The following is a 576716-nucleotide window of genomic DNA, read 5'->3' as shown; positions in this document are numbered from 1 at the left end:
ATACCTGCTCATTAATGTATATATCTAATTAGCCAATTGTGTTGCAGCAACTCAATGTATAGAAGAATGTAGACATGGTCAAGAGGTTCTGTTGTTGTTCAGACCAAACATCAGGCTGGGGAAGAAATGTGATCTTAGTGACTTTGAGTGTGGAATGATAGTTGGTGCCAGATGGGGTGGTTTGAGTATCTCAGAAACTGGTGATCTCCTGGGATTTTCATGCACAACAGTCTCTTAGAGTTTATAGAGAATGGTGTGAAAAACAAACATCAGGTGAGCGGCAGCTCTGTTTGCGAAAATGCCTTGTAATGAGAGAGGTCAGAGGAGAATGGCCAAACTGGTTCAAGCTGACAGGAAGTCAACAGTAACTCAGATAACCATGAGTTACAACAGTGGAGTGCAGAAGAAGATCTCTGAACGTACAACATATTGAACTTTGAAGTGGATGGGCCACAGCAGCAGAAGACCATGAACATACACTCAGTGGCCACTTTATTAGCTACAGGAAGTGTAATGGAATGTTTACTTGTCTCTTAATAAGAGATGGTATTATAATTGATATTTATAATAATTGGGGTTTAGGGTTTGGGCTCAAAAGTCTCTAGCGAGGGGATGTTCCTTTCCACTTATTTGCAGATCAATAATCAACAGACTGAGTAACTTGGGGTGGCACGGTTAGTGTAACAGTATTACAGTGCCAGCAACCTGGGTTCAACTTGGCCGTTGTCTGTACGGAGTTTATATATTCTCCCTTCACCACAAGTGTTTCCTCCCAGGTGCTTTGGTTTTCTCCTACATTCCAAAAAGATGTACAGTTTGGGGGTTAATACAGTACGTTGTGTGCATGTTATGTTGTTGCTGGAAATGTGGCGAAACTTGCAAACTGCCTCCAGCACCTTCTGGGACGATGTTGGCCCTTGCTGCAAATGACGTATTTCATTCTATGTTTCAATGTACATGTCACAAATAAAGCTAATCTTAATCTTTTGAATAATTCTTCCTTCGCTGATTTTCAGCATTTTGGGAGCATGAAATCCACTCTGAAATGAGAGATTCGGATTTATTATCACACGTACATCAAAACGTTGTAGTGAGAGCGTCATTTGCGTAAGCAACCAACTCAACCCGAGGATGTGCTGGTGACAGGCCGCAAACGTCGCCGCTAATTCCGATGCCAGCGCAGTAGGTCCACAATGCTGAGCAGAACAAAACAGCAAGAGCGAAAGAAACCTTTTTCCTCCCTCCCACCCTCCCATGCATGTAAACAGCCCTCCATCTCCCGGCTCCAGAGAGAGGGGTGTCAGTTATGTAACTTTTTTTTCTTTTCAGCGTGCTTATTCTTTCAACTGCAGTGACTACTCTGCAGGCAACTCGTTTGTGGAATGATTCCGCACAGTAACGTCCCGCGAGCAGTTCTGAGAAATGACCGGCCAGTTTGGCTTTCTCCTCACGATGTTGGTTTGGGGGAGGGAGAGAGGGAGATAGATATTCTCAAAGCTCAAACCACATCGCTGTACTTGACTGTAAGAGGCGGGTAGGAGCTTGCCTTAATTTAATACATAACACATGACTTTTCTGATTAAAACAGCAGTCGTGTGTTCATTCTCAAATCAAACAAAATTTGTCAGTGGACGTCCAGATGGCAGTCTGTAAGTATACATTGTACAACTTCAGATTTGTCTCCTTACAGGCAGCCACAAAATAAAGAAACCCAAAAAAAACCCAAAAAAATTTCTTTTTAAAAAAAAAGGCTGTCAAACACCCAATGTGCATAGAGGGAAAAATTAGCATTCAGAATGAAAGCAGGTCCACAGACACAAAGCCCGGAACAGGTAGCAACAGTATGTACAATAGCAACAACATTTCCTTACATAAAATGGCTTGGAATATACAGCTTTATAAAAATTCAATAATACAATTCCAGGAAAATGATTGTCCACGGGAGCCTGTTCCCAACCTTTCTCATCTCATCCTATCAATGTTGTCTTTTAGACAGTTATCCCCTGCTCATCTCTCCCCCCCCCCCCCTTTATGTACTCACTATTTTGGCTCCTCTTCACTTCTCATCTATCCATCCCATCAGTTTGGTGTCCTTCTCCTTCCCTTTCTTCCACGGTGCACTCTCCTCTCCTATCAGGTTCCTCCTATTTCAACCCTTTACCTCGTCCACCTATCACCACCCAGCTTCTTACTTCATCCACCTACCCCCCCCCCACTTCACCTATTACCTTCCAGCTTGTTCTCTTTCCCCTCCCCCACCTTATTCTGACTTCTTCCCTGTTCCTTTCCAGTCCAGATGAAGGGTCTCGGCCTGAAATGTTGACAGCTAATTCTGCTTCATAGATGCTGCCCGACCTGCTGAGTTCCTCCAGCATTTTGTGTGTGTGTTTCTTTGGTAGATGAAGGTTCAATTCTTTTCATTTAAGAGTTTAGATAGGTACATTGATCAGAGGGACTTTGAGGACTATGGTCTGGGTGCACATCATTGGGACTAGACAGACAATCGGGTTGGCATGGACGGGATGGGACAAAGGTTCTGTTCTTGTGCTCTGAAGCTATGACTGGAGGAACTCAGCAAGTCATAGGAAGGAAATGGACTGATAACTGGTCTTGACCTGAAATGTCTACGGTCCATTTGCCTGATCTGTTGAGGTCCACAGAGCAATTTGTGTATTACATCACCCGTTCATCTGATTGCGGTGCAGTGCCAAGTTATTATTGCTCTCTATGCAATGACAGTCTCCTAAATTCCATAACACTGAATGCTGGAAATACTCAGCAGGCCAGGCAGCATCTGTGAAGAGGGTAACAGTATTACCCATTACTGCCTACAAGTGAACAAATGCCTATACCTTCTGCCAGCTTTCCCTAATGTGTTCAGGATATGACTTGTCCAGTTCGTGAGGGACCAAGCACAGATTGTGTAGGTGGGTGGTAGATATTGTTGAGAATATTGAAAGTATTAAAAAACCTGTAATTAATGAAAGGGTTGCAAAAATGAGTGGTTGATGTTTAGTGTAAACCAAAGGGCTTCTTTCGATGCTCTAGCTTCCATTTAGAGGCCAAATTTTGGGCCTTCCGTTTCCTGTCACATCTCCGTCTCAGTCCCTGTCAGTGATCTCAATGCCCCTCCTCCCTCTAGCAAAGCTCAGTGTATGCCCTCAAACCAGCTTTTCTGCCTTTTACTCCTCCCACTGCTCACTCTGAGCCACACCGTCAGCCCCTCTGTCATCTCGTCATTCCTGCCTTGCCTCATGTCAGACCCTCCCTTTGTGGCTGAGTTTGTGGAGGATACAAAGAGGAGCAGGTAGTGTTGAGGATTTGCAGAAGGATTAGGACAGATTAGGACAGTAGGTATTGAAACCTGTTAAAAGGCCTAGATAGTCTGGAAGTGGAGAGGATATTGCCAGTCGTGGGAGAGTCGATGACCAGAGGGCACAGCCTCAGAATACACGGATGTCCATTTAGAAAGGCAATGAGGAGGAATTTCTTTAGCTAGAGGGTGGGGAATCTGTGGAGTTCCTTGTTACGGATGGCTGTGGAGGCTAAATCATTGGGAATATTTAGAGTGGAGGTTGATTGGTGCTTAATTAGTAAGGTTGTCAAAGGTTATCGGGAGAATGTAGGAGAAGGGGATTGAGAGGGAAAATAATTCAGCTGTGATTAAATTGTTGAGCAGGCTTCATGGAGCTGAATTAGGCTATTCAGCCCTTATGAGCTTATGCTCTTTGCTTCCCCACCCTTCACTCCGCCGCCCACTCCCCTCAACTTCGTCTGCATTTTAAAACATCTCTCATCTCGAGATCTGGCCAGTTTTGATGAAAGGCTGAGGGAACTAGTTGGTTTCACTGGAAGTTTGCATTAGTTTATGAAAACTGCCATATTTATGAAAAATTTGATGTCACCCAACACTGGGCCTGTGTATACATATCTAACCTTTGGCGTGTGTGTGTGCGTGCGCGCACACGCGCCCTGTGTATGTACCTAACTCAGGCTTCCATGTGTATATTCAACCTTGCACTGTATAGTTGCAGGTGCTGTGTGAGCATCAAATTTAGGGTAGAGATGGCTAATACAAGGGGGCATAATTTTAAGGTGATTGGAGCAAAGTGCAGAGGGCCTGTCTGAGATAGGTTTCTTACACCGAGAGTGGTAGGTGTTGTAATGTGAACAAGTCACTGGAGGGACACTGAAGCTAATGGATACAGGAATGTTTTACCAAAGTATTTATTCCGCAAAATAAGCAGCAGACATCATTTTGGGGGAAGAAGCCTCCCGACCCAATTTTTAATGACATTTTTATGTGCTGGAGGTCAAAGGTGACAGCAGGACAACTCTATAGTGACAGATATCTACAGTGCTTCCTTTGAATTGCATATAGTTTTCACACACCACCTCCTTTGCACCCACACTCCAGACACCCAAAATGAATGTTAATCAGCATTGTCTGGGTTGCAATGAACTCCAATCCACAGCTCCAGAAGAACTATTGTTTGGGGCTGCATTTTAAACTAAATCTACAATCCATGTTACGCCCTAATTGTAGGCATGTAGGATGCTCTTCTTGGGGTGGTGGTAGATGGAGGTACATTAGGGGCATTTAAAAATATGATAGATAAATTGTGGGCTATATTAGATTGATCTCAGAGTAGGTTCAAAGTTTGACATCGCATTGTGGGCTGAAGGGTTTGAAGTTTGCTGTAATGTTCTATAAGTGACTGCATGCATGCCAATTGGAGCTTGCTTCCGAAAAAGGGTCAGAGTTGGATCACAAAAATATTTGCAAGTATGACTCTTTAACTCATATATGTCAAACTCAAGGCCCGTGGGCCAAATCCAGCCCGCGGTAGAATTATCTTTGGCCCGCGAGATAATATCTAATTACTATTAAAGCTGGCCCCAGTAATTGAAGCACCTATGGCGTATGATATGGCTAATGCTGAGTTTATTCAGGTACCAGGTTTTCAGGGTTTTTAGTGTTTATTCGGCAGTCTTGCTCGGCAGTCTTCTTCATAAGAAACGGAATTTGTAAAGTGAAACACTTTGTAGTTATAGCAGAGACTGAGACACATGAGAGCAGGCTGAAAAAACGGAGGCAACGGAAGCTGCGTTCGCACGTGTCCGACTGATCCGGCCCGCATGAAGCTGCATTTTGCTCAATCCGGCCCGTGACCTAAAATGAGTTTGACACCCCTGCTTTAACTCCTCTTTGCTGCCTGACAGGTTGAGTATTTTCTGTGGCCGCAAGGTTTTGTTTTGGTGTTGGTTTTAGTTCGGGGAAGATGACAGAAAGTAGACTTCAGCACTAAAGACAATGATTACCTGGAGTGAGCTTTGAGGAAGCTGGACTCTTTAGAAGCACTGAATGCTGTGGTGATGCTAAGTATTTGGCACTCTGAGGGAAGATCGGATGGGCTGTTGGAGCATTGCAGATCTAAACCTGTCCTCTGAAGCACAGGCCTGTGCCTTGCCTTGGAAGCAATTTAAATGGGTTGAATTTCCTGTGGCTTCTGATCTCTTGCCAAAATGGTATGAATTTGAGAGAAATCCAAAATCAACACTGCAAGAGAATTAATGCTACGGCACAGAAACAGGCCCTTTGACCCATCTAGTTACGTTGGCCCTCCAAACCACTCCCATCCATGTACATAACTCAAGATCTCTTGTGTGTTGAAATCCAGCCTGCATCCACCACTTCCACCGGGAGCTTGTTCCATGCTTGCACCACTCCCTGAGCGACGAAGTTTGCCTTAAACATTTTACCTTTCACCCTTAACAGATGACCTTAAGTACTAGTCTCACCAAGCCTCAGTGGGGGGGGAAAAACCCTGCTGGCATTTACCCTATCTACATCCTCATATTTGTGTATACCTCTGTCAAATCTCCCTTCATTCTACATTCTAGGGAATATAACCTATTCAATCTGTCCCTACAACTCAGGTGCTCAAGTTCAGACAACGTCCCAGTAAATTTTCTTTGCACTGTCTCAATCTTATTTACAACTTTCCTGTAGGTAGGTGAACAAAACTGTTTACAATACTCCAAATTAGGCCTCACCAATATCTTGTACAACTTCAACATAACATCCCACCAACTGTACTCATACATTGATTTATGAAGCCAATGGGCCAAAAGCTTTAATGACTGTAAATCATAACTAGTTTCATAAGTGCAAGAAATTCTACAGTTGCTGGAAACCCAGAACAACACACACAAAATGCTGAAGGAACTTGGCAGCATCTACGGAGGGGAATAAACAATAGATGTTTCGGGGTGTGTCTGCCCCGGGGAAAGGCTGAATGTAACTTTATTAGGAAAGGAGAAGGTGAAAGGAGTAGGGGAAATTGGTTAGAGATTCTACCCAACAACTGAGGCAGGGTATGCAGGTGGTCATGACTGAGAGGTTATAACCATATAACAATTACAGCACGGAAACAGGCCATCTCAGCCCTTCTAGTCCGTGCCGAACGCTTACTCTCACCTAGTCCCACTGACCCACACTCAGCCCATAACCCTCCATTCCTATCCTGTCCATATCACAAACAAGGTAATCAAATCACAAACGAGAAGATCTGCAGATGTTGGAAATCTGAACAAAATGCCAGGCAGCACCTATGGGGTGGGGTTGAAGTAAGAAAAGGTTCTGCTTGAAGGATTTTGGCCTGAAATGTCAACTGTACTGTTTTCCATAGATGCTGCCTTGCCTGCTGAGTTCCTCCAGCATTTTGTATGACTGAGAGGTTGTACCTTTTGCTGAGTAGTGAAGTTAAAATCCTGAAAAAAAAATCAGTGTAGGAGGAATCAGTGAGACAGAATTTAGATCCTGCCAAGATCAGTGTGAGAGATGCTGCCCAGTCCAGGGTTGGAGACTTAAGAACTAGAGGGCATATGTTTAAGGTGAGAGGGGAGAGATTTAATAAGAACCTGAGGGGCAACATTTTTTTTAAACACATGGTGTATATATATGGATTGAACTTGGAAAAGTTCTTTGAGTCACAGGTAATGGTGTTTCTTTAAATCAAACTGATGACAAAACATAACCATCAACAGGTCAGTTAGCCAAAGGTCCTTGGAACACCATTTTGCAACAGCTTTAGACTGAGTCATTTTAATTAGATTCTGATATGAGGTTTTATTTTTAATTTGAGTTTCACTTTACGTCTTTGTTTACAAGTAGTGACTCATCACTATATTCTACACTGTGGATGGGAGTGCCACGTGTGGAATTTTGCCCCTGCACTACCGAGTTCCATCAACTGTTTCTCTCCCCAGGAATCGATGTGTCAACTGACTTATGCAAACGATCACAATTAATTAAAGTGGTATTGCATATCTGTAATTTTCTATATCTTGTTTGTAACTTACCCTTGCTCATCTCAGTTTATGCAGACCCTTAAGTGGACAAATAGCATTTATTTTTATAATATAAGACCAAGGAGCAGAACTGGACCATTCGGCCCATCGAGTCTGGCATGCCACTCAGTCCACTCTGGATTTACTCCTGTAGCCTTCATCTCTCCTGAGGCAACCCACAAGGCAATGGGGCTACTTACCCACAGCTGGTGAACTGGTTCATGAGCACACGGGCATGTCCACACACTGGTGGGCCTGTGTGCTAAGTGCGTAGGGGCCAGACCTCCTCTCCGTCCTCTGTAACCCTGAGTCTGAAAGGAATTCATTTTCCTTGTGTCACCAGCGAGGAGGAACTACATTGAGGCTGCTTGTTGGAGAGGCTACATACTGGCAGGGAGAGACACATTCAGCTCTCCTTTTTGCAAGACTGCTAGCCAGCGGTGGAAGCTGAAATTGAGTGCACTAAGCACTACCCAGTACACTACCACACACTGGATGCGTCACAACCACCATTTTTTTAAACTTAACCATTTTTATACATGAGTAATGTATTTATTTCAGCATTTTTTCTGTATTTATCATGTTTTGCAATGTACTGCTGCTTCAAAGTTAACAAATTTCACGATCTATGCCGGTGATATTTAACTTAATTGTGATTCTGAATTCAATGAGATCCCCTGTCATTCTTCTAAACTCAATGAATCTGGAGTCTCACTTCAATGCAGCAAATCTATTGATGCGATCCACTTCCCTGGGACACTCCGTTCTCGGAGTATCTGTTCATCTTCACTGACCTCAAGGAATGTGGGCTCCCTTCTCACAGATGGCATTGTGTGATCAGAACACAATTAGCACAAAGGAATGAACGGGCAGTATTGCATAGCCAACTGCGCTGTGACTGAATTGTGCGTGACAGGTACATTAATTAAACCCTTGAGTTTAAGAGTGCCCAGATCATCCAAACTTATTTCTTAAAGAGGTCTGATTGCTCTTTTTTTTTCTTTATCCCTTTTAATAAACACTCTATTGATTATGTAAAGCAATAGAACTTGTGTGTCAAGTTCAGTTAATCTTACGCTGGTGACATTGGACAGGAATTTGGGGGCAGCATATCCTATCCATTGGAGTTGATAGAATCGGATATTTATCATGTTATGATATGGAACATTTCACATGCATTCCATCAATTTCAAAACATCAAACCAAGACATTTAACAGAGAGCAGAGTTCATAATTCCTATGTTTAGGTAATAACATGGGCAAATGTGGTTTCTATTGAATATGATTAGGCTAAATTTGAAAAAAAATGCATCAGCCATGTCAGATTGCTGTTGGATTTGGAACTCACCTGATTTTCCTTGAGGCTTTTCTCTTTTTAACATGAGATAAGTGCAAACAAATCAGGGCATTTAAGTAGATAAGGCAAAATAGACACTGTGAATTATGTGACAAGTAACAGCATTACATTAAATGAGCATCTGCCTCACCTGTATAAATTAAGGTAAAGGAGATTAAATGTTTTTATAAAAATACATTTACTATGAATTCAAAATACATTTCTATTATATAATCACTTCCCAAACTTAAAAATTAGACAAACCATAATTAACACATTCCCATTGTTATTGAAATCCCCCGCAGAGCCCAGTGGTCTCAAAACATCTCTGTTGTCCATGGACGCTGTGTTCTTTTTCCACAGCTGCCCAGGCCTGGACGTTCCTCTCTGAACATTTCCAGGCTGTCAGCCCTGGGCAGAATCCTTTGCTGCCCATCTCTAGGACCCATGGATAACTATCTGAGCCAGGCCCTGGAGCATGTTAGCTGGGACAATCCTCCTCCCCCTCAGATATGCCCTCTGAACATTGCCAGGCTGCCAACCAGCACAGAAACCTTCGCTGCCCGTCTCCAGGACCCATGTCTAGCTGTCTCTGCCAGCCCCGGGAACAGGTTAGCTGGGGCATCCTCCTCCCCCACCCCCACTCTTCGGTCACCTTAACAGCCATTTCATACCTATGAATCAGTTTGTTGGAAGTATCACATCACCAAATTGTTAGAGCATATTCAACCTAATGTACGTGACTCCAAACAGTTTTATCTTCCCCCACCCTCTCCTGCATATTATTCACTCTTAAAGTGCCTACACAAATTCCATTCTGAAAAGATGGTGATTGATTGTATTTCCATTTTTTCCTGCAGGCAATAAGTTTTCGATCGTAACCACTCTCCATGAGAAGAAAAAAGCATTTAATCCTCCCATCCCTCTTGTACCTGGCTTAAGCTTTTAAATGAGCTGCGATTGAAGGTTCGTGGCCTGTACTTGCTGGAATTTAGAATCAGAACCAAAATCAGGTTTAATATCATCGGTATATGTTGTGAAAGTAATTTGTCTTTGCGGCAGCAGTACAATGCAATACATAAAAATAAAGAAAAAACTGAATTACAGGAAGTGTGTGTATGTAATAAATATATGTGTATATATAAAATGTTAAATTAAATAAGTAGTGCAAAAATAGAAACAAAATAAGTAGTGGGGAAGTGTTCATGGGTTCATTGTCCATTTAGAAATCGATGGCAGAGGGGAAGAAGCTTTTCCTGAATTGCTGAGTGTGTGCCTTCATATTTCTGTTCTTCCTTCCTGATGGTAGCAATGAGAACAAGGCATGACCTGGGTGATGGGGGCATTGGGGGGGGGGGGGGCGTGGAAATCTCGTTGAAACCTGTTGAGCGGTGAAAGGGCTGGATAGAGCTGTTGTGAAGAGGATGTTCCCATTGGTGGGGAGACTTGGACCAGAGTGCACAGGCTCAAAATAGAGGGGCGTTCATTTAGGTGAGGAGGGATTTCTTTAGCCAGAGTGTGTGAATCTGTGGAATTCATTGCCACAGGTTGCCATGGAGGCGCGGCAACTGGGTGAATTTAAGGTGGAAGCTGATGGGTTCTTGTTTAGTCAGGGTGTGAAAGATTACGGGGAGAAGGTAGGAGAATGGGGTTGACAGGAAATGGATCAACCATGATGAAATGGCAGAAAAGACCTGATGGGCCAAATGGCCTAATTCTGCTTCTATATCTTGTGGTCTAAATCTGTTCATCCGTGATTGAGTGTTAACCATTCCACCAGGTCAGTCCTTGTATTCGTGTCACTGCATATTATCTAGCCCACTGTACAGCCAGATCTTGATTTGATCCATTGGTCTAGCCAGTTCTCACTTTTGCACATTCCACCTTTCACTCACCTCTCAGTTGTTTGTTGTACAAGACTTTGCTGAGGCTGCATTTAGATTAAAGAGTAGTTTTGGTCATTCTGTAGATGAAAAGACTTCATAAAGCTGGAAGAGTGAAGAGGAGATTTACTGGTATATTGCTAGGACCCCAGACTCTGAATTGTAGGGAGAGGTTGAGCAGTGTAGGACTATTCCTTGAAGTGAAGGTGACTAAAATGTGCCTTAAGTTGCTGACCCTTTCCACCTCTGATGGGGACTGGCTCATGGACCTCTGGTTTCTTTCTCCTGAAGTCCATAATCAGATCCTTGGTCTTGCTGATATTGAGTGAGAGGTTGCTGTTGTGGCATCACTCAGCCAGATTTTCAATCTCCCTCCCATATGCTGATTTGTTGCCACCTTTGCTGTCAACACAGTGGTGTTGTCAGCAAACTTGAATTTGGCATTGGAGCTGTGCTTAGCCACACAGTCGTAGGTGTAAAGCGAGTAGAACAGGAGGCTAAGCACCCAACATTGTGGTACACCTGTGTTGATGGCCATGGTTGAGGAGATGTGGTTGGCAATCCGAATTGACTGGGGTTTGCAAGTGAGGTAATTGAGGATCCAGTTACACAAAGGAGGTCCTGAGGCTAATTGATTAGTTTTGAATGGGAAGATGATTTTGAATGCTGAGCTGTAGCCAAGGAAAGGCATCCTGATGCGTGCATCTTTGTTGTCCAGGGTTGAGTGAAAAGCCAACGAGATGGCATCTGCTGTGGACCAGTTACCTCAATGGGCAAATTGATGTGGATCCAAGTTGTGGATGTTACCTCACTTGCTGAGTTCCTCCAGCATTTGGTGTATGTTGCTAAGATTTCCAACATCTGTAGAATCTCTTGTGGCTATGAATTAAAAGGGATGTAAGGGGCAATTTGGTCCCTTCTGCCATCAGATTTCTGAACAAACCATGAACACTACCTCCCTGTCCTCTTTTGCACCATTTATGTATTATGGTAACTTGTATGTCTTTTCTGCCTGCATTGTACTGCTGATAGAAAATGACAAATTTCATGACTAATGTCAATGACAATGAACCTGACTCTGAACTACTTCATGCAGAGGGCAGTCGGTGTATGAAATGAACTGCCAGAGGAAGTGACTGAGGCAGGTACAAGAACATTTAAAAGACACTTGGACAGGTACATGGATAGGAAAAGGTCAGAGGGATATGGGCCAAACACAGGCAAATGGGAACAGCTTAGACGGGCATTTTGGTCAGCATGGGTGGGTTGTGCTGTGTAACTGTGTGACTATTTCTCATGTTCACCCATTATTCGAATCAATTCTCACTTAGTCTCATTACCTGCCATTCCATCTGTCAGTCGATCAACATCTCCTCACCTGCCAGCTTGTACTCCTCCGCCCCTCTCCAGTTTCTTATTCTGGTTTCTGCCCCCTTCCTTTCCATTCCTTATGATCGAACACAGCCCTCCATCAACGCTGCCTGACCTGCTGCATTCCTGAACTATTCTGTGTGGGCTGGTCCATCGGTTTATCCATAAATACTCTCTTCCCCATCACTCTCTCTGTGCACTTTCCCATTTTCAGCTCAAAAATAAACCTCGCATTTGGTGGCATGCATTTTCATGTCAGAACATGCACTACTTTAGGGGTGCACCATTGGCTGTGGAAGGTCCCAAAAGGAACGAGACAGGCATCATGTAAATGCACACCTTACGGTGACCAGCGTCCAATTATTTCTGAATCCATTCATACAAGTTATAACAGAGATAAATCCTTGCCTTTAAATTATCATGGAATGCCCTGAGGAGTGTTCACAAACTAACTGGGGCAGCACGGTAGCATACTGGTTAGCCTAACGCTTTACAGTACCAGCGACCCGGATTCAATTCCTGCCTGTAGGGAGATTGTACATTCTCCCTGTAACCATGTGGGTTTCCTCCGGATGATCCTGTTTCCTCCCACAGTCCAAAAGACATGCTGGTTGGTAGGCTAATTGGTCATTGTAAATTGTCCCACGATTAGGCTAGGGTTAAATTAGGGGATTGCTGGGCAGTGCGGCGTGAAGGGCTGGAAGGGCCTATTTCACGCTGTAACTCAAATAAATAAATAAAATTAAATTAAATTAGATCATGATCTTGAGCTACAAGAAATAGAAAGCTTGGCAACAGACATCAATTTTAAGAAGCGTTCTTAAAGGGGTAGAGTGAATTCCAGAGTGTTTTCAATAATTCCACTGAGCAGTCCATTTCTCAATGAATGGCCAGTTTTGCATTTGCCACCGACTATGAACTGAATCTTTTTCATTTAATTGTCCTGTGCAGAGAACTATGTGATGATGCTGCACTGGGTGATAAGATGTTAGCCGGATTTTAAGTCTGTGGGCTTGTAGTTGTGCTGGATTTGGCTTGATGTTGTGGAAAATCAAAGGAATGTTGTGCTGAGTTGCTCTGGTTTTGGCAGTGTTCATAGGGAAGCAGCTGAGCAGATGAACTGCAGACACAGTGATGGCTCTGCACCTAATGCACTTGCTTATTACTGTAATTTAGGCAATTTGTGAGAAAGATCAAATCAAAGTCATCAGGATTGGGCCACTGTTTTGTTGTGCTTCTGTGTAGCAATTAGTGGCAGTGTATCAGTAAGAATTGGCTGCACGGTGACCCAGAGATTAGGGAGACCGGTTGTAGTGGCTCTTTTTTAACATGAACCACCTGCCAACTTCAAGGAGTACATTCTAACTGACTACATCACTGTCTGGTATGGGGTGGGTGGGGGGGGGGGCACTGCACAGGATCGAAATAAGATGCAGAGAGTTGTAAACTTAGTCAGCTACATTATGGGCACGAGCATCCGTAGTCTCCGGGACATCTTCAAGGAGCGATGCCTCAAGGAGATGGCATCCATCATTAAGGACCCCCATCACCAAGGTCATGCTTTCTTCTCATTGTTACCATCAGGAAAGAGGTACAGAAACCTGAAGGCACACACTCAGCAATTCAGGAACTGCTTCTTTCCCCTCTGCTATCTGATTTCTGAATAGACATTGAACCTATGAACACCACCTCACTAATTTTTACTTCTGTTTTTGCACTACTTACTTTTATTTAACTAATGTATATATATTTACTGTAATTCAAGTTTTTTTCTATCATTGTATTGCATTGTACTGCTGCCGCAAAAACAACAAATTTCATGACATATGCTGGTGATATTAAACATGATTCTGAGAATGAGATGGTGAGTCTTTTGCAGAGGTTCCAGTAATGACACTGATTCAAGCCAATGAGTTGTGTTGGGATAAGGCAGCCTGGAAGCCATTACACAATTGTATAGACACCAAAATCAATTTAGGAAGAAAAGTGAATTAACAATCAAAATCAGTTCTTTTTAACACTGACATACACTTGGAGGACACTTTATTAGGTACCACTTGTAACTAATAAAGAGGCCACTGAGTACATGTCCATGGTCCTCTGCCTGTGTAGCCCTTCCACTTCGAGGTTCAACGTTTTATGCATTCAGAGATGCTCACCATTGTAATGTGTGGTTATTTGAGTTACTGTCAACTTCCTGTCAGTTTGAACCAGTCTGGCCATTCTCCTCTGACCTCTCTCATTAACAAGACATTTTAGCCCACAGAACTGCTATTCACTGGATTTTTTTTTTGTTGCTCTATTCTCTGTAAACTCTAGAGGCTGTTGTGCATGAAAATCTCAGAAGATCAGCAGTTTCTGAGATACTCAAACCACCCCATCTGGCACCAATAATCATTCCGCGGTCAAAGTCACTTGGATCACATTTCATCCCCATTCTGATGTTTGGTCTGAACAACTGAACCTCAACCATGCCTACATACTTTTATGCACTGAGGTGCTGCCACATGATTGGCTGTTTAGATATTTGCATTAATGAGGATGATGTGAAATTTGTTTTGTGGCAGCAGTACAGTGCAGGAGTTTTTAAAAATTGCTATCAGTTATAAAAACAAACAAATAGTGCAAAAGTTGAATAGTAAGGTGGACTATTCTGATATCTGAAGGTGGAGGGGAAGATGCTGTTCCTAAAATGTTGGTCTTCAGGCTCCTCTCTAATTGTTGTATTGAGAAGGGGCCATGGCTGGGTGGTAAGGGTCCTTTATTCTGGATGTTGCCTTTGTGAGGCACAGCCATTGAAGATGTCCTCGAAGGTGTGGAGGTTTGTACCCACAATGGAGATGACAAAGAAATGTACAAAAAAAAACATAGCAACTCCTCTCAATAAAAGCAAGATAATTTTGCCTGGATGATATAGAGAAAGCTACAGCGTTTGTGCTTCAGAACTACCTCAGTCATTCACCAGTTGAATGGAGGTTGGAATTAGCTAATCAAACCCTCAAATATTGTCGACCCTCGTTGTGCTTTTCCTAATTATGTTTCCTCTCTGGCCCACACTACAGGAGTGAACTCCAGGCCAGGCTCATGTTCTCGGGGTGTTGACTGTCTTCCAGTACCATTAGGGGGCAGCACTGCAGCTTAGCTGGTAGAGCAGTGCTTTACAGTGCTAGCTGTAAATTGGGGTTCAATTCCCGCCGCTGTCTGTAAGAAGTTTGCATGTTCTCCCCGTGACCATGTGAGTTTCCTCCAGGTGCTTCAGTTTCCTCCTACATTCCAAAGACTTGTGGATTAGGGGTGGCACATTGTGGGCATGCTAGGTTGGCACTGGAAGTGTGGCGACAATTGCTGACTGCCCAGCAAAAGCCACGATGATTTAATTTTATCTGACACAAACCACACATGTCACGTATGTTTCGCTGTACATGTGACAAAAAGGTTATCTTTTATCTTTTTTTTATAAACTAAGGGGATATCTTGGGCACAGTTGATATTGTCCATGAGCAAGATACATACTTGCGAGCTTCCTAGCACTAAGATATCACGGCACAGTGTATTGTGGTGTAACAGGCACAAAACTGTGGAGGAACTCAGCAGATGAGGCAGTATCTATAGAATAGATTGAATAGTCAACATTTCAGGCTGAGACCTTCATCAGGACAGATAAAGGGGGCAGAAGTCAGAATAAAAAGGTTTGGGGAAGTGGGAGGAGCAGAAGCTGGCAGGAAAAAAAAGTGAGTCCAGGTGAGAGGGTGGGTAGGTAGGTGAGGAGGGAGGGAATGGAAGGAAATTATGTTTTTCTGTTTAGTTGTTTTGACTTCCTTGCCCCATGTAGTTAACTTCACTGATAGGTTTGCTTCTGTTTCAGTTTGTCTTTTGGTAGACAATTAAAGAATGTAGATTCTATAAAGTTGCTGCCTTTATTCTGCATGACTTAAGAGGGATGAATATCAGTGAATAATATGGTTGGCGAATGTTAGTGAATGAGAATAACAGTTGTAGTATGATCACTCGAGTAGAGTATGATATTTTCCGAGTGGGTTGTCTGTTGGTGGGTCCTCGGGTGCCTATAAGAGGCCAGACTAGGATCCACATATTCTGGTGCAGTTTGGGCAAGATTAAGTGTTTGTTTAGAGGTTCCCAACCTTTTTATGCCACAGACTAATATATCTGACCAGGTGTCTGAAGTCCCCAAGGGTTAGCGGTTGGGTGTTTTGGTTGTTCTCTGTGGCACAGCGGAGGTCATTCTCATGTGCCTCAGCACTTTCTTGAACAGATTTCCTCCAGCTGTACTTATTGAGTGCAATGGCTTCCCAGTTTTTAGATATAATGTTGAATTTCTTCAGGCCAATTTTAGTGACATCTTTGAAGCATTTCCTTTGCCCACTAGGGATTCGAAGGATCTGTTTGTGGAGATGTGAGTTGGTATTGGTAAATACCAATTACAAGAGGGGAGATTGTCCTTTTGCCTGCAAACACACCCCAATCAAAGCAGGAGTTCTTTCTTGTCATACTGCATTTCAAGGAGATGGGTTTTACCTTCCCCACCCACCTTCACTCAGAAGGGTTCAAGTGTGGAATGACCTGCCAGTGGTTGTAGTAGATGCAGGTTCAATTGTAACAGTGAAGAGAAGTTTAGATAGGTACATGGATGGGAAGGGTTTGGAAGGATGGGACTACACAGAAGATCAGATCAGTGTGGGCTGAATTCAATGGACTCCAATCTCTTCTGCTTTTTAACAGGATTAATTTTCCAAATGTTCACTAGCTCTGGAATAAACAAGTGCTTCCTGATGTCATCCCTTTAAAAAAAATGCTCACTCTCATTTCTGTGGACTCTCACCAGACCAAGCCTAAATGCATTAAATGACTCAGATTTTGTTCTTTTTGGAAACCGAGCCAAGTGTCATTACTGTATAAAGAAACTAAGAACCATCTGCAGCAAGAATAAAGATTTCCCAGTGGTCGCTAGTCTGACACTTTGTGTGGTCAGATCCCTGACCTCTACTTTGTTCTCTTGTGAGTCTGGCAGTCTTGTAGCCAAACAACTGTGGAGAACGCAGAGGGGCAGCAATCCAGTTGCATAAAGCATCTTGTTGATTAGTCCCCAGCCTCTACTCATCCTCAATATCATAAGTAGAGCAATGACTTTGCAGTGATCAGGAAGATCATTCTGTTATAGGGACCGGCTGAACTGTGATTCTCTCACCACTTTGATGCACAGCATATAATTCCTTTGCAAGTCTCAAGGTGCATGGCCTTTTTTAAAAAAAAAATCATCTTTGATGTTGTGTCCACATCTGTGGAGGTTATTGGAAACATCTGGGGGGAGCTAACAGTACAATCGCAGTCTGGCTGTTCCAGTGTAAATCAATGTGTTCGAGGTACAGCTGCAAATTCTTCTCATTTCTTAAGCATTTTGCGGGTGTGAATATTTTAAAGAATTAAGTACTGTTTTCTACCAAGTGAGATTTAAGAAAATAAATTCTCAGCTGAGTTTCGCTTTGGGCTTAATTTTAACACACAAAGGACCATGGTAATGGGGGAGAGAGAAGAGGTGGCGGGGTAGTGTAATGCTTTACAGCGCCAGTGACCTGGGTTCAATTCTACTGCGGTCTGTAAGAAGTTTGTAAATTTTCCCTGTGATAACGGGGGTTTCCTCCAAGTGCTCATGTTTCCTCCCACATTCCAAAAACACACAAGTTAGTAGGTCCATTGTCATATGGGTGTAACTGGGCATTGGGGGTTTGTTGGGCCAGACGGGTGTTCCCTTGCTGTATTTCTAAACTAAAGAGTGGGGATGTTTTGTGTTGAGCATAAAGGGATTGTTGTGCATCTTGCTAAGTGTATTACCACCTCTGAGTAGGAAAGGAAAATGGCCGATGTGCACAGCAAGCTGTCACAAGCAGTAATCAGATAACAACCAGATATAATCTACTTTAGTGATTTCCACTGAGGCATAGATATTAATCAGAACATTGAGGATAACAGTTCAGCACTTTCGTGCTGTATGGTGGAGGAGTCCAGATGGGATTAATGTGTCATCTGGGAAATGATGTCTTTGACAGTGAAACACTCCGTCCCTGGCACTGCAGCGTCAACTGAGATTTATGTGTGCGTCCGGGAGTGGTACATGAACCTAAAACCATGCAAAGTGTTCAGTTCCATCTCCATTTAGCCGCATTGCTTCAGAGCATGACCAAGCAATCCCTTGAGGAGTGCTGAAAAGAGAACGAAAGTAATGAGGGAGTGTTCTTTAATACTGCGATACGGGCGCAGAAAAGGGCTCCGCAGCTTTTTGAGCCGTGCCGCCCCGCAATCCTCCGATTTGATCCTGACCTCATCACGGGACAATTTACAATGAATAATTAACCTACCAACTGATATGTCTTTGGACCGTGGGAGGAAACTGGAGCACCTGAATGTGACCCACACAGTCACAGGGAGAACGTACAGACTCCTTGCAGGGTACGGTGGGAATTGAACCCATGTCACTGGTACTGTAAACCATGGGGATAACCACTACACTACTGTGGTCGCGGATTCATGGTGGTGGAGGGGAAGAAGCAGTTCCTAAAATGAGTGTACCAAATACGAATTACTAAGACCTTACAGTGAGAGGTTCCTCCCAGACAACATACTAAGCTTAATGTACGCTGCTCTCAGTGGAGGAGAACCTGTCACCCAACTTCTTTGCAGACTCTGGATTTGCTAAGTGGATATGGAGACCGATGCAAAGGCCCATGTACTAGTTCATCCCCAGCAGCTGTTTAATAGAAGACCCTCCGATCTACAAGCTGTTCTCGGGGACGTACACCGAGATGGACATCAAATGCTGCTGGAAGAACGTCAACTCTGACTGAAGTCCATTGGCCTGGCAGAAACCTGTTGGTCTTCCAGTGTGGTGAGATGTTCAATAGGGAATTCTGAGGACCAGCTCAGGCCAGGCTGCAAGAGGGTATGCTGAGGGATGAACTGATGCTCAGTGCAGCCCATGGTCAGGCTCTGTGTGGAACGATCACAGAAAAGGATCCTTCTGCAGACGCACATGGTTGGAGAAAGCCACTCTGAACCATCTCAGGAGTCTTAGGACCTATGGGTTCAGGAACAGTTATTACCCCTCAACCATCAGGCCTCCCCTCCATTCAGCACATTTGCGCGGAGCACTGGCACAGGAAAGCAGAGTCCATCATCAAGGACCCTCACCACACAAGTCGTGCTCTCTTGTCGCGGCTGCCATCAGGAAGAAGGCACAGGAGCCTCAGGACTCACACCACCAGGTTCAGGAACAGTTATTACCCATCAATGAACCAGAGGGGATGACTTCACACAACTTCACTTGCTCCATCATTGAAATGTTCCCACAACCTATAGACTCACTTTCAAGGACTCCCCGTCTCGCATTCTTGATATTTATTGCTTGCTTATTTAGTTATTTATTTAGTTTTGTATTTGCATAGTTTGTTGTCTTTTACACATTGGTTGTTTGTCCTTTTGGATGCCGTCTGTCATTGATTCTATTATGGCCTTGGATTTACTGAGTTTGCCCACAGGAAAGTGAATCTCAGGGTTGTATATGGTGACATATGTGCTTTGATAATAAATTGACTTTGAATTTGAGTGGCAATGGCACTATTTTTGTTTGTGCTTTTATGCACTGACCACAAATGTAAGTGTGTGTGTACGTGGAGGGGCAAGGGCTGACAGGGAAATGCTGAACACGCACACACTTCCCAGGCTGGGAACCCCTTGCATGGTTTTGTTTTGAGATGTTACTTTGGCAATGTTAGGAGTTGGTCTCTGTCCAGTTTGGAGTTTGAGCTTTTGGATCGCTGTGGGAGCCCAGGTGCTGTGTTTCCTCTGACTGCAGAGTCGTGAGGGAGATGACCTGTTCTAGCATTACAGAAACTACTACAGCAATGCTGTGACCAGAAGGATCAGGAGCAATGGGCATGGGTGTCCCAGCAGCATGAGGGGCAGCACCAGTAGGAACAGAATGATACCAGCAGGTGTAGATCTGTACTATCATGGTTAATACCAGCATCAACAGGATTAATGCCAGCACCTGCAGGGTTAACGCTGGGAACAGCAGGTGTAGAGCTGCACCGGTTGGGTTAATGCCAGCACAGTGGGGAATGGATCAGTACCAGAAGGGTGATTTCCAATACCAGTAGGGTGGATGCCAGCACCTGTGGAAATGCAGGAGCAGCAACAGCAGGATCACAGTCAATACCAGCAGAAGCATGGTGAACCCCAACAGCAGAGTTGGTCAATACCAGCAGAAGCATGGTGAACCCCAGCAGCAGAGTTGGTCAATACCAGCAGAAGCATGGTGAACCCCAGCAGCAGAGTTGGTCAATACCAGCAGAAGCATGGTGAACCCCAGCAGCAGTAAGTGCAGGAGTTGCACCAACAGGGACCAGCAGTACCAACATCCTCTTCTGGACCTGCAGCCCCATGTAAGCTGAGGGCCGGGGTGGGGGAGTTGGTTTGGGGAGGTGGTTTGTGCCGGTGATTCAGGGAGGGGTACAGCTCGTGGAATATCTGAGGGCTCACAGGTAGAGAACGCGAGCCTCCTGGGCCATTAGCTGTGAGCCCCAGGAAGGGGAAACAGTGAAATCCACAAGCCAGCCCTGTGTATGCTCCGGAGGACTCCAGGCAGGGTCTCTAAAATACTGGTGTTGTACGGTGCAGGACTTGATAGCAGGAAGAGCAGGAGCGACCAGAGAGAAAGCACAAGTCCTGTAGGGGGAGCTAGACATGATGACAGCCACTACCAGCACCGTAGTGTAGTGGCTAGCGCAATATTTACAGAGCTGTCTGTAAGGAATTTGTGTTCTCCCTGTGACCGTGTGGGTTTCCTCCCAAATTCCAGTGATGTTTGGGGTAGCGTTAGGAAGCTGTGGGCATGCTCTGTTGCTGGTGGAAGCATGGCGACACCTGCGGCCTGGCCCCCAGCATGACCTCGGGCTGTTGGTCATTGATGCAAATGATGCTTTTCACTCTGTTTCCCCAAACATGTGACAAATAAAGCTAATCTAATGGCTTGCTAGGACTCGTTCACCCACCCCTGCCCACTGCATTGCTGAATGAGGATCAATCCAGCTCAGAATCACTTGAAAGATCCACACCTCTGCTTGCCCGCCATTTATCCGTAATATCCTCTCACACAGGCCCTAGGGCTGAAGATGATTCCTCCGGATGAGGATGAGGTCTCTCCTGTGGGTCAGAGGAAGCAAATATGAGGCGGTCACAGACTCGGGAGGCTTGCGTCCCACTCACCCCTCACCAACTTTTACCATTGCACCGTAGAGAGAATCCTGTCTGGAATGCATCACAGCTTGATGTAGCTTGTGTGCCCAAGACTACAAAAACCTGCTGTCGAGTGGACACAGCTCAGCACGTTGTGGAAATCTGCTTCCCTCCACGGTCTCCATCTACACTCGGTGCCTCGGTAAACAGGCAGTATCATCAAAGACCCCTTCCACCCTGAACATTCTCTCTTCTCCCCCCCCCCCTTCCCATCAGACAGAAATTGCAAAAGACATGAGATGTAGGGATAGAATTAGGCCCTTTGGCCCATTGAGTCTGTTCTGAATGCACCTACCCCTAGGCTCAAGAACAGCTTCTATCTCACAACTGCAAGACTATTGAACAATCCCCTAGTATGATAAGATGGATTCTTGACCTCACTGTCTACCTGCACCATACTTCTTTGTAACACTTTATTCTGCACACTGTGACTATCTTACCTCAGCGCACTGTGGTAATGAATTGATCTGAGTGAATGGTGTGCAAGACCTTGGTGCATGTGACAATAAACCAACTTCCTGCTTAACTGACCATGGACTTAATGAAGAAGGTGTCATCCCTTTTGATGGTTCTATCTCCCGCTACTTGCATATACTTCTGTATATGGAGTGAGCCACCCGGAGGAAGTGGGAGAAACAGATACAATCAGGAGCAAGTAACATGCCCAAGATGCTGGTGGGACTCAGCAGGTCGCCCCCCCCCCCCCCCCCATGCATGGAAAGCAATAAAGAGCCAAGACTCTTCATCAGGACTGGGAAGAAGTGCGAATAAGAGGGGTGGGGGAGGGGAGGAAGCCCTATAAGAAACTGGGGGGGGGGGGGGGGAGGGGATGAAGTACAAGTTGGCAAGTGATAGGTGAAGCCAGCTGTGGGGGTAGGTGGGTGGCTGGGAGGAGGGGTGAAGTGGGAAGCTGAGAGGTGATGGGTGAAGGTCTGAGGAAGGAGGAATCTGATCGGGAAGGAGAGTGGCCCGGAGGGAGGTGATAAGCAAGTGAGGAGAAAAGAAGAGGGTGAGGCGGAGCCGGAATGGAGGAGAGAAGTGGGAGGGGGAGAAATTGCCAGGTTAGGAAAATCGATATTAACGAGTAGTTGTTTGGGTAGGAATGCAGTAAAAGGATTAGGACCTAATGCGGGCAAAGGCGTTAACGTAAGGACGAGATGGGCCGAATGGCCCGTATTTGTGCTGTAAAATTGTGACTCCCAAAACTGCCGTCGCTGCCTTTCATCTCCAAGCCTTTTTTTTAATCACAAACATGCAAAAGTTTATTCACACAAAAAAATGGTACAACAATCGGGAGTTCACAAAATTATTGACGATTTCAAATTTGAACTACTATTATCTGCAGAACATTCATCTACAAAATCTCATGGGGGGGGGGGGGGGTTCCACCGTTCTCGGAACTCCGCCATCGAGATCGCATGCTCCTTCTTCAAGAGCACCCAGACACGAACGTACACCCTGAAAAGGGGCAGGCTGGAGGTCAGAGCACTCGACTGCTCAACCGCTTGCTTCCGCTAATGCCCATCTTCGATAGGACCAGGAGCGACCGACTAGGAGAACCCTGTCCCCTGTACTGGGTGACCATAAGTCAGGAGCGTGGAGGTAAACTGCAGCCAGAACTTGAGAAGCAGCCCCTTAAGAAAGTCAACCAGGGGCTTCAACCTCTCACATTAGGTTTGTACAAGATACAGCGTCTTGTCCAGGTGAAGGGACAGGTGGGCGGGGTGTCAGCGATCCGGCTCCTTCTACCCCAGGTCCCCAGTGTGTAGGACAAAGCATAGACGCAAGAGATTCTGCAGATGGTGGAAATCTAGAGCAACACCCACACACACAAACAAAATGCTGAAAGAGCTCAGCAGGTCAGGTAGCATCAATGGAAATGAATAAAGTGCGCCGAGACCCTTCTTCAGGAGAAACCATCCAAACCCCTCAAGCACAACGGCGCACTTGCACAGCTCTGGCTTCCAGAAGCGTGCAAAGTCACTGTGCCTCCCCGGGTCCTGTAACTCTGTCTGACGCAGAGGGACTTGGCGAAAGGGAGGTTCGAGAGTTAGGGTTAATTTGCGCAGCAGATCGGATGGGCTTCGATCTCGCCAGCGTCAGCGAGTAGAGAGAGAGGCCTTTTATAGAAAACTCGTCTCCACTCACGGCGCAGTAAGCACGGCTGGAGAGCACATTGTGGACTCTTACAACCTGCTGCCAAACGAAAGCCTCTTAACCCTCTTTAAGAATGCTACGACGAGGGTCAGCGTTGGGCAACTCGTGGCAGCATTGGATGGGGAACGGGGAGAGGACCCCAAACCCCCTGACATGCCTCTGAGCTGCTGTTTGTTTAAGGGGAAGCCCTGTGTTTACTCGGCCAATTAATTGCACGGGGCGGCATTCTCTCTCTCTCTCTCACACACACACATACACACACACATCTGACATCTCCCCAACTCCTGCGCACAGTTGTACGCAGAAGCGCGAGGGGTGGTGGGTTAAGTATCTTGGCCAGCAGCGCTTCGGAGGGAGTTTTAGAACTTCTCTCTTGCTCTTTCTCGTACACTTCACCACACCCTCTGTTGCTGGCGGACCTGAGCATAAGCCGGTCTCGCTCTAACTCCCTTCTGTGGCAATTGAAGCCGGGCCAAGAATCCGAGAGAATGCGAGGAGACGCAGCGAGCGAAAGCAGAGTCTTGTCCAACTGCCGGCAGCTCGCGTTTGTTGCAGGTAACAGAGAGAGAGCTGGGGGGTGGGGGCAGCTAGGAAGGGTGAGAGAAAGAAGATGGGGGGGGGGGGAACCAAAAGCACTCTTGTACCTGTTCAGCTGTGAACAAAAGGTCACTGGGTGGTTTTTAAAGTGAATTCCAGAGTCTGTTGCTACGCGGAGAGTGAACGAGTTTTCCAAAGTCAATCTGCGTGTGTGTATGTATGTTTGTCTGTCCGTGTGATATGCGGTGTGTGTCTGTCTGTATGTGATAATAGATACGTGGGTAGGTGTCTATTTGTGCATCTGCGTGTCTGTGCTTGAGAGTGTGGGTATGGGGCGTTTGTGTGCCTGGACGTGTGGGGTTATTTATGTGTGTGAGGGATGTGTGTCAATGTGGATATCTGTGTGTGTGTGTGTAGCTATTTATATGTGGTTATATATGTGCGCCTTTGTGTGGGGATGTGGTGTGTATGTGTGTGCAAAAATGTCTGAATATGTAGGTTTGTGTCTCTGTGTCGGGGTATGATTGTGTGTCAACGTGGGTATGTAATGTGCGCGTGTGTGTGAAAGGAAGATGTTCACCCAAGTCCTGATAAAATTGAACAGGTTGGATTTTAGTTTGCAGAAGGAAACATTTATTTCCCCCTCCCCCACTAGTTTCTCGGGTCGGGTGCGAGCGGCCGGGGCGGCGGGTAAGTGCACCTGTGACCGCTCCATCACCTGGGGCTTCTCTCTCACTTTCGCCTCACTTTCCCTCTGCAGATCTGAGCCGGGTCGCAGTGTGACGCCACGGTGAGACCGACCATGAAACTTCTGTGGAACTGCCTCTTGCTGCAGCTGCTCTCAGTGGAAGGGTTCGGATTCCGGGCCAGGACAGTCAGCGGCAACCCAAGGCTGAAGCTATCGTACAACGGTGGGTCACCTTCCTGAGCGCGCCTGGCAAATTCATTAGCGAATCTATTAAGTGGCAGCCTGGGTTATTTATTGCGGTTCAGCCTTAATCTCATTAACCCATTCAGCTCCGTGTATACAGTACTGAGAGGGGCGCTAGCTGTCGGTACATCAGGGAGTTTATCCGTTTTGCGTTAAGGATTGAGCGCGGCACGGCAGGTGACCGGCAAAGATTTGCATTTACGTAGTGCCCAGGGCTCCGAGGACTTGTAGCGCAAATAGCGATGTGACGTTGGCCCTAGTAATCTATTTTGATCTGTTTCAGGAAAATTATTTTTTGCAAATCTACTGTTTTTCTCTCTGTGCCTTGCTGAGTGTTTTCAGCAGTTTCTGGCTGTTGTCTCAAAGCTAAAAGTAAGCGTATTATCAAAGTAGTATGCGTTGCCATGCGCTACCCTGAGATTCATTTTCCTCCAGGCATTTACAGGAATCTCGTGGTCGAATATGGTTATGTCTGTGTACTTTGATAATAAAATCACTTTGAAAGATATCCCTTCTGATTCTTCTTTACTCTGGTGGATACAACCTAGCCTGAGACATCTCCGAGGGATCTATCCTGCCGCCAACATACTGGTGCAGTTACAAAGAAGGCACAACAGTGGCTTTATTTCATCAGCAGCTAGAGAAGAATTGCTATGTCACCAAAGGGTACAAATACTTTAATAATCATTCAATCGTAATAATAATAATAATAATCGTACAATCATCACAGCATATTTGTTTCTGCGCTTCACGCTCCCTGAAGTAAATATAATAAAAATTTAAATTATAAATCATAATTAGAAAATAGAAAAGGGAAAGTAAGGTAGTGCAAGTCAGGTCCAGATCCGGGTCATGATCTGTTCAGCAGTCTTATCACAGTTGGAAAGAACTGTTCCCAAATCTGGCTGTACGTATCTTCATGCTCCTGAACCTTCTCCCGGAGGGAAATGGGGAAAAAAAGTGTGTTGGCTGGGTGGGACTTATCCTTGACTATCCTGGCAGCACTGCTCCGACAGCGTGCGGTGTAAAGTGAGTCCAAGGATGGAAGATTGGTTTGTGTGATGTGCTGGGCTGTGTTCACGATCTTCTGCGGCTTCTTCCGGTCTTGGACAGGACAACTTCCATACCAAGTTGTGATGCACCCTAGAAGAATGCTTTCTACGGTGCACCTATAAAAATTAGTGAGAGTTTTAGGGGACAGGCCAAATTTCTTCAGCTTTCTCAGGAAGTAAAGGCGCTGGTGGGCCTTCTTAGCAGTGGACTTTACTTGATTAGACCAAGGCAGGCCATTTGTGATATTCACCCCGAGGAACTTAAAGCTTTTGACCTGTTCCACCTGCAACCACCGATGTAGATGGAGTCATGCAGTCCGCTGCTCCTTCTGAAGTCAACAACCAATTCCTTCGTCTTGCTGACGTTGAGGGATAGGTTATTGTCTTCGCACCATGTCACCAGGTTCTTAATTTCCTCTCTGTACTCAGACTCATCATTACCCAAGATGCGGCCTACAATTGTGGTGTCATCAGCAAACTTATATATTGAGTTGTAGATGGTTCGCATTCTGCATGGAGGTCGATGACCAGTGGTGTTCCATAGCGATCTGTTCTGGGATTCCTCCTCTTCGTGATTTTTATAAATGACCTGGATGAAGAAGTAGAAGGGTAGGTTAGTAAGTTTGCTGATGACACAAAGGTTGGGAGTGTTGTGGATAGTGTGGAGGGCTGTCAGAGGTTACAGCGGGACATCGATAGGATGCAGAACTGGGCTGAGAAGTGGCAGATGGACTTCAACCCAGATGTGTGAAGTGGTTCATTTTGGAAGGTCCAATTTGAAGACAGAATATAATTTAAATGGTAAGACTCTTGGCAGTGTGGAGGATCTGAGAGATCTTGGGGTCAGTGTAGATTGGACACTCAAAGCTGCTGTCCAGTGTTGCTAAGAAAGTGTATGGTGTGTTGGCATTCATCAACTGTGGGATTGAGTTCAAGAGCCGTGAGGTAATGTTACAGCTATACAAGACCTTGGTCAGACCCCACTTGGAGTACTGTGTACAGTTCTGGTCATCTCACTACAGGAAGGATGTGGATACTATGGAGAGAGTGCAGAGGAGATTTACAAGGATGTTGCTTGGATTGGAGGGCGTACCTTATGAGAATAGGTTGAGTGGACTCGGCCTTTTCTCCTTGGAGCGACAGAGATGAGAGGTGACCTGATAGAGGTGTATAAGATAATGAGAGGCATTGATAGTGTGGATAGTCAGAGGCTTTTTCCCAGGGCTGAAATGGCTAACACAAAGGGGCATAGTTTTAAGGTGCTTGGAAATAGGTATCAAGGGGGTGTTAGGGTTAAGTTTTTTTTATACAGAGAGTGGTGGGTGTGTGGAATGTACTGCTGCTGGTGGTGGTGGAAGTGGAAACAATAGGGTCTTTTAAGAGCCTCTTAGATAAGTACACGGAGCTTAGCAAAATAGAGGGCTATGCGGTGGGGAAATTCTAGGCAGTTTCTAGAGTAGGTTACATGGTCGGCACAACATTGTGGGCTGAAGGGCCTGTAATGAGCTGTACATTTCTATGTTCGAAAGACACTCGCAAATTTCTACCGATGCATAGTGGAGAGCATTGTAACTGGCTGCATCACCGTCTGGTATGGTGGGGGTGTGGGTGGAGTGCTGCACGGGATTGAAATAAGCTGCAGCAAGTTGTGAACTCAGCTCCATCGTGGGCCCGAGCCTTCCCGGGACGTCTTCAAAAAGCAATGCCTCAAAAAGGTGGCATCCATCATTAAGGACCCCCATCACCCAGCACATGACCACTTCTCATTGCTAGCATCAGGAAGGAAGTACAGAAGCCTGACGGTACACACCCAACAACTCAGGAATAGCTTCTTCCCCTCTGCCATCAGATTTCTGAATGGACGTTCAACCTATGAAAGCTATGTCTCTATTTTTCCTGTTTCTTCTCTTTTTGCGCTACCCATTTAATTTAACTTTTAAAATGTATACTTTTGTCGGTAATTTATAGTTTTCATTATTATGTATTGTAGTGTACTGCTGGCACATAACACAAAATTTCATGACGTATGCAAATGGTATTAAACCTGATTCTGATTCTGACCCTTTCCTCATTGGATACCCTGTCCATTCCGACTGTCCAATCTTCTTGCCATGTATTAATACTTTCCTAAGTAAGAAGACCAAAGTTTTACCCAGCGGAAGACATGGTCTCACCTACATAAATGGAAAATGTTCGAAAGGTCTCGGCCCATAACATCGACTGTTTATTCCTCTCCATAGATGCTGCCTGGCCTGCTGATTTCCTTTAGTGCTTTGTATGTTTTCCTGCTTTGCCCAGCTTTGGAGAAAGACCGTACATCTGAAATGTTCTTCTGTTCATTGTTGCTACCTGACTGGCCGAGTAATTCCAACCTTCTGTGCTGTTATATTTGTTTCAGTGACATTAATGGAGAAGCAAATGTTGGTTGGATAGGAGAGCAAAAACAACCAAATTGCTGGAGGAATTTCTGGGTCAGGTAGCATCTGTGGAAGCAGAAGGGTGGGCGATGTTTTTTGTGGAGTCCCTGCATCAGGATTGAGTGTGTAGAGGGGAGATGGTGCGAAGGAGGGGTGAGGAGGGAGGCTAGTAGGTGATAGCTGGAACTAGGTTAGGAGAGGGATGATGAATGGATGGATGGAACTTTTTGGGTCAATCTCTCAATCTCCCTGATCACCTTGCTAAGATACAACCTTTGTAAGTGTTATATTGGTTTATTATTGTCACATATTCCTAGGTATAGTGAAAACCCTTGTTTTGAATGCCATTCGTACAGGTCATTTCATCACATCAATTCATCAAGGTAGTATAAAGAAAAAGAAACAACGAAATTCAGATTATAGTGCAGTGCATGGAAGCAATTAGCTATAAGGTCATGGCAAGGTGGATTATGAGGTCAAGAATCCACCTTGTATCAGGGGTCCATCAATAGCCTTATATGAGCCGGACAGAGCTGTCCTTGGCCAGGTGGCACGTGCTTTCTGCCTGATGGGAAAGGGAAGAAGAGTGAAAGTCCAGGGTAGGTGGGATCTTTGATTATGTTGGCTGCTTTACTGAGGCAGTGAGTAGTGTATTTTTGGATTTTAAAATTCACTGCCATTAACCTTCTAAAACTATTTCAAAAGCATTGCACAGCTTTACTGAGGATGATTTTTTTTTTTACCTTTTGTGCTTCCTGCTTCTGATGCCTTTTACGTCTCAAGGTGGGAGCCGGTGTTCACCTGAAGTGTGTGGTTGAGATCTGGGGTAGATGCTAAAGAGAAGCAGTTTGCTTGATAGAGTTGGTTCTGTGAGCAAGCGCAGTGTGCTCATGGAACTGGAAACCCCGGGCTGTTTTGTGATCTTCTCCTGTTCTCCTGCTTTGTGCTGCTTTAAGGGCGTGGGGTGGGGACACAGAGGGAATGGAGGGGAAGCATTTGGCCCCCAGTATGAGGTGCGATGTTTCTGAGAGGCAGGACCTCTGCTGATATGTAACTCATTTGTAATGTTTTCTTCCTGTCCTTAACTTGAAGTGTTCCTTTTAAGAAACATGACCTGCCGTCAGATCATATGATAACATCATCATCACCGTTATGTGCCTTGTTGTATGCCGTGGATGATCACGGTCTCCATGATCAGGATTGTTTTTGGCAAATTTTTCTACGGAAGTGGTTTGCAGTTGCCTTGTCTGGGCAGTGTCTTTACAAGATGGGAGACCCCAACCATTATCAATACTCTTCAGGGACTGCCTGACTGGCATCTGTGACCGCATAGCCAGGACTTATCACGTACACCAGATGGTCATACAACCATCTACCACCTGCTCCCATGGCTTCATGTGGCCATGATTTGGGGGCTAAGCAGGTGCTACACCTTGCCCAGTGGTGACCTGGCTAGCGGAGGGAATGAGCACCTTACACCTCCTTGTGATATAGCTCCACCCCACTACCCTTAATATATTGGAACAGAATTAGGCCATTCAGCCCATCGAATCAGTTCTCTTATTCAATCCTGACATTTTTTCAACACCATTCTGTTTCCTTCTTCCTTTAACGTCCTTACCAATCGAATCTCTGTCTTAAATGCATACAGTGACTTGGTCTACACAGCCCTCTATATAAACTATTAAGGGATTAAAAGATTAAGGATGCTAGGGCTTTATTCTTTGGAGAGAAGGAGGATGAGTGGAGACATGATAAAGGTGTACAAGATACTAAGAGGAATAGACAGAGTGGACAGCCAGCACCTCTTCCCCAGGGCACCACTGCTCAATACAAGAGGACATGGCTTTAAGGTAAGGGGTGGAAAGTTCAAAGGGGATATCAGAGGAAGGTTTTTTACTCAGAGAGTGGTTGGTGCGTGGAATGCACTGCCTGAGTCAGTGGTGGAGGCAGATACGCTAGTGAAATTTAAGAGACTACTGGACAGGTATATGGAGGAATTTAAGGTGGAGGGTTATTATGGGAGGCAGGGTTTAAGGGTCGGCACAACATTGTGGGCCGAAGGGCCTGTACTGTGCTGCATTGTTCTATGTTCTATATGAAACAAATCCAACAGAAATACCTCCTCATCCCAGTTCTAAAGGGCCATCCCTTTATTCTGAGGCTGTGCCCCTAACCTTATAGATTATCCTAATTACTGAACCGCCATCTCCACCTTCACCCTATCTAGGTCTCTCAGTATCTAATAGGTTTCGATGAGATTCCCCTCTCATCCTTTTGAATTCTGTTGAAGTACAGGTCCAGAGTCATCAAACATTCTTCATATGTTAAGACTTTCATTCCTGCGAACATTCTGAATGTCACTGTAATAGGTGCTTGGGGGGGCTTCACTCTGTGTCACTGGGATCTGGGGTACCAGATCTCTGGGTCACCTCAAGTCACCAGGATCCTGATTAAAATACACCTCTGCAACCCAGAGATCATTGGCTGGCTAATTGACAACCAAATCAAACTTCAAAGTTCAAAGTAAATATATAAACCATATAGTGCCTATAAAAAGTATTTACCCCCCTTTGAAGTTTTCACAGTTTATTGTTTTACAACATTGAATTACAGTAGATTTAATTTGGCTTTTTTGACTCTGAAAAAGACTCTTGTGTGTGAAAGTGAAAACAGATCTCTACAAAGTGATCTAATTTAATTACAAATATAAATCACAAAATAATTGATTGCATAAGTATACACCCCCTTCAAGTCAGTATTTAGCAGATGCACCTTTGGCAGCAATTACAGCCTTGAGTCTGTGTGGATAGGTCTCTATCAGCTTTGCACATCTGGACACTGCAATTTTTCCCCATTCTTCTTGACAAAACTGCTTAAGCTTTGTTGGATTGTATGGGGATTGTGAATGAAAAACCCTTTTTCAAGTCTAGCCGCAAATTCTGACTTGGCCACTCCAAGACATTAACTTTGTTGTTTTTAAGACACTCCTGTGTAGCTTTGGCCTTATGCTTGTGGTCATTGTCTTGCTGGAAAACTAATCTTCTCCCAAGTCACAGTTCTCTTGCAGACTGCATCAGGTTTTCCTCCAGGATTTCCCTGTATTTTGCTGCATTAATTTTGCCCTCTACCTTCACAAGCCTTCCAGGGCCTGCTGCAGGGAAGCATCCCCACAGCATGATGCAACTTCCTCCATGCTTCACGGTAGGGATGGTGTGTTTTTTTGATGATGCCAAACATAGCATTTAGTCTGATGGCCAAAAAGCTCAATTTTGATTTCACCAGACCATAGAACCTTCTTCCAGCTGACTTCAGACACTAGACTCTACAGCACAGTACAGGCCCTTCAGCCCTCCATGTTGTGCCAACCCATATATTCCTTAAAAAAAAGTACTAAACCCACACTACCTCGTAACCCTCTTATTTTTCTTTCATTCATGTGCCTGTCCAAGAGGCTCTTAAATACTCCTAATGTTTCACCCTCCACCACCATCCCTGGCAAGTCATTGCAGGCACCCACAACCCTCTGTAAAAAAAAAAACAACAAACAAACAAATTTATCCCGATGTCTCCCCTAAACTTCCCTCCCTTAACCTTGTACATATGCCCTCTGGTGTTTGCTATTCGTGCCCTGGCAAACAGGGACTAACCACCCTATCTATGCCTCTCATAATCTTGTAGACCTCTATCAAGTCCCCTCTCATCCTTCTGCACTCCAAAGGGAAAAGTCCCAGCTCTGCTAACCTTGCTTCATATGACTTGTTCTCCAAACCAGGCAACATCCTGGTAAATCTCCTCTGCACCCTCTCCATAGCTTCCACATCCTTCCTATAATGAGGTGACCAGAACTGAACACAATTCTCTAAGTGTGGTCTTACCAGAGATTTGTAGAATGCAACATGATCTCTCTACTCTTGAACTCAATCCCCCTGTTAATGAAGCCTAGCATCCCATAGGCCTTCTTAACTATCCTATCAACCTGTGCAGTGATCTTGAGGGATGTATGGATTTAAGCCCCAAGGTCTCTCTGTTGATCCACACTCTTAAGTAACTGACCATTAACCCTGTACTCAGCCTTCTGGTTTGACCTTCCAAAATGCATCATCTGGTACCCCAGATCCCAGTGACACAGAGTGAAGCCCCCCCAAGCACCTATTACAGTGACATTCAGCATGTTCACAGGAATAAAAGTCTTAACGTATGAAGAATGTTTGATGACTCTGGACCTGTACTTCAACGGAATTCAAAAGGATGAGAGGGGAATCTCATTGAAAACTATCAGATACTGAGAGACCTAGATAGTGTGAAGGTGGAGATGGCAGTTCAATAAATAGGATAATCTATAAGATATAAGGGTTTGAGAGTGGCCCTTCTACGTCAAGAGAAAGAGTGTGATCAGCTTAAATCTAACAGTATCACAAAATGGGTTTGTGACATTAGCACAAATGGACATTGTATTCAACAGAAAAAGAGATTCTGCAGATGCTGGACATCCAAAGTAACACACACAAAATGCTGGAGAAATCCAGCAGGTCAGGCAGCACCTATAGAAATGAATAAACAGTCAAGATTTTGGGCCAAGACCCTTCATTAGGACTGGAAAGGAAGGGGGTAAAAGCCAGAATAGGGGAAGAGAAAACAAGCTGGCAGGTGATAGGTGAGACCAGGAGAGGGGGTGAAGATGAAGTGGGAGGCTGGGAGTTGATAGGTGGAAAAGGTAAAGGGTTGAAGAAGTTGCATTTTTAATGTCTTGACCTTTTTGTTGCTCCATTTAACAAAGTTGAATGAGAATGGGGGAGAGACACTACTCTGCCAAGAGTTGCGATTAAATTCCAGCCAAGATTGTCGCGAGCCCAGATGTCAATCAAACTTGCCGCGTGGTGGGAGGGTTTGATATTACAATACTTGTTTCCTGACTGCAAAGGAATCCCCGAAATTGGCATCCAGCTCTTGTGCAGGGTCCAAAAATGTACCGTGGAGAGCACTCTAACGTGTTTCATCACTGTCTGATATGGAGAGGCCACTACGCAGGTTCAGAAAAGCTGCAGAGTTGCAAACTCAGCCAACTCCGTCATAGGCACTTGCCTCCTCAGCATTGATGACATCTCCATGCCTCAGAGAGTTGAAACCCATCATTAAGGACCCCCATCACACAGAACATGTTCTCTTCATAATACTACCATCAAAGAGGAGGTACAGGAGCCTCAAGAAACACATTGAAGATTTTAGGAACAGCTTCTTTCTCACTGCCATCAGATTTCTGAACAGACAATGAACCAAGCCATGAATGCTACCTCACTATTTTTGCACTTAATTAATTTAACTTTTAATATATAGTGGATTCTGGTTAATTGGGTCATTGGTTAATTTGGGGAGCTGCTTATTTGTGACAACTCTTAAAGAACACAAACTAATCGAGAAAATAGCCGGAATTCTCTTTGTTTATTTACATAGAACATAGAATAGTACAGCACAGTGTACAGGCCCTTCGGCCCACAATGTCATGCCGACCCTTAAACCCTGCCTCCCATATATCCCCCCACCTTAAATTCCACCATATACCTGTCTAGTAGTCTTTTAAATTTCACTAGTGTATCTGCCTCCACCATTGACTCCGGCAGTGCATTCCACGCACCAACCACTCTGAGTAAAAAACCTTCCTCTGATATCCCCCTTGAACTTTCCACCTCTTTACTTTAAAGCCATGTCCTCTTGTATTGAGCAGTGGTGCCCTGGGGAAGAGGCGCTGGCTGTCCACTCTATCTATTCCTCTTAATATCTTGTGGGCATGATATTTGGGACGCTGCGCTGCTTAACTGAGGCAGGTGCTTGTTGCTGAACGGTTTCTATCTGGCATCTGTTGCGTGCACCTATGAGACAGTTAGACACTATACTGTGCCTAGAGCGATTAGTTTTTAAATAGCATCAGTTGCGTTTCTTTGTGTTCAAAAAGCAATGATTTTTGTCACTGATAGTTGACAAGGAATAAGTACACAGACAATTCAGCACCGTTTTGCTCACTGCGGTTTCAAGCATTCAGACTTGGAGATGCCAGAAATGGCCAGAAGTGAAAATGAAACGATTTGATTACTTCAACAAGTTAGGAACTATGTAGAATTTTAAGGGATTGAGAATCATCTTGAATGTTACAATAAAAATGAAGATTTGGATGACGCAGTCATCAATAGCATTGTATGAAGGCCGTCCATTATCTGTACTAGGTGTCCGTGCCCGCGCTGATTTAGTTCATTGCTAATACTGGATGAATTCCTCCATTGAATCCTCTTAGGAACAAATACGTAGTTTTATAATACTGTAGTACTATTGGCAGTGTTTTAATTTGTTCTGTATTTCAATTAAATACACAATTTGTTACTCAGTTCATCTTTTTAAAATTCTTTTTAAACCAGTTCATGGAACTTTGGTTAATTGGGGCAGCCACTTAATTGGACCAAAATGTACCGGTCCCAATTATTTCCAATTTACCAGAATCCACTGTGTGTTTCTTATTATAGTTTATTGTATATTTTATGTATTACACAATACTGCTGCCGCAAAACAAATTTCACGCTATATGTCAATGATATTAAACCTGATTCTGGTTCTGATACCGGAATCAGAGTGTAGATGTTAGTGCTTCAGTGCAGGAAAAGAGACTGAGCGAAGTTAGATCAAAGGTGTATTTGGAATTATTCCCCAGTCCACCTTCTACACGAGGGGCGGAAAGGAAGGGTGTTCAAGCAAACTTCTTTGGAATGCAGCAGGTTAGAATTTCCTGGGGGAGTTTCCACCATCTGTCTGTACACTGGGTGTGGTGTTGACTGTGAAGCTCGCAGGGAATGAGTTCCCTCAGCTTAGAGGCACTCGGCACGCCATGTTTAAAGCACGACTGCTCTTTAAGTGAGGGCAACCCACCCCTATCACTCAGTGGGGCTCCAGATGATACACTTAACTTACCTGTCCATTCAGCTGGTGGTTTGGTGTTGACCATGTTGCTTTGGCACTAAGACAGTACCAGTTTCACCATAAGACTATACGGCTCTAGAGCAGAAGAAGGCTATTCAGCCCATCATGTCTTCTCCCCACCCATTCCATCATGGCTGATTTATTATCGCTCTCAACTCCCATTTTTTCCCCATGATCATTGATGACCTTACTCATCAAAAACTTATCAACCTCTGCTTTGAATATACCCAAGACTTGGCTGTCTATGGCAATGAATTCCAGAGATTCACCACCCTCTGCCTATAGAAATCCCCCCCTCACCTCTGTTTTAAAGGGATGTCCTTGTAATCTGAGGCTGTGCTCTCTGATCCAAAACTCTCCCACTTTTGGAAATGCCTTCTCCACGTTCACTCTATGTAGGCTTTTCAATATTTAATAGGTTTCAATGAGATTCCCCCCACCCCCCATTCTTCTACACTCCTGTACTTACAGGCCCAGCACCATGAAACGCTCCTTATATATTAACCCTATCATTACCAGGATCATTCTCATGAGCCTCTTCTGGACCCTCTCCAATGTCAGCACGTCCTTTCTTAGATAACTTTTGTTTCTCTCCACGACCTGAGGCACACCAGACGACAAACTTGCTGTTTCTTTAGCAGTTGTCTGTTTCATCAAAGCTGTTTCATCAAAGTTGAGTTGCTGGCTAGTCACACAACCCGGCACGGATGGAAAGCATGCAAGGAGCCGGCTGGATTTGAACCGGGACCACTCGCCTCAAAATCCCGGGTGGATGCCACTATGCCACTGGCTTGTTTCTCAAATAAAGGGCCCGAACTTCTTCATAGTTTTCCAAGTGCGTTCTGATCGATGCATTATAAAGCCTCAGCATCACATCCTTCCTTTTGTATTCTTGTCCTCTTGAAATGATTGCTAACATTGCATTTCCCTTCCTTCCAGTTGTATGCAGGAGTCAGCATACCCAGCCACTGGTCCTTCGGTGATCCCATACCTGTGCAATGCCCCTTCTGAATCCTCCCCACCTTTTTAAGTGCGTTGTTTATTGAATGCTGAGAAGGCCCTGTTGTTGTTGGAGGACACTTTTTACACAGCATGTTGCTGGAATCTGAATTGCACTGCTTGTGTATGGTGGAGGCGGGTTCTGTTGTTGTGAATTGGATAAATATATGGCTGGGAACATAAACTGCAAGTCTACAGAGGAAGGGCTGGAGGCAGAAAGCTGCAGAGGGTTGTAAACTCAGCCAGCTCCATCATGGGCACTAGCCTTTCCACTACTGAGGATATCTTTGAAAGGAGATGCACCATCCATCATAAAGGGCCCCCACCACCCACACTATGCCTTCTTCTCATTTTCAGCATCAACAACGGGGCACAGGGGACTGAAGTCACAAACTCACCGTTATTTATTGATTGATTCATTGACTGATTGATTGACATACAGCACAGAGTAGGCCATTTGGGCCCTTTGAGCCATACCGCCCAACAACCCCCGATTTAACCCCAGCCTAGTCACAGGACAATTTACAATGAGCAATTAACCTACCAACTGGTATGTCATTGGCCTATGGGAGGAAACCAGAGCACCCGGAGGAAACACGTGCAGTCACAGGGAGAACGTACAGACTCTTGCAGTCAGCTACGGGCACAGCTTCTTCTCCTCTGCCCTCAGATTTCTGAACAGACAATGAACCAGCTCTTGAATACTACCTCACTATTTTTTCTATCTATTTGCACTATTAATTTATCTTTTAAAATGTATTTCTTTTGATAATTTATAGTATATTTTATGTATTGCACAGTACTGCTACCACAAAACAAGTTTGACAACATACATTAGGAGTAAAACAGGATCCTGTGGAACCAGTGATATGATTTGCTAGAACAGTGCATATATGATGGGCTGAATGGTCTTCTAGATGGTAACCATTCTATGAATCCACCTTGCACAGTACATCATGTGATGGCTTTGCTCACGTTTTGCTTCAGTTCACTGACATTTTGACTAAGAGTGACAAAGATTCATTTCCAGTACTGATCATGATTTTGAAGTCTCCCAAAGATGCTTTGTAGAAAATAAAACACTTTTAAAATGAGTCATTATAGTGTTAAATGTGGTAGCTAATTTGCAAATCACAAGCTGCCATAAACAGCAGGCATAGTATCATGGAAATAGTATGAGTACATGCCAGCCATAATGCTCAGTAGAGACTAGATGGGCCAAAGGGCCTATTTCTGTTCTGTAGTGCTCTATCACTCTAGTGCTCTATGTATAGTGGAATTAATTTGGAAAATGTGTCGCTCGGGTGTTTGATTGAAGTTGTTCTCCGATCTTGGCAATTTACTTGCTAACGTCGGAGGACAGCTCAAGCCAACCACTCTCTATACTAATTCCATTTACCAGCACCTGGTCTGGAGCCTTCTATGCCTTGGTGATTCAGGTGTTCCAGGTTTCCACTGTGATTTAAGCAAAGAAGTCCTTCCTTAAATCCTGTCTCAGTCTCCTACCACTTATCAGTGATTATAGGGACCTTTGCTAGGTTGAGTCTTACTCATGCACCTCATAATATTCCATGCTCAGAGTCATAGAGTTGTATAGAAAATAAACAAACCCTTTGGCCCATCAGGTCCCTGCTGGTCCTTTCCCCAACTACATGGGTTTCTATTTACCCACATTAGATCCATCTCCTTCTACACTGTGCCCACATTATTAGGTTCCTCCTGCATCTAATAAAGTGGCCACTGAGTATAGGTTCCTGGTCTTCTGCTGATGTAGCTCACCCACTTCAAGTTTTGACGTGTTGTGAATTCAGAGATGCTCTTCTACACACCAATGTTGTATGGTTACTTGAGTTACTGTCATCTTCCTGCCACCTTGAACCAGTCTGGGCATTCTCCTATGAGCTCTCTCATTCACAAGGCTTTTTCACCCACAAAATTGCCACTCACTGGATGCTTTTTGCTTTTCGCACCATTCAACGTAAACTCTATTGACCGTTGTGTGTGAAAATCCTAGGAAATCAGCAGTTTCTGAAATACTCAAACCACCCTGTCTGGCACCAACAATCATTCCACGGTCAAAGTCACCTAGATCAAATTTCTTCCCAATTCTGATGTTTGGTCTGAACAACAACTGAACCTCTTGACCATGTCTGCATGCTTTTATGCATTGAGTTGCTGCCACATGACTGGCTGATTAGATATTTGCATTAATGAGCAGACGTACCTTAAAAAAAGTGGCCGCTGAGTGTATGCTTTTCTGTTTAACTATCTGTCTAAATGCCTGTTAAACATAGCACTTATCTCTGATTCCCCCACTTCCGCAGGCAGCACATTCCATCAATCACTCTCTGATTAAAAGAAACTTGCCCTCTTCGATTCCAGCTTTAAAATCAATCCCTCTTCATTTTAATAATTTTGCCCTCTGACTATCCACTCAATTTGAGCCTCTCATAATCGCTTATTATTTTATCAGACTTCATCTGTTTGTTGACTGGGAATTCACAGCATGTGGCTGGGGAGAATTGTCCTTGCTCTATAACAGAGTCTCCATGCAGTCTTTGCTGCCCATCGGGGATAGGAGAAGAGGCCTCGATTTAAGCTAAGATATAGCTGTTCCAACAGAGAAGCCTTATGTGGAATTAGAATCAGAATAAGGTTTATTATTACTGACGTATTAAGAAATTTGTCGTTTTGTGGCAGCAGTACAGTACAAGACATTAACATTTAATATAAGTTAAGATAAAAACTGCAGAAGAAGAATAGTGAGGTCGTGTTCATGGACCGTTCAGGAACATGATGATGTTACAATAAGATGCTACAACAAGATCACTGGGTGTGCACCTTCAGGCTCCTGTACCACCTTCCTGATGGCGCTGATGAGAAGAGGATCCTTAAAAATGCACACTAACTTCTTGAGCCATCGCCTTTGAAGATGTCCTCAGTGGTGGGGGGGGGGGGGGGGAGACTGTGCTCGTGATGGAGTTGGCTGAGTCGACATCCCTCTGCAGCACCTTTTGATGTGGCACACCAGACAGATGGTGTTGTAATCAGTCGGAATGCTCTCCACAGTACATCTGTAGCAATTTGCGAGAGTCCTTGGTGACACATCAAATCTTTTCATACTCCATTAATGAAGTACAGCCACTGGAATGCATCAATGTATTTGGCCCAGGATAGATTCTCTGAGGTATTGACGTCCAGGAACTTGAAGCTGCTCATCCCTTTACAGTGCTGACCCCTCTGATGATTGGTATGTGCGGCAAAGATTGAGCTAGCTTTCAGTGCTTGGGTCTCTGGTGTGGCACTCAGATCCATGGTTTAGAAGACAAGAGGGCATACCAGTAAGCTGGTTACCACAGGGAAGCAATCTGAACTCTGCCCAATGTAGAGAAGCCAGAGCTACTTTAAATTCCTATCTCACCATTCACCTCCGACCCTCTCTTTGGTATGGTCACCCAATGTTCATTGCTGCCGTTACCATGGCAACCACTCTCCTTTTCATTTCCATTGTGGGCATTGGATGATCCCAGATGGTCAGCAGTAGCAAGACTGGAAATATGACCCAGCGCCCTCTGAATTCCGGCCCCATCTGTGTTTGGGAGGTCAGCTAGTGTTACAGAAAATCCCTCTTTCTCGATCAAGCTGGCAGTTGGGTATTGGGGGATTTTGGCACCTTGGAAAATTTGTAACCGATATCTCGTCTCCCGTTACAGACAGGTGTAGTCGTAAACTGCAAGAACAAAGCATGAGGTGCGAAGGTGTACACGTGCTGTCTGAATTATAGAGTGTTGCATGGTTTTAAAGGGGTTCTGATGTTCTCAAACACAGCATTGCCAATTTTACATTCTGAGAAGGTATAAGGCAGCTGAAATTAATTATCAGGTTGTGTGTTGTTTGTGTTCCCACATGCTTACTGTGTCAAAGAAATATTTGGCCTGTGTAAACCTTCCTTACTATTTGATGAAAGCAATGGATTCCTTGAGGCATCAAAACACCTCTGTTTTAGTCTTTAAGAAAGTATTCTGGGATATTATGCACTGTTGATCATTTCCATGCCTTGTGGTGCATCGGGTGGCAACCTTGACTTTTCTTTAGCAGTTTGTCTTTTTTCTTATGAGGCCGAGTTACTAGCTCGACACTCAACCCAGCATGGATGGAAAGTGTGCAAGGAGCTGGCCGGATTCGAACCCCAGACCACCCGCATCCAAGGCTGGTACTGATGCCGGTACACCACTGGCTGGCACATTATGTATTGTAATCCACTTAAACTGATTGAGCTCTGCGAGAAGTTGAATGAAGGACTACAGAGAGTCGCCAGGAGGCAACAAACTTTGACACAAAAGCTTCCCGAAAATGTGCAGGTGGTAGGTTAATTGACCATTGTAAATTGCCCCAGTGTGTGGTTTGGAAAATCTATGGGGGAAATTGAAGGAAGTGTGAGGAGCAAAAAAAATGGGATTAGTGTAAAATAGGTAGTTTGTGGTTAGCACGGATTTGGTGGGCTGAAGGACCTGTTTTGTGTTGTATGTGGCTCCAGATCGATTGTGAAACCCTTGTTTGCTGTTGGAAAGTAGGAGACAGGATTTTATATTGCAAGTTTTGGCTGGAAGATCAAAGGTTCTGAGGATCTCCCCAGGCCTCGGCAGCACCTAAGTTACCTGAAATGACGCCAGTCCAGATTTTGACCTCGCCCCCAACTCCATTCGCTGGGAGAGTATGTTTCAACTGGCAGTTTGGGCAAATTAAGGATAGTGGAGGGATACAGTGAATCACCTTGATGACACTCGAAACGGGGAACTTCTGCAGCTCATGCCTCAATCTATATAGCTGTGCTGTTACCAATTAGCTGGACTCTGACAACTCCTACTCATTCCTCTATCACACTTTATTTACAAGGAGAAGAACTGACCCCTATCTCTGAACAGCCCTGTGAAGTTTGAAGAAAGAAATACCATTTAGACCATAAGACATAGGAGTGGAATTAGGCTCTTTCGGCCTTCGAGCCTGCTCTGCCATTGGATCACGACTGACTTATTATCCCTCTCAACCCCACTGTCTTCTCCCCATAACATTTGATGCCCTTACTAATCAAGAACCTATCAACCTCCACTTTAAATATACCCAATCACTTGACCTACACAGCCATCGGTAGCAGTGAATTTCATAAATTCCCCACTCTCTGGCCAAAGAAAGTCGTTCTCATCGCTGTCTAAAGGGACATCCTTCTATTATGAGGCTTCGCCCTCTGGTCCAAGTTGTTGTTCCTCTCCGTGCCTTGGGGTGCATTGTGTGACAACCTTGCCATTTCTTTAGCATTTTTGGCTTTTTTTTTACAAGGCCAAGTTACGAGCTCAATGCTTAATCCAGTAGCAATAGCAAACGTGCAAGGAGCTGCCGGATTTGAACCCGGGACCACTCGTCTCGAAGTCCGATGTGGATGCACAGATACCACTGGCTGGCTATCTGGTCCCAGGCTCTCTCGCTATTGGAAGCATCCTTATCCCATCCACTCTATCTAGGTATTTCAATATTTGATTGGTTTCAATGAGAACACCCCTCATTTTTCTAAACTCCAGCGAGTAATTGCCCAGAGTCAAACATTCCTCGTGTGTTCACCCTTTCAGACAGAAATTAACTAGCTGGATACAGTTATTGATTCAGTAGAAACTTTGTGCACTCTGAACCCCACCATTTGCTCCGTATTTAGGTACCAATCCTAATCCTCATTTCAGGTATTAATAATAAATTAAATATACATGTTAAAGGCCAATGATAAATAACTGTCCAATAGTAAGTGTTGCTCTAACATCCTTCTTTTGCATTTTTATCTTGTCTTCATATGCTTGGTAACCTTGTTCCCAGGGTGGAACAGAAGGGCCTTGCAGAGGAAAGTTAGCACGATGTTCAGTCTGGGTGACTGCAGTACATCCGCACGCTGTCACTGTCAGCTTAGCGACTTGACTCTTGTTTTACTAAACTTCCACGCTTGGAAAAGGTTGTACAAAGGGAAGCCCAGCTCTCAAAGGTTCAGCGTGTGTCTGTACAGTGTCTGCACTCTGTTCTGTCAGCACACCATTTTAACCCTTGTCTTGCTGCAATTTCACACTTCACCTCCCCTTCTCTCCCCAGTCAGGCAGGTGCCTGGTACTTTGACTGCACCAGGTCCCTGCAACTGTGCTGAACATGTGGAGTGTTATCTGAACTGGACTTTAAAAAATGTAATGGACAGATGTTTTCAGTATCAGAGTGAGCTGGCCATATTACTCTGTTTCCCTTGATTTTCAGAGGGTATGTGGTGAACAGATTAGAAGGAAAATGCTAAGTTAAAAGTTCAAAGTGAATTAATTATCAAAGTGCATATATGTCACCAAAAACTACCTTGAGATTCATTTTATTGCAGGCATTTACAGGAAAAAAAAGGAATACAATAGAATTTATGAAAAACAATGAATAACAAAGTCTGACAAACAACCGATGTGCAAAAGACAACAAATCATGTAAATAATAATTAATACTGATGGAAATGATTCAGAAAGTGTTAACTCAGGTGGTCAGTGGTTGGCTTGAGTTTTTCTGCGATCATGGTAATTTACTGATAAACGTTTCATTGCCAAACACGTGCAGTCATCATCAGTGTGCTGTCAATTGAACAATTCTGTAAACTTACATGTTGACTTCGTTCCTATTTATGAGCAAATATGGGAAAAGTTCCAGACCACAATGCATGAAGTTTGCCACAGAGTCAATCAGCAATGCGACTTCCTGCCTACATCACAACTGAGTTTCTGAAATGACGATCTATTAGCTGATTGATAAGAATAGAAAGGCTAAGCATTTGGGGGACATCTTGGTTAACGGTGCACTGATTTTGTCTCCTTGTATGGTGATGAAACGTTTGCAAGTAAATTGCTGAGATTGAAGAACAACTTAACTAACCAATCAATTCTGAGTTGTCGAGTCCGTGAAAGTGTTAGTATAACAAATTGCCGCAGCCATTTAGAAACTGAGGAAATAAGGAATGCAAATGAGTCTCTTTGACCTCCATCCCCATTCATTTCCACACCAGCTCGATATTTCACTCCACCCACCTCTACATCCCTCCCCTGAGGTCCCATGACCATGGTAACAAAACCTTTCTACTGTTGTGTTGGACCTCGTGGCAAATCAATGCAGAAAGAACTGAGGAGAAAATTCTGGACAACTCCATGACCACGTGCTCAGAGATGACTGAATTCCATCCATATACAGCTGCTTAAGAAAAGGGTGGAATATTTATTTATGTTAAGGCTCTTAATAAGGGCAAGTTATTCCTGCCAAGTAGCTTGAGGAGTTGCCTTGGTTCTAACTAAGTTAACCAGTTTTTTACTTTGCTCCTATTCTGCCATTTCCTGCAAAACCTGCTTTCCTGCAACAACACTTTGCATGTTACCTTTGGTGGGACAAATTGACTTTGTGTCTTCAGGAATGCTGCAGAGATAATTCATTGCAGAGGCACCCAAGCAGAAGTTAGACCAAAGTTCAAAGTGCATAGTATGTATGCAATGTACAACTCTTAAGATTCATCCTCTCCAGACAACCACGAAACAAAGAAAATCTGGGAAGCCATTAAAAGAAAAGCATCAGCCTCTCCTTCCATGCGCAAAAAAACAAATTGCACAAATGGCAGTAAGAAGGTAACACGCAAAAGAAGTCACACAAGCTGCAATGAGGAAGAATGAGCGAAAACACAGAATATAAAAAAAAGATCAAAAGTGTTTCACTGAACTACAGACCCTGAACTTTGATATCATCCTCTGACAGCATCGAGGAAAAGAGAGAGAGATCATTCGGACACAGGAATCTTCCCTCGGGAGCAGCAAGTGAGAGGGTGAGAGAGACTGTCATACGCAGACACTTTCCTCTGGCAGCAGCGAGCAAGTGGCTGGTAGACAGATGACATAGAGTGTGGCCACTGAGCCAAGTTTCAGTGGGATCTGAGAGGTCAAAGTTGAGTTTGTTGTCATGTGCACAAGTGCATGAATGCACGGGGGCAATGAGAGACTTACCTGAATCAGCATCAAAGGCACGTATCATATCAGCAGCATTCAGAAGGAAAACAAACATAAATTATAGAAAATCTTTACAAGAACACTTATTAGAGCAACAAGAAAATCGTTTTATTGTAAAATGCTCGAGAGTGATAAACTAAACTGAAGTGATTTATTGTTGTGCTGGCTGGTTTAAGGACCGAATGGCTGAAGGGAAGTAGCTGTTCTTGAACCTGGTGATGTTGGACTCGAGGCTTCTGTACTTCCTGCCTGACGGTAGCTGTGAGAAAATGACATGGCCCTGCAGGCGGGGATGGATATTCTATTCTCAAGGCAGCATTTCCTGAAGATACTACCGATAGTGGGGAGGAATTTTCCTGGATGTATTTGACTAAGCCCACTACTCTCTGTAGCTTAAGCTCCTGTGCTCAACCAGGCCATGATGCAACCGGCCTGGATATTTGCAACAGTACATCTGTAGAAGTATGTTAGAGCGAGAGGGTCAGATAGGTTCACCAGAGACTGGGGGTTTGGTTTGCCAATATTGGAATGGGTAAAATCAGAGATGGTAAAGAGCTCAGCGGTGAGAAGCACAGATAAAGCTTAAAGGTTAAAAAGATTAGCTTTATTTGTCACACGTACATCAAAACAGAGTGAAATGTGTCGCAATGCACACAACACGCTGGAGAAACTCAGCAGCTCAGGCAGCATCTATGGAGAAGAGTGACCAGTCGACAGAGACCCAGGGACTCGGCCTGAAGCGTCAGCTGTTCACTCTATCCCGCGGATGCTGCCTGACGTTCTGAGTTTCTCCGGCGTTTTGTGTGTGCTGTTTTGGATTCCCAGCATCTGCAGACTTCCTCGTGTCAGTGAAATGTGTCATTTGCTTCAAGGATTGTGCTGGCAGCAATCCACAGGCGTTGCCATGCTTTTGGCTTCAACATAACATGCCCACAGCTTGCTAACCGTAACTCAAATGTCTTCAGAATGTGGGAGGAAACTCAGCAGTCATGGGGAGAACCTACAAACTTCCTTACAGAAAGTGGCAGCAAATGAACCCCGAGTGTTGTAAAGTGATTAAAGGGTGAAAGGACAAGAGGATTGGAGAGTCAAGTGCTGTCGAATCCAGATTGCCTTATAGGTAACGCTGTAATATAAAACATGTCCATGGGAGATACTTGGCTCTAATAGGATGATACAGTGACCTCATTCTTAGTTGGAGATTAAAACTGATATCTTGGGAAGGGATTTTCACCGGGGACATCAAGCCTTGCGTTGACATCATTTACCGCAATTCTTAACTTGGTAACGAAGAACGGGTCAACGTTGCGTTGCAGCCAATTTGCGAGTCTGGGATCTTGGCTGTTTACATGATTCCCATGGATGGATCAGAATTTTTGAGGATATTTGATCTTCTGTTCAGTGGTTTTGGAGACAGCAGAACAAATTAAATGGCAAGGCTTTCATTAAAAATTTGGCTTTGGTCCACCCACAGCTGAGCTGGATATCAGGCGCTCGCCCAGGTCATGAAGTGGGAGAGTTTATCACTGGCTACCCAGAACAGAAGCTATGTTATGTTTCCTGATTATTGTAGTGTATAACAAAACAAGGGCATACAAATGAGCAAATTCAGGCCCTAAACCTATTTGGCGATTCAATAAGATTGTGCGCATTTGCACTTTCCCCATTATATCCCAGGGGCACGTTCCCAAATTGAACAGGGCAAACTCCTGTTCCATGTGGGAACATGCCCCTGGGATATAACTGGGAACGTACCCCTGGGATATAATCCCCTGCTCCATCCATAATGACCACAGCATGTGTATTCATGCTGAAGTGTATAATAGTTCAAAATTCAAAGTAAATTTATTAACGAAGTACATATACTGTATGTGACTACGTACAACCCTGAGATTCATTTTCTTGCTGTCATTCATAGTAGATACAAAGGAGTGCAATAGAAACAATGAAAAACTACAAAGAAATAAAAAATGGACAGCCAATGTGCATAAGAAGACAGACTGTGAAATTACAAAAAAAGAAGAATATTTAATACATAATAATGAGAACATGACAAAATAAATCTTCTCGGGCTTCCTGCCACGTACAGATAGCGATTTTAACTGGCATTTTGATGACAGATTCTGCCATCTTCATTAGGGATGATGCCTGGGCATGTCTGGTCCAGTGGTATTTATACTCCCATAGTCCGTCCCTCCTAATTGGTTAGTCCTCATCCAATCAGATTTCTGCTGTCACACCTTATTTACACCCAGTTCTTAGAGTGAGACCTTCATCTTTGTTAAATTTCTTTTCCTCTAGTTTTATTTCAGGGCATTGGCAGGGGTATAAATTCTACTGGACTAGACATGCCCAGATATGCTTATAAATCCTCAGCATTATATCCTTGTTTTTATATTCTGGTCTTCTTGAAATGAATGCCAATATTGCATTTGCCTTCCTCACCACAGACTCAACCTGCAAGTTAGCCTTTAGGGCAGTGGTTCCCAACCTGGGGTCCATGGACACTTCGGTTAATGGTAGCTGTCCGTGGCATAAAAAGATTGGGAACCCCTGCAGCAGGAAATCCTGCACGAGGATTCCCAAGTTCCTTTGCACCTCAGATTTTTGAATTTTCTCCTTGTTTAGAGAATTGTCTTTCCTTTCATTCCTTGCAACAAAGTGCATGACCATGCACTTCCTGAAACTTTATTCTACTTGCCACCTCTTTGCCCATTCTCCTCATCTTTCCAAGTCTTTCTGCAGCCTTCCTGCTTCCTCAACACTACCTGCACCTCCACCTACCTTTTTATCAGTGCAAACTTGGCCAGAAAGCTATCAATTCCAACATCCAAATCATTGACGTACCACATAAAAGAGCAATTCCAACACTTAGCGCTTTTGAACACCACTAGTCACTGGCAGCCAACCAGAAAAGGCTCCCTTTATTTCTACCCTTTGCCTCCTGCAAATCAGGTAATGTTCTACCCTGTAATACTATGGGCTGTTATCTTGATAAGCAGTTTCATGTGTAGCACCTTATCAAAGGCCTTCTGGTCTGAAAATCCAAGGACATAACATTCACTAGTTCTACTTTGTCTATCCTGTTTGTTATTTCCTCAAAGATTTCTAACAGATTAGTCAGACAAGATTTGCCCTTGAGGAAACCACACTGACTTTGTCCTATTTTATCATGCACTTCTAAGCACCCCAAAACCACGTCCTTAACAATTGACTTCAACATCTTCCCAACCACTGAAGTCAGGCTAACAGCCCTATAATTTCCTTTTTCCTGCTCCCTACCTTTTCAAAGAGAAGAATGGAAGGTTATGGGCAGAGTGCGGGCCAGTGGGACTAGGTGAGTGTAAGCGTCGGCACGGACTAGAAGGGCCAAGATGGCCTGTTTCTGTGCTGTAATTGTTATATGATTATGGTTATAAGAGTGATATTATTCATTTTCCTGTCCTCCAGAGCCATTCCAGAAATTAGTGATTCTAGAAAGATCATTACTAATTCCTGCACAATCTCTTCAGCTAACACTCTCAGAGCTCTGGGCTGCAGTCCATCTGGTCCAAGTGACTTATTTACCTTAAGACCTTTCAGCTTCCAAGCACCTTCTCCCTACTAATAGCAACTGCACTCACTTCTGCTCCCTGACACTTGAACTTCCAGCATACTGCTACTGTCTTTGACAGTGAAGACTGATGCAAAATATTTATTCAGTTCATACGCTACTTTCTTGTTTCCCCCACCCCCTTACTATCCACCATCAATTTCCTGTGGTATGATATCTGCTCTGATTTCTCTTTACTTTTTATATATCCGAAAAACTTCGGGTACCTTCTTTGATATTACTGGCTAGCTTACCTACATATTTCATCTTTCCCTCCTGATGGCTTTTTCAGTTGCGTTCTGTTGGTTTTGAAAACTTGCCAATCGTCTAACTTCCCATTAATTTTTGCTCTGTTGTATGCCCTCTCTTTTGCTTTTTTAAATCTCTCTCTTCGACCTGTGAATCACCTCTTCTCTCACTCCCAATTTGATTATTAGTTTAGCTATCTTTGTATTTAATCGAATCGATGACTTGAGGATTGTAAGGACTTCATCTTCTGAGTAAAGTGATTTCTCTTCATTTTCATCCTAGATGGCCAATCCTTTATTTTGATTCTCCTTTAGTACTCTGGGCAGATTAATTTAGAATGGCCACTGATGTAAATGCCCAGGGGGCCACTTGGAGGTCAGAGTGAATCCAAGCAAGAGTGAATGGAGGCGTCCATGCAAGGAGGTCAGTGGAGTCGGGTTGGTTGATTGTGTTCAAGTCAGTGGAAAGGCCTGGGTGTGTTTAAACATAGAACATGACAGCACAATACAGGCCCTTCGGCCCACAATGTTGTGCCACCCTTTTAACCTACTCCAAGTTCAATCTAACCCTTCCCTCTTACATAATCCTCCATTTTTCTTTCATCCATGTGCCTATCTAAGAGTTACTTAAATGTCTGTAATGTATCTACCTCTACCATCACTGCTGTACGATGTCCCCTGCACTCACCACTCTCTGTGTAAAGAATTTATACTTTCCTCCAGTCACCTTAAAATTATGCCCCTTTGTATTAGTCATTTCCACTTTGGGGAAATAGCATTGGCTGTCTACTCTATCTATGACTATTATCATCTTTTACACCACTGTTATGTCACCTCCTTAACTCCAAAGAAAATAAAGCCCAAGCTCACTCAGTCTGTCTTCAGAAGACGTGCCTTCTCATCCAGGCAGTGTCCTGGTAAATCTCCTCTGCACCATCCCTGAAGCTTCCAGGTTATTCCAGATTCAAGGAGTGACTCCGACGCAAGAGTAGGCTCTGACAACTCTTCCTGGGATGGGGTCATTGGGAAACATGGCATCGGCTGTTGCAACAGCAGCAGCAGTCTTCTACTACTCCAAGCATGTGCTAGACATGAATTGTTGATCACCAACACCTTCTCCTGCCTTCCCACCCACAACAGAACTTCGTGGATGCACCCCCCACTCTGAGCACTGGTGTCTAAAAGGCTTTGTCATTGTCAGGAAGAGAGACAGACAGGATGTAAGGGTTACAAAATCTTTATGTGGTGCAGAATACTGGACAGACCACTGTCTCATCATTTCTAAACTGAACATCCATATCCATCCCAAGAAATGCCCACCAGAAAAAAAGCCCCAAGAAGGGTGAATGTCTCCAAGTTGAAAAGCAGCAACATATAAAGCAGTCTTTTGTTGACATTCTGGAAGACCACTTTCATTCACCCTCTGGACAAAAGCTTGTGGAAATTACATGATCAACCCTTTGAGAGCTGATCTACAAGTCTGCTACAGAGGTTCTGGGCCCTGCTACCAGAAGGCACAAGGACTAGTTTGGTGAAGACTGTGTCAACATAAAACAACTGCTGGATGCGAAATGTCTTCACAAAGATTTCCTTGGTTTATCTTAGAAAAAAGTGCTGGCATTGAAGAGGGTTCAGAGGAGGTTCACAAGGATGACACCAGGAACGAAAGGGTTATCATACGAGGAACGTCTGTACTCGCTGGAATTCAGAAAGATGAGGGGGGGATCTCACTGAAATCTTTCAAACATTGAAAGGCTTAGGCAGAGTAGAGGTGGAAAGGATGTTTCCCATGGTGGGAGAGTCTAGGACAAGACGGCACAGCCTCAGGATAGAGGGGCGCCCTTTCAAAACAGAAATGCGGAGAAATTTTCTGTAGCCAAAGGGTGGTGAATTTGTGGAATTTGTTTCCCTGTGCAGCTGTGGAGGCCAGGTCGTTGAGTGTATTTAAGGCAGAGATCGATAGGTTCTTGATTGGACTCGGCATCAAAGGTTACGGGGAAAAGGCTGGGAACTGTGATTGAAGAGGAGATAGATAAAAGGATTAGCCATGATTGAATGGTGGAGCAGACTCAATGGGCCAGATGGCCTAATTCTGCTCCTATGTCTTATGGTCTAATGTTGCAGGCAAGATCTTTGCCAGGCTTTTTCACAACTGCCTCAGCATCACATGTTGACCAGGGACCTCCTACCAGAGAGCCAGTGTGTATTCCAGAAAGAGTGTGGGACTAACAACATGGTGTTTGCTGCAAGGCGGCTGCAAGAGAAATGTCAGGTGCAAAACACTAGCCTGTTAATAGTCAAATAACTAGTGCAAAAATAGAAATAGAAAAAGGGTATTGAGGTAGCGTTCAGGGGTTCAATATCCATTCAGGAATCAGATGGCAGAGGGGAAGAAGCTGTTCCTGAATTGTTGAGTGTGTGCCTTCAGGCTCCTCTACCTCCTTCCTGATGGTAGCAATGAGAAGAGGGTGCAACCTGGGTGACGGGAGTCCTTAATGATGGGCGCCATCGTTTTGAGGTATCACTCCTTGGAGATGTCCTGGACACAATGGAGGATAGTGCCATTGATGGAGCTAAGTTTACAACTCTCTGCAGCTTACTTCGATCCCTGTGCAGTGGCTGCCCCCAGACAGTGATATAGCCAATTAGATTACTCTCAACGGTACATCTGTAGAAGTTTGCAAGTGTTTTAGATGACAAACCAGATCTGCTCAAACTTCTAATGAAATATAGCTGTTGTTGTGCTTTCCTAATAGCTGCATCAATGTGTTGGGTCCAGGTTAGATAATCAGAGATACTCTGTCCTGAAGAGTTACCTAAAATTGGCTCCTCACTTAACATTTGTGGATTTGAGCCCAGCTCTGGGATTCACTCTGTACTTGTGCTACAGCATCAACCTTCATTTTCGTCCTTCAGTCTTTGGGGCAATTAACATACCCAGCAGCTTAAACGGTCGACAGGGTTGGTTGGCTTAAGTTCAACCTCCTGTGAGAGATTTAGCTTATTGCATTAAATCATTGGCACTGCTTGCTGGAGAGACCACAGGAGGCTGGCTTGTATAATTGGCAATGTAACTGGTGCAATGTGGTTGGAACTACTCGAAAGTTGCAATTAAGTCTCAAACATGATCAGATTACAGCGTGTGTTACACTTAACACTACCAGGAAGAATTCTCACCTCTGGCCATTTTCTTAAGGTTATTAAAGGGGTTTAAATACTGAGCTTCCCAATGGCACCCACATTCTTTAAGCAAATAAAAGTTACCCACCAATTTTTCCCCAATTAAAAAGGATCAAAGAAATGAAGTAATTTGCATTTGTGCAGTTTTAAGTCTTCCCAAAGTACTTCACAGTTATTGGATTAGTTTTGATGCATCGTCAATGTCAATGAACTCAGTAGCTCTAGAATGTGAAACAGGGCCTTGGCTCATCATAAGTCAAGCTAATAAATGGCCCATATCTCTCCGTCCCCTGCCTGTTCATGCATCTTTCTAAATGCCTGAGAGGATCACTTGATAGAGGTGTACAAAGTATCTCTGGCCTCTTACCTCTTCTCACATGCCCCATTCTGACCTCTTACCTCTTCTCACTTGTCTATCACCTTCTCCTGGGTAAACTTCTTCTTTCCTTTCTCTTATGGTCCACTCTCCTCTCCTATCAGATTCCTTCTTCTTAAGTCCTTTAACTTTCCAGCTCACCTGGCTTTACCTATCACCTTCTAGTTATCCTCCTTCCCCTCCCCCCTTTTCATTCTGGTGCCCTCCCCCTTTCTTTTCAGTCCTTAAGTAGGGTCTCGGCTTGAAATATCGACTGTTTATTCATTTCTGTAGCTGCTACCTGACCTGCTGAATTCCTCCAGTAGTGTGTGTGTGTGTGTGTGTGTGTGTGTGTGTGTGTGTGTGTGTGTGTGTGTGTGTGTGTGTGTGTGTGTGTGTGTGTGTGTGTGTGTGTGTGTGTGTGTGTGTGTGTGTGTGTGTGTGTGTGTGTGTGTGTGTGTGTGTGTGTGTGTGTGTGTGTGTGTGTGTGTGTGTGTGTCTTAAGATGATAAGAGGCATAGATAGAGTGGATCACCAGAGACAATTTCCCAGGGCATAAATGACCAATACAAGATGCCATCATTTTAAGGTGATTGGAGGAAAGTACAGAGGGAAATATCAGATATGTTTTTTTACAGGAAGAGTGCTGGGTGCATGGAACGTCCTGCAACGAGTGGTGGTAGACGCAGGTGCATTCGGGCCATTTAAGAAGCATTAGGGCATGTACTGCATTTTAGTGTTCTATGTTCTCTGCCTCTACCACCTTCCCTGACTGCACATTTCAGGCACCCACCACTCTCTGTGCTGAAAACAAAAATGCCTCACTAATCTTCTTTAAACTTTCCTCCTCTCACCTTAAACCTGTGCCCTTGCCACCCAGGGGAATGAAGACTCTATCTGCTCTATCAATGCTTCTCATACTTGTATAAAATTTTATCAAATCGCCCTTCAGCCTCAGATGCTCCAGTGAAAAGAATGCCGGTCTGTGCAACCTCTCCTTGTAACAAGTACTCTCCAGACCAAGTCCTGGTGAGCCTCTTCTGCAGGAGAGATGTGCGATCTTCACCTGCATGTTCCAATGCCAGATGATAGTAGCGTCCATGAGCTTGATGTGCCTTCAGCTCGGGCTCTACCACTTTGACACGCCTTCATGCTCAGGCCCCAACACCTCAACTCATGTTCTCAGTATTATTTGTTTATTATTGCTTTTTCGTATATGATACTTTTTTCTTCTTTTGCACATTATTTGTCAGTTTTTGTAGGTTTTCATTGACGCTATTGTATTTCTTTGTTCTACTGTGAATGCCTGCAAGAAAATGAATCTCAGCTTTGTACCTTGGTAATGAATTTACTTTGAACTTTAAACACTTGATGATGATGTTAGTGTAAAACTTGGCAAGAACGGCCCTTTTCTCAGCAATAACATGTCTCTATGAATTATAAAATGGGTTCTGAAACCTCAGATTGCGTTCTATACCCGTTGAGAGCTTTAATATCAGTAGATCATTTTTGAGCACAGACCGATGACTCAAAATAAATGCAGAGAACTCCTTTGTTGGGTAAAATAAAACAGAAATAATATGTTTAATATTGAGTGGAGATGATCAATGGTTACTCTGCAAAAGAATTCTTCAACACTAACTCTTCAATTTGGATTCCTCCCAAAAGGGAATTCTCCTGTGTTCTGCTCCATAAATTGTAGATTATTACCGAATTGAATTGCAATGGGTTAGCTGAATCTATTCAGTCACTATTATGTGCGGTGATGCCCTGTTAGTGTTTCATATCATCTGTTTTGAGAAATGTGTTTGTTCAAGTGTTCTGGTGTGATTTCAGTTATTACCATTTAAAGAGAATTATTGTTGTAGTCAAGTCATAGAGACTGATATGGGGATGATTTAGACACTAGCTTTTACTTCAGGAAGTGGATTCAATTCAATTCAAGTTTAATTGGCATTCAACCATACATGAATACTCATGAATACAGCCAAATGAGACAGTGTTACTCCAGGGTCAAGGTGCTACACACAGTACCAACAGTCATACACAGTACACGTACACATATAAGTTAGAAAGTTGCAGTCACTCCATACAAGAGTCCAAACTCAAGCTGTTCGATGCTGCTAAAATCTGCAGAAGACCACAACAGAGCTTGTCGTCTGCCAAGCACACACTGGGTGGGGCAGCACAGACTCCATCCTGGACTCTGCGCCACACTGCTCCCAGTGGCACTGGCCCCAGTGCCTCTCCCTGGCAGCTATAAACAAGCAATACCACGGCTTGAGGTGTAGTCCTTGTACATACAAGGTAGCAAGCACATATAGAATATCAGTAAGATACAACCATGCAAAATATATATGTATGTGGTCCAGACCCTGAGCCCATTGTTCTGCTGAGCGAACCCTTTGGGGAGAGGGGGGGTGTGGCACCAACTCCAGCCCAGATGCTGCCCCGGTGGAGCACACCGGCTCTGACGTCTTTCTACCCAGCGGCTGTAAACAGGCAATGCCACGGCTTGAGGCCCCAAGTCCAACTACATACCTCCGTAATCTGCAGTTGACTCAGACTCGGATGGCAGAAGGAAAGATTTGTGTTTCAGATGCAAGGGCTTACAGCTCCGACTTTGTGGGTCCAGTTGCCGCACCAGAAAAATGAGGATAAAATCCAGTGTAGGACCTGAAGCGGCGCTGTACTGTCAGAGCCTCTGTCTCTTAAATGAAACAGAAAGCCGGGAAGATGCAAGAGATGCTAGAACCTGCAGCCACAAGCAATCTGCTCGAGGAACAGTATCTGTGGGAGGAAAGGAATCCACTCCTGAGGAAGGGATTTGAACTGAAACGTTGACAGATGCTTCATGACCTGCTAGGTTCCTCTAGAACAGGGGTTCCCAACCTGGGGTCTGCGGACCCCTCAGTTAATGGTAGGGGCCCATGGCATAAAAAAGGTTGAGAAGCCCTGCTCTAGAAGAAATTGCAATGAGGCCCTTGTGGAAATACTCCGAGATTCAAGATTCAGGTACATTTATTATCAATGAAAGTATAAATTATACAGCCTTGAGGTTTGCTTGCTCACAGGTAGCCACAAAGCAAGAAAACTGAAAGAACCCAAAAAAAACAAGAATAAAAGACCAACGCAATGCATAAAAGAAAAAGAAAAAATTACAAACCATGCAAACAGTTGAAGCAAACAATAGCATTCTGAACCAAAATTGAGTTCTCAGATCTGAATCCTGGAGCAAGCCCGGAGTAGGCCCAAAGCCTCACTTATCATTGATATTAACAGGCACAGAGCACAGCAGGCAGGACAGACTTCATAGCCTCAGCGCCATGGAGATGACCCTCATGGGGAATGAGCAAAATTGGCTCTCGTCCTGACTGACACTCTGTCTTTTCAGTCTATCTAGGCTGGTATTTAAATTAACCAAGCAATGGAGCAGAGAAGGGCTTTGGAGCCTTGGAGAGAGGAGTGAAGATCATGGAGAGTGAGCGAAATTGGCCCTTGCCTTCAATCTGGTCTGGCATTTAAGTTGTCTAGACAGTGTATTGTACCTCACAATAGGACTGGACTGCAGGGCAAGTCTCCAGGCCTACGTCACATCGTCCAACGATTTGCTCCACGTGGTCTGGAGTCCTCCCACAGTCCAAAGACATATCGGTTGGTAGATTAATTGTTCATTGTAAATTGTCCCGTGATTAGACTAGGATTAAGTCGTGGGAACGGTGGGTGACATGGCTTCAAGAGCCGAAAGAACGTATTCTGAGCTGTATCCCAATCAATCATTCAATAAATAAAAATAAATGCATAAATCGATCAATAAGTAGTGGGGAACTTACTGGAAGGAACCCTGATGGGCAGGATCTACCATTACCTACACGGACAGTCTGATTAGAGTGAGGGGACAGGATCTACCATCACTTGCACGGATTGTCAGATTAGCGAGAGTCAGTGTGGCTCTGTACATGGGAAATGAGCTTCAGGCTGACATACAAGTGTACCACCTATAGATCTAACTGTACGTGGTAAAGTTGGGAGAAGTTTCCACTGCCCATTGGTTGTGTGAGATCGAGACAGGAAGGACCTTAACGCTGCCCAAAATTCACTGCTTTGCAGCCCGATGCAAAGAGACTGACAGTGGAGTTGGGTGCCAGCTGTTGGCAGCAGCTGTCACATTCCTATTTAATAGGACTTTGGTATCTGCCAGTAGATTTTTAATTCCTTGGCCAATATCGCCTTACTTGGTGGTCAATGCGCAGTGTTTTCAATTTGACCTCAGGACTCTGTTGTGGTAGGGTTTGTATTTTGTTGAACAGGACAAGAAAGTTCAAACCTGGAACTTATGATTGAGTTGGACTGGTTTAATATTGTCAGTTGTACCAAGATACAGTGAAAAACTTGTCTTGTAAACTGTTCACACAGATCAAATCACTACATGGTGCATTGAGCTGGAAAAAGGTAAAACAATAACAATGCAGAATAAAGTGTAAAAGCTGCTGAAAAAGTGCCGTGCAGGTAGATGGTGATGTGCAAGGTCTTTGCCGACATCCATGAAAACAGAGGAGAGCCCCAAAGAATGAGTGACAGTTAAAGTTTTAGAACCCCAAAGTCCCTCTACTCCCCACCCATGCACAAACAGCAGTAAAGCAACGACCCCCCCCCCCCCCCCCCACTCCCACCCACCTCCGCAAAAAAGCTTCAGCGGTTGGAAAGGAGTTGTGATGAGGATGATGGTGAACAGAGCTCTTTACCTCACTAGGCACAGCAGGCTAATGAAAACATTCCACAGTTAATTCTGCATTGTTAGTGTCTAATCGATGAGCCGGAGAACTTAAATCTACATTCCACAACCCTGCAATCTTCAATCTAAAATGTTTTGCTGTGTCCCTCTGATTAATGTTACATATTTTACCATCATCTGCTGCACACATTGGACAATATCCAATATGTGTTCTGGATTTCTAGTGTCAGCGGTTTATAGTTCCTATCTGAGATACATTGTTGTGCACTGTCTGTTGTATCTGAGCATTATTAGTCATACACTGGTAACAGAGCTTTATGTAACATGTGGCTGAGGTAAAGGGATCTCTAACTTACTTACTGCCCTTTATGCCACTGGCGTTTAGGGCAGTAATGAAGGTCCTCCATCTCCGGCGGTGTTCAGAGCTTCCTTCATCACGTCAGTAGCTTCTTCTTGCTTTTCACTGCTGCCAGTCATGCAAGTCCTGGGTGGAGACTCGAGAATATTGTCGCACTGAGGTGTGGAAGGATCCTTCATTGATGTTTCTGTAATAATTTTGTTTTATCAGTCAGGGTTGTTAGACCTGAGCTGAAACCCTGAACCTGGAGGACTGGTGGAGCTCTCTCAGTCTGACTTCTACCCTTTGACCCGTTTGGCATGGGTGACCCTACCAAGAGCCAAAACACAAAGCCCTGACTCCAGCCAACATTGCTCTCCAGGTCTTTGAGCCACGCAAGTCTCCAAAGTCAACGACAAGGTTGTGGTCTTCCTGGAGGGAAGGGATGGCTAAGGTTCAACTTAATCGTGTGTACATCGAAACATACAGTGAAGTGCGTTGTTTGTGTTAATAACCAACACATCTAAGGGTGTGCTGGGGGCAGCCCGCAAGTGTTGCCACGAATTCCAGCGCCAACATAGCGTACTCACAACGCTCAGCAAAATAACACAGAACACAACAAAACAGAGAACAGAGCAGGCAGCAAAATAAACCTTTCTCATTAGGTTTTCCTCATACTCCGAGAACCTCCTCCAGGTAGCACAGTGCTAAGTGCAACACTTTACAGCGTGAGCAGCAAAATTCGAGTTCAATTCCCACCACTGTCTGTACGGGGTTTGTATGTTCACCCTGTGACCACGTGGGTTTCCTCTGGGTGCTCCAGTTTCCTCCCAATTTCCAAAGATGTCTGGCTACGGGTCAGCAAGTCATCTTCTTTTCCTTCTTAAGCCCATGACTCCATCCGGGGCATAGGCCGCAGTCAGCAGCTCACCAGAGTCCTCTGTTGATTGGCCCTATGGTTTCACTTTCCCCATGTGAATTCTACATCTTCTAGGCGAAGATCCTTCCTCTCCCAGGGAAGAGGTCTCGGGAGCTTCTGTTGACTTGTCTGCAGCTCTGCGTTTTTATGGGATGGGGTCGCCAGCCCAATGCCCAATCCTCCCCCTTTCGCAGCTGGGCTTTGGCTCATCAATAGCCGAGTTTCTGTGGGTTTTATGCATGCTACCTTGGTGCTGGAAGCATGGCAACACTTGTAGGTTGCCCAGCACAACCCTTGCTGATTTGATTTGAGTCAAATCCACACTTCACTATATGTTTCGATGTACATGTGATGAATAAATCATTGAGCACATCTACATGAAACGTTGTCATAGAAAATCAGCATCCATCATCAAAGATCCTCACTTCCAGGTCATGTTCTTTCCTTGTTGCTGCCATCAGGAAGAAGGTACAGGAGCCTCAGGACTCTCACCACCAGATTCAAGAATAGTTACTACCCCTCAACCATTAGGGTCTTGAAGAAAAGGGGATAACTACACTCATTTAAGGACTCTTTTATCTTGTTATTTCATGCTCATTATTTATTGGTAATTATTTATATTTGCATTTGCACAGTTTGGTGCCTATTGAGCAACACATAGAAAATGCTGGAGGAACTCAGCTGGCCAGGCAGCATCTATGGAAAAGAGTAGTCGATGTTTCGGGCCAAAACCCTTCCCAGCATCTGTAGATTTTCTCTTGTTGGTTACCTATGGATTCTGTTATCTTTAACGTTCTATAGATTTGCTAAGTATGCCCGTACGGAAAAGAATCTCAGGGTTGTATGTGGTGACATGTATGTATTCTAATAATAAAATTTACTTTTGACTTTAAAAAAAAATAAAGCTATTCTTTATCTTTCAAAAAACTCTAATAAATTTGAAAGTAGTTTGCTGGCACACATTCATTTGGAACAAGACTTAAAGGAAAAGGGGGGTAATTGTTTCCTGTAGAGGGATTTAAAAATGTTTTCAAAGCTCTTGAGTTGTATTTTTCTATCCTAAGGACCCTTTGAAAATTTCACTTTCTGCAGTTGTCTTTGTGCTGGTGGCCATGCCTTCACCTTCAAACTTTTAAACCTCTCTCCCTCCTCCTTGATGGATACCGTCTTAATCAACCCATTTTCCTTGTGTGTATGATAGTGTTCCTGTGAAATGTATTAAAGCATTATGCTGGGCTACAGAAATGCATGATATTTTCTCTTCTATTGAATTCTTTCCACCTACACTGCCCATGAAAACATATACCCAGGACAGTTTCTCTCTGGACCTGTGTGTAAGCTGTTTCCTGTAGTGGGGAGTCTAGGACCTGAGGACAGTCTCAGAATAGAGGGATATCCATTTAGAACAGAGATGAGGAGGAATTTCTTTAGACAGAGTGTGGTAAAGCTGTGGAATTCATTGCCACAGATGGCTGTGGAGGCCAAGTCATTAGGTATATTTAAAGCGGAGGGTGATGAGTTCCTGATTGATGTTACAGTGTTTGCAGAGCTTGGCAGTTAGCTCACAGACGTTTCATCACCAGTCAATGTCTCGTCCTCAGTGCGCAGATGTTGGTGTTTCTCTCTGGGAGAGATCACGTTATATAGATCCCCATTCATTTGTCTCAGTCCTGATTGTCTTGGATAATTGCTAACCTCGGTGAACACCACATCATCCTGAGCTACCAATATTCACCACCATCCTAAAGGTTTCTTGATGTGTCAGGCATCAGTGGTCCCAGGGAGCAGGGACGATGGGGTTCAGAGGGATAATGAATCAGCCATGATGGAATGATGGAACAGACTCAATGGGCTGAATGGTCAAAGTCTACTCCTGTGTACAGTATAGAGTCAGATAACATGCCGACCAAAGTTCCATCTAAATTAGTCCCATTTGCCTGGGTTTGACCCGCATCTCTCTAAGTTAGGAGTCCCCAACCTCGGGTCCACGGACGCCTTGCTGAATGGTATTGGTCCATGGCGTAAAAAAGGTTGGTACCCCCCGCTCCAAATCTTTTCTATTGATCTACCTGTTCCTGAAACTGGTGGTGTGAAACTTCAGGCTTCTGTACCCCTGCCTGATGGTAGCAGCAGGAAGATGTCATCAGATGTTGGGGATCTTTGATGATGGATGTTGCCTTCTTGTGGGAGCACCTCCTGTAGATACTACCAATGGTGGGGAGGGATGTACCCATTGGCAGAGTCCACTGTACTTTGTATTTTCTTAGGCTCCCCTTCGTTCAAGTAGTCATACCAGATCGTGATGTAACCTGGTGCCACTTTCTGTAAAGAGTTTGTACACTCTCCCGTGACCGAATGGGTTTCCTCCCTCAGTTCAAAGACATACCAGTTGGTTGTTAGAAATTGTCCCATGATTAGCTAGGGTTAAATCAGGTGTTGCTGGGCAGTGTGGCTGGAAGGGCTGGAAGGCTCCGTTCCACACTGTACCTCAATAAAAAATAATTCAATACATACATATGTAAACACCCACTTAATGGAAACATTTAACAAGCATTAAGAAAAATTCCCCTCAGTACTTTATTCTGGGCTGTTCTCATTACCTAATGGCTCCTTACCTAATGATGAAGTTACATTCTTCTGAATCTCCCATCCCATCTGAAGTGACCATCAAGTTAGTTAAGTATCCTTTTATATTTGAAAATGAATTCCCCTGCTGAGCCCTGTGCATCCTCCATTTCCTCATAAGCCATACAACAGATGTTGATCGTGACATCAGTAGGAAGATCTGCTTCCTGCCGTGGTTCTCCTCTTCAGCAGCTGTTTGTGAAGAACGAGGGGGATGCGAGGGTGGGAAGGTGGAGATTGCTGGACAGTGCTGATGAAAGCAGGCTGATTTCCACAGATGCAGGCCAGATTCTTGAGTGAGGTAATAGAACCAATGAGTGCAACAGGAAAGCGTCAATAGTTAGTGGGTGGTAGCTTCCTCATTTCCTTTTTCTTTATGATGCCATGGTAGGAGCCAATCCAAGGAGAAAGTGGAGGGTGGACACTAGTACCCCCAACCTTCTAGTGACTGATGATGATGTCCATGAAAGGCGTATATTTTTCTAGCTCTTTTCTCATCCCTTAAAAGCAAAATCGAAAGGTATCCTGTTGCCAGTTTGAAGTGCTGTCCTGGTTGGAATGTTGGCAGCCAAACTTGATCTTACAATTCACTCATCGTGACCCTGACCCTAACCCTTATTGTCCACCTGAACTGCACTCTGTCTGTAGCTGTAATAGTTTATTTCACGTTATAAAAGAGAATTAGCTTTATTCGCCCCACGTGCATTGAATGGAGTGGAATGTATTGCTTGTGTCAATGACTACAACAGTCTGAGATGTGCTGGAGACAGCCTACAAGTGTCACCATGCTTCTGGCACTACCATAGCATGTCTGCAGCTCACTAACCTTAACCCAAATTTGTACGCCTTTGGAACGTGAGAGGAAGCGAGAGCATCAGGAGGAATCCCATTTAGTGACGGGAAGAATTTATAAACTCCTTACAGACCGTGGTGGGACTTGAACCCCTGATCTTAGAGCTGGCACCGTAAAGCATTACAGTAGCTGCCTTGCTGCTGTGCCAACCAGTGTTACTGTTTTCCCCTGCACTACCTCAATGCACTGTTGTTATGAACTGACCCTTATGGGTGGCAGGCAAAACAACGTTTTTTACTGTACCTTGGTACTCATGAGATGGTTGTCCATCGTGTCCTACAATGACAGGGAAACCTGTGTAGGAGGTTTCAAAGTCGAAAGCTGTTTCACTGGGGCAGTTCCATTCTCTCAAGCTCAGAATTCCGAGTCCAGTGGTACGAACAAGCATCACAAACCGGGGGTCTTCCTTGGTCGTAGTGGATGACCGTGACATCGTCTGTGCCTTGTCCTATCCTTCGTTCTCTTAGGAGTGTTGCAGTACTGCCTTCCTGGCCATTGGATCTCACTATAGGTCTCATCCTCCCAGTCTGCCAGAACTGACTTTGCATGCTGGGAGAGGCATGTCCCTAACTCAGCGTCGTATGAGGCTGCCGGCTCCCCTCACCTGGTTTGGACCGCTTGTCAAAGCGGTGTACCAGGGTGTGGCCGCTATCACATGCAAGCTGTTACTTGGAGCCACAGGTGAGAACGGAGTGTCCAGTGGGGATCGAAAATGAGTGAGGTGCCTCAGAATGAACATAATGAGCCTCTTCACCAGAGGTGGAGGGTACAGAGGAGATGTCAGGGGTAAGTATTTTATGCAGAGAGTGGTGAGTGCGTGGAATGGGCTGCCGGCAGTGGTGATGGAGACGGAAACGATAGGGTCTTTTAAGAGACTTCTGGATGGGTACGTGGAGCTTAGAAAAATAGAGGGCTATGGGTAAACCTAGGTAGTTCTAAGGTAAGGACGTGTTCGGCACAGCTTTGTGGGCCAAAGGACCTGTATTGTGCTGTAGGTTTTCTATGTTTCTAGGTGCCAGCCCTTTCCTGGTCACCCCATAACATGATAATAATACACCAATTTACTAAATTTACCATTGTGCCCTTACAGCCGGTCATGAACTGTGTTGTTTGTGGAAGGATGAATTTGGATAAATTATCTGTTAGTAGATGAGATCCCTATGTTTAGGCGAAGTAGCAATCAGCATCTTTTAAGCCCACTCAAGAGACCAGTAGCAGCTTAATTTCATGTCTCATTTGAAAGAAGCAGTGTCCAACAGTGCACCGTCCTTCCAGTACCGGCTCAAAGGCGAATATTATTGTTTGCATTTCTGAAATGGGAGTTGAAGTGGCTTTGACGAACCTCTGGGGAAAGCATGGGTTATGTTTGTTTAAAACAAGTCCTAGAACACTATTAGTAATTGAATGGTTGAACTTGGGTTGGAAAAGGGTTTTCTGACTAATGGCGAGGATGAACTGGCAGTGAGTCTTGGCGGTGACACTGAAGCAGGGGTTGGTGTGGAGGTCTGCTTGGGTGTGGTATCATAACCTGATCTTATCCTGGCCAGTCCGAACCTGGCCCAACCCCCAGCTCGTCCAAACCCAACCCAATCGTGGCCAGTCCGAACTTGACCCAGCTAGCCAGTCCACATTCGGCCTGATCTTGGCCCATCCAAATTTGATCTGAATTGCTGCCAGGCCAAACCCAAACTAGATTTGAGAACTTATAATTTATTTGCTCTTCAACCTGACACTCCTATTAGGTTCGGGTTGGGTAGCTGGGGTCCATGTTGATGGATAGGTGATGAGGTTAATAGGAAGATAGGAAATCAAACCCAGTGGCCTATTGAACTATGTTCAGTTAGAATTGACTTTGCTTTGGAGATTACCTGAAGTCATTGACCTTCCAATTGGCTATTTCCATGAGATAATAGGACAGAGGAAAGAAATTAGCCTACTGGCAAAGGTCTGTGGGAACTGAGGGAGAACAAGGTCTGTCCGATCTTCACAATTCCCTCATGATTATAGACCTCGCTACGGCCCTAAATCCATTAATCGATGAAGGGTGATGCCCCTGGGATTGTACCTCATTTGCGGTCAGCATCTTTGCAGTGGGTTTGTTAATAGGATCTGTAGTTCACAGTCAGATCATTCAGAGTCTAGAGCACAGACACTCGTCTGATACTGCAGTGGTGAAAGGGAATCAGACTTTTAACTGTGGCATAGTAGCATAGCGGTTAGCACAATGCTTTTGTAGCATCAGCTCTAAGAGCGGAGCCTAGTTCCCTGCTCTGTCCGTAAGGAGTTTGTACATTCTCCCTAACCCTAACCCTGACTGTTGGGTTTCCTCGGATGTTCTGGTTTCCTCCCTCATTCCAAAGGTGTACGGTTAGGAACAGTGAGTTGAGGGCATGCTATATTGGATCTGGAAGCATGGTGAATTGTGCGGACTACCCCTAACAGAATCTTTGATGAATTGATTTGATGCTGTTTTGATGTACATGTGACAAATAAAACTAATCTTTAAATCAAAGCATAAAACTTAGAACAATACAGCATAGTACAGGCCCTTTGGCCCATGATGCTGTGCCAAGCTTTTAACCTAAATCTTTTTAAAATCTGTCTAACCCTTTCCTCCTACACAGCCCTTCATTTCTCTACCATTCATGTGCCTATTTAAGAGTTTCTTAAATGCCCCTAATGTATCTGATTCTACCACCACCCCTGGAAGTGAGTTCCACGCACCCACCATACTCCATGTTAGAAAATCACAAACAACAGAAAATCTGCAGACGCTGGAAATCCGAGCAACACACACAAAATGTTGGAGGAATTCAGTGGGCCAGTCAGCATCTTCTCCATAGATGCTGCCCGACCAGCTGAGTTCCTTCTGTTGCTCTCACTTTCACTATCGAAGCGACCTTGGTAATAAGGCATGGGACCAGCGAATGACTCTTGTTATTAATCCCCTCAATTTAATTCTGCAAACACGTTGTTCACCATTTCCGGTGTTTGAAGAGTCCTATCCGGCTCCAAGGAAACACAACCAGAAGCCTCACCTCTTATGGTTTCAATTTAGTTCCGGCATTGGGATTTTAAGCATCGTTTTCAACCGGGTCCCTTCATTATTCCACCAATTATGGACTGCCTTCAACTGTGAAGCCTCCATACACGCAGAGAACAGAAACACACAGAAGGGTTTTGTTAGCCGTTCCCTCAGTCTGGAGCGATGAATGGGCTTCCCTTCATGAAAAGCTCCCTGGCATTCCCACAGGGGGCCGTTCTGTTGGGTTACATTCTCCAACAGGGTAATTAGCATGTTGTGAGCCCAATTAAGCAGCAAGAGGGGTCAATTAAGAATGAACTAATTATGGAGGAGGGGAACGTCCATTCAGAAATTCACACACTATTTCAGACAGAGAGAGAAAGTAACAACTGTATTTACACCTCTTCCTTCATTCAGCACTCAAGGAGGGATGGGACAGCAGCTCAGCTCCTTATGTTCGGTCTACTCTAGTGAAAAAATGGACATCTGTGCGTTTTATGCTCTTGACTTCTGCACCCTCTTTACCATTTTGATTTTAAAAAAAGCATTTATATTTGTCTAGTGCCTTTCATGATGTTCCAAAATGCCTTACAATGAATTTCATGGGGTTATAGAGAAAGATACAGACAGAAAGAGACCTTTCAGCCCACAGAGTCAACCCCAACCATCAACCATACAATTTAGGCATTTACATGTGTCCCCAGCTTTATGAATGTTCGCTTTACGCCACTTTGCTTTTACAAAAGACCTACATTAGTAACCTGTTTTCGCATTGCAAAGAGGATTTTCACTTTTAAGAAAATTTTTCACATATAAATTAATGGTTCTTCGCTTTACGCCATTTCGGCTTAAGAAAGGTTTCATAGGAACACTCTACCTTTGTAAAGTGGGGGGGGGGACACCTGTACTTGCTACAGTTCAGAAGAACGAGGGGAGATCTCATTGAAACCTGTTTAATATTGAGAGACCGAGATAGAGTGGACATGGAGAGGATGTTTCCTATAGTGAGGGAGTCTAGGACAAGAAGGCACAGCCTGAGAATAGAAATATGTCCCCTTAAAACAGAGATAAGGAGGGATACCTTTAGCCAGAGGATGGCAAAACACTGGAATTCATTGCCACAGATGGCCGTGTAGGCCAAGTGACTGGGTATATTTAAAGCACAAGTTGATAGGCTGTTGATTAGTAAGGGCATCAAAAGTTACAGGAAGAAGGCAGGAGAATGGGTTTGAGAGGAAATCGAAATCAGCCATGATGGAATGGCAGAGCAGGCTCGATGGGCCGAATGGCCTAATTCTGTTCCTATGTATTCTGGTCTTACTTACATTAATCTTGTTTTTTTTCTAAATCCTCCCACTTTCTCAACAATACATCCCAATATACTGTACATGTGATAAATAAATCTGAATCTCCATCTGAGAATGAGGCGAGAATAAAAAAAAGTGGGATTATTGTGTTTGGTTGTCACTGTACGTTTGGTTGGCTGAAGGAGCTATTTCTCTGGTTTGTGACTCTCTGACCTTGTCAGTAAAGTGGATTGCCACAAAGTAATGCTGACAGAATCTTTAACGTTCTCCTGAGAGGGTTTACCTTGCTTTGTTTTGTTATCACTGATGATAAGAGGCACAGATAGACTGGAGTGCCAGAGACTTTTTCCCAGGGTGGAAATGGCTAATATGAAAAGGCGTAATTTTAAGAACTTGGAGGGACGTATAGGGGGAATGTCAAAGCTAAGTTTTCAAACACGGAGCAACACACACACACACACACACACACACACACACACACACACACACACACACACACACACACACACACACACACACACACACACACACACACACACACACACACACACACACACACACCCCCCCCCCCCCCCCCCCCCCCCCCCCACCTACCTGGAGGAACTCAGCAGGCCAGGCAACGTCTATGGAAAAAAGTGCAGCCAATATTTTGGGCTGAAACCCTTTGGCAGGACTGGAGATAAAAAACTGAGGAGTACATTTGAAAGGCAGGGGGCAGGGAGAGAGAAATGCCAGGTGATAAGTGAAACCTGGATGGGGAGGGATGAAGCAAAGAGCTATGAAGTTGATTGGCGAAAGAGACAGAAGGCCATGGACGAAAGAATGAAGGGGGTGGTTGGAGCACCAGGGGGAAGCGATGGGTGGGCAAGGAGATAACATGAAAGAGGGACAAGGGGATAGGAAATGATGAAGGGGGCGGGAGGCATTACTGGAAGTTTGAGAAATTGTTCATGCCATCAGGTTGGAAGCTACCCAAACAAAATGTAAGGTGTTGTTCCTTCAACCTAAGAGTGACCAGTGGAGGAGGCCATGGATGGACATACCAGAATGGGATGTGGAATTAAAATGGGTGGCCACTGGGAGATCCCACTTGTTCTGGCAGACGGAGCAGGGATGCTCAGCGAAGCCGTCTCCCATTCTAAGTCGGGTTTCACTGATATACAAGAGGCCACACCGGGAGCACCAAACACAGAATATGACCCAACAAACTGACAGGTGAAATGTCACCTCACCTGGAAGGACTGTTTGGGGCCCTGGATGGTAGTGCGGGAGGAGGTGTAGGGGCAAGTGTAGCACTTGTTCTGCTTGCAAGGGTAAGTGTCAGGAAGGAGATCAGTGGGGAGGAACGATTGGCCAAGGGAGTCGTGCAGGATCCCTGCGGAAAGCAGAAAGTCGGGGGAGGGAAAGATGTGTTTGGAGGAATTGGAAGTTTCAGAGAATTATGTGCTGGATGCGGAGGCTGGTGGTGTGGTAGATGAGAACGAGGAACACAATCCCAGGTAGTATGGTGGGAGGATGAGGTAAGAGCAGACATGCGTGATATGACCTGGACTATACCTCGTCCCACTCTGCTACTTGTAAAAACACCATCCCCTTTTATCAATTCCTCCATCTCCGCTGCATCTGCTCTCAGGATAAAGCTTTTCATTGTAGAACAAAGGAGATGTCCTCCTTTTTCAAAGAAAGGGGCTTTCCTTCCTCCACCATCAACGCTGCCTTCAACTGCATCTCTTCCATTTCATGCATTGATAGAGTGGATAGCCAGAGACTGCATATTACTCTCTCCATAGATGCTGCCTGACCTGCTGCCTTTTGCATTCTGTATGTGTTGCCTTGGATTTTGAGCATCTATGTGATTTCTTAAGCAACTCACACAAAATGCTAGAGGAACTCAGCAGGTGAGGCAGCATCTATGGAAATGAATAGATGGTCGATGCTTCAGGCCAAGGGCCTTCCTCAGGCCCAAAGCATCGACTATCTCTATTCATTTCCATAGGTGCTGCCTGACCTGTTGAGTTCCTCCAGCATTTTGTGTGTATTGCTCTGGATTTCCAGCATCTGCAGACTAACTTGTGTACTTGTGCTTATAACAGTGAAAGCAATAAGGGTTTCCTGTGACAATGTACTGTGGCTGAAGACATGCACTCAGTGGGTACTCTATTTCTGTATGTTCATGAACTTCTGCTGCTGTAGCCCATCCACTTCAAGGTTCGATGTGTTGTACATCCAGAGATGGTCTTCTGCACACCACTGTTGTAACGTGGGGTTTTTGGAGTTACTGCCACCTTCCTGTCAGATTGAACCAGTCTGGTCATTCTCCTCTGACCCCTCTCATTTACAAGGCTTTTTCAAGTACAAAACTTCTCACTGGATTTTCTTTTTAATTTTTTTTGTTTTCAACACCATTCTCTGTAAACTCTAGAGATTGTTGTGAATGAAAATCCCAGGAGATCAGTTTCTGAGATACTCAAACCACCTCTTCTGGCACCAACAATCATTCCACAGTCAAAGTCACTTAGATCACATTTCTTCCCCATTCTGCTGTTTGGTCTGAACAACAACTGAATCTCTTGACCATGCATTGAGTTGCTGCCACATGATCAGCTGATTAGATATTTGCATTAACAAGCAGGTATACCGTCAAGTAGAATGGCCAATGATTACATATGGTGAACATTAAGCGCCAATTGCTTGAAGATGCTCACCATTTGTTTGGTTAGTGAGGAGGCTGTTGTGCTTACTTATATCAGGTGGTGTACCGCTTCGAGACCGCACAGCAGAAACTTTGCTTTCCAGAAAGAAAGGTTGATTATGTTGCTTAGTAATTCAACTGCTGGGGTATTTCAGCACTTGGCAATAAAAGAAATCTTATTGTGATAAGAGTGAGAGAAAAATGAGCTTAGTTAATTATTTCTGAAGCCAACCTGGATAAGGTTTACTCTCAGTAAAAAAATACTTGGAAGGCTTACTCTGTGATTTATTACTGGTCTGATAACACTTGGGAACTGTAGTAATTAATAAAACTGACTGTGGTGCCAAGGACATCCACACAAGCTCTGGGTCATAAAGAGATGGGAGGTTGCAGCTGCTATAAATATGAAACAATGCACACAAGATGCGGGAGGTGGAAAGGAAGGTGGCAAAAGCCAAAATGAGTTACAGAATTGCCACAGTTTGGAACATCCCCTCCACAATCTCCATCAGCACAGGAGCTCCGCAAGACTGTGTAATTAGCCCCTGATCTTCCCGCTTTACACGTACAACTGGAAGGCGAAGCACAGCTCCCATGCCATATTTAAGGTTGCAGATGACACTACTATTGTAGGCCAAATTAAAGACAGCGACAAATCAGTATTTAAGAGGGAGATGGCCGAGTGGTGGCACCACAACAACCTCTCACTCGGTGTCAGCAAGACCAAGGAGCTGATTATTGACTTCAGGAGGAGGAAACCAGAGGTCCATGAGCCAGTCCTCATCAGGGAACCAGAGGTGGAGAGGATCAACAACTTTAAATTCCTCAGTGTTATAATTTCAGAGCAGAGATTCCAAACCTGGGGTCTATGGCCCCCTCCAGTGATGGAAAGGGTCCATGGCATTAAAAAAAGGTTGTGAACCCCTATTTCAGAGGATCTGCCAAGCCTGTAAGTGCCATTATGTAGAAAGCACGTCAGTGCCTCTACTTTCTTAGAAGTTTGCAAAGATTCGACATGACATCTGAAAACCTGACAATCTTCTATAGATGTGTGGTGGAGATCTTATTGACTTTGATCATCACTTTGCTTTGTACTTTGTAGAAGGCAACTCAGCCTTCCTGTTCATGCCATCTCTTTATAAAATAAACTTTTCTTGCACCTTAACCTTCAAATTAAAGTCTAGTGGAAGGAAACATCATTTGAAGGAACTTTGAGTTCTCTGATTTATTGATTTTACCAACAGTGTGTTCCAGATTTTAGCCTGGAGCTATAAAAATTTTCTGTATATCTCCCCTGACTATTGGCATGAATCTGTATCACTTGGTCCTTGGCCAATGATCAGATTCATATTCAGCTTCAGATTTATTTACTGTATTAACATCGAAGCATTTGGTGAGATGCATTGTTTGCGTTAACAACCTGAGGAGGTGCCAGGGGTAGCCCGCGAGTGTCGCTGCACAGTCCAGTACCAACTTTGCTTGCCCACAATGTTCAGCAAACCAGCAGCAACAGAACAAAAAGCAGTCTCCACTTGGTCCATGTTCAGCTGATAGTGGAGGACAGTGTGCACTGATCGATGTCTCCAGCCTATTTGGAAGATTGGCCAGTTGAATCTTCGGATAAATTTTTGGGAATTCCTGATCGATGGCTTGAGGTGCATCAACCAAAGTAGTAATGGGAAAACCATGAGTAGATATCCGGTATTGAATCCTACAGCAGTGATAGAGGAGAGGGCCGAACAATCATTGTCATAGAGTGTTAAAGCACTAAAGCGATTGAGACCTGTTGGCCCAAGTAGTTCCTATACCAAACTGATATTCTGCCTAGTCTCATCTGGACCATACTCCTCCCATTCATTTACTTATGCAAGCTTCTCTTATGTTGCAATCAAACTCTCATCCACCACTTCCACTGGCAGTTTGTTCCACCCTCTCACCATCCTCTAAGTCAGGGATTCCCAACCTGGGATCCATGGACCCCTTGCTTAATGATATTGGTCCATGGCATAAAAAACGTTTGGATACCCTGAGCTAAGTAAAGAAGTTCCCCCTGCCCCTCCCAAACTCCTTAAATATTTTACCGTTCACCCTTAACTTAAGATCTTTAGTTCTAGTCTCACCCTATCTCTGTGGAAAAAGCATTTACCCTACCTTTCACCCTCATAAATTAGTATATCTCTATTAAACCTCCCCTCATTCTCCTACGCTCCAAGGAATAAAGTCCCAACCTATTCAATCTTGCCCTGTAACTCTGATTCTGAAGTTCCAGCAATATCCTTGTAAATTTTCTCTGTACTCTTTCAATTTTATTAATATTTTTCCTCAAGATAGGTGATCTGAACTCTTCACAATACGCCATATTAAGCCTCACCAACATGTTGTCCAACTTCGACATTGATTACTTTGATTACTTCAATACTTTGAAGACCAATGTGCCAGAAGCTCTGTTTACGACCCTATCGACCTGTGACACAACTTTCAAGGAATTCATCCTCAGATCACTGTTCTATCACACTCCAATGTGGCCTACCATTCACTGTGCAAGTCCTAACCTGGTTTGTCCTCCCAAAGTGCAATACTTGTTTGCATTAAATTCCATCTGCTATCTTTCAGACCATTTTTCCAGCTGGTCCAGATGTCACCTATTCACTTTTTTACACAAACATCAAAAGATCTGAGTTGAACAGATTGAAGGCACAGAAGGTCAGAGAACTGTAAATGTCATCGGTAAATAGTCTATGTTTTGTATGACTTTTGCATATTCAGTTCAAGACCCACCATCCAGTCAAAAATCCGTGATTGCGCAATTTGCAAATTGTGTTTATTATTGCTCAATTTTCAAAGTAGTTACAGAGTGAAAAGTGTTTAAGAAAATGACCAATTCACAGCACTGAAAGTACAAGACACATCAGTCCCGCTTTTGACTAAGGCTACTTTCAGCATTGCAAATTGTCTCTTCTAACAAGAGCAGGAAACTCCCTGATCTAAAATATATAATGTTGGCAGTAAACCCATTTTCTGCTTTATTAATCAAACAGGACTAAGCTGTCCCTCTTAAAGTAGGTCAGATAATACTTTATGTCAGAAAGAATGACCTAGTGCATTCTACTGAGCATGTTTATGGACAATTTTACACTTGATTGACAATTATGCAATTGGAGGAATTCAGCAAGTTTGTCAGCATCTGTTTGGGGAGGGGTGGGTGTGCAGAAAGAATTGTTGACATTTCAGCTCAATACCTTTCATCAGGACTGTTTCAAAAACGTGGAGGTGTACCACATGCAGAAGAACAAAGTGTTTTAATCCAATGTTTTTTTAAGAAGTCAGGAACAAGGCTTAAAACCTGTGCTTCACTATTGTATTATCAAGAGTTGATAGAACAGAAGGAAACTGAACAATTAGCAACAGGAAAGCTTAAGGTTCAAGAATATGGCACCCAGCACAAAACAGATATTTTATACCCATACAGATAAAGAAAAATTCCACTCTAATCTAAAGATAACAATAATCTAATTAGAAATTACTTAGTCAATATTGTGGCAAAAATAAACTAATGGGAAAACATGTATTCACTTAATTCAGTACAAAGCTTCCAAAATTATACTTTGTATAGTCACTAGAGGTATATTAAACTGTTGTGCACACTACGGCAAGTAGGAATAATAGTAAGAAGTTACTGTATATAAGTAATTATGTAAAATACAAGCAGATAATCAATTGTTAAAATGCAAGAAAAATGACGATTAAACGGCCAGAGGCAACAATGGGGAGACTAGCTGCGAGTCAGATTTCCCTCTACCAGCAAGTTTCTGAATGGTCCACAAACAATGATCACCACCTCAATATTTCTCCTTTATTTATTTTATTTCTAATATTAACTTTGTGGTTATTTTATCTATCCTGCTCTGTCACAAAACAACAAATTTCATGCCATATGTCAGCAATAATAAACTTGATTCTGAATTCTAAGATTTATCTACCTTCTTCTCATTTATATTCTTAGTGACTTAAAGCAGAGGTTGATAGCTTCTTGATTATAGTTCAAGTTTAATTGTCACTCAACCATACATGAATACCTGTTAATACAGGCAAATGAAACAGAGTTACTCTGGGGCCAAGGTGCAAAACACAGTACTGATAATCATACACAGCACAAGGCACCTATATTACATATAATGTAGCAGTAAAACAGTCATACAAAGAAGGTTGTCCAAGTCCCTGAATCCATGAATGTTGCAGCAGTCTGCAGTCGACCACAATAGCATTTCTCTTCGGCTGAGCAAACACTGGGGATCAGCTCGGACGCTGCGCCACATGTCCCCCAGTACTCTGGTGGAGGGCACTGAATCCAATGCCTCTCTCTTGAGGGGCTATAAACAGGCAACACTGCAGCTTGAGTAAGGACCTCAAATATTATGGGGTTGAGGGGGATAAAAAATTCAGTCGTGATTAAATGGCGGAGCAGACTCGATGGGCTGAACAATCTAACTTTGCTCCTATGTCTTGTGGTCTTATGGACTTGTCCATTACTTTTCTCTATGGTAGAAAGTGAAAAAAGCCTCCCTCACCTCACCTGAGACTATGACCCTTCCAACGTGTGGAAACACATACTCATGTCAGAATTCTTGCTCATTTTAATGAGACCCCCTTCTTATTCTTGCAAACCCTAGTGAATGCAAGCAGACATTTTCTCCCCAGGTTTGGGTGCGAATAGAACTGGAGTTCATAAGTTTAGGGTAAAAAGTAAAATATTTATGGGAAATCTGAGGCGGAACTTATTCACCCGGAGTGCGGTGTGAGTGTGGAACAAGCTGCTGGCAGAAGTGGTAGATGCAGGTTCAATTGTAATATTTAAGAAGAGTTTAGATAGGTATATGGATAAGAGGTATATGGATAGGTATATGGTTTGGAGGACTATGGTCCAGCTAGAGGTAAGTAGGACTAGGCAGACCAGGCTGGCACAGACTAAATGGGGTAAAGGGCCTGTTGTTGTGTTGTAGTACTCTATGACTGTACATAAATGCAGACCTGGCTGATCCAGTTTTTCTTCACATGGAAAGCTCCCCATCCTAGGATTTAGGGTGGTGATAGAACTCATCTAAGAGGCCTCCAGTCTTGTTCCTGCTTTCTCTATTGGCATCTGAATCAGTCCGAATCCACATCACCAGGTTCTGAACAGTTAGTATCCCTCAAGCATCAGGCTCGTGAACCAGAGGGGATAAGTTCACGCACCTCATCGCGAAACTATTCCCACAAACTATGGACTGACTTTCAAGGATTCTTGATGGTATTTATTTATTTTCTTTTGCACATTTGTTGTTCGTCCTCCTATTGGATGTGGACTTTCATTGTGTTTCTTATATTTATTGCAAATGACTGTAAGGAAATAAATCTTAGGGTTGTATATGGTGACATATATGTACTTTGATAATGAATTTACTTTGAAATTTGAACTTTGAATGAGCTGAAAGCAAACAGCTGGGTTCCAAGTCCTTGAAAAGAGCAGCACCGGGGTTTTGCTGTTGAATACAGCGTGATACATGGATGAGTCATTCGAATGCGTCTTCTGCATTTCTGACAGGGCACTTTGAACAGGGAGTGCAAGCTCAAGTTTCCTGCCTTTCCAGGAATGAAGGAGTGAGATGGATTGGCGTCTTAATGGAGATGGGGAGGGAAAGAAGTAAACAGAGTTAAGAAAGAAATTATGTCAGGGTTGGTCAGCAGAGGATGCAAGTTTACATTACTTGGTGATTGGGGAAAAGAAAACCAACAATGAAACATTTCCACTTCATAAGTATTAAGACTTTAGTATATACTGTACTTAGAAACAATGTTAGTCATTGCTTTTGTGCCTATAAACAAAGCCACTGGAGACGCACTGAAACTAGTGGATATAGAAGCCTTTTTTCAGCAAAACGGACAGCAGGCATTATATTTGAGGCACTCTTAGAAGAAGATGCCCACCTGACCTGTTGTAATGTGAGTATTATTAAAAGTAAGTTAATATTAATTGGGGAGTTGTTGGTAGCAAGAGGTGGGATCCGGGGTTGGCGGGGTCTTCTGCTCTTTTTACTCCCGGTGTGCATTGTATATAGTTCCTCCACCCAGGCCGCACGAGGTACCTGGAAGCCTCTGTATTGTAAATACCATTTGCTGTCCCAGATAAAGATGCTCTTTTGGCCATCAAGTTGTCGAGTGGTCTTTTTGCAAAGTAGAAGTTACCACATGACCCAAAATTATATGACATCTTTATATGCTAAAGATCAAAGGTATCAGCAGGACAATTCTGTAGTTAGAATGTACAGTATCTTTGAATCAATCTGAAGACTGGCCTCTGTTGAAATTAGTATTTGCTATGTACCATAACTGCAGAATAGACCCTAACAATAGCCATAGAATGAGATGCTGGACAAATACAAGTTTGGATAGATAGATAAATGGCAGGGGCATGGAGAGCTATGGTGCAGGTGGATGGGACTAGGTTGTTTAAAATGTTTTGGTAACCTACTAGATGGGCTGAAGGGCCTGTTTCTGTGCTGTACTTTTCTATGACTCTATGCATGGATAGATTAAACAGAAACTTTTTCCCAGGTTAAAAGTGTCAAATACAAGAGGGCGTAGCTTTAAGGGAGAGGAGGAAAGTTTAAAGGAGTTACGTAGCCAGTTGTTTTTTATACAAAGTGGTAAGTGCCCGCAACATGCTGCTGGAGAGGGTCTATGACAGTGATGTTCAAGGAGCTGTTAGATAGGCACATTAATACGCCTGGGGTGGAGGGATGTGCTACTGGAAGTGGTTTATTGTTGTCACATGTACTGAGATGCAGTGAAAAGCTACTGTTCATACAGATCTGATCATTTGAAAGTGTATTGAGGTAGAACAAAGTTAAACAATGGACATGCATAATAAAGCATCCTGCCCAGTTCCCTCACCATAGCCTCCAATTTCAACCTTCCCTCTGCACCACACAAATTTCTGACTCACTCCCCCTCCAGACTCTGCCGTTCACTTTCTCCCCTCACCACCCAAATTCCCTCTTGATTTGTCAACTCTCGAGGGTCAGGGTCAGGGTCAAGGGCTCAGTATGCAGCCCTGTGAACACCCTCCTCAGTAGAGGAGACACAGAACAAAGCAGCTCAGGAACCGGCTGCTCGGCCCACAACGTTGGCTGAACTCATTAAATGAATATTCAAATACCCAGCTAAAACTAATCCCTTCTACGTACATGATGTCCACATCCTTCCCTTTCTTGCACATTCACTTGTCTGCCGAAGCACCTGTTGAAAGCTTTTATCATCTGAGGCACCATGACCACCCAGGTAGTGTATATCAGGCACCTATAACAGTGTAAAACAAAAACTCGCTTCACACATCTCCTTTGAACTTATCTCACCTCATCTTAAATGCATACCTTAAGATACTTAAATCCTAAAAAAGAAGATACTAGCTGTCTACTCCATCTATGTCTTATCTATATACTACTAAAACTCTCATGCTCTGTCTGTCTGTTTGTGACCTCTAATTAGTGCAAACGGTGCATTACAGCGGCACTTCTTTTGGCTAAATTGACTTAAAATGCGCTAACTTACAGAATGCAGACAAAGTTCAGGGTTATATATTCGTATAAAATTGCTCACTCGCCTAAATCAGCTGCCCCGTTTTCACCCGAGAGCCGGCCTGCCATCATGGAAATCGGGACGTGACACCACGATGCATGCACACGGCCAGCCTCAGCAGCGACAGCAAAAGGGCAGGGCAGCCCTACTTCGAGCGGTCACATATCAGCATCAGCATGTGCAGGATTGGGACACCATTAACTGCCACCCATCAATAAGAGATAATTAAATCTTACTGTAATGACGTACTTCGAGACACCCATAATACCCTTTGCTGCAGTCAAAGGGTAGCGGTGACTATATCACGTCCATTTAGGAGAGCATTAACCACATCATCAAGAATAATCAGCATCCTGGTGTTACTGCTTCATATCTTCTATCCAACATTAGGGTAAAAAAAAATATGGTCAGCCTAATTATGCTGCGTGGAAGGTGAAGGGGGACATTATGGTCAAGAGATGACGCCAAGTGTCATCAGGAAGCGGCAAGGAGAGGGAGAGGACACGAATCGGATGAGGCCAGGGCCGCACGACTCCAGGATCAAAGAGTCAGGAGAAAAAAGATGAGGGAAGAAGAGACAGAGGAGGAGAGGCATGCACGTCTCCAAAATGACAACAACTGGCACAGGAGGAGGAGAGGGGAAGAGACAAAGGAGCTGAGAAATGCACGTCTCCGGGATCAGAGACAAAGAACAAACAGCAGAAGAGATGAAGAGACGGTGCACAAAAGGACTGCACGTCTCCAGAATGACAACGAGAGGCACAAGGGTGGCAGATCAACCAGAGATGATGCCATCAGAAGTGTCCTTCGTTAAACGAGGAGGAGCTACACGTCTTTCTTCTTTAATAAACTGAGTTTTTCCATCTTCAATTTCCAAACCTTGCCCACGCCCAGGATTACGGCTGCACAGGTGGAAGGTCAACTGAGGAAGATCTGTACCAGCAAGGCGTCTGGACCGGATGGAGTTTCCCCACGATTACTGAGGGCCTGTGCGACTGAGCTGGGAGAACCACTACAGCGCATCTTCAACATGAGCCTGGAGCAGAGAAGAGTACCCAGACAGTGGAAAACATCCTGTATTGTCCCGGTACCGAAGAAACCACAACCAAAGGAGTTGAATGACTTCAGACCTGTTGCCTTGACGTCGCACGTGATGAAGACCATGGAGCGGCTGATAATACAGAATCTGAGGCCACAAACCAGGCACGCCCAGGATCCTCTTCAGTTTGCGTATAAGGAGAAGGTGGGAGTGGAGGATGCTATCACGTATTTGCTGCACAAATCACTCTCTCACCTAGATGGGGTCAGTTGTGCTGTGAGGATTACATTCCTTGACTTCTCTAGTGCCTTTAACACCATCCAGCCCAAGATCTTAAGGCACAAACTAACGGAGATGGGAGTAGACTCTCACATGGTGGATTGGATAGTGGACTACTTGACAGATAGACCTCAGTATGTGCGGTTGGGAGACTGTAGGTCTGACATGGTGGTCAGCAGCACAGGAGCGCCGCAGGGAACCGTACTCTCTCCGGTCCTGTTCACCCTGTACACATCAGACTTCCAATATAACTCGGAGTCCTGCCATGTGCAGAAGTTTGCTGATGACACGGCCATAGTGGGGTGTGTCAGGAATGGACAGGAGGAGGAGTATAGGAAACTGATACAGGACTTTGTGATATGTTGCAACTCAAACTACCTGCGTCTCAGTATCACCAAGACCAAGGAGATGGTGGTGGACTTTAGGAGATCTAAGCCTCATATGGAGCCAGTGATCATTAATGGAGAATGTGTGGAGCAGGTTAAGACCTACAAGTATCTGGGAGTACAGTTAGACGAGAAGCTAGACTGGACTGCCAACACAGATGCCTTGTGCAGGAAGGCACAGAGTCGACTGTACTTCCTTAGAAGGTTGGCGTCATTCAATGTCTGTAGTGAGATGCTGAAGATGTTCTATAGGTCAGTTGTGGAGAGCGCCCTCTTCTTTGTGGTGGCGTGTTGGGGAGGAAGCATTAAGAAGAGGGACGCCTCACGTCTTAATAAGCTGGTAAGGAAGGCGGGCTCTGTCGTGGGCAAAGTACTGGAGAGTTTAACATCGGTAGCTGAGCGAAGGGCGCTGAGTAGGCTACGGTCAATTATGGATAACTCTGAACATCCTCTACATAGCACCATCCAGAGACAGAGAAGCAGTTTCAGCGACAGGTTACTATCGATGCAATGCTCCTCAGACAAGATGAAGAGGTCAATACTCCCCAATGCCATTAGGCTTTACAATTCTACCGCCAGGACTTAAGAACTTTTTAAAAGCTATTATTAATGCTTTTTGAGATAGTGATTTAGATGCATATCATATTTTTTTACTGAGTTAAGTATTGTATGTAATTAGTTTTGCTACAACAAGTGTATGGGACATTGGAAAAAAGTTGAATTTCCCCATGGGGATGAATAAAGTATCTATCTATCTATCTATCTATCAATAGCATTCAGGAAAATTTAATGTTCCTTCTGGTCACATCAGACTGCACTACCTTTCTCTCAAAGGGTGCCCCAATGGGTCACCCTGTTGTCTAGTTACCTTATAAATCTCTATCAGATCTCCCCTCAACCACTCCAGAGGAACACCACAAGTTTGTCTAACCTCACCTTATCACACATGCCATCTGATCCAGGCAGCAACCAGTTCTTTTGCACCCCCTCTAAAGCCGCTACATCTTTCCTATAACGGGGTGACCAGAACTAAATGCAGTACTCCATTTGTGGGCTGACTAAGAATTTTATGAAGCCACACCATAACTTCCTGACTCAGTTCCTCGACTAATGAAGACAATAAAGACAGATACGCAAGGGATTCTGCAGATGCTGGAAATCCAGAGTAACACACACAAAATGCTGCAGGAACTCAGCAGGTCAGGCAGCATCTGTAGAAATGAATAAACAGTCAATGTTTCTGGCCAAAACCCTTCATCAGGACTGGAACGGAAGGGGAAAGAAGCCAGGATAAATAGGTGTTGGGAGGGGATCAGTCTGTGTAGCCACCTTTAGGGAGATTTGAACTTGGACCCCAAGATTCCGCTGCTCTTCAACAAGGTTGAGGGTCTTGATATTAACAGTATACTATCTCCAGACAAATTTTCAACCATTGGATATACCAGATCTCTTTACTGTAGCACCATTCTATGTCCTACTTTAGTGGGTTCTGGAATTTCTTGCCAATAATGAGTTAAGGAACACTACAATTTTCTCTAGTCCTCTTGTGCTTTGAAGTGCACAAGGGCACATTCATACTGCTGCTCCTGTATGTCCTATAGAAATAAAATCCCATCACTCACAGTCTACCCGTCACAGACTGACTCCCTTAGTTGGAATTAGCCAGTGACCTAATTGCAAAATTGAAATAACATTTGTTGGGATTAAATTTCTTACATCAACTCCGGCTCAATTAGGAATGAATTACCAGGAGCTCCTCATTAATAACTTGAAACATTTTAAAAACATATTAGAATTTATTATAAGCCGTAAGATAAAGGTCTTCTGGCAAATGGATTCTGTCGTCTGGGTGTTATAGAGTTTCAGCAATTGGAAGCCAAATTCTCAGCGTACTGGTGACAATGAGTTTTTACAGTAGAACGCGTAATGGAGGCTGTGTTCAAAAGACTCCCACCGCTAGCTACCAGACTCAAGCTGATAGCTTATTAGGTGAGTTCAGACTATGAGTTCAGCTTCTGGTAACATTCCAAAGATCGAGAAATATATATGAGAGAAAGAAAGAATGTGATAAATACTGTATATATGCATTAAAAATACATACACCGTATGTATTATGTATGTTGGTGTATATATGTACTGTATATTGGAACACACACACACACACTCACTCACTCACTCAGTACAAGAGGTCCCTAATAAAGTGGTCATTGAGAACATGTTAATGGTCCGCTTCAATCCACTTCAAGCTTTAATGTGTATAGCATTGAGAGATGCGCTTTTGCACACCACTGTTGTAATGCATGGTTATTTGAGTTACTGTTGCCTTCCTGTCAGCTTGAACCTATCTGGCCATTCTTCCCTGACCTCGCTCATCAACAGAATTGCTGCTCACTGGATGCTTTTGTTTGTATTTCACACCATTCTGTATAAATTCTGAAGACTGTTGTGCACGAAAATCCCAGGAGATCAGCACTTTCTGAGATACTCAAACCACCCCATCTGGCACCAGTAATCGTTCCACAGTCAACGTCAAATAGATCACATTTCTTCCCCATTCTGATATTTGTCTGAACAACAAATGAACCTTATGACCATGTCTGCAAACTTATATGCATTGAGTTGTTGCTACATGATTGGCTGATTAGATATTTGTATTAATGTGCAGGCGTACATGTGTACCTAATAAATTGGCTACTAAGTGTATAGGGAGAGGGAGATGGTGTTGATCTCTCAGAGGATGAAACAGGGAATTATTAATGAGAAACAGCAAGAAAAAGGGCCTGGTTAAGGAAGGATTTGCTTTAATTGAAGGCAGTGCAGAGGAGATTTCTGCGATTGAGTTCTAGGATAAAGAGTTGTAATGTATGAAGGAAAGGTGAGTTGATTGGATTTAACTCCTTCGTGTATAGAATAAGAGGTAAAATATGATATTTTGAAGAGAATTGGCAGTATGGATACTAAGAGGATGTTTCCCTTTGTGTGGTAGCAAGAACTCTGGAGCATGGTCTGAAAGTAACAAAGTCGATTGAAGTGGAGATTATAAACATGAGATTCTGTATTTGCTGGAAATATAAAGCACATACACAAAATGCTGGAGGAGTTCAGCAAGTCAGGCAGCATCTATGGAAATGAATAAACAGTCAACGTTTTGGGCTGAGACCTTTCTTCGGGACTCTTCTTCACTGAAATGTCAATTGACAGATGTTTCAACTCTGAAGAAGAGGAAGAACACAGTGTATGAGTTACAAGTGGTGCTGGGGCCAAGGTTGGATTAACCATGAACTAAAGGGAAGATCAAGGTGTGAATGTCTAATCGTGCTTGCATTTCTTGTGCGTCATAGAAAACATACAGCACTTGAGGAGAGTTCTGGCTTGAAAACAACATTATAATGAGCTGTTTTGAACTTTACAGTGCAGGTTATAGAAAGAGGGCTAAGAGGTGGCTCAATGGAGACATGCAAATCATCTTGAGATTACATTGGGTGGTGGCGAGAATAATTGTCTCTTAGTTAAATGTGTCAAGAAACAAAGGATAAAGAATTTTAATTTTAATCAAAAAGTATCTCAGGAAAATAGTCCTTTTGATTCTGAAAAGAGTGAAAGCCTGAAACTTCTTGGAGACATAAGCGATTGCAGATGCTGGAATTTAGTGCAACAACCAAAATGGAGGAGAAACTCAACAGTTCAGGCAGTATCTGTGGCGAGAAATGAGCAATCGACCTATCAGATCAACAACATTTATCTGGACTGGAAATTGCTACCTCTAGGAGTGTGAGAACCAAATGAATCAGGGTTTTCAAAGAGAACCAGACTGTCACTGCAGGGAGAGGAATTTGCTGGCCTTGGAGTAAGATTACAGAACTGATAGAATTAGGTTGCTCCCCAAAGGAGCTGGCATTGTGTTCAACCAGTTGGAAATGTAGACAGACAAATTAAAAATGGAGTTCAACATAGACAAGTGTGGTATGTTGCATTGTGGGAAGTCAAATGTAAGAGGAAGGTATTGAAGGACAGAGAGTTCTTGGCTCAATGAATGTGGCATCTGAAGTTGACAGGGCGATAAAGGAAATGTATCGCCTCCTTGTCAGTATTGATCAGAGGATTGAGTGTAAATGTAATATTGCAGCAGTGTCAGGTATTGGAATGCTGCATTCAGGTCTGGTCGCCCCATTACAGGAAGGATGTGGATGTTTTGGAGAGGGTGCAGAAGAGGTTTATCAGAATGGTGCTTGAACTAGAGAGTAGAATTTATAAAGAGAGGTTGCACAAGCTTTCTATGTTTTCTCTGGAGAGGCGGAGGCTGAGTGAAGACCTTATTGAGGTCCTGATGAAGGGTCTCGGCCTGAAACATCAACTGTTTCTTTCTTCCCATAGATACTGCCTGACTTGCTGTGTTCCTACAGCATTTGTATGTGTGCTACTCTGAATTTCCAGCATCTATAGAATCGTGTGTGTTTCTGACAACTTTATGAGAGGCATATATAGAGCAGGCAACCAGTATCTATTTCCCTGAGTGGAAGTGTCAAATATTAGGTGACAGAAATTTAAGATGAGAGGTGGTAAGTTCAAGTGAGATTTGTGGGACAAAGATTTTTTTATGTAGAGAGTGATAGCTGCCTGGAACGTGCTCTCTGGGGAAGCAGATATGCTAGCAGCATTTAAGGGACATTTAAGTAGACACAAATAGGCAGGAAATGGGAGTGATTTAGACTGTGTGTGGATAAATAGTTTTAGATTAACATCATGGTTAGCACAGACTTTGTGAGCCAAAGGTCGTGGTCCAGTACTTACTGTTCAGTGTTCAATGTTCTAACCTGGAGTCCTGGTGCCTTCATTGCCTTCTACTTGAACTTCATCCTTTTGCTTTTACAACACCGCTTGTTTTCCATGTCTGCAAATGTTTTTGTTCCATTTTGTTGTAGTTGGCTACGCTGAATTTCCTCTGACATCAAACACACTCCAGCTCCCAGCCTGAGGCCAGCATCTCCAGAGTGCAATGCATAATTGGCAAGCTACTGACAGGACTCCACATTGGGACGAATATTACCCATTCCCGTTGCGCAAAAGAGGCTATTCCACCCATTGTGCCTGTACTGGATTTAGAAGGGAAACTTTCTTCCTTCCTAAGCTGCTTTTTTTGGCCAATGATTTTGAGTCTCCATCATCTGGTCACCAGATCTGTAACTGAAGATCCAAAGCCTGGAAGCATGTCCACCAGGCTCAAGGACAGCTTCCATCCAACTGTTAACACACTCTTGAATGGGCCTCTTGTACAAAAAGCTGGACTCTTGGCCTCATAATCTACCTTATTATGATCTTGTACTTTATCATTTAGCTGGACATAGAACATAACACCACATTTCAGGCTCCTTGACCCACAATTAACCTACACTTAAGATCAATCTAGCCCTTCTCTTCTGTTTTTCTATCATCCATGTGTCATATCTAAGAGTCTCTTAAATATCCTTAATGTATTTGCCTCTACCACCACCCCAGGCAGGGCATTCCACACGCCCACCACTCTCTTTTAAAAAGTTTACCTCCGACATACCCCCATGCTGTCCCGAAATTGTCTTAAAATCGTGTCCCCGTGTATTAACCATTTCTGTCCTGGGAAAAGATCTCTGGCTGTCCACTCGATCTTTACCTTCTATCATCTTGTACCCCTCTAACAAGTCACCTTTCATCCTCCTTAGCTCCAAAGAGAAAAGCCATAGCTCGCTCAATCTTTTTCTCATAAGTTGTGCTCTCTACTGCAAGCAGCCTCTTGCTAAATCTCTGCTGAACCCCTCTAAATCTTCCACATCCTTCCTAATGAGGTGACTAGAACTGAACACAATTCCACATGTGGTCTATAGAGCTGCAACATTCCCTCATGGCTTTGTACTCAGTCCCTTGACTAATGAAGGCCAACACACTTCTATAAAAGGATTTATGGACCCTAAGATCCCCCGGTTCCTCCACACTGCTAAGAATCCTGCCTTCAAGTTCTATATGTTGCCAAATGTCTCCTGACAAAACACCTGACGTGTATGTGTGTTTCACCTTTTCAGATCTGGTTTCCCGAGGCCTTGTCACATACCAGTTGAATTATTCGTGCTGTTACAACACTCTTCTCCTGGACGAGGAAAGATGCCAGCTGTTTGTGGGCTCAAAGAATTACCTCATTGCCCTCAACCTGAACAACATCAGCAAGCACGAGAAGAAGGTGAGGGAAAGCCCCTGGGTAGCAGGTCAGCTTGGCCTGAGGATTTGAGAAATGGTTCTGCTGGTTCTAAAGTTTAAAGTACACTTATTATCCAAGTATGTATAAATTATACAACCTTGAGATTCGACTGCTTACAGGCAGCCACGAAACAAGAAACTTGAAAGAACACAACTTTAAAAAAAGGACCAACACCCAAAGCGCAGAGAGAGAAAAAACATCCACAAATCATGCAAACAATAAAAGCAAGCAACAGCATTCAGAACGAAAGTGAGTCCATAGACCCAAATTGCATTGGTAGTTTGAGAACTGCAGGGTAGTATGAGATGTGTGAAGTTCTGGTTGCTTAGCTGTAGGGAGGATGTCATGAAGCTGGAAATAGTGAGGAGTGTTTCATAAAGATGGTACTGGGATTGGATGGCCTGTGCTATTAGGAAAGAACTGGATGGGTTGGGGCTGTTATCCCTGGAGTGAGGGATGATCTTATGAAGGTATATAAAATTACGTTGGGCATAGATGAGGTGGGTGGTCACCGTCTTTTTCCAAGGGAAAAACCAAAGGGTATAGAATTAAGGTGAGAGGAGAAAGATTTAAAGAGAATGTGAGTGTCAGATTTTTAACAAGGGTGCTTGATAAATGGAATAGGCTCCCAGAAGATATGGTGGAGATGGGGACAATTGCAACATTTACATGACATATGGAGAGGTCTGTGCATAGGGAAGATTGGACAAACACAGGCAAATGGGACTAGCTCAGGCTGGTATGCATGAGTTGGGCTGAAAGGTCCATTTTTTTGCTGCCTAACTCTTAGACTTCAACGCTAAAAGAGTAGTTCGAAGACTTTCATAAGATTTCTTACCCAAGAAGTATTGTGAATTTTGTTTAAATAAGACTATAAGACCACAGGAGCAGAAAAAAGGCTATTTGGCCCATCGAGTCTGTTCACCATTCCATCACAGGTGATTTATTATCCCTTTCAGTCCCATTCTCCTGCCTCCTCTGCACAACCTTTGATAACCTTACTAATCAAGAAACTATCAGCCTCCGCTCTAAATATACCCCAATGACTTTGCCTCCACAGCAGACTGTAGCAATGAATTCCATAGATTCACCACCCTCTGGCTAAAGAACCCCCTCCTCATCTCTGTTCTAAAGGGACATCCTTGTATTCTGAGGCTGTGCCCTCTGGTCCTAGGCTCCCCCACTACTGGAAAAATCTTCTCCACATCTACTCTACCTTGGCATTTCAATATTTGTTGGGTTGATAGACAGCCTAGCAAAGATTTCTCCTTTCACTCTCTCCCCATTGGAAGTGCCTCTGTCGTCTCAGAAAGATTAAGCTAGCCAGCACCTGTATTCAAGTAAGCCAGTTTGCCTAACATCTGTCAGTGTGCAAATGCTGGAATCCATTACTAAAATATAAAAACAGAACATTATAAATCATAATACGTTCAAGTAGAGTCAATGTGATCTTATGAAAGGGAAACTGAGTTTGACAAATTTATGCAGGAACCAAGTGTGGATAAATGAGAACTGAAAGCTGCAGTAAACTTGAATTACCAAGGCAGCATGGTCTCTTCTCACTGTTACCATGGGAAGGAGGTACAGAAGCCTTAGGCCCCACACTACCAAGTTTAGGAACAGTTATTACCCTTCACCCAACAGGCTCTTGAACCAAGGTGGATAACTTCACTCATCTCAACTCTGAACTGACTCCACAACCCATGGACTCACTTTCAAGGTCTCTACAACTCATATTCTCAATATATATTTTTTCTATTTGCACAGTTTATCTTCTTTCGCACATTGGTTGTTTGAACATAAGAACATAAGAAATAGGAGCAGGAGTCGGCCATCTGACCCATCGAGCCTATTCCGCCATTCAATAAGATCGTGGCTGATCTGGCCATGGACTCATCTCCACCTACCTGCCTCTTCCACATAACCTGTAATTCCCCAACTATACAAAAATCTAATCCAACCTTGTCTCAAATATATTTACTGAGGTAGCCTTCACTGCTTCATGGGGCAGAGAATTCCACAGATTCACCACTTTCTGGGAAGAGCAGCTCCTCCTCATCTCTGTCGTAAATCTACTCCCCCAAATCTTGAAGCTACATCCCCTAATTCTAGTCTCAACTATCAGTGGAAACGACTTCCCTGCCACTATCTTATTTATCCCTTTCATAACTTTATATGTTTCTATAAGTTCCTCTCAATCTTCTGAATTGTCAGTCTTTGTGTAGTTTTTCATTGATTCTATTGTATTTCTTTGTGCTATTGTGAATGCCTGCAAGAAAATGAATCTCGGGGTAGTGTACTGTACGGTGACATAAATGTACTTTGATAATAAATTTACTCTGGTCTTTGAAGACAGTCAAAATATCACGGAAAATGTTACTGTGCACAATAGGTGTTCATGGTTTTAGGATTAATATATAAACAGGGAAAGAGGATTAACTGACTAGCGGAAAACAGAGTCAAGCTGCTTTGGTTGCTTTCAGTTTGGAAAGCTGTAATTAAGTGGGGTCCCACAGGGATCAGTGCTGGGGCTTTGGCAGTTTATAATCTTTGCTAATGACATAGGTGTAGGGCAAAACAAAGCACGTTGTGCGCAGGACGCAAAGAGTTTGCAAAAGGGCGTAGATATGTTAAGTGAATGGGCAAAAAAACGACAGTATAAAATGAGGAAAAGGATGTTATCTCATCTGCGATTATCAAAAGGGAACTATTGTTTCAGTGGAACCACTTCAGAATGGTACTGTCCTAAGGGGTCTGGATATTCTCATCCTTGAACACGCAAAGTTACCTTACCTGTGTAGCAGGTACTAGAACATAGAACAATACAGCAGAGTAGAGACCCTTCGGCCCATGATGTTCTGCTGACCTTTCAGTCTACTCCACAGTCAACATAACCCATCCCTCCTATGTAACTCATAACCAACAATTTTTGTCTTTTATCCATGTGCCGATTTAAGACTCTCTTAAATGCCCTTAATGTACAGAAACAGCCTCTACCGCCACTCTATGTGTAAAAAGATCTTACCTCTGACATCTCCACTGAACTTTCCTCCACGCATCTCAAAAGAATGCACTCACATATTGACCATTGCCACCCCAGAGGAAAAGGCGCTTTCTGTCCACTCTGTTAATGCTTTTTATGATCTTATACACCAATATCAAGTCACCTCTCATCTTCTTCGTTCCTAGCAATGGCACAATAGCGTGGTAGTTAGTGTAACTCTGTGACAGTGTGCCAGTGACCTACATGCAATCCCATCACTGTGTGAAAGGTGTTTGTACTTCCTTCCTGTGGCCATTTCTTCCAGTTTTCCTCTGGGTGCCCTGGTTTCCTCCCAAATTCCAAAGTGTAGGTTAATTGGTCACGTGGGTGTAATTGGGTGGTGTGAGCTAGTTGGGCCAGAAGGGATTGTAACAATTCAGTATCTTTGAATAAATAAGGGAAAAAGCCCTTGCTTGCACAACCTTTCCCCATAAGACAATTTAGGAGGGTGGGCTTGAGTGAAAAAGGGACAGGATATAGTGGCAGGAAACCTACCTGATATCTGTACAGAATATTGATGGGACCATACCTGGCGTTTAACCCACAGTTTTAGCCTCAATTCAGAGGGGATGTGCTTGCATCTTGCGTGGTGGGATGGCGGTGCATGTCTACCAAAGGAGGTGTGAGGCACTTCTTCCTACCGCCAGCCTTGGGCAAGGTGTAGCACCTGCTTCGCCCCACAATCAGGGTCACAGGAAGCTATGGCAGCAGGCGGTGGATGGTCTTATGAGCAGCCGGTGCACATCACAAGTCCTGCTTATGTGACCACTGACACCAGCCAGACAATCTCTGAAGAGTGTTGATAATGGCTGAGGTCACCCGTCTTGTTAAGACACTGCCCAGAAGAAGGCAGTGGCAACCCACTTGTGTAGAAAAATTTACTGGGAACAATCCTGGTCAAAGACCGTAATCGCCCACGCCATACGACACGGTGCATAATGATGGCGATGAGTATACACTGCTCTGAGGATGGGGTACATTGGAAGGTGAAGGTTCGTTTGTTTAGTTTTGCCACTCTTAATCCAGATGCCTGATCTTGTGAGCTGTGATATTAAATATTTTGATGGCAAGTATTAAAAGCAGAGCAAACCTAGCTGTTTGCATGATGCTGTTACAGTGCCAGCATCAGTGATCCAGGTTCAATTCCGCCGTTGCCTGTAAGGAGTTTGTACCTTCCCCCCCCGTGACCACGTGTGTTTCCTTCAGGTGCTCTGGTTTCTTCCCACGTGTCGGGCCGGAATCTCTAATTAAAAGCAGATATCTTACTCACACTTCTCGCTCCTATGGGTTGGGATCCTGCTGTGTACCACTTTCCACGTTTGTCCAGCGCACTTCTGCTTCAGTGAGTGTAAAGTGGTTTTCAGTTGATCTTGAGAAGTACTGCATGTGCCCCTTCTGCATAAGAGCGCACGGCCGGAGATGTGTGAACAGCAAGATCCCACAAGTAACAATGTGTTGACAATTCACCACCTGCCCCAGTGACATTGGCTAGGGATTATGTATTGGCCTTTCGCTGGAGGTATCACTCAGCTTTTCTTCAAAATACTGCCACTGGTTTATTTGTAGTCGCTGTAATAAACAGACAGGGTCTCAAATTATAGGATAAAGGCCACCTTTGTTTTGGTCAAGTTCTTTTCTTACAGGTTTTTTTGGGGGTTTCCTTGTTTTGTGGCCTCCTGTTAGGACAAATTTCAAGACTGTAAAATATCTACATCTACTTTGAACTTTGAACTCTGTGCTTCATTGGCTAGTCAGTGCAAGTGCTGTCTGGGTTACCCTGTAGGTAAGAGTCAAGAGCACTATGGACACTTTAGCTTGGCTGAAGTTTCACTGATGCACTCATTCTCCACCCAGAGCCACAAGTAAGGAGATTTTACTGGGGAAGTATTGATAGGGAGAATGCATGCAGACTTTTTCCCCTCAGGCTGGGTGAGATGAGAACTAGAGATCATGGATTTAGGGTGAAAAGCGAAATCTTTACAGGAAATTTGAGGAGGATCTTCTTCACTCAGAGACTGGTGTGAGGGTGAAACTTAGATTTAAATTAGCTTTATTTATCACATGTACATAAAACATATAGTGAATGTGTTAGCATCAAATGAAATCAGTGAGGATCGTACTGGGCAGACTGTAAGTGTTTGCAAACTTCCATCCCCAACATAACATGCCCACAGCTCACAGAGCCTCACTGTATGTCTTTGGGATATGGGAAGAAACCAGAGCAAACCAAAGCACCCAGAGGAAACCCACATGTTCACAGAGAGTGCATACAAACTCCTTACAGACAGCGGCGGGAATTGAGCCTTGATCAGTAATCGTTGACACTTTAAAGTGATGCACTAACTAGTACGCTACCATCCCGCCCCACTTCAAGTTGCCAACAAAAATGGTGAATGAAGTTTAATTGTAATGTTTAAGACAGGTTTCGATAGGTACACGGGTGTGAATAGGCCCAACGTCAGGCAGGTTATCGTGGGCAAACTAGGCCGAAGAACTTACTTCTGAGCTCTAGTAGTGCTCTAGTACATGATGAGGTGAAAATGCCTTTCAGTAACCATTGGGTTAAATTTTAATTGGCAGATCAGTCTTGTGCTTGTGAGAGTTTTGTGTTTAATGATCAGACTGTGTTTGTAACTCTGGGGTTTGGATCCCGGTGGGAGGGTTCATGACCCGTCGTTCTGGCAGGCTGGTGTTGCATTCAACTCACTCTGGTTGTCTGTCTTTCAGATTTACTGGCCGGCCCCTGTGGAGTGGAGAGAGGAATGCAACTGGGCAGGAAAAGATTTACACGTGAGTGAGCCCACTTACAATTGTCCTTGCGCACCATTTGACAGGCAGTACCACAGCCACCATGAACCAACAGGGGTCTTCCCTAATCTCCAGCCCTGAAACACATACATAGCCATGTATTACTGGTTGTCTGAATGCAGAAGACAGGTCAAAATATTTTTTTGGAAGTGTTGTGTCCTCAAATTTTTTTTTTGCTTATGATAAACCACTTAAAGCTGAACACAAATTTAAGTTCGGACTACTTGTATCACATGGGAATTTGGAGAAACGAAATTAACTTTTATTGAATATAGTATGTTTAATTGCATAATAGTGTGAATGCTTTGCAATAGTTCAACTCCACTAAAATGTTTTGTTGATGACTTTCATTTAGACTCAATGTCTGAGGCTTCTCGCTTAAGTGTCCAACAATAATCAGCCAGAATTGATGGATTCCAGTTGCTCTGATTACAATGTCCTGTTGAAACCTTTCACTGTGTTTGTCACTGAAAGTGCTAAGATTTGCAGGGAAGAAGTCTAAATGGGAATGCAGAAAATTAATCTTTACTGACATGTTGCACTTTGTGGTTTTGTATGCTTGAAGGATGTTACTCAACCAGCTGCATGTAGTTTGGTACTCTGTAACCAAGAAAATTTTCAACAACATTCTTGAAAGCCTTCCATGTGATTTTCACCAGTCCCACTAGAAGTTCTTTTAAATGTCTGTCATCGATGACCTGTTTGAGTTGTGGACCAACAAAAATGCCTTTTTAATCTTGGCATCAGTTGTTCTGACTTGAATTATGAGTTGAAATAGCAAATATAGGCAATTTTTAAAAAATAGTGTGTGGTAGGGAAATTTCATGCTGATTTTCATGATCAGCAGCCCAAAATCCATAAGGTACACCCAGAATTATTCAGGAAGCAAAATCTTTGTTGCCCAGTGAAATCGGAAAGGTTACGCAAGTATTAAGAGCACATTGAAAAGTTGTCCTGTCCCAGAAGGTGGGAAGCAAGTTTGGCAGCAGGTATCTGGATACGGTTGGACATTTGGTGTGTATCATAAATACTGCCTCACTTTTGAAGAAGAATATTAGTTCCTCGTAACTGTGTGCTGAGCTTGGATGAAGACTGTGAGAAGGTCTTCAATATCTGCTTCACAGAACCATAGAACATTACAACACAGAAGCAGGCCTTTTGGCCCTTCTTGGCTGTGCTGAACCATTTTTCTGCCTAGTCCCACTGACCTGCACCTGGCCCATGTCCCTCCATACACTACTCATCCATGTTTCTGTCCAAGTTTTTCTTAAATGTTAAAAGTGAGCCTGCATTTACCACTTCACCTGGCAGCTCATTCCACAGTCCCACCACTCTCTGCGTGAAGAAGCCCCCCCCAATGTTCCCTTTAAACTTTTACCCCTTCATCCTTAACCCATGTCCTCTGGTTTTTTTTCTCCCCTAGCCTTAGTGGAAAAAGTGCTTGCATTCACTCTATCTATACCCATCATAATTTTATATACCGCTATCAAATCTCCCCTCATTCTTCTATGCTCCAGGGAATAAAGTCCTAACCTATTCAACCTTTCTTTGTAACTCAGTTTCTGAAGTCCCGGCAACATCCTTGTAAACCTTCCCTGCACTCTTTCAACCTTATTAATATCCTTCCTGTAATACGGTGATTCCTGTAATTCCTGTAATTCATCTGGCAGCACCAATTGCTGCTGGTTATCAAGACATTTTTTTTCTTTAAATCCAACCTGTAACATCAACTTGCAAATTTTGCCACCACTGAGTTCTTCAGTTCCTTGTTCCATGGTTCAGCATCTCCTGTGTCCGCAACAAACACATTTTCTTTCTTAAAAACAAGTGGTGCAACGGTAATGCAGCAGTTAAATTAGCAGAATAGTATTGAGTTCAAATCCTTCCATGCAGCTGTGGAATTTAAACTTACTTAATTCAATTATCTGGAATTGCTTAAAGTGAAAGCTGGTCTTAGTAATGGTTATTAAAACCCATCTGGTTTACTACTATCTGTCAGTGGGGGAGGTCTATAGACTCTATAGACTATTCGGGCACAAACATGAGAAAATATTGATTGAACGTCGATTTCTCAAACTTCCAGTAATTGCCCCTTCCCTCTCCTTCACCATTCTCCATTCTCATTTCTCTCTCTCACCTTATCTCCTCACCTGCCCATCACCTCCCTCTGGTGGTCCTTCCCCCTTCCCATTTCTTCCATGGTATTCTACCCTCTCCGTTCAGAATACCTCCATCTCCAGCTCTTTACCTCTTTCACCAACTTCCCCGTCCCTTCACCCCTCACCCTCTCCTGCTTTCACCTTGTACTTCTTCCCCCCACCCCCGACCTCTTTACACTGACTTTTTCTAGTTCTCATGAAGGGTTTCAGCCTGAAAAGTCGAGTGTCAACTCTTCTCCGTAGAGGCTACTTGGCCTGCTGAGTTCCTCCAGCATTTTGTGTATGTTGCTCAGACTACCCAGTCAAGCTTGTGCGTTACTTCAGATCACAGTAATATGGTTGACTTTTGACTGCTCTATAATTCTCTGTAGGTTGTTTGTCTAACATTGGTTCATTTGGACCAGGGTCACATTTAATTCGGTGAGGTAGCTTGTGATGTTTTATCAAGTTCCACCGAGATGTAACACTGAGCGTCATTCCACCGAGATGTAACACTGAGTGTCATAGGAAGTCATTCCTGCCTGTGGCCATCAAACTTTACAACTCCTCCCTCGGAGTGTCAGACACCCTGAGCCAATAGGCTGGTCCTGGACTTATTTCCACTTGGCATGATTAACTTATTATTTAATTATTTATGGTTTTATATTGCTATATTTCTACACTATTCTTGGTTGGTGCGGCCGTAACAAAACCCAATTTCCCTCGGGATCAACAAAGTATGTCTGTCTGTCTGTTAAAAGCAACAACCAAACTGCTGGAGGAACTCTGTGGGTCGAGCAGCATCCGTAAGGGGAAAGGAACGGTCAATATTTCAGGGCAAAGCCGACATTAGGATTAGGGTTTTGACCTGAAACATTGAGAGTTCCTCTCCCCCAGCAGATGTTCAGTCTGCTGAGTTCCTACAGCAGAATTGTTTGTTGCTCTGGATTCCAGCATCTGCAATCTATTGTGCCTCGATTTCTCACTTTTCAAACTAAACTACAGTTCAGAAGTGGTAATTTTTAGAACTTATTTATTGAGATACAGTGAGGAATAGGCCCTCCCGGCCCTTCGAGCCATGCTGCCTAGCTAACCACCAATCTAATCGTGGGACAACTTAACAATAACCAGTAAACCTACCAACAGTCTTTGGAACGTAGGAGCAAACTGGAGCACCCAGAGGAAACCCATGAGGTTATAGGGAGACCGTGCAAACTCCTCACAGGCAGTAGCAGGAATTGAACCTGGGTCGCTGGTAAAATGTTGTTCTAACCACTGCACTCCCTTGCCACCCCATTCTTTGAGCTGTACACAAAACCTTATGGGGCTTGACAGATTAAGTGCGGAGCTGATGTTCCCTGAGCAGGGATGTCAGCAACAAGAGGTCACAGTCTGAAAAAAAATATGATCAAGCATGCTGGACTAAGGCAAGGACAAATTTCTTCCCTCAGAGGGTGGTGAATCTTTGATATTCTCCATTCACTAGTACTGGTCAATTAATCTTAGAGTAGGTTAAAAGGTCGACACATCGTGAGCTGAAGGGTTTGTATTATGTGCAATCTTCTGTGCTTTTGTTGTTTAATAGGAGTGTTGAGGTTCAGTTGTCACTGATATTCAAAACAAAGTTTGTTAGATTTTTTGGATATTAAGGGCTTCATGGAATTAGGGGTCTTTCTAGGAAAGATTAAGTCCTTTTACCAGGGAGGGGGTGCTAAAATCAAGAGGATTAAGATTAGAGTCACGAGATTTAAAAGGGGTATCAGGGGCAGGTTCTTCACACAAGGGTGGTACAGCGTTGGAATGAACACTCAGAAACAGTGGTTGAGGCAGACACCTTAGTGATATTAAAAGCTATGCAGACAATAGCTGCACAATGGTGCAGCAGTCAACATTACACTTTTACAGTGCCAGTGGCCAAGGTTCAGTGTTGCCACTGTCTGTGAGGAGGTTGTGTGTTCTCTCTATGACTGTGTTGATTGCCTCTGGGTGATCTGGTTTCCTCCCACCTTCTAAAGACTTATGAGTACGTAGCTTAATTGGTCACATGGTGTAATTGAGTGAATTGGGCTTGTTTCTCCAGAAGGGCCTGTTACTGTGCTGAACCTTTAAGTAAGGAAATAATTACGTACATGAGTAGGAGAAGTTTAGAGGGCTAGGGGCCAAATGCAGGCAGATGGGACTAGCATGCTGGGAAACACAACTGGCATAGACAAGATGGCTGAAGTGCCTGTTCCCAGGTTGTGTGAATTCTATGATTCTAAAGAGGAAATAGATCAGACTGTCTTTTTGAAGAGCAGAGATAATCCCGGGGCTAATAACCTACTCCTACTTCTCATTCTTTTGTATTCTTTAAGAATGTTATAGCCAGGGGGTGGTAATGGGGACAAGCTCCCATCCCACTACCTATTAAATGCTCCCAATGGTGTCAAGTCAAGTCAAGTCACTTTTATTGTAATTTCGACAATAACTGCTGGTACAGTGCATAGTAAAAATGAGACAATGTTTTTCATGACAATGGTGTTACATGAAACAGTACAAAAACTAGACTGAACTATGAAAAAAAAACAACACAGAGAAAAAAAACACGCAACAACTACACTAGACTACAGACCTACCCAGGACTGCATAAAGTGCACAAAACAGTGCAGGCATTACAATAAATAATAAACAGGACAATAGGGCAGTAAGGTGTCAGTCCAGGCTCTGGGTATTGAGGAGTCTGATGATAGCTTGGGGGAAGAAACTGTTACATAGTCTGGTTGTGAGAGCCCAAATGCTTCGGTGCCTTTTCCCAGATGGCAGGAGGGAGAAGAGATTGTATGAGGGGTGCGTGGGGTCCTTCATAATGCTGTTTGCTTTGTGGATTCAGCGTGTGGTGTAAATGTCCATGATGGCGGGAAGAGAGACCCCGATGATCTTCTCAGCTGACCTCACTATCCGCTGCAGGGTCTTGCGATCCGAGATGGTGCAATTTCCGAACCAGGCAGTGTGCGTCTCAAGTAGCCTCTGTCAACCAAGTTCACAAGTTCACCAAACTGAGCTACTAATCCGGCGAAACCATTTCTATTGACAGAAGAAGGGGCAAAGGTGGGTTACTGGCTCTTTAAAAAAACAGTTGCTTCAGGCAGATGTGGCTCATCAGTCATGGTTGGCAGCTTATTTAGGAGAAGGAACACTGATCTCAAACCTCCACTGCCTTGTGACCAAACTCACTCATGGGGAAGACTTCAGGAGTAAACCCCGATGAAAAATCCAGAGATGGAGTCTCGAAGACAATCCAACATTGAGTTCAATGCTGACTAGTGGCTCCTGTGATGCTGCTGGTGCCAAACTGTATCGGTCTCTGCCATTCCTTTGGGTTCATCATATGTGTGGAGAGGGGGAGCTTGCTACATGGGCAACAGCTTGTGTTCCATATCTTACTGCCCAGGCTTGAGTATCTAGACAGCTAGGACACAACATCCATGGTCAACCCTGACCAACGGAGACCCTCACTCACTTCTCTTCCTTCTACATTATTAATGCAAGTTTTCTTTTGTTAATCAACAGACTGGCTCATGAGTGAGGTTTCTGAGGCAGTGTCGAAAAATAACTAGCAATTTATGACTGAGGTGAAGAGACAATAATTAATATAAAGAGAATGTAATGAAAGGTTGCTGTTTGGAGAAATGCATAGTTGTACAATTTTTATTTGTTGGCTGGAACTGTTCTGTGGGTAAGACAATGAGCGCACTGTCTGAAGCGTTACTGAAGATTCTGGCTTAGTCAATGTGTAATAAATTTGTGGTTTAAGAACCCAACTAGCTCATTGGTTTGTTTTCTCGAATCAGAATCAGCCCTTTATCCATCTCTCCCTTGCTTAGTCCACTAGTCTTAGTCTTTCAACTTTAGAACATGGATATTTAGAGTTATAGTGATTGAGTAAAGGAATAGGCAGACCCAGCTGTGCAAAAGGGGTAGTTCAATCTGGCTGTGAATATTCAGATTTCCGACTCGTGTATTTATCACATTTGACTGACTGCTCATTATACTGCTGGCGTTTATAACAGCAAAGAAAGTCCTCCTCCTCTGTCTGTCCTTGACTATCTTCTCTATGGTGTCCCGGGTGTGGTTCAGGGTCCTCATTTCTGCCTGTATGGTACGGCGTCAAGATCTCTTTAGTCTCCCACATTTCCTCTGCCCTTCAGGAGATTAATGAAGTGCTGTCTTGATGATAAATTTGGCCTCTCTGCTCATCACATGCCCAGTCCATTGCCAACGTTTCCTCATGACAATTGTGGCCATGTCCTCTTGGCGATGCTGAAGGAGTAGGGCGTGGTTGGAGATTGTTCTTGGCCTGAAGATATGGATGACTTTATGGAGACTCATGGTATGGAATGATGACAGCTTGGCAAGGTTGGTCTCTATCATGCATCAGCATTCTGACCCATACAAAACATGTCATTTGTTTTTAACAACTAACATACTCAGGGATGTGCTGGCAGCAACCTGCAAATGTTGCCACATGTTCTGGCGCCACCGTGGCATGACTACAATGTTCAGCAGAACAACACAAACTGCAACAATAACAGAATGAAACAAGACAACAACAGCAAACCAAGACCCTTTTCCACACTTCCACTCACTCGGCCCCTCACATAAACAGACAGGCCTCCAAACCCAGAACGGGGCACCTCCGTGCTTTTAGTTCTTGGCCCTGGACGCTCAGATGTCAATCTCCTACCTCTAGGTCCTCGGCCCAGATTTGTAGAGTCAAACTTGTGGCCGTGTTAACTTCAAAATTCACTCAAAATTATAATACAATCAACTGACCAATGCTAGGTACTCTTGTTCAATCTGGGAAGCTCAAAGTACAATTTATTATCAAAGTACATATATGTCACTATATACAATCCTGAGATTTGATTTCTTTCAGTAAATCCAAGAAAGACAATGGAATCAGTGAAACACCACTCTCAACAGGATGGAGAAACAACCATTGCGCAAAATACAACAAACAACAAATATGAAAGAGAAAAAAAAATCAGCAATTAATATCGAGAACATGGGATGAAAAATCCTTGAACGTGAGCTACAGGTTGTGGGAACAGTGCAATAATGGGGTGAGTGAAGTTCAAGAGGCCGACATTTGAGGAGTAATAACTGTTCCTGAATCTGGTGGTGTGAGTCCCGAGGCTCTTGTACCTTCTTCCTGATGGCAGCATCAAGAAGGGATTATGGCCCAGGTGGTGGGTCTGTGCTGCTTTCCCATGACAGCACTCACTGTAGATGTGCTCAGTGTTGGGGAAGGCTTTACCCATGATGGATTGGGCTGTATCAACTACATTTTGTATGATTTTGTATTGGCGTTTCCATACTAGGCTGTGATGGAGCCAGTCAATGTACTCTCCCCCACACATCCACAGAAATCTGTCCAAGTTTTAGATGTCATGCCAAATCTTCACCAATTCTTAAGGAATTAAATGCACCTCCGTGCTTTCTTCATAGTTGCACTTATGGCCTGGGACCATGACAGATCCTCTGAAATAAAGTTGCTGACACTCTCCACCTCTGATCCTCTGATGAGGACTGGCTCAAGGACTTCTGGTTTCCTCCTCCTGAAGTCAATAATCATCTTGGTCTTGTTGACATTGAATGAGAGTTGGAGGCATATGCTGATTCTTCACCACCTTTGATCCGGCCGACGACTGTGGTGTCATCGGCAAACTTAAATATGGCATTGGAGCGATGGATCAGAAGTGGAGAGAGTGGGCAGTTTCAAATTCTTGGGTGTCAAGATCTCTGGGGATCTAACCTGGTCCCAACATATCGATGTAGTTATAAAGGAGGCAAGACAACGGCTATACTTCATTAGGAGTTTGAAGAGGTTTGGCATGTCAACAAATACACTCAAAAACTTCTATAGTTGTACCATGGAGAGCATTCTGACAGGATGGATCACTGTCTGATATGGAGGTGTTACTGCATAGGACCAAAAGAAGCTGCAGAAGGTTGTAAATCTAGTCAGCTCCATCTTGGTGACTAGCCTACAAAGTAGCCAGAACATCTTCAGGGAGCGGTGTCTCAGAAAGGCAGCTTCCATTATTAAGGACCTTCAGGACCCAGGGCATGTCCTTTCTCACTGATACCAGCAGGGAGGAGGTACAGAAGCCTGAAGGCACACACACAGTGATTCAGGAACAGCTTCTTCCCCTCTGCCATCCAATTCCTAAATGGACATTGAATCTTTGGACACCACCTCACTTTTTTTTAATATACAGTATTTCTGTTATTACATGTTTTTTTAATCTATTCAATATGCGTATACTGTCATTGCTTTACTTATTTATTATTGTTGTTATTTTTCTCTCTCTGCTAGATTGTGTATTGCATTGAACTGCTGCTGCTAAGTTAACAAATTTCACGTCACATGCCGGTGATAATAAACCTGATTCTGATTTGTAGCCTCACAGTCCTGAGTATCGAGCAGGTAGAGCAGGGGGCTGAGCACACAGCCTTGTGGTGCACCTGTGCAGAGGGAGATTGTGGAGGAGATGTATCCTGAATCCTAATTATCATATCTCTACCTCTTCTCCTGCTTTTGCTTCCGCCATTCCAATGGCAAACCAGAGAGTGAAGACAGTGGAAACTCATTGAACAGTTGTATGAAGCACAGCAGGCTCCCTAGTGAAGTGGACATGACCACGTTACACATTCTCTGTCTCCAGTTCCATACTGTGCCGCTGACAATGCCCCCTCAGAATGGCCCATTCTCCTAAGTAGCTAAAAGAGAAGGGCATGCTATAGCAGATGATCCGTCAGTTAGAATGTGAACCTTCACTATCACCTGAATGGAGAGAGGAAATATCCTAGTATGCAGGGATTGATGGCACACTATTTAACAGCGGTTAAATCTATGACAGATGTCAAACACTCACAATATAATGAGATTATCAGCAGTATAATCTGATTTGAATGGGAGATCCTGGATGTTATTTGATCGTGCAGTGTTTTAATTGAGTTTGTGGAAGTTAACACAGATTGTGGCATCTGAACCTAAGATGCTTGCTGCTCTTCCTCGTACATGACTGTTTCCTCTCATCCGACCCTGCAGATTGGATTAAAACTCCAAACACTGGGTATAAGAGTCTCTACTGAATGAGGACCCACAGCAGTGTAGCAGTTAGCGTAAAGCTTTACTGCATTACCGCTGTAAGACTGGGGATTGATTCCCATTGCTGTCTGTAAGGAGTTTCTATCTTCTTCCCATGATTGTATGGTTTCGTCTCGGTGTTCAGGTTTTCTCCCACATTGCAAAGACGTACGGGTTAGAGTTATGCAGTTGTTGGCAGCCTACGCTGATGCTGGAAGCATGGAGACAGTTGCACGCTACCCGGTGCAATCCTCACTGATTCAACTTGATGCAAGCAACCTATTTCACTGTATCTTATACATGTGATAAATGAAGCTTATCTCTATCACTTTATAAATAATATTATCTGGTTTCCTTGATGTATGTCTGCAGCACTACTATGGAGCAGTCAATCAACTGATGGATCAGAATCAGAATCAAGTTTAATATCACTGGCGTAGGTTGTGAATGAAACGTTAACTTTGTGGCAGGAGTTCATGCAATGCATAATAATAGAGAAAAAAAGTGTGTGTGTGTGGGTGTGGGTGTGGGTGTGTGTATTTTTTCAATAAGTAATGCAAAAATAGAAATTTAAAAAAGTCGTTAGGTAGAGTTCATGTCCATTATGGAGTCAATGTCCATTTAAAAATCGGATGGCAGAAGGGAAGAAGCTGTTCCTGAATCGCTGAGTGTGCGCCTTCTGGCTTCTGTACCTCCTCCCTGATGCTTACGATGAGAAGAGGACTGTCCTGCTCTGACTTTTGCACCTGAAATCACTTCCCAACTTCAGACTTCAGCCTCTCCAATGCCAGTCTATGCTGGTTTATTTGAGTTGAGAAAGACTTGTATTTGGCCCGCCATAATATTTTGCATTAATCTCTCACGTGTTGGCTCCAAGCGCCATACCCCGGTAAACCTCTTCAGCTGGCGGGCTAAACCACGTGAAGGGGTGGTGTTATCATGGCACCGCTGGGCGAATGGCTTCCATGATGAAGTCACCGGCCGGGGCGGAAAGGATCTCAGGTGAACCATAACGGCCGCGTGTCCACGACCAAGGCAAGCCACCCAGTTGGAGGAATTTGGCTGTGGTCAAACCTGGAGAGGGATGGGTTCCGCCAGGTTTCAGGGGCCCAAGATTTCCATGATGAGCACACGGAAAAGCTTGTCATGACGGCGCCCCGACAACTCCACCAGGGGTTAAGGGCGCAAGAAGAAGAAGAATATTTTACAGAGAATAAAAATCTTTTTGAAATGTAGCCACTATTAAGCAGGGTGACTGACGGGTGCACAGGAAAGTCCCATAGGCAGCACAACCTTTTATCAGAATCAGGTTTAACATCACCGGCATATGTCTTGAAATTTGTTGTTTGTGCGACAGCGGTACAGTGCAATGTATAATGATAGAAAATATAAAGTGAATTACACTATATATATTCAATAGTTAAATAGTGCAAAAATAGAAATAAAGTACTGAGATGGTGTTCATGGGTTCACTGTCCGTTCAGAAGTCAGATGGCAGAGGGGAAGGAGTTGTTCCTCAATCATTGAGTGTGCGCCTTCGGGCTCCTGTACCTCCTTCCTGATGGCAGCAATGAGAACAAGGCATGACTTGAGTGATGGAAGTCCTTAATGAGGCATCATTCTTTGAAGATGTCCTGGACACTAAGGAGGCTAGAGCCCACAATGGAGTTTATAACTCTCTGCAGCTTATTTCAACGCTGTCCAGTAGCCCCCCCCCCCCCCCCACCCCACCGTATTGTGATGTCAGTTAAAGATCAGTGCCGGCCACAACACAGGTCGTGTCACTGGGTCTTTTACATATTTTCAGAGTTTAACCTGCCATTCTATCAATCCCACACAGGAGTCTCAGCTGAGATTCCGTGCTTGAATGCCTGAAGTGGGACTGGAACCCGAGCTGAGAGTGTTACCCACTGTTCCGCAGCTGACACCCTTGCCAGCAGTAGATGGAGGTCGAATGGTTCGTCAGACCTTAACATGAAAGGGCATGATTATACCATTTGGTCCATTGAGTCAGCTCTGCCATTTGATAGTGGCTGTTTTTTTCCCCAACCCCATTCTCCTGCCTTCTCCTTGTAACCCTTAACCCCTTTACCAATTAGATATCAATCTCTGCCTTAAATACACCAATAACATGGCCTCTGTGGCAGCAAATTCCAGACATTCACCATGTTCTGTCTGAAGAAATTCCTTCTCATCTCAGTTCCAAAGGGGTGTCCCTTTCTTCTGAGTCTGTGCCCTCGGATCCTAACTCTCCTGCTGACAGAAACATCCTCCTCATGTCTGCTACACCCAGGGCTTTCAGTATTCAGCAGGTTTCAAGAGGCCTCCCCCCTCGCCTCATCCATCTGAATTCCTTCGAGTACACGTCCAGATCCTGAAGTCAAACACTCCTCATACATTCTTTCATTTCCCAGATCATTCTTTTGAATCTCCTCTGGACACTGTCCAGGATCGGCACAAACTTCCTTGGATACGGGGCCCAAAACTCTTCATAATATTCCAGATGCTGTTGACCAACACCTTCTGACCGCTTGTGATGTCATCTGTTTGTACCCCAGTGAAGCTGCTGGTCTTCAGTCCCTTGACCCCAATTCTGGAAGCTCGTTTGACTTGCTAACGTGCCTCCATTTATAATGTGACCCCTGAAAGCTGTGGAGATTCTGTCTTGCCGCTGGTGAAACGTTATCTTCGTTGAGTAGCTTGTCACAGAGCTTTGTGAAAACACTCAGATATGAATTAATGACTTAGAACTCTGGGACCTACGCAGCTGAATGTGGTAACTTCCCCACTCTCAGCCTGTTCAGTTACACACCACCTGCTGGATATTACACTTGGGATATGGGGTTGGACAGGGAGCTGATTTGCAGTCCTGATGAATGAGCTCATCCCATTACAGATCTGACAAGGCGCTGGAGAGGAGCGTGCATGAACAGCTGGCTGCGTACTCTTGAAAACCTCCAAACATAAATGTTGCTGGATTTAAGGTTCAGTGCATTAGCAGGGTGATTAATGTGGCTATGAGGCAGTGTCTGTGCAAGAGTTATCTTTTTAGACCAAAGAACCTTCATTGAATGTAAGAACATAGAGCATAGAACGAGTGTTCACTCATTCATTCATTCATTCATTCATTCATTATGTGCCATGTCGTAGGACATGGGTGATCATGGACTTTCCATGACCATGATTGTTTTTGACAAAAAGTGAGGTGGTGTCCAAAGATTCAATGTCCATTTAGGAATTGGATGGCAGAGGGGAAGAATCTGTTCCTGAATCGCTCTGTGTGTGCCTTCAGGCTTCTGTACCTCCTACCTGCTGGTATCAGTGAGAAAGGACATGCCCTGGGTCTTGGAGGTCCTTAATAATGGAAGCTGCCTATCTGAGACACCACTCCCTGAAGATGTTCTGGCTACTTTGTAGGCTAGTCACCAAGATGGAGCTGACTTGATTTACAACCTTCTGCAGCTTCTTTTGGTCCTATGCAGTAACACCTCCATATCAGACAGTGATCCATCCTGTCAGAATGCTCTCCATGGTACAACTATAGAAGTTTTTGAGTGTATTTGTTGACATGCCAAACCTCTTCAAACTCCTAATGAAGTATAGCCATTGTCTTGCCTCCTTTATAACTACATCGATATGTTGGGACCAGGTTAGATCCCCAGAGATCTTGACACCCAAGAATTTGAAACTGCCCACTCTCTCCACTTCTGATCCATCACTCCAATGCCATATTTAAGTTTGCCGATGACACCACAGTCGTCGGCCGGATCAAAGGTGGTGAAGAATCAGCATATGCCTCCAACTCTCATTCAATGTCAACAAGACCAAGATGATTATTAGATACTAGGCAGTATCTTTACAAGATGGATGCCCCCAGCCATTATCAATACTCTTCAGAGATTGTCTGCCTGGCGTCGGTGGTTGCATAACCAGGACTTGTGATAGAAACATAGAAATCTACAGCACATTACAGGCCCTTCGGCCCACAATGTTGTGCCAATCAGGTAACCTACTCTAGAAACTGCCTAGAGTTTCGCTGCTGCATAGCCCTCTATTTTCCTAAGCTCTATGTACCTATCTAAGAGTCTCCTAAAAGACCCTATTTCACCAGCTGCTCATACGACCAACCACCACCTACTCCCATGGCTTCACGTGACCCTGATCAGGAGACTAAATAGGTGCTACATCTTGCCCAAGGGTAACCTGCAGGGTAGTGGAAGGAAGGAGCACCTCACACTGCCTTTGATAGAGATGTATCTCCACCCCGTCACCCTAGACATGCAATTTATCAGTGATTTTAAAACTGATTCTGATTCTAACTAGCTGCCTGTCCATCTTACACCCCTGCTCAGAACATGAATCATCCTGGACCCCTGTCTCAACGCTGCCCTTTGTAGTGACATCACTCCACTCCACTCAGTCCTGAATGCAGTTTTTTTTTTACCCCAAATGTCGACGTTTCCTTTCCCCTGCTGAGTTCCTCCAGCAGAGTGTTGTTTCCATCCCTTGTGTCTCCCTTGCCCACTCTCACAGTGCCCAGAAATCTGCTTCTTTCTGTAATGGTCTGTTAACAGATGGCAGGAGAGATAACAAGAGCTGTTAGCATGCTGTCTGATCACTCTGTGTCTCATTACTTAAGGGAGAGCTCTGACAGCCTGAAAGAGGTACATGACCTATTGCTTGACATTTACCATCGTCTGAGAACTTGAGGCGCTTCTGACAGGGTGCTTGTCATATCAACGGTTAGAAAAGTGCCAAGGGATCAACAGGTCAGGACGGCAGAGTTCAGTGGGGCAGCTCAAGGCAAGAGCAGGATTTCACCAGCACTCCAACCTTCAACGTCTGATCAGTTGGTCTCTGGCGAATGTCTAGTGGGATAAAACAATGAGAATGGACACGAGATGGAACCACACTGCTGATGTTTCATAAGACATAGGGCGTCAAAGGTTACGGGGAGATCCCAGGAAAATGGACATGATGGAATAACAGAACAAACTCAGTGGGGTGACTGGCATAGTTCTGTTCCCATGTTCTTATTGTTTTATAGACTATCTATTATTTACCTAAATGTCTTTAACTGTTGTTATTTTACCTGTCTAAACCACTTCCTCTGACAGTTCATTATCAGATTCCTTCTTCTTCAGCCCTTTATCCCTTCCACCTATCACCTCGCAGTTTCTTATTTTACTCCTCATCCCCACCTTCTCCCTCACCTGTTTTTATCTGTCCCCTGCCTACCTACTTACTGCCAGTTACGCCATTGACGTTTAGGGCAGCAATGAAGGCCCTCCATCTCTGGTGGTGCTCAGGGATTCCTTGATCCTGTCAGTAGCTCGGTTTTCACTACTGTCAGTCATGCAAGTGCTGGGTGGAGGCAGGAAGAACATCGCACTCAGGTATAGAAGGATTCTTCATTGCTGTTTCCATAACAGTTTTATTTTACCAGTCAGTGGTATTAGCCCTGAGGTGAACCCCCCCCCAAATCTAGAGGACTGGTCTCTACCCTTTGATCTATTTGGCGTGGGTGACCCTACCAAGAGCCAAAGCATAAAGCCCTGACTCCAGCCAACGTAGCTCTCCGGGTCATTGAAGCAGACGAGCCTCCAAACCACGACAAAGTTGTGGTCCTCTTGGAGGAATCTATCCCCTGCAACACACACAAAATGCTGGAGGAACTCAGCAGGTCAGGCAGCATCTATGGAGAGGAATAAACAGTACAGTCGATGTTTGAGGCCGAGACCCTTCAGGATTTCTATCTCCTGCCAGCTTGTACTCCTTCCCCCCCCCCCCCCCCCCCACTTTCTTATTCTGGCTTCTTCTCTCCTCCTTTCCAGTCCTAATGAAGGGTCTTGGCTGAAACGTCGACTGTTTATTTCTCTACATAGATGCTGCCTGACCTGCAGTGAATGAGAGGCAATTGGAGTTTGAGTTTGAGATGTGCATTGGATGTTGAAATGATAAAAGAGGATCTGTAGCAGGGACGATCGAAAAAGTAAGAGTGATCAGCTCTTCCTTGGGTCTGGCTCAATGGGACAGAAAGGCCTGTCCCATGCTATATCGGTATTTACAAATGAAGGATGAATGAACAAATAAATTTCAGCCAAGTTATGGGGTGCATTGGCTAAATTATTGATGTGTAATCCAGAGGGTTGTAAGAAATAATCCAGAAATCCAGGTTCAAATCTGTTAGGATATGTGTAAATTGGTTATTAATCCAAAATAAAGAACTGTGACTCTTAATAACTCTGTCCAAGAAACTACTTGTAAAAATCCATCTTTTCTACTGAAGACCTTCAGGGAAGGACTCTTCCCTGTGTGACCTATATTTGACTTCAGACCTATCAGAGTAGTTGATTCTGACATGGACCCCAACAGCAATCCCACACTGTGTTGTCAGAACGGACTCAAATACTCAGGACTGTGGAGTGGGGCATATGGAATCATGGAATGGTTACAGAGAAGGAGGAGGCCATTTGGCCCATTCGCTCTGTGCTGGCTCATTACCATTGGAACCCTCTAGTTTCACCTACAAACCCTTTCATGGTGCCCTTGAAAAATTTTTGCCATATGTTTTTACTCTAACTCCTTCTTAAAAGCTACGGTGGAAATTTCCTCCTTCGTATCTACAGGAGGTATGCTTTTCTAACCAAAAAGAGATTTCTCTCCTATCACGCTTAATTCTCTTCTCCTTTGTTTAATACCCATGTCTTCTAGTCCTCAGTACCTCCACCAATGAAAGCAGCTTCCCAGTCTTTGTCCGGTCCCCTCATTGTTTAACATACCTTGAACACCTCTCCTCTCATGGGCTTCTATCCTCTTGGGCAATAAAGGTGAACGCTTGATCTCTCAGACTCCCGTGACATGGTGTGCCTTTACTGCACTTTCAGAATCAGAATCAGGTTTATTATCACTGACGTACGGTGTCAAATTTGTTGTTTTGTGGCAGCAACGCAGTGCAATGCATAAAAATTACTATAAATTACAGCGAGAATTCATAATAAATGAGTAAAGCGAAAAAGACAGCAAAATAGTGAGATTGAGTTCATGACCTTCAGAAATTTGATGGCAGAGGGGCAGAAACTATTCCTAAAACATTGAGTGTGTGTCCTCAGGCTCTTGTACCCCTTTCCTAATGGTAGCAATGAGAAGACGACATGTCCTGTGTGGTGGGGTTCATTAATGATGGATGTTGATTTCTTGAGTCAACACCTTTTGAAGATGTCCTCAGTGCTAGGGAGGCTGGTGTCTGTGATTTAGCTGGCTAGTTTACAACTTTCTGCAGCTTTTTTCAATCCTGTGCAGTGGCCCCTTTGTACCAGACTGTGATTAAATCAGTCAGAATGTTCTCCATGGTACATCTGTAGAAATTTGCTAGTCTTTGGTGACATACCAAATCTCCTCAGACCCCTAATGAAATACAGCCACCTTCTTTGTAACACTACATTCTGCATTCTGTTTTTAAACCTTTTATACTATATACAGTAAATGTACTTATGTATGGAATTACTGAATAGCCTGTAAGCTATAACTTTTCACTGTATCTCACCACATACAACTATAATAAACCACTTAACAATTAGTCTCCTTTTCAATATAAACAGTCCCAAGTCTTGCTAACCTAACTTTGTAACTGTAGCCCCTTATCTGAAGAACTATTCTCAAAGAACTTCCCTACACTTTCCGTCTAATTTGCCTCTGACCTGCAAGTTTATTCATTTGGCCTCACCCTATTGGAGGTATTCCCTCTGATTCCTCCGTCCCTGAAGCTCCAACATGGGCACAGGCCTCCCCACCATCAAGGACACCCTCAGGAAAGCAGCACCCATCATGAATCTTCAAGCATTTCTCCTTCCCCAGCTACTGCCTGGCCTGTTCAGAGTTTCCAGTATTTTCTTGATCCTTCACAGAATGCAGTGACAAGAATTGAAGGCCAGACCAGTGTTCAGGAAACCAGGCACCATAGTAATCTGGAGAAACAGACACAAAATGCTGGAGGAACTCAGCAGCTAAGGCAACATCTAGAGAGAGGAATAAACCATCGATGTTTGGGCCGAGATCCTTCATTAGGACTGGAAAGGAAGGGGAAGGAAGCCAATAGGAGAAGGGTGGGGTGGGGGAGGGGTAGGAGTGCAAGCTAACAGGTGGTGGGTGAGCCAGGTAAGGGGGAAGGTGGGTGGATAGGGGAGGGGAGTACAACTGACAGGTGTCAGATGAGGGAGAAAGTGGGTGAATAGCGGAGGAGAGTTCAAACTGACAGCTAATAGGTGAACCTCAGTGAAGGGGAAGGTGGATGGTTGGGAGAGTAGGGGAGATGAAGTGAGAAGCTGGGAGGTCATGATTGTGATTCTGCAAAGTTATTGTTAGGTCTGTTACCAACAGTTTACCTCAGTCTCCCACCCTGTTCTGGTGTTCCTTTTCTCTTTGGTACTCCTGCTTGGTTATTGGCAGTGGACCATTGATGAACATGGGGAAACCAGGAGATGCATGTATGGGAAGTTTCAACATGAGCCCGTCCTGTCAAACGCCAACAGTAGAGGAGGGAGTGGGGTGAATTTTCTGACACGTGATGGATGTGTGATAGGAACTGAAGGTGGTGATATCGCCCCGAAGAATTCCACGTAGCAAGATGAGTGACAGAAAGAAAAACTAACTCAGAGAAACCTACCCTGAGCCAAGGAAAATAATTGAAGCCAGCTTTTCCCATATTTGTAATGTTTTGACCGATAATTGGGATCAGACTTCTCTTCACAAGCACTTTAATGCAAATCTCTTTGTGTGTGTGTGCACGCATGCACGCGACTCACTGTAGTTGTATTGTGTGTGGCCTGGAGGTGGAATGCTTGACTTGTAGAGTGATTGAAGGTTGAGTTTGTTGTGGTTTGACCTGATCTCCTGGAGGAGGATAACGTGACCTCTAGCAGGATGTCAAGGGGGTCAACTCCGTCATGGCTAGAGGTCCTGATAAAGGGTCATGGCCCGAAACGTCAACCGTTTGTTCCTCTCCATAGTTGCTCCCTGACCGCCTGAGGTCCTCCAGCATTTTGTGTGTGTGGCAAAATCTCTTCTGTTTATGGCTAAATGTTATAGGTTTAGAGTGTAAGGCAAAATATTTAAGGGGAATCTGAGAGGGGAGCTTTCTTCACTCAGAGGGTGATGCGAGTGTGGAATGAGCTGCCAGTGGATGTGGTAGATGTGGGTTCAAATGTAACATTTAAGAAAGTACCATACACGGATGAGAGGGGAAGAGAAAGCTATGGTCCCGGTGCAGGTAGATAAGACTAGGCAGTATACTAGGCTGGAATGGGCTAGATGGGCTGAAGGGCTGTTTTTGTTCTGTAGTGTTCCATGACTCTCTGTGAGGTAGACTTCTTGGCATTAAAGCTATAGAGAATGTTTCCGGGTTACACTCATCCTTCAAAAGGCCTTTGATTGTAAGTGAAATGCTTATGGTCCCTTCCTAAATGCACTTGGAAGGGTAATGGTGAGCCATATTTATTTATTTGTTTGTTTGTTAGTGGTAACAGGCCCTTCTGGCCCAATAAACCTTTTCTGCCAAAAATACCAATGTGACCAGTAAACCTACTAACTTGTATGTCTTTGGAATGTGGGAGGGATCTGGAGCACCCGGAGGAAACCCTCATGGTCACTGGGAGAATGTAATATCTCCTTATAGACAGTGACAGTAATTAAACCCAGGTTACGGGTGCTGTAATAGTATTATGCAACTGTGTCCGTATATGGTTGATGACGACCCAAATTATTGACCGTGGTGGTAATCAGCAATGGTAATGCCTTTGACCATCTAGGTAGGGCGGGTGACAGATCTCTCCTGCCATTGCCGGGCACTTGCATGTGTGCTTGAATGTCCAGATCTTCCTGCACACAGGCATAGTCTTCCTCATTGAGAAGCTGTGAAAAATTATATTAGCTAAAAACTTCCAGGTGAGATCAGAATCAGGTTTAATATCACCGGCATATGTCATGAAATTTGTTGTCTTTGCGGCAGCAGTACAATGCAATACATAATAATAGAAAAAAGCTGTTAATTACAGTAAGTATATACGTATACAGTATATTAAATAGTTAAACTATTAGTGCAAAATAGAAATAAAAGAAATAGTGAGGTGGTGTCCTTGGGTTCAATGTCCATTCAGAAATCGGATGACAGAGGGGAAGAAGCTGTTCCTGAATCATTGACTGTGTGCCTTCAGCCGTCTGTACCTCCTCCCTGATGGTAGCAGTGGGAACAAGGCGTGACCTGGGTGATGGAAGGCCTTAATGATGTTGGATGCTGACTTATCAAGGCGTCGCTCCTTGAAGATGTCCTGGATCCTATGGAGGCTAGTGCTCATGATGGAGCTGGCTAAGTCTACAACTCTCTGCAGCTTAGTTCGATCCTGTGCAGTAGCTCCCCCCCCCCCCCACCCCCAGATCCCCCATACCAGTTGGTGATGCAGCCATCGGAAAATGAGGTGGAAGAGGAGGCATGATTGCAGTGAAAAACTGCAAGAGGAGTAAAATGACTCCTGGGCTGCTTTGCTTCGAACACAGAGCACAGAAGAGTGTACAGCACAGGAACCAGTCCTTCAGTCCATATGTCTGCGCCAGACATAGTGTCAAATTAAACTAAACTCTTCTTTCTGTGCATGACCCATATCTCTCATTCCCTGCCTCCTGATCACCACTGTCGTATCTGCTCTTGCCCCTGCCTCAAGCAGTCCCTTCCAGGCACCTGCCACTCTCTTTAAAAACGAAAAAAAGAACTTGTCCTACACATTTCCTTTACACCTTCCTCCTCTCACCTTAAATACACGCTCTGTAGTATTTGACATTTCTACCCTGGGCAGAATGACCCAAGTTTGGATTTGTAGATCAGAGCACAAGGATTTCAGCATCAGTGTAGCAGCCCCTGATGATTATAGGTTTAAGTCTGTTTTTTATAGACTCCCAGATCAAACTCTGCTTATGCAGATTCAACAGTCTCAGGGCCAAGAACTGAGTTCCTAGAATTCCAAAGTAAATGCTGGCCAACACAGTCGTGCCTTTGTGAACGTTCCACGTTAATCTGCGCGGAAAGCCACCCCACCTCCTTCCCCAGAATGCTCTTTTTTTGTGCGTGAGACCTCCAATTGTTCCTGATTTGAAGCTCCTGAGAGCTTCCTTTCACAGTGCTGACTCACGGGTTACTCTGCCCCCTCCCCCCGACACCCCTCTCCCCGCCCCGTGGGTCAGAGGCACCGCCGCTGAAGGGCTTTTCACTTGGCCGGCTCGGTACTGAGCACCTCACTTAATCCTATGAATCAAAGCAGAGTAAGTGAGACGGACGCTCATTTACATAAGAGTTCAACCGTGCTGCAAAGCTAAAGCCCGGCCAAGACCTAGATATGCCAGCCTTCCGCCCATCCAACCTTTCCCTCGTCATCTCTGTCTCTCCCTCTTTCACGACTTTATCGTTGTGGCACGGTAGCGTAGTGGTCGGCGTAACACTGCTATAGCCGCCATCTTGGGGTTCACCGCTGCCTGTGAGGAGTTTGTACATTCTCTGTGACTGCATGGGTTTTCCTTGGGTGCTCTGGCTTCCACCCGCATTCTAAGGACATCCGGGTTAGGGTGAGTGACTTGTAAGTTGGCGCCTGAAGTGTGGTGACACTTGCACAATTGTCACTGGTTTGATTTGATGAAAACAGCGCATTTCACTTTATGTTTTGATGTACACGTTACAAATAAAGCTAATCTTCTTTCTCTATTCTTCTTTCTTCTTTGTTATCACTTCATTAGAATCCTTTACACTTTCATTGGCAATTATTTTCCCTTTTTTCCCATTACATCCGCTATCCACGCTCGCTCTCCAGAGCAACTGTGTGTTTTTCCTTCATCTGTATATCAAGCAGATTCAGATTAATTTATTTATCACACGAACATCGAAACGTACAATGAAGTGAGTCGTTTGGGTTCATGGCCGCACAGCCCGAGGATGTGCTGGGGGAAGCCCACCAGAGTTGCCACACACTCTAGCGCCGACAAAACGGCAGCAGCAACAATAACAAAAGAACAACAACAAAACAAATCCTTTCCCTCCCTCGCTCCCACTCACACACACAAACAGTCCTCCTCTCTCCCTGCCTCCCACTCTCATACACAGACAATCCCCCTCCTACCTCCCTCCCCCCCCCCCCCCTCACTCACACACACAGGCCTCCAACCCCAGGACAGGCCACCTCTTGGCCTCCATCTCCGAATCTTTCAGCTTCCTTAATGTTCTCTTCAATCCTGCTACAGGCAGCTTACATTAAAACAAGTATATCAAACAAGCATTTTAACTCATACTTGCTCTTCAAACAATCTGACCCATTAACTCTCTGTGTACAATCTGGGGCTGCCTCACTGGTCTTGACCTATGATTCAGAGATTCAAAGCACATTTATTATCAAAAAATGTATACATTATACACCTTGAAATTCATTGCATTACTAACAGCCACAAAGCAAGAATCCTGAATAACCCAATTTAAAAAAAGACCAAAAAAGGGTGAGAGAAAAAAATCCCACATCACGCGAACAATAGAAGCAAGCTAACAGCATCCCAAACCGGAGTGAGTCCCAGATCCACTCCCGGAGTGGCCAGAGTAGGCCCAAAGCCTTGGTCCCCAGTTCATCACACCAGCAGGGCAAAAAAGCATAGCAGCCAGATCAGTTCACAGCCTCGGTGCTGAGGAGAAAAGAATGAACATTTGCAGGAGAGCGAGCGAAGTCAGCCCTACCCTCACCTCTGTTCCCAACACTCGGGCTTTTAGTCTACCTGTGCTGGTGTTTAAATTGCCCCAGGCACCAAGTAGCACCAGGTTCCTGGATCCGGATCCAGGTGCCCCGATACGCTTGGGCCGCCCAGCTCGAAGCTGTTCCTGGTCTCACCAAATCGGCTCAACGCTTGGAGCGATCCAGCCTCGCACCGGGGTTAGGTGGATGGACGTCAAAACTCTTTAAGCGTCGACTCCTCTCCAAGCCGCTCACTCCAGCGCTGGCAGTGATATGAACTCCGTGAGCTACGTCAGCTTGAACACGTTGCACCTCACAGTGCCCCAGCGCAGCTCATCCCCCAAACCGGCCTCGCCCCCGCCTGCGCCGATAGTTCACCACACTTTGCTTTAGAAAGGATGTTTTTTAGTCAAATCTCTTGCCTTACGATTTACCAGTAAGCATGTCTTCAGTAGCACAATCTTAAAACAGAAGTTTTGGATGTTGGACCGTGCCACTGACTCGTAATGGAATCTTCACTGGCTCATCATCTGGGGTCTGAGCAGTAATGTACTATTTGACAGACCTGTCAGAGGAACTTTCTGGAAACCAAGATTTAATAACTTACAAACTTGGACCAATTCTCAGTCTCTCTCTGTGCAACGGACTGTCGCAAAGAAAAGTATAAACAGGAAAGGTTCTATAGATCAGGGGTTCCCAACCTTTTTTATGCCATGGACTCCTGCTCTAGATGCTGGAACTCCAAAGCAAAAAAAGCAAAAAACACACACACACACACACACACACAACCCCCCCCCCCCCGGTCAGGCAGCATCTGTGGAGGGGAATTTGTTTATTCCTCTCCATAGATGCTGCCTGACTTGTCGAAGTTTCTCCAGCATTTAGTGTCTATTACACCTTCCTCTGGTGCCCTTCCTCCCATGGTCCACTCGCTCCTCCTATCAGATACCTTCTTCCTCAGTCTTTTCCACCCATCATCTCCAAGCTCCTTGATTCACCCTATCCTCTTCCTCAGCTAGGTTCTCCTATCACCCCCTCCCCTCACCTTCTTATTCTGGCTTCTTCACCTTCCCTTTCCAGTCCTGAAGGGTCTTGGCCAAAACATTGATTGTTTATTCCTCTCTATAGATGCCATCTGACTTGCTAAGTTCCTCCGGTATATTGTGTGTCTACCCGCACAAAGCTTGAGTGACAAGGCTGTGTAAAGTAAGGCTGACTCCTTCACTCCTGTGGCCTTCCCCTACAGTGTAATCTCAGACCAACGAGGAAGCCGCACTACTAATTATTCACTGAAAACCTACAGACTACAAATTATTTCTGAACAACTGTGAGCCCATGAACCAAAGGAAATATGGCAGTGACACAGCGGCTTCTCTGGCTCCCAATAGCGGTGCTAGTTTTAAATTCTTAGACGCCTCTTCAAAGTTCCTAGTCAGTGATTCCAATCATTTCCTTTCCCTTTACACTCATGTGCTGAAGAAGGATTATGCCGGCTGGTGGTGTAGTGGTATCTACACCTGACTTTGATGTGAGTGGTCCTGGGTTCAAATACAGCTGGCTCCTTGCATGCTTTCCATCCATGCTGGATTGAGCGTTGAGCTAGCAACTCAGCCTTGTCAAAAAACAGACAAATGTTAAAGAGACAGAAAAGGTTACCAGCCCGATGTGCCACAAGGCGCAAAAAGGAACAACGGAAGAATAACAATAAACAATTTGAACACTGCCTTGTTGTTCCTTTATTTCTGCACAATTGATTTATCGTCTCAGTTCATCATAATTTTATAACTTTTTACTGTACTGCTGCTGCAAAACAACAGATTTTATGTTGTTATAAGTCGCTGCTGATAAATCTGATTCAGATCCAACTAAATCAAAATATTCTGTGACTCTGCATCCAAACTAAGATTTAAGTCTTGGCAACTCTGCTTATGCAAGGAAGCCTCAGGGATCTATGTAATTAAACTCAGCTGGAAATTTTGAAACTATTTCTATTAGAGTTACCAGATTGTGAGAATAACCATAGTCAATTGTAAGCCTTTATTTTAAATTGTTAACAATGGCAAAATCATATATGCAAATGAATATATAGGGACCTATCCTGATTTCCCTATTTATTGCATTAATCCAAGACCAGCATCTTTACAAGTACTCCGAACATTAGATTAATAGATACTACTATACTTGTTCCTGTTCACTGTTGGTAGGCAACTTCTATTATTTCAAAGCTCAAAGTAAATTTATTATCAATGTACTTATATATCACCATATACTGCCCTGAGATTCATTTTCTTGCAGGCATTTGCAGTAGAACAAAGAAATATAATAGAATCAATGCCATGCACTAAGACTGACAAGTAATTAATGTACAAAAGAAGGTAAACTGCAAATACAAAATAAATAGTAAATAAGTAAGCAAGTAGGAAAATACATAAATACAGAGAACACTAAATGAGTCCATAGGTCCTGGAATCAGTTCAGTGTTGAGTGAAATTATCCACACTGGTTCAGGAGTCTGATGGCTAATAACTGTTTCTAAACCTGGGACTCCTGTACCGCCGTCCTGATAAGAACATAAGAAATAGGAGCAGGATTAGGCCATCTGGCCCATCAAGCCTGCTCTGTCATTCAATAAGATCATGGCTGAACTGGCCATGGACTCATCTCCACCTACCTGCCTTTACGCCATAACCCTTAATTCCCCGACTATGCAAAAATCTATCCAACCTTGTCTTAAATATATTTACTGAGGTAGCCTCCACTGCTTCATTGGGAGAGAATTCCACAGATTCACCACTCTCTGGGAAAAGCAGTTCCTCCTCATCTCCATCCTAAATCTACTCCACCAAATCTTGAGGCTATGTCCCTTTTTTTGAGTCTCACCTACAAGTGGAAACAACTTACCTGCCTCTATCTTATCTAACCCTTTCATAATTTTATATATTTCTATAAGATCTCCTCTCATCTTTCTGATTTCCAGTCCGCACAGTCCCAGGCGACTCAATCTCTCTTCATAGTCTAACCCCCTAATCTCGGGAATCAACCTGGTGAACCTCCTCTGCACCGCCTCCAAAGCCAGTATATCTTTCATAACTGATGGCAGCAGTTAGAAGAGAGCATTGCCTGGATGGCGGGGTTCGATGCAACTAGTCTGGATGCTCTCCACTGTGCACCCGTAGAAGTTTGACAATGTCTTAGATGACATACTGAATCTGCACAAACTCCTAAGAAAGTAGAGGTGCTGCCCTGCCTTCTTTGTAAAGGCACTTAACATGCTGGTCCCAGGACAATTCTTTTATATTTCCAACTGTTCCAAATCAGCTTCAAGGAGTACCTCGGAGTTCCTTGTCTATTTCTCACGACTACTGTTGGTGATAATTAATGAGAGCACGACAAGTGTTATTGTGAGCAGGAATCCCGGAAAGGAAATAATTCCTCCAAGACAACAGATCCTACTTGTTGCTGTCCTGCCTCGTTTGTTCCATTGTTTATTCCAAGGCTGTCTTCACGCATTCACAATGTGCCATGGAAACAGTCAAGGGGCCTGGATTTTACCCAATCTGTTGTTTCATCGAATAATAAAACAATAGCGGCAACTAAATCACATCCTGCCACTTTAGACCATGAAGCATCATGGAAAAAGAACATCGTCCTAGCATTGAACAATCTCCAATCAATAAAGAACTTTCAATTGTTAATAAGGACTCAACAGCAAGGCCCCTCGGATGCATAAGTACAGGTCTAATTCTTGTTTCTTTTCCTCTTCACAAGCTGTTGCCATTGCCCATTTAGAGTCATGTAGCCACACGGTTCTGTACAGGTGATCCCTCATTCTATCTGTTCAGGTTATGGAAATTTGTCCTACAGAGTTCACAAATCACTACCCCAATGTTTTTTTCAGATGCAGGATAAAACCTGCCTTTACAGAGCTTACAAGGGGAGAATCATAATCAGGTTGACTATCACTGACATAGGTCATGAAATTTGTTGTTTTCTGGCAGCAGTACAGTGCAATATATAAAATATACTATGCATTAGAATAAGGAAGATGTACTATATGTACATTACTGTGCAAAATCCCTAGGCACATACACGTAACTGAGGTGCCCAAAATTTTGCACAGTACTGCATTTGTCAATGTGGAGTAGAGAACAAGTTTGTAAATCTCTCCGGAGCAAAGGATGCTGGGAATTGCGAGGGTGGAGTGCCATAGGAGGGGTGTGGGACCGGGGGCAAAGGGGAGTGCCGGGGTTCTGCAGTGGCACAGGTGCAGACCTGGCCCTGAGACATCAGGCAAGGTCATTTGATTCCAAACAATTGGTTTATATATACACCCACGTTTTGCGCAGTACTGTATCGAGCAAAAAGAGAGCACAAATAGTGAGGTAGTGTTCACGGATTTCTGGACCACTCATAAATCTGACGGTAGAGGAGAGGAAGCTGTTCCTAAAACATTGATTGTGTGCCTTCAAGCTCTCGTTCCCTCCTCACTGACGGCAGTAATCAGAAGAGGGAAGGTCCTGTTTGTGGGGGTCCTTAATGATGGATGCCGCCTTTTTGAGGCATCACGTTTTGAGAATGTCCTTGATGCTGGGAATTTTTTCCGAACAACATAAATAAATACAAGTTTTTTTTCCAGCTTGTGTTTCTTGAGGCGAATGCAGATGATGTAGCCTCGTGTTAGTGAAAATAGTCGCGTGGTCCATTTTCTGGGAAAGCAACCCCTTCCTCGTAATCCGGGATCAGCTGTACAGGTGTTCTATGTCAGCGTCTATTTACCAGGCAGCCCCGTCCCAGCCTGCAAACCATTTTGATTTTATTCATCTCCTTCTGTCCTTGGCGGCAAACTGCAACTCATGGTTTGGCCCTTCACCCAGTTGTTTCGCAAAGAAAAATATCTAATAATCTGCGTGGAGCTGCCTTGTGGGATTCACCACTTAACCAGGACCTGCTGTTCTCAGTTAATGCATCTGCTCAGCGAGTCAGACTCTGATCCTATTTGCATAATGGGTTTGAATACTGTTTAACTCTTAAATGGCCTCAGAAGTCGCACGTTCCATTATATCCGATAATATTCCTTTGGCTCTTCTGTCAAATACGTGTTTTGTTTTTATTAAGATGATCTCTGTATGGTGCCGAGATATTTTTCTCCTTGTCCTGCATGCCATGTCTGATAGGAATGATTATGTCTTTAGTTTGACCGAAGCTGATGTGGCAATCTCCTTTGGTCTTGTGCTTAGCAAACGCCAGGAAAACATTTACTCAAAATGCGTTAGGTTGCTTGGGAGCCGTAATTGTTTCTGAGATTGAAAGGCTTATCATATGAGGAGCGTTCGATGGCTACGGACCTGTACTCACTGAAACTTAGAAGATTGAGGGGGGATCTCATTGAAACCTATCGAATGTGGAAAGGCCTGAACAGAGTGGATGTGAAGAGGATGTTTCCTATGGTGAGGGAGTCTCAGACCAGAGGGCACAACCTCAGAATAGAGGGACGTCCATTTAGAATAGAGATGAGGAGGAATTTATTTAGCCAGAGAGTGGTGAATCTGTGGAATTCGTTGCCACAGGCAGCCATGGAGCCCAAGTGATTGGGTATTTTTAAGACAGAGTTTGATAGATTCTTGATTAGTCAGGGCATGAAGGGATACGGGGAGAAGACGAAAGATTGGGGCTGAGACGGAAATGGATCAGCCTTGAGGAAATGATGGAGCAGACTCAATCGGTCAAATGGCCTGATTCTGCTCCTATATCTTATGGTCTTATATACTTCAAGAAAAGGAGAACAAATAAATATTGCAGTCACCTGGAACATTTCTATGCCTCTGAGTGATGGCGTAGATCACCGAAAGTAGAACAAGGCAGTTCAGGGAGAGGTCCTTTGGTCCACATTGTTGTTTAGATTTAGATTTAGAACTACAGCACAGTAACAGGCCCTTCCGCCCCACGAGTCCTTACCCCAATTACACCCATGTGACCAATTAACCTACTAACCCATACGTCTTTGGAATGTGGGAGGAAACTGGAGCACCTGGAGGAAACCCACATGGTTATGGGGAGAGCGTACAAACTCCTTGCAAACAACGGCAGGATCGAACCCAGGTCACTGGCGCTGTAATAGTTTATGCGAACTGCTACACCACCGTGGCGCCCTCAAACTAATAGCATTGAGCCAAACTTATTAGGCTAATGACACCTAATCCTTTCTTTCTGCATTGGTCCTTATCCTATCATTCCCTGGTTATTCGTCTGACTATCTAAAATGCCTCCATCATTCCTGCCTCCACCATCGCCATGGCAGCACATTCCAGGAACCCACCAGTATTTCTATTGATAAAAAAACTTGCCTGCACATCTCCTTTGAACTTTTCCCCATCTCAACTTAAATGTGCGTCCTCTAGTATTAGACGTCTCAAACCAAGGAAAAGGATTCTATCCATTCTATCTCTCAATTAATTCTATAAACTTTTGTCAGATCAGGCAAGTCCCACCCCACTATTGCCTTCTCAACCACCTCACACCAGCACACTAGCATGGCAGTTGGTGCATCACCTTACACAGCGCCACTTTTCACTGATTGGTGTTGAATTCCCGCTGATGCCTGTTAGGAGATTGGATGTTCTCCTCGTGACTGCATTTGCTTCCTAAGGGGTTCTGATTTCCTCCCACATTCCAAAGGCCTATGGTTGGAGCTTAGTGGGTTGTGGACATGCTATGTCGGTGCTGGAAGTGTGGTGACACTTGCAGGGGCTGCCCGGCACAATTCTCACTGGTTTGATTTGATGCAAACTACACAATTCACATTACATGTGACAAATTAAGCTAATCTTTAATTTTATCTTGCCTCTAAACTAAAGTGGAAGTAAGTTATCTTCAAAACCAGTTAAATGATGATCAATAAGTGTAGTTAGCTTTTGGAGAGACAAAGACCAGAGCGCACAGCATCAGAATAGAAAGATATTTCTTTAACTGCAACAAGAAAGTCCTTTTATCCGTGTAGCAAGAAGGTGAATCTCAAGCCACTACATAATGACATACAGTATAGTACATACTTTGATAATAAATTTACTTTGAACTTTAGAACAGAGAAGAGGAGGATTTTCTTTTTAGCCAGAGAATGGTGAATCTATGGAACTCATTGTCACAGCTGGCCAAGTTATTGGGTTCCTGATTAGTAAGGGTGTCAAAAGTTATGGGGAGAAAGCAGGAGAATGGGGTTGAGGGGGTTATCGACCATGATAGAATGGCTGAGCAGAATCTATTGGCTGAAAGGCCTAATTCTGCTCCTATGTCTTATATGCATATTGGCTCTATCTTCCTCAGTTACACAACACTCAAATTAACTGCAGGACACTTGAGAACATTCTGGGGGTGTGACCAACGCTGTGGAAATGCAAGTCTTTCTGCCGCCCTTCTCTGACAAAAACTCAATGGAATGTTGCAAAAAGACCCAAGCATCAGTAAGAAGCTTTCGTGAAGAGAGAAGGGATTGACAGACATGGCAGTGGGCTAGGACTGAGTCCATGAAACAGGTCATTTCCACGTTTCAAATGTAACCGTGCCTCTGGCTGTCCCTCTGCTCTCCTCACACACTTAGCATCAAAGCACGCTCGGGAAGAGCAGGTATATTCATGTCATGGAACCCAGTACTTAAAGCTCGATTGTTAGTACCAGGAATTCATCTTCTCTGCTATGGCATTTCACCTCTCCTCTTTGAAGTTTTTAGCTTTCTTGTCTTTAGAGAGCAAAGGGCAAGATATCCAACAACTCAGTATTGATTTCAAGCTTTTAACACATCTACACCATTGAAAGTAATCCACTGTAAACAAAGAATATCATGTTCGTCCAGGGCAAGGGAAGAGGTTGTTAACTGAGTGTGTAGCTGACTGATGCAGCAAACCTCACCTCTGTTTGGTATCTTTACTCCAGCATTTGAATTCTTCTTCACCTTAAAATCTTCTTTCCTTTTATTAAATTGTGCTGTTCATAAAATACAGGGTGATACTGCAGGAGCAAAAAGATTGAAAACTTTTCAAACTAGCTTGTATGAAATTCTTGCCTCTATTTTGTGGAAATTATGTTGATCTTTTGTACTCGGCTCAGAACTACAAGCCGGTTTATCTCGCAGAAATCTCTTTGTATCAGATGTGTTTCATCAGATTTCCTTACAATGAGGGGATGGTTGTGGTTATGTTAGCAAACGACTGATTTCATAATACTCTATTATTGTGGTTAAGTGTTTTGGGATTGTTTTGTGGCAACATGCCACTCAGGAATACGAGCTTTCAGAGTGCTTTAAGGCACAGAATGGAGTTGATGCTACACTTTTCTGTCATAAAGGTCAAAGGGTGTTGAGATTATCTTCTGAAGAAATGCAGTTGAAGTCAGTATCAGAATCAGGTTTAATATCACTGATATATGTTGTGAAAAATATTAACTTTGCGGCAGCAATACAATGTAATACATGTTCACGGTTTCTATCTCCATTCAGAAATTGGATGGCAGGTGAGAAGAAGCTGTTCCTGAATTGCTGAGTGTGTGCCTTCAGGCTTCTGTACCCTGTTCCTGATGGTAGCAATGAGAAGGGGGCATGTCCTGTGTTGTGGAGATCCTTAATGACTGCTCTTTGAAGATGCCTTGGATACTACAAAGGCTAGTGCCCATGATGGAGCTGACTAATTTTACAACTCTCTGCAGCTTATTTCAATCCAGTGCATTAATTCCCCATGCCAGTCAGGATGCTCTCCACAGTGCATCTGCAGAAATTTTTGAGTGTTTTACGTAACATACCAAATCTCCTCAAACTCAATGAAATAAAGACACTGTCTTGCCGCCTTTTTAGGTGCATCAATATGTTGGGACCAGGTTGGGTTCTCAGAGGTAGATGCCCAGGAATTTGAAATTGCTCGCTCTCTCCACTTCTGATCCCTCTGTGTGGATTGGTTTGTTTTTCTTCGTCTGACACTTTCTGAAGTCTACAATCAGCTCTTTGGCCTTACCGACATTGAGTGCAAGGTTGTTGCTGCGACACCACTCAACCAGCTGGTATATCTTGCTCCTGAACACACCCTCGTCACCATCTGAGATTCTGGTCTGGGGTAGTCGAAAGGCTCCAAGAATTGTAATTTACAATAATGCAAATATAATTCAGATTTATTTATCACACATGTTGTTTGCATTAACAATCAGCACACCCAAGGATGTGTTGAGGGCAGCCCATGAGTGTTGCTGCACATTCCGGGGCCTACATAGCAGGCTGACAGTGTTCATTACAGGCAGAAACAACAACATAACAAGCCAACAAAAGCAAAAATAAGCCACTTTTCCACCATCCCATCCACTCACCTCTTTGAGTGTAATCGGACAGGCACTAATCCATTCTGTCTATATCTCTGCATACTAATCACACCCGCGTGCCTTTCTAAGGCCCTCCATTACATTTGCCTCCACATCCACCCCTGGTAGCACATTCCAGGCACACACTAATCTCCAGAAAAGTACACTTACCTCACACACCTCCTTTGAACTTTTCCCCTCATTTAATTCTCCTCAGGTATGAGACATTTCAGCTCTGGGGAAAAAAGATTCTGGCTGCCTGCTGTACTTATGCATCTCATAATCTTATATTAGGTTTTCCCTCAGCCCCAGAAGCTTCAAAATCAGAATCAGAATCTGGTTTGATATCACCGGTATATGTCGTGAAATGTGTTATTACAGCAGTAGATTGCAGTGCGTAACAAAAACAGAATTACAGTAAGATGTATATATATTATGCAGTCCAGTGTAGGTCTGTAGTCTAGTGTAGCTTTCTCTGTTTTTTTTTATTATGTAGTTCAGTCTAGTTTTTTGTACTGTGTCATGTAACACGTCCTGAAAAACGTTGTCTCATTTTTACTATGCACTGTATCAGCAGTTATGGTCGAAATGACAATAAAAGTTGACTTGACTTATTTTAAAAGTTGAGTTAAATAAGTAGTGCAGAAACGTAGTGAGGTAGTCTGCATGGGTTCATTGTCCATTCAGAAATCTGACGGCAGAGGGAATGAAGTTGTTCTTGAATCGCTGAGTACATGCCTTCAGGCTTCTGTACCTACTCCCTGATGGTAACAATGAGGGCATGACCTGGGGGTGGGGGGTCCTTAATCATGGGCAACCCAAGTTTGTTTAATCTCTCTTTATATTACATGCTTTCTAATCTAAGCAGCATCCTGGTAAACCTCTTCCACACCCTCTCTAAACACTTGACATCCTTCCTATTATGGGATGAGACCGGAAATGAATGCATGATTTTAGCTGTAATTAGAGTTTTATAGCGTTGCAATGTAATTTTCTAACTCTTGAACTTAACACCTCAACTAATGAAGAAAAGAATGCCGTATGCTTTTTTACCACCCTAACAACCTGTATAGCCACTTTGGGTAACTATAAACTTGGACCACAAAATCCCTCTGCATATCAAGACTGTTCAGGGTCTTGTCACTAACAAGTACCTGGGCATGCCCCTGAATGGCAGACTTGAGTGAGGCACCAACACAGAGATTGTGTACAAGAAGGGCCAGAGTCACCTCTACTTCCTGAGGAGACTGAGGTCCTTCAGAGTATGCAGGCCTCTCCTTCACATGTTCTACCAGTCTGCTGTTGCCAGTACAATCCTCTATGTGGCGGTGTGCTGGGGCAATGGCATCAACACGGGTGATGACAATGGGCTCAATAAACTGATTAGAAAGGCTGGCTCTGTTATAGGAGTCAAACTGGACACACTGGAGGCTGTGGGAGAACAATGGACCCTACAGAAAATCCTGGCAATTCTGGACAATGTTTCTCACCCTCTGCATGCCACCTTGGCTGAACAGAGGAGTAATTTTAGTAATAGACTAAGACTACTGGACTGCTCCAAAGAGCACTATATGAGGCTATTCTTACCCTCGGCCATTAGGCTCTATAATGAGCAACCTATAGCTGGGGAAGTGATGACCCCCTCCTGTTAGACTGTTCGTGGTAACTTATTTTTTATTCTTTCTACTTTTCTTCCAATATTTGTATCTGTGCACTTGTAATGCTACTGTGACACTGTAATTTCCTTTGGGATCAATAAAGTATCTTTCTCTCGACCTCTTTTCATTTGATTTCCCAAGGAGCAACACCTTACACTTGGCCAGAGTAAACTCCACCAAATATAACTGCTATAGTCATATTTCTCTGCTGAGCACAGAGAAAAAATTTTTTTTAATTCCCAGGATTGGAGTTAAGGGGATAGGTTGGTTAGGACTTTATTCCCTGAAATGTAGAACATTGAGGGGAAGATTTGATAGATGTACAGAAATTTATGAGGGGTAGAGATGGGTAAATGCAAGCAGGCTTTTTCCACTGAGGCTGGGTGAGACTACAAATAGAGGTCATGGGTTAAGTGTGAAAGGTGAAATATTTAAGGAGAACATTGGGGGAACTCTTCACTCAGAGGGTGGTGAGAGGGTGGAGCAAGCTGCCAGTGTAAGTGGTGGTTGCAATCTCGATTGCAACGTTCAAGAGAAGTTTGGGTAGGTACATGGATGGGGCCAGTATGGAGGGTGCAGTTCAATGGGAGTAGGCAGATTCCTGGTTCAGCATGGACTAGATGGGCTGAAGGACATGTTTCTGTGCTGTTGTGCTTTATGACTATGAATCTAGTCCTGAGGGGCCAGATATGCAGGGTATCTTGTCCTTTGTCTCACTATTTTGCTAGAAAGCTTCTGGATTTGGCACGAAGTCTAGGGTTGAGTAAGAGGTCAGATGTAACAACATTTCATACTCCCACATGTTCTATGCTCCGCATCTTGCATAGGCTTGCGAGTGCGGAATATACCCCTTTTCACAAAAATGCACACTGCGGATTGACGGCAGCTCTCTATGGAGTTCTGGGCTGACCATTCACCGTGAACTGACCCAAACTGAGGTTGAGATTGAAAAGCTTTTGGACTGTAAGTGTGTCAGTGGCAATGGACACCATGCCTGAAAGTGAAGGCCAAGATTGAGTCAGCCACTGGCAGATCAACCTATTCCTACTTCTGTTCCTTATTCTGTCATGAAACAGCCCTCAATAAATAACTCTTTATTGGCAGAGGGAAGGAAGTGATTATGAGCTGGCATTTGATAGTGAATCCGGGTGAGGAGGTGATTGACTGTTGGGGAAGAGGAGAGTAGGAATGATGCCAGAAACTGGGAGGTGATAGGGTGAAGATGATGGAATCTGATGAAGAGAAGGTTAAACATGGACACTAGAATAGCAAGTGCAGAGGGCAGACGTGATGGAAAGAGTGGAGGAGGGGAAGGAAACAGGGTGATTGGAGGCTGGGCAAGTATGGAGCAGAGTAGAAGGGAACAGAAACTTCGGTCAGTACTGCATCATGGGCCAAAGGGCCTGTACTGTGCTTCTATGTCCTATAGAAATGAGGGCTATGTGAGTGGGAGGGGGAGGATTAGATTGAACTTTGGTTAAAAGGTCAGCACAATTACACAGGCCAAAGGGCCTGTGCTGTGCTTCTATATTTTATAAGAATGGAGGGTTATGTAGGAGTAAGGGTTAGAATGATCTCAGAGTTATTTAAAGGGTTAGCACAACATTGCAGACCAAAAGGCCTACACTGTGCTAAGTTCTGTGCTCACATCGAAAGCACATATAGTAAAAGTGGAACGATGCAGAGAAAATTAGCATGGCTTTTGCACAAGGGTGACATGTAAATTTGTGAATTGTTCCATATTTTTATATAAAGCCCAAGACTAGTCTGGATTTTTCTACAAATTACATTCAATAAAATTGGTTGAAAAGAAAAAAATGTTCCATATCTTAAGATCCAGATCCCTTGGCAAGTGTATCTGCATCTGTTTCTAGTTTAATGCTCAAGCCTGTGCTCCTCTTGTCCATCCTTCCAGGGACAATTGCATTCTGATGAGGTGTCCAGGGACCAGACAGCTTGACCACACCGTTGGTCCCCCCGTATGGTGCAACTTTTACCAATGTGGCCTCTCTGAGGTGGTGCCAGCTTAGTGGAACTGTTACTGAATCCTCGCTGCTGGGTTCAAGCATCACTCCAGCCTCTTGAACTCGAAAACTGAGATTTCCTTCCCCAAACAATGTTAGTCGAACCAGATGAGTTTATACAACAATCTAGTGTTCACCATCACAGATGTTCACTTTTTATTCCAGATTTATTTAATAAACAAAATGTAAATCCCCTCAGTTGCAGTGGTGAGAAGTGGACTAAATCTCCTGCTCTGTTGTACAGATTTCTGGAATATTAGCCCAGTAACACAACCACTAGACTACCGTGCAATATGCGTAACAATGTTCATTTGGAGTTTGAGGGGATTTGCTGTGTTACTTGAAACACTGACAAACTTCTAGAGGTATATAGTGGAGAGCATTCAAACGGGCTGCATCACCATCTGGTAAAGGGATGTGGCTACTAGGCAGGATCGAAGTAAGCTGCCGAGAGTTGTAAACTTAGTCAGTTCCATCATGGGCTCTAGGCTTTGTTGTATCCAGGACTTCTTCAAAGAATTGAATTGACTTTATTTCTTCCATCCTTCATATACATGAGGAATAAAAATATTCATGTTACGTCTCGGATCTAAATGTGCAATGTGCAATCATAGTAATTTATAATAAACAGAATAGTCAATGTAATATAGAGTACACTTGAATCACTGTGAGTTCATCAGTCTGATGGCCTAGTGGAAGAAGTTGTCCTAGAGCCTGTTGGTCTTGGCTTTTATGCTATGGTACCGTTTCCTGGATGGTAGCAGCTGGAATAGATAGTGATTGGGATGACTTGGATCCCCAATGATCTTACGGGCCTATTTTACACACCTGTCCTTGTAAATATCCTGAATCATGGGAAGTTTACAACTACAGGTGCGCTGGGCTGTCCGCACCACTCTCTGCAGAGTCCTGCGATTAAGAGAGGTACAGTTCCCATACCATGCAGTGATGCAACCAGTCAGGATGCTCTCAATCGTGCCCCTGTAGAAAGTTCTTGGGATTTGGGGGCACATACCAAACTTGCTCGACCGTCTGAGGTGTAAGAGGTGCTGTTGTGCCTTTTACAGAGCACATAAGGTCCTCGGTGATGTGGATGCCAAGGAACTTGAAGCTGTTTACCCTCTCAACCCCAGATCCATTGATGTCATTAGGGGTTAGCCCGTCTCCATTCCTCCTGTAATCCTTTGCCTCAAAAAGAATGCATCCATTATTAAGGACCCCATCACCCAGAACACGCCCTGTTCTCATTGCTACCATCTGGGAGGAGGTACGGGAGCCTGAAGGCACACAGTCAGTGACTCAGGGACAGCTTCTTCCCCTCTGACATCCAATTTCTGAATGGATGTTGAACCCATGAACACGTGAGCACGGCTTAGATCTAAGCAGATGTTGCTCAGAGGCACCACTACAAAAACAGTTTAATGCCAGGAGAGGAGTAGATTACAATAGTTGTGTTAGTTAATAGGTATCTTTTAAAGTCGCTATTTATTAGTCTGTGATAGCCCAGGCTAACAGATGTTGGCAGTGTACAGAGTAATTTGGATGTTTTGGGAAATGCATTTGCTCAGTTGTCTTTGCAGGTCAGACTGGGTTAATTGCAGAGTGCTTTCTGCTAACTGCTCTTGCTGCATTATGTTGGCAGTTAGCCCGAGGTAGCCATTACTTTCCCAGTCTGATTACTGTACAGAGCTCTGAACTTATGCAAATTGACCATTCTTTTGTATTCACCTGAAGGGAGAGAGGATAGCGGTAGAAATTTATGTGTTTGACCATTGGGTCATGATAATTGAAGAAATTTGGCCTCCATAACACCCCTTTGATCCCTGGGATATCCCAGGGCAATCCCTAACCGTTTGAAGTGTATCCATAGTCATAATGAAAGCACAGTGACTTCCCACGCACAGTACACCATTAACAATCAGGTAGACCATTTTTAACAATGGTAGAACTCCTGAACTCCTTGGAAAATTAGTACTGTGAGATCCCTCTTGTTCATGCTGTGGGTGACGTAAGGTATCACTGTATCACAGGAGCAGGGAACGAAGGCGCTAAGTACACGATGGCCTAAAGATATTCCTTATCTTCATGCGGTCCCCTCATTGTAGGAAGGATATGGAAGCTTTAGAGGGGCTGCAGAGGAAACTTGTAAGGATGCTGCCAGGATTACAGAGCATGTCTTCAGAGAAAAAGTTGAACTAACTCAGGCTTTTCAGTTTCCAGTGAAGAAAGATGAGAGTTGACTTGACAGAAGAGTATAAGATGATGAGAGGCTTAGACAGAGTCGACAGCCAGCACCTTTTTCCCAGAACAGCAATGGCTAATATGAGAAATGATCTGATTGAGGTTTGTGGAGGAAAGTTTAGTGGAGATGTCACAGGTCAGGGTGGATGCCTGAAATGCACTGCCAGAGGTGGTGGTATGGGCTATGCAATAGGGACATTTAAGAAACTCTTGTGCAACCTGATAGCACAATCACTTTACAGTGCCAGCTAAAACATCAGGGTTCAATTCTTGCCACTGTCTAAGGAAATTGTACATTCTCCCCGCAATCGCATGGGTTTTCTCCTCCCACATTCCAAAGACATACCGTTAGGGTAAGTAAGTTGTGGGCCCTGGAAGCTTGACAACATTTACGGGTTGCCCAGCACAATCCTCGCTGGAGGAACTCAGCAGGCCAGGCAGCATTTGTGGAGTCAGGGTAAGAACTTTTCCCCTTCCTTTCCAATTCTGATGAAAGGTCTCAGCCCAAAACATTGACTGTTTACTCTTTTCCAGTGATGCAGCCCGGCCTGATGGGTGCCTCCAGCGTTTTGTGTGTGGTGCTTTGGATTTCCAGCATCTGCTGATTTTCTCGTGTTTACGGTTCTCGCTGATTTGATTTGACACAACCTACGCATTTCACTCCCTGTGACAAATAAAGCTAATCTAAGTTCCATATTTAGATGGGCACGTGGATGCAAGAAAAATGGAGGTTAATGGGCTGGGTAGGAAGGAAGGTTAGATTGATCGTAGAGTAGGATTAAATAAATTGGCACTAATCATGGGCCGAAGAGCCCAATACCATCCTGTAACATTCTACGTTCGTCCTATTTCCCATCTCTTCTTCTTCTGCACAGCAGGATATGAATCTTCCAAGTCCTCTTGATTTGTAATCTGTCTACCAGTTAAGTTAAAGCTGTGATCCACAGTGACTGACCTCTCTGCTTTGGGAAATAGGCCCTTCCTGTTAACCTTGTCTAGACCTCATAATTTTATATGCATCAATTAATTCTTCCCTGAGGCGGCTGTGTTCCAAAGAAAATGACATCACCCAGCAAGATCTCTCCTCATTGCTTCATTCCCCAGCAGTGGCAACGCCCTTGTATCTCTCCAGTGTGACCAAGTGCTGCAGTATGGAACATAGAACATTATAGCTCTGTACAGGCCCTTTGCCTGATGTTGTGCCGAACTCTTAACCTTTTCTAAGATCAATCTAACCTTTCCCTCCTCCATAGTCCTCTGTCATCTATATGCCTATCTAAGAGATTCTTAAATGTCCCTAATGGGTCTGCCTCTACCAGCACCTCCAGTGGTGTGTTCAGGCATTTATCATGCTCAGTATAAAAGAACTCTACCCCTCACATCCACCCTATACTTTTCTCCGTTCCCCTTTAAATTATGCCCCCTCCTTGGTAGCACTGTGATTTGCATGATGCTGAGAAAGGACATTCTTGCTATTGAGGGAGTGCAGCGTACATTCACGAGGTTGATTCCCGGGATGGCAGGACTGTCATATGTTGAAAGATTGGAGTGACTGGGCTGGAATACACTGGAATTTAGAAGGATGAGAGGGGATCTGATTGAAACATATAAGATTGTTAAGGGATTGGACACGCTAGAGGCAGGAAACATGTTCCCAATGTTGGGGGAGTCCAGAACCAAAGGCCACAGTTTAAGAATAAGGGGTAAGGCCATTTAGAACAGAGTTGAGGAAAAACTTTTTCACTCAGAGAGTTGTGGATCTATGGAATGCTCTGCCTCAGAAGGCAGTGGAGGTCAATTCTCTGGATGCTTTCAAGAGAGTTAGATAGAGCTCTTAAAGATAGCAGAGTCAAGGGATATGGGGAGAAGGAAGGAACGGGGTACTGATTGTGGGTGATCAGCCATGATCACATTGAATGATGGTGCTGGCTCGAAGGGCCGAATGGCCTACTCCTGCACCTATTGTCTATTGTTACAGTTTGGGGTGTCAAAGTTCAGAGTTCAATTCCTGCTCTGCCAGTAAGAAGTTTGTACATTCTCCCTGTGACTCTGTGGTTTCCTCTGGGTGTTCAGTCCAAAGATGTACCAGTTAGTGGGGTACTTGGTTAACTTGTCCTGTGATTGGGCTAGAGTTCAACAGGTGGGTTGCTGGGCTGCACAGCTCACTGGACCAGAAGAGCCTGTTCTACGCTCTATCTCTAAATCACAGATTCCCAATCTGGGGTCCATGGACCCCTCAGTTAATGGTATTGGTTCATGGCATCAAAAGGGTTGGGAACCCCTACTCTAAATAAATAAATATTCATTTATTAACCATTTCCAGCCTGGGGGAAAAAATCTCTGGCTGTGCACTCAATCTTTGTCTCTTAGCATCTTGTATGCCTCTATCCAGTCACCTCTCACCCTCTTTCACTCCAGAGAGAAAAGCCCTAGCTCTCTCAACCTAACCTCATAAAACGTGCTCTCTAATCCAGGAAACGTTCTGGTAAATCTCCTCTGCACCCTCTCTAAAGATTCCACATCCTTCCTATAATGAAGAGACCAGAACTGAACACAATATTCCAAGTGTGCTCTAACCAGGATTTTTTAAAAAAAGGCAGCATGGTCGTGTAGCAGTCACCGTAAGCAACTGCAGTGGCACCAGTCACCAACTGGTGTTGAATTCCCACTGCTGCCTGTAAGGAGTTAGTACGCTCCCCCCACGACCGCATGGTTTTCCCACAGGTATTCTCATTTCCTCACGTATTCCAGAGACGTACGGTTAGGGTTTGTGAGACGTAGCACGCTATGTCGGTGGGGTAAGTCTGGCGACACTTTTCCCCACCACAGCTCCCGCTAATTTGATTTGATGCGAATGACGCATTTCACTGTATATTTTGAAGTTTCAATGTACATGTGACAAATAAAGCTAATTTTAAAAAATAATACCACCCTTTGGAGCAGGATTGGAAAAGCACAACTTTCTGACCGTACTCCGTTGTTTCTGATCCTGCTTGGTGAGCAGAGAGCATTTGGAAAGAATTCTGACCTCGAATCAGGAAGAAATCAAAAAGCGGGATACAGTAACGTAGTGGTTAAGCTACTAGACTAGCTGTAGATGCTCTCACATTTTTCAAATTAGTGAAAGAGACTATCTGGCCCTATGCCTGCACGCAGAACACTTGCAGACGTGATAGTTGTTCAAGAGGCTTTTAGACAGCATATGAACTTGAAGGGAATGGAGAGAGATGGATCATGTACAGACAGATGGGATTAGTTTCTTCTTCTTATTCTGGCTTCTTCACCCTTCCCCGCAATACCTGCAAAGAAACGAATCTCAGAGTTGTACATGGTGACATACTCTGCAAAAGTCTTAGGCACATATATATAGCTAAGGTGCCTAAGACTCGGGCACAGTACTGCAGTAATTTTATGTTTTGCACTTTACTGCTGCCGCAAGAAAAAGCAAATTTCAAGACATATGTGAGTGATGATAAACCTGATTCTGATACGGGTCTCTATTGTGGACTGAGAGCGGGAAAGGGGGGCAGGGAGAGGGGAGGGAGCAGGAAGCACGAAGCACCAGAGAGACATTCTGTAATGATCAACAAGCCAATTGTTTGGAATCAAATTTGCACCCACACCACCCCCCCCCCCCATGGCCGACACTCCTTTTCTACCACCTGTCCCGCACCCCTCCCACAGCACTCCCCCCCTCACCGTCCTTTGCTCCCACCAGATTTACAAATTCTCCCTCCGCTCCTCATTGTCAAATATAGTACTGTGCAAAAGTTTTCGGTACCCGAGCTACGTATACAGTATGTGCCTAAGACTTTTGCACAGTACTATACTTTGATTATAAATTCACTTTGAACTTTCCTTTTCAGTCCTGATGAAGGGTCTCTGCCCGAAATGTCAACTGTCTATTTCCTTCTGTGGATGCTGCCTGACCTGCTGGGTTTCTCCAGCATTTTGTACGTGTTGCTGTGGATTTCTGCAGAATCTCCAGAGTTTCAGATTAGTATCTTTTGGCACAGGTATTGTGGTCCAAGTGGCCTGTTCCTGTGCTGTACTGTTTTGTTCCGTCCCATTAACCAACGACCCATGTTCAACTCCCGTCACTGTCAGTGAGGCGCTTGTATGCTCTCCCTTTGACCACGTGGGTTTCCCCCCGGCGCTCTGGCTTTCTCCCACATTCCAATGACATACCAGTTAGGGTTTGCAGGTTGTCGGCATGCTATCTTGGTGCTGGAAGCGCAGTGACACAGGTACATCCTCGGTCTGTGAAGGTCATGGATGCAAATGATACATTTCACTGTATCCATATTTCAACGTAGTAATAATATTACTAATAATAAGCAAACACGAGGAAATCTGCAGATGCTGGAAATTCAAACAACAACACACACAAAATGCTGGTAGAACACAGCAGGCCAGGCAGCATCTATAGGGAGAAGCGCTGTCGACGTTTCGGGCCGAGACCCTTCGTCAGGACACTGTGAAGGGTCTCGGCCCGAAATGTCGACAGCGCTTCTCCCTATAGATGCTGCCTAGCCTGCTGTGTTCTACCAGCATTTTGCTGGTGTTGTTACTAATAATAACTTACTTAGAAAGCACTTTTCAGACAGACGACGTAGTTCAAGGTGTTTGACAAAGTGAAAGCATAAAACTAAAATAAAATTAAAAATAAAAGTAAACATGAAAATAAATGACAAAAAGATGTTAGTTAAAAGCAAGGTTAAGTAAATAGGCTTGGAGCTGGTGTTTAAAAAATGTCTAATGAGTCTGCATCCCTTATAGTTTTAGGTACTGAGTTCCACAGTTTCATAGCGTAGTTCAAAAAAGCTGACCTGCCAATTATCTTTTGAGGGAGATTCTTACAATTTAAAAGACTGGCAGAAGAAGACCTGTATGTGTGACAAATAAAGCTAATCTTAAAACTTTAAAAAAAATTTAAAACTGTGACTGAATGTATGGGAATGTAAATTACTCAAGAGTCGAAGTGAAACCTGATGAGTCATAGAAAACATTTCTGTGGGCAATTTAATCTCAGGCTCTATTGTGCTGAGTAGGACTGTGTTTAGTTTATTGGCGTTACACGCCACTTAATGGTTATGTTTGCCTGGTGAGCCCTCATTCTTTATCTCTACCTAAACACACATTGGTTTAAAGGGGCATTTGAGAGTTTCACTGAGGGATATGTGGTGGTCTCACAGCGAGGTTTGGCTGCCAGCTCGTGATTTGGTGTAATACTTCACAGCATCAGTGATTACAATGGGGGTTTGTTCTGCCGTGTATCAGTAAGGAATTTGTATATTCTCCCCATGACTGCGTGGGTTTTCTCTGTGCGTTTTGGTTTTCTCCCAAGTTCCAAAGATGTGCAGATTAGCCTTAGTTAGTTGTGGGCAGGCTCTGTTGCCGCCGGAAGAAAGGTGACGTTAGCCGGCTGCCCCCAGCACACAATCAAAACATTTCATTGTATGCTTCAATGTTTCAAAAAAGATTCAAAGTACATTTATTATCAGAGTGTGCATACAGTATACAACCCTAAGATTCATCTTCCTCACAGACAGCCACGAAATAAAGAAAACCATGGAACCCGAAAATGTCGACAATATAAACACAAAATCGGAAAAAGTCCTGGCATATTCAATTCAGCTCCGTGTTTGTCCATCCCAGTTCAAAATCACCCAAAGTAACATCAAAAACAGGAGTGGCCACAAACCAGAAGCACATCATAACGTGAACTACAGAGTCCAATCCATAAGCTGTGTCGATTAAACCTTGCCCAAGACCCAGGACGCCAGCACTATCCTCCAACAGCATCGAGGGAGGGAGACAATAGACAATAGTCCTTCCTTAACCCTGGAGACCAAAACTGTACACAATACTCCAGGTGTGGTCTCACCGGGGGGGGGGGGGGGAGAGGGAGAGGGGGTTGGGGGAGAGGAAGAGGGAAAGAGAGAGGGATACAGGGAGAAGGCAAAAAATTGGGACTGAGAGGAAAATTGGATCAACCATGGGCCAAGCGGCCTAATTCTACTCCTATTTCTTATGGTCTTATGGTCTAAACAGAAATGAGATAAGAAGATAAGAAATAGAAGCAGCAGTAGACCATCTGGCCCATCGAACCTGCTCCTCCATTCAATAAGGTCATGGCTGATCTGACCTTAGACTCATCTCCACCTACCTGCCTTTTCTCCGTAACCCTTAATTCCCCTACTATGCAAAAATCTATCCAACCTTAAATAATTTTACTGAGGTAGCCTCCACTGCTAAGGATGATCTTCTCTACTTCAGAGCATCATGAGTCTTTGGAACGCTCTTCCTCCGGAAGCAGATCCCGTTGATATTCCTGAGGCAGATACTTGTTGAGCAAGGGTTAACTATCTCCACTGGCAGATGGGAATGTTGAAGCTACAGTTGGATTTGCCATGCTCCAGTACATTAATGTTCCATCTAAGAATCACACCAACGCCTGTACTTCCTCTGAAAGCTCAGGGGATTTGGCATGTCTCTAGTGACCCTCACTAATTTTAACAGAGGCATAATAGTCTGGTTCAGCAATAAGGCCGATGAGATCCAGGGCTACGCAGACAGTCATGACACCAAGCGTTTCTCCGACGCTTTGAAGGCTATGTATCAGTCCTCTGGCTCCTCCCCCCTCCTCAGTGCAGATGGGACTTGGCTACTGACAGAGAAAAAGCAGATTTTGGAGAGATGGGCTGAACACTTCAACCAGGTCTTCAACCGCTCTGCCGAAATCAATGATGAGGCCATTGCTCGCCTACCTCAGGTGGAGATCAACCTGGACCTTGACAACGTCCCCACAGAAGAAGAAGTCAGAAAAGCCATCAGGCAACTTTCTTGTAGCAAAGCACCAGGGTCAGATGCAATCCCTGCTGAAGTCTACAAAGCAGGAGGCCCATTCATGATGCAGAAGCTGACTGAGCTCTTCCAGTCTATGTGGAACGAAGGAAAGGTCCCACAACTGTTGAAAGATGCCAACATAGTCCACATCTACAAGAGGAAAGGCAACCACCAGTCTTGTGACAATCACCGAGGCATCTCCCTCCTGTCCATAGCTGGGAAGATCTTGGCTCGCGTCCTGCTTAATCGTCTTCTCCAACACCTTGAGCAAGGTCTCCTCCCAGAAAGCCAGTGTGGCTTCCGTGCAGAGCGTGGAACTGTCGACATGATATTTGCTGCACGCCAACTCCAGGAAAAATGTCAAGAGCAGCACAGCGACCTCTTTATGACCTTCGTCGATCTGACCAAGGCATTTGATACGGTCAGCAGAGATGGTTTATGGAAGGTAATGGAGAAGTTTGGCTGCCCTAGCAGGTTCATCACGATTGTTCGGCAGTTCCACGATGGCATGATGGTGAAAGTTTTGGATGATGGTGACGAGTCAGAAGCCTTCCCAGTGACGAACGGTGTGAAACAAGGATGCGTTCTCGCCCCTACACTCTTTAGCATGGTCTTCTCTGCTATGCTGAATGATGCCTTCCGCGATTGTCAGGATGGTATACACGTCAGATACAGGACTGGCGGAGGGCTATTCAACCTCCGGTGTCTACAGGCTGTTACAAAGGTAAAGGAGACCGTCGTCAGAGACCTCTTATTCGCTGATGATTGCGCCCTCAACGCCAGCACAGAGCAGAAGATGCAGCGAGAAATGGACTGCCTCTCATGAGCCTGTGACAACTTTGGGCTTACAATCAGCACAAAAAAGACCGAAGTTATGTACCAGCCCGCACCTGGAAAGCCCTACCAGGAACCACACATCACAGTAAAGGGGCAGAAGCTACTGGCAGTCGACAGCTTTACTTATCTGGGCAGTACTCTATCACGAGCGGTGAACATAGATGCAGAGATCAGCAACAGAATTGCCAAAGCCAGTGCCGCCTTTGGGAGACTCCGTGAGAATGTATGGGAGCAGAGAGGACTCAGCCTTACCACCAAGCTGAAGGTCTACCGAGCAGTGGTTCTCACCACCCTCCTCTATGCCAGCGAGACCTGGACTGTCTACAGCAGACACGCTAAACAGCTCAACCACTTCCACTTGAGCTGCCTCCGCAGACTTCTCCACGTACGATGGCAGGACAAAGTCCCAGACACGGAGGTCCTGGAGCGGGCTAGCACCCACAGTGTCTACACCCTCCTACAGAAAGCCCAAGCCAGATGGGCTGGCCATGTCGTCAGGATGTCTGACAGCCGACTACCAAAACAGCTGCTGTATGGAGAGCTGAGCCAGGGCAAGCGCTCAGTCGGAGGGCAGAAGAAACATTTCAAAGACTGCCTCAAAGTGTCCCTCAAAGACCTCAACATCAATCCCAGTAACTGGGAATCGCTTGCTCTGGACCGCCCACCCTGGTGGAGCAGGACCACTAAAGGAGCGTATGCAGCAGAAATCAGACGCACCGCAGAGCCTCAGAGGAAACGCGCCGCGCGCAAGGCTCGAGCTACCTCCACTTCCACTGTAGCACCTACCCTCATGTGTCCCACATGTGGGCGAGCTTTCAGGGCCTGGATTGGCCTCACCAGTCACCACAGTCACAAACCCTCCACCTGACAGAAGTTGTGGTCATCTTCGACTCCGAAGGACGAACAACAAACTAAACAAACAACAACAGAAAATATCCTAAATGGATGCATTATGGCTTTGTATGCAAACTGTTTTGCCAATGACTGCAAGAAATTGCAGAGTATTGTGAACAAAATACAGCCCATCACACAAGCCTGCCTCCCCTCTGTTGACTCCATTTATCCTTCCCACTGTGTTGGTAAAACAGCTAACATAAGCAAGGACACCTCCCACCCTGATTACTCTCTCTCCCCTATTTCCCTACCCCCCCCCCCTTCACCTTCACTTCAGGTAGAATGTACAAAGACTTGAGACCACGTACAAACAAAATGCAGGATATAGTGTTACTGTTGCATAGAAAGTGCACTGCAGTAGATAATAAATGTAAGGGCCACAGTAACATAGATTGGAGATCAAGAGTTCTTTGAGTCGGAGAGTGCTACAGGACTGAAACAGGCCCTTTGATTTATCCAGTCCATGCCAGTATGGTCTTATGCTTAGTCCCATCTACCTACACCTGGACCATAGCCCTCCATACCCCTCCCATCCACGAACATCCAAACTTCTCTTAAATGTTGCATTTGAACTCACTGAAGTTTACCAGAACAAGTGGGGATCTCATTGAAATCTATCGAATATTGAAAGGCCTATTTAGAGTGGATGTGGAGAAGATGTTTCCCATACTGGGGAGTCAAGGACAGAGGGCACAGCCTCAGAATAAATGAACGTCCCTTTAGAACAAAAATGAGGAGGAATTTCTTTAACCAGATGGAGGTGAATCTGTGGAATTTATTGCCACAGGTGGCCGTCGAGGCCAAGTTATTGGATATATATTTAAAATGGAGGTTGTTAGGTTCTTGATTAGTAAGGGCATCAGGTACAGGGAGAAGACAGTAGAGTGGGGTTGAGAGGGGTAATAAATCTACCATGTTGGAATGAAGGAGCAGACTCGATGGCCCAAATAGTCTAATTCTGCTCTAGGTCTTATGGTGTAAAATTCCAGGCAGAATTTAAATCAAGGTTTTTGCTCCATTTTAGAGAGATTTGTTTTTCCTACATCTATTCTTCTTACACTCTCCACCACAGTAATAAACATGAATACAGACTGTTTGTTTTTATAATTGTGGCCCCAGTCCCCAAGTTGCCCAACCCCTCAGTTTGAAAATCTAGAATTTAAGCAATTAAAAATGAAATCTGAGGATTGGCCCATCACCCTTGGGTCAAGAGAAGGCTATTAGTAATACAAGCCAAATACTGAGATGAACTAATGTCAAGTGCAGGTACTGTACATGTATATCACATGTATATCACATGTATATCGAACAGAGTGAAATGCGTCATTTGAGTTACAACAAAGAATCTAAACATAAGAGATTCTGCAGATGCTGGAAATCCAAAGCAACACACACAAAATGCTGGAGGAGCTCAGCAGGTCAGGCAGCGTCTATGGAGAGGAATCAGGAGTCAACATTTTAGGATAGGGAGGGGGGAAGAGGAAGGGTAATGGGCCACAGGGATAAGGGAAAAGAGGTTGGGGTGGGGGGGGGGTAACAGAGGAAACTGGAAGTTTTAGAGAAATTAATGATGATACGGTTTGGTTCAGACCCTCTCACACCCTTATGACCTTGATATCAGCTTCACTTTCTGCCTTCTGGATGTCCTCGTCTTTCCCTTTATTTTATAGCCCACTGTACTCTCCTGTCAGATTTCTCCTTCTCCAGCCCTTTGCCTCTCCCACTTTCTTGCAGCCTGGAGCAACAAGTCACTTGGGCCACCTGGACAACAACAGGTGTGTGCGTGTGTGCGTGTGTGCGTGTGCGAGTGTGTGCGCGAGTGTGTGTGTGTGCGTGTGTGCGTCCGTGCGTGCGTGCATTATTCCTCCAGTTTTCCTTGATCTATGTGCCTATCTAAGAGTCTCATAACCAGCCTACAGTATTCTTATTGTATCAGCCTCTACCCGCAGCTGCCCCACCCTCTGTCACGGCATTCCAGGTACCCACCACTCTCTGTGTAAAAGAAAACCTACCTCTGACATCTCTCCTACATTTCCCTCTGTCTGAAAAGGGTGTCCTCTGGTATTGGCCATTGACGCCGTGGGAAAAAGACTTTGGCTGTCCACTCTATCCATTACTCATAACCTTATACACATCTATCAAGTTGCCTCTCATCCTCCTTCGCTCTAAAGAAAAAAATCCCGAACGCGTTCAACCTTTCCCCGTAAGACAGGTTATTGGGTTTGATTGAAAAAGGGGTGGAGTATAGGTCGTAGGGAAGTTATGAGATATCTATACAGAATATTGATGGGATCACACCTGGAGAATAGCACATAGAGTCATAGAAAAATACAGCACAGAAACAGGCCCTTCAGCCCATCTAGTTCATGCTGAACCATTTAAACTGCCTATGCCCATCAAACTGCATTGGAATGAATAGCCCTCCATAGCCCTACCATCAATGTACCTGTCCAAACTTCTCTTAAATGTTGAAATCGAGCTCACATGCACCACCTGCACTGGCAGCTCGTTCCACACTCTCACACCCTCTGAGTGAAGCAGTTTCCTCTCAGAAAGATTAGGGGCAGGGACACGATCAAACAGAGAGCAAAACAAGATGGTTTGAGGTGTAGCTAAGCATTCCTTCTCATTGTTTGGACCTACCCGGAGGAACCGTTGCCTTTACCAAAAATTACAAGAGCAGGTGTTCCTTGCACTGGTTCTAAAAGTACAACATTACTTTCCACAAGATCTGTCTTGTGGATCAGCCACAAAATATCAGGATTTACATTCAGGAGCAAATTATTTTACATCATGCATCATTGATATGGGCTGAGTTTTACTTGTTTTATTTAGAGTTGCAGCACAGAATAGGCCCTTCTGGCTCAAAGAGATACATCGTCCACGACCTACACTCGCCTAATCACAGAACAATTGACAATCACCGGTTAACCTTGTGACTGGGATGTCTTTGGACTGTGGGACCGAACTAGAGCACCCGGAAGAAACCCATGGGGTAACAAACACACTCCTTTCAGATGGCACCGGAATCGAACTCAAAACTCCAGAACACCCCGTGCTATGATAGCATAGCGCTAACCACTACGCTATTGACACGCATGTATCATTATAAAGAATACATTTGTTCAGAAAAGTTGATGCTGTAACTTAAGACCGTAAGGAATAGGAGCAGTTAGGCTACTTGGCCCATCGAATCCTTTTGCATGCCATCTTCTCATTACCACCATCGGGGAGGAGGTATAGGAGCCCTGAGATACACTTGCAATGATTCAGAAACAGCTTCTTCTCCTCTGCCTTCACATTTCTGAATGGTTCATGAACTCTACTCATTAGTCCTCTTCAACATGATTTATGTATTTTTTGTGACTTATGGTAATTTTTATGTCTTGCACTGTACTGCTGCCACTAGGATCTCACAGAAATCTATTGAATGTTGAAAGGCCCAGATAGAGTGGGTGTGGAGAGCATGCTTCCTTTGACAGGGGTTTCTAAGCCCAGAGACACAGCCTCAGAATAGGGGGACCTCCATTTAGAACAGAGATGAGGAGGGATTTCTTGAGCCAGAGAGTGATGAATCTGTGGAATTTTCCAAGCGCTGCAGAGGCCAAGTCTTTGGGTATATTTAAGGTAAAGGTTGATAGGTTCTTAATTGGTCAGGCCGTGAAGGAATAGAAACAAAGAAAACCTACAGCACGATACAGGCCCTTCAACCCACAATGCTGTGCAGAACATGTACTTACATACATATGGCATATGTATGAGATATGGTGAGAAAGCAGGAGAATGGGGCTGGGAGGGAGAGCAGGCTTGATGAGCCAAATAGCCTCCTTCTGCTCTTATATCTTATGGTTTTATAGTCAAATTTCACGACTTATGTCAGTGATAATAAACCTAACTCTGGGTCTGATTTCATATCTGCTTACAGCCAACAACTTCCTGGTTTATTTTATGACTTGGCTCTTTTGCATTTGTCCAACCTAAGGTCCGGGTGTTTGTGAACATAAAACACTACAGCACAGTAAAGGGCCTTCGGCCTACGATGTTGTGCTGGCCTTTTAAATTACTCTAAGATCAATCTAACCCTTCCCTCCCACAAAGTCTTCCAGTTTTCTATCATTCATGTACCTATCTGAGAGTTTATTAAATGCCCCTAATGTATCTGCCTCCACACACCCACCACTCTCTGTGTAAAAACAATCTACCTCTGACACTCCCCTCTATACTCTCCTCCAATTACTTTCAAATTATTTTCCCTCACATTAGACATAAATAGCAGATTTTAACATCAGGAAGGAGACTGCAATGCATAAAGACAAGGATGGAGAAAGAGTTTTTTCCCTCAGGCCATTAGGTTTCTGAACTCCCTGCCGCATCATATTTTAAGAGCCATGGGATAGTTTGTACTGTACCTTACAGTATTTAATTTATGTGCTTTACTTTGTTTATCTGTGTGTAATTCATTTGTAGGTTTAATTACTGTGTGTTATATATGTGCAACGTGTACTACCGTACTTTACACCCTGGCTTGGAGAAACTTTATCACATTTGGCGGTACACATGAAGATAGTTAAATGACAATAAACTTGACTTGGACTTGGAAGTAGATGAATCAGTTCCTTCCTCCCTGCCTTTCCTTCCACTTTCACCTTAATCAGCATAAAATATTGCAAGAAAATCACTTCAGCACCCTTTACAAGCGGTGATGTGGGCAGCCCTGGAGCCAGACTTTTAATCCCACGAACGTACTGGCATTTACACCCTCGTTAATTCACTGGTCTTTGGTAACACTTTGAAACTACAAAATAATGATTACCACAGGGTGCTCTGCTTGATTGAAGTCAAATTCCAAATCTATTGCATGAAATTCCTGGATTTTTTATGTGATTTGGGTATCAGATTTCAAGATTCCATTGATGTGTCTTGATGAGAATACAATACCCGTGGCTCGGAATATTACTGACCGTTTCTCACTGGAGGAGAAATTGAATTTATATAGCTCATTGTCTGATCCTCAGTGAGAATAGAGGGAGGAGGAAATTACATTTTACACTAATTGTATTGCTTCTAGGGAGTGGAGAGGTGTTTGATAATGTTCAGTATTGTAATACACTCAGTGGCCACTTTATTAGGTACTCCTGCACACCTGCTCGTTAATGCAGATATCTAATCAGCCAATCATGTGGCAGCAACTCAATGTATAAAAGCATGCTAGCATGGTCAAGAGTTGTTGTTCAGACTAAACATCAGAATGGGGCAGAAATGTGATCTAAATGACATTAACTGTGGAGTGATTGTTGGTGCCAGATTGGGTGGTCTGAGTATCTCAGAAACTGCTGATCATCTGGGATTTTCATGCACACCAGTGTTTAAAGTTTACAGAGGGTAGTGCAATAAGCCAAAGAAAAAAAATCCAACGAGCATTAGCTCCGTGAGCAAAAACAGCTTGTTAATGAAAAAGGTCAGAGGAGAATGGCCAATCAGGTTCAAGTTGACAGAAAGGCAACAATAGCTAAAGTAGACATGTGTTACAACAGTGGTGTGCAGAAGAGCATTTCTGAATGTACATTTCAAACCTTAAAGTGGATAGGGTATAGCAGCAGAAGACCACAAACACACAAGCAGTGCCACTTTATTAGGTACAGAAAGTACCAAATAATGTGGCCACTGAGTGTAGATCAATACTGAAAGCTTTGACTGTGAATGTGTTGTGCACCTTATAGCTATGTCTGATAACAAACAACAATTCACTCAGAGTAGATCAGTCCTAAGCACATTTATTTTACATGCAGCAAGGGAAGACTAGCACCTCACGGGAGTCGGCAGCAGAAAGCAGAGTCATTCTTTCATACACAAATGATGGCTACCCGTGCCCCAGGTCAAGGACAAGGGCACATTCTGTTCTGCTTAATCAGTATATTTGGCACTCTGCCAGTAACACATCTGCTGCTCCGCAGTTTGTCAGGTACTCAGGTTCCATCAATATGATGTTGCACAAACACTTTTAGCAATGCATTCTGGTACAATACAAGTTCAATTTTGTTACAGACAAAAATGCCATGTTGTTACTACAAGTAAAGGACATTTCCACAAATGTAAGAATAAAAAGGCATTGCACAGTTTAGTTTTGTTTTTATTTGAAATAATGAATAAAGTTTATTTGGGTACACTAAAACTAAGTTAATATCATACTCCAAAATAAAAGCTTTGGATTTACTTTAACTTTGTGCAATCTATTGTACAAAAAGAACTATCTACCCATTCATAATTTTAAATACATCTTTCAAGTTACCTCTCATCCTCTTTTGTTCTAAGAAAAGCAAGCCTATTACTCATATCCTCCAATCCAGGCAAAGTCCTGGTGAATCTCCCTTGCACGTTTAAAATCAAGATAAACTTTATTATTGATTAAAAATATTTACAAGGATAAACCCTGCAATGGCTTTTCATTCTTACATTCATAGTCAACGCATTAAGCGTTTGCATTTCTTTAAAATTACATTTTAAAGAAATTAAGAAATTACATTTCTTAAAACCGTTGCCCCTCATGTGGGCGCCCAGGGGTGGTACACTACTATAATACTTGAGGGGCTTCCTCACCCGCCCCAGACCCTCTCTGTCGATTAGCAGAAAAACCTTATACCGTGGTCCTCCCCCCCACCGAGCTTCAGTTCATCCCTTCCTGGAATATGCTAGTTGGCAGAACTCCTCCGTTTAGTTCTCAAAGTGCTGGCAGAGCAACAAGTTTCGGGCAGATCAAAGGGTATCTTTCACAGAATTGATTATCTTCCAGCAACACTTGATATCTGTCTCTAGGCTTGTCCCTGGGGACAATCTGTAGACCAGAGGGTTCTCTGTCAAGCAGCTGCTTGGGCTGAGCCATGACACAGACCTCTATCTTTCTCCACACCATCTTCACAAACTCACAGTCCCCAAGAAGGTGAGCGACTGTCTCACTCCCACTACAGTCACCTTTGGGTCAGCTCGTGGTGGGGGTAACGCTCTGAGCATACAGGAAGGATCTGACCGGGATTGCCCCTCTCACCGCCAGCCTGGTGAGAGTCTTGGTGAGGTGATATCATGTGGGCAATCTTACCTTGGTAAAGTACTGCAAGAAGCAGGTGATTTTTTTTTCATGCTGTGAATACTTGTGATATGAAATGTGCTGCTTGGAAGGCAATAGAAACAGATCCATTAATAACTTTAGAATGCCAATACAGCAAAGTGGATAATTTGATGGATATTCCCTTTCTTCTGTTCCTCAAGGTTTTTCACAGGGTGGGGGGGGGGGGCAGTGGAGTAGCGGGGACAAGCTCCTGCAACCTATTAAATGCTCCCAATAGCTTTCATCTCAAATAGCCTCTGACAACCAAGATCAGCTCTTGGCCTTTACGTGTGACTTAACTACTAAACCTGGCAGAACCATTTCTACTGACAGGAGGTTGGCAAAGCCTCCTTAAAATCAGCCCCGGTTGACAGCTCATCTAGGAGAAGGGAAACTCTGATTTCAAACCTCTGCAGCCTTGCGACTATACCCGCTCATAGGAAGGCTTTGAGAGTAAACCCTGAGGAAAACTCCAGAGCTGGAGTCACAAAGGCAGTCCTATATTGAGGTCAATGCTGCCTGACCACTCCTGTGACACCGCTGGTGCCAAACTGCCGTTCCTTTGGGTTCATCAGCTGCAATAGGCTTGCTCTCCTTATCATGTTGCCCTGGCTTCATATTCAACATAGACGGCTTGGATGCAACTTCCAAAGTCAACCCTGACCAACGGAGGGCCTCCCCTATTCACTTCCCAGGACCAGAGAGGCTTATTGACCTCAGCTTTCTATCACAACAGCATGACCTTTCCAAAGTGTCAGAGCTTTTGTGGCAGAGTTAAACTCCTAGCTAGACACTAGACACTAGAGTACTACAGCACAGTACAGGCCCTAGAGCCCTCGATGTTGTACCAACCCATATATTCCTTAAAAAAATGTACTAAACCCACACTACCCCGTAACCCTCTATTTTTTTCTTCCATGTGCCTGTCCAAGAGGCTCTTAAATACCCCTAATGTTTTAGCCTCCACCACCATCCCTGGCAAGTCATTCCAGGCACCCACAACCCTCTGTGTAAAAAAACTTACCCCTGATGTCTCGCCTAAACTTCCCTCCCTTAATTTTGTACATATGCCCTCTGGTGTTTGCTATTGGTGCCCTGGGAAACAGGTACTAACTATTCACCCTATCTATGCCTCTCATAATCTTGTAGACCTCTATCAAGTCCTCTCTCATCCTTCTACGCTCCAAAGAGAAAAGTCCCAGCTCTGCTAACCTTGCCTCATAAGACTTGTTTTCTAATCCAGGCAACATCCTGGTAAATCTCCTCTGCACCCTCTCCATAGCTTCCACATCCTTCCTATAATGAGGTGACCAGAACTGAACACAATACTCTAAATGTGTTCTTACCAGAGATTTGTAGAATGCAACATGATCTCTCTACATTTGAACTCAATCGCCCTATTAATGAAGCCTAGCATCCCATAGGCCTTCTTAACTATCCTATCAACCTGTGCAGCGACCTTGAGGGATGTATGGATTTGAACCCCAAGGTCCCTCTGTTCTTCCACACTCTTAAGTAAGCGACCATTAACCCTGTACTCAGCCTTCTGGTTTGTCCTTCCAAAATGCATCACCTCACACTTATCCGGATTGAACTCCATCTGCCACTTTTCTGCCCAACTCTGCATCCTGTCTATATCTTCTTGTAACCTTCGACAACCTACAGCTCCATCCACAACTCCTCCAATCTTAGTGTCATCTGCAAACTTATTCACCCATCCTTCTGCCTCTTCATCCAGGTCATTTATAAAAATCACAAAGAGCAGGGGTCCCAGGACAGATCCCTGTGGCACTCCACTGGTCACCGACCTCCAGGCAGAACACTTTCCTTCCACTACTACCCTCTGCTTTCTTCCTGTAAGCCAATTCGTTATCCAAACAGCCAAGGTTCCACTGATCCCATGCCTCATGACTTTCTGGATGAGTCTCTCGTGGGGGACCTTGTCAAATGCCTTGCTAAAATCCATGTAGACCACGTCTACCACCCTACCCTCATCAATTTCTTTTGTTACCTCTTCAAAAAACTCAGTTAGGCTCATGAGGCATGACCTTCCCTTCACAAAGCCATGTTGACTATCTTGAGTAGACTGTACTTCTCCAAATGCTTGTAGATCCTATCCTTAAGAATCCTTTCCAATAGTTTGCAGTCTACCGACATAAGACTCACCGGTCTATATTTCCCAGGATTCTCCCTATTACCTTTTTTAAACAAGAGACCTACATTTGCCATTCTGCAATCCTCCAGCACCTCCCCTGCAGCCAGAGAGGATTCAAAGATCATAGCTACTGCTCCAGCGATCTCTTCTCTCACTTCCCACAGCAACCTGGGGTATATCATGTCCGGCCCTGGGGACTTATCAATCTTGATGTTTTTAAGAAGATCCAACACTTCTTCTCCCTTAATCTCCACATTGGCCAGTACACAGGCCTGTTCTATTTCGACCTCACCCTGATCAAGGTCCTTTTCTCTTGTGAATACTGATGCAAAGTATTCATTTAGGACCTCCCCAACCTCCTCCACCTCCAGGCACATATCGGCCCCACCTTCATTCTTGTCATCCTTCTGTTCTTCACATACTCATAGAACACCTTGGGGTTCTCCTTAATCCTACATGCCAAGGCCTTCTCATGCCCCCTTTGAGCTCTCCTAAGTCCTTTCTTAAGCTCCTTTCTGGCTACCCTATATTTCTCATGAGCCCCTCCTGCTTCCTACTTCTTATATCTGACATATGCTTCCTTCTTCCTCTTGATGAGTTGCCTCACATGTTTTGTCAGCTACGGTTCCCTTTTCCTACCATTTTTCCCTTGTCTCAGTGGGACAAACCTATTCTGAACCCACAAGTGGTCCCTAAACTTCCTGTATGTTACTTCTGTGCTTTCACCCTTGAACATGTTTCCAATTCCTGCCTCATCCCTTCATGGTTAGCCCTTCCCCAGTTAAGCACTTTCCCATTTTGTCTGTTTTTATCCTTTTCCATAGCTATGCTGAAGCTAAGGGAGTTGTGGTCACTCTCACCAAAATGCTCCCCCACCAAGAGGTCTGCCACCTGACCAGGTTCATTACCCAGAGCTGGATCCAGTATGGCCTCTCCTCTCGTCGGCTAGTCCACATACTGTGAAATATTTCTTACTCAGCTTCTTGTTGTAAACAAGTAAACTGTGAGGTCTTGTAAGTCCATATTTAATCGATGTAAGACAGTGGGGCTTTGTTAGTTGGCCTGTATCCAATCAGACAAAATTGGCTAAGTTATTAGCACCATTGTGATCAAGGACGCTTTCAGATCAGACTGATTTTGGCATTTAGCACATCAAACATGGTCACAGGTAAAATTGATCAATCAATAGTTCAGATATTTGTGTACTCAGAGAGTCAGCCCTTACGGATGGATGTCCAGAATCTCTGTCCCCACAGGCTTTTAGACCACATGTGTGAATTACTTGGTTCCAGCAAAGATATTTGAAAAATATCTCTGCTGATGCTGTCAATTAGTAGCAGAACTGTATAAGTATTAGGAAGCATTGTGGATTATGGTAATGATAAGGAGAATGAAAGAAAGTAGAACTAGAATTCATTCCTAAACCTTCAGTTACTGCAGTGGACGATTTGTTTATATGCAACTCTTTTAGTTTGTAAGAATTATCCTTGTGTTTGGAAATTCTTTGTAGTTTATAAATATTTTCTAATTTGGAAATCTTTTATACATTAGAAATCTTCTGTGAGTGTGAAATGTGTGTTAATAACTATTTGTCCAAAATTAAGCATGTATCATTAAAACTAAAATAAACTGTGTCCAAACTGTTATCTCCTCCTTGGTGGGAGGTGGCCCACCACTCAAGTAGTGGGTATTGGCGTCTAGACCCTGCTGCAGAGACAAGACAAAAAAGTAAACTATTCCTTGAAGTGTAGATTGATACAGTATAACTTCCCTGTAGTGCAGTACCCTGAGATACCTGTATCAGGTAGGGCATAAAACCTCTTTTTGAGTTTAGAGCTTTGCAGCTGTGAATTGAATATTATCTCTTGGAGTTTGGAGGAAATATTGGGTGTGCATGGGGGAATTGCTGCAAAAGTTTGTGGATTTGGGAATATCTTTCCAATGGATATTGCTGCGATGATGCACCGAGCTGTCCTTCTGGGTTGTATAAGGTCAATAGAATTTTTCACCACAAGATTGAAAGATTGCAGAGATAATTCACGAGGATGTTGCTGGGACTTGAGGACCTAAGTTGGTTGAGTAAGTTAGAGTTTTACTCCCTGGAACATAGAAGGATGAAGAGAGATTTGATAGTGGTATACAGAGTTATGAGGGTAAATGTAAGCAGGCTTTTCTCTCCCCCTCAGGTTGGGTGAGACTAGAACTAGAAGTTGTGAGTTTAGAGTGAAAGATTAAATAATTAAAGAGAATTGGCGGGGGTGCTTCTTCACTTAGAGGATGGTGGATGAGCTGCCAGTGGAAGCGGTAGATGCAGATTCAATTGTGATATTTAAGAAATGTTTGGAAAGGTACATGGATGAAAGGGGTATGGAGGGCTATGGTCCAGGTGCAGGTAGATGGGAGTCAGCAGAAGATCAGATCAGCATGGGCTAGATGGGCTGAAGGGCCTGGTTCTGTGCTGTAGAATATGAATACTGATCTGATAGGATGATGGAAAAGGCTCGAGACCATATAACTTATTACTGCTCCTAGTTCTTAACCGTTGCCTGATGCCTGTATTCCTTCTGTTGTAGGCAGACTGTGCCAACTTCATCAAAGTCCTGCATCAGTTCAACAGGACCCACCTGTATACCTGTGGCACTGGAGCTTTCCACCCCGTCTGTGCATACGTGGAGGTCGGGAGCAAGTTTGATGTAAGTACTCTCCTCTGCCGGCTTCCCAGTACAATGACCTTGGCTGAGCAGGAGAGGGCTTTCTATGCTCTGAGCCTCTTGGCAGGTTTCCCCTGTGATGTGAGATCTTTTGCTTGTTTTCTTCTTGTATCTCTGTGATTATACGGCCTTTTCTCTTATGTTTTCCATGCAGATTGGTGACATAGTACTATGAGTTTTATGTGGGGAGGGACAATGAAAGGTTTAATGTCAGGGGATATTCATTTAAGGTGAGGGGGTAAGTTCTAAGGACTTTCATTTTGAGAAGACCAGAATATAAAAGCAAGGACGTAAATCTGAGGCTTTATAAGGCATTGGTCAGACTGCACTTGGAGTATTGTGAGCAGTTTTGGGCCCCTTGTCCAAGAAAGGATGTGCTGACATTAGAGAGGGTTCAAAAGAAGTTCTCGAGAATTATCACAGGAATGAAAAGGTTAACATATGAAGAGCATTTGGCAGCTCTGGACCTGTACTTGCTGAAGCTTAGAAGAACGAGGGAGGATCTCATCGAAACCTTTTGGATATTGTGGAGAGGGTGCTTCCTATAGTGGGGGAGTCAATGACCAGAGGTTACAACCTCAGAATAGAAGGACGTCCCTGTGGAACAGAGGTGAGGGAGAATTTCTTTAGCCAAAGGGTGTTGAATCAGTGGAATTCATTGCCATAGGTGGCTGTGAAGGCCAGTCATGTGAGTATATTTAAAGTGCAGGTCGACAGGTTCTTGATCAGTAAGGACATAAAGAGTTACAGGGAGAAGGCCGAAGAATAGGGTTGAGAGAGATAATAAATCAGCCATGTTAGAATGGTGAAACAGACTCGATGGACTGAATGGCCTAATTGTGCAGCTATGTCTTATGGTCTTACAATTGCAACTCCCCCATGACAATCTTCTGACAAGGCAGCATCACACCAAGCAAACAAAACATGGCTGCCACATATTTCCAGGATGATGGCTTCATTTTACCACCAAAGTAGTACCACCCAGATAGGAAATCTTCTGTCAATACCAGAACTGGTTTACGTTATTTTGGTTTAGACTCAGAATGAGAGCAAGGCATTTTGGAGTGAATTTGGAGAACATTTCCATACTCAAATAACGGTGGAAACTCTGCTCAGCAAACTGCAATTATAATTTTAAACCCAAGACTGAGGGGTTTTTGCAAATCAGAGATATGAGAGAAAGTCACTAAGGTTACAGATCATTGAGCATATCTACCAGGAGCGCAGCCACAGGAAAGCAGCATCCATCATCAAGGACGCCCACCATCCAGGACGTGCTCTCTTCTTGCTGCTACCATCAGGAAGGAGCTTTCAGGTCCCACTCAGCAGGTTCAGGAACTGTTACTGCCCTTCAAACCATCGGGCTCCTGAACCGGCATGGGCATCATCACTTATCACAGCACTGAAATTATCATTGAAGGACGTCCATTTAGAACAGCGAAGAAAAGAAATTTCCTTAGCCAGAGGGTGATGAATCATTGCCACAAACAGAGGCTAAATCATTGGGCATATTTATACTGAAGGTTGGGAGGTTCGTGATTAGTCAGGGCTTTACGGTTACTCGGAGATTGGGGTTGAGAGGAATAATAAATCGGCCACGGCAGGAATGGCAAAGCAGACATAATGTGCCAAATGGTCTAATTCGGCTCCTATGTCGTATAGTCTTATGTCTAAATACTGAAATCTTCCTCCGTGGGAGAGGGATTACATGCCTGAAACTTCGGCATATGATGCTTGAGCCCCTGATATTCTCTTTCAGAGGCATGCCAGATGTTTCAAAGTGCAGCGGACAAACAGCCAAAAATAACCAAAGATCTTGTTTAAACTTCAAACACTATCAGAAAAAATTGGCAGTAATTATCAGCGTTGAAGATTAGTTTCAGAGTCTATTTCATGTTATATGTATCATCATCTGGCCGAAGCTGTGGGAGCCAATCCTAGCCAAACTCAGTCCCATTCCCACCCCCAGCAGTGCCCAGCACTTCACCAGCAGAACCATTGGGCTCTGTTTCTCTTTCCACACGTGCTACCTGACCCATTGAGTGTTTTCTTTAGGGTCACAAAGTCGTAGAGCAGAGCAACGGGTCCCTTGGCCCACCGTGTCATAAGATCATAATGTATAGAAGAATTAGGTCATTCAGCCCATTGAGTCTGTTCTACCATTCAATCATGACAGATTTTTATTTCTGTTCTCAGCCCCAGCTCCTGACTTCTTCCTGTAACCTTTATCCCCTCTACCAATCAAGAAGCTGGCAATCTCTGCCTTAAATATTCCCGGAGGCTTAGACTCCACCACGCTCTGTGACAACAACAAAAAAACGGATTCGTCAGCAACTGGCTGAAGAAGTTGCTGCTCATCTCAGTTTTAAAGGAACATCCTTTCGCCCTGAGGCTGTGGCTACAGATGGCTGTCTTCCTCAAGACTTTGCCAATCTAGACCATGTAAGAAGCCTCCTTGCATGGCAAGCTCTGGCAAGCAGAATCTTAATGAGGACTTTTTTTTTTGAGAATTTGTTTTGGTTTAAGTGGACATGTCACACCAGTGTAAATTGGTTCCTGCAATCTGTCTGGACTGTGTTTTAAGTGCGTGGCTGGAACGTGCTTGGGATTTCCTGCGGGATTTCATTCCTACTCCTGGAAGGCTGAATCACAAGCGCATAAGACAAAGGAGCAGAATCAGTCCATTTAGTATATTAAGTCTGCTCTGCCATTCTATCATGGCTGATTTATTACCCATCTTAACCCCATTCTTCGGCCTTCTCCATGTAACCTTTGACACACTTACTAATCAATAACCTATCAAACTCCACTTTAAATATACCTAATGACTTGGCCTCCACAGCCATCTGTGGCCATGAATTCCACAGATTCACCATGCTCAGGCCAAAGAATTTCCTCCTCATCTCTGTTCTAAAGGGACATCTATCTATTCTGAAGCTGTGCCCTCTGGTCCTGACTCTCCACATACTCTTCATGTGCACTCATTGGAAACACCAATTCCCTTGAAAGGAAAATCCCACAAAGAGTAATGGATGCAACCCAGTCCATCACAGATAAATCCTTCCCCCCACCACCACCTTTGAGCACATCTACATGGAGTGAACATGAGAAATAGGAAAGAAGCAGCCATCATCAAGAAACCCCACCACCCAGACCATGTTCTCTTCTCGAAGGATGTATAGGAGCCTCAGGACCCACACCACCAGGCTCAGGAGCAGTTATTACCCTCAACCATCAGGCTCTTGAATCAGTAGGGATAATTTCATTCTGTCTCTCTCTCTCTTTCACTGAATTGTTCCCACAACCAATGGACTCTCTTTAAGAAACTCTTCGTCTCATGTTCTCAATAATTATTGCTTATTTATTGATGCTGCTCTGCACTCTCCCTTTTTGCAAAACAAGTAAATGGAAAACGCTTTGATTGAATGTCCTTCACTGCATTGCATTAACTTCCATTCCCTTATCTTGCTGTAGGAGCACCAGTTCAGGATTGACTTCAATCAAATTGAAGATGGAAAAGGAAGGAGTCCTTACGATGCCAAGCACCTCTCCACCTCCATTTTGATAGGTGAGTGTATGGAGATGGTATGGACCAGCATTGAGAGCTGAGATTCCATGGGCGTACAGATAAGCCAACGAGGTTCATGGATTAAACTGGTAAATTAGTTTATAATTGTCACATCTACTGAGGTCAAAGCAAGTCTTTCATACCGTCCATACAGATTAGTTCATTACAACAGTGCATTAAGTTAGTACCCTGTCAAGCAATAGCAGAATGTAGAATAAAGTGTGACAGCTACAGAGAAAGTGCAGTATAGGTGGACAGTCAGTGGCAGAGTGACAGTCATGAAGATTATGAGGTCAAGGGTCCATCTTTTCATACCAGGGAAACATTTATATAGACGGAATTGGACAGCTGCTTGGCATTGTTTTAAAAAGTGGGATAGAAGATGTCCTTGAGCCTGGTGGTATGTGCCTTCATACCTTTGTTTCTTCTGCCCATGCGGTGGGGTGGGGGGGGGGGGGGGAAGAGAATACTCTCTATGTCAATCTCCATCTCGACTATGTGCCTTAATTTGCTTTCGTCTTTAATGAAGGAACCATTGTGGAATCTTTGCAACTTTGGAAGATGCCTCTACTCTCCCCTTAGCCACCTCTCTCAGAATCATGGGATGTGGATCGTCAGCTCCGTTTCTCAGTATTCAATCCCATTAAGTTCTACAACACAATATGATTTCTTTCAGCTTTCTTGTTACTCTAGGTCTGTTGTTCATCACCATTTCCAGCATTATATTTTTCTGTTTTCTGTGAATGCCGACACAATGTATCCGTTCGGTTTTTTAACCATTTCCATGTTCCCCAATATAAATTGCCCTGGATTAGTCTGTAAGGGCACCATGTTAAAACTTCCTAACCTGTTCAGTTTTGTACGTCCTTAACAGCTACTACAGTCACGTTACATGCTTCGAACTGGATTATTCTCATTTTTTCACTTTCCTCTTGAATGCCTGGTTTCAACTTTGTCGAATTCTAAAATATTCCCAATTTACAGACTGTTACAGGTTGTAAGACTTTCCCTTTGATCTATTATTTTTTCTTAACCCCTTTTCTTTTAAACCAGTGATTGAACTACTTCTCCTGCCCAGTTTTGCTTGTTTACATTTATACTTACTTATATCTGTGGACTATGAATATTTCTAGATTTAACAAATCAGGAACAAGGCATTGATGGGGAAAGTAATAAATGAAAATACTTGGCTAGAAAACAGCAACTGTTGACTTAAAGCTTCCCTCCGGCAGTGCACTTAGATCTGAGACCCTTGTTTTAGATTGAATTAAGTTGCTTTCAGCTTTTATATAAACTTTCAGTAAAAGACCATCACTTACCAGATTATTAAATAACTTATTCTCATTGCACAACACCAGATCTAAACTAGTCTTTTTTATTCATTGATTCCTCAGTATATTGGTTTTGGAAATATATCTCTGTTCTCTATTGGACTGTCAATCATTCTGACTCACAACAACAGAACACAGAATACAGAACAGTACAACACAGACGTTGTGTATTTAATATTTAAGTAATATTTGAGCAATCTTGTATATATATGGTGACTAAGCATTCTTGTTCATTTAAATAATTCTTCACGGGTTATATGTATGGATACGTGAAATGCGTGAATTGCATACGCCATCACCATACCACCTGATGCGTGTGCGCCATTTTAAAAGTAAACACGAAGTTGGACCTGCATTCCCAGACTCCCTTGTCTTCCTAAGAATCAGTTTAGTGTTCTGGTTATAAAACATAACAACTAAAGCAGGCCATCAGCCCGCACACAATGTTGTGCCACTAATTAAATTAGTAATCAAATGGCCCATTAATCTCTTCAGCCTACAGAATGTCCATATTCTTCCATTTCTGTCACATGCATGTGCTTATCTTTTTTTAAATTGATTTTTTTATGCATTTCTACAATTGCTACGACAAAAACCCAACTACAAATTAAGAGATTAATACAGTGCAAGATAAACATACAATAATAATATGGTTCAAAATAATGGTGAAAAAGCACCCAAAATAAAGTCATGTAAAGTTAGTATCCACCCCACCCCCCCCCCCACAGGGAAAAAAAAACTCCAGACCAACCACTACAAGATGTAGGAAATATAAATCAGAGCATTCAAACCCCCAAAACTGTAAATGAAAATAAGAACAAAAGATAATGATGCCTACTACCAAGGAAAAAGAAAGCTGAAAGTAAGGGACTGGAAAAAAAAACTTAGTCTAAAGAGAAGTTATGAAAATATTCAAGAAAAGGTCCCCACTCCTTATGAAACTTTATGTCCGAGTTGAGAAGTGAGTGGTGACTTTTTTCAAGGTCTAAACAGGACATAATATCATTAAGCCATTGAGCATGAGTGGGTGGGGCAGCATCTCTCCACCTAAGAAGAATTTAACGTCTAGCCAAAAGAGAAGCAAAAGATAATGTTCGACTTTTAGCCGGACTCAAATGTATATCCCTAAGGCACCAAAAAGAGCAATCAGAGGGTTAGGTTATGCATGTGCTTATCTAAGTGTCTCTTAAAGGTCCCAGCACGACCATCACTCCATGCAGTGCATTCCAGGCACCCGCACACTCTGCTTGAAAAAATTGTTGACAGTTAGGCTGACCATCACAGAGTGATGACGTTCCAGAAGGATTAAAATGCCAATCTAGCAGTTCTTTGGCATCCCTTACCAAACATTTGGCAATGTGTTAAACAAAGAAGAGTTTACATTTTTGTTGAGCCTATCACACAGTCCAATCTTCACGTGTTAAAGAGCACAAAGTGGTTCTGAAGCATAGTTGAAATGTAGAAAACACAGAAAACGGGCGGTTTGTGCTTTGGAGCTGAAACCAAAGGATGTTGGTTTAGAATTAAATATTGGTTCTGACACTGGGGATTATCTACCCTGTTCTTGTTCCAAGTCATGGCATACAAATGTAGTTACATCCATTTGTGAAGGGAGTTCAGATTAGCTTCCAAAATCGGAATGCAGCATATCTGATGCTGCCACCAGTAAGTTTTTCCTTGCAGCTGTGCATACGTGTACAACTGCATGTGACAAAAAACTTGACTTTGACTCCCTGAGGGTGGATCTTAGAGGCGTTAGATAGTACTGAGGGAATGAGATTGTTCTTTGAGTTGGTATAGACTACATGAGCCAACAAGGAAAGCTGTTTCCTTCTGGGAAACTGCTTTTCTTGTTTCTTAGAATCCTCTTCATGCAGGGGGTCCATGGACCCTGGTTGGGAACTCTGCTCCACAGTATATCCAAGACTACAGAGGATTCTAAAGAGCAAGGAAAGCTCTTTCCCAAGTTTCTTGGAATCCACTGTATTCAAAGGAACTTGAGAAATAGCTTTCCTTGTTAGCATAGAACATTGAACTGCACAGCACAGTTCCTTCATCCTGCAACATTGTGTCAACCTTTTAACCTATTCCAAGATCAATCTAATCCTTCCCTTCCACATTGCGTTCCATTGTTCTTTCATCCAGGCATCTTTCTAAGATCCTCTTAAATATCCATATTAATCTGCCTCTGCCACCATCCCTATCACTCTGTGTGAAAATCTCCCTCCAACCGCACACCCCCATACTTTCCTCCAAACACCCTAAAGTTATGCCCCCTTGAATTAGCCATTTCTGGTCTGGGAAAATGTCTCTGGCTGCTCACTCTATCTATGTCTTGTAGCATTTTGTTCTTCTCTATCAATTCACCTCTCACCTTGTTGCTCTTTAAAGAAATGGGCAGCCACAGAAGCATAGAGGTTAGCACGACACTGTTATCGCTTGGGGTGTTCTGAAGTTCAGAGTTCAATTCCGGCACAGTTCTGTGAGGAGTTTATGAGTTCTCTCCGTGTACTGCGTGGTTTTTCCCCGAGTGCTCCAGTTTCTTCCCACAATCCAAAGACCTATCGGTTAATTGGTTAATTGGTCATCGCAGTTGCTGGAGTGGCAGAACTCGAAGGGTTGGAAGAGCCTCCTCTGGGCTGTGTTACTAAATAAATAAATAATGAAAGCTGAAACTTGCAGATTCTGTCAATCTGAGGTAGAATCAGAGAAGACTGGGTAGCCAGACAGACAGCATGTCTGGAAAGGGAAATGGTAGGGAATTTAGATACAGGCTCCAGAGCTGGTAAAGAGAGAAAACCAGTTAGTTTGGAGCAGCAGAGGAGGTGAAGGAGAAATGAGTAGAACAAAGAGAAATATCTCTGATAAGGTGAGACCAGCTGAGATAATCATAGGTTGGATCAGTTTACATTTCTTGTTCTTTGCCCTGCAACTGGCCTTTACTTCCAGGGTAGTCACAGGGCACATGTTAAAAAGATGCTAGGAGTGTGAGGATTGAAAACTATCTACAGGTGGCATCCAATGTCTCATGTGTGGGCGCTTGCATTGTGCTTTACCATGAGTGGGAGGAGGCAGGTGCCTTTTCTGCATGAAGCACAGATGATCCTACAGAGGAGATATCTGAATTTTGGAATGGGAAGCTGGATGAAAGGAAGTGGTCTCTGGAGAAAGCCTGGTCAGCAAGCGGGTTGCCTTGACAAATGGTGAACGTTACTGGCACTGGGCGGTGGTGATTGGGAAAGGGTGGTGCTGATTGACACCATGGTCCTGAAAAATGTTTCGTTTTTACTGTGTACTGTACCAGCAGTTATGGTCAAAATGACAATAAAAAGTGACTTGACTTGACTTGAAGGAGGGCCATTCTTGATTGTAAAGGGCATCAAAGGTTATGGGGAGAAGGCTAGAGAATGGAGTTGAGAGGGATAATAAATCAGGCATAATTGAATGATGGAGGAAACTCGATGCGATGAATGGCCGAATGTCTTTTGGTCTAACTGTTGCTTTCTATTGATTTGCCCAGGTGAGGAGCTCTACTCCGGTGTCGCCACTGACCTGATGGGCCGTGACTTCACCATCTTCCGTAGCCTCGGTCACCGGCATTCCATTCGGACTGAGCAGCACGACTCACGGTGGCTGAATGGTAGGTCCTGATGCCATAGGATCACAGAAGAGTACAGCACAGAAGCAGGCCCTTGGGCCCATCTAGCCCATGCCAGCCTCATCTTCTGCCTGGTCACATTTACCTGCACCTGGACCACAGCCCTCCAAATCCCTCCCATCCATGTACTTATCCAAACATCTCTTCAAAGGTGCAGTTGAACCCACATCCACCACTTTCACAATCAGCCCATTCCAAACTTGCGCCACCCTTTGAGTGAGAAAGCTCCCCCAGAGGTTCTCCTTAAGTACTTCGATTTTCACCCTAAACTTATGACCTTTAGTTCCGCTCGCACCCAAGCTGAGAGGAAAAAGGCACAAAGTTCAGACCTGTGTCCACAAATGGGGCATTGAGTACAGGAGATGTTATGTTGAAGTTGCATAAGATGTTGGTGAGGCTGAATTTGGACTACCATGTGCTGTGCTGGTCGTCTACTACGGGAAAGATAGCAATGAAATTTTTCTGTAAGAGGCCGTGGAGTTAAGGTGAGGGGGAGGGGAGGAAGATTTCATTGGAATTTGAGAGGCAGCTTTTTGTTTACACAGAGGTGGTGCATATATGGTATGAGCTTCCAGAGGAAGTGGTAGAGGTTGGTACAATAAACAACTTTTAAAAGAGTCTTGGAGAGGTACGGGGATAGGGAAATGCTTCGAAGAATATGGGCCCATGACTGGCAAATGGGACTAGCTTGGCTGGTCATCTTGTTCAGCATGGGCCAGTCGGGCCGAAGGACCTGTTTCCGTGCTGTATTACTCTATGACACCACTGATCTCGGGCTAAAAAAAATACCCAGTGGGGCTTCAGGCACCGTTGTTGAGTTTTGAAGGAACAAACAAAATGGGCAATATTCTACAACACATATTCTCACATCTCTCTCCCCCTGGCCTAGAAATTTATGTTTTTTTATCCTGTTCCTTGTTTTAAACTTTTCACTCAGAGGATGGCCCGTACATGGAATGCGCAGCCAGAGGCAATTCAGCCCAAAATGTCAACTGTACTTTTTTCCGTAGATGCTGCCTGGCTGCTGAATTCCTCCAGCATTTTATGTGTGCTGCTCAAATTTCCAGCATCTGCAGATTTTCTCTTGTTTGTGATTTGATTAATTCTGGAGGGTTGTTTTTTTCTCTCTCAATCTGTGGTACTTCTTGGCTCTGACAGTTTCTTGTCACTATTAGAGAGCCAGCTGACAGGGAGTGTGTGTCGGAGAGCCAGTGCTTTAACAATCTTCAAATTATTTCTGTGGTGAAAAACTGGCCAGGGACCCTCAGGTAGCACGTGCCGCCAGCTACTTCCAAGTGTTGAGCAACGAGCTAACGTGGAAAAGGGAGAGAAAATCTCTTGAGCAGGCAGTGAGCAGAGGAAGAAAAGATCTGGACTGGAGCAAGAGAGGGTGAGCAGGCAGTGACATAGAGAATGGGAGAGGGAGGCAGAGTGAGGGAAAAGAGAGCTGAGGAGATAGAGATGGAGAGTAGCTGAAAACAGGAGAGTGAAAGAGGCTGGGACACAATGTAGAAAGGAAGATGAGGATGAAAAAGAGAAGGGCAAAAGAGAATGTTGAAGAGAGAGAGAGAAAGAGAAAACGAACAACTAGAGAGGAGTGAAAAGAAGAGGGAAAGAATATTGGGGGGGAAGAACGGTGGGAGAAGGCCAGTAGGGGTTGGAGAGGAATGAACCGACAGCTGAAAGGGTGAGAGAGAGTCAGAGGAACATAGACAGAAGGGTTTCGGCCCAAAACGTCGTCACTACCTCCTCCCATAGATGCTGTCTGGCCTGCTGAGTTCTGCCAGCATTTTGTGTTTTTATTTATTTCCAGCATCTGCAGATTCACTCGTGCAGCTCAAGTTCCTGTTTGGCTTTCAATCCATTGCTTGTTGCACCCCCTTCAGGATGTTTAATGTATTTCAGGGGCTTTACAAGACTTCTGTGTGTCTGGCTTTCTTAACAGTCATTACAAGGAGGTGGAATACATTTGAATTGCAATATGGAAAAACAGTAGATCTGCACACAGTAAGATCCCACAAGCAGCAAAGTGATAACTAATCACTTTATAAGCACAAGAGGTTCTGCAGATTTTGGAAATCTTGAGCAACGCACACAAAACGCTGGAGGAACTCAGCAAGTCAGGCAGCATCCATGCAGAGGAATAAACACTCACAGTTTCAGGCTGAGACCCTTCATCTGGACAGGAGAGGAAGCAGGAAGAAGCCAGAGTAAGAAAGTGGGGGGAAGGAGGCGTACAAACTGGCGGGTGATAGGTGAAACCAGGTGAGGGAAGGGTTTGAAGAAACTGTGAGGTGATAGGTGGAAGAGGTAGGAAGCTGAAGAAAATGGACTATGATCAAAAACTAGTTGACCATAGAAGAAATGGAAGGAAGAGGGGCGCCATAGGGAGGAAATGGGCAGGTGAGGAAAAGAGAAGGGCTAAGAGTGGATCCAGAATGTTGAATGGAAAAAGAGAGAAGGGAGAAGGGGAAGAAATTCCTGGAAGTTAGAGAAACTGACGTTCATGCCATCAGGTTGGAGGCTCCCGGACAGGATATGAGGTGTTGCTCCTCAAACCTAAGTATGGCCTCATCGTGGTACTAGAAGAGGCCATGGACCAATGCATCAAAATGGGAAGTCACATTCAAATGGATGGCCACTGGGAGAACCTGCCTGTTATTGGCAGATGGAGCAAATGTGCTTGACTAACCATTTTATCTGTTTTAGTCATGTGGACTGAAGGGGAAAGGTTAGTGAGATGCTGGGGATAATTCCCATTCCCTTCTCTTTTGGGACCATTTGTAGAAGCAGACAGATTTTCAGTTTAAAGTTAACACTCATGATGCTGTGACATCCTTTAGTCCTGCACTCAGGTATAGGCCTGGGTTTCAGAATCAGAATCACTTCATTGCCAATATGTGAAACATACTAGAATTAATTGTGGTTCGGTGCCAAACATAAAACACAGGACAATACCATAACAGGCAACACAATAGCAACCCACAATTTACAAGGCAAAACTGCAAACAGCCACGAGCAATCAACAATTAGCAGATTGGTCACATGCAGACATCAATAATCAAACTTAAATAAATGCAAACATATAATTTGCTGTTGGTAATTAAATCAACAGACCAAGGAGAGCAGGAAGGACCATTTAACGGTTGTTGTGCAGCAACAGTTAGGGTATTAACGTCAGTGAGTTTTATGGAGAAGCTGGATAGCTACAGGAAAGAAGCTTCAGAGATGACATGTAGTTCTGGTGGAGATGGCTGTAGTTGGTTTATTATTGTCACAGGGACTGAAAACCGTTGTTTACCAATCTATGCCCACAGATCCCTTCAGAACGTATCTACATCAATGTAATATCAAGAGAAACAGAATAACAAAATGCAGAATATTGTGTTACATTTACTGTTACTGCCAAAATGCAGTGCAATTAGACAAAGAAGTATTAGGTCCATGACAATTTAGGATGTGAGATCAAGAGTTCACCTTTATCCTACGACAAGTACATCCAAGAGCCTTATAACAATGGGTTAGAAACTGCCATTGAGCCTGGTGGTGCAGGTTTTAAAACTTTTGCATCTTCTGCTCAGCAGACGGGGTTATAAGAGAGAACGTGGGTTCTGGTTATGTTGGCTGCTTTCCCTGGACATCAGGAAGTGTAGTCAGAGCCCATTGAGGGGAGGCTGGTTTTTGTGATGGACTAAGTTTTGTTCGCAGCCCTCTTGATTTTCTCGTGGTTTTGGACAGAACAGTTGCCATACCAAGCTGTAATGTTCCTTCCCCACCCCACCCCACTTTCTTATTCTGGATGCTGCCCTTTCTCTTTGCCATCCTGCTGAGGTGTCTCAGCCCAATTCCTTACTTACTTATTTGTTTCCCTTCCCACCAAGAGGACCACAACGTTGTCATGGAGGCTTGCGTGCCTCAGTGACCTAGAGAGCTATGCTGGCTGGAGTCGGGGCTTTACGCTTTGGCTCTTGGTAGGGTCACCCAAGCCAAACAGGTCAAAGGGTAGAGACCAGTCTAAGAGTGGTCCACCGGTCCTCCAGGTTCGGGGGTTCAGCTCAGGGCTAATAACCCTGACTGTTAAAAACCGTTACGGAAACAGCAAATAAAGAATCCTAGATCTGAGTGGCCGAGGCCAGTCAGAAGCTTCAGTGCTGCCCTAAATGCCAGCGGTGTAATGGGCAATAAGTAAATGATTCCGCTCCAGAGATGCCACCTGACCTGCTGAGTTCCTCCAGCGTTTTGTGCATTTCACCCAGATGGGATGCTGTCTGTGGTGTCGTCGGACTTGTACTCCAGAACAGTCTGGCAGAGAAAATATTGACAGAGAGAGCTACCAACCCAGCCTTGGCTGACGTCGAAGGAAGCAGCAGTGCATGATTTCAATAGAAGACTTTTTTCTAATAACATGAGTAAGTCTGCAGATGTTGGAAACCCAAAGCACAAAATGTTGGAGGAACTCTGCGGGTCAGGCAGCATCTATGGAAATGAATAAGCAGTTGGCATTTCTGGCCAAGAACCTTTTTCAAGACTGGAAGGGAAGGGGGAAGATGCTAAACTCTTACTTATTTAGCTCAGGAAACAATCATTGTTCACAATTTTTGCAACAATCTTTAAATCTGGCTGAGCATGATCACATGTAAAAACATTGTTTATGATTTATTGAGAAGATCTTCAACCACTGCCCATATCTTGTCCCCAGACTCGCCCTCTTTTAGAAAACAGCTGAGTTTTTAAAAAAAATTTCTTCCTTTTTGCAGACCCCAAGTTTGTTGGATCTTTCTGGATCCCCGAGAGCGACAACCCAGACGATGATAAGCTCTATTTCTTCTTCCGGGAGATAGCCGTCGAAGGACAGGACCTCGGGAAGTCCACCTTCTCGCGGGTTGGCCAGCTGTGTCGGGTGGGTAATCGAAGCTTGGCGATGGAGTGGGGACTTCTGACCTCCCTCCCCAAGTCCAAAGTGTGGAGTGAGAGAGTCACCATCCTTGAATGGGTCTGTTGTTTCACTGAGCTTGGTATAGCTGCAGTCATAACGATATGAAATGGATAAGCCTCATATTTGACCTCTGGTGTTCCAGACAGTTATGGATAAAGATACACGTGCAACTTTAATCATGATTGCTGACTGATTGATGTTGTAAATCCCGCCCCCCCCACCCGATGGTTCAGTGTTAGCACAAGGAACTTAGAATATAGAACGCTACAGATCATGCTGACCTTTTAACCAATTCTAAGAGCAATGTAATCCTTCCATCCTATATAGTCCTTCATTTTTCTATCATCCATCTGCCTTTCTAAGATTCTCTTAAATGTCCAAAATGTATCTGCACCTACCACCACTACTGGCAGGATATTCCATGCACCCACAACTCTGTGTAAAGAACATACAAAGGATTTTGATAATTCCTGTCAATTAATTTTTATGACTCTGTAACTATATGAATTTAAGTTGTCTCATTGAGACAGGAGGTCGGCGTTAGACAGGTTACTGCAGACTAACTTTTGTACAGATGGGATCAAGGCAGGACGTTGAGACAGGGAAGAGATTTTATGCTAATGTTCTAAGTTCAAAGTAAAGCGAGTCTCCAGGTGGCTGTGGATCATGAGGTGCGACCCGTGTCCAGTGCTGCTGGGTCACTAATCAGGGCCTGATCAACCCTGGCTGGATCACCTGGATGACGGTGTCTGATGTTGAAAGACCCAAAACACCCAATGACCCCAGGTTACATCACTGATGATGTGTCCCAGCACATCCTAGGATGTACCTCAGCATCATTATCTAAGTACATATGCGTCACCATATAAAACCCTGAGATTAATCTGTGACATAGATGTACTTTGATAATAAATTTACTTTGAACTTTAAATGCTGTGCCTTTACTGGACTCGAGGCCTCCAAAAAAACTTCGGCCCATCAATGTTCTAAAAGAAAGGAAATGTAAGTTTGCACTTGACAATATGCACAAATGGTAATGGGAGGGTAATCAGATAACTTCTTTAGTTACCAGAGTCATAAAGATACAGAGCACAGAAACAGGTCCTTCAGCCATCTGGGTCCATGCTAGACATCAACCACACATTTCTACTAATCCTACAGTAGCTCCTCTTATTCTCTCTGCATTCCATCAACTCTCTGTAGACGCTAGCCGTAAGATATAGGAGCAGAAACGGGCCATTTGGCCCATCAAGTCTGCTCTGCCATTTCGTCATGGCTGATCCATTTTCCCTGTCAGCCCCCAGTCTCCTGCTTTCTCTCCTGTATTCCTCCATGGCCTGACTAATCAAGAACCTATTCATCTCTGCATTAAATATACCCAATGACTTGGCATCCACAGCCGCTTGTGACAATTAATTCCACAGATTCACCACTCTCTGGCTTACAGATATTCCTCCTGACCTCCGTTCTAAATGGGTGCTCCTCTTTTCTGAGGCTTTGTCCTCTGGTCTCACACTCCCCACCACAGGAAGCATCTTCTACATCTCCTCTGTTGTGGCTTCCAGTGAGGTCACCCCTCATTCTTCTGAGTTCCAGTGAGTAGAAGCCCAGAGCCGTCAAACTCTTCTCGTATGAAAAGCCTTTCAATCCCAAAATCATTTTCCTGCCCCTCTGTCGAACCGTCTCCAAAGTCAACACATCCTTCCTTAGATAAGAGGCCCAAAACTGCTCTCAATACAAGTGAGGCCTCACCAGTGCTTTATAAAGCCTCAACATTACATCCTTGCTTTCATATTCTAGTCAACACTCATATTCACATTAATGGTCAGTTACTTCTGCTGATTAACCTACTAACGAGCACGTCTTTGGGATGCAGGATGAGATGGGAACACCCGGAGGAAACCACGTGATCAAATGCGAAACACGCAAACTCCACACAGAAAGCAACGGAGGTCAGGATTGAACCTGGGTCACTAGAGCCTGGGTCCAATATCCTGGTTAAAGGTTAAGCCACTTGATGAGGGAGATAGCAATACGCAATGTCTAACATCCATCTTAAAGACCGTGGAAGGGCCTAAGCTTAACAGCTCACCTGAAAAGATACGATTTTGATAGGGCAGAGCATCTTCATAAGACCAGAAGACACAGGAGCAGAATTAGGCCATTCAGCCCATCGTGTTTACTGCACCATTCGATCATGACAAATTTATTATCCCTCTTAACCCCGTTCTCTTGATTTCTCCTCATATTCTTTGATGCCCTGACTAGTCAGGATCATATCAACCTCTCCTTTAAATATATCCAATGACTTGGTCTCCATCGCTGTTTGTGGCAATAAATTCCTCTGGTCTAAAAGGACATCCTTCTAATATGAGTCTATGCCCTCTGGTCCTAGACTCCCCCACCATTAGAAACATCCTCTCCACATCTGCTCTATTAAGACCTTTCAGTTTTCAGTAGGTTTCATTTCTTCTAAACTCCGGTAACTACAGGCTCAGAGCTATTAAATGCTTCTCTACGTTAACCCTTTAATTCCTGGAATCATTCTCATAAGCCTCCTCTGGACCTTCTCTGATGCCAGCACATCCTATCTTATACATGGGATCTAAATCATCTCATAACACACCAAATGTGGTCTGACCAATGCCTTATAAAGTCTCAACAGTAGATGCTTGCTTTTATATTCTGATCACATTAGGGGTCCTGGTCTAGTTCCTGGAGTGTGACTTGAGTCCCCGAGCCTAATCCTTGAATCCGTTGTGCCTACACTCCAGCTGCCCCCACACTGCGCGGATATACAATCCATCTGATCTGGATTGTTACACCTCTTGTCGCACTGGGTAAACACTCGTCGTCTGGCAGCGTGGAAGGGCTTGCCAGACCCAGTTCTTCAGGAGTGGGTCCTTGTCTCTTCACTTCCCAGTTATAAATAATGACCTCTAGGAAAGGACAGCACTGGAACGCAAACAAACCACAGCATGGTTTATTAATAGAGCACTCAGCGGGGAATGGAAAATTGTAATCGAGTATTAATCTTCAGCCTTGAAGCAAAAACACCACAGAAGAATCCTTGAAGGGCAATGCAAACTGTATGCTACTTACATCACAGAAGATGGGTGTCTTTTTAGACACATAGAATACAGAATTGACAGCACAGTGCTGGCGCTTTGCCCCGCAGTGTTGTGCTGACTTTTTAACCTACTCTAAGATCAATCTAACCCTTCCCCCCCAACAACACTCCGTTTTTCCCCCATCCATATGCCTATGTAAGGTTTCGTAAACGTCCCTAATGTATCTGCCTCTACCACCACCCCGTGGCAGGTGTGAAAGCACCCAGCACTCTGTGTGAAAGACTTATCTCTGACATCTCCTCTATTGTTTCTTCCAATCACCTTAAAACTATGTCCCCTTGCATGAGCTATTTCCGCCTCCAGCCCTGTGAGGGCGTCCACCACTCTCTCTGTGAAAAAAAACACATACATCTGACATCCCCCCCATCACCTTAAAATTATGCTCTATATATTATTAGCTATTTCTCCCTTGGGAAAAAGTCTCTGGCTGTCCACTCAATCTATTCCTCTTTATCAAGTCACCTCTCATCCTCCTTTGCTCCAAAGAGGAAAAAAAAACTAGCTTGCTCAACATCTTCCAGAAGGTATGGTTCTGGAAGAACTGGAGATCTCGGGCTTGAGAAAATTATATGGTTAATTCAGTGTTTCCAGAAATATGATGTAGATCCGTTAACGTGAATGAAAGTAAGGACGATAACAGAGTATGGGCCTGAGGGGCTGGGTGATCTATGCCAGTCCCTCTGCTCTCTAACAAAGTCAACTTAGGTTGAAGAAGCTTTCAAAAAAATTGGCAGAACAAATGGCCTAAAAGTCCCAGAGTTAGAGTGTTCAATGTGGCAGTACGTTCCGGGTACTCACCACTCTCTTTGTAAAAGAAACCTACCTTTGTCATCTCCCACACACGTTCCTCCAGTCACATTAAATAGATGTTCTCTGGTACTGGGCCATACCAGGCAGCATCCTGGTAAATCTCTGCACCTGCGGTAATTCGTCCACATCCTACCTATAGCAAAGCGACCAGAACGGAACACAACAGTCTAAGGCTACATCCACACTAGACCGGATAATTTTAAAAAAGCCAGTTTCGCATAAAAACGATAGGTGTCCACACTATGCGTTTTTGAAAATATCTCTGTCCACAGTGAAATGGACAGCTGTTGGCTCTCGCGCAGGAGAACTTAAAAGTAAGAAAAACAAATACTGGAGCGTATGGAGGCAACCGACAGGGAGTTCACGGGCAGTATGACCCGGCTGATGACGAACATTGAAAAACTAACTAACTCTGTTGCATTAATAAAGCACCTTGTTAAATGTATAAAACATGTCTGCATCAGTGTTATCTTGTATTTCCATACAATGTTACATTAGGCTGTTACACATCTATTGTCAGAGAAGTACTTGCATAAATAGGTAAACCACCTTCATACGAGCAAGGACAGAAAACAGGGCAAAGTAAGTATACTTATTTATTCAGTAAGTTATGGGTCAAAGTATTTGGTGAGTACATTTCTAACTCTTCTGGCGTCAGTTTCGTTACCATCTGTTCTGAAATTGTTAGGTTGTGTTCAAGAAAACAATGAAATAGTGCGCTGCCATCTGACAGCGTTTTCAGATTTCTCCGGTTACCCCGTCCACACTGCTCTGACCAATCCAGCATTTTCAAAGTTACACACTTTGGAGAGCGTTTCTGGAAAGCTCTGGTTTCGGGGGATGAAAATGCCATTTTAGTGTGGACGGAGGGTAAAAACGAAGAGAAAAAGCTTCAGTTATGGATTTATCCGGCGTAGTGTGGACGTAGCCTAAGAGTGGTGTCTGTGTAGTTAAGTGTGGGCTTTTCAAGCACAACAGTCTTTAGAGATTGCAGAGAATGGCGTGTAAAACAAAACAAAAGATCCAGTGAGCAGCACTGTGGGCGAAAATGCCTTAGAAATGAGAGAGTTCAGAGCAGAATGGCCAAACTGGTTCAGGATGGCGGGAAGGGAACAGTAAATCAAACAGCCATGCATTACAACAGTGTTATGCAGAAGAGCATTTTGGACACACAATATGTTGAACCTTGAAGTGGATGGGCTACATCAGCAAAAGACCACGAACATACACTCAGTAGACCCTTCATAAGGTACCTAATAGAGTGGCCACTGTATTAAACATCGAGGAAGCAGTTGATTAAATGAGTAGCCAGTCCCCCCAGGAACGCAGGACGTGCCAGCTTTCTTCTCTTGTCCTCCCTAACGTCTCCCTCTCCTTCACTGCATGGAAAGGAGCTCCCAGTGTGGTAGATTACTGATACCCTTTGCAAATGGCCATTCTGTTTTCGGGGGTGGGGGGATGGATTCCTGCCTCCACCCGTAATCAGTGGCCTTTCCCATGTGCTGGGGGGGTGATGAGATCTGCTGAGTCACTGTGTGTTTCCTTTTCCCTCCTCCTCTGGGAATATGAAGGCTGCTTCTCCCGTTCCAATATTTCCAAAATTCCCTCATGGGCTGTGAGAGATGTGAGTGTTAGGAACATAGGAGCAAAAGAAAGCCATTCAGCCCTTTGGGCTGCTGCACCATTTATCAAGATCATAGCTGCTCTTCCTCAACAGTTGTACATTTTTCCAAATTATTTAAAATCCAGTGATCTACTGATTGATCTCCGCCTTCTTGAGAGAAGAAACTTAATAGATTTTGCACAGAAAGAAGCTTTTTGGCCCACCATTCCTGTGCTGACCATGATTTCAGGTTAAATTAATCCTGTTGTCGTGTGGCGGCCTGATTTCTACCCTGCTAAAGTCAGACGGCGACACAAAGACACGTCCTCTTACTTATGCCTTGAAAAGGATCCCACTCCGGACCATCAGAAAATTGTCTCTGACATCATCACTAAACTAATCAAATCTGGAGAACTCCCATCTACTGTCACCAACCTCATAGTTCCCTAACCCTGCACTGCTCGTTTCTACCTCCTACCCAAGATCCACAAACCTGACTATCCAGGTAGGCCTGCTGTCTCTGCCTGCTCCTGCGCCACTGAACACGTTCCACGTACCTCGACACCATTTTATCCCCCGTGGTTCAGTCCCTGCCCACCTACATCTGCAACACTTCACATGCTCTTGATCTCCTCAATAACGTTCAATCCCCTGGCTCTAATCACCTCATTTTCATCATGGATGTCCAGTCCCTATACACTTCTATCCCTCATCAAGAAGGCCTTAAAGCTTCCCCCACACCTTGTGCTCTAGGCCCTAGCTATGCCTGTCCTTTCATTGTCTACATAGAACAGTCCATGTTCCAAGCATTCCCTGGTAATGTTCCCCACCCCTTCCAGCACCATTAGTGCTACTACATGCACTCATGCTGAGCCCGTCAATTTCAACAACTTTGCCTCCTACCTCCACCCTGCCCTTAAATTTACTAGGTCCATTCCTGACCCTTCCCTCCCCTTTTTTGATGTCTCTGTAACTATCTCTGGAGACAAACTGTCCACCGGTATCTTTTATAAACCTACCGATTCCCATTGTTATCTCGACTACCCCTCTTCCCACCCTGTCTCCAGTAAAAATGCTATTCCTTTTAATCAGTTCCTTCATCTCAACCGCGCCTGTTTCCAGGATAAGGCCTTCCTTTCTATGACATCAGAAAATATCTTGCCCTGCTCATCTTCTTCAACCTTTCCCCCCTCACCTTAAAACTATGCCCTCTAATATTTGAAATTTCCCCTTTGAGTAAAAGGCACTATCTACCCTCTCCATGCCTGCATGATTTCATATACTTCTATTTCTGAAATATTTATAAGTCTTATTTCAGTCCCATAGGGCTGACCCTTGGCCTGCAAACACATATTCTCTGCATTCACCTTGTTGGGCTCTATATGGTTAGGATAACAGGGGCTTAGGGAATTAACTTGCCAGTACATAGAACAGTACAGCATAGGAGCAAGTCCTCTGGCCCGTAGTTAGTGTGGCCCAGCAGCAGAGCAACTAGCATAACGCTTTGCAGTGCCAGTGATCAGAGCTTAATTTCTGCCATTGTCTGTCGGGAGTTCATATGTTCTCCCTATGACCGGGTGTGCCTCCTCTGGCCACTACGGTTCCCTCCCACATTCCAAAGACATACGCGTTAGTAAGTTGTGGGCATGCTATGTGAGTGGTGGTGGAAGTGTAGTAACACTTGTGGGTTGCCCCCAGCAAATCCTCAGATTGTTTTGGTCGTTGACGCAATGACATATTTCACTGTATAAATAAATCTAATCTTTAGTACCAAACTAATTACACCACTCTTCGCACTTTCATATGCCTACCCAAGAGCCTCTTAAACAGCTCTGACATATTTCCCTCCTCTACTACCCCTGGCAGCATGTTCCGAGCAATGTAAGAAAAAACTTGCCTGCTCATCTTCTGTGCTTAGCCCCTCGTAATTTAAATGCATGCCCCCTAGCATCTGTAATTTCAGCCCTAGCAAAAAGATATCAGATGACTATCTATGCCCCTCATAATCTGACAAACTTTTGTCAGATCTTCCCTCAGCTTCTGCCACTCCAAAGGAAACTATTTAAGTTAGTCCAGTCTCTCCTTATAGCACACACTTTTAATCCAGGCAGCATCCCGGTACTCTCTCCAAAGCCTCCATAGCCTTCCTATGACGGGGAAATCAGAGTGCAATACCGCAGGTGCAGCCTAGCCTGAGTTTTATAAATCCACAGCGTAACTTCCTGACTCTTGAACTTGATGCGTGACTCATAAGGGCAAGCAATTCCGTACACCCCCTTCACCGCCTTGTCAACCTGTGCAGTCACTTTCAAGGAGCCGCCTGTCATTACTTGTTTAACTATCTTCTTCTTTATTTCAGAATGATCACGGAGGCTTGAGAAGTCTGGTGAACAAGTGGACAACATTCCTGAAGGCGCGGTTAATCTGCTCGGTCCCAGGCAATGAAGGGATTGACACTCATTTCGATGAGCTTAGTAAGTGGTGTTAGTCTTTATTATTACTGTACTCTATTCTTCATTCAGTAAAGCCAATGATAGCAGTAAGTAACCGTGTCGGTTACGCAAATTCACCACCTCCATCCTCATTCACCATCTTGCACATGAGGTCCAGAGGAATGAGAGCTTCAAGTCCTAGGTGTGAACATCACCAATGGCCTGTCCTGGTCCAACCATGTTGATGTCGTGGCCAAGAGAGCCCAACAACACCTCTACTTCTTCAGCCATGATCAAATTGCAGAGCAGAGTTGATGGGCTGAATGGCCTAGTTTTTTCCCAATGTCATATGGTCTATGGGAGGATACCGAACTTTGGTTTGGCTCTGTCGACCTTTACTGTAAGTTTATTGATGCACTATAGAAAGCATTCTAGTTAGATACATAATGACTTGGTACGGCATCTGCTCTGCATGTCAATACAAGAAACCGCAGAGAACTGAGGACACAGCTCAGTACTTCACAGAAACCAGCCTCCTTTCATGGACTCTGTCTGCACTGTCTCAGTAAATCAGCGAGCATAATCAAAGAGCCCACCCACCCTGGACCCTCACTCTTCTTCCTTCTCCCGTCGAGCAGAAGGACGTACCACCAGGCCCAAGGACAGCTTTCGGCCCATTGTTATCAGACTCTTGTACAGGACTCTTGTACAATGAGTTAGACTCGTGACTTCACAATCTATCTCATTATGATCTTGCATTTTATCATTTACCTGCTCTGCACTTTTTCTGGTAGATTTTACACTTTATTCTGCATTGTTATTGTTTTACCTCATTCTAGCTCAATACACTGTGTATTCAATATACTCAACACACTCCCTGTCCCTTTCCCCATCCCAGTTTCACTCTGCCTCCTCCTCCAGCTGCCTATCACCTCTCTCATGATTCTGCCTTCTTCTACTACAGTGCTTTCCCCTTACATTCCTTCTTCACCTTTCCTGCCTATCCCCTCCCTGCTTCCCCTCCCCCACCCCTTGATCTTTCCTCTGATTGGTTTTTCACCTTGCACCTACCAGCTTTCTCCTTTCCACCCTCCCCCCCCCCCCCACCTTCTTTATAGGGCCCTGCCCCCCCCTTCAGTCCTGACGAAGGGTCTTGGCCCGAAACGTTGACTGCTCATTTCCACGGATGCTGCCCGACCTACTGAGTTCCTCCAGCTTGTTGTACGAATAGCTCATCTCCCTCTGCTGGGAAGAGGAGAGCGTGGCAAGAGATCTCTGCGGTCCTGCAGCTGTGATTTTCTCCTACAAAGGGTGCTTCCCTGCTGTCTACCAAGTCGTCACACTAGCCTCCTCCTCAACTAACTCCACCTGGTGGCTATAAAGTGGTGCTCGTCAGTCAGGAGGCATAATGGATGTGATGCTTGCTGCATGAGTAATCCAAGAAAAGTGTAAGAAGATGAGAAAATAGGGACAGGAGTAGACAACTGGCCCCTCAAGCCCAACCCATCAGTCAATATAATCATGGCTGATCTACGGCAAGCCTCATAGAACATAGCATGGTACAGTACAGGCTCTTTGGCCACTTGATGTTTTAAACTACTCCAAGATCAATCTAACACTTCCCTCCCACACAGCCCTGCACTTTTCATTCATGTGACTATCTACAAGTCTCCTAAATGTCACGAATGTATCTGCACTACCACCACCCCTGGCAGTGAGGTCCACACACTCACTGACCTCTGACATCCCCTTTATACTTTCACCCAATCACCTTAAGATTATGCCCTCCGATATTGGCCATTTCCACCCTGGGGAAAAAAGGGCAGGCTGTCTGCTCTATCAATCCCTGTAATCAAGTCCATCAAGTCACCTCTCAGCCTCTTTCCCTCCAAAGATAAAAGCCCTAGCTTGCTCAACCTTTCCACATAAGACATGCGCTCTAGTCCAGGCAGCATGCTGGTAAATCTCCTCCACACCCTCTCTAAACCTTCCAAATCCTTCCAGTAATAAGGTGACCAGAACTGAACATAATACTCAAAGTCTGGTTTAATAGGACTTTATAGAGCTGCAAAATTACCTCACAGTACTTGAACTCCAATCCCTGACTAATGAAAGGAAGCCCACCATTGCCTTCTCTACGTCAGTACTGGAGGTCCACAACACTCATTCACCAGATTCTTCTAAGGTTTATCTCCTCCACTTTAAATGCTACTAATGATTTAGTTTCCACGATTCTCCAGAATAGAGAATTGGGGTTCATCGTCTCTGAAAAAAAAATTTCTCCACACCGCCGTTTTAAATGACTGTCCATTCTCTTGTAAATATATCCCTTTGTTTGAGATTTTGAATGTTTACCCTGTCATTTCCCTAGATGTCACATGTTTCAGTAGCATCATGGTCAACTTTTCTAAACCCCGTAGGAACATGGACCCAAACCTGTTTGGCTTCACTTAATTGGACAACTTCACATCCCAGGAATTAGTCTGGATGAATTTCTTTCAGACTGCCTCCAATGCTATCATATTCTAGGCATCTAAGATAAGAGGAGACATAGACAGAGTGGACAGCCAGTGTCTTTTCCCCAGGGTAGCAATGCTACAAAGAGTCAAACTGATTGGAGATAAGTATTGGGGGGGGGGGGGGGGGGGAATATCTTTGAATTAGCAAGTGAGAGAGTGGCACCATTGCAGAGCAAGAGCCATTTGAAAAGGACAGGTCTCCTTGGGCTGGGAAATGACACTGGAGAGGTAGTAATGGCAGGTAAACTTAAGACATATTTTGCGTAAGTCTTCACTGTGGAAGATGGTATCAGTATGCCAGGTTTTTGGGAGCACCAGGGGGCAAAAGTGATGTAGTTGCTATTACTAAGGAGAAGGTGCTTGGGAAGCTGAAAGCTTGGGAAGAAAAGGGGGCCTTTTCTAGCTGGCTGCCAGTGACTAGTGAAGTTCTGCCGTGGTCGGTGTTGGGACCACTTCTTTTCACGTTGCATGTCAATGATTTGGATGACGGAATTTGTGACATTATGGCCAAGTTTACGAATGATACAAAGGTAGGTGGAGGGGCAAGTAGTGTTGAAAGCAGGGAGTCTGCTGTTGAACTTGGACAGATTGGGATAGTGGGGGAAAAAATGGCAGATGGAATATAGTGTAGGGAAATGTGTGCTCATGCACTTTGGTGGAAGCAATAAAGGCAAAAATCAGAGGTGCAAAGAGACTTAGGAGTCCTCGTACAAGACTCCTTAAAGGTTAACCTGCAAGTTGAGTCAGTAGTAAGGAAGGTAAGTGCAAAATGTTAGTGCTCATTACAAGAGAACTGGAATATAAAAGCAAGAATGTAATGCTGAGGCTTTATAAGGCTTTGGTCATACCACACTTAGAGTATAGTGAGCAGGTTTGGGCCCCTTATCTGAGAAAAGATGTGCTGGCATTGGAGTGTGTCAAGAGGATGTTCACAAGAATGATTCTGGGAATGAAAGGGTTAATGTATGAGGAGCGTTTGATTGCTCTGGGTCTATACTTGTTGGAGCTTAGAAGAATTGGGGTGGGGGAGCTCATTGAAACCTACTGAATATTGAAGGGCTGAGACAGAGTGAATGTAGAGACAATGTTTCCTATAGTTTGGGAGTCCAAGATCAGAGGGCACCGCTTCAGAATAGAGGGATGTCCATTTAGGACAGAGATGAGAAAGACTTTCTTTAGCCAGAGCATGGTGAATCTGTGGAATTCATTGCCACAGACGGCTGTGGAGGCCAAGTCATTGGATATATTTAAAGCAGATGTTGCTAGGTTCTTAAATAGTCAGGATGTCAGGGGTTATGGGGAGAAGGCAGGAGAATAGGGCTGACAGGAATGGTGCGGCAGACTCGATGTCTGTCCTGGTCCAACCACATTGATGTCATGGCCAAGAAAACTCACATGATCTTGTGCTCTTATAACCATAACCATATAACAATCACAACACGGAAACAGGCCATCTCGGCCCTCCTAGTCCGTGCCGAACTCTTAATCTCACCTAGTCCCACCTACCCGCACTCAGCCCATAACCCTCCACTCCTTTCCTGTCCATATACCTATCCAATTTTACCTTAAATGACACAACTGAACTGGCCTCTACTACTTCTACAGGAAGCTCATTCCACACAGCTATCACTCTCTGAGTGAAGAAATACCCCCTCGTGTTTCCCTTAAACTTTTGCCCCCTAACTCTCAAATCATGTCCTCTCGTTTGAATCTCCCCTACCCTCAATGGAAACAGCCTATTCACGTCAACTCTATCTATCCCTCTCAAAATTTTAAATACCTCGATCAAATCCCCCCTCAACCTTCTACGCTCCAATGAATAGAGACCTAACTTGTTCAACCTTTCTCTGTAACTTAAGTGCTGAAACCCAGGTAACATCTTAGTAAATCGTCTCTGCACTCACTCTAATTTATTGATATCTTTCCTATAATTCGGTGACCAGAACTGTACACAATATTCTAAATTTGGCCTTACCAATGCCTTGTACAATTTTAACATTACATCCCAACTTCTGTACTCAATGCTGTGAGAGGTAGTTTTTTTATAGCGTAGTAAATGTATTAAACATGCTGCCAACAAAGCAGAATAAAGTGCAAAATATTCGATACGTTTCAATGTAAAAGATACTGAAAGAGTGCATTACAGGTAAATGATAAATTGCAAAATCATAACAAGGTAGGTTGTAAGGCCAAGTGTCATTCTGGTCATACACAAGGCCGTTCAAGATTCTGATCATAGTCGGGGCAAAACTTATCCTCAAGCCCGATGGTGCGTGCTTTTAGGCTTTTGTATCTACTGCCTGATGGGAGGGGGGAGAATAAATAATGACACACACGAAATGCTGGAGGAACTCAGCAGGCCAGGCAGCATCTAGGGAAAGAGTACAGTCGACATTTAAAGCCTGTCGAAGGGTTTCGGCCCGAAACATTGACTGCACTCTTTTCCATAGATGCTGCCGGACCTTGCTGAGTTCCTCCAGCATTTTGTATGCTGTGTCGTTTTTCCAGCATCTGCAGATTTCCTCTTGTTAATGTTTAGGGTGGGTGGGGTCTTATGGTGGCTGCTTTACTAAGGCAATGAGAAGTATAGAGAGACCCCATGGACAGGAACCCATGTGGCGTGCTGTGGCGCGTCCACAATTCTCTTGAGATTTTCGTGGCCGTGTGCAGGGCGGTTGTTGTACCACTTTGCTATGCATCCAGACAGACTGCTTTCTTTGGGGCAACATTTCTGACATTGAATCCAGCAACGTCACCTACCCACGTCATAATCTGAACGGAGCAGCTAAACATTGAGTACTCTTAACTCTGCGACTTACTTCATTTGAACTCAACCCTGTCCTCAACCACTTTGCTCTGCCAATTGTTGTGAAATTGAAGGCTGCTTCTTTTTATGTCCAAATTGTTAAAAACACTGGGGCCGGCATAGATCACCCAGATCCTCGGGCCAATACTCACATAGGTTAATGGCTGCACGTTTCTGGAAACATTCAACCATAAAAAGATCTCATTCTGAGATCTCCAGTTCTTCCAAAATCATACCTTCTGGAAAAGGTTAATGAAGCTAGGGCTTTTCTCTTTGGACCGAGGAAGCATGAGAGGTGACTTGGTTGAGGTATACAGGATGATAAGAGGCATCGATTGAGTTGAAAGCCAGAGACTTTTTCCCAAGGCGGAAATGGCATAATGTACGACATAATTTTAAGGTGCTTGGAGGAATGTCAGAGGAAACTTTTCTTTTCACACTGTGAGTGGTGGGTGTTGGGAACGCATTGTCAGGGGTCATGATAGGGGCATTTAAGAGACTCAGAGACAGACACATGGATGAAAGAAAAATGGAGGGTTATGTGGGAAGGAAGGGTTAGATTAAAAGATTGGCACAATATTATGGGCCAAAAGGCTTTACTCTTCTATGCTCTATGTTCTGGGGGAGAGAAGTCCATATTTTTATGTTCCTTTGTGCTTAACAAGTGCTTCCTAAGATCTTTCCTGAAGGACCTGGCACTGAAGCAAGGACAAGCTCTCACCCTGTGTGTGGCTGCACACAGGAATCTAGTTGGTGGTCAGAGTTCCCCTGAGGAATTCCACTTGGTTCAGGAACAGTTACTACCTCTCAGCCATCAGGCTCTTGAACGAACGGGAATAACTACACTCACTCGGCCCATCCACTGAGATGTTCTCACAACCAATGATCTCGCTTTAAGGACTCTTTATCTCTTGCTCTGGTTATTTATTGCTATTTATTTATTTTTGCATTTACACATGTTTGGCACAGCATTGTGTGCTGAGGGGCCTACATTGTACTGTAGGTTTTCTATGTTCTACGCACAGTTTCTTATCTCTATGCTCTGGATGATCCTTCATAGATCCTGTTACAGTTACTATTCTATAGATTTGCTGAGTATATCCATGGGAAAATGAGTATATGGTGATGTATATGTACCTTGATAATAACATTTACCTTGAACTTCAATTGCTGGAGTTAATAAATGGGATTGACATGGAGACTAGATCCTGGACTACATACAGTCTGACCAAAGAATGAGGCCACCTCCAAGCTTGTCACACACCGGTTATCATTTATTTAATGCTCCGTTTGATCTTTCAACAGGGGATGTTTTCTTCCTGCAAACAAGAGATCGCAGGAACCCTCTAGTCTACACTGTCTTCAGTACCTCAAGGTGAGAACATCTGAGGTCAATGCATAGTGACAAGGTTTTGTACAAGCTCCAAGAGGGAATGGTAAACTCATTTCAATAATGTGGTGGGTTATCTTTTACCTTCACTGATATGGCTTGCTTCATCTATAATAACCATTGTGAGCTACTGGCTGAGATATTAAGAAAGTTCAGATTTAAATTCATTTATTTATCACTTGTTGTACATCGAAACATCCTGTGAAATGTATGATCTTCATTATAACCCAACACAACCTGAGGACCTGCTGGAGGAAATCTCGTGTTGCCACACGTTCTGGCAGCAATACAGCATGCCCATGTACCAGTTAGTAGGTTAATTGGTCATTGTAACTTGTCCTGTGGTTAGGTGAGGGTTAAATTAGTGGGTTGCTAGGCAGCATGGCTCATTGGGCAGGAAGGGCCGGTTCTGCGCTGTATCTCTAAATAATAAAAAAATAAATATCCACACAAGCCAGAACACCCAAATCTTTCAGGAAGTGGCATTACCTGCATCTAAAGGACCATTTTGTTCAAATCAGCATCCCACTCTGACAGAGTTAATGAATAAATTGATTATTAATTTATTGAGATGAATTGATAAATCCTCTGAAAAGTATGAAATGCTAACACTCCGTTGTGAGCTAATGGGCAAGTATATTTCAGGGGAGAACAGAAAAAACTGTGTATTAGGATGTGTAGTAATCATTTGTCGTGTTGTTACTAATTGATAGACTGCATCTTAGGGTGGAGGGTAGGTCATGGTTATTAGGTCAGATACCGGACACTGAGAGGAGGGGACACAATGATTGATGCACACACCAGGTACTGAGGATGGGGACACAATGATTGATGCACGCAGGAGATAATCAGGGTCGGTACCCATGATCATTGTGCACAGTAGATTCTGAGGGTGGGGACATAATGATTGATGCACATACAGGATACTGAAAGTGGGGACACATTGATCGATGCACACGCTGGGAAAGGAAAGGGAGGGGGTACGCATACAGTAACACACCAGGGATAAACCTTGTAATTGGTAAATAGACCAGGGTGTGGAAGTGAACTGCATTACCAATGCAGATGTGCAGGGATTCGGAACATCTGTAACACAGCTGTGCAGTGGTGGCAACCCACAGATTCTAGTCTGCTGGCTTCCCAGCACGACCAGCCATTTAATGCGTCATGTTGTTTCTTTCAGCAATGTGTTCAAAGGCTCCGCCGTGTGCGTGTACAGCATGAATGACATCCGCAGAGCTTTCCTGGGGCCCTTTGCACACAAGGAGGGCCCAAACTATCAGTGGGTCCCCTATCAGGGAAAGGTGCCTTACCCCCGACCAGGAATGGTGAGTGGATTAATGTAACCATAACCATAACTTGGTGATGGGCATCACTATGCTGTTATACCCTACAACCTTTATACACTGCCTATACTTGTGAGGGATTAATTCTGCAATATTTTGAGTGTAAATAAGGTACCAGGTAACCATTCGGCCCATTGACTTATAGGAGCTCTCTGAAAAAATTACCCAATGGAGCAAACTCCTCTTCTTTCCCTCGATATCCCATTGTTCCATCGCATTGTAACATATGGCTCAAGTGGATGCCAGCCTGTATCAGCCAGGGCACTGAGTATAGAAGTAGGGAGGTTATGTTGCAGATAAGCCCTCACTCAGAGTACCGAGTTCAGTTTTGCTCACCTTGCCGTAGGAAAGATGCTATTAAGCCAAAAAGAGTGTAGGAAAGATTCATGAGGATATTGCTAAGACTTGAGGGACTGAGTAAAAGGGAGAGGTTAGGACAAATTTCCTTGGGGTGGAGGAGACTCTAGGCGGTGACCTCATAGAGTGTAGCAAATCCTGAGGGTCACATGTCAGTCTTTTTCGCTGGGTTGGGGAATCAAGAACTAGAGGATAGTGAGAAGAGGGCAATTTAATAGGAACTTGAGGGGCAACTTGTTTTACACAGAGGGTGGCTCCTGCATGGAACGAGCTGCTAGAGGAAATGGCTGAGGCAGATACATTAACATTGGACAGATACATGGATAGGAAAAGTTAGAAAGATGAGCACCAAGCGCAGGCAAGTGGGACAAGTTTAGATAACAGCCATATAGGCATGGACCAGTTGAGCCTTAGGGCCTGTTTCCATGCAGTAAGGCTCATTGTCTCTGTGATTGTAAGCTTCTTTCTGAATGTTGGATGTCACTCAGACGGGCAAGTGGAGCGTGCTCCCTCATTCTCCTGATTTGTTTCTTCAGTAGTCTTTTGGGGAGTCAAGATGAAGCACACAAAACAGAATTGTTCAGTTTTAGAATCATACAGCACTACAGCACAGAAACAGGCCCTTCGCCTCATCTAGCCCCTGCAGAGCTGTTATTCTACCTAGTCCCATCGATCCACTCCATTCCTCTCCCACCTGTGTACTTGTCTAAACCTCTCTTAAATGTTGCAATCAAACCAGCATCCACCACTTCCACTGACAGCTCAATCCGGTCTTACACCACCCTCTGACTGTAGAAGTTCTTCCTCAGATTGCCCTGAAATATTTCACCTGTCACCCTAAACATTAGGTTATGAAATTTATTTTAAAAATCCTTGTAATGCTTCTAAGGCCTATTAAGTAACTGCACAAGACCTAATACATGTATAAAACATATCTAGAATTAACTATCCAATAGAGTTTGCCCTTCATCTATCCAAGTACATTAGCAAACACTGAAGTAATGATAAATCACAACTATAACTAGAAGTGGTTTTCACTGATTGAGTTTGCTACTGTTCCCCGTATCTAAGATAGAGACAGTTCTCATGGCAGCTTGTAATGTTTCTCTCTCCCCCCTCCAGTGTCCCAGCAAAACCTTTGGAGGCTTCCAGTCCACCAAGGAGTTCCCTGACGACGTGGTGTTGTTTGCCCGTAACCATCCCCTGATGTACAATCCGATTTACCCCATCAACCACCGGCCAATCCTCACCAAGACCAACGTTGACTACAGTTTCATGCAGATCGTGGTGGACAGAGTGGATGCAGGAGATGGTCGCTATGACGTCATGTTTATCGGCACAGGTACTTTTTTTTCTGAAAGTGCCTCCTGACTTCTTTTGTGCACTGAGTGCGGTCAAGACACTGGTGCCTCCCCTCATTAGAAGCAGGAGTCGGTCTTTAGGCCGCTCGATCCTGTTCCGGCTTTCATCAAAGATGATGGCTGGACTTCCACTTCAGGGCCTTTTTTCCTGCACTGCCCCCTTGTGTCTTGATTAATAAAAAAATTACCTCAGAACCAGAATCAGGTTTATTGTGCCTGACATACAGTAAGTCATGAAATTTATGGAGGGGAGTAAACACTCCTCCCCTATGATTAGTTACTGCCTACACCACTGGCATTTAGGACAACAATGAAGGTCTCCAGGTCCTGTGCTACCTGCCAGTGTTGTACATGGTTCGTACGTGCCAAAAACAAATGTGGGCAGTACTCATCATGCCACTGCCAGCCATGCAAATCCTGAGTGAAGCCTCAGGAATACCATCACACACAGATATCGGATTCTTCATTGTTCTTTCTATAACTGCTTTTTTTGTTGTTAGCCCTGAGCTGAACCCCCACACCTGGAGGACCAACGGACCACACTTAGTCTGGCCTTTACCCTTTGACCTGTTTGGCATGTCAAAGCACGTGGGCCTGACTCCAGCCAACATAGCTCTCCGGGTCATTGAGGCACGCAAGCCTCCAAATCCTACAAGGTTGTGGTCCCCTTGGATGCCTCTCCTACGGAGGGGACTGTTTATTCCCCCACTATAACTATTGGCTAATTGCTAAGTTCCTCCAGCACTTTTTATGTGTCGCTCAAGATTGACAGCATCTGCAGAATCTTTTGTGCAGGCATGAAATGTGTTGTTTTGTGGCAGCAGTACAATGTAGGCATAACAAGTGACTATAAGTTATAATAAACAAACAAATAAATAAACAGTGCAAAAGTGGTAAAGCAAGGTATGTTCATGAGTTTATGGACCATTTATAAATGGAAGGGAAGAAGCGTGGCCCAGTGGTTAAGGTGTTGGACTAGCAATTTGAAGGTCATGAGTTCGAGCCCCAGCCGGGGCAGCGTATTGTGTCCTTACCACACTGCTCCAGTCCACCCAGCTGAAAATGGGTACCGGCAAAATGCTGGGGGTTAACCTTGCAGTAGACTGGCGTCCTATCTGGGGGGGGGGGGGGGGGTGGGAGTCTCGTACTCTCAGTCGCTTCACACCACGGAAACCAGCATAAGCACTGGCCTGCTGAGCCTATAACTTAACTTCAGGCTCCTGTACCTCCTCCTTAATGAGAAGAAGGCATGACCTAGATGGTGAAGGTCCTTAACGATGGAGTCTGCCTTCTTATTTAGGTACATAAAACAGTGATGGGTGGAGATGAGGTGGATGGTCAATTTTCCTCCCAGTACAAAGGGGCATAGATTTTAGAGGAGGGTGATAAATTTAAAAGGGGACCTGGAAGGCAAGTTTTTTATAGAGTGGTATGTGGGACAAGCTGTAGAGAGAGGTTCACTTACAATATTTAAAAAGCATTTGGACAGGCACATGGATAGGAAGGTTAGAGTGATATCAACCAAATGCAGGGAAGTGGCACTAGCTAGGATAGACATCTTGTTCAGCAGTGATGAGTTGAGCCAAAAGGCCTGCTTTGTGGCTGTGTAACTCTTTAAGTCTATGACTTTCTTATCCAGCAATCTATTGACTTGATAGAGGTGTACAAGCTGATAAGAGGGATAGATAGAGTAGATAGCCAGAAACATTTTCCCTGGGTGGAAATGGCTAATACAAGGGGCATAATTTTAAACAAGGGAAAATCTGCAGATGCTGGAAATTTGAGCAACACACACAGAATGCTGTTTCGGCCCGAAACGTTGACTGTATTTTTTTCTGTAGACACTGCCTGGCCTGCTGAGTTCCTCCAGCATTTTGTGTGTGTTGCATAATTTTAAGCTAATTGGAGTAAAGTATAGAGGCAATGCCAGAGGTAAGTATTTTACCCAAAGAGTGGTGGGTGTATGAATGCCCTGCCAAGAGTGATGGTAGAGGCAGATACATCAGGAGTAATTAAGAAACTCTTCAATAGACACATGGATGATATTTAAATGGAGGGCTATATGGATGGAAAAGGTTAGATTGATCTTAAAAGTTAAAAGGTTGGCACAACATCGTGGGCTGAAGGACCTGTACTGTACAGGAATGCTCTACGTTCTATCTAAATGAATGAACTTGAGGAGTCCAGGGAAGGGAATTCCAAAGGTTTATTTCCATTCTTTATGGATGACTCATTATTCTGTGGCTTTAAGCCCTTGGTTTGAGGGACCTCAGCTTGTGGAAACAGTGCCCCTGTGTCAGAGCTGCTCTTTTCCTTTGAACTTACAGATATCGGGACAGTGTTGAAAGTGATCTCCGTGCCAAAAGAAAGCTGGCAGAACATGGAAGAGTTAGTCCTCGAAGAAATGCAAGTTTTCAAGGTGAGTTGGACAAGGATGGAAACAGAACTTTTCTTCCCCCCATCGAATCATTGAATGACAGAATTCACCAGGAGGCCATTCAGCCCATCACTTGCAATATTTCTGACCTTTACAAACACTAAGATCATTTATCAGTTTTGACAGTCAGCTTAACCGTGGAGCTGCTTAACCAGCGATCAAAGCAAAATCTTTACAGCATTGATATGCATGAGACTTTATGTAAGTCCTGCCACATTATGTCATTTTTGTCCTTAAAGTTTAGCACTACACAGGCTGTTATTAAATTCCCAATAGTAATATACGTGATGTTTACATAATGGCTGTCTATGCACCCAAAGAAGGTTTGCACACAGGATCTGACTTCTCAACACCTAATTGGAATTTCTATCCACCTTTCTACACAACTGGATTGTTCAAACTGTTGGGGTTTACTTTAGGGAGAAGTTCAGAAATAATTGGTTTTGACATCAGAAGATGGACTGACTCCTGATGCACAATAAAGATTTTTTAAAAAAGATTAGCTTTACTTGCCACGTGTACATCATAACGTACAGCAGACTGCGCCATTGGTGTCAAATTATATCTGCCAGGATTGCGCTAAGCAGCTCGCAAATGACACCATACTTCTGGTGCCAGTGTAGCCTATCACAACTTCACTAACCCTAATCATGTATCTTTAGATGTGGGAGGAAATCAGAGCACTGGTAGGAAACTCACGTGGTCACGGGGGAACAACCTCACAGAGCGGCAGGAAGCAAACCCAAATCTTATGCTAAAAGCATTACGCTACCGTGCTGCCCAATAGAGTGGGCAGGGAGCAGTGAAGGCATTGCTCCAAAATGCATCTCATTCAAAACGTGTTACTGCTGAAGGACTGGCTGAACTTGAACTGAAAAGAGAAGATTCTGGAAGAACTCAGCATCTGTTAACTAAACATTTCAGATCAGGGACCTCGCCTCAGAACTGGCAAAGGGTCCATTGACCTGAAATGTTAATTGGTTTCCCTTCCCACAGAGGTGGCTTTGACTGGCTGAATTCTTCCAGTCTTTCTGTTTTGTTTTGTTTCTGGTTCCAGCATCTGCAGTTTTATTTGTTTCCCATCCACTGATTGAACTGGTCTCCTTTATTTCAGGACTCCGCGCCGATCACTAATATGGAGCTCTCGTCAAAAAGGGTGAGTCCAACATCTTAGCAAACTTCGTGTTTTCAGATCTGGACTTTGTCATCACATTTCTGATCCTCTGAGGTTACAGTGTGTGTTCTGGGAAGCCATTTTGTCTGGCTTGAAAGAGGCAGAGAACCACAGAGACTGATGTCTGTCCCAGTGGTCTCCCAGTTTAATTCTACTTCCCATTCCCGTTCGGTCATGTTGGTCCATGGCCTCCTCTTTTGCCATGATGAGGCCACTCGGGCTAGAGGAGCAACACCTCATATTCCGTCTAGGTAACCTCCAACCTAATGGCATGAACATTGATTTCTCCTTCTGGTAATTTTCTTTCCCTCCCCCTTCTCTCTTCTTCTGTTCCCCTCTCTGCCCTCTTGCCTCTTCTCCTCACCTGCCCATCACCTCCCTCTGGTGCCCTCCTTCCCTTTCTCCCATGGCCCACTCTGCTCTCCTGTCAGATTCCTTCTTCTTAAGCCCTTTATCTCGATAGATAGATAGATACTTTATTCATCCCCATGGGGAAATTCAACTTTTTTTCCAATGTCCCATACACTTGTTGTAGCAAAACTAATTACATACAATACTTAACTCAGTAAAAAATATGATATGCATCTAAATCACTATCTCAAAAAGCATTAATAATAGCTTTTAAAAAGTTCTTAAGTCCTGGCGGTTGAATTGTAAAGCCTAATGGCATTGGGGAGTATTGACCTCTTCATCCTGTCTGAGGAGCATTGCATCAATAGTAACCTGTCGCTGAAACTGCTTCTCTGTCTCTGGATGGTGCTATGTAGAGGATGTTCAGAGTTTTCCATAATTGACCGTAGCCTACTCAGCGCCCTTCGCTCAGCTACCGATGTTAAACTCTCCAGTACTTTGCCCACGACAGAGCCCGCCTTCCTTACCAGCTTATTAAGACGTGAGGCGTCCCTCTTCTTAATGCTTCCTCCCCAACACGCCACCACAAAGAAGAGGGCGCTCTCCACAACTGACCTATAGAACATCTTCAGCATCTCACTACAGACATTGAATGACGCCAACCTTCTAAGGAAGTACAGTCGACTCTGTGCCTTCCTGCACAAGGCATCTGTGTTGGCAGTCCAGTCTAGCTTCTCGTCTAACTGTACTCCCAGATACTTGTAGGTCTTAACCTGCTCCACACATTCTCCATTAATGATCACTGGCTCCATATGAGGCCTAGATCTCCTAAAGTCCACCACCATCTCCTTGGTCTTGGTGATATTGAGACGCAGGTAGTTTGAGTTGCACCATATCACAAAGTCCTGTATCAGTTTCCTATACTCCTCCTCCTGTCCATTCCTGACACACCCCACTATGGCCGTGTCATCAGCGAACTTCTGCACATGGCAGGACTCCGAGTTATATTGGAAGTCTGATGTGTACAGGGTGAACAGGACCGGAGAGAGTACGGTTCCCTGCGGCGCTCCTGTGCTGCTGACCACCGTGTCAGACCTACAGATGGTGGTGGACTTTAGGAGATCTAGGCCTCATATGGAGCCAGTGATCATTAATGGAGAATGTGTGGAGCAGGTTAAGACCTACAAGTATCTGGGAGTACTGTTAGACGAGAAGCTAGACTGGACTGCCAACACAGATGCCTTGTGCAGGAAGGCACAGAGTCGACTGTACTTCCTTAGAAGGTTGGTGTCATTCAATGTCTGTAGTGAGATGCTGAAGATGTTCTATAGGTCAGTTGTGGAGAGCGCCCTCTTCTTTGTGGTGGCATGTTGGGGAGGAAGCATTAAGAAGAGGGACGCCTCACGTCTTAATAAGCTGGTAAGGAAGGCGGGCTCTGTCGTGGGCAAAGTACTGGAGAGTTTAACATCGGTAGCTGAGCGAAGGGTGCTGAGTAGGCTACGGTCAATTATGGAAAACTCTGAACATCCTCTACATAGCACCATCCAGAGACAGAGAAGCAGTTTCAGTGACAGGTTACTATTGATGCAATGCTCCTCAGACAGGATGAAGAGGTCAATACTCCCCAATGCCATTAGGCTTTACAATTCAACCGCCAGGACTTAAGAACTTTTTAAAAGCTATTATTAATGCTTTTTGAGATAGTGATTTAGATGCATATCATATTTTTTACTGAGTTAAGTATTGTATGTAGTTAGTTTGCTACAACAAGTGTATGGGTCATTGGAAAAAAAAGTTGAATTTCCCCATGGGGATGAATAAAGTATCTATCTATCTATCTATCTACAGTCTCCCAACCGCACATACTGAGGTCTATCTGTCAAGTAGTCCACTATCCAATCCACCATGTGAGAGTCTACTCCCATCTCCGTTAGTTTGTGCCTTAAGATCTTGGGCTGGATGGTGTTAAAGGCACTAGAGAAGTCAAGGAATGTAATCCTCACAGCACAACTGACCCCATCTAGGTGAGAGAGTGATTTGTGCAGCAAATACGTGATAGCATCCTCCACTCCCACCTTCTCCTTATACGCAAACTGAAGAGGATCCTGGGCGTGCCTGGTTTGTGGCCTCAGATTCTGTATTATCAGCCGCTCCATGGTCTTCATCACGTGCGACGTCAAGGCAACAGGTCTGAAGTCATTCAACTCTTCCACCTGTCACCTCCCAGCTTCTAACATCATTCCCCCTCCCCCACCTTCCCACTTACCCGGCCTCACCGATCTATCTCCTTCCATATTTGGTTACTTACTCTCCCTCCACCTTATTCTGACTTCTTCTTCCTTCGTACCCAGTCTGCTGAAGGGCCTTGGCCCAAAATGGCAACTGTTTATTCCCCTCTGTAGATGCTGCCTGATCTGCTAGGTTTCTCCAGCATTTGTGTGTATTGCTCTAGATTCCCAGCATCTGCAGAATCTGTTATGTTGATTCACCCTGAGAATGCCTTCCTGTTTGATGCCAGGTCAATGACAGCATTGTTTACATGGGCACATTAACTGCTTAGGCCAAGAGGGCCTAGGATTGAGTCCTGGGAAATGAGATGGACTGGTCAGGGTGGACATTGGGACCAGGCCAAGATATTTCACCAAGGGAATTTCCAAGGATTTTTCTCTTGCCTTTTCCATGTGGGAGAACCTGGAAGCAGGTTTAGATGGATTTAGGATTTATAAAGTTACTGTAAAGGGCGTTAGGGCAAGGAATTGGGGAAGTTTATGAATTTTCAGAATCAGGTTTAATATCATCGGCGTGCGTCATGAAATTTGTTAACCTTGCAGCAGTAGTACAATGCAATACATAATAGAAAAAGAGCTGTGAATTACTGTAAGTATATGTACAGTATATAATAGTTAAATTAAGCAGTAGTGCAAAAAAAGAGGAAATTTTTAAAAAATAGTGAGGTAGTTTTCATGGGTTCAATGTCCATTCAGAAACCATATGGCAGAGGGGAAGAAGTTGGTCCTGAATCGCTGAGTGTGTGCCTTCAGGCTCCTGTACCTCCTCCCTGATGGTAGCAATGAGAAGAGGGCATGACCTAGGTGATGGGGGTCCTTAATGATGGATGCCATCTTTTTGAGACATCTATCCTAGATACTACGGAGGCTAGTGCTCATAATGGAGCTGACTGATCTTACAACTTTCTCCAGCATATTTCAACCCTGTGCATGTGCACCCCTCCCCAATGCCACTCGGTGATGCAGCCAGTTAGAATGCTCTACACGATACATCTGTAGCAACTGGCGAGTGTTTTTCAAAGTGATCTTTTAATTACTAACTCTGGATTGCATTGTGACAGTTTACTGTGGTAAAAATGTGAATGCAATACTTAAAAGAAAATCTAACATGCTATATGTTGAAAAGATTAAGTGGCATGAAGCATGGAAATTCTATCAATGGGTAAAATTTGAATCTATAATATTGAAAGAGAAGACAGTGGTTTGTACATTAATCGTGTGGTCACATCTGTTGGGCACTCTAAGCCCAACTATTAATGTGCAGCTGTGAAAACTGAAGACAAATTGCTCAAGGTTTTGCTCGTTAATTTGACTAATGAGTTTGTAAGCAGCTTCTTGTTATGTTCCATTATTACGGGGGATTTTTACAGGAACAAACCAGAATTTAAACGGTAAGTGGAATGCAAGCCCACACTACAAGAAGATTAGGACCGAATGCTTGGAAGTCCTGTTGGTTTCACTGCTGGTGGACGAGTGGGGGGGATGGGTTTTCCCTCGCTGTTTATGCATTGTTAATTCTGTGACTCTAACCTTTGTTGAAGTTCTGAATACTTTGAAAATGGCAGTGTTTGAAACTTCCTGTCCTTTGTAAGTTTGAGGAGTGTGCTTACTGGCTTTTTGTGGGTACTTCGTTCACTCGTTTTGTGCCATGTTGTATGATGCGTGTGATCATGGTCTTTTGACCGTGATTGTACTTGGCAGATTTTTCTACAGAAGTGCTTTGCCATTGCCTTCTTCTGGTCAACGTCTTCTTTAAAAGACGGGTTACCCCAGCCGTTATCAATACTTCTGACATGCCTAATGCCAGTGGTTGCATAACCGGGTTTTATCAGACAACCATCCACCACTTGCTCCTATGTGTTCACGTGACCCTGATTGGGGAGGCTCAGCAGGTGCTACACCTTGCCCAAGAGCGACCTGCAGGTTAGTGAAGGAAAGGCCTTACACCTTACACCTCCACCCTGCCACCCTGTTGTTATGTGTTATTTGTTACAAGCGCATACACAATGCTGGAGGAACTCAGCAAGTCAGGCAGCAGCTATGTAAAGGGACCTTCATCAGGACTCAAGAGGGGATATCTTGTACAATATTGCTACCACAAGACAACAAATCTTACGACATATGTCACTGATGGTGAACTTGATTGTGATCTATTCACAAGATTCTACAGATCTGGGAAATTCAGAGTAACACATCCAATTTGCCGGAGGAGCTCAGCTGGTTGAGCAGCATCTATGCAAAGTAATAAGGAGTTGATGTTTCAGACCTTGTCGACTCTTTACTTCATTCTATAGATGCTGCCTGACCTGCTCAGTTCCTCCAGCATTTAATGTGCATTACTGTAGATTTCCAGCATCTGCAGAATCTCTTTTGTGTTTAGAGCTTTTATTGTTGCTGTCTCGGCATTGATTCTGGCTCACCATTGCATCCTTGTGTCCCTTTCCTGCTTGAAGAGCAATACATCTGGTTTCCATTCTTCAGCTCCCTTCCCCGTACCTGAAACTTCTTCCCTCTAGATACCTGTACTTAACTGAGCTTCTTTTTGAACTCTGCAGTTGGATCTGCCTCCTCTGTTATCCCCGTAAGGCTTTCCAGACCTGAACACTCACTGAGCCACCATACTCTCCCGTGTGTCACTCTTGGTTCTTTTACCATTCACTATAGCTTTGCTTCTCCTGATATTGGCCTCTCCACCAATGGAAAATCTCTCTTAACTTACTCTCTCTTTGGGTAATGAACCCGGCCAGGTGACCCACCTCTCAGTGGGTGAGCAGTTAAGGATCAGTGATGATAACTCCTTAAGTTTTAAGATACGGTATTATGTAAATGTCTTAGACATATATATCTATCTCTAGGGTGCCCAAAACTTTTCCAACAGTACAGTATTTGTCAATGTGGAGCAGAGAGCGAGTTTGTAAATCTGGCGAGAGCAAAGGATGTTGGGAATGGTGAGAGTGGAGCGCCACAAGGCATTGGTGTTAAGTCATCAAACTTAGCTAGATGCAGTTTGTCTCCAACAAATCCCCTCTGGCTTTGTCTAACCAAACAAAACTTGCCCAGGTGACTACTAATTTTCAGGAAGGTCTCGGCCTGAAACATCAACTGTTCACTCTTTTCCATAGATATTGCCTGACCTGCCACATTCCTCCAGCATTTTGTGTGTGTGTGTGTGTGTGTGTGTGTGTTCTCCAAGATTTCTCCAATCTGCTTCTGCAGATTTTCTCATGTTTGTGAGTTACCAGATAAAACCATGCTTCCATTTTTGTAACGTGAAATTTTCCCATTCTCAGTCTCTATCGACAGGTACTTAGAAATTACAGACTGAACCTTTGCACTTTTTTCTTTTCCTTCTCTCGTCAACCCCGATGCACCCTGCTCTCCTGCACCATCCATTCATCTCAATGCAAGGCACAAGACTTGTGGCGCCAAGATCTTGGCCCAAAACTTTGACTGTTTATTCCCCTCCCCATGGATTTACTGAGTTCCTCCAGCATTTTGTGTGTGCTGCTCAAAGAATTGGGCACCCTTGGAATTCTTGCATGCTGTCTACATAAAATCTGATATTTCCCAGGATCGGAATAATTGTACAGGATAACCGAAAGTCAACAGCAGCTGATGGTCCTTTGAAAGCACTGCAGTGATAGTTTGATCCACTGGTGTTCTCTTTCCATGAGAACGTTATGAGAGGATCCAAACTGTGGGTATTTGTAACCCCCGTCGCTAATCTTTACAGATGTCTCTCTTTGTTGTTTTGTCTTTAAACAGCAACAGCTGTACATTGGCTCCGATTCAGCAATCTCCCAGCTGCCTCTGCAACGCTGCAGCATCTATGGAAAGGCGTGTGCTGAGTGCTGCCTGGCCCGAGATCCCTACTGTGCCTGGGACGGAAACACATGCACCAGATACCTGTCAAACACCAAGAGGTAACTAAAGTACGATCAGTAACCACTGCGAATTCCCAGTAGGTGGCGCTGCGTCTGTGAGAGAAGAAAAGGTGTCAATGCTTCAGGTCAAAGGCCCTTTGTGAGGCAGGGAAGGGTTAAGGTGTAGGGATGGTGGAGGAGGGGGGAATTTTTTTTTAAAAGATTAATTTAATATGTCACATATACATAGGAACAAACAGTGAAAAGTGTGATTTGTGACAATGACCAACACAGTCTGAGCATGTGCTAGAAGCCAGCTTGCTAGAACTGGCATGTTTCTGGTGCCAACATAACATGCCCATCACTTAGTAAGTGAATGCCTTTTGGAATGTGGGGGGAAACTGGAGCACCCAGAGGAAACCCAAGCGGTCACCGGGGTGAACTTACAGACAGTGGCAGGACTTGAGTCCTGATCGCTGACACTTAAAGCATTTTGCTAACCATCACACTACCATGTCACCCCAGTTTTTCAGAGGGAACCTTTCAGATCAAAGACCCCTCTTCAGAAAAGGAAGGGTTAAGCTTTAGGCATGTTGGGGATAAGGGACGTATCTGATAGGGTAAAACTGGGGTAACTATGAATTGAATTGACTTTATTTCTTAAGTCCTTCCCATACACGAGGAATAAAAATCTATGTTATGTCTACATCTGAATGTGCAATGTGTATTCATAGTAATTTATAATAAATAGAACAGTCAATGCAGTATAGAGTATACTCAAGTCAGCGTGAGTTTATCAGTCTGATGGCCTGGTGGAAGAAGCTGTCCCAGAGCCTGTTGATCCTGACATTTATGCTGTGGTACCGTTTCCCGGATGGTAGCAGCTGGAATAGATTGTGGTTGGGATGGTTTGGGACCCCAATGATCCTACGGGCCCTTTTTACACACCTATGCTTGTAAACGTCCTGAATCATGGGAAGTTCACATCTACGATGTGCTGGGCTGTCCGCACCACACTCTGCAGAGTCCTGCGGTTAAGAGAGGTACAGTTCCCATTCCAGGCAGTGATGCAGCCAGTCAGGATGCTCTCAATTCTGCCCCTGTAGAAAATTCTTAGGATTTGGGGGTCCATACCAAACTTCCTCAACCACCTGAGGTGAAAAAGGCACTGTTGTGCTTTTTTCACCACATAGCTGGTGTGTACAGACCACGAGGTCCTCAGTAATGTGGATGACGAGGAACTTGAAGCCGTTTACCCTCTCAACCCCAGATCCATTGATGTCATTAGGGGGTTAGCCTGTCTCCATTCCTCTTTTAAGCCACAACCAGCTGCTTTGTCTTTGCAACTTTGAGGGAGAGGTTGTTTTCTTGACACCACTGTGTCAGAGAGATGACTTCTTTCCTGTAGGCCACCTCGTTATTGTTTGAGACAAGGCCAATCAGTGTAGTGTCATCAGCAAATTTAATTAGCAGGCTCTTGACCACAGATGTTGTGTCCTAGCTGTCAATGTGTTAGGGAAGCCAGAGCAGTAAAATATGGAGAACAAGCAGTTGCCTATGCAATAGGCTTCTCCCCCCACACCACCCAACGCATCTGATGAATCCAAAGGAACGGCAGAGACCGATACAGTTTGGCACCAGCAGCATCGCAGTTAGCGTTAAATCAGCGTAGGACTGCCTTCGGGACTCCAGCTCCGGATTTTTCCTCATAGTTCACTCCCCAAGCCTTCCCCATCAGTGGGTATAGGCGCAAAGCAGTGGAGATTTGAGATCAGAGGTTTCCTTCTCAAGCCTGGCTGACAGGCCCCATCTGCCCAAAGCGACTGGTTTTAAGATGGCAGTAACTCTCTGGTGCCCCTTCGCCTCTCAGTAGAAACAGTTCCACTAGACTTAGTAGCTGAGCCACACGTGAAGGCCAGGAGCTGGAATTGGTTGTCAGGGGCTATTTGAGACACACATCATCGGGAGCATTTGATAGGTAGTGGAAGCTCGAACCCGACTTCCACCCTTGGTTATAAAAACTTTAAGGGACAGTGGGCTGACCACGAGGTCGGGGTTATCTGGTCAGTAGGAGCAGTCAGAGAGTGAGAACAATGGCAAAGTAATGCAGGAAATGTCTGGCATCGCAAGAGCCTACTGAAATCTGGAGTTGGGGAATTCAGCAGATTGAGATGTGTGTGTGTGTGCGCGTGGGTGCATGCGTGCGTCTGTGTGTGTGTGTGTGTGTGTGTGTGTGTGCGCGTGCGTGTCAGTCAAAGTTCCAAGTCGACACCCTGAGTGGAGAAGAAGAATAACCAGAATAATGAGGAGACGGGGAGTGCGACATGGAGCAGGGAGCATGCTCAGCAGGGCCGTCTGCACTAGTATCCCTCTTTCAGAGAGAAAACAAAGGAAAAAGGCTGAGGAGAAAGCGAACAAGCTGAGCCAATATCACAGATAGGCAACTGATGCAGAGAAATCAGTTCCCAGTGCTGTAGATTTCAATATTACATTAGCTTGTTGAAGGTGGGAGGTGAACATGGAGAAGTACAGCAGAGAAAGAGACCTTACCACCCACACGATACTGAACAAAACTAAATCACTTCTGCCTGTACACGATCCACATCCCTTCGTAATCATGTCTGCTTCCACTGCTACTCCCTCGGTAGCCCATTCCAAGCCCCTTCTACTCTATGTGTAAAATAAACATGGCCCCACATTTCTCTTAAGCTTAACTCTTGCCCCCCACCACCCCCCAGCAACTGAACTGCATGTCCACTCGCATTTGGCATTCCTGCCCTGATGAGAAAAAGATGTTAACCATATATCCCATCTATGCCTTACCACACTCTTGACCTCCGCATTGTTGATGTAAACAGGAGCACGTGCACTTCCTCAAGTCAGAGACCAGCTCATGCGATAGGAACCAGATCCAGATTTATGATGGGAGTGAAGGAACGAAGAGGCCAGGTTACTGGCATAAACAGGCTTTCATGTCATGTATCCTTAGAGCTGATTACATATACAGGTGTATTACACAGTTGCTGGGGTCATAGCACTGAAACAGTCCCTTCAGCTCATCTAGTCCAGGCTGAACTATTTCTCTGCCTGGTCCCATCGACCTGCACCTGGCGCATCGCCCTCCATTCCCCTCCCATCTATGTGCTTCCTCAAATTTTCTTAAATGTTGAAATCAAACCCATTACCGCCACTCCTGCTGGCAGCTCCTTCCACACTCTCACCACCCTCTGAGTGAAGAAGTTCCCTCCTCAGTTTCCCTTAAATATTTCTCCTTTCACCCTTCACCTATGACCTCTAGTTCTAGTCTCACCTAACCTCAGTGGAAAAAGCCTGCCTGCGTTTATACCTTTCCTAATGTCTTGCACCTCTATCAAATCTCCCCTCATTCTCCTACGCTCCAGGGAATGAACTCTGTCATCGGATAAGACAGTAAACCAAGACATTGTGTGGGAGAGGTAGATATGTTGAACCCTATGGCAATTTGAAAGGACAGAGGTCCTCAAAATCCAGAGTAAAGGCTCACCTACTGGTTGTGGAAACTTTCTGTGGGAATACTGTCCACTCTACTGGCCTTGGGACCATTCATCTCATTTAAGGATAATCCTGACATAATTATCTGAGGCTTTTCTACGGGATCACCTTACGTCTGTGTTTCTTCCTAGGAGGTTCCGGCGGCAAGATGTGAGGAACGGAGATCCCAACACTTTGTGTTCTGGAGGTACGATGAGAAGTGTGTTCTGTCTTGTTCCTGACTGGAATTCAGGATATCCATTATGTGGGGACTATGCCTTTATCTATTGGGAACGAACCTGACCTGCTTGTCCACTGTGGGTCAGTTAGCTATACCCTTCTGTGTGAGCTCAAATGTTTCCACTCCACAACCAAGAACACTAAACTTAACAATGCTAAGGATAAAGATTCTAAGGTTCAAAGTACACTTATTATCAAAGTGTCTACTATATACACCTTTGAGATTCATTTCCTTACAGGCAGCCACAAAACAAAGAAACCCAATAAAACTCATTTTTAAAAAAAGAATGTCAGACACCCAATGTGCAGAAAAGAACATATTGTGCAAAAAATTAAAAGTAAGCAAACAATATTCAGAACTGAAGGTCACAAAGTGAGCCCACAGCCGTGAAGCCAGTCATCGCTGCAGCCAATTCAGGAGCCCATTACTTGCAGGCCACAGCCTCAGGTCAGCGCGGAGACAAGTAATTATAAGAATAACTGTTGATCCTGAGTGGGAAACCTCATGGAGCAACAGGATGAACACTGGCCTGTCCCTCACCTCTGGTGCCGACATCCTGACCCTTTCAATCTGGCCCGATAGATCGGCCAAACCCATCACAGGCAAAGCCCTCCCCTCCACTGAGCACATTTGCAAGGGGTACCACCACAAGAAAGAAGCATCCATCATCGAGGACCCCACCACCCAGGTCATGCTCTCTTCTCACTACTGCCATAGGACAGGAGGCACAGGAGCCTTAGGTCCCTCACCACCTCATTCAAGAACAGTTATTACCTTACAACCATCAGTTCTTCTGAATCAGTGTGGAAAACTTCACTCACCTTAACACTGAACTGATTCCACAACCTACAGACTCACTTTCAAAGCTCTATAACTTACGTTCTCAGTATTTATATGTATTTTATTTATTTGGACAATTTGGTTGAATGCCAATCTTCTTTTATGTATAGTTTTTCCACAAATTCTACTTAACCTATGCCCACAGCCACAAATTCTATGATGCTGTTTGATTGCAGTGTGGTGACACTCGACAATTTCTTTCACAGATCGCCATCGGCACAGGGTGATAGAGAAGAAGTTGTACGGAGTGGAAGGCAGCAGCTCGTTCTTGGAGTGCATCCCCAAATCCCTGCAGGCCCAAGTCACCTGGACCTTCCAGAAACGGCCCGGTGGTCCCAAAGATGAGGTAGGCAGAATTCTATGGATTTTCATTGAGAATAGCGAAAGACTTCATCTGTTGGTGTGTGGACGCCAGCTTTACTGGATTTCGAGTTTCATACCTTTACTTTTCTGCACCCTGTCGAGCATCAAAAAGTTCCCACTGTTTAATGAACAGGACCAGAGGACCTTCATTTACCTTTCACTCCTTAAGCCTCAATCAGTTACTTATGCCTTACACCTGCTCATCTCTCCTGCCCATTGACATGTGCTGTGTGTTGACTGGCATTCCACTGTCGTCCCCTTCCCTTCTCCACCATTGCCTCATCTCCCATTCCTACACTGACATGTCTGTCCATGGCTTTGACTACTGCTACAATGAGGCTAAATGAGGAGCAACACCTTATATTCCATCTGGGCCGTCTGCAATCTAATGGCATCAACATTGATTTCCTCTGTAACATCTTCCCTCTGTTCCCCACCCCCCTCTTAATTCTCCCATTTCAGTTACTCTCTCACTCCTCTTCTCCTCCTCACACTCAAGACCTGCTCATCTCCTCCCTCTGGTTCCCACCTCCTTCCCTTTATCCTATGGTCCACTGACTGATCGGATTCCTTCTTCTTCAGCCATATACCTCTTCCACCTATCCCCTCCCATCTTCTCATTTCATTCCTCCTCCCTCTCCCACCCACCTTCTCACTAACTTGGTCTTATTTATCACCTGCCAGCTTGTACTCCTTCCCCCCCCCCCCACCCCCCACACTCCATCTTATTCTGGCTTCTATTCCCTTCCTTTCCAGTCTGAAATTTCAAATGGTTCATAGATGCTGCCTGACCCGATTTGTTGGCGGGGTGGAGATACATCTCTACCAAAGGAGGTATAATGCGCTCCTTCCCTCTGCTATCCTGCAGATCACCTTTGGGTAAGGCGTAGCACCTGCTTAGCCCCTCTGCACCCCCTGATCAGGGTCACATGTTACCATGGGAGAGGGTGCTGAATGGTCATATGAGCAGCTGATGCACATCACAAATCCTGGTTACGTGACCAATGATGCCAGGCAGACAATATCTGAAGAGTGCTGATAACGGCTGGGGTCGCCCGTCTTGTAAAGACACTGTCCTGAAGAAAGCAGTGGCAACCCGCTTCTGAGAAAAATTTGCCAAGAGCAATTATGGTCAGAGGCCACGATCACACATGTCACACGACACGGCACACGTTAATAATAATGACCTGATTCAGATTTATTTATCACATGTACATCAAAGCTCAGAGTGAGATGCATCATTTGCATTAACAACTATCACACCTAGGGGGCAACCTGCAGGTGTTGCTCCACATTCCAGCTCCAACGATGCTCAGCAGAACAACACAGAACACAACAAGCAACCAAATAACAGCAAAAGGAGCTTCTTTCCTCCTTCCCACCTACTCACAGACACAGTCCTCTAACCCTGAGTTCCTCCGGCATTTTGTGTGTGTGTGTGTGTGTGTGTGTCTAATCTCTCTACATTTCTGACTAATGCTCCTTCCTCCCTCCATTACCTAAGCCTCCCAACTTTAACGTTCCCTTTTACTCATTCAGCCGAACTCCTGGAGTTCATCATGGCTGATCAATTTTCCCTCTTAGCCCTAATACCCTGCATTCCGCATCCCTTCATGCCCTGACTAATCAAGAACCTGTCAACCTCTGCCTTAAATATACCCAATGACATGGCCTCCACAGCCATGTGTGGTGATGAATTCCACAGACTCTAGCTAAAGAAATTTCTCCTCATCTCCATTCTAAAAGGATGCCGCTCTATTCTGAGGCTGTGCCTTCTAGTCTTGCCACCCTCACCATAGGAAACATCCTCTCCACATTCACTCTATCGAGGTCTTTCAACATTCAATAGGTTTCAATGAGGTCACACCTCATTCTTCTGAATGAGGGTGAGTAGCTCGCGATACTCCGAGTGAGGCCTCACCTGTGCTTTATAAAGCCTCGACATTATGTCCTTGTTTCTGCACAGAAAAAGACACATCATCCCACTATTTTCACTGCCAAGTATCAAGCACCTATCTATACTGAACCTAAAGACCATCACTTGGTCCTTAGCCTACTGTGCATTGGCATTTCAAGTTCTCACCCAGAGGCTTCTTAAAAGTTGTGAGGATATTTGCCTTCTCAGCCTTCTCAGCAGCTTTCATGCTCGGGCACTGTGTTCCAGAGTTCCACTGCCTGAGACTAGGCAGTCCCCTTCAGATCCTGGTCAACATGAACCTCTTGCCCAACAACACTCAACTGGGTAACCTGGTCACTGTCACATCAGTGTTTGCAGAGTCTTCTTGTACACAAGCAGCCTCACGCCTGTTTTCTCCACTCTAGCAAAGTGCAGGCCAAGATTGGGTATGTTTTAAGCAGAGGTTGATAGGTTTTTGATTAGTAAGAGCATCAAAGGTTACATGGAGAAGGCAGGGGAATGGAGTGGTGAGGGATAATAAAACCATGATCGAAAAGCGAAACAGGCTTGATGGGCCAAATGGCCTAATTCTGCTCCAATGTCTTATGATCTCCTAACCGTTATGATTAAAGCTGGGATTTTGATATGGAGGATATGAAGGATGGGCCACAGACACTTGCTAACAGCTGTGGTCATTTGGATAAAATGGGTTTTCTCCATACTTTGAATAGCCTTGCTTCTCGTCAACTTCTGGTGAAGCTGGAGGTAATGGTGGGGTTAACGAATATAATCTTACAGTCCTTGATTCCTGCTCCCTCTATAGGAGGCTTCCTGATGGGAGGGCAGGATGGAAGAATGGAACGATACGTACAAAATTGGAATCGTTCTTTGATGCAGCTGTGTATACAAATGTCTGAGTTTGTATACTGTGCCCTGTGACTTTATTCTCCCTTGGTTAAACTTTCAGTGATTTTGAGCACATGTACTCCAGCCACAGTGTGATAGATAATTTTCTGTGACTAATCCTGGTCTTATTTATGTTTTTGTGCTATTCTAGTAACATTGGAGTTGCACAGCACAAAACCAGTCATCTGGCCCACAGTGTTGGTGTTGACCATTCACATCTGGGGTCCAAGTACCATTCAGTTAATGGGAGGGGCCCACAGCATAAAAAAGTTGGGAAAACTCATTTCACACTACTTTTACTTCAATTTTCCCACACATCCTTTATCTGTCACTTAACACACAAGGGACAATTTACAGCAGCTAATTAACCCACGTGTCTTTGGGACGTGGGAAGAAACTGGAGCACCTGTTTTGGAAAGTTAATCCAGTCTAGGTCTCATACCGGGAATGATAGGGCACTAGGGAGTGGAATGAATCAGAGGGAGGGAGGAGTACAAGTGGACAGATCTTTGAAAGTGGCATCACTTGTAGATCTGTAACACATGGGTGATCATGGTCTTCTCATGACCATGATTGTTCTCTGCAAATTTTCTACAGAAGTGGCTTGCCATTGCCTTCTTCTGGACAGTTTCTTTACGAGATAGTCGACTACAGCCATTATCAGTACTCTTCAGAGATTGTCTGTCTGGTGTCAGTGGTTGAATAATGAGGACTTGTGAAATGCACCAATTGGTCATACAACCATCCACCATCTGCTCCCATGGCTTCACATGACCCTGATCAGGGGCTAAGCAGGTGCTACCCCTTCCCAAGAGTGACCTGCAGGCTAGTGGAGGGAAGGAGTGCCTTACACCTCCTTTGGTAGAGATGTATCCCCCCACTTGTTGACAGGGTAGTGAAAAAGACATTTAGCGCAGTGGCCTTCATCATTCAGAGCACTGTTTAGGAGTTGGGACATTATGTTGCAGTTGTATAAGTTATTATTAATGCTGTATAGAAACAAAGAAAACCTACAGCACAATACAGGCCCTTCAGCCCACAATGCTGTGCCAAACATGTACTTACTGTAGAAATTACCTAGGGTTACCCATAGCACTTTATTTTTCTGAGCTCCATATACCTGTCCAGGAGTCTCTTAAAAGACCCTATCGTATCCGCCTCCATCACCATCGCCGGCAGCCCATTCCACGCACTCACCACTCTCTGCATAAAAAACTTACCCCTGACATCTCCTCTGTACCTACTTCCAAGCACCTTAAAACCGTGCCCTCTCATGTTAGCCATTTCAGCCCTGGGGAAAAGCCTCTGACTATCCACACGATCAATGCTGCTCATTATCTTATACACTTGGAGTACTCTGCATAGTTTTGATTACTTTCATATTGTGGTTAAACTGGAAAGATTACAGAGGAGGTTTGTGAAAATGTTGCCAAGATTAGAAAGGTTGAGTAATATGAACTGCCAGAGGAAGTGGTAGAGCCGGGTACGGAAGTAACATTTAAGAAGCCCTTGGATAGGTACATGGACGGATGGGGCTTAAAGGGATGTTGGTGGAACACAGGAAATTGAGACGAGCGGGGCAGACACTGAGATTGCCACAGACTGGTTGCAACAAAGGTCCTGTATCCGGGCTGTATTCTTGAGGAAAACCTACAGACAAACTCCACATAGACAGCACCAGAGGTGAAGGATTGAACCCAGGACGCTTGAGCTGTGAGCCGGCCTCTTCAGAAGCCCTCCAGCTGATAGCCAACCTGTGAACGTCCCTTCTTCATGCAGATGCATTTCCTACAATCACATTCAGCATGTGTTTGCTAATAACCTTGTTTAGCCTAGAAAACACTGTTGGTTTTACTTTCGGTGAACCGGGAGCATCCGGCAGGTGACAGTAGTGATTGCTGTGACTGAACTGCAGAGAGATGTGAACACTGCCCAGGCTGTCACAAGAACCATCCGTTCTCCCCCTCCACTGGCTGTGCCTATGCCTCCCATTTCCTCGTGAAAGCACCAGCATGATCAAAGACCCCACTCTCCTTCTGCCCCCTTTTCTGTCAGGGCAGAAGATACAGAAGCTTGAGATTGTGTTGAGAAAAGCTTGAGACGGAAGGACGGCTTCTGTTGCACTGTTTTAAGACTATTGAACAAACCTTTTGCAATAAATAAATTAATTGGATGATTATCGCCACGTACCAAGGCACAGTGAAACACTTTGTTTGCCGTAATCCAAGGGAAAGCAACAAGAAATTGTAGAATAAAGAGCCCCAATTACAGGGAAAGTGAAACAATCTACCTGCCCATCATCGTCCTGGTGATCCTCCCCATTCCCTTTCTTCCATGGCCTTCTGTCCTCTCCTGTCAGATTCCCCCTTCTCCAGCCTTTATCTCTTTCACCAATCACCTTCCCAGCTCTTTACTTCACCCCTCCCCCTTCCCCGGTTTCACCTATCACCCTGTACTACTTCCACCCCTCCCACCACCTTCTGACTCTGACTTCTCATCTTTTTTCCCCCCCAGTCCTGATGAAAGGTCTCGACCTGAAACATCATTTGTTTGCTCTTTTCTGTAAGACGCTGTCTGGCCTGCTGAGTTCCTCCAGCATTTTGTATGTGTGGCCACTATTTACCTACTCCTTTAAAATAAACACGAAAAAGTCTTTAGTTGCTGGAAGTCCAAAGCAACACACACGGAATGCGGAGGAACTCAGCAGCATTGGGCTGAAGCTTCAACCGTTCAATCACTTCCATAGAAGCTGCCTGACCTGCTGAGTTCCTCCAGCATTTTGTGTGTGTTAACTCTGCCTTTGCCCACGTTCAGGCAGGCAATAAGGCCTTAACGAGATAGGTTGTGAAATCCAGATCAAGAGCCCATTTTATCATACAAAAGGTCCATTTAGGAGTCTGATAGCAATGGCACAGAAGCTGCCCTTGAGCCTGGTGGCACCTGCTTTTAGTATTTTTATCTTCTGGCCCATGGGAGGGGGGGGTAGAAGGGAGGTTGTCTGGCGTGGAAGGGGTTCTTTGATTATGCTGGCTGCTTTATCAAGGCAGCAAGAAGCATGGACAGTCCATGGAGGGGAGGCTGCGTTTCCACGATAAAAGATGAACTGCTAATCTGTCTATCTCATCATGTCCTTTGTACCTTAATTGTCTACCTGCACTGTACTTTCTCTGTAACTGGAGCATTATATTCTGCGTTATTGCTTTTGTACTACTTTGGAGTACTCGTGTATGGAATAATCTGTCCTGCTGGCATGCAAATAAAGCGTTTCACTTTATTCCAGTACACGGACCAATTATCAATACCTTTTTTTGTTCCAAGTCTCTCAATGTCATCTTCCATTGACGTTGTGTGTTTTTCTGTACTCAGGTCCAACTGAACGAGCACATCATCCAGACCGAGCGAGGTTTGCTGCTCCGTAGCATTCACCGCAAGAACGCCGGCGTGTTCTTCTGTCACTCCATGGAGCACGACTTCACCCAGACCCTCATGCAGATCTCGCTGGAGGTGATCGGGCTGGAGCAGGCCGACGAGCTCCTGGGCCATCACCCTCCCGCGGACCGCGGCCCGCAGGCGGCCTTCCCCAACCAGAAGGTGTGGTACCGGGACTTCCTGCAGCTGGTGGACCACCCCAGCCTGAAGACGGTGGACGAGGTCTGCCAGCAGGCGTGGAGGCGGAGGGTGAAGCAGGCCAAGCACAAGCGGAACTCCGTCCGGGCCCTGCAGAACAAGTGGAAGCACCTGCAGGAGGTGAGGAAGGGGAGGAACCGGCGCACCCATGAGCCAGCCCCGCGCGCCGAGAGGGCTCCTCGCAGCGCGGTCGTACAGTGATCCCGAGGAGGGTGAATGCGGAAACATTTCTGGGAGCGGTGGCGAGGACTGAAGTGATGTGTTTGGCACCAACCTTCCCTGCACAAGGTTTACATGGACCTCCCGAGTGGAAGGACATCTCTCTCACTATTGAAACCACTATGACACTAACACCCATCACTTTATGTTCTAGTGTGTAGGAATTACTTCTTATATTCAAGGCTATGGATAGCAATAATAAGTACTAGGGCTTATTAGGATTGTCAGCAGCCTCCTTTAGGTCTTCAGAGGCTTCTCCTGTCCCTCTTGGCTTCTCATCCTTGAGAGAGTCTCTTCCTCTTTCCATCTCAACCTTCAAAACGACCATCGCCTGCGAGGCTGAAGACGAACCACGTTGGGGAATATGGTGTTCTTATTGGCTGGGGCAAAAGCTTTTAACCCTTTGCAGCCCACACAATCCAAATTCTGCCGAGGTTTCCGAGCTCGAGGCGGCCTTGCAAGTGGACATGTGGGAAACAACAAAGGATCCCAGTGATCGAATCCCGAGTGATCTGTGGTTACAATGGCACCTGGGCGTTGGATTTCTTGGTGTGCTCTTGGAGACAACCCAACTGACTTACACTCCAAATGGTAGATAGAACTGGTGACATTTCTGTTTTCAGTTTGGAGTCAAAGGGGCTGTAAAGGGTTAATTGAAGATTGGGAGAGCTCCTGAAGAAGGCGACCCTCTGATGAATGTTTCTGTTTTCTTTTGGTTGGACCCTATTGTCAGGTGTTGGTGCCTTTGGGGCTTGCTGCTACTTCATGCCTGTTTTCAGTTAACGCTAGCACCCCGAAATGTACAATAGCAGAGCTTGCTCAATCGTTCACACTCCCCATGGTCTGGACACCAGAGGTAGCCAACCCTCACTCCAGTTAGCTCTGATGAATGTAGAACATAATAACTGCAAAGAAATCTCACCGCACGCACAAAAAAAAAAGCGCAACTGCAAGAGAAAAGACTTGACAGAAAGTGCCTTGAAATGTACTCAAGCCCAGTGTGAGGACTGATAAGAGGGTAGTCGTGTGTAAACCTGTTCAAAGGAAAATAGAATGTGCTGCTGGTGTTTTTTGTGAAGATAGAAAACTTTGAGAAGAACTTGTTATTGCAATGTTTCTCCTCTCGTCTGCGTTACAAATCAGCATCCAGCTTGGGTTGAATGATGGAGCGCGTTTGGGCATATAATTAGCACAGAGCACAAGGTCAGAGGGCAAAGTTAATTGTAGACAAGAAAGTCAATGCTTTGATTAAAAAAGAAACCCAAAATGGTGAAAACACACAGCAGGTCAGGTAGCATCTGTACAGTGAGAAACAGTGTTAGCGTTTCAGTTTGATGACTTCATCTGCGCAATTCTGATGAAGCCGTGACTCTGATTCCATCTCCACAGCTGCTGCTTGACCTCCTGAACATTTGCAGCATTCTCTTTATCTCTGACGTGTTCACTGTTGTGAGCAAGGTCCAAAATATTTCACTTGGTTATAATCTCCAGTTCCACAACTAAATTTGAGCACATATTGTGTCAACCCCTTCACAAGTTTCAATTGTGTTATACAATGAATGTCAATGCCATGTGACCAGTACCGTATTATTTGTGAGGTACAGATTCTGTTACGTGCTAAGGTACTAAACTGTCACTGTTTTTAATTTCCAATAAATTGTTTTGATCACTAAAGCATAGAGTCATAGAGTCCTGGAACACCACAGCATAGAAACAGGTCCTTCGGCCCATCTAGTCTGTGTTGAAATGTTTTCCTGCTTAGTCCCATTTCACTGCACCTGGACCATAGACCTCCATATCCCTTCCAAAAATTTCTCTTAAATGTTGTGCTCCCATCAACTACTTCCACATCACACCATCCTGTGAGGGAAGAAGCTCCCCCTCAAGTTCCCCTTAAATTTTCCAACTTTCATCCTAGACCTCTATGACCTCTAGTTCTAGTCTCACCCAACTTCAGTGGCAAAACCTGTTTTCATTTAGCTTATCTCCACCCCTCCTAATTTTGTATACCTCTATCAAATCTCCCCTCATGCTCCTGTGCACCAGGAAATGAAGTCCTACCCTATGCAACCTTCCCTTGTAACTCAGGTCCTCAACATCCCTGTATACTTTCTCCATACTCTTTCAATCTTACTGATATTTTTCCTGTAGGTAGGTGACCAGAACTGCACACAATACTCCAAGTTTGCTTCAAAGTAATTATCTGTGGACTGTGGTTGGCTGCCCATGGGATTTTCTTGTATGTCGGTAACCCTGCTAACTCAGGACTTCTCAACCTGTGGTCCATGGACCCCTCTGTTAAGGGTAGGGGTCCGTGGCATAATATAGGTTGGGAACCACTGTGCTAACTATTATCCAAAAGAAGAGAACTGCTCTGGAAGATGATCTAGGGGCAGGATGGTTGGTTGATTAAAAACTAAGTCTGTTTTAAAATCTGGGTCAGGTGTGGGGTGGGTATGATGGATGGTAGTTCCTAACCAAGGTAAATAAGATAAGGTTCAGACAGAAGGTGCTGTGTTCTCTGAGCTGACATGAATGGGTGAACTGTCTCTCATGAAATACAGGAATAGTTTACAATTCATAACAGCAACACAAATCACAAACTGAAACTTGGCTGAAGTCCGAGATAAGTGGGGAGGAACTAATGGCAGCAAATGGTTATTTGAAATGAGAAAGGATGATAGGGCTGAGAAGTATTGATCTCAATTGTGATTATTCAATGATAATCATTGATCTTTACCGTAAATCCCTTCCCTTTTATTGTTTCCTAGTCTTCCCCTCGCATTGTGAATTTGCTGCTTCTTGCTATGTTTCTATTCCTTCATTGGATGAAGATGAAGATTAGCTTTATTTGTCAAATGTACATTCAAACATTCAGTAAAAAGAGTCAACGAACATCACAGTTTGAGTTGTGCTGGGGATAGCCGGCAAGTGTTACCGTGCTTCCAGCACTAACACAGCATGCCCACAACCTACTAACCGGAACCCGTACATCAGAGCACCCGGAGGAAACCCACGCAGTCATGGGGAGAACGTACAAACTCCTTACAGACTGCAGCGGGAATCGAACCCCGATCACGATCACTCGCACCGTGAAATGTTACGGTAACCGCTCCACTACTGTGCTGCCCGATACTCTGATTCTGCTTCCAGAGCAGAATAGGGAATGTGGGATCCAGAGCTGGGAGGTGAATCAGAGAGAGGGAGTTAGTTTAGCTCTGGACTCAATAACAAATTGTTCTGCTTGTGTCTCTACCTGCTTTCAATTCCACCCTCTCGTTTTGCCTCACAGAGAGCAGAATTTGATGCGGGGGGATGGCTTCAGCACTTTTGTTTCAGTGATACGTTTACTATCGTGAGCAAGCTCAATCCAATACAAAAAGCGTCATCTTGCATTCGGGCCAGAGCTCGGATCCACATTGTGCGTGGCTGAAAGGCAGGTTACCATTGCCCTCGTGAAATTAAAGGCAGAGATTATTTCATCATAAATTGTATTCTGTAGTAGATTTAACACAGCGGCAGTGTGCTCACAAGGTAGCAGAGCACCATTTTATAGTGTTAGATCACAAGACACAGGAGCAGAATTAGGCTATTCGGCCCATCAAGTCTGCTCTGCCATTTGATCATGGCAGATTTATTATCCCTCTCAAGCCCATTCTCCTGCCCTCTCCCCATGACCTTTGACACACCTACTAGTCAAGAACCTATCGACCTCGGCTTTAAATATATCCAAAAGACTGTGCCTGCACAACCGTCTCTGGCAATGAAATCCACAGATTCACCACCATCTGGCTTAAAGAAATTACTCTTCACCTCTTCTAGAGGGACATCCTTGTATTCTGAGGCTGTGCCCGCTGGTCACTGACTCCCCCACTAATGGAAGCATCCTCTCCCTGTTCACTCTACTTACACCTTTCAATATTCAATAGGTTTCAATGAGATCTTTCCTCATTCTTCTTAACTCCAGCGAGTACAGGCCCAGAGTCAAAAAACATGCATTAACCCTTTCATTCCCAGAGGTAAACCACCTCTGCATCATGCTAGCAGATCCTTTCTTAGATAAAAACTGCTCACAATATTCCAAAAGTACTCCGACCAATCCCTTATAAAGTCTCTGCATTACATCCTTACTTTAATATTCTAGTCCTCACAAAATGAATGCTAACTTTGCCTTTCTCACCACCAACTCAACCTGCCAGTTAATCTTCAGGAAATCCTGCACAAGGACTTCCAAGTCCTCTTGCACCTTAGATTTGAAAATTTGCTTTCTGGTTGGAAAATAGTCTTCACCCTTGTTTCTTTCACCAAAGTGCATGGCCATACATTTTTTCTACACAGTATTCCTTTTGCCCATTCTCATAATCTCTCCAAGTCCTCCTGTAGACTCCTTGCTTCCTCAACATTACCGGCCCCTCCACTTATCTCGGTATCATCCGCAAACTTAGCCATAAAGCCATCAATTCCATCATGGCATAATGGTTAAGTCATTGAATTAGTATCAAGGACTATTTGTCCAGAGTCATAAGTTCAAAGTTCTGGTGAAGGGTCTCAGCCAGAAACGTTGACTGCTTACTCTTCTCCATAGATGTTGCCTGCTGAATTCCTTCAGCACTCTGTGTGTTGCTTGGATTGCCAGCATCCGCAAACTTTCTTGTGTTCATAAGTTCAAGTCCCTTTGAAGCAGCTGGGAAAATTAAATTCCCAAAATTAATTGTCTGGAAAATCAGTAAAGGTCAATGATTCACTGATAATTCTCACGGAAAGGAATGTCCACCCTTATTGGATCTGCCCTCTTTGAAGTGGCAGTCCTGCACTCAGTGGCCACTTAATTAGGGACAGAAGTGGAACCCGATGTGGTCTGCTGTTGCTGTAGCCTATCCATGTTGCAGTAGGACATGTGATTTCAATTATGCTCTTCTCCACACCACTGTTTAACACATGTTTATTTGAGTTACTGTCACCCTCCTGTCAGATTGAACTAGACTGTCTATTCCCCTCCTACCTCTTTCATTAGCAAGGCATTTTTGCCCACAGAACTGCTAGCTCATTAGATTTGCACCATTCTCAGTAAACTCTAGATCAGGGTTATGTCATGGACCAAAACCATTAAGCAAGGAGTCCATGGATCCAGGTTGGGAACCCCTGCTCTAGGGACAGGAGTGCATGAAAATCCCAGATCATCAGCAGTTTCTGAGATACTCAAACCACCTCATCTGGCACCAACAATCATTCCACAGTCAAAGTCACTTGGATCACATTTCTTCCCCATTCTGAGGTTTGGTCTGAACAACAGCTGAACCTGTTGACCACGTCTGCATGCTTTTATGCATTGAGTGCTGCCACACGATTGGCTGATCAGATATTCACATTAACGAGCCGGGTACATCATAAGGTGGCCGCTGTGTGAGATCAATGTGGTTTCCTATTCTCAGCTCTCCGAAGTGGGGTTGAGGAATGGCCTTTCTGCCAGAGCGGGAATGGTTATATAAGGGGACATAATTTGAAGCTGATTGAAGGAAAGTATGGGGGGACCTCAGAAGTATGTTCTTTTATAGAGAACGGTGGGTGCGTGGACTCTGCCAGGGGTGGTGGTGGTGGTGGCAGATACATTAAGGACATCTAAGAGACTCCGAGATAAGCCAATGGATGAAAGATGAGCAGAGGGCTATGTGGGAGGGAATATTAAATTGATGTTAGGGTAAGTTAAAAGGTCAGCATAACATCTTGGGCCTAGGAGCCTGTACTGTGCTCTATGGGCGCCTCAGTAGCCTAGCAGTTAGCATGACGCTATTTCAGCTTAGTGTATTGGGGTTCAGAGTTCAATCCCAGCATCCTCTGTAAGGAGTCTCTGTTCGTCCTCTCCTTGGAACAGATGGGTTATCTCCGGGTCCTCTTGGTCTCCTCCCACAGTCCAGAGATGGTTACGGTAAATTGTCCCATCATTAGGTTAGGGTTAAATCAGGTTTGACAGAATTTGCTGGGCAGCATGGTTTGAAGGGCTGTATCTCTGAAATAAAATAAATGGAATGAATGAATTTTAAACAAAAGGAAGGAGCACAGACAAACTAGAGGCTACTGCTGGAGAGCAGATCGAGGGTAAGGGTGGCATGATAGTGTAGTGGTTAGCACAATGCTTTACAGTACCAGTGACCGGGGTTCAATTCCCGCCGCTGCCTGTAAGGAGATTGTACGTTCTCCCCGTGATTGCATGGGTTCCCTCCGGGCGCTCTGGTTTCCTCCCACAGTCCAAAGACATATCAGTTGGTTGATGAATTGGTCATTGTAAATTAGATTAGGATTATCATCGTGGTTGCACTAGGATTAAATTGGGGGGGGGCGGTTGCTGGGCAGCGTGGTTTGAAAGGCCAGAAATTCTGCGCTGTAGCTCAATAAGTAAATGAATACGATTCTGCGGGCACCAGGGGGTGGAAGATGAGTTGGAGGATTGGAATGAGAGACCAAGTGAGTGACACATGGAAAGGTCGCAGGCCATGTGGAATGTGTCGGATTTGGGAAGGCTGCGATGAGGATTGTCAGATCGGGAAGCTGAAGGTAACACAGATAATGGGTGAGGACGACTGATCGGGAGGGAGTGGGGATAGTTGGGGGGGTTTGGTAAGATAAGAACAATCAGGGTGGTGGATGAGAGGTGGGGCAAAATGATGAAGCATTGTGATAGGAAAATGGGACCATTTGGTTCAGAGTTCACATCGACCAGGGGTATGAATTGACACTAATCCCATCTCTGTTCACCTTCCCCACATTCCATAAGACATCAGAACAGAATCAGGCCATTCAGTTCATTGAGTCTGTTCTGCCATTCTAATATGGTTGATTTATTTTCCCTCTCAACCCCATTCTCCTGCCTTCTCCCCATAACCTTTGTTACATTTACTAATCAAGAGCGTACACTTTAAATATACCCAGCGACTTGGCCTCCACAGCCATCCGTGGCAAGAATTCCACAGATTCACCACCCTCTAGCCAAAGAAATTCCTTCTTATTTCTGTTCCAAAGGGGCATCCTTCTATTCTGAGGCTGTGCCCTCTGGTCCAAGACTCCTCCAAGAAATGAAACATCTTCTCCATATTTCAAAATGCCTTTCAATATTTGATCAGTTTCAATGACAGTACCCCTCATTCCTATAAACTCCAAGCAAGTATAGGCCAAGAGCTGTCACACGCTCCACACTCATTAAGCCTTTCACTCCCGTCAGCTTTTCCCAGATTCCACCACTGGGAGTACTTCACAGTGGACAATTTGTGGACCAGTGCAGGCGTCTGCGAGATGCGGGAGGAAAACGAAGCACCCAGTGGGGAATTCACCCGATCACAGAGAGTGTGAACGAATAGCGGCCAGGCAGAGCCAGGGTGTGAGATTGAACCTGGGTCACTGGAGTTTTAAGGCCGTGGCTGACTTTCTTCCTATTGTACCACTGTAAGTGGAAGGTGGGAGGGGTGGGGTATTTGGCTGGAGCTGGATAACTAAGTCAGAATCAGGTTTAATATCACCAGTTTATGTCACAAAATGCATCGTCTTTGCGGCAGCAGTACAATGCAATACATAATGACAGGGTAAAGAAAACTGAATTATAGAAAGTTTATATACACATAAAATATTTAAATTAAATAAGTAGTGCAAAAAAAATAAGTAAAAAAAAAAGTAGTGAGGTAGTGTTCATGGGTTCAATGTTCATTCAGAAATCAGATGACGAGGGGAAGAAGCTGTTCCTGAATCATTGAGTGTTTGTCTTCAGGCTTCTGTACCTCCTCCCTGATGGTAACAATGAGAAGAGGGCTGTCCTGCTATGACGTTTACACATGAAATCGCTGGTTTAATGCCATTTACTGTACACAAGTGTAAAGGTGAACATAGTATTTGTTACTCCAGATCTGATGCAGCACAAAAAAAAACACAGTAAGGAGCATAATAATTTTTAAAAAAGACACAATGAATAAATATGTAAGATAGCTTAATGCATGCTGTAAACATGAGGCAGTCGGCAGACGCTGGAAATCCAAAGCAACACACACACAAAATGCTGGAGGAGCTCAGCAGGCCAGGCAGCATCCACGGAAATGAATGAGCAGTCAACATTTTGGGCTGAGACCCTTCTTCAGGATTAAAAAGGAAGCCGGAAGACACCAGAATAAAAATGGATGGTGGATTGAAGGAGGGCAGCTGGAAGGTGAAGCCAGATGGGTGGGAAAGGTCAGGGACTGGAGAAGAAGGAATCTGATAGGAGAGGAGAGTGGACCATGGGAGAAAGGGAAGGAGACTGGTTTTATGTCTATACATAAAATGACTCTGACAAGAAATGATAAGGCAGTGGTGGTGGCTCAGTGGGTGATTAGACTTAGACTTACAGCTTGGGGAAAGTAACTGTTAAATAATTAAACACTAACAAGTCCAAGACTAAAAAACAGTATCAACCATATCAAACATATTCACTCAATCATTTTAAACTGCAAAGTCACCAGAAACACCATCATTATTCAGCACAGACAAGAAGATGGTGATCTAGAGTCACTACCCGGTCCATTGATTATCAAAGCCCCAACCACTGAGGAGCAGAGGCAAAGAAAATTCCAATTTTATGTGCGGGGTATTGAATTATCCCCCTCCCCCCAAAACCAAAGTCTTTAATAAGACTGTAAGACGTAGGATCAGAATTAGGTCAACACACACAAAATGCCGGAGGAACTTGACAAGCCAGGCTGTGGAAAAGGGCACAGTTGACGTTTCGAGCCGAGACGCTTACGAATCCTTCCGAGGGGTTTCAGTCCAAAACATTAAGTGTACTTTTTTCCACAGATGCTGCCTGGCCCGCTGAGTTTCTCCAGCTTTTTGTGTGTGTTGCTTTGATTTCCAGCATCTGCAGGATTTTCTCTTGTTTGTGATCAGAGTTGGATCACTTGGCCCATCAAGTCTGTCCTGCTTTTCCATCATGGCTGAAATACTACCTCTCTCTACCCCAATCTCCTGCCTTCTCCACTTAACCTTTGACACCCCTACTAATCAAGAACCTATCAACCTCCACTTTAAATATTCTCACCGACTTGATCTCCCGAGCTGTCTGTGGCAATAAATTCCACAGACTCACCATCTTGTGGCGGAAGAAATCCCTCATCATCATTGATCTGACGGGATGTTCTTCTATTCTGAGGCTGCGAGCTCTGGTCGAAGTCTCTCCCAGTACAGAAACATCCTCTCCTCATCTACTCTGTCCAGCTCTTTCAATATTCAATGAGATCTCCCATCTTTCTTCTAAGCTCCAAGTACAGGCCCAGAGTCATCAATTGCCCTTCATATGTTAACCCTTTCATTTCTGGGATCATTCACCTGAACCTCCTGTTTGCCTTGGCACCACTTTACAGTGCTGCTGCTGATTTTTTAGAAGGTTTGCATATTTTGCATTTGAAGGGCTGTTGGGACTTGCTAAGAGTTGGGGTTCTGGACTTGGATTATGAAAGCTGTAGTCTATCAAGGTTAGAATCCATGGACCCTTTTCACTGACACAACAGATTCATCTGTCATGGTTTAGTCTCAACCAGCATCCTCTGCCCCCCCCCCCACTGATCTTCACTAATAATGGTAGTATAAACTCATTATAATTAAAATATTAGCAAATTTCCAAATTCTGTCAAAACTTTTCATCTCAAACCAAAGATTGTTAACTGTCAGGCTGCAAAGCAATTCCGCTTACAGAATGCATCTGCGTTTTTGGTCAATGATATGTTTCCTAATTCTTTCATATTAATGTCTAATAAAGTTTCTGTCTTCTGTTAATAAAGTTTTATTGTGTAACTGAACACAAAATATCGATTTTGACTTGTTTATAATCTGTAGGAAACCATTGAGCACCTCCGTCCATCGAGCTCCTCCACTCCATCCACCACAAGCAGAACTTCCCAGTGGCCAAATGTTTTAATTCCCATCCCAACATGTCAGTCCATGGCTTCCTCTTGTGCCACGATGAGGCCACCCTCAGGGTGGAGGAGCAACGCCTCATATATCATCTAGGGTAGACTCCAACCTGATGGTATGAATATTGATTTCTCTTTCCAGTGAAAAGTTTTCCCTTCCCCTCCCCCCCTCTATTCCCCACTCTGGGCTCTCACCTGCCTATCACCTCCCCCTGGGTCCCCTCCTTCTTCCCTTTCTCCGATGTTTCACTCTCCTCTCAGACTCCTTCCTCTCAAGCCATTTAGCTTTTCAACCCACCTGGCTTTACCTATCACCTTCTAGTTAACCTCCTTCTCCCTCCACCTTTTGATTCTGGCATCTTCCCCCCCTTCCTTTCCAGTCCTGAAGAATGCTTCTGGCCCAAAATGTCGACTGTTTATTCATTTCCATAGATGCTGCTCAACCTGCTGAGTTCCTCCAGCATTTTATGTGTGTTGCTTTGGACAACTGAGGCAGACTTTATATTTGGGGTACTCCTCTGGGCTGTATCCTCATTTGGTGACCTTCTACTCTATCCACAATTCCACAAGTCTTTGAATCGCCTGCAAACTTACTAAAGCTATCATTCATATTTTCATCCAGATCATTAATATATATCACAGATATACACCCAGTGTACACCTTTACACCTGTTCGTTAAATACAAATATATAATCAGCCAGTCATGTGGCAGCAACTCAATGTATTAAAGCATGCAGACAGGGTCAAGAGGCTCTGTTGTTGGTCTGACCAAACATCAGAATGGGGAAGAAATGTGATCTAAGTGAATTTGACTGTGGAATGATTATTGGTGCCAGATGGGGTGGTTTGAGTATCTTAAAACTGCTGATCTCCCAGGATTCTCATGCACAGCAATCTCTAGAGTTGATAGAGAATGATGAGAAGAACAACAAAAAAACACCAGAGAGTGGCAGTTCAGCACGCAAAAATACTTTGTTAATGAAAGAGGTCAGAAGGGAATGGCCAGAGCAATTTCAGCTGACAGGAAGGCAACAATAACTCCAATACCCAAGTGTCACAATGGTGGTGCGCAGAAGAACATCTCTGAATGCGCAATATGTCGAACTTTGAAGCAGATAGGATACTGTAGCAGAAGATGATGAACGATTTATTAGTTACAGGAAGTAATACTGTAATGTGTTGTGTTCTGTGTACTTCAGGACGATCCGAGTTTCTCTCTCGTGGAACGCCTCTGGTCATGCACCTCCATTCCAGAATAGGTCTGAGCAACCACTAGCCTCCGTCTTCTAGGGACAAACCAATTCTGAATCCAAATGACCAACACACTGTGGATTCCTCGAATCTCTAATCGGGGTGAGCTTTTACCATGTGGGACCTTGTCAAACTCCCAACTAAAATCCATGTAAATAACATCTACAGCCCTACCCTCATCATTTGCCACTTCCTATAGAAGCAGTTCAGTAAGATGTGACTTGCCCTGCAGAAATCCATTCTGACTGCCTTAACTTGGATTTCCTCTCTCAAGTTCAAATTTAATTACAACACCATGTATGGCAGTGTAGTGGTTAGCACAAAGTTTTGCAGTGCAGCCGACCCGGGTTCAATTCCCGCTGCTGCTTGTAAGGAGTTTTTACATTAACACCGTGATCCTGTGGGATTTCTCTGGGCGCTCTGGTTGCTTCCCACAGTCCAACGACATACTGTTTGGTCATTATAGATTGTCCTGCGATTAGGCTAGGATTAAATTGGGGGATCGTTGGGCAGCACAGCTCAAAGGGCCGGACGGGCCTATTTCGTGCCTATTTTCGTGTCAGGTTAATTGGCTGCTGAAATGTGGTTGGTTGGGAAGCGATACTGGATTGATGAGAATATAAAAGGGGAATGTTGCAGACGGCTGTCTGACGGTGAGCACAGATTTAGTGGGCCATTTCTGTCCCGCGTGACTCTGTGGCGCTACAAGTCTTCTTTCAGATACGGACTTTAAACTAAGGGTCTGTCTGCTCTTAAACTGAGAAGATCCCTGATACCACTTGCACCCAGGTGACCAATTAACCTATTGACCCGTACGTCTTTGGGATGTGGAAGAGAAACAGTGTGGTCACAGGGAGAATGTACAAATTCCTTACGGACAGCAGAGGAATTGAACGCCCGTTGCTGGTGGTGTAATAGTTTCACGCTGACTGCTACACTACGGTGCCACTCCAAGTATCGCCAACATTTGGTGTGAGTTCATCTCCTTCCTGTAGTGGGGAGACCACGACCGTGTTCCAAATTTGATCGAACCATTGATTTGTACAGATGCAACATTATATCTTAACTTAATAACTTGGGGCAAAAGGCTGGCATACCACATGACCCATCTACCTGCATCAATCTTTTTTTTTTAAATCAAAATATACTTTATTCAAAAATAAAATTAGGTACAATAAACCATTCCATGACTCTCAGTCCTTTACAAATGTTTCCATTACAGTCTTTACATTCCCACACTTTTGCCACCCAGGTGGCACTCTGTTATTCCATATTTACATACAGTGGTTTAGGGGTATACACCTCGCCACCCACCCCTCAACTCCCACGGGAGAAGGACCCTAGACTGTGGTCCTTCCCCACCGGGCCCTTGCGGTGGCTGCACCAATATATCAAATATTGAAAGGCCTAGATTGAGTGGATGTGAAGAGGATATTTCCTATAGTGGGGGAATCTAGGACCAGAGGGCACAGCCTCAGAATTGAAGGATGTTCCTTTAGAAAGCAAATGAGGAGAAATTTCTTTAGCCAGGGAGTGGCAAATCTGTGGAATTCATTACGACAGACATTGTGGAGGCAAGTCAGTGGGTATATTTAAAGTGGAGGTTAAACACAAAGTACGCTGCAGATGCTGTGGTCAAATCAAGACGTACAAACAAGCTGGATGAACTCAGCAGGTCGGGCAGCATCCGTTGAAAGAAGCAGTCAACGTTTTGGGTCGAGACCCTTCCTGATGAAAGATCTTGACCCAAAACGTTGACTGCTTCTTTCAACGGATGCTGCCCGACTTGTTGAGTTCATCCAGCTTTTTTGTACGTCTTGATTTAAAGTGGTTGATAGGTTCTTGATTAGTAAAAGTGTCCAAGGCTGAGGGGAGAAGGCAAGAGAATGGGGTTAAAAGGGATAATAAATCAGGCATAATGAAGTGACAGAGCAGACTCAATGGGCCAAATGGCCTAATTCTGCTACTATATCTTATGGTCATCATCAGTTTCCAGGAACCTCTGAATGTCCACCCCAAGGTCCCTCTATTCCTGTACACTCTCACTACAGTATTGCAGTCAACAAAAAAAAACACCAATCCAAAACTGCCCTCTACATCCCAGGATCATGAGAGACAGTGTAGAATTAAAAGCTTTTCATTCCTTCATTTCCAAATTAAAGGAAAATAGAATCTAAGATGAAAGTTCAAATCCCCACAGCAAGTCAAAGATTCAAAGTAAATTTATTATCAAAGTGTGTATGCAGTGTACAACCCTGAGATTCACCTTCCCACTGACAGCCATGAAGCAGAGGAAACCTTGGAAACCGTTCAAATAAAAATATCAAACCCCCAACATGCAAGAAGAAAGAACAAATCATGCTAACGATGAAAAACACAAAATATAAAACATCAAACCACAAAATCATTGAAACTTTCTAGGAAAGTGCAGTTTAGTTCAGTTCAATTTAATGCTATGTCATTCATTAACTGCAGGCTGAGGAGCCAGTCCGCCTGATTAAAGTTGCATAATTAGCAATAAAAAATGAGTTCATCAGAAACCAGAAACGCATCATAACATGAACTACAGAGTCCGATCGACAAGCCAAGAGCAAAGAGAAGGAGAAATGCAATGATTAATTCAGAACTACCAGCTGGGCAGTGTAACGGGGACAGTAGCACAGTTGTTAGAGCGATCGCTTTACAGTGCCAGCGATCAATGATAGCGGTTCGATTCTCACCACTTCCTGTAAGGAATTTGTACGTTCACCCTGCAACATGGGATTCCTCCGTACGGTTAGAGTCATGGTTAGTGAGTTGTAGGCAGGTGTGGTGAGTTGTCCTTGTCTCAGGATAAACAACACATTTCTCTATGTTTCGATATACATGTGACAAATAAAGCTGATCTTTCATCCGTGCTCAGATGCCAGATAAACTAAATTGAAGCTGACTCCGATGTGGCTGTCGTTAATGACTGGGATTTGGAATAGATTTGTCACTCTAGCACAGCAAGCCAATGCAATTCCCACTGCCAGAGTTACCGCAGGTTTCCCCTTGCTGCTGTATCACCAGATGAGCAGCAGAGGGCAGTGGTGTACAACGTTCAGAGTCGAACAATCCACCACATTACGCAGTGACCAGAGAGTTGAACACGCTGCTCGTTAGTTTTATTAACACTGGCATTTAAATTCCCATCAACACAAGAAAATCTTATTATTCAGAGCAGGGACACAATACGGAAACAGGACTTTCGACCCAATGAGTCTGTACTGACCTTCAACCATCTATTTACATTTACGCTACATTAATCCCGATTTTTATTCTTCCGACATTCCCCTCAACTTCCCCCAGATTCATCAACAACTAGGGCTAATGCACGGCAGCCAATTACACGACCAACCTGCACATCATTCCTATAACCTATTCTTCCCACGTTCCAATTAACTCTGCCTCCCAACTACACTAGAGGCAATTTACAATGGTTAATCCCTGCAAACCGCTGGGATGTGGTTGGACCCAGGGAAAACCCACCGTCGCCGCTGTAAATTATCTCTGGGAAAGAGAGCTAGGTAAAGGATCAAAGGAGAGTGAATGGGCATGCTTGAGAGAGGGTAAGGTGGCTGGATACAGGGAAAGGTGGAATAGGATTAATGGGTTTGCTCTGCTGGCATAGGTTCAATGGGCTGAATGGTCTCCTTTGCTCTGATGAGCAAAGCTAGCGTTGAACTGGGGAATTATTATCTGAGATGCTTTTGGAGTCCTGGAGGAGTTTAAGGAGATTTAGTACGTCAAAGACTCTAGCAATTTTCTATAACTGTACTGTGGAGAACACTGTGCTTGGTTGCATCAACGCCAGGTATGGAAGCTCCAATCCACAGGATCACAGGAGGCCGCAGAGGGTTTTAGACACAGCCAGCCTCATGGGAACAATCCTCCCCACCATCTTCAAGAGGGGCTGCCCCAAGAAGGTGGCATCCATTACCATCCAGGACATGCCCTCTTTTTGTTACTGCCATCAGGGAGGAAGTACAAGAGTCTGAAGACCCACACTCAACAATTCAGAAACAGCTTCTTCCCCTCTGCTATCGGATTTCTAAATGGTCCATGAACCCATGAACAATAGGAGGTAGTGAGTTCTGATGAAGGATCTTGATCCGAAATATCAACTGTTTACTTTTTTTTTCCCATTGATGCTGCCTGACCTGCCGAGTTCCTCCAGCATTTTGTGTGTGTTGCTTTGGATTTCCAACACCTGCAGACTTTCTTGTCGTTGTACTTCCTCATTATTCTTTTTTTACACTCTTTTATAATTTATAGCAATTTTATGTCTTTGTACTGCTGCCAAAAAACATGCCATACTAGTCAGTGTTAATCAAACTGATCCTGATTCTGACGCAAAAGGTAGAGTTAGGAGAACTTCCTTTGACAGGATGTGCAGGTTCCAAATCAGTGATGGAAGCCAAATCCTGAATAGTTTTCAAGTAGGAAGTTAATAATTACTGGAGAAAGCAAAACAGAATTAAAACACCGTGGGAAATGGAGCTATGTGGACAGCTATTTCAGAGAGTGAATGCAGGTGCGTTTAAAGATAAAGATTAGCTTTTTGTCCCACGTACGTCGAAACATACAGTGAAACTGTGTCATTTTGCAACAACGACCAACACAGTCTGAGGATGTGCTCGGGATAGCCTGCAAGTGTTGCTAAGTTATATAGTTGTAGCATGCCTACAACACATACATCTTGGAATGTGGAAGGAAACTAGAGCACCTGGAATTACTCCACACTATCATAGGGAGAACGGACAAACTTCTTACAGGCAGCAGCAGGAATTGAACCCCAATCTTTCAATCCTTGGTGAGGTAAGATTTTACACTAACCGCTGTGCTGGTATGCTGCCCTGCTATGCCACCTTGCTAGTTAAGGCATCTTGGCTAACTTTGGAGCTCTCTACCATCAGAGAAACCAGTTGATTCATTCGATGTGATATCGAGAAATGGCTGAGAGCACTGAATACAGAAAACATTAGGCTACAAGACAACATCAGAGCTGTAGGACTGTAGATCTCTGGTTCAGAACTAGCTGTGTCTGTAGCCAAAGCTTGTATGAAAGTCCCAGTCTGAGATAGAAAGATTATAATAGATCACACGCTAAGTGTTGAAGGAATTCAGCAGGTCTGGCAGCATCTATGGATAGGAATAAAGAGTTGCTGTTTTGGGCCTAGTGTCCTGATGAAGGGTCTTGACCTGAAACGTTTACTCTATTTCCATAGATGCTGTCTGACCTACTGATCTCCCCTGACATGTGTGTGTTGCTCTGGATTTCCAGCATCTACAGAATCTCTTATGTTTATAATAGATCACAAGTAAGTTTTTTTTAAAAATCGATGGCATACGTTGGCAGATTCAGAAACACGAAAGTCTGCAGATGCTGGAAATCCGAGCAACACACACAAAATGCCGGAGGAACTCAGCAGGCCAGGCAGCATCTAGGAAGAGTACAGTCGACATTTTGGGCTCAAATGTTGACTGTACTCTTTTTCGAGATGTTGCCTGGCCTGCTGAGTTCCTCCAGCATTTTGTGTGTGCTGGAAGATTTGTGGTCGTAGTACTGTGCAAGATATAAAAATTACTATGAGTTGCAAAACTTACTTAGTAGTTGAAAAAAGGAATATAACTTGCACCCCGTCACTCACTCACCAAGTTGTGGAAACACAAAAGATTCTAGTCTCATTTTCAGTACAGTCGAACATCACTTACTCGCAAATATTCTGTTTATTCCTCTGGGTCTAAAACCACCCTATCGCATCACAAAGAAGTATGCCCACAAGCAAATGAATCTCAAGGTTGTGCATGTGACATATATGTAACTTGATAATAAATTTATTTTGAGTTTTGAAGTCACCCTTGGACAATGTGTAGCACCTACTTAGTACACCCCCACCCACCACCCCGATCAGTCATGTGAAGCCACAGGAGTAGGAGGTGGATGGTCGTATGAGCAGCTGGTGCATATCACAAGTCCTGGTTATGCCACAAGCAAGAGAAAATCTGCAGATGCCGGAAATCCAAGCAACACACACACACACACAATATGCTGGAGGAGCTCAGCAGGCCAGGCAGCATCTATGGTAAAGAGTATAGTCAACGTAGTCAATGTTTTGGGCCAAGACCCTTCATCAGGACTGGAAAGGAAGGGGGAAGAAGCCAGAATAAGACGGTTGTGGGTAGGGAAGGAAGAAGTACAAGGTGGCAGGTTTTAGGTGAAACTGGGAATTACCATGCCCCTCTCCTTCACAATTCCCCATTCTTCTCTCCCTCTCACACTTCCTCTGCCTACATGCTCATCACCTCCCTCTGGGGCTCCTCCCCTTTCCCATTCTTCTATGGTCTTCTGTCCTCGATTATCACATTCCCCCTTCATCTCTTTCACCAATCAACTTCACCCTCTTCCAGTTTCAGCTATCGCCCACCTTGCACTTCTTCCTCCCTTCCTGCCACCTCCTTACTCCGACTTCTCCCCTTCCTTTCCGGTCCTGAAGGAGGGTCTCGGCCCGGATCGTCGACTGTTTACTCCCATCCATAGATGCTGCTTGGCCTGCTGAGCTCCTGCAGCAATTTGTGTGCGTTGCTCAGCACCAGCAGAGTTTCTCTTGTTGGTTATCTCCTCTACATTCTGTCATTATTTCCCTTCGTACCTCCTCCAGGCACTACTGACCTGACGAAATGCTCTGTACCGATGGAATTCAACAAAGGTTTTCACTGTATATCTGTGACAAAAATAAACCAACCTACAACTTAGTCATTGCAGTGTACTGCGTAGTTGCGATCAGAGTTACAGTTTCGATCAAAGAAAGGCAGAAAGGGGTTCAATGCAAAGGACTGGTGAGACAGTGGCTGTTACTATCAGTACAATGGGTCGAATCAACAATAAAACTTGTTTGTTTGAAGCCAAGTCTGTGCTTTCACAGCTTGAGATGTATTACAATTCCTGCTGTATTGGACTGGGACTTCGTTACGAGCTTTTTTTGCTGTGTTTTGTTTGACTGACTTTGCCAAGAGATGCGCACAAGAGAGGCCGAACTAATGTCAGAAACAAAAGTCCTTTAGAGTACGGTAAGTGCACACAGGCGGACATTTGTCCCAAAATGTCAATGAACTGCAATCTTTTTCTTGCGAATAACAATTCAGGGTTTAATTTGCTTCTGAAGAATGCAATTTGATTCCTCCAGGCAGAGTCTGAGAAAAAGACATGCTTGCGATTAAAGGTCGACGCAGGTCTCCAATCAGGCCAGTACATGCTAAAAAATAAATATTTTCCTTGCACCTTCTGTTTGCTGTCTATGATCTATCACTGTAATTAAGAGAGGGGAAGGAATCTATCAAAGTGACAGCTAATTAGAACCATCTCTTTGAGTGGAATCTCTAGGGTCCTTGGTGATGGTGGGTTGGGGGAGGAGTGGCAGGAATTGAAGGGTTGAAGGTGCCCAGTGAACCACAAGGTGCTGGTCTTTGCGGCAGAATCGCAAATAATGAGAGGCCCTGGGATGCAAGAGAACCCATAGTGTTGGGTACAATTTCTGCTCTACACCAGCCCTGAGGGTTTGGTGCGAGGAGTCTATGGTGAACAGCTTGTTCGGTGAACAAGCTTCCGAGGATCTCAAAGATGATGAAGTTCCAGTGTTCAATGTCTCTTCAGTTGTAGGAGTTTTACAGGGAATGTTAAAACTTCAATGCCAAAACAGCGAGGTGTTGGTCTCCTCCCGCTCCCCCTCACTGTGGAAGGAGGGTTACCTCTCTCCCTGTCATTAGGGAGAGAGAGGGAGCCTGCGGCATGTTGAAGTGCTGGGTTATGGACTGTAGTTTTTGATGGAATCTAGATCATGGTCTCTGATCGCACGGTGGGTGCTGGTGGGGTGGGGACACTGAAGCTTCCTGCCAGAACAAGTCAGGGGAAGGTTGCTGCTTAGTTGCTGTTTGTGTGCGGGAGGGGGTGGGATTTAGGATTCGAATGTTCTTCTGACATTCACTATTTGAGGTTTTCTTCTGTTTCGTGGATGTCTGTGAAGAGTAAGAATTTCAAGTTATTTACTCCATAGATTCTCTGAGATGAAATGGAACCTTTGAACCATTAAAGACCCTGGGGAGTGCTGTGGAAATGAGGGATGTGGGACCACAGGTACGTAGCTTACAGACAGTGGGGTCGCAGATAGACAAGTTGGTAAAGTAGGCATTTAGCCTGCTGGCCTTCATCATTCAGAGTGTAGACTTCAGGGGTTCCCACCTCGGGGTCCACGGACCCTTCGGTTAATGGTAGGGGTCCATGGCATTAAAAAGGTTGGGAATCTCTGGTTTAGAGGGAACTGGGTCAAATATGAGCAAATGAGTCTAGAGTAGACGGGAATTTTGGTCAGCATGGACCAATTGGTCCAAATGGACTAGTTTAGTGGGCACCTTGGCTGGCATGGATGAATTGGGCCAAATGGCTTTTTCCTGTGCTGTTTTGCACTACAGTTTTATGTTAGAAGCAGTGCCTATTGAGATAGGACATAGCTAGTAGACACACAATGTTAAAAAATTTCTCCGTTCCCACTCCTTTTCCTCTCTCTGTTTCATTACTATATCTACATTGGTGCAAAATGATACTGGAGATGGAAAGGAGATCAAAAGGAGTGAGAAGGGACATAATCCATAGGAATTTTAATGTGAATCATAAGGGAAAGGTGGTTTGATTCCTTGGAACTCTGCATATCTTGTGCTGTGGTGGCCAGTGCTATCATGTTTGCTGTTGTGTGCTGGGGCAGCAGGCTGAGGGTAGCAGACACCAACAGAATCAACAAACTCAGTCGTAAGGCCAGTGATGTTGTGGGGGTGGAACTGGACTCTCTGACGGTAGTGTCTGAAAAGAGGATGATGTCCAAGTTGCATGCCATCTTGGACAATGTCTCCCATCCACTCCATAATGTACTGGTTAGGCACAGGAGTACATTCAGCCAAAGACTCATTCCACCGAGATGCAACACTGAGCGTCATAGGAAGTCATTCCTACCTGTGGCCATCAAACTTTACAACTCCTCCCTCGGAGTGTCAGACACCCTGAGCCAATAGGCTGGTCCTGGACTTATTTCCACTTGGCATGATTAACTTATTATTATTTAATTATTTATGGTTTTATATTGCTATATTTCTTCACTATTCTTGGTTGGTGCGGCTGTAACGAAACCTAATTTCCCTCGGGATCAATAAAGTATGTCTGTCTGTAAGACACTAGCATTACTTAGGTTTTTCCTCATCTGGCAAGTCTTTCTTTCTACCCTCTGTAGTGTTCTTTTGTTTGATTTCCTCAAACAATGGGACTACAGGGAGCTGTGCTTTGGGTCTGGAGTCATATACAGGGAAAGAGAACAGAATCAGAAGGATCAGAGTTACTCCACTGACTGACTGACTTACTGCCCATTGCGCCACTGGCGTTTAGCACAGCAACGAAGGTCCTCCATCTCTGGTGGTGTGCAAGGCTTCATTGTGCAGGTAACTTCCTTTTGGTTTTCACTACTTTCAGTCATAAATATCATCAGACTCAGATGTAGAAGGAATCTTCACTGCCGTTTCCATAACAGTTTTATTTTATCAGTCAGAACTGTTAGCCTGGAGGATCAGTGGACCACTCTTAGTCCTTTGACCTGTCTGGTATGGGTGACCCTACCAAGAGCCAAAGCAGAAAACCAACATAGCTCTCTGGGTCACTGAGGCACCAAGCCTGTAAGGGACGACAAGATTGTAGTCCTCTTGCAAGAGTATCAATGACATACTGTATGTTGTGAAATGTGCTTTCTCAGCAGTATGGCACAAAACAAAAAAAAAACCCACGAGTTATATTAATAAAATGAATTAACAGTGCAAAAGAGGAATAGTGAAGTCATGTTCATGGCTTCATGGACCATTTAGAAATTAGATGGTGGAGGGAAAGAAGCTGTTCCTAAAAAGTTGAGTGTTGGTCTTCAGACTCCTATACCTCCTTCCTAATTGTAGTAATAAGAATAGGGCATATCCTGGAAGGTGAGGGTCGTCAGTGATGGATGCCGCTTCCTTGATGCACTGCCTTTGGAAGGTGTCCTCAGTGGTGGGGAGATTGGGGTCTTTTATGGAGATGACTGAGTCTACAAAACTTTGCAGCCTTTTTCAATCCTGTGCACTTCTTCCCTGAAAGACTTCAGCGAACCAGATGAGGTTTTAAACAGAACTATACGATCACCATTGGAGATGCTTGCTATTTATTCCCAGTTTATTTAAGTATTTTGATGAATTTGCCAACTACCTTGGTGGGCCTGTGGGTGGATAGATGCCGATACTGTAACTCAACCTCCTTGCTATCCACCCCTGAGTTTATTAACGAGTCTCAGCTTTCTGTTTGGGTTTCATTTTTATTGGGTAAGACCGGCAGCGCAAAACATTCTGGATCTCTCTGAAATGAAATGTTTTGTCATTTTGCTAACTCGGTGTCAATTTGTCTTCAGTGGAGAATGTCAGAGCAGTTTTGCAGAATTTAAATGGATTGCTTATTTATTCACCTCTCTAGAAATGAAGCAAGGCCTGTTAAACCCAAATAATGTTCGTGCCTCACACAAGGTATGCCGAGATCCAGAGAAGCAAACCATGATTTCCATTAGATTCCCATTAAAATTCCGGCAAATAATATGCTTTTCCACTTGTTTCAACTCCCTTCACTGATTTTTAAAAATTTATTCAGGCATGCAGAAAATGTCCTCCTTTTTCACAGCTCTCAATCATTAATCTTCAAGCACAGTAAGATCTCACATCTGTATTATAGCCTAGGCCACTGATCTGTGAAGTATTGTTCTATTTACACTACTAGGCTCCGGTCCATTGGTCGTAAAATGGAGCCGCCGGTTCACAGTTCAGGTGAACCTGATTCAATCCTCTCCTTTGGTGCAGTCTGCATAGTGTCTGCACGTTGTCCTCCAGGTTCTCCCGTTTGCTCCCACATCCCAAAGGGGTGCAGGCAAGGTGGGTTAGTTGGCCCCTGTTAATTACCCCCATTGTGTCAGTAAGTGGATTGAATCTGGGAGAAGTTAATGGGGATGTTGGGGGCAACAGACTGAGATCAGTGCAGGTGAAGAGCCTGCTGGAATCTGAACGTAACGGCCCGAAGGGCCAATTTCTGTGCTGTATGTTTCTATGGCCAGGAAAGCAGGCCATTCAGCCCCTTAGCCCTGTTCTACCATTTATGATACTGTTCTCAATTCAAAATAAATGTATTATCAAAGTACATATATGTCACCATATACAAATCCTGAGATTCATTTTCTTGAGAGCATATTCAATACATCTATAAAGTAATAACCATAACAGAATCAATGAAAGACCAACCAACTATGGCATTCAACCGGAGTGCAGACATAAAACTATGCAAATACAGAAAGAATTAATCAACCAGATAAATAAGCAGACAACAAACAAATAAACAAATGAATACATAAATAAATTCAGCTGTGTTCATACATTTTTGTTCCAATCATGATCTTCACCACACAACAATCAGCATCAGCCTGAGTGCTTCCTTATTCCCAGATTTCTATCCTTCTAACGTAGGAGAGGGTTACCCTTGGTTGTTCCCTTGAACAGCCCGGCCCGGTTCTAATTTTAACATTCCTCCCATAGCTATTAACTTCCCATCAGGGAAAATGGTTTCCCCATGCCCACCAAGTGGAATCCTTTCCTTCTTTTAAATTCCTTCCGACCAACCCCTCTCCCTTCAAAGGGTGGTGGAATGTATCTGTTTGTCATCAGCTTAATGCATCATGGCTTCCAACAGCTCGCTGTATTCTGCTAGGGAGTCCACCATGAACGGGACGGGGAGAAAGATCTCAGTCAGAGAGCGATCCAGCAGGCCCGTCAGCCAACAGAGACCATGCCAACCATTGACTACCCATCGACTCCAAACCCCTTTTTTCATTGGAAGGAGGTACAGAAGCCTTACGTCCCACACCACTAGGTTCAGGAACAGTTATTATCCTATAATCACCATGCTCCTTAACGGTGGATAAATTCAATCACCACTATTCTGAACTAATTCAGATCTACAGATTCACTTTCAAGGACTCGTTACCATTCATGTTCTCAGTATTGTTTTATTTGCACATTGGCGTTTGTCAATCTTTGTTTATGCATAATGTTTATAAAAATCCTATTATATTCCTTTTCCCCTGTAAAAGCCTGCAATAAGATGAATCTCAAAGTGTGTGTTACTCTCAAAGTACTATATGATGACATACATTCAGGGTCCACTTTATTAGGTACACCTGCTTGTTAATGTAAATATCTAATCAGCCAATCATGTGGCAGCAATTCAGTGCGTAAAAGCATGTGGACTTGCTCAAGAGGTTCAGTTGTAGTTCAGACCAAAGAAATCTGATCTGAGTGACTTAGACCATGGAATGATTGTTCATCAGAATCCGTGGTTGTCTGGGACCACATTTCAGCAGAGTCATTATCAGTCTTTGTTTGTGGTTCTTTTCCAATTAGCTCATGGGGGTCATACCACATCCTGCAATTAAGCCGGTGGTGGAGTCAGGCTAGGCTATTCCTTCTGGTTTCTAGGCATCTGTTACACTTCCCCTTCAGAGGCCACAATCAAAACAGCTTCAGTGTAAGATAGTTGCCGCTTGTCTTGGCTGTTTCCTTCCCCGAGGCTGTTCACTTGCCACAGCTGTGACAAGCCAGGAACATCTCCAACCATTGTCTCCATCACTATGTTTCCACTTACCATACAGTACGACTTTGGATTGTGGGAGAAATCCGGAGCATCGAGGAAACTCACGGAGTCAAGTGGAGAGTGTACAGACTCCTTACAGCAGTGAGACAGCGGGAATTGAACCCACGTCACCTGTACTGTAAAGCGTTATGCTAACCGCTCTGCTACCGTGCCTCTCCCTCTCCCTCCACTCTTCTTATGGAAATGAACCCTTTCTTATGGAATTGAGAGTAGATTTCAAACCAAGTCCCACTTGGTTCTCTCAGGTCAACATGGAACACAAAAGAATACAGCACAGTTCTGGCCCTTCAGCCTATAATGTAGTACTGACCTTATAACCTACTCCAAGATCAAGGATTAACTTTATTTGCCGTATACAATTAGGAGATGGTGGTGGACTTTAGGAGATCTAGGCCTCATATGGAGCCAGTGATCATTAATGGAGAATGTGTGGAGCAGGTTAAGACCTACAAGTATCTGGGAGTACAGTTGGACGAGAAGCTAGACTGGACTGCCAACACAGATGCCTTGTGCAGGAAGGCACAGAGTCGACTGTACTTCCTTAGAAGGTTGGCGTCATTCAATGTCTGCAGTGAGATGCTGAAGATGTTCTATAGGTCAGTTGTTGAGAGCGCCCTCTTCTTTGTGGTGGCGTGTTGGGGAGGAAGCATTAAGAAGAAGGACGCCTCACGTCTTAATAAGCTGATAAGGAAGGCGGGCTCTGTCGTGGGCAAAGTACTGGAGAGTTTAACATCGGTAGCTGAGCGAAGGGCGCTGAGTAGGCTACGGTCAATTATGGAAAACCCTGAACATCCTCTACATAGCACCATCCAGAGACAGAGAAGCAGTTTCAGTGACAGGTTACTGTCGATGCAATGCTCCTCAGACAGGATGAAGAGGTCAATACTCCCCAATGCCATTAGGCTTTACAATTCAACTGCCAGGACTTAAGAACTTTTTTTTTTTAAAGCTATTATTAATGCTTTTTGAGTTAGTGATTTAGATGCATATCATATTATTACTGAGTTAAGTATTGTATGTAATGAGTTTTTGCTACAACAAGTGTATGGGACATTGGAAAAAATGTTGAATTTCCCCATGGGGATGAATAAAGTATCTATCTATCTATCTATCTATTATTGTGATGTAACAAAAACATTCAATAATTATAAAGAATAAAGAACCATATAAAAATCAAGTTGAAAGTATAGATAGGGAATAAAACGTGCATAAATACCAGCATGCATGTGCGGTGTAAGCAGCATTATCAAATTATCAAAATAACTTTTAATTGTTTACAATGTGGTGCCGAGATCGAGGTAATAGATAGAGGAGTTGGGGGTCTAACTAGAATGGTTAATCTGCCTGGGCGAAGAAAATCTTAAAATAGTGTGAAGATCATCCTAATCCTTCGACCCTCCCTCCCCCACACATTTCCCTCAATTTTCCTTTCCTTTCATCTTAGAATCTCTTAAAGGTCCCTATCGTATCTGCCTCTGGCAGTTTGTTTCACACATCCACCACTCTCTCTGTGTAAAAAAAAGGAATCTCTGATATTATCCCCCCCCCCCCCCCCAATACTTTCCTTCAATCACCTTAAAATTATAAAGCAACACACAAAATGCTGGAGGAACTCAGTAGGTCAGGCAGCATCTATGGAAATGGTTGACATTTTGGGCCGAGACCCTTATCCAGGGCTGAGATACTGGAATGAAAGTGTGGGGTGAGGAGGAGGTGGTTATCTGGAAGGTGAAAGGTGAAGCCGTGTGGGTGGGAAAGATCAAGGACTGGAGAAGAAGAAATCTGATAAGAGGAGAATGAACCACTGGAAAAGGGGAAGGAGGAAGGGACACGGGGAAGTATTAGCAGGTGAGAAGAGGTAAAATGTCACAATGGGGATTAGAATGGGGGGGGGGCATGAAATTTGGTTACTGGATGGAAAAATTGATATTCATGCTATCAAAGGCATGAATAAGCATCATCACTTATGCCTTAAAATTATGCCCTTTCATATCAGCTATTTCCAGTTGGACACAGTGCTGGCTATCCATTCTGTCTATGCCTGCTATCAGTTTATTCACCTCGATCAAGTTTCTTCTCATCCTCCTTCACCTCAAAGAGAAAAGCCCTAGCTCACTAAAGCCTCATCTCAGGTTGAGATGAGAGATCACTAGAGCTGTTCTGAAGCACTTCTCATCAGTGTCTCACCCAATATTCACCTGTCAACCAAGATAAATAAGACATAAGAACATAATAGGAGCAGGAGTCGGCCATCTGGCCTGTCGAGCCTGCTCTGCCATTAAATAAGATCGTGGCTGATCTGACCACGGACTCATCTCCACCTACCTGCCTTTTCCCCGGTAACCCTTAATTCCCCTACTACGCAAAAATCTATCCAACCTTGTCTTAAATACATTTACTGAGGAAGCCTCCAGTGCTTCATTGGGCAGAGAATTCCACAGATTCACCACTCTCTGGAAAACGCAGTTCCTCCTCATCTCCATCCTAAATCTACTCCCGTGAATCTTGAGGCTATGTCCCCTAGTTCTAGTCTTACCTACCAGTGGAAACAACTTTCCTGCCTCCATCTTATCTATCCTTTTCACAGTTTTATATGCTTCTATAAGATCTCCTCTCATTTTTCTGAGAATGGACCTTACTGTTGTTACCATCTGGAGGCTCAGTTATCAAAGTGTAACAGTATTACATTTTGAAAGTAGTTTAGTGGTTGTAAGGTATCTTGGGATGGTTTGAAGGGCTATAGAAATGCAGAGTTTGGAAAGGTGCGGAAAAGATTCACGATGATGTCACCAGGACTGGAGAGTTTGTGTTATAAGGAGAGTCTGGACAATCTGGAATTTTCATAATTGGTTTATTATTGTCACGTGTACCGAGATACAGTGGAAAATCTTTTGTTTGCATGCTATCCACACACAAAAACATACAGGAAATATGATTTTAAAAAAAAGAATGCAGAATGTTCCAGAGGAAGTGCAGTGTGGGCAAGTGAATAAGGTGCAAGGGCCTTGCTGAGGTGAATCAAGAGATCGAGAGTTCATGTTCATTGTGGAAGATGTCTGTTCAAGAGTCTTATCCCGGCAAGTAGAATCTGTCCCTGAGCATGGCTGAGTACCATAGATAAACTGGGATGGTCACAGTCTTATCCCCAGCATGAGGGAGTCCAAGGCTAGAGGCTATAGATTTAGAATGAAAGACAAAAGATTTAAAGAGGATCTGAAGGGGAAGCTTTTTTCACACTGATGGTGGTGGGTGCGAAGAACGAGCTACCAGAGCTATTGGTAGAGGTGGGCACAATTACAAAGTTTAAGAGACATTTTTGCAGATACATGGATAACAAAGATTTAAAAGGATAAAAGGTGCAAAACCATGCAAGTGGGACTAGCTCAGGGAGTATTGCGTGCAGTTCTGATTATCCCACTATAGGAAGTTTAACTGCACCGGTCCAATGAAATAATGGCCACGCAACATACAAACATCCTTGAAGATTTATTTTATTTCCCTCTCTCTTTCTTCAGTAGACACTGTAAAAGCTACAAGAGAATAAAGGCCATAAAACATTTGAAACATACATCTCTCAATCTTTTAAAGTCTGTCAAGTTAGTGTCCACCAATAAACACGTCCAAACACGTCAGCCAACAGAAGTGTGCTGAAATCAAAGAAATCACTAAAAACATATCACACTGTCCATACAATGGCACATCAACAACATTATACACAATATAAAATAAATTAAAACAATTACCGTGTTCACATGCAGAATAAGGTTATTTTAGGGCCATACATCTTTCACTGCTTCCATGTTGGTTCTGACCCATAATACCACAGTCATGCTTTTATTAAACTCTGGTCATGTGACTCATCCAACTCTGGTCATGTGACCCATTACACTCTATATTAAATAAAACCTTACATAAAATATTTTAAGATGATAAAATAATCATGAATTTACAACAAAAACATAAAATAAACATCTCAATGAAACATGTCTCTGAGACAGTTACAGGAAGGATGTGGAGAGTTTTGATGTGGAGGCTCACCAGGATGCTCTCTGGAATAGAGAGCAGGTCCTATAAGGAGAGGTTGGACAAATATGGGTTTTTTTTTCTGGAGGCTGAGGGGAGACCTGATAGAGATTTATAAAATTCTGAATGACATACCAACATACACAAGATGCTGGGGGAACTCAACAGGTCAGAAGCATCTATGGAAATGAATAATCAGTCGAAGTTTCGGGCCGAGACCCTTCTTCAGTACTCATAGAGAGGGTAGACACAGACAGGGTGAACAGTCAGGGTCTTTCCCCGCAGGGGAGAAATGTCAAATACTAAGGAACATGTGCTTAAGGTGAGAGAAGAAAAGGTTAAAGATGTGTGTGGCAAGTTTTTTTACCCAGAGCGGTAGGTGGCTGGAATGGGCTGTTGGTTGAGTGTTGGAAGCTTTTGACAGACACATGAATATGCAGAGAAAGGAGGCATTTGGATTATGTGCAGACAGAGAGATTTAGTTTAATTCTGTATTTTGTTCAGCACAATCATTGTGGATCAAAGGCTCTGTCTCTGAGCTGTACTGTTGAGCCCATGTTCTATGTATCTTTTTACACTAAGCCTCTACACATCCCATTTTATTCCTCCCTCACTTACCCTCAGCTCCTCCCTGATTTACCAGCTGCAAACTCACAGGGGGCACTGCACAGTGGTTGGTTAACCTATCAACCTCATGTTTTTGGAATATGGGAAGAAGCTGGAGCACCCATTGTGAATTTATACAAAAGAAGTCAAAGTCAAAGTAAATTTATCATCAAAATACCTTATATGTCACCATGTACCACCTTGAGATTCATTTTCTTGCTGCTATCTACAGGAAGAAAAAGCAATAGAATTTATGAAAAATATACATAAACTAAGTCTGACAACCAATGTGTAAAAGAAGACAAATTGTGCAAATATATTAAAAAATTGCTGAGAACATGAGTTCTTGAAGAGTGTTTCTAAATAGTGGAATCAGTTCAGAGTTATTATGAGTGAAGTTATCCATTGCCTGTTCAAGTGTCTGGTGGTTGTAAGCTAATAACTCCTCCTGAACCTGCTGTTGTAGTACCTAAGGCTCCTGTACTTCCTGCCCAATGATAGTAGTGAGAAGCGAACATGGCCTGGATAGAGATGGTTGCTATTTCCTTATGGCAGAGCTCTATATATATATATACTCAATGGTGGCAAGGACTTTGCCGGTGATGAACTGGGCCGTGTCCACTACTTTCTGTGGACTTTTCTGTTCCTGGGCATTGGTGTTTCCATACCAGTCATTATAGTGTCTACTGTGCATCTATAGAAGTTTGTCAAAGTTTTCAATGACATGCAAACCTCTAAGAAAGTAGATGCACTGAATTGCCTCTTTGTGATGACATTCATGTGCTGGTCCCAGGACAGATCCTCTGACATGATAATGTCAAGAAATTTAAAGTTACAGGCACTCTCCACTTCCATTCTCCTAATAAGGACTGGCTCATGAACCTTATAGCAGGCTTCTTCCTTCCATAGTTGATAATCTGCTCTTTGGTTTTGCTGCCACTGAGGGGGAGTGAAGTTTGTCAAAGTTTCAGGAGAATGTATGCAACCACAGGGAGAATGGACAAAACGATGCAGGCAGCCCCAGAGGTCAGGAACAAACTCAGTTCAGTATTAGTGCATCATGGTGCCACCACATTGTTCAAGTTCAAGTTTATTGTCGTTGTCTACACAGGGTATAAATGGCATAAAAACCAAGCTCTTCTATGTTCCTTAGAATGTATTTAGCAATCTCCTTCGGAGTTTTTTGGTGAAACGATTGCAAAGGACAAAAGGCACTTTCCTTCCTTCTGGTTCTGCAGTCTGATGTTGGAATCTGGAGCACAAACATGTGGAGCTATCTCCTCTCCCAGATGCACAGTCTGACCTTGGTCTGATCACAGATCTTTATGGCTTTACCACAATTCCAGATAAGAATGGAACAGAAGAATTGTGGTTGTGGTGCTAAGACTGCGGTCTCTCAACAAAGTTGCTGCATAGTTGGTGTGTCCCTTTAAATCGGAGTCAGATTTACTACCACTGGCATGTGGCATGACATTTGTTGTTCTGTGACAGTAGTAGAGTACAATGCTTTTAAAAATTACTATTAATTACATTAAGAGATAATATCAGAATTAGGCTTAATATCACCGGGATACATTGCGAAATCTGTTGCTTTTGCGGCAGCAGTACAATGCAATACATAGTAATAGAGAAAAAATAAGTCTAGGTATGTATATAAAAAGTTAAATTGAATAGGTAGTGCAAAAATAAAAAAAAATTTAAATAGTGAAGTAGTGTTCATGGGTTAAATATCCATATGTCCATTCAGAAATCGGAAGAAGCCATTTCTGAATTGTGAGTGTGAGGCTTCAGGCTCCTGTACCTCCTTCCTGATGGTAGCAATGAGAAGAGGGCACGTCCTGGATGATGGGGTCCTTAATGATGGACCCTGCCTTTTTGAGGCATCGCTCCTTGAAGATGTCCTGGATACTACGGAGGCTAGTGCCCATGATGGAGCTGACTAAGTTTACAAGTCTCTGCAGTTTAGTTTGACTCTCTACAGTAGCCTCACCTCCCTCCCCATTACCAGATGGTGATGCAGCCAGTTAGAATGCTCTCCGTTGTACATCTGTCAAAATCTGAGAGTGTCTACGGTGACAAACCAAACTTCGTCAAACTCCGAATGAAATATACCCGCTGTTGTGCCTTCTTTGTAGCTGCATCGCTCTGGTGGGCCCAGGATAGATCCTCAAAGATGTTGACAGCAGGAACTAGAAATTTCTCACTCTTTCTACTTCTGATCCCTCCTCTTACCCTTTCTGAAGACAACAATCAGTTCTTTGGCTTTACTGATGTTGAGTGCACGATTGTTGCTGTGACACCACATTGAGAGCAAAGGTTAAATACAGAAATAATCCAACATAGTGTTAGTGGGTTCATTGACCATTCAGAAATCTGACAGCAGATGGGAAGAAGCTGTTCCAAAATGTTGGGTGTGGATCTTCAGGCTCCTGTACCTCCTCCCTAATGCTAGAGATTAGAAGATTTGAAGGAAGTTTATTATGGAAGTATGTATACAGAGTACAACTGAGATTTGTCTTCCCCTAGGCAGCCACGGAACGAAGAAACACCATGGAACCCAGCATCCAACACGCAAAAAAAAAACAAATTGCGCAAATGGCAAAAAGTGAGCAGACAACACAAAGAATATCGAACATCAAACCAGGAGTCCAGTAGTTTTCCATTTGGTTCAGTTCAGTGTCGCACCGCTAGCCCGTTTCAGGGCATTCTTCACTGAAGCGCCCCAGACTTCATCGAACGCTCCGATCAAACCACTCAAAAGCAACTAAGGGTGGCCAGAATCCAGAAACACATGCAATATGAACTCTAAGGTCCATCAAAATGAGTCCACAGCCTCTCCTCTCAATCTTTGCAGCGTGGATCGCAAATTTAATCTGACCACAGCTAGCGAGAGGGAGAGGAAGACCAGTGAAATGCAGGCAGGTGGCAGTGAACATCCTCCCGTCCTCTGCACTCGTCCTCGTCAACTCCAACCACGCTCGGTGCCTCAATCGAGAGATGCATCGAAAGAGGGCGTGTCCAAGGTGGTGAAGGTCCTTAATGATGGTTGCCACCTTCTTGAAGCACCGTCTTTTGAAGATGTCCTTGATGGGGGGGGGGGGGGGGGAGGCTAGTGTCTATCACGGGGTTAGCTATGTCTAAAAGCTTCTGCAGCCTGTGACTGGTGCTGTGTTAGCTGTGACTCAGTGAGTAGCTTGGAGTCGGGTTGTGAGATCAAGTCCCACACTATGCTCAAAGCTGTTACTCCTGAGGATGAGGTTGACTCCTAACTCTAAGCTTGGTTGGCAAAGATGCAAAATCTAATGTGCCATTTAATTTCTTAATTGCTTCCAGTGATTTCAGATTACCTTTCCTCACAAGGAACAACAGGGAGGTGGATGTGCCTAGCTTTGTGTTTTTTCTAGCGTTATTTAAATTCGTGGGGCACAGTGGACGAGCAATTTGTTTGGTGATGTTCAGCTCCTTCATCCCTGCCCACCACCGAGGACATCCTCAAGTGGTGGAGACTCAGGAAGACAGCATCCATCACTAAGGATCCTCTCCATCTGAGGCTTGTCCTCTTCTCATTTCTACCATCAGGGAGGAGGTACACATTTAACAATTCAGAAGTAGCTTCTTCCCCTCCGCCATCAGCTTTCTGAAAGGCCCAAGAGCCTGTGAACACTACCTCACTGTTCCTCTTTACCGTTATTTGTTTATTTTTTGTAACTCAATAATTTTTATGTCCTCACCATACTGCTGTCACGTAACAACAAATTTCATGACATATGTCAGTGATAATAAACCTGACTTGATTCTGAAATAAACCTGAATCTGCCTTTGGTGTGAACTCATTGATGATACGCAGGCTGCTTCAGTCTCCGTTCTGTATAAATAAATCCCACAAAGGTTTGTTCTTTCCAAGCAAGAAGGGCGGTAATTTTAAACTGGAAAAACAATTCTACCAACAGTGTTTTATAAATCTTGTCAGGGAATCAGATTTCGAGGGCCCACTCTTAATATCCTGCCATGACTACAAGCTGTGCACCGCAGTTGTAACAAAAGAAACCTTATTTCATTTGAAATTTGTATTACTTGTTATTTTCAGTGTGTGAAATTGAGGCAAGCGAGGGTCTCCTCCCCCCCCCTCCCATCGCCCATCTTAAATGAATTTTACAGGAGCACCATTGAGAACGTATTGACAAGCTGCATCTCCATCTGGTATGAGAGCAGCCAAGCATCGGACAAGAAGTCCCAACAAAGGACTCTGAGAACGGCCGAGAGGAACATCAGGGTCTCCCTACCATCCATTTGGGACGTTTATCAGGAGCGCTGCGTGCACAGGGCCCTTACTATTATCAAGGATCCAATCCATCCATCCTACGTCCTCTTTGACTTTCTACCATCAGGCAGGAGACTCCGATGCATCAAAACAAGAATGGTCAGAATGGGGAAACGGTTTCTTCCCTCAGGGCATTAGGCTTCTGAACTCCTTGCCACTTGTTCGAAGTGTCACTGGTCAATTTGTTCTATACCTTACAATATACACTTTACGTTGTTTATTTATGCATAATTCAATTATAGACTTCGTTCTTACGATTCTAAGTTATTGCGTGTTGTAAGTGTGTTATGTGTACTACTGTACTTTACACCCTGGCCTGGAGAAACATTGTCTCGTTTGATGGTATACAAGTACTGTATGTAGTTCAGTGACAATAAACTTGACTTGGGCATTGGGCCTTATCATTCATGGACGGTTGCTATGTTAACTAACCTTTGTTGTTTTTTCCTTCTCTCTCTGTTGACACCAATCATCTGTGTCATTGAAACAGGCCCATCATGTTTATTCTGACCTCCAATGGTTTTCTTGTCTCCGAACATTCTTACAAACTTCTACAGATGTTCTGCAGACCGTATCCTGACTGGTTGCAGCATGGTTCTGTCTGGAAATGCAAATGCATAGGAACGTTAGAAGCTGCAGAGAGAAGTGGGCTCTGCCCAATACTTCACTGGCACATTTCTCCCCACCATCCGTAGTATCTTCAGGAGGTGCTGTCTCAAGAATGAAATATCCACATTGCCAAAGACCCCACCACATGGACCATGACATCTTGCTGCTACTGCTGAGCCCGAAATTCCTCTCCACCAGATTCAATTGAGCAATGTGACGCTTTGCTATCTCTGAGGGTGTTCGTTGAGGTTTTGGGCCAAGCTACCGACCTCGAGGCCAAGAAGCCTGGAGATGGGGCGAGAGCCCGTGATCCAGTCCATTTCTCGCCGATCTTGCTGATTAAAGCATTGAGGAAGATTGAAATCATCAAGGTGTGAGCAGAAGGCGAGCGGGTGTCGAGCACTGCGGACCAGCCTCTCGTTCGCTGCTGCCGGCAGGTGATGTCTGCCTGTGATGGTCAGCCTCTCCCTCTCGCTCGCTGCTCCCAGAGGGAAGGCCCCACATCCGAATGGTCAGCCTCTCCCTCTCGCTCGCTGCTCCCAGAGGGAAGGCCCCACATTCGAATGGTCAGCCTCTCCCTCTCGCTCGCTGCTCCCAGAGGGAAGGCCCCACATTCGAATGGTCAGCCTCTCCCTCTCGCTCGCTGCTCCCAGAGGGAAGGCCCCACATTCGAATGGTCAGCCTCTCCCTCTCGCTCGCTGCTCCCAGAGGGAAGGCCCCACATTCGAATGGTCAGCCTCTCCCTCTCGCTCGCTGCTCCCAGAGGGAAGGCCCCACATTCGAATGGTCAGCCTCTCCCTCTCGCTCGCTGCTCCCAGAGGGAAGGCCCCACATTCGAATGGTCAGCCTCTCCCTCTCGCTCGCTGCTCCCAGAGGGAAGGCCCCACATTCGAATGGTCAGCCTCCCCCTCTCGCTCGCTGCTCCCAGAGGGAAGGCCCCACATTCGAATGGTCAGCCTCTCCCTCTCGCTCGCTGCTCCCAGAGGGAAGGCCCCACATTCGAATGGTCAGCCTCTCCCTCTCGCTCGCTGCTCCCAGAGGGAAGGCCCCAAATTCGAATGGTTAGCCTCTCCCTCTCGCTCGCTGCTGTTGGAAGATTGGGCTGGAGTCCTGGATCTTGGGCAAGGCTTAATCGATGCAATTTGTGATATACAGAATGATGAATTTCGAGTTTCTAGTTCCTCCTTTTATCATTGCCATTTTGATTGAGGCAGCCTACAGATAACCAGTGACAGACTGAAATGAACTGAGTTAAACTGAATATGCCTGGACTCTTTCAATTCTGTGTTTTATATTCGATGTTTTTCACTCATATAGTTTCTCTTTTTTTCTTGGGCAATTTGGTTTTTTTCTTTGCACATGGGGGGTGGGGGGGGGGGGAGTGGTTGATGTTTACCTTTGAACGGGTTCCAGGGTTTTCTTTGTTTTGTGGCTGTCTGTGGGAAGACAAATCTCAGGGTTGTGTACTGAACACGTACTTTGATAATAGATGTACTTTCAATCTTTGAAGAACAGCTACTTCCCTTTAACCATTCATTTCTTAACCAAACTGGTATAACCTTAATTACTACAGTTTAGCAACACCATGAGCACTTTGATCATTTTCTACTAAAGCAGACTTACTTCCACCAAAATTTTTTGCTCTGTGTTCTTTCTTATAAAAATTGTGTATAATATACTGTATCTTCATATGTCTGAAGTTATTATGAATGCTGTTTATACGTCCACACTAGACCGGATAATTTTGAAAATGCCGGTTTTGCGTAAAAACGATAGGCGTCCACACTAGGCGTTTTTAAAAATATCTCTGTCCACATTAAAACAGATATTTCAGCGAATCTCCTCCTACTGCACTTGTGCAGGACGCATCTACTGAAAACAAGCGACATGTTTGGTGTTGAATCTCGCTCTGAAAGACGGTATGTGTTCGTTCAGCTACAGACTAGAAAAACTTAAACGATGGACAGCTGTTGGCTCTCGTACAGGAGGACTTAAAACTAAAAAAAAACAAATACTAGAGCGTATGGAGGCAACTGACAGGGAGTTCACTGACAGTATGACCCGGGTGACAACGAACATTGAAAAACTGACCAACTCTGTTGCATTAATAAAGCACCTTGTTAAATGTATAAAACATGTCTGCATCAGTGTTATCTTGTATTTCCATACAATGTTACATTAGGCTGTAACACATCTATTGTCAGAGAAGTACTTGCATAAATAGGTAAACCACCTTCATACGAGCAAGGACAGAAAACAGGGAAAAGTGAATAAACTTATTTATTCAGTAAGTTATGGGTCAAAGTATTTGGTGAGTACATTTCTAACTCTTCTGGCTTCAGTGTCATTGCCGTCTGTTCTGAAATTGTTAGGTTGCTTTCAAGAAAACATTGAAATGTCGTGCTGCTGTCACCATCTGTTCCGGCACGTCATGACATCGATTTTAGATTTCTCCGGTTACCCCATCCACACTGCTCTAGCCAATCCGGTGTTTTCAAAATTACACACTCTGGAGGGCGTTTTAGAAAAGATCCGTTTACGGGGGACGAAAACGCCGTTTTAGTGTGGACGGAGGGTAAAAACGAAGAGAGAAAGCTTCGGTTACGGATTTCTCCGGTGTAGTGTGGTCGTAGCCTTTCGATTTCAAATGGACTGAGGGGTTTGATATATTTGTGTGCTTGTGGTTTTACTCATATTCTCTATGTGCTTGTATAGCAAGGACTGGGCCTCAGGCTGTGGTGTCACTGGCGGGGAGGATGTATTGTGTGTGACTGTTAGTGCTGTACTTTGCACATTGACCCCATAGTAATGCTGTCTTGTTTGGCTGTATTCATGTATAGTTGAATGACAATTAAACTTGAATTGAATGTATGATGCCATTACCTGCGATGCTGCTGATGGTAAGTTTTTCATTGCACCTGGTCAAACAATTACTTGTGCACGTGACAATAAACTCAACTTGGACCTTGACTTCGGTAGGTTAATGCTTCAGCCACTATGGCCGCATGCTGCTACATCCATGGGTATTATATTCCAAGTTGGTCCTGAATATCCTCTTTCTTAGCTTTTGGACAAAATTTCCACCAGATATTGATTGCTGGATCTTATTGGACCCCATCCCTTAACATGGGTTTCCATGACTACCAGTTTTGTATTGAATGCATTAGGTCCAAGGCTGGGAATTAAACCCCAGGCTGCTGATTGGCTTGCCTTAAGTTAGGTACCACAATATATTCACTAGTTAGTGCAACGGCTTTTCCACATTAAAAATTCTCCCACACAAGTCTCCTGTTATCGTTGGATACGATGAACAAACACCATGTTCACCAATTGAACTATCATGGGGACTGGTTACCACTTTACCTTAAGTTAAAGTAGAACCACAGGCCATTCAGCCCATTGACATGCTAGAATCTATGCACCTCACAAATTTCCACACCACTGAGGACATCTTCAAAAGGTGATGCCTCAAAATGGTTGAGACAGGTGAGGGGGAGGGAGGGGGAGGGTGGAGACAAAGACTGGATGGTGGCAAACAGAGACATAAAGACCCACCTTTGGGCAGTTTCATGTAAGTTTCAATGAAGTGTACAATGTACTGTGTATGTTAATCAAAATGGCTTCTTTGGTTTACTAGAGTAGGAATGCTTTTATGTTTGATAAGTGTTTCCTCTCGCAGTTGTTTAGCTTTGGACTTGCTGATATGGGGATTGTATTCATTTGTTAACCAATGGCAAATGTTATTTTGTCTTGTGAGGCTGGGAGCTTGGGGGTTTCGCGGTCTTTTCGGGGGAGGCGGGAAGGAGACGCCGAGGAAGGTGGACGTGCACTGCACTGTTCGGTCGACCACCGGGGGTGGTCCCAGGTGCGAGGACGTGGAGGTCGGAGGAAAGTGACGAGGGGTCAAATGGTTCGATGGTTGAGCTCCAACGATGTGCACTAAACTGATTGAACTTTGATAAATTGGCGCCTTTTACTTTATTTTCTTTTCCTTCATATATATTGTATTGCATAGTACTCTTTTAGTTTTAGTAAAATCTTTAAAGTGTATTCCATAACGGTATCTGGTGTGAGTTTGATATCGTGTGTGTACGAGCGGCATAAACTTGATTCTCACAGCACCTGCGTGTACGGGAGGTGGGGTTGGTGAGTGGCTGGATCTCCTTTTCCCCTAGACATACACTAGCCTGTTGGGTAAGTGTTACAGAAGGATTACCAACGGAAACATTAACTTGATTTCTCTCTCCACAGTTGTTGACTGACCTGCTGAGTGTTTCTAGCAGTTCCTGTTTTATTTAAATTCAGGTATTCCAAATCTGCAGATCTTTGATTTCCTTATTTTTCTTTAATTGCTGTTTTGCCTTCAACCATGTAAGTTTGGAACTGTGAAATTGAAATAAAAATGGAAAATATTGGAAAAGCTCGGTGTCTAGAAGGTTCTGTGAGGAAGGACAGAGGTGAAATATGGGTTGATCGCTTTTCATCAAAAGTGCACTGTCATTTGGTTTTAAATTCCACAGCCCTCTCCCCAGAGTTAAAGTGGGAGTATCCCAACAGCAGGACTTCAGTGTCACAGAGTGATACAGCATGGAAGTCGGCCCTTCGGCCCAGCTCATCCATGTTGACCAAATTGTCTGCCTGAGTTAACCCTGTCTGGCCTATATTCTTCAACTTTTGCTATCCATTCATCCTTAAACTTCCTGATTGAACCTGCCTTGACCACTTTCCCAGGCAGCTCGTTCCATATGTGCAACTGCAACGTGACGTCACAGCTCCCAAACTCAAAATACCGTTTTCCTTCTTCACCACTCTTTCCAATAGTGTTGCTGCTATCAGGGAACTACATTCTTATACCTCTGCAACACACACAAAATGCTGGAGGAACTCAGCAGGCCAGGCAGCGTCTATGGAAAAGAGCACAGCCGACGTTTCGGGCCGACGCCCTTCATTCGGCCAAAAACGTCAACTGTTTATTCTTTTCCATAGATGCTGCCTGCAAAGTTCCTCCAGCATTTTGTGTGTGTTGCTCGGATTTCAAGCGTCTGCAGATTTCCTCGTTTGCTAGAAACATGGAAACATGGAAACATAGAAACATAGAAAACATACAGCACAATACAAGCCTTTCGGCCCACAAAGCTGTGCCGAACATGTCCCTACCTTAGAACTACCATAGCCCTCTATTTTTCTAAGCTCCATGCAGCCATCCAGGAGTCTCTTAGAAGACCCTATCGTTTCCGTCTCCATCACCACCGCTGGCAGCCCATTCCACGCACTCACCACTCTCTGCATAAAAAACTTACCCCTGACATCTCCTCTGTACCTACTTCCAAGCACCTTAAAACTATGCTCTCTCATGATAGCCGTTTCAGCCCTGGGGGAAAGCCTCTCATTATCTTGTACACCTCTACCAAGTCACCTCTCATCCTCCGTCTCTCCAAGGAGATTAGACCAAGTTCACTCAACCTGTTCTCATAAGGCATGCTCCCCAATCCAGGCAACATCCTTGTAAATCTCCTCTGCACCATTTCTATGGTTTCCACGTCTATGGGAGGGGAATCTCATTGAAACCTATCGTGTCTTGAAAGGCCTAAATAGAGTGGACGTGGAGAGGATATTTCCAATAGTAAGAGAGTCTAGGACCAGAGGGCACAGCCTCAGAATACAAGGAAGTCTCTTTAGAACAGAGATGAGGATGAATTTCTTTGGCCAGAGGGTGGTGATCCTGTGGAATTCATTGCCACAGACGGCTGTGGAGGCAAGTCACTAGGTATATTTAAAGTGGAGTTTGATAGGTTCTTGATTAGTAAGATTGTGAAAGGTTACAAGGAGAAGGCAGGAGAATGGGATGAGGGTGACAATAAATCAGCCATGATGAAATGGTAATGCAGACTCAATGGGCTGAATGGCCTAAATCTGATCCAACATCTTATGGTCTTGGGGTCATTGTTACAAGCTGAATTGTGATGTTTTCATGAAGCAGTTATCTACTCTGCATTTTATTTCTGCAGCCTCAGGATGTTACACGTGAAAATGAGTATAGTGTACAAAATCGACGAAGGACAAGCACGTTGACCTTCAGCTGGAAAACGGAACCATCCGAGCACTGGGAAAGGAGGAGGTAAAGAGTCAAGTGAAACCGTATTTAGGTATCTGTGACTCCGGGGTGAATGGGAAATGGAAACCTGTTTTCCTGAGCTGCCCCGACTCTGTGTGTCTGTCTCATATGAGCGGCGTGTGTTAATAGGCTGGTCTCTGACAGGCAGCGTGGTACAAATTATGCAGGAAGGGTGGTGAAAATCTGAAGATGTGCCTTCCTATTTATCCAGGCAATTATAACAAGCTATTTGATAGCTGCTACAGCAAACTGCTGAGCTGATGTAAGTTCACTCAAATGTACACAGCTGAATTCCTTTACCTTGGAATGTTACTCTTGGCAAGTGTCGAGGGATGTAACACCCACACCCTTAAATCCAACAAGACCATGGGGTTTTATTTCAAAAGAAGGGAGAGACAGCAGTGTGTGTCTTTCCCCAGCAGTTCAGCTTTCTGCAGATAACTGCAGGCAGTCCATAACACATTCCACCCCGGGCTTTACTCAGTGTCCGGTTTCCAAAAGGAACTCGGCAAAATTGTCATCCTGGGGATTGAGGGATTGGAAACCGAAGAAGAAGCAAGTCATTAGCTGGCTCAAAATCCAGGGAAGAATTTGAGGGAAATATCTCCAAGAGTTGTGGACACAACTCAGTCTTTCATACAAAACAACCTTCCGTCTATACTACCCGCTGCTCCGGGAAAGCTGCCAACATAATCAAAGACCCTCCCACCTCGGTCATTCTCCCTCATCACCCCCCTTCCATCGGGTAGAAGATACAAAAGCTCGAGCACACGCACCTACAAGCTTAAGGACATCTTCCATCGCCCAGTTATGAGACCTCTGCAGGGCAGCATGTTGAAGTAGCAGTTAGCGTAATGCTTTACAGCGCCAGCGGTTAAGGTTCAATTCCCTCCGCTGTCTGTAAGGAGTTTCTCGTTTTCCTTGTGACCATGTGGATTTTTTTCCAAGTGCTCTAGGTTCCTCCCACATTCCAAGGTTAGGGTTGGCAAGTTGTGGGCAGGCTGTGTTGGTGCTGGCAGCATGGTGACACTTGTCGGCTGCCCCCCAGCACACCCTCAGACTGTGCTGTAGCTGAAGAAGGGTCTCGGCCTGAAACATCGACATCTATTCCATTCCATAGATGCTCCCTGACCCATTGAATTCCTCCGGCATTTCGTGTGTGTTGCTTGGATTTCCTGCATCTGCAGATTTTCTTGTGTTTACGACACATTTCTCTGTATGTTTCCAAGTTTCAATGTACATGAGACATATAAAACTCATCTTCCTTTTTTTGCTTTCTCTCACGAACGGACCACTTTGTATGACAAAGTTGAACTCTTGATCCTGCAGTCTACCTTGTCATGGCATTTTCAACTTCCTGTCTACCTGGACTACACTTTCCCTGTAACTATAACACTTTATTCTGCAACATGAGTGAATCTGCAGATGCTGGAAGTAAATAAAAACACAAAATGCTGGCAGAACTCAGCAGGCCAGACAGCATCTATGGGAGGAGGTAGTGACGATGTTTCGGGCTGAAACCCTTCATCAGGAGTGAAGTAACATGGGATGGTCGAGGGGGGGATAAGAAGTGGGCGGAGGGATGAAGTAGAGAGCTGGGAAGTGATAGGCTGGAGGGAAATGGGCTAGGGGGAAGATGGAGAATTATGGGAAATAAAAGAGAAAGAAAGGTAGTGCTGGAGGGAGATTATAGTGAGGGGGGGAAAAGAGAGAGAAAGAGAACCAGACTAAAATTATAGATAGGGATGGGGTAAGGGGGGGGCAGGGGTATCAACGGAGGTCTGTGAGTTGAATGTTCATGCCGGCAGGTAGGAGGCTACCTAGGCGGGAGATAAGGTATTGCTCCATCGATCTGCGTGTGGCCTCATCTTGACGGTAGAGGAGGCCATGGACAGACATATCGGAGTTGGAGTGGTCTGTGGAATTGAAGTGTGTGGTTTATTCTGCATTCGGTTTTTGTTTTCCTTTATGTACCACTTCAATGTAGTTATGTATGGAATGATGTTTCTGGATGGCATGCACACAAAAGCATTTTACTGTATCTCAGTACATGACAATGATAAACCAAGTCCAACTTCACTATCAGGAGGAGAGGTGATGTTTTGTATTTCTCAAAGTTCAAAGTAGTTTTACTATCAAGGAACCTTTATGTCACCATGTATGACCTTGAGATTCACTTTTTGCAGGCATTCTCAAGAAAATAAAATACCATAGAACCAATGAAAAACTACATAAACAAAGGGTCTCAGCCCAAAAAGTTGACTACTCATTTGAACGGATGCTGCCCGACCTGCTGAGTTCATCCAGCTTGTTTATACGTGTTGATTTGACCACAGCATCTGCAGTGTACTTTGTGTTACATAAACAAAGACTGACATACAACCACTGTGCAAAAGAGAACAAATTGTGCAAATAAATATAGGTTGTGGAATCAGTTCAGTGCTGAGATGAGTGGAGTTACCCGCGCTGATTAAGGAACCTGATGGTTGTAGGGTAATAACTGTTCCTGAACCTGGTGGTGTGGGATCTGAAGCTCCTGTACCTCCTGCCCCACGAGAAGAGAGCGTGGCCTGGATGGTGGAGATCCTTCATGATGTATGCGACTCCTTGGAGATGTGCTCATTGATGGGGAGGGCTTTGCCTGTGAGGGGCTAGGCCAACTTTCCTGAGCTTTGGTGTATCCATACAAGGCCATGATGCAAACTGGTAGGGTACTCTCCACCGTGCATCTCGGGAAGTGTATCAAAGCTTAGATGATGTGTCGAATCTACACAAATTTCTAAGAAAGTAGAGGCGCTTTGTGATGGCACGTATGCACTTGTCCCAGAACAGATCCTCTGATATAATGTCAAAGAATTTAAAGCTGCTGGCCCTCTCCACCTCTGATAGGCAACTAATTGCCCAGTGCATCTTTGGAATGTGGGAGGTAAACAGAGCACCACTCATATTGTCATAGAAAGAAGTTGTAAAGTCCAGAAAGAGGATTCAATGTCAGGATCAAACTCAGGCCCCTGGAGATATGAGGCAGCTGCACTAAACTGCTGTACCAGCATGTTCCACCACCAGCTCCTTTTCAAGATGGACCGAAAATTCCCATAAATTTTCAATCCATATTGAAAAGGACTGCCTCAGAAAGCATTACAGGCACAATAGTTTCTGCAGATGCTGGAAATCTTGAGCAACGCACAAAAAATGCTGGAAGGACTCAGCGGGTCAGGCAGCATCTATGGAGGGGAATAAATAGTCGGTGCTTCAGGCTGATACCCTTTATCAGGACCGGAAAGGAAAGGGGAAAGTGCCAGAATAAAAGATGGGGGAGGGGGAGGGGAAGGAGTACAAGCTGGTAGGTGATAGGTGAATCCAGATGAGGGGACAAGGTGGGTGAGGGGTATGATGTAAGAAGCTGTGAGCTGATAGGTGAATCCAGTTGAGGGGATAGGTGGGTGAGGGGGATGATGTAAGAAGCTGTGAGCTGATAGGTGAATCCAGTTGAGGGGATAGGTGGGTGAGTGGGGGGATGATGTAAGAAGCTAGGAGCTGATAGGTAGACAGTGTCCTGGCCAAAACCTATCACTGAATAACAAAATCAGATGTCATCACTTCGCAGTTTGTGGGAGCTTACTCCACAACACCCTAAGGTTATGATATGGGCTATGGAATTGCAGATCTTCTTAGATAGATGTTGATGACTGGAAATAGTTTTCACATTAATTCCAGCACCATTCATTGTAATGTTGTGCCGAATAACAGAATAATCCACCAATAAACCTAAGATTTGTTCTATGCTATAATTGTGGCTATACTTGACTGTTGGTGTTGGCTCATCTTCAACTTTCCATCTAGATTCTTTATGTGATTTTTATATAAGTTTGCACTGGTATAGGGAGGGCAGTTACCTCAGTCAGTCGAGCCTTCTGTGAGGAAATTAAACTCTTTGTTTATGTTGAAGGAACGTGTCTGTAAACTGCAGAAATTCCAAGAGCCCACTTTTTAAAAAATCCCTGGTGAATTTTGAAATATACGAAGGACGGGAGAATTTATAAAGAGGCATTGAAGAAAGACAAAGGTGACATTTCTATAGCACCGCATGTAGCCCTTTCAGAAACCTATTGAATACAGAAAGACCTAGATAGTGTGGATGCAGCGAGAATGCTTCCTATAGTGAGGAAGTCAAGGACCAAAGGGCATAACCTCAGAATAAAGGAACGTCCCTTTGGAGCTGAGATCAGGAGAAATTGCAGGCAGAGTTTTCCAACCTTTTTTATGCAATGGACCCCTACCAGTAACCAAGAGGTCAGTAGACCCCACGTAGGGGCACAGACAGCTGTGGAGGACAGGCATTAGATATATTTAAAGTGGAGGTTGATAGATTCTTGATTAGTAAGTGTGGCAAATTTTATGAGAAGGCAGGAGAATGGGGTTGATGATGGAATGGCAGAGCTGACTCAATAAGCCGAGTGGCCCAATTCGACTTCTATGTCTTTTGGTCTTATGTCGCAGAATGTTTTACAGTCAGTGAAACATATTTGGAGAGGGAGGAAGCACAATAGTTGCACTGCAAGTTTCCATGACAATGACCAGATATGAATGTGTTTTACTAATAGCGAATGCGGGAATGAAAGATGGAGAGGGTAGTGGAGAGAAGACGCCTGCACTTCATCCATATGGGATATTTTACAGCAACCTGACAGTGCTGATAAGGCCTTTGTTAAGTGTGTCTCATCCGAAAGACAGTCCCTCAGCATTGAAAGCATTCGGTGTTGATAATAAACTTTAAAACTTTCGAAAGCAAAAGTGTCAGGCAGTGGATGAAGAATATAGAGGTCCTACACCACCAGTTTCAGCAACTTTCCAACAACATCAGGTTCTTGAGCTCACACGCACTACCCTGATCCTCCTTAGCAAGAGAATGCTACAGACTCTGAATTGTCTCCACAACCAAGGCACACTTTCAAGGATTCTACAACTCAAGGTCTCTATTATTTATCACTCACACACATATATATAAACTGTATACAGATGTCCCCCGCTTTACAAATGTTCACTTTACGCCACTTCACTTTTACAAAAGACCTACATTAGTAACCTGTTTTCCATATAACAATTACAGCACGGAAACAGGCCATCTCAGCCCTTCTAGTCCGTGCCGAACGCTTACTCTCACCTAGTCCCACTGACCTGCACTCAGCCCATAACCCTCCATTCCTTTCCTGTCCATATACCTATCCAATTTTTTTTTAAATGACAAAATCGAACCTGCCTCTACCACTTCTACTGGAAACTCGTTCCACATTTTTGTTTTCGCATTACAAAGAGGATGTTCACTTTTACGAAAAATTTTCCTATATAAATTAATGGTTCTTCGCTTTACGCCATTTCGCTTTAAGAAAGTTTTCATAGGAACGCTCTACCTTTGTAAAGGGGGGCGGGGGCACCAAAATACTGTATGCAAATTGTGTCTTCTTTTGCACATTGGGAGTCAGTCTTTAATCATATATTCTTTTTCATATGAAATGATATTTCAATAAGATTGAACAAGTACAAAGAACATTTACAAGGATGTTGCCAGGTCTGGAGAATTTGAGTTATAAAGAAAGATTGAATAGATTAGAACTTTATTCCATAGAAGGTAAAAGATAGAGGGGAGATTTGATGGAGGTATACAGAATTATGAGGGTATAGGTCGGGTAAACGCAAGCAGGCTTTTTCCACTGAGGTTAGGTTAAGGGTAAAAAGTGAAATGTTTAAAGGGAACATGGGCGGAAACTTCTTCACTCAGAGGGTGGTGAGAGTATGGAATGAGCTGCCAAGTGGTGGATGTGATTTTGATTTCAATGTTTGAGGGAAGTTTGGATAGCTGCATGGATGGGAGGGATAAGGAGGGCTATGGCCCAGGTGTAGGTCAATGGGACTAGGCAGAATAAATGGTTTGGCATGGACTAGATGGGCTAAAGGGCTTGTTTCTGTGCTGTTATGTTCCGTGATTCCACGACTCTGTATATTCTACTGTATTTCTTTATTTTCATGTGCATGTCTGCAACGAGATAAACCCCACATGACATATATGTACTTTGCTAATAAATTTGACTTGGACTTTGACCTCCTGCACTACATGATTGTACCTCTGTCTCTTTTGTCTGCAGTAAGGTCTGGTTTCAGCACCATCTTTTTTACCCTCTGTTGCCTGCCTTGTAAAATTTATATTCTGTCATCTGTACATATGTACCAGTGATGCGCTGCAAGCAACGTTTTCGTTGTACCTATACCAACCGTAATTATGCACATGATAATAAGCACAACTTGACTTGTGTTTGAACCGATACGGGCGAATGGAGTTCAGACAAAGGCTGAATTCAATGGAATTGGAATACTATTCTCACATGTACTGAGGAACTTTGAAAGACATAGTTTTGCATACCATTCATACAAATCATTTCTGTGAATCTGTGGAATTCATAGCCACAGGTGGCTGTGGAAACCAAGTCATTGGGTATATTTAGGGCAGAAGTTGATAGATTCTTGATTAGTCAAATAATGAAGGGATACAGGGAGAAGGCAGGAGAAAGTGTCTGAGAAGGAAAAAGGATCAGCCTTGATGAAATGGCGGAGCAGACTCGATGGTCCAAACGGCCTAATTCTGCTCCCATATCTTATGGTCTTATTTGAAAACTTAAGTACGTCAGGGTAATACAACGAAAAATCAAGGTCAGAGTTCACAATGAAGTGTCTCAATTCACCCATTGATCCTCTCACCTGTTTCCACCTATCACCTGTCAGCCCTTGTTCTTCCCCCCGCCTTCCCTTCACCTTTTTACCGGCTATCTCTCCTGTTTCTTTCAATCCAGATGAAATATTCACTCTCCATTTTCCTCCACAAAATGCAGAATATTTTGTTTTTGACACGGGATATTGTAATCCGTTTCAGACGAAGTGCAGTGCAGGTAGACGATAAGATGTAAGGCCATGGTGAGATTGGATGTGGGGTTAGGAGCCCGTCTTATCATCCTCAGGAACCATCTATAGTTATGTAACAGCAGGAGAGAAGCTGTCCCTGAGCTTGCTGGTATGTGTTTTCAAACTTTTACATCTTCTACTCAATGGAAGGAGAGGAACATAGAACATACAGCACAGGAACAGGCCAATTTGTCCATAATGTTGTGCCAAACCAACTAAAAAGCTCATCAAAGACACACAAACACTAATTCTTCCAACCAATGCAATGTCCGTATCCCTTCATCTTCCTCACATTCATGTGCCTAGCCAAAAATCTCAATGTATTTGCCTCTACCAGCATTCCAGGCAGCACATCCCAGGCATCCACCACTCTGAGTAAAAGACTTACCCCTCACATCCCCCTTGAACCTACCCCCTCTCACCTTCAATGCATGCCCTCTGGTGTTTGACATTTCAACCCTGGGAAGCAGATACTCCCTGTGTGTTCTATCTATGCCTCGCATAATCTTATAAACCTCTGTCAGATCTCCCCTCAGCCTGTGGCACTCTAAAGAAAACAACCCAAGTTTATCCAGCCTCTCATGATAGCTCACGCCCTCTAAACCAGGCAGTGTCCTGGTGAACCTCTTCTGCAGCCTTTCTAAAGCCTCAACATCCTTCCTGTAGTGGGGTGACTAGAACTGTACGCAATACTCCAGATGTGGCCAAACCTGAGTTTTATAAATTGCAACGTGACCACCTGTCTTTTGAACTCAACGCCTCAGCTAATAAAAGCAAGCATTCCATGAGCCTTCTTAAACATCTTATCGACATGTGTAGCCAATTTCAAGAGAAGAGAAAATGTCTAGGGAGGGTGAGAGCTTTGATTATGTTGGCTGCATTACTGAGGCAGCAAGAAGTACAGATAGATACATAGGGAGGAGGCTGAGCAGTCTTAAAATCTCCTCCTCATTTTGTACAGCATGAAGATAATCTGTGGCTCCTGCAGACCTCTGGACATGTTAAGAGGGATTCCATCAAGGGGCTTGAGTCCGCCATTCTCTCTGGGTCAGTAGATGCTGCGATCCACTTCAGCTAGACGAGGCCCAGGAGAGACAAGGAGTGAAAGGGCTCCAGTCATCTGCAGCTGTGTCCTGTTCCTATCTCAACAAAAACCCCGTCAGCTCCATAAATTGTGGATCAGGCACCAACTGACCCATGCTGAATAAGTTCAGCTAAACACAAACTGTCACATCAGAGTAATAAAAAAGGGGGGAAAGTTACGATAGGGAAGTGAAAAATGGTTCAGATAAAGAAACAAGTGCTATTACAATTTTTTTTTGTTAGCACCATAAATTACTTGGCACGTCAAATTGACATAGCTGAGAGGTAAAATTTTCCAGCAGCTACAAGCAGCTGGAGGTGATATTTTCAAGGGCAAATTTGACACACCCACTTTGATCCCAATTATTTTCCTACAGACTCTGATTAGTGAGCTATTTGTGGTCAGGGCTGCCCATCAGTCACTCCCATCTCTGTTAGACAAAATCCAAATTCATCTTCCTTATTATTTTGTCAGCTTTATTCTTCTGAGGTGAGCCACAACATTGCTTTTGAGGATTTATTACCAACGAAACCCAACAAAATGATGTGGTTGTGAAATAGTGGCATCTCTCCAATTCCATTGTGGCATTATCTTGCCACTCTGTCTATCCATTGTTTTATTTGACATCATTCCCTCAACGTTTTCAATCACGTTAAATTTTCCTTTGACAGATCAGTGCTTTCAGGTTGCAAAGCGGGTCTTTTCTAAGCTGAACAAAGGTAGTTGTTTAAGGCCGAGGGAGATGGACGCTTGTTCAGCAAGGGGTTAAAATGACTTGGTTGGAGGCATGGAATGTATGGTTGCTAGCTTTGTTAATGGTATTAGCAATGGCTCTTCACATGGCCTTAGATCACCTGGACAATAAAACACCTATGTTTGGATGCTGTATGTTGACTAGCTCAGCATTCCCACAGTCCCCATCAATAAGTGAGAGAACCTGGGCCTCCGAACCTCACTCTGCAATTGGATCCTCAACTTCCTAACTGGAAGACCACAATCTCTGCAGACAGGTATTAATAACTCCTCCACACTGACGATCAACACTGCTGCACCTCAGGGGTATGTGCTTAGCCCACTGCTCTACTCCCTCTATATTTTATATTGACTCTGTGGCTGGTATAGCTCAAATAGGATCTATAAATCTGCTGATGATACAACCATTGTTGGTAGACCCTAGAAAGGAGATGAGAGGGTGTACAGGAATGAGATCTACCAGCTAGTTGAGTGGTGTTGCAACAGGACGAAAGAGCTGGTTGTGGACTTCAGGAAGAGTAAAAGACTAGGGAACACGAACCAGTCCTCAGAGGGATCAGTAATGGAGAAAGTGAGCAATTTCAAGTTCCTGGGTGTCAAGATCTCTGAGGTTCTAAACTGGTCCCAACACATCGATGCAGCTATAAAGGAGGAAAGATATTTCATTAGGAGTTTGAAAAGATTTGGTTTGTCAACTAAAACACTTTACTTCTATAGATGTACTGTGGAGAGCATTCTGACAGGCTGCATCACTGCCTGGTATGGGGTGGGGGGCTACTGCACAGGACCGAAAGAAGCTACAGAAAGTTGTAAAATTAATCAGCTACCATCACCCAGGGCATACTCTCTTCTCATTGTTACCATCAGGAAGGAGGTACAGAAGCCTGAAGGCACACAGACAGCAAATCAGGAACAGCTTCTTCCCCTCTGAAGTACAATTGCTAAATGGACTTTGAAGTCATGAATACTACCTCACTTTTTTAATATATTATTTCTGTTTTTGCACTATTTTTAATCTATTCAATATACATATATTGATTTGCTTATTTATTTCTCTTTCTATATCATGTATTGCATTGTACTGCTGGCTGTTGTTAACTTAACAAATTACACAACACAAGCAGATGATAATGAGCCCAATTCTGTTTCTGATTAAGATAGGTAGGTAGTAAATTTGGAAGTTGAATCCACACCCTTCTAACGTCATAAATCCTGCAAATGAACTGCAGAACGTACTGCACTGAAACAGGCCCTTTGGCCAATGGAATTTGTGCCGAACTATGTAAGACAGTGACACAAAGTCCCTTCTGCCTTCACTAGTCCATATCCCTCCATTCTCTGCATATCAACGTACTTACGTAAGAGCCTCTATCACCACTCCTGGCAGTGAATTCTAGGCAGCACCACTCTGTGTCAAAAACCCATCCTGCACATCGCCTGTGAACCTCCTCTACCTAGTAAAGTGGGCACACGTTGTATATTTGTGATCTTCTGCTGCTATAGTTCACCCAATGTGTTGTGCATTCAGAGATACTCTTCTGCACACCACTGTTGTGACAGATGCTTATTTGAATTACTGTCACCTTCCTGTCTGCTTGAACCAGTCTAGCCATTCTCCTCTGAACTCCCTCACTAAAATGACGTTTGCTCCCACAGAAGTGCCGCTCACTAGAGGTTTTTTTTTCATTTTTTGCATCATTCTCTAGAGACTGTTGCGCATGAAAATCCCAGAAGGTCAGCGGTTTCTGAGATACTCAAACCACCCCGCCTGGCACCAATAATTATTCCACGGTCAAAGTCGCTTAGATCACATTTCTCCCTCATTCTGACGTTTGGTCTGAGCAACAGCAAATGTCTGCATGCTTTTATGCCTTGAGTTGCTGCCACATAATTGACTAACAAGCAGGTGTACAGGTGCAAGGAAGTCTGCAGATGCTGGAAATCCAAAGCAACACACACAAAATGCTGAAAGAACTCAGCAGGTCAGGGAATATCTGTCAAAAAGGGTAAACAGTTGACGTTCAGGCCGAAATCCTTCTTCAGTGCACAGGTGTACTTAATAAAGCGGCCAGGGAGTGTATATTTCAGGAATAAAAATTGCCAGAGATGTTACCTCCAGAGGAGTCATTGTTAGGAGGAAAATAATGCTGATCAAGGACTCGAGGATGACAGATTGCTTTCTCTGAAGCATTCAGCTTGTGTACTCTCCGCGTAAAAGCAAAGGTTAACCGTTCCTCATTCCCGCTGAGAGACAATACTTCCACAACGTTTTGCTTTGCACTTCATCAATCAGCCAGATCCGGAAGGGAAGTCATGTAAGGCTGTGAACTGACAACAGACAAGTGTTTCCCCACAGTGCAACCCCGAGAGATATCAATCACGCCCAACCTTTTAACTGGGCTCTTACACCCGTCTGCCATTTTGATAAATGTCCCATTGCAGGAAGCTGCAACTGACCATTCAAGATTGTTTAAGATTCAAGATTGTTTAACGTCATTTCCAGCACACAAGTGTAAAGGAGAACAAAATAATTGTTACTCTGCACTCAGTGTAGCACAAAAAAACACTAACAAGAGAAAATCTGCAGATGCTGGGAATCCAAGCAACACACACAAAATTCTGGAGGAACCCAGCAGGCCAGGCAGCATCTCCGGAACTACAGTCGACATAATTGGCCGAAGGGTTTCGGCCCGAAATGCCGACTGTACTTTTTTCCATAGATGCTGCCTGGCCTGCTGAGTTCCTCCAGCATTTTGTGTGTGTTGCACTAAAAAAAACACTATAAGATAAAGAACACAATAATAAAAAACAAAATAAATATAAATACATCAGATAACTTAAATGCAAAGATAGTTTGTAAGTACCTAAAGAGATGCTAGATACAGGAGTCTGCACATGAGGTGATTCTGACAGGAAATGATAAAGCAGTGGTGATGGGGTGGGTTAGCGGGTGGCGGAGTTGGTCAGCTCTGCTGCTTGGAGATGGTAACTGTTTTTGATTCTGGTGGTCCTGGTGTGGATGCTATGTAGCCTCCTCCCTGATGGGAGTGGGACAAATAGCCCGTGAGCCACGTTACTGCTGGCCTTTCCCGGCATCTTTATGTATATCTGTCCTCGATGGTGGGTAGGCTTGTGCCAGTGACGCACCGGGCAGTTTTGAGAACCTGTTGTAGAGTTTTCCATTCCACTGCAGTGCAGTTTCCGGACCAGGCAGTGATGCAGCATGTTACGATGCACGCTACTGCACATCTGTAGACAGTTGTAAGGATTGACGTGCATACTCCAGCTCCTTTCTTCAACGTGTAGGATGTTTTCTGGGACCACGAGAGCTTGTGCAAGATGTGCACTCCTGGGAGTTTGAAACTGCCGGCATGCCACTCATCTAGCGGCATACTCCTGTCTCTCATTTCGGATGTCACACTTTAAGGAGCTTAGGATCTACTGCCAGCTTCTCCTCCCTGAGGGGTCCTGAATTTTACTAATCTTTCCCTGTGGGGGGGACCTCAGCGGAGGAAGGTCAACAGATCAGCTTGCAAATAATGACCCGACCTAATTCCTTGCTTGGTCCCCTGCTCCTTCCTCCTGCTGACTGATCAAGCACAAGCTAAAAGCAAGTCCACAAAGAAACACTGAAACATGAAGGGCTTTCATCAATCATGGGATTGAGTTTAAGAGCCAAGAGATAATGTTGCAGCTATGTAGGATTCTGGTCAGACCCCACTTGGAGTACCGTGCTCAGTTCTGGTCGCCTCACTACAGGAAGGACGTGGAAACCATAGAAAGGGTGCAGAGGAGATTTACAAGGATGTTGCCTGGATTGGGGAGCATGCCTTCTGAGAACAGGTTGAGTGAACTCGGCCTTTTCTCCTTGGAGCGGTGGAGGATGAGAGGTGACCTGATAGAGGTGTACAAGATGATGAGAGGCATTGATCATGTGGATAGTCAGAGGCTTTTTCCCAGGGCTGAAATGACTAGCATGATAGGGCATAGTTTTAAGGTACTTGGAAGAGTGTACAGAGGAGATGTCAGGGATAAGTTTTTTTGTGCAGAGAGTGGTGAGTACGTGGAATGGGCTGCCAGCGGCGGTGATGGAGGTGGAAACGATAGGGTCTTTTAAGAGACTCCTGGATGGCTACATGGAGCTTAGCAAAATAGAGGGCTATGGGTAAGCCTAGGTAGTTCTAAGGTAGGGGCATGTTTGGCACAGCTTTGTGGGCCGAAGGTCCTGTATTGTGCTGTAGGATTTCGATGTTTCAGTCCATCGACCCTGATCCACTGTCCAATGCTATCGAGGCTGATTTGCAACCTAGTTCCATGTAACACAAGTGTGGCTGTTTTCATCCTTGTATTGTGTGACGTGGTATCAGAGTCAATACAGCATGGAAAAAGCCCTTCAGCCCAACTGGTCCATACCAGCAGTATTCCCATCTAAGCTAGTCCTGTCCTGTTTGCCTGTGCTTGGCTCTTATCCCTCTTGTCCCCTCCTATTTTAAAGTAAATTTTAAATATTGTTTATGTACTTCACTCAACAACTTCCTATTGCTGGTCATCCCATATGTGAACAACCATACGGGTAAAAACATTACCCCTCAGGTTGCTGTTAATTCTCTCTACTCTCATCTTAAACATATCCCCTCTAGTCCTTAAACACAAGAAGTTCTGCAGATGCTGCAAATTCAACATGCTGGAAGATCTCAGCAGGTCAGGCAGCATCCATGGAAGAGAATAAACAGTGGATGTTTCAGGCTGCCAGCATTTTGTGTGTCACCCTCGCTCTTGAGTCCTCAACTCTGGAGAAAGGATGATGCATTTTGATCCTAGTGTGCCCGTAATGATTATATACATCTCTATCTGATCACCCCACATTATCTTACACTCTGACCACCTTCTGTCATAAGGTGGGCATTGGGAACAGACCCAAATGCAAGACACAGCCACTGAAGTACTAGGGAGAGGACTAGGTGTATCAAGAAAGCAAGGGAAGTGGGGAAGAAATTACACTGGACAAGACACAGGCCCGGAACAAGACTAGGAGACAAGGCATGGGCTAGGACTAGAGTAGGAAAGTAGAACCTGGACGAGGAACAAGGAACTAGGAACGTGGGCAAGGACTCCGAGCCAGAGACTGGACAGGGACCCGGAACCTAGGTCTTGACTTGGGCTCAGACTCCAGATCCATGGTGAGGACTGGACTTGGCAAGGCAACAGGACTGGACATGAGGGGCAGGATTCCACAGCTGGACACGGGACTCCAGGGCTGGACGAGGACATGAAGCTCAGACTTGATCTTGATCAAGGGAGAGCAGGAACGCAGAGCCTAGGTCAAGGGAGAGCAAAGCAGAAGCGGGAGAGGCGTAGCTGGACACAGACACTGGCCCTGGACGAGACCAGGACTCAGGGCCTAGGCTACGACTTGGACTTGGACATAGACTGGAACCTCCTCGGAGCCTTGGACTGGAGCACAGGAACACAGAACACAGAGCCAGGACCCCTCCTTGGGAACAGGACATAGGGCCAGGGCTTTACACAGAGTCAGGACCCTTCCTTGGGGACAGGACAGAGGGCCTGGGCTCAAACACAGATACTAAACACAGAGACACAAAAAGACAGTTCCAAGCTCAACGATAGACAGCTCCTTTTGTTAGTGTGGCAAGGCTCCAGTCTCACTCCGGCAGCTGAACTTGACAGCAAAACAGGCAAGGACACAGGCACAGTAGCTAGCAGGGCTTCAGGCCAGGCTTCAGAGGGAAGGAAGGGAACAGTCCAGCCTCAGGGTAACAGCAAAGACAGCCTGACTTACCCAGCAGAGGCAAAGACAGGATACTGACGAGACAAACCCACAACCACACTTGAACCCAGGCCACTTATATTCCAGCCCCAATATGAGAATCAGGTGCCTGTGATTAATCCCAGCTGAAACAATGGGCAGCCAGAAGACCTGGAGTCCGGAATCCACGGACCGGACCATAACACCTCCTCCATAACTCAGACTCTGGAGACCTGGCAACATTCTCATAGATCTTCTCTGCACTCACTGGCTTAATGGCATCATTCCTGCAGCAGAGTGACCAAAACTGAACACGTTATTCCAAATGTGGCTTCATCAACATTCTGCAACATAACAAACTACTTCAGTGCCCTGATAAATGAAGGCCAGCAAACTGGAAGCGTCTTTCACTACTCTATCTGTGATGCCACTTTCATATTCAAAAATCTAAGTTCAATTTAAATTTATTATCAAAGTACATATATGTCACCATATACAATCCTGAGATTCATTTTCTTGTGGGTATAATCAATAAATGCATAGAATAATATAGAATAATAACCATAACAGAATCAGTGAACAAACTTGGGCATTCAACCAGTGCAGAAAAAACAGCAAACTGTGCAAAAGCAAAAAGAAAACAAGATGATGATGATGATGATGATGATGATGATGATGATGATAATAATAATAATAATAATAATAATAATAATAATAATAATAATAATAATAAATAAATAAGTATCAAAACTGTGAGATGAAGAGTCCTTGAAAGTGAGTCCATAGGTTGTGGGAACATTTCAATGATGGGGCAAGTGAAGTTATCCCCTCTGGTTCAAAAGCCCAATGGCTGAGGGGTAGTAACTGTACCTGAATCTGGAGGCGTGAATGCTGAAGCTCTTGTATTTGCTCGCTGATGGCAGCAATGAGAAGAGAGCATGTCCTGGGCGGTGGGGGACCCTGATGATTGATGCACCATCAATAACTCTCCGAGACGTGAAGCGAGATATAGGCTTTTATTGGCTGGAAGAAAGAACAAGCAGCAATTGACCACCACACTGCATCCTGGAGACTGAGCCCAGGGCGGAGTCCCCAATCGCCTTTATACCGGGGTCCGTGGGAAGAGCCACAGGAGCAGTCAAAAAGACATGGATAAACTCAAGAGCCTAACACAGATCAGGCTATTTGACCCCTTCTGCTTGCCTTCCAATTGAAGAAGATTTTGTCTGAAGATAAATTGAGAGATCTGAAGCTTTTCTCTTCTGAGTGAAGGAGGATGAGAGGTGACCTGACAGAGATGTACAAGACCATAACAGGCATAGATCAAGTGGATAGCCAGAGATTATTTTCCCAGGGCAGAAATGGCTAATATGAGTTGGCATAATTTTAAGGAGATTGGAGGAAAGTATAGCGGTTATATCAGAAGTAAGTTTTTTTACACAGAGGGAGATGGGTGCGTAGATCACCCTGCCAGGGGTAGTGGTAGAGATGGATACATTAGGAGTGTTTAAGAAGCTCTTTGATTGGCACATGAGGATAGAAAATGGAGGGATGCATTAGAGATTGATTTTAGAGTAGCTTAAAAGATCAGCACAATATCATGGGCCAAAAGGCCTGTATTGTTCTGTAAACTTCTAAGTTCTATTTTACTTAACTACCATTTTCCTGGATAGCCAGACAGGGCACCACTGTGGTGCAGCGAGTTAAACTGCTGCCTCATGATGCCAAAGACCCTGATTCAATCCTGGCCCCTGGCACTATCTGTGCGGAGTTTGCATGCTCTCCTTATGACTATGTGAGTTTTGCTGGAGTTCTCTGGTTTCCTCTCAGAGCCGTGGAGGTTGGTGGGTTAAACTGGCCACTGCAAGTTGCTCCTAGTGTGTAGACGAATGGTAGTAACATGTGGGAGGTGATGCAAAAGCTTGGTTAAAGTAGGATGAGTGTAAAAGGTTGGTTGGTGGCCAGCAGGAACTTAGTGGGCTGAAGGGTCTGTCACGACTGTAAAATAATCTGAAAATCAACACGAGCGATTGAGCCTCCAGAGCCATTTTAGGAAGCGAATTCCAATGTTTCATCACTCAGTGGTGACAAGATTCCTTTCCTTCTTTGTCCCAGATAGCTGACCCCTCGGGAGAGTGAAACCTCACCCAAGATATTGGCACCCAGCCCACATAAGAATCTAATACATTTCAAATAGGGAGGGCATTTGTCAACTTTTACAAGACAAACTTGTCATTTATCAATTTCTTCATCTGAGGAATCAGTCTGATGAATCTGCACTGCAATCTTCACAAGCAGACGGGGAGTTCAAACGTATACACAAAATTCCAGGTGTAACTTCACTAGTGTATTAGTGTACTGCCCGTTGCACTGCTGCCATGAAGCTCCTCCATCTCTGGTGGTGTTCGCAGCTTCCTTCATCATGTCAGTCACTTCCTCTCGGTTTTCACTACTATCAGTCAAGCAGGTCCTAGGGGGAGACTCAGGAATCCTGTAGCACTCATTGCCGTTTCTGTTAAAGTTTTGTTTTACCAGTCAGGGTTGTTAGCCCTGAGCTGAACCCCCAAACCTGGGGGGCTGGTGGGCCACTCTTAGGCTTTTACCCTTTGACCTGTTTGGCATGGGTGACCATACCAAGAGCCAAAGAGTAATGCCTTGACTGCAGCCAACATAGCTCGCTGGGTCACTGAGGCACACAAACCCTCAAACCATGATTGGGTTGTTGCCCTCTTGGAAGAGTTTCACTAGAACTCTATGTAATTGGACCAATAAATCTCAACTTTGTATGCAAAATTTACTTTCCTAGTTACCTGCTATATTTGCATATCAAATCTCAGTGATGTGTATAGAAACACTTTAGTCCCAATGAACACCAAAACTTTGTAATCTTTCACTATTTAAAATATAATTTATCTTTCTATTTTTTTCTACCAAAGTGGATTATAACCAGTTTTTCACATTATGGTCAATCTTCCATGTTCATAAGACCATAAGACATAGATGCAGAAGTAAGCCATTCGGCCCATCATATCTGCTTCACTACTTGATCATGGCTAATCTATTTTCTTTCTCAACCTCATTCTCCTGCATTTTATCAGTAACCTTTTACGCTCTAATTAAATAAGAACCTAATAACCTCTGCTTTAAATATCCCCAATGACTTGGACTCCACAGCCACTTGTAGCAATGAATTTCACAGACTCACTAACCTCTGGTTAAAGAAATTCCTCCTCATCACTGTCCTAAACAGATGATCTTCCATTCTGAGGCTGTGCCCTCTGGTCCTGGACTCTCCCACTATGGGAGGCATCCTCTCCACGTCCATTCTACCTTGGCTTTCCAACATTCAATAATTTTTAATGTGATTACCCACTCATTCTTCATGTCCTTGTTTCTGCACTTAAACTGTCTTAAAAAAACATGAAACCTCTCTGCATCTTTCTCACTGCACCGAGCTTTGCATCATCAGCAAATTTGGATATAATACACTTAATCCCTCATCCAATTCATTGACATAGATTAGGAACAGCTGAACTGCCAACATTACTCCCTGAAGTACCATATCACCCACCGCCTAACCTAAAAATGACCCATTATCCCGACTTTTAGTCTTCTGTCCATTAATCAAACCTCAAACAGTCTCAGTATATCACCTCCAATACTGTGTATTTAAATTTATTTTAGTTATCCCTTGCGTAGCACTATTGAAGATCTTCTGGAAGTCAAAAATTTTATAGTCATATGTGATATTTCTTTTTAAATCTATGTAAATTCTGCTAAGTTATTACTACTGTGTATTCTAAATGACACTTGCTCAATAGATTCTGGTATTTTTCTTACTGCTTTTGTGGGATTAGCTGATGTATAACTCCCTTTCCTGCTCCTCCTTAAATATTGGGGTTAAACTTGCAACCTTACAGTCTGTGGGAGTCCATTTAGAATCTGTGTAATTTTGGACGATGACAACAAACTCTAGTTCACCTCATCCTTGGGATTTATCGCCTTTATGTCCCATTAATTTTGCCAACAGGGCTTTTCCTTAACATATGTTAATTTCTTTGAGCTCTTTTTTTAACTTCGGTTATCTACTGTTTTCCTGAGATTTTCTGTATGCTCTTCCCCGAAGACAGAAACAAAAATATTTGTTTAATTTCCCTACCCCTCCCTTACTGACAATTTTTCTAGTCTCGATCTCCAGGGGACCCAGATTAAACTTAGGTAATCTTTTCCTTTCCATGTAACCATAGAAATGCTTACCTTTTACTTTAATGCCTTGACCAGAATTACATTAAGCGACCAAAAGTAGAAAGTGTTGGCAGATGCTGGAAAATGGAACAAAATCTGAGTCGCTGGAGGAGCTCAGAGGGTCAGGCAGCATCTCCAGAGGGAAATGGATAGTTGGTGTTTTGAAATGAGACCCCACATCTGGACTGGAAGATAGGAGGAAACCTTCTTCGAAGTGAGTATACCTTGAGGAGACTTCACAGAGGAGTAGCTTAAGAAAGAGGCATGTTACCTTGGAAAGGTGAAAAGGCAACGCCAATAGTTCACGCACAACACAGTGGAGGAACTCAGCAGGTCGGGCAGCATCCGTGGAAACGTTGACTGTTTGTTTCCACGGATGCTGCCCGACCTGCTGAGTTCCTCCAGCGTGTTGTGCGTGTTGCTTTGACCCCAGCATCTGCAGAGTATTTTGTGTCATGCCAATAGTTCAATAGTTCCATTTAATATCAGCGAAAAGGTAAACAATCTACATCCTGAAATTCTTTTTCTCGCAACCATGAAATCAGAAGAGTGCCCCAAAGAATGAGTGACAGTTAAGATGTTAAAACCCCAAAGCCCCCTACTCACCCCCACTCACAAGCAACAGCAAAGCAATGACCCTCCCTCACACCCACCTGCCCACAAAATAGCATCAGCACCCTCCACCCACCAAGCATGCAATAGCAAGGCCCAAATAAAGACCATGATCTGCAGTACAACAAAAACTAATCACTCACCCAACAATTTGACAAGCTACTGGCTCTCTCTCTCCCTAATAAAGGGAAAAATAAGTGAACCCCTTCACAGCGAGAGGGGAGACATAACAAAACAAGTCACTGACTTAACGGTGTTAAAAATCTGTCGTGCCACTTTTCTTCCCGGCTTGGTGACCTGAGAATCAGCAACAATCTCTTGCCCTTCAATGAGGGAGAGGGAGAGAGAGAGAGAGACAGAGGGAGAGAGAGAGAGAGACGGAGAGACAGAGAGGCAGAGAGAGAGAGTGTGGTGAACAACATATACCTGTCTGGACACGCCCCCTGCTGACTGCTCCTGTGGCTCCTCCCACAGACCCCTGTATAAAGGCGATTGAGGCCTGGGCCTGGCCTCTCAGTCTCCAGGATGTAGTATGGTGGTCAACCACTGCTTGTTCCTTCTTCCAGTCAATAAAAGCCGATATCTCGCCTTTACATCTCAGAGTGAGTTATTGATGGTGCATCAGAGAGAGAGAGAGAGAGAGAGAGAGAGAGAGAGAGAGAGAGAGGGGAGAGAGGGCACGCAACTCACCAAGTACACAGCCTTTGACAGCTGATCCGCTGTTCCCAATGTTCTAGTCTCTCGCACGACACTTCATTCGATGGCCACCAGTTTAGAATCAGCCCATCATCAGAGCTGCGAAACCTCGGCACCCTGAAGGCGCACTCGTTTTCTAGGCTGCGTCCTTGAGATACTGAATGCCCTCCTTAAGTGTACAGTTCCTGCCATTTATACACGAGGAAGTCTGCAGATGCTGGAAATCCGAAGCAACACACCCATTTTGCTTAATTGGTGTTAGGAATGAAAGGTTTCGGTTGTAGTGTTAGATCAGAGAAACTAAGATCAGTCTTGGGTGAAAGGCCTAGATAGTGTGGATGTGGAAAGGATGTTTCCTATAGTGGGAGAGTCTCGGACCAGAGTGGGTAAGCCTCAGAATACAAGGATGTCCCTTTAGAAAAGAGATAAGGAAGGATTTCTTATACAAGTGGGCAGAGAATCTATGGAATTAGTTGCCACAGACGGCTGTGGAGGCTGTTATTGTATATATTTAAAGCAGAGATTGATAGGTTTTTGATTAGTCAAAGGTTATGGAGAGAAGGCAGGAGAATGGGATTGAGATGGGTTAATCAACAGCTATGATGTAATGGCAAAATAAACTCAATGGTCCGAACAGCCTAATAATGACTTTTGATCTTATGATTCTCCTCGGAGAGAAAGTTGAGGCACAATATGATGGAGTTTTACAAGATTGTAAAGGTTTAGCCAGGGTAAAGGGAGGGACGTTATTTCCAGTTGCAGAATGTTCTGCACTGAAGGGCACAGATGTAAACTTTGGCCAAAAGGTGCAGGCAGCTGAAACTTGCCTTCTGTACTATAATGATTCTTTGACTGCACCGATACATCACCTTGCAACAAAGAGGTACTGTATAAAGGAACCTATTTTTTCTGTATTTTTAAAATGAACTGTAAGGCAAATTGATGGCTGGAAAACCATTTGATCAGACTCCAATCCTGTGATACAGTTTCCAAGAGAATGAGTTAGGTTAATGGCACACAGGCTTAGCCTGGAAAGAAAAGTGCCAAGATGCAGAAATCCTTGCACGTTCCTTATTGGGAGTTCCAGCATGTCTTTTAAGGACTCACACAATATCTTCCAGACCTCCAGTTTAAAGCAAGTGAGGATAATCATAGTAAGTGTAGTTACTGTAATAGGGTCTCATTTACAAGTAATTTCTCTTTCAGATGCAGTTTCCTTCATTTCCCGCAGATACATTCTTCCCTCTTCTGTAACCATTTGAAATCTAACTGGAACCAGACCTGCTGGTCCCATCTAAACCAATGACTTGAGGCAAAGTTTCATTTTCCATCACAAAACTTACATCTGTTCTCTGTAATCTTCTCCCTGTGACCATGTGGTTTTCCTCCATGTTCTCTAGTTTCATTGCACTTTCCAGCGGATGTGTGGGTTAGGCTTAGTAAGTTGTGGGCATCCTATGTTGGCGCCAGACCATAAGACTTAGGAGGAGAGTGTTACGATGCACACCTGACCGCGCCAGCTTCCGGAGTGTAGACGCTCCGAGATTCCGGAATTTGGATAGCTGGTGCCTTTAAAGACTCAGGCCTGCCCCACTGATTAGCAGCCGTGTTTTGGCGCCAGGATTTTTATATTTAAAGAGCACTTGAACTGAGGTCGTCAACTCTACTTTGGAATCTTGTCTCGTGTCTAGCTTAGAACCTTGTCCTCATCTCAGTCTCACATCGTGTCTCGATTCTAGTCTCGGTTACTCCAGCACTTGGGTCCTTACCATCCTCACCTAGGCCTCTCGTTACACAGATGTAGTCATTGAGTCTGCCAGAAGTATGGAGACATTTGCAGGCTGCCCCCAGAATATTACTCGCTGATTTGATTTTGACGCAGCAGATGCATTTCACTGTATCTTTCAGTGAACATGTAACAAATAAAGCTAACTTTTAGGCTGTATTAGACAACCTTGTATTTTTGATTTATACATCTCTGAAATTTCTCTACAAGAACATAGAACAAAAAAAAATCAAAAGTGCAAAGTGATCAAAGAGAAGCTAAACAAGATGCTGTGCCAGTTGGTTCAAGGACTGAATAATTAAAGAGAGACGGCTGTACTTCAACCTGCTGCTGTGGTACTTGAGGCATCTGTCCCTCCTACTTGATTGCAAAAAGACATCATGGCCTAGATGGTGAGGTTCTTTGATGATACTTGTTGCCTTCTTGAGGCAACACCTCATCTGTTTACTCTTCCTGGGCCTACTTACCAAATTCATCAAAATTGCCCTTTAATAGTTGATATTCTTCTTCATTATCCACTAGGCCACCTATTTTAGTGTCATCTGCAAATTTACTATCAATGCCCTATACATTCTTACCTAAGTTGTTGACATAGATTTCAAGTTCCTGGATGTCAACATCTCTGAAGATCTATCCTGGGTCCAACATTTGATGCAATTACGAAGAAGGTATGCCAGTGGCTACGTTTCATTGGCAGTTTGATGAGCTTTTGTTTCTCTCCCAAGACGCCGGCAAATTTCTACAGATGCATCATGGAAAGCATTCTAACTGGGTGCATCGCTGACCGGTATGGAGGTGTCAAAGCAGAGATCAGAAAAAGTTGAGGACCATTACCGCCCAGCATATATCCTTTTCTCGTTATTTCCATTAGGAAGGAGATACAGGAGCCTGAAGATACGTACTCACAATTTTAGGAGCAGCTTCTTCCCCTCAACCATCAGATTTGTGAACGGTCCATGAACCCATGATTACCTCACTATTTTGCTCTCTTATTGCACTACTCACTTATTTTCTTTATGTATTTCTTATTGTAATTTGTATTTTTATGCAGTGCACTGTACTGCAGCCACAAAACAACAGATTTCACAACATATGTCAGTGGTGAACCTGGTTCTGTTTCTGATGAATGACAAACAACAGGCCCAGCATCGATCCCTGAGGCACAATTCTAGTCTGGAACTTCCATTCCAAGAAACAGTCTTCCACCATCATCCGCAACACGAATGAATCTGCAGATGCTGGAAATAAATAAAAACACAAAATGCTGGCAGAACTCAGCAGGCCAGACAGCATCTATGGGAGAAGGTAGTGATGATGTTTCAGGCCGAAACCCTCAGGATTTCGGCCCGAAACGTCGTCACTACCTCCTCCCATAGATGCTGTCTGGCCTGCTGAGTTCTGCCAGCATTTTGTGTTTTTATTTTCCACCATCATCCACTGTTTTCTCCCATCAAGCCAATTCTGTATCCAATTAGCCAGCTCTCGCTAGATTTTATGTGGTCTAACCTTCCAGAACAGTCTACCATATGGAACTTTATCAAGTGTCTCAACTCCCTATATGGTTCCTGAATGTTGTCATATCCGGGAGAGGAAGTAGGGATAAGCTCCTCTGACAACCAAGTCTAGCTCGTGGCCATAGCTACAAGCCCCGCGTAACTGTTTCTACTGACAGGAGAAGGGGCAAAGCTGCATTACTGGTGCCTTAATACTAGTTGCTTTGGGCAGATGGGGCTGATCAGCCCAAGTTGGCAGCTCATCTAGGAGAAGAAAAACTCTGATCTTAAACCTCCACTGCCAGGTTGTTATACCCACTCATGGGGAAGGCTTTGGGGGGTAAACCCCAAGGAAAAATCCAGAACTGCAGTCCCTAAGGCAGTCAACTCAACTATGTTGAGTTCAACACTGACTGGCAATTCCTGCAACGCCGCTGGTACTAAACTGTATTTTTCTATAGATGCTGCCCGGCCTGCTGTGTTCCTCTAGCACTGTGCGCGTTGCTCTTTTGGATTCATTAGCTGTGTGGAGAGAGGGAGCCTCCTGCGTGGGTAACAGCTTGCTCTCCATATCGTACTGCCCCGGCTTGCGTATCATGTAGATAGTTAGGACGCAACGTCCATGGTCATCCTCAACCAATGCAGGACCTCACTCACTTACTCAGCATCTAACCACATCCACCACCTTCCCTCATAGACATTATGATGCCACTTTCATAATTCGGCCACATTTCAAGTGCTCTACCACCAAAAGAATATACGTTAGGAATTTAATAATTTCATTGAATATACTAGCACGTTGTAGATGTGGTGACTTAGAAAGCGTATTGGGTACTTGCCTGTATCTGCCAGACACAGAATACTAGAGCAGAGAAGGCATGCTAGAACTGTATAAAACACTAGTTGGGCCATAGGTAGAGTATTCTGTATTACTCTATTTACTAACCTATTAGGAAGATATTAAAGCATTCAAGTGGGTAACTACATACAGCAACATTCAGGCAGAGGCAGGTAAGTTACAGATTTCATTGTGTACCACAGAAGTTTAAAGTTCAAAGTTTTAAGTAAACAGATTATCAAAGTATGCATATATTTTTTTACAATTTTCTACCTTGAGATTCATTTTCTTGGATTTACAGGAAAAATAAAGAAATATAATAGAACTTATGAAAAACTATACAAAACAAAGACTGACAGACAACCTATGTACTTACTTTCTTTCTAATGTACAAAAGAAGACAAACTGTGCAAATAAAATATAGTGACCAGAAGTGAGCATCTTCTAGAAGGAGCCTTACCAGTTACGCTTGACATACTGTATTGCCATTTCCCCACTATCAACGACCTGGGAATTACCATTCAGTAGAAACTCACTTGGACCAAACTCCATAAGTTCTGGAGCTTTGAGAGGCTGGGAATCCTGTGGCAAATGACTTGTCTCCTGGCTGCCTAAGGCCATTCCACCACCTAAAGGCACAAGACAGAGGATAGAAAAAGGCAGTGTTACAACAGTCATGGGAGGATTTCAATATGCAGGTAGCCTGAGAAAATCAGGTTGGTGCTGGATCCCAAGAGAAGGAATCTGTAGAATGCCTACAAGATGATGCTGAGGTGCATCCCAGGATGCGCTGGGAACACATCATCAGTGATGTAACCTAGGGTCATCGGGTGTTTAGGGTCCTTCAACATCTGACACCCTCTCCCAAGTGACTCAGGCAAGGTTTAGCAAGCCTGGGTAGCACTGGTCCAGAGGTCACACCTCCTGATCCATAGCCACCTGGAGGCATGTTCAGCAGCCTCTGTGATGGTCCTGAAGGCTCTTTTCTTTGCAGCCCCTGTAATGCCAAGGACAGTGTAGGTTCTGCAGAGCGAGCAGCCAACAAAACCTCTGCATCCCTCCTCTATACAGCACGTTACAGCAGGCTCAATAGGCAGAATGGGCAAATTCTGCTCCTTTGTTTTACAGTCACGAAGGAATACTCCACATGACTGTGGCACCAACAACCCCCTGGAGGCCCAACCCTATTCAGAACAGAGAAGCCTGCTTAATTGGCACCTGACCGGCAGCCCCAAACGTTCAGACCCTCCACAATACCCGCAGTGTGCAATAGCTACAAAATGCATGCAGTTACTCGATCAGGCTACTCGTACAGCATCTTCCGAACCTGCAACCTCCACCACCACGGGCAAGGGTGGCAGACACACGGGAACACCAGCACCAGCAGACTCCATTCCAAACCAGGCATGATTATAAACGCAAACACGAGGAAATCTGCTGATGCTGGAAATCCAAGCAACACCCACAAAATGCTGGTGGAACACAGCAGGTCAGGCAGCATCTACAGGGAGAAGCACAGTCGACGTTTCAGGCCAAGTCGTCAGGACCAACTGAAAGAAGAGATAGTCAGAGATTTGAAAGTAGGAGAGGGAGGGGGAGATCCAAAATGATAGGGGAAGACAGGAGGGGGAGGAGTGAAGCCAAGAGCTCGAAAGTTGAATGGGAATGTATCCCTTTTGCCAATCAACTTTCCAGCTCTTAGCTTCATCCCTCCCCCTCCTGTCTTCTCCTATCATTTCAGATCTCCCCCTCCCACTCTCAAATCTCTTACTATCTCTTCTTTCAGTTGGTCCTGACGAAGGGTCTCGGCCCGAAATGTCCACTGTGCTTCTTCCTATAGATGCTGCCTGGCCTGCTGCATAACTATAAGTGCTAGTCTTTCATTACCACTGGCATTATCCCCTGAAGTCCCTGACAAACAGCTCTATAGGAGCACCTACACCAGAAGGTGTACTCGGAGAGTGGTAGCTGTGTGGAACGAGCTTCCAGTAGAAGTGGTAGAGGCAGGTTCGATATTGTCATTTAAAGTAAAATTGGATAGGTATATGGACAGGAAAGGAATGGAGGATTAGGGGCTGAGTGCAGGTTAGTGTGACTAGGTGAGAGTAAGCGTTCGGCACAGACTAGAGGGGCCGAGATGGCCTGTTTCCGTGCTGTAATTGTTATATGGTTAGAAGAACTGCGGCAATTCAAGAAGACCATTCACTAACACTTCCTCAAGCACCATTAGGGAAGGACAGAAAATGTTAGTGTTACCAATGACACACGGATCCTGAAAATGCATATTTAAAAAAAAGACTTACAAAGGTCCGCTAAGGCTATAGATTATAAACTTATGAATACTGTCCAGTCTTTCACTCAACGTCAGTAAGACCAAAGAACTGTTTGTGGACTTCAGGAAGGGTAAGATATAACAGTCCTCATAAAGAGATCAGAAGTGGAAAGAGTGAGCAATTTCAAGTTCCTGGATGTCACTGTCTCTGAGGATCTATCCTGGACCCAACACACTGATGCAGCTACAAAGAAGGCATGACAGTGGCTACATTTCAAAAGGAGTTTGAAGAGATTTGATGTGGTACCAAAGGCACTTGCAAATTTCTACAGATGTACCATAAAGAACATTCTAACTGGCTCTATCACTGTCTGGTATTGCGGTGGGGGGTGGGTTCTGCTGCACAGGATCAAAATAGGCTGCAGATATTTGTAAACTTAATCAGATCTCTCATGGGCATTAGCCTTGTAGTATCCAGAACATCTTCAAGGTGCAATGCCTCAAAAAGGCAGCATCTATCATTAAGGACCCTCATCACCAGGGACATGCCCGCTTCTCATTGCTGCCATCAGGAAAGAGGTACAGAAGCCTCAAGGTGCACACTCAATGATTCAGGAACTGCTTCTTCCCCTCTGCTATCCTTTTTCTGAATGGACATTGAACCCATGAACACTAACTACCTCACTACTTTTTTAAAAAAATATTTTGCACTAATTATTTAATTTAACTTTTTAATATATAGACACCTACTGTAACTCAGTTACTTTTCTATTATTATGTATTGCATTGCACTACTGACACAAAGACAACAAATTTCATATCTCATCATGCCAGTGATATTAAACCTGATTCTGATTTTTTTCGAACAAAGGTGATGAATTGGAGATTTAAAAAAGATATCTAAAGTTATGGGAAACTCACTTTCTAGGACTCTTATCAACTCATCAGTATTATTTTTTATTTGCACAGTTTGTCTTCTACTGCACATTATTGTTTGTCAGTCTTTGTTTATGTCTAATTTTTTGTTAATTCTATTGTATTTTATTTTTCCTGTAAATGCCTGCAAGAAAATGAATCTTAAGGTAGTATATGGTAATGTATATGAACTTTGATAATAAACTTACTTTGGCATGCACAAGTTGAGCAGCAATGATCAATTTCCCTCGGGGAGGAGGGAGGAAGGATTATCACTGCGGGGGCAGATGTTGAAGGTGATAAGCAGGATGGTTGGCAGGGAGCTGAGGAAGGTGTTTCACTCATCATGTCTGGGTCTCTTTACCTGAAATGTGGTGAAGGCAGAAACATCCACTGTATTTAAAATGTGCTCATTTGATAATGTGAAGAGCCAAAACTTACAAAAGTCTGCAGACTGAGAAGCAGGCTAAAGCCATTGTCCATTTTTGGGCTAAATTACCACATTCTGTGGTGTTATTTTCTATGATTCTAAAGTCATTATAACCTCTCTGAGATGTGTTCTGCAAAAGAAAAGATGGATGACTTTGGTCTTATTTTTTTTAACATTGGCTCGGTTTTGCTTCAGTAATGTCTTTCCCATCTGCCTAATCAATCAGATGAGGTTTAACATTGCTTCTGAAAGACAATGGGATGAAACAGGACCGATCAATTGCAGTAATGGATGGATAAATGGCAGATGGAGTTTAAACTGAACAAACAGAGTCATAGAACGCTACAGGCCATTCAGCTCATCTAGTCCATAATGATTCAGTCCCATCGACCTGCACCTGGACCACAGCTCTTCATACACTTCCCATCCATATACCTATTGAATTTTCACTTAAATAGAGTCAAAGAAAAGTACAGCACTGAAATTGGCCCTTTGCCCATCTAGTCCATGCCAAACTATGTAAACTGCCTACTCCCATCGACCTACACTGGGATCATAGCCCTCCACACCCCTACCATCCATGTACATGGTCAACCTTCTCTTGTATGTTGAAATCAAGCTCGCATGCACCACTTGCGCTGGCAGCTCATTCCACACCCTCACAATCCTCTGAGTGAAGAAGCTTCCCCTCATGTTCCCCCTAAACTTTTCACCTTTCATCCTTAACCCATGACCTCCAGTCGTTATCCCATCCAACCTCCGTGGAAAAAAGCCTGTTTGCATTTACCCTATCTATACCCCTCATAATTTTGTATACCTCTATCAAATCTCCCCTCAATCTTCTGCATTCCAAGAAACAAAATCCTAGTTCAGCTTTTAGGTGTCACCTTAGCTTGCCCACTGCAAGTCCTCCAATGGACTGAAAGGGCAGGCAGACTTTATAAAACAAATCAAAATTCTTTATGGAGAGTTTTGAATTTGCCAGAGCATATAATACATATGATTTCATATGCTATAAACTGCCAAGATGGTGCCACGTGCAGTCTCAGCAGTTTAGAGCTCTCCAGTCCAACCAAACTTTTTCCCATCTTAGCCAAGACAGTAAGACTGAAAACAGCTTCTTCCCAAGGGCTGTTGTGCTGCTGAATAATGTTACACCCTGGCTTGCCAATGACTTTTGAGTGTTATGGACTTTTGAAACCACTTGTTGGATTTAAATATGGGAATTTCTTTTTAAATAAGCCATACCACGTGCATTGTAAATATCTGTTTTGCATGGACTGGATTAGCACCACAATCTCGTCCTGAGCAATGGCAATAAAGTTCTGTTCTATTCTATTATATATCCTGAAAAGATTCGAACTTCCAGCAATTGACGTTCTTGTTTTCAGCTTTGGCAAAGAATTACTACTGTGTTTTTTAATGTTTGCAAGCTCCACCATTTAGTGTTGAATGAAAATATTGGAAATTTGATGTGTAGTCCTCTTTAACCTTTAATATTGAAGAGGAATAGCCCTAAAAAGTGAGGGTTTTGAAAGAAGCATCCCAGGAGGATTAATTTGATTAATGGGATTAATCAAATCCCTTTAGTTTGATTAATACAGGGGATGTGTTTGATTAATGTGAGGGACAAACTATATGTACACCATGGTCATCGATATGGGACACGATTTCAAGACATGGGAGCAAGCAAAGAGGTCATTGATTTGAAGGTTATCAACAAGAGCTATGAATGATATGGAGTTATAGAGTCATAGAAAAGTACAGCATAGAAACAGGCCCTTCAGCCCATCTAGTCTGTGCTGAACCATTTAAGCTGCCTGGTCCCATAACCTGCACCAAGACCATAGCCTTCCATACCCCTCCCATCCATGTACCTATCCAAAATTCTCTTAAATGTTGAAATCAAGATCGCATGCACCACTTGTGCTGGCAGCTCATTCCACACCCGCACAGCCATCTGTGTGAAGAAATTTCCCCTCATGTTCCCCTTAAATGTTTGAACCTTTGGAAAAGTTCTCAAAGCTAAGCAGCAAACCAAGGTTTAAACTGGAAGGAGGAGGTGTTTTTTTGCGACTGAGCAGCAAACAATTCATCATTAAGTTTGGCACATGCTGCACAAGGGCTGAAGAAACATTTTTAGGAAAGAATAACAATTTGAGACCTCATAAAACCAAGCCATAAAAACAGGAAATTGCAATTTACTAAAATAAATCTTCCCCAGTGGCTTCTAGAGAGATACTGGGATGATGTAACCTGGCTTATCCAATAGTCAACCAACATATTCACGATAATGTTTGGTCCCGTGTATCAACTCTGATTCCCTTCTCTCTTTGGTGAGTCTGATTCTGTCCTCAGTTCATTCTGTCATTAATATATAACACATGGGCAGGTCCTGTGAATATCAGAACATAATTGCATTCAGTTCTGGTCGCCTCATTAGTGGAAAGATGTGGAAGCTTTAGAGAGGGTGCAGTGGAGTTTTACCAGGATGCTGTCTGGATAGGAGAACATATCTTAAGAGCTAAGGTTGAGTGAGCTAGGGCTTCTCTCCTTGGAGAGAAGGAGGATTATTCCACCCAGTCCATATTGGGTAAAGCCCTCCCAAGTATTGAGCATACCTACATGAAACACTTTCACAGGAAATCAGCATCCATTATCAAGGACTCCTACTGCCCTGGACATGCTCGCTTCTCACTGCTGCCATCAGGTGTAAGGTACCAGAACCTTAGGACTGACACAACCACGTTTAAGAACAGTTACTACCCCTCAGCTGTCCAGCTCTTGAACCAAAGAGGATAACTTCACTCAACTTCACTTTCCCATCATTGAAATGTTCTCACAACCAATGGATTCACTTTCAAGGACTCTTCATCCCATCTTCTTGATATTTATTGCTTATTTATTTATATTACTGTTTATTCTTTTCACATTTTCACCGTTTGTTGTCTTCTGTACTCTGTTTGAAAGCCCTAGTTTGGCAGATATTCATTGATCTTTTATAGTTACTATTCTATAGATTTGTTGATTATGCCCACAAGAAAATGAATCTCAAGTTTGTATATGGTGACATATACTGTATGTACTTTGATAATAAAATTTACTTTGAACTTTGACTTGATAGACATGTACAAGATGATAAGAAGCATAGATCAAGTGGATAACCAGAGCCTTTTTCCCAGGGCAGAAATAAATAATACAAGGGGACATAAATTTAATACGAATGGAGGAAAATAAAAGAGGAGATGTCAGAAGTAAGTTCTTTACTCAAAGTGGTAGAGTATGGAAAGCTCTGACAGTGGTGGTGGGAGAGGCAGATACATTAGGGCCATTTAAGAAACCCTTAGGTAGACACATGGATGATAGAAAAATGGACGGCTATGTAGGACAAAGGAGTTAGCTTGATCAGAATCATATGCAGATTTGCATACGCAGTGAAATTCATTGTTTTACGGCAGCAGTACAGTACAATTCATAATGATAAAAGCTACAATTTACAATAAGAATATATACATATAAAAATATAAAAAATAAATTAAATAAGAAGTGCAAAATGAGAGAAATAAAGAATAGCGATGTAGTGTACATGGGTTCATTGTCCATTCAGAATTCTGATGGCAGAGGGGAAGATGCTTTTCCTAGAGTAGGTTAAAAGGACAGCACAACATCATGGGCCGAAGGGCCTGAACTGTGCTGTGGTGTTCTATGTTCTACATTTGATAACAAGCAGATACAGGAAAGAACAAACTGTCTCCTCAAGCCTCCTCCACCATTCAATAATTCACAGCTGACACTATCTTTGCATCGACACCAATCCTCCACGCAAACACAACACCTCTCCTCCACTAAAGTGTCCTATCTGGATGCACCACAGCTTGGTATGTCAGCTGCGGGAAACTACAGAGAGATATGGCTCAGCCTATTGTGGAAACTAACCTCCCCACCATGGACTCTATCTAAACCTCTCGCTTCTTCAGTAAAGCAGACAACATAATCAAAGACCCCTCCCACTCCAAACATTCCATCCTCTCCCCTCTCCATCAAGCAGAAGATACAAAACCCCAAAGTACTCAAAAGTGTTGGCGCGTGGCCAAGTGGTTTAGGCTTTGGGCTGGCGATCTGAAGGTCGTTAGTTCGAGCCTCAGCCAGGGCAGTGTGTGTTCCTTGAGCGAGGCACCACACTCTGCTCCTGCACGCTTATAGCCCAGTGGCGGCAGTTGGTGGAGAATGGACAAGACAAGACAAAACCAGGCTCAAGAACAACTTGTATCCCACCTTCATAAGACTATTGAACATCCCTGAGTAGAATAAGATGGACTCTTGACCTCACAATCTACTCCGTCATGACCGTACACATTATTGTCTCCCAGCACAACACTTAATTCCACACTGTTACTATTGAAGATCAGCATTATATGTCACATGGATATTGAAATATACAGTGAACTGCATCGTTTGCATCAACATATATGTGCTGGGGGTAGCCTGCAAGTGTTGCCATGCTTCCAGTGACAAAATATAGCATGCCCAGGACTTACTAACACTAACCTATCTGTCATTTTTGGAACGTGGAAGGAATTTTTTAAAAAATTATTACAATTGAACTTATACTACCTCAATGCACTGATGTGATGAAAGGATCTGGATGGATGGTATGCAGAACAATCTTCTCACATCTCTTGTAGTTCAGAGTTGGTCATTCTCCATTCTCTATATATTCATTGGCTTTCTCTGCATAGATTTCTCTGATAGAGAAATTCAATGAGTTAAAATCTCTGCGAGAAGCAGTTCTGCGCAACCGTCTTAAATAGATGACTTCATATTCTAAAACTAGGAATCATACTTCTGGATATCTGTTCAAGGAAAAATACCCTCTAGGCATCACCCAACAACTGCCCACAGTAAGGACACTTCTCATTCTTTCCATCTCCAATGAATATTGGCCGGGTCTGTTCAACCATTCTTCAGAAGCTGACATGTTTATTTTCTTATTTCAAGATGCAGCGCTCTCACGGACCTTTTCATCCCAACGAGCCCACGCTGCCCAATTACACCCATGTGTCCAATTAACCGACTAACTGTACATCTTTGGAATGAGGACAGAAATGAGCACTCAGAGGGAGAATGTATGAACTCCTTACAGATGGTGGTGGAACTTTTGCTGTAGCGTTGTTAGATAGATAGATACTTTATTGATCCCAAAGGAACTTACAGTGTCAAAGTAGCATTAGATTATATCAGATTAGATTCAACTTTATTGTCATTGTGCCGAGTACAGATACAAAGCCAATGAAATGCAGTTAGCATCTAACCAGAAACGCAAAGGATAGTGTTATTTACAAAATTTACAAGTGCACGGTTATGCACATTAGACGAGAAGTAGAAACATTTAAAAAATAAGCTACCACAAAGTGTCTAACAGGAGGGGCGGGGTCATCACTTCCTTGGCCACAGGTTGCTCATTATAGAGTCTAATGGCCAGGGGAAAGAATGACCTCATATATCGCTCTTTGGAGCAGCGCAGTTGTCTTAGTCTATTACTAAAAGTGCTCCTCTGTTCAGTCAAGCTGGCAAGCAGAGGGTGAGAAACATTGTTCAGAATTGCCAGGATTTTCTGTGGGGTTCTCTGTTCTACCACAGCCTCCAGTGTGTCCAGTTTTGACTCCTATAACAGAGCCAGCCTTTCTAATCAGTTTATTGAGCCTGTTGGCATCACTTCTATTGATGCAATTGCCCCAACACACCACTGTATAGAAGATAGTACTGGCGACAACAGACTGGTAGAACATGTGAAGGAGAGGCCTGCATACTCCAAAGGACCTCAGTCATCTCAGGAAGGAGAGGCGACTCTGGCCCTTCTTGTACGCAGCCTCTGTGTTGGTGCTCCACTCAAGTCTGTCATCCAGGTGCACCCCTAGGTACTTGTAGGTCCTCACCACATCCCCGTTGTCACCGTCAATAATAACAGGAAGCAATGCAGGCTTAGTCTTCCTAGTCCATCAATTTCTCCTTTGTGTTACTAATTCAGCTTGCACCATTTGACGAAGTCCTCCACCAATCTGCATTGGACGGAGCACTTCCCCCAGCAATCAGGGCTGTGTGGTATTGAAGGGACTTGATATATCGAAAAAACATGATCCTCACAGTGCTGCTCTGCTTAGCCAAATGGAAGTAGGCTCCGTTCAACAAGTAGACGTCAGCATCGTCAACTCCTGTGCGCTCCTAGTAGGCAAAATGCAGAGGATCAGGGGCTGATCTGACCCGGGGCCAGAGGTGAGCCAGGACCATCGTCTCTAGGGTCTTCATGATGTATGAGGTGTGGGCCACAGGACAGTAGTCATTCACGACTTCCGGTTGGCCCTTCTTGGGTACTGGGACCAGACATGATGTTTTCCACACAGTTGGGACCCTTTCCAGGCTGAGACTCAGATTGAAAATGCGCTGGAGAACTCCACACAACTGCTCAGCACACTCCGTCGGGACCTTTGGATTCACGCTATCCGGTCCCAATGCTTTGCCGTGTCTGAACACTGTGCCCATGCACCATGGTTTTTTTGGCAAGAATCAAAGAGTGACCTTTCTCCGTACTGTTTCCAATACAAATATCCTTTCTGAATTATGTATTCCAAAACTATACACAATACTCTAGCAGAAGCCTCGTTGCTGTCCCATGAAGTTACATTAAACAGAATCAGAAGCAGAATCGGGATTTTTATCACTGGCATGTGACATGAAATTTGTTAACTTGGGAGCAGCAGTTCACTGCAATACATAATCTAGCAGAGAGAAAATAATAAAACATAATAATAATAAATAAACAAGTAAATCAATTATGTATATTGAATTTTTTTTTAATGTGCAGAAACAGAAATTCTGTATATTAAAAAAAAAGGTGAGGTAGTGTCCAAAGATTCAATGTCCATTTAGGAATCAGATGGCAGAGGGGAAGAAGCTGTTCCTGAATCGCTGAGTGTGTGCCTTCAGTAACAGCAAGAAAAGGGCATGCCCGGGGTGCTGGAGGTCCTTAATAATGGACGCTGCCTTTCTGAGACAGCGCTCCCTAAAGATGCCCTGTTTTTATGTTTATCCTTTCTTAATTACATATTTCAAAACTATACACAATATTCTAGCTGCATTCTCATCGCTGTCGCATGAAGCTTCATTAAAGAGTTCCTATTTTTATATCCTTGTACTTCTTGCAATGAAGACCAGCGTTCTGTTAGGCGTCCTGATCACTCGCTGTAGTGTGTTATCAATAAGTTTCATGCACTAGGGTCCCTTAATCCCATTATACCACAATGTTTTGCAAACACACTCCATTTAAGTATTTGTTTATTTTTCTCATACTTCCTTCCAAAGTGGATAACCTCACATTTTCCTACATTAAACAATGCTTCCTGGGACAAGCCAGCCAGAACCCTGTGCTGTTAATGAAACTACCAGAGGCAGGTTGCCAGCATACAGATACCACAACCAAGTTTCTATATCCTACGCCTTATCAATTCTACTTCTCTGCAGTTGGAACTGTAACTTCTTATTTTTGTTTAGGATTACAGACCAAGGATCAAATTTATTGGACATATGCATTTATATGTATGAGGATTTAGCTATGGTGTGTTGGTCAGAGCATAGCATACAACAAAAAATAACATTCAACAATTATAAGAATAATAAATATCAAAAATAAAGCTAGAGGTTAAAATACGGATAAGGAATAAAATGTGCATAAGTACATAAATACTAGCATGTGTAAATGTAAACAGCATTATAAAAATTGGTTTAAAGTGTTGACAGTTCAGTGACTGAGATAATGGATAGGGAGGATGGGTGGAGTTGTTAACGATAATAGTTGATCAGATAAACTGCCTAGGGGGAAATAAATTTTTCAGATGGCATGACGTTTTAGTTTTAATATCCCTGTAGCAATTTCCAGAATGGAGCTTTTGGAAAAGAGAGTTTGCAGGGTGGATAGTATCCGCAATGATTTGTTCTGCCTGCTTCTTGCCCCAGGACGCACACAAGTCCAGCAGCAATCATAGACTGCAGCCAGTGATCTTTTCAGCAGAGAGAAGGCTGATTTCATGCAGGCCACAAGCTGAGTTAATTCATTGTGTGCCGTGTCGAATGACGTAGGTGATCATGGTCATTCTTGGCAAATTTTTCTACAGAAGTGGTTTGCCATTGCCTTCTTCTGGGCAGTGTCTTTACAAGATGGGTGACTCCAGTCATTATCAATACCAAATACAAAGTTCAAAGTAAGTTTATTATCAACCTACCCTTGTGCCAACTGGAGATTCATTTTCTTGCATGTCTTCATAGTAAAACAAAGAAGTACAATAGTTTCAGTATAAAACCATACACAAAGACTGATAAGAAACTGTGCAAACAAAAGACAAACTATGCAAGAATGAATAGATAAACAGATAGATATTACTGAGAACATGAGCTGTAGATTCTTAAAAAGTGAGTCCAGAGGTTGTGGAATCAGTTCAGTGTTGAGCTGAGTGAAATTATCCATGCTGGCTCAGGATCCTGATGGTTGAAGGGTAATAACTGTTCCTGAACCTGATAGTGTGGGACCTGAGGCTCCTGAATCTCCTTCCTGATGGTAGGAGCGAGAAAAGAGCGTGGTCTGCATGGTGAGGGTTCTTGATGATGGATGCTGCTTTCCTGAGGCTGCACGCTTTGTAGATGTGCTCAATGGTGGGAAGGAACAATATGGACCAGACCGTGTTCTGGTCCAGCTGCCTTTTAAAAGACATTATTGTAAAATACCTAGTCTTAACCAACATTTATTACTCTACCATTGTCACTAAAAATAAATCATCTGTTAATTTACTTCGCTATTGCTTGTGGGATGTTGATCCATTTACATCAATACAACAGTGGTTACATTTGCAAAGATCTGACTGGCTGCTTCATCTTCAAAGATCTCCTGGGGCTCGTTAGCTTGCTGCGAGAAAAGGAATCCCCTCTTGGCTTGTAACCTCTTGAGCCCATTGGGTCTGAGCACAGACACGACTCTAACCACAATTCTTAGGGAGGAAAAAGCCACTCGAGTTAGCCAGTTCTTCTAAGTAGGCTCCAAATGAATTCCCCAGGAAGCAAATACATCATAAAAGGAACACTGTACATTGATGGTTTGCACTCAGCTCCAACACACTTTTATTACTTAACCAGCAAAAGATTGTCCCAACTTTCTAAGGATCTCATCTATCTTTGTTGAAGATTGCTAAGCCACAGGAACAAAGGTCAGAAGTCCCAAATGCAACAGAGACAACAGTGATAATGTCATCCTTAACGTCCTGCCAAAGGCAATGGAATTGGAAAAGTATCAGATTATACAGATGAATATTAAACATTTTATCCGAAATGAGGTCACTTGTTTGCACCAGACACACAAAATCTTTTTTTTCTTCAGCTTATTAGATATGCAAACATCCTCTTAGAGTTAGTGTTCCACTCCTCAGGTTTTCACTGATGGTGATCTGATTTTGTGTGTGTGTGTGCGGTGCCCGGCTGGGGGTGGGGAGAACTGAAAATCTGGAGATGTTATTCACATGCCAACCCATGCACTTTGTCCAACCTATGGGTTTTTCCACGTTGATTTGACCAGCCACTGCTGTGCCATCAGCAAGCACTGGAGTGAGGTCAGGGTGTCCGGTAGATTTTGGAAAAACAAGTGTCTGTTCTGTGTCAGAGAGCAGGAGGTGAAATTAATTGTGAGTGGTAGAGAAAAAGATGATGCTATTATCCATTCTTGAGCAACAAGTTTTCACTCATTCTTGTACACCTAAAAGAAACTAGGGATTGAAAAATCACCAGATCCCACAAGGGGAAGAGCAAAAACGTAATGCAGAATAATGTGTTACAGAGAAGGTGCAACGCAGGCAGTCAATAGTGTACATAGCCATGATAAGGTAAATTGTAAGGTAAAGAGTCCATCTTATTGTACGAGAGGACTGTTCAACAGTCTTGTAACAGCTGGACAGATGTTGTCCTTGAGCCTGATGATACCTGCCTTCAGGTTTTTGTATCTTCTGCCCAGTGGGAGTGGAAAGATGATTGAATTCTGTATTTTGTTACTGATTTCCTTTCCATCCGATTTTTATATACTTATATACACAGTATATATAAAATGTTTATATATACATTTTATATATACTGTGTATATAAAATGTACACAGTATATATATATAATCTTGCTCGGCTTGCAAAGGAAAGTGTTTTGCTGTATCTCTGTATGTGAGACATTGTAAAACAATCACTAATTGCAAAATGGAGTCTCAGCGAAAATATATAGAGCCTTGACTATACCACACCTGGAATATTATGCACAATTCTGATCTTCCAAAAGGCCAGAAAAGGCTGGTATTAGTAACATCGGTTCATTATTTTCATGTGTATCAAGATGCATTGAAAAGCTTTTTGCATGTCATCTAGGCAGATCATAAAAGCATAAGACATAGGAGCAGAACTAGGCCATTCGAGTCTGCCCTGCCATTTGATCATGACTGATCTATTTCCCTCTCAACACCGTTCTCCTGCCTGCTTCTCATAACCTTTGACACCCTTACTAATCAAGAACCTATCAACCTCCACTGACTGGTATATTTACCCAATGACTGGATGTCCACAGCCATCTGTGGGAATAAGTTCCTCAGATTCGCTACCTCTAGCTAAAGAAATTCCTCCTCATCTTCTATTCCAACGGGATATTCTTCCACTTTGAAGCTGGCCCTCTGGTCATAACCTCTCCCACAATATGAAACATCCTCTGAACATCCACACTATCTGAACCTTTCAATATTCAATAGGTTTCAATGGGATTCCCCCCTCATTCTTCTAAACTCCAGAGAGTACAGGCCTAGAGGCATCAAATGCTCCTTATGTGTTAACCCTTCCATTCTTGGGACCATTCTTGTAAACCTCCTCTGGACACTCTCTAATGCCAGCACATCCCTTTTTAGATATGGGGCCCAAAACCTACTCACCATACGCCCAAGTATAGTCTGATCAATGCATCCTTGCTTTTGTACTCTAGTTCTCTTGAAATGAATGCCAACATTTAATTTGTCTTCCTTACTACTCACTCAATCTGCAAGTTAACCTGTAGGGAACTCTGCACTAGAACTCCCAAATTAATTTGCACCCCCAATTTCTCTCCATTGAGGCTATAGTCTATGCCTTTATTCCTTCCACCAATGTGCAGTTCCAGTTAATGTTCATTACATGAGGATGTGATCGCAATAGAAAGTATAGAGAAGATTTACCAGAATGTTGTCTGGAACGGAAGGCTGGAGCTATAAGGAGATTAAGTCAAAGTCAAAGTAAATTTATTATCAAAGTACATAGATGTCACAATAAGCTTCTTGACAATCATTTTCCTCCAGCCATTTAAAGGAAAATAAAAAACACAAGATTATGGGGTGATTTGATAGATGTATACAAAATAAATGCAAGCAAGCCTTTTCCACAGAAGTTGGGTGGGACTACGACTGGAGGTCATGGGTTAAAGGCGAAAGATGGAAAGTTTAAGGGGAACATGAGGAGAAACTTCTTCACTCAGAGGGTTGTGAGGTGCAGGTCGATGGGAGTAGGCAGTTTAAGTGGTTCAGCATGGACTAGATGGGCTGAAGGACCTGTTTCTGTGCTGTACTTTTCTATGACTCTCTGACTCTAATGCTAATTATGAAAACCTATACAAAGAAAAAGATTGACAAGCAACCAATGTGCAAAAGGAGAGAAGTCATGCAGATAATCATAATAAAGTAACTAAATAATACTGAAAACATGAGTTGTAGGGTCCTTGAAAGTGAGTCTGTAGGTTGTGGAGTTCAGAACTGATGAGAAATGTTACCCATGCAGAACTGACTCCACAATGTATAGACACACTTCCAAGGAGAAGGGCTTATTGGATGGACTGGGTTGATTCTCACTGAAATATACGAGGCTGTGGGTGAACTTACACTGAGCGGCTACTCTATTCGTTCACCATCTCACCTGTGAAGTGGCAATTCTGCACCAAACTTGAACCACTGAAGGGCACTTGACAGCTGTGGCAGGGCTTGACTGTTATCAACTCTGACAAAGTGAAATCAAGTGGCATAGGTCACAGCAGGGCTCCACTCCCAGAGGAGATCAACACCTTTTGTTCTCACTTTGACTGTCAAAACATGGAGGCACCTTCCACAGCCCTTGGTGACGCTGTGATTTCAGTCTCTGAGGTCGATGTGAGAGCATCCTTCAGAACGGTGAACCCACAGGAAGTTTCCAGCTCAGACAGGGACCCTGCCCGATTAATAAAGACCTGCGCTGATCAACTCACTGGAGTGCTCACCGATATTTTTAAGCTCTCGCTTCAGCAGCCTGAGATGCCCAGCTGCTTTAAGCAGGCTTCAAATATACCAGTGCCTGAGAAGAATGTGGTAACCTGCCTCAATGACTATCGTCCAGTAGCACATCTATTGTGATAAAGTGCTGTATGAGGTTGGTGATGAATCACATCAACTCCTGTCTGAGAAGTGATTTGGATCTGCTCCTGTTTGCCTACCATCACAACAGGTCAACAGCAGATGACATTTCATTGGCTCTTCACTCAACGCTGGAACACCTAAACAGCCAAGATTCAGAACATCAGGATGCCCTTCATTGACTACAGCTTGGCATTCATTAACTTCATCTCTTCAAAACTAATCAATAAGCTTCAAGACATAGGCCTCAATACATCCTTGTGCAACTGGATCCTTAATTTCATCACTCGCAGACCCCATTCAGTTTGGATTGGCAAAAACATCTCTTCCATAATCTCCATCAGCAGAGGTGCATCACAAGGCTATGTGTTTAGACTCCTGATCTACTGGTTTTATACTTATGACTGTGAGGCTAAGGACAGCTCCAATGCTAAATGTAAGTTTGCTGACAACACAACTGTCAAAGGCTGAAATCAAAGATGGAGATGAATCAGCATGTAGGAGGGAGATAGAAAATGTGGCCGAGTGGTGCCACAGCGACAACTTCTGACTTGATGTTAGCAAGACCAAGGAGCTGATTGTTGACTTCAGGAGGAGACAAATGGAGGTCCATGAGCCAGTTCCCACTGAGGGAATCAGAGATGGAGAGGGTCAACCACATTAGAGTCCTCGGTGTTATCATTTCAGAGGATCAGTCCTGGGTCCAGCATGTAAGAGCAATCATGAAGAAAGCACAGGAGAACCTCTAATTTCTTAGAGGTTTATGAAGATTCGGCATGTCATCTGAAACTTTGACAAAATTCTATCGATGTGTGGGGCAGAGTCTATTGACTGTTTGCATCACAGCCTGCTATGGAAATTATTATTTATTTATATTATTTTTATACTTGCAGAGTTTGGTTTTTTGCACATTAGTTTGTCTGTCCTGCTGAGTGTCATCTTTCATTGATTTTATTGTTTCTTGTACTTACTGTGAATGCACACAAGAAAATGAATCTTAGGTTTGTAAGTGGTGACATATATGTACACTGATAATAAATTTACTTTGAACTTTTAACCTGCTATTAATTGAAATATCTAATCAGCAAATCACGTAACAGCAACTCAATGCATAAAAGCATTCAGATATGGTCGAGTTCAGTTGTTCAAATCAGAATGGGGAAGTGACTTTGACTGTGTAATGATTGTTGGTGCCAGATGGGGTGGTTTGAGTATGTCAGAAACTGCTGATCTCCTTGGATTTTCACACACAACAGCCTCTAGAGTTTACAGAGAATGGTGCAACAAACAAAAAGCATCCGGTGAGTGGCAGTTCGGTGGGTAAAAAAAGCCTTGTAAATGGGAGAGCTCAGGGGAGAATGACCAGGCTGGTACAAGCTGACAGGAAGGCGACAGTAACTCAAGTCACCATGCATTGCGACAGTGGTGTGCAGAAGAACATCTCTGGGTGCACAACACATTGCTCCTTGTAGTCTGATGGACCATTTCAGCAGAAGACCACAAACATATGGTCAGTGGCCACTTTTTATTAGGTACTGGAGGTAACTAATAATTAACAGGGACTGAGTGTGTAGGGGTTGATGAAATTATAAAGGGCATAGATAAGATAGTCAAAATAAAGGGAGGTTAAAGCTAGTGTGCCCTACTGTAATAGGAGAAACTAAGAGCAGATGTGAAGGGTAAGTTTTTCACTCAGGGTGGTGGTTATTTGAAAAAAGCTGCAAAAGGAAGTACCAGAGGAAGATACAATTACAAGGTTTTAAAGGTATTGAGGTGAGTACATGGAAAGGAAGAATGTAGAGCCCACAGGCAGATGCGGATAAAATGGAATAGTGCAAATCTACATCAAGGTCAGATGGAGGTAGTTGAAAGGGCCATTTCTTCTATGTACAATTCTATGAATTCATAACCTACAATATATTATAAATTCATATGGTTCCAGGATTTTCAGATGTTTCTGACCAAGCTTTACGAGATTGTTTTTCCATGTTTCAGTCTGAATATTTCGTTGATAATCGCTCCGGTGCTTCACCTTGGGATATTTTTTTCTTTTTGAAAGCCTCGCTGACAGATACAAGTCGCATTCATTAATCTAAAGTGTCATCCCACAACACAGCCGGAAATCATCACTAACTTCTCTCGTCCCAGTGGTCCTCTTGTGTAATAATTAGGGATGAGATCAGCAATTCCGCCTTCCCCATTGGGCGATCCGTGAATCACCAAGAGCCTGTCATGTAGCAGCTTCAGACTGGGAGAACTCTTTAACTAGCTGACAGTAGACAAGGAGGATGTTGCATGATGAAGACCACATACCACCTTTTAATTCCCCATTCACAGGACGTGGACTTCATTGGCAGGGCCAGCATTTAATGTCCATCCCCCAACTACCTCCTGAATGGAGGCGTTTTATGGCAAGGTTAAGGGTCAATCACTCTGTTGGGTCTGGAGTCACATAGGATGGCTGATTCTCTTCCCTAAAGTACTTTAATAGACCAGATGGGCTCTTTATTCCTTCTTGCTTATTACCAACATTATCTTTACAATTCCAGATTTATTTAATTATAGCTGCTGTGGTGGGATATGAACTTGCCTCTCCAGATCAACGTTCCTCTGGCAGCCAGCCCAGAACTTAACCACAGTGGTGCTCACCCATGTGCTGACATAGGGGCTTTACTGAGCATTAATATTCATTCTGAACCAATTTGACAAAAACAAAAAAAAACTGATTGCCTTGTTTAATTTTGATTTATATATGAATCAGGAACAGGAATCATCCCCCTCTCCCCCTTGAGTCTAATCGGTCATTCAGAAAGATCAAATCACATAATTCTGATAATATTTCAGTCTTCACATATTAAGAATCCATGTTTCCCTGCCTTAAAAATATTCAAAGACTTTTTTTTTTCCTTCTTTGATGAAGAGGTTCCAAACACCCAGTGAAAGAAAAGAAAATTACCTCATCTTTGTCTTAATTGGTGACCTTGTGTTTTTAAGAAGTGAATCTCCAGTGGGTACAGATCAGCCTGTCAAAAGTTCAAAGTAGGTTTATTATTAAAGTACATATATGTCACCATATGCTACCTTGAGATTCATTTTCTTACGTGCATTCACAGTAAATACTAAGAAATACAATCAAATCAATGAAAAACTGCACACAACAAAGATGGAGGAGCAGCCAATGTTTATTTATTTATTGAATACGGCATGTAATGAGCCCTTCCAGCTCTTTGTGCCATGCTACCCAGCAACCCCTGATTTAGCCCTAGCCGAATTGCAGGACAGTTCATAATTAACCTATCAACTGGTACATCTTTGGACTGTGGGAGGAAACTGGAGCATGTGGAGGAAACCCACGGGGTCACAGGGAGAAAATACAAACTTCTTACAGTCAGCGGCGGGAAAAAAGACAAGAAATTATGCAGATATGAAAAAAAGATAAAGAAAAAACAAAATATTGAGAACATGAGCTGTAGAGTCCTTGAAATCAAATCAGAATCAGGTTTAATATCACTGACATATGTAATGAATTTGTTGTTTTGAGGCAGCAGTACACTGGTATACACAAAAAAAATTAAATTAAGTAAGTACAGCTAAAAGAGAGCCAAGAAATCGTGTGGTAGTGTTCATGGGTTGGTTCATTGTCAATTCAGAAATCTGATGGCGTTGAGGAAGAAGCTTTTCCTAAATCATTCAGTGTGTGGCTTCAGGCTCCTCAGATGGTGTCAATGAGAAGAGGACATCACCTGCTGAAGGGGGTCCTTAGTGACGGCTTGAAAAAAGGTGACTCTTTGCATGCAGCTCTGAAAGGAATCATCAGATATTTGTATTTAGGACTACTAGCCATTTCAGGTATTAATCTGGTAAACCCCTGAATTGTACTCTCAGTGTAGTGTCAGTGCAGTCTCACAAACACCCTAATAATTTCTCTACATTTATATTCAATTCGCCTAACAGTAAGTTATAATATTCTCAGAGAGTCATAGAGCATTATAGCACAGAAAATGGTCCTTCAGCCCACCTAGCTTGTACTAAACTGTTCTACCTAGTCCTATTGACCTGCACCTAATCATAGCCCTCCATACCCCTCCCTTCCATGTATTTATCCAAACTTCTCTTCACCAAGAATTGTCACCTTGACATGGTGGAGAGGCGAAGCAGTTCCTGGGATCTTGAGAGTGATGCCATCTGGACCTTAGCTCCTGGTTTGGTTACCCTTGGCGGTAAGAGCAAGAGGGATCCAACCAACAGGAATTCCAGACAAAGAGCGATCCAACCAAAGCTTTAGTGGTTGTGTTGGAAAAAGATGATGACACATCACATAGTCAGTGAAGCTGGAAGAAGGCTAGTGCAGTGAAAGGACCCAGTCATCTTGTATTCCATGCAAACACGAGGAAATCTGCAGATGCTGGAAATTCAAGCAACGCACACAAAATGCTGGTGGAACACAGCAGGCCAGGCAGCATCTATAGGAAGAAGCAATGTTGACGTTTTGGGCCAAGACCCTTCGTCAGGACTAACTGAAATAAAAGATAGTAAGAGATTTGAAAGTGGGAGGGGGAGGGGGAGATCTGAAAAGATAGGAAAAGTTGAAGGGCGGAAGAAATTATAGATGGGGAGCAGTGAGAGAGGGTTTCACTGAACTCCCGTCGAAGAGAAGATTTAAACTTCTTCCCTGTAGGCATCACTGGCAGAGGCATTGTATTCCATGCCACTGGATTCTGACCCCGATCTGTTAAAGGTCCAAGTGGTGGCTGCCCATGCATCAGCCTCCTCACATTTAACCAAGTCATGCAAGGGTATCCTCCATTAAGGAAATCCACACTTGCCAGGACAAATAGGTACAAGAACAGTTTCTTTCTGTATGCCATCAGTCTTATGAACACTTGAATTTTAGTCTATTATAAATCAAGTCCACCTGTACATTCAATGAAGTGGACCTCATTGTATATAGTTTATGATTATTTGCATTATTGTTTTTGTTTGTTTTTAATTCTGTACAGAGAGAGCTCAGGGAAACCGGCATCAAATTCCCTGTGTGTGTCCTCATACTTGGCGATAATAAAGGATTCTGATTCTGATTCTGATTCTGATTCTGATTCTGATTCTGACCTCCCAGATATCTAACCTCCCAGATATGTGGATCCCAGATTGGTTTCTACAGCCGCCTGAATGCCCACCAATAGGCAACCCCTTAGGAGAGCATCATACCAACTCAAATAATCGCACTAAAACAAATCAAAACTTCTCTTAAATTTGCAGTTGAACCCCCACCAACACTTCCACTGGCAACCCATGCCAAGCTCGCAGCAGCCTCTGAGTGAAGGCCTGAGTATTAGGTGTTAAGTGTTCTGTTAGGAGTTTAACTTTTTGGTGAGAATGAAATGATGGGAGAGATCCTTCCCTCTGTACTTTGACTTACTGTTGTCTTCCTGTCAACTTAAACCAGTCTGACCATTCTTCTCTGACCTCTTTTATTAACAAGGCACTCTCGCCCATAAAACTGCCGCTCACTGCATGTTTTCTGTTTTTTGCTTTTTTTCTCTGTAAACTCTGGACACTGTTCTGCATGAAAATCCCAGGAGATCAGCACTTTCTGATATACTCAAACCACCCCATCTGACACCAACAATCATTTCACAGTCAATGTCATTTAGATCATATTTCTTCCCCATTCTGAGGTTTAGTCTGAACAACAACTGAACCTCTTGATCACATCGGCATGCTTTAATGCATTGAGTTGATGCCACGTGATTGGTTGATTAGATATTTGCACTAACAAGTGTGTGTACAGGTGTATCTAATAAAGTGGCAACTGAGTGTACTTCGAGTTTTACTAGGATGGCATGCTGTTCACACCATAACTCTGAGGCAAGCCCAAAAGGACAGAATCTTCCTGAACATCAGAAGTTCTTAGGAATTGAGCCCACTTGTATGTATCCTATACATGAAATTAAGCCTTATACAGATAATCCTATGATAAATACCCTGAACCCCTCATGCTTATTGTACAGATAATTCTTTAATAGCACTCTAAGCTACAAATGCTGCTGGAAAAATACCTGGATCTAAAGTATTACCTTCATTTTCTTGCATAAGTTTAGGGTAAGCAATATTAGCAAAACAAAAAAGGTAGTCATTGGCTTCAGAAAGGTGGGGCAGTGCACATGTTCCTGTTTATAGCAGCTTGGCTGAGGGCAAGAGACTAGAGTGCTTCAAATTCCTTGGAGCGAATGTCTCCAATAACTTGTTCCGGTCCAAACACTTCGATGCCCAGACCAAAAATGTTCACCAACACCTCTACTTCCTCAAGTGGTTAAAGGGGGTTTGGCATGGTCCTGTTGACCCCACTAATTTTTATAGCTGAACCATACAAACATCCTATTTGAATGCGGCACGACTTGCTATGGCAATAGCTCTACCCGAGTTTGCAATAAACTGCAGAATTGTGTACAGCGCAGCACCTAACGAAAACCAGCTCTTCCCCCCCCCCCCCCATAGACTGTCCCTATATCTTCCTCTGCCTCAGTAGAACTGCCAACATAATCAAAGACCCCACTCACCCCAGACATTCTCTCTCTTCTCCCCTCTCCCTCATCGGGTAGAAGATACAAATGCCCGCAGCACATAGCTCTGGGCTCAGGGACAGCTTCGACCTCGCTCTTATAAGACTATTGAACAGACCCTTTGATAAGATGACTCTTAACCTCACAATCTACCTTATTATGATCTTACACTTTATTGTCTACCTGTACTGAACTTCCTCAGTAACCGTAGCACTCTGTTCTGCATTCTATCACCACTTTCTCTTGTACTACCTCAATTCACTGATGTCTTGAAATGAATTGTGTGGAGGGTAAGCCAAACAAAGATTTTCACTGCTCCTCACTGCATATGACAATGGTAAACCAATTTACTAATTTCTAAATTTATGTATTTTAAAACCTAACACTTTTACTTCTATTTATTAATAAGCTTTAAAGTTCTACACGTTCCGTATGATGCTTATGTATGTTCATTAAGTATGTTTCCTGAAATGTGATTGGTTGCTCAGCCAACCTGATGACACTATAGCTGCTGGGTATGAGAAATTTTTTGAACCAATGGCTGATCACAGCAAATGCTGGAAAAGGGAAGTTCGCACCACACTAGTTGCTTGATCTTTAATCTCTATCAATGAGAAATATTGCTGCCTTTCCTCTAGCTCTTACCCGCTCATGATTTTTTGCCTATCACTGTGTCAGCTGCTCTTGGGTTAATCCAAAGTTCAAAGTACATTTATTTCCAAAGTATGTATAAATTTTGCAACCTTGAGATTCATCTTCTTACAGGCAGCCACAAAACAAGAACCTCAAAAGAACCCATCAAAAAATGACCAACACCCAATGCGCAGAGAGAGAGAGAGAGAAAATAAAACACAAACCTGGCAAACAATAAAAGCAAGCGACCGCATTTATAGCCAGCGAATCCATAGATACGAAGCCCAGAGCAGCCAGAGCAGGCCTACAGCCTCTGGTCATCACACAGTGGAACAAAACCGAGCTCACAGACACTACAACCACAACAACCAATGATGATTATCTGTATAATTCATAGATCATTTCCCCCCAAAATAATTGAGACAGTGGCAAAGTTCAATGAGCACCTGTCTCACAGTTCTAGAGACCCAAGTTCAATCTGTTGTTTAAATGGAATTCCTGACCCATATAGGCAGCACATTGGCCCACGTTGGGAGGCAGGGTGGAGATTCATCTCCACCAAAGGAGGTGTAAGGCGCTCCTTCCCTCCGCCAGTCTGCAGGTCACCCTTGGGCAAAGTGTAGCACCTGCGTAACCCCCCAATCAGGGGCACGTGAAGCCATGAGACCAGGTGGTGGATGGTCGTATGAGAAGCTGGTGCAGATCACACACTCTTGGTTATGTGACCACTGACACCAGGCAGACAATCTCTGAAGAGTATTGATAATGGCTGGGGTCGCCTGGCTTGCAAAGTCACTGCCCAGAAGAAGACAATGGAACAACAACACACACAAAATGCTGGTAGAACACAGCAGGCTAGGCAGCATCTACAGGGAGAAGCACTGTCGACATTTTGGGCCGAGACCCTTCGTCAGGACAGGAAGACAATGGAAAACCACTTCTGTAAAAAATTTGACAAGAGCAATCATGGTCGTGGGACCATAATCACCCACATCATATGACACAGAACATAATGACGACAATGATTGGCTCAGGTACAGAACTGTTCCCTCACGGATCTGGGTTCGATCCTGCTATTTGTGTGTGGAGTTTGCACGTTCTTCCCTCGCCCACGTGGGTTTCCTCTGGGTAGTCCTGTTTCCTCCAACATCCTAAAGGTGGACAGACTGGCAAGTCAATTGAACCAGAACCAGGTTTATTAACACTGTCTCATACAACAACTGGTATGGAGGAGCCACTGCACAGGATTGGAAAAAGCTGTAGGAAGTTGTAAACTCAGCCAGTCCCATCATGGGTACTAGCCTCCCCAGAATCCAGAACACCTTCAAAAAGGTGGCATCCATCACTAAGAACCCCCTTCCCTTTGGACATACCTTCTTCTCATTGCTACCATTAAGGATGAAGTACAGGAGCCTGAAGCCACACGCTAAGTGTTTCAAGAACAGCTTCTTCCCCTCCACCACCAGATTGCTGAATGGACAATGAACCCAGGAATGCTTCCTCAGTATTTGTTTTCCCCTCTCTTTTAACTTATTTTTATATAAACTTCTTATCGTAAATTATAGTTTTTATTACTGTGTATTGCAATGTACTGTTACCGCAAAATGACAAGGTGACTGTGAGAGAAAGGTTTCCTTAACATAGATTCTGACAGGAAGGTACTCTCTTTGAAGTTTAGCTCCATTTGAAGCTCACAATTCCATTGTAAATTTGTGTTAGCTAACTTTTCATCAAATAAAAATCTCCCACAGTCATTTGAATGTATGGTTTCAGAATTTCGTAATGTGAATAGGGGCAGATAACGTCAATTCTATTATTTACTATAGACCAGCTAATGTATTTTTAATAGAAATTGGTAGATAACTATGGCTGTATTTATAGATATTTCACAGCCTGCCAGGGTGCCAAATATTAAATTCCGCCGTCTGTGTGAATTACGTGGATCTCGACCCTTTAAGTGTTTCCATATAAACTTCAGAAAGGTAGAAATGTTAATAATTTCCATTAAAAGTGAGAAAGTGCAAACAGACTTTCAGGCATACAAGATTTAAGCAATGTTGTCAAGCCTTATTCAGCATTGAATGCATAGAGAGTAAGGTTAAGTCACAGTGGGGGCCTCTATTAAACCAGTGGGAAATGTATCATGGTGCTCTCTCCAATACTTTAAATGAATTACTCTTTATCATAATCTGTGGGTTTGAGGTGAATTATTTTACAAAATTAGATCTGAGGTTCTCTCTGTCTTGCAAATGTGATTGTCCTCCATCTTAGCAGCACCCTTTCACCTGGAACTGTTTGCAGTTACATTGATGTACTAACAGAAGATGACATGAGATAGTCAAAACACCCCTTCCAATCCCTGATCTAGCTGTCAAGACCAAAAGTCTAAAGGAGTGGTGATGGACTGGAAAGCGAACTGGAGGATCTATGAAAACAAGATGTATCGAGGGATAATAAGACTATAAGATATAGGAAAATAATGAGGCCATTTGGTCCATTGAGCCTGCTCCACCATTTCATCATGCCTGATCCATGTTTCTTTCAGCCTCAATCTCCTATCTTCTCCCCATATCCCTTCATACCCTGACTAATCAAGAACCTATCAACCTTTGCCTTAAATATACCCAATGACCTGGCGCCCACAGGTGCCTGTGACAAAGAATTCCACAGATTTACCACCCTCTGGCTAAAGAAATTCCTCCTCATCACCGTTCTAAATGGACATCCCTCTATTGTGAGGCTGTGTCCTCTGGTCTTAGACACACCCACCATTGGAAACATCCTTCCCAAATTTACTCAATCGAGGCCTTTCGACATTTAATTGCTTTCAAAGTTTTGGGGTCCAAGTCTATAGATCCCTGAGCGTGGCCGCACAGTTGACGGGGTGTAAGGAAGGCACGTGGCATGCTTGCCTTTATTAGTCAAGGCATTGAGTTAAAAAACCGGGAAGTTTACGTTGCAGTTTTATAAAACACTGATGAGGCTGCTTTCAGTTTTGGTGATTCCCATTACAGGAAGGATATAGAAGCTTTGGAGATGTTGTAGAAGAGGTTTAGATTCTGCAGATGCTGAAAACGAATGTAGCACACACAGAATGCTGGAGGAACTCAGCAGGGGAGGCAGCATCAATGGAAACATAAAAAGATAAAGGCCGAGACTTGATGAATGTCGACTCTTTATAGATGCTCTCTCACCTGTGGAGTTGCTCCAGCATTTTGCATGTGCTACCAGGATGCTGCCTGGATTAGAGGCCCTGCACCATAAAGAGACGTCGAACAAGCTGAAGTTGTTTTCTGTGGAACTGCGGGGGCTGAAGGAAGATCTGAAAAAAAAGAATAAACTTACGGGGGGAATCAATAGAGCCGACAGCCGATATCATTTCCCCATGGTTGAAATGCCATATACTAGGTTGCACACCTAGTTATTATTATTATTATTATTAAAGCTATTATTAATGCTTTTTGAGATAGTGATTTAGATGCATATCATATTTTTTTACTGAGTTAAGTATTGTATGTAATTAGTTTTGCTACAACAAGTGTATGGGACATTGGAAAAAAAAGTTGAATTTCCCCATGGGGATGAATAAAGTATCTATCTATCTATCTATCTATCTATCTATCACACAGCTAAGGGGAAAGTTCAATGGAGAGAGGTGTGGAGCAAGTTTTTAAAAAAAACAGAGAGTTCTGGATGCCTAGAATGCATTGCCAGGGGCCGTAATAGAGATAGACATACCAACAATGAAGCCCTTGGATAGGCACATGAATATGCAGACAGCAGAAAGATGTGGATGGTATTCAAGCAGAAGTTAGAGTAATTAAGCATCATTATCTTAATTAGATGAGTGCATTTATTGCCTAAGGGTCTCTTACTGTTGCATCTGCACACTGTTTAACATTTTTTGCTTAAACCTCAGACGTAAGTTCTATCACCAGAGGGTTTTCAAGGCCCAGTTTTCATGAGAAAATCAGTGATGGTCAAAGAATGGAGCTGTACACTTGGTATCCCTGACAACTGAAGTGCTCGCAATCTCAGAACTACTCTGGCCTACTGAACTCTGCTGGAATCTGGTGGTGAACCTTGTTCCCATTGGAATGCGGATCCTGACTGTTCTAATAGGACTCTGGCCCAGTCGCACCCCACTCTTGTCCAAACTTTGGGAGCTAATATTGGTGAATATATTTCTCTAATTAAACCAAAACAGGCAGGAGAATGGGTCTGAGGAGAAGAATAGATTAGCCATGATGGAATGGCAGAGCACACAGGATGGGCCAAATGGCCTAAATCTGCTCTGTCTTATGGTCTGATAGTGCAATTTTGTTCTTACTCAAAATAATAACACTATCCTCCACTTGTGCCTGCACTCCTTCAAGATCTTAAAAACAACAGAAGGAAAAGGCTAAAATTTAGCTTTATTTCTCACATGGACATCTGACAGAGGATGCTGATGTTAATTGGCTTATCTGCCAGTCCATTTGGGGAATTTTGTGGACAGTGCTGATGGTATCTCAGTGGATAGTCCACAGCTCAGAAACCCTGTAGACCATAAACCTTGTGTTTGTTTTGGGGTCTTGACCTTCAAACCCTATGCTAAGTATTGAAGAAGATGCTAAATATCATTTTTAATGCTTGACTTTGTTGAGAAGTGGCTCCCACGACATTGGGAGCGATCCATGTTTTCTAGGGATTCTAAACAGTGTTGATGAGCAGGACAATCTTGGGGTCCAAGTTCACAGCTCCCTGAAAGTGGTCATAGAGGTTGATAAGATGTGTAAGAAGGCGTATGCCATGCTTACCTTTATTAGTCAAGGCAATGAGTTCAAGAGTCAGGAATTTAAGATGAAACTTCATAAACCTCTAGTTAGACTGCATCTGGAGTATTGCATACAGTTCTGGTCACCCCATTAAAGGAAGCTCTGGAAAAGGTGCAGAAGAGGTTTTCCAGGGTGCTGTCTAGATTAGAGGGCATGTGCTGTAACGAGAGGTTGGACAAACTTTGGTTGTTTACTCTGGAGCGGCGGAGGCTGAGGGGAGATCTGTTAGAGGTTTATAAGATTATCAGAGACATAGATAGAGTAGACAGACAGTATCTTTTTCCCAGCATTGAAATGTCAAATGCCAGATGGCATGCATTTAAGGTGAGAAAGGGTAATTTCAAAGGAGATGTGGAGGGTGTATTTCTTATACAGAGAGTGGTGGGTGCCTAGTGTGGTGACGAAGGCAGATACATTAGAGACTTTTAAGAGGCATCTAGATCGGCACATGAATGTGAGGAAAATGGACATTGTGGAGGCAGAAGAGATTTGTTTAGTTGGCCATTTGATTACTAATTATATTAGTTCAGCACCACATTGTGACGTCCTGCGGGCAGTTCATGAAACTACTTCTTTTCCTTCTTTTAAATATACTTCTATTACTGATCTGCATGCGTTTGGTGCCTGTGGTTTACATTTTGAGAAAGTGCTTTCAGGCTGACTGAGCAGCCTGGTGATTGTGCTGACTCCGAGGGAGATTGGAGTGGTTGAGAGCGGAGTGTGCGGCCTAATAGCGGAGCTCTGGTCCATGATAAGCCCCGTTATTCACTGATCTCGAGCAAGATTGAAATCGATGAGGACAAGAGGAGAAGGTGAGAGGGTGTTCAGCACTGTCTGCTGGCGTTTGACTCTCTCTCTCCTCACATGCTATAGGAAGAAAGGCGCAGGAAGGTGCAGGACAAGGTTTGATTGGCGTGTCTTGTGGATGGGACTCATTTTTACAGGATACTGAGGCTCATGTTACATGTGTTTCTCGTTTCTGGTTACTCTTTTTTTACTGCTATTTTGCACGATTTTGATCGGGGCACTTCGACACAGACCTGTTCTGTGGCCTGCAGTCAATGAACAACACTGCTAAATTGAACTGAACTGAACTAAACTGAACGTTTCTAGACTCTTTGAAGAATTCTGTGGTTTGATGTTTAAGATTCTGCATGTTATTCACTTGTTTCTTGCCATTTGCTCGATTTCTTCTTTTTTTTCCTGCATGTTGGGTGCCTGATGTTTTCTTTCAATGGGTTCCACTGTGTTTCTTTGATTCGTGGCTGTCTGTGGGAAGTTGAATCTCAGGATTGAACACTGCATACGTACTTCGATAAATGTACGTTGAATCTTTGAATCTGTTTTGTGTGGTTGGGCCAGGTTGATGGACAATCTTTGTTGATTAGATATTTAATGTAAGACTCATTCTTGCATAAATTTTGGTGATCGAGTCCAGGAAGGCACAAGTTTGGATTCTGAATCTACAGATATGTGACCGTCGACTGTGCACTCCAGCTCAACGACTGAGGGTGTGGTGACTAGGGTGGAGGCAATGTCGATGGTCTCCCGTGTCCCACAGATTAGTTCCAGTGTGAAGTTCATTAGGGAACTGTGATGGGAAAGATTAAGGAGAGTGTGGATGCCGCTGACAATCCAAGCAGTTGTCTATCTCCACATCTTGGCAAGTTGAAGACCTTTAGTGAGCCATTAGTTACAACAATACAGTGCTCTCATGGCTAATGTTACTGAAAATGATTTTTAAAAATTAATTAATCACTGGAATTTGATGAATTCATGCACAACAGTCTCTAGACTTTACAGAGGATGGTGCCACAAACAAGAAGCATCCCATGAGTGACATTTCTGTGGCTGAAAATATCTTGTTAATGAGAGAGGTCAGAGGAAAATGGTTAAAGCTGACAGGAAGGTTTCAGTAACACATTTTGCAACAGAGGTGTGAGGAAGAGCTTCTCCGAATGCACGGCACATCGAACCTTGAAATGGACGGGCTACAGCAGCAGAAGACCATGAACATACACTCGGCAGCCACTTCAGTAGGTACAGGAGGTATCTAGATAAGTGGCTACTAAGTGGGGGATAGGCTGATTTGTGTGATGGACTGGATGACATTCAGAGTACTTTCCTGCAGATTTGGGCAGAGCACTTGTACTCAGCTATGATCTATCTGGATAGCAGGAATCTGCATGTTATACTGAAGAACTTCCTTCGGGCAATAATGGTGAAGATTAGTGCCCGAAGTGGACCATCATAGGTAGGGTGCATGTGGGCCTAGCAGACTATGTGATGAGATATTAGTGAAAATGATTCTCAAGTACCACAGATATGACACTGTGCTTTAAACCATATCCAGAACACTTTAGTGCTAGTGATACATCGGGCTTCAATTCCCACCATTTTCTGTAAGGAGTTTGTACATTCTCCCCAAGACTGTGTAGGTTTCCTCTGGGTGCTCCAGTTTCCTCCCACACTCCAAAAACATACGAGTTAATAAGGGTTAGCAAGTTGTAGGTATGCTATAGTGGCACCGACACCCTCGGACTGTGTTGGTCATTGATGCGAATGCCGCGCTTCACTGTATCTTTCGATGTTTCCGTGCACAAGTGACAAATAAGGCTAAAGCTAATCTTTATACAGTTGTGCCTGATGAACCAGAACCTGTCCTTTGCAGTGGTTGGGAGTTACCGCCAGGGAAAATTTATGTGCTTTTGGTGTTTGAGCAACTAACTTAGTGGGACGTGGTGGCAGAGAGAGGCTCATTCGGTCATTTAGGGTTGTTAACTGGCAGGAAGTAATTGCTTGTATTACTGGAACAGGAAACTCCAAAAATAGATTTTCCTTTCATTAGAGGTCTGGAATCTCATGTTTTTTCCAGGCAAATTAATTTAATCTGCAGTGTCTCCGAGTCTCAGCATGGCCTGGGGAACTTGAAAGGAGCCACATGGTCACACTACCATAAGTAAGCAAACGGCACTGTAACTTGTGTTCCTGACATGATTTAACTAGTTGCAACACGACTCATTTACCAAGGCTCCATCCTCTAACCACAAGTTAGGAGTGTGATGGAATATTCTTTGCACATCTTGATGCTTGCCCCTCCAACAGCCATCAGGAAGCTCACCAGATCAAATCAAATTCAAGTGTAATTATCAATCAACCATACAAGAACACAGCTGAATGAAACAGCATTCCTCCGGGGCTAAGGTATAAAACATACACAGCACACTTAAACAGCAAGCAAAGAAACATAATCATGCAAAACAAAAGCACATGTATTGGCCAAGTCCCTGAGAGATCGCAAGTTGATTATACAGATTCCCAGCAGCGCAATCCAGCCTGTCATTCCACCATTTGAACACTGGGGGCAGCACCAACAGGAAAGGCCAGTTCCCAGTTGAACATGGACACCATGCTGCAATGCCTCCAGCTTCTCTCTCCTGGACTGCAGCAGCAGGCATGCCCGCAGCTTGAGGCCTAGTCTTTGCTACACCATCCCGGACAAAGCAGCCCGCTTGATTGCCACCCCTTCTAGCACCCCGAGCGTTTGTACCCTGCACCGCTGATGCCTACTTTCTGTAGTATCTGCCATCTGTAAAATATCCTCCAGTTATCCACACCGTGTACTCTGACAATAGCTGCCTTACTCTGGTTAGACCACACTTGGAGTATTCTGTTCACTTCTGGTCATTTCATTATAGGAAGGATATTGGAACTTCAGAGAGGCTGCAGAGGAGATCTACCAGGATGCTGCCTGGATTAGAGATAGGCTGAGTGAGCTAGGGCTTTTCTCTTTGGAGTGAAAGAGGATATAAGGCAGAGGTGAACAAGTACCATAGATAGCGTGGACAGCCAGTGGCTGTTTCTAAGGGCAACATTGGTTAATACCAGAGGACATCCTTTCAAGGTGAGTGGTGGAAAACTTAGGGTATCTTTTTTATACAGAGAGTGATAAGTGCCTGCAATACACTGTCAGGGTAAGTGGTTAAGCCTGATATAAGAGGGGCATTTACAAGATTCTTAAATAGGCACATAGGTGAAAGAAAATTGGAGGGTTATGGACTATATAGGAGAGAGGGTTTAGATTGTTCATAGGGCAGATTAATAGGTCTGCACAACATCTGTAGATTGAAGGCTCAGTGTTATGCTGTACTGTTCTGTGTTTTATGTTCTAATTCATTACACTGGTACCCAGAAGCATGAGCATTGTAGAAGCATTCCAGCAGTTCAAGAGGCAGCTCAAGACCCTTTAACAATTGGCAGTAAATTCCAGTGACAACCACATTCCATTAATCAATAAATAGTGAATTTCTCCTCCAATATTTGATCTGTGTCTTTCTCATTTGCCAGGAGATAGACCTTTTGTTCCATTTTGCCCAGATGCCCTGTCATCAGCTCATGCCACTACAGACTTGCAGGCGGAATCGTCTTTCTTCTCTCATAGACTCATACAGCATGTAAACAGGATTTTTGCCTAAACTTGACCATGACATCTAAACTGTCACCCTGGGTAGAAACCATGTACCTGTCCAAATGTCTTTTAAATGTTTTAGTTGCACCTGCCTCTATAGCTTCCTCTGGCAGCTCGCACTGTATACCCACCATCTATGTCCTCTGGTTTTAGACTCCAGTGCCCTGGGAGTGGGGAGAAGATACATCTCTACCAAAGGAGGCGTAAGGTCCGCTTTCCCTCCACCTGCTGCAGGTCACCCTCAGGCAAAGTGTAGCACCTGGTTAATACCACCCCCAATCAGAGTCATGTGACGTCATGAGAGTCATGGGAGCAGGTGGTGGATGGTCGTATGAGCAGATCACAAACCCTGGTTATGCAACTCACTGATGCCAAGCAGACGGTCTCTGAAAAGTATTGATTATGGCTGGGGTCACCCATCTTGTAAAGACACTGCCCAGAAAGAAGGCAATGGCAAACCAGTTCAGTAGAAAAAATTTTCCGAGATTAGTGAAGGTCATGGAAAGACCATGATTGCCCACGTCATACGACAACGCAGAAAACGAATGAACGAACCCTGGGAAAAACACTGACCATCTATATATACTTTTATTTATCTCCATAAGGTCACCTCTCAGACTGCAGGGAAATTTCCCAGCCTGTCCTTCCTCTCCTGACTACTTAAGCCCTCCAGTCCTGGCAACGTTCTTGTGAGCCTTGTCTGTGGCTTGCTCAGGAAGCAAGCATGAAGTGTGGTGCTAAAGGGAACAAAATCCAACTGACTATACTAACTCCAAGAAGTTCTGAACAGCTAGACGTAAGGCTGCAGATGCCTGAAATTTGGATTTAATTCACAAAAGGCAAGAAGCATCTGGGTCAGAAAAATAAACTTAGAGCTGAAAACCTGTGACCTGGAGGAAACATAATGTGGCACTATATAACATCTGTTTACTTTACTACTTCAAAGGAAATGAATTATTAGCCAAGGGTTCATGCTTCCTTCCAACTAATAACTGTGGCTGAGACCAAGCCGGGAGACACGTAAAGTTCAGGAAGTCTCCTGCACTCTAGTCCGAACTTCTCCTGGTCATCACTCAGTCTACACACACGTACACACACCCCGATCAGTGAACATACCCTGAACAAAACTTCGCTGCATCAAAGGCTTTTATTTAATCTGTTTCTTCATTTTGTGAAGGCTTCTCTCATAGTAGAGAAAAGTGGGTAACATGCTTCACTTGTGACACATTCTCAGCTTCTGTGTAGGTTTTAATATCCATTACATCACCAATAGCCTCTTCTGGTCGAGCCCCGCAGACAGCACAGATAGGAAAGCTCACCAATACCTCTACTTTCTCAGGAGGCTAAAGAAGTTCAGTGTCTCCCCATCGACCCTTACCAACTTCTCTTGACGCACAGTAGAAATTGTCCTACTGTATCTGGGTGCATCACATACACGGCAAAATCTGCAAATGCTGGAAATCCAGAGCAACGCACTCAGAACGCTGGAGGAACTCAGCAGGTCAGGCAGCATCTATGGAAAAATATAAACAGTCGACGTTTCAGCCGAGACCCTTCATTAGGGCTGGGAAGTCTGAGTAAGTATGTGGGGTGGGGGGGGGGGGGGGCGGGAGAGGAGAAAGAAGTACAAGATGTTAGGTGATAGGTGAAACCGGGAGAAGGGGAGGGGGCGAAGTAAAGAGCTGGGAGTTGATTGGTGAAAGAGATGAAGGGTTGGAGAGGGGGAATCTGATAGGGGAGGGTAGAAGGTCATGGAAGAAAGGGAAAGAGGAGGAGCACCAGAGGGAGGTGACGGGCAGGTAAGGAGATAAAGAGAGAGAGAAATGGGACTAGGGAATGATGAAGGAGAGGGAGGCAATTCCCCGAAGTTCAAGAAATTGACGCTCTTGCCATCAGGTTGGAGGCTACCCAGTCAGTTTGCTATGGCAACTGCTCTGCATGTGACCATACCAAACTGTAGTGGGCCTCCTCCCCAAGATCCTTCTGTACATCGAACATTTTAGGTGGTGGAGGGAGCTGTTGAACTGGGATGGTTCAAACTGAAGTCCCAGAAATAAAGGCAGGGCATTCTAATCCTCTCCCCGTTTGATAGTCACAAGTAAGAAAGACGGGAGCACCCCACTGGGTAAACCATTTTGGCTTTCGAGCACGCCAGGGTCGATGTCATTTGAAGTGAGTCCATCGCAGGGTTTTGTGACTGATTGAACCTGGCGGCTGGTAAGAAGAGCAATAAAGTGAGGTCAGCCCACCTGCCCAGGAACACTTCCTTCCATACAGAGCTGGTTCTCCATAGTTCAGTGTAGAGAAGCAAAAAGAGGACAATAGATGCTTGTATTCCACCGGCAGCTCAACTGGGACTGACAGCCCTCCGCACAAAGAGCACATTCAGCTCCCACGATGGGCTGGGAGCAGGATGTCAGTGTCATGGTTGGTCAGGTTAGCTGGAGCTCCTCACAAGCTCATAGGGAGATACAGCATGGAAAATAGGCCCTTCAGCCCACCGAGCATCCAGAACCCAGACCTATATGCTGTATAGAAGCATAGAAAATAGGTGCAGGAGTAGGCCATTCGGCCCTTTGAGCCTGCACCACCATTCAGTATGATCATGGCTGATCATCCAACTCAGAACCCTGTACCTGCTTTCTCTCCATACCCCCTGATCCCTTTAGCCACAAGGGCCATATCTAACTTCCTCTTAAATATAGCCAATGAACCGGCCTCAACTGTTTCCTGTGGCAGAGAATTCCACAGATTCACCACTCTCTGTGTGAAGAAGTTTTTCCTCATCTCGGTCCTAAAAGGCTTCCCCTTTATCCTTAAACTGTGACCCCTCGTTCTGGACTTCCCCAACATCAGAAACAATCTTCCTGCATCTAGTCTGTCCAATCCCTTTAGAATTTTATATGTTTCAATAAGATCCCCCCCAATCTTCTAAGTTCCAGTGAGTATAAGCCTAGTTGATCCAGTCTTTCTTCATATGAAAGTCCTGCCATCCCAGGAATCAATCTGGTGAACCTTCTCTGTACTCCCCCTATAGGGTGACATGGAAACGTAGCGGTAAGCATAACACTATTACATGACCAGTGACCGGGGGTTCAAATCTGACACTGTCCATAAAGAGTTTGTACATTCTTTCTATGATTGTGTGGGTTTCCTCCCACCTTCCAAAGACATATTGGTCAGTAGGTTAATTGGTCACCTGGGTGTAACTGGGCAGTGCGGGTCTGTTAGTCCCAAAGGACCTGTATCTCTAAATAAAAAGAATTTTACGAATACTGTGCTTATGATACTATGAGGTCCTTATTCATTTGTACTCAGATGAAGGTGCTAATATGGGCATCAGATTAAAAGATAAAGATCAGTTTTATTTGTCACATGTATCTTGAAACATAGAGAGAAATGCATCATTTATGTCAGCGATCAACACAATCCGAGAATGTGCCGGAAACAGCCTGCGACAGTCGCCGTGTTTCTGGCGCCATCATAGCACGCCCACAATTCCTTAAACTTAAACTGTGTCCCTTTAGAAGGTGGGAGGAAACTGGAGCACATGGAGGCAACCTACATGGTCATGGGGAGAATGTACAAATTCCTTACAGACCGCGGAGGAATTGAACCCGGTTCACCGGTGCTGTAAAAGCATTCAGTATTCACAGACATCACTGCGTGGAAGTGAAGTTTACATCTGAAACTCTCCTCAACAATCCTGACTTTCCACCCGGTAAGTTGGTAAAAAGCCAACAAATTCTACCAAAATACTCCAACCTTTGATCAGAAACTTTCTTTATCCCCAGAGTCTTTAGTTTTTATTAAATAAAAGATTGTAGAATATTCAATCAATTTACCCATCTCACAGTTTAAAGCATCCTGATCATTGGAATTGGACTATTATTGTCACATGTCATATATTCATGGAGAAGTGTAGCACAGAAACAGGCCCTTCAGCCCATCTAGTCCATGCTGAAAACATTTACGCTGCCTACTCCCATTTTCCTGCATGGGGACCATTGCCCTCCATACCTTTACCATCCATATCCCTCTTCAAACTTTTCTTAAACGTTGAAATCAAGCTCGCATGCAGCATTTGAGTTGACAGCTTGTTCCACACTCTCAATAAGTTTCCCCTTATTTTTCCTTGTATTTTTCATCTTCCACCCCTACCCCATGACCACTGGTTGTAGTCATGCCATCTTCTCTTTGCTACCATCAGGAGGAAGGTACAGGAGCCTGAAGACACACTCTCAGTGGCTCAGGAACAGCTTCTTTCTCTCTGCTGTCGGATTTCTGAAGGGTCCATGAACCGAGAACACTACCTCACAAATTTGCACTTTCTTTTAATACTTAATTAATGTTTTATTTTAACTTATAGTAATTTTGATGTGTTGTATTGTACTACTACCACAAAAACCCTGACAAATCTCTACAGGTGTGTGGTGGAGAGTATATTGACTGACTGCATCACAGCCTGGTATGGAAACACCAATATCCCTGAATGGAAAATCCTACAAAAATGTAATGAATACAATCCAGTCCATCATGGGTAAAGCTTCTCCCCAGCATTAAGTACATCTACATGAAGCATTGTTGCAGGAAAGTCACATTTATTATCAGAGACCCCACTGCCCAGAACATGCTCTCTTCTCACTGCTGCCATCAGGAAGAAGATACAGGAGCCTCAGGACTCACACCATCAGGTTCAGGAACAGTTTTTAACCCTCAGCCATTAGGCTCTTGAACCAAAAGAGATAACTTCACTCAACTTCACTTGCCCCATCATTGAAATGTTTCCACAACCTAAGAACTCACTTTCAAGTTCTCTTCATCTCATGTTCTCGATACTTATTGCTTATTTATTTGTTTATTTATTAATTATTATTATTATTATTTCTTTCGTTTTGTATATGCATAGTTTGTTGTCCTTTGCACACTGGTTGAATGCTCACGTTGGGCAGTCTTTCAATGATTCTATTATGCATTTATTGAATAGACCATAAGAAATAGGAGCAGAATTAGGCCATCTGGCCTATCGAGTCTGCTCCGCCATTCAATCATAGCTAATTGCCTTTTTTAATTTCTTCCTCAACTCCAGTTCCCAGCCTTCTCCCCATAAATTTTGATGCCATGTCCAATCAAGAACCTATCAACCTCTGCCTTAAATACACCCAACGATCTGCCATCCATAGCTGCATGTGGTCACAAATTCCACAAATTCACTACACTTTGGTGTAAGAAATTTCTCTGCATCTCTATTTTGAAAGGGCGCCCCTCTATCCTGAGGTTGTGTCATCTTGTCCTAGACTCTCCCACCATGGAAAACAACCTTTCCATGTCTACTCTGTCTAGGCCTTTCAACATTCAAAAGATTTCAGTGAGCTCTCCCTCATCCTTCTGAATTCCAGCGAGTACAGACACAGAGCCATCAAACGTTCCTCGTATGATAACCCTTTCATTCCTGGAATCATCCTTGTGAACCTCCTTTGGACCCTCATTTTACGCCCATAAAAAATTAATCTCAGGGTTGTATATGTACTTTGCCATTAAATTTACTTTGAACTTTGAAGTTTTAATAATCCATGCTCAGACACTGGTTGATTCTACCCCCTCCACCATCAAATGAAATCCTTGCGATTCGCTGGACAGAACAACAGAACTCCAAAGAGAGGGGTCAGTCACATGTAAAAGACATATTCTATTACACTTCCATTTTATTTAAATGCAAGAGTATAATTATAAGTAACGTAATTATTACATCTAAAGTCTATGTAAACTGATTAAATACAGTGCTCGTCTTAACCCAGTCCCACTTAAAATAATTAAAGCTGCAGAGTGTCATTGATCATCGAATTTAAATTAAGGAAGATTTACAGCACAATGGAAAAATATTTGCTCCTTTAACCATCTGCAGCACGGTTTCCAGACCTCCCTGTCCGGGGTGGGGTGCAGAAGGATCAGAATCTGAGAGTTTATTTTAAAACTCTTGCAAAAGACCCAGTGTGCTGCGACAATCAGTCAGGGCTAATTTTTAATTGTCCCATAGACAGATCTTTCACCTTCCACTTGGGATGATGCAGATATTAAGTCAGTAGATCAAAGAACCTCGGCAGCTTTGCGTCTGTCACCATAAATACTTAGAAACTGTTTCAATAAGAAATGAATATCACACTGCTTTGGGGCAGTATATGACTGGAAACTCTTATTAATCAATCAGGAGAAAACATGAACTGTAATAGCTAATCCTGTACAAAATACTTAAATGTAAATATATACATTATTTTACAAATCACAACTGGATGCAAATCTCTGTGAAACACTCGTCTTTGAAAAGAAAAATAATATCAATATTATTAAGTGATGGCATTCACAATGAAAAAATAAGGCAGTTTTTTTTAACTGTGCCCAACCTGCACTATTTTTTTTCAATTATTGTCCTTTCCATTTGGCTTCCAAGACCTCTCTGATAGGATTGCTTTTCCAGGAGCATATGATGGCCTCTAACTACTCCACTATACACTCCTGCCATTGGTCAGTCAATGTGGCCAATTGGAAAATGATTGGACTACTTACCATCCAATCAGATGGTAATCAAAGGATTATTTTCTTGACCTCAGTTATGAACATTTTAATAACCTGATGATTCTTCTCTCAGTGGGCTATCTCAAGTAGGTTGTTCTGAACTTTCTGAAGACCCTAGGCAAATTCCAGAAAGAGGCAAGCCTGCCTTCTGCATGTATCAGGGTTAGAGTTAGGCTCAGTCAGACCCTGGTGTCTAAATCTCTGCAGGTTGTTCACACTTACATCAAATTTTCTGAGGAGCTTTTGATGGCTTTGGGCCAACGCTGCCTCTAAGGTATGCGCACGCACATACCTTTTGTTACTAGCGCACACAGGAAACTAAATTGCTCATAAAAGGTTGTCACCCTCCACCTCACTGGCATGTTGAGTATATTTCATGATCATACACATTCAGATTTCCTTTTCTGGTTTCTGATGTGGACGGTGTTGACAACGTGGTGTTTTATATGATTTGTCTGCAGATTTTAGAACTGGCTTATTCATATTGTTGTTATTGAAGAAATTATTCAGTGCACACAAGTTGTTGTCACTGGGAAAAAAAACTGCACACTACAAGATCTTTGTGCACACTGGTCATTACAAATTAGAGGGAACATTGCTCTGGACCTGTATGCACAGGAGTTTAGAAGAATGAATAGGTTTGTCATTGAAAGCTATGAAACATTGAAAGGACTTGGAGAAGATGTTTCCTATAGTAGGGAGTCTTGCACCAGACAGCACAGCCTCTAAATAGAAGAATGTGGCTTTAGAGTAGAGATGAGAAAACATTTCTTTAGCCAGGCAGTTGTTAATCTAGAATTCATTCTCAGAGTTGGCTGTGGAAGCCAAATCATTGGGTATACTTAAAGTGAAGATTGATAGGTACTTGATTAGTAGGGGAGTTAAAGATTATGGGGAGAAGGCAAGAGAGTGGGGTTGAGAGGAATAATAAATCAGCTGTGATGGAATGGTGGAGAAGACTTAATGGATTGAAAGGCCTAATTCTGCTCCTATCTCTCATGGTCTTACAGAATCGACTCAAAGCCAGTTGTACCCAGAGACAATGCAGATAATTGCAAACATCATTGGGTTGTAGGTGAGAGTGTGTTTCACTGTGTGCAGTTTTGGGCTCCTTATTTAAGAAAGGGTGTGCTGACATTGGAGAGGGTTCAGAGAAGATTCACAAGAATGATTTTGGGAATGAGAGGGTTAACATATGAGGAATGTTTGACCGCTCTTCGACTGTACTCCTTGAAGTTTCGAAGAATGAGGGGGGACCTCATAGAAACATTTCGAATGTTGAAAGGCATGGACAGAGTGGATGTGGCAAAGTTGTTTCCCATGGTGGGGGAGTCTAGTACGAGAGGACATGACTTGAGGACTGCAAAACAGAGATGCAAAAAAAAAATTTTAGCCAGAGGGTGGTGAATCTATGGAATTTGTTGCCATGGGCGGCAGTGGAGGCCAAGTCATTGGGTGTATTTAAGGCAGAGATTGATAGGTATCTGAGTAGTCAGGGCACCAAAGGTTATGGTGAGAAGATGGGGGAATGGGTCTAAAGGGGAGATTGGATCAGCTCATGATGAAATGGCAGAGCAGACTCGATGGGCCGAATGGCTGACTTCTGCTCCTTTGTCTTATGGTCTTATGGTCTATCACTCATATAGACACTAGTGACAATTTACTGCAGCCAATATACATACTGACCTGCATGATTTGGGGAGAAACATCTACCAGTCAGAGATAAGACATCCCTTACATCTACTGGTCTTAGTGTTTGGATATCTGTTACATCTACCTAGAAGAGCAGATGAGTCCCCGGTTTAACAGAAAGGCCACACCTCAGACCATGCCCCATTCTCTCAGGACTGCACTTCAGCATCAGCCTAGACTTGCGCGCTCAAGCCCCAGATCTAAGATTTGAATTGTTGAACCCCCCGTCCCAGAGGAAACCCACAGACAACAACTTCATCAGGTTTCTTAATCCTTATTTGTTTTTCACCCTGGGTTGTTGGTGACACAGGGTGTGGGAGAGAGTAATCAACATGTGTTAACCAATCAGAGGCAGGGAGAGTTGATTGCATGATGTTGGATGTAGTTACCTGTTGGTCAGACTGCTTAGAGGTAACAGGCCCAAGAGATACTACAGATGCAGAAAATTCAGAGCAATACACACAACGAGGAGCTTAGCAGGTCAGACAGCATCTCTGGACAGGAACAAACAGTCGATGTTTTGGGCCGAGACCCTTCATCAGGACTGGAAAGAAAGGGGGAAGAAGTCAGAATAAGATGGTGGAGGGAGGGGAGGAAGAAGTACAAGGTGGTAAGTGATAGGTGAAACCAGGAGAAGGGAAGGGTTGAAGAGCTGGGAAGTTGATAGGTGAAAGAGATAAAGGGCTGGAGAAGAAGGAATCTGGTCAGAGAGGGTAGAAGACCGAGGAGGAAAGGAAAGGGAGAGGAGCACCAAGGGAGGTGATGGGCAGGTAATGAGATAAGGTGAGAGAGGGAAACAGGAATAACAGGAATGGGGAATGGTGAAAGTGGGGGTGCAATTACAAAGAGAAATCAATGTTCATGCCATTAGGTTGGAGAGGTGACAGGACTCATTTCTTGATAAGTGTAAGTTGGATTTTTATTAGGAATAATGCAGCTTTGGAGATTCAGAGCTTGAAATCACTCCGTAATACCTGTTTTTTAACATATGCAAAGAAACGGAATGAAAAACAGAGGTGGAGCCTGGTTAATCAATGACACCTCCACTCACTCGATGCAAGGGTAATCCACTTAGCCCCTATTCTCTGCTCTTTCCCCAAAGACCTGGAACATTATTCCCTTCAAGTGCCTGTCCAATTCCCTTTTGAAAGTTGTCAGAGAAACTGCTCCTTTGTGCTTTCTACAAAGCAGTCCTTATCAGAACACCATTGCATTATTTATTTTCCCCGTTCTCCTGCAATCAATTGCAAACAGTGTGATCAGTTTGTTCCACTTGGACTCTGCAACACGTAATGAGGCCTTCATTCTGGAATTGGGAGGATTCTTATCCAATATTATTAAGGACTAAACATAAACAGTATCAGGTTTTAGTTTTACAACATTTATTCTGCCTAGAATAAGATCTCCTGCTGAGCATTTTTTTCTATAGCTTATGGAAACAAATGAAGGGATTTCTGATAAATGCCAGGCCCACTATTTACAACATAAATCACAACTTGTTTTCCTTTAGGTCTGGTTCTAATTAAACAGCATGAAAATGAGTCATATTCAGGCAATCGGAAATGACTGAACTGTGAAAAATACAATAGGACCTTGTAAAAGCAATTGGAATACACCCAATGGAACGATCAGCGAGTATCCATCAGACTCTACTTGATAGAGAATACCCTTCAGAATGACATATTGTGATGAATCTTCTAAAGTACATCTATCAGATTGTACACATTAGAGTGCCCTGATTGTATTGTACCAGCTGTAATATTTCCATTGTAACATATCCATTAGAAAATATTCCTTGAAATACACCTTTCAGAATATAGCACTGAGTTATACCCTTTTAAGTAATTTTTTTAGAATTGTTCAATTGGAGTATATTTATCAGCATATAACCACGATGCATTCCTGTTGGAATATACCTATCAGAATACAGATTCAGTTTCAGATTTATTTATCACATATACGTTGTTTGGTTTAAGGTGGCACTGGTGAAGAACAGCGATGACTTGCTGGCAGCAAACACAACTATTAACTACTTTATTACTCACACTTTTTCTCAAAAATGATCGCTGCAAGCTAAAGCCTGCAGCTTCCCTTTTGGAGTAGAGCTTTTAAACCGCCTGAGCGACCTGGCATTTCTGCGGTATGAACTTGCACAATGTCTTGAAAATGCACAACGGTTGCAGTGTTGTGCGTGTGTGTGGGCCAAGTTGAGGTGGCAGGGATTGAGAGTGGGGAGCAATATCTGGCCATTGCTGGAGTAGGCTTGGAGTAAAGTTGAAGCGGTAGAACCAAGGTGAGGCAGAGTCAAGGTGGCAGGGCCCCTGCCAGGGGGTGTGGAAGAACCTGCTGTTAGACGGATTTATCGGGTATGGGCTGGTGAGCTGCTGGGGCACAGGCCTCTGAGACCGTATTGAAGCAGAAGAGCCCAGGTATGACCTGGAGTTTGACTGATTTAAGTGCCAGGCCAGACTGGAGAGGTTGGGTGAGAGCATGTCAAAGCAACGGGGCCTGAGTCTAAGAGTGAAGAGCAATCCAAGGTTTGGCAGATTTAAGCGCTGGGCCAGATTGGGAAGATCAGGGTGTCAGGGCCAGGGACGAGGGATGGGCCAGTGTTCAGCTCACTGTTCCAAAAGGCTTACACATCTCTGCGCTGAACTGAGGCTATGGCCTTCAACTACCGGGCTCCTGGATCAGCTGCAGCGACGACTGGCTTCGTGGCTGTGGACTCACTTTCGCGAACTTCAGTTCTGAATGCTATTTGCTTAAACGACTTTTTTTTTCCTGCACACTGAGTGTATGACAGTCTTTCTATTAAAGGGTTCCACTGGGTTCTCTTTGTTTTGTGGTTGCCTGTAAAGGAGACAAACCTCGAAGTTGCATATAGTATACACAGTTTGATAATAATGTACTTTGAACTTTCAACTTTGTACATTGAAAAATACAGTGAAAAGTGTCATTTGCGTGAACAGCCAACACACCCAGGGATGTGCTGGGGGCAGCCCGCAAATGTCGCTAGACGTTCTGGTGACAACATAGCACGCCCACAATGTTCAGTGGAACAAAATGACATCAGCAAAATATGCCCTTTCCCACTCTCCCACCCCAGGACAGGCCAACTCCAGGCCCAAGAACGGCCCCAAATGGCGAACTGAAGGATTATGTGCGTGGCCAAATAGAATGCACTCTTCTCCGGTAGTTCAAGGGCTCCTGGTTTGAGTTTGATCTGCAGAACAATTTTCTACGAAACAGTAGCTAACGCTCAGTCAGTTTCCTCACCAGGAGTAAAATATTGATTTCTGGAAACCTAACAACAAATGATCCCCTCCCTCAGCGTCAACATTGGTTACTAAAATGTGGAAAGCAATTTAAAAGAGGCGGATCTGGCCCAGAAAAGCAGCATGTCCAGTTGCACCCAAAAACAGTATTGTGCACACTTTGATCAATGGTGGCAAAGCTAGGAATTCCCAGCCATTCCCAATCTAACAGTCTCCTTTGACGGAAGTTATCAAAGACTGGGAACTGACGCATTCCAAGTGTTGAATCAGTTAGGGTCTGGTGAACTAAGGGCATTTGAATCTTGCTCTGTAATTTTTGTTCTTCAACAAATATAGTGGATCGATTTCTCTGTCCCTCCACTGATTCCTAATGAATTATTAAATAACATACATAAATACACGGAGCTTAACATCTTAACCTAAAAAACATATGAGATCAAAATTATACGGCGCAGTAGATTCAAAAATAAATTGGGATCATAAACGATCAGAGTCTCTGGTGATTAGACTGGATGTGAAAGACTTTGGCGAGATTTGACTTGGTGAGAGATGGGGTTAGCCAAGAAATGATCTTTCTGTGCAGTTGTTTTACTGCTCTGTGAAAATCTAGTCCATCCTGTGGAGATCCACCCTTCACGGGCCACTGCAGCAGGGGGTCGGCCGGCCGGCTCTATGTGTCAGCCACGTGCCTGGGTGTTCTGTTGCGGGGTTTGCTCTTCCCTTTCTTCGCACCCTCTGACATGAACTTCCATTTGCTCAACATCATCTTGCGCTTCTTCCGCTGCTTGTCACTGCACCACACCCTCTCGCAGTACTCCTCCACCCGGTGCAGGTTGGAGTAACCGATCAGCTGCATAATGTCCTTGAACCAAGGCTTCTGGCTCTGTAGCCGGCGGGGCTGGGCCACACAGGGGCGGTGGCTCCGCTCTTCGTCGTCCCGGTTGAAGATTTCTTCCAGCTGCTCGCTCTCGAGCACCTCCAGCGAGATCTTGGTCACTGTCTGGATGAAGCCGTGCTCCATTGTCTGACAGTAATACGTTCCCTCATCCATTCGGTAAATCTTCCTGAACAAGAGGCCATGCTCGGTCTTGATGACCCTTTCATCGGTTTTCACCTGTGGAAATTAGAGAGTCATAGAGAGACACAGTGTGGAAAGAGGCTCTTCACCCCAACGAGTCCAGACTTACCACCCAAAGCTCTACAACATGTAAAAACCGTCTGAGGTATCACCATCACCAGCCTGCCTGCCATCAAGGAAATATAAACAGAAAGGTGCTGGATAAAGGCCAGCAATATTATAAAGGACTCCACCCACCATACTCATGGATTGTTTGTTTCACCCCACCAGGGAAGAGGCTACGCAGCATCCACCCCAGGACCACCAGACCCAAAAACATTTAGTTCCCCTTGAGCCATCAGGCTGATCAATACCTGCACTCATTAACCAACCCCACCACCATTAGCTACACATCAGCCACTCCTCTCTACACTTCCTCCATCATCTTATAAAAACAAATAAAATTATGAAAGGGATAGATAAGATAGAGGCAGGAAAGTTGTTTCCACTGGTAGGTGAGACTAGAACTAGGGGACATAGCCTCATGATTCAGGGGAGTAGATTTAGGATGGAGATGAGGAGGAACTGCTTTTTCCAGAGAGTGGTGAATCTGTGGAATTCTCTCCCAACGAAGCACTGGAGGCTCCCTCAGTGAATATATTTAAGACAAGGTTGGATAGATCTTTGCATAGTTGGGGAATTAAGGGTTATGGGGGAAAGGCAGGTAGGTGGGGATGAGTCCATGGTCAGATCAGTCATGATCTTATTGAATGGTGGGGCAGGCTCGATGGGTCAGATGGCCGACTCCTGCTCCTATTATGTTCTTATGCACTTTATGCACATACAATCAGTCTATGTATATAAGCAAATCTTACTTATATGATCACACTCAAGTTACTTGTACAATGTGTTTTATAAGATTCCTTTTATATTTATATTTATTGCATCCTTTATGCTTATTGGGGAAGAAGGAATCCTATCAGATTCATTCTTCTCCAGCCCTTGACCTTTCACACTCACCTGACTCCACCTATTGTGGTGAACTACATATACTGGTCTAGACAGGCCCCCCCCCCCGCTGACTGCTCCTCTGGCTCCTCCCACGAACCCCAGTATAAAGGCGATTGGAGGCACAGCCCCTTCCTCAGTCTCCAGGATGTTGTGTGGTGGTCGCTTGCTGCTTTTGCTTTCTTCCAGCCAATAAAAGCCTACTTTAACTCACGTCTCAGAGTTATTGATGGTGCATCACCTATCACCTTCCAGCTAGCCTCCTTCCCCTCCTCCCTCCTTTTTATTCTAGCATTTCTACCCCCCCCCACTCAGTCCTGAAGAAGGGTCTCAGTCCAAAATGTCAACTGTTTGTTGATTTCCATAGATGTCGCCTGACCTGTTGAGTTCCTCCAGCAGTTTGTGTGTGTTACTTGCGCTTAATGCATTTAATGCTGCACGGGATCCAGAGTAAATATCATTTTGTTCTCCTCTACACTTATAAACTGAAGAATGGCAATAAACAATCTGGAATAGTGAATTTATACCCATTAAAATTCAGTGTGAATCAAGGTTAACGTCAGGTGCAATGAAAAACTTCCTTGCAGCTGCACCACAGGCATAGAGCATCACAACATTCTCAAGGAAAGCATAAGTTAACGAGATCTTGCAAGAAGTGACAAATAAAAGCCAAGAGAAAAGCACAAAGAACAAAACGACCAATCTTACATTAATCCCACTTTTACTCTTCCCACAGACTCACTGCTCCCCCTCCCCCACTCATCTCCACCCCAGGGGCAATATCTAAGAAATATTTGGGCCCCATATCTAAGAAAGGATCACGTACAACACGCTGGAGGAACTCAGCTGGTCGGGCAGCATCTGTGGAAATGAGCAGTCAACGTTTCAGGCCGAGACCCTTCGTCAGAAAGGATGTCCTAGCATTGGGAGAGGGTCCAGAGGAGGTTTATGAAAATGATGCAGGGGATGAAAAGATTAATATTTGAGGAGCATTTGATGGCTCTGGGCCAGTACTCACTGGAGTTTAGAAGAATGAGGGGGAATCTCATTGAAGCATACCAAATATTGAAAGGCCTAGATAGAGGTGCAGAGGTTGTCTCCTAGAGTGAGGGCATCTAGGACCAGAGGGCACAGCCTCAGAATAAATGTACGTCTCTTTAGACCAGGGGTTCCCAACCTGGGGTCCATGGACCCCTTGCTTAAAGGTACTTGTCCATGGCATAGAAAAGGTTTAAGAATCCTGCTTTAGATGGAGATGAGGAGGAATTTGAAGGTGGCAAATCTGTGGAGTTCATTTCCACAGATGGCTGTAGAGGCCAAGTTATTTGCTATATTTAAAGCGGAGTTTCTTGATTAGTAAGGACGTCAGTGATTTCAGGAGAAGGCAGGAGAATGAAGTTGAGAGGGAAAATAAATCAGTCATGAATAAATGGTGGAGCAGAATCAATAAACTGGTGAGCCTAACTCTGCTCTTACGTCATGGTCTTGTTCAGCCCTTTACCTTTTCCATCTATCATCACCCAGCTTCTTACTACAGCAACCTCCCCCCTCACCCTCCTTCCCTTCACCTGATCTCACCTGCCTGCTTGTACTCCTTCCCCCTCCTCCCACCTTCTTATTCTGGTTTCTTTCCCCTTCCTCTTCAGTCCTGATGAAGAGTCTCAGCCTGAATCACCAACAGCTTCTTCCTTTCCGTAGTTGCTGTCTGACCTACTGAGTTCCTCTGGCATTGTTTGTGTACGTTGGTATGTTTTTGAACAGCACTCACCTCATCCTTCTGCTGATCCACAGCTCGCTGTATGAACCACTTGACAGTGGCCTGAAGGGATTTTGGAATACACTCAAGAAAGGTACTGTTGTGTTCGGTCCCATAAACCACCCTCTCCTCCACACTGTTAAATCCTTCCACTGTGAATAATCAAAAACAAGTGTTTTAGTGAGTAGTGCAAGTTCAAATATTGAGAATGACATTCAAATCACTAAGGACCAAAGCTTGTAAATAAGATTATGGTAAGTTGTGAAAACTAATAATCTATTTTCTTTTTTGTCAATTACTGTAATATATAATTAAGTGGTTCAATTTTATATAATTTGCTAGGTTATTATAATTTTTTTTGTAATAAGTACTTTGCCAGCATTTATTTAGTGTGCATTTGTGGGGAGATGGAAGATTATACCTCAGAGTCTAATAGGACCAAAGCTGAGATGGTTCAATGTTTCTGATTTCACTAGATATGTTGAGGAAATGGTAGTTGGCAGAGACTCACAATGGTGGCGGTTTGATTGGCTTGGACTTCTAGGTACAGTATATCTACAGCCAGGTCTACAGTGAAGAACCAGAAGGTTAGTTTGAGGGAAAGGCAACTTTAAAATCTCTCATTCTTTCATTGCATGCTGTGTTGTATGACTTATGCAATCATGGTCCTTCCGTTCTTGGCAAATTTTTCTACAGAAGTAGTTTGTCATTGCCTTCTTCGGGACAAGACGGATGACCCCAGCAATTATCAATACTCTTCAGAGATTGTCAGCGTTCACGTAACCAGGACATGTGATCTGCACCAGCTGCTCAGTCAACCCTCCACTACCTGCTGCCACGGCTTCACGTGACCCTGATCGGAGGGGCTAAGCAGGTGCTGCACCTTGTCCAAGGGTGACCTGCAGACTAGCGGAGGAAAGGAGTGCCTTACACCTCCTTTGGGAGAGATATACCTCTACGTCACCACCCGTTTAAGATGTCTACTACTAAATAAATGGGCAATATTGACTCAAATAGGACTGAACTTCCTGAATGACAAAGTACAGTCATTATAGGGCACAAGGGATTAGAAAAATACTTTTATACCATAACCTTACTTAATGAAAATTACAATTAGACCTCATTACATCCAAGGAACATTTAGAATGCATTTGTGAGATTGCTTTTGAAACAGAAAAAGCAGATACTTATGGCTTTAGAGGATGTAAGATAGACTGGATAACAGTGGAGGAGGGGAAGCCTGTGACTGCTGTAGGGGTTGCTGGCTAGCTTAATTAAAAAGGCAGAGGAGGTCACATTCAAATCCTATTTTTGGATCGGATTTTTCATTTATCCTTTCATTCTGTTTAACGGTCCCTGATTGAGAGGCTGGGAAAACGAGTTGCTCCCAGACTTCTGCTGTCACTCAGCGTTAAATGCCCCACAGGCAATTCCAGTCCTTCCCTAGTGCCCTGTGTGAGGGAGCACCTGACAAAACAGTGCAGAGATCCACAACTAGTCACGGGATCCTTAGACACTGGCCTGTCATCTCCCTGACAGAAATCTCCTCTCGAAAGCAACAGGCATAGGGTTGTGTTTAAGAACAAAAAAAAAAGCTCCGTCCAGACATTGCAATTTCTCTTTTAAAGATGGAGCACAGACCAGTACACCACAGTACAGGCCTTCTGACTCACGATGGTGTGCTAAACTTGTAACCTTCTCCAAGATCAATCTAATCCTAACCTCCATCATAGCCCTCCATTTGTTTTCATTTTTACTGAGCCACGCCACTCAGCAATCCCCGGATTTAACCCGAGTTTAAGCACAGGACAATTCACAATGACCTATTAAGCTACCAAGCAGTACGTCTTTGGACTGTGGGAGGAAACTGGAGCATCCGGAGGAAACCCACATGGTCTTCTTTCATCCATGTGCCTTTGTAAGATTCTGCTGAATGTCCCTAATGAATCTGGCTCTACCACCACCCCCAGCAGTGTGTTCCACGCACCCACCACTCTCTGTGTAAAAAGAAACAACTTCTAACGTACCTCCCCCCCCCAAACAATACTTTATTCCAATCACCTTAAAATTATACTACTTCCACCCTGGGAACACATCTCTGGCTGCCCACTCTATCTATGCCTCATATTATCTTGTACAGCTCTATCAAGTCACCTCTCATTCTCCTTCACTCCAAAGAGAATAACCCTAGCTCATGCAACCTATCATCATAAGACATTCTCTCCAATTCAAGCAGCAGTTATCTTTTATTCAGAGATACAGCCCAATAACAGGCCCTTCCAGCTCAACAAGCCTACGCTGCCCAATTACACCCAAGTGACCACTTAATCCACTAACCCGTATACTTTTGGGACGTGGGAGGGAACTAGAACTCCTGGAGGAAACCCACACAATCATGGAAAGAACGTGCTAGCTCTTTACTGACAGCGGTGGAATTGAATCCAGGTTACTGGCACTGTAATAGTGTTACAATACTGTACTGTCCAAAGCACCTCGGTAAATCTCCTCTGCACTCTCTCTAAAGCGTTGACATCCTTGCTATAATGAAGCGACAATGGACAATTTGCTGGTCGTCCTTCTCTGTGCAGTAGCGTGATGTTTCTGTTACTAGACTTGCAACATTTCGCTCTAACGATTTGATGATACGATTTCAAATCCCATTGCAGATGAACATTGTAAATTCGTAACTCCAGAATATAAAGCCAGTTATATTAGTGGCCAGTAAACTACTGATGCTGAGATACATCCCAAGATGCACTAGGGCATCAGTGATGTAACCTGGGGGTCATCGGATGTTTTGGGTCTTTTAACATTAGGCACCTTCGCCCAGGCAACCCACCTTCATCCCGGTTTGTATCCCAACAGCATTGGTCCATAGCCATCAAGGAAGGCCACTCAGAACTCCTTGTGATGGTCCTGATGGCTCTTTCCTTTGCAGCCCCCGTAATACCAAGGAGAGGGTAGGTTCTGCATAGTCAGTGGCCACGTGGGATGCACTATTGTCGAAATCCCACCTGGCTCACGTAGCTAACTGGAACTGGAATTGGTTTATTATTGTCACGTGTACTGAGATACAGTGAAAAGCTTGTCTTGCATACTGTTCATACAGATGAGACCGTTGCATGGTGCATTCAGGTAGGACAAGGTAGAACAATAACAGAATATAGAATAAACTGCAACAGCTACAGAGAAACTGCAGTGCAGGTAAAGGTGCAAGATCTTAAAATTAAGAAGAATTTATTTAAATCCAACAATGTGCGGGAGTAAATATCTTTGTGTTAGGACTCCATTGCAATGTACAGACATGTGAATTTAAAAGTCTAATGGCTTGTAGAAGGAAGCTGTCCCACAGCCTTGGGTTGGTCAGGGGTTTAATGCTGCGGTACTGTTTGCCAAACAGAAGCAGCTGAAACAGTTTATGGCTGGGCTGTCTGGTGTCCCCGATGATCATCCAGGCCTTCTTTCTGTAGCTGGTGCTATAAATGTCCTCAGTGGAGGGAAGTTCACATCCACAGATACGCTGGGCTGTCCGTCCCACTCTCTGCAGTGCCCAGCGATCAAGGTTGGTGCAGTTCCCGTACCAGGCGGTGATACAGCCAGTCAGGATGCTCTCAATGGTGCCCCTGGAGAAGGTCTTGAGGATTTGAGGGCTCATGCCGAACTTCTTCGGTCGCCTGAGCTGGAAGCGTCATCGTTGTCCTTTTTTTGCCACAAAGCTGGTATGTACAGTCCAGGTGAGATCATCGGTGACGTGTATACTGAGGACCATGAAACCACTCACCCTCTCAACCGCAGACCAGTCAATGTTGATCGGGCCGAGCCTGTCTCCGTTCCTCCTGTAAACCACAACCAGCTCTTTTGTTTTTCGGACATTGAGGGAGGGGCTGTAAGATCAAGAATCCATCTTATCATTCCAGTTTTATAATAGTGTGGTTGAAGTTGTCTTTGAGCTTGGTGCGACATGCTTTCAGACTTTTGTATCTCCTGCCTGATCAAAGGAGAGAGAAGAGAGAGCGTCCAGGGAGTGTGGTGTCTTTGATCATGCTGGCTACCTTATAGAGTCCATATGGGGGGGAGGGTGATTAGTTTCAGTGATGTGCTGAGCTGTGTCCACAATTCTCTTCTGTTTCTTGTGGTCAAGGGCAGACGGTTGCCATTCCAAGTCATTACGTATCCAGATAAGGCGCATCACTGGCACCAGCCTGCCCGTCATCAAGGACATATATACACAAGGGTGCTGGAAAAGGACTAGTAACACCATGAAGGAGCCCATCCATCGTGCACATGGGCTATCTGGCCCACTCCCATCAGGGAGGAGATTACGTACCATCCACGCCAGAACCACCAAACTCAAAACCAGTTACTTCCCAAAGCAGTAAGGCTAATCAGCACCTCCACCCACTAACACCACCACAATTTTATTATGTTCCGTCGGTCACCTTAGTAAAACCTAGTATCACTTCTTGGATATGCAATCAATTTATGTATATAAACTATCTTACTTATATGGATGTATTGTTTTTTTTATTATTATTGTGTTCTTAATCTTTTGTGTTTTTGTGTTCTTTATCTTTTGTGCATCGGATCCGGAGTAACAATTATTTTGTTCTCCTTTACACTTGTGTACAGGGAATTACATTAAAGAATCCTTAAGACCATAAGACATAGGAGCAGAATTAGGCCATTCATCCCAACGAGTCTGCTCCACCATTCCATCATGGTTGATTTATTACCCCTCTCAACCCTATTCTCCTGCCTTCTCCCCATAACATTTGTTATAGTGTATTGTTAAAAGTTGATACCCTGAGGAAGAGGAAGCATTAGCGAGCATTTTTGGCATGGTGCCTACCTGGTTGAACTGGGACGGGCTATTGGTGATGTTCACTCTGACAGCTTGGAGGTCTCAACCCTCTCAACATCAACACTCCTGATGCAGACCACCCCTTTCCTTAAGTCAATGGTGAGCCCTTTTGTTTTGCTAACATTGTGGGAAAGATTGATGTCATAACACCACTTTCACCTATCACCTGCAACCTTGTACTTCTTCCTCACCTCCCCCACCTTCTTGTCCCAACTTTTCCTCTTCCTGTCCAGTCCTGAAGAAGGGTCTCGGCCCAAAACACGACTGTTTACTCTTTTCCATAGATGCTGCCTGGCTTGCTGAGTTCCGCCATCATTTTGTGTGTGTGGCTGTTGCAACACCAAGTTACCAAGCTGCCTATCTCCTCAAAGTAGTATACGGTGACGTACTGCACACGTACTTTCTCTACCTCCTTCCTGTACTCTGTCTCATCATTATCTGCAGTACGGCCCACTCCTGTTTTATCAGCAGCAAACTTGCAGATGGAGTTAGGGTGGAATCTGGCCACGCAGTCGTGAGTGCAACAGGGAGAAGAGTAAGGGGAATGTGGACACAACCTTGTAGAGAAACAGTGCTGAGAGCAATTGTAGTGGAGGTGTTCTCCATCCTTACTGGTTGTGATCTGTTGGTCAGGAGGTCAAAGACACAGTTTCAGAGGGAGGCGTTGACTCCCAGGGTCCAGAGCTTGGTGATGGCATTGAAACATTGGATTTAACCTCATATTTCTGATACTTAGTCCTGTCCAAGTCCAGTAATATAACCATTACAAAAAAGCCAAAGTAAATTCATTATCAAAGTATGTCACCATATACGACTTGGAGGTTCATTTTCTTGAAGGCATTTAGTGGAAAATAAAGAAATGAAAGAATTCATGAAAAGCTATAAGCCCCTGCCCATCCCCCTAGTCTTGCAAACCTCCCAGGCAGGGCTCAGGATAACCCTGTGCTAAGCTGAGAATGTCATCCTGCTATACTGAAGGTGACAAGATGGTGAAATGTGAGAGTCCATCGTGTTTGAAAACTGTACATCAAACTGTGCTACATCTGACCTCTGAGTCTAATCCTGACACAGGGGCATAGAACAGGAAAAGGTTCCATTTCCCATCGCAAACATCCTATATTTTGCTAAGCACTCTTGATTAAAAAGGGGAGATTCTTAAGCTGTTGTATGACAGGATTTAATGGGCAAATCTGACTTAGGAGGTAACAGTGTGTGAACAATGCACGCAGTTTTTAACTTTGAGATTTCCAAACCAGCCAGTCAAGTTCAAGGGGACGAGGAGGCACTATGTGACACTGCAACCACCATGACTGATTTATGGCTGTGTGAGTTATCTCATACAGTACTCTGCCTTTAAATCTCCACTGTTAGCTTTAAAAGACAGCTGCATTTAGATATTCAGTCAAACATTGAAATTACCAGGCAGCTTCATCTGAAAAGGAGGAGAGATTTTCCTTACCACTTAAATTCTGGTCCAGACACTGGTGAATGGGATTACCGTTCCAGATATCTTGTCTCCGGAAGCGTCTAAGTAGACAGAAGCAGAGATGTGGTTTTGATCCAGTTTTATTAACCAATCCGTAAGGTTTAAATATTTCTCCAGAATGCATGATTTTTCTTTGGTCACGTCAATCAACATTTTAGATTTAGATGTAGGGACTTTAGATTTAGAGATACAGCACGGTGACAGGCCCTCCTAGCCCATGAGCATAACACTCATGGGACCAATTAACCCTCTAACCAACACGCTTTTGGAAATTGGGAGGAAACTGGAGAACTCAGAAGAAACCCACGCGATCACGGGGAGAACCGAACAAGCTTCTTACAGACAGCGGCAGAGCTGAACCCAGATCACCGATGCCATCACAGCATTACACTAACTGCTACGTTACTGTGCCGCCCACTTGTGGTTTAAATGCAGAGGTGGGCAACGCTTTGGCTGCACTGATAGGCACTCACTGAGTGGCAGCAAACTCGATCTGCTGGAGGAAGTCAGCAGCCAGAGGAGCATTTGTGGAAGGAACAGAATTGCCGACGTTTTGGGCTGAAATCCCGCATCAACCCTGTTAAGGTTTCAACCTAGAACACCGACAACTCCTTTCCTCCTACTGTTGCTGCTCGGCCCACTGTTCCCCTAGATTCCAGGGCCTTCATTTCTCCTGCACCTCATTTAATCTATATCCTCGGGTACTCATGCATCAATGGCTTGTGGGCTCCAAGAGTCAACGTGGCAACACAAAATCCCAAAAGCCACTGATGTATGTTTTATACAGATTTAACATATCCTCTTGCCTGCACCTATGTGCATAAAGATCCAGATTTCAGATGCTCTGTAACCATTCAAAGATACAAGAACGGTTACCCCAGGGTTTATTTTTACTTCTTGTACCTTCCTTTAAACTAGAATCATTAAAGTCAGAGGGTGTAGATCAAAGGTGATTAGAGGAAGATTTAAAGGGGACCCAAAATTTTCCTCACAGAGGGTGGGGTACATGCAGAATAAGCAGCCAGGGCAAGTGGTAGAGGTGGCTACAATTATGTTTAACATATACTCAGTGCCACTTTATTAATTACCTCCTGTACCTAATAAAGTGGCCACTAAGCACATGTTCATGGACTTCTGCTACTGCAGCCCATCTACTTCAAGGTTTGATGTGTTGTGCGTTCAGAGATGCTCTTCTGCACACCACTGTTATAAAACGTGGTTATTTGAGTTACTGTTGCCTTGCAAGGGTTAGGGTTAGGGTTAGGGACCAGTCTGGCCATTCTCAGCTGTCCTCTCTCCTTACCAAGGTGTTTTCTCCCACAAAACTGTCGGTCACAGGATTTTTTTTTGTTTTTCCCACCATATTCTGTAAACTCTAGAGACTGTTATGCATGGAAATCCCAGGAGATTAGCAGTTTCTTAGATACTCAAACCACCCCATCTGGCTCCAACAATCATTGCATGGTCAAAGTCACTTAGATCAATTTTCTTCCCCATTCTGATGTTTGGTCTAAACAACAACTGAACCTCTTGACCATATCTGCATGCTTTTAAGCATGATTGGCTGAGTAGATATTTAGATTAATGAGCAGGTATACAGGTGTACTTAATGAAGTGGGCACAGAGCCTATACTTAAACAGGTACATGGATTGGAAAGATTTGGAAGAGTTTGGGCCAAGTGCAGGCAAATGGGCCGAGCTCAAATAGGCACCTTGGTTGGCCTGGACAATTTGGGACATAGGGTGTGTTTCCACAACTCATCTGGCAAATATTCACACTCCCATTCATGTGCTTCGCTCCTGTGTCAGCCTAGAACCAGCGTCTTTAAAGCAGATGAGTATGTCAAATAGTAGGAGTTCGTAATGTTTCCAGTGTTACTATCTTGACAGTGCTTCAAAAGCACTTTGTTAACTTTAGAACAGTGGTTCCCAGCCTTTTTGTGTCATGGACCCCTACCATTAACTGAGGGGCCATGAACCCCAGGTTGGGAATCCTTGCTTTAGAACAATCTTCAGAAGTTCATTTCCTAAAAAGAAACTGTTTTAAAAGGGGCAACACAGCCAAACAGTGGTTAGCATAAAGCTATTACAGCACCAATGTACTGGGTTCAATTCTAATGCTATCTTTACGGAATTTGTACAGTATGTTCTCCCTGTAGCCACATTTCTTCCAGGTGCTCCACTTTCCTCCCACGTGGTCCACTTTCCTCCCACGTTCCAAAGACCGTTAATTAGTCACACGGGCGTAATTGGGCTGTGCAGGATTGTTGAGCTGGGAGGGCCATAACTGAGCTGTGTCACTAACAAAAAACACACAACAAGATACAGCCTGGATTAGAGAGCACGTCTTATGAGGTTAGACTGAGTGAAATGGGGCTTTTCTCTTTGGAGTGAAGAAAGATGAGAGGTGACTTGATAGAGGTGGACAAGATGATAAGTGGGATTCATCAAGTGGATTGCCAGAGACTTTTTCCCAGGGTGGAAAAGACTAATACATAGGGGCATAATTTTAAGGTGATTGATGGAAGGTGTGGGGGGGGGGGGAATTTCAAAGGTAGTTTCTTTATACAGAGAGAGATAGGTGCACGGGATGTGCTGCCAGGGGTCGAGCTAGAGGTAGACAATTAGGCGCATTTAAGAAACTCTTAGATCAGTTCATTGATGATAGCAAAATGGAGGGCCATGTAGGAGGGAAGGGTTAGATTGATCTTAGAACGGGGTATAAGATTGGCACAACGCCATCGGTTGAAGGGTTCTGGACTGTACAGTTCAGAATCAGAATCTGGCATACACTGTGAAATTTGTTGTTATGCGGTAGCAATACATTGCAACACAATAATAAAAACAGTGAATTACTATATATATATGAAGACAAATTAAATAAGCAGTGCAAAAAGGTAGTAAGGTAGTTTTCATGGGTTCAATGTCCATTCAGAAACTTGATGGCAGAGGGACAGAGGGAAAGAAGTTGTTCTTGAATAGTTGTTGACTATGTATCTGTTCTATGTTCTAAAAGTTCCTGAAGTATTTCCATATCAATCTCCTTTGGAAACAGATCTAGTAAAAAATACTTTTTTCACGGATTAGCCCATAGAACAGGCATGGGCAAACTACGGCCCGCGGGCCATATGCGGCCCGTTAAGCTTTTTAATCCGGCCCGCAGAACTTGATGAAATTATATTAATAAACCTTGTTAACACCTCAGATCCATCCTGAGAATCGCCACAACAAAACTAAATCCAGACTTTGATGCGCTGGCTAAAAAGGGAGACCAACAACACTGTTCCCACTGAAATTAAAAATAAGTTTCTTCGTTGTGTTATGTAAAAAATGCATTTGAAAATATTTTTTTCAATAAGCCTTACATGTTACATGTCATTTCTGTTAAGTGATGGACATGAGTAGTGCGCAGGTGCACGTACGTTCTCAAAATAAAAAATGCGCTCCAGATCAAATAACGCGCTCCGCATACTGGCGCGCTGTCACTGTTCTGTCCTTCTGCTGGTCGTTGTGAGTTTTGGCACAGGGGACAATTGAATAAGAAGGAGCAGGACAAATAGACCTGCATCTCCTACCGCTTTTGAAATAAAGACAGTCAGGAGGAGAGTGATGATGATAATATCTTGAAGGATAACAGAATTTTCAGTGCTTTAAAATAATAACTGTTACTATTAAAAAAGCTGTATTTTATTCATTTAATTTTCAGTGTTTTAAAAGTTATTTCAATAAATAGCTAAATACCATGGGACTTCAAAGACAGATATTTTGTTGTAATGCATTTGTTCATTTTCAATTGAAATTAAAGCACATGTTTTCTACATATCCCATGATATTTTATTTTCTCTTATGAGGTGTATTACCAAAACACTCCGTCCATCTGCTCCTGGTCCGGCCCCCCTGTCAAATTTTAGAACCCTTTGTGGCCCACAAGTCAAAAAGTTTGCCCACCCCTGCCATAGAACGTGCATGAACAAATGCTCACAATTGTATCATTAGCAAAATCCATATATTGCATCCTCCCCAAATAGAATGCAGTACATTCCAAAGGACAGTGGAAGGGCTTCAGTTGTGACCTGGGGTCAGACAGGTTACCTCTTGGCAGCAGGCTGGTATTTGGTACAAGAGCTCCCATCCCACGCGCAGTAAGGGTCCCTGGCCAGGCAGCATTCGGCACAGGCACTGCCATATGTCTCACACTGATGGAGCTTCACTAGGGCCACCCCCATTCTGGAGGCAACATACAGCTGTTGCTGCAAAGAAGGAGAACAACAAGAATGTGTAGACAAGCAACATGGATGAAGATTCACCAGATATGGACTGGAGGAGAGATTGGATAGGTGGAACTTCGCTCACACAAGGCAGGCTACCCGTTTCAATTCAGCTTCCCATTCCTATTCTCACATGTCTGTCCATGGCCAGCTCTACTGCCATGATGAGGCCAATCTCAGGTTGGAGGAGCAGTGCTTCATATTTTGTCTTCATAGCCTCCAATAATGTCTCCCTTTCTCCCTTCACTCTTTATCCTTTCCCCATTCTGGTTACCCCTTCTGTTCTCCTCACCTGCCCATTATCTTCCTCTGGTTCCCCTCCTCCTTCCTTTCTTCTGTGGCCCACTATCCTCTTCTAGTAGATCCCTTCTTTTTCACCCCTTTACCTCTTCCACCTATCCCCTCCCAATTTCTTCATCCCTCCCTCTTCCACTCATCCACCCTCACCCTCATCTGGTGTCACCTTTCAAAGCTTGCATTTCTTCCCCTCCCTCACTTTCTTCTTCTAGCATCTTCCCCTTTCCTCTTCAGTCCTGATGAAGGCTCTCAGTCTGAACTGGCAACTGTTTATCCCCCTCCATATATATGGCTTGACTTTTTAAGTTCCTCCAGCATTTTGTGTGTGTTGTTCAAGATTTCCAGCATCTTCAGAATCGCTTGTGTTAGAAGGGGATGAACTTGTTTTCCTTGCAGCAGAGGAGGCTCAAAGGAACCTGATAGAGAGGTCTACAAAATTATAAAAGCTTTAGATAGGGTAGAGTTTAAGGAAATTTTCCACATGGCAGAGATGGGCATAGGTTTAAAGTGAGGAGTAAGAGGATTATAGGGGATCTGAGGAAGAGTTTTCTTCACCTGGAGGGTGATTGTGAACTAGAAAACACTGCTTGAGAAGGTGGTGGAAGAAGAGAATCCCCCAACAGTTCATAAACATCTATATAACCAGCAAGGCATAGTAGGCTATGAAACAAGTTTTGGTAAATGAAAATAGTAGAGTCGGGTGTCTGAGGGTCAGTATAGATATGGTGGGCCGAAGGGCTTGCTTTTATCTAAATTATCTAAATCAGGGGTTCCCGACCTAGGGTCCACAGACCCCTTGCTTAATGGAATTGGTCCAAGGCATAAGAAAAGTTGGGCACCCCGATCTAAACCTTCCGTGGCTTAAGAGCACCCAAAGGACAGAAAGGAAAGCAGGCCAGGGAACTGAGGTACTCACCCGCTTCACAGAGATCTCCATTGCTGTGATGGGATTTGAAACCTGCCAAAGTTAAAACAGAAGCTGTGATGAACATGATTAACTCTTTTTCCTTGGGAGTAATCTTGAAATTGGTTTTATCTCGGGGAAAAAGGTTGGCGGATAGGAGTTAGCAGCTTCAAATTCTGGGGATTAAAATCTCAGATGGCCTGTTTAGGGCCCAGAACATAGATACAATTATGATGAAGATAATTCAACTTTCTTAGGTGAAAGTAGATTGAGCAGATTTGGCACATCACCAGATATTCCAACAAACCTCTAGAGGCACTGTTGAAGGATCCTGACTCATTTGACAATTCCTACATGCATGAATACTGCAGAGGCTACAAAGTTTTGTAGAAACAGCCCATTCCATCATGGGCACAGCCCTCCCCTCTCTATTAACAACATGTTAATTTTCAGCTTCTTGAACTGACCTATGCAACCTTAATTCTTCCTTAGCAACAGAATGCTACAAACCACCTCTTGTGTTATGAAGGACTTGTTTCTGATTGCATTCATTTTCATACTAATACCTTGTTTTGCACAGTCTTTATCTTGGTTGCCTGGTAATTTATGTACAACTTATGTTCCGTGTGTTCTGCCCGCATGTGATGCTGGTGCAAACAAACTTTTCATTGTACCTCTGATCTTTCCCAGTGTCTGAGTAGGTTCAGCATGTCACCTAACACTTTGACAACTTCTATAGATGCACAGTGGAAAGTACGCTAACTGGTTGTATCACAGCCTGGGATGGAAAACGCCACTGCCCAGAAACAGAGAAGGCTACAAGAAGTGATGGATATAGCTCAGTCCATCACAGGTAAAACCCTTCCCACCACTGAGTACACTTACATGGAGCGCTGCCACATGCAAGCAACATCCATCATCGAAAACCCCATCATCCAGACCGTGCCCTCTTCTCACTACTATCACCAGGCTTGAGGTAGGAAGCCTTGGGCCCCACACCACCAGGTTCAGGAACAGTTCAATCATCGGGCTCTTGAACTGGCGTGGATAACTTCATTCACCTCTCCTCTGAACTGATTCTGTGGCCTACGGACTCACCTTCAGGGACTCTTTACAAATCATACTCTCAGTATTATTGTACCTTGCATATTGGTTGTTTGTCAGACTTTGACTGTTTATGTATGATTTTTATAAATTCTATCATTTTTTTTATAAATGCCTGTGAGAAAAGGAACCTCAAGGAAGTATTTGGTAATACATACGTACTTTGTTAATAAATTTACTTTGAACTTTGAGTTCAAGAGGAGGCGAAGCAAAGTTAAGATGGTGCTAAATGGCGACTCCTTTGTTTGCATCCTCTGAAGCAGCTCTATTTCCATTTTTAATAGCTTTCTTTTTCCCTTTCAGGGATCTTTTGAAGACCCTGACCTGGAGTTACACACTGACTTTAGTTCTTTGCAGGAACGGGACCTGTTCTAGGGGTTTCTAGGGGTTTCTAGGGGCTGTTGTTCAGCGCGTCAAGGATTCGGCCTGACACTCCGGCTCGGATTTGGAAGCCTAGGATCTTGGGGCTCTGGAGAAGGGCGGATCAAGAGTCAGTGTCATGGCAGGAGACCCGTGTGTCATTGGGGGAGTCGGAAAATCTACTGCTGTGTGCCCAAAGACCCGGGACCTTTGCGATCTTAGGAACAGAACTCTGAAAAAGTGACGTAATGGATTTTTAACATCATAAACCAGCGAGTTGTTTGTTATGGCTCCCCGCTCACTGGGAAAAATGGTGGCACCTCCTTCTCCTGTATTAGGGAGAGAGAGAACCTGCGGTATGTCGAATACCGGGTGAAATGTGAAGTCTTTGGAGTAACTGTGTCTTTGCTGTTGCTTTGCTCACGCTTGAGTGCTCGGTGATGGCGCCAATGTTTTTCTTGTTGGTGGGGGGAAGGGGGATTGTTGCTTGCTGCCGTTTACACACTGGAGGGACGGGAGCTGGGGGAGACGTTGGGCTTTTTACGTTTCACTGTCGTTCATTGTTTGGGGCACTTCTCTGTACATATCAGTACTGTCAGGTACTGTGCAAAAATCTTAGGCACACATATATAAAGGTGGGTTCCTAAGACTTTTGCACAAAACTGGACTGCTGCTGCAGCTGTAGAAAAAGCATGTGTGAGTGATGATAAACCTGATTCTGATATGTGTCTCTATTGTGGACTGAGGTGTGGGAAGGGGACAGGGAGAGGGGAATTGTGGTTTGGAAAGGGGGGATAGGCGAGGGAGTGGAAAGCACCTCAGAGGCATTCTGTAATGATCGATAAACCAAATGTTTGGAATCAAATGACCTTGCCTGGTGTCTCAGGGCTGGCTGCATCTTATGCCACTCCATGCCACTAGCTCTCCTTCTGTGCCACCTGTCCTACACCCCTCCTGTAGCACTCCGCCCTCACCATTCCCAAGAACCTTTGCTTCTGCCAGAAGTGGGGGGGGTGGGATGAAGCTTCTGCCAGCTCTCCACTCCAGATTGACAAATACAGAACCATGCAAAAGTTTTAGGTACCCTAGCTATATACATGTGCCTAAGACTTTTGCACATAGAAATATAGAAACATAGAAAATAGGTGCAGGAGTAGGCCCTTCGGCCCTTCGAGCCTGCACCGCCATTCAGTATGATCATGGCTGATCATCCAACTCAGAACCCTGTACCTGCTTTCTCTCCATACCCCCTGATCCCTTTAGCCACAAGGGCCATATCTAACTTCCTCTTAAATATAGCCAATGAACCGGCCTCAACTGTTTCCTGTGGCAGAGAATTCCACAGATTCACCACTCTCTGTGTGAAGAAGTTTTTCCTCATCTCGGTCCTAAAAGGCTTCTCCATTATCCTTAAACTGTGACCCCTCGTTCTGGACTTCCCCAACATCAGAAACAATCTTCCTGCATCTAGCCTGTCCAATCCCTTCAGAATTTTATACGTTTCAATAAGATCCCCCCTCAGTCTTCTAAATTCCAGTGAGTATAAGCCTAGTCGATCCAGTCTTTCTTCATATGAAAGTCCTGCCATCCCAGGAATCAATCTGGTGAACCTTCTTTGTACTCCCTCTATGGCAAGAATGTCTTTCCTCAGATTAGGGGACCAAAACTGCACACAATACTCTAGGTGTGGTCTCACCGAGGCCTTGTACAACTGCAGTAGAACCTCCCTGCTCCTGAACAGTGCTGCAGAACCAAATAGCTCCATCTCACAATGAAGGGATCAGCCATTCAGCATCGAGGTAAAACGTTTTTTCACACAGAAAGTGAATAGCCTTTGGAATTCTTTGAGCAAAACGCCTCTAGACAGGAGACTGATAGATTTCTAAATACCGCGGGGAACCGAGGGGTGTGAAGTTAAAGCAGGAAAGTGGGCCAAGGTTGAAAATCACCTATGCTCTTATTGGATAGGGAGCAGGAACATCTGCCCAAATAATTATTTCTGCTTCTATTTCATGTATATTGTTACAATCTAATAACAATATGAGTACCTTGAACACCTGGAGTTCCTCCAGAATCACCTCCTCACTCTGAACAGCATTCCCCTTCCGCAGGGCAATTGTCTTCAGTATCATTCCAGTATCTGCAGGGGAAGAGAACACCAGCTCCCTCACAAATGCGACTTAGTCAGAGCAGAGAAATACGTATTATCACACACAAAATGCTGGAGGAGCTCAGCAGGCCAGGCAGAGGACCTTTAATCAGGACTGGAAAGGAAAGGAGCCAGAATAAGAAGGGAGGGGAGGGGACGCAAAGGTGAACGAAGTAAAAGGAGATATGTGAAGCCAGGAGAGGGGTAAAGATAGGTGGGTGGAGGGGGGGGGGGGAACGAAGGGAGAAGTATGGAGATGGTAGGTGGGAAAGGTAAAGGGCTGAAGAAGAAGATGTCTGATAGGAGAGAAGAGTGGATCGTGCGAGAAAGGGAAGGGGGAGGGCATGATAGGCAGGTGAAGAGAAGAGAAGGAGGTAAGGCAGGAGCCAGTATGGAGAATGGAAAAGGAGAAAAAGGGAAAGGTGGGAGATTGGAGAAATTATGCCATCAGGTCGGAGGCTACCCAAACTGAATATCACTTTTTGAGTTCCCACAACCTGATATTCTGCTGTTTCTTTGCCTCCTGAATTCCTCCTCATCTCTGTTCTAAAGGGACATCCTTATATTCTGAGGTTCTGTCTTCTGTTCCTAGAATCTCCCACATCCTCTCCATGTCCACTCTATCTTGTCCTTACAATATTCGGTCCCTGTATAATCTGGTAGTGTGGTGGCATGGAGACATGTCTCTACCAAAAATGGTGTAAGGCACTCCTTCCCGTCACTGTTCTGCAGGTCACCCTTGTGCAAGGTGTTGCACTTGCTCAGTTCCCTGATCAGGGTCACCTGAAGCTATGGCAGCAGGTGGTGGATGGTCAAGTGAGCAGCTGATGTATATCACAGATATATGATGTATATCTGATGTATATCCCGGTTATGTGACCACTGATACCAGGTTAACAGTCTATGAAGAGTATTGATAATGGCTGGGGTCACCTGCTTTGTAAAGACAGTACCACTTCTATAGAAAAAATTTCCAAGAACAATCATGGTCATGGATCGCTCGTGTCAAACAACACGGCACACAATGGTGATGATGATAATAAAAGTGATAAATAGAAAGATGCTGGTCAGACACATCTCAGTGGGGGAAGAGAATGCAACTGAAGGACAGTGGGGGCTGGGGGCAAGTGGAACATGAAGGAGGGAGAAAAGGTGGGTTACCTGACATTGGAAAATTCAGTGTTCATACCACTAAGTTGTAGACTGCCCAGATGGAAGATGAGGTGTTGTTCTCAACCATTAACCACCATTGAGGACATTTTCAAAAGGCAATGCCTAAAGGGCCCTCACCACACAGGACATGTTCTCTTCTCATTACGATCATCAGAGAGCAGATACAGGAGCCTAAAGACACACACTTAATGGTTTAGAAACACTTTCTTCTCTCCACCATCAGGTTTCTGAATGGTCCATGACACTACCACACAATTTTACTCTCTTTTAGCATTACTTATTGACATATTTTTAATATTTCTTATTGTAATGCGGTAATTTTTACTATTTTATTTATTTATTGAGAAACAGCATGAAATAGGCCCTTTGAGCCACACTGCACAGCAATCCCACAATTCAATCCTAGCCTAATCATGTAACAACTTACAGTGACCAATTAACCTACCAGCTAGTAAGAATTCAGACTGTGGGAGGAAATCAGAGCACCCAGAGGAAACCCATGCAGTCACAGGGAGAACTTAAAAACTCTTTACAGGCAGCGGTGGGAATTGAACCTGTATCACCGTGGTGAACTAATATACCTGTCTGGACACGCCCCCCTGCTGACTGCTCCTGTGGCTCCTCCCACTGACCGTGGCTCCTCCCACGGACCCCGGTATAAAGGCGATTGGGGACTCCGCCCCGGCCTCAGTCTCCAGGATGCAGTGTGGTGGTCAACTGCTGCTTGTTCTTTCTTCCAGCCAATAGAAAGTCTATATCTCGCCTCACGTCTCGGAGAGTTATTGATGGTGCATCAATCACCTGAACTTTAAAGTGTTGTGCTAACCACTATGCTGTTGTGCCACCACAAGATCATGGGGTGTTATCTGACCTGCTCCCTCGTCAGGGAGAGTCTGCCTTGGGAGTATTGCTCTGTAGTTGCCACAATATAACAAATTTCATGACTACAGCATGTCAGTGATAATAAACCTGATTCTGATTCTGAACTGGAAGTTGGCCATGAGGATCAACTTTATTTGCCCTATACTGTGCAATTACATGTATTAGGAATTTGGTGTAGTGTGTCGGTCAGGGTGTGATGAAACAAAGACAAAACAACATTCAGTAATTATAAAGAAACCTCCACACACGAAATTCTGGAGGAACTCAGAAGGTCAGGCAGCATCTATGGAATTAAACAAACAGTCAACATTTCGGGCAGAAACCCTTCGTCACGACTGAGAAGGAAAGGGGAAGACACCAGACTAAAAAGATGGGGGGAGGGGAATGAGGCTGGCTCGAAGGTGATAGGTGAAGCCAGGTGGGTGGAAAGGTCAATGGCTGGAAAAGAAGGAATCTGATAGGAGGAGAGAGCTGACCATAGGAGAAAGAGAAGGGGGTAGTAATGGGCAAGTGAGAAGAGGTAAAATGTCAGAGCGGGGAATAGAGGAAGGGGGAGGTGGGAAAATTTGTCTACCGGAAGGAGACATCAATATTCATCTCATCAGTATGGAGGTTATTAGACAGAAAACTGATTCTTTTCTGCTGAATGTCTAAAGGATACCAAGAAGACAAATGACCAACACACACAGCCACTGCACAGTATTTATAAAATGCAGAGGCAGATATATTTATACAAGAACTTTGGAACCAAGTAAATCCTGAATAGATTTTGCTGTTAGCATACTGAGTCATCAGCTGTGGGGGTCACGCCGAGCACTAGTCTTGTTCTCTTACAGCAATTCTTAGTTTGTTCAGTTTGACATTTCTGGAGCTAGGAAATGACATTCCTTCACTGTGTTTTAACAAAGAGCCCTCAGTGAGGGAACAATTCACGGGACAGCCTTGGCAGCAGTAAGAAGGCTCAGGCTTTTACTAATCTCAATGGAGGATGCCCTGAAGCAGCACCGGACCACGTTAAATATCCCGCCAAGAGCTCGGGTGGGGGCGGAGGGGGTGCGTGTTGTTTGGTTGTAAGAAGGTAGGCTGCTGCACACAGCAACCACAATTTGCCAACCCAGTACAGGTGGAGACAAGGGATACTGTTTGGATGACCTTGGAAAATTATTCCACAAATGTCAAAGTTTAATGATGCGGACAAGGGGCTTATGGAATTAAATTGTCCATTGATAGAATCTCTTCTCTGGTCAATAAACAAGCCACGAGCTTGTGTGAGGGAAAATAGACTCACTACTTGGACTCAAAAGAAATTGAACCATATTTAACTGAGTGAAGACTTATTCTCCCTTAAATTAGTCAGAGTATTAAAAACGTGGGTAATAACAATAAGGGGTTTATGGAGCTCGTCAGCCTGGGAAGGCAGTCCATCTAAGAAAGGGAAAACTCTGATTTCAAACCTCCGCTGCCTTGTGGCCATACCCACTCATGGGAAAAGCTTCGGGAGTAAACCCTGAAGACAAATCTGGAGCTGGAGTCCCTAAGCCAGTCCAATGTTGTCTTCAACCTTGCTCTGGCAACTCCTGCGACGTCACTGGCGCCAAGCTGTATCGACCCTTGCCCTTCCCTTGGACAACATCGGTGGCGTGGAGAGGGGAGACTTGCTGCATGGGCAACTGCCGGTCTTCCATAAAACGTTGCCCAGGCCTGCGCCCTGGAGAGGCTGAGACAAGACTTTCCAGGCGCAGATCCATGGTCTCGCGAGACTGACGGATGCCATCCATCCATCCAATCCAACGATAATGGGCAACACCACCCTCTCACACAGAAACATCACAAATTGTTTCTCATTGGTCACGACTTCAATATTCAAAGAAGCATGCAAAACGGGCAACTGTGTACACAGCAAGATTCCACTGACATCACGGGATGATTCACCGGTTCCAAGGGCAGCGAGGTAGCATAATGCTTCTCAGCGCCAGCGACCCGGTTTCAATTGTGTCGCTATCTGCAAGGAGTTTGCATGTTCTCCCCATGGCCCTGTGGGTTTCCTCTGGGTGCTCCGAGTTCCTCTCACATTCCAAGGATGTGCAGGTTGTAAGCTGTCACCGTGCTATGTCAGTGCACTTGCGGGCTGCCCCCAGTACATCTTCTCACTGGGTTGGTTGTTGACACAAACGATGCATTTCACTGTATGTTCTGACGTTTCAATGTGCACGTGCAAATAAAGTCAATCTGTTTATGTTTTCTTGGCAGAGTTGATTGTGCAAAGTGGGATATTGATCCGGGAAACCTCAGCTACTCTTTATACTAATTATATCAGCCTTTGTAAACCTTCATTTGCCATATACTTTGAAAGAGAAAGCCTCTGGCAGAATATTTTGTCCTCATTGTTGCTCAGGTTAATGTGATCAAAGCCTGGGCTTCCATCTGAAGCTCCCAATTTCAGAACTGACAGTTACACCCACCCTGCCACGGATGATACGATGCACGAACAGGTTATTAGGCAAGCCTACAGAAGATTATAGCTGAAACTCAACAATGCACAGTGCTAGTAGAAGAATTAAAGATGTAGAATACTTTCTAAATGGAGAGAAAATTCAAAAATCTGAGGTGTAAAGGAACTTGGAAGTCCTCATACAGCATTTCTTAAAGGTTAATTTGCAGGTTGAGCCAGTGATGAGGAAGGCAAGCGTGCCATTAGCATTCATTTCAAGAAGACTAGAATATAAAAGCAAGTTTGTAATGTTGAGGCTGTTTACGGCACTGGTGAGGCCTCACTTGGAGTTTTGGGCCTCATCTAAGAAAGGATCTGCTGACATTGGAGAGGGCTCAAAGGAGGTTCACAAAAATGATTCTGAGACTGAAAGGCTTATCAAATGAATGCTTGACGACTCTGGGCCTGTACTCACTGGAATCCAGAAGAATGCGGGGGGGGAGGGTGGATCTCATTCAAACCTATCGAATACTGTATTGAAAGGCCTTGATGGAGTGGAGGTGGAGGGGATGTTTCCTATGGAGGGGCAGTCTAAGACCAGAGGACACAGCCTCTGAATAAAGGGATGCCCATTTAGAGCAAAGATGAGAATGAATTTCTTCAGCCAGAGAGTGGTGAATCTGTGGAATTCATTGCCACTGGCAGCTATGGAGGCTGAGTCATTGTGTATAATTATGGCAGAGGTTGATAGATTCTCGATTAGTCAGGGCATGATGAGATATGGGGAGAAGGCAGGAGATTGGGGCTGGGAGGGAAATAGATCAGCCATGACGAAATGGAGGAGCAGACTCAATGAGCTAAGTGGCCTGATTCTGTTCCTTATGGTCTTTGTAGATATATAAATGCATAGTTTGGGGTCAGATAGACATCAAACAGACATAATGCTCTCATACACGCCATGCATAACACTCGTATACACTCCGCTTAAATGCACCACCCATAAACACATTGCCCCGACTCACCAAGCACACTCCGTATCAAACAAGACACCATTCCACACAGTCCCATGCAGCACAAACTTCATGTCTACAGTCCAGAATTTGGGGCAGAGGTTCCAGTTGGGAGGGGAACCATTTATAATGAACCTGAGGGATACCTTCAAGATTCAAGACCTAATCTTGAATCTTGAACATTTAAAAGGGGATCTGAGGGGCAACTTCTACTACACAGAGGGTGTGAGTATATAGAACGAGCTGCCAGAGGAAGTGGTTGAGGCAGGTATAGCAGTATCATGAGGAATCACATGGATAGGTACAGGAAGGGTAGGGCTGAGAGAGATATAAGTCAAATGCAGTCCTAATTAGGTGGGCTGTCTGGTCAGCATGGGCTGGTTAGATTGAGAGGCCTGTACCCATGCTATAAGGCCCCAAAACTCTAAAGATGAATGCTTAGTACAAATCCGTGCACAATAAAAAGAGAACCCATTCTGGATAATGTTACACTCAATCAAAGAGCTCCATACTGGTCAACCCTCGTGTATGCAGTTCAAATATGAGTGTTACCACACTGCAGAGCTCCCGTGTGTGACTGTTGTCCGAGCCTGCTTAAGTATAACCCAAGTATTATGCATTCTTCATTATCTTTCTGCCCTTTCTAATAACTTATGTAATGAAATACTGATCCAGAAATCCACACAAGAAGAGGTAAAGGAGTTTTTAATTAAATTGGGTGTTATGGTAGGTAAAGATGCTGAAATTTCATGTCAGAGTTCAGCACAGGGTCCCAGCAGAGATGTAGTTCAGGAGCAGTGGGTTAAATACAACATGACTCTCCCACAAACTGGCTCTGAACCAAGGAATTCTGATTTAACTGCACCAATATGACATCCTGTCTGTTGGTTTAGCCCACAGCCCTGGAAACAGCAGGGAAGGATCCTCTAGTTTAGAAGTTAATGACTAATTTTCCACATGGGCTCTAAAGAATAAAGATTAGCAACACATACAACAAGCTGGAGGAGCTCAGCAGGTCGGGCAGCATCTGTGGAAACGAGCAGCAAACGTTTCGGGCTGAGACCCAGCTTGTTGTACGTGTTGCTTTGACCCCCGCGTCTGCAGTGTACTTTGTGTTAAAGATAAAGATTAGACTTATTTGTCACGTGTACATCAAAACATCGAAACATGGAGTGAAATGGGTCGCGTGCATCAAACCCAGTCAGTGAGGGTTGTGCTGGGCAGCCGACAAGTGTCACTATGGTCCTGGCGCCAGATAGCATGCCCACAACTCACTAACCCTAATCATACATCGTTGAGCTGTGAGAAGAAACCGTAGCACCTGGGGGAAACCCACACAGTCACAGAAAGAATGTACAAACTCCTTTCAGGTAGTGGCAGGAACTGAACCCCAGTCAGTGATCACTGGCGCTGTTTTGTCGAGTCAATAACTGAGACATATGAAATCATGCAGGCCAAAATCCCAGAGAAACAGGACTGCAACTGCTTTGCTGATAAGAACCAAATGCAGTCAAATAGGACGAGCTCCAGTAGGTCCCTTGGTCAGCATAGATGAGTTGGGCCAAATGGCCTGTTTCTGTGCTGTGTAAGTCTATGTCATTCAAAACCACCTAAGGGCACTGCACACTGAGATGCCGTCTCCAACGCAGCTAGCTAATTGCATATGCAAAGACCTCGTAACAGGCAGTGGACAAACAATGGGCTAATTTCATCATCTTGCTTGAGGGATAAATACAGGAAGAAATTCTTCAGATAATGCTGCAAAACTTTGCCTTTTTTCCTAGGGCAGATATGGCCAATATGAGGGGATATCACTTTAAGGTGATTAGAGGTAAATAATGTGGAACAGCATTTTGACTCAAGAATTTGGAAACCATTGCCTGCAAATGTGTTGAGGGCTGGTTCCACTTCGGCCTTTAAGAGGGAATTGGATATATATATCTGTTGAAGAAAATTTTGCAAGACTGTGGAGAAATGTCTGGTGGATAGAATGAATGAGTTGCTAAATTGAAGAGCTTGCCATTGATGTAATGAGACAAATGTCCCCCTTCCCTGGTACAGTGGTTCTTTAAAGATGGGCATTGATCGCTTGGTAGAACGGACTTATACAGAGCATAGTACAATACACCTCCAAGAGGACCACAGCCTTGTCGTTGAGTTTGGAGATTTGCATTCCTCAATGACCCAGAGAGCTGGAGTCAATGTTCTATGCTTTGGATCTTGGTAGGGTCACCCATGACAAACAGGTCAAAGGGTAGAGGTCAGTCTAAGAGTCCACTGGTCCTCCAGGTTCAGGGGTTCAGCTCAGGGCTAACAACCCTGACTGGAAAAACTAAATTGTTACGGAAACAGCAATGAAGAGTCCTTCTACATCTGAGTGCGATGGTATTCCTGAGGCTCCAACTGGAACTTGCATAATTGACAGTAGTGAAAACTGAGAGGAAGCTACTGAAGTGATGAAGGAAGCCCTGAACATCGCCAGAGTTGGAGGACCTTCGTTGTTGCCCTAAATGCCAGTGAGTAAGTAACAGCGATACAGCAGAGGATAATGTTGTACATTATACTGCCTATAATATCAGCACTAAACTTTTTCTGCCTGTACATAGTCCATATCACTCCATTCCCTATATATTCTTGTGTCTATTTAAAAGTCTCATAAATGTCATTCTCATATCAGCTTTCTCAAGCAGTTTTATTTTTACCATTCTCTCTGTAAAAATTATCTATACCACTCATCTCCTGTAAGCTTCTCTCCCACACACCTTAAATTTATGTCCTCCAGTATGTAACATTTCTGTTCTGGGGAATAGATTCTGATGGGTTACCCTCTCTTATTTAGTGGGGTGGAAATAAATCTCTACCAAAGGAGGTGTAAGGTGCTCCTTCCCTCTGCTAGCCTGCAGGCCACCCTTGGGCAAGGTGTAGTACCTGCTTAGCCCCCAATCAGGGCATGTGAAGCCATGGGACCAGGTGGTGGATGGTCGTATGAGCAGCTGGTGCAGATCACAAGTCCTGGTTACATGACCACTGACGCCAGAAAGACAATCTCCAAAGAATATTGCTAATGGCTGGGATCACCTGTCTTGGAAAGACACTGCCAGAAGAAGGCTATGGCAAACTAATTCTGTACAAAACTTAGCTAGGAACAATCATGGCCAGGAACCCTCTCTTAACTTGATAAACTTCTTTCAGGTCTTCTCTCAACCTCCAATGCTCCAGAGAAAATAATCCAAGTTAGTCCAATTTCTCCTTCATTTTTATCCCATGCAGTTTGAACCACTGTGACTAATCGGACCCTGATCCAAGCAGCATGTAACAACCTCTCCTGACGAAGGGTCTCGGCCCGAAACGTCGACAGCGCTTCTCCCTATCAATGCTGCCTGGCCTGCTGTGTTCCACCAGCGTTTTGTGTGTGTTGCAGCATGTAACAAACCTGTCCCGATGAACATGACGTCATACTGTCCATCTTCCGCCTCCACCCGGTCCACGACTATCTGGGTCATCTTGAACTGGACGTTGGTTTTGATGAGCACAGGGTGCTGGTTTATCGGGTATACAGAATGGAACATCAGCGGGTGACTGCGGGCGAAGTGCAGGACATCGTCCGGGTAGTCCTTGGTGCTGGTGTATCGGCGACTGGGCTGCGTGGTGATTTTGCTGGGGCACTGTTGAAGGAGACAGGACAACGACAGTGAAAGGAGAGGTGGTTGTAACATCCACAAACAGCAGGATGCAAAAGAAATGTAATATAGAGGTGTGTTTGTTGGTGGTTTAAGCTGCGGACAACTGCTCGAGAGACCTGTACTAATTCAGATAGATTTCAAATATGACCGGATTCTTAGCAGTGGGGAGGAACAGAGGGATCTTGGGTTCCATGTGCATAGATCGCATAAAAGTTGACTGGGTTGTTAAGATGGCATACAGTGTGTTGGCCTTCGTTAGCCAGGGGACTGAGTTTCAGAGACACAAAGTAAGGTTGCAGCTCAATAAAAACCTGGTTAGACCACACTTGGAACATAGTGTTCAGTTCCTTGTTGCCTCATTATGGGAAGGATGTAGAAGCTTTAGAGAGGGTGCAGAAGAGGTTTACCAGGATGCTGCATTAACTAGAAGCCATGTCTCATAAAGCAAGGTTGAGTAAACTAGGTATTTTCTACGTGGAGCAAAGGAGGGTGAGAGGTAACTTGGTAGAGGTGAACAAATTTATAAGAGGCATAGATAGATTGGTCACCCAGAAACTTCTTCCCAGGGCAGTAATGGCTAATACAAGAGAGCTTAATTTTAAGGTGATTTGAGGAAAGTTTGGGGGGAATATCAGAGGTAAGTGCTTTACACAGAGTGGTGGGTGTGTGGAACGTGCTGCCAGGGATGATGATGGAGGCAGATACATTAGGGGCATTTAGGAAACTCTTAGGCACACGGATGATAGAAAAATGGAGGGCTATGTAGGAGGGAAGGGTTGGATTGACCTGAGAAAGTTAAAATGTTGGTTAAAAAGTAGGCAGACATTAAGGCTAAAGGGCCTGTAATATGCTATAATATTCTATGTTCTATATTAAAGCCCACAAGGGTAGCTGAGGATTGGAATGTCATTAACTTAGATAAATTATGAAGTTGGAAGTCTTTCTAACATTAAAGATCAACTTTACTCACCATTTACATTTGCATGTTAGGAATTTGTTAATGGTGTACTGTTGTGACATGCATCAATTCAATAATTATGAAGAATAAAAAATAATCTAGAGGTTAAAGTATAGACATGGAAAAAAGGTGCATAAATACCAGCATGTAGTTACAATAGAATTAACAATATAAAAAACAAAGTTTCAAGTTTTTACAGTGCAGTGAAGTTGCTGAGGTAATACAGAGGGGTAGGGCTAACTTGAATGCTTGAGCAGATTAATTGCCTGGGGGAATAAACTTTTAAGAAGGAATGGGGTTTTGATTTTAATAGCCCTATAGTGTTTTCCAGGTGGGAGCTTTAGGAAAAGGCAGTTTACAAGGTGGGTAGTGGCTGCAAAGGTTGCTCCTGCCCGCTTCTTTGGCTTGGATGCAGGACAAAGCAAACCCATAGGATTGCTATTTTTAAACAAAAAATAATGCACCTAATTACTGACTTTGCATGTCCCAGTTGACGCTCACCAATAATTAGCAACGCACCACAGAAAGCATTCAATCCAGATGCATCACGGCTCGGTATGACAACTTCTTTGCCCAAGACCGCAAGAAATTGCAGACAGCTGTGGGACACAACCCAGTGCATCACCAAAACCAGCCTCACCTCCATGTACTCTGTCTACACATCCTGCTGCCATGGGAAAGCAGCCAACAGATTCAAATATCACTCCCATCTGGGCATTCTCTCTTCCCCCTCTTTCCATCAGGCAGAAGTACAAAAGATAGAAAGCACAGACCACCAGGCACAAGGGCAACTTCTATCCCATTGTTATAAACTATTAAATGACCTCTCGTATGATAAAGATGAACACTTGACCTTACAATCAACCTTGTCGTGGTCTTTGCTCCTTTTTGTCCACATGCACCACACTTTGCTACTGTACCTAGCACTATATTCTACATATCTGCATTCGGGCAGATGGAGCTCGTGGTCAGCTCAAATCTCCACTGCTCTGCGGCTATACCCACTCATGGGGAAGGCTTCAGCAGTAAACCTCAAGGAGAAACCCGGAGCTGGAGTCCCTAAGGCAGTCTTGCTTTGAGTTCCACACTGACTGAAAACTCTTACAGTGCCACTGGGTCTCTGCTGTTCCTTTGGAATCATCATTTGTGTGGAGAGGGTGAGCCTGCTACATGGGCATCAGCTTGCTCTCCAGATTATACTGCCCTGGCTTGCATAGACAGTAGGACACTACATCCATGGTCAACCCCCAACCAATGGAGGGCCTCATATAATGCATTCTCTTGTAATGATTTGCTGGAAATACCCAGTAGACCGAGCAGCATCTGCATTCTGTATTTTCTTGTGGCTTTCTATTTGCATTGTCTTATTTAAGCTTTGAAATGATCTATCTGGATGGCATGCAAATCAAAGTTTTACTGTATCTTGGTGACAATAATAGATAATCACAATGACTACTTCCATTAAACCAACAAAGGCAAAACAGATATTCAGGTTATTTGGTACATTTGATAATATTAAAACAAGTTCTTGAAAACTGAAGTTCATTGACTAATTTTGGAAAGAACTGAATGAATATCAGGTAGTGCCACTCATGGGAATAGGTTTAAGATGGTGTTGGTGAATTTCTGGCTGACGGCCAATAAAACAAAGAAAACAAACAAATATTTTGTTAACCACTCTTTTTTTAATGGTAAACAATAATGGCAAACAACAGCCTGTAACTTGCCTTTGTACTTGGAGGCAATTCAATGTGGCAGAACCGAGGCAAGGCAAGGCAGTGAGCCCATCACGGAAAGTGAGGAAGACCCAAGGTTCAATCAATTTAAGTGCCGGGCCAAACTGAAAAGGTCGGGTACAGGCCTAATCGAGGCAACAGGGTCCAAGCCCCAGGGTATATCAAAGTGACTGAACCAGACGTTTGGATGATGATTTAGGCACCAGGCCAGATTAAAAAGGTCAGGGTGTTGGGACCCAAGGTGAGGGATGGCTTGTTGCTCCCCTCCATACTGAACTAAGGGTCTGGGGACGTACTCCCCGTGGACTTCAATTTAGAACATTATTTGCTTGCGTTTATTGTTTACGTGATTTGTTTTTTCTCTCTGTGCATATTGGGTGTTTGATGGTCTTGGGTTTCTTTGTTTTGTGACTCCCTGTAAGAAGATGAATCACAAGGTTGTATAATGTATATGTACTTTGTTAATCAAATCAAATCAAGTTTAATTATTATTCAAACCATACATAGATACAGCTGAATGTGACAGCGTTCCTCTGGGGCCAAGATGCAAAACATTCAAAATAGCAAGCAAACATTCAAAAATAGTGAGTAACGTAGTTCAAAACAGCGAGTAAAAAGCATATTCACTTGAAAAAAAAAATGCAGGGTCTAGGATCCTGAGCAACAATGTCCAGCAATCGATGGTACAGTCTCCCGGCAATGTAAAGATGTACCCAGTCCAGCTTGTCATTCCACCATTTGAACACTGGAGGGCAGCACAGACGGGAGAGGACAGGCCCCAGCTGAGCGCGGATGCCATGCTGTAACGCTTCCGCGTCTCTCACCTGGTCTGCAATGGCAGGCAAGCCCGAGGCTTGAGGCCTGGTCCATGCTACAACCGAGGCTATGCAGCTCCCATGACATCTGTCCCTCCACCAGACAAGGGAACAGACCTGCATCAGCTTACATTATCACTGTCCAACAGAGTCTTGCGATTGCAAGTGAAATGTCCAAGACAATCTCCCAAGGTTATATTTCACTAACTTCAATGTTTCCGACTAGTGGGCAGTAGCACGGTCTACAGCCAGCAACTCTATACCCAAACCGGTTTGTCTGACATCTCGGTGGGATCCTCCGATTTACTGAACCAGCTCCTTCAATACCTCAGCCAGCTCCCTCTCCTCCATCCTGGCCAGCCCCTTCGACACCTCGACTGGCTCCTCTGCCAACACCAGTCCAGCTACCCCAATGAATGAGTAGTTCACTGATGAAGTAACCCTGAAGTACCTGATGTTCTTGGAATAGAATTATCTTTGGATTGTAAAAAACAAATTTTATAAAGAAAAAAGCCCCTGAGAGACTGCCGCATTCACAGGTGCTGCCCTTTTACTGGAAGTTTTAATGAATATACTTTGAACTTTATCAACTGATTAACAAATAAAGTTCAACGGTAAGGAATGCAAGGTGTATGGAAGGACGAATACGGAGGTCATCTAGAAGGTGTGGTGTAGAAGGTAAAAGGGAGCTTGGGATATACCGTAGATGTCGGATTATAAGCCGCTACTTTTTTCCAGCATTTTGAACAGCTTTGAACACTACGGCCTTTACTACGGTGCGGCTAATGCATGATTCTTTTTCATGCCGCCAAAAACATTTTGCCTCGTAACAGTAGACCAATAAAATTGATGAGTAGTTCACAGAGGTCCAATGAAATTGTACGATAAATCAAGCGCACTTTCACAATTAAATTATTGTAAATCAGTCATTTGTACTCACCCTCATCAACATGGAAAACACTCGAAGAAAAGCATTGTGCTGCCTTTATGGCAGTTATTTAGTTTATAATATTTTCGCTTAGTAATTCATTTGTTAGTTAAAGTTAGAAGTGTTTTAACTATATTTGTTTTCTGTACTACATCCCGGGATGCTATGACGTCACACTCGGTTTCGCCGCGTCTTGTGGGAAAATGCCGGTTTGCGATAAACGGGAAGGCGGGGGGCGAGCGGCGGAGCCAAAACGCTGCTTTTAAGTTAAAGGCGATCAATAACTTTTCCTGGTAGGCTGCAGTATATATATTTTTTACCAGTCGTTAGGAGATATTGGAATGTTGTTCAGTAAAAAAGTATACGCAACGTATATTTAAAAGTAGCCGAGTTAGAGGCACGGTTCGAAAAAAAGCATTTGCAATATGTATTTGTTTATGTTACCATATGGATTTAATTAAAAGTTAAAAAATCCTCACGTGTAATATCTTTCTGTGTAAATATCTCATATTACAACGTGGGACACCTGCGGCCGAAAATCCGGTGCGGCCTAAAATCCGGTGCGGCTTGTACAAGTACAAAATTGATTTTATTTCTAAAATTAGAGCCAGCGGCTTTTAATCAGGTGTGCTCTGTAGTGCGAAATCTACGGTAAGTACAATAAACTTTTGCCAAAGGTTATCAAAGCCACCAAAAAACAAGTAGGCTGTGTGCTTGAGGATATGACCAGCACAGTGGATAGAGGGGAACAGATGGATTTTATATTGAATGGCTCAATGGGCCAGATGGCCGACTCCTGCTCCTGTTTCTTATGTTCTAATGTTTATTTCTAGAAAGAGAGAAGTGCGCAGAGTGGTCCTATACTGAACTGCGTGTGGTGTACCATGGTTCTGATGACCAGATCCTGAAAGAGATATACAGGCACTTGGGGAGGATGTAGGGAAGATCTACAAGCATCAACCCAGAAATGTATGGGGATACATATTAAGGAAGGATAATTGGACTGGATCCCCTTTTTCTTATGGAAAGAAGGCTGAGGGGTAACACAATAGAGATCTTTAAATTGATGAAAGTTTTTGATGGGGGGGGGGATACAGGGAGAAAGTTTCTACTTATGAGGGATGAGGTCAACTTGAGGACACTGTTATATAAGCGGCACCTAGAAATCCAAGAAGGAACTTGTTTACTCAAAGAGTGGTTTGAGTATGGAGCTTACTCTCACTGGAGCGGCTGAGGTGAATTGGTATTAAAGGAGGTTGGATAAGCACATGAGGGAGAAGGGAACACAAAGTTGCAAGGTAAGAATTGACGGCATAAGGTGTAAAATTGTTATTTTTATTGTAGTTTAACTTTCCTATACTTGCTTACATTTTTATATAATCATCTATATATGTGTAACTGCTCAGTGAGTTTTTCAGTAATTGCAGTATAGCTGTTGGGTAGCAGGATGGAGATATGTCTCTACAAAAAGAAAGTGCAAGGTGCTCCTTCCCTCTGCTAGCCTGAAGGTCACCCTTGGGACAGGTGTAGAACCTGCTTAGCCCCCAATCAGGGTCACATGAAGCCATAGGAGCAGATGGTGAATGGTCGGATGAGCAGCTGGTGCATATCACAAGTCCTGGTTATGCGGCCACTGACACCAGGCAGACAATTTCTGAAGAGTATTGATAATGCCTGGGGTCACCCGCCTTGTAAAGACACTGCCCAGAAGAAGGCAATGGTAAACCACTTCTGTAGAAAAATTTGCCAAGAACAATCATAGTCATGGAAAGACCATGATCATCTATGCCATATGATATGGCACTTAAAGAATGAATAAGTATAGCTGTTTCTGTATTTTCTAGAAGTTTCTTAGATTTTCTGTAGCATGTCACTTGAATCTGGCTATTTTATAGGTTAACTGTCATTGTGATCTGTTACCTTTTTACTTGGAGCTAATTTTGGTCTAAGACATCAGGACTTATTTGTTCTTTTCTTTGTTTGGTCTTTGCTCTTGTAAAACTTGATAAAATGGCTGTTACCTCCATGTTGCATGCCTCATTCTTGACTTCTGAACCTCTGATCACAATAGCACATAAAGGCCGATGTGTACTGGTTGGACTGAGTGACTGATTAAAGCAAATATTAAGTAACAGACTGTGTGGGGATGCAGAGCAGCAGTGACTAATGCTTCCACGCAAAGATACTCACAGACCCAGGTCTCGGATAGGGCACTTTGCCCTCGTAAGCCGTCCACTGATAATCTGGCCCTTCTCTGTGTGCGTACGGTCCATTGAAGACCTCCCGGATGTCAGCCATACGATACACACAAACAGCATAGCCTTGGAAAACGTTACTGAAATAACATCAACAGTGTGAATACAGTCAAGTGTCAGTGAAGGATCTTTTCTGTATAATAAAGGTTGAACTGTTCTAGAGCTCAGAGACTGATACTATAAATATCTTATCATTACCAGTTCATGGTCCACTATTACCTACTAACCGGACAACAACTAAAATGGTTCCCTACCTTATTGTGCTAAAGATAGCATAGATTTCTGGATTCTTCTCATCCTTAGTCCTCAGTAGAAAGACATCCTCTGTGACACAGAAGATAAGGTGAGATGTTATAGGTATAACCATTGGGAGAATTTGTTCTTTGATGTTGGCACTTTAAATATGCCTTTCTCTCTTATCTCCATTGAGAAGAGGGCAGAGGATGCATTTGAAAGATGTTCCCAAAGACTGACACCAACTTGTGGGAGATGTTTGTCCGGGATGGCTCTTGATGGACCCCTCTGTGAGCAGTTAAGTTCTTCAAAGCCATTCAGGCTTCCACTGGGTTCTTGATCTGGTTCCAGATCAAGATGAAGTCCAGGACGGGGAAGGACCCCTCTTGTGGTGGGAGACCAGCTACGCTTTCAGCCCCTGTTCCCTGGATCTGGGCAGCAAAACCTCCAGAAGCTGATACACCTCTAAAGGATATCAGAGGGTTGTGCAGGAGTCCCACAGCCAGGGCTCCTGTGAGCGGAGAGCTGTGTTTCACCCTCCACATCGGGAAGGCTGATATATGTGTCTGGATCCCAGCATTCGATCAATTTCTGCCACTGAAAGAGTGGTTTGTTCAGGTATACAGTAGATAAATATTCAGACTTCAGACCGGGGATGTGGCATCACGATCTGTTGTCAGCCGTCACATCTCAGAATAACCAGAAGGATTCCACTGGGCTGGAGCTGGGCAGCAGCCTTGGACTCACTCAGCACTGTCATGGGAAGCTCCCTCACTCCTCCTACTCCTCACCGCAGTGAGGACAGGTTCCCTCACCCCTCCCACTTCTCACCGCAGTGAGGACAGGTTCCCTCACCCCTCCTACCCCTCTTTGCAGTGAGGACAGGTTCCCTCACCCCTCCCACCCCTCTCTGCAGTGAGGACAGGTTCCCTCACCCCTCCCACTCCTCACCGCAGTGAGGACAGGTTCCCTCACCCCTCCCTCTCCTCTCTGCAGTGAGGACCGGTTCCCTCACCCCTCCTACCCCTCTTTGCAGTGAGGACAGGTTCCCTCACCCCTCCCACCCCTCTCTGCAGTGAGGACAGGTTCCCTCACCCCTCCCACTCCTCACCGCAGTGAGGACAGGTTCCCTCACCCCTCCCTCTCCTCTCTGCAGTGAGGACCGGTTCCCTCACCCCTCCCACCCCTCTCCGCAGTGAGGACCGGTTCCCTCACCCCTCCCACTCCTCACCGCAGTGAGGACAGACTCCCTCACCACCTCCCCAGCCTCAGGAACTCCATCCCTACCTGGCAGTACAGACAATGCCCCTCATCCCTCCACACAGTAGGGACCGGTTTCCTCACCCTTCCCACTCTACACCACAGTCAGGACAGGCATCCTTACTCCTTCCTATTCCTCTTCTCAATGAGGAAGCGTTCTCTCACCCCTCCCATCCCTCATCTTAATGAGGACATGCTCCCTCACCCCAACTCCTCAAGTTAATGAGGATGGGCACACTTACCCCCTCCCACTCCTCAACACCTTTCCCTGTAATTTTTTTGTACAGCTGTGATCTGAGCAGGGAATTTTTACATGGCCTGAAAACTGCACGAAGGGTCTCGGCCCGAAACGTCGACATTGCTTCTCCCTATAGATGTGTGTGTTGTTGTTCGACACTTTAAATGTTTTTTTTTGTTGTAATATGCATATTATGGTATTGGTGTTCGGTGGGCCCATTCTGTGTTTATTGTTACAATTTGTAACAGAGTTGTAACTTGAAACACTGACAATGAACATTCATCGAAGCTGTAAAACGTTTCAAAGTAAAGGTTGTGATATATTCATTATTTAGAAAATTGGTGGATTATATTCATTAACACTATAATTAATTATAGGATATTTCACAATTAGATTAGAGTAATTTCAAAATTATATTAACATTATATAAAAGAAATTTCCAGCTGCACAACAACAAAGGTTATGCGCGTGGGAGCATTTCAGTTACTGCATGGCTATACACCTATACAGCTTAAAGAGAACAGTATTCCCCACCTCATTGAGGACAACTTCTCTCCCCTCACCTCAGTACGGACAGGCTATGTCATTCCCTTCCACTCATCATCATAATGACTGTCTCCCTCACCCTCTCCCGCCCTCACCTCAATAAGGTCAGACTCCCACTCACCAAGCTCGTCGAAGTGCGTGTCTATGCCATCAGGCCCCGGGACAGAGCAGATCAGTCTGGCTTTGATGAATGTGCTCCATTTGTTGACTAGAGCTCTTTGACCCCCAGCATCATTCTGAAACAGACCGTTATAAACACCTTATCAATGGGTGGCCAACTCTGGCAACCGCTGAGAAATCAGCATCCTCTTAACCTGCTCCTCAACATAAATAAGCAATCCCAATCCCATATGGACGGCAACACGTGTGCGCCAACTTAAAATCGGCGAACAATCCTTCCTTTCAAGGGAATGAACATCGAAATCAAACCTAAGTGAACACTGTTCGAACTGGAGATGATATTGTTCGGAAGTCAAGAATGAGAAGCCAGTCTTGTGATTACAGCTGTTTTATTTGGTGTTCTGAATAAAGAAATAACAGTAACCAACTCACTCCACCTTAAGTGAGAACAGAAGGAATAAGACAGAGAAAAACAACGAAAGACAAAAAAAATCGATGAAGAGAGAGAGACAAAGAGCAAAAGTGTGAACATGAGAAAGTCTATAGATACTGGGAATCCAAAACGACACACCCAAAATGCAGCAGGAACTCAACAGGTCAGAGAGCATATATGGAAATGAATTAACAGTCAATGTTTCCAGCCAAAACCCTTCTTCAGGACTGTGGATGCCTTATACTGAAAACCATCTCAAACTAGACAGATAAGAAGATTCCTTAATAGGAACAGTGTATGAGACCTTTCAATTTATGGTGTGATAAAGGCTGCAAACAAAGATGCTATAAAAATACAGAATCAGATATACCATGAATTATTGAAAATGCACTGAACATTTAGACAAACAGATGATCATACAAACATATAAACAAGCATAAAGGAAGTTAAATTAAAAGAAAAATAACTATTTAGACTAATCCAACAACTTTGAGCACATCCTAGAAACTTTTCAATCTAATGTTCTTGGTCTATTAGATCACGCTTGGAGTATTGTGTTCAGTTCTGGTCACCTCATTATAGGAAGGATGTGGAAGCCTTAGAGAGGGTGCAGAGTAGATATACCAAGGTGGCATCTGGATTAGAGAACATATCTTATGAGGAAAGGTTGAGTCACCTAGGACTTTTCTCCTTGGAATGAAGGTGGGGGTGGGAGGGTTGAGATGTGATTTGATGGAGGTGTACAAGATGATAAGAGCCATAGATAGAGTGGAAAGCCAGAGACTTTTTCCCAGGGCACAAATGGCTAATATGAGAAGGCATAATTTTAAGGCGATTGGAGGGAAGTATAGGGGAGATGCCAGAGGTAGATATTTTGCACAGAGAGTGGTTAGTGTGTGGAACACACTGCCAGAGCTGCAGGTAAAGGCAAACACATTAGGGACATTTAAGAGTCTCGTAGATAGGGTCAGGAATGAAAGAAAAATGGAGGGCCGTGGGGAGGGAAGCAGGTTAAAGGGGTGACACAACATTGTGGGCCAAAGACCCTGTACTGTTCTATGTTCTGTGTTCTATGTAACACCTTGTCTAAATGCTGCCTCTACTAGCCCATTGACCAGATAGTCTAGATAAGAGTTATATGGGAACGTTGGCCCAACTCATCCATCCCAGCCATATTGCCTAATGGAGCTAGTCTGATTTACCTGTGTTTGGCCCATATTCCTCGAAACCAGGGGTTCCCAAACTGGGGCTGTATAGGTGATTTCAAATTCAGTGGCAGTCTCACTCTTCGTATTATTTCACGTACTCCTTCTACAACCTCTAATGACACCAAGTACCACTGATACAGACCAGGACATCAAACTGCTCTGTTGCTGTGTTATTCTATTCTTGAGTTCACAGGCAAGAAGGTTTGTTATTTTAGCTATTGTGATTGATGAGAAACGAGTTATCAAGGCTGGGTTATCAACAACATCCCTGCAAAGCTGTTCGCTCACCCTCTGATAAGGCTATCAGTTAAGTTAGTTAGTTCATCAAGTAATGGAGGGATTCATCAATCTGCCATGCATAGGCATTACTTCCTCTCACACTCTACACACGCACACACGCACGCACACACACACACACACACACACACACACACACACGCTATACACACATAGGCTTTATATACACACACTCTATGCACAGAAACAGGAGGTTCTGCAGATGCTGAAAAGCAACACACAGAAAATGCTTGAGGAACTCAGCCGGTCAGGCAGAATCTATGGAGATTCTATGGAGCCAACATTTTGGGTTGAGACCCTTCATCAAGACTGAAAAGGAAGGGGGCAGAATCCAGAAAAAAAGGGGGAACACACACACTTTACCAGTCCTGAAAATGAATCTCAAGGTAGTGCCTGTATATGCTGATATATACACACTTTGACAATAAATTTACTTTGAACTTGTGACTCCACTTTCAGTCAACTATGCATTTATACTCCAAGATCCCTATGCTCTTAACACTCCTCAGGGCTCTGGTGTTCTCTATGAAAATCTTACCTGAATTTGATTTGCTAAAATGCAATATAATGTTTTTTTCCAAACTGTACAGGGTCCTTTGTGCATAAGTTCAGTCTTTAGCCTCCGGAGGTGGATTAGTTGAAGGCAATTTTAATACACAAGACTGCCGTCCATTAGCTTAAGAGCCTGCTACCTTTTCTCCAGACAGCAAGGCATAAATAAAAGGAAATACTCCGCTACATCCCTCAGCATTGGGGAACATTCCAGAAACAATTCTTTTGCTCGTGCTTCCATGTAATGAGACACAAACAGGGCTCTTAACATTCATTGAAAGAGTCGTCTAGGGGTTGGGGAAAAGTTTCACATGTTTCCTAGAAAATCCCATGAAAGGAATAATCCCGTCAAAACTGTTGAATAAGAACCCATACTTGAACAGAAAAGGACCCATTAAAAGTAAAGTAACTCTTGTCAAATTCATAAAAGACTTTGTGACATCTACTGAAATATTTCCTGTATTAAAAATGGGACTTGTGTGTTCGGTTTCACAGTCTGTGTGTTTCCAGCTATGACAACATTGGCTGCGAGAGGAATCTAATCATCTTCAGACTTAAACCTTAAGAAAATGGAAAAGTGCAATAAGCAAACATCTGGCCGATGTTAGTTGACACAGAGAGCCCAGAGGAGTGGGCAAGCTGGGTGGTGAGCTGGGATTGATGAGGGACTATGTGATAATTCAACTTGTGAAATTCAAAAACAAAATGGTTGATGCAGGAAATCTGAAATAAGAGCAAAAACTGCAGGAAACATCAGATTTGGCAGCAATGGTGCAGAAACTAATTTAATGATTTAGGTCCAAGACCTTTCATCACTACATTTTGCTTGTAATAAGCACAAGAGATTCTGCAGATGCTGGAGATCTAGAGCAGTACACACAAAATGCTGGAGGAACTCAGCAGGTCAGGCAGCATCTACGGAAAAGAATAAACAGTTGCCATTTCAGGCTGAGACCATTCTTCAGTCCTTCAGTCCAGCATTTTGTGTATTTTGCTTGTCATACCTTTATGATTCTCTAGACATCATTCTCATTTTAGTATGTCACTAAAGACATTTACAGATTTCTACAGATGTGTGGTGAAGAGCATTCTGATTGGCTGAATCGCTGCCTGGTATGGAGGCTTCCACGCATAGAATCACAAGAGGCTACAGCAGGTTGCAGTCTCAGCCAGCCCCATCAAGGGCACATTCCTCCCAACCATCAAGGGCATCTTCAAGAGGTTAGCCTCAGGTAGGCAACATCCACTATTAAAGACTCTCACCATCTGGGACATGCATGCAGCACAGTAGCACAGTGGTTAGCTCTTTGCTTTACAGTACCAGTGATTCACCGATTGGGGTTCAATTCTTGCTGCTGTCTCTGAGGAGTTTGTACGCTCCCTCCCTTCACCACATGGTTTCCCTCTATGTGCTCTGGTTTCCTCTCACATTCCAGATTTAGGACTAGTGTGTTGTGGGCATGCTCTGTTGGTGCCAGGTGCATGGTGACACTATGGGCCTTGGACCAAAATCATTAGTTTCTGCATTCAGTCCTTACATTGGCTTTGGTGTTATGAAGAAAGTACAACAGCGCCTCTACTTCCTCAGGATTTTCTGAAGATTTGGCATGACATCTAAAAGTTTGACAAACTTCTATAGATATATGGTGGAGAAAATATTGACTGGCTACATCACAGCCTGGTATGGAAACACCAATTCCCTTAAATGGAAAATCTTGCAAAAAGTAATGGATATGGCCCAGTCCCCACCATTGAGCACATCTATGTGAAACACTGTTGAGGAAAGCAGCATCCATCATCAGTGACCCCCATCACCCCCGTGATATGCCCTCTGCTCATTGCTACCATCAGGAAGAAGCTACAAGAGCCTCACACCTTCAAGCCACCAGGTTCGGAACAGTTATTACTCCTCAACCATCAGGGTCTTGAACAAAAAGTGATAACTTCATTTGCCCCATCTTTGAAATGTTCACACAATCTGTTGGAAGAACACAGTGGGTTGAGCAGCTTCTGTTGGTGGGGGGAGAAGGTTTGAGGAGTTGAAGGAATTGTCGATGATTTAGAACTGAGAGTGGAGAGAGGAGATGACCAAAAGTCAAAGTCAGGTAAATTATTATCAAAGTACGTATATGTCACCATATATTTGAGATTGATTTTCTTGAAATTCATTTTCTTTGAGATTCATTTTCTTGCAGGCATTTCCAAGAAAATAAAGCAATACAATTAAATTTATGAAAACTGTACATAAACAAAGACAGACAAGCAACCGATTTGTAAAAGAAGACAAATAATGTAAATAAAAAAATAAATAAAACTGAAAACATGAAAACATTAATAAAACACAAGGGCTTGAACAGTACAGTCAGCGTTTCAGGCCAAGACCCTTCGACAGGACTTTTTCTCCAGTCTTGCCAAAGGATCTCGGCCTGAAACATCGACTGTACTCTTCTCCATAGATGCTGCCTGGCGTTCTGAGTTCCTCCAGCATTTTATGTTTGTTACTTAGATTTCCAGCATCTGCAGATTTTATGTTTGTGATTGGAGAACTTGAAGAGTCCTCAAAAGTGAGTCTGTAGGTTGTGGAATCATTTCAGTGTTGTGGTGAGTGAAGTTCATGAGTCTGATGGTTGAAGGGTAATAACTGTTGCTGAACCTGATGGTGTGGGACCTAAGGCTCCTGTATCTTCTGCCTGATGGTAGTAGTGAGAAGAGGCATCTCTTGGATGGTGGGGGTCCTTGATGATGGATGCTGCTGCATGTAAATGTGCTCAACGGCCAGTATAAAGAGGAGACGGAAGTGGTGAATTAAGCTGTTTGATGGACTGCAGAGGAGTGCAAGATGATGGGCAGGTTGTGTTGAGGAGGTTAGAAAGCGTGGAGATGGGAGACTGTGGCAGGTGGATGAGAGAGGGGGCAGATAAAGAGAGAGGTAGAGAAATTTATTGAGAGGCAGATGGAGCGAGGTAAGGGGAGGGAAGTAGGGGGAGTTTCCTTATTCAGTTGAATTGCAGATCGCTCTTCCAACCCATTTCTCCTCACCCCAGCTTTCCTCTTCTCCTACGAGCCACGAGTTCACAGGACCTTGGCTCTGAACTACAAGGCTGTTGGTCCCTGTAGCAGTTCAGACACCTGATCACAATAATCTACGTGATGTTGGTGCAGCAGTAAGAGAGGGCACTTTTCTCAGAGGTGCCATCTTTTTTGACTTGGCATAAACTTTAGACCTTGGCTTGCATTCTAAGGTAAAGTGGAAAACGCTATTCCACAGAGAGCAGGGAAGTTATGACCAGTCTGTAAACTAACACTTATACTCTCAAATAATATCATAGAACATAGAACACTACAGCTCAACATGCCCTTTGGCCCACAGTGATGTGTCGACCTTTTAACCTACTCTAAGATCAATCTAACCCATCCCTCCTACATAACCTTCCACTTTTCTATTATCCATGTGAAATGCCCCTTATGTATCTGACTGTACCACCACCCATGGCTGGGCATTCCATGCACCCACCACTCTCTGTATAAAAAACTAACCTCTGACCCTGACACTTTCCTCCAATTACCTTAAAATTATGCCCCCAGATATTATCCATTTCTGTCCTGGGGGAAAAGGTCTCTGGCCATCCACTCAGTCTATACCTCTTATCGTCTTGTACACCTCTGAAAAGTCCTCGTCCTCCTTCTCTCCAAAGAGAAAAGCCCTAGCTCAGTCAACCTATCTTCACAAGGCATGCAGCCTCCTGGGAAATCTCCTCTGCAGCCTCTGCAGCCTTGGCAACAGCCACAGAATAAAAGAATGTCCTTTAGCACAGAGATGAGGAGGAATTTCTTTAGCCAGAGAATGACAGAGTAAATGTACTATTGTGAAACTCATTGCCTCAGGTGGCTGTGGATGCCAAGTCACTGGCTGTACATAAAGCAGAAGCTGATGAGGGTTTTGATTAGTAAATGGTGCCAAAGGTTACAGAGAGAAGGCAGGATGAAATGGTTGCAAGGAATAAAAAATCAGCCTTGAATGAATGGTGGAGCAGATTTGATGGGTTGAATGGCCTAATTCTGCTCCTATGTCATATGGTCTTAAAGCAGTGTGGAATCTCACTAGTGAAGCCCATGTTGCAGCCTATGAGGTTAGAGGGAAAACTGCCCCATTCTCTGAGGTACCCAGCTGCAGCAGGGAGAGTGGAGTAGTGGACTGATGGATTCCAGTATCAGCACATTCCTAACCAGCGGTGTCTACACGTGGCTTTGTCCTAGATCCAGAAGACAGAAATGCATTAGGTCACAGTGCATGTTGGTAACTCGTAAACACAACAGATTCCGCAGATGCTGGAAATCAAGAGCAACACACACAATATTCTAGAGGAACTCAGCAGGTCAGGCAGCATCCACAGAGAGGAATAAACAATCAAACTTTCAGGCAGAGATCCCTCGTTAGGGATGAGTTATCCCAGGAGATGCTACATTAATGCAAGTATCAAAGTAAATTTATTATCAGCATACAAACGTGTTACCAAATACTACATTGAGATTCATTTTCTTGTAGGCTTTCACAGTAAAAATTACAATAGAATTTTATGAAACAAAGAGCAACGAAGAAGTGGTCATGGGAGGCAGAGGAACAGATATGGGACTGCTTCAAGTCGTTGAATAAGCCACAGCACCAGGGACTTCATAAAGACATGCTTGTACGACTGTTTCCCCACAAAATCATTGTCTTCCCCAACCAGAAGCCCAGTACTAAACAGGCAACTTGTAATCTGCTGAGGGCTAGATCGGTATCATTTTGGACTGTTGTTCCGTTCCGCGCCTTGTGGTGCATCAGTCGGCAAGCCTGCCACTTCTTTCATATTTGTCTGTTTTTTACAAGGCCGAGTAGCTAGCTCAACTCTCAACCCAGCACAGACAGAAAGCATGCAAGGAGCCGGCTGGGTTCGAACCTGGGACCAGTCGCCTTGAAGTCCAGCACAGAAGCTGCTACACCTTCGGCATTTAAGACTGGTGATCCAGGAAAGTACAAGAGTTCCAGGTATGACCTACAGAAGGTCATCTAATGTGCAGAGTTGGTATTATATTCAACTCTTTACCATCGGTATATTCTGTAACAAGTTTCGAGAGCATCAATAGGCTCAGAACATCCTGGCCAATGGGATCTCCCTCCATTCCACCAACCCACCCTGCATCCTCCGACTTACCGCACAGACACGGCCAATCCGGCTGTATATGGCTCGGACTTTGCCTTCCGACTCCATGGCCTTCTCCGTGAAGAAGAAGTAAACCTTGTCGTTGTCACGGTCAATGTTGTCTGGGATGAGGTGAGCCGCCACAAACTTGGGATCTGTGATAGAAGGAGATAGAACAAGAATGCGGAGATGGTGGTGGAGGAGGGAGTCTCTACTTCTCAGAGATGGGGGCTTGTTCCTCTGTGTATTATAGGCATCTCAGTCTCAGACAATATGGACAATTTTAACTCTCAACTTGAAGCGCTTAACACTTTATGCTTGGGATTGCAGGGCGGGGCGGGGGGGATGTGGGATGGACAGACTGAGTTCTGAAGAATCTGTGTATGCTGGAGAATGGGTGGCTTCTGGACATCAGCTGGGGTCTGGAGGACTAGATGTGAGCTGGAGGAGTGGCCTATATATACACCTCTGCAGCTTGCATCATCAAGTTGACTGCTGATGTACAGTAAGATGCTGGTTACCTTGTAACAGTCGTTCATCGAGCTCAGTCCTCATGGCGGAACGGGTCCCTAGGCTGCGGAAGATCACTTGTTCCCTCCCCAGGAAGTCGGCTGCCAGTCCCGAGTACAGCTCACCATCTGAACATTGGAGGAAAATGAAGACAAGACAGTCAGTCTCTGCAGAAAATCCCTCCCGGCCTGTGACTAATCACTTCCATTTTAAATAATATAATGGGAAATTGGGGCAAATTTCTATATTTCATTTGCAATATATAAGGGCATTTGGCCCATTATATTTATGCCAGTTCTCGGAGCCACACCATCAATATAATCTCACCTCATCTCACTGAACCTGTGCTCTTGCACGTGACATCAACCTCCCCTTGATTCTCATTTGGATAAGGTTTTCAGTTTGACCTCTCTGGGCCCTAAGCTCTAGAATTCCTTCACCAATCCATCCTATGGCTCCAAAAATCCAATCTTTCTGACCAGATTTTGGTCATTTGTTCCGCCCTCTCTTTAAATGACTAGTTGTCCTTGGTTGTCTTATCAAAACCTATTGGAGGTCTTTGTGAAGCAAGAGGGAGGGGCAGAGTTGCTTGTCCTGACCTCTATTGTTCCTGTATATAAAGCAAAGGATTAAACGTCATCCCAGTTGAGTCGATATACAATAGCAGTGGTACGGACTGTACAGCTGCTGACTCATAGCTCCAGAGAGCTGGGTTCCACCTGACTTCCGGTGCTGTCCGTGTGGAGTTTGCACACTCTCCCTGTGATCACAAGTTTCCTCTAATTGCTCTAGTTTTCTTTCACACACCATAGATGTGCAATTTAGTGGATTATTATTATTTTTCTTAATTTTATTTAGAGATACAGAATGGAACAGGCCTTTCCGGCCCGACAAGCCACACCACCCAGATATCCACCTATCCAACCCTCGCCTAATCACAGGACAATCTACAATGACCAGCTTACCTACTGACCGGTAAATCTTCGGAAAGTGGGAGAAAACCCGAGCACCCAGAGGAAACCCACACACACTGATGGGAAGGAGTCTACGGAAAGAGGTGAACAAAGCCCACCATTGAGCACACTTACATGGAGCACTGCCAGGAGAAAGCAGCATTCATCATCAAGGATCCCCACCATCGAGGCCACGCTTTCCTCTCGCTATTACCATCAGCAAGGAGGGACAGGAGCTACTGGTCTCACACCACCAGGCTCAGGAACAGTTAATACCTTTCAACCATCAGCCTCCTAAACCAGTGTGGATAACTTCACTCACCTCAACCCTGACTGATCCTACAACCTATAGACTTACTTGCAAGAACTTATGTTCTCAGTATTATTTATGTTTTTTATTTGCACAATTTGTCTCCCCCTCCATATTGGTTGTTGGTCGGTTTTCATGTGTAGTTTTCATAAATTCTTTTTGTTGATTGAGAAACAGCACAGAACGGGCCCTTCTGGCCTTCCGAGCTGCACCGCTCAGCAAAACACCTGTTTAACCCTAGCCGAACAACGGGACAATTTACAATGACCAATTAACCCACTGTGGCACTGGTAGTGTAGAAGCAACCACACTGGACTTCAAGGCGAGTGGTCCCCGGTTCAGATCTGGCTGCACCTTGCTCGCTTTCCACCTGTGCTGGGTTGAGCGTCAAGCTAGCAATTCGGCCTCATCAAAAACTGACAAATGCTAAAGAAATGGCAAGGTTGCCACCAAATGTGCCACAAGGTGTAGAGAGAAATAACAAAGAGTTGATCTACTAACCAGTACATCTTTGGATTGTGGGAGGAACCCCACAGGGAAAATATACAAACTCCCTACAGACAGCAGTGGGAATTGTACCCCGGTCACTGGAACTGTAAAGCATTGTGCTAACCACTAGGCTACCATGCCACCCCTATGATATCCTATTGTATTCTTTATTTTAAATGTTGCAAATGCCTGCAAGAAAATGAATCCCATATATAGTATACAGTGTCGTACAGTTTATATAACATAGAAACATAGAAAACCTACAGCACAATACAGGCTCTTCGGCCCACAAAGCTGTGCCAAACATGTCCCTACCTTAGAAATTATCTAGGGTTACCCATCGCCCTCTATTTCTCTAAGCTCCATGTACCTATTCAGAAGTCCCTTAAAAGACCCTATCATTTCCACCTCCACCACCGTTGCCGGCAGCCCATTCCACGCACTCACCACCCTTTGCGTAAAAAACTTACCCCTGACATCTCTGTACCTACTTCTGATAACAAATTAACTTTGACTTTAAATGCTGCTGACAAGCTGATTACACCGTTTTTTCCTTTTTTGCAACTGAGTTCAGTACAATGATTTGACTTTTAGGAGTAACCAATAAACTAGGTGAAAAGCATGTTTCTTTCCAAAAGATGTGGTAAACCTTTTAACACCTTCCCAGCGCAGGGATTTTGAGCAGTGATTTATAGAGAGAATTAAACACTTTGGATTATGAACCAGGAAGAGACAGAGAGAGAGAGAGAGAGAAACACTACACAGCAGCATAGCGGAATTCAGGATTACACATGGTGCAGGGAATCCAGGCTTGTCTGGGTCTCTCAGGGACGTGAAACAGGGAATTTGACAGCAGGGTTGCTCTTAAGGTTCAAGTCTCGCTACCGAGGCGGCTTCAGTGAGGGATTTGCATCATCAAGAGGAAGGAACGACATGTGTTTCCATAACAACCTTCACTGACCTCACATCATCCAAAGCCCCTTGCAGCCTAAGGTGTTATGTTTGCAGTGTTGTAATTGAGAAAACATGACTATTAATTTATATGTTTCCACAGACAACTCTGAGGTAAAGAGAAATTGATTGGAGGATACAGAATGTCCAAAACACTGGAGATAATTTCCTCTGTTTGTCTTCAATGTAATGCTACAAGATCTTTTACATTCATCTAAAATGGCAGATGGGACCTTGGTTTAATACCTGTTTCAAAACGCATCTGTGCTTCTACTCCCCCAAGAGCATCAGGTTAAAAGTACTGCTCAAGTGTATGGAGATACTTGTCATAAAGAAAGTGCAACAAAAGTTCACCAGTCTAGTTCCAGGGGCGGTGGTCTGATGTAAAAAAGATTGGGTCGACATTGTCCAGAGTCATAGTGCCAGAGAATTATGCAGCCCTTCAGTCTAAGTCCACGATGACCGTCAACCATTTCTACCCCATTTCTGCACTAAGGTCACTTTATTCTCCCCACATTCCCAGTGGGGTGGCATGGTAGCGTAGTGTTCAGCACAACACTTTCCAGTACAGGTAACCCAGGTTCAATTCCTGCTGCTGCCTGCAAGCAGTTTCTCCGTGACTGCGTGGGTTTTCTCCGAGTGCTCCAGTTTCCTCCCACTGTCCAAAGAGGTACTGGTTGGTTGATTAATTGGTCATTGTAAGTTATCCAGTGATTAAGCTAGGATTAAATTGGGGGTTGCCGGGTGGCATGGCTTGAAGGACCAGAAGGGCTATTCTTTGTTGTATCTCAATAAGTAATAAAATAAAGACATAAACAACTTGGAGTATTGCATACATTTCTGGATGCCTCATTATAGGAAGGATGAGGAAGCTTTAGAGAGCGTGCAGAGGAGACTTACCAGATGCTGCATGGAGTAGAGAGCATGTCTTATAAGGAAAGGTGAGCAAGCTAATGCTTTGCTCTCTGGAGTGAAGGAAGATGAGAGGTGACTTGATAAAGGTGTACAAGATGATAACAGACATGGATTGAGTGGATAGCCAGAGACCCTTTCCCAGGGCGAAAATGCCTAACAATTTTAAGGTGGTTGGAGGAAAGGTGTCAGAGGGAATTTTTTTACACAGAGCTGGGTGAGTGCTTGGGAAGCTCTGCAAGGGGTGGTGCTGGAGGCAGATACATTGGGGAAATTTAAGAAACTCTTAGATAGACACGTAAATTACAGAAAAATGGAAGTCGTTGTTGGAGGAAAAGGGTTAGATTGATCTTGGTACAACATTGTGGGCTGAGGAGCCTGTATTGTGCTATAGTGTTCTATGTTCTATATTCTAACTCCTCCTAGATTCTCTCACTCACCTACACACCAGTTGCAATTTACTGTTGTAGACTAACCTTCTAACCTGCACACCCCTGGAATGTAAGCAGAAACCAGAGCTCCCATTTCACCCAAAGTCCCAGTTCAGCAATGTCTACGTATGTTCAGACACTTCTGCACCTAGCATCACTTTATGTACATAACACCAGTCTACACTACTAATACCATTCCCCTGCCAAAATATGCAATGTCTGAGCTGCGCACTGGCAACAAGATATTCTGTAGCATTTGACCAGTCATCCCTCGACAGCATTTCCTAAACCTGTGATTGTAGTCATCGAGTCAAATAGCATAGAAACAGGTCCAACTGATCCCTGCTAACCAAAAGGCCCATTTACACTCGTCCTATTTGTCCGCACTTGGCTCATATGTCTTTTAAATGTTGTTAATGTACCTGCCTCAACCACTTCCTCCGGCTCCTCATTCCATACAAGAATTGTATGTAGGCTCGAAGGGCCGAATGGTCTACTTCTGCACCTATTGTCTATTGTCTATAATTACCCTCTGGATGAAAGCAGCCCAGAGGAATGAGCGGGGTCTCAGTGATACTTGCAAAATTCTGACAAGGCTGTCCCAACTGGATGCAAGGTAGCTGCTCAATGAAAGAAATAGGGGCAGGATTGACCAATCTGGCCCGTTGAGCCTGCTCCGCCATTCAGTAAGATCATGGCTGACCTGGCCATGGACCAACTCCATCGACATGCTTTTTTTCCCCCATAACCCTTAATCTCCCTGCAATGCAAATACCTATCTAACTGTGTCTTAAATGTATTTAACGAGGTAGCCTCAACTGCTCCCTGGACAGAGAATACCAGATTTGCTACTCTCTGAGAAAAGCGGTTTCTCCTCATCTCCATCATAAATCCATTCCCACAAATCTGAGACTATGTCCCCTAGTTCTAGTTTCACTTATTAGTAGAAACGACTTTACTGCCTTTCATAATGTTATATGCATCTAGAAGCTCCCCTTTTGCTTTTGAAATGGCTCAGCATGAAATTATGGTGGGGCAGATGGTGAACAAAGAAGTACAGTTAAACTTGAGATAAATTGTCACTCAGCCCCCTCCCTGTACAAATCCAATATTCCTTGAATTAGTGATCTTCTGTCACGTTCTTTCCGGCTGATCACTGCAAATCCAGCATACTTTGTCTGGATATTCATTGATCAGCAAGTCAATAATTTTATCACTTCTCTAAGTTGTGTGACAACACTTGTGGGCATCCTTAGTTGGTTGTTACGCCAATGATGCAATTCACTTTTGTTTTGATGTACGTGTGATAAAGCAAATGAATCTGAAGATCACAATCTCAGGGTATGGAGAGTGATCTTTAAGACTTGGATGAAGAAAACTCTTTCACTCAGAGGCTGATGAAGCTGTGGAATTCACTATCGTAGAACACCGTGAAGGACAAGCCACTGAATATATTTAAGAAAAAGGTAGATGGATTTCTAGATGCAAAAAGGCATAAAGAGTGGAAATACGGCATTGAGAGTGAGGGTTAGCTATGATTGTACTGAGTGGCGGACTCGACTTGTAGGACTCTTCTTTTTCACCCCTGTCTATTCTGGTGCCATGAACCCTTGACTGAAGATGAGAGGAGCAACTAATCTTTTCAAAGTGACAGCTGGAAGTGGAACAAATTGCCGAGGAACTCCCAACATTGGACTGTTTGATTACTTTGGAACTTTCTACTCACCAATCAAGATGCTTGCGAAAGGTCGGTTGGGGTCATATGGACATTTGCCTCGCCCATTTTCCATGCTGTTCACCTCCATCCTGAAGGCACGCTTGAAAAGGTAAATGCAAAGAAGTGAAAGAGGTCAGTACCAGTCTGGCGACAAGAAACCAAACTATATGGTTCATGGTAAATGCACCTCCAGGATTACTCTATAACTTCCACATTCTTCCCATGAGATGACTAGAACTCAACAAGTGTGGTCTAACCCAAATTTCATTGAGCTGAAAAATTACCTCATGGCTGTTGAACTCAATTCCCTGACAAACACACCATACGCCTTCCTAACCCCCCCCCCCCACCGCCAAACAGAACACCCTCAGCTCTAGATCCACCAGCACTGGCCACTGTTCATAAAGACTGACACCCATCTTCAGATTGAAGAGCATTCCATTCCATCAATCACTCCTTAACTAGTTCCACAGGTAAAATATTACTCAATTTGGCACATTCTTCCATCTGAAATTAATGGTCCTTCCTTCAAGTCTCACTAATGCCCTTGAATGGACTGTCCTATGGGAGAATTAGGACCCAGACCACAAGCTTCAGGGACAGTTATCACCCCTCAAGCATCAGGTTCTTGAAACAAAAGGGATAGCTTCACTCAATTTCACTCACCACAACACTGAACTGTTCCCATAAACAATGGACTTGCTTTCAAAGACTCTTCACCTCCTGTTTTTGATATTTAGTGCTTTTTTTTTCTTTCTTTTTCTATTTTCACAGTTTGTTGCCTTATGCACACTGGTTGTTAGCCCTGTTGGTGTTATTCGATTAAGGTTATTGGATTTATTGAGTATGCCCACAAGAAAATGAATCTCAGGGTTGTGTGTGGTGACATATATGTGTACATGTGTGTGTGTGTGTGTGTGTGTGTGTGTGTGTGTGTGTGTGTGTGTGTGTGTGTGTGTGTGTGTGTGTGTGTGTGTATGTACAAACCCCATTTCCAGAAAAGTTGGGACATTTTCCAAAATACAATAAAAACAAAAATCTGTGATATGTTAATTCACGTGAACCTTTATTTAACTGACAAAAGTACAAAGAAAAGATTTTCAATAGTTTTACTGACCAGTATTTTGTAAATATACACAAATTTAAAATTTGATGGCTGCAACACACTCAACAAAAGTTGGGACAGAGTTAAAATAAGATTGAAAAGTGCACAGAATATTCAAGTAACACCGATTCGGAAGACTCCACATTAAGCAGCGTAATTGGTAGCAGGTGAGGTATCATGACTGGGTATAAAAGTAACGTCCATCAAAGGCTCAGTCTTTCCAAGCAAGGATGGGTCGTGTCTCACCCCTTTGTGCCAAAATTCGTGAGAGAATTGTTAGTCAGTTCAAAAGGAACATTTCCCAACGCAAGATTGCAGAGAATTTAGGTCTTTCAACATCTACAGTACATAATATTGTGAAAAGATTCAGAGAATTCAGAGACATCTCAGTGCGTAAAGGGCAAGGTCGGAAACCACTGTTGAATGCGTCTGATCTTCGAGCCCTCAGGCGGCACTGCCTAAGAAACCGTCATGCTACTGTGACAATTATAGCCACTTGGGCTCGGGAGTACTTCAGAAAACCATTGTCACTTAACACAGTCCATTGCTGCATCCAGAAATGCAACTTGAAACTGTATTATGCAAGAAGGAAGCCATACATCAACTCTATGCAGAAACGCCAGCGAGTTCTCTGGGCCCGAGCTCATCTCAGATGGACCAAAAGACTGTGGAACCATGTGCTGTGGTCAGATGAGTCCACATTTCAGCTAGTTTTCGGAAAAAACGGGCGTCGAGTTCTCCGTGCCAGAGATGAAAACGACCATCCAGATTGTTATCAGCGAAAGGTGAAAAGCCAGCATCTGTGATGGTATCGGGGTGCATCAGTGCCCACGGCATGGGTGAGTTGCATGTATGTGAAGGTACCATTGACTCTGAGGCGTATATTAGGATTTTAGAGAGACATATGTTGCCATCAAGGCGACGACTCTTCCTGGGACGTCCATGCTTATTTCAGCAGGACAATGCCAGACCACATTCTGCACGGGCTACAACAGCGTGCCTTTGTAGACACAGAGTGTGTGTGCTTGACTGGCTTGCTGCCAGTCCAGATCTATCTCCTATTGAAAATGTATGGCGCATCATGAAGAGGAGAATCAGACAACGGAGACCATGGACTGTTGAGCAGCTGAAGTCTTATATCAAGCAAGAATGGATAAAATTTCCAATTGCAAATCTACTACAATTAGTATCCTCAGTTCCAAAACGATTAAAAAGTTTTATTAAAAGGAAAGGTGATGTAACACAATGGTAAACATGCCTCTGTCCCAACTTTTGTTGAGTGTGTTGCAGCCATCAAATTCTAAATTTGTGTATATTTACAAAATACAATTAAGTTGGTCAGTAAAACTATTGAAAATCTTTTCTTTGTACTTTTGTCAGTTAAATAAAGGTTCACGTGAATTAACATATCACAGATTTTTGTTTTTATTACATTTTGGAAAATATCCCAACTTTTCTGGAAATGGGGTTTGTACTTTGATAATAAATTTATTTTGAATTTTGAACAAAGTCAAGACCCAGATGCAGAATTTAGTCACCACGGTGAAGCTCTGTAAAGAGGAAGGAAGTCCTGTCTACTCATTAAAACTTCAGGCAAATATTCACCAAATATGCTATTTTATCTGCAGTCATATGAACTGAGAGAGCCCACTTATTCCCAGTTGAATGCTAATATCATTGCTTTTCTCTTCCTCACAGATGTCAGTGTCAAATATTTCCTGTCCAAAACGCCCTCAGCCAAAGAAAAAGTGTAAAACTGTACATCAGAATTGAATATATTCTCCACAAAGTACTCCCAAGACACAAGGTTCAAAGAAGTCTTGACAAGGTAAATGTAGCAAGGATATTTCCCCTAAGGGGGCCATCTAGGACTGATCTTGGTACAATGGACACCCAATTAGGAAAGAGATTAGGAGGAATTTCTTCCTCTCGGTGGTCATGACTGTACAATTCTCTACCCCACAAAACCATTGATGCTGGGTCAATGAATCTGTGCAAAGCTGTAGCTCACAGATTTTTGAGGTTAGAGGAGAATCTCGAGTTACGTGGATGAGACAAGAAAATCGGAAGGCAAACTATTATGTTACTGAATGGGGAAGAGGCCACCTGGGCATACGTGGTTACACCAGTTCTAATTTTTTATATATGTGAGAAACAGCATCCTATCTCATAAAAGATAGCTAAAATGTACACAAGATGATTAGAGTGATAGAGGCAGATAGATTAGGGACATTTAAGTGACTCTGAGATAGGATTAATGGAAGGGAAGGGTTAGATTGATATGAGAGAAAGTTAAAAGTTCAGTATTATACTGTGCTGTATTGTTCTATGTTCTAAGTTCTAAAAGGTTCATCAAGGTAGACTTATCATAAAAGTTACAAGGCATGGTATCCATGGAAACATGGCTGCATGGATTCTGAATTGGTTTGTCTACAGAAAGCAGCAAATTGTTGATGGATCATATTCTTCCTGGAGGTCAGTGGCGGGTGGTGTTTCGCAGGGTCTCTGTATTGGGATGCCTGCTCCTTCTGATGTTTATAAATGACCTGGATGAGGAAGTGAACGGGGTGGGGGGGTTTAGTAGCTTTGCAGAAGATATGAAGGCTGGTGATGTTGTGGATGGTGTAGAAGGTTGTTGTAGGTTACAGTGGGACTTTGATATAACACAGATGTGGGCTGAGAAATGGCAGATGGAGTTCAGTCCAGAAAAGTTTAGAAGGTCGAATTGAAGGCAGAATACAGCAGAATATAGAGTTAATGGTAGGATTCTTATCAGGCTGGAGAAACAGCGGGATCTTTTCACGCCCAAAGTTGTAGTGCACGTTGATAGGATGGTTAAGAAGGCATATGATATGTTGGCTTTCATTAGTCAGGGGAATTGAGTTCAAGAGCCTTGAGATAATTTTGCACCTCTATAAGACTCTGCCTAGACCATACTTGGAATATTGTGTTCATTTCTGGTCACCTTATTAGAGGAAGGATGTGGAAGCTTTAGAGAGTGCTGAGGAGATTAACCAAGACAATGCCTGGATTAGAGAGCACGTCTGTGAGAATGGTTTAAGTGAGCTAGAGCTTCTCTCTTTGGATAAGAGGTGATGATAGAGGGTACAAAATGATAACAGACACTAATTGAGTGGACTGCCAGAATCGATAAGAGGCACAAATTGTTTGGACAGCCAGAAACATTTTTCCAAAGTGGAAGTGGCTTATACAAAGGGGCATAATTTTAAGATTTTGGGATGAAAGTATAAAGAAATGTCAGAAATAATCTTTTTTTTTTACACAGAGTGGTGAACGCATGGAGAGTGCTGCCCTGAGTAGTGGTAGAGGCAGATGCATTAGGGACATTTAAAGAACTCTTAGATAGATAAGAGGACCACAGAAACATGGAGGGCTTGGCAGGAGGGAAGTGTTAGATTGATCTTAGAGCAGGGTGAAATGCCAGCATAACGTCATAGGCTGCAGTGTTCTACGTTCTCTAACAGCAACCCTCTCCCATCACAGATGCTGTTCAACCAACTGGGTTCCTCCAGCAAATAGAATGTTGCTCCAGATTCCAACACTTGCAATCTCTTGTGTCTACAGTAACCAAGGTCCTGATCTATACTAGCATTCATGTGCCCATCCCAGCGTGTGCAGCACAGTAGTGTAGAAGTTAGTGCAATCACTTTCCAACTCCAGCCATCATCGACTGGGGTTCAATTCCCACCGCTGTCAGTAAAGAGACAAGATAAGTCTACCTCAATTCTCCACATGACCATATCAATTTCCTCAAGGTGCTCCGGTTTCCTTCCACATTCCAAAGACGTGCATTGAGGGTTACGGTTAGTAAGTTCTAGGCCTGCTATGTTTGTGCTAGAAGCATGCAGGCTCTCCCAGCACAATCCTCGCTGATTTGATTTGATGCAAACGATGCCTTTCATGGTATGTTTTGATGGATGTGTGGCAAATAAAGCTAATCTTATCTTTATCTTTGATTCTCAGCTCAAAACTATCTATCAGTCTTAACTTTGAACTTGCTTACTGACCGAGAAGCGGAAGGTGTCCCTGGACCTGTATCTGTATGTGAAGAAGCTGCTGAACATCTAGCAGAGGGTGGTGCTGATCAGAACCACCCTGCAGAATGCCCAGAAGCAGCGGAGATGCCTGAACCACAGTATCACTGGTGGAAGACCTATTTAGAGTCTGGCATTTACCCACTGGCTGCTCAGAGCAAGTGAATGCTTCCCAGGAACAGCGGGACCAGGTTTCTGCTACCAGCCACTCAAGAAAAGGGAGCTCCATTAGTGATTTTTGCAGGGATCCCAACCTGGGATCCATGGGCCCCTTGGTTAATGGTAGGGGTCCATAGCTTTAAAAAGGTTGGAAACCCCCAGTCTAATGGGTTCTACTGGACAGATTGATAGAAGGGATGGAGGAGGAGAGGAGAATGTGTCGTGACTGAAACTAAACTGGTGGGCCAGAAAGAGTTTCTAATCTCCATAGTGCACTGGGGTTGACCAATCTTCTGAGGGTACAGAGGAAAGTGATGTGTCCCTATACCAGTTGGGATAGTGATCCCTCTCTGCAGCTTTCCTTCCTCCCTTTTTGGTACAGACTCAATGGGCTGATTGGCCTAGTTCTGCTCCTATATCTTATGGTCTCATGAGGAATTCTTAAGACTTTCTACCTCAGTCTATTTCAGTCTATGAAGGCTGAAGGAATATGAACCTTAAATGCCCTCGCCATGACCTTTTCATTCTAGACTTTCCAGCATGAGAAAGCAGGTACAGTGTTCAATTCTGAGTGCACAGCGATGGTTTCAGTTGACAAGACCGACTGATGTGTCTCACTATCTGAGCAAGAAACTCTAGTCGTGTTGAGATACAGATCACTGCCGTACAGAATTACTGCTTGTTAAGCTGCCTTCTGGACTCCAGGGTGGTCCAATACACCAAGAACTAAGTCAGCTGAACCAACCATCGAAAGGACTTTATAGAACTCTGAATGGGTTATCTCAGTGCAGCTATTAGTTTACATTGGACAAGTTGGGTCATTGGTTGAATCCGATATTTCCTCTTGGCATTTAGCACTCAGAGCCACATTAGTATGAACATCAGAACCACTGCTTTGCAGGAAGTTCACGGTTCTCCAGTCAATCACTGAAATTGTTTATTGAGGGAGAAGTGTTCAGGAATACTTCCTGTTTCTTTCAAACCTTTCATAAGAACATAGAATAGGAGCAGGTGTAGGTTTAGTCCTCTGGGTCTATTCAATACGGTTGTACCTGACCTTGCAACTTATTAGCATCAATTTGAGGGACAAATCACTCAGTGACTTGGTCTACATATATATATATACTTTTTTGCACGTGTGACCGTATGTGTGCTCACTATATTGAATGTGTTGTCTGTCTTGTGTTGTGGTGTGCTGTGTATGTTTTGCATCTTGGCCTCAGAGGAATGCAGTTTCATCTGACTGTATTCATGTGTACTTATGTCTGGTTGAATGATAATTAAACTTGAAATGATTTGATTTGATCATATTTACTCACTGTTTCTCTCTTGCTCTCATTCTAAATCTCTCTGTCTCACATTCTCCACATGCCTTGATATATTTTGTGTCTCAGAATGTCAACCCATTTAATCACAAACCAGGATAATCCACCCACCCTGGACATTTTCTCTTCTTCCCTCTTCCATCAGGCAGAAGGTACAAAAGCCTGAAAACACGTACCACCAGGCTCAAGGACAGCTTCCATTCCACTGTTGAGATTAGTAAAATAGTTTCCTGATACAATAAGATGGACTCTTGATCTCACAATCTACCTCATTATGATCTTGCACCTTATTGGTTACCTGTACTGTACTCTTTATTTACACTTATTCTGCATTATTATTGCTTTACCTTGTTCATCCTCAATGCACTATGTAATGATTTGATTCATATGAATAGTATGCAGGGCAATTTTTCACTGTATCTTGGTACATGTGACAATAATAAACACAATTGGGTTTCTCTAATGATGGCCAATCAACTGATTGGTAAGTATACAAACGCCGAGCATTCGGAGGAGACATGAACAGTGTTCTGATAATATATCCTCATATGCTGATGGAATTTTTGCAAGTAAATCGCCAAGGTCTGAGAACAACTCAACCCAACCATCAACCACCCAGAATACACTTTCTCGGAGTTATTTCTAACAATAAACCAATTCCAATTCCAAATCTACTTTCTGTGAATTGGCCCCTATGCTTTCTGATGATCAAAAATTCCAAAGGCGCATGATGAAATTTCTCTTCTTCTCATTCTTATATCAGAACCCTAGACCAGGGGTTCCCAACCTTTTTTATGCCATGACCAATACCATTAAGCAAGGGGTCCGTGGCCCTCAGGCTGGGAACACCTGCCCTAGAAAGTGACCTCTTGTTATAGAGCCTCCTCTCCACATCCAGCCTGTAAAGAACTACCAGGGTTTCCTATGGGTGTCCAGTTCCCTCCCACATTCCGAAGATGTAAGATGCGGCCATATTACACTGGTGCCAGAATCATGGATATGGGCAGGCTGTCCCCAACACATCATCAGACTCTGTTGGCCATGGATGCAAAATGATGCATTTCACTGTATGTTTCAATGTTTCAATGTACATGTTGCAAAGAAAGCTAATCTTTATCTTTTCCTCTTCAGATACTCTCTCATGCTTTTAAATTCTAGTGACTCTAGACCTGGTTGACTCAATCTTGCTCATTGGACTGACCTGCCTTCAGTCTTATCATTGCTTTCCTTCTATGGTAAGTATATTCTTACAAGAACATAAGGACATGCTTACAGTTTTCCAAGAATAGAAACTGCAGAAATTTTTTTTGCAGTGTGCTTGCAGAGTCGTACACACAGGGAACATTCCCTGCCCGTGTTTCTAAGTGGGCTCCAGGTCATTACTGCTTGCTCTGAGAAGAGATCATCCCCACTTCCCCATAACACTTCTATGACCCCTAGTCCTTCCCTCAGCTAGTTTTCCAATCACATTTCCAAACATCAGTGTCTACATTTTAATTTTATTTAGAGATACAGAATGGTAACAGGCCCTTCTGGGCCAGCTCTGTAGACCATGGATGCAAATGATGCACTTCAAAGACCTTTTGAAGGTCATTAATCAAAGGGCAATACCCAATTACACCCATGTGACCTACTAGCCCATATGTCATTGTAATGCGGGAGGAAACTAGCGAGGAAAACCCAGAGGAAATTCTGTCATGGGGAGAATGGACTTACACACAGTGGTGGAATTGAGCCTGAGTTGCTGGCGGTGTGATTGTGTTATGCTAACCAATATGCTACCGTGTTGACTTTTAATACCCGAATACTTCTAAGATGCCACTCAGACCTTGGTAAGTCTGGTGCAAAAATATATATTATGAACCAGTGGCATAAGCAACACTGGACTTAAAATAATACTCTGAACTAAATGGTTCTAAAAGAGAAGACAGGGGCTACTGTTACATGCTGTTTACTGAATACCAACCTCCCCCCCCCCCCCCCCACCTCTCCATCACTTCATTCCATCATTCAATGCTTTATTGTCCACATTACAGCTATGAAATGTTGGATCTTGAAATTTTTTCATTAAATGAACGTGGGTTTTCTTGATAATCATTCAGTCAGGTCAACCGTGCCCCAGGATAGACAAATACATTTGATAATCTCTATCTCCTCAAGCAGAACAGATGCAATTCTCACAGGATTCAAATCTCCTAATCCATTGTTTAATGACTGCAAGTCAGCCAAGAGTGTATTGACTGACTTTTAGATAACTTGTGGCCCTCAGTCCACGTACTCTGTCCCAGAGGCAAAAGGCCGAAGAGCGGCTATCAATTACTTTCTGTGCAAGGTAAGACCTCCTAAGTGGGCCATTAAATCTTCACTGAAACCTACACATACTGTAAATCAAGCAACAGAACCATTTGAAGATCATAAATCAAAGTCTAAGGCAGGAGTTCCCATCCTGGGGTTCATGCACCACTCAGTAAGGATCCATGGCATAAAAAATGTTGGGAACCACTGGTCTAAGATATTATACTTGCTTCTGTGTTTTCCCGTCATGTTACACTTACTCTCTTTAGCTGGGTACTGGTGCATCTATAGATTGAACAGAAAAGTTAAAAGTTGGTTGGATGTGAAATTAACAGCTAGAGCAATGAAAGGACAGTATTATGTCTTGGCTATACTGGTGGACAACATGTCCATTTAGTTACTAATAAAGGTGCTAAATTGTTCGAGTATGCAGGACAGGCAGAGATGAATGAGTGAACAATAGAGTCATTGAGACATACAGAATGGAAACAAACCCTTTGGGCACAGCTTAGCCATGCTGACCAGCTTAGCTGGTCCACCACAACCAAAATTTCCTTCTGAGCTAGTTCTATTTGCTCAACATATTTCCTACCTGTACATCTGTCCAAACATCTTTTAAACATTGTAATTGTTCCTATGGCTCTCATCTTTCTGGGGTTCCCAAACTTTTTTTATGCAATGGAGCCCTACCATTAACTGAGGGGTCTTTGGATCCCAGGTTGGGAACCCCTGCCATACTCCCACCACACCCTTCTTATTTCCACTCCACCTACTTCAAGGTTCAAGTCTTCATCGTTGATGGCCTGGGCCTTGTTCACTATGGCCTAAATGGAGGAGGAATTCTGGGCAGCACACTAGCACAGCAGCTAGCGTGACGCTTCACAGTGCCATCTGTAAGATCTGGGTTCAATTCCTACTGCCGTCTATGAGGTGTTTTTACATTCTTCCTGTGACCGTGTGGGTTTCTTCTGAGTGTAATGGTTTCCTCCCACATTCCAAAAGATATACGAATTAGGCTTAGTAAGTTGTGGTACGGTCGTGCCAGAAGTGTGGTGGCCCCTGCAAGGATGATTGGGGAATGAAAGGGTTAATGTACGAGGAGCATTTGGTGGTTCTGGGCCTGTACTTGCTGGAGGTTAGAAAAATGAGGGGGTGGTATCTCACTGAAACCTATTGAATATTGAAATGCTGAGATAGTCGACGTGGAGGGAATATATTCTATAGTGACGAATTCTAGGACCAGAGGGCACAGCCTTAGAATACAAGGACATTGCTGTAGAACAGCGAAGAGGAGGAATTGCTTTAGCCAGAGGGTAATGAGTCTGAGGGTGGCTGTGGAGGCCAAGTCATTGGGTATACTTAAAGCAGAAGTCAATAGGTTCTTGATTAATAAAGGTGTCAAAGGTTATGGGGAGAAGGAAAGAGAATGGTGTTCAGAGGGATAATAATTAGGGTGAAACGTAAGATTTTTATAAGTTCTCCATGTGGCCTCTTGGTTTTCCTCCAGGTGCTCTGGTTTCCTCCACAGTCCAAAAATTTCCCAAATAGTAGCTTAATTAGTCATTGTAAATTGACCTGTGATTAGTCATTGGATATATTTAAAGTGGAGGTTGATGAGTTCTTGATTAATCAGGGCATCAAAGGATATGGGGAGACGGCAGGAGGATGGGGTTCAGAGGGATAATAAATCAGCCACAATAAAATGACAGAGCAGACTTGATGGGCTGAATGGTCTAATTCTGCTCCTACGTCTTACGGTATTATGAGACGTTGTGCATACGTATGCAGTTTGAATACAGTGAATGTTCTTTGTTAGGACTCTTCACACTTTTCAATCTGTTCACCCCACGATTGACTTTACAAATCCACAAGAACACGTGCATCTTATAGAATGCACATTTCTAAACTGGCTTTGTATCAAAAGCAGATAGATTACATATTCAGGCTGTTGATCACCAAATGAATGCCTGTGTGCGCAGAGCCTAACAATCCAGACCAAAGCTTTGATTGAAGCTGCCGTCATGAAGTCCCAGCTCCCAAGAGAAATTAATTCAGATAAAGATCGATCAGATAACACAACTAAATTCTTGTGAACTACAGTTCTTGGTGTCATTGTGAGAGGCTGTCAATAACATCATCTTGGACTCCATACATTTCACTCTGTTCGTTCCTCTGTGTGTTCATTACCATAGCTAAGTGCAGGTTTAAAGATTATTAAAATTATTTTTCTTACACTTTTGTTGTTCTTGCATCCCTTTCTGTGCTGATGCCTTTTCTCCTTCACTCTCTTCCCCTCCCTATCTCTCTCTCCCCCTCTCAGCCCCTTTCTGTCCCTCCCTAAGCCTTTTTTATAAGCCATTTGCTCTGACCCCACTCTGTGGCCTTCTAGTGGCTTCTTTTGATGAGTTTTTCTACCTTCCTACCCGTCTGGGCCTCTCTCTGTGGCCACTCTATGCGGTCCTTCTCTCATCCCATCCTGCGATCCATCCCACTGTGTCTCCCTCCCCCTCCCCATCACTCTCTCACTCTATCTTTCTTTCTGGGCCTCTTTTTCCAGCTCTTGTCTCTGAGGGATCCTTTGGCTTGCTTTACTTTCCTCATTCATCTCTAAAATGCATTTGACGTAGACGGCTGATTTTCTGCCCCAGTGATGGGCAATGATCCTTGTTGTTCATTGCTCTTGGCAACTAATACTTCTAACTGGTCCCAGATTGAAGGTTGACATCTATCTGTTGATGAAGTATGAACTAGAAGGATTGGCAAAGCTCAAATGAGGGCAGGCAAACTGTTAGATGTTAAAGAGCCTTTGAATTTGTGCACATAGAGTCAGATTATAAAAAACATTCCTTCAATGTTGATTGGATTTAAGACTGAGTCTGTGGCAGTTCTGGAGGTTTTTCGTTTGAATTATTTGATGCAGCCCGTAGAGGCTCTGACTTTGAAACAGACATTCAACTCAGCTGATCTTTCCTCATTTCCATGTATTTTCCCAGGTGAGATGTATTTCCTAAGATATAAGACATTTGGTATATCTTATAAGATAGATTGCTTTTATAAGATCTCCATGAATTAGACTCCAGACAGTGAATTCCCAATCTCAATGTGTAGACTTTATCTCATATTATGGGTTATTTTGCATTTGATCTTGGATCTGTGTCTTCTGGTAATGATGTGTTCCACCATTAGTTTCTGTCAGTTTCCATTTACTTTATTGATATCATTCTTGATTCTCGAAGCCCAAATGCTAAAGACCAAAGTGAGCTAGTCCGGAGGTAGAGGCCTCAAGGTTGAAGCCCCTGGGTCTGCTTGTTCAGAGGTTAGAGTCCTGATGTCTATGTGTTTGAGAGTCCATGGCCTAGCCTGGAGGCATGGAGGTGGCCTCTCCTGGGCCTGAAGGCCTGTCTATGTGTATGTGTGGGTGGGTGGGTGACAGGGTGGGAAAGCAGCTTGTTTTGCTAAGTGGTTTTGTGATTATTGTTGTCACTTGTGTTACTCTGCCGAACATTGTGGGAATGCTATGTTGGTGCTGGAATGTGTGGAGACATTTGCAGGCTGCCCACAACACATCCTTAGGTTGTGTTGGTTGCTAATACAAACAAAACATTTCACTGTATCTTTTGATATAATGTGAAAAATAAACATGTATCTGTATCTGATCTTTAACACATTCGTTAAACTTTCTCAGCTCAAAAGCCAACAATCTCAGACTCTCCTCATCACTGGAAAACTGACAGCTAGTTCACAGAGTGGGAGTTGAAAGGAGAGGTATCCACCAAGGTTATAAGGTTGAAGCAAGAATGTAATGTTGAGGCTTTATAAAGCACTGGCGAGGTTGCACTTGGAATATTGTGAGCAGTTATGGGCCTCTTATCTAAGAAAGGAACTACTGACATTGGAGAGCATTCAAGGGAGGTTCATGAAAATTATTTCAGGATTGAAAGGCTTGTCTTATGAGGTGTGGTTGTGGCTCTGGGCCTCTACTCACTGGAATTCAGAAGAATGAGGGATAACCTCATTGAAACCTATCAAATGCAGTGGATGTGGAGAGGATGTTTCCTATGGTGGGGGGAATTTCGGACCAGAAGTCACAGCCTCAGAATAGAGGGATATCTTCTTAGAACGGAGATAAGGATGAATTTCTTTAGCCAGAGGCTGGTGAATCTGTGGAATTCGTTGTCACAGATGGCTGTGGAGGCCAGGTTATTGGATATATTTAAGGCAGAGATTGATAGATTCTTGATTTGTCAGGGCATGAAGGGATATAGAGAATAGGCAGATTGGGGATAAGAGGGAAAATGGATTAGTCATGATGAGACTCGATGGGCCAAATGATCTAATTCTGCTCCTTTATCTTAAGGACTAATGATTATCTTGTGACAGTCTACAGGGAGATCTTTAAGGAATGATTACACAACTTTGCTACCTGTTCTCAGGTATCCATTCCACTTTCTATGTAGAATCAAGCTAATAGCTGTGAAGACCACTCAGTCAACACATTCCTGATAAAGATTACTGATGGAACATCATAGTTAATGTCGAACAGCACAATAAAACTTGCAAGTTGGCTCATTTACAGACACAACACATTCCAACAAAGTACAGCAGTCAACTGCTAACAACAGTAAACATGAATGTGGTTGAATGATACACCACAGCCAAGTTTTGTACAATTAGATCCTCACAAAACGAACCATTACTTCACTCGCAGGGGACAAAGGGAGGATAGTGCACCACACCCAATAGCAAAGTGAGATTATCAATAATAAAAAAAGGATAGAGAATGATGGAAATACTCAGTGAGTCAGGCAGCATATGTGGAGGTAGGAATAGGGCCAGTGTTTCACTAGAAAGATGAATGACACGAATTGTTGAGCCGCATCACACTTTTTGCCAGCGTGAGGTTCTATAGGACACAAGCTGTAACATGTGGGTCAGCACGTACTGTACCTCATTTCTCTACCTTCACATTGCATCTCAGGAGTCAGTGAGGAGCTGCATGGGATTTACATCATCTTCCACACTACTGCACGATAGCGCCTCTACTTCCTTAGGAATTTGCAGAGATTCAGCATGACCTCTAAAACTTTGAGAAACTTGTGCAAGTGGGTAGTGGCGAGCGTATTGACTGGCTGCATCATAGCCTGGTGCGGAAACACCAACGCCCTTAAATGGAAAATCCTACAAAAGTAATGGCTACGCCCCAGACCATCACGGGTAAAGCCTTCCCAACCACTGAGCCCATCTACATGAAATGCTGTCGCAAGAAAGCAGCATCCATTATCAGACTCCCCACCACTGAGGACCTACTCTCTTCTTACCGCTGCCATCAGGAAGAAGATACAGGATTATCGGGACTCACACGACCAGATTCAGGTGCAGTTACTACCCCTCAACCATCAGGCTCTTGAATCGAAGTGGATAACTACACTCAACTTCACTTGCCCCATCACTGAACCATTCCCCCAAACAATGGACTCATTTCCAAGTATTCAACTTAAGTTCTCAATATTTATTGTTTATTTATTTATTATTTTTATTATTTCTTTCTTTTTGTATTTGCACATTTAGGTGCACTCTGGTTGAACATCCCAGTTGGGTGGTCTTTCATTGTACTGACCCTTTAACCTTCCCTCCTACAATATCCTCCATTTATCTTTCATCCATGTGCTGAACTAATTGTTTTTAAAATGTCCCTAAAATATCTAGCTCTACCACCACTCTGTGTAAAAAAAAAACCTGCCTCTGAAACCCTCATAAGCTTTCCTCCAATCACCTTAAAGTTACACCTCTTTGTTTAGTTTCTTATGGAGATAGAGCATCTGCGAGACTGCAGCATGCCCTTAGTATCAAGTTCAGAGATAATTCATCATTCTCCAGAGCCCATTTGATGCATACCGGCCACAAAAATCCTTTCCAAACACACCCTTTTTCCGTGCTCTTTGTTCAAGGCCATTACCGGTTTCACTTTTTCCAATCTCATCCAAGATTTTTTCAATACCTATGAAAGTTCTCATCTTCACCACCATTTCATCACCCCAATCTGTCCATCCATCCAATATTTTTATTAAATGTCACATAGGAAAATACAGAGTTCATAAGGATACATATTATGAATCCAAAAAAAGATAGAATAGTACAAAATGTACTATATTTAAATCATGCTATTGCGATCACAATACCCCATATTCATAATCAAATGCACCCCAATCTGTCAGCGAAAACTTCCAAAAGTCCCCTTCTAATTCCTCTCACTGATACTGACCTGCCTCCTAAGGGAACTAGTTCTTTCCTGTTCAACACATCCAGGAATTTCATTATATTTTTCAGTTAAATCTTCCCCCTAGCTTCCCGAGTTCCAAAGTAAACAATCTCAGCCTAGCAAATTATCCTTCATCACCAAATGACTCCTGTCCTGGTGAGCTATCTTAGTGCTATGAAATCCAAGATATTGATTGTGGATTTCAGGAAGGGGAAGCCCGGAGAGCATTGAGGGGTTAGTGGTGGGAACAATGAGCAGCCTCAGATTCCTGGGCTTCAACATCTCCAAGGATCTGTTCTATAAGACCGTAAGATGATAAGGTAACAGAGCAGAATTAGGCCAAGCAGCCATTGAGTCTGCTCCACCATTCCATCATGGCTGATTTGTTATCCCTTCAACTCTGTTCTCCTGTCTTCTCCCCATAACCTTTGATGCCCTGATTAATCAAGAATCGATTAACCCCCACCTTAAATATACCCATTTATGTGATCAGTACAACCATCTGTGGCAATGAATTCCATAGATTTACCACCCTCTGGCTAAAGAAGTTTTTCTTCAGCTCTGTTCTAAATGGACGTCCTTCGATTCTGAGGCCCTTTGGTCCTGGACTCCCCTGACTGTATGAAACATTCTCTCTATATCCACTCTCTCTCGGGTTTTCAATATTCAAGACTTCAATGTTCAGAGCCATCAATCGCTCCTCATATGTTAACCCTTTCATCACTGGGATCACTCATGAACCTCCTCTGGACCCTCTCCAATATCAGTACATCTTTTCTTAGATAAGGGACCCAAAACTGCTTACAATACTACAAACGCAGTCTGACCAATGCCTTATAAAGCCTTAGCTGTACATCCTTGGTTGTGTATTCTAGTCATATCGAAATGAACGCTGACACTGCATTTGCCTTTCTCACCACTGACTCAATCTGCAAGTTAACCTTTAAGTATTAACCTGCACGAGCACTCCCAAGTCCCTTTGCACCTCTGCTTTTTGAATTTGGTCCCCATTCCGAAAATTGCCCATGGGTTTAATTTTTCTACCAAATTGCATGGCCATACACTTCCCTACATTATATTCCATCTGCAATTTCTTGCTCATTCTCTCAATCTGTCTAAGTCTCGCTTCCTCGACACTACTTACCCCTCCACCTATCTTAGTATCATCCACAAACGTGGCCACAAAGCATCAATTCCTTCTTCCAAGCCACTGACATATAATGTGAAAAGAAGCGGTTCCAACACTGATCCCTGCGGAACACAACAAGCACCAGTAGCCGACTAGAAAAGGCCCAGCAACACACACAAAATGCTAGAAGAACTCGGGAGGCAGGCAATATCCATGGAAAAAAGTACAGTCAACGTTTTGGGCCAAGACCCTGTGGATTTCCAACATCTGGAGATTTTCTCTTGTTTGTTAACGAGAAAAGGCCTCCTTTATTCCCACTCTTTGCCTCCAGCCAGATAGCCAGTCTATCCACGTTAGTATCTTTCCTGCAATACCATAGGCTCTTATCTTGTTAAGCAGCCTCATGTGTGACACCTTGTCAAAGGCCTTCTGAAAATCCAAATAAACAACATCTATTGGCTCTCCTTTATCTATTCTGCCTGTTACTTCCAACAGATTTATCAGGCAAGATTTCCCCTGAAGAAAACCATGCCGATTTTGGCCTATTTTGCTATGTGTCTCCAAGTACCCTGAAATCTCAGCCTTAATAATAGACTTCAACATCTTTCCAACTACTGTAGTCAGGCTGATCTATAACTTACTTTCTTCTGCCTTGATCTCTTCTTAAAGTGTGGAGTGACATTTGCAATTTTTCAGACCTCCAGAATCATTCCAGAATCTAACGATTGTAAAAAATTCATTACTAATGCCTCCACAGTCTCCTCAGCTACCTCTATCAGAACCCTGAGGTGTAGTCCATCTGGTCCAGGTGCCTTACCTTCAGATCTTTCAGCCTCCCAAGCACCTTCTCCTTAGTAATAGCAATGACATTCTCACATTTCTGGCATTCTGCTAGTGTCTTCCATAGTGAAAACTAATGCAAAATACTTAGTAAGTTTGTCCACCAGTTCCCTGTCTCCTATTACTACCTCTCCAGCGTCATTCTCCATTGGTCCAATATCCACTTTCACATCTCTTTTACACACTATATATCTGAGAAAACTTTTTGTATCCTCTTTGATATCATTGGCTGATAATATTTATATCAATAATTTATATCATTGTCCTGAGCATAATGCATTGATGCAATCACGAAAAAGGCTCGTCAGTAGCTGTTCCTCATTAGGAGTTTGAGAAGAATTGGTACAGTGTTTCGCCAAAGACTTGAAAATTTCTATAGTGTTCTGATTGGTTCCATCACAGCCTGGTATGGGGGCCACAAGAGGCTGCAGAGAGCTACAGACTTAGCTAGATACATCGCAGGCTCAAACCTCTCCACCACTGAGGACATTTTCAAGAGGCAGTGCCTCATGTTGGCGGATCCCATCATTAAAGACCCTCACCTCCCTGGACATGCCCTCTTCCCATTACTCCAATTGGCTAGGAGGTACCTGAGCCTGAAGACCCACACTCAACAATTCAGGAACACCTTCTTCCCCTCTGCCATCGATTTCTGAATGGTCATTGAACCCGTGAACACTTCCTCCCTACATTCTTTTCTCTTTTTGCACGATGTATTTAACTTTATACATATAGTACTGTGCAAAAGTCTTAGCACATATATATCACTAGGGTGCCAAAGGAGTATATTTACATCCTGTAATTTACAGTTTATATTATGATATATTGCAATGTACTGCTGCCACAAATCGACCAATTTCACGACATATGCCAGTGATATTGAACCTGATTCTGAGTCTGAGAACTGGGAGATGCACAGGATCCGAAATGAATCACACACACACAAAATGCTGGAGGAACTCAACAGGACAGGCAGATTCTATGGGGTAGGGGGCGATAAACAGAACACATTTTGGGCAAGACCCTTCTTCAGGACTGTAAAGGACAGGGGGAAGAAGCCAGAATGAAAAGGAGCACAAGCTGGCAGGTGTTGGGTGAGAGCAGGTGAGGTAGAAGCTGGGTTGGTGGGGCAGGGGAGAATGATGTAAGAGGCTGGAAGGTAATAGATGGAAGGGAAAAAGGGCTGAAGAGAGAAGAGTGGACTGAGGAAGAAAGGGAAGGAGGAGAGGCACCAGAGGGAGGTCATGGACATGTAGGGAGGAGAGAAGGGGTAAGAGGGAGGCAGAATGGGGAATGGAAAAAGGAAGAGGGGAGCTGGTGGAGGAATTACCTAAAGTTAAAGAAATTAATACTCATGCCAGGTTATTATAAGTATTAGTTTATGTACAGTTAGACATGTGAGTAGTTTTGTGGGCCAAATATTATAATCAGGCTCAGGGAGAGGTCACAGTAACGCTGTGGGTAGCCAACACTGAGACTGTCCAATTATATATTAAATCGAGTTAAAGCTTCTACATAAATTTGGTCTGTGAAGATTTATAAGATCTCATCATAATAGTGTCAGTAACATTATACTGTCCTACATAAACATGCACTTCGTGCTTTTTGTGAATCCCCAAGTCATGTCACTCAGGGACTTCTGCTAATCTGAGTTTGTGATTGTATGAATTATTTCATATGAAGAAAGACTGGATCAACTAGGCTTATACTCACTGGAATTTAGAAGATTGAGGGGGGATCTTATTGAAACATATAAAATTCTAAAGGGATTGGACAGGCTAGATGCAGGAAGATTGTTTCCGATGTTGGGGAAGTCCAGAATGAGGGGTCACAGTTTAAGGATAAAGGGGAAGCCTTTTAGGACCGAGATGAGGAAAAACTTCTTCACACAGAGAGTGGTGAATCTGTGGAATTCTCTGCCACAGGAAACAGTTGAGGCCAGTTCATTGGCTATATTTAAGAGGAAGTTAGATATGGCCCTTGTGGCTAAAGGTATGGAGAGAAAGCAGGTACAGGGTTCTGAGTTGGATGATCAGCCATGATCATACTGAATAGCGGTGCAGGCTCAAAGGGCCGAATGGCCTACTCCTGCACCTATTTTCTATGTTTCTATGTGTTGGAGCATAGCTATATGTGGTATGTGTGAATATACATGCTGCGTTCTGCACCTCGATCCCAGAAGAATGATGTTTCAGTTAGCTGTATACATGTATATAGTTGAATTACCATAAACTTGAACTTGAACTTTAAATTCAGCACATTCCTGGTAACCTTCAACCAATTTTACAGATGGTCCACAGGAAGTATCCTATCCTGGGTGCACTACACTTCAGTGCAGCAGCAGTTCTACCCAAAACTGCAAGAAATTGCAGAGAATTGTGAACACAGACCAGTCCAGCAGGCAAACCTGCCCCCTCTCCATTGACTTCATATACTGTACACCACCCAGCACCTCAGGAAAGCTGACAACATCATCAAAGGCTCCTTCCATCCTGTTCATTCTCTTCTCTCCTCCTTCTCATCAGCAGAAGGTACAAATGTTTGGGAGTATGAACCATCAGGCTTAAGGACAGTTTATATCAGACTCTAGAACAGGGGGTTCCCAACAGACCCGTTGGTTAATGATGTGGGTCCATTGCATTAAAAAGGTTGGAAATGCCTGCTCTAGAACATACCTCTCATACATTAAAACATGAACTCTCGATTTCCCAATAAAACTCGTCACACTTGCACTTTAATTGTCATCTGCACTGCACATTCTCTGTAGCTGCAACACTACATTCTACATTCTGTTTTGCATTCAACTACTAAGATGTAATTATTTATGGAATGATCTGCCTTTTCACTGCACCTTGACACATGCAACAAAAACAAACCGACTCCAACGCACCTCTCCATTTCCATCCACCGTTGAGGATCTTGCCTATTAGGGTACCATCTGTGATCAACAGGGCCGAGGTCCTCAGATCAGGCTATCGCGTTGCACTCTGAGGGTGCTGGCCCCTGCAAAGTCCCCAAGTACGGGATATTTGACTGCAGAATTTGTGGTATTTGGGGACTGGCGTTTGTGCTGGGCAGCACGATAGTGTAGGGGTTTGTGTAATGCTTTACAGTGCCAGTGATCGCAATCAAAGTTGAATTCCCACTGCTGTCTGTGTTTGCACGTTCTCCCTGTGGCTGCGAAGGTTTCCTCTGGGTGTTTTCATATTCCAAATTTCAAGGAGATACTAGTTATAGTAAGTTGTAGGCATGGCACGGGAAGTACAGTGACACTTGTAGACTGTGACTAGAACATCCACAGACTGCGTTGGTCATTGACACGAATAACGCATTTTACTGTATGTTTTGAATTTCAATGCACATGTGACAAATATAAGCCAATCTTAAGAAGAAATAGATAAAGGAGCAGGGCAGTGGCTTACCTCTCCTCTGTGGCCCACGTACACCAAGGCACACAACGGCTTGAACGCACCTGTCCCACAGGCCAGCAGATGGGACCTGTTGTATGGATGCAGGACCCGCACAAAGTTGGCGCAGTCACTCTGTAAAAGAACGGAGAACAGAACAAGGAATTGAAACATTCTGTGGATCTCAGTCCAGTGTTCAGGCCCACTGGGATCTGAAGGATGTCTTCCACCCATGAATATCCCAGAATTAGAATCCGTTTTAATAGCACTGCATATATCATGAAATTAGTTGTTATGTAGCGGCAGTATATTGCAATACGTAATCAGAACCAGAGTCCGGTTGAATGTCCCTGGCGTATGTTGTAAAATCTGCTGCTCTGTGGCAGCAAAACACTACACTACATCATAATAAAAACTACAAGTTACAGTAATTACATACATTTTTAAGTTAAATTAAATAAATAGTGCAAAAACAGAAATTTAAAAAATAGTGAAGTTGCGTTCATTGGTTCAATGTCCATTCCAAAATCGGATGGCAGAGGGAAAGAAGTTTTCTTGAATCATTGAGTGAGAGCCTTCAGGATCCTATACCTCCTCCCTAATGGTGGCAATGAGAAGAGGGCATGTCCTGGGTGATGGGGGTCCTTAATGATGGATTCCGCCTTTTTGAGGCATCGCTCCTTGAAGATGTCCTGGATGCTACAGAGGCTGGAGCCCATGATGGAGCTGACTGAGTTCACAACTCTCTGCAGCTTCTTTCGATCCTGGCCTGTGCCACCCCCTATACCAGATGCTGATGCAGCCAGTTAGAGCAGTCTCCATAGTACATCTGTATAAATTTGTGAGTATCTTTGGTGACATACCAAATCTCCTCAGTCTCCTATGAAGTGCAGCCACTGTTGTGCCTTCTTAAATCTAACTCAACAATAAGGCGATGACTATTTGTGACCGAGGCTGTGTAGGAAATTCTGGCAGACGGCGGCATGGTAACATAGCAGCAGATATGACAGTTTATAGTGCCCGTGATTGTTCAATTCCCGCTACTTCCTGTAACAAATTTGCATGCCCTCCCCATAACAGCATAGGTTTCTTCCGGACACTCTAATTTCCTCCCACATCCCAAAGACATACGGGTTAGGATTAGTAAGTTGCGATGCTGGAAACATGGCAACATTTGCAGGCTGCCCCCAGAACATCCACGGACTGTGTTGGTTTATGATGTAAATGATGCATTTCACTGCATGTTTTGATGTACATGTGACAAATAAAACTCACCTTTAATCTTTAATCTCAGGAATTCTCTTTCTCAGAACGTTATGGAGACTGGATTAATGGGGGTAAGAAGCAAATCATTTTTTTTTTAAGTTGTAGTTGATACCCATGGGGAACCTGCTCCAGCTGAGGCCTAAAACAGGTCTTTTTGCCTAGCAGGCAGGAACTGAGGGGCTGAGTGGTCTACCGGTCGAATTTTCTTGTTTTCTTTGTTCTAGACTGTCTCACCTCTGATGTCCTTCAACTGGAAAGAGTGCAAAGGAGATTTACCAGGATCTGAGGGCTTGAATTGTAAGGAAAGATTATGCAGGCTAGGGCTTTAGTCCTTGGAGTGTAAGAGACTGAGTGGTGACCTTATAGAGGTGTATGAGGGACATAGATAGGGTGAGGAAACTGTCTTTTTCCCAGTGATGGATGTGTAGGTTTAAGGTGAGTAGTCAAAGATTTACAAGGACCTGAGGAGGAACCTCTTGGTGCAGAGGCTGCTGGGTATATAGCATGAGATGCCAGAAAAAAAACAGTTGAATTAGGTACAGTAAGAGTATTAGACCATAAGACATAGGAGCAGAATTAGGCCATTTGGCTCATTGTATCTGCTCCGCCTTTCCATCAATGGCTGATTTATTATGTCTCAACCTCAATCTCCTTTCTTCTCCCCCTTACCTTTGAAGCCCGGACAAATCAAGAACCTATCAATTTCTACCAAATTACTGGCCCCCACAACTGTTTGTGGCAATGATTTCCACAGATTTGCTACCCACTGGCTGAAGACCTTCTCATCACCATTCAAATGGACATCCCTCTATTCTGAAGCTGTGCCCTCTGGTCCTAGACTCAGCCACTATAAGAAATATCATAGAACACAGAAATCTACAGCACATTACAGGCCCTTTGGCCCACAATGTTGTGCCAACCATGTAACAACCTCTCCATATCCATTCTATTGCAGCCTTTCAATGGCCGATAGATTTCGGTGAGATAACCCCTCATTCTTCTAAAGTCCAGCGAGTACAGGGCCAGAGTAATCAACGCTCCTGATATATTAACCCTTTCATTCCTTGAATTATTCTCATGAACCTCCTCTGGACCCTCTCCAATGCCAACACGTCTTTTCTTAGATAAAGGGCCCAAAACTGCTCACAAAGTGGAGTCTGACAAGCCTGACCTCAGCATTACATCCTTGTTTTTGTATTCCTGTCCTCTTGAGATGAACGCTAACAGTGCATTTGCCTTCCTTATCACTGACTCAACCTGCAAGTTAACCTTTACAGAGTCCTGCACGAGGACTCCTAAGTCATCTTGTACCTTTGCATATCTAAAGGTCATTTGGACATATATAGGTAGGAAAGGTTTAGAAGGATATGAGTCAAGTGCAGGTAAATGGAACCAGCTTAGACAGATATCTTGGTCAGCATGGAGCAGTTGGCCCGAATGGCCTGTTTCCTTGGTGTGTTACTCTATAACTCTACGATATTTAGCATTAACATCAAACACTAACATGAGAATTGCATTATTTCTTCAGACTGCCAGCCATAGCAACAGCTTACTACTAAATAATCCTCAAGAGCATTTTAAATATTGTGTTCAACACAATGTAGCAATACTTATTCACACAGCATCTTTACAGGGGTCTCATCATGCCAAATTGAATGTGGTGCAATATAAGGGGCAACATTTGGACAGAAAAGGGCTAGTTCAATGTGGTTATTTTAATGTAGCATTTTCAAGGAAGAGGGAAAGGTTGAGAGGAGTGGATTGAGAGCAAAATCCAGAGCGGTGGTTCTCGACATCTGGAGGCAAGGCTACCAATGGAACCGCAGTTGGTTTCAGTGTCATTAAGTTGTCCCATTCAGTGGGCTATGTGGCCTGTTTCTAAGTCTGTAGCTCAAAAAAGTCCCCATTTACTCTAACCCTATACTAAACTCATGAAGTCAAAGTCATCCAACATGGAAACAGGTTCTCCAACCCAACTGGTCTATGCAGATTTCCAGACAATCCACAAGCACGCGAATACTACCTCTCTATTCTGCTCTCCGTTTGAACAGCTTATTTTTGAATATAAATTTCTGATTGTAAGTTGATGTAACAGGTCCTTCTGCCCTAAGGAACCTGCATCGTCTAGTAACACCGAGGAGACCAATTAGTCTGCTGGCCTGTACGTCTTTGGAGTTTGGCAGGAAATTCGAGCACCCAGAGAGTAATTCACGTGGTCACAAGCTCCTTCCAGATGGTGGCAGGAACTGAACCGTGGACCCTGCTGTTGTAACAGTGTTACACCGCTGTGCTGCCCTATATTTTTATATATAACTTAGAATATTTTTCTATGCATCGCACTACACTGCTGGCAACGGATTTCATGGGATGCGTCAGTGATAATAATGACTCTGATGTAGCACGGCTGCCTCTGAGTCGCGCATGAGTGGTGCAGTAGTTGCGGGAGTGGCCCAGTAGATTCCTCGTTAGCTGTTGTGGTCTCTCAGGCCAAACAGGCAATAAAGGAAGCAACAGAGCCTCTGAGAAAAGCCAGTACTGCTCCACAGTCAGCTCCCTGTATCATGGGCTTCCTTGAGCCCCCTTGTCTGAAATCCCTTTACCATTTAAGGCTTGACTTGATGCTCTCAAGTCCGCAGGCCTCGTTCCTATTGCCCTGCATCCAGGCAGGGATTGGATCACCTCTTGTTGCAGCATTGTGTGTTCCTGTGTAATATCAAACACCCTCGAGACACCTGGGCTGCTACTCGGAGGAACACACATCTGTACTCCTGGACGAACCCCTCCCACGCTCATCAACATCTCCAACAGAAACAAAAATAAATCATTACTGCCAAAGAAAGCACACAGGGAAGAATATAGGAACAGACAAGCAGAGATCCATTCCCTTGTGCAGGTCAAAAGAGCAAGCTCAGTAAAATTCCACTTCACTCCCATCACAACATTCACTGCGGAGTGAAATGGAAATAGAAAAGTCACCACACATTCACTGTAGCTTCCTAACTTCGATAACTTCTCCCCTTCTTCCTATCATTCCCCATTCTCATCCCTTCTCTTCTCCTCACCTGCCTAATACCTCCCTCTGGTGGCCCTCCCCTTTCCTTTCTCCCATGATCCACTCTCCTCTCCTACCAGATTCCTTCTTCTCCAGCCCTTTACCTTTTCCACGCAGTTTATTACTTCATCCTCTCGCTCACCCAGCTTCCTCTACAGCTGGCTTCACCGAGCACCTGGCAACTTGTACTCCTTCCCTGCCCCCCCCCCACCTTCTTATTCTGGCTTTATCCCCTTACTTTCCAGTCCTGATGAAGGGTCTCAGCATGAAATATCAACAGTCTATTCCTCTCCATAGATGCTGCCTGACCTGCAGAGTTTCTTCACATTTTGTGTGAGATACTCTGTAACTCCCTCTTACACATCTCAACACTTTACATTCAACTGATGAAGAACTGACGACGGGTCTCGGCCCGAAACATCCACTGTTTACTCTTTTCCATTGATGCTGCCTGGCCTGCTGAGTTTCTCCAGCATTTCGTGTGTGTTACTTAGGATTTCCAGCACCTACAGATTTTCTTGTGTTGGTGGTTTCTGTGATGTGTTGAGTGGTGGCCACCATGCTGGTAGGAAGGTGAGAGAGAAATATCAAAGTATCCTATTTATATGAATTTGCATTTTAATTTTGTGTGGAACAGGTGGTGTCTTTGTCTGCTTTTCCTTTTATAGCAGGACCAACTACTTGTGAGGAAAGATCTTTGATCTGAATCTTACTCCACTTTGGCCCATCAGCCATGATGACCATCATCATCCATTTTCCACTACACCTACTCCAACCCAAATTATTCATGCCACATGACCATCAATTCTTCCTGTATTCTACAGCTCAGCCAGCACATCAGGGGCCAATTAACATAGCCCATCCCATACACTGCTGAGATGTGTGAGGAAACAGGCATATCCGGAGGCGTATCACCAAAGATACTCAGCATGAAGGAGGTGTGGGATGGGATGAAGATCATCACCGGATGCGGTGCAAAGCGGGGGGCAAACATAAGTGGAGATGTGGAGAAAGCGAACCAGCTGAACAACTTCTTCAATAGGTTCGACAGCACAATCTCATCCTCACCACAGAACTCCACACCAGGCTTGTCTTTCTACTCGTCCTCCCTCTTACTTCCCTCACAGGAAAATAGCCACTCACAGGAAACCTTGCCCACGCCCAGGATTACGGCTGCACAGGTGGAAGGTCAACTGAGGAAGATCTGTACCAGCAAGGTGGCTGGACCGGATGGAGTATCCCCACGATTACTGAGGGCCTGTGCAACTGAGCTGGGAGAACCACTACAGCGCATCTTCAACATGAGCCTGGAGCAGAGAAGAGTACCCAGACAGTGGAAAACATCCTGTATTGTCCCGGTACCGAAGAAACCACAACCAAAGGAGTTGAATGACTTCAGACCTGTTGCCTTGACGTCGCACGTGATGAAGACCATGGAGCGGTTGATAATACAGAATCTGAGGCCACAAACCAGGCACGCCCGGGATCCTCTTCAGTTTGCGTATAAGGAGAAGGTGGGAGTGGAGGATGCTATCATGTATTTGCTGCACAAATCCCTCTCTCACCTGGATGGGGTCAGTGGTGCTGTGAGGATTACATTCCTGGACTTCTCTAGTGCCTTTAACACCATCCAGCCCAAGATCTTAAGGCACAAACTAACGGAGATGGGAGTAGACTCTCACATGGTGGATTGGATAGTGGACTACTTGACAGATAGACCTCAGTATGTGCGGTTGGGAGGCTGTAGGTCTGACACGGTGGTCAGCAGCACAGGAGCGCCGCAGGGGACCGTGCTCTCTCCGGTCCTGTTCACCCTGTACACATCAGACTTCCAATATAACTCGGAGTCCTGCCATGTGCAGAAGTTCGCTGATGACACGGCCATAGTGGGGTGTGTCAGGAATGGACAGGAGGAAGAGTATAGGAAACTGATACAGGACTTTGTGATATGGTGCAACTCAAACTACCTGCGTCTCAATATCACCAAGACCAAGGAGATGGTGGTGGACTTTAGGAGATCTAGGACTCATATGGAGCCAGTGATCATTAATGGAGAATGTGTGGAGCAGGTTAAGACCTACAAGTATCTGGGAGTACAGTTAGACGAGAAGCTAGACTGGACTGCCAACACAGATGCCTTGTGCAGGAAGGCACAGAGTCGACTGTACTTCCTTAGAAGGTTGGCGTCATTCAATGTTTGTAGTGAGATGCTGAAGATGTTCTATAGGTCAGTTGTGGAGAGCACCCTCTTCTTTGTGGTGGCGTGTTGGGGAGGGACGCCCCACGTCTTAATAAGATGGTAAGGAAGGCGGGCTCTGTCGTGGGCAAAGTACTGGAGAGTATAACATCGGTAGCTGAGCGAAGGGCGCTGAGTAGGCTACGGTCAATTATGGAAAACCCTGAACATCCTCTACATAGCACCATCCAGAGACAGAGAAGCAGTTTCAGCGACAGGTTGCTATCGATGCAATGCTCCTCAGACAGGATGAAGAGGGGGACGTCACGTGATGACGTAGGATCGAGACGCTGGAACCCGGCTCTCCCGTAAAAAGTTAATAAATTAATGTCTAAATGAAGAAAAGTTAGTCAGTATCTTCTAAAAGTTACTTATAAACTACTCCGGACTGTGTCAAGCAATGCCTCAAAGAAGGAAGATGAAGAAAACTAATACCGGGAAGATTACGCAAGTTGGAACAAGAGCGGGGCCCACGTCTGCCGAGGTACCCCGGTCTCAGGTACGTTGTGCCACCGGCGAGGCGGAACAAGAGACCGCGGCAACAATGGCCATTCCTGAAGGGAAGGGTCATCGTGAATTGCGCAAACCCGAAGGACGGAGCATGCGCAAACGGAAGCAACAAGAACTACAAAGCCCAGCTACCACTGCAACTGAAAGTGATAGCGAATCGGAGGGAGAGTCAAGTGTCTCGGAAGGATCAGATGAAGAAGAAGCTAAAAGTCCTTCTAGAAATATAGAAAAGACTTTGAGGCAAATAATGCGTAAATTAGACACATTAAAAATAATTAAAAATAATCAAAAAAGACTCGAAAAAAAAATGACCAAAATGGAGATTATGCTTGATAAAATGACAAAGAGACAGGAAAAAATGGAAAAAAGAATTACGGACTTGGAAACTACAACGGAGGACATGGTTGAAAGAATGGACAAAATAGAAAATGAAAATGCTGCTTGGGCATCAGAAAGAAAACAATTTATGGAACAAATTGATAAGCTTGAAAATTTCAGTAGACGAAATAATATTAAAATTGTTGGACTTAAAGAAGATATAGAAGGAGAAGACCCAATAAATTTTTTTCAAAAATGGATCCCTGAAAAGTTGGAAATGGAAGGAGAAACTCCAATTGAGATCGAAAGGGCTCATAGATCCTTAAGGCCAAGACCTCGAGCTGATCAAAACCCACGATCAATTTTGATAAAATGTTTACGATACCAAGACAAAGAAAAGATCCTGAAGGCTGCCGCCCAAAGTGCCAAAAATAGAAACGGGCCATTGATGATAGCAGGAAAACCAGTCCTTTTTTACCCTGATATAAGTCACAACCTGTTGAAGAGGAAGAAGGAATTTAACCCAGTGAAAAAAGCCTTATGGGTAAAGGGTTACAAATTTACAATGCGTCATCCAGCAACACTGATAATTTTTTCGGAGGAAGGAAAAAATTTTTTTCCCGATTATCGAAAAGCGGAGGAGTTTGTACAAGATCTTCCATCTATACGCTATGAAGATAGACCCAACGAACAGAATTGATGGACATTTATGGATATTATAGAAAAGGGGAGCAAAATTTTAGAAATACTAAATGAGAATGGTATTTCTTTTTTTTTCTCTTCTTATACATATACGTTTTTGTGTTGCGGGGGGGCTGGGGAGCTTTGGATCGGTTACTGCGGGATTCACGTGTGTAATCATGGCGGTTGCCATGACCCGTACAGCAGAGGGGGGTAATGTTGTGTTATTTTTCCACAACATTAGTAGGGGGGTATTTTGTTTTTTTCTTTATATTTTAATTTTCTTCTATCTTTTAGCCTGGATGATTGGTGGGGACACACATAGCAACACGGAGATTTTTATAAAGATTTCCCAAGATACCATGAAAGTGGAAAGATTAGGTATTATTATAGATTGGAATAATATAATAAAAAAAAATAATGACTAATCTACTAAACTTTTTAAGTTTTAATGTTAATGGGCTTAATGGGCCAGTAAAAAGAAAAAGAATTTTAACATATATTAAAAAAATGAAAACAGATATAGCTTTTTTACAAGAAACTCATTTAACGGACACAGAACACCAGAAATTAAAAAGAGACTGGGTTGGAAATGTTATTGCAGCTTCATTTAATTCAAAGGCGAGAGGAGTTGCAATTTTGGTTAACAAAAATCTACCAATTAAAATACAAAACATATTAATTGATTCGGCGGGGAGATATCTAATTATACACTGTCAAATTTTTTCAGAACTATGGACCCTTATGAACATTTATGCACCAAATGAAAATGATGTAAAATTCATACAGGAGGTCTTTTTGAATTTGGCCAACGCACATGATAAAATATTAATAGGTGGAGATTTTAATTTTTGTCTAGATCCAGCTTTAGATAGATCAACAAAGGTTGTTACAAAATCAAAAGCAGTAAAATTAACTCTATCATTGATGAAAGACTTAAATCTGATTGATATATGGAGAAGAATTAATCCAAAAGAAAGAGATTATTCATTTTATTCAAATAGACATAAAACATACTCAAGGATAGACTTTTTCCTATTATCAACAAATATTCAAGATAGAGTGAAAAATGTGGAATATAAAGCAAGAATACTGTCAGATCATTCTCCTTTAATAATGACAATGATAATGACAGATAAAGAGGAATCAGTTTATAGGTGGAGATTTAATTCAATATTATTAAAACGTCAAGACTTTTGTGATTTTATGAAAAAACAGATTCAGTTCTTTTTAGATATAAATTCACATTCAGTTGATGATAAATTTATAGTGTGGGAAGCAATGAAGGCATACTTGAGAGGTCAGATAATAAGTTATACTTCTAAAATTAAGAAGGAATATATGATAGAAATAGATCAATTGGAAAAAGAGATTACGAAATTAGAAAAAGAATCCCAAAGAAATATGACAGAAGAAAAACGAAGACAACTCATTAACAAGAAGTTACAATATAATACGCTCCAAACATATCGAACGGAAAAAGCAATTATGAGAACTAAACAAAGATATTATGAACTAGGTGAAAGATCACATAAAGTTCTTGCATGGCAGCTAAAAACAGACCAGACTTCTAAAACAATAAATGCAATTCGAACAAGAGTAAATAAAATTACTTATAAACCTTTAGAAATTAATGAAGCTTTTAAGAATTTTTACTCTGAGTTGTACAAATCAGAATCACAAAATGACAATGTCAAGATAGAAAGGTTTCTATCACAAATAACTCTTCCAAAATTAAATACGGAAGAACAGAAGGGATTAGATATGCCTTTTACATTGAAAGAGGTCGAAGAAGCCCTAGGATCACTTCAAAGTAATAAATCTCCAGGAGAAGATGGTTTTCCGCCTGAATTCTATAAAAAGTTTAAAGATTTATTAATTCCTCCTCTTATGGAGTTAATACGCCAAGCGGAAAGAACGCATAAACTTCCAGAATCCTTTTCGACAGCCATTTTAATAGTATTGCCAAAAAAAGATAGAGATCCTTTAAAGCCATCATCATATAGACCGATTTCTTTATTAAATACTGATTATAAAATAATAGCAAAAATCTTATCTAATAGATTATCTAAATGCTTACCAAAATTAGTACATATGGATCAAACAGGATTTATTAAAAATAGACAATCAGCAGATAATGTAACTCGCTTATTTAGTATAATTCATTTAGCACAGAAGAGGGAGGAAATGAGCGTGGCAGTTGCTTTAGATGCAGAAAAAGCATTTGATAGATTGGAGTGGGATTTTTTATTTAAGGTATTGGAAAAATACGGATTAGGAGTATCCTTTATAAAATGGATTAAAACCTTAAATACTAATCCCAAAGCTAAAGTAGTGACAAATGGTCAAATTTCAACACCATTTCAGTTAACAAGGTCAACTAGGCAAGGTTGTCCATTATCACCTGCTTTATTTGTGTTGGCGATAGAGCCATTAGCTGAACTGATCAGAATGGACCCAGATATTAAGGGTTTTAGAGTTAACCAAGAAGAATACAAGATCAACTTATTTGCTGATGATGTTCTACTTTATCTAACAAACCCATTGCAATCGTTGCGTAAATTATCCTATAGATTAGAAGAATATGGGAAAGTATCAGGTTACAAAATAAACTGGGACAAAAGTGAAATTTTACCTCTTACTAAAGGAGACTATAATCAATGTCGATCAATAACCCAGTTTAGATGGCCGGCAAATGGTATAAAATATTTAGGTATAAGAGTCGATAATGATATAAAAAACATATACAAATTAAATTATTTACCACTATTGAAAAAAATTCAAGAAGATCTTGATAAATGGATGGTATTACCAATAACATTAGTAGGTAGAGTAAATACCATAAAAATGAATATATTCCCTAGATTACAATACTTATTTCAATCACTACCAATACAATTACCCCAGAAGTTTTTTCAAGAGCTGAATAAATATGTGAGGAAGTTTCTTTGGAAAGGTAAGATGTCAAGAATATCGTTGGAAAAATTGACATGGAAATTTGAGCTAGGAGGGTTACAACTTCCAAATTTTAAGAATTATTATAAAGCAAATCAACTTAGATTTATTGCATCCTTTTTTGAGAAAGACAAACCGGCGTGGATCAGAATAGAACTAGATAAAATAGGAGAAAACATACCAGAAGACTTTATATATAAATGGGAATCTAAATGGATACGGGAAAAGAAAGAATCTCCTATATTAAAACATTTGATTGATTTATGGAATAAGATAAATGTTGACGATGAGACAAAGAAATCCTTATTAGCAAAGAGATCTTTAATCCAAAATAGACTTATTCCTTTTACAATGGATAATCAACTTTTATATAATTGGTTTCAAAAAGGGATTAGATATATAGGAGATTGTTTTGAAGGAGGTATATTAATGTCATTTGATCAATTAAAGAATAAATATAAAGTATCAAACAACACTCTTTTTTGTTACTTTCAACTAAGGGCTTACTTAAGAGAAAAGCTAGGTCAAACAATGTTACTACCGAAACCCAATGAAATAGAAACTTTAATTCAAAAAGGAAAGATTAAAAAATTTATCTCTTGTATGTATAATTTGATTCAAAAACAGGCAATTAAACAAGGAGTCCATAAGTCAAGACAAAAATGGGAAAGTGATTTGAATATCAAAATTGAAGAAAAAAACTGGTCAAGACTATGTCTTGAGAGTATGACAAATACAATAAACGTTCGATTAAGATTAGTGCAATACAATTTTTTACATCAACTATATATTACACCACAAAAAATAAACAAATTAAACCCAAATCTATCTGATCAGTGTTTTCGATGTAACCAAGAAATTGGTACTTTTTTACATTCTACTTGGTCTTGCTCCAAAATTCAACCTTTTTGGACAAATTTAAGAGTTTTACTGGAACAAATCATTGGAATACAACTTCCACACAACCCAACATTACTTTTACTAGGTAATATTGAAGGGATAAAACCGATATCCAGATTGAATAAATATCAGAAAGAATTTATAAAAATTGCATTGGCAGTAGCCAAAAAAGCTATTGCAGTGACTTGGAAATCGGATACATATCTAAGTATAGATCGTTGGAAGAACGAAATTTATGGCTGTATTCCACTTGAAAAAATCACTTACAATTTAAGAGATAAATATGAAACATTTTTGAAAATTTGGCGCCCTTATTTACAAAAGACAGGATTAAATATATAGGTGCTCCGAAGATGAAATAATTGGTTACTTGGGGAAAGAAATAAATGCATACACCAAAGTTATTACGAACTCCGTGGAGCGTGTGGGGATCTTCCAATATCCAGGCATTCCTTTTTTTTTTCTCTTTCTTTTTTTTTAGGGATGTTAGGGGGGAGGGGTTAAGGGGAGGGGGGCTGGGTAACATTTTTTTTTCTCATACACTTTTATTTTGTAACTATTTGAAAACAATAAAAAAAGTTTAAAAAAAAAAAAAAAAAAAGAAAGAAAGAAAGAAAGACAGGATGAAGAGATCAATACTCCCCAATGCCATTCGGCTTTACAATTCAACCGCCAGGAGTAAGATAGGTTAAAGTGCCGGGGTTAGGACTCAATGTTTTTAAGTAAACTACTTAAGAACTTTTTAAAAGCTATTATTAATGCTTTTTGAGAGGGTGATTTTAGATGCATATCATATTTTTACTGAGTTAAGTATTGTATGTAATTAGTTTTGCTACAATAAGTGTATGGGACATTGGAAAAAATGTTGAATTTCCCCATGGGGATGAATAAAGTATCTATCTATCTATCTATCTATCTATCTATCTATCTATCTATCAGAAATGTCTACAGATGTACCACGGAGAGCATTCCAACTTGTTGCTTTACTGTCTGGTATGGAGGGGTGGGGGGGGAGAGGGGGTCACTGTACGGGATTGAAATAAGCTGCAGAAAGTTGTAAATTCAGTATCTAGGACATCTTCGAAGAGCGAAGCCTCAGAAAAGCAGCATCCATCATTATGGACCAACATCACCCAGACCATGCCCTCTTCTCATTGCTTCCATCAGGGAGGAGGTACAGAAATCTGACGGCACAATCTCAACAATTCAGGAACAGCTTCTTCCCCTCTGCCATTAGATTTCTGAATGGACATTGAACGCATGATCTCTTCCTCACTAGTTTTTTTTTTCTTTTTGTACTATTTATTTATCTTTTTTAGTATATATAAAAATCTTACTGTAATTACAGTTTTCATTATGTATTGCAATGGTACAGCTGCCGCATAATGACAAATTTCACAAGGTCTGCCAGTGATACTAAACCAGATTCTGATCCCACATAGGATCACAGGGGGGAGGGGCAAACTCCATGCCGACAGAACCAAAGGTCAAGGTCAAACTCAGGTCACTACCCCTCGCAAATGTGTGACAATGCCACTTTGGCTAATGTTTGTCCCTTATCTGATCACTCTCATATTTCTGTTTCTGGGAATTTGTGTGCATATTGGCTACAGGGCAGCATTATAACAGTGGGTTTATGTTGGATGACTGCAGTATAACATTATAGCTATAGCTAATAAGATGCTGTGATACCCTGGGTCACATCATCAGCGATGGTAATGCCCTCCACCCCAGTCTCTGGCATTGCTCTACCAGCTCCTGGTATTTGGCTTTCTCACTCTTAAACGTCTCTTCAATCCAGTCTTCCCAAGGAACTGTCAGCTCCACCATGATCACCTGATTCAAGGTTTTTGACAGAATGGCCATGTTAGGCCTCAGGTCTGAGGCTGTGGTTGATCTCCAGCTTTGACAAAGCCTATGGGCTTCCTGGGCTGGCACAGGTGCCTACTGCTGTTAATGGCCAAGGTACCTTCAGAACCTGCTATTGATAGCAGTGGTAGATGCCTTCTCCCAGGGCTTTTGGGCAGCTGCTGAGGATATATTCCAGGTCCCCTTTCCCAGGATAGGGACAATATGATGGCACCTCACTTCTGACCCACTCAATGTTTTATAAACAGCTTCTTCCCCTTGGCATCATATTTCTGAACGGACAATAAACCACCCCATGAACACCTCCACACTATCTTTGCTCATTTTGCACTACTTATTTAAGTTATATTTTAAAAAGGAGGACATCTCTGATGTCCTGGAATGGAAAGCCAAGTCCTGGGAACAGATGTGGCAGAACAAATGTATTTCACTGCATGTTTCGATGTATACATGATAAATAAATCCTGAATCCTGTTGCACAGCACAGCTATGCATTAAAATTTGGGCTGTGAATCTCATTATGATTATATCTTTTGTTTATTTTTGGTGGTGAAGGCTACAGCCCCAAGATCATCTTTGTGGAAAATAAAGGCTTTCCGTTAGCCTTGAGCTCCCTACATCTTTTGGGACTGCAGGAAGCTGTTAATTGCACATGGGAATGGTCATTAAAGATAGAATTTAAGTGGCTCAAATTTCCCAGAGAAAATCAGAGGCAATCCAAATTACATGAATGGGAAGACTTCTAATCTGGGGTACATGACAACTGCACTAAAAAACTTTACAGATTCATTGAAATGGCTGAAAGATACTTTTCGCTTTAAACTTTATTGTAGACAATAAATCCCTTACACTTACAAATGGGTCTTTTCCACTGCGGGCACATTCCTCCTCTTGACCTGGTTGGGCAGGCCAGTAAATCTGAAAGAGAACAAGGAAAAGAATCGTTAAAGTAGAATTAAATAACAATAAATCCAATTAAGTGATTCATGTACAGAAGTCTGGCTTGCCAGATGTAGTCTGAAAGCGTGTAAATCACCATTTAACCCTCCCTTTTTCTGCTGCTGTAATGTGATATATACAAACTATTTTTATTTCCCATTAATATAGCATTTTTATGGACTTTTACCATATTTGAGTCCACTAAAGCATTCCAGACAATAATCCTTAACTACAACTTCTAGTCAGTGTCATAACCCAGTCAGCCCCATGGGCACTAGTCTCTCCAGCATCCAAGAAATCTTCAAGAAGTGATGCCCCAAGAAGTCGGCATCCATTATTAAGGACCCCTATCACCCAGGGCGCGTCCTGTTATCATTGCTACCATCAGGGAGGAGATACAGAAGCCTGAAGGCACACACTCAGTGATTCAGGAACAGCTTCTTCCCCTCTGCCATCTGATTTCTGAACGGATAATGAACCCATGGACACTACCTTACTGCTTTTTTTCTTCTCTTTTGCACTACTTATTTAATTCAATTTAGCTTTTTAATATATATATTTCTTACTGTAATTTACAGTTTTTATCATCATGTTTTGCAATGTACTGCTTCTACATAACAATAGATTTCACAACATATGCCGGTGAAATTAAACCGGATTCCGATTCTGAAGTAAAAACATGGCAATCATTCAGGGTCACCATTGCTCTATGCATGGCAAGGTGCTCACCGAAACTAGTTCTGTTTGCCCACATTTGTTCCTTATCTATTGAACCCTTTCCTGTCCATATACTTGTCCAAACATCTTTTAGCTGTCCCTATTGTACCTGCCTCAATCACTTTCCAACCAGGCACCACCCTCCAAGTCAAGAAGCTGCCCTCGGGTCCCTTTCTCACCAGTCCCCTCTCAGTATAAACCCACACCCTCTAGTTTATGGTTCTCTGGGGAAAGGACAGTGTGCATTTGTCGTATCTACACCCTCATGATATCCAGAGTGGCACAGTAATGTAGCGGTTTGCACAATACTATTACAGCACCAGTGACACAGGTTCAATTCCACCGCGGTCTGTAAGGAGTTTGTACAGACATTCTCCAACGTGGGTTTCCTCTAACGAAATTTTCATACGGCCTGAAAACTGCATGACATTTTAAGTGTTTTTTTTTGTAATATACACATCAAACAAACACAAACCACAACTCACATCAGGCACAGTGGAAAAAATAAAATAAAAATGTTTTGACTAGGTGGCATCAGCAGTCAGCTGGTTGACAATGAACTTCCATTCTGTGTTTATTGTTACAATTTGTAATAGTGCTGTAACTTGAAACAGCGACAATGTAAATACCTTGAAGCTCCACAACATTTCAAAGTAAAGATTGTGGTACGTTTATTATTTAGAAAATGTATGGATTATATTCATTAGCACATGATTAATTACAGGGCATTTCACAATTATATTTACATAGATTTCAAATTATATTAACATTACTTAAAAGAAACTTCCAGCTGTGTGACAACAAAGGCTATGTGCATGGGAGTACAGGCGGTCCCTGGGTTACGTACGAGCTCCGTTCATGAGTCCGTCTTTAAGTCGGATTTGTACATAAGTCGGAACAAGTACATCCGGTATTATTTAGCGTCAGTCAAACGTTTGTCTTAGTACATAGTATATATTTTACCTTTCTATGCATATAAAACACTTAAGAAATGTATGTATTCCAATAATTAAACCACTGCATTGCTTAGTAATAATTGTAGCTTTCATCAGGACAGGGCCTTTCAAATGCTCCATTATTCTCACTTTACCCTTTATCCTTTAAAATTGTTCCGATCGTTGACCAACAATCAACCTAACCTAACCGAACTGCCTAACGCTTTTCCAATGACTGATGGCATTTCACCTCTTTCCAAACGCTTTATTATTTCCACTTTATTTTCAATCACAATCGCTTCCCGTCAATGGAACAGAAACACTGCGGGTGGTGGGTCCCGAGCTCCACCGGCTCCCAAGGTCTGCTGGGTCCTAAGGACCACAGCACTGACACAGGCTAAATGAGACAAGTGGGGGCTGTGCTGGGTTTGGGTACTTGATCCCCCACGATATTCAGCATGGGAATTTAAACTGGAGGTGGCTGTGTTTTTTTTACGAGGTTGAGTTGCGAGCTTGAAATCAACCCGGCACGGATGGTACTGGAGTCACTGGATCGAACTCGGAAACCTCCGTTCTCCAGCCCGACACTGATCTCACTGCGCCACCATCCGACCAGACCAATGGGGGGGTGTGGGGTCAGGGTGAATCTTACTAAGAACAATTTAAGCCAAATACAAAGTTAAACACTCAACACAGTGTCAACAGCAACGACTTAAAATGGCGGATGGCGTCGCGATCTGACTTAAAATGGCGGACAGCGTTCTCCTTCCTCGGTTCGTAAGTACGAGTTGTCCGTAAGTCGGACGTTCGTAACTCGGGTCTGCCTATATTTCAGTCATTGCATGGCCACACATCTGCATAGCTTAGAGGGAACAGTGCTTTCCTCTGGGTGCTCCAGTTTTTTCCCACATTCCAAAGGTGTACAGGTTAGTAGATTAATTGGTCACATATCTGTAATTGGATAGCATGGGCACATTGGGCCAGAAAAGCCTGGTAGTGTGTTGTATCTTTAACTATATTAAAAAAAATGATGTTATTCACCTCTATAAGATCACTCCTCACTCTCATACATGCCAAAGAATAAAGTGCATGCCTGCCCAAACTCTCCCCATAACTCAGACCCTCAAGTCCTGGCAATGTTACATAAATTTTCTTTGCATTCTTTCTATCTTAATGACATCTTTCCCATAACAGGGTGACCCAAACTGTACAAATGATTCAGTCTCAACGTGCTTGCCAACATTTCCCTTTGCTTTGTGGAGCAGATCTAAGAAGTACAAATTTATCATCGATCATTCGCCCTCAAAGCTCCACCCACAGTCCTCTTGTTGCCTGAGGGTCAGACCGACCAGTGCTGCTTGTGTTGGGATGGTACAGCGCTCCTTTATACCCTCGACCTGCAGGAGATCACTCACCAAGACCACCTACAGTCTCCTTCAACCTGATGGCATTAACACTGATGTCTCCTACCATCATGGAGGACATACAGGAGCTCGGAGACACACACACTCAATGTTTTAGGAACAGCTTCTTCCCTTCTGCCATCAAATTTCTAAATGGTCCATGAGCACTAAATCACAATGTTCGCTCTTTTTTTGCACTGCATTTAATTTTTATATATATTCTTTCCCTCCCTCCAGACACAGGGAGAAAAATCTCCTCAAGTTCCAGGGCAGTGGAGATGGGAAGACAGCCTGCAAAGTCATGCACAAGCTGTCAAAGGCCTCATACAGCACAGCGCACCTTGCACCCCAGAACATCTTAGTCAAGATGGATGAGGCGAACAGAGGTTTCACGAAAGAACATCAACACCTCCCAAAGAGCATGACCAGATAATTCTAACTCTATGATTCAGGGATGGCGGATACTCCTTGCAAAGCCGCTGGTTATGCCCATCTGTCAGACCCTGACAAGGGATAATGAAAAACTGTCAGCTTTCCTTGAACAGATGGTTTCGCTGACATCTCTTGCGAAATAAAAACTGTGAGATGTTCTGAAAATCCCGGACATTGTACTCTTGTGAATCCTAAACACCAGTGACCCATCTTTCACTGCAGGTCTGTGTGACATCCGTGTCTTCCGGAGCTGGGCACTCAAAGCTAAGGCAAACATTGACTCAACTAATTAGTAAAAGAAGAGGGGTTGGAGTAGTGGCAGTGTTCCTGCTACATCAGTTTCCTTTCAATTTTAAGGCTATTTGTGTTTGGGTTTGGTTCATTTTTTCACACACTTAATTAAATTTCACTCAACCCATTGCCTCAGGCTGCAGTGACTTCAGATTAATAACAGACCCTTGTAAATCTCCCAGACTAGAGTTTGGTTTCCTCCACGCCCCTGGGAGACACATTGTCACTTGGGCGACATATGAGGTCCCACTATTCAGGAGCGGTTATTACCCTTCAATGACCAGGCTCCTGAATCATTGTGGATAACTTCACTTACCTCAACACTGAACTGATTCCTCAACCTATAGACTCACTCTCAACATCTCAACAACTTATGCTCCTGTATTATTTGCTTATTAATATATTCTTTTTTACCTACTGGTGCAATTTGTCTTCTTGTGCACACTGATTACTTGTCAGTCTTTGTGTTTAGTTTTTCCTTTGATTCTTGTCACAACCACGGATTCGGCAGCGCAGCAGATACGACAATTGAGTTTGTGAATATGCACGTGTCAGCTAATTATTATTTCATTGTGACGGCATTTAACTACATTCTTTTCATCATAGCATTGTCGAGATTTGAGCAAAGCACAGCAATGTTTCGCTACCTGCTTGCATTCGGCCTTGCCTGAGAAATCGGACAGTCGAGTCAACTGACTCTGAAGACTTGCGGTATTCGTTTTATAATTGGTTATTGCTATCAGCCACAGTGTTGGCTTCGTTTTCCATTTGAGAGTTTTAATTAATGGCCCCGTTTGGCCTAGTGTTTATTATTTTCTTTTCCCTTTAACTCTATTCGCGTTAAAGTCCGTAACCAATGAACCCACTTCAGTGTCTCTCGCTCCACACTTGGGCCATATCCATTTGAAGTGACAATTCTATTGTATTCCTTTGTTCTACTGTAAATGCCTGCAAGCAAATGAATCTCAAGGTAGTATATAGTGCCATATATGTAGTTTGACAATAAATTTGCTTTTGAATTTTGAACTTTGAAGGAGTGCGAATGTGGAAGAAATGGGATAGGGTGGATTGAGGTGGGATGTAGTGAAGCAAGTGTACGGGACTTGTTCAAGTGAACAAGAGAAACCGGCAACAGGAAAGTTGTCCCCAGAAACATTGTTTCCACATGTCTGCTCCTGCAGCTCTCCATATCACACACCCATGAGGAGGTTTCCATCATCTACAAGCTGACAGTCTGTTTTGGCTTTGTGTAGCTGCAGCCACATTCCTTTCAACAGCTCTGAGCTAAGTGCTTCCAAATGATGGAATCTTAATTAGAAGATCTTTATTGCAACTCAGCATGCCCACAATCACCACAAGTGATCAATGCAAAGGATGTCATGCTTTCCAAAACTGTCCTCCTCCACCCCTCTCCTCCCTCCACTTTCCCAGCTGGGAGGATCTCCTTCACATAAACCAGATGATTCATGCCAGGACAACAGACCTCCCCGGGCGCCTTTATGATAAACGTACGTCATTGTCGATTGCAGTTCCTGAGAGGTCACAGGCAGATGTTTTAACAGTGGAACTGAATCACAGAATCATAAACACAAGATATTCTGTAGATGCTGGAAATCCAGAGTAAATACGCAAAATACTGGATGAACTACAGGAAGGATGCGGAAACCATAGAAAGGGTGCAGAGGAGATTAACAAGGATTTTGCCTGATTGGGGAGCATACCTTATGAGAATAGGTTGAGTGAACTTGGCCTTTTCTCCTTGGAGCGACGGAGGATGAGAGTTGTCCTGATAGAGGTGTATAAGGTGATGAGAGGTATTGATCATGTGGATAGTCAGAGGCTTTTTCCCAGGGCTGAAATGGCTAGCACGAGAGGGCACAGTTTTAAGGTGCTTGGAAGTAGGTACAGAGGAGATGTCAGGGGTAAGTTTTTTACACAAAGAGTGGTGAGTGCGCGAAATGGGCAGGCTGCTGTGATGGTGATGGAGGTGGATACGATAGGGTCTTTTAAGAGACTCCTGGAACTCAGAAAACCAGAGGGCTATGAGGTAACCCTAGGTAATCTCTAAAGTGAGGACATGTTCGGAACAGCTTTGTGGGCTGAAGGGCCTGTATTGTGCTGTCGGTTTTCACATTTTGTTCATTTGTTATGTGCTGCATCATATGAGATGAACAATAATGCTCTTTCCATGACCATGATTGTTCTGGCAATTTTTTTTCTCCAGAAGTGGGTTGCCATGACCTTTTTCTGGGCGGTATATTTGCAGGTAGGGAGATCCCAGTTGTTATCAAGATTCTTCAGGGATCGTCCGCCTGGCATCAGTGATACGCACCAGCTGCTCATACGACCATCCACCACCTGCTCCCATGGCTTCACGTGACCCTGCTCGAGGGAGGAGGGTGTCTAAGCAGGTGCTGGTGACCTGCAGGCTAGCAGAAGGAAGGAACACCTTATATCTCCTTTGGCAGGGGCATAGCTCCATCCCACCACCCAAGTCAGCATCTACGGATGGGAATAAAGAATCGATGTTTTGGGCCATGATCTGATGAAGGGTCTCGACCCCAAAACCTCAACTCTTTATTCCCCCTCCATAGATGCTGCTTGACCTGCTGAGCTCCTCCAGTATTTTGGCCGTGTGTTACTCTGAATCACTGAATCAGTGTTTTTCAGGCTTGTGCATGTTGTTACTGGTGCTGCCCCAGTCCACAAAAAGGAGTCTAGCCACGTTGGAGCAGGAGATGGAGGCACAGTATATTTCAGGATGTTTCAGGACTCAGTTAAAAGTGCTTGGCACTATATTTTAAGAGTGATGTGAATTCTTTGGACAGGGTATGGAAAGGATATTTTTAAGAGATTAGGAGAGGTTAGCTTTACCTGTCATATGTATATTGAAATATACAGTGAAATGCACTGTTTATGCCTGTTAGAGCATATTCTGGTGTACAGCAAAACATTAACTTCAGCCACGAATCTTCAGATCTGAATATGGACTGCAGATTAAATTTAAAATGCAACCCCAGACAATGAGTTCCTAAGACCCGTGAACCACAGTTAATTGGAAGACCAGTCAATGTTAATTTAAGGTTCATTTGGGAGTGTCTGGAGTGTGGGTGTGAATAAGTAAGTGTGAAAGTTATACGTGATTCAAAGGGAAGCACTGTAGATACATTGTCAATATAGAACTGTACTCTGATCTTTAGCATAGTAAATGTCATGTAATATTGAGCTGAGCGGGCCTTTTCCTCTGAAAGAGTCTCACCATGATGCCTGGTGTGTCTCATTTTGTTGAATAAAGGGACTGCTTCGTACCTACCAGTGACGTCTCTCCGGTGACTTTGTTCACGCAACAACAATGTCCATGACCAACACATTCCAAGGATATGCTGGGGGAGACCTGCAAATGTCACTGTGATTCTCGTACCAACATTGCACGCCCGCAACTTATTAATTCCTACCCCCATGTCTTTGGAGAAGGAAACCGGAGTGAGTTTCCTCCGGCTGCTCCAGTTTCCTTTTACATTCCCAAAGACGTACGGATCAGGGTGAGGTTTAAGTAAGTGACGATCGTGCTACGTTGGCATTGGATGCATGGCAACCTTTGTGATCTCCCACCAGCACAACTAGAGATGCAGATGATACATTTCACTGCGTTGTTTGATGTTTCAACATACATGTGACAAATAAAGCTGATCTTCAAACTCAAATGGGACTGGCAGGATTGCTCCTTGATAGAGGTAGAATGGTCTCAATGGACAGAACGTTTTTGTTTAGAGATGTATCATGGTAATAGGCCCACCCAGCTCAACAAGCCCGCCCAATTACACCTATGTGACCAATTAACCCACTAATCTATATACCTTTGGAATGTGAGAGGAAACCGGAGAACCTAGAGGGAACATATTGATCACAGGGAGAACGTACAGACTGCTTACAGACAGCGGCAGGAATTGAATCTGAGTCACCAGTGCTGTAATAGCAACACGCTAACCACTATGCTACCATCCACCCACTCTTAGTTGTATCTTTCCTTGGTTTTGTGGGTCTGGCCAGTTCATTACAAGGAGGAAAGATGTTGTGACTTCAGCCCAGCCCTCAGTGGTTTCTCATACCATGCAGTGATTTCATGCCTTGCTACGTACAGTGGAGGAGGCGATTCTGACTCTCGTCTCCCCACTTGCTACCCACGTGCGGTTCAAGTGGCAATTCTATGATGAGTAAGCGGACAGTTGTGAGATCAGTAAGGAAGCTTCCTCCCTGGATTTTTATTTTTTGTTATTTGGAGATACAGACAGTTATTAACCTCTGTTTACCAGAGCTCTGTTTACGCTCTAAGTTTACCACATCTTGCTATTGCTGACACTCTGTGCAATACTACCATCACTTCTTATCTGGATGGTGTGAATGTGCACCCATTGCTGTAAAATATTATGGTGATTTTTGCACTACTGTCTTATCAGTGTGAACTTGGAAATCTTGTACATCTTATTTTTAAGGTAACTTCATTTTTTATTCTTTCTTACTTTTCTAATATTTGTATTTCTGTGCATTTGTAATGCTACTGTGACACTGTACTTTCTTTTAGGAAAATATCTATCTATCTGTGGTAACAGTTCCTTCCAGCAATAAGCCCATGTCCAACTGACGCGGGTACAATTACACCCATATGACCAATTAACCTGCTAACTCTTAAGTCTTAAGAATGTGGAAGAAAACCAGAGCACCCAGAGGAAAGCTTTGCGGTCATGGGGTGAACATACGAACCCCTTATAGATAGCCGCGGGAATTGAACCCATGTCGCTGGCGCTGTCATCAATTATGCTAACTGCGACATTACCATGTCGCCCCATGGTTGGACCATACGAATACATGGAAATACACTGTCGTGTTTAAGGTCTTACATCCAGTCTATGCAAGCTCAGCTGAGCAAAAGGTGAGAATGCCAAAACTGGGCTCAATATTCGGACCAGGGCTGGTGGGGGGGGGGGTGGGGGGGGGGGTGGAAGGGAAATTCAACCGTGATTACCTGTACTTCGGACTCCATGGCTGAGTTCTCCTATGTCACCCCATCAGAATTCAGCACATCTCATTCCCGTAAAACTCAGACCCCTCCTCACTAGAGAGTCCTATCACATCGCGATGGATGCCCTCAATCTGAAACTTTGACCATCTAATTCTCCCACTGATGCTACCCAACCTACTGAGTCCCTCTAGTGGTTCAGGCTCCAGTGTCTGGAGTTTCTTGTGCCTCCATCCAATGTACTTGCTTGGGTGGGCCATGAACCTGACTGTGCCTGTCTCCCAGTGAGCCTGCCTCTGGGCCGTACGCTGCATGAGCCATTTTGCAGAAAGGAAGCACCCAGTCCCCACTACCCCCTCTTTATGTCGTGGTTCCCATGACTTAGCTGTCTTCAACATGCTTATATCCTAAAGGAAGCAATCCGTTGCTGAGCACAATGGATGCGATAGCATTCCCCAGCTGGGAAGGAATTTGGCCCCAGTCACCACAGCACCTGTGACCACAATAAAAGCTATTCTGCTACTTCACCAAGCATTGCAAATTCCACTGCTGAATAGGCTGACTCAGGAAGTATCCCAGTCACGCAGCCCACCCCAGTCTCTCCCAGTCGAGTTATAGTCAGCGAGAAGTTGAGCAGGAGCTGAAGAGTGGAAGCTACTCCCACTGGTTGGCACAGTCAAATAGTGATTAACCTAACACATTGCTCAGACAAGAATTGGAGTTTTGTGAGCAGTTTTGGGCCCCTTATCTAACAAAGGATGTGTTGGCATTGGAGGGGGTCCAGAGGAGGTTCAGAATCTGAATCACGATCTGGTTTATTATCACCGGCTTGTGACGCAGCAGCTCAATGATCCCAGGAATGAAAGGGTTAACGTAAGAGAAGCGTTTGATGGCTCTGGGTCTGTACCCGCTGGAATTTAGAAGAATGAGAAGGGATCTCACTGAAACCTTTTTAGAGTGGACGTGGAGAGGATGTTTCCTATAGTAGGGGAGGCTAAGACCAGAGGACACAACCTCAGAGCAACGCCTTGGGTCATTTACCGCACTGTATCTCTAAATAACTAAACAGAACAGACCGGTTGGGAATTCGATAATGGCATTTAAGATACTTTCCACAAAAAATACTATTTGGTGTGTGATCAATAAGAAACTAAAATTATAGGAGTGTGGAGTTTTATTTCGAGAAGACTATCTTCTGTTGTTTCCGTTCACATTTCAAGAAGGCAACATCTATAATCAAAAATTCCCACTGGACCAGGCCATCTTCTCACAGCTATCATCAGGATTGAAGTTCCACACCAGCAGGTTCAGGAATAGCTACTTCCCTTCAACTATTTGGTTCTAGAACCAGCCTTAATCTCTATTTCAACATTAAGGAGCAACACACAAACAAGTTGGAGGAACTGAGTGACTCTGGCAGGGGGTGGGAATGAATATTCAAGGGGTTGAGACCCATCATTAGGACTGGAAAGAAAGAGGGGAGATAGCCTGTATATCCTCTCCTGACCCATTGAATTCCTCCAGTTCCACAAGAGGAAATTCCTCCATAATCCCTTTTGTGTCCCTATAGCAATAGTATGACCATATTCATCACTTTGTACTACAATGAACTTTTATTTTATTCACTTTATGTTCAGTCTTATAAAAATTGTGTATAATTTATTTTTATGTTCATGCAGAGGAATTTACCAGGATGCCACCTGGACAACAGAGTATGTCTTGTCAGCTGGAACTTCTCTCTTTGGCGTGAAGGAGGATGCGAGGTAACCTGATGGAGGTATACAAGATGATAAGTGGCATAGATCGAGTGGACAGTCAAAGACTCTTTCCCAGGGCGGAAATGATTAACATAAGGGAACATTCTTTTCCCAGGCAGAGGTGACTAATATAAGAGTATACTTGTATGTTTGGAGGAAAGGATAGGGAGAATGCCAGAGCTAAAGCTTTTACACAGAGAATGGTGGACTTGTGGAATTTGCTGCCGGGGTTGGTGGGAGAAGCAGATGCATTAGGGATACTTAAGAAACTCTTAGACAGGCACATGGATGATAGAAAACCATGTAGGAGATAAGGACTGGATTGATTTTAGAATAGGTTGCAAGGTTGGTACAACATTATGGGCCAAAGGGTCTGCTCTGTAGTGTACTGTTCTATGTTCCATGTAGAAATGCCCATGTTTTCCAGCTATGCACATCACATGATTGTTACTTCACAACTCTCTCAGAATTGCCATGGGCATGAAAGTGATTGAACTTTAAATTTAACTTATTAATTAATGGGAACCTGAGGGGCAACAGTTTCACACATGGAGTGTGTATGGAGTGAGGTGCCAAAGGAAGTGCTTAACAGAAGTAAATAAGATGTAGAAGACACTTGGACAGGTAGATGGAAAAGATAAGTGTAGAGAGAGATGGGTCAATGGAGGAAAATGGGACCAAGTTAGATGGGTGCATTGGTCAGCATGGATGAGATGGGCCAAAGGGCCTGTTTCTGTGCTGTATGTGTCAATTACGTTATAACTATAAAAGGGAGAGTTGATGGACTCCCAGGAGTAGAGACTTTAGTTGCATAGGCTCAGGATCTCTCCTTGAGGTGGAGAAGGTTATGACTGTTTTAGACAGGGTAAACAGAAGCTCAATGGATGGTTCAAAGATCAGAGACATAGATTTGCCAAAGAATTATGATGTGAAACTCTTTTACTTTGAGGGCAATTATAACCTGTAATTCACTTTCTGCCGGAATATTTGAACTAAAATCTATCAGGGTCTTCTAATGGAAATTAAAAACATTAGACAAAGGAGCAGAAATAGTCCATTTGGCCCATGAAGTCTGCTGCTCAATTTCATCATTGCTGATTTATTTTCCCTCTCAACCCCATTCTCCTGTCTTATTCCTGTAATTTCTGAAAGACTTAAAATAATCAAGAACCAATCAACCTATATTTTAAATATACCCAATGACTTGGCCTCCACAGCCACCTGTGGCAATGAATTCCACAGATTCACCAATCTCTGGCTAAAGAAATTCCTCCTCATTTCTGTTCTAAAGTGATGCCATGCTATTCAGAAGCTATGCCCACTCCACTGGAAACATTCTCTCAATGTCTACTCTAACTAGGCTTTTCAATATTCAGTAGGTTTCAATGAGGTTCCCCCCTCCTCCTCCTTGAGTATCTAGTGAGGTTCAGGACCAGAACCATCAAATGTGCCTTGTGTGTTAACCCTTTCATTCCTGTGATCTTTCTCATAAACATCCTCTGGACCTGCTCCAATGCCAGCACATCCTTTCTTAGATACAGGTGCAAAACTGCTCACGTTACTCCAAATGTGGTTTGACCAATGCCTTATAAAGCTTTAGATCACCGTTTTTATATTCTAGTCCTCTGGAAGTTAATAATATCTAATTGGATGAGTATTGGAGGGAGAATGATAGGACTATGGAGAAATGGGGAGTGGGAGGAGAATGGGATTGAGAGATGGTTTGATTGAATTGCATTGGGGTATTAACCTAATAGGAGCTGGTAGTAACTCAGTCAGCCAATTAGCCTCATTCTGTGCCATAACAAATGCATGATCTATGATCTAATGTATGCTAAGCTACTACCCAACATAGACTGCACCACACACAACATTCTCTATCCTTCTCCACAATATCCTTATAAACAATAGACATGCTGAGGACTAAACCCAGGAGAAGCATGATCACTCACCACCCTGCATCCCAATTGGGCCAATTGCTATGGGTTTCTCCACAACCCACAGCAATTATTCCCTCAGCCTAATCTCATCTCTGAAAATGGAGATCGGTGATGCTGAGAAACCTTTCACTAGGCCTTAATCATGGGTCACCAGAGATTATAATGTCATCTTGGGTCAGTTGCCAACTATGCTTTCAGTAGCTGAGGCATGACAGAAGAGCAAGCTCTGGCCAGTATTTATCTTTTATTCGACATGACACAGGGTGGCACAGCATCACAGTTAATAGAGCTGCAGCCCCAAATCTCCAGGTCCAGGTTCAATCCCAGCCTTTGGCGCTGTCGTGGTCGAGCTTACACGTCTACCTGTGTGGCCTTGCTCTGGGTGCTCCATTTTCCACCCACATATCAAAAATGTGTGGGGTGGAGAGTTAGTTGGTCACTGTTAATTGCCTCTGGCGTGGAAGTGAATGGTAGATTCTGGGTAGAGTGGACGAGATCTGGGGAGCTGGCACAGTAGCGTAGCGGTTGGTGCAGTGCTTTACAAGAGCCGGCCGTAGGATTGGGGTACGATTCCCATCGCAGTCTGTAATGAGTTTATATGTTTTCCCCCATGACCACATGGGTTTCCTCTGGGTGCTCCCGTCTCCTCCCACATTCCAAAAAAAAACGTAAGGTTAGGGTTAGTGAGTTATGACCATTCTACATTGGCACCAGAAGCACAGTGACACTTGTGGGCTGCTCAGCTCAATCCTCGCTGATTTGATTTGATGCAAACAACCCATTTCACTGTACAGTCTGTTTTAATGTATTTGTGACAAATCAAGCTAATCTTTATCTTTTAGAATGCGGGGAGAATATAGTTGGTGAGGGTAGATTAGTATAAATGGATGCTTGATTGTTAGCTCAAACATGGCCTGTTTTATGCCATATTAATCAATAACTATTATTTAAAACGCTATGTGATCTTGTGATGCTTGCTTTTCTCTTGTTCCTGAATTATAACAGTGTTTATGTTTCCAGAGGTCTGCAAAGGATGTGAAACACTTTGGGATATGCTGAAAGTTTACTTCAGAAGACCTTTTCCTAAGAGATTTTCTTACAAGTTTGGCTTGGTGTTGTCCATATTTTCTTGTTTTGTCACTGGATGGTGGGGATTATGGCTCTGGTTTTCAACAGGAAAGGCTTTTCCTAATAGAACCAAGCTGTATGGGTTGACAAACCTTGCTAAACAAGGAAGCCAAACCTTCTGGGAAGAGATCCCAACAAGCAGAGATTAAATAAACATAAACAAGATCGTCTGTGCTGCAAGGCACTTTATGTTTGACTTGTGGAGGCAGGACAAGGGAAAGTCACAGCGGTGGAAGGAACACAAACCCCTGCCTCAGAAAGATATCGGCAGGGACACAGGCCGAACTTCTGCAATCATGACAGAAGACAATAAAGAATTGAATGAGGACTGGCTTCCTGCCTATTTACTCTGGCAGGCTGGGCAATTTCCAATTAGTTTCAGCCTGGACTGGACTGTTTGTAGGGCTTGAAGGAATAACATTAAATGAAATGGGAGAATAAGGCGTTACTAAAGCAACCACTGTAGCAAAGGGAATCATCTTGATCCAATCAGTCTTTGTTCTCTGCTTTCACTTGAGTGAATTTCCTTGTGTCGAGTTAAAATTTCTATAGGTTTAGCTCCTGGTTACAGCAGAAGGGTGACAAAGCTGCCCACAATACCCGCAATAACCGTGATTTCCAGATTTACTTTCTTGGCATTCATTTTTCTAGTATCCGCGTATTGTTATTAAGTCCAGAATTCACTGTCCATCCAAGATTACTCTTTCAGAAGATGGTTATGAGCTGCCTTCTTGAACCCCAGGTGAATTCACTGCTTCAAAAACTGTTGGTAAGGGAATTCCAGGATCTCAGCATTTTCCCCACAATCGAAGACATCAGAAGTCAGTGCCTCAAGAAGGCATCCATCATCAAGGACTCTCACCATCCAGGAACTGTCCTCTTCTCATTACTGCCGTGATATCACATGTCACGTGTAAGAACGTGATTGGACGGAGCTAAGAGCATGCACAGAACTGACAGAATGATCAAGAAGCTTGTAGGTTAAGACGTGGTTGCTGTTTGCTGTTGTAAATAAAAGTTCTAGTTATGTTCTTCCAGAATATGTGTCTTTATGAGTCTTACGTACCCCGTAACTGGGTCACTTACCAGCAAAGATAGAGAGGTCCGTTGAAGTCTGATGGTACTAATTTTAACAGTATTTATTAGTAAAGATTCACAAAAATAATATCAATGCAAACTTACAGATAATATACGTTGTCAATACTAAATCTAAAGGTGCGGGTATAATAATAATCAATAGGAAATAAGCTCTATCGTTGTCTAGGGGATAATGAATTGTCCAATGGAAATGTACAGTTCACTGCAGTTCCACAAGCTGCTGTCTTTTGGTTGTCGCTGTGTTGCACTTTGTTGGAGAGAGAGAGAAATAGGAATAGAATGGGAAAAGTTACCCTGCGGGTTTTCCAACCTTTATGAGTTTGATCCGTCGGAGTCTCATTGGGGGTGGCCGTTCACTGTGGCCTCTCCTTTAGCTAAAGCCGTTCTTCCGTGGTAAGGCCGCCAATCCCAGGCAAGGGAAGGACACACACAAGCCCCCACCGGCTATCGCTCTTAAATGCTGTCACAGGATTTCTAGCGTGTCTTCTGGTGCGTTTGAGGGGCTGTTCCCACAGACCCTCTTTTTATCCTGACTCACAGGGGCTCAGGTGTCAATCAGGTTGGGATGATGCAATCCCTCCACCAACCTCCTCCTTGATTCATTGCCTGGGGCGTCGATGCATCGTCCAAGATGCAATACACAAGTCCGTCTCCAAGAGACAATAGCCGGCATCAATGGGTCCGCCTCTCGGAGGACAAGGCACATTCCAACGCTTTGTGGATTCGGCATGTCTTTCTCTCATTTCCTGGGTCTCCTGAATTGACTCAATAGTGATCTTGCGATTCTCACAAAGGAGGGGGCTACCCCCGCACCCTTCGGCCCCTCAGAGCTGTGGTACATTCATAACATGAGTAACCCACGGTACGTATAAAGAACACAACATGGTGTCAGGAGTCAGTCTGGAAGAATAATTCATCTCGTTAACACAGGAGAAGCGAAGATAATCAGATAAAAAAGAGCGCAAACTTTTTCGTTGTTTGCCAACAGCTTTAAAAATGGAAGTTTTGCAACCCCTATCAACGCTTTAGCTGACTGGAAATGTGGCTGAAAACTGGAAAAGATTTAAACAGTGTTTTGAAATTTATTTATCGGCGATCGGAGCAGAAAATAAAATGGAAGAAACGAAAGCAGCAATCCTACTCCACGTAATAGGGGATGACGCAATTGAGGTATATGACCATCTTACTTTTGAGAATGGAGATAATTTGAATCTAAAAGCGATAATTGACAAGTTTGAAGCATTTTGTATACCAATGTGCAATGTGACATTTGAGAGATATAAATTCTTTACATGCAAGCAGAAAGCTGGTCAAACGATTGATCAATTTGTTACGGAATTGAGAAATCACAGTAAAACATGCGAGTTCGTAGAGCTTACAGACTCTCTCATTAAAGACAGAATTGTTTGCGGCATTCTGGATAATTCACTGAGAGAAAGACCCTTAAGAGAGCCAGACATGGATTTGGAAAAAGTTTAGATTCTCCGCAAGGCTCCGGAAACCATGATGTTGCAGGCTAAAGAGCTTTTTATTGAGAGCTATGTAGACGCTGTAAAGCGCGAACCTATTAGAAAAAAACAATGAAGTGACAACAAAACCGACAGAGAGCAAGACGTCGTTTGAAAGAAAAAACTTCGTGATGGCTGTGGGCAGGAGCACCGACCGAAAAAGTGTCCAGTGTATGGAAAAATGTGCAATCGCTGTGGTAAGAGTAATCATTTTTCATGCTGTTGCAGAAGTAGAAAGGAATTAAAACATGTAAATGCAGTGCTTGAAAATGAACGTGAGGAGTTTTATATAGATGTGCTTTGTGAAAACCAACAAAGTAAGACTGACTGGACTATGCCATTGCAAATGAATCAAAACTTAAACTTCTGTTTAAGTTTAACTTCTGTTAAACTTCTGTTTAAGTTGGATACTGGAGCACAAGTAAATGTTCTTGCAGAATCTGAGTTTAATGCATTAAAGCCAAGACCAAAGTTACATCAGACAAATATAAAAGTGACTGGGTATTCAGGTGCAGACATTCCGGTTAAAGGAACATGTGTGGCAAAAGTATCACACAAAAATAGTGTGCACATGCTTTCATTTGTGGTCGTGCCTAAGAATGTACAGTCAATATTTGATTTATCTGCATGTGAGAGACTGCATTTGGTGAAAAAAGCCTTAGTCCTGGACAGTGACAGAGAATCAGAATGCAATACCTTGATGAAAGAGTATGAGGACTTGTTCAAAGGGCTTGTTGTCTTCCAGGAGAGCACACGATTAAAATTGACAACACAGTGCCACCCGTAGTACATCCATGTAGAAAAGTGCCTTTTGCATTACGTGATCAACTGAAAACAGAGCTTGACAGAATGGAACGGCTACGAGTCATACAAAAAATTGATGAACTGACTGAATGGGTCAATTCACTTGTTACTGTTGATAAGAAAAATGGAAAACTGAGGATTTGTTTAGATCCAAGAGCCTTGAATCGAGCCATTAAAAGAAAGCATTTCAAATTGCCTACTCGTGAAGAAATTATGTCAGTTTGCTAATGCAAAGTACTTTAGTAAATTAGATGCTTCCTCTGGATTCTGGCAACTTAAACTAGATGAACCGAGTTCAAAGTTGTGTACTTTTAACACTCCTTTTACCAGATACCCTTTTCTTAGGCTTCTGTTTGGAATTGCATCAGCTCCTGAAGTGTACCATAAAACCATGCACATTGAGGGCGTAGATACTTCCATGGATGACATTATTGTTTGGGGATCATCTAAACAAGAGCATGACGCCAGAATTAAACAAGTTTTAGAGGCAACACACAAGGCAAATCAAAAGTTGAATAAAGACAAATGCCAGCTAGGACTGACTGAACTTACATTTGTGGGTGATATCATCAGCAAAACAGGTGTGCATCCTGATCCATTGAAGGTTTCTGCTATTGAGAACGTGCCAAGACCGCAATGTAAAAAGGATGTTCAAGGGTTCGTGGGAATGGTCAACTACATGGGAAAATTCATACCCAATCTCTCAGAACAGCTTGCTCCATTGAGGCAGCTAACAGAAAAGAAAAACAAATGGAGCTGGAATCATGAACAGGAGAAGGCATGGCAAAATCTCAAGAAAGTGCTCACCAAAGAACCTGTGTTGAAATTCTGTGATGCTGAAAGATTCATGTGCTGCATCTCAGGCAGGCTTAGGGGCAGTATTACTCCAGAAACATAATCGGGAATGGCTATCAGTGGCGTATGCATCTCGTGCATTATCCGATCCAGAAATAAGGTATGCCCAAATTGAAAAGAATTGCCCAGTATTCTGTTTGCTTGTGAGAGATTTCATCAGTTTGTGTCAGGGCAATCTACTGATGTTGAAACTGATCATAAGCCTTTGATTGCATTGTTTAACAAACCTTTAAGTGACTGTCTTTTGCAAATTCAGCGAATGATGATCAAATTGCAAAGATATGTGTTGAATGTGTCATACACACCTGGAAAATTCATGTACATGGCTGACACACTTTCCAGAGCTGTGGATCCAACAACAAAAGACAGTCACAGGAACGTTATTAATGTTCAGTTATTTATTGATATGGTCATAGAAACTGTACCTGTTGCTTCCAAAAAGTTGGAACTGCTGTGTCTTGAGACAGAGAAGGACAAAATTCTCAGTCAGGTAATACAAGTGGTGATGGATGGATGGCTAGATAATAGGCATGACTGTACCTCAGAAGTACAAGAATATTGGAACCACAGATCATAACTGTCTGTTGTGGATGGGATATTGTACAAAGGTAGCAGAATTGTAATTCCTAAAAGTCTCCGAAAAGAAATGCTTGGGAAAATCCATGAAGGCCACCTAGATATTGAAAAGTGTAAGAGAAGGGCGCGGGAAGTGATGTTTCGGCCCAGGATGAATCAAGAAATTGCAGAATTGGTGTCTTCTTGTCAAATATGCTTCAAATACCAACCTAGCAACCCTAAGAAGCCATTGCATCCACATCCTAGTCCTCAGAGACCTTATCAGAAGGTAGGCGTTGATCTGTTTGTAACTGACAACAAAGATCATCTATTAATAACAGATTACTACTCCGTGTATCCTGAAATGTGTGGTTTGGGCAGAACAACTGCAGAGAATGTAATTACATGCATGGAATCAGTTTTTTCCAAACATGGTGTACCTGATGAAGTTTTCACAGACAATTCAGTGGTGAATGCATGAGACATTTTGCTCATGAATGGGGCTTTGTTCATACAACATCTAGCCCATTTTCCCCTCAGTCCAATGGATTAGTTGAGAAGTCGGTAGGAATTATCAAGAAGCACAAAGCAAAAGATAGCGGAGGTGATTTTTATAAAGTTTTGCTAGCCTATCGTAGTACTCCACTTGAATGTGGATTTTCACCAGCTCAGCTCTTGATGGGACGCCATTTGAGATCCAATCTGCCAATGGATGAGAGCCTTCTGAGACAGAGGAAGGTGAACAAGTGAAAAGATGGAAAGATGAACACAAAGCAAAGCAGAAAATATACTTTGATAGACATTCTCCTCCATTACCTGAACTGCACCAAGGAGATGAAGTGAGGATACAAAATGACACAGACACTACATGGACACAGAAAGCTACAGTACTTGAAGAAGTACAACCCAGATCATACATGGTCCAAACAGAAGGAGCAGTGTTAAGAAGAAATCACAAAGACGTCAAGAAAAAGCCAACTTCAGAGCTTCCATTAACTGATGCAGACCAGACAAAACATGGAAATAACAACGAAACACAAGAATGGTGTGAACCACTTAGAAGGTCTACTCGTGTTCATAAACCCCCAGAGAGACTGATAGAGGCATGGTAAATTATGCATTTGTTTTGATTAATGTTGCTAATTGCTTTTCTTTTTAAGGAAAGGAAGATGTGGTGATATCATATGTCACATGTAAGAACATGATTGGACGGAGCTATGAGCATGCGCAGAACTGACAGAATTATCGAGAAGCTTGTAGGTTAAGACGTGGTTGCTGTTTGCTGTTGTAAATAAAAGTTTTAGTTATGTTCTTCCAGAATAAGTGTCTTCATGAGTAACCCACGGTGCGTATAAAGAACACTACAATTACTACCATAAGGGAGGAGGTACAGGAGCCTGAAGGCACATACTCAATGATTTAGGGACAGCTTCTTCCCCTCTGCCATCTGATTTCTAAGTGGACGTTGAACCCATGAACACTACCTCACTACATTTTTTGATTTTTATTTTTGTACTACTTAGTTAAATTAACTATTAAATATTCCTAATACTTACTATAATTCATGATGTTTTCTCTATTATTAGGTATTTCACTGTACTGCTGCCGCAAAGACAACAAGTTTCATGAGATATGACCGTGGTATTAAACCTGATTCCTATTCACTATTTTCTTTGTAATGTAAACTATTTTTCATGTCTTGCACAGTACTGCTGTCACAAAACAAATCATTTTGCAACTTAAACCTGATTCTGATTTAGTCCCAATGACAATAATGGAATGTCACTTCTTTTCTACACCAAAATAAGTGCTGGTTGGAGGGAAATCTATGGAGGATAAAGGTCACAGGTCTGGTTGGATTTGCCAGCATAGTCTTCATGAGCAAATAGAATGTATTTTTGCAAGGTGCATTGGTGACGGAATGAATAAGTGTTTAAGCTGGTGGATCAACCAATCAAGTTGGTTGCTTTGACCTGAGTGATGGAAAGGCTTTGGGGTGTTATCCACCGCAGAATACCCAGCCACTGACCTCTACTATGAGTTTTATGAGTTTCCACCAGCAACGTCCTGAAGCTCACCACAAAGTCCTAGTCTGTTAGGGCGTATTATAAAGTTAGGATATGTAGCAAATATTAACTTCACCAGCAATCAATCATCAGACATAAACATGGATTGTAAAATGAACTTAAAATGCAGCCCTGAATAATAGTTTTCATGGAGCTGTGGACTGGAGCTGACTGGAAACCAGACATTGCTGAGTAACATTCATTTTGAGTGTCTGGAATGTGGATGTGAAGAAGGAGGTGTGGGTGCAAAGAAGGAGTTGTAAAACTATTGTAGATACACTGTAGCTGTAGAATTGTCCCACTGTTACCTTTGATTTTTAGAACATAATAATGTCATGTAATATTGGGTTGGGAGGCTTCTCCCTCCAGAAGTGTCTCAGTATGATGCCAGCTGCTCATTTCTGTTGAATAAAACACTTCTATATTCACTAGCTTCAGCGTCTCTCTGGTAACCTTGTTCACGGTACAACATATCTACACACCTCTTCCTATAACTCAAGCCCCAAGTCCACGCAACTTCTCGGCAAGACTTCCTGCTCTCCTTCTAGTTTAGTAATATCTTTCCTATAACGGGGTAATCAAAACCGTACCCAGTATTTCAAGTGTGGCCCCACCTACAGTGGAACACACACACACACACACACACACACACACACACACACACACACACACACACACACACACACACACACACACACACACAAGATGGTGGAACAATGGTGGAGGAATTCAGCAGCTCAGTCTGCATCTATGCAGGTGAATAAACAGTCGACGTTTCAGGCACGAAGGGTCTCAGCCCGAAGCATTAGCAGTTTATTCATTTCCACAGATGCTGCCTGACCTGAGGAATTCCTCCAGCATTTTGCGTGTGTTTCTCTGGATTTCCAGCATCTGCAGAAACTTTTATATTTATGATTTGCTGACTCACAGTGGCCTGCTTTGCCTTAGATGGCACTGGGGTTGTTGGACTGTATGCTTCCAGTGAAGTGGCGAGTATTTCTTTGCATTCCTGACTTGTGCCTCATTGATGGTTGAAAACATTTGACGGTAGCTGTGTGTGAGTCAGTATAGATGCCATTCCATTGCGTGTTTGGATAAGTCAGGCTAATTTTTAACATTTGTTAGTAAAACTACACCAAGGACTCCCTACACCAATACCACCATCTCCTCTAATCACAAGAATATTACCCATTTGATTTATGATGTATCACAAGCTATACTGTCTTGAGTTCCAATTCCTACATTCCTCACTGGATTAGGAATACAAGGAAAGTTCACTACCTGAAAAATGATCCCAGTTTCACTCCAAGCTCTCTTTCTGCTTCAACTTGGCCTCTGTTTTTACATGATTATTCTATTCATCTCTTCTTCGTCAATTTGTTACAGTTCACTAGCTTCCTATAGAATCAGAGATCATAAGACATAGAAGCAGAATCAGGCCATTCAGCCCATCAAGTCTGCACTACCATTCAATCACGGCTGTTTTATTTTGCCTAACAACCTCATTTGCCTTTCTTTACCCCATAACCATTGGCGTCCTTTCTTATCAAGAACCTATCAATGTCTGCTTTAAATAGTTCCAATGACTTGGCTTCTACAGCCAAACGTGGCAATGAATTCCACAGATTCACCACCCTCTGGCTGAAGAAATTCCTCATCTCTGTTCTAAAGGGACTTTCCTCTATTCTGAGGCTGTGCCCTCTGGTCCTTGACTCCGCCACTATAGGAAACATTCTCTCTACATGCACATTATTTACTGTAAGCCTTTCAATATATGAGATCCCCCACCTATTCTTCTAAACTCCTACGAGTACAGGCTCAGTACCATCAAACACACCTCATACTCCTCATATAGAGGACAGAAGCAGAAGCAATAGCACACAAGGAGGCCATTCAGCCATCCAGACAATGCTAACTCTTTGTAATGCAATCCCTTCATTCCAATTCCCTTGCCTTTTTTTTCCATGAGCCAGCAACTTAATTTCCCTCAGGTGCCTATCCAACAGCTATTTGAAAACTTCAGCTGACTCTCCTTCCACTATCTCCACAGGGAAGGAAGTTACAGATCTTACACCATTCCCTGCATTTAAAAGACTGTCTTTGTCCAGCATTCTGTATGTGTTCCCTGCTTCAGCATCTTCGCTGAAAATAGTTACCCTCTTACCATGGTGCTCATGTCCTAAACATATAACCAACCACTCCCTCAGACTGCTCTTATATTTTTAATAGTTTCTGCTCATGTACAGGTAGGTTATGTTCCCTTTTAGATACAGCTCAATCATATTCTCATTCCCAAGATACAGTCAGTGGCTTTATTAGTTACCCCCTGTACCTAATAAGGTGGCCAGTGAGTATATGTTCATGGTCTTCCTCTGCTGTAGCCCATCAACTTCAAGCTTTGATCTGTTGTGCATTCGGAGATGTTCTTCTGCACACCATTGGTGTAAAATGTGGTTTCTGAGTTACTGTCACCTCCCTGTCAGCTTGAACCAGTCTGGCCATTCTCCTCTGACTTCTCACATTAGCAAGGCATTTTCACCCAGAGAACTGCCACTCACTGGATTTTCTTTTTGCTTTTTTTCACCATCCTCTGTAAACTCTGGAGACTGCCGTGCATGAAAATCCAGGAGATCATCAGTTTCTGAGATACTCTGACCACCCCATCTAGCACCGATGATCATTCCACAGTTTAAGTCACTTAGATCACATTTCTTTCCCATTTTCATGTTTGGTTGGAACATCTGAAACTCTCGACCATGTCTGCATGCTTTTATGCATTGAGTTGCTGCCACATGATTAGCTGATTATATACTTGCATTAATGAGCAGGTGCACAGGTAGACCTACTAAAGTGGCAACTGAATATGCATTACTTTGCACATCTCTGTATTAAAAGTCATCTACCACAGGTTGCTCATTCAGCCAGTCGAAGTCCTAACACATACCTTCTTCTTCAGCCCTTTATCTTTTCCACCTCTCACCTCCCAGCTTCTTAGTTTATACACCTCCCCCCTTCCCACCTACCTTTCCCCTCATTTTGCTTCACCTATTACCTGCCAACTTGTACTCCTTCCCCTCCCTCCAGCTTCTAGCTTCTTCCACTTTACTTTTCAGCCCTGATGAAGGGTGTCGGACTAAATCGTCAACTGTTTATTCCTCTCCATAGATGCTGCCTGACCTGCTGAGTTTCTCCTGCATGTTACTTTGGAATTTCCCTCCCCTTCCCTCTTCTTCTATTCCCCACTCTGACCTCTTACATCTTCTCACCTGCCCATTACCTCCCCCTGGGTCCCCTCCTCCTTCCCTTTCTCCTATGGTCCACTCTCCACTCCTATCACATTCCTTCCTCTCCAACTCTTTACTTTTCCTACCCACCTGGTTTCACCTAACACCTTCTAGCTATCCTTCTTCCCCTCCCACCACCTTTTTGTTCTGACATCTTCCCACTTCCTTTCCAGTCCTGAAGAAGGGTCTCGGCCCAAAATGCACTGTTTATTCATTTCCATAGATGCTGCCTGACCTGCTGAGCTCCTCCAATATTTTGTGTGTGTTTCTTTGGATTTCCAGCACCTACAAACTGTCCCGTGTTTATGATTTGCTGGCTCTCTTGTGTTGTGACATATTACACTGTTCTTGTTAAAGGTCTTATCCATCTGGGTGAAACAACAAGGGACCTGTTCAGAGTAATGGGATACATACAGTTCTCCGTTTGATGAGACCATTCTCCTCAGTGGATAGTACTTGCCCATTTTGTGAGCTGTCTTTAGTTGATTGTTTCACATTCCCCTGTTCGTGAATACACTGGTGAGATGAGTCCATTGTCTTTAACAATGATTTTGATAAGATTATAAAACTATAAGATACAGAAGCAGATTTAGTCTGCTCTGGCCCATTGAGTCTGCTATGCCATTTCATCATGGTTGATCTATTTTCCCTCTCAGATCCAGTCTCCTGCCTTCTCCCCATATCCCTCATGCCCTATCTAATCAAGAATATATCAACCCCTGCCTTAAATATACCCAATGACTTGGCCTCCACCCTACCTGTGGCAATGAATTCCATGGATTCATTACTCTCTGGTTAAAGAAATTTCTCCTCATCTGCATTCCAAATAAATGACCCACTAGTCCATCAGCTGTAACAAAAATCTTGAAGAGTCACTTTTTGGTGTTTTCCAGTGCCCTGCCTGTATACAGCCATGTAAGTTAAACGCAAATCCGTCTCTTGTTCAGATCTTATCTCCTCCTTTCCTTCAAAACTGGAAAAACATTATCCCACACACTGTTCTAACAATGGCTCCCGGAACTGAAATGTTTATTATGTTTCTCTTTCCACATATACTGATCCATTAAGTGGTTAAAACATTTTCTAATTTTATCCCACGCACAGTTTTCCTTGTTTGTCACTAATTGTGGCACAAAGGTTATATATTCTGACTGATCAATTCCACCTCCTATAATTCTCCGCAGTTTCCCATTTCTCTATTTCCGGTCTTTCATATTTAAATTCGGATTTATTTATCACATGCACATCAAAACATACTGTGAAATGCTTCATTTACAGTAGCAAATAACACAGCCAGGGGTGTGCTTGGGCAGCCCACAAGTGTCACCACACGTTCTGACACCAACATAGCATGTTCACGATGCTTGGCAGGACATTACAGGACACAATGAAATCGCACATACCAAGCGACAAAGCAAAAATAAAGCAAAGTAAGTCCCATTTGCCCTCCCACCCAAACAAAGTGCTGGTCTTGGGAATCTCCCTGATTTAATGCACCATCACCACAGGTGCCTTTTCCACTGCCCAGGCATTAAGCACTGAAATTCCCTGAGCCTCATTTTCCTTCCTTTAAGGTCTTCCCCAATACCTACACCTACTAACCTGTCATCTGTCCTAATATTTACGGGTGTCATCATCATCATCTTTATTTGCTATGTCTAAATGAAGTGGGCTATCATAGTCTATCCATAAACATGATTGATATGGCAAACTCACTAGAGAAGTGGTTTGCCATTGCCTTCTCCTGATCAGTGTCTTTACAAGATGGGTGACCCCAGCCATTATCAATACTCTTCAGATACTGTCTGCTTAGCGTCAGTGGTCACATAACCAGGATTTGTGAAATGCACCCGCTGCTCACATGACCACACACCAGCTGTCCTCAAGGCTTCACATGACCATGGTTGGGGGGGAGGAGGGGCTTTAGCAGGTGGTAGACGTTGCCAAAGGGTGACCTGCAGGCTCGTGGAGGTAGAGGTGTATCTCCACCCCACCACCCACCTACCTGTGTATTTAATGTTCAGTATTTCTACGACCATTCTGGCAAAGTAGTTTGCGTCATTTTTGCTATGTTAAAGCTGTTAAATAAATGTGCAGTGTTCTTATGTTATTTTAAATCTCCGCTGGGTAGATCATGATGCAATCCAACTCTCACCTTTCCCGATCTGATTTTCCCAGTACTAAGACCATAAGACATAGGATGAGAATTAGTCCATTCTGCACATCGAGTCTGCCACGTCATTCCATCATGGCTGATTTATTATCCCTCTCAACCCCATTCTCCTGCTTTCTCCCTGTAACCTTTGACACCTTTCCTAATAAAGAACTGATCAATCTCTGCTTTATGGGAATAATCCCTGAATGGTGCTCTCTTCTCGGCACAATTTGCCTTTTGATCCATAATGTACATACATACCAAAGAGATCCCATACTTGATATCATTTAATTTTTTTGCTTAATATTTCTTCTTCAGCCTTTGGTTGGCTTCTAAAGGAGAAGCCTTTTAAAAATTTCTATGAATAAAAACAAGGCCCCTTGACCCTATCAGTTACTGTCAGATCTCCATCTGAACTTGCTTTTGGTCTCTATCCTTCAGCAACTTTACCCGATGAAGGATTTGAGCAGTGCTGGAGATGACTGCCTGTGGGTGTAGAGCTCTTTTGAGGTGAGAATTCCCCCTTTCCACCACCTTGTGTAAAGAACATCCTGACTTTCAGTATTAATGTTGCAAGTCTACGTCAAGACTGAAAGGTGGTAGAAATGAGGAATTCTCTCTTGAAAAGGATCCTGGGAGTCGGCATCAATCATCACCAACATTATCACAGCTCTGCCCTCATGATCATCAGTGAATTATTCCCCAAAGCATCTCAACAACATCAGAAAAATAGACAAAATGAATGAGTTACCTCTTTGGCATTGATTGCTTTCTGGTCAAGTTGAAGAGAGTACAAGGTATCCTTTGCTCCGATGAACAGCTGGTCATGGTACTCATCCAGGAACATTGAACGGAAATCCAGGAAACCACGGTGTCCAAAGAAGATAACAGATCTATTGGCAGCCAGGAGGTCTAAAGTGAAGGAAACAATGGTGTTTATATTCTCATCATTGCTAGTCAGTGCTTCTTGCCAAAGATGTTGCATTACCTTGGGTAGGAGGTACAGAAGTCCCTCAGCCTCAGTTCAGGAACTGTTATTACGTTCAATTGTCAGCCTCCTGAACCGTTGTGAATAACTTCACTCAGCACAACCCTGAACTGACTCTACACCCTATTGACAAGAAAATCTGCAGATACTGGAACTCCAAGCAATGCACACAAAATGCTGGAGGAACTCAACAGACCTGGCAGCATCTATGAAAGTGAACATACACAGTCAATGTTTTGGGCCGATACCCTTCATCAGGACTGGAGAAAAAAGATGAGGTCAGAATAAGAAGGTGGGGGGAGGGGAGGAATAAATACAAGGTAGTAGGTGATAGGTGAAACTGGGAGAGGAGGAGGAATGAATTGAAGAGCTGGGAAGTTGATTGGTGAAAGAGATAAAGGGCTGGAGATGTGGGAACCTGAGAGGAGAGGGGAGAAGGCCATGGAAGAAAGGGAAGGGGGAGGAGCAACAGAGGTAGGTGATGGGCAGGTAAGGAGAGAGAGAGGGAAATGAGAATGGGCAATCATGAAGGGAGGTATTTACTGGAAGTTTGAGAAATTGATGTTTGTGCCATCAGGTTGGAGGTTATCCTGCTGGAATACAAGGTGCTGCTCCTCCAATCTGAGTGTGGCCTCATCACACATGCAAAGTAGAATTGAAGAGGGTGACCACTGGGCGATCATGCTTTTTCTAGCAGATAGAGCGTAGGTGCTCAGCAAAGTTGTCCCCCAATCTACGTCGGTTCTCACCGGAGGGAACACCCGGAGTACTGGATAGAGTAGATGACCGACGGGTGAAATGTCGCCTCACCTGAAAGGAGTGTTTGGGGCCTTGAATGGTAGTGAGGGAGGAGGTGTAGGGGCAGGTAAGCTCTGTCTGCCCCGTCCTTGGCCTCCTCTACTGCTGCACTGAGGCCACACTCAGGTTGGAGCAGCAAGACCTTATATTTCATCTGGAAGTTTTTGCTTTTGTTTCAGATTTCCAGCAACAAATTCACAAATTGCACAACATATACCCAGTGGCCATTTCATTATGTACCACCTGCAGCTAACAACGTGGCCACTGAGTGTATGCTCGCTGTCTTCTGCTGCTGTAGCCTATCCAATTCGAAGTTTGACATGTGGTGAGTTCAAAGATGCTCTTTGGCACACCGCTGCTGTAACATGAAGTTAAATGAGTTACTTTCGCCTTCCTGTCAGCTTGATCATTTTCCTCTGACCTCTCTTATTAACAAGGTACTTTCGCCCACCGAACTTCCGCTCACTGATTTTTTTTTTGTTTTGCACATTCTCACTTTCACTACACAGGATTCCTCTGTGTGATCTAATTTCATCCCACCTCCCAAAGGCATGTAGGTCAGTAGGTTAACTGCCCATTGTAGATCTCCCTGATTGTGTAGATAAGTCTCCGAGATGGTGCTGGTGATTCACGGTAACTTTTTGCAGGCAACTCACAAAATTACTACATATACCACTCTGAGTGGGTGGAGGGGTGGAGATACGTCTCTACCAAAGGAGGCGTAAGGTGCTCCTTCCCTCTTCTAGCCTGAAACTCACTCTTGGGCAAGGTGTAGCATCTGCCTAGCCCCCCCCCCACCATGATTCAGGGTCAAGGGAGTAGGTGGTAGCTGGTCATATGAGCAGCTGGTGCATACCACGTCCTGTTTATGCGACCACTGACCCCAGGCAAACAATCTCCGAAGAGTATTCATAATGGCTGGGGTCATAATGGAAGAAGGCAATGGCAAACCACTTTTACAGAAAAAGTTGCCATGAACAATCATGGTCATGGAAAGACCATAAACGCCCGTGTCAATACAACCTGGCACGTGACGAACAAACTTCTTGCAAACTACTATCACTGCAGTCCGTAGATTCATTATTATCTTTATTTGTTTTTCTCTATTTGCCTTCTTTTGCATGTTGATTATTCGTCAGTCTATGTTTGTGTGTAGTTTTTCATTGATTTTGTTGTATTTCTTTGTTCTACTATGAATGCCCACAATAAAATGAATCTCCAGGTGGTATATGGTGACATTTACAGTATATACTTTGAACTTTGAAATGAGTGGAAGAAACTAGGGGGAAGTTCATGGGAATGGTACATTAATTAGCTACTGTAAATTGCCGAGTTGTTCGCAAGGAAGCATCTTTGTATACATCATATCAGGTTACAATCTACATATATACTTTCTAGAAATTTAAGACCTGGGAAACCAGATATATTTTGATTTCATTCTCTGAGTGGAGCTTATTGACAGGGTTCAGTTATGTGCTCTACAAGTTCCAGCATGGTCTGTAGCTTGCTTCACTGATGGATTACCTGTTCTGCGTCCAAATAAACTCTCCAGGGTTAATGTATACTTACCCTGGAGGTCCTCACTAGATTGATTTATGTTATGAATGAACTGCCTCATACTGCAGATCCTGGACTGGGGAGTTATTCTTTAATTAGGCCACAATCTGGACATGAGCTGTGGGGGGTGGGGGGGATTGGCCAAGAACTGGGTAGACTCGAGCTCGCGACCTCCTCCCTCCCCTTTCTAAGATGGGTCCTTCTGCTAATTTATATCATTATTTTTTTTGTGAGAGGCAAACGTTTCACTTCAAAATCAATTTGTGGTGAACCGTGCTGAGATTCCAAGAGCCACAATTAAAGATCAGCTTTTCATTCTAATTATGAGGCAAACGATGAACAAACTTATCTCCACCTGAGTGAAGCAGGGTCCTTTGACACTTTGGTCCGGATCAGGGTGACACGGTAGCATACGGGAAGCATTCTAGCACAAAAGAATAGTGGTTAGGGTAACACTTCGCAGTGCCAGCAATAGGGGCTCAATTCCCGCCACTGTCCGCAAGGAATTTGTACATTCTCCCAATGACCACGTGGGTTTCTTCCACACTGTCTGGCTTCTCCCCACATTCCAAAGACATATGGGTTAGAGTTAGTGAGTTGTGGGTATGCTATGTTGACACCAGAAGCAAGATGATACTTGCAGGCTGCCCCCAGCACACCCTGAGAGACTGTGCTGATCGTTCATGCAAACAACACATTTCACTCTGTGTTTCGATGTACATGTGATCAATAAAGCTAATCTTTAAAAGATTCAACAAACTAAACCAGTAATTATTATGTAGAATTAAACCAATTTTCAACTAACTTTGAAGTAGATTTGAAGAATTGGATTGAAGGTATTCACTTTCCAGAACCCAAGAAGATTATTGCCAATCTCAGCTTTTCTAACGCAGCAGCATAGCCTTTCCAAAGGGCCAAAGAATTTTTTGGAGACAAAATTAATCTTCTACAAGTATCCCTTGCTCAATTTCTTATTGTAGGCAAGAACCAGCCTTCAGTGCTTGTAATTTGCAAGCAGCAATCTGTTTGAAGTTAAAAGGACACCTGGGCTTTGGAATCTGTGATGAATGACTCACTCATCTGCCTCTCACTGGAATTGTACCTGTGTTTGGAAATCCTTTGCAGTTTGTAAATCGTTTGTAATTTGGACATCTTTTATAAATCAGAAATCCTCTGTGAGTGTTAAATGTGTATGAAGAATCACTTATCTGAATTTAAAGATGTATCATTAAAAATAAAATAAACTGTGTTTGAACTACTTTTTCAGCTGGAAATAGCTCCTCTTCAGTAGGGAGAGGGAACCCAGCTCTCCACCAGTGGGTATTGGCAGGTAGACCACACCACAGAGACTAGACAAGGAAGTAAGCTCATCCTTGAAAACCTCCCTATAACGAGAGTACCCATAGTATCTATATTGGAAAGGGTTTAAGATCTTCTTTTGAGTTTAGGGTTTTGCAGACGGAAGACAATACTATCACAACTGATCCTTAGTTTCAATACATCTTCCCTCACTCTCTTCATACTCCTTGATGTATTTCATGTCTAGAATCTGCCTACTTCCCTCTTAAGTATGTTCAGTGATTTCTCCACAATTCAGTCTTAAATGCCTTACCATTTATCCTGAGAGTGTGACTTCCCAGGGAAATATCCTCCTCACATTCAATATGTCAAGCCCTGTCAGAATTTTGTACGCTTCACTGAGATCTCCTCTCATTTTCTAATCTCTAGTGAATGCAAGCCTAGTCGATTCGAACTCTCTTCATATGATAGTCCCAAAGAATCAGTCTGATCACTCTTCACTGAACTGCCTGCAAAGCAAGTACATTTCATGCGAGATACAGATTCTAAAACGGTACATGGTACTCCAGATATGACCGTACCAAGGCTGTATGTAATCATAAGACATTCCTGCTTCTATGATCAAAACCGTTTATACTAAAGGGCAACATATCATTTGACCTGTGTGCTTATTCATGATTTATTGTATTTGCCTGGTGGGCCAAAGGGCTAGTTTCTGTGCTGTACTGTCCTGTGTTTTATGTTCTACTTGCCCTTTCATTTAATTTGTCCAAATCATCTTAAAGTGAAATCAAGTAAAAAAATGCAGATACTGGAGCAGGTCAGGAATAATGCAGATACTGGAAACCTGAAATACAAACAGAAAATGCTGGAGGAACTCAGCAGGTCAGGCAGCATCAATCGAAGCAATAAAGAGTTGATGTTTTGGGGTGAGACCCTTCATCAGGACGGGAAAGTAAGGGGCAAAAGCCAGGATCAGAAGGTGGGGGGAGGGGGAAAAGAGTACAGGCTGAAGGGTGACCACTTGATCTACTGACCCGTATGTCTTTCAGATGTGGGAGGATACCCACAAAGTCGTGGGCATCAATACTTTACAGACAATGGCGGAATTGAACACAGAGTGCTGGTACTGTAAGAACATAACGTTACTGTGCTAACGCCTTTGAGCGCCGTACATTTTAGGAAAACATCTTATTAGATAGCTGCCAACATAGCATGCCCACAACTCACTAACCCTAAATGCACGCCTTTGGACTGTGGTAGGAAACCGGAGCACCTGGGGGAAACCCACACGGTCACGGGGAGAACGTACAAACTCCTTACAGACAGTGGTAAGTACTGATGATCAGCCTAGCTGGTGCTGTGAAGTGGTATGCTAACCGCTATGCTACTGTCTCCACCCCCCCCCCAATAGAAGACATTAATTTAGATACTTCAATATGGAGGGAATGGAGGAATATGGATCATGTACAGGCAGAAGGGTTTTAGTTTAATGCAACATTATGTTTGGCACAGACATTGTGAGATGAAGGGGTCAATTCCTGTTCCGTGTGCTGAGGCACCTCTCAAGCTCCTGTATGGAAACAGAACTGATGATAGATCTCAGAATTCCAGAAGCTTGAATCAGTGCCTTTATCCGACCAGGACAATTCTTCTATGAATTGGCTTAAATGAATTCCTGCTCAAAAACGGTTCACTGCTTTGCCACTTGGCCATGAGAAGTTACCCCTTGTGACATTTCTCAGGAAATACTAATAAAACTAGATTAAGCTTAAAACAAACCATCTTTGTTTTCTAATCTCCGGTTTCGCATCATCCCCATTCTGTAACAGAAACGTATTTGGTGTCAGGTTTCGCGTGACATCACCCCGCTTCAAACCCAAACCCGGAGGTGTAAATATATTTCATCACCTTCAGTATTCACTCAGCATGGAAATCAATTCTCTGTACTAAGGAAGTTCATTTGTTTAAAACTCAGCCTTGGAAGTACAAGAAGAGATTCACACTCCTGTATAATGTGCCTAAAGGGGCTGAGGATTTGTACAAGGGGTGATTGATAAGTTCGTGGCCTAAGGTAGAAGGAGATGAGTTATACAGCTATCCTTACATGCACCTGCAGTTCAACTCTTTGATTGGTTATGCATAAAGTTTGAAGTTAATAACTCATCTCCTTCTACCTGAGGCCACAAACTTATCAATCAACCCTGATGAGTTATTAACTTCAAACTTTCTGCATAATCACTCAAAGAGTTGAACTGCACGTGCCTGTAACGAGAGCTGTATAACTCATCTCCTTCTACCTTAGGCCACAAACTTATCAATCACCCATGCTGTGGACACTTTCTGGAGGTCCAAGATTCATATACTCCACGACCACTGGACTATGTGTGCAAATGTAGGAGTGGATTATGTTGAAAAATAAATGCGCTAGGTTTTCTAAAATTGACTCCTTCTCCCTTAGGCCACGAACTTATCAATCACCCCTCGTGCTATATATTAATTCTCCTCATCTAAAGCTGAGGCTTTATAAGGCATTAGTCAGGCCGCACTTGGAGTATTGTGAGCAGTTTTGGGCCCTTATCTAAGGAAGGTTGTGCTGACATTGCGGAGGGTCCCAGAGGAGGTTCACAAGAATAATCCGGGAATGAACGGGTTAACATTTGAGGAGCCCTTGGTAGCTCTGGGCCTGTACTTGCTGCAGTTTGGAAGAATGGTGGGGGGGGGGGGGGGTGGTGGAGAATCTCATTGAAAACTATTGAATATTGAAAGGCCTAGATAGAGTGGATGTGGAAAGGATGTTTCCTGCAGTGGGACAGCCAAGGATGAGAGGGTACAGCTGCAGAATATATCCTTTAGAACGGGGATAAAAAGGAAATCCTTTAACCAGAGGGTGATGAATCTGTGGAATTCATTGCCACAGACAGCTGTCATTGAGTATATTTAAATTGGAAGTTGATAGGCTCTTGATTAGTAAGGGTATCAAAGGTACCAAGGAGAAGGCACAGCAGTGTACTGGTTAGCATAATGCTTTACAGTACCAGTAACCCAGGTTCAAATCCCGCTGTAAAGAGTTTGTACGTTCTACCCATGAAAGCATGGGTTTCCTCCGGGTGCACCGGTTTCTTCCCACAGTCCCAAGACATACCAGTTAGTAGGTTAATTGATCATTGTAAATTGGGTTGTGATTAGGCTAGGGTTAAATTGGGGGACTGCCGAGCAGCACAGCTTGAAGGACTGGAAGAGCCTATTCTGCACTGAATGTCAATAAGTAAATAAATGAAAAGCTGGAGAAGGGGTAGAGAGGGATAATAAATCAGCCATAATGGAATGGCAGAGCAGACTCGATGGGCTGAATGGCTTAATTTTGCTCCTATGCCCTATGGTATTTATCTTGACTCTCTGCTTCAGCTGTCAATTATTTTTTTGTCTCTCTCTATGACTTTGGACAGAATATATGTCCGCAGGCAATAATTGTCTCTCTTCATGCACTCCGGTGCTGCTCCGGAGAATTGCTTCTACTCCTTGTTAAAACTCCCTGGGAAAAGTTTATTCGGGAAGTGTGAGTAAGGCAGCCAACACTTGTACTGAAGTAAAGACACGACAAAATTCCAGAGGTAGGCAGCCCTGACCCGAGGGCGAGAATCCCTGAGGGAACTGAGTCTTGGATGCAGGATTTTCCAGAAAACAAAGCAATGTTGGCAACCTCTGCATCTAACAACAAAGATTTCCAAGCATAACTTGGACACATTTGCTTCGACTCTGAGTTCCCCTCTTCCTTTCCAGTCCTGGTCTCAGCTCAAAGCATCAACTATTTACCCTTTTCCATAGATGTTGCCTGGCCTGCTGAGTTCCCCTAGCATTTTGTGTCTGTATATGTGCTTGGAGACTGTCTATTTCCCTCCACGGATGCTGCCTGACCCACTGAGTTTCATAGAACATAGAATGGTACAGCACATTACAGGCCCTTCGGCCCACAATGTTGTGCTGACCCTCAAACCCTGCCTCCCATATAACCCCCCACCTTAAATTCCTCCATATACCTGTCTAGTAGTCTCTTAAACTTCACTAGTGTATCTGCCTCCACCAATGACTCAGGCAGTGCATTCCACGCACCAACCACTCTCTGAGTGAAAAACCTTCCTCTAATATGCCCCTTGAACTTCCCTCCCCTTACCTTAAAGCCATATCCTCTTGTACTGAGCAGTGGTGCCCTGGGGAAGAGGCACTGGCTGTCCACTCTGTCTATTCCTCTTAATATCTTGTACACCTCTATCATGTCTCCTCTCATTCTCCTTCTCTCCAAAGAGTAAAGCCCTAGCTCCCTTAATCTCTGATCATAATCCATACTCTCTAAACCAGGCAGCATCCTGGTAAATCTCCTCTGTACCCTTTCCAATGCTTCCACATCCTTCCTATAGTGAGGCGACCAGAACTGGACACAGTACTCCAAGTGTGGCCTAACTAGAATTTTATAGAGCTGCATCATTACATCACGTCTCTTAAACTCTATCCCTTGACTTATGAAAGCTAACACCCCATAAGCTTTCTTAACTACCCTATCTACCTGTGAGGCAACTTTCAGGGATCTGTGGACATGTACCCCCAGATCCCTTTGTTCCTCCACCAAGTATCCTGCCATTTATTTTGTACTCTGCCTTGGAATTTGTCCTTCCAAAGTATACCACCTCACACTTCTCTGGGTTGAACTCCATCTGCCACTTCTCAGCCCACTTCTGCATCCTATCAATGTCTCTCTGCAATCTTCGACAATCCTCTACACTATCTACAGTTTCTCCAACGCTTTGTGTGTTGCTTCAGATTCCAGCATCTCTTGTGTGTCCGAGCATAGCTTGGTCTCTCTCTGTTAACTGCATTCAAACACAAGTGACACTGAAACCCTGTCTTCAGCCATGGTCTTCATCCAGCAACACGCAGTCACTTTCCTTAGCACAAGAGTCTTGTGAATTCTGAGAGAGAGTTCAGGGCTATTCTCATTCAGACGTCCCGGGAAAGTGATGACATCGACTAATCTCTGCGGCATTTACACTTCAGTCTCTGCCAGATCTGATACAGCGCATATACTTCACCTCGATCTGTCAGAGCTGGTTTGACACCATGCATTCGTACAGATGGCATTTTCTCCAGAAAACTGCTCTTATTTCAGCCTTCCCTATTCATCTGTTCCAAGATATTTTGTTTCTGTTTCTCTCCACCCCACAAGTTCTCTGCAGCAATACTTATCCTAACTCATGCCAAAACATTTAGATCTGGTTCACACCGCTCCCCCCCCCCCCCAACATGTGGACAGCACACCAACTAAGTCAGTTTGAATACTGACCTTTCCTCCAATATTCAAAGTGAAAGTGGTTTATTGTCCTAGACACAACTACAATGAGAAACTTACTAGTAGCAGTATCACAGGCAGCATTCTTAAAACAGAAATTATTCCCATTTTTTACAAGAAAGAACACAATTAGAACAAAAATAAAATGTCCATTTTTAGCACGAAGTGGTCAAAATGATATTGTTTTATCCAGAGAGAGAGAGAGAGAGAGAGAGAATTATACCATTTTGTTCAGTGAGATAGAGAAATAGTATCATTTTGTTGGGGGGGAGAGAGAGAAGGAAAAAGTGAGAGAGAAAGAGAAATAGAGAAAGAATTATACCATATTGTCCAATGAAAGAGAGAGACAATATCATTTTGAGAGAGAGAGAGGGAGGTATTCAAGGAAAAGAGAGCTATTGCAACAGACCTGTCAACCTCCAGTCATTTAAAATTAGGCAGGCATCTCAGTTTGACATGCTTCATTCTTTAAATTAAGCCCAGGCCCTCATGCATTCCAGTCGGCCTGTCTTCCATCACTTTGGTTTTGATCTGAGATTCCACTCCTGACGTTTACCTCACATTGTCAGGGCCCGACTCCCGCCTAGTTTATTTGCAGTGGACAGTGAGTGGCTGTGGAGTGCGGAGGTTGGGGGGTTTGAAGGTTCTGCCCAGAGTGTCGGGAAGAGGTGGTTGAAGACCTGAGGGAAGGTCACCCCTTCCAGCCCCGCTTTCATCACCCTGTCACAGAGCATCCAATGAAGCCTTGGTAGCTGTGTGTGTCTGAATCAGAACCTGAACCAGGTTTATTATCACTGACGTATGTCATGAAATTTATTGTTTAGTTTCAGTACTACAGTGCAATACTTAAAAATTACAAATTAAATAAATAGTGCAGAAGAACAAATATTGAGGTAGTATTCACGGGTTTCCGGCCTATTCAGAAATTTGATGGCGGAGGGGAGGAGGCTGTTGAGAGCGTGGGTTTTCAAACCCCTGGGTGATAGTACGTCCCAGGCGGTGAGAGTACTTAATGATGGATGCCACTTCCCAAGAGACTATTTATTGAAGATGTCTTCGATAGTGGGGAGGGGTGTACTTGTGATGGATCTAGCTGAGTCTATAACCCTCTGCAGCCCCTTACGATCCTGTGCACTGGAGCCTCCACTCCAGGCTGTGATGCAAGCGGTTTCCTACCACAGTCCAAAGACGTAGCAGTTGGTAGTTTAGTTGGTCATTGTAAATTGTCTCGTAATTAGGTTGGGATTATATCAGGGCATTGCTGGGCAGAACAGCTCAAAGCGCCCGAAGGGCCGATTCTGCACTGTATCTCTTTCAATAAATAAATAAGCAGTCACATCCAGAGTCAACAAGGACATGATGAAGGTTTCAGTAGCGCCGGCACTGAGGCAGAGTTGAAGGGGTAGTGCAAAGCTCCGGAGGAATTAGACAAACAATTTTCTCCAGCCTCAGACGGTTGCTGTGGAGGAGATGGGCGGGCAGGAAACCAAATACAATGCACTCAGTCTTCCCAGTGTTTAGTTGGAGGTAATTTTAGGTCACAAAAGTGAGCAAGCCACATGACCCTTTTCCTTCCCTGTCAACATCTCTTCGCTCAGGGCTCCGAGACCAGTTAGTGTTTTCAAACACACGTATTGTTCAGATGATCGCGGAGACAGAAGCAATTGCTACTAGAAGTCTGCCCCAAGGCATCCCACAGCTAGGACACAGGGTGCGGTTTTCATTTAGTCTCCTCAGTCTGCTGACAGTCTAAACCGGTTTTAGAACTCCCTCATGGAGTCAAAGAGTAACACAGCAGGGAAAGAGGCCCTTTGGCCCAACTGGTTCGTGTCAACCACAGCTAGCCTCAGTTGCCTGTGTTCTGCCCGTAACCCTCCAACATCTTCCTCTCCATATACCTATCCAAATGTCCCTTAAATGTTCCGTTTGTACCTGCCTCAACCACTTCCTCCAGCAGCTCATCCTTAAGTCCTTGCTACCCACTGTGTAAAGAAATTACTGCTCAGGTCTCTTTTAAATATCTACCCTCTTATCTTGTATCTGTGCCCTCTAGATCAGTATCAGAGTCAGGTTTAATACCACCGGCACATGTCATGAAACTTATTGTCTTTACGCAGTAGTACAATGTAATATATAATAATAGAGAAAAAATGTGAATTACTGGAAGTGTAATATATATTAAATAGTTAAATTAAATAAGTAGTGCATAGATAAAAAAATAAAAGAAGTAGTGAGGTAGTGTTCATGGGTTCAATATCCATTCAGAAATCGGATGGCAGAGGGGAAAAAGTTGTTCCTAAATTGTTGAGTGTGTGCCTTCAGGCTCCTGTACCTCCTCCCTGATGGTAGCAATGAGAAGAGGGCATGTCCTGAGTGATGGGGGTCCTTAATGACGGATGGCATCTTTTTGAGGTATCACTCCTTGAAGATGTCCTGGATACTATGGACTAGTTTAGTTTGTTCTTCACTTGAAATGTTGGGCATGATAACTGCCAAACAAAGAGTAAAACATCAAGGCAGATTACCTAAACTACACACACAAAACATTGGAGAAACTCAGCACGTCAGGCAGCATCTATGGAAATGAATAAATGTTTGACGTTTCAGGCCGAGGCCCTACTTCAGGACTGGAAAGGAAAGGGGAAGATGCCAAAATAAAAGGATGGGGAGAGGGGAAGGAGGATAGCTAGAAGGTATTCCACCAGCATTTTGCGTGTGTTGCTTGAATTTCCAGCGTCTGCAGATTTCCTCGTGATAGCTAGAAGGCGATAGGTGTGCCAGGTGGTTAGGAAAGGTAAAAGGCTGGAGAGGTAGGAATCTGATTGGATAGGAGAGTGGACCATAGGAGAAATGGAAGGAGGAAGGGACCCAGGGGGAGGTGATAGGCAGGTGAAAAGAGGAAGAGGACAAAGTAGGGAATAGAAGAGGAGGAGAGGGACTTTTTTTAAATGGAAGGAGAAACTGGTATTCATACCATCAGGTTTGAGGCTACCCAGATGGAATATAAGGTGTTGCTCCTCCACCCTGAGGGTGGCCTCATCTTGGCACAAGAGGAGGCCTTGAACCAACATGTCAGATTACCTGGCTGGGTTTGGTATTGAGTATTGGTTTATTATACATAATAATACAGTAGTACAGTGAAAAGCTTTTGTCTGTGAGCCATCCAGGCTGATTATGCCATATATAAGTTGCGTCCAGGTGGCAAAAATGAGAACAGTTTGAAGGGTCTCGGCCCGAAACGTCGACAGCGCTTCTCCCTATAGATGCTGCCTGGCCTGCTGCGTTCCACCAGCATTTTGTGTGTGGTGTTGTTTGAATTTCCAGCATCTGCAGATTTCCTCGTGTTTACAGATTGCAAAATGTAGTTTTGCAGTATTGTAGAATATAGTTTTGCAGCTATAGAAAAAGTGCAGTGGGGGCAGACACAGTTACCACAGTGAGTAAAAATATTCTTGCTCACATCCCTCAGGATCCTCATGTTAACTCTTTAACTTGCCTTCTCCTGGCTTTGAACTCGCTGCCAGTGAGAAAACATTCTACCATGTCTAAACCCTTCAGCTGGTACACCTGCTGCCTCACGTTGACCAAGGTTCAATCCTGACCTGTAGTGCTGTCTGTGTGGAGTCCGCACATACTCCCAGTGACCAAGTGGATTTCCTTTAGGTGCTCTGGTTTCCCCTCCACATCCCAAAGATATGCGGGTTGGTGGCTTAATTGACCAAGGTACATTATCGATAGTGTGTAGGTGAGGGGTAAAATCTGTGGGAAGGAGGATATGATACCTTGGTGGAAACATAAAGAGGAATAGGTTATAGGGAATGGACTGCTCTACAATTTGGCATTGACTCGATGGGCTGAATAGCCTTCTTCTTTGTTATAATGAATTTGGAAATAAATTTATGACTATGATTTGTACATATCTATCATTGGATAAATAAGACAAAAATAGTTATCAACGACATCAAAGGGATATTAAATAATTATCAGACATCGCAAGGATACAAGCCATTTATTTTGATGAAGGGAAGCCTATATCAAGGCCGAGGCCTAATATTAAAATGTAGAGAAAGGCCTTTTAAGGATACTATCAAGAAGGAGCTCATCACACACAAGGTAGTAGACCTAAATGTGTTCTTCCATGCAACATCAGTTGAAAGCAGGGATTGGATAAATTCTTTGACATCACATCTATCAGGTTTTGTTAAAAAATTATTCTGAGGGTCATTGAGTTAAGGAGTGGTTATAATCCCAAGACAGGCACAAAGGGCTGAATGGCTGAAAGCTAACAATCACAGTACCACTGCAAGCCAAGGCAGGGAATGGATGGGCCTGTCATGATCCATCTTAGCCGTCTTTCACTCCTCTTTCACACTGAGCCCTTGGCATCACACGGCAGTTTCCTGAGAGACAGCAAGCAGCCAACAAAAGCAGTCTAAATCCTTTCCTCCTGCTGAGCTGGGCCGATAGTTGCCAGCATTTATTAGACATGTTCCTGGAGTGGTCACCATGTGCCTTTCTGCCTCCTACTTTCCCCATATTACCGCCCACATTGGCTGCATAACCTGCCAATCTTGATGATACCCCACCATCCCAACCAATCAGAAAGCCAAACAAAACCCAGCTGAGGTCAAGTAACTGTCGATGCTACATTCAACACGTTTACAGGCAGTGGACAAAGATATTCAAAACAACTGGCAATTTTATTACCTTTTTACACATTACGCTTTGTTTCATATGGAGAGCAATGCCCTGGAGATGCTGTCATAATTCATGGAAACTCCAGCGCAGTTCCGGAGACTTGGCACCATAGCATGATATGCCTGCTCAATATATTCCCATGGACATAGTTCAGGCCCAATAAGTCAAGCCAACTTTTACGTCACTAGATATTGATAGCTTCAAACCACTTTCCACTGGCACAGCAGATCATTTACTGCCATTCCTGCACTGCGCTAAGCGAAAAACCTCTTGTTAACAGATCCTTCTCTTATCTGTGCTTATGACCAGAGTGCGTAAAGTTGTCTAAATTTTTGTTCTGGCTTCAAATGCCAGAACCCAATAATAAAGTGCCACGGAACGGCTTTGATTACAGAAACTATTTTCCAGCAGCTAAAACAACTGTAAGTAAATTATGGAGGAGACAACTCTCTGATATTTCACTCTGGGTGGGCTGCTAGTTAATGAAGTTGTGACTGCTTATTTATTGAAGAGGGAGTGACTAGTTTGTGGGCACAGATACCATTTCAGGGATCATGTCTCCACAGATTTAACTGCGTGGCTATTTCAAACAGATGTTAATGTCTCACAGTCACAGGTAAGGGGAGGGACACAGATGAATGGTACCGTTGTAAATGAAAAGGATGGGTCTTAAAACCCCATAGGTAGCTCAATGATCCTGGAAAGTTTCATGACTGGTTGTTTCATAGCCTGGAATGGAAACAGCAATACCCAGGAATAGAAAAGTCTACATAGATGACACAGCCCAGTACACCCCTCCCCACATTCAGTACACTTATAAGGAGCACTGCCACGAGAAGGCAGCACCCCATCATCAAGGACATCTATCATTCAGACCATGTTCTCTTCTCACTACTACCACTGGGCAGAAGGTACAGAAGCCTTAGGTCCCACACCACCACGTTCTGGAACAACTATTACCCTTCAACCATCAGGCTCCTGAACCAGCATGGATAACTTCACTCACCTCAATCCTTCATTGATTCTGTTATGGCTTTCATTCTATGAATTTATTGAGTATGCCCACAAAAAATGAATCTCAGGGTTGTATATGGTGACATATATGTACTTTGATAATAAATTTACTTTGAACTTTTGAACTTCAAACTGACTTCACAACCTACAGAGTCACTTTCGGGGACTCACGTTCTCAGTATTTGTTGCAATGAATGAGGCGAACCCAAGTGCAGGACACGGGCATGGAGATTTAGTTAGGATTCAGACGTGAGCGGCAAACAGGAGGGAGAGCAGGAAGGCAGGAGACAGGCAGAATTTATCTTGACTCGGAGCACAGGAAGGAAAAGCAGCAGACAGAACTCTTCTCAGCACGGAGAGACAGAGTGACGCATGCAAACCTCGGTGCTGAAGTAAAACTTGGAAGACTTATCTTGACGTGGGGAGGCTGAGTTTCACAGGTAAACCTTGGAACTGCAGTAGAACTTAGAAAACTGATCTTGACACGAAGAGACTGAGTTTCACAGGTAATTCTCGATACTGGAACAAAACTTAGAACACGCAGTCCTAGCAACACACACAAAACGCTGGTGGAACACAGCAGGACAGGCAGCATCTAAAGGAAGAAGCACTGTCAAAAGTCCTAAGCGGCCGGGAAACGTTAATTACCACGCAGGCAAAACCAACGATCTGGCAACTAGTGGTTGTGATGCCAGGGTTCTTATGCTGCAGGTCTTGATGGAAACCAGCTGTGCCATCATCAAAGAGAGTTAGCAGCAAATAGGAAATTAACATTCGGAACCGTGGCACAATCAAAGGAAATTAGGAGAAAATAGGGAATTAATGATCAGGACCAGGACAATATTTTTTTCTTTTTCTTTTGTACGGTTTGTCTTTTTTTGTACGTTAGTTGTTTCTCGGTCTTTGTTATCTATAATTCTTCATAAATTCTATTGTCTTTCTTTATTTTCCTGTACATGCCTCAGTGGATGGTGGGTGTCATGGTAACACAGCTGGTAGAACTGGTAGGTTAATGATCCCATGATTCTAAAGCATGGGGCCCTTTACACTGAGCTTTGGAGACTGTATGTTAGCATGTCTCTCAGATTTCTTTGCCAGAGCAAGGAAACAGGATCTTCCGCCATCACATCCATGCTGACCATCGAGCAGCTATTTCACGACATGGCCATAGATCACGATGTTTGTCTATGTTTGTTTGTCAATACATCATGCCTCCAGACCCTTCAGCCCAATGAGTCCATATCATGGCGCCCACCCAGCTGGCCCCAATTTCCTGCATTTGGCCCATATTCTTTTAAGCCCCATCATTCCACATACCCATCCAAGTGATGTTGTTGTGCCTGCTTCAACCACCTTCTCTGGCAGCTCATTCCATATACTCACCACCCTCTGTATGAAAAGGTTGCTCCTCAGGACCCTTTTAAATTTCCCCCCCTCACCTCAAACGTATGCCCCCGAGATTTTGACTTCCCTCTAAGCTGTGCAGGTGTACGTCCGCCCAGTAACTGAAATGCTCCCACGCACATAGACTGTGCCACACAGCTGAAAGTTTCTTTTATATAATATTAATGTAATTTTGAAATTATGTTAATATAATCATGAGATTCCCTGTAATTAATTATGTGTTAATGAATATAATCATAAACTTTCTAAATAATAAACATACCACAACTTTTACCTTGAAACATCTCAAAGCTTCAATGTATTTACATAGTCAGTGTTTCGAGTTACAGCACTGTTACAAATTGTAACAATAAACACAGGCTATGAATTTGGAAGCTCAGAGTTGATAAACTGCCAGCCCACTGAACACCAACAGTGTCTAAGTTTAAAAGCTTACAAAATGTGAAAGAGGTTCGTTGTTGTACTGTGGTGGTCTTTCCAAAGCATGCTCACGGTGTCTTAGGAATGGTGCTGATGCCTGAAGATTAGAAAGAGTATACCTGGAGCTTTTGTTCAGCGATGGTATAAGACCCTGAGAAGCATGAACACAGGCCAGATGGGCGGAAGGGATTGTTCAGTGCTGTAGATAAGGTGTAGTTAATTAACAGGCCTGTAGAAGTTACTTAAAACAAACCCAAAACCGCTGAGAGATTAAACCAGGAGATCGACACTGAATGACGCGTTTCCAGGTTAACAAAGTTCCAAAGTGAAAAAGGTACATGAAACCAGCAAAGACGAACGATCTTACAGTGATGAAAAACTAACAAAACTAGATTAGAAATATAATGTTCAAATTAGCCATGTATTTAATGAAGTTAGTGATCTAATTAGCATTCCAATAATGTCCCGATTAGTGTAACCAAGCAGTCAAACTAAGTTAGCATTATATACATATTTAAGCATACTAATAGCAGTCAACAAACAATATCATTCTCTGAGGTTACCCCTCTCAACTAGACTAAACCATGAATGAAACGAGAATATGTAACTATAGTCATTTGGCTCTTCCTTGTGGTACTGAAGGGATGTTAAATGGGGACTCTATCTGATCTCTCAGGTGAATGTATTTCCTTCCATGGTGACATGGGCGTTAGTTATCCATTAATAAAACAGATGATCGAATCTTGAATAGATTAGATTAGCTTTATCTGTCACGTGCGCATTGAAACGTCGAAACGTGCAGTGAAATGCACTGTTTGCATCAATAACCAGCGCCGTCTGAGGATGTGCTGGGGGGCAGCCTGCAAGTGTCACCATGCTTCCAGCAACAACTTAGCAGGCCCACAACTTACTAATCCTAACCTGCACATCTTTGGAATGTGGAAGGAAACTTCAGCACCTTGAAGAAACCCAAGAGCACCTTTCGTATGGTGGTGGACTTGAACCCAGGATGCTGGCAGTCTAATGGGGTTATGCTAACCACCACATTCCTCCAAGAGGACCACAACCTTGTCGTAGGGTTTGGAGGCTTGCCTGCCTCAATGACCCAGAGAGCTATGTTGACTTTGTTCTTTGGCTCGTGGTAGGGTCACCCTTGCCAAACAGGTCAAAGGGTAGAGGCCAGGCTAAGAGTCATCCACCACTCCTCCAGGTTTGGGGGTTCAGCTCAGGACTGACAACCCTGATTGGTAAAACAAAATAGTTACAGAAGCAGTAGTGAAGATTCCTTCTACATCTAAGTGAGATGGTATTCTTGAGTCTCCGCCCAGGACTTGCATGACTGACAGTGGTGAAAACCAAAACTGACACGATGAAGGAAGCCCTGAACACCGTTAGAAATGGAGGACCTTCATTGCTGCCCTAAACACCAGCACTGTAACGGGCAGTAAGTAAATCATTAGTGTGCTAGTAAATCATTAGTAAGTAAAACATCAGCGTGCTGCCCTGCTTTGCTATGTGCCACCCCACTACATTCCTAGAATCTGCTGTACATAGGGTTCCATGTTTTCTGGGCTATAACCATGCCTACATTCTAAATGATGTACAGTATTGTTCAAAAGTCTTAGGCACATGCAAATAAAAATTCTGTAAAGCGAAGATGCTGCCAAAAGTAATGAAGTTATAAGTTCCTGCAGATCAAGAGCAGTAAACAGTAGAGAACTAAAATCAATACTTGGTGTGACCACCTTTTGCCTTTCAAACTGCATCCAATTCTCTTAGGTACATTGTCGTACAGCTTTATAAGGGAATCGGCTGGTGGGTTGTTCCAAGCATCTTGCAATACCTGCCACAGTTCTTCTGTAGACTGGGCTGTCTTGCTTGCTTCTACCTCTCCAGGTAATCCCAGACAGCCGCCGATGTTGTTGATATCAGGGCTCTGTGGACATAATTCCAATTGAACCCATATACAAAATCTAGTGTGCCTTAGAGTTTGGCACAGTACTGTAGATCATTGGCTGTTATGCTCTTTGGAACATTATAAAGTGAAATGCAAAGGTGTATTTTGCATTTATGGATGAGTATAGATTGGGTGAATGTAAGCAGCTTTTTCCCCCTGAGGCTTAGGGTAAAAGGTAAAGCACTTAAGGCGAACTTGAGGGGTAACTTCTTCACTCAGAGGATGGAACAAGTTGCCAATGGAAATGGTGGATATGGGTTCAAATGCAACATTTAAGAGAAGTTTGGATAAGTACATGGATCAGAGGCGATTGGAGGACAATGGTCCAGGTGCAGCTCAATGGGATTAGGCAGAATAAAAAGGTCAACGCAGACTAGATGGGCTGAAGGGCCTTTTTCTCAGCTATAGTGCTCTATGATTCTATGTTTTAGTGACACCAAGTTTGCCTTCCTTTCTAATACACAACATTCATCATCCCTTGTTCCAAATGAGCTAACTGCAAACACTATGGAGCAGACAGGAAGGATTATTCTGCCTTAACAATTCCACAATCCTGGTGCAGGGTACCAACTTGAAACATCAACAAATCTTTCCCTCTCACAAATGCTGCTCAGCCCACTGAGTTTCTCCAGTGGATTACTGCTAACAATTACATAGAAACATAGAAAACCTACAGCACAATACAGGCCCTTCAGCCCACAAAGTTGTGCCAAACATGTCCCTAACTTAAAAATTACTAGGCTTACCTATAGCCCTCTAATTTTCTAAGCTCCATGTACCCATCCAAAAGTCTCTTAAAAGACCCTATCGTATCCGCCTCCACCACTGTTGTCGGCAGCCCATTCCACGCACTCACCACTCTCTGAGTAAAAACTTACCCCTGATATCTCCTCTGATATCCCCAGCACTTTAAACCTGTGTCCTCTTGTGGCAACCATTTCAGCCCTGGCAAAAAGCCTCTGACCATCCACAAGATCAATGCCTCTCATCATCTTATACACCTCTATCAGGTCACCTCTCATCCTCCGTCGCTCCAAATGTCTTGCCTGATGAACTGGTGCTCTCGAGACCACAGGGGAGTGATTTTCCACTCTCCTCTTTTTGAACATTTTGCACCACTCCCCTCTGCCGGCTGTCATCTCTGACCTAAGCTAAAATTAAGGCTTCCCTTATATCCTTTTCCAAACACAGTATGAAATTCGAGAAACTGCCCTCTAGAAAGATATCAGGTTGACCACCTGCTAGATGAATTTTCAAAGAAATGAGGCAACTTAATCCAAACATAAGATAACAAACTCCACGTCCATTGCTAGAGAGCTCTGGGCCCTATTCCTTTTTTTGCCATGATACTAGAGTCTTGCATTCATTCCCACCCTCAGACCCCGGAGGCTTAGACTCACGTTACAACTCAGTCCTAAGGATACCCAACCCTTTCAGTGCCTTGTCACTCACCATTTCATTTATTTGTTTGCTCGTTATGTGCCTTGTTGTATGGCATAGATGATCACGTTCCTTCTGTGACAGTAATTGCTCTTGGCAAATTTTTCTGCAGAAGTGGTTTGCCTTCTTCTGAGCAGTGTCTTTGCAAGACAGGTGATTGCAGTCATTATCGATACCCTTCAAGGGGGCATAGCCTCATGATTCGGGGGAGTAGATTTAGGGTGGAAATGAGGAGGAACTGCTTTTCCCAGAGAGTGGTCAATCTGTGGAACTCTCTGCCCAATGAAGCAGTGGAGGCTACCTCAGTGAATATATTTAAGATAAGGTTGGATAGATTTTTGCATAGTAGTGGAACTGAGGGTTATGGGGGAAATGGCAGGTAGGTGGAGATGAGTCCATGGCCGGATCAGTAAATTCTTATTGAATGGTGGAACAGGCTCGACAGGCCAGATGGCCACCTCCTGCTCCTATTTCTTATGTTCTTATGTTCCTATGTTCAGAGATTGCCTGCCTGTCATCAGTGGTTGCATAACCAAGAATTGTGATATTCACCAGCCGCTCATACAACCATCCACCATGGCTTCACGTGACCCTGGTCGGTGGGAGAGCGGGCACTAGGTACCTGCTACATCTTGCCCAAGGGTGACCTGCAGGCTAGCAGAGGGAAGGAGTGCCTTACACCTCCTTTGGTAGAGACCCTGCCACCATCATTTATCAACCCAAATTCGAACATTCAGCTCTGCAATGTGGGATTTGATGCAAGGCTGTTGAAGCAGAGTAAGGAAGCCAATCTGAAAGCGCTTTAGTGAGATTACACTTGGAGAACTGTGCCTTGGTCTGGCCTCCATGACAAAGGAACACCATTGTTGCCTTGGATACGGTGCAATGAATTTCACAGATTCACATTGAGATTCAGTTATTTATCTCAGGTTATGTACAGACGGAGCAAGCATGACAATGGAGCAGTAGGATTAAACATCTTTACTGAGTCATGAGAGTTACCACGCTCTGGCTAAAGAAATTGTTCCTCATCTCTTTTCTAATTGGATGTCCCTCTATTCTGAGGGTTTGCCCTCTGGTCCTAGACTCTCCCACTATAGGAAACATCCTCTCCACAACCACTCTATCTAGGACGTTCAATAGTCGATAGGTTTCAATGAGCTCCCCCCCCTCCATTCTTTTAATTACTTGTGACTACAGGCCCAGAGCATCTAACACTTCACATACGTTAACCTTTCATTCCCAGGATCTCATGAACCTCCTCTGGACTCTCTCCAATGCCACCACACCCTTTCCCCAATTAGGGCCCCAAAACTGCCCACAATGTAAGTGCAGTCTGACCAATGCCTCATAAAGCCTTAGCATTCCATGATGATGATGAAGCTGGAATATGTTTGCAAGTTAGCATAGATGGAATGACACTGTACTTTACTCTTGTCCTTAGTCCTTGTGGAACAAACAGTAAAGGAAGATTGAAATTATTGAATCACAAGTTAAGTTTATTAATGGACAAGGCTGCATGCTCAGCCTGCTGCTGTTCACACTGCCAATGCATGACTGTCGCAGATTCAGCTTAAACCATGTCATGAAGTGTGTAGATGACACAACAGTGGTTGGCCTCATTTACAATGCTGACGAGACGGAGTACAGAGAGGAAGTGGAGGGACTGGTGGATTGGTGTGAGAAGAACAATATAGGTCTGAATGTGGAGAAGACTAAGGAGATCAATGTGGACTTCAGGAAGTTGCAGATGAACCCTTCCCCTCTGAAAATACATGCCTCATCTGTAGAGAGAGCTAAGTGCACCAAATTCCTGGGAGTTCACATCACAAATGACCTCACTTGGTCCCTTAACATTACCTCCCTGACCAAGAAGGCATAGCAGTGCCTCCACTTCCTAAGAAGTTTGAGGCAAGCGAGGGTCCCCACCCCCATCTTAACTGCATTTTATAGGAGCTCCACTGAGAGTGTCCTGACAAGTTGCATCTCCATCTGGTATGGGAGCAATTGAGCATCTGACTGGAAGTCCCTACAAAGGACTGTGAGAACTGCTGAGGGGATCATAGGGGTCTCTCTACCATCCATCGGGAATGTTTATCAGGAGCACTGCATATGCAAGGTCCTTAGTATTATTAAGGATCCTACCTATCCATCCAGCATCTTCTTCGACTTTCTATCGTTAGGCAGGAGACTCCAATGCATAAAAAGAAGAACGGTCAGGATGGGTAACAGCTTCTTCCCTCAGGCCATTAGGCTTCTGAACCACCTGCCGCATCGTATTTGAGGTATTACTGGTTAATCTGTTCCGTACCTTACAATATTTAATTTATGCACTTTAGTTCGTTATTTATGATCGATTCATCTGTAGACTTTATCCTTACATTCCTAAGTTATTGTGCTGTGTGTGTTGTGTATACAACTGTGTCTTACACCCTGAATCAAACAACCTTCGTCTCCTTTCTATATGCATTACATGATTATATACAATACATGTCTATAGTTAATGACAATAAACTTGACTTCTGTTTTAATTTGGAGAGACACTTGACTGCAGATGATGGAATCGGGAGCAACACACAGTCTGCTGGAAGAACTGAACAGGTCAGGCAGCATCGACGAGAGGAAAGAAGCTGTCGACTCTTCAAGTTGAAACCCTTCTATTTTAATTGAATGGTCTAGTTCTCCTCCTATGTTTTATGGTCACTCAGTCTAACTCCTAAAACTCCCTCCTCAGCAGCATTTTTTACAGGGCCTTAAGGGCACATCGAGATGACCAAAAAAATGTTGGCCTTGCCACTGGCATTTGCATCCTGTGCACGAATGAATGAATAAAGAAAGGAAGTTACAAAAGGAATTTTATACTTTGAAATCCAAATTATATGCCTTGGAATTTCACACATGAGGAAGTGGTTTGGCAATGCTCTACCAACTGATTGCAAGGAGAAAATGCCTTTGGCTTAAGATATTCTTTCCTGTCTTAATTATTTATAACTATAGTTCCGACACCACTAGAAAAATAAAATAGCTTTGTGACAGAAAGTTGTTAATCAAAATGCATACATCTGTAAAATGAAAGGATTTAATAGGGTGCCCATTGAACTAAGCACAGGAATTTCTGTTGTCCAGATGTTAATTGATAGTTTACTGGAGTTGTGTAATTAGAATATATAAAAAGCTTCCTTACAATAAAAGTTCTGGTTCTGTGGTTAGCACTCTCAGCTCTGAGGTGGAAGTTGGCCAGTTTAAGTCCTGTTCCAGAGATCGAGCCTGGCACTCCCAGTGAGAGAATGCTTCACTGTCTGAGTCATAGGGCACAGAAACAGGTCCCTCAGCCCATCTAGTGCACACCAAACTGTAAATCTGCCTCCTGTCATCGACCTGCAGCAAGGCAATAGCCCTCCATACCCCTGCCAAGCATGTACTTACCCAAACTTCTCAGATCAGCTTTGGCAACAAAACTCCTCTCCTGCTTTTAGACTTCATCTATCACTTGCCAGATATTAACCCCCACCCTCCCTTTCCCTCACACCTCTTTACACAGACAGTCTGCCCTATAACTTTCAATAAGGATGAAGGGTCTTGACCTGAACATTGACTGTCCATTTCCCTTCACAGATACTGTCTGACCTGCTGAGTTCCTCCAGCGGCTCCAAGTTCCAGCGTCTGTGGTCTGTTGTGTCTCCATTCAGATAGGAATCTGCCTTCCTGTTCTTCCCACCAAAGTGAATACTGTACCTCACCTTCATCCACGCCCTACTGCATCGGCCATGCATTCATCAGGAGAGCCTCAACTCAAGGAAGTGACTCACCATCAACTTTGCGAGGACATTTAGAGTTGGGCATTAAATGTTTGCCTTCACCGATGAGGAAAGAGAGTTAAAGATTAGCTTTATTTGTCGTATGTACATTGAACATCAAAGCGTACAGTGGAAGATGTCATTTTGTGTCGATGATGACAACAGTTCAAGTATGTTCTAGGGGCCACCCGCACGTGTTGTCATGTTGCCAGCGCCAACATAGCACAACTACAACTCACTAACGCTGTGAACAAAGTCACTGGAGAGACACTGAAGCTAGTGGATACAGAAATGTTTATCCAACAAAACAGGCAGCCTTTCGAGACACACTTAGAAGAAGAGGCTGCCTGACCCAATATTACACGACATTTTTATATGGTGAAGATCAAAAGTAACAGCAGGAAAATTCTATAGTTACAACGTCTCTACAATGCTTTCTTTGAATTACACATATGTTTTCACACACCTCTTTCTTCACACCCACTCTCCTGACACCCAAAATGAATATAAATCCCCTCTCTCTCTCTCACACACACACACACACACACACACACACACACACACACACACACACACACACACACACACACACACACACACACACACACACACACACACACACACACACACACACACACACACACACACACACACACACACACACATATATATATATATATATATATATATATATACACACACATATGCAGACATCCAGTGAATGGATGTTTCCTGGTTTGCACTCAACTCCAATCTGCAGCTCCAGGATTATTATTCAGAGCTGCATTTTAAATTCAATTTACAATTCACATTCAAGTTTGAAGATTGGTTGCTGTTGAAATTAATATTTGCTACATATCCTAATGCCAGATTATGCCCTAACAAAACTAACCATACGCCTTTGGAACGTTGGAGGAAACCAGAGCACTGAGAGGAAACCCACAGAGTCACAGGTGAAGACATACAGACTCTTTACAGACAGCAATGTGAATTGAACCCTGACCAGTGATTGCAGGCACCGTGAAGCGACTGTGCTAGCCACTACGCCACCCACATCCTGAAAGATGAACAAACTTTTAAAACTGATTATTGGTTTATTATCAAATTAATGTTTGCAGAAGCTTGCTGTGTGTACAATTACAACAAAACTCTGTAGCTGTAATGTGTGCTTGGACATCATCAGTTTATGGATGACACCAAATAAATGGATGTTTTTCTTTCACAGAGTGAAAAACTTTGTGAAAACAACTTCATTTTGAAAACTGGTTAACATCACCACTGTCAGTGAAGTGATTCAAATTGGGAATGGGTGTAGGCGTATTGTGGAAAGTGTTGAAACTGGTATAGAGGCTCCAATGTGTAGGATCACACAAGCTTGCAGAATCAGCCAGCTACATTACAGCCATAACACTCCTCACCATTGAACCATCTTCAAGAAATGGTGCCTCAAGAAGGCTACATATACTGCTAAAAGGAACCACACCACCATACCCATTTGTTACTACTGTCAGAGAGGAGGTACAGGAGCCTGTAGACTCACACTCAATGATTCTGGAACAGCTTCCTCTCCACCATCAGATCTTTCAAATGGTTCTGTTCATTATCAGAGAACGTATTCAATATACAACCTGAAATACTTGTCTTCACGAGAAACAGAACCCCAAAAGAATGAACGACAAAGAAACATCAGAACCCTCTCCCCACTCCCCCGCACAAGCAGCAGCGAACATCAACCTCACAACCTCCCCCCTTCCAACCCCTCCGACCCATTTCAGCAAAAAGCATCAATAGCCTAGGAACTTTTTTCTTTTAGAAAAAGTTATTCCTTTTTTGCACTATTTATGAATTTGCCGTGCACTGCTACTGCAAGACAATGTCACTCAGTAGTAATAAACATGATCTTGATTCTAGTTCTGAGACTCCAAAAGCTGGTTACAGAGTGAGTGAGGGAACAAGGAAAGAGAGAATGGGAATTTAAAAGTCGAGGCATTGTCAGACTGGGAGCCAGAGACGACGGGTGATGCGAATCGGACTTGATGCAGGAAACAGAAGTTTACATGGCAAATATTCCAGCAAGTAACACTATTTTACTTTGACAAATGGAGTTCACACAGCAGAGGAAAGAGCTTATCTATCGGTATTATATGGTTTTAACAATGGGTCTGTGACTAAAACAATGACTGTCACTTCTAACAGCTAATTTCTCTCCTTTATTAATGGACCATTTCAGCTCCAGTTGCTTACAATGCCATCACAACCCTTTGTTCCAGTTGTCAAGATCAACGCACTATTTATAGATATGTTTAGCAGGGCACATTACAAATAACTGAAGTGCACTGGGTGTGGATTTCCTTGGCCAATTTCTTTGGACTCTTGCATTCTGGAAATTCCTTGTGATGAGATCGGTTGAGCTGTCAGGGTTAAGTGAGTAACTTAATGGAATATTTCAGGATCAGGTTTATTATCACGAACATAAGAGTTTACACAAAGAGTGGTGAGTGAGTGGAACACCCTGCCAGGGGTAGTGGTAGAGGCAGATACTTCAGGGGCATTTAAGAAACTCTTTGATAGGTACGTGGATGATTGAAAAATGGAGGGCTATGTAGGAGGGAAGGGTTAGATTGATCTTAGAGTGGGTTAAAAGGTCGGCACAACATTGTGGGCTGAAGTACTGTATTGTGTTGTGATGTTCTATCTCTGTCTAAATTTGACTTAATGGAGAGATGTAAGAATCCCAGTATGGCTGTGGTAGGACACAGGACAGGAATTTACAACAATTCCCCTCAGGTCACCTTCACCTGGCAAGGAGGAGTCCATCACCACCACTAAGCTCTTTGACAGGGAGCGCTGCCACAGAAAGAAGCATCCATCACCAATGACCACAACATCCAGGCCATGCTGTCTTCTCATCAGGAAGGAGGCACAGGAGCCTCAGCTCCCACACCACCAGGTCCAGGAACAGTTACTGCCCTGGAACTATCTTGCTCCTGAACCAGCGTGGATATCTTCACTCACCTCAACACTGAACTGATTCCACAACCTATGGACTCACTTTCAAGGGCTCTACAACTCATGTTTATTTGTCAAATATTATTTATTTTATTTAGAGACATAGTGTGGAACAGGCCCTGCAGGCCTGACAAGCCACACCACCCAACAATTCACTTATTTAACACTAGCTTCATCACAGAAAATTCACAATGCCCAAGTTACCTACTGACCCGTATAGCTTTGGATTGTGGGTGGAAACCAGAGCACCCAGATGAAACCCACACTGTCATCGGGTAGAGCGTATAAACGCCTTATAGATGGCACCAGAATTGAACACTGATGCCTTGGGCTGAAATAGTGTCACACCAACCACTATCCTACCATTTACTTATTTATTTTCTAGTGCAGTTTGTCTTCTTTTGCACATTGGTTGTATGTCAGTCTTTGTGAGTAGCTTTTCATTGATTCTATTGTGTTTCTTTGTTCTAGTAAGAACGCCTGAAAGAAAATCAGAATCAGAATCACACAAAATGCTGGTGGAACGCAGCAGGCCAGGCAGCATCTACAGGGAGAAGCGCTGTCAATGTTTCGGGCCGAGACCCTTTGTTAAGACCCTAGTCCCCCGACGAAGGGTCTCGGCCCGAAACGTCGACAGTGCTTCTCCCTATAGATGCTGCCTGGCCTGCTGTGTTCCACCAGCATTTTGTGTGTGTTGTTTGAATTTCCAGCATCTGCAGATTTCCTCATGTTTGCTATCAGAATCTGAATCAGGTTTGTTATCACCGGCATGTGTCGTGAGATTTGTTAACTTAGCAGCAGCAGTTCAATGCAATACATGATAACATAAAAAGAAAAAAAGTAAATCATTATGTATATAAAATAGTTAAATTAAGAACAGTGCAAAACAGAAATAATATATAGGTAGGGTTCACAGGTTCAATGTCTATTTAGGAATCGGATGGCAGAGGGGAAGAAGATGTTCCTGAATTGCTGAGTGTGTGCCTTCAGGCTCCTGTACCTCCTCCCTAATGGTAACAGTGAGAAGAGGACAAGTCTTGGGTAACAGGAGTTCTTAATAATGAACGCTGACTTTCTGATGCACTGCTCCTTGGACACTGTGGAGGCTAGTACCCATGGAGCTGATGAACTTTACAACTTTCTGTAGCTTTTTTCGGTCCTGTGCAGTAGCCACCACCCCCCCCCCCCGCCGCCCCACCCCATACCAGACAGTGATACAGCCTGTCAGAATGCTCTCCATGGTACATCCATAGACGTTTCTGAGTGTTTTACAACAGGTGACAAACCAGATCTCTTAGAGGGAACAGTGAATAAAACTAATCTTTTATCTGAACACTACCACCTCATTTGTCTTTTGCACTACGCATTTATTTTTGCAACTTCAAGCAGTTTTTCTATCTTGCCCCGTACTCAGCCAGAAAGCAACAAATCTCATGACATATGTCAATGATAGTAAACCCGATCCTGCTTCAGATTGAATTCTTGCATTCTGATGCTAAGGAAGGGGGAAGATCAAAAGAGAAGTTGGACAGACTAGCTGATAATGACTATCTCTATAGTAACTGCAGTCACCTCATACTTTAAGAGGTCATACTTTAAGTACTGAGCTGTGAAGTCACTATGGTTCGGTAGAGTGACACTGAACAACAACTACAAGTACTGTTGCTGGAGTCTTCAGAGTGTTCCCGCTAACAGAGAGGGAACAGAAAGGGAGTCGGCTCTCTCTCAAACACAGTAAGAGTAGATCACCAGAGACACAAAATCAACCTGTTTTACAAAATCCCTGGGCCATACTTTTGCACATAGTTAGTCCCACTGTGTCATAGACATAAACACAAAAGATTCTGCAGATGCTGGAAGTCCAGAACAACGCTAAAATAAAATGCTGGAGAAACTCAGCAGGTCAGGCAGCACTGATGGAAAAGAGTAAGCAGTCAACGTTTTGGGCCGAGACCATTCATCAGGAGTCCTGACTGCTGTTGACTCTTTATTCCGGTCCATAGATTCTGCCTGACCTGCTGCACTCCCACAGCATTTTGTGTGTTGTAAACTCAGGTGGGTGCAGGAAACGATGCAGTACCTGTTGTGGTGTTGGACTGTCAGCCTGGATGTGCAGACATTCCATGAGAGGGACTGGAGCCCAGGAGCACTTCGATACCAAGGCAGGAGTCACAACATCAGAGAAGTGAGATCTTCGGCCCAAGTGGTCCACACCAACCAAAATGCCCATCCAAGTTAGTCCCATTTGCCTACAAACTGGTCCATATCCCTCTACTCTAAACCAGGGGTTACCAATCTAGGTTCACGGACCCCTTGCTTAATGGTATTGGTCCATGGCATAAAAACGTTTTGGAATCCCTGCTCTAAACCTTCCCCATCTACGTCCCTGTCCAATTACCTTTTACATATTATTATATTCCTCTGGCAGCTCATTCCACATATCCACCACTCTCCTGGTAAAAAAAAAGTTGTCCCTCAAATTCCTATTATATCTTTCCCCCCCTCTATGCCTTCTTGATTCCCCAACCCTAGGTAAAAGCAGAAGTTCATTCACTCTGCCTGTACCCTCATCACTAAACTACAACTGAGTGGTAAAAAAAAGAAAGCATAAAAATTTCACTGGGCAAGTGTGATACCAGGCCAATTCCATTTTACACTGTTGTACCCAACAACAAGGAGATGCCACTCTTGGAAGGGGGAAATGTATGTGAAGTTCATGGTGCGGGTGGGACAAAGACTGAGGAGTGAAGACTTGGGAGCTTGCTACACAGGGAGTTGCCAGGAAGATTGGAGCAATCAAGCACATAAGACCATAAGATATAGGAGCAGAGTTAGGCCATTTGGCCCATCGAGTCTACTCCACCATTTCATCATGGCTGATCCAATTTTCCTCTCAGCACCAATCTCCTGCCTTCTCCCCGTATCCCTTCATGCCCTGACCAGTCACGGATCTACCAACCTCTGCCTCAGATATACATAAAGACTTGGCCTCCTCAGTTTACTGTGGCAAAGAACTCCACCGATTCACCACTCTCTGCTGAAAGCAATCCCTCCTCACCTCCGTTCTAAAAGGACACCCCTCTATTCTGAAGCTGTGTGTTCTGGTCGATCAAACTCTAATCAACCCTGTTTCTTTTCTATTCTATATTCTACATATATCACAATTAAATTACAAAATATGCTTAGCCCTGGAATGTATTCTACAGCCTATCATTGTATTACATTATCGGCATGCCCTACACTGATAGGAAAATATTAATATGCTATTCGTACTGGGTAGGGAAAAGGAAGCAAGGATTAATGTTGGATATATTGGAAATGAATAGACGGATGAGAGATACTAACTTCTAGGGATTTCTATGCCTTGACCTCAGGAAGTAGTTAAACTTCACTGCTATAACAAATAGCAAGGCAGGGCCAACTCCTGCCCAGAGAGGAAGCAATCCATTCTCTAATTATGACCAGCACAACAGAAGGAGAGAATCCCTGAGGTATATTATGTGGGATAATATTGCATATTAAACAATTCAGTCACTCTTAGTACTGCATCCAGCCCAGAACTCAATCAATTCCTCTGATCTTGGAGTTTGCGAGTTAATGATTTGGACTTCCTGGAAGTGTCTTAAACTTTTAGGGGGAGAAGGAGGGTGGGTGGGGTAGTGGGGAGAGAGAGAGTAAAGTACAGAGAGAGGGAGAGAGAAAAAGAAATAGAAGAAGGGAGGGAGGAAGAGAGAAAAAGATGGAGGGAAAGAGAGAGGGAGAAAGAGAAAAAGATGGTAGGGAGTGAGGGAGTATGTTATGTGGGATAGTGTTGTTTAATATGTAATACTATTCCACATAATTATACCTCAGGGATTCTCTTCTGTTGTACGTCATAATTAGAAAGTAATGGTGGGAGGGAGAGAGGGATGGAGATGGAGGGAGAAAGTGGATGCAGGTTCAACTATAACACAAAAGTCTGGATGAGTACATGGACGGGAGGAGTTTTGAGGGTTATGGTCTAGGTGCAGGCAGATGGGATTAAGCAGAAGATCGGGTTAGCACAGACTAGATGGGCTGAAGGACTTGTTTCCCTGCTTTAGTGCTCTATGACGTTATGAAGTGAAACTTCTTTCCTGATTCTTCTCACTTTCCTCCAATCTTGGAATACCAAATTAATGAAGTTACCGCCACTGAACCAATCAGCCTCACTTGTCATTTGACACAATTGCCCTGGCATCAGCAAATCAAACTTACCACACGCGTCCCCTTAGTTGACAGGGAAGCCATCCTGAAGCCAGAACTCCAAGCTTTTCCCAGCATGCAGTTTGTTCATCGCCATGGCAAACTGTCGCCCTGTCTGGAAGCTGCTTAAAGCAATGCTGAGCATCCCTGCCGCTGGGAGATTGTTCAGCCTCAGCATTCCATGAATAGCTTTAATTTATGAAGCTTTAATGGGCCAAACTCAAACCATGCAGTTGCTTAAAGATTGTAATCTATCATGGTTTAGGGTGTCCTCCAAATCCCTCATCTGGATCAATGGATCTAGGCTGTCACTGCACATATGGAAGCTAGTGAACCGTGAAATTAGTGTGGATATAAATTCTGTTTTATGATAAGGATCACAAATTTTAATTTAGATTTAACTTCAAAGGTGCACAAGATTGAGTTCAGCTGCAGGAAGGTTGCTGTGTGGTTAAGCAGATCAGGTGTTCAGGTCCCTGAGGACTCAACAACAGGAGTCAGCAAACTGCAGAAGGGAGGCTTGTAGTGAAGCACTGCTATGTACCAACTTACTGAAAAAAGTAGATTAGTTTTATTTGGCGCATGTACAACAAAACATCAAAAAATGCATTGTTTTATGTCAATGACCAACACAGTCCAAAAATATGTTGCCATGCTTCCAGTGCCCACAAATGATTAAACCTAACCCATTTGCCTTGATTGCACATCAGTATAAGTCCATAGTGGCTTCATTGCCCCACAGGGCCCACATATTGGGCTACAATGGACTTAGTTTCTTTTATTCAAATTGTGTTCTTTCTTGTATGAATGTGGAAAGAAACTGGAGTACCTACAGGGAGAACATACAAACTCTTTACAGACAGTCGCAGGAATCGAACTCCGATCTTCCGATCACTGGTGGTATAAAGTGATTGCACTAACTGATACGCAACCGTGCCATTCTTCTGCCCTTCAACTCCTCAGTTCCTGAACAGACCTGCACAACCCTAATCGTTACTTTGCACAGCAACACAATCACCACTTTATACATAGAGCAGTACAGCACCGAACAGGCCCCTCGGCCCACAGTGTTATGCCAACCTTCCAACCTAATCTAACATAGAACAACAAAGCAAAGGTAGTGGACGATTGAAGAAAACAAGGTGAGGAAGAACACCCAACTGTCCAGAGGGGAGCTGATGGGTTAGATGTTTTCTGTGGAGACTGTGACCTAAATTCAGCATCTTAGGCCACTTGACCATCCCAACAATGATAAACACAGACCTTGGTGAGACTGAAAACCCTATAACCTGTTTTCCATAGATGCTACTCAGTCTGCTGAGTTCCTCCGGCATTTTCTGTGTAAAACTTTGAATGACCAGATCACACATCAGTATAAGTCTAAACTACTTTCATTCTTCACAGAGTTCGCATATTGGGCCACAATGCACTTAGTTTTATTTTATTCTAGTTGTGTTTTTTCTTGTATAAATTGTTTAATGTATGTTTTTCCTTGCGAATACCATTTCTCTGATGTTATATGTCTGTGACACTGCTCTGCGTGTTTCATTGTGCGTGTGACAATAAACTTGGGTTTTATTTGTTTAACAATACAGTGCAGACTAGGACTTCCTGGCCCATCGATCCACACCACCACAGCAACCCCTGAAAAGCCTGATTAACGCTAACCTTAATTGTGGGACAATTTACAGTGACCGATTAACCTACCTGGTTTGTCTTTGGTCTGTGGGAGGAAACCGGAGCACCCAGAGAAAACCCATGCATTGAAGCACTGGCAATTGTTCCATACACAATACAAGTTATCACTTGCAGTCAAACACTGAGTGCAGCTTCATTAAAGAATTTTGATCACTGATTTACTGGGATTGAGATTTGTAATGGTACACAAGGAGATGATTCAGCTGATCACCAGTCCTCGTGGAGCGGTCAGCGGTGGAAAGGGTGAGCAGCTTCACATTCCTTGCTGTCAAGATCTCAGAGAATTTTACCTGGGCCCGACATTTTGATTCTATCACAAAGAAGGCACGCCAGCGATTATACTTCACAAGGAGCTTGAGGAGATTTGGTATGTCACTAGAGACTCCCAATTTCTACAGATGTACCATGGAGAGTATTCTGACAGGTTTTATCAGAGCCTGGATCATTAGAGGACGGATCCAGTGCACAGGATTGTAAGGGGTTTCAGAGGGGTGGAGACGCAGTCAGCTCCATCGCAAGCACAACCCTCCCCACCACTGAGGAATTTTCCAATGGTGGTGCCTCAAGAACTTGGCATCCATCAAAATAGACAATAGGTGCAGGAGTAGGCCATTCGGCCCTTTGAGCCAGCACCGCCATTCACCATGATCATGGCTGATCATCCACAATCAGTACCCCGTTCCTGCCTTTTCCATATATCCCCTGACTCAGCTATCTTTAAGAGCTCTATCTAACTCTCTCTTGAAAGCATCCAGAGAATTGGCCTCCACTGCCTTCTGAGGCAGAGCATTCCATAGATCCACAACTCTCTGGGTGAAAAAGTTTCTCTTCAACTTGGTTCTAAATGGCCTTACCCCTTATTCTTAAACTGTGGCCTCTGGTTCTGGACTCCCCCAACATCGGGAACATGTTTCCTGCCTCTAGCATGTATAATAAGGGCCTTCACCACCCATCACTCATATCTCTCTTCTCATTACTATTGTCAGGGAGGAAAGGTACAGGAGCCTGAAGATCTACACTCACTGTTTTAAGATCAGCTTCTTCCCCTCTGCCATCAGACTGCAGAATAATCCATGAACATGACCCCACTATTTCTCTTTCGCATGATATATTTACTTATTTATATTGTAATTTACTGTGATTTTTTATGTCTTACTTTGTACCGCAGCCACGAAGCAACAAATTTCACAATTTAGATCAGTGACAATAAACATGATTCTGATTCATATCTATCAGAGTTCTTAGTGTAGAATCCTCAATTCCATTTCCTCCATAACCCTACAAATAAAACTAACCCAAACACCTAAAAAAACCCTGCTGAATTCTGCTTCCTGCATGTCTGCAGGCAAGAACGATAATCTGCGTAGAACATAGACAAATGTGGGAATGAGCTGAGAATGGCGAGGGTTGTTTTCCATAACCAAAGGATTACCCATGGCATCCGAACAGGGATTCTGGAAGACAAATGACAGACCTAAATCAGTTATTCTTGGCATTATTGAGATCTCTAAATCACAGGCGGTCCACTCCCACAATCTTGTTGTGGTGGCTCTCAAATTTAATAGTCAAATGTAATAATCCTGAAAAACCCAGCAGCTTTATCTGGGAACTTTATGCCCTGGCATTTAATTCCTGGCATGCAATGCATTAGAGCACTGGTTTGACTGCATCCAGCTGCACTTTCCATGCAAGAGTTCCCTGGCTTCCAACTATCGCATGTATCAGTTTCCCACAGACAAAATATGTTGGGGTTTCAAGTTTGTTATATGGCCTCAGCTTGTGGGGCATCAAGTTCCCTGCCTTGTTTAATCAGGTAATGCTATTTCCTATCCCTTAATACATGACACTAAGATCATGAAGAAGGCATAACTCTACTGTGATAGATTTCTTATGTCAACAGAGATGCTTATTAATTTCTATTGATAGTATAGTAGAGAGTTTTCTGACGGGTTGTAAACTCAGCCAGCTCCATTATGGACACAACTTTAAAAACTTTAAATTCCTCGGTGTTACTCCTTCAGAGGACCTATCCTGGACGCAGCATGTAAGTGCAACTGTGAAGAAAGCACAGCAGCAACTTCACTTTCTTAGGAGTCTGCCGATATTCAGCATGACATCTAAAACTTGAACAAACTTTTATAGCTGTGCAGTGGAGAGTATATTAATTGGCTGCATCATGGCTTGGTATCAATACCGTTGATAGGAAAATCCTACAAAAGGTGGTGGGTTTAGCCTAGTACATCGTGGGTGAAGCCCTCCCAACCATTGAGCACATCTACATGAAGCACTGTCGTAGGAAAACAGCATCCATCACTGGAGATCCCCACCACCCAGGCCTTGCTCTCTTCTTGCTGCTGCCATCAGGTAGAAGGTACAAGAGCCTCAAGACTCACCCCACTGGGTTCAAGAAGAGTTACTACCCCTCAACCATCAGGCTCCTGAATAAAAGGGGATAACTCCACTCATTTGGCTCATCATTGAAATGTTCCCACAACTAATGATTTCAATTTAATGACTCCTTATCTCTTATCTCATTATCTCACATTCTTGTTATTTATTTATATTTGCATTTGCACAGTTTGTTCTCTTCTGCACTCTGGCTGATCGTTCATTGATTCTGTTATAGTTACTATTCTATAGATTTGCTGAGTATGCCCACAGGGAAATGAATGTCAGGGTCGTATATTGTGACAGGTATGTATTTTGATAATTAAATTTACTTTGAACTTTAAACCCTCCTCACCATCAAAGAGATCTTCAAGAGGTAGTTCCACAAGAAGGCGGCATCCATCATTAAGGACCCTCACGATCTCAGACATGTCTTCTTCTCATTACCACCACCAGGGAGGAGGTACAGAAGCTTGAAAACCCACACTCAGTGTTTCTTGCTCTCCACCATTAGATTTCTGAATAGTCCATGAACACTACCTCGTTATTGGACAAAGGAATTAAGAAAGGAATCTTTCAGAGAACCTCGACATGGAGCATGTGAGGAAACAAAGATCTGGTGAGCTATGACATCGGGTGGGGATAATTAACTTCCTCTCTCCCTTGGATGATGCGGTGTCAGATCTGGGGTAGCGGTAGAATTTTTACCAGCAACTGAAACAATCTGTACAAATATTTAACTAAGATAGATTTGCATCGATGTTTTGCTTTTCATGATTTCAAAGCAATTTTCAACCACTGAGTCCCTTTTGATGTGTGGTTATTGAAAACATAGTACATAGAAGAGTACAGTACAGGTCCCTCAACCTATGAAGTTGTGCTGACCTTTTACAACACTATGACAACTTTGATCACTTTGCACAAAACAGACTGTGGCATGAATATCAATTTCTCCTTCCCATAAAAAAATTCCCCTCCCCTTCCCCTCTTCTTCTATTTCCCACTCTGGCCTCTTACCTCTTCTCACCTGCCTATCACCTCCCTCCAGGTCCCCTCCTCCTTCCCTTTCTCCTCTGGTCCACTCTCTTCTCCAATCCAGATTCCTTCCTGTCTAGCCCTTTAACTTTCCTACCCACCTGGCTTCACCTATCACCTTCTAGCTATCCTCCTTCCCCCTCCCCCTCCCCCAAACTTGTTACTCTGGCGTTTTGCCCCTTCTTTTCCAGTCCTGAAGAAGAGTCTCAGTCTGAAACGTCGACTATTTACTCATTTCCATAGACGCTGCCTGACCTGCTGAGTCTGTCCAGCATTTTGTGGGTGTGTGTTGTTTTGGATTTCCAGCATCTGAAGAATTTCTCAGGTTTGTGAGTTTCTTTGTTCCAATTGTGCTCTTTCTTGTAAAAATTGGGCATGACTTATGTTTATCATCTTCTTGTGAATACAGTTTGAATGGAGCTATGTGCCCGTGATGCTGTGGCAAGTAAGTTTGTTATTGCACCTGTGTATTCATGTACTTCTGCATGTGGCATTAAACTCCTCTTCGACTTTGACTTTAATTATTCATTTGGAAGCATTCCACAACCAAGATCTGAAACCCTGGAATTTCCTCCTGGAACTCTCGGGCTCTCCTCTTTTAGAAGACCCCAATAATCTAACCTCCACATCCAACTTCGGGTACGTGTTTCCTTATGTTGCACAGTAGCAGTTCTCGTTCGATAATCGACTTTCTCACTACTTTAAAATTTTTCATTGCAGTCCTGCATACATGCACTTGTGCATATGACGATAAACTCGACCATTGACTACAGAGAGAATCGGATGCGACTGGGAGTTATTTATTGTGGAGTGAATCAGAATCAGGTTTACTATCACTGACATAAGTCGTGAAATTTGTTATTTTGTTTTGTTGTTTTTGTGGCAGCAGTACAGTGCAATACACAAAATATACTATAAATTAGATTATGGAGTCATAGAACACTACACAGGCCCTTCACCGATCTAGTCTGTGATGAACCATTAATCTGCCTAACCTCATCGACCCAAACCTAGACCATAGCCCTCCATATCCCTTTCAGTTCAGTTCAGTTTCAGTTTATTGTCATTTAGAAACCACAAATGCAATGCAGTTAAAAAATGAGACAACGTTCCTCCAGAATGATATCACAAAAGCACACGACAAAACAGACTACACCAGAAAATCCACATAATGTTTAGTAATCCCCAAATCCAGAGTCCGGAGAGGCTGCTGCGTATTAATACCCCAGAAAGGTTCCCCAGAAAGGAGCTCCAAATCCTCCAGACAAAACAAGACTACCCAGACACACCAAGTCAGGAGACCAACTGTACCACCCAACAAACCAAAAACTAAAGCTACAAGACCTGCATAAAACCATATAGTTACATATAGTTATAGTTAACATATAGTTACAACAGTGCAGACAATACCATAACTGATAAAAAAAAAAGACCATGGGCACAGAAAAAAATAGTCCAAAGATGTTAAAAGACTATAAGTTCGAAAGAAACCACCACACAGTTTCCACAAGTCCTCAGGGTCCTGATAGACTCATCATCCCACGCAGGTGGCAGAAGGGAATACCCCCGCTATGGACTTCCACGGTGCCGGACTCAGCCTCGCAAACGCAGCACACAGTGAAAGCGCCCCAACCGCAGGAGACTCCAAGTCCGTCGAACCTCCGAGCCTCCGACTATCCCCTCCGGCACAGCCTCTCTGAGCACCATCCTCTGCCGAGCGCACTATGCCAATGGCCACCAGCAACGTGACCCCGAGGACTGGGGACCTGTTCTTCTCAGCAGAGACCCGGACCTCACAACAGCAGCAGCAACGAAAAAGGCCTTCCTGGAGATTTCCAGATGTTCTTCCGTGCTCCGACGTCTGTTTTTCATCAGATTAGGATTGTGTACGGCACCTCGTTTAACAAATAACAGATATCAGCTCCGGAGAGGCTGCTGCAAACTGCGTCGTGCTGCCATCTTGCAAATTGGTGAAAAGTCATGTATCTATGTCATTACATGAAAAGTCATTTCATCCATGTATCTATCTTAAATTTCACTTAAATATAGAAAACGACCCCATTTACACCACTTACACTGGCAGCTCATTCCACACTCCCACCACCTTCTGAGTGAAGAAGCTCCCCCTCATGTTTCTCTTAAACATTTCATCTTTCATCCCTAACTAATAACCTCTAGTTGTAGTCTCACCCAACCTCAGCGGAAAAAGCCTGCTTGCATTTACCCTATCTATACACCTCATAATTTTTATACCTCTATCAAACCTCTCCTCAACCTTCTATGTTCTATGGAATAAAGTTCTAACCTATTCAATCTTTCCCTACAATTCAGGTCCTCAGTTCCTAGCAATATCCCTGTAAATTTTCTCTGCACGCTTTCAATCTCATTTCCTGTTGGTAGGTGACCAAAACTGAACATAACACTCCAAATTAGGCCTCATCAATGTTTTACACAACCCAACTCCTGTATTCAGTACTTTGATTTATGAAGGCCAATGTGCCAAAAGCTTTCTTTATGACCCTATCTACCCGTGACACAGCTATGGATCTGTATTTCCAGATCCCTTCATTCCACCATACTCCTCAGTGCTCTATCATTCACTGGGCAAGACCTACCCTAGCCTGTCCACCAAAGTGCAACACCTCACACTTGTCTGCAGTAAACTCCATCTTCCATTTTCCAGTTGGTCCAGATCTTCATTGCAGGCTTTGAGTCTTCTTCGCGGTCCACGGCACCCCCTTTCATGGTGACACCCGCAAATTTGCTGATCGAATTAATCACATTACCATCCATATTGTTGATTTCGATGACAAACAGCAATGGACCCAGCACCGATCCCTGTGGCATACTGCCAGTCATGGGCCTCCAGTCAGAGAGGCAACCCTCTACTACTAGTCTCTGTCTATTGTTACTATATAAGTTACTATATATGTTAAAGTACATGCAAAATAGTGAGGTGGTGTTCATGGGTTCATCGACCATTCGGAAATCCAATGGCAGCGGGGGGGGGGGGGGGGAACTGTTCTTATAATGTTGAATGTTTATCTTCAGTCTCCTATACCTCCCCCTCCTATGTAGCAATGAGAAGAGGATATGGTGTGACTAAAGGATGCGACCTCTGTTGTACTCACCCTCTAACATTCATTTTCAATTAGAGTCATAGAGCAATACAGCAGGGAAGCAGGCTCTTTGGCCCATCTTGTCCATTCTGACTGTGATGATAGTCCCAAGATATTCCCATTTGCCCACGTTTACCCATATCCCTCTAGACATCTATTACCAACTGAAGTACTTGGAACAGAAGTACCAAATGCTTTCATCACTGACCGATGGTCACATGTTTGGCTGATTAGATATGTGATCTCCCATGTCTGAATTGTTCAGCGACTTCTGAATGATCAGCTGGCCGTTCACAAATTGGATGGGCATTGACCTGCCTCACTAGGTGGGCTGGCTGGGAAGAGACATAGCCTGAATTTAGCCTGCTATGACAGACAGAAAAAATGTAATGACTAGTCAGTTGTCAAAATAGTATCAGTCCAACTGGTGAACCAATGACTACTTGCGGGCAATCAACTCATCTGGGACAAATGGCAAGTTTTCTCTTCGGTGTAATCCACCATGACATATCCACAGGTCTTAAAAGCTTGCTTGTAGATCTTCATGGCTATACAGGCTTGGATTATTTGTGAATACTCATGCTTCCTGACAATACATTACCCATTTGCTCTGTTTTATGATATTTAATGAAAGGCTATATGTTGTACAATTATAAGTGAGACCTTGCCAGATTTATTGTGATCAGAGAGAGTTGTCTGATTATTTTACAAAGCACAGTTCACCTAGAAATGCCAGTTTTTATTTTTCATAATTCCCTGAACTATCTGTGAAATACACTCAGTGGCCATTTTATTAGGTACACCTGTACATCTGCTCGGTAATGCAAACATCTAACCAGTCAAGCACGTGGCAGCAACTCAATGCATCAAAACATGCAAACATGGTCAAGAAGTTCAGTTGTTGTTCAGACCAAACATCAGAATGGGGAAGAAATGTGATCTCAGTGACTTTGACCATGGAAAGCTTGTTGGTGCCAGATGCGGTGGTTTGAGTATCTCAGAAGCTGCTGATTTCCTGGGATTTTCACTCATGCTAGTCTCTAGAGCAGGGGTCTGTGAACCGCTTGCTTAGTGTTATTGGTCCATGGTATAAAAAAGATTGGGAACCCTTGCTCTAGAATTTACAGAGAATGATGCAGTAAAAAAAAATTAAACAGCACAAGTTCAGTGGGTGAATATGTTTTGTTAATGAGAGAGATTAGAGGAAAATGGCCAGACTGGTTCAAGTTGACAGGAAGGCGACAGGAAGTCAAATAACCACATTTATAATATTGGTGTGCAGAAGAGCATCTCTAAATGCACACAGCGTAACTTGATATGGATGGGCTACAGCAGCAGAAGACCATGAACATACACCCAGTGGCCACTTTATTAGGTATAGTCGGTACCAATAAAATGGCCACTAAGTTCATGACAAGTTTTCCCTTTGGTGGTGCATCCCCCATGAACATATCTTCAGGTTTTAATAACATGTTTGTTGATATTAATATAGGCTTGAATTATTTCTGAATCCTCAATTTTCCAAACAACAACATGATATATATTTGATCTGCTTTACAATGTTTGAACTGGGGCTCTGTTGCATAATTGTAAGTGAAATCTCGTTAAATTTATTGTAGTCAGAGATTTATTTGTTGACATTACATTGCACAGTTCACGTAGAAATGCAAGCTTCCTTTTTTTTCCATAATTCCACTGAACTATTTGTGACAATGGAGGAAAATTCCTCATCATAAGCTAGAAGGCAACAATGTTATTCCAACCCTGATGGGACCGACAGGGGTCGGGAGAGATACTAATGGTTTAGCACTTACTGGTATCTGACTGTAGAATTTGCTCATTGGTATAGTTTATTTAGCATCCTAATGTTTGTTTTTCTAAGCCTACCATTTATTTCGTTTGGACATGAGTTTATTTTCTCCGCTGCTGTAATTAGCTAACAGAAACACTCTCTTTGTTTTGTTAGGCTGTGGTCAGACATGACAGAGATTTATTAGGGAAATCAGAGCAATTATAGCAAATTGACCTCAACTGGCAAGTCCAGATTTGCTCTGACTTCCACTGGTGGTGTGGAGATGAAGGCAGATCGGACCTGGCACTGCTGTTGGAAACTGCTATGGGTGGGGAAATGGGAGAGGTTGGGCAGCGAGCTAGTCCCAACTACCCATATTTGGAACTTGGATCTAAGTAGCCAGGCCTAAATGTTTAAAGTTACGATTCCCGGCAAAATGGCTCTATACCTTTTAGACTGACTCCAGGCAACTTTAACCTCAAGCTTCGTTTGCTGACCTTTCTCCACAATGTAAAAATTGTTTCACTTCTAATCTTTCCCACTTCCACTGGAAGTTAAGCAATCTAAAAGTTCATTCTGTTTTCTGTTCTACATCTCAGCTAGAACACCTTTCTCCGAAAGCAATATCCCCAGTTCTAGGCTCCTCCAACCAGAGGAAGCAGCCTTTTTAATCTGCCCGATCATTACCTATCAGGCTTGCTCAAAACAAGGTAATGGCCACTCCTTCACCTGGAGACAATAACTCCCACCATGAACTTCCATACCCCAGCTGGGCCACTTTGCCACAGAGAAAACACCAATGGAAAAGAGCAATGGCAACGTGGAGACCAGCTCTGGTGAGAACTTTCAGAAGTGGGCATCCCAAAGATGGATGATTCAAGAAAATGCTTTCTAATTTCTGTTTACAGAAAAGGTGCCTCACACACTGAGGAAGGGTACTGGTGGAATTAGTTTGGAACTGGGTACAACTGAGTGATCCAAGTATATTGGAAATATAGACATTCTCAAACGGATTTTGGGCGTTACTCGTAAACCTGTATTTAAGTCACTTCCACAGCCGGCACCGAATTACCAATAGGAATTGGTGTATCATGCGTCATATGTGCACTGAAATACAGCCTCTCAAAGACCAAGCCTATGTCCCCATCATGAGAGGTGGAAATGGTAAGGCTAGCCAACCGGGCTCTGGTGAAGCTGAACAGGCCAATGTCCCGTGCAGTGGATACAATGGATTGCAGAAACATTGATGAACTCCAACCATACCATCAACTTCAGAGGATGATGCAGACGGGGGTTACCGATAGCCTATGTTCCACTGGGAGCTGAGGGCCCCACCAACAACAGTACCAAGGTCCAGTAAAAAGCTTGTCTTGCATACCGTTCATACAGATCAGATTATTACACAGTGCACTGAGGTAGAACAAAGTAAAACAATAACAACACAGAATGAAGTGTCACGGCAAACACGAGGAAATCTGCAGATGCTGGAAATTCAAACAACACCACACACAAAATGCTGGTGGAACGCAGCAGGCCAGGCAGCATCTATAGGGAGAAGTGCTGTCGACGTTTCGGGCCGAGACCCTTCATCAGGACTAGAAGGATCCTGCGTTCCACCAGCACAGAATGACGTGTAACAGCTACAGAGAAAATCTATCGAAGTAAACAATAACATGTCCAATCAACAAAAGCTGGCTTCAGATTGCTGCCTGGATTAGAGAGCATCATCTGTAAGAAGAAATTGGACAGACTTGAGTTGTTTCCTCTGTAGGTTGAGGGGGAGAGCTGATAGTCTACAAGGTTATGAGAGGCCTGAAGAAGGGTCACGGTGCAAAACTTCGACTGTTTATACGTTTCCATTGATGCTGCCTGACCTGCCGAGTTCCTCCAGCATTTTGTGTGTGTGGCTTTGGATTTCCAGCATATGCAGACTTCCTTGTGTTTATGAGAGGCACAGACAGGCTAGAGAGTCGGAGTCCTTCCCCCCCCCCCCCCAGGGTGGAAATATCTAACACTAGAAGGCTCGTCTTTAAGGTGAGAGGATGAAAGTTTAAAGCAGATGTGTGTGGAAAATTGCTTTACACAGAGCACAGTAGGTGCCTGGATTGGCCTGCCAGATGTGGTGGTAGAAGTAGATACAATAATGGTGATATAGAAGCATTTAAACCTGCAATTGAACATGCAGGGAATAGAGGGATATAGATCATGTGATTAGCTTAACTTGCTCAGCACAGACATCTTGGGCCAAAGGGCCTGTTCCAGTGCTGTACTCTATAGTCTTTGTACTAATGCAGTAGAAGAGGGTGCTGCAATATTGGCTGAAAGGCGTGATTCTAAGAAAACTAGTCCAATTCAAAAATCAGTTCCAAGATGTTCACACAGGGGGTTTTGCATGTTACTGGGCCCAATACAGCTGACCAGTGCCAAGTCGTACATTCGCCTCATTCTGCTTGCAGTAAGAGACTGATACAGCTGAGCGGTTCGCAAGGTTATTCCTGTAAGAAGGGACTTTGGATTAAATGGGCCTGCTCTCACAGGGTGAGACAAGCCAAGATCAGCAGATGCCTGCGAGGACACCTGAGGGTTGTGAGCCAGCTGAGTTTTGAAACAATCCTGTCACTTCGCTCACTGCTGCTAATGCTTAATTCCAGATGCAGCGAAACACTTTCCAGCATCCTTGGCAAGATTCAAGCTCACAACTCATAGAAGTGTACAGCATAGAAACAGGCCCTTCAGCCCACTTCATCTATCCTGACAATCGCGCCTATCTATACCAACCCCACGTGCCTGCATGAATTTCAGATCCTTTCAGGGCCTTGCCCATTTATGTAGCTACCCACATGCCTCAAGCCCAGACTAGTAAGACCTTTATCAGTTTTTATCAATGCACCATATCCGAATGCATAATGGCTCACTATGGCAAATGCTCTGCTTGTGACCGCAAGAAACAACAGAGAGTTGCGGACATGGGTCAGCACAGCTCCATGGACTCCGTCTGCACTTCTCGCTGCCTCACTGAAGCAGCCAGCGTAACAAAAACCCCACCCACCCTAGCCATTCTCACTTCTCCCCTCTCTCTTCAGGCAGAGAATACAAAAGCTTGAATACATGTACCAGCAGGCTTCCGTCTCACCGTTATCAAACTCTTGTACGATCAGACGGACTCTTAATCTTACATTCTATTTTGTTACGATATTGCCCTTTATTGTTTATCTTCACTGCAGAGATCGTTGTCTTTCTTTGCACACTGGTTGCCCACCCTGTGGTTCATTGATTCTATTATGGTTGTTGGATTTTATTGAGTACGCCTGCAAGGAAATGAATCTCAGAGTTATATATGGTGGCATATATGTACTTTGATAATAAATTTACTTTGAATTTTCTCAGTAGCTTTTACACTTTTTCCTGCATATTTATTGTTTTCCCTTATTCTACCTCAATAGCAGCATCTCTACTTTCTGCAAAGGCTGAGGAAAGTCCATCTCCCACCCCCCATCCTCATCACATTCTACAGGGGTTGTATTGAGAGCATCCTGAGCAGCTGCATCACTGCCTGGTTCGGAAATTGCACCATCTCGGATCGCAAGACCCTGCAGCGGATAGTGAGGTCAGCTGAGAAGATCATCGGGGTCTCTCTTCCCGCCATTACGGACATTTACACTACACGCTGCACCCGCAAAGCAAACAGCATTATGAAGGACCCCACACACCCCTCATACAAACTCTTCTCCCTCCTGCCATCTGGGAAAAGGCACCGAAGCATTCGAGCTCTCACGACCAGACTATGTAACAGTTTCTTCCCCCAAGCCATCAGACTCCTCAATACCCAGAGTCTGGACTGACACCAATTTACTGCCCTCTACTGTGGCTATTGTCTTGTTTATTATTTATTGTAATGCCTGCACTGTTTTGTGCACTTTATACAGTCCTGGGTAGGTCTGTAGTCTAGTGTAGTTTTTTTCTGTGTTGTTTTTTACATAGTTCAGTCTAGTTTTTGTACTGTGTCATGTAACACCATGGTCCTGAAAAAACGTTGTCTCATTTTTACTGCGTACTGTACCAGCAGTTATGGTCGAAATGACAATAAAAAGTGACTTGACTTGAATACACTGTGCAATGATTTGACCTGTATGACAGGACAAGGTTTTCACTCTGTCTCAGTAGGTGTGACAATAGTAAACCAACGTCAATACCAAACTCGCAAATGTGGAAATTTAATCTGGAATTGAGAGTTTCTCTTGAGTTGTTTCAATGCACACGGCAACAAATTTATTTTGGGCCCATTCAGAACATGGTGTATGGGATGTGGGATGAACAGGACCCTTAAGGAAGGGAATAACCATCTCACTTCTGGGACTGGCCTTATCCCGCACCACAGCTGCGCCTGTTCCGGGCCAATTAAGCTGTAACCTTAAATAATTTTCATGCCAGTCTTTCAGATCCACAAGTTTTGTGTGGAGAAGGGCCAGAATTTTCTCCGGGGAAAGCGTACAGCTTCTACAGCTTAGGAGGAGCAGTCTGCCTGTCTGGGCTGAAACCCCAGTAGCCATTGAACTGTGGTTAACCAGATTACCATGTGTTTAACTGCAGATACCAATCAGGCTGGGTCAAAGTACATGTGTTAACAAACATAATTATTATCGTTAATGAGCGAATTATTTAAGTAAATGGGTTAGCACCTGGCCAAAAATAATACAGAGAGGAATGTTTTACAAAGGAGCTGAATACTACTACCGTACTTTAGTACGGCAGCACTCCCATGTCTAAGCTTGAAAGCTGTGTGCTAAAGTCACATTCCAGGAAGTTAAAGTGAATAATGCAGACTGACATCTTAGTGAAATAAATTTATTTATTTATTGCGATACAGTGAGGAATAGGCCCTTCTGGCCTTTCGAGCCATGCCGCTCAGCAATCCCCCGATTTAATCCTAGCCGAGTCACAGGACCAATTAACCTACTGACTTTGGACTGTGGGAGGAAACCGGAGTATCTGGACGAAACTCGTTCGGTAATGGGGAGAACATATAAACTCCTCACAGGCAGCAGAGGGAACTGAACCTGGGTCACCTGTACTGTAAAGCATTGTGCCACTCCTGGCCGTGTCATTGGGTATATTTAAAGCAGAGGCTGATAGCTTCTTGATTAGTAAGGGTATCAACGGTTATAGGGAAAAGGCAGGTGAATTGGGTTGAGAAGGGAAATAAACCAACCATGATCGATGGGGCAAATGGCCTAATTCTGCTCCCAAATCCTGTGGTCTAGTCTCTGCTGGTTACACTGGACAGCAAATTTTTTTCCAAAAGTCTTGTTTCCGCAGAAATGTTGCTGTCTCTCAGGAATGAGAGACCACCTGAAGCTGAACACAAATATAGTTTCTCACTACTTGTATCACTTAGGAATTTGGAGAAAGAAGAAATTAACTTTTATTGACTATAATACATTGAATTGTATAATGGTGCTGATGCTTTGCAATAGTTCAACTAAGCTAAAAATGTTTTGTTGATGATTTTCATTTGTACTCGGTGTCTGAGGCTTCTCACTTAACTGTCCAATAATAATCAGCTAGCATTGATGGATTCCAGTTGCCCCGATACCGTTTCTCCATGACTACAATGTCCTGGTGAAACCTTTCACCATGCTTGTCAGTGGCAGTGCCAAGATTTGCAGGGAAGAAGTCTAAATGGGAATGCAGAAAATTAATCTTTAGTGACTTGTTGCATTTCATGGTTCTGTATGCGCAAAGCATGTTGTCAACCAGCTGTACGTAGTTTGGTGCTCTGTAGTTGTCAAGAAAATTTTCAACAACATCCTTGAATGCCTTCTGTGTGATTTTATCCCGTCCCATTGGAAGTCCTTTGAATTGTCTGTCATTGATGACCTGTTTTATTTGTGGACCAAAAAAAAAGCCTTTCTTAATCTTGGCGTTAGTTATTCTGGGAAACATCTGTCTCAAATATCAAAATCCTTTGCCTTCCTTGTTCATATAACCATATAACAATTACAGCATGGAAACAGGTCATCTCGGCCCTTCTAGTCCGTGCCGAACGCTTACTCTCACCTAGTCCCACTGACCCACACTCAGCCCATAACCCTCCATTCCTATCCTGTCCATATACCTATCCAATTTTACTTTAAATGACAATACCGAACCTGCCTCTACCACTTCTACTGGAAGCTCATTCCACACAGCTAGCACTCTCTGAGTAAAGAAATTCCCCCTCGTGTTACCCTTAAACTTTTGCCCCCTAACTCTCAACTCATGTCCCCTTGTTTGAATCTCCCCTACTATCAATGGAAAAAGCCTATCCACGTCAACTCTATCTATCCCCCTCATAATTTTAAATACCTCTATCAAGTCCCCCCTCAACCTTCTACGCTCCAAAGAATAAAGACCTAACTTGTTCAATCTTTCCCTGTAACTTAGTTGCTGAAAGCCAGGTAACATTCTAGTAAATCTTCTTCGTACTCTCTCTATTTTGTTGACGTTTCACAAAATTTTTCATAAGCCCCAGTTTTATACGAAGAGGAGGTAAAAATATCTTTGTTGGGTTGATGAGTAGTTTATGTGTCACACTTCTCTGCCCTGGAACAAAGTGCTTACCTGGCCAATGCTTTATAACGTAATGAGATTCTTTGGGATGGCTGTCAAAGATACATGTACATGTAATACATAGAATGATGTGTATGTGATACTTTTATAGACTTTCAAAAACCTGTCCTGCCAAGCATCATCCTGGCATACCTGGACAAAATAGAAAACTTTTCAGCTTACATTGTGGGCAACATTTTAATTGACTTGAACTATGAATTGAAATAACAAATATAGGCAATTTCAAAAAAAATGGTGCGTGATAGGGAAATTTCATAGTGACCTTCATGATCAGCAGCCCAAATCCATAAAATATATTCAAAAATATTTAGGAAGAAAAATCTTTTTTATACAGTGTTATAGCAGTCAAGCTACGCTGCTGGACGATGAACAATGAAACTCAACACATCCTTGTCAGTCGATCTAAAATTTTCACAGTATTTTCTGATTTACAGATCCTCTGGTAAAAGCAACTACGAATGGTAACATATTAAAGTAAATCTGACCTAATAAATCCAATAAAATTCAACTCCATGACTGAGTTACTGTTAACAACCACTTAAAGTTTTCAAGTATGTTTCAGCTTTGTTGTTGGCACATTGCCTACAATTACTCATCCTGAATATGTTTTTAAGGACCTTTCTTCCACGTGTCTAATGACTAATGTCACTAGAGCTCTTATACATTCACAGTGCTCATTGAAACGTAGTCACATTCGGTGTTTCAGAGAGCCAACAGATTGGGAGGCTGAGGTGGGACTAATCTCGCTGTGTGACGTGTCCAGACATCTTTCCGTGTGACGTGTCCAGACGGGACTAATCTTCCCGCGTGACGTGTCCAGATGGGACTAATCCCCCTGCGTGACGTGTCCAGACGGGACTAATCTTCCCGTGTGACATGTCCAGACGGGACTAATCTCCCTGCGTGACGTGTCCAGACGGGACTAATCTTCCTGCGTGACATGTCCAGACGGGACTAATCTTCCTGCGTGACGTGTCCAGACGGGACTAATCTCCCTGTGTGACGTGTCCAGACGGGACTAATCTTCCTGCGTGAAGTGTCCAGACGGGACTAATCCCCCTGTGTGACGTGCCCAGACGGGACTAATGTCCCTGTGTGACGTGTCCAGACGGGACTAATGTCCCTGTGTGACGTGTCCAGACGGGACTAATCCTTGTCAAAGCCTGAGAGTCGCAAATGTGACCACAGATGTGGCCCTTCATCAAGCTTCTGAAGCACAAGAGTTTCAAAACCATGATGGCATGAACGTTGATTTCTCGACCTTCTAGTAATTTCTCCCCTCCTTTTCTTCACCATTCCCCATTCCCATTTCCCCCTCTCCTTGCTTGCCCATCACCTTCCTCTGGTGCTCCCCCCCTTCTCTTTCTTCCATGGTTTTCTGTCCTCTCCTACCAGATTCCCTCTCCTCCAGCCCTTTAACTCTTTAACCAATCAACTTCCCAGGGCTTTACTTCACCCCCCCCCTCCCAGTTTCACCTATCACTTGCCACCTTCTACTTCTTCCTCCCTTCACCCCGCCTTCTTATTCTGACTTCTCTCCCCTTTCTCTCCAGTCCTGCTGAAGGGTCCCAGCCCAAAACATCGACTATTTACTCTTTACCACAGATGCTGCCCGACCTGCTGAGTTCCTGGAGCATTTTGTGTGTGTTGCTCTGGATTTCTGGCACCTCCAGGGTTTCTCGTGTTTATGGCGGTTAACCCGTTCTTTGCTACTCAAAGTTTGGTATCGTAGCTTCTCTGCTTTAACTCGAGGACAGCACAGAAGAGTAGCAGTTAGCGTAACGCTCATATAGCACCAGCTGTAAGGTCAGGGTGAAGTTCCTGCCACTGTCGGTAAGGAGTTTGTATGTTATACCCATGGGCTTCCTCTAGATCATATATGTCAAACTCAAGGCCCGCGGGCCAAATCCGGCCCGCGGTGGAATTATCTTTGGCCCGCGAGATAATATCTAATTACTATTAAAGCTGGCCCCAGTAATCAAAGCGCCTATGGCGTATGATATGGCTAATGCTGAGTTTATTCAGGTACCAGGTTTTCAGGGTTTTTAGTGTTTATTCGGCAGTCTTGCTCGGCAGTCTTCTTCATAAGAAACGGAATTTGTAAAGTGAAACACTTTGTAGTTATAGCAGAGACTGAGACACATGAGAGCAGGCTGAAAAAACGGAGGCAACGAAAGCTGCGTTCGCACGCGTCCGACTGATCCGGCCCGCATGAAGCTGCATTTTGCTCAATCCGGCCCGTGACCTAAAATGAGTTTGACACCCCTGCTCTAGATGCTTGGTTTCTTCCTTCATTCCAGAGACACACGATTGGGGTTAGTGAGCTGTGGGCATGCTATGTTGAAACCAGAAGCACAGTAATTTTTGCTCGCTGTCCAGCATAATCCTCGTTGAACTCAATGCAAACCATCGCTGTCCAGCATAATCCTCGTTGAACTCAATGCAAACCATCCATTTCGTTCCATGTTTCAATGTACATGGGACAAATTAAGCTAACTTTTAACTACTTGTGAAGATGTACCATAGAAAGAATCCTATCTAGATACATCACAGCTTGGTCTAGCAACCGTCCAGATTGCAAGAAATTGCAGAGAATTATGTATATAATCCAGCCCTTCATTCAAACTAGACTCCCCATCCATTGACTCTGTCTACACTTACTGCTGCCTCAGGAAAGAAGGCAGAATAATTAAGAACTTTGTGGGCCGAAGGGCCTGTATTGTGCTGTAGGTTTTTTATGTTTCTAACCCCTTCCACCCTGGCTATTCCTTTTTCTCTCCTCTTCCATTGGGCAGAAGATACAAAAACTTGGCAACATAGATGTCCAGGGTCGAATACAGCTTCTATCCTACTGTTGTAAGTCTACCGAACAGACTTTTCATACACTGAAAGGTGAACTCTCAATATCCTAACTACTTCGCTATGTCCCTTGCACCTTAATTGTCTAACTGAACCGCATTTTCTCAGTAACTGCAGCACTCTATTCTGCATTCTGCTTTCCTTTTCACTACTGCAACGTATTTAGGTATGACGTAGTCCATCACTAGTAAAGTCCTCCCCATCATTGAGGACATCTATGTGAAGCATTGTCGCAGGAAAGCAGCATCCGTTATCAGGGACCCCCACCACCCAGGTCATGCTCTCTTCTCACTGCTGCCATCAGGAAGATACTACAGAAGCCTCAGGTCCCACACCCCCATCAGGTTCCTGAACCAAAGGAGATAACTTCAACTTGCCCCATCATTGAAATATTCCCACAACATATGGACACACTTCCGAGGACTCATCATCTCATATTCTTGACATTTATTGCTTATTTATTTTTTTATTATTATTTCTTTCTTTTTGTATTTGAACAGTTTGTTGTCTTTTGCACACTGTTGAATGTTCATGTTGGTGTGGTCCTTCATTGATTCTAGGTTATTATTCTACCATGGATTTATGGAGTATATCCACTAGAAAATGAATCTTAGTGTTGTATATGGTGACATATATGTACTCTGAACTTTGAACCTGTCCTGATGGGATGCAGACAAAAGCTTTTCACTGTATTTTGGTGCATGTAACAATAATGTATCAATACCAATACTAAAATCAATGGGTGTGCTGTCATAAAACCAATGCATCACAGTTCCTGTGACATGTGTACGATCGTAATCTCTCCTGTTCCCTGTGTAGAGTCCACAATCTCTCTATGGTTATGTGGATCTCCTCTGGGTGTTCTGGTTACCTCCCACACCTCAAAAATTCTGCTCCTTGGAAGAGTAATTAACTCCTGTAAATTGCCCCTCGAATTGAGGTGAGAGGCAGATTATGGAGGCGGTTGGTGGGAACAGGGGGAAAATGGGATTAGGGTAAGATTGGTGTAAGTGAGTGCTCGATAGTTAGTCTGGCCCATAAGGACTAACGGACCTGTTTCCATGCTGCAAGAGTCATTTATACCATTCACACCATGTCAACTGCATAGTCCTCTCATCAACTGTAAAAATGATGATGGAATCATTAATCGGAACAATTTAGGTCTGTTTCTTCATGACAGGTGCAAATGGGAAGCTCAACAGTTGACAATTCTCTGAACTAGATCCTGAGGCAAGAATCTGCACTTGATAATTCAGTGAATTCCAACACTGCCTGCCAGAAGATGCTGCTTGTTGGATGAGATGCAGACACCAGGGCACATACACAATTAAGATTGCATTGGATCATTTTCTAAAATTAGCTCCAAGACCCACACACCCAGGACATTCTCTCTTCTTCCCCCTTCTACTGGGCAAAAGATACAAAATCATGAAAGAACATGCCACCAGGCTCAAGGACAGCTTCTACCCCACTGTAATAAAACTATTGAATAGTTCCCTTGTACAATAAGATGGATTCTTGACCTCATAACCCACCTCCTTATGATCTCTGATCATATTGTCTACCTGCTCTACACTTTCACTGTACTACCTCAAAGCACTGCGTAATCACAAGAGATGCTGCAGATGTTGGAAACCTTGAAAAACACACACAAAAAGCTGGATGAGCTCAGGAAGTGAGTCTAAGGAGGGGGATAAACGCTCGATGTTTCAGGCACGGTGTAATAACTTGATCTATAGGGGGCACAGTAGAGTAGTTGCTCAATGTCTTACAGCACCAGCAGTAAGACTGGGGTTCAATTCCCACTGCTATCTGTAAGGAATTTGTACATTCTCCCCTGACTGTTTAGGTTTCCCTCAGGTGCTCTGGTTTCCTACCACATTCCAAAGATGTATGGGTTAGGACAGCTTTTTTTTACGCCATGGACCAATACCATTAAGCAAGGGGTCTGTAGACCCCAGGTTGGGAACCCCTGGGTTAGGGTTAGTAAGTGTGGGATGCTATATTGATACCAGAAGCAAGGAGAAACTTGTGAGCTGCACCCAGCACATCCTCAGACTATGTTGGGCATTGACACATGCATTTCACTGTATATTTTGATGCACAGTACAATAAAACATCTCTTAACTGTATAAACAGTATGCAAAACAACTTTTACATTGTACCTTGGGACATATGACAATAAAAAATCCAATTCCAGATAGTTATCCCTTAACTATCACCAGCAAAGGGAACTCTCTGGATATTAAAGCAACACACACAAAATGCTGGGGGAACGCAGCAGCAGGTCAGGCAGCACCTATAGGAAGAAGTACAATCGATGTTTCAGGTCCTGACGAAGAGCCTCGGCCCGAAACGTCGATAGTGCTTCTCCCTATAGATGCTGCCTGACCTGCTGCGTTCCACCAGCATTTTGTGTGTGTGTTGCTTGAATTTCCAGCATCTGCAGATTTCCTCGTCTCTGGATATTAGCATATTTATGTGAGCTGACTGAGCACATATCAGCTTCCCCAGTGACCAGACATCAAGATGTACTTCAACAGATGTTCAGTGCTTTGGGACCTGGGTAAAGCACTACATAAATGTGATTCCTTCTTTATTTCCCACCGAGTCCTTTTGATCAGCTGCTGGATGAAGTATTGCTTCCATTCACCATTTCTGTAGTGGTCACCCCCTCCACCTCTCCATCCCGACTTCTAAATCCACGCTGGGCACAGTGGAGCAGTCTGGCTATCTGAATGGATGTGGAGGAGGTCTTGAAAGTTTGCTTCTCATTCAATCAAACAAAAGACTTCTCCAAAGAGAGTGCCAGAAAGTCGGAAGGTTTTATTTAATGGATCAAAACACTTGACACAAGGGCCTTCATAAAATAGTTGATCTGGAAGAGAAGAGAGGCTGGGGTTGGAAGAGAGCAAATAGAATAGGAGGAAGTGGAAGAGCCCATGGCAGGGGTGGGGAGAGAACTCTTTTGACCTGAAGTGTATACACTTCAATGTTTTTGTAAACTGTCCTTTCAAATACATGTTTACCAGAGAAAGAACAGGAAATCTTCACAAATTATTTTTTTAAAAAGATGCAGCCATGAGATAATAACCAGCAGGTTCCAGAACAAATGCCTTCCGAATCAGAGCTCACACTGGAATATTTTCCATCACCACCCCTTTGGATTTCTGTGCTAATGATTTTCACTACTTTCTCTGGTTACCAACTCAATCTTCTGCCATATTTTCATAAACCGTAAGACATAGGAGAATCAGGCCATTCGGCCCATCATTTTCTTTGCCATTCCATCATGACTGATTTATTTTCCCTCTCATCCCCATTCTCCTGCCTTCTCCCCTTAACCTTTGACGCCCTAACTAATCGAGAAACTACCAATCTTCGCTTTAAGTACAACCCAATGACTTGGCCTACACAGTCACCTGCAGCAACAAATTCCACAGATTCACCACCCTCTGGCATCTGTGTTCTAAAGGGACGTCCTTGTATTCTGAGGCCGTGCCCTTTATTGTTTTTACCAAGTCGACCCTTAATCCTGGCGACTTCAATAAAGCCAGTCTCAGCTTTGAATAAAAAGAAAAATGGGCAGCTACATGGATGGAAGGGTTAGATTGATCTTGGAATAGTTAAAATGGTCAGCACAACCCTGTGGGCTGAAGGGCTATAATGTTCTATGTTCTCTTCTCGCTCCACATCACTGAAGCAGAGGGTGAGGGAACTTGTTTCCACACAGACCGTGGTGAGTATATGCCAGGGGAACTGGTTGAGTCAGGCACAATAGCATAATTTAAGAGGCACTTGGATAGGTATATGGAGGGGTAGGGCCTGGATGGATATTGGCCAAATGCAGGAAATTCGATCTGGCATGGGCTGAATCTGTGCTGTATTGCTCAGACCGACAATGATGCCTTTCATCCACCTATCTCACAGATATCCTTACCAGCCTCATCGGATTAGAACCATTCCTCCCATTGTGTCTGTACTAGCCTTCTGACAAATTTCTCCAATTTGGACCACTGTCCAGTTTGTTCCCCCATGATACTGCAGTGTCCTGTCCAGAGACACAATTGTGAACATTTCTGTGGGAATTTCTTCCATCAGATTATTCAATTAAGGTGCTTTTCTTCATAGAAATGCATCAGGATTCTCTAATAATAATGCAGTAGTAACACACACAAAATGTTGGAGGAACTCAGCAGGTGAGGCAGCATCTATGGAAGGGAATTAATGGTTGATGTTTTGGATCAAGACCCTTCCTCAGGACTGTGAAACATGAACACCAACTTTGACCATGCCACCAAATGTTTTTTTGCCAAGTCATGCTGTATGTAATCTACTTAACTCCACATATATCATTCCAGTTAAATACACTCCAAATATAATCTACACTTGCAACTTCCAGGGATAATATTACAGATTAAGCAATAGAGATGGAGAAGGAAAGAAAGTGGGTAAAATTGATAAAAGAGGTGAGAATTTGAGAGCCAAAAAGATATAGCAGCAGTGTACAGGAAATCCTCCACTTTTGTGATGACAGCATTATTCCAACAAGAGAAGCTAAAACTATTGCTGTATTCTCTGAAGGCTAGAAGATGGATGATCTTAAGACATACAAGATCTCGAGAGGCTTGGCAGGGTAGAAGTTGAGGCGTTTTCTCTTTGTTCATTGAGATACAGCGTGGAAGAGGCCATTCCAGCCCTTTGAGCCACGCCATCCAGTGATTGCTCAATCTAACCCTAGCCTAATCACGGGACAATTTACAATGACCAATTAACCTACCAACTGGTATGTCTTTGGACTGTGGGAGCAACTGGAGGGAACCCACACGGTCATGGAGGGAACATAAAGCTTCACCTTACAGACAGTGGCGGGAATTGAACCCGCATCGCTGGTACTGTAAAGCTTTGTGCTAACCACTACACTACCACGCCGCCCTATGTGAAAGTCTCAAACGAAGGAACAGCACATAGTTAAAAGATAAGCGGCTGCGCTAAAATAACAGAAGTTTATAGAAATTAGCTTTTGTTGAAGGTGGTGAATCACTGGAACTCTCTCCTCTATGAAGGCTAAGGAGTATATTAGTTGGAGGTAGATTATGATTATTTTTAAAAAGATTGGCAATTGTGGACTGTGAGGAACTGGGACAGAAGTAACCATATAACCATATAACAATTACAGCACGGAAACAGGCCATCTCGGCCCTTCTAATCCGTGCCGAACGCTTACTCTCACCTAATCCCACTGACCTGCACTCAGCCCATAAGCCGCCATTTCTTTCCTGTCCATATAGCTATCCAATTTTTTTTAAAATTACAATATCGAACCTGCCTCTACCACTTCTACTGGAAACTCGTTTCACACAGCTACCACTCTCTGAGTAAAGAAATTCCCCCTCGTGATACCCCTAAACTTTTGCCCCCTAACTCTCAACTCATGTCCTCTTGTTTGAATTTCCCCTATTCTCAATGGAAAAAGCCTATCCACGTCAACTCTATCTATCCCCCTCATAATTTTAAATACCTTCTCAACCTTCTACGCTCCAAAGAATAAGGACCTAACTTGTTCAACCTTTCTCTGTAACTTAGGTGCTGAAACCCAGGTAACATTCTAGTAAATCTCCTCTGTACTCTCTCTATTTTGTTGACATCTTTCCTATAATTTGGTGACCAGAACTGTACACAATACTCCAAATCTGGCCTCACCAATGCCTCGTGGAGTTGAGGCTTGTGGTAAATCAGCCATTACCATGCTGAATGGTGGGACAGGCTTGGGAGGCCGAACGGCCTACCCTTGCTCCTATTTATTTGTATTCTTGTGCTTCACTGGGGCTTTATACAACCGTGGCGATGACAGAAAAACAAAGTAGATTCCCTTGCCTCTAATCACTTAGCAAAGCCCATAAGTCATAAAAGACATAAGATAGTCTTTTTCTTTTAATGATGCAATTCACTGTATCAGATATCAACACTGAGCCAAGACTGTGCTGACATCTTAACACAACTTAGAACCACATGCCAAGACCCTCAGCAATTTCATTTCCCATTTGTTTACTCGACATTATGCTGCAAATTATCTCATGCCAAATTTCCAAATCAGATTGGACGCACTCCAAGTGGTATCAATAGGTGACTTTCTGGCTCTTACGCTAAGCATTCAAAGTTCAAAGTAAATTTATTATTGAAGTATATAAATGTCACCACATGCAACCCTGAAATTTGTTTTCTTGCAGGCATACTCAGTAAGTTCAAAAAAAATCATAGAATCAAAGAAAGACTGCACCCAACAGGGCGTACAAACTGTGCAAATACAAAAGAAAACAAAAGTTAAGAAAATAAATAAGCAATAAATATCAAGATGATGAGGTGAAAAGTCCTTGAAAGTGAGCCAATAGGTTCTGGGAATAGTTCAGTGATGGAGCAAGTGAAGCTGAATGAAGTTATCCTCACTGGTTCAAGAGCATGATGGTAGAGGAGCAATAAGTGTTCCTGAACCTGGTGGTGAGAGTCCTGTACCTTCCTCCTGATGGCAGGAAAGAGAAGAAAGCATGACCTGACTAGTGGGGGTCCCTGATAATGGACACTGCTTTCCTGCGACGGCGCTCTGTGTAGATGTGCTGAATCGTGGGGAGGGCTTCTTCCCGTGATAGACTGGGCCATATCAACCATTCTTGTAAGGTTTTCTGTTGAAGGGTATTGGTGTTTCCATACCAGCCTGTGATGCCCCTCGATAACTATATCATCCAGTTTTTGTAGAGCCCTGCCTTCCTGCTTCAATTTCAAAATCTAATTAGTCCGTCTTTGCCTGTCAATCATTCTCCAAACCCAACCCCCTTATATTTTGCAAATGATAAAGAAAAGTCTCTGGAGAAAATAGTTTCAAAAACTTTTGCCCTTTGAATCTCTTGACAACAAAGTCCCGGAGTGAACAAATCTCTCAATCATCTCTGAAATTAATTTTTCCACCAGATTCCATTCTGCTGCCAAGGTCCTGAGGTGGTTCTCTCCCAAATCACTGCCTCACTGCCTCTCTGTCCACTTCAAGCATAGAATAGTACAGCACAATATTGGCAGTTTGGCCCACAATAAAGGCCATGCATCTCCACCAAGATTAAGGACATCCATCCTAAAATCTCCTGGGTGGCGAGCATCCCTTCAACTCTGCACTTGAAGGCCAGCCATATGTATGGACAATCTGCAGTACAGGCCTACGCTTTGTGCTTGAAGATCATGCAAGCAGAGGGCAAGAGGGGCCAGTCAGTCGGCACTTCCAGAGTTTGAACCTAAGGATTATCTGGAGTTAAAAGTCCCGTCATCTGCTAGTCCGGGGGTCGGTACTGAAGATCAGAGCCCAAAGCTCAATTGGAAGTCTGGTATTTGAAGCCCGATGGCCACAGCAAAGGAGGGCGAGAGTGAGGAAAGTGACTTGTTTTGCTGTTGTTGGTTTGTTGCTTGCTGTGCTCTGATTTGGTGTGTTCTGTGTTGTTCTACCGAGCATTGTGGGTATGCTACGTTGGTGATGGAACGTGTGGCAACACTTGCAGGCTGCCCCTCTGCACATCCTTAAGTTGTGTTGGTTGTTAATGCAAACGATGTATTTCACTGTACATTTCAACGTAAATGTGAGAAATAAATCTGAGTCACTTAATTTCCCTATTAGCCTCCCTTGAAAGTCCTTGGTATGTTTTTATCATGTGGAAGTTTCTACATGAATGGGAGTTATTTTCTGCTGTCAAACAATAACCCATGTAGTTCTCAGAGTATCTCTGGATGGGAGCCAACTACACAGACCCTGTAACCGGGAGGCTCAAATAGAGGGTAGGCTGACATCACCAGGCCAGGTGCATGCGTGGTTACTGGAGGGGAGTTGAGGAAGGGTGGGGGATTAAAGTCGGGTTGCCCACAAAACAGGAAACAAAAAAAACAATAAGTAAACCACATATTATCAACAGCTGCAGTCGGAATTAGTATCAGCTTTCCCAGTGAGCAAAGCCTGGCTAATGAATATTGAAACTGCAGGGGGAGATCACGTCAGGGTGTTGCCTGAATTGGAGGTTCCAGTAATGAGCAGAGGGTGGACACAGCAGAAACAGAGGACTGACCTGACAGATGTGCATATAGATTTATTTGAGCATCACGGACGTGTGGTAATTAGCGCAACGCAATTACAGCTCACGTTGTTCCGGAGTTCAGAGTTCAATTCCGGCGTCATTCCGTGAGGAATCTCTGCATGTCCTCCCTGTGGAATGGCGTGGGTTTTCTCAGAATCCTCCAGTTTATGCCCACAATCCAAAAATGTTGTGAGTAGGTTAATCGGTCATTGTAAATTGTCCTCCATTTAGGTTAGGGTTAATTGAGCGTGGTACGGCTCGAATGGCCGGAAGGGCCTGCTCTGCATTGTATTGCTAAATAAATAAAAATAAAAACTACTATACAGCATAGATGCAGAGTTAGGCCATTCGGCCCATCGAGTCTGCTCTGCCATTCCATCATAGCTGACTTATATTCCTTCTCAACCGCTTTCTCCTCGTAACCTTCGATACCCTCACTAATCAAGAACCTTATCAACCTCCATTTTAAATATACCCAATGGATTAGCCTCTGCAGACATCTGTGATAATGAATTCCACAAATTCGACACCCTCTGACTAAAAAAAATGCTCCTCATTTCTGTTCTAAAGGGAGATCCCTCAATTCTGAGTCTGTGCCTTTTGGTCCTAGACTCCCCCGCTACTGGAAACATCTTCTGCAAGTCCACTCTGTCTAGCCCTTTCAATATCCAGTAGGTTTCAATAAGATACACCCCCATTCTTCTAAACTCTAGTGAGTACAGGCCCAGAACCATCAAATGTTCCTCATATATTAACCCTTTCAGTGTTATAAATAGAAATCTTCTTCCTTGGTGTAGGGATCAAAGGGCTTGTTTCTGTGCCATATCTCTTAATGACTTTACGACTCAGATTGAATACTTCACACTGCAAGCACTTCCATTGAACATCTTAGTATTTTCTGTCCCTTTCTGATTTTCCCATTTGACTCTTCATTCTAAAAAGATAAACCAGGGACTAGTAATAGGTGTTTCCTTCTTTTGTAATTCTTAGTACTACCTGCAAAGTTCCAAATCAGGGTCAACCATTTGACCAATTGGCCTTGGGGCCAATTTTCTCAGCACACTTATATAATGCTTGTGTGTCAATGAAGTGACCACAGTAGGTTCAATAATTCAAAATTTCAATCGTTCCATTTAATATCAGAAAAATGTATACAATGAAGTTCATTTTCTATGCAGACATCCACAAAAACAGAAGCGTGCCCCAAAGAATGAATAACAGTTAAAACATTAGAACCCCAAAGTCTCCAAATGTGACACTTGGTTTGAAGAATCCATACTCGTTGCATCATGCTCTGAGCCCATAGTCTTCTAATCTTCATAGCACTGTCATGAGATGTTCCTTGTCATCCTTACCGGAAACAATAATGTCATCCAGGTGTCACTGAGGGCCGGGGCAGCCTTGCAGGACCTAGTCCATAGTGCAGGTGTAGATGTTACTCTAAAAATAATCCTATTATATTGATAAAGCCCTTCATGAGTGATTATGGTGAGAAACTCTTTGGATTCTTTTTCCATCTCCATCTGTTTGTAAGCCTCAGCTAAGTCCTTTTACTGAAGTGTTTCCCTCCAGAAAAGTTTGCAAGTATATCCTCCATTCTGGGCAGAGGGTATTGTACTACCTTCAGTTCTGGGTTGATAGTAACCTTGAAATCACCACAGACCCATTCTCCTTGGCTTCTGGGACCATTGGCATTGACCATGGGCTCCAGTGAACCTTGGAAAGAATTCCTTCAGCCTCCATGCAATCCAGTTCACTGGCTACTTTATGATGCATGGTATAAGGAACTGTATTGACCTGGCCAAGCTTGGATGTCGCATTGTTATTTAACACCATTTTACACTTGGTATGTTTGAAATGTTTCCAATGCCATCCTTGAACACTGCTGTGCCATTATTTCATTGACTCTGTTGCAGGGGGTGTGGCACGCAACTGGTGGATGGATCTCCAATTAAGTTGTAGCTGTCTCAGATGCTCATGACCCCACAATGCAGGCCCTCCTGTATTTACCACGTACAAGCCTAATGTGGTAATTACATTGTTAAAAAAAAGACTTTACCACTGTTAAAAAGACTTTTTGCTATTTTCATCGATACAGCAATTTCAACCGCTCTTTTAAATGTGAGTTGTGCTTCAGTTAGGAGCCATTTTTAATGCTTTCTTGCAAGATTCCACAAACTAAACGATCTCTCAGGGCATCATTAAGCCCATCACTGAACTGACAACGCTCAGGCAATTTCTTCAATTCAACTGAAATGGATACCCCTTCCTTTTGAGTCAGCTCATGAAACCTAAGTGTTCTGTAATCGACAATGGTTTCAGTTCGAAATGTTTCTGCATTGCATTCACAATATCAACAAGGCTCATTTCAGTTGGTTTGGTTGGAGCTTTTAAACTTCTAAGGAAACTGTATGCTCTTTTACCAGTTGGACTAAGCAAAACTGGTACTCATTCCTCATCAGCTATTTAAAATGCTGCTCAGTTCATTCAGCGTACATCATCCAGTTATGTGTTGTGCAATCGAACGCATCTATCTTTCCAATGTAGCCAACCATTTCTGCTTTTTTAAAATATGTTATCACCCAGTACTAAACATGTACCTGTATGTACCCATGTACCCGTGAATTTCCATTTTTTTAAAAAACTTGAACATCTTGCTGCATTTCCAAAGAAAAAAAACATGCTTTTTTCAAACATCTCGAACATCTTTCTCTCCACCAACACCGCCCCCCCCGGTGAAGAAGAAATATGCTGCACTTCAACAGGCAGGTAGTCATTTTGGGTTCACTTTAAAATGTACTCTTTGCCACTGTTATATTTTGTAAATCCAATTCATAAAACTAATTGAACAAAAACGATGGAGCCAAGAATAATGTGTCTACTTTGTTCTTACTTTAGAGAGATGCGTGCATATGATGTTGTGGCGTAATGGCGTATGCCATTCGCATACTTTTATTTGTAACTCATAATGAATTTTGTAAACAACAAAGAATGCTTAATCAATAGATTTATAATATTACTGAAATATTAAATACACAACACCTACTTACTAAATTACCTAATATGTTGGTGGCCATTTGGTTCATTAGTCCATGTTGGCCCCAGCAGTATCATTTGCACTCTTTATTTCAGTCTATCTCTACATTCCCTCTCACATTTCCATCAACTACCATTTGACCAATTTGTCATGTACCTACGCTAAGGGTTAATTTACAGAGGCTAAGTAATTTGCCAGTACATGTGGGTGATGCAGGAAGAAACTGGGGAAACTTACGTGGTCACAGAGAAACTCACACAGACAGAGCCAGAGGTCAGGGGTGAGCCCAGCCCACTGGGATAGTGAGGCAGCAGCACTGCCCAGAATGAGTTCAAAGTTCAAAGTAAACTTATTATCAAAGTTTGTATGTGTCACCATACACTACCTTGAGATTCACTTTCTTGTGGGCACTTACAGGAAAATAAAGAAATACAGAAGAATTTATGAAAAATTATAAATAAGCATCACAGTGGTGGTAGCCGGCTGGTGGCGTGGTGGCATCAGCGCCGGACTTCAGAGCGAAGGCTCCTGAGTTCGAATCCAGCCGGACCCCTCGCACGTATTCCATCTGTGCTGGGTTAAGCATCGAGCTAGCAACTCGGCCTGCTAAAAAAACGCCGTCACGACGGCGACCCGATGACTCCACTTGCAGTTAAGGGCTTTCTCTACCACAGTAGTGGCCAGAGAGACAGTATTACAGATTGAGCATCGGAGTTCAAAGGTTAGACATCATCTGTAAGGATCCTATACATCCTCCCCATGGAATGCGTGTGTTTTCTCTGGGTGCCCCAGTTTTCTCTCACAGTCCAAAGACATACTGGGTAGGGTAATAGGTCTTTGTAAATTGTCCTATGATTAGGCTAAGATTAAATCAGGGGTTGCTGGCAGTGGGGCTCGAAGGGCCTATCCAGGCTGTATCTCATTAACTAAATATCTAACAAGTGACAAACAACCAATGGGGAGAAGCAGAAAAATTGTACAAATAATAAAAATGAAAATAAATAATACTGAGTTGTATTGTCGTTGAAAGCTGTGGCGTCAGTTCAGACTTGAGGTGAGTGAAGTTGTCCATGCTGGTTCAGGAGCCTGCTGGATGACGGGTAATAACTGTTACTGAACCTGGTGGTGTGGGACTTCCTGGCCCAATGGTATCAGCAAGAAGAGAAGATGGCCTGGATGATGGGGGTCCTTGACGGATGCTCCTTGTAAATGTTCTCAACGGTGGGACAGATTTGCCTGCGATGGACTGAGTTGGATCCACCACTTTCTACAGATGTTTCCGCTCATGGGCATTTGTGTTTCCACACCAGGCCACAATGCGGCCAGTTAAGAACCAGAAACGTGCCGGCATGATATTGAGGGTTCAACTTACCACTACGTTTACAAAGGCCTCATCTCACTCTTGTTCTCCACTGGCCCTCCCCTTCCCTGAACATGCAACTTCCCTCCCCCAGTTCAGAGTGAGCAAGTGTTACTGAAAGCAAACTGGGGAAGTTAAAAGCAGGTCCAGATGTATTTATCACATGTACATGGAAACACACAGTGTAATCTGTTGTTTGTGTTAACGATCAACACAACCCAAGGATGTGCTGGTTGCAGCCTGCATGTGTCGTCACACATTCCAGCACCAAAACAGCACGTCCACAAATCTCGGCAGAACAACACAGAACACAGCTAGTAACAGAACACCAGTAGAACAATCCCCTTTCCAATCCCTCATCCACACACAAGACATTCCTCCAAGTCCAGGACAGGCTGGTAAGCCTCTAGTCTCCATCAGGCTTCAACTTCTAGTCATCTGATCAACCTCTGGGCTCTGATCCAGTATGGACTCCCAGATTACCTGATGACCGAGGGATCGCATCAGAGGAAAAGGGCTTCAACCATCTTGGCTTTTCCACTGGGTCCTAATGGGTAGATTGTAACTATTGTGCTTTTCTGACAATCAAAGCCATTAAACAGAGTCAAGAACCAACTCACCCTGGATAAAATGAGCTCAGGGAGTCTGGGGATGAGTTTACCGCTAACAGCCCATTGTTTTTTAAGGCAACCAACCAGGGACACGAAGTCTTTCTCTAGCATTTTGCCAATAGCAAATGCTCACTGCAGAATGAGTGGCTTTCCAATAATCACAAAAAGCTGGAGGAACTCAGCAGGCCAGGCAGCACCTACGAAAAAAAAGTACAGTCGGCATTTCCTCTCCCACCCACCACCTTCCACCTCACCTGTCCTCACCTATCACCTTACAGCTTGCACTCCTTCCCCTCGTCCCACCTTTTTCTGGCTTCTTCCCGCTTCTAGCCCTGATGAAGTGTCTCAGCCCAAAACATCGACTGTCTGTTCCTCCCCATGCTGCCTGCCCTGCTGTCCAGCACTCTGTGTCTGTCACTCTGGCTTTCCAGCATCCGCAGAGTCTCTTATGTCTACGAGCACTGGTAGAGATGGCCACAAAATCAAGAGCACAGAGATGGGACTAATACAGATGGATTCCAACAATTAATGTGGACATCAGGCTCTTGAACTGAAGGGATAACTTCACCACTGAAATGCTCCCATAACCAAGGACTCACTTTCAAGAACTCTTCATCTGATATCATGAAATTAATTTATTATTATTATTTATCTGTTTTTATATTTGCACAGTTTAGCACACTCATTGAATGCCCAAGTTAGCATTGCTTCTATTATGGTTATGGACATATTGAGTATGCCCACAAGAAAATGAATCTCTGGGTACTAGATGGTGACATATATGTACTTTGATAATAAATTAATTTTGAACTTTGAATGGCCTTTACTGAATATTATCAAACTACAACACTGAGTACTACTTTTAAAAAAGTCATTTGAAATGGGATTTCTAAGTTAAAACTGCTTCCTTTCTGGGCTAGAAGAGTAGAATAGTATCGCAGGCATGTATAGCCCCTCGTTGAATTGATACCCAGTCTGCTAACTAACAGGGTAAACTTGTGTGGTGAATTTCATGGTCAAATGATGCACAAATGCATCCATTTAACTTGGCTGTCAGAGTAGTTGGACATAGCTGACACTTTTACAAGGCCAGGAGGATGGGGGTTCAAAGGATCCTATAAATTGATTCAGAATTCATGAGGTATCCCTTTCTGACCATGAGCTGTTAGACCATTTACACATTAATGTCTTTAAATTCTGCTGCTATTCTGGTGGGGTGGGGGAGATAAATAGTTATATTCACATGGTATTTATTACACTTCTGTTCTATTGCGGACTTTAGAATGAGTCATAGAAACAGACCTTTGGACCCATCATGTCCATGCAAGGTATCAAGTGCAGCTCATCTAGGAGAAGGAAAACTCTGATCTCAAACCTCCACTATCTTGTGGCTATATCCACTCATGGGGAAGGCTTCGAGAGTAAACCTTGAGGAAAATTCCAGAGCTGGAGCCCCTAAGGCAGTCCGACAATGAGTTCAACACTGACCGGCAAATCCTGCGATGCCACTGGTGCCCAACTGCATTGGTCTCTGCCGTTTCTTTGGTTCCTTTGAAGAGGGAGAAACTACTACATGGGCAACAGCTTGCTCTCCATGCCATACTGCCCTGACTTGCCTGTTGGCTTGTATATCCCATAGACAGCCGGGATTCAACATCCATGGCCAATCCTGACCAACAGAGGACCTCTCTGAGAATGATAAACGTGCCAAGAACATGCAACTGCTCTACACATCAGCACTGTTCACTATTATAAACTAACCTAGCCAAAGATAATACCTTTTCAAAGGACATTTGCCTGATCTTGTGTATTATAATATTAAGGGTAAGTGGGGGGGGGGGGGCACTCTATACTCAGTGAACTGCGCGTTCTCTCTCTCTCGTTGGTGGGGGAGAGTTTGTTGCCGATCCTCAAGTCAGAGAACTTGGGGGTAGAAAAGCAACGCGGCAGACTTTAACATCGTAATCAGTGAGTTGTTTGTCTTTGTTGATCTCTCTGTCCCTTGATTGGGGAGAGAGAGAGCCTTTGGTATGTCGAGTTGTCGGGTGAACGACTAGTGTCTGTTGTATTGCAGATCATGGTCTCTCTGGAGGGCTTTGCTTGGTGGGTGGAGGGTACATGGGTTTTTTTGCTGAATTAAGTAGGGGAGAGGGAGGGTCATGCTTTGCTGCTGCTTGTGCATGGGAGGAGGGAGTGGGGGAGGGCTTTGCTGTCATTTTTACTGTCACACGTTCTTTGGGGCACTCTCCCTATTTCATTGATGCATTCAAAGAACAAGTGTTTCATGTTGTACTTTGTATAAATTCCCTGATATTAAATGGCACCGTTGAACTATTGAACTCTAGATTGCAAATTCAATTCTAGCCTAGTGCCATTCAGGCTTTGAGCAGAGCTCTGTTACCAGAGAAGGGATGAGTGCGGACTCATTGGGCTTGTTTCCATGGTGAGTGGCTCGGACTGCTTGATATGATTCACTCGGAAAACCCTAACCCAGCGCAATCTTGGCCCTCAACACAGTTGTCAGGAACAAGCTTGTTTCCCTTGAACGTGCAAATTACTGTCTGAGGAGTCTGGGAGAAAAATTAGGGAAGATTAATTATCAACCTGTGAAATGCTTTTTTTCTTTGCTCAAGGGCTCTGATTTCAAACATCTGTGGTAAGTGCAGACCACCAAGGTAGCTCACACAGCAGGAATAGAATCCACGTGCATTTAACCACCCTAAACATGGGGACATAAGAGCAAAGGGCAGACACTTAACCCTTTGAGTCTATTGGCAACTCAGTGAGATCATGACTGACCTTTAACCCAGCCTCTGCCTTTCCCCTCACCCCTTAATACTTTAATACACAAGATCATGCAAATATCTTTTAAAATCCAGCCGATGAAAAAAACACCATTCCCAAAGATACCCTGGGTCAGATCGTGCAGAGTTAATGCCTATGACTATTGATTTTCACTTGTCGAGCCTGTGGTTTACTAACTAATACACAACATAATACCACAGTACAGGCCCTTCGGCCTACAATGTACTGACCTTTTAATCTAAGATCAATCAAAACCTTTCCTCCTATATAGACCTCCATTTTTTTTAATCATCCCTGTGCCTAAGATTCTCATTAATGTTACAAATGTGTCTGCTTCTACCACCACCCCGGGCAGGGTTTTCCATGCACCCACCACTCTTTGGTAACAAACTTACCTCTGACATCCCCCGCTTATACTTTCCTCCAATCACCTTAAAATATGCCCCCCCCCCCCCTTGTGTTAGCCATTTCTGCCCTGGGAAAAAGTCTCTGGCTGTCTTCTAGGTCTTTGACTCTTATCATCTTGACATCTCTATCAACTCACCTCTCATCCTCCTTCACTCCAAAGAGAAAAGCCCCAAAGCCCTAGAACAGCTACATAGTTCTGTTTCTCAGTGTTGGCAAGCATTCTCCTCCAGAGAGCTTTGGCCTGAAGGTTTGAGTTTCTTCACTAGTTACAGTCGAGGACGGAGCCCTTGGATTGATTTAGACTGCCTGGTTCGAAGCCAAGTGGTAAACATCATTCTACATCACTACAGCAATTGGCACTGGCCAGAACTCTTTGGGCCAACAGGGGAAACTGAAACAATCTCTTTGCTTTTCCCTCGTACAAGTAGCACGAGCAGGAACAGAACTAAAGAACCAGATGCCTCAGAATAAGATTATGTCCCTTAGAATTGCCAGCGAGATGGAAACTTTGATGAGCAAAGAACCTTCAGTCCGGGTAGCACAGTAGCATAGTGGTTAATTCATTGCTTTTCAGTGTCAGTGATCATTGATCAGGGTTCAATTCCCACAGCTGCTTGCAAGGAATTTATATGTTCTCCCCATGACTGTAATATATCCTCGGGGTGCTCTGGTTTCCTCCCACATTCCAAACATGTACGGTTAGGGTTTGTGAGTTGTTGATGACACTTACAGGCTGCCAGCACAGTCCTCTCTGATTTGTTTTGGCACAAACGATGCACTTCATAGAATATAGAACATTACTGTACAGTACAGACTCTTCGGCCCGAGATGTTGTGCTGACCTTTTAACCTACTCCAAGATGAATCTAACCCTTCAGTCTTACATATCCTATCATCCATGTGCCTACCTAAGTTTCCTAAATGCCACTAATGAACCTGCTTCTACCACCATCCCTGGCAGGAATTCCACTGTAAGTTTCGACCTGCCATTATGAAGGAAGCATGGTAAGACCACTACCTTCTTGGAAGTTTGTGAAGACTCGGCATGCTATCTAAAACTTTAACAAACTTCTGTAGATAACTGGTGGAGAGTATATTGGCTGGTTGCAGCACAACCTGATGTGGAAACACAATCCTTGAATGAAAAGCTCACAAAAAATAGCAGATAGAGCCCACTCTGTCATGGGTAAAGTCTTCTTCACCATTGAGCACATTTACATGGATCACTGTCACAGGAAAGCAGCATCCATCACCAAGGACCCCTACCTTTCAGAACATGCTCTCTTCTCACTGCTGCCAACAGGAAAAAGGTACAGGAACTTCAGGACTTACACCACCAGGGTCAGGAACAGCTATTACCCCTCAACCATCAGGCTCTTATACCAGAGGAGTTAACTTCACTCACCCATCACTAAGCTATTCCTACAACCTATGGACTCACTTTCCAGGACTCTCCATCTCATGCTCTCGATATCCACTGCTGATTTATTTATTTATTTATTTATTATTACTTCCTTTCTTCTTTTTGTGTCTGCCCAGTTTGTTGTCTTTTGCACGTTGGTTGTTCGTCCGACTTCTGTGAGGTCTTTCATTGATTCTATTGTGCTTCTTTATATTTTCTGTGAGTGCCTTCACGCTGTTGCTTGTGGTGACATATAGAGTACCGTGCAAAACTCTTAGGTGCATGTAAATACTGTTGGCCAGAAAGAATGACAATCTTCAAATCAGTGAATTCAAATGAATCAAGGACAGTGGAAGTAGTCTTTGTTCTTGCCGTGTGCTTGGGGGATGGAGGCTGCCATTTTGTGAAGACACTCGATTCTCCATTTTGTGAGCTTGACATGCTGGACTTGATTAGTGTTTTAAAGAAGACACAAAGACTTCAGGTAATCTGCTGGACTGCATTTCTGCATTTCCAAATAAGGAGTTGTTTGTGAGGTGTTCTTTGGGTGGCTATAACATGCAGACTTGTGAATGCCTGAGGTGATTCGAGCTCATTGCTGACTGAGAACAAAGAGCCATGGGTCAGCAACTGTCCCTTGATGGGAAGAGGACAATAGATGGAGGCTGCTTGGACCAGAGCCAATGACCAGGTGTTAAAGGCCAGACACATGACCTGCGGACAATGACACGGGAATGCGACATTTGAATTGATAAGCAATGGATATAAAAGTGGATGCTTTGTGTGCGCCGGTGGCGGTAACTTTGAAGAATAACCATCACAGACACAAGCGAGAAGAACCCTGTGTGAATACGTGGAGAGTGAGTCGGGACCACGAGGAACAAGAAGCACCTGGCCAGCGTAAATTCCTCCGCCCAGGTAATACCTTTGCTATTCTTTGACTATCCAGGAGAGTCAGGGGTATTTAGCAGGTGTGCGCACAAGGTATTTAATGTATGAATTCACATATTTGTTCGTTTGAACAATAAAGGTAATTGTCAGTAAATACAGATCTCTCTGTGCCTCACTCAGAATTGTTGGAAGAGGTAGAAGCGGTATCTCTCTCTCCTCTCCTTTCCAACAATACAAATCTGTAAAGTGAAGAAGCGTTCAAAAATAATGAAATGCGAAGTTTCTCAATAACAAAAAAATTACTATAAGGAGTAGTAAACAGTAGAAAACTAAATCAAATCATTATTTGGTGTGACCACCCATTGTCTTTAAAACTTATCAGTTCTCTTAGGTACACTGTTGTGCAACTTCATAAGAAAATTAGCTGGTAGGTTGTTCCAAGCATCGTGGAGAACTTGCCATAGTTCTGCAAACTTTGGCTCTCTCACTTACTTCTATCTCTTGAGATAATCGCAGACAGCCTTGATGATGACGAGATCAGAGCTCTGTGGAGGCCATACCATCTGAAACCATTTAAAAAAATCTAGGGTGCCCCAGACTTTTGCATAGTACTGTATGTACTTTGATAATGAATTTACTTTGAATATGTGACAAGTAAAGCTAATCTCCATTTTTATTTCAAATCCCAGGTTTTGAGCTTGACCTCCACTGCTGAGTTTACAATGATTTGACCATGACTGCACGACTTCCCACTGGGTGCTTTAATTTTCCTCCCACATTTCGGTTGATAAGTTAATTGGTGACAGCAGATTGCCCCCAGCATAGATGGGGTGGGTGAGAGAATCAGGGAACTGTTAATGAGCTTGTGTGAGAGACGAAGTTACGAAGAAACAGTAGGAGAATGGGATAGACTCAATGGAATGAATGTCATCCTTCCTTGTTGGAAGGAAATAGGAGAAATATAAAAGCCAAAAGCAATAAAACTGTAGATTAATATACTTCAGCTGCAAAATCTTTGAATGGATGCCCTCAACTCCTTGGAACGCTCATCAAAAATCAAAACAAAAATATCTGCAAAAGCTAGAACACTGAATTAAAAGCAGAAAATGTTAGGATTGCTCAACAGACACAGCAGCATCCATGGAGAGAGAAACTTAGTGTTAAACAAAAGCAGAGAGTGCTGAGGAACAAAACTATGTGGCTTTTCTAGGGCTCTCGGGCTCTTCTCCTTGGAGTGAAGGAGGATGAGAGGCCAGACTGCATCTATAGAAAAGAGAAACAGAGTTCATGTTTTAGGGCAAGGAGCCTTCGTCAGAACAGGAAAGGAGATCAAATAAACAAATAGTGCAGAAAAAAATAATGAAGTAGTGTTCATTGGTTCATGGACTGATCAAAAATCTGATGGCAGAGAGAAAGAAGCTGTTTCTAAATTACTGAATGTGGGTCTTCAGGTTCCTGTACCACCTCCATGTTGGTAGTAATGAGAAGAGAGCATGTCCCAGATGATGAGGGCCTTTAGTGATGGATTTCGCCTTCTTGAGGTACTGCCTTTGGAAAACATTTTCAGTGGTTGGAAGGGTCAGGCCCGTAATTGAGTTGGCTAATTCTACAACTCTCTGAAGCATCTTATGACCCTGTGCGTTGGTGCTTCCATTCGGATGTTGACACAAACAGACAGAATGCTCTCCTTGGTACATCTGTAGAGATTTGCTAGAGTCTCCTAATTAAGTATCAACATTGGCATGCCCTCCTCCCCACTGACAGTAATGAGAAGAGAGCTTGTCCCAGTTGATGATGGACTTTAGTGATGGATGATATCTTCTTGAGGTACGCCACGTGAAGATGTCAATGGTGAGGATTGTGCTAGTGACAGAGCTTCTTTTGATCCTGCACATCAAAGTTCCCAGACCAGGCTGTGATGACTTCATCGTAAAAGCAATATTTGCACCATCTTCCACACTGCGACCATTGTAAATTCTCCCTGGCATAGGAGAGCAGCTGTAGAATTGGGGAGAGTTGACGGACTGTAGAATAGGGGAGAGTTGACAGAAATAATCAGTGAGAATAAGTTTGAGGGAAGTAAATGGAGGAGAGGAAATGAAGGAATAGCTCTGACAGCAAGTAGAGACTTAATGGATCGAATGGCCTCCGAGCACAAAAGAGTATACCTGCATGTAAATAATCTGAAATCTGGTAGTCAGTCCCACAGGGCATTCAACAGTGTTCGATAGACGTAAATTTGATGGGCTGAGAAAGCGCACATTTAACATTAGTAACCTCCTGCCATTGGCCCTGGGTCAAGTTCTAATTAAATGTCTGAGTTGTAGACAAGATACTGTCAGTAATGTTTCCACTTCCCCACTGAACCACTGGATTGTTTGATTTCTGACCTGATCCTTCCCTTATCCGATGAACAACTTCCTCCACAGCAGAGTTAGGTGTGTTTAATCTTTTAGATTGGACTTCCTCTATCACAATGATTAAGTAGCATTATTTTTAGCAAGTTTTGAAAATATCTTTCTGGCGTCAGCAGTGTTAAATATAGCATTATGAAGGATTCAGGCAACAGCAGACACTGTACAGGAGACATTGACAGGAAAAGCTCTCAGGGGGGAGAGATTCAGAAACAGGGTTTAGACCTGAGAAAGTCATAAATCTCCCTTTTCCTTCCCTTTCTTTCCACCAGGACTTCAGAACTTTTTAAAAGCTATTATTAATGCTTTTTGAGAGAGTGATTTAGATGCATATCATATTTTTTTTACTGAGTTAAGTATTGTATGTAATTAGTTTTGCTACAACAAGTGTATGGGACATTGGAAAAAAAGTTGAATTCCCCCATGGGGATGAATAAAGTATCTATCTATCTATCTATCTATCTATCTATGGTCCACCTCTCCTATTAGACTCTTTCTTCTTCTGCTTTCATCCGCCCTCCACCACCCACCCAACTTGCCCCTCACCTGGTCTCACCTCCCAACTTGTACTACTGCCGCATTCCTCACCTTCTTTCCCTGGCTTCTGCCCCCTTCCTTTCCAGTCCTGATGAAGGGCCTCGGCCCGAAATGTGACTGTTGACTCCCCTCCATAGATGCTGTCTGACTTGCTGAGATCCTCCTGCAGTTTTGCTCAGGAGGAGATCCAATTGCAAAAGATGGACTTATTCAGAGCAGGTAGAGGGAAGTTGTTCCCATTATCAGATGGTTTAAGGACCAGAGGCACACGTTCAAAGTTTTGGGTGAAAGGCCATCTGTTGTTATAACCTGCAATTCTGGGCTGTCAAAATAGAATCATATGGGGGTCTTGTGAAATAATTTGACTTGGTACCAGGGAAAATAGTTTGCAGGAAAAGAAATTAATTTGATAGTAGCGGCTACTGATTCAATGGGCTGAGTGGCCTCCACCTGTACATAGAACATTACACAGTACAGGCCCTACGTACAACACGCTGGAGGAACTCAGGAGGTTGGGCAGCATCCGTGGAAACGAGCAGTAAATGTTTCTGATGAAGGATCTCGGCCTGAAACGTTGACTGCTTGTTTCCACAGATGCTGCCCGACCTGCTGAGTTCATCCAGCGTGTTGTACGTGTTGCTTTGACCACAGCATCTGCAGTGTACTTTGTGCTTACAGAACAGGCCCTTTCACCCATAATGTTGTGCCAGCCTTTTATGCATTTTTCATTTAAAGCTACAGTGCAGTAACAGGCCCTTTCAACCCAATGAGCCTACACCACCAAAATATGTCCTTGTATCCAATTAATCTACTAACCCATTTGTCTTTGGTATGTGGGAAGAAACCAGAGCACCTGGAGGAAACCCATGCAGTCAGGAGGAGAACGTACAAACTCTTTACAGACAGCAGTGGAAACCTACTCCAACATCAATCTAATGCTTGCTTGTTACTCTGACCATTTGACCTTAAGACACTGGACATTGGAAGAATGTTCTGTGTGGATGGGAGCTCCCTGTCGGGGAAATCCAGGGGAGGAAGAATCTGAGTGTATGTTGACACAATCTCTTCTATAGTGGGCAGTCGCTGTTCTACGGCAGCCGAACATCACGCAGTTGAGGACCGGCCACGTTGCCTGCTCAGTGAGTTTACTGTTGTGTTCATCACCGCTATCTACATCCCACCCGCTAAGCACAAACGCCAACAAGGCACTGGGAGAGCTATCATCAGCTCTCTACAAAAAAAACATCTGGACGATCTCTTCATAATCACAGGAGACTTCAATCATGTTATTTATTGTGGTTTTCTTGGTCTTTTTTTATTATGTTCTTTATGCTTATTGTGTGTTTTATACTGCGTCAGAGCCAGAGTAACAATCATTTTGTTCTCCATTACACTAGTGTATTATAGAAACGAAAATAAATAATCTTGAATCTTGAAAGGCTGAAGTAATTTAAAGTCAATCTTACTGAGACTCCTCATCATTTGTTATAATAAATTAAGCTCAACATCTGAGAGGGTGGTGAAATAATTCACCAGTTCCTTCATCACTGCTGCTGGAGGAACGTGTCTACATATGGTAGCCTCTCTCTCTCTCTCTCCCTCTCGCTCGATGCTTCTGACGGAAGGTCTCTGCATTGAATTGGCCTCTTTCACCCTCGATGCTGTCGGAGGATGGTGCCAGAGCTCTGGGTCTTGGGCAAGTTTGTGGACTGGACTCTATAGTTCACGTTATGACGTGTTTCTGGTTTATGGTCACTGCTGTTCTTGTTGGCCAAACATGGTTTGGGCCAAAGTTGTTACGCAACTTTGAATCAGAGTGGCCTGCAGACAACAAACACTGAGCTGAGCTGAAGGTGCCTGGAATCTTTTGATTTTGTGTTTTATATTCTGTGATTTTTGCTCTTTTTGTTTTTTTTGTGCATGGCGGGGGGGGTGGTTGATGTCTTTCTTTGAACGGGTTCCATGGTTTTCTTTGTTTCATGGATGAATGTGGGAAGATGAATCTCAGGGTTGTATACTGCATACATACTTTAATAATAAATGTACTTTGAATCTTTAGTTGTTATCCACATTATCCAGTTGGTAACCACTAAATGACATCTTCAAGTGGTTGGTCTCTTTAAATCTCTGCCTCTGCGACTAATTACTAACATATCTAGATTTAAGCTTTTGTACAGTACTGCAGGAATGCTGTATTATTGGAAGCTCAGTCTTCAAGACAAAATGTTAGTCAGAAACTCTTGACTCTCTTAATTTGAAAGAACAGTCCTCCTATTAAATGAGGAAGTCTCGTGATGGAGGCCAATTGACCCATTACATCTCTTGGATCGACTCAGCAAAGCTAGAAACATTGTCAGATTAATGAGCAACATGGGGAGATCAACCAAGTATAGCGTTCACATCAAGCTGAAGCTGTACCTTAGCTGTGCTGTGTCCACACTCTTATAGGGGTCAGATTGCTGGCGCATGACAGAGAACGACTTGCCAAGCTGTAACGCCATGAGCCTCTGGAAGGTCCTCCATATTTTCTGGCCAAGAAAGATCTCCAACCATATCCTACTCCTTCAGTGTCATCAAGAGGACATGGCCACAATCATCATGAGGAATCATTGGAGGTGGTTTGGGCCCATGATGAGAAGAGGGGCCAACTCCATCATCAAGACAGCACTTCATTGGACCCTTGGAGTGCAGGGGAAACACGGGAGACCAAAGGCAACTTGGCACCATTCGGTACAGGCAGAAATGAGGACTCTGAACCACACTTGGGGCATAATAGAGAAGATGGCCAAGGGCAGACGGAGATGGAGGACCATCACTGCTGCCCTAAATCCCAGCAGCATAACAGGCATTTGATGATGATGATGATGACATCTCAGACCATTATCTATTCCCCCACCTATTCTCTTTCACACCCCCACCCCTTTCTCCCACTATCCACCAATACAAGGGGTTCTTGCAGCAGTGAACTATCCCACCAATCCACGTATCTTGGGTGGAGACTGGAGCACATGGAAGTGACAGGGAGAACATCCAAATTCCACACAGCCAGTAGCAATGGGCAGGATTGAACTTGCTTTACTGGAAACACAAGGCTGCAGCATTACCTGCTGACCCATTGTGCTGCCCTCACAAGGTTGGATGGCATGCACTTATGTGAGCATTGACAATACTTTGTCTTCTTTGAGCATTGTCGCAGGAAAGAAGCAACCATCATCTGGGACCCCTACCACACAGGTGGTGCTCTCTTCTCACCATTGCCATCAGGAAGAAGGTAGCAGAGCCTCAGGACGCTCATCACCAGAATCAGGAACAGTTTCACCCCTCAACCATCAGGGTCTTGAACCGAAGGGAATAACTTCACTCAACTTCACTTGCCCCAGAATTGAAATGTTCCCACAACCTGTGGACTCACCTTCAAGGACAATTAATTTCATGTTCTTGATATTTTATTGGTTATTTATTTATTATTATTATTATTTATTTGTTTTTTCTTTCTTTTTGTATTTGCACAGTTTATTATCTTTTGCACACTGGTTGTCCGCTCTGTTGGTGTGGTCTTTCATTGATTGCATTATGGTTATTGGATTTATTGAATATGCCCATAAGAAAATGAATCTCAAGGTTTTAAACGATGACAGATGTACTTCGATAATAAATTTACTTTGAACTTTTTCTTGCTGTCTTAGACAAACGTATTCATCAGACTACGTCACTATGGTTGAACGTGGTTGAACATCACATTTTGAGTCTTGTGCAAGCATCAGCCACCCTTCAACAGTGTTTCATAGGCTGTTGTGCACTTTCGGATCTCCAAAGGGCAAGAACATTATTTTCTTCAGTCGGTGAATCAAAAGATATTTGAAGTTGAATGTTTAAAACCAAAAATCAAAACTTTCAGGAAGAATTGGATTGTCTTTCAAAAAGACTGCACAGCTCAATGGGCTGAATCACCACTTTAGCTGTTCCTATGATTAAACGGCTGATGGGTTTGGGAAAATTGAAGCCAATTGTGATATTTGGCACATAAACAGTCTGATCTGTTTTCAAACAAGGGTTTTGGCAAATGATCATTACGTAAAATTAGCTTTACATTACATCCCAACTGATCCAGTTCACAGGACAGACAGTCTGTGCTCCATCATGGCAATCACGCACTTTTCAACGGACAATTTGGTTTTAATTCATGATACTACACAGAAGGCTCTATTACACATGTTGGCTGCCTCTCCCCTAAATATGTATCTGGCCTGATTGCCAGATGGTCAAACAGATGAAGTCAGCTCAACAGGAGAGTAAAGAGGGTACTCCAGCTTGACAGATGATCAAATAGGAGGATTCTGTTGACTAATTAAAGGAGTCTCACGCAACCAAAGAACTTACATGCCCTCTGGACCTGGAATTAAGAGAGTGCGATTTGCGGCATCTCAAATTTCCACTTATTAACTTTAAATAGTCAGAAAGCTGTCCACAGCCATAAACCAGATGGAAGTCAGATGATAGATCAAGCTTGAGCCCCTTATCTAAGAAAGCATGCACTGGCATTGGAAGGGATCCAGAGGAGGCTCATGAGAATGATTCCAGGAATGAAATGGTTAATATATGATGAACGTTTGATAGCTCTGGGCTCCAGGCTCCTACTCACTGGAGTTTAGAAGAATGAGGGGAGGGGGTTGATCTCATTGAAACCTATTGAATATTGAAAGGCTTAGGTAGAGTGGACGTGCTGAGGAGGTTTCCCATAGTGGGGAAGTCTGGCACCAGAGGACACAGCCTCAGAACAGAGGGTCGTCTCTTTAGAACAGAGATGCGGAAGAATTTCTTTAGCCAGGTGGTGGTGAATCTGTGGAATTTACTGCCACATATGGTCTAAGTCATCGGGTATATTTAAAGCACAGGTTGATTGTTACTGATTAGTGGAGGCAGGCAAAGGATACGGGGACAAGACAAGAGAATGGAGCTGAGAGTAATAGTAAGTCCACCGTGATGGAATAATGCAGCAGACACAATGCGGCAAATGGCCTAATTTTGTTCCCATGTCTTATGGTCTTATCATCAACCTGAAGCATCTATCAGTATATACAACAGAATTGGTTGACATCATTTTGGGCTTACAGTGGGTAGAGAAAATTTGTCCTTGCAAAGTTAGAACTTGTTCAGATTCTCTTTCAGTTTTGACTAGTCTTAAAACAGGACGTTCCAGCAGTAGGTCTGATTTACTGCTGGAAGCTCTTCAAACTTTATTTCATATTCAAAGTATTGGTCTACATGTCCTCTTCTTGTGGGTCCTTGCACATAGAGGTGGTGAGGGGAATGAGCGGGTTGGTTGTTTGGCCAAAAAATCTGTTAAAATTTCATCTGTGGATATAGACCTCCCACTTAGCAAATCAGAAGCTAAGTGTTGGTGGGGCTAAGGATTAGGGGATTATGGTAAGACTTGTGGGATAATGGGCATAACGCGAGGCACCTTCACAAAATAAATAAAACTGTTGGCTTGATGGGAAAAGGGGGTGAAACAAGAAGGGAAGGAATTATATTGACTCAACATAGAATTGGGCATCCTATGCTTAATTATTCCTTATATCTTGTTGGATAACATCACTCTGGGGTGTGTAGGTTTTGTCATCATTATGAAACAGTTGAACACATTATTTTACAATGTGAAGCATGTAAGATTGAAAGAAAGCAAACGCAGGCTGCAATACTAACTATGGGGGTTGATAGTTTTCATTTAAAATTTTTACAAAGTTATGGAAGTGACTTTAATTTAATTCACAATATTATCTTTCATTATTTACAATCAATAGGGCTTTTTAGGGTAACTTAGTTTTCATTCAATAAAGAATTATTAGGGGTTTTATTTTCCAGCTCTCTACATCACCCTCTGGTCCAGTTGGAGGCGGTGATGCACCTTTAAGTTGGACTACTGACCACCAGTAAAAGTCAGAAGAAGAAGAACCTGACACATTCTCCCTCCAAAGATGCTGCCTGACCTGTTGAGTATCTCCAACAATTTCTCCTCCTCTTTCAAATTTCCAGCACTTGTCCATTTTTACCTGCACATTTGAGGAAATCAAATGAATTGGGGGGGGGTTTGCACTGCTCCCCCAACAACCATATCACCCTATTGGAACTGCCAACTCATTGGTTTGGCCTAGCAAGGTAAAACACTATTTATGTTCAAAAGTATTTCCTCAAAATTAATTGTTCCTTTGATTTCTGAATTTCTCTCATCTTGCCAGGTACACCTAACCAAATGCTGGTGGTCTATACTTTCATGGAAGTCTCCACACTTCTAGGCCTGTAGCATCACCGAGACATATATATAAAATAAAGAGTAATAATGAGGGCACATCTGTCTTTGCAAGGAAGATAAAATCAGAGGACACAATTAAAGGAATGATCAGATTGATTAGAGAGGAGCTGAGAAGAAATTCATCTGACTGACCCCCAGAGGTACCACAATGGAAAATCTGGAACTCACTGACTGAATGAGTAATTGAGGGCAGAAACTTTCATCATGCTTTATAGAATACTTGGATGTGCACCCAGTGATCAGGAACCTAAGGAACAAGGGTAGAAATAATCTGCCTGTCTCTTTTTTGACCTTTATAGTCAAATAGTCTTACTCTATTTCAAATTTCCTGTAATTCCTGTGAGCCACGTTCTTTGTACACAACTGTATAATAGAAACTAATTTAATTAACAATGAAACTGATTTCTCCAACCTCACCCTTTCTCTCCTTTTCCATTCCCCATTATGGCTCCCCTCTCACCCTTTCTCTTCTCCTTACCTGCATATCACCTCTCCTTGATGCCCCTCCTCCTTCCACAGTCTTCTCCTATCAGATTCCTTCTTCTTCAGCTCTCCTATCAGATTCCTTCATCTTCGGTCTTTGACCTTTTCCAACTATCACCTTCCAGTTTCTCACTTTATCACCCCCCCACAACCTAACCTCTCACCTGGCTTTACCTATCACCTGCCAACATGTACTCCTTCCCCTCAACTCCCCCACTCCACCCCCCCCCCACTAATCTTCTGTTTCTGGCTTCTTCCTCCTTATTTTACAGGCCAGTCCTGACGAATGGTTTTAGACTGGTTTTTCCTCTCCATGTGTGTCAGATGGTTGTGGTGACGTGTCTAATGTGGTAGTGTAGTGGGCAGCGCTTGTCGCTCTTGCTTTCAGCTTCCGCTGCTGGCTAGCAGTCTCACAAAAAGGACAGATGAATGCGTAGGCCTCTCCCTGCCGGTACACGGCCTCTCCAACAAGACACCTCATGTAGTTCCTCCTCACTGGCGGCACACGGAAACCGAGCTCCTTTCGGACTCGGGCTGAACTACAGAGGATGGGGTGGTAGTCTGGCCCCTGCACACGTAGCACGCAGGCCTACTGGCACGTGGACACACCCTGGTGCTCGTGAACCAGATTCTCAGCTGTGGATAAATAGTCCCATTGCCTTGTGGGCAGCCTCAGGAGAAGCGAAGGCTGTGGGAGTAAACCCAGACAGAAAATCCAGAACGGAGTCTCTAAGACAGCTGGACATCATTGAACATCCTTCCAGCAGCTCCTGCAGACAAGCTGGTGCCAAATGTATTGCTTTGCTCTCCTTTGGATTATACTGGTGAAGCCGAGAGGGGGATCTTGATGACTGACCATCCCAGGATCTCCATACCTTCTGCCCTGGAGAAGTCACTCCAATGCCATTGTCATTGTCCTTCATGACGGACAGATGCCATTATCATCAACATTCTTCTCCATTGATGCTGCCTGACCTGCTGAGTTCCTCCAGCATTTTTTGACAGGAATAATTGATGATGGAAAGGGGAGCAGATTTAATGGGCCGAATGGCCTAGTCCTGCTCCAAATTTATGGCCTCGTGGTCTTAACTAAACTAATACTAATCCCTCAGTCCATATCATTAACTTGATTAGTTGATTATTATTACATTACAAATTGTGGGAACTGCTACTGCAGCTGTGCACAAGTCACTGTTATATTCCCTGTATTGCATCATTGACAAGATTTCAGAGATATGATATTGAGCGCAGAGATATTCTCAGAAGGAATTAAGGGCAACGGGAGCCAGATTTAGCTATATGCATTCAATACTACTCATCTTCTGACAGTGGGATAGGAAGAGATCAAATGCATGCTATCCGACACACAGAACAAAGACACTTTCTCAGAGGTTGTTCTTTGCCTGAAGAATTCTGAACTCTGGTAATGTGTCAGGCATTCAGGATTAAGATGTGAGAAATTTGGCGGATGTTGAAGCTTCACCATTCTCCATTCCGGAGGAGTTACTGTTCCTTAATCAGAGCATGTTAAGACTGTAACTGAAGGATTACTCTGGCAATCAGCAGATGAGAGAAGTAGACAGGAAACAGGACTTGAGACACAGGTTCGACCATTGTCTTAACAAATGGGGGAAAACACAATAAATAACAGTGGGCAATTTGGCCCTTCAAGCCAAGATCAAGGATCTCATCTCTTTGACCCCTACCATCAGGCAGGAGGTACCATTGTTAGGACAGTAACTGTTAGGATGGGAAACAAACTAATTTCTTTCTACTGTTTCTTTGTTACGTACGCCAAAACAGGATGTCCTCTCCTATTTCACCATCCCCCCCCCCCCACCCCACCAACACAGCGCGAGCAACATGGGTTCAATTCTAATCTCTGATGTTGCCCGAACGGAGTTTGCACACATACTCAGTGTCCGTCTACTGATCGTATTTCCTCCCTCATCCCAAAGGCACACTGCACTGGTTGGTAGGTGTATTGGTAACAGAGAATTGCACTTCATGCAGCTGGTGATAAAGGAATCAGCAGGGAGATTATGAGCATGCAAGAGACAGTAGGATTCAGGATGGTACAAGTGTAGGACAGCACCAGTAGGATCCAATATTCTTTTAAGCATTTTTTCAACCTGTCCTTTTTTTTCAACATTGCTCTTTTATTCTGCAGATCTCTTGTTCCAGTACTCCTTTTAGAATTGTACCTTTTTGTTGATATTTATTTACAGATACAGCAGAGTTACAGGCCCTTCCGCCCAATGAGTCCACGCCGTCCAATTACACCCATGTGACCAATTAACCCGCTAACCCATACATCTTTGGAATGTGGGAGGAAACTGGAGCACCTGGAGGAAATCCACGAGGAGAATGTACAAACTCCTTAGAGATAGCAGTGGAAATGACGCCATCTGGCTGGCATGGTAACAGCATTACCCTAACTGCTGTTCTACCATACTGCCTTTATATGGCCTCTCATAACACTCCATACCAAAATGTAACAAAGTCATACAGCCATACAACACGAATAGAGGCCCTTCTTCCCATGGAATCTATTAAACACCCAGCTACACTCATCTCACGTTAAAGACAAAGCTAATCTTTAAAGGATCTTCATATTTGCTACACGTACGTTGAACATACATTGAAATGCAATCGTTTGCGTTAGTGACTAACTCCGTCTGAGGATTGTGATGGGGCAGCCGCGTGTGTCGTCATGTTCCAGCACCAAAGTAGCGTGCCCACAACTTACTAACCCTTTGGAATGTGGGAGAAAACCGGAGCGCCACACGGGAGAATGTGCAAACAGCGGCAAGAATCGAGCCCCAAATGCCAGCGCCGTGAAGTGTTACCCCACTCCTAGTCTCATCATTCCACCCCAGATACCACCACTCACCTAACCTTTAGGGACATTTACAGTGGCCAGTTAATCTACCAACCACCCCCATGTCTTTGTGATGTGGGAGGAATGCAAAGCACCCAGGAAAAGCAGACACACAGTGCAGTGAACCCTGGTCTCCGGAGCCCCAGGACAATGGATCGGATAACCATGCCAGTGTGGCAACCCGTTTTTCATTCTTCTCTGTTAAACAGTATTGAAGAGAGGTGGTTGACTCTTGCTGGATTTATTTATTTATTTATTTATTGAGATACTGTGCAGAATATGCCCCTCCAGCCCCTCGAGCCGCACTGTCCAGCAGCCCCTGATTTAATCCTGATGAAGGGTCTCGGCCCGAAACATCAACTGTTAACTCTTTTCCACAGATGCTGCCTGGCCTGCTGAGCTCCTCCAGCATTTTGTGTGTGTTGCTTGAACTTCCAGCATCTGCAGATTTTCTTAATTGTTCCTGATTTAATCCTAGTTTAATCATGGGACAGCTTACACTTACCAATTAACCTACCACCATGTCTTTGGGCAGTGAGTTTTGGGGAAACCGAAGCACTCAAAGGAAATCCATGCAGTCATGAGGAGAATGTACAAGCTCCTTACAGGCAGGGGCGGGAGTTGAACCTGGGTCGCCTGTACTGTAAAGCATCGTGCTAACCACTACGCTACCATGCTGCCCACCATCTGAATCTGTATGGGGTTCACATAAAGCAGATTCCATCGCGGCTGCTGGCGTGTTACCAGTGAGACTATGATTAGAAGAGTTGGTGTACAATATTGTGACTGTTAGTAGCAGCAGACCTGCTGAATGCTGTAACAATAAATCTGGCCGTTGTTCATTTATTGTCCTCCGCTGATTTTTTAGGAAGGTTAAACTCCACACAACCCAGGAACGGCACTCAAGAGGGTCACAAACACAGTGTATCACATCTCACATCCTGTAATTACTGAGAACTGCTGCAGTTAGCAACTCGTTGGAAAATAGATCGGATGATTTCTAATGAAAGAACTATAAAATGTACATTGCACAACAAATATGGAGTTACAAGCGGAACGGGAGTATATTACGTGGACCACTGAGACCAAACGTTACATGGTTGCACCAATTTTGAGGAAACCCAAAAGAACCTGCAGGACACAATTTATCAAAGATTATGAAACTGAGAGCTATACACTCCAGGGTGCCGTAAACCAAAATAGTTTAACTTCTATATGAATACAGCAGGTTTAAATAATCCCATTAATCAGCAAGATGTCCAGAAAATAATATCCATATTATATCTCAGGTAGCATGCAGTCCAATGCAATATTCCCGTCTTAATAGCTGAGCCACAATATAAATTATCACGGTGCCTGAGTGGGAATTGCGGTCTTTCAGTAGGTTTATCCAAGGCTCTGGTCTATGAGTAAGGTGGCCTCTTGGTGCAGTTAGTTTCTTCTAACAGCTCCAGTGACCCAGGTTCGATTCTGACCCTTGGCTCTGTTTGTGCAGAGTTGCACATTCTCCCTCTGATCGCATGCGTTTCCTTTGGGTTCGCCGGCTTCCTCCCACGACCCAGAAAGACGTGCGGATTGGTAGGTTAATAGGCTGTCGTAAATTACCTCTAGCACAGAGGTAAGTCTTGAGTCTGGGGAGAGAAATTGATGGGAGTGGTGGAAGAATGAAATGGATTAGGCGGAATTAGTGCAAATGTGTTTGTGGTGGTTGCCGCCGATTCTGACTCGTTGCTATGCTGTGGAGGTTCCAAAGCACAAGGTAAAAGTGGCTGCAGAGGGTTGCAGGGTCATCACGGGCACAAGCCTCCCTACCGTCAGGGATATCGTCAAAAAGGGGATGCTTCAAGGTGGGATCAAGAATCCTCACCATCTGGGACATGCCCTCTTTTCGTTACTACTATCCGGGAGGAGTCAAAGGAGTCTGAAGTTCCACACTCAACAACTGAGAAGCAGCTTCTTCCCCTCTGCCTCCAGATTTCTAAAACATTCACAAACACTACCTCAGTATTAATCTTTTGCACTATTTATTTATTATAACATAGTAATTTTGCTCTGTACTGCTGTCACACAAAAAAAGACAAAATTTCATGGCATCTGCCAGTAATAGCAAGCCTGTCTGTGACCCGGTGGGTGTAAAGGCCTGTTTCTAAGCTCTATCCCTCCATGACTGTGAGTATCAAAGTTCTGTGGTAGATTAGGATACGGAGAGAAGGCAGGAGAATGAGATCGAGAGGGATAATAAATCAGCCATGATGAAACGGCGGACCAGACCCGATGGGCCGAATGGCTTAGTTCAGCTCTTAAGGTCTTCAGATCAACCATCCATAGATTATCGAAGGTCCTGATTTTGGACAACCAAAGAACCCCAAGACCCTCGGAAAATTACAGTAAATGTAATGAAGTGGCCAAAGACTTCAAATTGTAGCCTAATAGCTCCATCACTAATGACACATCATGTCATATCTGGTGATGGTGTAAGTGGTCACACCTCTCCCATTCTGCCATGCCAAGCTGTAACTGTTGGAACTATATCCGTGAATGGGAATGCATTGCTGGTGCCCATAGTGAGAAGGTGGGAGTAGTGAGTGAAGAGGAGGGTATGGTGAGGTTGGGGAGGACACCATGCCCTACCAGTGATACTCATCCTTGGACAGAATGTTAATCCACACACATACACTCAGTGGCCACTTTATTAGGTACACCTGTATACCTGGTTGCTAAGACGCAAATCAGACAAGCACTCAATCCATAAATGCATGCAAAAATGGTCAAGAGGTCATTGTTCAGACCAAACATCAGAATGGGGAAGAAACGTGATCTAAATGACTTTGACTGTGGAATGACTGTTGGTGCCAGACGGGGTGGTTTGACGTTCTCAGAAATTGCTGATCTCCCGAGATCTTCACACACAGCAATCTCCAGAGTTAACAAAGAATGGTACAAATAAAAACACGCAGTGAGTGGCAGCTGTGAGGGCAAAAGCTCCTTGTTAGTGAGAGAGGTCGGAGGAGAACGGCCAGACTGGTTCAAGCTGGAGGAAGGTGACAGTAACTCAAATATGAATGTGTTACAGTGATGTGCAGAGGAACATATCTGGATGCACAAAACATCAGACCTTGAAGTGGATGGGCTTCAGCAGCAGAAGACCACACTGGGTTCCAATCCTGTACCAAATAAAGTGGCCACTGAGTGTACATTGGGTCTTTAAGGTTGTCAGTAGTGGGGGGAGTAATGGGGATAAGCTCCAAACACCCCTTAAATGCTCCCAATGATGTGCATCTCAAATAGCCTCTGAGAAGCAAGTCCAGCTCCTGGCCTTCACAAGCCTGGCGGAACCATTTCTACTGACAGGAGAAGGGGTATAGGTGGGTTACTGGCAGCTTAAAACCAATTGCTTTGGGCAGATGGTCCATCAATAATTCCAATTGGTTACATTCCTTATCCATTGGGCACATTAACAAGAAAGCAGCATCCATCATCAAGGACCCCCACCTCCCAAGCCATGCTCTCTTCTTGCTGCTGCTATCAGAAAGGAGGTACTGGAACCTTAGATCCCACACCACCAGGATCAGGAACATTTATTACCCCTCAACAGTCAGGCTCCTTAACCAGTGTGGAGAACTTCACTCACTTCACCTCTGAACTGATTCCACAACCTATGGACTCACTTTAAAGTACTCTACAACTCATGTTCTCACTATTATTTATTTACTTATTTACGTTTGTTCACACAGCTTGTCTTCTTTTGCACATTGGTAGCTTGTCAGCCTTTGTTTGTATGTCATTTTTCATGAATTCTATTGTATTCCTTTGTTTTACTATGAATGCCTGCAAGATTATGAATCTCAAGGTTGCATATATTACATTGATAATAAATTTACTTTGAACTTTGTGCATGGATGGTAAAGGTTTGGCAAGCTATGGACCATATGGTGGCAAACGGAAAAAGTTTGGATGGACCTCTGGGTCAGCATGGACTAGATAGGCCAAAGGGCCTGTTTCCATATTGTATGAATCTGTGGCTCTTGGAAGGGCTCTCCATGTTTCTCTTTGAATGGTCCAGTGGATTTTTTTTTGCTTGGACAGGAGTTGTACATATTTGGCACCAGAGTATTAATATATCTTTCAGCTTTAGCTCCACGCTAACATTGGATAAGTTTGACAGAATCTGAGTCCCAGTGCACTGAAGGACAATCCTGCCCTCCACATCTGCAGAATCCGTTCTACCGGCTCATCTGTGAAAGTCATTATGCCATCTACTGGGAATCACGAACTTCACTTCAGTGGCGGAGTGTAAACTGAACCGACAGGTTTGAGAAGGATCGCATTTTGAGCCATTGGCCCCAGGGAAATAATCACCACTCCAAATTCATAATTAAAAACAAAGAGGAGATAGATTAAAAGTGTCTTTATACAAGCAGTCGTCTTTTACACACACACAAACACAAACAGAAATATTCAAAAGCATATTTATACTTGCTTCTATACACTTAGAGTTACAAATGGGTATGGCCACTCACAATGTATATAAACTTCACTCCATTTGCCACAAAATGTGGGTTTTCCCAGTGGCCACCAATTTTAATTCGACTTCTCATTCCAACATGTCAGTCCTTGATCTCCTCTACTGCCACGATCAAGTTGGAGGAGCAACTCTTCATATCCTGTCTGACTAGCCTCTAGCCTGACGGCATGAACATTGATTTCTATAACTATTGAATGGTTCTCTACTATGATAAGCTGGACTCTTGACCTCACAATCTACCTCATTATGACCTTGCATTTCATTGCCAACCTGCACCGCACTTCCTCTGTAACTGTAACACTTTATTCTGCACTGTTATTGTTGTACCTTGTACTATCTCAATAAAATTCAGTATGAAACAGTATTTCACTGTAACCCAGTACATATGACAATAATAAACCAATTTCATTCCTAATACTTACCACTGTATTCCTGCAACCCTTCCTGTACTTAACTGTCTCTTTAAATTTGACACTTAATACTTAACTGCTCAATACTGTTCTTCATCCATCATACTTCAACGCCCACATTTAACCCCTGCTTTTTTAACCCCAACAATATTTTGTTTTCAGTGTTCAAACTTCAAAGTAAATTTATTATCAAAGTATGTACATGCCACTATCTACTACCTTGAGATTCGTTTTCTTCCAAGCGTTCACAGTAGAACAAAGAAACACAATAGAATCAATGAGAAACTACAAAGACTGACAAACAGCCAACGTGCAAAAGAAAACAAACTGTGAAAGTACAAGAAAAAGATAAGTGAATAATACTGCAAACTTGACTTGCAGAGACCTTGAAAGTGAGTCTGTAAGTTGTGGAATCAGTTCAGATATGAGGTGAGTGAAGTTCTGGTTCTGGTGCCTGACGGTTGTAGGGTAATAACAGTTCATCCTTTAACTTATTACTTAATCTACTCTTGTGGCCAGCTTCTGCTCTAACTTGATCTACAAGTTTGCAGATGATACCATTGTAGCAGTGGGATGTATCTCAACTAATTGGAGTACAGGAAGGAGATGGAGAACTACCGACACTGCACTTTCACCGCAAGTTTATTCAGCATTCTGCTGTTGTTTAACTTTGTTCTACATCAGTGCACTGTTGTAATGAAATAAACTGTATGAACCATAAGCAAGACAAGCTTTTCATTGTATCTTGGTACATGTGACAATAATAAACCAATTCCAAGAATCTGCAACATTTAACACCCAAGCTCATTTTTACTAAGTACTTAACACCTTACCCAACTGTGTAGTTTGTGAGCCCTTGTATCCTTGAGTAACACAATTATACACACCCACAGAGCAGTATCTAATCCTTCTCCCCTAAAGACCGGCTTTTGCTGGAATCTCACTTCACAGTCCTCTGGAGCCCTAACGTAACAATTCAGAAAACAGTCCAACTCCAACCCTGCTCTCAACACCCACATTAGTCACGGGGCAAGAGGATGGACATTTAGGAAACTTCACTCAGACGGTGGTAGACCTTTGGAATTCTCTAACCCCAGAGGGCTATGGGAAGCCAAACACTGAATTCATTCAGAACAAAGTCACAATTGATTGCTGAGTATTAAGGGAGTCAAGGGATCTGGGGACATTGCAGGAAAATGATGTGAAGTAGCAGATTTTCAGTGATCAATGAGTAGGGAAGCAGGCTTGAAGGACCAGACGGCCAAATTCTGCTCCAAGTTATGATGCTCTCAGATTCCTCCTTATAGAGTTGAGGCACAATATAGATCCAAACTTTTAACTAACAAGATTAAAGGTACCATATTTTCTCCAGATTCCCACATCTGGAGTCTCTTGTACGATAAGTTCGACTCTTGACCTCACAATCTACCTTATGATCTTCCACCTTATTGTTTACCTGCACTGCACATTCTCTGTAACTGTTTTATTCTGCACGGTTATTGCTTTGCCTTGTTCTGGTTCAATGCACCGTGTAACAATATGATCTCTATGAACAGTAAGCTTTTCACTGTATCTCAGTATATGTGACAATAACAATCCAAGTCCAATAAAGAGTACTGTAGGTCAGGAAGGACCAGTGGATGAGCTGCCCTTGAATGTTCAGAAGGGTTTTGATAGGACCCCACACCCCTAATTAACAAGGTACCATATTTCCTCCAGATTCCAGCATCTGCAGCCACTTGTGGCTCTATTAAACCTACCATTGACCCATTCCCGAAGGAGACTGCAGAAAAAGTATTGGTTCATTCAAATGCAAAACTAGATTGCACATAGAACATTTCGCTTTGGGGCACGAGCAGGTGCAAGTAATCAGAGACATGATATGTAATAAATGCAGCTCGTTGGAGGGTACAAACTCATTTCAAGTCTATAGTTTCTCCAATCTCTGTTACTGGATACATCCTTGAACGTCTGGGTTTATTTGAAAACTACAAATACCTTGTCAGTATGTCCCAAAGTGCTTTCACAATTAACTATAGTCCCAAATTGCTCCATTAAGGTTGCAATTAGGATAAATCAAGCTGCAATTAGCCTTAGATGGACATTTATAAAAATTCAACTATACCATTAGCACTGAATCATGTAACTACTAGGATCACAGGATCATGCGAGGAACTGGCTTGGATTCATTTTGGCCCATTTCAGCATTTCCCCTGTTCCTGTACATGACTGGCTACAGATCCTGGGAGAATTTCCCACCGGACCTGTGAAGGGTAGACCAGGGGTTCCTAACCTTTTTTATGCTGTAGACCCCTACCATTAACCAAGGGGTCCGGGCCAGGTTGGGAACCACTGCTCTAGACCATTTGCCACACCATCCCTCAGAGTTCTCAGGAAGCCAGGTATGCCAAGTAAGCCCTTGGTAGATTATTTCCATTCTCCCAGACATCACCACACTGCCCGGGTTAGATTGGGCACAACATAAATGTGGCACCATGGTAGCATAGTGGGCGGTGCACTATTACAGCTCAGGGTGTCAGAGCTAGGGGTTCATATATCCTCCCTGTGGGAGGGATGTGTAGGTTTCCTCCAGGTGTTCTGGTTTCCTCCCACAGTCCAAAGACACACAGGTTAATAGGTTAATTGGTCATTGTAAGTTGCCCTGTGATTAGGCAAGGGTTAAACTGGGGATTTTCTGGGAGCTGTATCTCTAAATAAGATTTTTAAAAATGCAAAATAGGAAACAGAGTTGGCTTATTATTGGCACATGTACCAAGTTACAGTAAAAAATTTCTCTTGCATTCTGTTCATACAGATCAATTCATTACACAGTGCATTGAGGTAGAACAAGGTAAAATAAATCAAAGTGCAGTACAGGTAGAAAACAAGATGCAAGATCATATGGAGGTAAGTGTGAAGTCAAGAGCCCATCTTACTGCATTAGGGTAACCAATAGAACAGTACCAATAAAATGGAAGATAGAACAGTTCAGGCCCTTCAGCCCACAATATTGTACACAGCTTTAACCAACTCTTAAGTTCAAGCTCACCCTTCCCTCTCACTTTTTTCACCCATTTGCCTATCTAAGAGTCCTTTAAATGTCCCTAATGTGTCTTCCTCCAATACCACCCCTGCTAACACGTCCCACGTACCAACCACACACTGTGTAAAAAATCTGCCTTTGACAACACCCCTTAACTTTCCTCCGATCAAATTGAAATTATGCTACCCTGCCTAATACTAGCTATTTCCACCCTGGGAAAAGTCTCTGGCTGGCAATTCTATCTATGCCTCTTATCTTGTACACCTCTTCCAAGTCGCCTCTCATTCTCTTTCGCAGCAAAGAAAAAAAAAGCCAGTCCTTTTTTTTTCATTAAGCATGCACTCTAATCCAGGCAGCATTCTGGTAAATCTCCTCTGCACCTTCTCCGAGGCTTCCGCATCCTTCCTGTAATGAGGAGGCCAGAACTGACCACAATACTCTAAGTGTGGTCTAACCAGAGACCAACAGTCCAATGGCACTCTTGCCCTGGAGATGAGACTCACTGCCTGGGAGAGAGCCGGAGTAATCCCCAATACCTTACTCTTCAGAACTAATTTATTCAATGTACAGCTGCTGAACCTCCTTCCTTTCAACTCTACATTCTATTACACAATTGTGTATAATACACACACACACACGCACACGTATGATTAGACTACCTCTGTAACAAATAGATACGAGTTAAGGCTCAGTATTACATTTTCTGATCCCCCCCCCATTTAAAACAAACTCATAAATTAGGAACCGCATATGTAACATATTTGCGCAGTACTGAGAAGATATACAGTGTCAGAAGGAGAGGGGTGAGGCACTTCACAATTCAGGTGGGAAGCTCTCCCCAGACCTGCTGCTGGAATGATGGTAACCAGATGTTACCAGCTGAAAGAGAGAAGAGGGGTGGAGGGGGGAGGGGAAGGAGGAGATAGGGCGAAATGGAGAGAGGGAAAGGTGAGGAAATGGGGGAAGAGTAAGGGGACGGTGGGGAGGTAAGGGGTGGTAGTGGGGAGGAGGAGGGGAGGGGAAAAATGGGGAAAGGGGCAATGGGATGGAGGGGGTAGCAGTGGGGTGGGGGAAAGAGCAGGGGGAGAGGGGGGAGGGAGAAGGGGTAAAGAAGGTGAGAGAGGGGGTATGGGAGGGAGAGGAGAGAGGGAGCGGAAGCGTGACAGGAGGGGGTGAGAGGATGTCCCCCAGGAGTGTCATCGAGATTCGCTCCGTCGGGACGTCAGTCTGTCCATTCCCCTCCAGACACTGACTGACCTGCCACCGCTCTTGATTCCTTTTCATCTCCCGGGTCCGTACATCTCTGTCATGCACAGAATCCCAGCAGGAATGAAAGGGAGGAGGTCGATCTGCCCCTTGGAACCAATCGCAACTCAACCTTTCGTATCAATCGGACGACTAACGATTAGCCAAGGGAGCGAAACAGAAAGTCGAAGCAGAGCGATTAGATTCAGTTGACAATTACAGTAGTTAGAGGGAATACATACTACATTTAAAAACAAAGCTAGTGAAATAAAAACCTGAACAACTGCCATCGGTCGCAATGTTGAACCAACAAATTAGACATCCACTGGTCAAATTAATTCATTACAAATCGATTAAACGGAACAGTTGAACGCAAATTGCTATGTCTACTATCCTTTCCAATAGACAAGTTTAGGAAAACTGACAATGCTCTTTCGAACGAGGCGAATTAATCCGCTACAAACAAAAGTGTCGCGGTAAAAATGCAGTATTATGAAAAGAACTAACAAATGTAAATGTGAGCGATATCACTGGCGCTGCGAGGGGATCGTTCGGTGTGGAGAGCCGTGATCTCCCAAGCGTTTAACGCGCAAGGCACACGAAGAAGAAGGATTATGAAAAAAGAAATCGGATTTGAAACAGTCCAAAAGTTATGGGATGAGAACTTTGTTACAGATTGCATATTTGACACCCAAGTCTCACTACGCAGCTAACAGAATTAAAAGCTACAAATGCAATGTAAAGGTTAATACATCAGTCCACGTACCTTTATAAGAGAGTTTCAGTCTGGGAATATTCACTTTGGCTCCTGCGTTCCACTGATTGATAGTAATCCAGAGGATCAAAGTGCCCAGAGTTTGAGTCAGTGGGATTACCGCCCTCATAGCTTTAGTTTACAATAGTAAATTTTCAAGTGGTCAGACGTGACAAAACTCAACTTGTGGCGTTTAACACCTCCTTACAGATGTCACACAGGTGCTGAGTTCGCGCAGGCAGGGTCCAGCATAGAGAGTGGCGAGCGAGCGCACCCCTTGTCTTTACTGCTTAATCCCGGGAAAGGTCCTGCTGCGTGCGGACCGCTACAGGCACGGCCAGCGGTCCTGGGCAGAGTTTCAGCGAGCCAGACGCCTCCGTGCAACCACGGAGTTTTATACAATATCCGCGCCGCCCCTCCCAGTCTCGGCACCCAGAGCGACGCCCCCCACCCTCCCTATTGAAATGAGCCGCCACCCGGCTCAATTTCTGAGATACTTTATATATATATATATATATATATATATAACCCTCCGAAGAAATCTGAATTTCGTTTACACACGACAGGAAAGACCTAACCGCACAAAAATATAGCGGGTGGATAGAGTTTGATCAAACTTCAGAGCAGGTTGCGACAGAGCTTAAAAATCTCGTTAGATCATTCCGATTAACTGAAACATGAATTTAAAGACGTTCCTTTTAATTGTAAAGTTCTATAATATATTTGTTGTGCCTAGGAGTGACAATTATTAAGGGTCCACCAGGAAAAGACAAACTAAGGATGCGTTTAAATTCGGGCGGTGCAAGGCACAGCGGTCAAAGCACTCCTGTAGATCCCCCTTCCACCGGGTCCCGCAGAGAACTGCGGCTGGTTTTGAAGACTTTGTGTCCCATAGGCAACTTCGTAACCTTGAGACTAGGGAGCCTGCCGCAGGGACTGGGGGTGTCGGCTGGAATCTGAGATCTTGTTACTGGGACTCTTGGGTGAGTATAGAGTGGAGTACCGCCGCACAAGCCACGTTTGACCGCTTCGTTCTGTAAGGTGCGGCGCTGTCGTGTGGGAGACGCCATGCTAAAGTCCTCAGAACAGTCTCCTCCCCATCAATCGTCCACCCGATGCATTCGCTCCAGATTTCCTTCAACTGATCTTCCTCTGATTCTCCCCAACTCCGGGGGATAAATTACAGCCGCTAATTAACTCACAGACCTGTGCGTCTTTGGGATGCGGGAGTAAACGGGAGCGTCCGGGGGAAACTCCGCGGTTCTCAGACAGAGCGTGCCAGTTCCCCACGGACATCACCAGAGGTCGGAACCGAATCCACGCCTCTGGAGCCATCAAACAGTTGCTCTACTTGGCTGCGCCTCCCTCTCAACGAAACCAGACCGAATGCAGCCATTTTGTAGCAGGTGAACTGGAATAACTTTTCCCGCCGTTCAATGGTCATAGACATTGTTGACCATGCCCAAGTTAAAAGCCAATCGGCTCTTTGTGCGGTGTGGCAAAAATCAATCTTGCATTTAACACCAAGAAGACCAAGGAATTGATTCAGGAAGGAAGGAGTAGTCGTGGGAACACACACCGATCCTCATCGAGGGCTCTGCAGTTTCAAGTTCCTAGGTGTCAACATCTCCGAAGATCGATCCTAGACCCAAATATTTTTGTAATTATGATAAAGACATGTCAGTGGCTAGATTCCATTAGGAGTTTGAGGACATTTGGTATGTTAACAAAGATACTTGCAAATTTCTACAGATGTAATGTGGAGAGCATCCTAACTGGTGGCATCACCGGTATGGGGGTGGGGTGGTACTGCACAGGGTCAGTAAAAGCTACAGAGAGTTGCAAACTCAGTCAGCTCCACCCTGGGCACTAGCCTCCCAGCATCAGGGGCACCTTCAAAAGCCAATGCCTCATAAAGGTGGCTTCTATCATTAAGGACTGCAACACCCAGGAGGTGCCCTCTTATTATGTTTGATCTGCTATTCAGCTGGTTCTACACATCACCCTGGGCCGAAGGGCCTGTTCCTCGGTTGTACTGTTTATTACTCCCCTCAGGGAGGAGGTACAAGTGCCTGAAGGCACACACCAAACATATTAGAAACAGAATCTTCCCCTCCACCATCAGATATTTGAATGGACAAGAGCCAACCCATCAACTATTTTTGCTCTCTTTTGCACTACTTATTTAATTTATTTTTAAGTATATTTCTTATTGTAATTTATAGTGTATTTTATGTATTACACTGTACTGTTGCCACAAAACGCTGAATTTCATGATATATGTCTGTGATAATAAGCCTGATTGTGATTCTGATTGAATTCCCTAACAGCTGCAGAGTGAACAATGCTGTTTTAATAGTCACTCGTGTGGTGGATCAGGAGTCAGGATGGCCAGGATGGCATCTCCCTTCAAGTATCACTTTAAAAATCTGCAGACGTAGGAAACTTGAAATCAAACCAGGAAACGCTCAACAGGGCAGCTGGCATCTGTGGGGAGAATTGGAATTGGTTTGTTGTTGTCACATGTACTGAGATAACTGTCAAAAGCTTACCTTGCACACTGTTCATACAGATCAGATCATTACACAGTGTATTGAGAGAGAACAAAATAAAGCAATAACGATGCAGAATAAAGTGCAGCACAGTGCAGGTAAACAATAAGGAGCTCATCAGAGAAAGGTTCTGATGAAAACTCACCATGCCGACGTATTGATTTTGTTTCCCTCCCCACGGATGCTGCCTAACCTGCTGGACATTTCCATTGCAGAAACCAGCTTCCCCTCCATGAGCTCTGCCTACATCTCGCTGCCTCGGTAAAGCAGTCAACATAATCAAATAGCCCTCCCAACCTGGACGTTCTCTCTTCCCCACTCATCAGGCAGAAGATACAAAATAGTGAAAGCATCTTCCACCAGGCTCTATCCCACTTTTATCTCAGCTTCTATTCCACTTTTATCTCAGCTTCTATTCCACTTTTATAAGACTATTGAGTGATTTCCCAGTAGCTGTAATAGTAGTGCGATCACTCGAGTTGAGTATGATGTTCTTCTATATTCTCTTATTTGAGAAGGGTTGTGTGTGACTTTGTTTGACATGGGTAGGCTGATGCACAAGCGGCCACCACATGGTCCTTGACAGATCAGAGTGAGGTCCCGTGGCATAGAATGGAAGACCACTGGGGACTCCACACTGCTGCAGCCTACCTCCGCCTTCACTTCCATTGCGACGTGTCATCTCCTGCCAGCTCTACTAATGAAATCTTAGTTGGATTGCTCCTTGTCTGGAACCTTTCCCTTGACCTTACCACTTCGGGTGACCTTACCGGGAGCTAAGCTCCAGCCTGCATCACTCTCAGGATCTCAGGAACTCACAAACCTCTCCAGCACGACAAGCAGACAACTGTTGGAGAAGATTCCCTAGTACAATAAGCTGAGCTCTTGCATAAGAAGAGCCTAGCCCAAGGAGGTTCCCTAGTACAATAAAGTGGGCTCTTGACCTCGTAATCTGCCTCAATATGATCTTGCACCTAATTGTCTGCCTGCACCAAACCTTTTGCAAATGCAACCCTTTATTCTGCAAATTGTTATTGAAATTCCCTTGTACTACTTTGATGAAGTGATATGTATGGATGTCATGCAAAATGAAGATTTTTCACTGTTCCTTGGTAGCATAAGACATTAGAGTAGAGTTAGGCCACTTGGCCTATCAAGTCTGCTCCACTATTCCATCATGCCTGATTTATTATCCCTCTTAAACCCATTCCCCTGCCTCCTTCCTGTCATTTTTGATGTCCTTACTAATCAAGAACCCATCAATACCTGCTTCAAGTTTACCCAATGAACTGGCCTCCATCTGTGGCAATGAATTCCATAGATCTTCTAAACTCTGGCTAAAGAATTTCCTCCTCGTCTCTGTTCTAAAGGGACATACTTCTATTCTATGGCTGTGTCCTCTTGTCCTAGACTCACCAACTATAGGAAGCATCCTCTCTATATCCACTGTACCTAGGCCTTTCAATATTCAATAGGTTTCACCCTTATTCTTCTAAACTCCTGCGAGTACAGGCCCAGAGCTAATAAGTGTTCTTAATTCATAAACCTTAACAGTCCTTTCTACTTATTGTCCTTACACACCTGGAGAAGAAGGATGCTTATGTGAGAGTGCTGATTTTGGACGACAGTTCAGCATTCAAAACCATAGTTCCATCCAGGCTCAACGAGAAGCTCAGACACCTCGGCCTTGACCCTGCCCTGTATAGCAGGATCCTGGACTTCCTGTCAGATCACTGGCAGGCGGTAAGATTGGAGTCCCTCACCCTCCACCCCTCTGACTCTCAATACAAGAGCACCTCAGGGCTGTGTACTAAGACCCCTCCTTTACTCCCTGTATACCCATGACTGTATCGCCACCCACAGCTCTAACCTGCTAATTAGATTTGCCGATGACTACGATGATTAGCCTTATCCCGTGATCTCGAACACACTGCTGCTGATCGGTCCAAGTGGCGCAATCTATGCTCCAAGGCAGCAAACAACTTCCAAGCCAACTGGCGCATGCAGCGCCTCAAGGCGAGTCAAGAAAGACACAGGAAGGCATTTGCTCCTGCCCCAGCAGGCGGTGCTCCTTGCCCCATCTGCGACCGTATCTGCGCTTCACACTTCGGCCTCAGAAGTCATATGCGTGCCCACAGACGTTGACTGCGCAACACATTCGTCTCCCTCAGACTTTGAGAGCCTACTACTATCAACAATAACAAGGTGGCCTACAGGGAAGAAGTTATCTCTCTGACACGTGTCAAAAAATCAACCTCTCCCTCAATGTTGCAAAAACAAAGGAGCCAGTTGTGGATTACAGGAGGAATGGAGACGGGCTAAACCCAATTGACATCAATGGATCTGGGGTTGAGAGGGTAAACAGCTTTAAGTTCCTCAGCATCCACATCACCAAGGACATCGCATGATCTGTGCACAACAGCGCCTCTTTCACCTCAGATGGTTGAGGAAATTTGGTATGGGCCCCCAAATCCTAAGAACTTTCTACAGGGGCACAGTTGAGAGCATCCTGACTGGCTGCATCACTGCCTGGTACGGGAACTGTACCTCTCTTAATCGCAGGACTCTGCAGAGAGTGGTGCGGACAGCCCAGTACATCTATAGTTGTGAACTTCCCATGATTCATGACACTTACAAGCACAGGTGTGTAAAAAGGGCCCATAGGATCATTGGGGACCCAAGTCACCCCAACCACAATCTATTCCAGCTGCTACCATCTGGGAAACGGTACCACAGCATAAATGCCAGGATCAACAGGCTCCGGGACAGCTTCTTCCACCAGACCAGCAGACTGATTAACTCACACTGATTTGAGTGTATTCTATGTTACATTGACTGTTCTATTTATTATAAATTACTATGACTGCACATTGCACATTTAAATGGAGAAGTAATGTTAAGATTTTTACTACTCATGTATGTGAAGAATGTAAGAAATAAAGTCAATTCAGTTCAATTCAATCCTGGGATCATTCTCACGAACCTCCAGCTTCTTGCTTCATCTCCCTCTCCCCCTCTCTCCCACCTTCCTCTCACCTGATCTCACCTATCAGGATGCTGCCTGGCCTGCTGAGTTCCTCCAGCATTTTGTGTATGTCACCTATCACCTATCAGCTTGTACTCCTTCCTCTATCCCATCTTGTTATTCTGGCTTCTTCCCTCTTCCTTTCCAGTCCTAATTAAGGACCTCGGCCCAAAGTGTCGACTTTTATTCTTCTCCATAGAATCTGCCTGACTTGCTGAACTCCTCCAGCACTTTGTGTTCAGTGCTCCAAATAACAGCTCCTCTAACAGTGCTGCCCTCTGTCAGCACTGCTCTGGAGATATAGCCGGGATTTCTCTGTTCAGGACTCTGGAATGGGAGTTGAATCCATGGCCTCCGATCCAGTCAGGGTCAAGACAGGAAATATCTCAAGGTGCTGCAGTGCGCAGAGACCAACGACCTTTGGCATTGGAAGAGATAAGCAACCCAAACCATCAGCTGACACATGGAGAACTTTTCCAGAAGCTCACAAAACACAATGCTACTCATAAAACTTGATTGCTCAGGAATTCAGCAGGAAGCTCTGGACCAGCATTTGTTATTTTATTTACTTAGACGCTAAGCACTGTAACAGGCCCTTCCAGCCAAACAAGCTTGCACAGCCTAATTACACCCATGTGACCAATTAACATAATACATCTTTGGGATATGGGAGGAAATCAGAGCACCCAAAGAAAGCCCACAGACACCTTACAAACGCCTTACAGCAGGAATTGACACTGTAAAGCATCATGCTACAAACTACGCTCCTGTGCCACCCAAAGAATTACATCTGCAATAACATCTCCAGGACTCTATAAATCTACAGCATTTCGATGGCACTTCGAGACCATTTTGAGGGCACAAGCCTGGGCAAGGTTTTTTTTATGGAAGACCAGCCAAGTTGCAAGTCCTCTCTCTACGCCACCGATGTTGTCCTAGGGAAGGGCATTAGGACCCATACAGCTTGGCACCGTTGTCATCACAGACCAATGTGTGGTTAAGTGCCTTGCTCAAGGACACAGTCAAGGCTCGAACTAGCGACTTTCAGATCATTAGACGAATGCCTTAACCACTTGGCCACGCGCCAACATAGCATTTAGTAGGTATACACAAATAGAAAAGCAAGAGAAAGAAGTAAACACCCTCAAGCTCATAAATACATTGTATAGAGCTCTAGTACAGGTCTGATCTTCTTAGAATGCCAGAAGTAAGAATACACCTGTAGGAGAGGGAGATTCAGATTTGGACTAGTTTATTGTCATATACACAAGGGTGCAATGAAATTCTTTGCTCACCTGAAGCTGGCAGAGTAAACAGTATGAATGGCAATAATAAATACAGTGATGGGCACAGAGCAGCAGAATGGTATAAAGACAGTGCAGTCTAAAATACTGAAAAAAAGAAATGCTAACATGACAATCGCAGAATTGATAATGTAGGCAGAATCAAGAACATTGCTGCATCATTGGGTTCAGAAGTCTGATGGCAGTGGGGAAGAAGCTGTTCTTAAGTCTAATTGTCCAGCTTTCGCGCTCCTGTAGCTTCTAGAAGATATCATCATCATCATGTATCGTGTCATATGACCATGATTGCTCTTGGCAATTTTTTCTACAGAAGTGGTTTGCTATTGCCTTCTTCTGGGCAGTGTCTTTACAAAAATAGGTGACCCCAGCCATTATCAATACTCTTCAGGGAGTGTCTTCCTGATGTCAGTGGTTGCATAACCAGGACTTGTGATGTGCACCAGCTGCTCATACGACCATCCACCACAAGATCCCATGGCTTCACATGACCCTGATCGGGGGCTGGGCAGGTGCTACACTTTGCGCAAGGGTGACCTGCAGGCTAGCGGAGGGAAGGAGCGTCTTACACTTCCATTGGTAGAGACGCATCACCAACCCGCCACCTGACCTAGAAGATAGAAGAAAGCATGAGGAATGGCCAGGCTGGCAGGCGTCCTTTAATAAAACTATTCACTTTCCTGAGGCAGTTCACTATGAAGACAGGTGAGGTAGAAGGAAGGGACAAGTTTGTGATGGACTGGGCAGTGTTTGTCACTCTCTACAAATTCCTATGGTGCATAATGTAGCAAAGGTTCAGCAGATTGAATCCTGAGATGGCCCATTATCATATGAGAAGCAAAAGATATAAGGAGCATTTGATGATTCTCAGCCTGTACTCTTTGGAGTTTAGAGAATGACTAGGCAGCTGAAGTGGAGTGTAGAGGCTCTCTGAGTAGGACGGGCACACTCCAGCTTCCAATCAGAACCTTCATGGATGACCACATGCTGATAACGACATCAGTCCTAGGCAGTAGATCGATCCCCAAGGGTTAGAAAGGATCGTTGCATGGGCAAGGATGAGATTTAAGCCACAGAAATCCAGGTCTCTGGTGTTAAAGAAAGGCAGGTTCACAGACAAGTTCATTTCTCCTTGGATGGTATTGCTATCCCATCCATCTCTGAGAAACCAAAGATGGCCGAGTCACGTCTGAGTCACAGAGATCTGGACAGTGGCATCTGGTCAGACAGGGTTGGCTAGCTTCCCTTCAACTCACTTCAAAAGGGCCCAGGGCAGAGCGTAAGATAACTACCACAGGAAGAGGTGTGAGCAGCGGTCATGGAAATGGGTGGTAGGCAACAGGGAGCTTGGACAAGGCGGGAGGGTGCACTGAAGCAGAAGATCAAGGGAGAGCCAGTGGATGTAGTGTACCTGGACTTCCAGAAAGCTTTTGATGAAGTCCCACATAGGAGATTAGTGGGCAAAATTAGGGCACATGGTATTGGGGGCAGAGTACTGACATGGATTGAAAATTGGCTGGCTGACAGGAAACAAAGAGTAGCGATTAACGGGTCCCTTTTGGAATGGCAGGCTGTGACCAGTGGGGTACCGCAAGGTTCGGTGCTGGGACCGCAGCCATGTGCAGAAGTTCGCTGATGTCACGGCCATAGTGGGGTGTGTCAGGAATGGACAGGAGGAGGAGTATAGGAAACTGATACAGGACTTTGTGATATGGTGCAACTCAAACTACCTGCGTCTCAATATCACCAAGACCAAGGAGATGGTGGTGGACTTTAGGAGATCTAGGCCTCATATGGAGCCAGTGATCATTAATGGAGAATGTGTGGAGCAGGTTAAGACCTACAAGTATCTGGGAGTACAGTTAGACGAGAAGCTAGACTGGACTGCCAACACAGATGCCTTGTGCAGGAAGGCACAGAGTCGACTGTACTTCCTAAGAAGGTTGACGTCATTCAATGTCTGTAGTGAGATGCTGAAGATGTTCTATAGGTCAGTTGTGGAGAGCGCCCTCTTCTTTGTGGTGGCGTGTTGGGGAGGAAGCATTAAGAAGAGGGACGCCTCACGTCTTAATAAGCTGGTAAGGAAGGCGGGCTCTGTCGTGGGCAAAGTACTGGAGAGTTTAACATCGGTAGCTGAGCGAAGGGCACTGAGTAGGCTACGGTCAATTATGGATAACTCTGAACATCCTCTACAAAGCACCATCCAGAGACAGAGAAGCAGTTTCAGCGACAGGTTACTATCGATGCAATGCTCCTCAGACAGGATGAAGAGGTCAATACTCCCCAATGCCATTAGGCTTTACAATTCTACCGCCAGGACTTAAGAACTTTTTAAAAGCTATTATTAATGCTTTTTGAGATAGTGATTTAGATGCATATCATATTTTTTACTGAGTTAAGTATTGTATGTAATTAGTTTTGCTACAACAAGTGTATGGGACATTGGAAAAAAGTTGAATTTCCCCATGGGGATGAATAAAGTATCTATCTATCTATCTATCTATCTATCTACAATATACATTAATGATTTAGATGAAGGGATTAAAAGTAACATTAGCAAATTTGCTGATGACGCAAAGCTGGGTGGCATTGTGAAATGTCAGGAAGATGTTATGAGAATGCAGGGTGACTTGGACAGGTTGGGTGAATGGGCAAATGTATGGCAGATGCAGTTTAATGTGGATAAATGTGAGGTTATCCACTTTGGTGGCAAGAACAGGAAGGCAGATTACTATCTAAATGGAGTCAAGTTAGGAAAATGGGAAGCACAATGAGATCTAGGTGTTCTTGTACATCAGTCAATGAAAGCAAGCACGCAGGTACAGCAGGCAGTGAAGAAAGCTAATGGCATTTATAACAAGAGGAATTGAGTATAGGAGTAAAAAGGTCCTTCTGCAGCTGTACAGGGCCCTGGTGAGACCCCACCTGGAGTATTGTGTGCAGTTTTGGTCTCCAAATTTGAGGAAGGACATTCTTGCTATTGAGGGAGTGCAGCGTAGGTTCACAAGGTTAATTCCCGGAATGGCGGGACTGTCATATGTTGAAAGATTGGAGCAACTGGGCTTGTATACACTGGAATTTAGAAGGATGAGAGGGGATCTGATTGAGACATATAAGATTATTAAGGGATTGGACACGCTGGAGGCAGGAAGCATGTTCCCGCTGATGGGTGAGTCCAGAACTAGAAGCCATAGTTTAAGAATAGGGGGTAGGCCATTTAGAACTGAGATGCGGAAAAACTTTTTCACACAGAGAGTGGTGGATATGTGGAATGCTCTGCCCCAGAAGGCAGTGGAGGCCAAGTCTCTGGATGCATTCAAGAGAGAGTTAGATAGAGCTCTTATAGATAGCGGGGTCAAGGGATATGGGGAGAGGGCAGGAACGGGGTACTGATTGTGTATGATCAGCCATGATCACAGTGAATGGTGGTGCTGGCTAGAAGGGCCGAATGGCCTACTCCTGCACCTATTGTCTATTGTCTATTGTCTAATATCTCCTACACCAACATCTGGCAGGTGGAACCCCAGCACATCAAGTTCATGAACCAGGCGATGTATGGCATCCTGCCTTGTCCAGCAAACCTTTATGCTTGGATCAAGAGCAAGGCTCCATCATACCCTCTTTATTTGGCAGAAGGACCCTGGAACACATCCTCAGCAGCTACCCAAAAGCTCTCTGGAGAAGGCCGTGACCTCTGGCGTCATGATCAGGTGCTGAAAGTAATGGCAGAAAATATCTTCTTGGCCATTAATAACAGTAGGCACCTCCGCCAAATGAGAACCCGATAGCCTTGTAGACCAACCACATTCTCAGCACAGATCACCAGCAGGCTTGCTCACCGCGGCGTCTGACGGGCAACTGAATGTTGATCTTGGGAATCAATTAAAGTCTCCTAACTTCATTGCATTTTCATCACTGAGAACTGACATGGTCTTTCTGTCAGAAACCTCAAAGCAGATGGTGATGGTGGAACTGGCAGTGCCTTGGGAAGACCAGATTGAGTAGGCTTTTGAGTGTAAGAAAGCCAAGTACAAGGAGCTGGTGCAACAGTGCCTGAGACAGGGGTAGAGGGAACAATATGAGCCTATAGGGGTGGGCTGTAGAGATTTTGTTGGCTGCTCGCTGTGCAGAACCTACACTCTTCTTGGCATTACAGGGGCTGCAAAGAAAAGAGCCTTCAAGACCATCACAGAGGCTGCTGAACATGTCTCCAGGTGGCTATGGATCAAGAGGTGTGACCTCTAACGCTGCTTGGACACAAGCCAGGATCTGATCAACCCTGGCTGAGTTGCCTGGATGAAGGTGTCTAATGTTGAAAGACCCAAAACACCCAATGACCCCAAGCCACATCACTGATGATGTGTCCCAGTGCATCCTCAGATGTATCTCAGCCTCAAAGCAGAGGCTGATTAGTACGGTCGTCAAAGGTTACGGGGGGAAAGCAGTGGAATGGGTCTGAAGGGGATAATAAATCAGCCATGACATAGGGGACTTGATGGGCCAAACAGCCTAGTTCTGTTCATATGTCTTATGGTCTTAACCTCTTCACTCGGAGAATGATGTGAGTGTGGAATGAGCTAAATGGAGGTTTGGTTTCAACATTTGAGAGAAGATCGGTAGGAAGTGGATGGGAGGGGCATGCACAGCTGTGTGCAGGTGCACATCAATGGGACTGGGCAAAATAATATTTTAGCAGAGACTAGATGGGCCAAAGGACCCATGGCTCTATGACTGAAAAACCTAATCTACAATGATCAGTCAGAACGTAATCCTGGTTACTTTTCTGTGAAAGAACGAATCTGTAGTCCGGACGTCGAACTGCTTGCTGTGAGTTTGCCTCCGCATTATCTAGTGGATGAGTTCAGCGTCACCATATTGCTCATCGTCTATATTCTGCCTTCTCGACGTAGTCCTGATGCTGCACGTGACCTCATACACACTACCATCGGGAGACTCCACGCTCAACACCCCAATACGTTCATTGCTGTAGCGGGAGACTTCAACCATGTTTCTCTCTCAACAACCCGACCCACTTTCAATCAGTGTGTCAGGTGTTATACAAGAGAAAATAATACACTGGACTTCTGGATGCAAATGTTAAAGATGCATACAGCTCCACAGCTCTCCCCACACTTGGATAATCAGATCACAACCTAGTTCACCTCATGTCCTTGTATAAGCCCGAAGTACAGCAACAGTTAGCTACCACCAAGACAGTAAAGAAATGGTCTCCAGAGGCCATAAAGGGGTGCTTTGAAGTTTCTGACTGGAATGTGCTTTGTGAGCCATATGAGGAGGATATTAATGAATTTACTGATTGCATCACTGGCTACATCAACTTCTGTGTGGACACTGTAATACCATCAAGGACTGTTCGGTGCTTCCCTAGCAACAAACCATGGGTTACCAGTGATCTGAAGGCTCTTCTCAACCACAACAGGAGAGCCTTTAGATCAGGAGAATGGGAGCAATTGAAACATGTGCAGAGGGAGCGAGAGGAGAAGATCAAGGTAGCTAAAGAGGAACATAGGAGAGAGCTGGAGAACATGCTTGGACAGACTAGCACACGGGAGGTGTGGAGAGGCATGAAGAACATTGCTGGCTTCAATCAGCCTAGCTGTAGAGCCTTGGAATGTAGCAGTGAATGGGCTAATGATTCAAAACAATTCTTCAGTAGGTTTGACAATTGCCCTCCTGTTCACCCCCCCCACCCCCCCTAGCACACCAGTCCAGGTGCCAAGGCATCCAATGCTCCCTCAGCACCAACGCCTCCCATCCTCCTTCCTCCTCCTCCTCCCCCTCCAGTTCAACAACAAACTGTCTACATCCCTCCTTTCCCTGCACCTACCATCCACACTTCCACATACCAATTGCGATCGTCCTCATCTTCACCTCCACCAGCCCCACCTTCCACCAACTCCCCAGTCATCATGGACTCACCTTCACTACGGAGCAGGTGAGAAGGACTCTGGGAAAACTCAGACGCGGCAAAGCATCAGGACCGGATGGTGTGAACCTCGAGGTCCTGAGGTGGTGTGCTGAGCAGCTGTGTGGAGATCACCAGCACATTTTCAATCTGAGTCTCAGCCTGGAAATTGTCCCCGACTGTGTGGAAAACATCATGTGTGGTCCCAGTACCAAATGGCTTGAATGACTACCGTCCAGTGGCCCTGACCTCACACTGTGACCCTAGAGAGGTTAATCCTGGCTCAGATCAGCCCTCAGTCCCCCACAGTTTGCCTACCAGGAGCAGATTGGAGTTGACGAATCTGTCACCGACCTGCTGAAAAGAGCCTACTCCCGTTTGCATAAGCAGGGCAGCACAGTGAGGATCACATTTTTTTTGATTTCTCAAGTGCCTTCAATACCATACAGCCCTTATCACTGGAGGAAAATCTCTGTTCAATGCAGGTTGGCATTTCCATTGTATCCTGGATAATGGACTACCAGACTGGCAGACCACAGTTTGTGTAGCTTCAGAGCTGTGGCTATAAGCAGCACCCGGGCCCCACAGGGGACTGTATTGGCTCCCTTCCTGTTTACCCTGTGTACCCTATTTACACAGAGAGGCTGTGTACAAGAAGGCCAAAGTCACCTCCACTTCCTGAGTAGACCGAGGTCCTTTGAAGTATGAAGGCCTCTCCTTCACCTGCTCTACCAGTCTGTTGTCGGCAGTACAATCTTCTGTGTGTGATGTGCTGGGGCACTGGCATCAACACGGGTGATGCCAACAGCCTTAATAAACTGATTAAAGGCTGGATCTGCTATAGGAGTTAAACTGGACACACTGGAGGCTGTGGTACAACAAAGGACCCTGCGGAAAATCCTGGCAATTCTCGACAATAGTTCTCACCCTCTGCATGCCAGCTTGGCTGAACAGATTAGCACTTTTAGTAATAGACTGAGACAGCTGTGTTGTTCCAAAGAGGGTTACATAAGGTCTTTCTTACCATTGACTATTTACTCTATATTATAAGCTGACTCATTATAGGGTCAGTAATGAGTCAACCTGTAGCTGAGGAAGTGATGAGCTCCTCTTGTTAGTCTGTTATTAACTTCTGTTTAAGCTCTGCTTAGCTCTGTTTACCACACCCTGCTATTGCAGACACACTGTGCAATACAACCATCACTTCTTATCTGGACAGTGTGAATGGGAATTCATCACTGTATAATATTACACTAATTCTTGCACTCCATCTTATCAGTGCAAACTTGTAAATATTGTTCATCTTATTTTTTTGTAATTTATTTTTTATTGAAATTCATCATCAAACATTTCCATAAGATGTATTTCAGATACTGTACATATATATCATATATTCATATTTGCCACAAACCTCCACATAATATTCAGCTGAGGTATACACTTATAGAAAAGAGAGGAAAGAAAGAACGAGCAAAAGGAGAAAACTATGTACAAGTAGAGAGTGTCCATTTAGAAAACATTAATTATTACACATTTTTGTGGTGGGCCACAGCAGTGTGCATAACCTACCAGCCAGTATGTCTTTGGACTGTGGGAGGAAACCAGAGCACCAGGAGGAAACCCACGCCGTCACGGGGAAGATGTACAAACTTCTTCCAGGCAGCCGCAGGTAGTGTAGTGGTTAGTACGATCACCTTAAAGCACCAGTGATCACCAATTAGGGTTCGATTCCCTGGGCTACCTGTAAGGAGCTTGTACGTTCTCCTGGTGGGTTTCTTTGTCCCAAAGACGTACTGGTTAGGGTTGGTGCAACATTGGTGCTGGAAGCGTAGCAAACCTTGACGGCTGCCCCCAGCACAATCCTCGCTGATCTGATACGGCTGTGTCGTGGTTAGCGCAATGCTTTACGGTACAGGTGAACTGGGGTTTCAGTTCCTGCGGCTGCCTGGAAGGAGTTTGTACATCTTCCCCGTGACGGTGTGGGTTTCCTCCTGGTGCTCTGGTTTCCTCCCACAGTCCAAAGACGTACTGGCTGGTAGGTTAATGTCATTGCAAATTGTCCTGTGATTAGGTTAAGGTTAAATTGGAGGTTGGCTGGGTGTTGTGGCTCAAAGGGCTGGGAGGGGCTTCCTATAAAAACATAACTGACCTGTACTTAAGTCTTATTATTTGCCTTTGTTTTGCCACGATGCATTAGTGTCTGCAACCTGATGTCCGGCCGTTTTAAGTGCCAGGCCAGGTTGAAAAGGTCATTGTGTCAGGACCAAAGGTGAGGGTTCAGCTCATTGTTCTGTGAGCTTTACTCTTCTCTGCACTGAACTGAGGCTGCGGCCTACAACAAATGGCCTCCTGGACAGGCTGCAGGGATGACTGTCTTCGTGGCTGTGAGCTCATTTTTGTGAACTTTGGTCCTGAATGTTATTTGCTTACTTCTTAATATTTGCATGATTTGTTCTTTTTTTTTTGCCTGTTGGGTGTTTGACAGTCTTCTTTTTAAAGGGTTCTTTGGGTTTCTTTGTTTTGTGGCTGCCTGTAAGGAGATGGATCTCAAGGTTGTATATAGTATGCACACTTAAATAAGAAGAGCACTTTGAACTTTGAATGTGGCGCAATAGCTCACTGGTGTAGTTGCCGTCAGAGACCCAGGTTCAGTCCTGACCTCTGGTGCTTTCTGTGTGGAGTTTGCATGTTCTTTCCATGGCCGCGTCAATTTCTCCTGGATGCTCTGGTTTCCTCCCACGTGCCAAGGACATCGGGTCTCTAGGCAGGATAACTGAAGACTGAAAACAGCTCCTACTGCTCAGGTGTGTGCTAGAATCTGGGGTAGCTGCTGTGAATAGGGAGTAGGATTACGGTAAATGGATGGTCGATGGTCAGCACAGACTGTGGGACAAATGGCCTGTTTTTGTGCTGAACTTCTGTGTGCTTCTCCAAATAGGAACACCCTCCCCTAAAGTCCAATAATCTCAGTTCCCAAACCACGCAGAAGTTGCAGCAATTAGGGTACAGTGATAGGTGCTGGGTAGCTGATGGAAAGGCAGAAAGCTGGGCAGCAATCAGAAGCAGGAACCTTGGTTGATTACCGGCACCACTGCCGCCCACTCTAAGACTCAGGTGTAACTGTCCAACCAACGTCCACACTAAATCTTGCACTATGTCACAAGGCCACTGGAGGGAGCTCAAAGCAGCACTTGGGACCCAGGTATGTACAGTACGTGAAAGGTATTTGCATGCACACTTACATGTATTGGGAATATTTTTGTGGTGTGTTGGTTGGCACAGCAGGGAACAAAATACAATATTCAACAATTATAACAAAAATTATATAAAAATAAGTTAAAGTATGAATATGGAATAAAATGTGCATAATACCCAGCAGGTGTTTATATTGTAAATGCATACTGGTGTTTAATTACCACATTGTATGGACTACACTATTATTTTCTGTTCAGTGTTCTGAAGCGTCCCTTGGTTATTGGAGGTACTGGTCACCTTATTATCATTTCAAGGGATAGTAGGAAAGGAAAGAAACATTAATTTTCATTGGAATAACTTTCCGTAATCCTGAGAGAAACTTTGCTGTGACTGGCTTTGGAACTTGGAGTTAATGCTTAACTCAGAGTTAGGGCACAAGCTGCCCATCAGAAATTCCAAAGAGCTTTGAATGAAATCACAAAGAACAACGAAAGATATCACTTGACCTACGCCAACTTTCTGGGGCTGATTCTCTACTCCCCACGTTGGATTCCAACCAGTTACTCACTCTCAGATACCCTGTATTCCCAATATCAACCATCAGAATCTCCTGATTGAATGCTATGCTTTACCAACAGGAACTAATGCCCAAATATCCATTGCACAATCTCATTCATCATTAAATACAATCCCAATCTGGTATTGGTATTGGTTTCTGTTTATTATTCTCACATGTACAAGATGCTGTGAAAAGTTTGTCTTGCATTCTGATCAGTTCTCCCACATTCTTAATTAAAACTATTTGTTCCCATGAACTGGAAGAAGTTGTATTCTCCAATAAGGAGTCTTTGAGGTAAAGGCTGCTTATCAATTCTATTCACCAAGACGAAAACGGCCACCTTAGAGTCATAGAGTCATACAGCATGGAAACAGGCCATTCAGCCCAAATCCTCTATCCCAAACTAGTTGCCCATCTAAGCCAATCCCATTTGCCTTGATTTGGCCGAAATCCCTCTAAACCATGGGTTCCTAACCTTGTTTTTTGCCGTGGACCCGTTTGCCTGTCCGGTGAGCCTATGGATTTCATCTCAGAATCATGTATTTAAATATATAAAATAAAAAGACATAGGATTACAGATGAAACCAATTATATTGAAGTACAGTTATCAAAATATTAAAAACAAATTTGTGATATAGTAATATACTGTATGTGCTTTATTAAATAACAAGACTATACATTTAAAATTTAGGTAAGTTAAAATTAAATTTTATTTTTTAAAGACATATCAGTGTGAGGGTTGCTGTTGCTTAGCTTGAATGAGAACATTAAACTCTGGGGTGGTCTTTGACAAAGCAACATGCATATCATGTTGAAAATCCAATCAATTTTGATTTTTTGTTTTAATGGTTACAAGTGTTGAAGATCCTGATTTGCCAAGATACACTGCTGCATATGGAACTAAAGCTTCCATAGTTCGTTTTACAAGGCAAGGACAGGCTTCTCTCAAAGAACATCAGAATCACGTTCGATCTAGCGCTGGGACTAATAGCTACCACAATTTTGAAGTAATGATGAGCATGCTGTAAATGATACTTTGAGATATTTGTAACAATTATACTGTGACATGACAAAATCTGTGATTTCTATTGATCACAATGTCACAGGGACTGCTAATACACTGGTTTGTTGCCTACGTACATCAATGACGGAAAAGCTAAATTTCAGTTCAAGGTTAGTGAAAATAAAGCTGCAATTTTTTTTTCCCATCCAAGTTCACAGAGCCCCTGGAATATATCCATGGGCCCTAGGTTAAGAACCCTTGCTCTAAGCCTTTCCTGTCCATGTACAAAAGCAAAGTCAAGTTCTTTATTGATCAACACTTCTACATTGCTGAAATTACAAGCCGTGTGGATCATGGTAAATCATGAGCAACTAAATGCTTCCCCTCTCCATTCCAAGAGACATTCCCTCATTCAAAATATGTTCCCTAATTTCACCTCGAGGGAACAGCTGGTTAATGGAACATAGAAGACACAAGGCGAAAAATTGGATTCGTATAGATGAGTGGTTGCCAAATCTTTTTGGGTTACTGCCCTTTGGCTCCCAGACAACATCTCCAGTGATACCCCACCCTCCCTCTCTGGCCATAACATCAAAACTATAAAAATATTTTGATTTACGATGCGTAGTAAAAGAAAATTAGGAGCTGCAAATTCAAAGCAGAAACAAGTAATTGGGAAAGATATTCAAATCTATTTAAAACAACAAACACCATTATTTCTTTATTTGTTTACAGTAAAAACAATTTTCATCAACAATTTAGAGTGTTCATTAGTGGTCCAAGTATTTGCTACTTCATTATTTTCTCACCTTTCAGCGAGATGGATGGGCTTGTGACATCAGCTTCTCGACATCAGGCTGAATGTCGCACAAGAACCTCAGATCACGTTCAGTAACTTGCAGTCTGCTTCGCTGGTTTGAAAGAAGTTGTGCAACTGAACTGAAACGGCGCTGCACTAAATATAATGTTGGAAAAGCAATAGAGAACATTGTGACTTTCTATCCCCACAGTGCAGGGTAGCGTTCAAAGATTTCTTTCTGCAACCAAAGGTCTTGAAATGACTTTTTTTTTAACCTTGGCCTCAGCTCAAGGTCATTTTGTAGTGAGAGCAGATCTTTCTCCATCCTTCCTGTTAATTCCTCATTACAAGTGTTCAGGAATGGATTTATTACCCAATCTGGAATTTGGATCGAGAGGAGATCCTGAAACCTTTCTGACATGTCTTTTAGCAGCTCACCCAAGTGGTCACAGTATGTATACTTGAAGAACATCATCTGGTATTCTTTCTTTTCCGTCTAACTCAGATAGACCTGGAAACTGGAAAAGGTCACGACGGCCAATGATGCACTTAATCAGGGTTAAATTGGACAAAAGTATGAAAACGACTGATCTGACTTTGATAAGATTCACATCATTTCCTTGCAATTGAAGACTGATTTTATTAAACCTTGCAAATAATTTTGATAATTCTGGCAATGCCATGCCTAATCTTAAACTTTTGATTTAAGATGGCGCTGGTCGTCTACTTATCAGCAACCAAACTTAGAATACAACTACATATTTTATTAGTGATACCTTTTCTAGTAAAAATTCTGGTAAGTGATCACTGCAAACAAAGCAGAGGCGAGGCAGAGTTGAAGAGAGCAGAGGGGAGATGGAGTCAAAGTGGAGGTGAGGTAAGTGAAGGCGAAACATGTCCACCAGAATGAGAACGAGGAAAGACCCAAGGTTTGATCGATCTAAGCACCAGGCTAATTTGGAAAGGTCGGTTATGTGAAAGACCGAAATGTGGCGGTGAGGTACAGGCCTTGAGTGTAATGAAGCAACAGGGCCCAGGTCCTACAGCGAGGAACGGCTTAATGTCTGGACAATTCAAATGCCAGACCAGAGTGAAAAGGCAGGGTGACGGGACCAGAAGTGAGGGTCAGGCCAGTTCTGCTCACTGCTCCGTGATGTGTACTCAGCTCTGCACTGAACTGTGGATGTGGTCTGCTCCAGCTGCAGTGATGCTTGGCGTTGTGTCTGTAGACTCACAGCTATTTGCTTACTTTTACTGTTTGCACAATTTGTGTTTTTTCTTCTCTCTGCACACTGGGTATTTGATGATCTTTTTTTAATGGGCTCCTTTGGGTTTCTTTGTTTTCTGGCTCAGTCTCAAGGTTGTATAATGTATACATACTTTGATAAGAAATGTACTTTGAACACTGAAATTTGGATATTAATATTATTGAGTCGATTACTGAATGAAGCAATCAAGTCTTCACAGAATTTTGTCACCGTTTCAGAAAGTATGTTAGAACGTCTCAGGCGGTTTCTTTTGAGAGCCATCTGACTTCTGTGTGCAGCAGTCAACATTCAAACTGCTCATCATTCTCAATACAAAGCTCTCGAGTATTGAAAGCATGGAACTTGATTTTATTTATCGCTATGGTAACAGTATTTAATGATTTGTGCAGCTGATCCCTTAACCTTTTTTGTGATACAGTGTTGTTTGTGAGTTACACAGTTAATGGTAGACATGTTAGGTACAGCTTTTTTCAAGAAAGTACTAACTCCACAATGTCCTGTCTCTCCCACAAATAAGGATGTTGCTCAGTGCAATGTCCTACTTATTGAAAAGTGAGATGGGAGACAAACAGTTGCTGTTTCGATGCCACAGGCAGTCTGAAGTATTGCTTTTTATTTCAAGTTCCCCGAGTCGAGAATCGGCAGCAAACTGAGTGAGCGAGAGAGTGATCACTCATCGAGTACAGAGGCCTCCACCAGCCACTCTTGCCGTCTTCAACGTTCTCTCTACGCTTCAGTTCGCAGCATCGGCAGGAATTCGTGGCCACAGGGGCACGCAAGCTCACATGCTGAAGGTGCCCAATTTCAGCCTGAACTTGGACTCACTGAAAACGCGGCCGATCTGCGAGCTCCGAGAAAGGGAGCGTGTTGCCGTGCAGAACAGCAGTTCGAATGCTGCTGTAGATCAAAGGCCCCAACAGGACCCCAGCCACCCTGAAAAGGAAAACAGAGACATTAAAAGAGGAAGGATTTCACTGTTTCACAGATGGGCTGGGAGAAGTCGCCATGTGACGCCATCTTTAGCTCCGCCCCGACTATCATGCATCCTGATTCGGAGAAACATTGTCTCACTTGATGGTACACATGTATATAGTTAATTGACTTTAAACTTGACTTGACTGTGATGTCCACAGTCTATTTTGTCCAAGAGCTCAAGTGGCTGATAAGAGTAGGATAGAAGCTGTCCTTGAGCCTGGTGGTACGTGCTTTCAGGCTTTTGTATCTTCTGCTCGATGGGCCGCAGCTGAATGCTTCCTATGTTGACAAAAAGACCACATGTTGATGACTAAGGCACAAAAAGCCCTGTCGGTTGGCAGATCACACAGCAGACGAAGAGAGCTGCTCAGTGAGGAGAGCGAGGGTAGGCATTCTTGAACGGGGTGAGGTGGATTACAATTATTGGAGGAAGAACTTCGTGAAGGCGCTGGGATCCAATGGACGGGAGGAGACTGGGAGGGAATAATCAAGTGGAGTTCTGGTTCCACAGCCTAGGAATCTATTAACTTGCACTTAAAACTTCAGTTTGTCCAATTATGTTCCAGCTTGCAGCTCACTGCAGAATAATGCAAGTTCCTCCGTTAGAGAGATAAGAATTAGAAGGAGTAGCACAGTGGGATAGAAGTTAGGAGAGAATTAATCTCAGGATTGCATATGGTGACATACATGTACTTAGACAACAGACTTACTTTGAACTTTGGCTTGCTAATGCTTTACAGTTCCAGACGGAGGATCAACTCCCGCCGCTGTTTGTAAGGAGTTTGAACATTTTCCCATGACCACATGGGTTTCCTCCACGTGCTCCAGTTTCCTCCAGCAGTCCAAATAGACAGAGAGGTTGTGGGCATGCTAAGTTGGCATCAGAGCTTGGCAACAGTAGTAGGCTTGCGCCAGAACATCCTTGGACTGTGTTGGTTTTTGACACAGGTGACACATTTCACAGTATGTTTCAATGTATATGTGACAAATAAAGAGAAACTTTAAAGAGATTAAAGATGAGATTAATCTACAAACTCATTTGGCCACTAGACTTCCATTCAATGAGATCATGAATCATCTTTCACCCCGGTGTTGGAACATTGCATTCAAATAGATGAGTAAAGGGGTATAGAAGTAGGGTAAATGCAAGCAGGCTTTTTCCATTGAGGTTAATTATTATTTTCCATTGAGGACTAGAGGTCATGGGTTAAAGATGAAAGGTGAAATGTATAAGAGGAATGTGAGGGGGAACTTCTTCACACATAGGGTGGAGAGAATGTGGATTGGTGGAAGTGGTGGATGCAGATTTGATTTCAAAATTTAAGAGAAATTTGGATAGGCACATGGATAGGAAGGGTATGGAGGACCGCGGTCCAGGTGCAAGTCGATGGGACTAGGTAGAATAATAGTTCTGCACAAACTAGATGGGCCGAAAGGCTCTTTTCTGTGCTGATTCTATAATTTTAAAGTCATTAATTGTAACTCTCCACATGCTACGCCCTCAACCACTCACCTTCTCCTGCCCCAGACCTCCACGGTTCTAATCACCTCAGACAAATTTCTGCTGTAGCGAAAGTTGTGCCAACTCTTAGCTCTGTTTAATCCCTGTTACAAGGCTGGAGGTCAGTGCACCTGGAACCATATCGGAGGGCTAAGGGGAGAGAACTTGGCAGGGACCAGGCAGCGACAGAGACCCTTTGTATCCTACAACCAATTTGGTATGTTCCAAGGTCACAGCTTGTTTATAAATTGTTAATAGCAAACCTTCTTTGAAGTTTAAATGTTTTGCATTCATTATTAAATAACAGAAATCAAATAACTTAATTAAGAAGCCTGCAGTCTCACAAAGGTTCAAGAGCAGCTCCTTCCCTTCAACCATTTGATTTTCCAACCAGCACAACACTAATCACTAGAGTTTAGCAATACTATGATTATATTAGTCACTTTGTCCTAAAATTGACTTAATTTCTTTTCCAAATGTGTTCTTTCTTGTAAAATCTGTGTGCGTTCCATGTTTGTATTATGTTTTTCTTGTTAATGATGATGTTATGTGCCAGTGATGCTGCTGCCAGTAAGATTTTCATTAAACCTCTGTATACATAGACTTGTGCAGGTGGCAATAAAGTCAACTTTGGACCGCGTTAAATATTACTCACTTGGAGTAGGTTCCTGTTCTGCATTGTAATGTTGAAATCCACGTCTCTCTGGAGAACATTGCCTCTCTATTCTGATTGCGAACGTCTTCTTTTGGGGGAACATGTCTAATCAGCCTCCTTTGGAGGAAGGTCGTAGACTTTTAAAGAATTTTAAAGAGATTAGCTTCATTTGTCATATGTGCATCAAAACGTGGCAGCGCGCATCATTCGCATCGTAGCGAATCAGTGAGGGTTGTGCAGCCTGCAAGTATCACCATGCTTCCGGTACCAAAATAGCATGGCCACAACTCATTAACTCTAACCGTACGTCTTTGAAAGCTGACTGGAAACCGGAGCACCCGGAACACACAAAACACTCAAATTCATATATCTACAGACTTCCAAGGACTCTTCATCTAGTCTCGATATTTATTGCTTATTTATTTATATTATTGTTTCTACCTTTTGCATTTGCATAGTTAGATGTCTTCTGCACTTTGGTTGAACACACTGGTCGGGTGATCTTTCAGTAACTATGTTATGGTTACTATTCTATAGATTTATTGAGTATGGCAAGAAGAAAATGGATCTCAGGCTTGTATACGGTGACATATATGTACTTTGCTAATAAAATTTACTTGTAGCTTTGAATATACATATATCTATACACACATATACTGTACATACACACAGAATATACAGTATGTACACATATATAACACACACACACATAGTACTGGGCAAAAGTCTTAGGCATCATGGATTTTTGATCAACACACACAAAATGCTGCCAGGCAGCATCTATAGGGAGAAGCGCTGTCGACGTTTCGGGCCGAGACCCTTCGTCAGGACTTATTCCACTGAAGGTAGGTGGGACTACAACCAGAGGTCATGGATTAAGGGTGAAAGTTAAAAAGTTTAAAGAGAACATGAGAGTGTAGAATGAGCTCCTAGCACAAGTAGTCCAGGCGAATTCGATTTAATGTTTAAAAGAAGTTTGGATAGATACGTGGATACATAGTAACATCTAGCTCTGACGAAGGGTCTCGGCCCGCAACGTTGACAGCACTTCTCCCTATAGATGCTGCCCGGCCTGCTGCATTCCACCAGCATTTTGTGTGCGTGCTTGAATTTCCAGCATCTGCAGATTTCCTCGTGTTTGGATCTTTGATATAGATTTTGTTTTCGATGTTTATTTTTGCTTTCTTCCTTCTGCATTAGTGTGTCGGTAGAAAAAAGCAAGTTTTAGAGTTCCAAACATTCATTTTCCAAAAAATTAAATGTTATACCTCATTGAAGAAAGTAACATTTTCATTAATAAAAGATTGGTTATTTTGTCGGTATATAGCCCAGTGCATGATTAAACAAAAATAACAAACAAGATGTTAATGATCAATGACATAATGAGTTGAATGAACTAAACTGATTAACTGAAACAGAGTCAAGCAGACGAGATGTACATCAAACTGACATCCCTTCTAAACTGGAAGAAGCCCAGCACTGCTATCAGCTCTGAACTCCCAAAAGCCATTGGAATCCAAGTATACCCCTCTGCATTCTGGAGAAGTCTTGTCAGAAGTGGCCTTCATGGAAAAGTTGCTGTCAAAAAACAATCCCTCTAAAGTGGAAGCAAAGCCAAGACACTCACATAAGCATGTGGACTAAGATCATAAGACCATAAGACAATAAGATATAGGAGCAAAATTAGGCCATTCCATCATGGCTGATCCCAGATCCCACTCAACCCCATGCACCTGGATGTTGAACAACGTTGTCACCAGAATGTGTGGCAACACCTGTGGGCTGCCCCCAGCACGTCAAGGCTTGTGTTGATTGTTAACGCAAATGACGCATTTCACCGTAGGTTTCAATGTACAAAGAGTCATAGAGAAGTACAGCACAGAAACAGGCCCTTCAGCCCATCTAGTCCATGCTGAAACCATTTAAATTGCCTGTTCCCAATGACCTGTACCTGGACTATAGCCCTCCATATCCCTACTATCCATGTATCTATCCAAACTTCTTTTAAACATTAAATCGAATTTGCCTGGACTACTTGTGCTAGGAGCTCATTCTACACCATCATGTTCTCTTTAAACTTTTTAACTTTCACCCTTAATCCATGACCTCTGGTTGTAGTCCCACCTACCCTCAGTGGAATAAGCCTGTTTTCATTTACCCTCTCTATACCTCTCATAATTTTGTATACCTCCGTCAAATTTCCTCTCAATCTTCCACATTCTAAAGAATACAGTTGTAATCTATTCAATCTTTCCTTATAACTCAGGTCCTCCAGAACTGGCAACATCCTCGTAAATATTCTCTAGTTGTTCCTACTGAAGTGCAAACTTGTCTGCATTAAGTTTCATCTGCCATTTTTCAGCCCATTTTTCCAGCTGATGTAGATCCCTCTGCAAGCCATGATGGCTTTGCTCACTATCCACTACACTCCCAAGCTTGGTCTCATCCACAAATATGCTGATCCAGTTAACCAAATTATCGTCCAGATCATTGATATAGATGACAAACAACAAAGGACCCAGCACTGTTCCTTGCAGCACACCACTAGTCACAGTCCTCCAGTCAGAGAGGCAACTATCTACTACCAGTCTCTGGCTTCTCCCACAAAGTCGATGTCTAATCCAATTTACTAGTTCGTCCTGAATACCAAGTGACTGAACTTCTTGACCAGCCTCCCATGTGGAACCTTGTCAAGTGCCTTGTTAAGGTTCATGTAGACAACATCCACTGCCTTGCCTTCATCCACTTTCCTGGTAACTTACTCAAAAAACAGTATAAGATCGATTAGAGATGACCTACCATGCACAAAGCTATGCTGACTATACTTAATCAGTCCCTGTCTATCCAAATACTTATATGTCCAGTCCCTTAGAATACCTTCCAATAACTTTCCCACAACTGATGTCAAACTCACCAGCCAAATTTCTTGTTTCTGTTTAGAGCTTTTTTAAACTGTGGAACAACACTGGTTCTCCTCCAATCCTCTGGTATCTCTCCTGTCACTAAGGATGTTTGAAATATCTCTGCTAGGACCCCAGCAATTCCAGCACTTATCTTCTTTAGTGTCTGAGGGTACACCTTGTCAGGCTCTGGGGATTTATTCATCTTGATTTGCCTTGGGGTAGCAAACAGCTCCTCCTCTGTAATCTGTAGAGGGTCCATGATGTTGATGTCACTTTGTCTCACTTCTATAGACTCTGTATCCGTCTCCCGAATAAATACAGATGTAAAGAATACATTGACGATCTCACCCATCTGATTTGGCTGCACACATGGATTACCATTCTGGTCTTCCAAAGGACAAACTTTGTCCCTAGTAATCCTTTTGTTCGTAACATACCTATAGACTCCCTGAGGATTCCCCTTCACCTGTGTCTGCTAGAGCAACTTCATCCCTTCTTTTAACCTTCCCGATTTCTTTCTTAAGTGCTCACTTGCATTTCTTGTACTAAACAAACACCTCATTTGTTCCTACTTGCCTACACATGCTATGCACCTCCTTTTTTACTCTTAACAGGAGCCTTAATATCTCTTGAAAACCAAAGTTCCCTACACTTGTTACCTTTACCTTTTATTCTGACAGGCACATACAGGCTTTGTACTCTCAAAATTTTGTTTTTGAAGGCCTCACACTTTCTGCGCACACCTTTGCAAGAAAAAAGCCTGTCCCAATCCACACTTACTAGATCATTTCTGATACCATCCAAACTGGCCTTCCTTCAACTGAGAATCTCCAAGATTCTCCAACTGAGAATCTCAATCTGAGGACCAGACCTATCTCTTTGTATATTTACTTTGAAACACATGATAAATAAATCTGAATCTAATCTTGTCTATTGTCTCTCAAAACCCATAAAATGCTGTCGATGTTTAAAATAAAATAATTGGAATACTTGTTAAAAATCACAGGGGTGTTAATCACACGGCTAATTAATAATTCCAGAAATTAACATATTAATTTTTTAAATTAGAAGCTCTGCATTTTGTTTTTTATAAATAATGTCTAATTTTATAAAATATTATCATAATTTTAATAGCTTTTGTATGTTCTGACATTTAAATTTTTTTTGTTGGGATTAACACCCAGTTAAGTAAGCCAAGGGTCACAGTTATTCAGTTATTTTTTTCCTGGAGTTTTGCAAGTGAAGTTTATTCTGCTCCCTCCCACCCTGACGCGATGGATGTTGAGATGCTATAGCTCTGATAAGGAAGCAATTGGCAGAGGATGCACATTAGTGGAGATAGCCAGCAAGTAGCTTAGTGTTGACTTAATACTGCTTGCCAATGACTAGAAAATCCAAGATGTTTTATGTTTATACAGATTAACTCATTAAAAATAAAGCCACTGATTCCGTTCTTCTGATTATCCAAAGGCATTAATTATCCAGACTAACTGAGATTATTATTTTCCATTGTAGGACCCTACCTCTACCGTGCTATCATAAGAATATTATAAAACGGTCCCCTGGTATGATTGTGTGCCATGGGTAGCATTGCAGTTTGGCAACTTTATTAGAGCTCTGGGAGTTCCAGAGTTCAGAGTTTGATCCTTGCACTGTCTGTAAGGAGTTCGTACGTTCACCCTGTGACCACGTGGGTTTCCTCCGGGTGCTCCGGTTTCCTCCCGCAGTCCAAAGACCAACTGGTTAGAAGGTTAATTGGAAATTGGAAATGCTAAGGTTAAATAGGTGGGTTGCAGTCAGTACGACTCATGGGACTGAAAGGACTTGATCTACAATATTTCTCTCGATAGATAGATAGAACATAGAACATTAGATAGATAGATAGATAGATACTTTATTCATCCCCATGGGGAAATTCAACATTTTTTCCAATGTTATAGCACTATACAGGCCCCTGGCCAGAGTGTTGTTTCATCCGTTTGAAGAACTCTAAGATCAATCTAACCCCTTCCTCCTGCATAGCCCTGCATTTTTCTATCATCCATGTGGCTATCTAAAAGTTTCTTAAATGCCCTCTACCCCTCCCCTGGCAGGGCGTTCCACATACCAACCTCTCTGTGTGTAAAGAACCTGCCTCTGACATCCCCTCTATACTTTCCTCCAATCACCTTGAAATGATGCTCCCAATTATGCTCAATATGGTGTTTTAACCTTCCAATCTTCCTCACCGTGGTTTTGCATTGTAATATTTGCCTGCTCTGGACTTTCTCTGTTTAACTGTAACACTTTATTTTGAACTCTGTTACTGATGTATTCTGCATGCACTGATGTGTTGATATGACCTGTATGGACGGAATGCAAAGCAGATTGTTTTTTCACTGTAGCTCGGTTACAGGTGACAATAATAAACCATTTTATCAATTGACATGCATGGAGTTTTGAGAGAATGTATGAAAGGCTAAATGATATTCAGTGCTGATGCTAAGAAGAAACAAGTTAAGGACCAGAACAAAAAGTGTCATTCTTCTTCATCTTCATCTGCACTCATCAGCCATCATTGTGCTAATTTGTTGCTCATTTACATTAAAGAAGATATTTTACCTACTTTATATGAGGCCAGAAGACTGGGAGGACATGTCACAGTTTGTCTTCTTTTGAATATTGGTTGTTTGTCAGTGTTTGTCTATGTGTAGTTTCTCAGTGATTCTACTGTGTTTCTTTGTAGCTACTGTGAATGCCCGTAAGAAATTGAATCTCAGGGTAGTATATAGTGACATACATGGACTTTGATAATAAATTTACTTCGAACTTCAAAAACTATAAATAACAAGGACTGGCAAATAACCAATGTGCAAAAGAAGACAAATCAGGCAGATAATAAAAAAGTAAATAAATAATACTGAAAACATTTATTGTTGAGTCCTTGTAAGTTCAAGTTCAAATTTAATTCTCATTCAACCATACATGAATACCCATGAATACAGCCAAATGAAGCAGTGTTCCTTTGGGCCAAAGTGCAAAACACAGTACTGACAGTCATACACAGCACAAGACACATATAGCACATATAAGACAGCAAGTAAACATACAGTCGCAAAAAATATATACGTATATAGCCCAAGTCCCAGAGTAACATCCATTGTAAATTGATGGTGCATTGGTGTTTTTGGCAAGAACAATCCCTCAGCGGTCCGCAGGTGATCACGCACGCACAAACGTAGTCCAGCTTGTCTTGCACCGAGTGAGCACTGGAGGGGCCAGCCCCTGATCCAGCATGGGCACCGCACCAGACCAACTCCGACATCTCTCCTGCAAGGCTGCAACAGACGAGTCAGCAGCATGAGGCCCTATCCTCGCTACAAGGCCACGCAGCTCCTCACTGTCAGTCTTGCCTATAAACCTGCGAACTGGACTTGCAGTATTTTACATTACCAATGTCCAACAGGGTCTTGCAATCACAAGAAAAGTGTTCAAGGTAATTGCTCGCAGTTACACAGCCTTTATGTGACAACTCCAATGCCTTTCTGTCGCAGATCACAACACAGTCTGCACCACGTCCAACTCCTCTGCTAATGAGCAACTCACTGATGGGGTAGACCTGCAGTACTTGAATTCTTAACGTCCAGTGAGTCTATACGTTAGGAATTCAGGTCAGCAAGTTATCCATGCTGTTTCAGGAGCCTGATGACTGTTCCTGAAGAAGTGGCCTCTCTCCTACTGCTCCCTCAGGGAGGTTATATAACGTTCAAAGTGTTACTTGGAGAAGATCTGGGGCATTCTCAAAGTTTCCTGACCTATGTTTGTTCCTCAGCCAACACAGGGGAAACCCATAATTTGGTCAATTATCACATCGCCTTTCGCATGCTTTGCCAACTATGAAGTTGGCTCCTGCACTCATACAATGCAGCTGTGAGAAACTCCAAGAAGTGCTTCATTGTCCAGAAAGTGGTCCAAAGCTCCCTGGGATCATGAAAGATCCTATAGAAATGAAAGGTATTCTCACTCATTCTCTGCAAACCTGCAGTAACCCCTTGGTGACCCCTGTGGGCAATTTGAAGGCTTCCATTATTACAAGGAATGAAGTTTGCAGCAGTAAGCAGGGACACAAATCACCAAATGTTCCAGGGAGTGTTATGGTATAGAATTATAGAAACATCAGGAGGGAGGGTCACGGGCTAATGGAATACTGGATTAATAACCTGGCAGTTACTTAACTAGATTAGTTTAGCAGTCCCAGGGAAATAGCACAAAGCAGCCTCTTGTACATGGCTTGCCTGTGGTCGCAAAACATAGAGTATAGAACATTATAGCTCAGTGCAGACCCTTCAGCCCACAATGTTGTGCTGACCTTTAACCTACTCTAAGAACTGTCTAAACCTTCCTTCTGACATAGCCCTCCATTTTTCTATCTTCCATGTGCCTAACTAAGAGTTTCTTAAATGCCCCTAATATATCAACCTTCACCGCCCTCCCTGCAAAAGCACTCCACACACCCACCACCTCTGACATCCACCCTATTTAGGTCTTTCAGTATTTGGCAGGTTTCAATGAGATACCCCTTCATTCTCCTAAACTCCATCGATTACACGTCCAGAGCCATCAAACACTCCTCAAACGTTAAACCTTTCATTCCCAGGATAATTCTTGTAAATCTTTTCTGCACCCTCTCCAAAGCCAGCACATCCTTTCTTAGATATGGGTCCCAAAATTGTGTTGCAGTGACAAGCCCATTGGAAAGATTTGTGTATGTAGTTTAGAAGTGGTGGCTTTCAAATGATCCTCTAACCCAACGGTTCCCAACCTGGAGTGCACAGGCCCTTTGGTTAATAATAGGGGTCCATGGCATAAAAAAGGTTGGAAACCTCTGCTCTAAACCAAGGCCTCATCCAAACAATCAGATAGATCTAGAAGATCCCATGAATGTCTCAAGAGTATTGAATGGATCTGGGAGGGTACTGAGCATTGGGAAGGAATAAAGGTTCTTTAGGCTGTCTGTGCACTGTTCTTTAAAGACTGCAGGACAAGGTAGAGATAAAAGGAACATGGAAAGCTTGCCTTAGTTAGTTGAGCATCAAATATGAGATTAAGCTGGTTATTTTGGAATTATGAGAGGTGTAGATAGGGTAAATGTAAGCAGGCTTTTCCCACTGAGGTTGTGTGAGACTAGAACTAGAGGTCATAGGTTAAGGGTGAAAAGTGAAATATTTAAGGGGAGCTTCTTTACTCAGCGGGTGGTGAGTGTGTGGGATGAGCTACCAGTAAAAGTGGTGGACATGGAGTTTGATTTCAACATATAAGAGAAGTTTGGATAATTAGATGGTTGGGAGAGCGGTATGGAGCCGATAGTGCAGATGCAGGTTGCTGGGACTAGGAAGAAAAACAGTTCAGCATGGACTAGATGGGCCAAAGGGTCTGTTTCTGTGCTGTAGTGTTCTATAACTCTTAAAAATAGTAAAAAAGATGATCATAGTTATTAATGAATATGATATAGTTGGGATCACAGAGACATGGCTCCAGGGTGACCAAGGATGGGAGCTCAACATCCAGGGATATTCAATATTCAGGAGGGATAGACAGGAAAGAAAAGGAGGTGGGGTAGCATTGCTGGTTAGAGAGGAGATTAACGCAATAGAAAAGAAGGACCTTAGCCTGGAGGATGTGGAATCGCTATGGGTAGAGTTGCATTAAGGGGCAGAAAACGTTGGTGGGAGTTGTGTACAGGCCACCTAACAGTAGTAGTGAGGTGGGGGATGGCATTAAACAGGAAATTAGAAATGAGTGCAAGAAAGGAACAGTAGTTATAATGGGTGACTTCAATCTACATATAGATTGGGTGAACCAAATTGGTAAGGGTGCTGAGGAAGAGGATTTCTTGGAATGTATGCGGGATGGTTTCCTGAACCAACATGTCGAGGAACCAACTAGAGAGCAGGCCATTCTAGATTGGGTATTGAGCAATGAGGAAGGGTTAGTTAGCAATCTTGTCGTGCGAGGCCCCTTGGGTAAGAGTGACCATAATATGGTGGAATTCTTCATTAAGATGGAGAGTGACATAGTTAATTCAGAAACAAAGGTTCTGAACTTAAAGAAGGGTAACTTTGAAGGTATGAGACGTGAATTAGCTAAGATAGACTGGCAAATGATACTTAAAGGGTTGACAGTGGACATTCAATGGCAAGCATTTAAAGATCGCATGGATGAACTACAACAATTGTTCATCCCAGTTTGGCAAAAGAATAAACCAGGGAAGGTAGTGCACCCGTGGCTGACAAGGGAAATTAGGGATAGTATCAAGTCCAAGGAAGAAACATATAAATTAGCAAAAAAAAGCGGCACACCTGAGGACTGGGAGAAATTCAGAGACCAGCAGAGGAGGACAAAGGGATTAATTAGGAAAGGGAAAAAAGATTATGAGAGAAAGCTGGCAGGGAACATAAAAACTGACTGTAAAAGCTTTTATAGATATGTGAAAAGAAAAAGATTGGTCAAGACAAATGTAGGTCCTTTACAGTCAGAAACAGGTGAATTGATCATAGGGAACAAAGACATGGCTGACCAATTGAATAACTACTTTGGTTCTGTCTTCACTAAGGAGGACATAAATAATCTTCCGGAAATAGTAAGGGACCGAGGGTCTAGTGAGATGGAGGAACTGAGGGAAATACATGTTAGTAGGGAAGTGGTGTTAGGTAAATTGAAGGGATTAAAGGCAGATAAATCCCCAGGGCCAGATGGTCTGCATCCCAGAGTGCTTAAGGAAGTAGCCCAAGAAATAGTGGATGCATTAGTGATAAGTTTTCAAAACTCCTTAGATTCTGGATTAGTTCCTGAGGATTGGAGGGTGGCTAATGTAACCCCACTTTTTAAAAAAGGAGGGAGAGAGAAACCGGGGAATTATAGACCGGTTAGTCTGACATCGGTGGTGGGGAAAGTGCTAGAGTCGGTTATCAAAGAAGTGGTAACAGCACATTTGGAAAGAGATGAAATCATCGGACAAAGTCAGTATGGATTTGTGAAAGGAAAATCATGTCTGACGAATCTTATAGAATTTTTTGAAGATGTAACTAGTAGAGTGGATAGGGGAGAGCCAGTGGATGTGGTATATTTAGATTTTCAAAAGGCTTTTGACAAGGTCCCACACAGGAGATTAGTGTGCAAACTTAAAGCACACGGTATTGGGGGTATGGTATTGATGTGGATAGAGAATTGGTTGGCAGACAGGAAGCAAAGAGTGGGAGTAAATGGGACCTTTTCAGAATGGCAGGCAGTGACTAGTGGGGTACCGCAAGGCTCAGTGCTGGAACCCCAGTTGTTTACAATATATATTAATGATTTAGACGAGGGAATTAAATGCAGCATCTCCAAGTTTGCGGATGACACGAAGCTGGGCGGCGGTGTTAGCTGTGAGGAGGATGCTAAGAGGATGCAGGGTGACTTGGATAGGTTAGGTGAGTGGGCAAATTCATGGCAGATGCAATTTAATGTGGAAAAATGTGAGGTTATCCACTTTGGTTGCAAGAACAGGAAAACAGATTATTATCTGAACAGTGGCCGATTAGGAAAAGGGGAGATGCAACGAGACCTGGGTGTCATTGTACACCAGTCATTGAAGGTGGGCATGCAGGTACAGCAGGCGGTGAAAAAGGCAAATGGTATGTTGGCATTCATAACAAAAGGATTTGAGTACAGGAGCAGGGAGTTCTACTGCAGTTGTACAAGGCCTTGGTGAGACCACACCTAGAATACTGTGTGCAGTTTTGGTCCCCTAATCTGAGGAAAGACATTCTTGCCATAGAGGGAGTACAGAGAAGGTTCACCAGATTGATTCCTGGGATGGTAGGACTTTCATATGAAGAAAGACTGGATCAACTAGGCTTATACTCACTGGAATTTAGAAGATTGAGGGGGGATCTTATTGAAACGTATAAAATTCTAAAGGGATTGGACAGGCTAGATGCAGGAAGATTGTTTCCGATGTTGGGGAAGTCCAGAACGAGGGGTCACAGTTTAAGGATAAAGGGGAAGCCTTTTAGGACCGAGATGAGGAAAAACTTCTTCACACAGAGAGTGGTGAATCTGTGGAATTCTCTGCCACAGGAAACAGTTGAGGCCGGTTCATTGGCTATATTTAAGAGGAAGTTAGATGTGGCCCTTGTGGCTAAAGGGATCAGGGGGTATGGAGAGAAAGCAGGTACAGGGTTCTGAGTTGGACGATCAGCCATGATCACACTGAATGGTGGTGCAAGCTCGAAGAGCCGAATGGCCTACTCCTGCACCTATTTTCTATGTTTCTATCATTGATTTACGGCTGTTCTGGTAACAAAATTCACGAATCACTATCCGAAAAATATGAGGTACGAAATAAAACTCACTCTTGTGGAATTTATGTAAAAATGTAAATAAATAAACACAGCATCTATAACATAAGGAATAGGAACAGGAGTCGGCCATCTGTCCCCACAAGCCTGTTCATCATTCGATAAGATCATGGCTGATCTGGCCATGGACTCATCTCCATCTACCAGCCTTTTTCCCATAACCCTTCATTCCCCTGCCATGCAAAAGCTTATCTAACTGAGTCTTAAATATATTTAATATCTGATGCTTCTCTGGGCAGAGAATCCCACAGACTCACAACTCTCTGGGAAAATCAGTTTCGCCTCATCTCCATCCTAAATCTATTCCCCTGAAGCTTGAGGCTATGTCCCTAGTTCTAGTCTCACCTACTCTTTGAAAATGTTGCACTATTCCTCAACTGTCCCACCATATAGCTCGTGTTCCCAGTCTACACTGGCCAACTCCTCCTTCATCCTATTGTAGTCTTGCTTGTCTGGGCATAGTATGCCAGCTTCAGATTGCACAATTGCACATCTATTTCAACGAGAAATTCATTCATATTGTGATAACGCTTTCAAAGAGGAGCCCTAACTAAACTATGATTAATTTTACCTGTGTCATGGCACAGGACCAGATCTAAGATAACACGTACTCCTGTAGGTTCAGCATCGTGCTGTTCATGAAAGCAATTTTAGATGCCTTCTCGGAAGTCCTCTTCAAGACAGACTCAACCAACTTGATTTGCCCAATTAACGTGCCAGTCAAAGTCCCCCATGACAACTCCCATTCCATTCTTACATGTATCTGATATTACCTAGTTTATTGCTCATGCAATGTAATATATTTGGTGTCCTATAGACAACTCCCACCAGCGATTTTTCATCCTTTACTATTCCTAATCTCTACCCAGATGGATTCAACATTCTTCTTTTATGATTTTATATTCTCTCTTACTTTCACCCACATTCCATCCTTAATGAAGAGCATTACTCTACCTCACTTACCTTCCTGCTTATTCTTCCATATGCATGATGTCCTTGGGTATTTAATTTCTAATCATGCCCCCCCCCCCCACTAATACACTTCTGTAATGGTCACTAAATTGTACCCCTTTGGACTGATCTGTGTTACAAGTTTGAATACTACAGGCATTCAGATAAAGTCCCCTAATACTTATTGTACTTTTATAATCTAGTGATCTATGTCTTTTACATTTGACTCAGTTCTCCTCTCCCACTTCTCTCTTTTCTGACTTTTGTTTTGGTCTGAATTGCTCCTCTCTGTCCTTCTGCAGGGAGTTGTGGACATAGTTCAGCTCATTACAGCTAACAGCTTCCCCCCCACCCCCCGGCTCAGTAAAGCAGCCAGCATAAACAAAGACCCCACCGACATTTTCCCTTCTCCTGATGAAGGGTTTTGGCCCGAAACATCGTCACTACCTCCTCCCATAGATGCTGTCTGGCCTGCTGAGTTCTACCAGCATTTTGTGTTTTTATTTATTTTCTCTTCTCCCCTTTCCTACTGGGCAGAAGATACAAAAACCTGAAAGCACCTCTTCCCAGCTCAGGGACTTAGCTGCAAGTTAAATTGGTAAATCAACCAAGATGTATGTTATGCATTCAGCTACAAAACAGATTTCATGGTTGCATTAGCACAGAATTCTCCAAGGTTTGGTAAAGCAATCTGAATGTGCAGGGACTTAAGAAGCTGCAGAAAGTAATGGAATCTGTTCAATGCATCACAGACACAGCCTTCCCCACAATCGGTAGCATCTACAGGATGTGCTGCCTCAAGAAGACAACATCCATCATTAACAATCCCCACCACCAGAGCCGTGCCATCTTCTTCCACCAGGCCATCAGACTGATTAACTCACGCTGATTTGAGTGTATTTCTATGTTACATTGACTGTTCTGTTTATTATCAATTACTATGATTGCACATTGCACATTCAAACACGTAATGTAAAGATTTTTACTCCTCATGTATGTAAAGGATGTAAGAAATAAAGTCAATTTAATTCAATTCTCACAGCTACCATCGGCAAGAAGTACAGAAGCCTGGAGTCCAACATCACCAGGCTCAGGAACAGTGACTTACCTTCAAAGGTTTGCTTTTTGCACCAACTAGTAAAACTCTAATCACTACAATTTGTAAACACTGACCACTTAGATCCTTTTGATCGATAATGGACTATATTTTTTGATCAATTTGTGCTATGTTTAGGTAAAAATGGTATACAATTTACGTTTAATTTAGGGGTTTCTTGTGAATGCTGTTTATATAATGCTGCGTGCCCAAGATCCTTCTGCAAGTGAATGCTTCATTGTACCTCTGAGTCCAGTACGTGTACTTGTGCAGATGACAATAAACTCAACTGTGAAGTCGAATGCAGTGGAGGTGGTAGACCACAACCTTGTCATGGATTGCAGGCGTGAGTGTCTCAAAGACTCAGAGAGCTACGTTGGCTGCAGTCAGCTTTGGTTCTTTGTAGGGTCACCCATGCCAAAAAGGTCAAAGGGTACAGGCCAGACTAAGAGTGGTCCACTGGCCATTCTGGTTTGGGGATTCAGCTCAGGGCTAATAACCCTGACTGGTAAATCAAAATTGTTACACAAACAGCAATGAAGGATTCTTCCACATCTGAGATCGACAGTATTCCTGAGTTGCCACCTGGGATTTGCATGACCGACAGTAGTGAAAACCGAGCTACTGACATGATGAAGGAAACCCTGAGCACCACCGGAGATGGAGGACCTTCATTGCTGCCCGAAACGCCAATGGCGTAATGGGCAGTAGACAGGGAGAGGAGTCAGTGTTGTCTGAGATCTAACACGGTGGTTTCAAGATGGTAATTTGCCATCTCCTATAATCTTCTTTCTCATTTATTCTCCTTCATCCCCCTCACTTTCTCATAACCTTTTCATTTCTTATGAGAACAATTCCATACCAATTACATTAAAAAAAAACCTTTTTATACAAAAATGCCTTTAGGGTAGTACCTCAAGAATATTGCATGCATCATTAAGACCCTAAACCATGCAGACAATGTCATCTTCTCACTATTACCATTAGGTAGGAGTTACAGGAGCCTGAAGGCCCGCCTTCAAAGTTCTAGGAACAGCTTCTCCCCCTTCACCATCAGATTTCTGAATCGTCCACGAATCCATGAATGCTATATCACTAATCCTCTTTTACACACCATCTATCTGTCTGTCTATCTATCTATCTGTCTATCTATCTATCTACCTGTCTATTCATCTGTATTTCTGCCTGTCTGTCTATCTGTCTATTCATCTGTATTTCTGTCTGTCTGTCTGTCTATCTATCTATCTACCTGTCTATCTGACTATTCATCTGTATTTCTGTCTGTCTGTCTATCTATCTGTCTGTTTATTTATCTGTTTGTTTATCTGTTCTGCCGAAGGGTCTCAGCCCGAAATGTCGTCTGTACTTTTTTCCATAGATGCTGCCTGACCCGCTAAGCTCACCCAGTATTTTGTGTGTGTCATTTGTTTATTTTCATTTATCTACTAATCTATTTATTTATCAATATATTATCTTTATTCACCTATTTATTTGCTTGTTTATTTATTTTTTGTAACTTATAGTAACTTTTATTTCTTGCAGTGTGCTGCTGCCACAAAAACAACAAACTTCACAATACATGTTGGTGTTAATGAACTTGATTCTGACTCTGACCCTGGTTCTGTTTCAATTAAATTGGCACTATTTTATATTCTACTTGATGCTAAATGTTAATGGTGATTTGTTTACCTCCAGGGTGCGATTCCTTCCAACAGTAACACTTGTCCACTTATCGTCTATTCCCTCAGCAGTTTGAATGGAACCCAACTGGGATAAGACAGTAAATCAAACTTATAGCAAACTTCTTAACTTGGTTACACATGAACTATTTCGGAACATATGGAAGAGAACCAGGATCAAGCCATTCAGTCCCTCAAGATATTTTTGATATCGATAATCATGGCAGATCTTTTGCTTCAGTCCATTTCCTCTCTCAGCCTTTTTACTCCTTGATCTGCAGAACCTCACTGCTGTCCATTTTCAGTATTCCAGGTGACTGAACGTCTCCAGCCTTTGACAGAATTAAAATAACTTGGAAATTTCTGAATAAAATCAATTTCTTCTTATATCACCCTCACTACTCTTATTCTCTCTTTAAGGTTCAAAATTCATAGTAAATTTATTATTAAAGTACTTACATGTCACCATATACAATCCTGAGATGAATTTTCTTGTGGGCATACTCAACAAATCTATAGAATAATAACCATAATAAAATCAATGAAAGAGCAACCGGAGTGCAGAAGACAACAAACTGAGTAAATACAAAAAGAAGAAACAATAAGAATAAATATTTAAGCAATAAATTCAAGAACATGAGATGAAGAGTCATTTTTGCACTGTTTATTTAATTTAACATTTTAAATATACAGTCGGCCCTCCTTATCCGCGGATTCTGTATGCACGGATTCAACCAACCGCGGATCGGGAAAACCTGAAAGTTCTCTTTCCAGCACTCGTTTGAGCATGTACAGACTATTTTTTCTTGTCATTATTCCCTAAACAATGCAGTAGGGCTTTTCACATGCTCCATTAAAATTGTTCCGATCGTTGACTGACTGTAGCCTAACGCTTTTCCAATGACCGATGGCATTTCACCTCTTTCCAATCGCTTTATTACTTCCACCTTATTTTCAATTGCGATCGTGATTATTTTCGTGAACAGAAACTCTGCAGATTCAGAGCTGCGCCGCCAGGTCCTAATGTCCTCTGCACGGAGACATGTTAAATAAAGTCCGGGGTTCTGCTGGGTCCTAAAGTCCACTGCACTGAGATAGGTTAAATAAGGGACTTAAGCATCCGCGAATTTTGGTATCCAAGGGGGGTCCTGGAACCAATCCCCTGTGGATAAGGAGGGCCAACTGTATACACTTCTTACTGTAATTTACAGTTTTTATTGTTAGGAGATGCAATGTACTGCTGCCACATAACAACAAATTTCATGACATATGCCAGAGATATTAAACCTCATTCTGATCTGACGTATCATTCCCTGTTCTACATTTTCTACCCTAGGAAGCAATCCTTCAGCATCCATCCTATCAATCCTTCTCGCAATCTTCCATGTCCCAATAAAACCATTTCCTCTCTTTCTTCTGTGATGACAGACCAATCTCACAATCACTTCTAGTAGGACACTGGGAAACAAATTCAGAAACTGAAGGTGAACTTGGACTTCCAATTGCAGGAATTTCCCAAGGGTTAACTTGCAGGTTGAGTCAGTGGTGAGGAAGGCAACTGCAGTGTCAGCATTTATTTCAAGAGGTCTAGAATATAAGAAGGATGTGGTGCTGAGGTTTAATAAGGAATTGGTCAGATAACATTTGCTGTTTTGGGCCCCATATCTAAGAAAGAATATGCAGATGTTGGAGGGGATCCAGAGGAAATTTACAAGAATGATCCCGGTAATGAAAAGGTTGACAAATGAGGAGAGTTTGATGTCTCTTGGCCTGTACTATCTAGTACACAAGAGGTTTTCATAAAATAAACTGAATATTGTAAGGCCTAGATATAGTGGACATGGAGAGGATGTTCCTGAAAGTGGGGGAGTCTAGGACAAGAGGTCAAAGCCTCAGAATAGAGGTACATCCCTTTAAAACAGAGATGAGGATGAATTTCTTTAGCCAGAGGGTGGTGAATTTGTAAAATTCAATGCCACAAATAGCTACGGTGGCCAAATCTTTGGGTATATATAAACAAGAGGATGATAGGTTCCTGATTAGTAAGGATGTCAAAGATTATGGGGGAAAGGCAAGAGAACGGGGTTGAGAGGGATAATAAATCAGCCATGATGGAATGGTAGAGCAGAGTCGATGGGCTGAAGGATGTAGTTCTGCTCCTATGCATTATGATCATATGGTCTTAACTTTTAATGACCGAGAAGCAATTTCGGTTAGATAAATTAAAAAAAAGCATGTATTTATACAGCAGTTTTTGTATTTATTTCATTGTATTGAGTTCCCTTAGTTCAATGAGTTCATTGAGTTGAGAGTTAAGGGGTAAAAGTTTAGGGGTAACACGAGGGGGAAACTTCTTTACTCAGAGAGTGGTAGCTGTGTGGAACAAGCTTCCAGTAGAAGTGGTAGAGGCAGGTTCGATATTGTCATTTTTATAAAATTGGATAGGTATATGGACAGGGCAGGAATGGAGGGTTATGGGCTGAGTGCAGGTCGGTGGGACTGGGTGAGAGTAAGCGTTCGGCCCGGACTAGAAGGGCCGAGATGGCCTGTTTCCGTGCTGTAATTGTTATATATTATATATGGTATCTGAAGCTGCCTAGCCGACCAATTACTTTTGAAGTACAATCATTGTTGTAAAGTAGGAAATATGCCACCAATTAGGGCAAAACAAACTCCCCCAAAATGCAACATGGTAAATGATGAGGAACTTTGATCTGTGATGTTTATTGAGGCCAGCACATGTAACTGTTTTTCCTTGAATTAGCTTCATAGGTTAAGCAAATATGCAATGTTGGAATTTCACTCGCTCTTGCGTGCAGTTCACTTCTCTCTCCATGGCGCTGAAGCTATGAAGACTGACCTGGCTGCTGTGTTCTGTACCCGCCAATATGATGAACTCCAGGCTACTCTGGGGTTCAGACCTAAGGACTCCTTTTGGTTCGGTTGCTCACTTCTATTGATTGTATGATGCGTTTTTTTCCCCTTTTCTCTGTGGATCAGGTGTTGGTCTTTTTTTTTATTGGGTTCTTGCAGGCTTCTTGCTTTGGTAGCTGCCTGTAAGCAAACAAACCTCAAGGATGTATAACTTACACATTCTTTGCTGAAAAAAATGTACTCTGCAACTTTGAAACTTTGAAATACTCCACAGATCAGAGAGTATTTGTAGTGAGAGAAAGAGTGAACAGTTCAGATAGAAGCCCCCTTTTCTGACCTGGAGTATTAACTTCATTTGCCTCTGCAGAGATGCCATTAGCCTGCAGTATACTTCCAGCACTTTCATTTTTTATTCAAGTAAGAAAACAAGTTTGTTATAAGTTGCAGAAGGGGTGGGTAGGAGAAAGGGAATGTCTGTGATAGGATTGGAACAGGATTGTTATGGTGGAAATCCATTGAAGGAGCTATCTAGTTGGTAGGCAACTGCAATTTTATCTCAGATTTCCAGCATCTGCAGTCCTTTGGTTTCATTTATGGTGCTGGGTATCTTTAATTCACTGGCACAGTGAACTTGACTTCTATTTTAATATCTCATCTAACACTGGAGACCTTTCTCTGCTGTTCTGGGGCCTGAATCTCTGAAGTGAGGCTGCAAACCACAACCCTGAGCCTCCGAGGCAAGTTCACTACCAACCGAACCGCACCTGGGCAATAAATCTGATCCTGCTCACATCCTGGGTTTTAACTAAAGGAAGCTGAAGCTGCTAAGGTGTCCTACTTTTCCTTCTTTACTTCTGAGAACTTCAAACACATTTAGCAGCCATGACAACGGAAAAAAAACTAAGGCAAAAAATAGTATTTTATCCTTGCCAGGATAATAAAACATATTTAGTTGTTCACCTTCAATTCTCCATCTTTGTTTTTTGTTAATGGAATAGAGTACTTTCCTTTCCAATAATCAAGTTAATATACAATAATGGAATGTGTGAGTGAGGGGGAAAGGACGGGGGTTTAGGGCTCAGCGGGGTGGGTGTGGCGGAGGTGGTAGGGACTGATAGTTGCTATCAATGAGACCTGATTGGGAAGGTGAGAAGATGTTGCCCGAACTCAGCAGCCTGAATTACAAGGAGATCAGAATCAGAATTGAAAGTGGACTTGGAAGTCCTATTGCTGCATCTCAGAATCGCTTCCAACAGGTCAACGGGGAACAAATACAGAAATCAAAGTAATGAAGGGACTTGGGAGTCCTTGTGCAGGATTCCCTAAATGTTAACTTGCAGGTTGAGTCAGTAGCAAGAAAGGCAAATGCAGTGTTAGGGTTTATTTCATCAGGACTAGAATATCAAGATCAAGTTCAAGTTATGTTTAATTATCATACATGAACACAGCCGAATGAAACAGTTCTCCTCTGGGGCCAAGGTACAAAACAAACACAGAACAAGGCACATCCAGGATATACAAGATAGCAAATAAATGTACAATCACGCAAAAAAATGTGTATATATATAGCCCAAGTCCCTGAGTGACATGTCCCACAACTTGAGAGTGCATGTGTGAAGCAGTCCACAGGCGAACGCCTGCACGCACAGATCGAACACGAGCGGTCAGCACCCATGGGAGAGACCAGCCCCCATCCGAGTATGGATGCTGTGCAACACCCCCTCTGGTGTCTCCTCTCCCGGACTGAAGCCACAAGCAAGCCCATGGCTTAACTCCTAGTCCTAACTGCAGCTGAAGCCGTGCAGCTCCACTGCCATCCATTACACAAGAAAAAAGGGAAACAGCGATGTAATGCTGAGGCTTTATAGGCCATTGGTCAGACTGCACTCGGAGGATTGTGAGCAGTTTTGGGCCCCTTACCTAAGTAAGAATGTGCTGGCATTGGAGGGGGTCCAGAAGAGGTTTAAGCAAATGATCCCAGGAATGAAATGTCTAACGACTGAGAGCTCTGGACCTGTACTCAATGTAGTTTGGAAGAATGGACAGGGGGATAGATCTTGTAAAAGGAACTGGGGAGATTCCTGAGGAAGGGTAGAAGTTCCCAGGAGCTAAGGAGTGATCCTGTCTGGATCATTGTTAAACAGAGTTGTTAGAAGTCTGATGGGCTGAATAGCCTCCTTCCCACTGCAATTCCCTTGAAGCCATTAATAATCAAGCAGTTATTAGAGAGTACTGCCCTTTAGAACTGGCAGAAGGTACTGATTTATTTCGAGGTAAAGCTCCAACTGAGGTTTTGAGTGGTATTAAAGATCTTAAAAGGATACACTCTTAAAGCTGGCCCGGACGAGTTGAGTCTGAGTGAGGTTTGTGGAATGGACAGCGATTCATCTCTTCATATCCGGCATAGTGACATTGCAGTTGGCACAATCACTTTACAGCACCACGTCAATTCTCACCGCTGTCTGTAAGGAGTTTGAACATTCTTCCTGTGACTGTGTGGGTTTCCTTTGAGCGCTCCAGTTTCCACCCACAGTCCAAAGCCGTATGGGTTAGAGTTAATAAATTGTGGCATGCCACGTTGGCGCCAGAGGCATGGCAACACTTGCCCAGCACAAGGTTCGCAGACTTGATTTGAAACAAATGACACATTTCACTGTATGTTGCGATAGTTTGATGCCCCTGTGACAAATAAACCTAATCTTTAAATCTTTATAAAAAAGCATGTAATTGCTGGCTTTGAGAAAAGCAAACAGTTTTCTCACTGAGGTAGCTTATTGAAGTGTGGGGTGTCCATCTTTGGCAACACTCACGAATTAACATCTGGAACGAGGTGCTCATGCAGCTAAGGTTATTGGCAATAAAACATCTTGAAAACTCACTGAGAACTCGATCCAAAAAGCAGAGCCCCACTTCCTCAGTGGACAGCACTGAAGTTTATAAGGAAGCTGTTCACTGCCAGGGAAAGGAAGAAAGTTGACACCTTGACCTCAGTCAATATCAGAGATAGTTTTATGACGAAACCTTCGGAGCAGGTTGCTGCTTGGGATTTGTGAAGATCAAACGTATTATGGTTTTTCATAATTGCAAATAAAAAATAACAGGAGGCTGACTGTAACAGCATCTTTCAAGGTGCTCGTTCTTACCAGGATTTAGAGTCATAGAACACTACAGCACAGAAACTGGCCCTTCAGCCCATCTAATCCATGCCAAACTATTATGCTGCCCAGTCCCATTGGCCTACATCCATTCAGCCCATCGAGTCTGCTCTGCCATTCAGTCAGAGATGATTTATTTTACCTCTCAATCTCATTCTCCTCCCTGAACCTTTGACAAGCTTACTAATCAAGTATCTGTTGACCTCCACTTTAAATATACACAATGACTTGACCTTTACAGCCATCTGTAATAAATTCAACAGATTCACCTCCCTCTGGCTAAAGAAATTCATCCTGATCTCTGTTCTAAAGGGACGTCCCTCTATTCCTAGACACCCTAACTGAGGGACAAATCCTCTCCACATCCACACTATCTAGGCCTTTCAATGTCTGACAGATTTCAATGAGATTCCCCCCATATTCTTCTGGACTCTAGCAAGTACAAGCACAGAGAGGAATGCCTCATGCCAAATTCATGACCTTCTTCAATGCCAGAGCATCTTTTTTCCAGACATGGGGCCCAAAACTGCTCACAAGACTCCAAGCACCTTATAAATCTGGAGCATTACATCCTCGCTTTTATATTCTAGCCCTCCTGAAATGAATTTTAACACTGCATTTGCCTTCCTTACCACTGACTCAACCTGCATGTTAGCCTTTAGGAATCCTGCTTGAGGGCTCCAAAGTCCTTGGACCTCGGACCTCAGAATTTTCTCCCCATTTAGAAAATAATCTATGTGGACCAAAGTGCAGTGGATGTGGGTCTGAATGTAACATTTAAGAGATTTTGTGTAAGTACATGAATGGGACAGACATGGAGGGCTATTGCCCAGGTGCAGATCAATGGGACGAGGCAGAATAACTGTTCGGCATGGACTCAATGGGTCAAAGGGCCTGTTTCTGACCTGTAGTGCCCTATGACACTCTACCATAGTTTAAAGACTGAAGACAAAACTATCAAAAGTTAATAAATTGGTCAATAATTGCAGAAGTAATGTGGCAGATGATAGCAGGCAAAGGCTAGGAAAATGGTATTTAGAAAGTTCAGCAAATGACTCAGAGATGAGGTTATTCCTTCTCAAGGAAGTAAGGTTGAAAGGTGTTAGGAGAAATCTCCCTGAACATTAATGGAAACTGACTTTGAACCCACGAAATCTGGTGAAGAAGGGCAATGAAATGTTGCAGAATCCAAGGAAAAATGTTATACATTATGTATTACTACAGAAATAATGAATATGCCATCAAGTAAGCTGGGTGTAGTTGTGAGTCTGCAGACTTATTGGCAGTTGATTAGAGAATTAAGCTCTGGCAGAACAAACTTAACGCACGCACGGCTTTAATTGATACCAGCTCTGTAATCAAAGCCACGAAGACAGAACGTGTGGGGGATCAGAAGGTCCTGCTGGAGTTACAAGACCTCCCTTGTTTCAGCTGTCTCTCCTGTGCTACAGCAGCGACCACACTTCGAACATGCTTATTGGGACAAAGTGAAAGGTTCTATGGAAATGAAGTGATTTTTCTTAAATTACGAATACAGAACCTAACAACCTCCACTTTAAATATTCCCATTGTCTTGGCCTCCACAGCTGTCTGTGGCAATGAATTCCACAGATTTGTGACCCTGAGTCTGGATAAAGAAATTCCTCCCATCGCTATCCTAAAGTGACGTTTTTCTATTCTGAAGTTGTGCCCTGTAGTCCTAAACTTCCCCACTCTAAGAAGTATTCTCTTCACATCCACTCTGTCTAAGAGTTTTCAATATTTGACAGGTTTCAATGAGATCCTCCCCCTCATTCTTCTAAACTGCAGTGAGTACAGCCCCAGAGCCATCAAACGTACCTTAACCATACATTAACCCTTTCATTCCCAGGATCATTCTCACTCTCCTCCTCTGGACCCTCTCCAAAGCCAGCACATCCACTCTTAGATAGAGGACCCAAATCTGCCCACAAGAATGTTCACTCAAAATGCCCAGTGCCATCCAGGACAAATCTGCCTAGTTAACAGTCACCCCACCTATCACTCTAAACATTCATTCTTCCCACCACCAACATACCACAGCTGTAGTGTGCAGTATTTACACACTGTACTCAGTTACTTCAGAGGTTGGTGCTGACTCCCAGCGTCTATCCATCAGAAGACAAGCCACGGACTGTTCGACTGCCACGGACTGCTGCAACATTCATGGACTCAGGAACTTGGACTATTTTTTTGTGTGACCATACTTTACTGATACCTTACATGTGCTTGTTATCATATATGTGTTATTCATGCCTTGTGCTGAGTATGACTGTCCGTACTGTGTTTTTCACCTTGGCCCCGGAGTAACGCTGTTTCACTTGGCTGTATTCATGTATGGTCAAATGACAATTAAACTTGAACTATAGACTATGATTTAGCATCTCCCAAAGAGGTCATGAACTCTCAGGATCGTACAGACATCAGCTTCATATGGCAACTGTTCTGCCCGAGGCAGCAAGAAAATGCACAGAGTTGTGGACACAGCTTAGCTCATCAGGGAAACCAGCCTCCCCCCACCGTAGACTCTGTCTACATGTCTTGCAGCCAACATAATCAAAGACTCCACTCACCTCTGACATTCACTGTTAGTTATAATAAACCTGATTCTGGTTCTGATACCCCCTCCCATCGGGCAGAAGGTACAAAAGTCTGAAAGCACGTATTACCAGATTCAAAAACAACTTCCATCCTGTTATTGTAAGACTATTGAATGGCTCCCAGTATAAGATGGACTCTGCACCTCCCAGTATACATTGTCATGGCCTTGCCCCAGATTACCTGCTTGTCTCTGCAATTTTATTCTGCATTCTGTTATCAAACGGTTGAAATTAATATCAGAGAATATATATGAAACCTGAAATTCTTACTCTTTGCAGGCATCTATGAAACAGAAAAAAAAGTATGACGGAAAATGTTAGAGCTTCGAAGCCCTCCCCTCCCCTCTCTGATGCACAAGCCACAGCAAAAGCATCAACCCTCCCCCCACCTGCTTCAGCAAAAGCACCGACACCCCCCCACCCACCATGCAAGCAATAGCAAAGCCCCCCGAGACCATCAAATACTACTGCCCATCCCAGCACCTCAACATCTCAGACAGGTTCTCTCTCACTCGTGAGGCAGGGAGAGATATTGCTCCCGTAGTAGGTGAGGGGGAGACCAACAGCTCGCTGTTTCGATGCTGAAATCTTCTGCATCGCTTCTCTAAGCCCCCCCAACCCGACAGACTCTCAACAAACTCTCACTCACCATCCAGAGAGAGAGAGAGTTTCTCTTTTAGAGATCAATTGTTTTAGATTGTGCGACCTCAGTGCACTGTTGTAAGGAAATGATCTGTATGGGTAGCATGCAAAACGAAGCTTTTCACTGTACATGTGATACCAATAAACCAACTTACTAATTTACATGCATAGCCTTCCGTAAAATGTGAATCAAAAGAAACTGGAAGTTCAATAGAATTCCAGTTCTGAACATAAACTGTACCAAGGATAATGAAGCATTTTATATTCAAAGCTTCAATGCACATTTATTATCAAAGAATGTATAAATTATACACCTTGAAATTTGTCTGCTTACAGACAGCCATGAAGTAAGAAGCTGAGTAAAAAAAGACTAAAAACCACTGTGTGGAGAAAGAGAGATAACGAACACACAGACATGCAAACAATAAAAGAAAGCCAACATCATCCCAAGCCAGAATGAGTCCCAAATCTGCTCCCAGAGTAGCCGGGGTAGGCACAAGACAATCCTGACTCCCCAGTTTTCACACCAGTGGGTCAGAAACGCACAGCAGCCAGATCGGTTCACAGCCTTGGCACCACAAAGAAAGGAATAAGCATTCACAGGACAGTGAATGAAATCAGCCCGACCCTCGTCTCTGTACCCAACACTTGGGCTTCCAGATTCTCTGTGCCAGTGTTTAAATTTCATCACCAAGTAGTGCCACGTTCCAGGACCAGGATCCTGGCACCCAGATCCATAACACTGTTTCCATCTTACTGAGATTTGTGCGCAAGTAGCGACTTGACATAAACTGTTCAAACGTTGCATTAACCTAGGCAACCTGTACCTTCACAGTATGGTCCAGGTCAATTTTGACCCGGCCCAAGAACCCCTCATAGTAAGTGTCTGTACCAAATTTTGAACCACAGACCTATTTAGAATACATAGCCTAACTGACATTAATAAATGGGTGATTAATCCTTAATTAATGTTTCAGATATCCAAAATCCATTTCAATAGATACGAGTCAAATTTGAGCCAGAACAGCCTCAATGTACAAAAATTTGTAGCACCTGTACAAAAGCATAAAATTTTTAAATATTTTCATTTTTGCACATTTTGGGTCACTTTAGGAAAAGTCATCAAATTTCGGCAAAAAATGGCATTTAGGGTGTTTTTACTGCTGTCAAATGTCAAAACAGGTCAAATTTGACCCGAACAGTATGTAAAGGTTAAATGACCATGATTCATTTTCCAGCAAGTACTCACTGAGTGATAGTTCCCTGAACTTCGGGTGTGTTTCTTAAAACTGTCAGCCTTTGCTGGGTCTTCATTAGCACTGTCCGTTATCCCAAATCCGACGACAATCTATCATGTTTTCTGTAGAAGCAGACTTAAGGAAGGATAACCGGAGACAAGAGATTCTGCAGATGCTGGAACTCCAGAGCAGCACACCCAAAATGCTGGAGGAACTCTGAAGATCAGGCAGCATCTATGGAGAGGAATAAACAGTTGTGTTTCAGACTGTGACCCTTCATTGGAACTGAGAAGGAAGGGGGCAGAAGCCAAAATAAGAAGCTGAGGAGGGGGGAGTGGGAGGAGTAAAAACTAACAGACCAGGTGTGGCAGAAGGTGGGTAGGGGAGGTGCCTAAAACGTCAACTGTTCATTTCCCTCTATAGATATTGCCTGACTTGCTGAGTTCCTCCAGAACTTTGTGTTGCTTTGCTCAAGATAGCCAGCATCTGCCGAATCTCTTCTAATAGATGTTGTAAAGCAGTAATCACCTGGTAATCCCTTTTCCTGGTGTCGTTGGCTGAGAAAATCTTTATCTGGGGACATTTCCCCTCTGGATTTCTCTACTGCGTGGATTGCATATAGAATGACTTGAATCTCAGTTTAGAATCTGCTTCACAATGATGAAATCTGTCTGGATTAGAGAATTCTAGCTGTAAAGGGAAATGGAAGAAACTGAAATTGTTTTTTTTCGTAAGTGTCAGAGGTATAAATAGACCAGATAGAGTAGTTTTCCCCCCAGGATAGAAATATCAAATGCTAGAGGAAATGCTTCCTTCTCACTGCTGCCATCAGGAAGACGGTACAGGAGCTTCAGGACTCACACCACCAGGTTTAGGAGCAGTTACTATCCCTCAACCATCAGACTCTTGAATCAAAGGGAATAACTTCACTTTCCCATCGTTGAAAAGTTCCCATCACCCATGGACTCACTTTCAAGGACTTTTCATCTCATGTTCTCAATATTTAGTGCTTATTTATTAATTACCATTACTTCTTTATTTTTGTATTTGCACAGTTTGTTGTCTTTTGCACATTGGTTGAATGCCCCCAAGTTGTTGCAGTCTTTCGTTGATTCTGTTATGGTTATTATTCTATTATGGATTTATTGAGTATGCCCACAAGAAAATGAATCTCAAGGTTTGTAGATGGTGACATACATGTACTTTGATTATAAATTTGCAATGAACTTTAAGATGAGAGGGGGAAAATTTATATAAAGCAGATTAATGAAGCAGTTTTTACACACTGAGTGTAGGTGCCTGGAACGCACTGACCAGGGGAGATAGGGGCAGCAGATGCAATAGCAATGATGAAGCAGCACTTGAATGGGCACATGGGCATGTAGGGAATTGAACAATATAGGCTATTTGCAGGCAGGTTGGATTAGTTTAAAATGACATTGCAATCAGCATAGTCTCTGAGCAAACAGGCCTGTTCCTGTGCTTTACCACTGAATGCTTTCTGCTCTTTGTTCCATATCTATGCTGAAAGACCATATTTTTTGATAGTGTGACAGTCCCTCAGTACTGTACCAAGGAGTCATTTCAGATGTTACCTGGGTTTCAGCACTTAAGTTACAGAGAAAGGTTGAACAAGTTAGGTCTCTATTCATTGGAGCGTAGAAGGTTGAGGGGGGATTTGATCGAGGTATTTAAAATGTTGAGAGGGATAGATAGAGTTGACGTGAATAGGCTGTTTCCATTGAGAGTAGGGGAGATTCAAACGAGAGGACATGATTTGAGAGTTAGGGGGCAAAAGTTTAAGGGAAACGCGAGGGGGTATTTCTTTACTCAGAGAGTGATAGCTGTGTGGAATGAGCTTCCTGTAGAAGTAGTAGAGGCCAGTTCAGTTGTGTCATTTAAGGTAAAATTGGATAGGTATATGGACAGGAAAGGAGTGGAGGGTTATGGGCTGAGTGCGGGTAGGTGGGACTAGGTGAGATTAAGAGTTCGGCACGGACTAGGAGGGCCAGAATGGCCTGTTTCCGTGCTGTGATTGTTATATGGTTATATGTCAGATTCAAAGAGTACAAATTTTTAAAAGACCTACTGCTGAAAACACTGTATTAGCATATTCTGTGGTGCCTCATGGTAATAGACCATAAGATACAGGAGCAGAATTAGGTCATTCAGCCTCCTCCACCGTTCAACCATGGTTGATTTTCATTTCAGCCCCATTCTCCTACCTTCTCTCCAAAACCCACGATCCCCTTTACAATCAATCACCTATCAATCTCTGTGTTAAGTATACCCAATGGCCCACTCTCATCTTAAAGCAATGCTCTCTGTCATTTAATATTTCTATCCTGGAGGTTAACAAAAAGACTTTATCTGCCCCCCCAGAGAAAACAATCCCAGATTGTCAAATCAGTCTTTACAGCTAAAACTGGCTTCTTATTGGCTACTTAATTTGCTTCAAAATACCGCTCAATTAGCTCAGTATACATAAGCCAGTTATCTGTTGTGCAATTAAATGCATCTATCTTTCCGAAGCCAGCCATTTCTGCTTTATTTAAAATTTATGATTATTGTCACCTGGTTCTCACTGTATATGGACCCATGAATTTGCCCAATTTCTGCCTTCCTTTTTTAACTCAGCTCTTTCTGTCGCATCCTGAAGAAGCACATGCTGCACTGTTTTTATTAACTCAAACCTCTTGCTGCACTTCAACAGGCAGGTAGCTGTCTCAAGTTTGTTTAAAACTTCCTTGTCACCACTGTTATGTTTTATAACTCTAAAACATTAAAACTAATTGAAAGCAAAACGAGGAGCCAGGAGATAAACGTGTGTACTTTGTTTTTACTTTAAGCAAGACATGTATGTATCATGTGGCAGCATCATAACATATGCAATTCATGTATTGTTACGTTTAACCCTTAATGAATTATTTGAACAAATAAAAATGCTTACTCAAATAACATATTTACAATATTACTCAAATATTACTTCGATATTAAAAACCCAACAGCAAGATGATGAGGTTTTGAACTGGAAAGTGCCAAAGCAATCACGTTCTAACTCAAGTTATCACAGTTGTGCATTGCCTAATAGGAGTTAATAGAGGGTAACCTACCAGAATAATTTATTATTTTCTTTATTCAGAGAAACAGCACAATAACAGGCCCTTCCCACCTAATGAGCCCATGCTAACCATTTACGCACATGTGACCAGTTAACCTACTTACCTATACGTCTTTGGAATGTGGGGGGAAACCGGAGCACCCGGAGGAAGACTGCACAGTCTTCTTACAGACAGTGGTGGGACTGACCCAGGTTGGCGCTAGTGCTGAAATAACATTACGCTAGCCGCTATGTGCCACCCAGTACGATGCTGATCGGTCTGTCGCTTCCCTCCTGGGAATTAGAGAACCTCAAACCTCCAGGCCGACTGGAATAAGCAAACTTGGCACCGATCAGGAGTTGAGCCCAATGTTATACTGCTTTCAGCAATTCTGTTTAACAGGATTGTCAGGGGATTGGACTGTTTCGAATGAGTGATGCTTTCTCAATTGTTAAGTTGACATTGGTGAGGCTTAATTTGGAGTATTGTGTGCAGTTTTGGTCAGCTACTTACAGGAAAGGTATAAATTAGTTTGAAAGAGTGCAGGAAAAAAATACAAGGACGTTGCTGGGTCCGGAGAACCTGAGTTATAAGTAAACATTGAATAGATTTGGAATTTATTCCTTAAAATGTAGAAGACTGAGAGGAGATTTGATAAAGGTATACAAAATTATGAGGGGTATAGATAGGGTAAATGCACGCAGGCTTTTTCCACCAAGATTGGGTGGGATTACAACCAGAGGACATGGGTTAAGGGTGAAAGGTGAAGAGTTTAAGTGAACATGAGGGGAAACCTCTTCACTCAGAGGGTTGTGAGAGTGTAAAACAAGCTGCCAGCACGAGTGGTGCATGCAAGCCTGATTTCAACGTTTAAGAGAAGTTTGGATAGGTACATGGATGGTAGAGGTAGGGAGGACTATGGTCCCGGTGCAGGTCGAGGGAGAAGACAGTTTAAATAGTTCGAGGTGGACTAGATGGACTCAGGGACCTGTTTCTGTGCTGTACTTTTCTATGATTTTATGACGCTATACCTCATCATTGCTGTTCTCAATATGAATCCAATTAGTTTGAACCTTGCATGGCCACTGGGGTAGCCAAGCAACATTGTAACAAGATTGCTGCTTTGTTTAGTTCTTTGTCCAAAGAGGGAAATGTATATCCAAACACAAGAGCAAAAGTCATAGCATAAATAAATGAAAAAGAAAATGAATGGTGATTAGAGTGACATTGGGTATAATTAATATTTCATCAGCTGAGGGCCTATGAATCTGCGTCTCTTCATGTTATAGTGGCAGTGTTTATAACAAGCGGTCATGTTAGAGGTGGCTGTTGATTGATTTAAGCACAGAACGTGGAATTGGCTCTCTTTCTGGACTAATTGACACCACGCATATGATTACGCTTCAGGGAGGCACATGAAGTTTACTGAGTGGCAAATGGGAAAAAAAGCATTAGAGAAGTGCGGAGGTCTCTCAACCAGGAGTGTCTGACCGACAATTGACCTGAACTGTGGACAGGGTGGGAGCAGTGAGTGTGCGAATTGCAATGGCTCCTAACATGTTGGATTAGAAGCAAATTGGCTTAAATTCGAACCAGTTCAAATCTGGCAGCATGCGTCCCTTTAAAGCAGGACGGTAACATTCATGTTCACCTGCGTTCCTGCGCACACCTCTGCACAACATTGGAAAGGACCAAGTTAGAAATGTGTTGTGCCACATGTTTTATCTCCAAAACTGATTCACTGGTTAAATGCATGGTAATATATGAATTTGTCACACTTAATCTGGGAATGAAACAGTTATCGTTTGAGGAGCATTTGATGGCTCTAGGATTGTACTCACGTGAGTTTAGAAGCATGAGGGGAGATTTCATTGAAATGGGTTAGATAGAGTGGACAAGGAGAGGATGTTTCCAATATCAGTATTGGAACCAGGTTTAATATCATTGGCAGATGTCGTGAATTTGTTACGTGACAGTAGTACATTGCAATACATAATAATGAAAACTGTGCATTACAGATAATATATATATATATATATATATATATGGTTCAGTTAAGTAAATAGTACAAAAAAAGTAGTATGAACAATGAACAATGGGAATCCTTAAAGTTTGATGCTGCCTTTTTGAGACCTTGCTCCTTGAAGATGTCTGGATGCTACAGGGCCTAGTGCCCATGAATTCACAACTTCCTACAGCTCCCTTTGACCCTGTGCAGTGGCACAGTCTAGACCCAAAGAGCACAGCTTCAGAATACAAGGATGTCCCTTTAGAACGGAGATGAGGAGGAATTTCTTTAGCCAGAGGGTGGTGAATCTGTGGAGTTCTTTGCCACAGAGGGCTGCGGAGGAAAGTCATTGAGTATATTTAAAGCTGTGTATTTAAAGGTATATCTAAAGAGGTTGATAGATTATTGATTAGTAAATGTTTCAGAGGTTATGGGGAGAAGACAGAAGATGGGGTTGCGAGGGAAAGTAAATCAGCCATGATGGAATGGCGGAACACACTTGATGGGCTAAAACAATTAATTCTACCTCTATGTCTAATGATCTTAACAGAGAAATAGCAACTGAACCAAAAGAGAAAAGAAGTTTGTCAGATTTTAACATTGCTGCTAACATTGAGAATTAACATGTGGACTCTCATCCCTTCAAATATTAATAAGAGTGATTTAGAAAGTAAAATTATTCATAATATTTCTCTTTTGTATCTTGCTTTTTAGGCAATTTATCCTATTTTGGAATCAGACCCAGATTTATTATGGCTGATTTATTTGACATGAAATTTATTGTTTCATTCCAGTGCAAAGATATAAAATTACTGTAAATTGCAAAAGATAAATAAATTGTGCAACAAAAGTGAACAGCAAGGTTATGCTCATGAGTTCATGGATCATTCAGGAATCTGATGGCAGAGGGGAGAACCTGTTTCTGAATTGTTGAATGTGACACTTCCTGCTCCCGTAGCTCTGCCCTGATGGTGGTAATGAGAAGCGAGCGTGTCTGAGATGGTGAGGGCCTTCAGTGATGCATACTGCCTTCTTGAGTCACTGCCTCTTGAAGATGTCCTTAGTGGTGAGGAGTGTCCTGCCCGCGATGGAGCGGCCTGAGTCTACAACACTCCTTCTTGGTAGCTAGGGGAATCAACTAGTGTGTCGTAAATGTCAATGGCAATTCTGTCTCCTGAGAAATCTAGAGAGTAGAAATCTAGAAATCTCCCTAGCAACCTAGGGAGCAAGGAGTCAAAAATGGTTCATGTAAGTTTGAAACAAGGCATAATTAATAACGATGGTAATACAATTAGTGTGTCCCACACAGGTGCAGGGAGCAGCAAGATTCAAGATTGTTTAACGTCATTTCCAGTACACAAGTGTAAAAGAGAACAAAATAATTGTTACTCCAGATCCAATGCACCACAAAAAAACACAGTGATAAAGAGCACAATAATGCACAAAAAACACAACAAATATAAATATAAGATTGATTGATTGTCTGTCCATAAAGTGACACCAGGCACAGTACATTAGGTGACACTGACAGGAAATGGTAAGTAGAGATGCAGGGATGAGTTAATGGGTAAAGGTGTTAATCAGCCTTACTGCTTGAGAAAAGGAACTGCTTTTCAGTCTGGTGGACCTGCCGAGGATGCTAAGTAGATGCTACGCTATAAACATGTACAAACAAGCTGGGTGAACTCAGCAGGTCCGGCAGCATCCGTTGAAATGAACAGTCAACGTTTCCAGCCGAGAGCCTTCGTCAGGACTGAAACGTTGACTGCTCATTTCAACGGATGCTGCCCGACCTGCTGAGTTCATCCAGTTTGTTTGTACGTGTTGATTTGACCACGGCATCTACAGTGTACTTTGTGTTTGCTACGCAATAATGCAGTTATCTTTGTAACAGAGAAAGCACTGGGAAGCGGTAGAGTCATACAGCCATCGTACTACAGCACAGAAAAGGCCCTTCAGCCCATCTACTCCATGCTGAACTATTAGAACTACTATTCTGCTTAGATCCATCAACCCGCACTAGGTACGTGGACCTCGAAACCCCTCCCATCCATATACTTGTCCAAATATCCCTTAATTGTAGAAATCTAATCTGCATCCACCACTTGCGCTGGCAACTCGTTCCACACTCTCACCACTGAAGAAGTTCCCCTTCAATATTTCACCTTTCACCCTTAACCTATGACCTCCAGTTTTATTCTCACCCAACTTCAGTGGAAAAATCCTACAATCTATACCACTTATAATTTTGCATACTTCTATCAAACCTCCCCTCTCTCTCCTGCACACCAGGGATTAAGATCCTGACCTATTCAGCTTTTCCCTAGAAACAGGCCTGGAGGAAGTTTGGAACAATAATAGTTCAAACCAAGGAAATCATTGACTCTGTTACTCCGGAGGCACAGGGAAGGCAGGGATTGGGAATGAGGCAATAATCATCTGTGTTTTTTGTTCTCACCACAAAAAGGAGTCCCATTCTGGCCTATAAAAAGAATAAGAGAAACTTCTTCATGATCTCTGCTTTGACAGTGAGATGTCGATAGCAAGTTCCCAGATTCCCATTGGAATATTGCCAATCCATCCAGAGTGGGTCCAGCTTCACTCATTTATGTTGCGTTCATAACAAATATCCTAAGGCTCTTCTCAGGAGTGTTATTAAAAGCGGCTCAGCCCAGAGAATGATCAGAATGTGGAATTCACTCTCACAAGAAAGTTGTTCAGCCTAAAAAAACTCACCCATTAAGGAAAGGAATGTCAATTTATGAGAGTGATCACAGTGCAACAAGGGAAGGGGAGCGAGTAGATGAAGTTGGTGGAAGGAAGTTTGCGCAGACAAAACTTTGGCACAAGTGGCACAGTGGCACTGCTGGAAGAGCAGCTGGCTTACAGCTCCATTCATCATGGGTTTGATCCTGAACTTGGACACTGTTTTGGTTTTCTCCTTGGGTGTCAATATCTCTGAAGGTCTATCCTGGGTCCAAATTACTGATGCAGTTATGTAGAAGTGGATATATTTCATTAGGAGTTTAGGAAGATTTGGTATGTCACCAAAGACGCTGGCAAATTTCTTTTGAGGAGATATTCTGATTGGTTGCATCACCACCTAGTAAGGATGCTCCAAAAACCAGGATTGGAAAAAACGGCAGAGAGTTGTAAACTCAGCCAGCTTCATCAGGGCACAAAACTCCCCACCAGTGAGGACATCTTCAAATGGTGATGCCTCAAGAGGCAGCATCTGTCATTAAATACCCTTACCATCCAGTACATGCCCTCTTCTCAGTGCTGCCATCAGGGATGAGGTACAAGGCCCTGAGGACGCATACTCAGCATTTTAGGAACAGCTTCTTCCCTTCCACCATCATAAGCTTGAACGAATCTTCCATGTTCATTCAGTCCATGAATCCATAAACACTACCTTATTATATTGCATGACATTTTAATATGAATTCTTATTTTCATATATAACAATAATTACCTATTACATTGTATTATTTCCATAAAACAACACATTTCATGACATACGAGGGGTGATTGATAAGTTTGTGGCCTAAGGTAGGAGTCAATTTTAGAAAACCTAGCACATTTATCTTTCCTACATTTACACACTTAGTCCAGCGGTCGTGGAGCATACGGATCCCTTCTTTGTAGAAGTCGGCGTCTTGGACCTCCAGAAGAGGTCAACTGCATGGGATGATTGATAAGTTCATGGCCTAAGGTAGAAGGAGATGAGTTATTAACTTCAAACTTTCTGCATTATCACTCAACGAGCTGAAATGCATGTGCATGCAACAAGAGCTGTATAACTCATCTCCTTCTACCTTAGGCCACAAACTTATCAATCACCCCTGCTGTGGACCACCTGGAGGTCCAAGACGCTCTTGTTACATGCACGTCCAGTTCAGCTCTCTGAGTGATAATGCAGAAAGTTTGAAATTAATAACTCATCTCCTTCTACTTTAGGCCACGAACTTGTCAATCACCCCTACTGAAGACCACTTCTACAAAGAAGGGATCCGTATGCTCCACGACCGCTGGACTAAGTGTGTACATGTAGGAGGGGACTATGTTGAAAAATAAATGTACTAGGTTTTCTAAAATTGACTCCTTCTGTCTTAGGCCATGAACTTATCAATCATCCCTCGCATAGATAGATAGATACTTTATTCATCCCCATGGGGAAATTCAACTTTTTTTCCAATGTCCCATACACTTGTTGTAGCAAAACTAATTACATATAATACTTAACTCAGTAAAAAATATGATATGCATCTAAATCACTATCTCAAAAAGCATTAATAATAGCTTTTAAAAAGTTCTTAAGTCCTGGCGGTAGAATTGTAAAGCCTAATGGCATTGGGGAGTATTGACCTCTTCATCCTGTCTGAGGAGCATTGCATCGATAGTAACCTGTCGCTGAAACTGCTTCTCTGTCTCTGGATGGTGCTATGTAGAGGATGTTCAGAGTTATCCATAATTGACCGTAGCCTACTCAGCGCCCTTCGCTCAGCTACCGATGTTAAACTCTCCAGTACTTTGCCCACGACAGAGCCCGCCTTCCTTACCAGCTTATTAAGACGTGAGGTGTCCCTCTTCTTAATGCTTCCTTCCCAACACGCCACCACAAAGAAGAGGGCGCTCTCCACAACTGACCTATAGAACATCTTCAGCATCTCACTACAGACATTGAATGACGCCAACCTTCTTAGGAAGTACAGTCGACTCTGTGCCTTCCTGCACAAGGCATCTGTGTTGGCAGTCCAATCTAGCTTCTCGTCTAACTGTACTCCCAGATACTTGTAGGTCTTAACCTGCTCCACACATTCTCCATTAATGATCACTGGCTCCATATGAGGCCTAGATCTCCTAAAGTCCACCACCATCTCCTTGGTCTTGGTGATATTGAGACACAGGTAGTTTGAGTTGCACCATATCACAAAGTCCTGTATCAGTTTCCTATACTCCTCCTCCTGTCCATGTCAGTGAGAATAAATTTAATTCTGATTCTGACTCCTGTTCGTGCTGTGGTTTGCTCCCACATCCCAAGAAGTGCATCATGCAAGTTATCTGGCTGCCATCAGTTACCCCTGGTGTAGGAGGGTGAGAGGAACATTGGAGGGAAGATAATGGGTGTGTTTCAGGAAATGGGCTGCATTATCCAGAGAGAAAGGCTCAAAGACAGCTTCTATCCCACTACTGGCCTAATGGGCCTAAAACAAGGGGAGTTGAGTATAGGAGCAAAGAGGTCCTTCTGCAGTTGTACAGGGCCCTAGTGAGACCACACCTGGAGTATTGTGTTCACTTTTGGTCTCCAAATTTGAGGAAGGACGTTCTTGCTATTGAGGGAGTGCAGCATAGGTTCACGAGGTTGATTCCCAGGATGGCGGGACTGTCATATGTTGAAAGATTGGAGCGACTGGGCTTGTATACACTGGAATTTAGAAGGATGAGAGGGGATCTGATTGGAACATATAAGATTATTAAGGGATTGGACACGCTAGAGGCAGGAAGCATGTTCCGGATGTTGAGGGAGTCCAGAACCAGAGGCCACAGTTTAAGAATAAGGGGTAGGCCATTTAGAAAAGAATTGAGGAAAACTTTTTCACCCAGAGAGTTGTGGATCTATGGAATACTCTGCCTCAGAAGGCAGTCGAGGCCAATTCTCTGGATGCTTTCAAGAAAGAGTTAGATAGAGCTCTTAAAGATAGCGGAGTCAAGGGATATGGGGAGGAGGCAGGAACAGGGTACTGATTATGGATGATCAGCCATGATCACATTGAATGGCGGTGCTGGCTCGAAGGGCTGAATGGCCTACTCCTGCACCTATTGTCTATTGTCTATTGCTGCTCCTATGTTTTATAGTCTTATTAGAGTCTTGAAAGGACCAAGGATCAAGATTCAAGGATTGTCTTTATTCACCATATATATTTACATACTGTATATTAAGAACTGGAACATAAAGCACAACAGGCCCTTGGGCCCACGATGTTGCACAAATTTTACAACATACTCTAAGATCAATCTAGCCCTTCCCTCATACAGAGACTGAATTTCTCTATCATCCATTTGCTGTGGTGTGTTGGTCAAGGTGTGACGTGCAACAAATGAAAAGCAAAATTCAATAATTATAAAGAATGAAGAATTATATAAAGATAAAGTTAAAGAAGTATGGATATGGATTAAAAAATACATAAATACATTCATGCAGAAAGTATTTACATTTTGAACAAGTGTTTTAAAGTACTCACAGTACAGTCCCGTGACAGGTGTAATAGATAGAGATATAAAGACATTACTTTAGTCAGAGGGTGGTAAATCTGTGGAATTTGTTGCCACGAGCGGCTGTGGAGGCCAAGTCATTGGGTGCATTTAAGGCAGAGATAGATAGGTTCTTGATTAGCCAGGGCATCAAAGGGTATGTGGAGAAGGCAGGAGAATGGGGATGACTGGAAGAATTGGATCAGCCCATGACTTAATGGCGGAGCAGACTTGATGGGCCAAATGGCCCACTTCTGCTCCCATATCTTATGGTCTTATGGATAGAGGTAGAGAGAAATTGATTGAATTGATTGAGAAATGATAGAATAGTGGTTAACACAATGTTTTACAGCACCAGTGACCTGGGTTCAATTCCCATTGCTGCCTGTAAGAAGTTTGTACTTTCTTCTCATGACTGCTTGGATTTCCTCCGGGTGCTCCGGTTTCCTCTGTCAGTCCAAAGATGTACAATCGGTAGGTGAATTGGTCATTATAAATTGTCCCGTGATGATGCTGCGATGAAATTGGGGGATTGCTAGGTAGCATGGCTTGAAATGCTGGAAATGCCCATTTTGCACTGTATCTCAATAAATAAAATAAATGATAGAGACCTCTTAAACGCTAGAAACTGACTTCATAACCTACCTTACCATGACCCTTGCACTTTATTTTTCCACCTGCAATTCACCTTCGCAGATACACACCGATAAGTAAAAAATGATGGGGCTGCAAAAGTCGAGAGGTGAAACTTCTCTGTCAAAGAACTGGCACAGACACAATGGACCAAATGGCTTCTTTCTACACTACTTTCCCTAGCAGTGTAACGCAATATAAACTCCAGTGCAGTCACAGCACAATCTGTAAGCACCTAGATAAGAGGATCCACAAATCATAGGAATTTATGTTCTTGAGAATGCACCAGAAAGTCAGTGATTCAGTCAGGAATTCAGGACGCAGTTCTCTGAACAGTAAGAATTATGTCTAAATTATGTAAATAGCGTCAAATAAGTTCCTCTAGCTGACGGAAATTGGCAAGGATAAGACTAGATAAAATTTGAAATTGGACAGTGGCTGAGTGCTTGCTGTAGAATTTAGATGGTCTTGAAATTAAATGCCTCCCAAGGACACTGGAATGAAGATCAGGACTATAACAGAGAGTGGGAAAGGATCGCAAATCCCATCACTCTCCGGTACACCTAGAACCTAAAAATCAACAGTTCCTCAGTTTACTAGTATCACCAATTCTTGGGTAACTAATTGACCAAAGAGAAGAAAATGTCTGGGAAGTAGTTGCACAGTTCCATCAGGGAGTCTAGGTAGTTATGGCAAGACATCACAATTCTTGTGTCTGTCAGTCTAGTTGCCTCACTCATGCTGGAGGAAGCCCAGTCCTCTTCCAGTTTGCCTGCTAGACCAGTTGGTAAGAAGCATAAGAGAGATTAAAGATAAGATTAGCTTTATTTGTCACATGTACGTCAAAACATACAGTGAAATATGTCACTTCAAATTAGCGAGGATTGCACTGGGCAGCCAGCTCTTTACAGCCAATCGAACCCCAGTCGGTGATCACTGGCACTGTAAGGTGATAGGCTAACCACCATGCTTACTGTACTGCCCTAACTATACCTGTTGGGAATATCGAGATCTCTGCCTACCTCTTCCCTGTCCTCTTCTTGCATGGATAGCTTTCTTTTGGTAAGAGATACTCAAGGTACAACACATTCATTCTCATGGCAACAGCTCCCAACAAAACCACGGCAACATCTTCTTAAGATCTAGTGGTCACATTCTCAAAATAAGGAGTGATAAATTAGTCCTACTCAGTAGTTATATTGCAATGCTGTTTTCTAAAGCCTCACAACTTCTTTGGTAGAGACTTATCTCCTCTCTGCCACTCCTCTAGTCTCCTACCACTCTGTAAAAAAAAACTTACCTCATAATTCTCCTTTAAATCAATGTTCATGCCATCACATTAGAGATTACCAGATGAAACATGATATGTTGCTCCTTCAACCTGAGTTTGTCCTATTCATGGCATTAGAGAAGGCCATGGACATACATGTCAGAATGGGAATGAGGTTGTAATGGGTGGCCACAAGGAAATCCTACCTCCGGCGCCAGGGACACCAGATACAGCGATGGTCCTGACAGACTCGCAAGGGAGGCCTCACCTGGACCCTGAATGGTGCAGAGGGAGGAAGTGTAGTGGCAGGTCGGAGGAGAATGCCCAGACTGATTCAAGTTGACAGGAAGATGACATTAACTCAAATAATCATGTGTTACTACAATGGCGTGCAGAAGATCATCTCTGAATGCGCAAAACATCAAAACTTGAAGTGGATGGTCACAGCAGCAGAAGGCCACAAACTATCACTTAGTGGCCACTTTATTAGGTACAGGAGGGACATAATAAATGGGCTACTAGTATATCGGTGCAGAGCTTCAGGATGTCCTGTAGCATTGACTTTCATCTTTAAAACTTCTTTCTGCAGAATAAATTGATGTCCTAGTCACTGTCGTCCATTTCCACAAAAGGCAACAAACTTGCCAGCTGAGCCAACATGATTTTAGGGAAGGAATTTCACTTTTCATTGAAACGTTAGCAACGGCAAGGGGCTCCAATAAATTGTTTCCATTCCGTGGTTCAAGGATCACAGCAGTGGAAAAGGAATATTTGACACATGTAATTAGTGCAGAGCAGTAAATCAAAACATACAGGAGGCTGCCAGTTGGTATCACACTTATTCATGAGGTTGTTGAGAGATTGTTTAAATCTCCATGCCTGGCCTGAATGTCAGACAATGAACTCTTAGTGGTACCTCTTGGAGATTTTCCAAACATTCACTGCCAATATTTTGACAGTTGTTTGCAGTGCAGTGGAACCTTTATGCCAACATCAAACTGCGTTGGGACTCGTAATCTGTTTGAGAAAGAGAAGGGAAGAGCGAGAAAGGCAAAGAGAAGAAAGCTTGAGTGAGTTATATGGGGTCACATCGGAGACAGACCATCTTTTACGGTAATTGACTTGGCAGGCTATACAGGACCCAGGCTCTGTGATCCTGAGTGTTCTCTTACCTCGTACAATTCTGGCTTCTTAATCATCCCCAAATATAATCACCTCATGAGCTCTCTTCAACTCATTTTCACCCCTTCGGATGGGTTGTCCTGGCATTGAAGGACAAACTATGCGTCTGTGCGGGTGAGAGGGAGGAAAGGGGCTTATTTTGCTGTTGCTGTTTTGTTGCTTGTTCGTGTTCTGTGTCGGTCTGCCGAGCATTGTGGGTGTTCTATGTGGCACC

General features: G+C 43.6%; 2 protein-coding genes, 1 long non-coding RNA gene and 1 other non-coding gene across 9 annotated transcripts in view; 3 read left to right on the top strand and 1 right to left on the bottom strand.

Moving 5' to 3' along the window:
- LOC140741739 (semaphorin-3A-like) overlaps positions 1 to 202089 on the top strand; it is a 232579-nt gene extending 30490 nt beyond the window's left edge. For 4 of the 5 annotated variants that reach the window (XM_073072064.1, XM_073072068.1, XM_073072066.1 and 1 more), the window contains exons 2-18: positions 24707 to 24857; positions 83599 to 83753; positions 89542 to 89604; positions 147314 to 147433; positions 150926 to 151019; positions 155871 to 155990; positions 160766 to 160908; positions 168848 to 168962; positions 175551 to 175620; positions 176819 to 176963; positions 178461 to 178680; positions 181027 to 181118; positions 182251 to 182292; positions 188715 to 188872; positions 192475 to 192530; positions 193610 to 193749; positions 199936 to 202089. In XM_073072064.1, coding sequence (XP_072928165.1) covers positions 24749 to 24857; positions 83599 to 83753; positions 89542 to 89604; positions 147314 to 147433; positions 150926 to 151019; positions 155871 to 155990; positions 160766 to 160908; positions 168848 to 168962; positions 175551 to 175620; positions 176819 to 176963; positions 178461 to 178680; positions 181027 to 181118; positions 182251 to 182292; positions 188715 to 188872; positions 192475 to 192530; positions 193610 to 193749; positions 199936 to 200397 — 2304 coding nt within the window. In that variant the 5' untranslated portion in view covers positions 24707 to 24748 and the 3' untranslated portion in view covers positions 200398 to 202089. Of the gene's footprint in view, positions 1 to 23413; positions 23965 to 24706; positions 24858 to 83598; positions 83754 to 89541; positions 89605 to 147313; positions 147434 to 150925; positions 151020 to 155870; positions 155991 to 160765; positions 160909 to 168847; positions 168963 to 175550; positions 175621 to 176818; positions 176964 to 178460; positions 178681 to 181026; positions 181119 to 182250; positions 182293 to 188714; positions 188873 to 192474; positions 192531 to 193609; positions 193750 to 199935 lie in introns of those variants that run through there. The other variant, XM_073072063.1, reaches the window with a different exon arrangement.
- Positions 124279 to 124385, top strand: LOC140742162 (U6 spliceosomal RNA). Its single transcript, XR_012102238.1, has one exon. It is a non-coding gene; the product is annotated as a U6 spliceosomal RNA (small nuclear RNA).
- A 14140-nt stretch (positions 202090 to 216229) lies between the features above and the next one.
- Positions 216230 to 325504, top strand: LOC140741738 (uncharacterized). 2 transcript variants are annotated; one of them, XR_012102120.1, is made up of 4 exons: positions 216230 to 216432; positions 238173 to 238226; positions 239930 to 240039; positions 325474 to 325504. It is a non-coding gene; the product is annotated as an uncharacterized lncRNA (long non-coding RNA). The 2 variants fall into 2 exon arrangements; XR_012102119.1 differs by lacking the exon at positions 325474 to 325504 and adding an exon at positions 287683 to 289146.
- Positions 302523 to 514123, bottom strand: sema3bl (sema domain, immunoglobulin domain (Ig), short basic domain, secreted, (semaphorin) 3bl). The gene is made up of 17 exons (XM_073072062.1): positions 513773 to 514123; positions 421837 to 421997; positions 395057 to 395119; positions 380430 to 380549; positions 359850 to 359940; positions 354089 to 354205; positions 353580 to 353722; positions 345896 to 346010; positions 343751 to 343820; positions 343432 to 343576; positions 336555 to 336786; positions 327525 to 327616; positions 324025 to 324066; positions 322636 to 322793; positions 318517 to 318584; positions 312209 to 312348; positions 302523 to 309489 (listed from the first exon to the last, which is right to left on the bottom strand). Exons 1-17 carry the CDS (start codon positions 513888 to 513890, stop codon positions 309046 to 309048), a joined length of 2319 nt encoding a protein of 772 aa, XP_072928163.1. The 5' UTR covers positions 513891 to 514123; the 3' UTR covers positions 302523 to 309045.
- Between the last annotated feature and the right edge of the window lie 62593 nt (positions 514124 to 576716).

This window comes from Hemitrygon akajei, chromosome 19 (genome assembly GCF_048418815.1).
Source record: "Hemitrygon akajei chromosome 19, sHemAka1.3, whole genome shotgun sequence".
NCBI lineage: Eukaryota > Metazoa > Chordata > Chondrichthyes > Myliobatiformes > Dasyatidae > Hemitrygon > Hemitrygon akajei.
Note: the sequence above shows the minus strand (reverse complement) of the source record. Positions and strands in the feature narration are given on the sequence as shown.

Excerpts from the sequence above, each read along its gene's own strand:
- sema3bl (XM_073072062.1), bottom strand. The coding sequence starts at position 513,890 with ATGAGGGCGGTAATCCCACTGACTCAAACTCTGGGCACTTTGATCCTC. Across the intron at positions 327,617-336,554 it reads CGTCATGTTCATCGGGACAG|ATACTGGAATGATACTGAAG; the intron begins GTTTGTTACATG and ends CTTCCCCTGCAG. Across the intron at positions 312,349-318,516 it reads TCTGGACCAGAATTTAAGTG|TGGAAGGATTTAACAGTGTG; the intron begins GTAAGGAAAATC and ends GATTATTCACAG.